Source organism: Sturnus vulgaris, chromosome 1, assembly GCF_052056855.1.
Source record: "Sturnus vulgaris isolate bStuVul1 chromosome 1, bStuVul1.hap1, whole genome shotgun sequence".
Lineage (NCBI taxonomy): Eukaryota > Metazoa > Chordata > Aves > Passeriformes > Sturnidae > Sturnus > Sturnus vulgaris.
In genome coordinates this window covers 147,543,487-147,992,843 of record NC_142243.1, presented here as the reverse complement: position 1 = coordinate 147,992,843, position 449,357 = coordinate 147,543,487, and the positions used below count along the sequence as shown (strand labels likewise).

The window sequence follows — 449,357 nt, the reverse complement described above, 5'->3', positions numbered from 1 at the left end:
TCTGAGACATGAGAAATTATAACTATACCTCAGAACAGCAAAATTTCATTTGTTTTTCTTACAAATCTAAGCACAGGAGGGTGATTATCAACAGGTTGATTCAAATTCAATGTTATTCCCTTCTGCTTGAAATAAATTACAATGTTATCAAACAAGACTTCGAGCTTCTCTAAACCCCCTTGCAACTGAGAGTGCTGTTAGTATGGCCCCAGCTGGCTTAAGCTCAGTTTTGTTTGATGATTGTCTTTGCATCTCAAAGCAGAGAAAGTAAAGCAAAGCCAAGGCAGAGTTGTTTAAAATCTGGGCTATACAGTATTGAGTACTGAGCTGCTCTCAGGTCTCGTGCTGCAGGATGCTGACTATTAGAACTGGTGAAAATTCACAGCAAGCCCATGGAAATCATTACAAATAGGTGCCCAGCATAACAGGAAGTGGAGCAGGTCCTGCTTGTTCTGTATCTGGCTCAGTTTTACAATACCAGAGAACATCTCTGCCATTTTCCATTTTAAAACCTTTTTTCCAAATGGATTAGGCCAAGGCAGATAGACATTACTTTAGAAAACACATTTCCTTAGTAATATTTCCCATTTCTTATAAGTAAAATAAATGAAAGTAGTTTTCCTTGAACTGTATTTCTGCTGTCAGGAACCAGCCATTTACCTTCCCTGACCACCTCCTTTTTACTGACTGCCATTCTATTTATACAGAGTCTGCTTCATAAACGAAAGATTTATTCATTTCTCAGGGAAGGGTCGACACTTCTTCTAGGCAAAAATTCCATCTGCTGTCAGATCCATTATATGAGCTACTAGTCAAAGACAGATGGGAGATGATTTTCTTCAGGAAACCAAATCTGCCTCAGTAGAGAAGAGAATGCTTTATTAATGTCCAGGAGAATTAGCAACTTGTTTCAGATCTCCTTTGAAGGATTCTAGATGGGCTTTGTTTTATAATAGTTTTAGCTTGGAGTGTATTTCAGGTTGTGACCCAAGTTCTGCAAGTCGTGACTCTTGGGAGCATGTACAGACAGAAATCCTTGTCCAGATTCATCAGGTTCTTAATGGAAGAGTACAGCAGCTCGGATTCCCTTACAAACTGAAAATACACCCAACAAGATGGGTAAATTCTGTAGCCCCTCACTGCCTGGGGCTCCACAGAGCCTGAAGTTCTCTGCTGTCAGCTCTGAAGCCTGAGGTTAGCTCACAAAGCTGTTGTTGTGCCACAGTCACATCTGGCACAGTACAGATGTGCTGGGGTGCTGCTGCCCAATTCCCCGAGCTGCTGCTGGGGAAATGGAGCTCAAGCCATCCTGGCTGACATATATACCACCATATATAGCACCACAAATACAGACAGATGCTGCTTTGATCCATTCATTGCACTGGCTGTAAATTTTAATGAGAGTTCCTGTTGTATCCTAATGTGAACAGCCTTGGTTGAGCTTGTTTACCTTGAGTGGAGTCATTATAGGCAATGTCTTCATGCAGAGGAAAATGATGTGGAGATGCCAGCAACACCTTCAGGCCAGGAAGCTGTAGAAACTAAGCAGCCTGTCTCTGTGTCTGAAATAATTTGTTCTGCTGAAGGACAAGACCTGCTGCTTTGTCTATTCTAACAAGCTGCCCTGATTTGCTCTCAGACCTGACCAAGTGTTTCCTGCACTGCTTTTATATGCCTTAGTCGTCTGGGATATCTTTTATTAGCAACCACCTTGATGACAATCCCAATACCTGCCTTTGTCTTGAGCTGTAACAAATTTCTGTCCAACTGCACCTGCATCTCTGCAGATGCAGTGATTTACAGCAAGGATTCACCTTGCACTGAGTCCTGAGGGACACTGGCTTCAGGCAGCCTCGAGTGAGGGGGCAGAGAATTTAGCATTTCATCAGGCACAACCCTGGTCAGAGTAACAAGTAATGTCAAGCTTCTCAGCATTTATAAATGCATTCTCTTTTATCTGCTTTAGTCCACTACATCATTGCTATTTATCTTCACATAACAATGTGTGACTTCCATTTAATTCTTTATACTGGTAGATCCAAGGTATATTTTTCCTTTGTGGTGATGACAGTTTAAAACATGTCACTTCATATTTAATTTGTTGTTTGTTGTTTCTACACATGATCATGAAGATGATTGGAGAAAATGCCTGATCTGTAATGCCAACCTGTGTTCTGGGGATGGCGTTTTGAGGGCAGAATTTTTCCCGGCTGATGGGTCCAAAAGAATTTGTGTTCTTATACAAGGTAGATTGTTTCTAAACCACAGCTGATCATTGGAATCAGATCCAGTGTGGCCTTGAAACTGAATTTCTAATCTTTATTATACATACAGATTAATTATTTCAATGAGACAGGTTGATGTTGCCAACGACAAGACTATATATTTTTCTTGTGCTGGGTACCTTAGAAATAGACACAAAAATTCGTAAACACAAGAACATAGAAAGGTTTTGGATGGAAGGGAGCTGAACAATCACCTTGCTCCAACCCCCTTGCCATGGGGAGGGATACCTTCCATGAGAGCAGGTTGCTCAAAGCTCCATCCAGCCTGACCCTGAACACTGCCAGGGATGGGGCATCCACAGCTCTTCTGGGCAACCTGGGCCAGTGTCTCACCACTCTCACAATAAATAGTTTTTTTTCCTAATAATGATCCTGTGCATTCATGACCTGTCCCTTGCACACACTTTGCTTTTTAAGTGCAACAGTACCTAACCCACAGAGCACAGATGAAGTTCTTGGTGATCTTTTTTGCCTTAGTCACTGGGTCAGGTATATATAATGCATATTTTCTAAAAACCATCAATATTCAATCTCTAATGCTCATAGCAGAGCATTTTTTTTTCCAGAGTAGATCTAGAATATTTCTTTGCTACAAGTCAGGACAATAGTGGAGGGCAATTGTGAGAATTATTACTAGACTCCAAACAGGACATAAAAAAGCTCAATGTGTTTAAAGCTTCAAGACTTACAGTTACCTCCTTGTTGACATAATATACAGAAATGTCATAAAACTTTCACTGACATTAATGATTTAACTTGTCTCATCTTCTTCAGCTAAATTCAAGAAGTTCTTAGTACTCCCTATAAACTGCAAAATGAAAAACTAAAACTGTTTTTCTGAAGTCTTACAGGCAGACTAATGCAGCTGGGAATACAGTGGTCTTCACTTGTTCCAACTGAATCATCTCATTGTAGGTGATCATAAGGACATTTATGAATTCCCTAAATGTGAGCTTCCTGTGTCCTTTGGGGTTCCGTGGGCTGTCCCAGCCCCAAGAAAGCATGAGTCACCAATAGGTCTTAGGGAAGAACTAATTCCCATGTGGATGTCTTGGTGACCTGGGAGTGGTTTTGATGTCACTCAGGGTTTATTGCTTGGAAAAAAAAAACAAACAAAAAACCAAAACAAACAAACAAACAAAAAAAACCCCAACAACAAAAAAACCCCAGTATGTGTCTGCCTATGGTCTTGAGTTCATGCTCCCGCGGAGATCCAAGATCCAGGACCTAAAGCTGGTGGAGCTCAGGAATCTCTTGAGGTCACCTCCAAGAGATTTTTGGTGCAGAGTGGTCAGAAATGGCTGCTGGCAGCTGGAATGCCTGAGATGGCATGGAGATGGCAGATCCATTAGTGAATCTATAGGAGATTTCCTCAGCCTGTGTTTGAGTCTTGGATGAGAATGCTCCATGGTGCTGTGTTTGGTTTGAGGTGTGGGCTTGTTGATAACATGGGTAATGGCTTGTTCTGAGGCACATCTACAGAGCCTGAGTCGTTTCCATCTTCTGTTTATATGAGCTAATACCTCTAGTTTAGTATTTGTGCACTGAATTATATGGCACAGATCCAAATCTCATTGCCTGCAGCAGAAAAACAACTCAATCGGAGATTTCACTTCAGTGCACTTTGTACTTTCTATTCTTGAACAGCTCTTGATGCATCAAGGAGTGTGTGTGTACTCTGTGACTACAATCTTATTAACAGAAGGGAGAATGTATAATTTAGATTTTTCCTTGCCTTTTTTTTCGTCCTAGGTGGACAATTTACTTTTCTTTTCCTACCTTTTTGTTCTCACTGGAAATGAAAACTGTTTTAAAAAACCCAGCCTGCTAAACCAGGCCAATTTTGTCCCCAGAAATGTTAATTAAATGGCACCACAATTTATTTTGGCCTATTGCATTGAGTTCTGACCAGAATTTCTGAGCAGCATTGTGGCAGTCCTTGTACTCAGCACATTGTTCAGAGATTGAAAGTTGGGATATTTGGTCCACACTCCATCTTCTCTCCTCAATGTCCCTCAGTCTGTGCAAGGAAGGTAACCCAGGTGCCTCTGGCTGAGGAAACAAGGCAGACACACATGATATGGGCAGATCAGAGCTCTATCTCCCTTCCCCAGTGCAGGGATCAGAATCCACATTGCTCACCAGGGACTTCACAAGTAACCAATACCTCATCACTTTCTCTCCTTTATATTCCACATTTCCCACCTTTTCCTCTCCCAGATGAATAGCTTATTGCTGTGTTCCTCTTTCCTATGGGGCCTGGCTTTCCTGATTTTACACTCCTATGACAATCTTGCCTTCACAAGTCACTGCTGGTAAGCCAGTATACTCATTTTAATAGTTTTTGGTATTTTTCACTCACTGAAGTTCCTAATACTTATTTAATACCTTTTACCTCGTAGGTTTTCCATTATTTCTTTATTGGCTTAACTCCACTTTGGATTAGGCCACCTGTTTTTCCTCTTCCATTACTTGCAACAATGAACCATTTATCACACTTTTACTTTGCAGGATTAACCTCAGGCCAGGTCTGGCTATCTGCATGCCTGCTCTAACTTCATTTTTATATGTGTTTCAGTTTCTCTCTTTAGAAATAATTAGGGAGAAAATAAGTAAAGGAGAGAGAAATGATGCTATGTTTAACAGAGAAATCTAGTGGTGTGTAAAAGTAATTGATAATAGCACAGATTCACAAATTCGACTTAATTGCCAGTATGAATCAGAAGTTTCTGCTTCTGGTTTCCTTGAAATTGTTTCTCTTGTGTGAAGCACTGCAATTTGTTGAACTTCACAGTCCCTGTGACAACATAGATATTTGCTTTTCCAGTTTTGTCATCAAATATTTACCTTACAGTGGCCAGTTGACATTGAGACCACTGACCATTGAGGCTTCTGGCTTTGGCTTTAGTTTGGTTTGCTGGCACTGAGACTTCACCCACCTTGATGTTCAGGTGCTGCCAGAGGAAGTTTTAAATCCAGCCCACCTTATTTATATGTGACATGTTGAATATCAATAGTTCAGCATGCTTACTGGTCCTGTTTGCATTGGTGTCAGTGACCAATCCTTTTGGGAGGATTTTCACAACTGTAAGGAGGCTTTCAAAGACTGATAGGGATCTTGGTATTGGGCAGGACATTTCCCAGTGAAGAGAGAAAGTCTGGCTCCTCTGAGCCCTGGGTGAAGTGGCCAATTTGAATGAGGCACAAATATCCAGAGCTGTACTCATGTCCTTTGTAGTTAATCTGTTGAGTGCTGAGGAGACCCGATGGCAATGTTTGCACTTAGAGATGAATGTGCCTAGGAATTTTCCTAGCCACTGAAGCCAACTTGTATGTTTTTAATAAACCCTCTCAGCCTCCAAAGCATAGTGGCTCCATGCACATAATTTCCTGGGAATGGCCCCCAGACTGCTTTAACGTGCAGGCAGTGCCCTGGAGCTTTTGGGAGGCTGTTAATAACAGGCTGAACAGCACCAGGGACTGTTCAAACAGTCTCACAGTACAATCTCTCACATTCCCATGACCAAGAACATTCCCCAGCTCTATCTCATTTACTGGTATAATCAGGGTGCCTATGCAGCCTGTGCAGCAAAGTTATCCTCCTGCAGCACAAAACACTCTTGAGTGGTTATATATCTGTATATATATATCTGAGTGCCAAGGCATGGTTGGAAATGGATCAGTGAAAGTCACAGCTTAAGAGGTGCAACCTGGCCATTGAACTCCCTTGGATTTTATGCTTGACAGGTAATGAAGGCATTGCTGACTGGCTGGAAACAGGGAGTGAAAACTATCCTCAGTACTAAGCAAAACAAACAGTCATTAGTCATAAATCTGGGACACATTCTCAGAATTATGTAGGAATTGGGAGATTTCTTTCAGTGCCATGGAACACTTAAAAGGCAGCAGGCTGTAAAAGTACTGCATATATTTTTAAAAACTCAGGTTCATACTAGCAAGGAGGACTCTATCAGGCTAGTTGTGAAGAAACAACCTTGCAGAGTAGCACATGCCATTAAATAAATTAAGTATCTGGGTATTATTTTGTCAGTGAATCTTAGTCTGTTCAAAATATTGTTACTTCTGTGATTTGTGAATCATAAGTGGCTCAATTCTGAGTTATAAAAATAATACATTAATCCAGGTCTGTGGGAGTTAAAATGACATCAAAAGCAGGAAAGACATTGAATTCAACTTTACTACTGTAAGGGGAAACATATTTGTAATTGAAAGAAGACCTTCTGCAGAAAGGAGCTGTTGGGCTCAGTGATCTGATAACAGCAGAATTTTAGCATGAAATTCTCTGTGACCAACAGAGAGCAGCCTGTGAAAATAGAGTTCATTCTTCAATTTACTGTGTTCAGCTTCTTTTTCTGTCAATACAGCCCCCAGGCTAAATCTCTGCTGACAACAATAAGTCCCCCAAAAAAACATCCCTGCAGACTCTCCTTGCCCTGCTGCCACCCACATAGCAACCTGCTGTGTTCTGGGGAAAACACTGAAGTTTTGATTACAGTCATTGCTCAGTTTACACTACAATGATATCAACACCAAGCAGGAGCTGAAAGCAGGTCTGCTACAGAGAGATCATCAGACAATTGGTTTCTCAAAAGTCTGAAAGGCATTAGAGAAATACTGGAATTTTGTGGTCAAGCAACAATATGGTTTTGCAGGAATATTTGACTTCACAGAAAGGACAATAGAGAATGAAATTTTATTAAATAGTCCACAGAAAGTTTGTTTGTCTCATTAAGAAAACACCAGGATATCAAAACACTTAACTGTCCTCCTTAAGGAGGAAGAATATTTATGACTAATAACTGCTACAACAAGGAAATAAATTGTTTTACCAGCACTGCCATAATGTCATTAATGGGAGCATGAATCCCTATCAAATATTAAGCACAGGGTTCAGAATGAAAGTAATAAAAAGAATTATAACAAATACCATGTTCCTACATTCATGTCTCTGTTTTGACATTGCCATGTGTTTGCTTTTGTCTCAGGTTTCATGACTGACTCTAGGCACCTAACTGTGCTAAATAGCAGCAGAAGAACTGGTAGCTCCCACCCAGGACCCACGAACCCCTCTCTCAACAGTTTAATCACCAGTGCATTCAAAAGTAACTGCATGCCTCCAAAAGTCTGCCAACAGCACAAAACAGGGCTGTTTCCTAGGACCCATGAGGGTACCTGGTCAATTCTGGGGACTACTGAGATGCAAAAATATTAATAATATTTATTTAAACTGGAAATAAAATATGGGCTTGTGAGTTTCAGGTCCAGGATGACTCCATTATTAGGGCATAGATCCACTGTTCTCTTATCTGTGCTTAGCAGTCATATAGTGGCATAGAAAGATCCAGCAAAGGACAATGACTGCAATTAGCAGGCTTAGAATTTTATATCCCTAGCTCATAGATCAGCTCCTGCATGGAAAATTAAAGTAGATCTCTCAAAGGATGACATTTTGACTGTTGCTATTACTGTTACCATCCAGCACTGACAGCCCCAGGAATCAGAAAAACAGATTATTCTGCCTCACTGGATTCAGCAGAGCAAAGAACACTTACACTGGGAGACACTGGAGCAGGATGGAGCAGTTCTAGATCCCATCTAGCTCTGCTCGAAACTTTTAATGTGAGCAACAGCAAATCAATTACCTCTGTGAGGTTTTAAGTACACACAATCTTCTCTTCATTTCCTTATGTTATGACTCTGCTGGTTCCCTGGGCTAGGAGTCCCACCAGTAGCTAGCAGCAGGCTCAGCTCAGTGGCTCTGCTGCAAACGTGATCACCATCAAACTCAGGGCACAGATGAAAAAATCCCAGCTGAGGAGCCCAAGGACCTGAAAGAGGATACCTGCATTTCTCCTCCTGCTTTTGGCTCAACAAGGGTCACACTTTAATACATGCACATTTTTCAGAGATATCAAGAAGCACCCAAACAGGGGTGATTAGCAAGTGACACTAAAATGTTTCGCCCAGGACAGAAAACTCCGTCTTCCAGCAGTCACTGACTATAAGGGACACAATTTTCAGGAGCTACTTGATCTCATTCTTCATGCCATGTTGGAAAGGCATGTGGAAGGAATCACTGATACCTATTCTCCCTTCCCAGAGAAGTCCTATTAAATGCTGAGAGAATTTGCTGGCTAATCAGAGCTCAAGCTACATTGGTCTTTCCTTCCAGCTGATCTTCCTCTCTCTGCAAACATCAGCCCTTCTCTATCTGCCAATTTTGGTGACAATTTGTAAAATCCTACCAGCAGCATGCACAGCTTTGTCTGAGTTGTGAAACAGCACCTCACAAGAGTTCACAACATGGTCAGTCAATCTTCACAAGGGTTGCCAGGCAGAGCAAGAGCTGGAAGGGATGCCTGTGATTTTATCCAAGCTGGGAGCAGAGCTCTTCTGCTGCTGCCTTTGTACTTAAGGAGCTGTGCTGGGTTATAACTGGAATTGTATGCAAAGGAATAGGGGTGACATAAAGGTGACACAAAGCTGATTAAACACAACCACGAACTGCACAGAATGGCCAGACAGGGCTTCCTCTTGGCTCTCATTTATAATAAGCAGAAAAGCAGTGACCTGAACAATTATCCATCTCTTTGACTGCACTGTGCTCTTTCTGCCACACTGGTGTTTTTGCTAGAAGACACATAGTTATTTTTACATTTTACTTTTTTTTATACAGGCAGTCTCACTATGATGGGTTAAGCAGACAGCTGTGCCTTCCAGTAAAGCTGGCAACTATGACTTGCAAATATTTCTATTTATGCAGTTAAGCTGCACATTTCAAGGCTGAGCAATGCAAATTTCTTGTGTTTCTTTATACGGTTCCTACTGAGATTTGAGGGAATTCAAGACATGAGAGATATCCAGGGCAGAACTGAGGAGGATTGTGAGGTTTTAAGATACTCCTAGATATTGTAGTATATTTGTAGAGAGGAGAGCTGCTTACTCTATCTGTAGTACAGAACTCCAAATAGACAAATATTCTTCCTGTCCTTCCAAAAATGTGAAAACAAATGAATAATAATAATAATAAAAAAATCAGTATCTGAGCTGGCTCCAATTTTAGTTGTGAATGGATAAGCATTTATTCTAGACACTGTAGGCACTAGACACAAATTGAAGGTTAATTCTTGATAGTATTCTAAGCACACTTGTGTGCCACTGAGCAGTGCTTGCATACATGGGAAATGCAAATCCCATCATCCAATTAAGTCATGCACTGTGTTAGGTCTCACCTCACTGATATCAACAGTAATTATACTCATTTATGCCCATGCTGAATTGGGTCTGTAAAATTATAAAGTAAAACCCAGATATCATTCATTACTCAAGCAAGATTCCCATGAACAACAGCATGGCATTTACTTTAAAAGATATCGGAGTTCAGCCTATAGAAAAAGAAAAGAACAAAGTGATCCTTCACTCTTATCATATGAGGTGTTTTTCCACAGTTTCATGGTTTCATTTATTCCTCTTTTCATCAGGTTTCGTGATGAAGCTTCCACTGTTTAAAGAATCCCTGCTGCTTATTCACAGCTCCCTATTCACCCTCATTGACAGGGAGAGTTCCCTGACAGTCAGTTTTGATTTTCTTCCACTTGGTTTCCTTAGGTCATTTCCACTCAGCTCTAACATGTTACCGAATGCATCTTTTTAAAAAATTTCCCCACCAGAGTAGACGCAGGAAGGGGGTTTAAAAGATGTTAGTATTAATATAGGATTTCAAATAAAAATGAGATCTGAAATTTTTTTATTTAAAAAAAATTGTATCAATAAACATCAATCAAAAAAATCTCAATTTCCAAAGATTTCAGACCTCATCAAGTAGAAATCATTGATTGACATAATCTGCAAATCTGTCTGACTATTAATGATCCTGGTCTTCTCAGGACCCCTCTGTGCCATTCTCCTTTGCAAGCAGCAAATGCAGAAATGTTCTTTCAGAAAGCTGATGTGGTGATGCAGATTAATACTTCAACTTTCAGTCTTTACCTAAAAGATGTTGAGAAAGAATTCAAGCTGCCCTAAAACCTGTGACTATCAATTAGGGACAGGTTTCACCTGAGGCACTTAAACTCACCTCAAGTGCTATGTGCAGTCTAAGGAGCCACAATAAAAAAATTAATGTAAGCTATTGGAGAGTACCCAAAGGGTGGCTATGAAGATGGTGAGGGGCCTGAGGGGGAAGCCAGAGCAGGAGCAGCAGAAGTCACTTGGTCTGTCCAGCCTAGAGAAGAGAAGACTGAGGGGAGACCTCATTGTAGTCTTCAACATCCTCATGGGGGGAAGCTGGAGGGGCAGGCACTGATTTCTTCTCTCTCCTGACCAGTAACAGGACCTAAGGGAATGGCCTAAAGCTGTATCAGGGGAGGTTCAAGTTGGATGTCAGGAACAGGTTCTTCACCCAGAGGGTGCCTGGGCACTGGACCTGGTTCCCCAGGGAAGTGGTCACAGCACCAAGCCTGACAGAGTTCAAGAAGCGTTTGGACAATGCCCACAGGCCCATCCTGAGATTCTTGGGGATGGTCCTATACAGGGCCAGGAGTTGGACTTGATGATCCTTGTGGGTTCCTTCCTACTCAGAATATTTTCTGATTCAAATTATAATTGCATTGCATATTTGTTGACATTTCCTCAGGAAGCTCTATAAGATCCTTTGTACTTGTTGAGCCTTAGAAGTATTTTTATCTCATTTAGAGAGCAGCAGTCTGAAGATTAAACTGACCTTTATGAAACTGATGTTCATTTCTTAACTGTATAAAAAGTGTGTGCAAAACAAAACATCTTTTCGGATGTTTGCATGGAGATACCATGCTACTAAGAACTTTCACTTCCTTTCAAAAATTTTTCTGATTTACAGAATCACAGAATCAAATAAGTTGGAAAACACCTCTAAGATCATCAAGTAATTCCCTTGACTGGACACTGTAGTAATTATGTCGAGACAGACACAACTGGCACCATAACCAGTCCTTTATTAAGAACTTTTCATGCCTTGTTTCCACAGACTTCTCTGAGGCAACTCTTAACTTCTTTGCTTATAGGCAGTTCCAGACAACTCTGACTCCTTCCCTCCTCAAGTTTCCTTCTGCATAACTGGCTAAACCCCAAGCTGTCCCTTACCAGCCACCTTACCCTGACTGTCCCTCACACAGCATCTTCTCACCTCTTCTGTCTCTTGCACGACCACATGTCCCTTATCTCCTCACAACCAGCAAACGCCATCCCAAACCACACAGAGTCTGAATCTCCAACTGTATCTGAAACTGTAATTTATAGCCAGCTAGCCCACTCTTTTATAACACCCATCCTTATTGGGCAGGCAAAGCTGTTTCTACTCCTTGGTAATCAGTACAGCTGTAATTCATTGGGAAAGATTGCCTCCTGCACTGTGCTTACAACATATCTCCCACAGGACACCACCTTGTCAGACAGACCATGACACAGTGCCATGTCCAGCTCTTTCTTGAACACCTCCAGGGATGGTGACTCCACCACTTTTCTCAATAGCCAGTTTCAGTGCTTGAGAACCCTTTCCATGAAGAAATTTTTCCTAGTATCCCATCTAAACCTTCCCTGGTGCAATGTGAAGCCGTTTCCTCTCATCCTGTCACTTGTTACCTGGAAGAAGAGACTGACCCCCACCTGGCTACAGCCTCCTGTCAGGAGTTGTACAGAGTGATAAGGTCTCCCCAGATTCTCCTTTTCTCCTGGCTGAACACCCCCAGCTCCCTCAGCTACTCCTCATCACATTTGTGCTCCAGACCCTTCCCCAGCTCCATTGCCTTGGGCACACTCCAGCCCCTCGATGTCTTTCTTGTCATGAGGAGCCCCAAAAGTGGGCAGAGGACTTGAGATGTCACCAGTGCCATCACAGGGGGACAATCCCTGCCCTGCTTCTGCTGGCCACACTGTTGCTGACACAGACCAGGTTCCATTGGCCTTCTTGGCCACCTGGGCACACTGTGGCTCATGTTCAGGTGCCTGTGGACCAGCACCCCAGGTCCTTTCCCTCTGGGCAGTTTTCCAGCCCTTCTGCCCCCAGCCTGGAGCACTGCCAGGGGTTGTTGTGACCCAGGGACAGGACCTGGCCCTTGGCCTTACTCAACCTCACCCCGTTAGTCTAGAGAAACAGATTTGCTTGGTGGGACTTGGTACAACACATCAACAGTTTTAAGAGGATCTTGATTTCTTTACTCTGTGTTCCTGCCTGACTCTTCTTCATGGTCAAAAAATCTTAAAGCAACTGCACGATGATGGCCAAAAAAAGTAGCTGTGCATAGTGTTTGGTTTGTTTTCCTCAGAAAAAAATACATCTATACAAAAAAAAAAGATAAAAGGAAAAAGTATCCACTTACATCATGTTAAGTAGATGGCACCACAAACCTGAAGTTAACAGAGATATAGGTAAAAGAAGTTTCCCTGATTTTAAGGGAAAGCATAAGCCAGTATGTACAAAACATGGAATATTAAAGGAAACCGTGAGCAACTTTGGTACAATTTTAAGGAAAATTTAGCTTTGCCTACATGAAATGGGATTGTTTTGCTAATACAAAGTGTTGATAGATGTTGAATGTCATTGTAGACATTTTGCTTTGATCATTAAAAAATACAAGCTCAATTTCATTTCTATACTGCAAAAATCTACCAGAGAATTAAAAAAATAAACAAAGTATTTTGCTGAAGAAGGAACTGAGAAGCCTGACAGTATATTTGTTACCTGTTCGTGTGGCTCTTATGACTATTGAAAAATCAGTCAGTATTTTTTTTTTCTTACATTTTTGGGCAAGAATGAACTAGTATTCTTATTAGTATCTTGGATAAATGAATTAATATTGCCTTACTGAAGACAATAGAGACAAAACCTGAAAACCACAAAAACAGGATCTCCCAGGATCACGAGGCCACTAAAGACTGATTCTAGAAGAGAAAAAACGAAATATACACAGCTCAGTATTCTTGTAATTACTTAGCAATTTCACAGATTTATTTGGGACTCTGATTATTGAAATATACGTAAAAATAAGGGAAGGTTTTTAATTCTATTTTCATGCAAGCCTGAAAATTAGATCTTAATGTAAGTAATTGCATAACGCCCAACTGCAAAAACCTAAATAGCTATTCCAGTGTTCTAAAAAACAAAATAAATTATTAAAAGCAATTTCTCTTCTGAACTATATCAAATATTCTATATTTGATACTATAATACTATTGATATTGATAATACTATACTATTGATAATACTATTCTCAAACACATCAAATGAAAAGTAGAGAATATTTTAATGTAGGCTTGAGATTTTATAAATGTATGCAATTTTGAGAAAAACATAAGATGTAGAATTATATTGATAAATATTGGGCTACAATGATAGTAACATAGTGTACCCAAACATACATTTATTTTTGTCTTTGGATTCCAGTAAGAATTACTGTTAAATTACTGTTGAGTTCAACCAATCTGAAGAGATGGAAAAATAAGTGGAAAATATTTTTGTATAATTGTTAGAAAATATGGAAAAATGTCAGATAATATTAAAATGTTCTATTTGAATTACCACCCTCTCTCTTCCTGAAATCAAATCTTTTCACTTAACACAATTTGGACTCACCTGGTGAGTAAAAACTCATTTACTTTAGGGCTGTGTCTGAGCTTCAGGCTTTGAGAATATTTCTGTCTAACATTGGCTTGGATGTCACTGCTGAGAAAAAGGAACTCTGGCAATAGAATTAATGTAAAGCATATTTGGCTCATTAGGGGAAGCATGAATAATAGATCTGTTATCAATTAGCTGGTTTAATGAACTACTCCATATGTCAAGGAACTGAAGAGTTTTCTATATTTGTACATCTCTACATCTACCTTCATGTTTGGGCCCAGGGTTGTAGTATTTTTAAGATGGCTTTTTCTCTTTCTTCCAGCCAATCTCTCAGAAATTCTACATTTTTAAAATTAGGGGTAAAGCTGTAGTCCTTTAGACTGCCAAAGCACATAGAGATTTTGTTTTACATGCTTCAAGAGGAATTAATTTTTAGCAGGAGCCCAAGGCCTTCAAAAATATCAATAATTCCTGAAGACATAAAAGTCATTGACAAAAATCTCAAATATTGTTTTAATTCTAGGGAATTTACATTTTGAAAATGAGAGAATGAAGCCTACAGAAATAAAATAATTTCTGTATAGGACTGACTGTCTGGGGGAGAAATAGTTTCACAGTGGGAAAACTGAATCTTTTAATCACAAAATTAAAATTGGGATAACTACATATAGTCTCAATTCATCATGGGAAGCCAACTATTTTAAGGAGGTATTGTCTGAAATATTTCCTTTAGGTGGCAGAATACTTTCACAAAATATATCTGAGCTGAATTAACACACTTCATGGGTCTGGGGCAGCAGGTACCAATATGCAGCAGGATTGACTTTGTTGGTACAGTGTGCACATCAGTGTCATGACTAAGGACATAATAAATGAGGAATACTGAACACCTCTTTAAACTTCATTTATAGATTTGATATCTCTTTGAAAAAATTTTATTTGCGTTTATTAATGAACTGAGACTGAAGGAAACATTTCTTAGAGCTGTCTGTTGGGTTGTTACACTGCAGGAGGAGCAGTATTGTTGCAGGTGCACAGTGATAACCACAGGACGCAAGGCAAAGAAATTGCATTTTTCATTGGGTATACAGGAAAAGGAATCTTCATAAAAGAAGGGTTCAGACATTGAAACACTGCTGATCAGAGAGGCTGAGGAACTTTCTTCTATGGATACTGTGGGCCCACATAGGTTGCCTAAAAATAGAGCTTTCTTTTCCATCTTCTGTGGACTTCTCAAAGGCGGTCAGTGGATTTCCAGGGAAATAAAGACTGCAGATTGAAAACAACTGGAATAGACTAAGAGAGATTGGTCTTTCAGTTCTGTACTTCTGTCTATATAACACAGCTATAAAAGGCTGATTGCTTCTGAAATAATATATTTATTTTTCTGTGAAGTATTTAGGAAACCAGCTTCTAAAGACAATGCAAAAAGTATCTTTTATACCATCAATAAGATATGAATTCTACAGAAGCACACTCAGAAGGAAGTTGTTTACAGGTTTATTTTCACTACTCCATAAAGAAACTGTTAAAGCATTTCTATCTTCAACAGCCTCCAGTGGTGGCACATGGCTTCATGGACGACTCAAAAATGCCTCCCTTGCTGTGCTCACACTGTGCTGCTGGTAGAGCTGTAGATATAGAAGGCTTCAGCCACTCTGACACTCCACAAGTTCTCCAGGTCTTGTTCAGATAAATCTCACAACCCCAGGTGGCTGCAAATTTGCTTGAAGTCAATGATGAATATTTTCAGAAGTAGGGAAAGGGCTTTCTAGCTGTGTGTGCCACAGGATCCTAAGAGCATTGGTGTGTTGGATGTTTAAAAATGCTCAGGGGAACTTGTTCATTTGAGCAGACCTCTGCAACTTAGGCAAAATATGACAGCATTTGAAAATGAATTCTGAACTGACAAATTTTGTCTCTTACTTTTCTCAAACAGGACTAAGATCTTACTGGTGGAAATCCCTACTCTTTGGTTGACCATCTGTATCAGTCTGACATCTCTCACTATTTTTAGAATGTTACTGCTCCTCCCTCCCTCCCTGTTCTTTTCTCCCATAATAAGAAGGGGAATAAAAAGGCCTGTATGGCCAAGAGCTGCATTACTTAAAGCAACTCTGGCAATCAGTGTGATCACTGTTACTGGAAGAGAAGCATAAAGCCTTTCTGGTATATGTTTGAAAGCTGGTACTAACAAAGAAATCACTGATTTTTTGAACATTTCCGATCATACATGAAGGTGAATTTGTTTTGATAGACAACCTTATTAAAAAGGAAGTGTCTTCTATTCTATTCTGAAGAAACCATTATTTTTTCACCTTTTTTTTTTTTTTGGTGGGGAGGAGTCATTAAGGTTCTTCATTAGTCAAGACAGATCCATCATATTAAAGATTAAGATGGATGATGGCACATCTTGATTAAAAAACTTACTATGCAACAGTAAAGTCTTCCCCTTGTGCTCAAGAGACTGAGAATGATGACCCAATCAGCTGCCAAGTGGAAGCATCATCAGCCTGTGGAGGTCAGACCCACCTCTGAATATATTTGAAATATACTGCAAAAACAACTTTGGGGAATTTTACTGGGAGCCATAAGCCTTTATGAAGCTCCAGCTAAAATATGTCCTTTCCTTGCCCTTTTTCTTGACTGATAGACCAAGCTCAGTGTGATCTGAATGTGTAGTACATCTGCTCTCTAACACTCTCCAACTAAAAAAGTTGCCGGGTTTCTTCATTTTGTGGTATTTTATGCTCCTAAATGTATGACATGCAATGAAACAGATATTTCAGATGAAAGTATTAGAAGAAATGTCAACCATTATCATGTTGAGTCTGCTGCTATAAAATACATATGATTTTTTTTCCTCCTTCATCATCAACCTTGTTTAGCTCACAGTTGGAGATTTAATAGTCCTCAATTAACACATCTTGCATTTACTATTGAACGTTTCCAATTTCTATTACACTATTACTTTAGAAATCTCATTTCTAAAATTCTTAACTTACTCTGTTGACAATGTCTCTCATTTTGACCTTCTCAGCATTACCTACTCTTTTCTATTTACTAAATTAGAAATGAAGATTTTGTTGAGGTGTTCAGTGGCATTGATTCTGTGCTCAGACTCCTTTTTATCCTGATGCTACAACATGACACTCTATAAACTTCCTTTAAGTTCTTAAGAGATGTAACATTTAGATCCTCATTTGGTTTAGATGCCTACTGTTAGAGATACAAATTTATGATTATTCTTATTGCATCTTCCCTAAGAATAAACCTTATTTATTTAGTATTTCATAATATAAAATTAATCTAGATTTAAATGTTATTGGCATTCATTGCCAAAAAAACCCCAGTCTACTTCCCACAACCTACGCATTGTACAGACTACTTATTAAACTGTTTTTTCCCTTGCTTGTTTGTTCAGACACTGGGGGTTTATAGTCTAGGAGCATAAGAATTCAGCAGTTTATTTTTGCACAGGGAATTAATTGAAAGAGCAGTGATCTGCTTGAATCAGTTAGCAGCATTTGGTATTAGGTATTTTGGATATCGAAGAGTTGCATAAAACAGAGTGGTGCCTCTTCAGGGGTATAAAAGAATTTATAATTATTTTTAAAAAGATCAACAGACAGTTGAAGTTCTGTCACCTTGACCATGACAAGGTACTTGGATCCTCATTCTCTGTCTTTGCTGTCCCTACTCTGTCTAGAATCAGAACAGTCCTAGAAGTGGCACTTGGACTTGAGGAGGATTTCCAGCAGAGGTAGCTCCTATTTTACACTTGTGCTCTTGGCCTTGGTGTAAACAGGACCCGTAAGAAACCAGACTGGAAGAGGCCAAGCACACCAGCTGGATCTGCTCCCTGAGAAAGTCACAGAAGCAGGAGGGCTACCATTTGTAGCTCTCCCATTGGGTATTTTCAAATTAAGTCTGCAGGTAAAGGAGAAACTGTCATTGCTTGAACAAGAGAAACAAGAGAAACAGTAGAAAAGTTGGGGGATGCAGCCTGAAAAAAAAGAAGTTATTTGCAGAGCACACATGCCTCAGTTGCATTCTGCTGTCTATGTTGAAACCTGGCAGCCAGAAGTTTTGATAAATCAAGGTTATGTGCTGGCTTTGCGCTGAAGTTCAGGACTAGCCTCTGTATTGTAACTGCCACGTCAAGAGGATTTTGTACCTGAATGTGGGCATTTCCAGACTTGGAGTCTTCAAATCCCCTATGACACAATTAATTAACTGCCATGTGATTAAGAATATCTTCATGGTAGGCAAAAGTCTCTTCTGAGCAAGTCTGAGTGTCTCAATTCTGACATATGACCACTTTGGAGGCTGAAAGTTATTTAATGTTAAGTCTTTATTAATAAAGCTGTTCTACCTGAATAATAAAGGCCTTCAATTTGCATCCTAAGCACATTAGCAAGCATCACTTGTTGCTCATAATTACATTGAATGATGTGATTACCATGTGAAGTGGTTTTACAATGCTGATTTGCAATAAATAATCTCCAAGTGCTTTCCAATCCTAAGATTAAAATATGATCTTTTGTAAGACATTAATTCCATCACACTTGTGCCATCTCTTTAAGGAACTATATACCAGCACAACAAATTAACACACAGACACTTGAACAGTTTCTATACAATGTTGGAGTTTTTCTTCTTTTTGAAATGCTGTCACTGATTTCAGTAAAAGTCTGGATTTCTGTTCTTTTGCTCTCACATATTTATTAAAATTCTTACATTACTTTTTTCTGCAATCTGCAACGTTTAAGAAAAATTGTTGGTTGTCTTTTGTTTCTGATATATGTAGTTGTAACTCTCTGTCCCAGTAGCACTATTTTTCCATGTTTAGGAACATGGCAGTCTGGATTAGGGAGGGACAGGGAAAGAATGTATAGGATGAGCAACTCAAAGCAGTTCTGCATCCTTTCCTGTTTGTTCAACATAATATTTGAAAATATTCGGAAGCCATTAACTTCAAATGGCACTTTTCCGTGGGATCTGAGTCAGTTACTAGTATCTCTGGTTTTATATCAAATGGCATCCTGAATTAGGATCCAAGTCCAAGATCATTATTAATATTTTTTCTACACAAACACATGTAAAATTGCAGTTGGGCTAGAAGCTTCCTAGGTATAAACGTAACTGTATCAATGAAATTACACAAGGGATGAATCAAACTTTAATGTAGTGATTATCTAACCAATGTAGTACTTGCACTTTACATTAAGTATTATGAAAACCTTTCATTTAGAATTATTTAGTAAGAACACAGAATAATTCATAGGTTACAAAAAATAGGCAGGTTACTCAAACCTAGAGATGATTGAAAGAAACAACAAAACTTTGGTTTTAGCAAAGAAAACATCCAGCAAGAAAATGCTGGATATAACCAACTGTTGCTAAATGTAAAGTGCATAATACAGTAATAAAATTAAGCTAGTTATTTACTAAATTGACACAAAAATTCAGTAGAGATCCTTGTTTTACTTTCAATTTCACATTCAGAAAAAAAAAAGATAAAATGAAAGATTCAAATGAAAGCAAAGAATGACAATATCATTACTTTGCTATGTAATAAATTAACTCATTTTGAATGAAGTATATTTCTCTTCATCTCGTCTTAAGGAGGATATTGTAGCACAGCAGAGATCTGTAGAGGATCTGAGAAGTGTTGACAAAAGTCCAGTAACCTGGAATAAATATCAAACTAAGGAAGAAGTGAAAATCACAGGGTTGTTTACTATGGAATGGAAACACGTAAATTAAGTCGTAAGATAAAATTATATATGTACACATATTGTATAAACTGGAAAAGGTCAGATAAGGAATTCTGTTCCCCTTTTTTCATAGCAAACATATGTGAGGGTGTTAAATGAAGTTGAAATGTGAAGAACTGAGAATTGCAAAAAGGAAATAAATTCCATTTCATACTGTAATTATCTGATAGAATCCTTTGCTGCAGGAGGCAGTTTTAGGCTGGAAGTAAAGAGGATATAGAAAAGGACTGGCAACAATTTTGTCTGTAAAAACCATCATTCATTACACTTACAGAACAGACTTACAGGGAAGTAAATCTCTTACTTTCAGCCTTGAGTTAATCTTTGAATGGTAATCTGATCATTGGGTTATTGTTCCATGCTATGCTGCTGCAAGTTTCTCATAAACGTCCCCAAACTTGTGCAGTTTGACACAAGATATCAGAGCAGTGCAATCCTACTACAGTTCAGTATGGCATTTCTCATGCTTTTAATACCAGTAATGTCTAGTGAATCTGAAAGCTGAATTTAGAAATAAATAGGTTTTTTCATTACAATTCTCAGCAAAGCCAATTTTTTGCACTGAGTTTATAAATGTTTAGATAGTAAAGTATCCCAGTGTCCCTATCTAGTTTTTGAAATATTCAGTATAGTGTTGTATTTTCATTTTAACTCTAGCCTACACCATCTACATCCAATCTGCAGCTGCTCAGCCATTCAAAACAAAAACTTTGCATTATGCTCAGGATATAATCTGTTGTATATATATATGTATATATATATATCCTTGAGCTGATTTAATTTTAACACAGCAAAAGCCAGTATGAGCATAATCACATATATAATGACAGAGTTTTTCTAGGTGGGCTTGATGGACTGTGCTGTTTGAACAAAGACAAGTTTGGTAAAGAATGTTTCAGTACTATGCCACCAATTGACAGACATGACATCAGAAGTTTTCTTACAGTATGAAACTAATTGGAACCTGTATCTTTGCCATCCTAATGTCTTGTCTCTCAGTCTGTTTCCTCAGGAGAAGTGCTCCATTCCTCTGATCATCTTTGTGACCCTCTGGAGACACTCCAACAGGCCCATGTTCTTTTTATGCTGTGAGCCCTAGAGTAGAATGCAGGACTGCAAGTGGGGTCCTCTAAGAGCAGAATAAAGGGGGAGAATATATATTATATATTCCTCAACCTGCTGTCCCTGGGGCTTTTGAAGCTGCCCAGGACACAGTTGGCTTCCTGGGCTGCAAAAACATGCTGCCAGATCATGTTGACCTATTATCTAACAGTTTTTCTTAATTATGCTTTCCATATCCTCAGAGTGGTTGAATTAAATAATAGTTCTTACTGGAGTTCAGTGATCACATAAGTGTATGTTTGGGTACACTATATTACTCTCACTACAGTGTAAAATCTATTGATATAATGCTAATTTCTTATATTTTTGTCTATTTTGCATTCATTTGCAAAATCTCAAGCCTATGTGATTAAAACACCTGGCTTGTCTAATGTTCTTTTGCAAGGCATTTTAGAGAGGACAGCTGATAGCAAAGACATTCCAGAGTCTCAAGAGTGTCTGAATTTGTCTTGCAGATCCAAGTTAGCAGAGGGATAGAAGTCCCTCCAAGTCTGTGTGCTACAAGGGCCTGGACTCTTCAGAGGACTCTTCATTTGCTTAGGAAATAATTAAAGAACAAAGTCTTTTTGTCATTCTGTTCAGTTACCAGCTTTTTGCTTTGTTTGTTTGTTTTATAAATAAACTAAAATTGTGTTTGTCTTATGTTTTGAAAAGTCCAATCCATTTTTACCCACCAGCACAGAGGATTAAGCAGCTGTATTGCTGGAGTAGAGCTGAATTAGATAATCATTGATCCACATGGTTGATTTACAAAAGAAATTAATAGGAACATTTCCCTGAATCAAATTATTTCTTGATAAGAGTGTTCAGTCAATAAGTGACTCTTGCAATATCACTCTGTAATGACAAACATAACATTCATTTCTCCTTAATCCTCTAAGTATCATCCCATAGCAGACACCCTTGAAATATCTTACATTGTGATAAGTGCAATTTGTTTCACTTAAGGATTTAAAATGCTGCTTCTTTGAAGTGGAGGTCTAGTCTGACTAGTCAACTTGCAAAAGTGACAACACAGGTTTTAATGAGATGACTCAGTGAGCTCCAGATTGTGTTCATTGCATCACTAAATAAATGTCCCTGTGCAAGTGGGATGTGTTACAACTCACACTTTGGTGCCTTGCAATATTGCTGCTGGAGAAGGACAACTAGTTGTGGGAATTTTCTTATACAGGAAGGTTTCTTTCTTTAGTTCAAGAATATAAATATGAACTTTGTTTCTTTGTCGATGGTAACCTGGGGTGCATCAGGAGGAGCACTGCCAGCAGGTCACAGAGGGGATCCTGCCCCTCTGCTCAGCCCTGGCAAAGCCTCACCTGCAGTGATCTGTGCAGTCCTGGGCTCCTCAGGACAAGAGAGACATGGAGCTCCTGGACTGAGTCCAGTGGAGGAAAGGAAGATGATTAAAGGATTGGAGAACTCTCTCATGAGGAAAGGCTGAAGGAGCTGGGCCTGGTCAACCTCGGAAAGATGACAGAGAAGGGACCTCATCCATGTCCATCAGTACCTAAGGGGAGGTGTCAGAGCATGGACCAGGCTCTGCTCAGTGGTGCCCAGCAAAAGGACAAGAGGCAACAGGGAGAAACTGATGCTCAGGAAGTTCCACTTGAAATTCTTATGAGGAAGAAGTTATGAACCTCTTATGAGGAAGAACTTCTTTTTTGTGTGGGTGACTGAGCACTGGCACAGATTGCCCAGAGAGGGTGTGGGGTCTCCCTCACTGGAGATACCCAAGAACTGTCTGAACCAATCCTGTGCTGTGTGCTCTGGGATGGCACGGCTTGAGCAGGGAGGTTGGACCAGGCAAGCCACTGTGTTCCCTTCCAACCTGACCCAGTCTGTGATTCTATGATTCTGGGACTCCTACAGAATGAAGATTACTCCTTCAAGACCTAGCTGTAAGTTTTCCCAGCTGTTGTTTCGTTTGTTTTTTGTTAGAAAATGTGACATGTCTTAACTGAATGCATCCATGAACTCTCCGGATGCAGGTCATCTCTGAAAATCATACTGTGCTAAGTTTAATAAAATGGGAATAACCTCACTGTTACATTAGGTCTTGCGATTAAGCAAAAGTAATAGTAAAGTTGATTCATGATAGCAGGATCTGCACCTGAAAAGAGATTCCAAAAGTAAAGAGCCAGTGAGATACTCATTTTTTCACTCTTGAGTTAAAGCCAAGGTACCCATCTGCTGGCCTGACAGGGAGTCATGTGGGTTATGTTCCATTCCAGGATCTAAGGTCTGCGATGTTGCCCAGACGGTGCCATAGATTGTCAAGAATGCAGACTTCTATCCACTGCTACTCTTTCAGGTGGGCATGAATGACATTACAAGCCAAAACCTAGGCAGAATCAATGAAGCCTATAAAGCCCTGCAGATGCAACTGAGAAATGGTTTTCTTCCATTTTACCAGTTAGAGGAAAAGATGCAGCCAGAAAGAGATGCATAATGGAAATCGACATCTGACTTCATGAATGCTGTCAAGAGTATTTTGACTGACAACAAGGAGAGGGTGGATGCTTTTTGATGTCTGTAGTCTTTTAGGGAGGAATGGGATCCACCTGCCTAGAAGAGACAAGGGAATCTTTGGCAGCAGGCAGACTAGTTTTGTGAGGAGAGCTTTAAAATGAAGGACTAGGGGGCCAGTGTCCAAAGTGACAATGTCCACACCGTTGTATCCAACTGGAAATGAGCCAGGCCAACCAGAGAAGCAACAAAATTCCTTGGCTGCCTTCTCAACATAAGAACCAGAATGCCAAGCTCCTCAAGTGTGTGCATAGCTGTGGTGGATCCTCTTGCCCCCCACCTGACAAACCTTTGTGCTTTATTACCTCTCTGAAATACTTTTATACCAACACACACAGCATGGGAGATGAACAGCAAAAATTGGAGATCTGTGTGCCATAGAACAACCATGATCTTACTGCAATTACAGAGACATGGTAAGATAGCTCACATGGAATGCTGGAATGCTGCCATGGATGGCAATGGAATAACAATAAGGTCATGGGTTTGTTCCCTGTATGAACCATTCACTTAAGAGCTGGACTCAATAATCCTTGTGGGTCTCTTGAAACTTCTGTGATTCTGTGAGGTGGTTGATTTGCTCTTTATGTGAGAGAGAAACTGGAATATATTGAAAGCTAGGGGAGGATGGACAATTAGTTGAGATTTTATGGCCAAGGATCAAGGGGCAGGCTAACATGGGCGAAACTGGGTGTTTATTACAGGGCACCTGATCAGGAAAAGGAAGTGGATGAGGCTTTCTATAAACAGCTGGGAATAGCCAAGATCCAGGCCCTGGACTCATGGGAGGTTTCAACCACATGATATCTGCAGGGCACACACAGTCCAGGAGGCTCCTACAGACCATTGCTAATAAATTTTTTGTCACAGGTGGTGGAGGACTCAGCGAGGAGAGGAAAAACTCTGTGACTTCAAGGGTGGCAGAGTGCTGAAATGGGCTGCCCAGAGAGGTTGTGGAGTCTCCTTCTCTGCAGACACTCAAAACCATCCATGATGTGATCCTGTGCAAGCTGCTTGATCAGGAGGGCTGGGCTAGATGATCTCTAGAGATCCCTTCTCACCCCAACTAGTCTATGGTGTTTAAGCACAATTGCCCCATTTATCCAAGTATAAAAAGATCTAGGGCAGTTGTCTTCCTTTAAAAAAAATAAAAAATTACCAAAATCACAGAACTTCAATCATTTTTTCAATTGACTTCAAGTCTGTAATGATAAAGATTATCCAGATGGAAGTAAGTAATTGTTTCTATGACAACTGAGCCAGACAAGTAGCTCATTCTCTTAGAGCTCTAGTAGTGCCAGATTCAAGACTATTGAAAACCACTTGTTTTAATAAAATAAGATTTTATGGCTTTAAGTATACAGGAAAACCAGAGTTGTGAATTGTGTTTCTGGCTTGCTTTGCTACTTTTTGCCATTTTTAGGATTTTTTTTCCTTAAATACTATGTAGCCACAGCATAGAGACTGTCTGCTCTCTTTTTGCCCTTCAGCAAATCCCTTTCATTGGTTTTATATTTTATGTTGCTTCATTTTGACATTTCCGTTCACATACTGGAAACTGTTCCTTACATTCAATTTTCCTTGCACATAGTTCAAACCCCTTGCTATGCATTTGTGGAGCTATTTTTTGCTTAGTAAAACGCTTGTCTTTTTTTTTTTTTTTTTTTTTTTCATTTCTCTCTAAAACATCACTGATTATTGATTCTCTATTTTGAAGTTCTCACAGTTTCGATTCTATGGCTAGTACTCATTGCAGGAGTGCTGCTTAAACCACAACACTTGAGCTTTTGTAATGCTGCTCAGCTGTCTATGTATCTTATATCAAAATTTAAATTATGGATACCTGAAGAGTACAGCCTTCCTGACACTCACATAACACGTTGACTTCTATAAAGTAACTTCTTCTGAGTAAGGAGAAGTGTCTTTTAACATTAGAAGAGTAAATTGGAGTGCTGAGAAGAGTCACTATTGATTGTAAAGAAATACAAGGAAAGGGCATATACAAGATATTGAAATGTACTTCACTTAAAAAGAATCTCAATTAAAATTAGGGAATCAAACAAACTCTTGTTCATAAAAACATATTTTAATTTATTCGTTCCAGAACTCTCTTGAGGGGAAATACAATGATCCTATTGCATTTCCAATATTTATTTTCTATGTAAGGGAATACTTAGTCCATGGAGGGTCGTATGCTTATGAATTTGTAGGACAAAAGAAAACAGATTTGTGTTATTTGGCTGTAAGATAAAACTCTACTTCTTTAAGTTTCTGTAAAGAAAAATTCTATTACCAAAATCCACGGAGAAATAATAAAATGCCTTTAAAAGAAATATTTTGTATTGTACACTCAGAAAAAGTCTGTATTATCTGAAATTTGCAATGCTGTGACCTGGAAAATGAAACCTCTTGCAAAACCAAGAGGATGACACAATTAAAATTCAGTAGATTGATCAATTGTTACAGTCAATTTTTAATAGGACTTGAGCATAAAAGCTTATATCTAGAAATATTTAGGCATCTTTAGCAAAGATTTTTTTTCAGTGAAATGAAAAGCCATTATTGTCTCCAAAATATGAAAAGGACTGCTATAATCAATTGGAAATAAATAGTTTCTTCATAAAGTTTCTGAAAAAAATTCTTCTTGTATCCAAACATGACTAACTTGCTTTTCAAACTCAGTTAATTTTATTCACAGCCCTTTTACAGGAAGATGCTAAAAACTGAATCACTGACAGAGAAGTTTTTACCTACTTGCTCTGCCTGTTGTTTTCTTCGTGACATCAGTGATAAATAATATTGTGCTGTGAAGTGGAAAAATTCTACCTGAATAGACTGCAGAAATAGCAGTGGTGAAAAGAGAAGTTTCATCCTCACCAACTTCAGCAAGCACGACTTAAGGAACCAACATGTTTCCCTAATTCTTGATTTATTGAATGTGTATAGGTTTCTCCTAAGGAGACAAAAACTTTTCTTTACTTGGTATGTTACTGTTACATTTTATGAGGGAAAAGAAGTTCTCTCTTATTCTTTGAAATTTCAATTTAACAGGAAAAATCCAAAAGAAAACATACTGCTTTTTGCAGTAAGCGTTTTTTTGTTTAGTCTACATTTTTTGGTTAGCTTTGAAGGTCAACACAAGAGAAAGCTGTTACCATTTTCCTAGACAGAGAAGGACACTTTTGAAACCCTAACGTTATGAAAAATTGCTTTAATGCAGAAATTTTGTTTCTGCAAAACATAGCTTGAAGAACTGAAAGCAGCATCAGTCTGTTGATGTACCATGTAGGAAGAGGAAACAACTTCCTGTGCCACAGTTGTTCAATGCTTGTCCAAAGGCATTGCAAAAGTTATGCTTCACACTCACAACCAAACAGGAAAAGATGTCATTTAATAGCTCAATACAAAAATATTTTTAAGCATTTCACTCCAAGCCCCTGTACATGTGCAATACAGAGAGCTTGTCAAATTAAATAAGGAAGATCAGAACACAATTTCCTTATCATAAAACATGTAATACTCACTGAAGTCCCATGTGATGCAACATGCCTGAAACAACATTAATTCCATTTATCCAGTCTGTGTCTACTAGAAGAGAAGCCTAAACAGCTATGATAAAGATATCAACACTAGAGATAAAATAAATAGAATAATATTAATCCCTTTTTTAATACGGTAAATAATTGCTGGGATTTGTTTCTAAACTGCAAATGGAATAATAATAATAGGGAAAAAAATCAATATAAATGATGAGTATTAGACAGGGTAAATAGCTATTGAATCATGTTATCCAATCATTTTGCTAGAACAGGAGAACTCTTTATAGCCTGCTTATTAGATGTTTGGGTTTTTTTAATTATACCAGTGGTGCTTTTGTATCATCACTTGAGATACTAGCTCAGGATTTAATAACCTCCTTGTTATGATTCCTGATGGATGTTAGGATGGGTGAAAATGACAGACTATAGCTCCAGTCTTAATAAACTGAATCTTATGCATATCCATGAATATCTACAGATTGATTTTCATCATCTGCATTTTAGCTCTTCCTTTATCTCCAAGTTTGCTGGGCTTGACGGGGTTGTTACAGATTGGGGTTTGTTTGCCTTTCTTTTTTGTTTGCTGTGCCCTTAAATAGTTACAGAAAAACAGATATTGAACAGATACTATTTAAACAAGAATCAGTTAATTGAAATTTTACCTCAGAGTGACTGATGATTTGGGGGGTTTTGTGCTGATTTTTTTGTTTTATTTTCTACAATGAAATGTATTAATTAATAACTTACTTCATATAAATGCATAAGCATACTTCCACTTCTTCAAGGAAATAAAATCAAGAACAGAATCTATAGGGAAATTGAATAATGAATGCAGGTTTGTTTTTGTTTTTTTTCCTTTCACTGTTATTTTGGCTCTATTTCTTCAGTCCTACAAAAATGTTACATCTCAACTAACATATTTGAGGTTTGTGAGTTATTACCAAAAAAAGGAAGAAGAGTGAGTGGTGACAGCATCCAAAATAATGAAATCACAGGTGTTTTACATGATTAGTGCAAATAACTATAACATTTGCAGGTTTAGCATATCCACCTATCTGAGACAGCTACTACATCTTCATGAACTGCTGTGGTGGGGTGACCTTGGCCAGCAGTCACACACCTACCTACCTATCCCCCACCCACTCCCCCTTCTCAGCATGACAGGGGACATGACAGGAGGGAAAAGCTTGTCGGGGTCCAGCCTGCCTCGACCCTGGGATGGTGTTGGTGAGATGGCTAAATAAATAATAAAGGGATGGGAATGACCAAAGGACTAGAAATTGAAAGCCTTAATACAAGGAGAAATAAAAGGGGGCGCACAAGGGCACAACATAAAACACAAAACGAAATACCTGCTCACAGCTACCTCTAAGAAATAAAGTCCTTGCTCCCTAGAAGTCCAATGTTTGCAGGTCTGTGTAGTTTCTTTAGAAGACCCCAAAATGGGGTTGAGCACACGCTTATATAGACCATGATAGAATGTTCTAGAGAGCTTTCAGCCAATCACAGACTGTTGTGTAGTCTCTATTTGCATGGTCACGCCCAGCCATTCCCATAATCCTTCTCTTCTCCTTCTTGCCATAGCTTGACTGGATGTTATCTGTCTTGGCTTCACTGTCCAGGGGCCAAAGCTCTTATTTGCTCTGTGGCTGGTTCACAGCCTGTGCTTTCCAGGAAGGACTGCTACAAAAACTCAGGAGTTAAGATACAGATAGGAATTTTGCTTATCATTTACCATCTCAGACAAAGTAGATTTGATTTGGGGAAGCTTGAGTGTGTGGTTTTGGGAGCCACGATACAAGACAGACATTAAGCTGATAGAGTGTGGGGAGCTGTGAAGATGGTGTAGGGGGCTGGAGGGGAAGCCACAGGAGAAGCAGCTGAGGTCACTTGGTCTGTTCAACCTCAAAGAGATTGACAGGAGACCTCATTGTGCTCTGTAACATCCTCATGGGGGGAAGCAGAGGGAAACTGATGTCCCTCATCACCAGTGACAGGACCCAAGGGAATGGCCTGAATCTGAGTCAGAGGAGGTTCAGGTTGGATATCAGGAAAAGGTTCTTCCCCCAGAGGGTGGTTGGAAAAGGCTCCCCAGGGAAGTGGTCACAGCACTGACTCTCTCTGACAGAGTTCAAACATTCGGACAATGCTCTCAAGCATGTGGTGGGATTTTTGGGGTGTCTTGTACAGGGCCAGAAGTAGGACTTTGAAGATTTTTGTGATTCACTTCCAGCTCAGGATATTCTATGATCCTATGAAAAGTAATTTAATTTATTGTCATTTAAAATAGAATCAAGTAGGGAGAAATAAAGCCAAAATTAAAATGTTTTTCCCACTTCTCCCTCATCTGCCTCCCACAGGTCAGGCTCTTCCCTGGCCTGTGGGTCTTCAGGGACAGCTGCTCCTGCTAGGGTCTCCATGTCCCCACATCCCTTTGTCCTGAGGACAATCAGCTCAAGTTGCTCATTTCCTACACAGTCATCATCTCCTCTGTGCCATTCCCAGGCTCTGTGCCCTGGCCGTACAGCTGTGCAAGGGCTCTAGGATATGGCAAACACCTGCAGGAGAGACAAAAGGTCTTAAAAAAAACCCCAAAACGCCCCAAATCTCTATTGATTGTCAACTGGGACACAGGAGGTGCTTGACCGTGAGGGAATAAGGGTGTCTGACTGAGGCTGCTTTCAAAGTAGATTTTCATGATGTATTCAATACCAGCTTAATAATTTCAGAGACTCAAATTAAAAAAAAAAAAAATAATTGCTTAATAAGAAGGGGATGAAGATAAAGAGAATCTGCTGGTTTGAGTGGGTTTGGGGGTGAGGTTGGTATGCTATTCTTTTGTATAAGAGAGGAGTTTCAAGCTTCCAGGAACATTTTGCACCTCCATCTTTAATCTTTATTCAGGATTTATGGAGGATTTTAAATCTCAAACTTGGATTAAATACTACCTTTCACATAAAATAAGTTCCTATCAGTTTAATGTGACTGCAAGCATAGGTTTAGGACAACATCTATTCCCGTGACTATGTAACATCAAATATTCTGTGAAGTTTAACTAGTCTTGTCCAGTTTGCTCTGGAAGCCATCTATGCCCATTTTTCTTCTCCAGCTGTATCTTTTCACGTGTCATTTCTGAAACCATTATGACTTTGATGGCCAGTACTACACTCCACAACAGGCTGGAATCAAACTGCAGCCTGGGGAGTGCTGCATAAAGAGAAAATATTTTGCATTTTTTATTTTCTGTGTAAATTTGAGCTGTTTGGGCAAAATAATCCCGAGACTTTGAGATACTGAGGTTTGTTCTAGGGCTGCCCTTGAATACCTGTCATCTGACCAGCAGTCTGGTCTCTGATCTCAAAAGGATCCAGAAAACCATCTTTTTTTAGCTTGAAAACCAGTCTGTCTAACTGCCACGGCCTATTACTGCATGTCACATTTCCTATAGTCCATTGCATTGAGATTTCTTGGCTGTAATTCCTTTCAAACAATCTCTTTCTTGCTTTGAGACTTTTGTCTTCACTGATTTCTGTTTCTTTCATTAATCTTTCAGGAATTTATTTTTGTCTTTTTTGTTTGTAGCATCTTCTAGTTTGGAAGTACCTTCAAAATGTAATTCAATAACTTTTTGCTTTTTATCAGATTAAATAAACTTAATTTTATCCAAAATAAACCAAATGTGACTAATAATATTGTCTGTGACACTCGGGAGATTTATATTAATTGCTAGTGCTCTCTGTAAGGTCACGTTCCAAACTCACTTGCTTTCAGTTTGTGAAGATATTCTTGATCCCCTTGAAATGTTCATCTTCTATTACACTGCATCAGATCACTTCAGATTATCTGTGGCAGTGATGAGATGTGCTATATTAGCAAAGAGGGAATAACTATTCTCAGTTAATATTAAGTTTTTAATCAGATAGCTTGGTCTGGAATAAGTTGGAATTCTTATTTTCCAGTAGCTTCCTGCGTACAGCTTGCAGTAGAACTGTTCAATTCAAACAAGATGCAATATAAAAATGAAATGTCATAAATAAAATATCAGCAGTGGGGAAAACCAGAAGAAAATTTCCACTCACTATCTACACATATGTCTTCTATTCAGAGAGAAAAGGGAGAAGAGGCAGAACATGAGAGCGCATTTTGAAATAAATATTTCTCTTCTATTTACTGCAAATACCATGAATATTAACTGAAAACTGCCATAGAATCTGTTTTATTTTATTTAATTTCATCCACCTGTGATTTTAAGAGAATGCTAAGCTAGTTAGTTGTTTCATTAAATCTCAACCTGACTTTATAAATGAAAATATTTTCAGTTTTTGCTTAAATATGTCAAATTTCAAGCAATAGATGCATTCAGGGTCACAATCTACTCAGAGTTATTCAGCAAACACAAAAGAAATTACATGTTTATCCTGAGACTGTTCTTTGTCACATTTTTTTTAATCTTTATTCAGAATGACAAACTATTCTTGCAGCCCTTTAAGAATGAGAACCCTTTAAGAGTTTAAGAAGCCTTCTTAGACCTCCTTGGTATGCACAAAGCCACCAGATGTGCTTGAAATGAGGTGTCACGGTGCTTTGGAGAGCCTCCACAATCATCAGAAGTCTTCATGCTTTATCACTCCTGTATTTTCCCCAAACAAACAAGATATGTAGCTACAGAGATTACCTGCTCAAGTGATCTTCCTGTCACAAGCTGTAACACCAATTTGAATCTTTCTCCAGCAGGTTCAACATCCTTGCTAAGGGATTAGAAGGTAAATGAATGCTCAGTGTGATACACATGTATATGAGTATTAACCCGTGTGTTCTTATTTGGAGCAAGCTTGCAAATTTAAATTTCCAAGATTTCTGCCATGCATGGTAAGTCTAGTAATTTCCAATATCTAAGTTTCTCTTGGTCATTTGCAGCTCTCTGCCGTGTAAGGAAGTCAGGATTATCTCATTTTGTCTTTTGATGTTGATATTCACCTTCTCAGAAATAAAGGCCATGGCATGCTTTCTTGTTTCTTGAAAAAACACCAAACAGACAAAAAACCCCCAACCTAGCAAACAAAACCTCCCTGAACAAACTAAAACCTGATGTGACAAAAACCACTTCGCTTACTATTCCAGTCTGTGTTAAAGCACCTTTTAACCAAAGGCTTCTTTATTACCCTCTCAGTACAATTCCACAAATCAAACCATTTTCCAGATGATGTGTCTGGAGAAAATGAGACAGGTGTCTGGAACCATTTCTCCCTAGCAAGCACAGAAAACAACATTAACATTCTATTTCATGCACACATTATTTCATAGAATCAACAAGATGATTTGTATTTTGGCTCCAAAAAGCAAACGGCTGGATAGAAAAATATATTTACATTCAAAAGCCAATGTTTTTACCATTATTTGTATGAAAAGACTTTAAAATACTTTGCAGCTCTTGGGAAAAAATACTGGATTTTTCTCATTCATTCTCCCAAAGTATCCTTAGATAAGTGGTCATATTTTATTTTCATGCATTTATAATCAATGCTTTTAGCATCATCTCTCTCTAGGAATTCTATTAAAAATCGCTTCCTAATGGTGGAATTCATTCTTGCAGAAGGACAACTTCAATCATCCCCTTTGAAACATTGCAGTAAAATAAGATTAATTCTGCTGAAATTGATGTTGATATTATATAACCAATTTATGTAAACAGAATATTGTTAAACATTAGTATACATCTGAAATCCATATATACCATGTTCCCATATACTTGTATTCCTATATTATACGAGGTTTTATATTTCTGCTTTAGAATGGAGAGAAAGGTAAAGTAGTAAAAAAATGCTAAGAACGAAAGGGCTAAAGATGTGAGTCAAGAAGGACCATGTTTCAGAGACAAATTTCACACCTTCAGTAGAGCTGGGAGAGCAGCCAGTGACTGAAAGCAGAACTCCTTTCCAGTGACCATAATTCAGCTCATGATAATTTCCATTACCCAAAAACCAAAGAGTTGTTAACAAAATTGCTTAATTTTGTAGACAAACAAATAAAACAAATATTGTTAAAGGTAACTAAAAAGAAAAAGGTTGAAAGCATAATTTTTATGGTTGCTACTCAAGTTTTATAATCAGGACTTGTGGTTATTAGTCTGAAAATCCATCTGATGGTGGAGATTGGCATCAAAGGGCTTGAGGAAAAATGATGAAAGAAAGCAGGCCTATTTTCAGTAAAAGTGAATCACTTGATGGAGTCCTACTTCTTTAGTGGATTGCTTTTTATTAGTCCAGAAGCTGGAAAAAACAAACAAACAAGCAAACAAACAAACAAACTGTTTTTTAGAATACATGTTGGCTTAGAAGCTTGTTCCAAATATTTCAGTGTCTCTATGGGTTTTAATACACAAAGGGTGAGGAAAAAATAGGAGATCATGCAACCTGAGTCTCATTTGCTAAACCTGCCACAAAACACTGATCTGTATTTGTTACCTGTACCAATAAGAAAGTACAGAAGTCTATCAAAATATATTTGTTTTCAGGTCTTAGAACTTATTTTCCCAATATCTTGAAACTGAAATTCCAAATCAGCCAAAAAAAATTGTTTTCTTCAACCGTTTTTCTTTAACCATAAACTTTGAGAGGTTTGGACATTATATTCAAGTACGATGCTGATCTTGCCTTCTAGAGTTATTTATAACAGCAGAATGCTCTTTTACTTGGCTTTTCTGTGTGCATTTCTGCCTTCTGCTGAAGGTATATACTTTTTATATAATGAGCTCAGACTCAATCAGTATCTTGTGAATAGTCTAAGGAGCATTTCATTTGGTGTGTTGACATTTCACATTTTCTTTATTGCCCTTTGTGAAATCTCTTTATCACAACAGTGAAATTTCATTTGAATGTTAAAGGGCTCTTTTTTCCTTCAATATTTTTTATGTTGAAGAGGCAATGCCTTCTGTTTTCTAGTCAGGCTGCTTATTTTGAGATTGCATGACATGAACCATTAATTATATCTATATTTACAGCACTCTGAAATGGTCTCCAAGACCTCTGCGTTCATATGTCACCACAATATTAATATTTCAAATAGATGACTGCCAACAGCCATTTATCTTACCCATTTCTAAAAACCTCTCATTGAGGCATATTCCACAAATTCCATCCCTATATTTCATCTATCTTAGAGTAAAAAAAATTCTAATAAGTATTGTGTCTCTTGCTAGAATAGTGATCCAAATAGGGAGCTGACAGGAAGGCTGGAAAGGGACTTTTCACAGGGACATGTAGTGATAAGACAAGTAGGAGTGGCTTTAAGATGAAGGTGAGGAGGTTTAGACTGGATATTGGGAAGAAATTCTTTACTATCAGTGTGGTGAGGCACTGGCACAGGTTACCCAAGAAGTTTTGGATGCCCCATCCCGGGAGGTGTTCAAGACAAGGTTGGAGCCACCAGGTCTAGTGGAAGGTATCCTTGCCCATGGCCAAAGGGTTGGAACAAGAAGATTTTTAAGGTCCCTTCCAACCATTCTATGATTCTATGAAATATTTGTTGTCATGCTCTCCTAAATCTGTAGAATAATTTATCCTCCTTATACTAGAAGTTGGCAGATATTTCTGGTTCTTCAAGCCCCAGATTTCCTGTAAACTTTTTAATTAAAGGGAAGTATGTCATGTGGATAAAAGGCAGAAAGAAAGGGAGGTCAGCTCTGGTTGCTAAAACTTGGAAAGGGTTTTGAAATAGAATGCTTTGATATGAAGTACTGTAGATATGTGCAGACATGAAAAATTCAAAGGTTAATAAGAGAAAGTCGTTCTTTGATTGACAGAGTAGAAACTAAGAAAAAAGTGGAGACATTCACTTTATCCGCAGTCACTCATCCAAGGTGAAACTGTCAAATTTCCAAATCTCTGCCCGTTTGAGGAGACACAGTTTTAATGTTCTGGTTATATTTTTGTATTTGTATTTTGTATTTGGAAGTATATAATAGAAATCTAGTGGGTTAGAACTGCTGCAAATGTCTGAGGGATTAAGAAACAAAGAGAATATTGTGGCTGTCATAGGGGAAATCTTGTACAGGTTATCAAAGTGAAATCTAAGTGGATCAAACTCTTTGAGAGAAACTGGTGAAGTTCTCCATAAAATAAGGCTTGAAATTATAAAAATCGTCAAAATGTCACTCACTCAGGGCTTTTGGAAAAAGAAGTTTGTCCATCAAATCCTTGGAATGCAGTGAGAAATTACTTATTTGGTGAGGGGTTTTTTTTATTTTGTTTTGTTTTGTTTTGTTTTGAGTAGGGAAATTTAAAATAGCAGATACCTAGAGGTTTTATGACATCTTTTTCTAATAAAGAAAGAATAATGACTGGAGAATGAAATATTTAGTACAGCCAATGAAATGGCAGGTTTTGCAACCCTGAGACCATAAAGAAAGAATAATAACAAGAGATAAACCAGTAGAGTTCAATACAATGCACTTCAGTCACAGAATTGACAAATTAGAGCTTATGGGAGGCCAATGCACACAGAAAGTGTTAAAGAGAACTGGCAATTCCTTAAAAGAGAATACCTTAAAGAGGACAAACAGGGTTGGGCAATGTGCTTAGGGAAGTTGCACAGAACTCAAAGAAGGAAAATCAAAGGAATTATCAGAGATTTCTAAAAAGCCTACAAGAGAGGAGAAAAAAGAGGGGTTTAACCTAAAAACAAAGGGCCTGAGGAAAAATGCAATATTAAAAAAAAATGGAGAGCTACAATAAACGTCTTGGGAAAACAGTGGTATCCTTATCAATTTAATGTTTAAGAAACAAAAGGATAGATACAGTCTGCCTTAGGCAAAGGAAGGTGGGTGGCTTCAGCTTTGCAGGTCTGCATCACTTCTCCTTTTTTCTGGAAAAACAGGCCCAGGTCTGTTAACCTTCCCTCAGAAAACATACCTCTCTTTCCTTTTCTCCATTGAAGCTTCCCAGTACTATAGTTGAGACCTCATAAACATTGAGTCACAGACAATATTTACCTCTTTCCTTTCTTCACATGCAGCACAGCTCTTAATGCCACACCAGCATGCACTCAGCCTTTCTGCACCAATGTGACTTCATTGGCTCACATCAAATTTGCAATGTGAGGGATTGTGCACAGTTTGACTTTATTCCACTGGGAGGCCATCCTGATATTTCATCACTACGTACTTGATTCCAGCATTAATTAAAATGCCACAAACAGAAACAACTGGACTGCAGTACCCCAGTAAAATACTCTACATGCCTTTTTCACCAATCACCTGTGCAAATACAATGATTTTATCCAGAATTTTTTTTCCTATACTGTTTTACAGGAATATAAAGGGAGACAGTATCAAACTCTTAAAAATTCAAATTTATAAGTTATACACAGTGCAAATTGAATAGACTATCTGCATCTCCTTTGTCTTCCTCCCACAACAATTAATTAGAATAATTTGATTTGACTTGTTTTGAAAATTCCATGCTGGCTGGTTTTTGCCACATTATTATTATAATAGTTTATGTGGTAATAATAGTGTGTTAAAGTCTTGTTCAAACAGTTCAGCTGAAGCTGATCCACCTGAATTTCTCTGTGAGATCCCTCTTTCTTTTTAGAGATAATCAGAAGTTTTTCTCTCCTCAGTTCTCACTACCACCCATCCCTTATGTGGAACCAAAGATAATAGCAAATTAGGAAGTGATTTAGCCAGCTACCCCTGTAAGCACCACAGAGTGAATTACAGGTGAACTGTTGAGCTGTTTATTCCTTAAATAATCCTTAATGCTTTTCCTTTGTTTCTTCACTCTCTCTTTATTGAACCTCAATCCAACTTTGTGTCATATGCCATTTCTGTAATAAAGCCTTTCAGAGAAGGCAAACTATACTGTAGCCTGTCACTAGGTTTTAGCCGGGATTTCTTTCCCATCGAGTAATTAAATTCTGTTTTCCTTGTTGGTTTTGGGTTTTTTTTGGTGGTGTTTGTTTGTTTGTTTGTTTGTTTGTTTGTTTGTTTGTTTTGTTTTTTGGTTTTTTGGGTTTTATTTATTTCCTCTTGCTTCAGAAGTATTTCTATGGATTTTTCTTTCCTTCACTAAGAATAACTTTGTATATTTTTCTATTTTTTTCCCCTCTGACAATATGTTATCTATTTAGTCACTTGTACAATTTTTTAATAATGTTATTTTCAAACCTTTTAAGGGCTCTTAATTCAACCACAACCATTATGCTTTGCTTCCTACCTGACTTTTTCACTTGGGGAGTTTATTTCTAGATATGTGATACAATCTCTATCCGATCATCTGCCTGCTTTGAACTGGACTGTGTTCCCTAGACAATCAATACTATTCTTCATTTTCTCAAAAATTACCACTTACCTTTGGGCCCTTTGTCAGTTCCTCTTAATTAGCTGGAAAGAAAGCTGAACAGTCATTCTTCTAGTTGATTTTCTAGGTCCCGAGGGGGGAGAAAAGAGGAAAAAACCCAACATCAAAACCAGTACATTTCAACACTTGTTGGATGATTATATTGCTGTAAAATTTTTCTTAAAAAAAAGCTGAAGTTCTCCATCACCATCCGAATGTTATTTTGGATACCTCTCTTTATTGTTCAAAAACCTCTTAATTAAGCAGACTAGAATGCAACATCTCACACATTATGTCAAAAGGCCTTTTATTCAAAAGGTCTTGCTTTTCATTCTTGCTGTACAGACCTGACTGTATATTGTTACTTGCATGAATACGTGATTTGCTTTCTCAGTGATATTCAGATTCATGGTGGTTTTTGCCCAACAATTCTTTTTGTAGCCTGAAAGAGGGGTGGCTGGCTCACAGTGTTTGGCAGAGGCTGAGATATTAGGGCTCTGTGTGATTTTGGGAGGAGTCAGTGGCTGGTACCTGGGAAAGAAGTGTAGGGTCTCACTTCTGTCAAGAAGTTGCGAACATTTTGGAGTAAAGAGTTGATGGAGATTAAAAAAAAAAAAACAAAAACAAAAAAAAACAAAACAACAACAACAAAAAAAAAACAGTGCTAATTATCTTCATAGCAATTTGAGAGCCCAGGATTTATCCTATGTGTTAACACCCCATGCCAGGGCATCTCAACAGTTCAGGTCTTGTTTTAACTACTCTCTTATTACCTACTGAGAAAATCTGAGTCACCCTGGAACTGCAAAGGGATCTAATATTCTCAGGTGATACTGAGAATCCCACCAGTTACCTTAGACCAAATTTGTAGCCTCTAACTCAAAGACACCTTCATTTTTCATTGGAGGTACTCCAGCATTCAAATTACATTCAATTTTGTCCAAGATCTTAGCCTGAGATATTGTTCAGAGCTTGTGTCAGTGCAGGTGAGAGAGAGAAAAGAGGGTGAAAATGAGATGTTTTCCTATTTGAGTGGTGTTGTTACTGATCTCTCAAGCTCTTCCACCTGCATTGAATATCACATGTTCATCTGGGATGAAACAGTTCTCTTAATTTCAAATTAAAAGAAAAAAAAACTGCTGTTCCTTGACTGAAGACCTGCTCAGTGACTAGAGAACAGTTCTGTTGCCTTGTGAGACTGAAGATGAAATAAGGCTGTCCTTTACTTACACTACAAGGAAGCTTGTTCACCCTGCTTCTTGCAACAATTATATTTGGGACAGATCAGATTCTTCTGTGTTAAAAAGCAAAACCTTTTCCTGTTCCAAGCCAAAGAGTACGGAAGTGACATTCATATTATTCACACGTTTTCAACAGTCTTATTATTCTAGATATTGTCTCAGATGATGTGCTGGATTCACCTGGGAAGAAGAAACTCAGAGAGAAGTTCTCTCTAAGGCGGCTTCCTCTGTGGATTGATGGGGACCATTGAGGGCTGGTTTAGTTATTGACATCCTCAACAGCCACTTGGAGAAAGTTAGTTCCCTCCATGAGCACACATTTTGAAGGAGGTAATCCTGAACTGAGGCTCTTTGTCTTTCCAGTGTCCGTGCAGATAACAGGGCCCGGCCTGGTCCCACTGCAGGCCTGCGGGCCTGGCAGGGGCAGGGCTGGGCCCCATGTCTGGGGAGCTGGCATGGCCCAGCAGGGAGGAGAGGTGGCCATGGACAGGGCTGGGCCCATGTCTGGGGAGCTGGCATGGCCCGGCAGGGAGGAGAGGTGGCCATGGGCAGGGCTGGGCCCATGTCTGGGGAGCTGGCATGGCCCGGCAGGGAGGAGAGGTGGCCATGGACAGGACTGGGCCCATGTCTGGGGAGCTGGCATGGCCCAGCAGGGAGGAGAGGTGGCCATGGGCAGGGCCAGGAAAACTCAGGCTCATTTAAGATCCCAGCCACTTTTCTCTCCCTGCTTTCCAGTGTGGCTGGCTTCGGAGATCCTGGCAAAGCTCCAGCATTGTAGCCTTGGTTTTTTTTTCTTTTCCCTGTTCAAAATCTTAACTCTTTCAATGCTCATATAAGACTTACAGGCTTTTCAATCCTCCCCAGAGTGAAAGGGAAAAAGGAGATATTCTGAAGTCAGTGAAGCAAGAGCTAAGTTTTTTAAATGGAAGGAGAATGAGGAGATGCTGTGAAGATGGCTGAAATCTCCTCTTGTAAGATTGTAGGGATGAACTGATGTACTGAATATTCCTATAAACCATGGAGAAACACATGAGGGGTTGGAGATGTTGCATTTGATAAATCATTTGACCAGAAAGCACCTGTGTTGAGAATCTTTCGTCCTGAGGAAAGAAGGGGATCTCAGTTTTCTGAGGATGAAGCATCAACAGAGAGAAAAGAGATGAAGAGAACCTTTGCTTTGGAACATTTCATTCTTAAAAGTAATACCCCATGAGACAGACATGGCCCACATGTGCAGCTCTGGGAAGGCTGTGGAGTTGGGAGGAGTGCCATGACTGCAGGTTCCCGGGCGGATGCAAATCGCGAAAATGAAACCACCAGAGGATTGTTTTCTTCCTTCTTGTGGAAAAATCCCTATGGCTTAACAAGAGGAAGCTTCTCTCTCCAAAGTGAACTGAAAAAAGTACTATTTAAGTTGGGAACTGACTGAAGTAGTTTTTTGTATGTTTGTTTTGTTATTATGAGGGTTGGCAGAGGGTAGGAAGGAGTGGTCTGAAAATCTTATTCTGAATTTGGTTTTTTTATCCGTTCTTTGTGTAGTTAATAAATTTCTTTTTATATCCTTTTAAATTTTAGGCCTGCCTTGCTTCTGCTCCTGGTTCTGTCTCACAACAGAAAATGAGTATATTTAAATTGGCAAATCAAAACCATGACAGAAGATTAAAAAAACTGAGACTGCTGATGTAAAGATTAAATCAGGAAGCAATTTTAGAGTCCCTCTAAGGGACTTTGAGTTTTAATTCCTACAAAAGGAAAATGAATCAGACTTGAAACTTTTTAGTCTTGTGACTGGAAGGGAACACATTTTAAAATAATGAAGATAAAGAATTTCTGAACAGCTATGATTCAGGCATGGTAAGGAAATGCCACTAATTTGATGGTATTTATGATGCTTCATATGACATTAGTAAATCTGGCTGAAAGTTTTTTATTTTTTTGGCAGAAACAGTAATGGTTGTAAGCAATTCAGGTTTATAGCAGCACAATGTGTTTTAGGGAAATAGAAAAAAGGCTGTAAATTGCTGTGTGTGAATGTTGGTGCACTTGGATTAGAAAGCATGAATCGGGCAGTTTGGACTTCACAGTGAGATGCTAAGCCATCCTTTAAAGCAATTGTTCCTCACCTTAGATGGCTGGCACAACATGAGAATGGCCTAGGAACTGTCCATTGTATAAAATTCTATTCATTCCCATCCTGGACTCCTGCACCCCCAAATTCAAATCTGGTCATGTGAACGAAGGAATTGAGGGATGAAAAATAAATAAGGTGGAGAGTTAATGGCAGAGACCATATTCATATTAGTGAGAATTGTTGTTTTGACATTGAAAAAAAATTAATAATTCATTTCAATGCAGAAGATGGTGAGAAGGGACTGAGTTACAGCCTTGATTACAACATTGGTACTGTGAAAGCAGGGAGGGGTCAGATGATTGTGAAGCAAATAGCAAGTTGTTCAAAGTCAAGTTACAGGTAATGGGAAAGAAAGGAATAACTGTGACCAGACCAGTTGACTCTTTTAAGACACTGTTGAGTGGAGCAGCAGTGGTGTTTGATCTGCTTTCCAGAGCAGGGCTCTTGTGGAATTCTGTTCCACTCTCCGCTGTTACCTCTGGTCAGATCAGGAAGCAGCTGTATTGGTGTTTGTAGGTAGGATGGTTTTGGGTTGAAAGGGACCTTAAAGATCATAGAGTTCCAACCCTCCTGCCATGGGGAAGGAAACATTCCATCAGACCAGGTTTCTCAGAGCCCCATCCAGCTTGGTCTTGAACAGGGATGGGGCATCAACAGCTTCTCTGGGCAACTTGTTTCAGTAAAGAAGTAGTTAAAAATATTAAAGAACTTCTCATAGTAAAGAATTTACTTCTAACATCTATTCTAAACCTACCTTCCTTCATGTTGAAGCCATTCTCCCTTGTCCTATCACTGCACGCCCTTGTGAAAAGCCCCACTTCATCATTCTTGTAGCTCTCTTTAGGCATTGGCCCTCTGCAATAAGGTCTCTCTGAAGTCTTCTCTAGGCTGAGCAGCTGGGCTGTGGTTTCTTGATGTGTGGATGGACAAACTGAGCCAGAAGGAGTGGAGTGTAACCTCCTTCAACCCCACAGGGAGCAGCCCAGCTCTGAGCTGACTCTCACTTTCAGTCCCTGCTGATGGCATTACCTGCAAGGCCAAACACTGGGGCTGCTTCTCCCTTTCTCCCTGCTGGCTCCCTGCCTCTTTGGGCACCAGGCCCTTGCAGTGCCCCACTGCTGGGCAGGCACACAGCAGCAGCTCACAGTGCTGGGTGATATCTGCCCTGTTGGATAACAGCCAGATGGGGATGCTCTCCATTTGACCCACCCCTATCCAAATCAAGCATTTCCAAAAGCATGGGGCTATTTTCAACACCTAACTGGAGTCCCAAAACTTGAAAACAGGACTCACTCTCAAGGGCCTAATTTTCTTGAGAAATGAAGGGCAACTTAACTTTTCCCTTAACTATTTTTCTTGAACACACACTCCTCAGTAAACAAGGCATCCAAAATAAATTACAATAATTGTTGGAAATATATACTGTGGGCTTGTGAATTCTTAAGCATATTTTACCTTCCCAGTGATGAAGTTGCTGTCTTTTACTTCTCTCTGTCACCATGTTAGTGTTGTTTAGCTGAATTATATTCAGTACAAACATGAATGACAGCCTTTAGCTACATGAAAACAGACTGTCATCCAGAAAGATGAAGTTGTCTTTACTCTGAGCCAGATTTTAAAACTACTTACAGAATGTATTTTCTGATTCATTTGAGTGGCTGCAGTTATACCCTTGGTGAGACTTAATTTTCACAAGCATCTCCAAGAATAGTAAATTATTCATTATCAAGACCTTTTCATTAGACAGCTGACATATTATCAGCTCTTCTCTCTGCTCTGATGAGAGATAAACAGAAGTTTATTACACCAGGAATGAGAAAAGAATAGTTGTTTGACACCTAAATTCCATTTAATTCTATAAATACTAAGTATCATTCAAAACCTATTATTAGAAAACTGAGTTCAAGATTCAGGGCTATACATTCAGCTCAAGTGATTTACAATTTCCTTCCCAGGTTTAGTCATGATAGTAACTGTCAATTTTACCTAAATGAACAGTGTTTAAACAAAGCAAAACATATTATATTAAAACAAAACATGACTGTTCTTCCTCCATGAACTATTATAAATCTGGAAAAATTTGCTAAAAGCACCAGAATTATCAGCATCTGAATGAGTCCACATGTATTCCAAATATTACCTTTCAGGAAATGGGTAATAAAGGTGCAACATTCAGCAGCACAGAACATGATATTAATTCGTAAGAGGTTGATTTGTATAGTGAACATAAAAAGTTGAGAGAAATAGAACAATCTACAAACAAAATTAATTCCTTAAAAATTAAATAATCTTGCTTTTCCTCTTTTAAACAAAAATAATCCCCAAGAAAGCAGGTTTGAACAAATTTAAAGATGTCTTAATTTTCAGCTTTTTAAAATATACTTCTAAAAATAAAACCAAGCTGCATTTTAAAAATACAGGCTATATCAAAATAAAAAGTCAAACTGTTTCCACCACGATATGGAGAAATAATTAAAAAACAAAAGAAATACATTTTTAGATTTAAAAATGATTTAAAAAATCTGGCTAATTTGAATAGAATTCATATTTATTCTCTGTTATTCTAAAACTGCCTTTTTCAGCAAATATGCTATTCTTGACAAAAAATTCCAACAACCTCTATTTCTGTTCCCCTGGTTCATATTTCTGTCAAAATTAATGATCATATCCTATATTTTGGTTCTCTCCCTGGATTATGGGCCTTCCCTAATGAGCTGATCTGATTTATACTGGGTTGATGATCAACAGCTCGGGGCAGAACATACCACAAATCCCTTGGGAGTTTGCAAATTGTCAAACAGATGAAGACGACTGCTTGCTTGCAGGTTGTGTTTATGACTCCTCTATTATTTTTAGGAACTGTTACTGACAAACCCTCAAAGTCATTATGTCTCTTCCTTGTTTATTTCCACACAGGAATGTAAGTAATTACTGATTTAAAAATGTGTATCTCCTATAGCATCTTGTATTAAAACATTGTTTGTGCGTTTTCAGTATTCATCTCTTTGTACCCTCGTTATTCTTTTTTTCAACAAGAGCTCGTTTCCCCTGAAGGAAATATCCTCTGTGTGGGGAAAAAAAAAAAAAACAAAAAACAAAAACCACAAAAACAAAACAACAAAAAAAAAAAAAACAAAAAAACAAACAAACAAACAAAAAAAAAACCACAAAAAAACCCCAAAAAACCCCAAAAAAACCCCACCCAACAACAACAACAACAACCAAAAAAAACCCAAGTAAACTATTTTCTGTAGATTATGAGCCCATTTCATTTTAAAAAAATAGTTGCATAAACCAGACAAATGTTCCAAAACACTGGAAAACTTTGGAGCCTCTAAGAAAGATTAACCATCCAAATGTTACTTTACTTATTATATTTCTTTAAATAACCTTTCTATATTATTATCAATTTAAAAAATACAAAACCAAAACCAATAAAAAATCCCAAATCCCCCAAATATCAAAGAAGGAATTTTAAATCCCAGTTAATCCAGAAGTTTTAGATTCATTAACTTCATTTGATGATTTCAATGTAAATGAGCCTCCTGAATAGCTTTGCTGCACAAGATTACCTCATGGAAGTTCCAAAGATTTTCAGCTTTTAAGGGACAGACATTCAAATACAGCAAAGGGTGGAGAATAGACATCCAACTCAATTTCCAGAAGTGGGAAGTGGTGAGATATTTCTGATCTCATAGGATGGATTGAGGTAAAGACCTCAGAGAATCTGATCCTCCCTGTAAACTTCTCTTTCAAGAGTCAGACCTATCTTCATGCCATACTTTCAACATTAAAAAATAATAAAAAAAATTAAATTATTCTCCTAAATGAAAGTCTTTAGAAAGTCATTTGACACATACAATTACACATACAATTTCCATTTTATGGTGATCAGAGCTGCTAACAGCAATTTCTGTGGATTCTGGAAAATACACAAAGAATATTTCAAAGCCTGAAGCCCAGTTAATACCCTCACTAGGCTATCCAAGCAAGAACATCTATCAATTGCATCTTGTCTTTGAATCAGATCTCAAATACCTGCTTATATCAGCCAAAAAAAGAAAATAATTTCAGACTAAGAAATGAAAGTATAATGTTCTCCTTTCAGTGATGAGAAAATACTACAGTAATCACACACAGTTGTTCTCCAGGTGCACAGAAAAAGAGAGGATTTGAAGCATCTAGTCTGTACTAAATAAGAAATGACATTCAGCTACTGATAAGTCTCAATATGTCATCCTGGTACCATTCAATAACTTGCCATTGAAAATATGCAGATGTAAGTCAGTGAATATGCACTGGGGATGGACATCACCGCGGCTGGATTTTGTCTAAACTCTATTGCTGACACTCTGGATTTTCCGAAGGGTTTTATGTGTGGGGGGGTGGTGGTGCATGTGTGTTTGTTTCTTTGTTTCATTTTGTGGTAGTTTCTGGTTTTGTTATGTTGTTGTCTTGGAGGGTCAGAGATGTTTTTTCTAGATCTTTATTATCAGTTAAATATAGCTCTTTATAAACAGTTGGCTACTGTAAGGACTGATATCCTCCTGGATGGTATATAATTTGAAGTGTTTGGCAATTCTCAAAATAGAGTGGAAGTAATTCAGTTCCAAAAGATTTATAAAACCTTGAAATTCAGTTTAGTCAAGGAGACTTCTAAACACATGTTCATTAGAACTGCAGCAAGAGTACAGCTTGCTAAATGAAGTAAACACAAGAGTTAATGAAGGATCTCGAATACTGGTAAAATGTCTAAGTCTTTATAGGAACATCAAATTTTGAATATTACTGGCAGACCAGATACATACTTCTGAAATTTAAACAATGACTACAATAAAATTTTCATTATTTTGTACACTGACAAAACTCTGCAAATAATTTCTGCTGATTAAGTCTATTTTCTCTGACACTTGTACCAGAAATCTTTTCTGTACTCAAGAGGCTCTCAAAATGTTATTTCTAGTTGGAAATTGAGATTAAAAATGTCACTCAAAGCAGCAACAACAGAAGCTATTGCATTGTCTGGATGGTACAGATTATTGCTAATGGAATATAGCAGGCAAATTTTCACAGTATGATCAGTGAATTTTATGTGGTGGAAATGAAAAACAACTCTGCTCTTATTCAATAGCTATTTTTTTGGAAATACTTGTCTGTTTATGTAACAGAAAATTGCAAAGTAGAAATACCAGTAACAGTGAGTAGATGACTTTTAAACTATTCCATACATTTTACAGACTCATCAGATGCAAAAGTATCCTTTTACACAGAAGAGAAACATAATTATCTTCACTGCTGAAATTACTCCTTGCTGAACAGCAAGGGAGCAGGTAGGGTCATGGGTCACTCAGCTGGCAACTTGATAACTGGACAACAAAAATGCCACTTCCTGTCACTTCCATAAAGAAGATCAAGATGATCCACGATTTTTTGCCTGCATATCTTTTTCCCAGTGACAGCAATGATTAGAGAGCATAGTTTCTAAGTTTGATTGAACTTGATTGTATTGCCACAACAATATAATAGACCCAACATATGTCCAGCAAGCCTGAAATTAATGCTGTGCAGCACTGTCTATTCTCACCAAACTCACTGTATAGAGAAAGGGGAGAAATAAATAACAATGATTAAAAATCACATTGCTCAAAAGATTGATTTCAATAATAACCCCAGAACTTCCTCAAAAAAATATTTCAAAGTCACTGTAAGACAGTGTCCTCTGACAGTGGCACAACAGGAGCAGAGGTTGCCAGGCAGAGGCCCTTTCCCACCACCAGGATATTCCCTGCTCCACACCCAGGGGTGTCACAAAGGCACAGCCACAAGGCCAGAGGTCAGTGCTGAGGGAGCCAATGCCATCCCAGGGCAGGCGATCTCAGCAAGCAAAACATGCAAGGGTCATGTCAGCCCATTTTACATTTGACAAGAGATCAAGGGGCTTCTGCTGCTATGTGGAGGGAGCTCGTTTATGCTTGGTGGGCTTGGACTGTACTGCTGTTGGGGCTTTGTCTGCCTCAGGCCACTCTGAGTAGCTGAGCCAGGGTGGGGATGAAGGGCAGGGCTGGCTGTGATCTGCTGTGGCACCTGCTGGGACATTGTGGGGGAAGTGTCACGACGGGGCAGCTATGGAAGGCCCCAGCAGGTAACGCTGCATTGCTTGGGCAAGCGCTGAAGGCACACATGGCAGGGAGGCTGGGCTGGGGACAAGGGCCAGAGCAGAAACGCTGCACTCAGGGCTGGGTTCTTCCCCTACATGTGGGGACACTGCCCTCATTGGAGAGCCTTGGGCAGGGCACGCTGCTGCTGCTGCTGGGGCAGCAGGACTGTCGTAGCGCTCCCCAGATCCCTGGGACTGGCATCCCTGCTGCCCCCACTGCCGGCTGCCTCCCTCGCAGCAACACTCAAGGCCTTCTCTCCATCCTCCTGCAGACCATGGATTCCTGGGTACTCTGGCTCTTGCAAAGCCTTGTCCAGTACCCGCAGCCTGCTGGTGATGGTTTGGATGAGGTGATGCACCTGCACATGCAAGGCTCCAGGAATGGGAGAGGATTCAGCTGGAGTGGCATATGGAGCAGCTCATGCTGAAACAGAGCAGCACATCCTCGGGAGACCTGCTCTGCTCTGTCTTGCAGCACTGGCAGGTCTGGGTATCTGCTGGGCTCCTGATCCTTCTTTTGGCACTGTGGCTTATGCTGAGGAAAAGAAGCCATCAGGCACAGAGCAGTGGCCAAGAAGAGAAGGAGGAAGAGGGCGAGACATGGGAATATGATCTGGGGTGGCTTCTAGAGAAGTGCATTCAGGGGCCGTACAGGACCTGCAGACAGGCGGTGAGAGGACAACAAGCCTGATGGACAACTTCACAACTGTCCTCAGGCGTGTCTTGAGAAGGACTTTCTTCCCGGTGCTGCAAGGAGCCATTGGTTACGGCAGTGCCTTCGAAGGTTGGACTGCCCATGAGGAGGAGGAAGTGCCATGTGCTCATACTCCTGACTCCTCCCTGAGGCCACACCTTCCACTTTGAGCGGGACACTGACAAGCAGAGGCCTGGCTGGAACTTCATATCTGCGTGGAGCTGGAGTGCAGCTGCCTGAGGGAGCAGCCGAGTGTGAACCTGCTGTGCCTCCTACACCACTGTCCACATGATTAGGAGAAGGACTTTGCAGCTCAACCTCCTAGACACCCTGTGCACCAGCTCCTACCTCGATGTGAGGAAAACTGCCTGCTCGTTCTGTGTGCTGGTGAGATCAACCTGGTAGCATTTGCCCCAGTCAAACAGTTGGCGTTTAGTGCTGCCACCCTCCAAACTTTCCTGCAAACCCAGGCTGACCAACGAGGAAGGAAGCTTCTGGGTTGAAGTGCTTTTTGGGGTGCAGCAAGGTGCCTCGGACATCTTTGTGAGCAGCTGTCCTCGAGAGGCTCACACCCCAAGCACAATGACATTTGAGACCTACGCCTGCCATGGCAGAGATCAAGTTCTTCAGGCACATGGCCGGGCAGGTCCCCAGGACAGCTCACACCTCAAATACCTGCAGCTCTTTGCCGGTGCTCCTGTGCACAAGGACTCTTCTGTCTATTACATCAAGACCATTGTCATGCGCCTGCTGAACACTGCCAGCATTGAGGTTGCACAGGAGATACTTCATGTATATAATTACAAAGATTTTTATTAACAAATGCATTTTGAATAGATCCATATGGTACTGATAGTTTATTAGTTATTATATTATTTTATAAAAAGATATAGCAGATCTCTAGTGTCACTATCTGTTGTGACACATTAATACTTCCTAGTGATGGTGTTTATGAGAGGCAAGATTTTTATTACATAGATATCTTTATAATATACACAAATTGTATTTCATTCAAAACAATTTAGGAAATCATATGGAAAAGAAATTTAAAAAATAGTTCTATATAATTCCTATGTAATTATACAGAAAAATATATTTATAACTAAAAGTATATTAACTCAGTAGTTACTGCATTTGTGACACCAAAGTTTTCTCTTACATAAATATATTTTTAAAATAGATATAATGCATATCACAGTTCTAATATTTTCATATGGAAATATAGCCATACACAGTGTCGCTCTCTGTTAGGACACATATTAATGCTCCATAGTTAAAGTTCATATGACTGCCAAGCGTGAAACTGCTTTGCAGTTGCTTCAATAAAATACAATATTGCAATCTGGCACACGCAAGACTTTATTGATCTCAGCCAGACCTATAGTATCGATAAATCTCACATGCTGGGAATCTGGGCTCGGGAATGGTCTCCTCGAACTCAACCTAAGTTACAGTGTTGAATTTCTAATCAGAAATTAGGTCCAGCTGCCCCCAGCCCCTGTGATCACAGAATCATGGCTTGGCCTGGGAGGGTGCTTACAAATCGTCTTGTTCCAGCCCTGCTGCCATGAGCAGATGTTGTGGTGCGTTTGTGTTTAATGGTTAGATCTGTAACCTCCCTGTGTTCATCTCTGGTTTGTATCCTCCTATTCTGTTGTCAATCTTACCTTGTTCTCACCCCTTGTTCTTGAATGTTCTCTGTCATTTCACCCAGTTGTCAATCCTCCCTTATGCCAGCCCCCTGCCTGGACTACCCCTTTGGAAATCCCCTAACCTTCGAGGCCCCATTGGCCCATGTGATCTAACTTCCTCCTCCTTCTCTCCCCGTTGGATTGTGAAATGTTAACCCCACCTGTCACTCCTCCCCTACCTTCTCCATCTACCAAAAGTTGGTACCCACCCCTTGGACTTCCCTAGCTTAAAAGCCCATGCACACCTCTGTTCTGAGTCTTCAGTTCCTGGACCCTTCAGCGAACAAACTTTTCTCTGGAACCTATACTGAAGATCTCTCTCTCTTCCTTCACCTCTACTGCACACCTAGTGCTGTAGAGCTTTAGCTCTAAGCTGCTCCTTGGGTCATCCTGCTCCCAAGGGGTGTCCCACTCCTGGAGTGGTGCCATGGAAGAGCTGCGGCACCATGTCATGCAGGGACACCTCCCACTATCCCAGGGTGCTCTAAGCCCCATCCAGCCTGGCCTGGAGCACTGCCAGGGATGGGGCAGACACAGCTACCGTGGGCAGCATGGGCCAAGGCCTCATCAGCCTCAGAGCCAAGAACTTCTTCCACATCTCCAGCCTAAGTCCTCCCTGTGGCAGTGGGAAGCCACTGGGCCTGGTGCAGTCTCCCTGCAGGCACTTGAACACAGCCTCTCTGCAGGCCTCTGGGAGCCTGTGCAGGGACTGCAAGGCTGCAGGAAGGTGTCCCTGGAGAAGCCCTTGGAGAGCACTGGTGGCCAGGGGTGCTACCACGAGGGCACCAAGCGGGGCCTGGCACGGCTGTCAGGGCAGCAGGGCACAGGGCGGGCACCGAGGCAAACAGATTTTTCTTTTCTTGTTCATAACAAATTTTCATGCCACTTATGGCCTGCAGTCTGGCAGTCACAGAGCCTGACCTTTGCAATGTGTTTACAACAGAAGTAATGTATATCAGCAAGGGAAAAAGCTCATAAAGGCAGCTACAGCATTTGGATGAGACACTGAAATGACTGAGGGTTTTTCCTGTCATTGTCAGGGAATATGAAAGTCAACCTCTCACAGAATAAATATTATAAAATAAAATAAAATGAAATTATCGGCAAAGCAGAAAACTTGGAAAACAAAATTTCAGGTTGCACTTTCAAGGAAGGCAGGATTTAATCCTTAGCGATATTTTTAATTTATGTATTTGCTTTAAAAAGCACATAGCCTGTAAGTGTGTTAACTCAATATAACACATTCTGTCTCATAAAATTCATTTAAGTGAAGATGTCATGCTGGTTACATTCAAAATAAGATTTAATTATAACTTCTATTTAAAAAAAAATTGTTTGATCACTTTGATGTTGTATCAACTACAGACCTTTGTAAAATATGTTGCTAAATTTCTGTATTTCTGATTGTTACACGCTATTAGGGCCTATATGCATGTGCAAACCTACCTCCTTATCACTGCACTGGGAAAGATGTGTGCAGTAAAGATAAAGAGAGAAACTGACCATGACCCAGAGAGGCTTTGAATTTCTAAATGGAGAGTATTTGTGCTGTGGCCCAAAAGGGAGGGCAATAATATGATCATGAAAAAAACCCCAAAAACTTGGAGTGTCTCCTTCTCATATCTGACCCACCAGAAACCCAAAAGAAATAATATTTTTTTCCTCTTGAATAATTTATACTATTTAGGTAGCAGAAGCAGGGGGCTGATGAAGGTTGCTCAGACTTAGCTCATACTTTGGGCTTTCAGTGAGATTATTCTCCATTTGGGTATAATTACCTTTCATTCCTCACACAATTAATTGAAAGGAGATGTCAATTCATCCATCATAAAATTTAAATCTGGGTGTGACTATTTTAAGCTGAAAAAACATCAAAAGTTTTTGTTACCATGCTGTGGCTGCCATGGACTGCAAAAAATCATAGGAGATAAAGGACTTTGCAAATTTGTCATGCATTCTGTTTTGCTTTAATTTTATATCATATAATTAGGATGTAAAATAAATTGGAAGTATTTTCTCCCTGTCATTGTCAGTGGAAAATAGAGATGAACCCAAATATTCTACTTGTACAAGTGACTTTATATTTGCTATTGCCAACCAACAGGAAAAGCAGAATGATATCCTCTTCCTTTAGTATTTGTCTGCTCTTATTAGATCCATCAAAGAGATAATAATGATTTCTTAACAAGGAGAGTAAGTTTTACTTGTGATTTCAGAAGGAAATATTGTGAAGGAGGAACGAAGAAAAAGTGTAATAACCCAAACACAAAAAGGCCCAAAACACCCACAAATCCGTCATCTTTCCTCATCAGGAGCTCCAGAAGTTCCTACCTTTTGTCCTGTATGTGTCTGATCAATGTCCCACTTCCCTGCAATGTAAGGTGCAGAGCAGGGTGGGTTTTTTCCTGTACAAAATGAACTAGAACAGGTGAATAACTGTAGTCCACAGGTCTGGATGAGACCATCAAGGACCTTGGGACCCATCTGCACAGCTACAGGTCAACTAAGGTCCTTGTGATTCTGGTTACAGGAAATTTTTTTCTAACCTCAACATAAGAACACTGTTTAACCAGGAACAGGTTAGTGAGACAGAACTAATATTGGAAAACTTCTGGCTGTCACTGGTGCACCAAACTATTCTGCCCAGGGGGCTTTTTCCACTGGCAGCTAATCGCTGACATTTCAAAAGAAAACCAATTTTCTCTGTCTCCCAGAAGCAAAGTTAGACAACAAGCAAGAAAATAATATTTCTTTCCACTGCCTACAGGCAACAGTAGAGCTGGGAAGTATTCAGTGAACTAATAAAATACTGCCATGAAAAGAGCATAACAAACTCACCATTTTTTGTCTCCTTTCATCCTCCTTTTCAGGAAGCCAAACAAATGATCTTATCCTGATAATGTATGGTTTAACTTCAAGCTCTTATCTCACCCTTTTCCTATCTTACAATCTCCCCTTGAAAAAATCACTCTCCAAGTTTCTGTGATTTAATCTCTTCTAGTGAAATAGTTCAGCTTCATAATCTCAATGACTATCTGGGACCTTCTTACAGAACTTCCCTTGCTGTTAGAGTCCTTCTAATTTTAATTTTAAAAAGTTTTATTCCTAAACATAGTTCTCTGAATTTACTGCTTCCTGCTATTAGCCCCCAGATTTAAGTATCTCCCTCTCAGTCATCATTTTTCCATGTTCCCCCAACTGTTCTCTTTTAATCCATTAAAAATAGATTCCTGATTTCCATAATTATTTGTCCTTGATAAATTTATTTTTCTCTTTTTTATTATAGGTGAGAAAACATGCTGGTTAAAAGTGGCAGATAAGCTTTAGTCAGCCCTACCTAATGGAATTAATTGAACCCTAGATAAGACACATCATGCCAGAATAAATGAAAAGGTTGGTGGGTGCACAGAGATTTAAACTTCGGGATATTATGGTCTGTGCTCTCTGTAAACCAGTACAAAAGAATTATTTCAGCCGGACTTTTCTGAAGATTTTCTGCTAGGAAACACATTCTAGACAGACAGAAATATTGATGGATTCTAACAGTAAATTCTAGTGACATCTCATAGGTCTATGTGGCTGTGCCAGGTGTCAGCCAGCCTTCAGACATCCTCTCACTTGGCCTCTGTGGATTACAAGGTAAGAGATGAAGCTGCTGACATTTATCACTTTTGGTTACTTTTGCCATTAAGCTGCTTCTTCTTCTGTTAGCCCCTTAAAAAAAAGAGTGTCCAGGTTTATTCCAGTACAGAGTAGGTGAAACCAAAATGCAATCAGTACAGGTTTTTTCCACTTCCTTGAACCCCACATTGGATGCCTAAAAGTATTTGTCCTAGTTTATGGCAAAGTTGGGAGGAAACTTCTGAAGCAATTCCTCTAGAAAGCAAATTCAAACGACCCCTCTTCCCACCGGTTCAGAAGACATAAATCTCCTTAGAGAAAAGTGAAAAAAACTGTTTATTTAACAAACAAGTTACCCAAAAATATTGAAAAATGAATAGTATTAAACAATAGAACCTCTCGCTATTCTGAAGAGATGGCAAATTCAGAGAGAGAATTCTTTCCATGGAGTGTAGCTCGGCTCCCTCAGTCCCTTATCAGTCCCTCTTGCTCTGGAAAATGCCGCATCCTCTACCCTGGTGTCCACAGGAGTGAGCTCCTTGAGTTCTTTGGAATTTTATTCCAGAGCAGGCCTGAACACCTCCAAGAGAAAGCCACAGTGTGGGGAACTCCTCTGCCTCAGCTAGCTAAAAACACCAACCAAAAGCAAAGGAGAGCTCTCTGGCTGTCTGTCTGTGCTGTAGAAAGCACAGTCCCGGAGCAGGAATTTGGAGGAGCAAGGGCAGTTTCTGCAAACAAACTGCACTGCTTCTCTCCCTTCACTCTCGGAACCGGTCTGAAAGGTGCAGAGCTTAATATCCAGCACAAACAGAACAGACGATGGGGGATACAAGCATCATAAGGGAGAAGAGAGAATTAGCTACAGCAGTTGCAGATGCCCTTGTGCATCTTTACATTTGAAGCTTTCGAGTATGTCCTACAATTTCCAGACCAAAAAGTTTGCTGTTTTGAGACAGCTTAGCTGAAAGGAATGTTAAGAGCTGCTGCTTTGACACCTTGTTGCAACAGATTGCAAAGACAGCTGCTGTCAGCTAAACAGGAAAATTATTACAATTTAATATATTTTAGATAAGAGAAAAATTTGGCATTGCAAATACAAATTATCCTTTTCAACAAGCACATATGGAGAGAGAGTGTCAGGTCTCTTACTAACTCCACACATAAAAACCACAGAAGTTTATTTGCCACAGAAATCCACCAATGATGTCCAAAATGCCACATGTTATAGTGCACCTATTCATTCTGTGCTGGCCGAGGTAATAGTCAAGAGCATGTTCCCAGTGTATATTCAGGCTTCAATAGAACAGAAGAGGAGCTTTCCACAAGCACTCTTTTGTTGTGTTTGGAAATTTTCTACTCCATTTTGTGTACCTTTGCAGTGTCCCCCCCAGAATTTAATAGATAGTTTCTAGTGACACTAAGCATTTATGTAAGGTTTGTCTAACATTTCTTTTTCATCAAAATAACTTTCTGCTCTCTATACCATTCATGGGCCAGTGGTGGCAAAAATACTTACAGAGAAGAGAGGTTAAAAGTGAACAGGTTTTCTATTTAGGTCAAAGCAACAAAAGAAATGTCTAAGACAGTGCTAGTACTTCTTACTTTCAGTATGTCATTCTTTGCTAATGGCCACATTTGACAAAGAGAATGGTGCCTGGCAATATGGAAGGCATTTTAAGGAAAAATATCTAATTCTCTATTTTTGCCCTTGAGTTGCTGAAGAAAGTGCAGCTAACTAAAATGCTTCTAACACTTTCCAATTCACACTCCAATTTCTCTGTCTTTGTAATGAAATTGGTGCATATGGCAGCAATATGGTGTACCTTTGCTGCTTGGGAAGATGGTTTGACCCATCTATGCTCAAGGAAGTTAAAGTTTATCCGAAAGAAACCTATTGTAATAGCAACAGCCTTGCACAGTTGTTTCACACAGTTTTTACCAAAGTGTTCCTTCTCCCACAGGTTATTTGGTTCAGCTGTGCAGAACAGAAAGTGCTGCTCTACCCATTAATGAAGAAAAGGCCATGGGGTGGATAACAACTCACCCTAGAAGTCTGAAGGCTGACAGAAAAGAAAGCCAGTTTCCTATTGTTTCCAGAAATGCCACAAATCCAGAGGGTTACCATTCACATTGGAAGAGCAAGCATGAATAACTGAAATAAAAGAAACAAGGGAGATTTCTTCAACAGAAATTGCGGGAAAATTCTGTGTTGAATAAGGGTGATTGTGCATTTGCAGTGTAGCACCCATAGTATGTAGCATTCCTGAAGCATCTTTCATTGCAAATTACTAAGCAGAACCATTATGCAAGCAAGAGTTAAATGCTGCAGAAATGTATATTTGTAATCTGCTGTATTTTCTATCTAGGGAAAGCTTTTTTTTTAATGAAAAAAGCCGAATGTTGCAGGTGGTAGTTAGGGGCTGCTTCCTGTAGTCAAGAAATTAATTTCTATTAAAAAGCTCCCAGTGATTTTTTTGTTGTTGTTTTTTTTATATTAAATCAGAGGAGGAGAGAAACATGGCATTTGGTGATGGGCTAAAAGCTGCTCCAAATAGCTCAATGGATTTGCCTGAATAAGAATAAAGTAAAAAAAAAAAATGCTCCATACTCAGCCCCATAGCTAAACCCTCACTTTATCATATGCTTTTTGTGTGGTTCATTGGAAAGGTGGTTTTGGTCTACTTAGTCATTGATCTGACTTTAACTGCTTCTTAGCATTATGGTGGATCTCTGCCCAGCAGCTACTCTAAAACACTACAAATCAAGCAGTAGTCTGTTATTTGTGTGCATTAAGACAGGTCATGCTCAATCTGGGATGCAATGGAGGAGTAACCAGTGATAAATGTGTAATGCAAAGCAGTCTAGCATCAATGGCAGGGGAGAGAAGGGGAGGAATAGAGAGCAGACTCATATCACAGTGGGCTAGAGCCATAATCCATGGTGCTAGATAATCTTTTGACTACTCCATCTCATCTGAATGTAGGTAATTTTCTTAGATGACAGGGACATGAAGTGTTTTATAATTAGCTAGGCGTCATTACTTAAATAGCTCCATTCCTCAGTCATATGACTAATGAAGGTAATTACTGCCCTTGCATTTGTACCCAGTTGAGGGTGGCAGCAATGATTTCAGCCCAAGATCTGGTGCTGAGACCCTCACACTGAGGTACCTGACTGATGTGGACTTCACAGGAATAACAAGTTTTGCAAATAACATGAAAGACGTTGTAGGTATCTGTCCTTTTCACAGTTTTTATCAATAATAAATGGTCAAACGTTATAGCTGTACCCTAATTCCTATGAATAGACTGTTGAATAAGTGTGTCTTCACAGGCCTAATGGAAAGAATACTGACAGGAAAAAGTGTTTTCCACTCAAACTGGTAGTTCTTTAGATCAACACTTTTGTTTTACACAGATCCTCAAAACTACCTTTGAAAAACCTAACAAAGCATGCAAACAAAAACACAAAAACACCCCCCCAAAGACCTTGAAAAATTTGAAGAATTTTTCTCATGGAGAAAAGTAATTTGAGAGATATGTCACTCTTAATCCATTTTTAAGCGAGCTCTGAGATTAATTTTGTATGGAGATTCAAGTGGAATTTAGATTATCATGTAAAATTTTACTTGTAATATCTGCAGTGGATGCAGCTTTGGATACTCACCTGTGCCTCCATATGCCTTTTTGTGAACCTTACATGGACACAGGTGGGAGATAAGCTCCAGGGGGCAAAGGGAAGCAGTAAAGTTGTGACCTTGATGTTTTTTTGGTGGCTAACACTTGCTGACCTTGGTGTTTTTTGGGGACTAACCCTTGGTGCCTCTGTGCATTGGAAGTATCAGGGGCAATCAGAGCCACAGTCAGTGAGATCCCTGTGCTTACCAGCAGGCAGTATGGGCAGCTGGCCCTGCTCTGCAGGGATGGACATGGATTCCAATCCTCAGGAGTGTAGGAGAAAGTAGCTTCATATTTTAAAAGAGAAACGTTATAGGAAAAAGATTCTGTGACATAATAACACTGCCTCCTAACATGTTTCTTTCTCATTCATCCTGGGAGGGAAACACCGAAGCCCTTCAGATATTTTCAGAGGAAAAACTGCTTTCTGAAGCCTGGAGAGAAAAATAAATTAGATGCAAGACATGTGGTGGCTGCCTAGGCCTGAAGAATATTTTTATTCTGTTTGTGTGACATTTTGTAGTGAATAGTGCCCTTGTCTCATACTCCTGTTCTCTACCAGTTTGTTGCTTTTGCCTGTATAACAGTTAGCAAATCCTTGTAGGAATGTTTCCCCCTCAGAGAAGATTGTAAGGTGATATTCCTTTATGTTTCTGAAGGGCTTTGAAATCCCCAAAATGGAAGTTCTAGTGAAGAACAACATTGCTTTCTACTTGGGTCAAGGTAAAAATTGAGGTAATCTGCAGCTGAGGAAGAATCCTACAGCTTTGAAATGGAGAGGAAATAACAGCACCAAGGAAAAGGTCTGTACTCAGGTCTGCAAAGTTGTCATTCAGCTGCTTTGGTTCCTGATTGTTATGAAGTGGAACAAGTCCACATGATGGAGTTCATTCAGGCCCAGCATCTTTGTGCATTCCCATTTATGTCCCAGATTTTATGTCTAGGTTTTGCATTTGGCGTTGCAATAGTTTCTTGTTGAAAAGGGAGAGCTGCTTGGAAATGCATTCCCTAAGCATTTCTCCTTGGAAAGGAGAGATGCTTAAAGCTTCTTGGAAACCAGTTGTGCAGCCTGCTTAAATGATGGCAGTGCAGTATAAATTGAGACTTTGGGCTCTTAGCTTTTTCAAGACATTCTCAGATTTCCTTCAAAGATGTGGCCTGCATCCTCTGCAGCTATTTCTCCTCATTCTTTAGCACTTTCACAGAGAAGTGGCCTAATGGAATGACACTAGAAGCACATTCCACTATATCTGTATATATTAAATATAACTTGGAAACCCTCACATGACATTAAGTGCTTCTGCAGCTTCTGGAAGTGTTCAGGCTCTGGTGGAAATAGGCTGATCTGTTTCTACTGGTTTTGTGTTAGGAGTATGAGTCCTGACATGAGTACAAAAGGGAGATCAGACCATCTAATTGCTATTGCTGGACCTGCCTGTTCTCCATCTCTGTGCTCTTGTCCTAACAGCACCAGTTAGTCACAAAGTTTTTTAATGGTCTCATATCCAGAAAAAAAAAAAAAAAAAAGTCTTGCTTATGGGAGTTCTTATGAGAGTAGTTCTGGAAAACATCAATTCAATTACATTTCTGTGGTTTAGATTCAAGTTCTCCTTGTTGTATAATTGATGTAATTTTGCTTTATGACTCTATTGTTAACTTTATGATTCACTTTTAGACTCTGGGCTGCAATAGAAAATGTAATGATATACACGTTAAAATGCTTTAAACAGTGAGAAAAAAAGAACACATTATCTTAAACCATCTCTTTTTAAACTACTAGATCCTTATTTCTCATTTACACTAAAGCCCTTTTATACTTCTCCAGCTGTGTCAACAAGACATGAATTGTGTATGAATTACATTTATATCATTTTTAGTACAAATAAATGCAAATAATCAAATTTTCCTCCTTCCCTGGGCGTTAGGTTAGAGACACTCAGACTGTGATTGGTCCAGTTTTCTGTTTATAGAGAGAAATAAAGATAGCCAGACCCCATAACTTATCTGCTTTTTAATTTAAAAAAGCTTGCCAGCACACAGTCATTAAAATACAGTACAGTGTGATATGCCCAGCACATTGGTAACTGATAAAATGTTAAAGATTTAATTTCCACAAGAGCAATGAGCACCATATGTTTTCATCATTAAATAACAATATTTCCCTTCTGTTTGCACATATAAACATGAAGTTATATTTTTCTAGCTTGAACTTCCATATCCAGTCCCATCCAGAAGTGAACAGATACATAAAAATGAATGGGCTCTGTTACAAATCTCAGGCAGTTCTTCCTTCTTAGAAAAGGCAGAGAAAGCAGATATATATTGATATAAATATTATTTCTCTGTTTCAGTAGTTTTCTAGATGCTGTGACTCCAGAAGTCCTTGCCATACTGCAGGGGTGGGTATATATGAAATAATGAACTGGACTATTTACCATGCATATTTCTAATTTTGATGAAGGAATATGGATGACTTAAAGAGAGGCTGCCTGTTCCCTTACAAAACCAACAAAATTGTGTAGACTCTGACAAGTCATTCCAGAGCTAAGAGGAAATGTCTGACCTGCTGGTGGGGGCTGTCACCATAAAGCCACTTCAGTGAACTCTAGATAGAAAATATTCTTTAATTCAGACTCACTAGTCAAGGTTTGTAACAGAAAGTTGATTTCCCCCAATAATAATCAGCTCATTTTCCAAGAAATTGACTATTTACACATGGTCCATTGACAGAGTACTGCACTGATACTTTTGGAGAAGTCCAAGACATGAAGGGAAAGATCTGTTAAAATTTTTTGTGCTATGTTTAGTGGAGGTGAGCAAAGAAGAGTAAAGCTGCAGGCAGCTGCAGTGTCCAAGACTACAAGAGAAAACTGAAACTAAAGACTCATTTGTTTGGATACTGACAAATCTAGGTGTTCCACTAAATGCGAAATTGGATATGAAGAGGGGATTTTTTAAAAGAAATAAGGGTATTTTAACATTTTCGTTATTAATGTTAATACTTTTAGGAACAGAGTGACTGCAGTTAGGAAATTTCCCAAGCATCTCTGCATGTCTTGTTCCTTCCCCACATTTTTCTGTAGGCAGCTCTACTGAAGACCTCACTGGCCCTTTGGAGAAGCACGTACAAGAGACCATAGAGAAGGGTAATGAGCTCAGGATGAGATAGGGTGACTCTGAAGGTTGATACTCCAGTGACAGTCAGAAAATTGATTTAAGCTTGCACACAAGTTCTAGTGTCTCTGGTATCAGAGGCAGCTTGGAAATATATGACACCCAGAGAACTGGCTCCATTCACAGTAATGCACTGGGCACAGAGTAGTTCTTGGCTGGACTGTGACACACACATTGAGACTTTTTTTGGGTCAGGATCAAGGACAATGGTAATTGAAAAAAATAATTGAAGCCTGTAGTCAGTTGATTAAATATTTAATAGAAGAATATTTAGTTGTTATGTGTGTTCTAATTCCAATGAACACATTTTAACAATTTTGGAATGAAGCACTGTTTTACTCATGGAGCACAATAATTCTGGAGTAAAGTAGCTGAATACACGCCTACCATTTTGGGTGACTGATGCTTGCTTTTGCTAGTCTTTTCCTACTCAGTAAATAGAATCACTCAGTAAGTAGTAAGTGTATAGAATCTCTATTCAGATGACTGGGAAAAAGGAAAACTATTGCATCTGTCTGTGTAAGCAGGTTAGAGTTTCAATTAAACTTTTGAAGTGAAAAAAGCGTTAAGCCTTTATCTATTGTTTCCATTCTGAAGCATTATTCATGTTGCTTATGTTCTTTAACTGTACTTTTCAGGAAAATCATGCTTACAGTCAAATAGAACTAAGAATTTTTGATAAGGAAGAATCCTTATTGATAATACAAAATGCAGTCATATAGTCCTGAATGCAAGTGCAGATTCCTAAAGAAATTTTTTCACAACCAAGTTTTATGTCTTGTTTGTGTAGTTGACATTTTAGAAGTGTTTCATAAAGCAAGATTTGCATGCAGTCAGTAATGGGCATATTGCCACAACTATTTTCTTGTGTGCTAATTTCTGCTTCGACATCTTTACAAAGTATGGTAAAATAAAAGACAAGTTATTTGGTGAGGAATATAATGCCTCCTGGCTGCTAGGTGGCATTATGAAATAATAGTGAATTGACTCTAGAAAACATGCTAAATCTTGAAATTACCTAAATAACAAAGCTTACCTATTTTTGCTTCCAATAAGTGCTTGACCTTTTAGCTATTTTCCTCAGTGTTATATTTACTGCCTTTCTATTCTTGGACCCATGGAAAGTTATTTGCATTGCTTTAATTTCAGAAAAGTGTTTATATATGCAAATTAAAAATAGAATTGTGTGAAAAGGAAGTTCACGTCTCTTTCATATTAAAACAATAACATCTGAACATTAATCATCTCTCTGTGCTTTTATTATCAAACCCAATTACATGATACTGAATTTCATAGGCCTGAAAAGAAGTTTAGATAGTGAACATACTCTGCAACATTAAGATGCTATTATTAGTATTTAAAATCATAGTATGGTAGATGTTGTTTTGCAGTTATGTCCAATTTACCAAAAGTTTCCCTGTTCATGCAATAGAAAAATTGTATGGGAGCAACACCATAAGGGCTGCAACATGGAATTGTCTTTTTTAAAAGCTGCTATTGAAAATACCTGGGCTTTAATAAGATATATTATTTTGGGGTTTTTTTATACTAACAAGTCAGGAAGTGAGTGGGCATCTCTGCTGTGACATTTCACATTAATTAAAAAAAATGTTAACATTTTATAATGACTGGTTATTTAGTTTGGGAGATGGCAAAAAGTGCATCTTGGCTACAATAAAAGGACAAAAACAGGAAAAAAATTCAGACTTACATTGTGTGCACCATCTTCTGAGGGCCTGATCCCAGGGCCAATGAAGATAATGGGAATATTTTTGATTTTGATTAAATTTCAGAGACAACACATTATCAGATCCACAGAATGTCTCAAATTACCAGGTCTTATTCTGCTTCCAAATACACTCTATTAATGTAAAACTAGTCTCCTCAGGGGGATTACTTTAATATTACCAAAAATGAAATTATATGATACTTCCTAAAACAGAATTAAGCAGAGTATGAACCTTTAATTAATAGTATGATGTAAGAAATAGATACAGTAAGGTAAGAAAAAAACATACATCAAACTTTTCACATCTGAGTTCTTACAATTTGCTTCTCTTCCCACATCTAGTAAGTCAGAGTTATTTAACAATGCCTTGGATAAAGAGATGCAGACTCTGTGTCCTCTGTGAGCAACCCAAAAAGATAAATATCACTGTATGTGCTGGAACTTATAAGTCCATGTGAAATATGTCTCATGGCTCCTTTCAGGGTCCATTTGAAGTTTTCTTGGCAGATGGAACATTTATAATATATTTTATTTCCCTCATGCAGAGTCTCTGGACCCTAATATTGTTGTAGGACCTTCAGTTAAATCACTTAGCAAGAGTCTGTGTTCAATCTGATGACCTATTTTCATAACAGTCTCAAGAATTTCTTTAAGTTTTCTATGTCTATATTAACATTATTGGAGCTGGCTAAGTAGTTCAAATGTTATTTGGGGATAACTGAGGGGCATTCACATATGCATAAACAGTCCTAGTTACTTTTTTAGAAAAAAAAAACCAAAAAACCAACAAACCAGAATAAAAGTGATCCTCCATAATATTTAATTAATAAGATAAATTTTATCATGAATAAAATCTTTCTTAATACTGAAGTTATGAAGTGGAGGGTTTTTTGGTTTTGGGGTTTGTTTTTTTTTTTTGGTTTTTGGGGTTTTTTTTCTGACTCTTCAATAACTCATCAACTCAATGATTTCACAGTTTCCACCAAATTTCAATAGGTGACAGGTATCTCAAGGGCAATACCCAATTTTGGTTCACATAACCCAGCTATGATCTGGACATCTCCATTCCAAAGTGTGGCATCAGCTTTAGAAGAGTAATTTTTTATTTTAGCTTTGTCAGTAATTTGTGCCTTTCGTAAGTGAGCTGAAATAGATCCCACTGGGGACAAATAATTTCCCCTATTTTTAGAACTTTTCTGAACTCTCACAGTAACCTGGTACTTCTGCTAGCCCAGCCTACCCACCATCCATAGGAAACCAGGCAGGCAGCAAAATATCCATCTCAGTGATTTTACTCTATTATATTTATCTACTTTGAAAACATGAGTTAGCAGAAGACATAAAAAAGAAGTAAAATACTGGAAGAACAACTGAAATAGAACATGTAGGTCAGTCTCTCCTTTCTTTGTTTCATATCTTTGAATGGTACCTTTTGATTTCTGAGCCCATGGTTTATTTCTCTTGTTCTCATCTCAATGCTATGTCCTACATCCCTGGCTCACTTGGGGTCTTCTAAACCTGACAAAATGCCAGATCATATCAGATTAAAGTCTTCATTGATTTCACACTCCAGCAAGAAAGCTTTTCGTATATTTGAACCCTGGATGAAATCCAGTTTTATTTATAGGATTTGTTAGTGTGTAGCCATTACAACTAGCCAGAGCAAAGGCACTTAGTAAAATGCCTTGCTCAGCTACGTATATTTTCTGTCTTATTTAGGTGGTAAGGAGTAAGAAAAATACCTACACAGACAAAATAAAGAACCAACTTCTGCTATTGCAAATAAGCTAAATTTAATGCCATGTTGAGTTCCTAACAAACAAAGACTCTTAAGTCCTACAGGCCAGATACAAAACTCATCTCTACAGCAAGATTTTTCATGATGTAAAACAGGTGTAGACCCTAAGACTATTTCAGGAGAAAATAGTGTGACACGTTACTGTGCTCACATAATTTTGACCAGCCTGTTTACTTCCAATGTTTGTGAAGACTACGATTTTATCTTCTACATGTCTATCTTGGGAAGTGACCTTGGCACCAAAGTCAGGCCAGAAATGGCCTTGATGGGTTCATCACCACACCTAGACATGGGTGGTAAGGAAGGCAGCAGCTGCTGTGACAACAGCAAATACTCACACAGGGCTGTGCTCATATTCTTAAAGAAATACCAGAAAAAGCTGTCCCAGTGTGACACATACCTGGAGCCCCCAGTCCAGAGAGCCAGCAAATACCCAGCATAATGTCTGTGTGACAAGGCACTGCAGAACGAGGTAACAATTCTCTTGAACTGTTTCTAGTTAACAAAACTGTTTCTAAGTTAATAAAAAGCTAAATGGCAACGTGAGGAACATAACACACCCACCTACTTGGCTGTTTCCAAGAATCAGTCACAGCATCTGACCACTGTCAGAAATCTAAAGTCAGTGAAGAGGTATCAGCACTTATCCTGCAGCCAACAGCTAAAATGGGCTAGATGTGCCCTAAGAATGCTAATTTCTTATATTCATTCTAAAATGGTCCCTGTGGGACAAGCTCAGATGGACCTGCATTGCAAACACTTGCAATCAGGTAAAATGAATCTGAATCAAACTTCCCACTGCAAGAATCTGTAATAATAACAGATGATACTTTAAGTAATTACAGGAAATCCTGGAGCTTTTTGGATAGTATCTTAGGTGCACATCAAAAGGAGGAACAAAGTCGCAGCAGGAGGGAGGTCTTGTACTAATAGCCCACATGAATACCCCATGATTGTCATTTTTCAAGATAATCAACTTTTCACTGAGGAAATCTATCAGCTGAGCTGCCACACTCTCATGTAGAACTTAGGACATAAAGTAAAGCAAGCATTGCTTATGTTAGGCTGAATTAGAGAATGAATATTTTCATGTCTGGAAGCAAAAAAAAAATACTCAGGGTATTTATGGTTTGTTTTCCAAAGAATCTTCCTTCTTTCCTTCTGGACAAGTTTATGATAAATAGAGATAGACTCCATATGGCAGATGTTTTTTCCTGTATCAATACAAAGAATTCCTTTCTGAATGGTCTGAAGGTCAAACATTGCCTCTGCTTTATGCAATGCTGTGGTTTCGTTTTCTTTCATTCTTCTATACCTTGTTCTACAGAAAATATTTTCTGACATGGGGGAGGTCTCTGGCACTTTATATTTGCAACAAATCAACTTCATGTGGTTGCTTGGCTGCCACCTCACATAAGGGGTTCTCTTCACATGCTGGCTGCCTGAGACACTGGGAGTGCAGACAACTGTGGAATTTGTGATCTTCTGCAAGTTTCCTGATTTATGAGAAATAAAGAAGGAATTATTTGTCATATAAATAGTGATGTTAAATAAAACAGATCTGGAATTTACTTTTTTTAGTGCTTTTAAAAGTACTTACACATTTCTCTTTTCTCTTGGCTCTTCCTAAAGACAAAGTCATTACCTAAGAGACAGAAATAATGCCTTTTGAAGTAATTAAAGCAGTTCAGTCCATAATGTACTCAAAGTGATAACTAAGAGGTGACCTGATCACTGTGCATAAGTATCTCAGAATGAAGAGATATCTGGTGCTGCAAAACTCTGGCATTCAAAAATGGCAAGAGGAAATCCCAAGGCTGAAAGAAAAAGTGGGACAAAATGAGGCAGGAAATTAGGCATACAGGGGCATTTTGTGTGTGTGTGCCTGTATTTAGTTGACTGGGTTTTGTAATTAAGCTTTGGAAATGTTTGTTCAGGAAAGAGATGATCTCTCTATCATTCTGCATTTCTTTAATCAGGATTGGAAATCTGCCTACAAGAAAGATCGAATAAGACAACTTGACAGACGTGTTATTTAAAGAACTTCTTGTGTCTATATTCTGTAGAAAGTTAGACTAAAATATATTAGTAAGAATGAGTCCAAAAAGTGCTCTGCAACACCAAAAAACTCTTATAGTATTTAACTTACTTGTGAGTGATATTATACAACTTGATTAACTGCAACATAGCATCCCACTCTGGATGGGCCTGGGAGGGATGGCTACTTGTGTTTGATAACGTTATTTCCAGTGTTGTGTTCTTATGAATATGTTATCTTTTCTGGTTTAAGAAGTAAAATATCCATGCACCTGGAAATGTTTTCTCTTGGATCATTCAAAGACTGTTGATAGCAAACACCCATGAACAAGTTAAGCAGGTATTGAAAAGCAAATGGGATTTTCCAGCCATTCTTATCCTTGATCATAACACGGTCCCCAAGGTCCAGTTAAATATTTCAAAACAGCTGATTTTACTCTCACTGGGAAACCCAAACCCTTTTCAGGCTTCCTGCAAGTGTTTTATAATGCTGGATGACTTTACTTTACTTATGTTTTGATGAAGGATTATAATTGCTCTATTAACGATTCTTGTTATTCCATTTCCCCATTCATTCTCCCACAGATATTTTGCAAGGAAGCAGTATACAGTAAAGGTGCAAGATAGCCACCTCCAGAATTATCACTTGAATGTGCTCACCCTATAACAGCAGCTTTAAGGATGTTTCCTACTGGTTTTGCAGCATAGAAAATGTGCACCTGCGTTCAGAGAGTCCATTTAAAGCCTCTTGTCATAACTGTTAACATGGTTACAAAATAAACTCGCTAAAAGACAAAAATATAAGAGCAAGAACTCCTTGTTAAGTTTTTTACTCATTGCAGGTAAATTGGCCAGACTTTGACCAGTGGTCAAGCTTAAGCTGGTTTTTTAATATGGGTCTGACCACAGGCTCTTTGAGAAGAGCCCTGGTGCAGCACTGGAGCAATCTGGACCCACTTTACAATTCCTGCTTTTGTCATGATCTTTGGAGGAACTGAAACATCTCATTATCCAGATCTCCCTCTCTGTTAGTGGGAAGACTATTCCTCCCTAAGAAGCATTACAAAATCAGATTATATGAGGTGTGTGGAGTTCTTTTATATCAATATGAACAGGGATTGTGTAGAAACTCTTAATGCAACAGCTCTGAATGAGTTCTTTAAATTCCTAAAGTAAAAAGTTTTCCTCTAGCTCACTGCTTTGGATACCATCACAGTACCTTCTGCTTTGTGACTATCAAGATTAAGATCAGAATAATATATAAACTAGATGAAACACTGAAGAGTGTTTTTTGGTAGCTCAGATGAATTCCATTCAGTTGGACCAGTATTAGCCAAAGATATTCAGGGAAACACTCCTAAGAAATTGCTTCCTGAGACAAACTGAACATTCAAAAACACTCAGTTCCAAAATCTGATTTGTTCTGACACAGTTTTATTTAGGCAACTCTGACAGTTATCATCACAGTATTAACCTGTTAAGCTTTTCTTGATTTGAACAATGAAGGTTAAACCAGACAGGATGGATATCATTGTACCACAGACCAGGCTGAGCCAAATGCACATTTTATACTGACATGTCCATGTGGTTTGCAGCAGACAGCAGGAAAAAGAACCTTGAAGGAAAGTAGGAAAATAGGCAAAAGAGAGAGGATCATCCACTTGCTGAAGGACAACTGGCATTAACCTCATTCATACTGATTTGTGTTTCTTGAACTTTTTCTGGACAGTTTGCTTGGTCTTGACCAGGAAGTCATTAATAAAAAACCAGAAAAAATGTTACATACTGGAAAATTCTTCTTTGAAATAGAAGAATTTTTTCCAGTGTTTTTCATTTTCAAACTTGGATTAAAAATTACTGTCTTAAAAATACCCTTAGACCTTTTCCCCTGCAAGGCTCCTCTCCCCAGTGTTTCATTGTGGTGTTAAATTCTTTCTGATGATCTGAGCACCTGACTCTACCTGGCATTTAAGTGAGATGCACACCCACGTCTGAAGGCAGGCTTTGGCTCTTTGAATCTGGATTTTTCTTTTTTTTTTTTTTTTTTTTTTTTTATTTACAGAGAAAGGAGTGTAATTATGATAAAATAATTCAAAGGGATGATTTATGGACTGCTCTCATCTATTTTCTGCTAACAAAACAAGCAAGTTTTTGTTCGACACAGGTAAAACATGCATAAAACAAAATTTACTTACATAAAATAGTGCACACATTCCTGCTTTAATGAGGATGGGGTTTTTTTGTTGTTTTTTTTCCTGTTTGTTTGTTTTGTTTTGGAAACCATCTTAATTTTGTTCTTTTAAACTGTTAACAGTTCCATTAAGTTTTGTTTTCAATGTGTTATGCTAAATTTCTTTAAAGGTATTAGCTTAAATTGAGATATTATTATGGGTTGTATGAAGATTATATTTTATCCAGTGTAAAACTACTCTTAAATGAACAAGTTATTTATAAGGTGCCTTACTGATAGATTCACAAAGGAACCTGAGAGACTACTCTTTGTATTTCTTTTTCATTTAAAACTCCTGTTTTGTTGTTGTAATCTAATTTTTGGACTTGCGTTCATATGACAATATACTAATCATTCTCATTGCAAGAGTGTCCCACTAAGCTCACTGGGAGTGATTTAATAATAGCATAGTTCAAACACTCACTTTCAGCATTTATTTTTGAAATATGTGGACCCATTCTGAACTATTTTGCTTGAACGAGTCCCAGTATTGCTTCTTAAGATATAAATATTTATAATAGGTGCACTGAAATAGTCTTCAGAAAATACAAAGCCAGATGTTAATAGAATTTTACACAGACGACAGAAAAGTTGGCTCTTTTATTCTGAGTAAATAAGAATAAATTATGTTTTATTCATAAATGGAATTTTTGAGAACTCCTTGTTTAACCCTGTTATCCTTTTCCCAGATAAACTGGGAGCCAATACCACAAACTGTTAAGCACAGCCTGCAGGAAGCTGAGAGCTCTGAACTCTGGTTGACTTGGTTTTAGGAGTGGAAGAAGTTCATTTTTGCCCTCAGATGGATACTCCAAGAGCCCTTTGAAATCACTGCAGTCAGGCAGACTCCAGACATTAGCACTGCATGAGCTCTCTTCCTTCAAAAGATATTTTGCATAACATGAAATGAATCAAGAGACCAAAGACTGATGTCTAAGCAAAATGTGTACTTTGATGAAAGGAGCACTTGAGGAAGACTGACTTCAGTTGCTAATTATATAATGTCTTTAATATTTTTGAACCTCAGTGCTGTGAAAGGGAAGGATAGAAAGAAGTACAGCAAAGTTAGGGGATCAGCCTGTGTTGTGAAAGGTCACAGCTCAGAAACCCTTCTCTTCACAAAGAAAAAGCTGCTCAAAACCATTGCATCCAATCTCTCTCAGCTCAGTCCGTGCCTCAGAGGCAAAGGACTTACAGGAATATACACTGCACTTTGTTGCTAAACTATAAAAAAGCAGGGAAAGTCTTGCTTCTCCCCTCACCTGCAGCCAGGGAGTAACAACTTCCCACATCTATTTCATCATTATAACCCAAGAACAGTGGTCCAGAGGCCATTTCCTGCAGTCTGACATTGAACAAAGCTATTACCAGTAGAAAAAGCATGGTGCAAGTTTCAGGGAAGTCACATTACTTTCTGGTAGCTGTGAAGGCAGCTGTGGGCATCCCTGTCACTATCTATTACTTTCTACTTGGCTTGCCCAGCAGTCACCTGTGTTTTCCTGTGATTCATTTGTAACTGTTCTATTCCCTTTCCTGTGACTGGTTGTGAAATGGTTGTGAGAGCATCCATGGCTGAGTGCCTTCGTCTCTGAAAATTGCAACCAGAAAAACTGCATGAATGAACACACACACATATATATTTTTTTTAATATCTGTTGATTTTTTTTCTATTTCTATTTCTAACTCTGCAAGAGCTAAACCTCCCAGTCACCACAAAATATCCATCCCCTGCTGCTGGTTTTCTCCCTTGTACATGTTGCTGCCACAGAGGTCTCCAGTCTGTTCCCTTTCTAGCAATGTTGCATTTGTACATTTTTAATGTGTGCTGCTTATTATGTTCATTTCAAGCTATGCTGGTAAAGGGATCAGGCAAACACATATCTGCCAAATGAAAACTAATTTTTGCTATGTTCCAAACATATAAAGGTACTTTAACATCTGACAGGTCTGTCATATGTAATCTTAGCCTTATTTAAGATATAAGTAAATATCAATAGGTAGATATGAATAAAGATTATATAAAAAATTTATATAACTGTATAACAAGTATATGTGGGTATATGTTTATAGATATACACACAAATTATCTGCATACTTATATATGGAACATTTGCTTCTCATGGTCTGGATAGGTTTCCCTTTTGTTTTAACAGCACTGAATTCACAAAGTCAGAACTTGTCCCTCTGAGAAGAAGAACAGCCAACACAACAAACCAGGAGCATTTTTGTATGAGGTGAAAAAAGCCATTGAACAATGTTCTGTAATTTCTGAGGAGGTCATTTCTACTAAGGAAATTGTATCCTAAAAAGGAAAGGCCAACTAAGGAGCCTGCAGAGAACAAAAGACAGTAAATTATGGAGCTCCAGACCCTACCTAAATGCTGTGTCTCCTTTTGGGTAGCCTGGCCCAGTCTCAGAATCCAAAGCAACAAAGCCAGAAGATTCCATTTTACCTTAGGAGCCAAATATCAGGGCAGATCACTTAACAACATATCACAGGTCTATAATCAAAACTATCTTTGCAAAAATGCTAAATATCTATGGCAACCTATCCATGTCGGCTTCAAAATATCCATTTCCCCTGATGACATTGTGTGTACGCTGGGCAAAAAAACCCCAGCAAAATAAAAACAGAAAACTATCCTCTGCCCTGAGGTTGGCTGCCTCTATGGCTTCCTCCTGGACATGCACCATCCTCCCTCCCTGTCCCAATGAATTCGAGCAGAATTCCTCGAGGGGGATAGGGGGTCTAACCTCTGCTGATACAGTGATTCAACAGAATGGGCTGATCACTTGTGCAGTGAAAATTTGGAAAAAAAGACCATCAGACCTCAGTAGGAGGGGCAACCTTTAAAAACTAGATGTTTTATCCTTGGCAATTCAGTAGTCTGCTGTGCTGGCACTTTGCATTGTCACTAGCTAGCAAACGTGAATCCTCATATTTATGAACTTTTCTACATGGAAAATCCCTTTTCCATCAGATCTGTCCCCAGCTCACATTACTGGGGGGAGGAGGTGCTGTCACTCTGTCTTGTCCCTGCTAATGCTCAATGGGCTTGCAGCTGCTTTTGAGGTTCAGTGAACAGATGCTTTTTTGGGAAGTTGTGACTGAATCACTGCCTTCATTTCAGTTGAGATGAGGGCTAAATGGAGGGAATCCAAATTGCTTGGAGAGTACTACATGGGAAAATAGCTGAACACAGAATGGTCATTTCTCCTGGTGTTCAGCAAAATTTGACAAGCATCACAAAAGTGGTGTTACTGAAAAGGGAAGCACTTGTATGTGGACTGCAGCTGTAGTACTTTAAAGGAGTAGAAAAAGTGCCTGCCTAACTAAGGCATGGAGAAAATTTACATTTAAAGATGATTATGATAAGCAGGGCTGAATGAAAAACAGCCTCTGCCATATTGTAAGGACCACTAACTGTTTCTGCTTCTTTACTTCTAATACATCAGGCTTTAGTTATCATCTGTGCTTTTAGAGGCACTTAAAGACACCCCTATCCCATTTCATACAAGCTTTTCTTGTAGTCTATGCAGAAAGAAATGAATACTAGACTCTGCTGTGAGTTTGGGGATTTGGCTATTAAAAAGCTAATTTGGGGATTTGGGATGATTTTGACATATAGAAGACAAATCCCTTCATTAAGGAACTCATAGTATAAGGCCAGCACAGACTTGGGATTGTTGGGATTGTTGTTGGGATGGGATGGAGCAGTCTTTTTACCCTAGATGAAAAATTATGAAAAATAGGAAATTCCAAATCTGCTTAAAAAATTACCATGTGTGCAGCTCAGCAGCAGATGGTGGTGAAGTAGGCTGGTTTCAGCCTGTTGACTATCTGGTCAGCTACCATGAAGTTCCTGATATTCAGTTAAAATTGCCCTCAATTAAAAAAAAAAAAATTATAGTCCCTTTTCATCACTCCTGGTTTTCTCTGTATACTCAAGAGAAAAATTTCTAAGATGTAGTCCTGAGCCTAGAAACTGAAATTGCAGTTTTCCCAATGGAACTTCTACAGTTTATTTCCACTGGACATGTGCCCATGCTATCCAAGCCAGCTACTCAGGTGCTAAATCACTGATGGCTCAGCTTTCACTGCAGCTCCTGAAGATGTCTTTTCATTTGTTAGCTTTTGGCTTTCAATACTGCTGCACTCAATTTCTTTTTTGTGCAAGCATCACTTATTCCCATCTGTTACCTACCTCCCCTCTCTTCACAGTACACTTAATCTGATAGACATTGTCCAAACATGGATGAATACCTCAATTTTGTCCTTTAGAGCTTCATCAAACAAAATGCCAAACAGCAATACAGTCAGATTTTGGAGGATAAGCAGTATTTTCACCCATTTTAAAGTTACTGCCTCCCACACTTAGAGGTTTGATACAGAGCACTTCAGCAGTGGGCAGAGATGAATAGCCTGACAAACATTCCTTTGTATGGAAACATCTTCTGTATGGAGGTGTCTTTCTTGAAGGACCCCAAAATTCCAAAACAATGCCAAAGGCAGAGTTTTTCTAATGCTGCAGCGTTGCCATCTTTGAAGTCAAATCAGCAGCCACATGAAGGAAAACCTTCTGTTCAAATGCCAAGCTCAGTAAGTTTAGAGAAAGACTAAATTCTTGTAGTTTCCAAGGTGGCCCTGAGTCAGGAGAATAAGGTTTAATCTCACATCTTAGGGAAAGTTAGATTCAGATTTGACATACAGAGAAGGAGAGGATCTGATCGTCTCTAGCACCAAGGCACACTCACATTTACCTTCATCCCTGGTGAACAGGGGACTTTACATCTGTTTACCTCTGGCAATGGACTTCTGGTTGCAGTATGGCAATTAGTTGACAATGGGTTTTTGCATCTGTGTGTTTAACCCTCTTACAACCCCAGTCTCCTTATCTCTCTCCCCCTCGGACAGGGACTTTGGGAAGGTTTCTGCATTCCCAACAAATTGGCAGCATGTCCCTGGCCTGTTCTGTGCCTTTGCAGGTCTCATTATCCTTTGGAGAGAGCTCACTCTCAATTTGCTCGTCTTCAGTGCATCAGTGCAGCCAGGTGGAAATGGCTTTGAAATTTACCTTTTCAAATCTCAGCTTTGTATATCTCCTTTGATGTTTCTTGTCAGGTTTTCCAGTTGTCCGTTCCTCTCTCTCCTCACCACAGCTTCCTCTCTCCAGGCAGTGTTTTCCCCAGGCTTGTGACTCCCTGAGCATTCTAACTTGCAAAGGCATTTTCAGTCACAGAGTGCCTGTCGCTGGAGCTCGAATTCACTCTGCTGCCAACAACGGTGTATGTCATCCTCAGTGGCTGTGACAGAGTTGGACAAACACTGGAAAAAAACCACAGAAATATTCTGACAAAGAAACTTTGGAAGCTGTACGAAGTTATAGTTGCTTGAATGCTCAAGCAAGGCTGAGGAATTTGTGATGAACTGTGTCCACAGAGAGAGAGCTGGGACAACTTGCACTTTAGATCTTCAGACTCCTGCAATGTTCAGGTAGATCTGAAAGTCTCATTGGGCCTCCAGGTGTGGCCACATTTGGCAACAGATCACAGTTCAAGCTCTTTGCTTCATCACTTTAGAATACACTGGTTAGAGGAATGGTCCTCAAAGGAGCAACTCTTTTTGTCACTTCTTTACTTAATTGGATTCACACTCAAGAGGATTCCACACAGATACTTGAAGGAAATCATTAATACAATGTTTGTAGCTCATCAGTTCAAGAAGAAAATGGATGGTTCTTCAACTTGTTTATAAGACATCAGTCAAGGGGCTCTGATAACCTCTTTCTTATTCACAGTTGCTGACTAGAGTGTTATATAATGTATATGTAAGACTGTTTCCTATATATATATACACATATTTATTAACTTATATATATATTTATTTATTTTTATATAGTATAGTATAGTATAGTATAGTATAGTATAGTATAATATAGTATAGTATAGTATAGTATAGTATAGTATAGTATAGTATAGTATAGTATAGTATAGTATAGTTTATTTATTATATGCTTGTTAAGGAATGGTTTTCTACAGCCTGGTATGTGATGTGATTCTTGCTTTATCCTCTCTTTTTCTGCACACTCAGCTGACACATTTCTTATTTAAAAGGAAGTTTTCCAAGACTCATGAAGGTAAGCAAGCCATCTCCAGAATATTATCTTAATCAAGCTCACAGAATGTTCTGGGACAACTAAATAAATTATTAACCTTGCTGTTACAAATCAGTTCATATATATTAAAAGCTGCTTCAGAATCAGTTACATAGTCTAACAAATATGTTAATATATGAGCAGTCCAAGTAAAACAAAGCAGATCCTTATAAAAACTAAAATATTTTGAATCTTAATGTGCAGAAATGGCTTAACTGGCTTCCACAACAAGGCAAAGTTGAAATCATCCAAAATTTCCTTATCTTTCACCTATACACAAATATTGTCACCAAGCAGAATCTGAGAACTTGCTGAAACATGCTCTTGTGATGCTGAACTCACTGTAGAAAAGTGCTGAAAGCACAAACATGAGAAAATTCCCATTTATCAGTCAGTTTCTTCTCTTACATGATCTTGGTGGCAGATTTTTCCCCCTCTCTTAGACATGTCATTTTGTGCTACAACCTCCACAGTAAAGGCTACATTTGGAACACAAATCTAGATTGTCTAAATGAAGGCAATGAAGAAGGGAATCTATTTTATCCTTGCCTCCCTGCTCAGATTTTCCTCCCTATGCTGAGTACAGTCTGTGGAATTTGAAACTGGGACTGGACATGTGGGCTGGGAATGGGAATATCCTGAATTGTTTTATGTTTCCAGTTCTTTATTATTGCTTAGATCCAACTGGTTTTCAACTGAAGAAGTAACAGGAGTTGTCTAATACTCCCAATCTCTTTTTTCTGTTTCTGTGCCTCCCTGTGAAGCCCCTGTTAACACAGGGTGTTATCAAAGTGTTCTATCATTTGATAAAGCAACTTTCTGGAAAACATAATGCTCTCCAGCGTGTTTGCTAGGGTTAGAGTGTGAATGGTATCACCATAGCTTGGCATATCTTGAAGAGACTCAGCTGAAGTATTTGAAACTCGGTAACATGAAGCACTGATTGATTTGCTTGCAAAATAGGACCAAATAGGCTTCTAATGCTTTTTTAAACTTCTTTACCAAGTGTTCCTTGATGGAAACCCTAGATTTGCTAAACATAACCTCCTTCTGGTGAAGATGACATAAATCTTTATGTTATCCAGGGATTCTTTTCTGTCAAAGAAAATATTTGAATTTCACATTTTTACCTAAGTAGCTTAATAAAAGGTAAAGGTTTTAGTCTTTCCAGGTTTCATCCACCTCCTCCTAACCTTAGTAGAAATCATATGAAACTGAAAAAAAACCCCCCAACAAATTAAAAAGTTGCTGTGAGAGAGGAAATGGTTCCTAAGCTTTAAAAAGAAGGGGATAGGAAGGACCAGAAGGAAAAACTGTGACTTTTCCTAGTTCTAATTTCTGTTACATATGTTAAATGTATTGAAAATTTAATGTGAAGCCCAGGGATCTGAAACAAACTGTGGCCCAAAGTGATGCACTTCATAGAGAAAGAAATATCTACCCTGTATAATCAAGTATCAGGTAATCAGTATGGGAGTATTTCATACTGCCACTCAGAGGACAGAAATTCTTGACTGTGTTAAAATAATTGCTGAGTTTGTTCCTGCTGGCTCCTTTCTGTTCCCCTACAGTAATCTCTGCTGGAACACACTTGAGACAGAGATTATACAGTAAGCTTTTGCCTTCTAAAGTCTAACACTGCAAATAACACAGTCCACTCTAATTAGCTTTTGTAAACATGCATCCAGCAGGCAACGAAGGAAGAGAAATAATCAGTGAGCAATGTAGGTATCCACTGCTCCAGGCACAACATTTGGAATTATTTGCCTAAATGCTGTCATTACAATAATGTTGCCCAGGATAAACTGGATTTGCCCCTTTCCCCAATACTGTAACTGAATGACAAATCCTGCAGGTGACTCACTGGCAGCAGGATGCACACTCATGCAGCAAGTCTGCTTTTTGGATAGAGACACTTAGTGTGGACTTTCCAGCATGACACATCAAGCTACAGAAATATTTCCAAGCAAATATTTGGATTTCTTGGTTGATGATCAGCTCAGTGTTTCTCAGGCATAAGCATGCTTTCCTCTGTCCATTTTCCCCCTTATGAATTTCAGTCCTACACGACTGGCCCAAAACTGCTTTTATATCAATTCTCTTAGTTTTAGGCTTCCCAGTGAGGTAGTTGGGCATCAAACGTGCTTTAAGCAGGGGCAATTCTCTTTCACAAGTTTTGAATATTAGGTCTTGAATGAAAAATACTGCAGATACGTCCTCTTTTAATAGCTCATAAACTCATTTCCACAATGCAAAATTTCTAGAATTATTTTAGTCATGATAAGCAATTAGAAATCAACTTTTCCAGTATCAAACTACCTCTAAGAAGAATACCCTCCTGTTTGGGGAGGAGGATTTGAAGATTGGATATAACATTTCTCCTCTTCTAAAGTTAACTCTGTTTTTATGAACCAATTTAACATAGCTCTCTTATAACTTCAAAGGTTTTAATGGTCTCCTGATTTCACAGTATTTAGTATTCTCCAAGGTGGAACTGCTGCTCAAAGCACCTTGTTGGAGGAGAACCATCCTGGCCAAAGGCCCAAAAGGACTTGCAATTTCTCCCTGGTTTGGTCACATTGGAAATTCTCCATATAGCCAAGATTTTTGGAATCCATCCCAAATAAACTGAACTGAGGGAAGAAGAATAGGGAGACAAAATCCATGAGGTCAGTAAAAGAGTAGATACATACAGAGTATATATGTAGGAAGGAAACACTTTAGTTTTGTTTGGATTTAAAGAAAAAAATAATGTAATTGCTGCTTGGGTCTTTCTTGGAGACCTTCCTTTTTTGTGGCAAAGTAAAAGGAAAAAAATTCAGCTGTCTGATTAATAAATCTGTCTTTGTTTCCAAAAGGAGATGCTTGAACCTAGTTTTCAAATAACTGGAAATACTGTTTTTTCTTAATTTTCAGATATGTTAATAATTCAGTAAGGTTCTCATTCCAGTTTCTAAGGTAACTGCACTTCCATTTCCATTATGATATCCCAGCTTGTCAGCTCTCTTGAGGCAGGATCCCATGGTGCTGCCTCTCTTAATTGGCCCTTAACTAAACCCCCTCCAACCCTTTGCCAGGCTCACTCTGAGTAGCTGCTCTGACATTTTTCTCCAGCCTCTTCAGCTCTCCCAAGGTTATGAACTATTTACCAAGAGCAAAATAATTCATTAGGAAATGTGCCTCAAAACAGCAGCCACCCAATGCACCTACTTGGTGGTCACCAGACTTCCAACACTTCTAGGGCTCTGAAGTATTTTTCCTTGTTAGTCATAGTGAGTTATTAGAAGACATTTCTGTCCCCAGTCAGTATTGTTATTTTTATAAATGGTTGAAGCTTCTTTTGGTTTGCCTTTGGGCCTTAGCAATTTGTGTGGTAGCCCCCTTGGAGAATGAGCTTTAAGTATTTTCCACTTGAAGCTATGCAAAGTTGAAAACAGTATTAATTAGCTCCCTACATTCTTTTCATCTTGAAGGAAACACCTCATGTATTATTTGTCTGGGAACACAGGTACTGACAAAAACTTGAGTTTCGTTAGGAAACATTTCTAACATTTATAAAGTTAATCCAATCTTCTTTAAATACTACATAGCTTGAAAGCATCTGTCACAAGTCTTTTTTGGCTTCCTTCATCTTTTTAGCATCAACAGAGTCTGCCACACCCCCAAAGCCATCTGTGTATCTCATGTAAAACTTCTGCAAGGGCTTTTGTTTCTCTTGACCACCTACATCCCACAAATGGAAAGCATCAGTTTTATTTTTCTCTCTTAAATCCCCACAGTATCACCCCCAGTGTGTGGGAAGAAAGTCAACAAGCCAATTTGGTCTCAGCCTGCAGAACAGGGGTGCCCCCAGAACCCCTGTGCTTGGAAATGGGGCAGGGTGTGCAGCTCAAAGGACTTGCATTAAAAGAAATGCAAGAACAGGCTGCTACAGCAGGCAGGAGAGGGGGACTCATGCCACTGTCCAGGACCAGAGCCATGAACAAATCCCTCACGATGCTATTCCATATTGCTCTTGTGGTATTTTAGCACTAAACTGAAGTAACTCTTCAAAAAGTAAGAGCTATCATCAAAAAGTAAACCTATCATCTTCTTCATGTGGTAGTTTACCTTCTCTCTGCTCGAGATACGAGCAAGAGTGATTAATTTGTTTTTGCTGAATCTCAGTTTTATCCTACTCCAATTTCTTTTTTATTCAGAAAATAATTCTGATATGCATTGTTGCTCAGAATTTGAACCAAATGTTTCTCTGGGGTTTTTAAAGGTTGAAAATCCAATTTCATTATAAACTTCTGTGGGCTATTTCTGTTTTCCAAGGACACACTCAGCAGCAAATCTATCATTCTAAAATTCATGAAAAACTCTGTTCCTGGGAAGACACTATAAAAATCTGCAAACTCCTGAAATTTAGTGACAGAGAGAACCAGAAGTATATTTGGCCCCATGGTTCAAACCCTACTGTAGTCAGTGGGCCTTTCCCACTAACCTCAATAGTTCTTTTCATTGTAATTTTTTATAAGATTGAGGCAAATAAGAAAATTGAATTTTTAGCCATGTTTTTTGTCAATTTCATCATTATTGACTCCAAATTTCAAATGGAGCGATTATAGCCAGGAAGAGTAGAGCTGAAATTATTTAAAAAATTCGTATGAATATCATCAAGACATTTGTTCTCTAGTTCTTTAAGGTGAGAGATTAAGACACGGTTTAGGATGGACTAGAATGAGGCCAAAATGACCCTCCAGATTTTCCTTTTGTGCTCAGGCTACGAAGCCTTGCAGCATCACTGCTGCTCCCGAGCAGGTCCTCCCTGGAGCATGGCAGCTGCTCAGCAGAGAAGCAGCCACTAGAGAGCATGACGAGACCAAATAACCTCCCGGGTGTGGTTTGGGTCCAGGCTGGAACCAGCTCTCCTGGGGTACAAAGCTGATGCTCTGAAACATCTTTATGACTGAGTGCTGTGAGCAAAGACAAAAAGTCAACAGAACTTCAAATCTTCAAAGGGAAAATAAAAGAGCACTGACCTCGACCTCAGTGTATTAAATGAAAGCAAGCATGAAACTGTCTCATCTGTTTCCTGCCTTTCATATGAAAATTATATATAAATGTCTCCATTAAAGATGTATTTTCACTCAATGGAAAGTCTTCAGATAAAGTACATATAAATATGTATGTGGTGCTGGTAAACCTCTGAATATCATTGCTTTATGGCTATTTCTCCTGTGTAAAGCAGCCTTCAAGGCTACGAAAAAAGAGATATAAATGGAAGAATTAAGTTTAGTTTATTCGGAGAACAAAAGCAAAGCTAAATAATGAGTAAATTATACAAAAAATATTTTAATCATTCTGCAGATGTTTATAATGGTAAAAGGAGAAAAGGGAGGTCTTTGGAATGGCATAAAGGGCTCTCAACTTTTTATCTTTAGCTCTGTGATCATCTATCAATAAATACTGGGAAACCATTTAAGTGAGTTGAGGTTTGCAATTTGCACCTGTTGGGGCAGTGATTTGTACTATGAAACAGGAAAAATTGCACATTTGGTACATTATTCAAGGATGGAACAGAGTAGGAAGAAGAGAAAGAAATTTCCTTCACACTGTAAGAAGAGCTGTCTTTCCCAGCAGTGAGGATACAGACTGTATGATGCCGATGTGCTGAGGTTTACCATGGGATTGAAACTTGGCAGCTTTTATTCAGGGAAAAAATAGCTTAAAGGATGGCTCTGTTCTGAGCTTGGCACCAGGGAACACCCACCCGTGGCAGCAGAATGGCCCCAAGTCTGTGTCTCATCAAAGCTGGTTACTCCACAGCATGTTGGTATTACATGGCACTGGTCCTACAGACAGCCTCAAGTAGAAAATGGAGTATGCAAAACACAGAAATACACAAAAAACTCAACCCAAAAACCCAACCCCTGACTTTCTCCCCACTGCCCCCCTAGAAATGGGCAAAACTGAACCCATGATAACATCCATAGTTCATTGTTGAGAAAAGGTAGGATTTGCAAAGGAGAGCAAACTGTTGGTCTGGCTAGTAGAAATCTTCTGCCTTCTTATAAAAAAAGTGGAGGATATTCAGTAATCTTGCCTAGCAACTAATTTTCTCTCTGAATTCTCATCTATTTCAAATACCCATGTATCCTTTCTGTAAGTTACTAATTTTAAAGCTTGTTTTCTCTTTTTCATAATGCCTCCTACTTCATTCCACAATCTGAGGACCAGGGCATAGGGGTATCCTTTGTAAACTTCTTTACTTCCTGACATGGCTCAGCTTCTCCATTGTAGGAGCTTTTAGGTTATTCCCTAAATCACCAAGGCTCTCCAGCATCCAGTGTAAAAAAAGAGAAATCATCTGGTTTGGGTGTATTTATATTGAATGAAAAAGGTTGGAATTTGATCTACTTAAAGAATATTGAGTCAAGAGACAAGATTCTTATTGACAGGTACAACTTTATTTCTGTTGACCACAATAAATTATAATCCAGTACAAAGCAGTTTTAACCTGCCAAGGGCAGGACCTTCACAGGCAATTAAACAAAAGATAAAACTTAAGTACTCCTATGATGCTCTAGAAAGCATGAAGTTTCTAAAAATTTCACAAGGGATTGAATTTATAAAATGATTTTTTTTTTAAATATGGTCTGTTATTTGCTGAGCCAGGCAAATACTGGCTGCCTGGAAGAAGAAGGGAGAGAGCACTGAAACGAATCACGGACAGACCTGTGGCTATCAGAAATAAATGTGCATCCCTGGGAAGAAAAAATGTACTGAATTGTTGGTGCCATCCCACTTGCACATATAATCATAGAATGGCTTGTATTGTGAGAGGCTTTGAAGGTCATCTAGTTCCAACCCCCCTGACATGGGCTGGGAAACTTCAACTAAATCAGGTTCTCAGAGCCCATCCGACCTGACCTCTAACACTGCCAGGGATGGAGCATCTACCACCTCCCTGGGTAACCTGTGCCAGTGTTTCTTCAGCCTCTTCATAACAAGATTTCTTCCTTATATATAATCTACATATACTCCCTTTTAATTTAAAACCATTACCCCTTGTCCTGTCACTACAGCCCTGCTAAAACTTTGTGTCCCGAAAGGATGCCACAAGGTGTCCCTTCTCCAGGCTGAACAAACCCAGCTGTCTCAGCCTGTCCTCATAGGAGAGGTGATCCAGCCCTCTGACCATCCTTGGGGCCCTCCTCTGGGCATGGTCCATGTCCTTCCAGTGCTGAGGCTCCAGAGCTGAAGGCAGCATGGCAGATGGGGTCTCACCAGAGCAAAGCAGAGGGGCAGAATCCCCTCCCTCCTCTGCTGCCCGTGGTGCTTTGGATGCAGCCCAGGACACGTTTGGCTTTCTGGGATGCAAGTGCACATTTCTGAGTCATGTCCAGCCTCTCATTCACCAGGACCCCAAAGTCCTTCTCCTCAGGGCTCCTCTCAACCCCTGCATCCTCTCCCTTTTTTGCCTAGAAATGTTTATTTTTCTTTGTATCCCTTGCCAAGTTCAGCTCTAGCTGCAGCTTGGCCTTCCTGACCCCAACCCTTCACAACCAGACCACATCCCCATACTCTTCCCAGGATACATATCCCTTCTTCCACTGCCTGTGCATTTCCTTCTTGCCCTTGAGTCTGACCAGCAGGTCTCAACTCAGCCATGATGTCTTGCCTTTCTTGCCCTATTTCTTACAACATGCACTTTTCTGACCAGAGTGCAGTTCTGGGGTTGGAGCCCACAGTGGGAGATGGCACGGTCCTGCAGAGCTGGATGCTGCAGCAGTGTCAGCAGATGTGAATGGCACAGGCTGTAGGTGTTGTGGGCTTGCTCATTACACCAGTCAGCATCTGCTGTCCATCCCCTGAGCAGTGCTGCCATAGTGAGAGTGCAGTGTGGTGCTTTGGGTGGTGGAGATGACAGTCATCCTGATAGCAGGCTGGCACTGCCATGGACAATGGATTAGAACCTCTCTGCCATGGACATCTAGGAGAGCCCAAACGTGTCATATGAAACAGCAATTTGAGCTTTTCTTGTTGAAGTAAGGTTTGCAAGACCAGGAGGGGGTGTGTCATTTCCTGCCACCCCATCAGTGAGAGCCTTGGTGGGCACATTGTGAACCAGGTATTCCTAAAATACCAACCAGTATGCCTGCAGGAGCATCCCAGGGACCAGACAGGGAGGATTTTTTGTTTGCTCTCTTGGAATTATAGATATAACAGAGTTTGGTTTTGAATGAATTGTTGTACCTCATGTTCAGTTGACAGTGACAAACAAAAACAAAGAAGGGGAAGAGACCTCAAAAATAAAAAAAAAAAAAAAAAGAAGAAAAAAGAAAAGAAAAGAAAAGAAAAGAAAAGAAAAGAAAAGAAAAGAAAAGAAAAGAAAAGAAAAGAAAAGAAAAGAAAAGAAAAGAAAAGAAAAGAAAAGAAAAGAAAAGAAAAGAAAAGAAAAAAAAGAAAAGAAAAGAAAAAAGAAAAATAAATACTGATATCCCAAGAAGTCTGTATGGGAGGCATGAAAAAAAGCACAAGAATGTTTTATAAGGCATCTCATTTGGATTGGATTCAACCTTGTGAAACCAAGGTTGAAGGAATAGAGCAAAGCAGTTACAGCTTTATAACTCCTTTATGCTTCCAATGGGAACAGCACAATTACCACAACACTAATCTTCTCCAGTAAAGAGTGAAGGAGGGATGTCAACTGCATGTTGTTCCCCACTTCAGTTGTTCCCAGAGAGACCATCTTTTACTTTACAGGATTTAGCTGTCATTAGAAGAAGAGATTAAAGAAAAGTAAAGAAGCTATACTCTGTAGAGGATTGTGTGAGTGAACTTGTTCTTGAAAGCGAGGGTGAGACTGGGGAGTGCACAGGAGGTTCTCTGACATGCAAAGGTGGGAGTATATGTGTATGTGAATGTGTGTGTCACTGAGAGACTGAGGAAGCTAGAAAAGCAGGAAAAGATCAGAAAAAATATATAAACATTCACAGATACAAATTTTAAAGCTGCTACCCTTGCAAGATTGATTGAAGGTTTGAAAGACTCACCAAGTCCAACTGGTTGCTGCTTTTTTCTGCCAGCTGTCCAGATACCATGGAACTGAAAGTCTAAAAAGTAACATTTGAGAAAGTGTATTTGTAAAAAGTGATTAATTTTGTGGCAATCATTTGGTTATTTTTTAAATGAAGATGTTGCCTACTCACTAATAATGTGAATTTTGGTATGTTTGTCCTGTCTTCATTTTGGGTTGTGTCAACCTGAATTGACAATTTGACTCATCACACTGAGCTGAAATACTCTGTGTTAATACTCAGTATTAACCTGCAGCCCCCTGGACATCCACCTTCATGCAAGTTGAAGGTCACTGCCTCTCATCCTGGATTTGTACTCTAGGTCAGAGTCTTGGCCTATATGAAATTGAGAATACACTGAAGTACACTGACCTGTTTTGTTTGAACCCTGGGGCAGTAAGATTACAACATATCCTGGAATAGTTGTCCATCTGGAAAATCAAATACACAGGAGAGATTAGGGGCCGGAAGCATCCAAACTAGAATTCCCGTGGGGCTCTCCAGCTGTCAAGAAAGCTGATCAATGTTGGACCATGTTGGAATAACATGTTTTGACATTTCTAAAGCATATTTTAATGGCATATTCTTTAATACACACACACACGAATCTATTAATTACTGCTGGCTCAATTAAGGCTGAAAACAAATGTGTAATAATTTAAATATACCTTTTAACCAGTTCTAATTGTGCTGGATGACATTAAATGTGTTGTAATTGTATCATTTACACTGCTTGTCTATATTCTGATAATTTCCAGACAGATTAGTTTAGCTGAAAGAGGGGCTTAACAGGAACATATGAAGCTCAACAAAGATAAATGCAAGGTCTTGCACCTGGGAAAACGTAATCCAGGATTGCAACACAGGCTGGAACCTACCTGGATGGAGCCCAGCTTTGTGGAAAATGCCCTAGACATCCTGGTGGACCAAAAGTTCAGAAAGAGTGACCAGTGTGCAGCTGGGGCAGAGAAAGCCAGCAGGAGGCTGGGCTGCATCCACCAGGACATCCCCAGCAGAGATTGGGAACTCATCATCCCACTCTGCTCAGCCAGCAGAATGGAATTCTAGCACCAGGAATGGTCTTAGTATGCAATACTATGAATGCCAGGCCTGGAATACTGCATTCAGGTTTGATCCCTGCTATACAAAAAGGATGTGGACTGGCTGGACAGAGCCCAGAGGGAGGCCACAAAGATGAGAAAAGGAGGGGAAAGCCTGGCATGTGGGAAAAGGCTGAGAGAACTGGGCTTATTCAGCCTTGAGAAAAGAAGCCCTGGGGGAGACAGCTTCACCATATTCCTGTACTTAAAGAATGGCAGCAAAGATCAGACTTCTCTTTTACAAGGAGTAACATGGAAAAGATGAGGGGTGATGGGTAACTCCTGGGGAGATTCCAATTGGACATAAGATGAAAAATTTATGAGAATAATCTCCCCAAGGAAGTGGTGGATTCCCTGACATTAGACACTTTTAGGATTCATCTGGACAGAGTGCTGGACCATCTTGTTTAGACTGTGTTTTTGCCAAGAAAGGCTGGACCAGATGGTCCTGGAGGTCCCTTGCAACCTGGTATTCTATGAGTCTGTGATTGTATGAACTGTGGCTATCAAAAATATCAAATGAGTGTGTGCAGGAGTTCTGATGACACTGGAGAGCAATATTTGTTAATCAGAGCAATTCAGGAGAAAATGCCTCTGCCTTCTGCTCACCCTCTGGGAAGGACTTTGCAAAAGAGTTGTACTTACAAAGAGGATGGAGAAGAAAATTACCTTAACTAGAAATTCAATAGAGCCCTTGAAACTAGGTTTTGTTTCACTACCAGTTTTTCTTGCTATGAACTTTTGCCAGACAGGCAAAATCAAAATAGAAGTCTATGATCTTCCATACATCTTTAACTGATTTTTAATTAATGCTGAGAAGGTAGGCTCAGATGCTTCTCAGCTGTTTCTAAGCAAACTAGAATATTAAAGTCTACTTTTTCAGAAGTCCCGTGATGATATATCATATTGATCTATTTAGATATTCAATAATTCAGCATTAATTCCTCCATCTTCCATCATTAGCCTTGCTTCACTTCTTAACCCTGTTGCATTGTGGCATTTTAAATCCAACAGTTTGATTAGGAAGCAGAAGTAAATACATATCGTAGCTGATATCTTCTTATATCCCCTCTGTATTTAGTCTCTGTCTTAATTAAATTGTAAACCTGATTCAAAAGTTTTCCAAATATATCTTCTACAGAGGAATGTGGGCTGTTTCTGTGTGATAGTTTTACTGCTCCTTTTATTCCAATTGTTCCAAGCAGAGATATCACCTGTGCAGATATTTTATCTGAGAGACATTGGTTCTGACTGTCCAATCAGCAAAAGTTCATGTGCAATGCAAGCCAAGGTCCAAAGAAAAGGTGATCATCAACTAGGTTTCATCTGCCTCATGCCATGGTATGAAATAACTTTGATGATAACTGACCTTGGCTTATGACACATGCTTGTTGCTGAGGATAAACAAGATAATGGAATGAAATCAAATTCTGGCTTGTCCTGGCCTGACCTCCATACATCTGTCACATTCCCTGTTTTCTCCTGGCAAACTGAGGCATCAGACTCCCTTTATCAGGCCTGGCTTTCTATATCAGAGCTTGCTGTTGGGGCTTCTGTTGGAGGTAATGAAGATGGAGACAACATTGTCAATAGAATTAAGGAATCAATTAATCTGATCCCGTGTTAACATCTACTTTAAAATTAGATTAATATATTTTTTAGACTTTTTTTTTAATTGAAAATGGGTTGCCCGTTGTAATAGGTAATTAGACTGAGGTTCTGCTCAGAGGTTAATATTGATATTTTCTGACAGATTTTATGAATGAATCCCACCCCAAATATAGGATCCTTCAAACTGTGTGGTATAGCTGGCAATGGAAGCCATTGAGTAATAGTCAATTCCCCATCACTCTCCTCCACATGTCCACTTTTATTAAACAGCCATCAAAGCACAATATTTCCTAACTGGCCAATTACTCAAACTTCAAAAATCTGTTGGCATAGTCCACTATTGGCCAATTTAACTCTCCACTCCAGGATTGCCTTCTGGAAACAAAAATGAGCTATCAAAGATGGAACAGGAATCAATAGCAAACAGCATGGTTGCACATAACCTTCTCTCTGAGCAATACACACAGACATCCACAAATAAATATTTCCTCTCTAATTCTCTTTGTAATGACAACAACAACAAATCTAACATAAAGCATACCTCCTGCCTTTTTCAATAACACATCAAATCATCCAGTTTTACTGATATTTCAGTGATGTCAAGACAAAATAAATGATTGATTGATAGCAAGAAAATTGAACAGCACATCAAACAGAATTATAATACTCTGATCCACACACTTTCATCACAGTCAATACAGCACACACTGTGAATGTATTAAGAAAGCCAGATGCATTGATTATTGTCAGGCTGACAATGAAACCTCTTACTGTTGACATTAAAGTAAATAAAAGATACTCTAAAATAGATTGCAATTATTAAGAAATTAATTTTGTACTTCCTGTACCAAATTATTGCTAACTACATCTTAATATGTGCTACTTTGCATTATTATTTAAACAGAAACCAGAGGTGAAATTTTAAGCTAAAGCACTTAGTGCAGTACACACATTTGCTTCCAAAGTTAAAATAGCAAACCTTCGACTTTAGTAAACAAGTGGTAAACAACCACTTTTTATTTGACCTTTTGAAGTCAATTAATGATGATAACAAAATGCAGTAACACCTGTTAGAAGCACACAGACATCACAGTTATGCAGTGATGGAAACCAAGATCTCTGAATCTTCCTAAGACTTTCTACATCTTTGTAGTGTTTTGATCAAGTTGTTTGGAATTCCCTGAGTGCCTCTTCAGTAAACATGTTGCCCATGCTGGCACAGGACAAAACAGAGTTAATACTCATTTGTTGAAGTGCACAGATACCTATTGGATAGTCCTAAGTAATCAGATTATGTGTGGTTGGTGGCTGATTAGGGATTACTAATCTGTTGTGATTTTCTCTCACTGCTGTTGGCCACAACAATTATATTATTTCAATTCTATTATGATAGAATAATTATGAACTCAGGCTGGAAGGGAACTTCAACAAGTGACAGGATAGGAGAAGATATCCCCAGCTTATCCCAGGGAAGGTTTAGATTGGATTATAAAATCAACTCCTTCACAGAAAAGGTTGTCAAACATTGGAACAGGTTGCCTAAAGAAGTGGTTGGGTCACCATTCCTGGAGGTGTTAAAAGATGTGTAGATGTGACACCTGAGGAAATGATTTAGTGGTGGAATGGCAGTGGGGGGTAATGGTTGAACTCAATGATTTTGCATGTCTTTCCCAATCTAAAAAATTCTGAAATTTAAAACAGACTGAAATTAAAAAACAAACAAAACAAAACAAACAAACAAACAAACAAACAATAACAACAACAACAAAACAACAAAGAAGATGTCTTATTGACACATTGGTTTCTTATAGTTCTCTCAGAACTGTGGATGTAAGTCCAGGAAAAATGTATATTACTTTATTTTCTAAATATTTCCCCACAGCCATTGCATCACCAATTCTAGGGGAAAGAAAATCAGAAAGGAAAAAGCAGACATGTCAACATATCTCAGAACCTACTAGAAAGATAGATAATACCATCTTTTTCAGAAAGACTTAGTGGATATGAAAATGGAGGATAGCATCTGGGAAAAAATTATTCTAATTTAACCTGAATTCCTTGTTCTCATCTCCAGCAATGCACATTACTGACCCTTGTGAAAAGAGTGGTTTCCTAACCCATAGCCAAGAAAAAAGTTTCTGCAATGTACTGTGCCACCCCACTCATGTCACAGATCTGCAGAATCACAGGAGATCTGGGGTTCAAAGAGACTTCCAGGTTCAAAGAGACCTCCAGAGGTCATCTGGTCCAAGAGCCCTGCTCAAGCATGGCCATCTCAGGCTGATTGTCCAAGCCCATGGCTTTGGAATATCTCCAAAGACTGACAGTCCACAATACCTCTGGACAGCCTGTGCCAGTGCCCAGTCAGCTTCAAAATAAAAAGGTGTGGTCAGATGGAACCTCCTGTATTTCATTTCTGTGCCCGTTTTGTGCCTCTGGTTCTGCCACTGGGCATCACTGAGAAGCGCCTGCCTCTCTCTTCTTTATATCCTCTCTTCAGATATTTATATAAATTTGTTACATTTACCTATATTTATATTAATATTATTTGCACCGTATTAAATACATTATATAGATTTATTGTGCATTTCTGTTCCTTTGAACCTTCTTCTCTCTGGGCTGAACCATCCAACTCTCCCAGGTTTTCCTCATAACCGAGATGCTCCAGCCCCTCCTCCATCAGTGTCTGGAGACTGGATGCCCTCCATTATGTTCATGTCCCTCCTGAGGCATGCACAGTCCTCCAGTGTCCTCTCACCAGGGCTGAGTGGAGAGAAGGATTATCCGCCCTGAGCTTCTGGCAATACTTTTCCTAAGGAGTCTGTCAGTGCTGCAAGGACACACTGCTGGCTCATGTTCCCCATGGTGTCCGCCAGGAACCCCAGGTATTTTTCTGCAAAGCTGCTTTATAGCTGGGCAATCCCCAGCATATATTGGTGCATGAGGTTCCTGACTAGATGCAGGATTTATGATTCCCCTTTGTTAAAGTTCGTGACATTCCTGTCTGTCCATTTCTCCAGCTTGTATATGTGTAAATCCATATATATATATATATATGAATCCTTATCTTTTCCAGACAACATCCTTAGGAATATGCTACAAAATGCCAGTTTTAGACACTCAGTTATTTCATAACATGAGAATGACTGGTCATATTTATAGATGAACTCTGAATGGCAACAGGCAAATTATGAACAGGCAAGTGCTCAAACAACATGACCACTGACATTCTTTTTATTATGGTGGTGGTGGTTCTCTTTTTCAAGCTCATGGAGGAAGATAGTATGAAAATCAAAGCCTGACAAGTTAAGGGTTTTGTAAACCAAGTTTTCTGGCAATTGGTTGTTGATTAAAAACTTGGTTTCATAGTGTATGGAATGGAAAAAGAACTATTTCTCTTAGGTCACTTTTCTGCAAATGCGATGAATGTTGGAAATGAAAATCCATACTGAAATTGGTTAATATCTACAAGGGTAACACTGTTTATGAGAAAAAAAATCTTTTGTTGATTTAACTGAGACCACAAATCACAAAATTTTTTAGTTTGCATGAGAAATCAAGAGGTCATTGAGGCTGTCCCTGCTTTCAGTGGGAGGTTGAACCAAAGTTAGCTTGGGCTGAGGTTTCATTAAACCTCAGAGCCTCAAAGGACAAGGCTCATGTTCTTGTCCAGCTGAGGTTTGAATATCTCCAAGGAGTTTCACAGCTTCTCTGGGTCCCTATCCCAGTGTTGAACATCATCATTGTGGGATTTTTTCCTTACAAAAGCAAATTTTCCCATACTGTACCTCATGCCCATAGCTTCTTTTCGTTTTTCAAATTCACAAAAATTAAAGCTATGTTACTTTATATTCATAAAGTAACCATCAGCCAACTTTCTTGGCTATTACCTATCTGAAGAAATCTGGTGAAAAATAGCACTTTTCACCACTCAAATATTAATCTTACATAAAAGTGGGATATAAATGCATATTCAGATGTTTTGCATTTTTCTTTTCTATATATATCCTATATGACCACTTTTTAGTAGAAGTTAAAGCAATTTCTACAGTAAAAATCAATGACTTGCCTTGAAGAATTCAACTTCCATAACTAAAAGCAATTGCTAATCTTAATGAATGTATCCAGCATGTCCAAAAAGTAGCAACTTATTGAATTTTTTCATGAGCCTGACCAATCCAATGACTCTGCACAGCAATTTCACTGAAATAAATTAAGCAAAATGGCAGATTATGATTTATTGCTCTGTCATTTATTTAGGTGTCTCAATTTTGTAGACATATTTTTTGGATCATAAAAATATAACTCTGTTCCAACACTTTAAAAACTCACTTGGCCTACAACTTTTTATATTTTGTTTACCAAATTTGATGCTTTTTCTTCTCTTCAGGTGATGTTTTGTATTCAAATGTCTACTTTTCCAGTTAAGGGGTTTAAATGAAGCAGGACCAACCGTGTTAGACAGATGGCCATTAAAAAGGCATTTTGAAAAATTTCTTTTGAAAAAATGTGCAATGGCCGATATAGGTACTTTTTCTCCCTGAAACATATTTAACATTAAAGAATAAATCTCAACTGTATTGAAGATCTCATTAAATGAGTGAATGAAATATTAGAAGCTATAGACTTAAAACATGAAGTAACAAGGAAATTAGATACAGTTTCTGAAAAGGAAAAGTAGAAGAGATCTGCTGTGGAGCAACACAGCCCAATGATCCCTAGGTAGCTGCTGGTAGCTGGAAAAATTTGGAAAATTATTCAACCTCTCTGTAAATTGTTTTTTTCCTTCATGTTTTCATCTTGCATTTTCCATAAACTGGTCACATACTTTTGCTGCTTTCAGCTGATGTGTTTATCTTTCTTCTTTTGTTCATTTGAAGATGCAACAACAAGTTCATAAGGAGCTGTTGATTGAAGGTCTGTGACAGGAATGCTCATGTCTGTGAACCAGGAAATAATCAAGTGGCTAACCAAGAAAATAAATTCCCCCACCAGCATTTTTGTGCAGCACAAGTTATTTGATGCATTTTTCTGATATATGCATTTTCTATTTGTTTATGGATACTCACATCCTTATCCTGCAGAAGCCAGCCATGTTTATACAATGAGAAGGAAAGACAGATCACCAACACCATCCTTTTTTATTTTTTTCCCCTTTTTTGGTCATTTACAGCCTTATTTTCATTTAACAAAGCTGTAAATTTTCACATGGAAAGCAATTCTCATAGTTCCATAATTCATCTGTCTATGGACTTTATAAAAGGTCCTCTTTTAGATCTCTTTTGTCTTAGGTAGGCTTTAAAAGAAGAAAGGAGAAGGTGAGCCTGGGAGAAGATCTCTGAAAGTAGGATTTTCATTGATCTAGAAAGCATTGAGTAACTATTTTTATGAACTTGAGATATTTGACACTTTTTTGTAGGGTGCCATTACCATCTCAAATGGATTCCTAATTTTTCTCATTAGGCATTCTTATTAGGCAAAAACTTCCACAAAGAAGAACTGCTGTGTTCTAACCTCTTTTGTCACACTTATTTCCAAGGACAAATGGGCACTTAGCCATCCACTGGCTGTGAAAAACACTTAATGGAAAGACACCAAACTAATTTTCTTTCACAGAGAGCACTTCCTGAACCAATTTATTTTATTTTGCTGCCCGTAATAATAATTACTCATTTCTTAAACAATCCATTCTAACAAGACCATTTGAGTAAGAAATGTTACACTGAATTTTTACATCACAGAAATAGACATCATGCCATAAAATAAAGATGGCAAACAGTAGATAATCCCAAAATACACACAACCATAATAAGACTACATACACACTATATAGCTGAGATAAGATAATTGAAATGAAACATCCATGGCTATTATTAATTGCCCAAAATAACTTTGAGTACTGACATCACTAAGCATATACACAGGATAACATTAGCTATGAACATAATACCTGCTGGTTCGAGGCTTTACCAGATATTTTATTTTCACCACTACTTACATAAAACTAACAATTCATTAATATTGCCCGTTCTTTCAGGTAAAATGTCTCTTCTTACATTAAAAGTCTTCCTCACTTAGACTGGAGTGTTAGGATCACCAGTTGGCAGGGCAGTGAAGCCAGGGGGGTATTGCAGTGTCACAGGATACTCTAAGGGACTCTTGATTCATATATATACATACATACATACATACATATATATATGTGTGTGTGTGTGTATGCATGTATGTACATGTATATATATATATGTAAATGCAGGCCAGCCCCCCTTCCCACAAACCTCAGTATGATGCAGACATCTTTTTGGCACCAATGGGAATTTATCTTTCAAGACTTCGAACCTGAGTCCAAAAGAGAAGAAAATCTCTTATCCTGCTCCTACAACTTCTACACAAAGGATGATTGAATCGAGACTTGGAGAACCACAATTAATCAACTATGATGAAATCCAGTGAGTAGATTTGGGTCCAAGGGCTACACAATTTGGAAACTGATTGCTGTAACGTGTTCAATTCCCATTTGCCATATCAGATTATTACTCAAATATTTATCTGTAATATAACAAGCATAAACCCTCTGCTTTTCTTCAGCACTTTGAATGCATACACTAGGTAATGAACACAGCAGCATCTGCTGCAGTAGGTGTTATTTTGTACATTTTATAGAGGGGAATCAAAATGTGTCATGGTCTTCATCCTGACTTTTGTGTTGCTCTGGCAACACAATGGGACTCCATTCGATTTAACCACCTGACTCAGTCAGGCTTGTCCCTCGTGGCTAGGATGCAAGACACAAGTGAAATTTGCTCACCAGAGTGCAGGGGCTGAATCAGTCTCAAAACTGGAAATTTGTCTTTACTCTTTTGGATTCAAGATTTCCCAATTAAGCCTCAAACCACATCCACTTCACTGTATTTACCTTCTGTGGATTTTAACCTGAGAGGGAAGTGGTAAGCTTTTGAAAAGTAGCACTAAGCACCATACAGGAAGATTGTTTCCAGCGTGGTCTCTTCCTTCCACAAAAGATTCATGAAAACCCTAACATGAATGTGTGATGCTGCAGCTGGCCACTGAGCAATGCTCAGAGCACAGGATGGACTGTCTGTCCTGAAAGAGCAAATTCTGGCAAATGAAACTTTCTGCAGTCTTCTGCCTGTTGAAACAAACAAACAAAAAAACCAAACTGCCAACAGATATCCCACAAACAAGTCTGAGTTTATTTGCTAAAGCTTAGTGTCATCTTCCAAGAAACATCTGTGTTAATGAATTTCTATGTGATCTTAAGGTTTTGTTTCTACACCATATTATTGTTACATGTATAGGCACACGTAAAGCCCTAATAACACTAGTCATATTTTAAAGCTTGAATGTAGTAAAAACCTCACAAAACAAGTAAATTCACTTGACTGGTTCAACAGGTAAACACTTTGCTGCTCACCATCTTTCTAATACCATGTATTCGAATTCAGAAGGGGTTGTCATATGACAGCAGTGCCTGCTAAGTCCCATATTCTCAAATGCATGACCAAGCTGCTACTCCACAGAATCAAAACCCATTAAAAATTTCTGTTCCAAGCCACTTGCAAATAGTAAAATACACCAACAAGAATTTGCTCACTTGTTCTCCCCATTGATCTAGGTCTGCTCATCCACACTTCTCCTTATGTTATGCATTCCTTAAGGATAACATCTTTGTGATTTGTCCCTGAGAAATGGGACTTAAGGGACTCCAGAGCAAAACAGCATCTCCTAGGCTTTTTGATAGTACAGTTAACATTATTAGAGACGAGAAGTATGTTTCCACTCCTTCAGAATCCTCTCAGATGAATATCACCTCTTGCACTTGTTTTGCCTCCCATGGGGCCCATTTGAGAATAGCCACTGTTCAAATTATGACTGGCATGGGACATTAAAAAAATTTGTATCCCTTCTTTGTGTGAACTATGGACATTACCAAAGGAACAGGGCTTTTACAATTTACTCCCTTTCTGAAATCACTGTGAACACCTTTGCATGTGCCATGGTTTAACCCCAACCAGCAGGCAAGCCCCAGGCAGCCATTCACTCCCCCACCAGTGAGATCAGGGAGAAAATCAGAAAGGAAAAAGCCAGAAAATTTGTGGGTTGAGATAAAAAAGTTTAGTAAGGAAAGAAAAAAAACGCCCACACAAGCAAATAAAAACAATGAATGAATTCCCTGCTTCCCAAGAGCAGGCAGATGTTGCCATCTCCAGGACAGCAGAGCTCCATCATGTGTGGCTTGGGAAGACAACGTCATGACTCCAAGTGTGCCCCCCACTTCTTAATTCTTTCCCTCGCTTTATATCCTGAGCATGATGTCATATGGCATTGGACATCCCTTTGATCATTTTAGGTCACCTGTCCTGGCTGTGTCTCCTTCCAGCATCCCAAGCATTTCCAGCCTCCTAACCAGCACGGCAGCATGAACAGCAGAAAAGGCCTTGGCTCTGTGTAAACCCTGTTCTAGTATTGTCACTGTGTTCAGCACAAATCTAAATCATAGTGCCACACCAGCCACTGTGTAGAAAATTGACTCTATACCTGCCCAAACCAATACAGCCTTCTATCACCACAGATAGTTCTTACCTTCTGAATGACTTGATTTCCCAAAATGCCCGTTCACCTTGCAATCTGAATGTAAAGCTTAACTTGTCACGAAAAGTAGTTTGACACAATATTTTCAGCTTTTGAACTCTTTCAAATAAGCTAGTATAAATTTGAGGCAAAGTGGAATAAGAAACTCCTTTCATGAAGATTGCCAAGGTTTGGTTTTCCTGCTCTCATTCTGTGTTAAAAAAAAAAACCAAAAAGATACAATTGAAGGTCTCTTTCTGAAGGGCATTTTGTTGTGGAAAAGAAACAGGTAAATTATTGCAATTAGTATTTCAAATCAGCATGCCAAAGTGAGTAGTCACAAATGAACATAGAGACATTTAGTCATGAACTCCTGTCAGTTTTACAAAAATTGTAGAGGAAATGGAGCTTCCTAATAAAATTGGGCTGAGTATTTATTATTATTAAAGAAAAAAAGAAATCCCACTGGATGGGAAATCATTTGCTGTAAGTGCTATTACTGTTAATGAGAGAAAGAAGACAGTTAATTTCATGCATATTTTATTTGAAATTCACTCCATCCATGAAATAATTTCACATAACAGTAGGTGGAACTCAAACAGGCTAAACTGACATTATATGCATGGTGAAGAAGACCAATAAACAAGAAGGTTTGTAAAAATAATACTTTGACAGTGTAATAGAAGTCTTCCTGTTCCAACTCAAGTGGAAACACATGCAATCTAAACTATTTTAGTGAATCCGAAGGCTTAGTCCTCATGATAAATATACACAGCAGGTTGGGCTCTGCAGTCCTATCTATTAATTTTACAATGACATTAAAAGCAAGGAAACAGCTCTGCCCTCAGTGTTTGTGTGCAGTAAACCCTGCCTACGTGTCAAGAAAGACATAACTGCAGCAGAACAAGGTTAATGCTTTCACATCAGACAGCTGTAGTGACCCAGCAGTCTATTTCAGGAGTACTTGACTCTTTTCTGAACTGTTGTAAGCCATCTGCCTATTTAAGGAGCACCTGACTCTGTAGTCTGTAATTAGCAGGTGCAGTAAGTAGAAAAGACCCACTTATTATCTGCGGCAGAAAGATGTTCTTGCAGATCCCATGTGAGCACAGTTCAGGCAATATCTGTGCAAAACCTGTAGCATGCAGTTTTGGGTTGTCAGCCATGAAAGTCATATTCTGAATTGATTGTGGAGATCAGCTGTGGAAGAAAAGCTCATCCAACCTTGAGAATTGCAGTTCTAAAGAGGGTAGTGAATTATAACTCTCAGTTCAGAAATCTTGAAAGCAGATGATAGTGTAGTTTATCACCTAGCTGTTTATCTCTTTCACCTTTTTCAGCTTGCCTCTGCAGATATGTACATGTAAAACATTTATAAATATTTTGAGATTCCTGATAACCCTGCTCTGACACTATCCTATTTTTTAATATAAATGTCCTTGCTTCTAAAAATTATTGCCTGAAGCTACGTGACTCAAAATGCTGCATACCGGTTCAAGCAAGCCTATATTGCAAACAATATATGTGTTCAGAGTTATTACCAAGCAGAGCCCTAATTTCTTCAGGATTTATCTTTTGCTCTGAAAGGGAGATCAGACAGACACAGCAGACATGTTCAAGGTGCCTTCTAAACCTTGTGTCATTGCTATGAACTCTCTATTCCATTATAGCCATTTCTTCAGATCAGTAACTTTGCCTTCTTTCCTCGAGGCCATGATGGATTGATTGCACTATAGTTCACATAAAGTGGAAATATAATCCATACCCAACACTTGGTATGTCTTATCCCCAGAAGGTGTTTGAGTACTTATTAATGAGCCTTTCTATGCACTTACTTCTGTGTCCAGCTAAAACACATCACTCTAATCAAAGAAGAGAGTTTAAAGGAAGGCTTTGAAGAGAGAAAACCAGCAGACTGCTGTACGAAGAGAAAAGGTTGATAGAGCAGCAGGCATGCTACACAACCATAGAGACTCAATTGGATAGGAAATTTGCTAAAATTATGCTTGTTTTAGCAAATGGGGGAAATGAGCAATAATATCTGGTGACAAGCTGAAAGAAAAGAGATATTAGAGTTGTTGGTGCAGTCAAAGATGGCAACCCTGAGTCATGGTGGAGAACTTCAGAGAAGTCACAAAAGGAGGAAAATGAGTACATGCAGGCTGATTTGTTTTTTATTCAGTGCTTAAGAGAGTTGTGCAGAGAGGAGAGTCAGGAAAGGGGTAGGCATGAGAACATGAGTGAGAGATGATTGACAAAAGTGTAAAGATTGTTCAAAAAATTCAAACAGACTAAAGTTGGTTTATATCAGAGTACCCAATAATGTGAGTTTAAGGATGGAACAATTATTACTTCTCTTGTCATCTTCACTAATATCCTGGAAATGCCACCTGAGTGACAGAGTCCATCTCTGCACAGAAAAAAGTCAAAAGAACAAGTACTGGAGAAAAAAGAGGCTGAGAACAGAAGTGATGATTGTCCCAAGATGTGGTTTAGTATGGAGCAGACACAGTAGTAATTTGAACAATGCCAAAGAATTAAAATAGGTAGACTCAGTTAAAAATAATATTCTATCCCTCATTAAATAGCTATTTCAGAAGTCTAGGAGTGAAAAGTGAGTAATATATCTCAATTCTGATCTTCTCTTTACATAGCTGAGCAATCACACAATACTGGTTCCGATTCAGGTGTCCTCTCCATTCACAAATAAAGACAGAACATATGGCAACCTGATTAATTTAGTTCTGTACAATTAGAATAAAGGCATTAAAGACAATCAGACTTGTACCATCTGACCAGATTGGCAAAGTAGTTTCAGGTACTTGGGAGTGTGGAATTTCTTTTTTGTTGTTGTTGTTGCTGTTTTGGGGGTTTTTTCTTGTTTGTTTGTCTGGTTGGTTTGTTAGTTTCTAATTTTTAACTACTACACTCTTAGATCTGGGAGCTTGTGTTAGGCTAGTTTCACTATGACTGTCCTAAAACAAATAATACAGGTTTTACATTTTCTACTAATACATAAAAACCTTAAAATCAGGTGTCAGCTGATGAAAAGTCCTTCTACTATCTCTAAGATGTGAATGAGTGTGAATTGTAAAATGCCACCTGGATTTATATCTGATCAAATTATTACTTCAGCATGTAAATCTCATATGGGATGGAAACAGATTATTTTGCCTACAGCTTTCCCAACCTTAATTATAATTGTGTGATTAGTAGAAAGGATAGAAGGAAACAGTAAATGATGGAAAGACAAAAGAAAATCAGAATAACATATATTTAATTGATGAGAAACTCTTAATTATTATTGCTATATCCAGAAACAGCTTAATTTAGAAAACAACTATTGCAGAATAGTCTTTTCTGCACAGCAGATTATGTTTTGTAGGATCTCAAAGGAATTATGGCATTATCTCAGTATTCTGCTGACAAGAAGTTTTTTGTCATAGAAATGATCAATGTATTGAAAAGAACAACAGAAGAACACCTGTCTACTTTCCAATTAGTTACTGCAGAAGCTTATTAAGAAAAGAAACCCTGAGGGCATAAATGAGTTGCTCATGTCTTTATGAACCTTTTGTGCTGACGGTGGAAAAAAAAAAAAAAAAGAGAAAATATCTTACAAAGTTGTGAAACACCAGAATCAATATTTCTGTACGACTTTAAGAAAAACAGTAATAATGACAACTGAGTTTATAACTTAGAGAATTTTATTATGAAATTGTTAAAGGGTATGGAACTCCATAGAATTTTTTCAATTTATTTTTTCAAAATATAATTGTATTTTTCAAACAAATGTGTGTGCTTCTGTTCAGACAAATGCAATTCAGAAGAGGGGAATTATCAATATTTACTCCAACTTTTCTTTTTCCAGTAGACAGAAAACAACAGGAATAGAAAAAACACCACTCATATCACATCCTAATTCAAAAAATGTTGTCAGAAACTTGATTTAATGCCTGCTTAAAAATCCCAGTAAGCTTTTGTTCAACTACAAATCTAGTAAACCAGAAAATGACATTTTAAGTGCTTTATCTCTAAGGACTCTGCTCATTCTCATACAGATCTATGGTTTTATCAGTTTTCCATTTTGCTGACCACACAGACTATAGTATTCTCACTGATCCTCCCCAGCCTTTACTCAAGCATTTCAGAGTCAAAATTTGTCTGTGTACCACCTTTCCAAGCTGCATAGCAGGTTTCCCTGTCAAAGCAAGGTGTGTGATGACCCATCTACCATCACATCAAGCCAAATTATAGAAGTCAAACTATATCTTAATTTTCACAGATGCATTTTTACAGATGCAAGATATTAAAGTTACATAAGTACCACAGAGTACCTATAAAGGAAGAAAGAAAGGGCCAGACTGGGAGGAGTCATCTTTGGCTTTTGTTATTTCTCCCACTAATGTTTCCTTATAAGTCTTTTTTGATATAATAGTTCTATTTGCTGCTACCAAGGTCTCTACACCACATTTTAAGATTAAGAGAACTTATTATGAGGACCTTAAAATTCTTCCTTTATCACTAAGGCCAACATTACCTCAGGAGCTATTGATAAATTCTGGCTCTACCTGGTTCTCCTCCATCAGACACTTCCTGATCTGCCTACTTGGCAATCCTTGGTACTCTAGTTCTTGAGGCAGATGAAATTTGATGACAATTTGGTGATTGGACTAAAACATATGTCTCTTTGTATATTTTTACAATGGACACTAATTCCATCACAAGAATATGAGATGTCTGTCCCAGGCAGAATGAGGCAAGAGTTTACCTTAAACTTCAACAAGTATGTCTGAAAAGTCTCCTGTTTCATAAAACTGAGGCCCAGTGAGACCGTTTAAACCTTTTCCAAAGATTAATTTCCAATCATAGGCTTTGCAAGAAATATTTTCCAGCCTTTTTCACATGTAGTTGTAAAATCAGGAACGACCTGTTTGACCTGAGTTTTTACCCCAAGCTGAAGGGTGGGTCAGAGTTCAGATGTATCTCTACCTCCCCACTGACCTTTTATCAAACCCAGCCATGCAGGTACCACACAGCAGCAAATTTCCTGGGCTCCCATGGTGGTTACTGACACGTAGTCAGGGGAGTCAATGAAGCTGACAAAGTGGATTATCTGATCAGCATAGATGTTTAATGATTAAACAAATCCATCCCTAATACCCACTGACATTCTTAACTATATCTTCATTAACTCAAACCAGAATTTTAAGTTGTCAATTGCTTAGATATGAAGGCCACTCTGAAAATCATGAACTTGCTTCCTGTTGAGCTGTCACCCAGTGTATCAAATATTCAAACACAAGAAGCAATTTCAGCGTATTGAGAGCAGTTGATCAAAGGAGGGGGTGAAATGTTGATTATTTAAGGGCAAAAGCTGACTCAAAGACACACTCCTAGTTGTGCTGGTTGCTCAGTTGTGGAGTCAGGGTTCTCAAGGACATCGTGTCCAGGCAGCTCCCCAGGGTGTGCAGCAGCACAGACCCTGAGCCTCCACTCCTGCAGTGTCTGGGCCACCAGGATGGTTCCTTCTGGAGGCTTCTGTCTCACCAGGCTCTTCTGGGGCATTCTTACCCTTCTGGGGAACAGCAAATCTCTCAGGGTCTGAGGATTCATCTCCTCGAAGAATTTTACACCCACTGGAGCACTTGAACATACCTTTGGAGGTATTTTATTGACAAAAGTCCATATTTTCACTTAATAATTATTTTCAACACTTTTGCAGTGAAATTTAAGGTTCTTACTCAACAAAAACCAAGATGAAAACATGATTTGGACACATTCCAGCTACCAATTTATGTTTTTTAAGAACATGGAAATACAGTAATTGTGGAAAGAGAAACATCAGAAAATAATGTATATTGTCTGTTGTTCAGTGAGGACCCTGTACTGACCAATGCAGAAGAAACCTTAATGCTGCAAGAAACAATTATATGCTGGCGAAAAGTCTTATTCTCCTTAAGATATGAATTTTGCTATGTATCTCTGCTTTATTTACAATCACAGAAAGCTTTTGGTTGGAAGGGATCTTTAATCCACTCCAACCTACCTGCTACGGACAAAATTTCTGTATAAATAAGTGTAAGCAACACAGATTTCAAAGTTAAATATTACCTTCAGTGTTAAGCATCACTCACCAGAGCTGCCAAAAAGAATCCTGTTTCTTTAAACATATTGCATATGCTTACTGCTTCCTGTGCTGTTTTTAATCAATTTGTTGCTTCTTAATACTGAGTAAACACTTGAATTATTCAAATATTTTTAGCACGAGTTTATTTTATATACCCCAAAGAATTTTTCCTCATCTATTTGGAACCTTGAGGATGTCAATAATTCCTTGCTGCCTTGCTTGTAACATCTGGGTTTGCAGAATGATTTTTTATCATTAATTATTTGATGGATATAACCTGTACTATTTATATATGACAAGATCAATCCAATTCAGACTTGTGTGTGTCCTAGATTTAGGGTATTTTGAGAATAATATTCCTTTGTGCTTTTCAAGTAACTTATTTATTCAAAACTTAGGTGAATAAAATTCTCCCAGGTAAATACACACATTATTTTAAAACAACATCCAAATAATAAAAGTTATGCTTAACTGACATTGTTCTATATTTCAGTGAAAATGTTCTCTTCGGTCTGTTCAAGTCTGTTCAATCACTTCACCTTCAATAAAATTTTACAGGTAAAAAAACCCTCACAATAAGTCTCTGTAGTTCAAAGTGGTTAAAAAGCAGTATGAGATTACAACTATAAAATGAAAGAAAAAGCATATATGAATGGCCATTTAAGTGTCTGAGAGTCTATCCATTGCTGGGTTTCTTTTGTCCTCCACCCAGCAAGCCCTAATGCATTAATACCGAATTTCATTGATGGATTCCCCTGACAGTTCTGGGTTTTGGTGCTGAAAACTTTTAACACAACACAGCTCTGCCTGTCTCTTCCTCTGGGGAGTCCTTTTTAGAGGATATGAAGTGAAAGATGTGTGTGTTATCTCCCCAAATATCTTGTATCATGTTTATTTTTTGTTTTATGGGAGAAATGAAGGGCTGAATTCTGAAGTCTAATCCTATGTCTTGCCCTGGGAAATGTAATATCAGACTGTAAACAAATAAGGAATGAATATTGCAGGTTTTGACACAGCTCTATTTATTATAGATTCTCTGTAGAAAAATAGAAGGGGGAAAAAAAAGGAAAAGAGAACGATTTTGCCAACTCTTGATATTTTATTTCTATAGTTACAACATGTGGTGTATTATTTTTGGTACTTTAATAGAAATATTAGCAGTCATCAAAAAAACCCAAAAAACTGTAGCCTTCCTGATTATGGGAAGATCTTGAAAATATGATCCAAATAATTATCTCAAGATTCAATATCTTGAAAAAATATAAAAATTTACAAATTTCTTGTACCTTTAAAAATTATTTTGATAATGAGTGCTTGGGTTTGCTCCAATAAAAGTGCAGAGGATCATGGCTTAAGGCTGTGGGAAAACCCTTTGCAGTAGGGGTGAGTAAAAAAAATCACCCCCAGAATCCTCCAGTTCCAGTATGTTAATCAGTCCCAGAAAGTTCTCAGCTTCCCTTGTTGTCATTGGTTACTTTTTGCTGCAATAATTTAAATATTCCTAATTGCCCTTCCCTATTGGATCCCCTCCCTAAACTCCGCCCTAATTCCCTTCCCTTCTCCAAGTTTATAAATACTCCTGCCACGCCCTCACACTTGCTTTTTGCCACTGCCCTCGTGCATGGAAGAAGCCTCCCTGCACCACCTTTCCTGGTTCATTCAGTACAAACTCTTTGCTTGCTGGTTGTTTTTTTCTATTATTAAAGCTTTTTAGTTCCCAAACAATCGGGTCAGATTTTCCTTCTGCATAAAATCGCCAAGTTCAGTGAAGCCTCCGACCCTAACAGCCAGGCTAGGACCAGCCAGAGGCTTCATAAGAGTCAGGGTTGAGAAATGCTTGGACTGGCAATGGTGCTGTTAATGGGATTCCTCAGCTACAAGTCAGAACCAGCTGAAGAAATCAAGTTTAAAGTGATTCCCATGAAGAAAATGGAAATTTGGCATATCTATTGTTTTTCCCAAGACAATGGCAGAATCGATCCCCTGTCCTTCCCTGTTAAACAACAGGAAATAAACCGATTTTCTATTGCAAAGTAAAGCATGTAACCACTAATTGTGGCAGACCAACTGCTAAAGTGACATCATGGTCATCTTTAAAAATAAACACATGACAAACTGAAGCGTATCCTTCACTTATTTATCCTGAGGTGTTACTGGAAAACCTTTCTACATTACTTTTGCTAGTGATTCCAAAATCATTTTCTCATTCTGAAATCAGTCTGTGGGGTGATTTGTACCTTCTTCATTGAGTATAAAAGGGAATCCATACTCAGAAACAAACCAAGGAGTGTTTCTGGGGAATCTTATTTTGAAAGTTATATAAAGCAATTAAGCCTAACTTTAATGTTATCCATGGAGCAGGTTCCTTGGAACATTTTACTCCACTAAGCTCCTGAAGTTTCACAAAACTAGAACCGAATCACAAGTGTTATACTGAGAATTACCCTGATGTAGAAAGTCTGCAGAGGATGCATGATTACATATCTGACACTACTTAAGGATATTGCCACATTTGGTTGTCAGCTCCACCTCCTTTTCCCCTCACCTGAATAGTACCATTTTAGAAAGCAACCTTCATGTATGAGGAGCTGGTCTGCATTCAGGATCACTCAATCTTCTTCCCTGCTTTCAAGGAACTGCATGGCCTGAGAGAAACTGGCAAAAGGAATACTCAGCACTTCTTGCTTCTTCCAGCCCAGTGATAAACTAGACTGGCAGCAAGAGGAGGAATCAGCTGAAATCATGATGGCTATTTGTAAATGTAAGGAAGTTGGAAGGATGAGATTACAGACAGGGATTCCCATTTTATCCTGCAATGTTGTGGATGACTCAACTATTTCCTTTAAAAAACCCCACCTGTCTGCCTCTCAGTAATTTTGTTATCAACTACCTTCCAGATTTAAGTGGAAAACCGAAGTCAAATTAAATTGATTTGAACTACATTTCCCTAATTCCTGATAGATCCAGTCAGTTGCATCTATGGGCACTTTATGGGGCTTGTGGATTAACTGTTCTGGGAGACCAGAGGCTTCAGGTGTGACCATGCAGAGGGTTCTCTGCTCCCCACATTTATCTACCTATTAGGGTTACCAAGTTGTCTGTTATCCAACATAATGCATTAATTTTCTTGCTTTCATGTCACCATTTTAACCATTCCTCAGCTGACCACTCCACTTATCTTACAGGGACAACTTTCCATCTCTGAGCTGAATTCACCAAAGAAATACTTATTTCAGTGGTCAGCCTTATTCTTCTCTTTTAAAGAGACTATACCTCTCTCTTTCTCTGACTACCCATATTATTAGATGGAGTTCAAATTATAATCTATCCCTTATTTTGTCTGCCTTCAAATTAGTCTCATCTAACAACCCCTCATGTGGCAGGTTAGCTGCAAAACCCACGTGCCCTGGTTGTGTAAAAGCTGTCTGTGAGGAGCAGAAGAATTGCAGCAACTCCACTGTTTCTGGTCTGCTAAACAAAGTTCGCTTATCCTAGGCCCCACGGGCTGCAGTCACCTATGTTACAGTGGCACACCTCCACAGTATGTAAAATTATTAACCATTTCCTAGGTTTAATTTTCCAGACACATGCAATTTTTGGTGATTAGGTTCTTTTTCACAACTTCTGTTTTGATTAATTACTATGAAAATGTATTTACTTGGCAGTATTTCTCAGACAATGAGTACTTTATTGGATATCTTTTCATTGATTTACTTGGAAGACTGATGTCTGCCCAACCAGATTCCTAGCTCACCTCCAGCACTGTCTGCACTAATGGTATATTTTAAAATGGGAACATTTCAAAACAAGATGGGGAACAAAGAAATGGCCAATCCCTCTGGTGATCAACACTGTTATTTCCTGTACACTGTGTGACTTCATTAATAGTCATCTGTGGATTCATGTGAAGGATGGGAGAGATTTGTGGAACCATTCTACTCCTTGTAGTTTATGATTTTGAGAAGGTTGACATTTGAATAACTGTTGGAGAGCAAAAGAGAAGGGAGTTTGGATCTTCACTGAGGCTACATGTTCTCATGGTGATTTAACACCAGCTGACCACTAAGCCCCAGGCAGCTGCTCATTCAACCATCCCGATTGAATGGCAAGGAGAATGGGAAGAGGAAAAGTGAGAAAACTCATGAGTTGATATAAAGGCAGTTTAATAGGAAAGCAAAAGCTGTGCACACAAGCAAAGCAAACCAAGGAATTAATTCATCACTCCCCATGGGCAGTCAGGTGTTCAGCCATCTCCAGGACAGCAGGGCCTCATCACGTGTAACTGTGACTTGGGAAGACAAATGGCATCACCCGGAATGTCCCTGTCTTCCTTCTTCCCCAGCTTTATATGCTGAACATGACACCACGTGGTGTGGGATGTCCCTTGGGTCAGTTAGGGTCAGCTGTCCTGGCTGTGTCCCCTCCCAGCTCCTTGTGCACCTCCAGCATCCTCAGTGCTGGGGTGAGGAGCAGGAAAGGCCTCGACTCTGTGTAAGCCCTGCTCAGCAGTAACAAAGGATCCTGTTTTATCAACCTGAGTCCAGCACAAATCCAAAGCAGAGCTTCATATTAGCAGCTAAGGAGAAAATTAAATATAAGCCAGCCAAAAAATAGACCAATGACTTACTGAAACTGTTTTCAGCTGTTGTACCAGAAACTTTTTTTTAGGGAAAAAAAACAAACACATCTTATATGCAAAGTTGAGAATTCATTGTTGACTTAATTAAAGTCTAAAAACATCTAATAAAAGTAGAGGAAACACTTGCTATTGTTGCAGTGATGCACAAAGTCACAGACCAAATTATGTATTTAATACAGGAAAATCTTAATAAATTAACATTAAGATTATAACATACATTTTTCTAATACTACTCCTGTCCTGTGAAGTTTTGCTGAACTTTTTTTGTTTTCCTGGGTTTCAAAGTCAATGGCAGCAGTTTTTATTGAGAAAAAGGGAAACAGGGTAGATTGCATCAAATCCTCAGCACCCAAAATTCAGACTGCAATGCAGAGGCTGAGCATTCCTTTATTCTCTTCCTTGGGTTCAATTCAGGTAATTTTTAGACTTCGAATATACTCTGCACACTATCTTTCTTTATTGGTCTACAGTTTTACATTTCATCTGACTTTCTATTGAATATTTAAATTTTATTGGATATTTGATCCTTTTTAATTTTATTATGCTTAAAGCTTTTCTTACCCAGCTCTTGAAGTCTCATTCTTTTAACAGTCTGGAACAGAACATTGCTGAGCTTTTTATAACTGTAGAGCCTCTGGTATAATCTATTCCTTATATTTTCAAAGCCTATGCTATCTCTTCACTCTGCACTCTGCACCACATCATTATTCTTGAGTCATAGATTGTTCATGCTAAAGAGATTAAGTATTTGTTAACACCAGCTGTCACTTAAAGATAATATATCCAAATTATTTTAGCAATAGGCTTTATACCACACACTTGTATAAAAGAAAAGGACTAGTTAGGTGGAGTGCTCCCCAGGCAGCTGCTGTAATCTAAACCAAAGCTCAAGGCACAGTCTAGACCCACCCAGACACAGCAAGCCTGACAAGTCCCAGTACAGAAGCCTTGCAGCACTAGTTTGAAGCCTGTCATCTTTTTATTAACAGTGACAGCCCTAGAGGTACTTGGTCACACACTTCTGTGAAGTTTCTCCATAAATTACTGGGGCTAGAGGTACCTCAAGAGAGCTCCCAAAGCTTTCAATGCGGAGGAGAGGAAGCCGACAGTGCTGCAGCTCCAACTTGCCAAAACCACACCTGCTACCTGGTCCAACTCTCTGAACATGAATTTCTATGTGCAGGAAAGCAGTGGCTTCAGGAATGCCTGTCTGCACTGTATAAGGTCTGTCACTCCTCTCAGCCTTTTAGAAAAGACCTTGTTGCATTTTTCTGTTCACTGCCAGGCACATAAAAGCAGCAGTGGTGGGTCTGGAGTGCTGGGTTCATGGTTGGGCTCAGTGATCTGGGACATCCTTTCCAACCGTAATGATTCTGTGATTTAATGATTCTATGAGAAATAGAATGTATTGGGAAGAGAAGGGAGAGATCTACATCTTCACACAGCTTGTATCCAACATAGGCTGATCTCTGTGTCCAGGGTATGTAAGGGCTGTACTTCAATGGGATCTAGGTTCCTGAATATGTTAGTGTCTCTAGCTGAGCTTGCATACTTCACCTGTGTGCTGTCTATACCGAGCAGGTGAGTCTGCAGGCACCTCCCAGGTAATCGTCCTGGGCATGGGTCCAGGCCATCCTCAGAGGGGTGGCATTTGAAGAAATATCCTCTTCCTGCATGTGCCTACAAGCTCCTGAGTGTACTCGCTGGATGAACAAAGACAACAGTTTAAAAGCTGTGATGAGCATGACCCTCAAGATAATGAAGACAATTTCTGGGCTGTGAAGTTCTGCAATGAGACAAGAACATAATATTTAGCAGCACTGTGATGCTGTGACAGCAACACGAACTAAATAAGCAGGCAACAAAACGTTCTTTTGCCAAACAGTATTGCTGCACATGACCTGGGTGGTTTATTGTGTTAAAAAATGTAGCCCTGAAAATGTTACAGAAAACTTTGCTGTTGACTAAATTCTTATAATGCTGAGCAGTGATATATCTGGCTGAAAATCAGTATTTAAGGTATTTAAGTATTTTAGGTCCAGGAGACAAATTTCTTTGTTGTTATTTAAAAAAAAGTAAAGCTACTCTATACAAGAAGAAAAGAGAGACTTCATGATCTCTTTTGCCTGCAGTTCCAACTGGTTACTATTGCAAGTTAAAATATCTTTTTGAATATAACACTTTTTTTTTTCCTAAATGACTACTCTTTTATTCACTGACTTATTTAAACGGTTCAAAAATTCTCTAAAAATGTGTAGGAGTTGAAGTATATTTTCTCATTAAAAATGTGTTCTGTATGAGCTCCAGTGTGCTTTGTTTATAACTCATGCTCCTGGGTTTCTGATTCTGAACGTGAAAGCCACAGAAAGCAATTTACCCCTTTCTTCCTTATGCCATTCATATTGTAAAACGGCAATTATATTTGTCATTATTACTTGGACAAAATATGTACTTGTACCTTGTAAATCTACTTTATATCTGAGGATTTTCCAATAAACTGTAATTGAATTCGCATCTCCCGGCATCTCTTAATAACCTTTCCTGTTCCTAGTATTACAATGAAGTAAAATGCTTGTAAGTGGATGCAGAATGCACCAAAGTGACAGTCTCTAATGCCTCCTGTGACACAGATATTTCAGGCAGTCTATGCAATTCAGAAGACATTCAGAGCTCAGTGGCTGTGGCTGCTGTAGCACATTCCAAGCACATCCAGTTTTTCCAAGACTTCTGCTGAGTTTCACTCTCCAGGACGTCACTGAGTTTCTGTGGGAGAATGCACCTGGTTGATGGATTTCAGGGTTTCCAGGGGGAACAAATTTAATATAGAAGGTAAGACAGGTTCTGTGATAGGTTGATTGACAAGGGCTCCCATTGTCAGCCTTGCCCAGAAGGCACCGGTGACTGTCAACCTAACACAAATGTCCATTCAAGTGACCAAAGACTCTCAGACAAAGGTAAAAGGCAATTGTCACAGCTTTTATACCACCATTCTCATGTAGAGGACAAAAACTGGTGTGTCTGAATTTACATTTCCCCAGCAAGGGTATCTACATCATTATACAAACCAGTGAAGTATCACAGTTCTTTTCAGAATAAGAAAAAAGTAACTGGGAGGGATTTCACTAATGAGTAGAAGGGATTAATAGGCTGTAACACAAGTAGTAGCAACTATAAACTCAGTTTTTACTGTTTCAATATAAGTTGTACGGTCAAATAAGTAAAAAATTCCAGTTTAAAAAATTTCACAGAAAATTTAAAAAATTAAGAGGAAGGAAAAGTGAAGGCCCTTGCAAGTTCTTAATACAGCATCCGTACTAAGCTCCTATATTTGTCCTTAATTCTTTTCCAATACCATGGTTTGTCTACTGTCATCTCTCATTTTATTTGAAAATTAAATCCATTGAAAAAACCACAGCACATTTTTGTCTTCATACACCACTGCCAGTTCATACATAAAACTTTTCCTCTTCTCAAAAGCTTTATAATTAAAAAGATGAAGCAGTAGCAGGTGATGAATATTCATGTAATTTCTCCTGGTTTGTTTTTAGTTTTTTTCAATGCACCCATTCAGAGTAATGGTAACAGTTTTAAATCCCTCATCTTTACCACTCCTGCACATATTTCTCCTATGAGCATCAAATTTCAATTCTTGTTAAGAACTCAGTGTTCGTATTTTCCTGTCAATTCTTCTTGCCACCACCACTGGAGACCAAGCTGTATTTAATGACTTAATTTCCCAACATTTTCAAGATCAAGGCTTTTATAGGCAAAAATAGATCAAAATTTACAAAAGGATACGAGGCTGTTTCATGCTGTTGTGTGGCTCAGGAAAAGAAAAAGCACACCCTAAAAACCTGTTAATTCCTTATTCCATAGCCTGTATGTCAGGCTAAAATAAATAGATTATGCATCTATGTCCCTCCACCTATATACTAATATCTCTTACTTCTCTACATTCTTTCTGGTGTAAATGCAGCATGCAGAGAAGTTGCGTCTATTTCCTACTTTTGCATGATTTATTTGATCAATAAATCTCTGAGTCTGTATTTATCTTCATCTGTATTAGTGCATGGCATTAAATAATCCTCTTGATCTCTGCATGTCTGTCTACAAGAGACGTGCATTCAACAATATTCTTGTTTGATTTGAGCTGCTTTATTCAAAACAGAAAAATTGAGCAGTATTAGAAGCCATGGTATTGCATGAATTTAGCAATCATCTCCTAGGTAGAACCAAAGCCTTCCAAGTCATCACCTCAATCAAGAAGGAGTCAGACTGGAAGGAGCTTTTGTTAGTAATGGCAATGGCTGTAAAATAGAGTTTAATCTCCTGCTCTGAGTCCTGGTAAAATCATATTTATTATACTGATCTACAAAGGTTACACACATTCCATTGGGCATCAGGACAAAATTAGATTTGATATTATGGCTAACAGTAACTCCCAGAAGGAAAATATTGTGACAATGAACTGTGAAAGGGCAAACTCTAAATGTTGACAGAAAAGGTTAACAGTATGCTGGAGAATATAATGCAAAAGGAACACCCTACACTCCACAGATTTGACGTAGAAAGTACGTCAGGAGCAATTCCAGAGACAATGAATGCCAAGAGGAAAAAGACAGCTGTTGGGGTTTAACCCCAGGCAGCAGCTAAGTACAACACAGGCACTCTTTCATTTCTCCACCACCTTCCATCAGCTGTGGGGTGGGGAGGAGAATCAGAAAAAAAAATATATAAGAATAGTTCAATAGTTGAAATAAAATAAAATAGAACTAAGACTAAGAAGTGGGGAGAGGAATAAAACCCAAGAAAGAGAATTGATGCACAATAGAATTTCTGACCAACCACTGACCAATGCCCAGCCCATCCCTAAGCAGTGATCAGCCCCTTCCAGCCAGCTCTCTCCAGTTTATACTCTGTCCATGACATCCTAGGATATGGAACATCCCTTTGGCCAGTTCAGTCACCTCTGCTGGCCATGTTTCCTCCTGGCTTGTGGTGCACCTGCTCACTGGCAGAGCCCAGGACACTGAGAAGTTCTTGGCTCAGGGTAAGCACTGCTCAGCACCAACCAAAACATCAGTGTGTTATCAAAGTTATTCTCGTACTGAATGCGAAACACAGCACTGCACCAGCTATCTGGAAAAAAATAAAGTCAGTCCCAGATGAATCCAGGATGCAAGATCACATCATTGGGCAGAAAAATGAGCATCTTTTCCAAGGCTAAAGAAGCCTTCTTAAAAAACATATGGGAATCTTGTGTAAATAACACAGTATAAGACAGATCTTGTCCAAATAAGACAGATGCCAGGTCTGGTGTAATTCCGAAATGAGGAAAGCCAAGGGAAGCTCAGAAAAGCGGCAAAGTAAATGACAAAAATAGCACTAAGATGTTATCCACAACAGGGATTAAAAAAAAAAAAAAAAAAAAAAAAAAAGAAGGAAGCACATACAGGAACACAGGATCCAAGAAACTAATGAAAAGAGAAGGGCCATAACTGAGTTTAGAGCAAAAGTAAAAGAATTTAATGTTCTTTTCAAGAAGTCTTTATAGCAGATAAAATATAGGGAAATCTTTACACCTATGTGCTATTTGTATCACTCTACCACTACTTTAAGGTCTCTGAACACTTAAAAGAACTTCAAGGTCTCAAGTGCAGCAGTAAATAAGTTATAGCTGCATTTTATCCAGGACCAGAATGAAATGTAGTGTGAAAAAGGTGACATACCCATGGACCTACTACTTTTATCCTCAAAAAATCCCTGCTTTCCAATGCAGAAGGACCAGGTTTTTATGGCCCTTGATCTACACCTATCCCTGGAGTTCCTTCTTTTATCCTAATGTTTTTTTTACCACATCTTTCTGGGGTTTTAACAATCCTCTCTGCTTCTAAAAGCCTATAGTGTAGTCATCATTCATCTTAATTTCCCATCTTTCTTATTCTTATCCACCTTGTCCATCTTGTCCATCCAATGTTTCCTGGAGGTTTCAAGTAATTCCTTTCTAAAAAGCCTCATTTGTAACTTCCCAACAGGAGACTTGTTGGTTTTTTCCTGTTCTTCTCTAGAAATCTGCATTAGATATTTAAGCTCTCAGTGATGGTGATGTCTCCTTACAGGAATGGTGCCTGGCAAAAGGAAGGATGGAGGGATAAGAAACATCATTAATATTAAAAATATTTATAGGTGCTGAGGATGTAGTTGCTTTCAAAATAAAGTTCCACATTTTAGAGGATAATTTTCCAGCTTTAGTCATACACACATTAAGCATCAAACTTCATTTTCTTCACTAGTCAAGCATGAGAGATTTCTGAGGACAGTTGACCAAATACCAAAGGAGGATGGCAAAGGTGTTTTATTGAGGAAAGTTTACTCTGCTGGTGTTGTGATGACAATGCATAATGGAGAGGCTCACAGGACTAAAACCTATAGTTCTTTGTGCTGATTTCCTATGAAGCTATTAAAGAGAAATGAACATAATTGGTTTGAGATTTCACTAAAGTTTGTGTGAAATCAAAGGGAAAACAAAGCTGTTTGGGTTTGGAGAAGATTTATTTTCCTCATTTGAACCATTTTGTTAACCCTAAATTAAAAGAAATGGGGAAGAAAAAGTGTATCCTGTTTTCATACATTTTCTTTCATTTCATAGATATCAGGGATCAAATTTGGAGCTGAGAAATACCCTTGCGGGAAACAAATGAAGTGACAAAAGAGTGGGAGGATAAGAGTTGTTATCCAAAATGTTCCTGACACCATCACACCCCTTCAAGTGTTTGTTAAATAATATATTATTAGTACATACAGCTTGGGAAAACGTCATTCTGAACAGATGCTACAGAGAAGGAAAATGTGATGGGGGTGATAAGGCAACAGGCTGGGCTCAAACCACCTTCCTGTAGCAAAACCTGTTCAGCCCCAGCTGCTCCTCGAAATAATTTAGTACTTTCCATCTACAGCCTCCGTATATTACAGTTCTAAGTGCAGCTTTACAAGGAGCACCAGTTCAGCAAAGACTTCTGATGCCCTCTGCAACAGTCATCAGTGCACTCTCTTGCCATCTTTCATTTGCTCTGGCAGGCTGTCATGTTATATTTCAAGATGGCCAAAACCTTAAACACCCAAAGTCCTTGATGACCTTAATATCTGGTCTGAGGCAAATACCAGTAATGATCTGCATCTAGCTTATGTGTCTGTCTTCATAAAATCCATTGGTGTAGATGCTGTATGTGAAATACTAAATCTGACTCTGAAAAAACATCAGTCTGAGGTGTGAAATTTGCCCACTCACTACAAAAGGGCACCATGCTTTACTGCATATTACAGACTTTTTAGAAGTTTAGACAAGAACAGGGGTTTTAACCTTCTACCAACACTGGTAAAACTGTGCCAGACACAGATAACAGCATCTTCAAGCAGGTTTGTAAGGAGAATGAGAAGTCCTCTTTCTGTTTGGATCCAATACCATAGAAACAGAGAGTAAAAATGATCTCAGTAGATGTATCCCAGCTATAAAACAGGTATGCCCTAAATATTTGGACTTTTGTGCAGGTGAACTTAGAGTTCAGTTGTTGGTGAGAGCTGAAATTTTCAGCAGCAAAGAGGAAGAGAGTCTCTCAGTGTATCAGCTGTGGTATATGTGGGGTGAGAGGAAGCGTTAGAGGTTGAATTTAGGCAGGTGGATGTATTTCTTCTTCTAACTTTTCTACAGCTTTGAAGATCTGCCTGGTTTGGTTTAGTAAATATATCCTATTCCATTTTCCTCTGGCTTGAATTAAGTATGATTTTTGGGGTGACTGTAATTGGCTAAAAGATGATACTTGATACCATCAGCTGTGGTGCTTAGGGTCTGGGAGTTATCCAGCTCCTGTGTCTGTCCAAAGAGTACACATTGAAACTGCCCAAGGATTTTGGAAAATGGAAATTTGGTGTCCTTGGAGAGTTTATTCCAGTGAGTATTGACAACCAGAAGAGTATTCTGATATGTTGCAAGGCACTGAGAAGAACATCTAAACCTGTGGTTTCAAGGTTTAGATTTCTGTGGTAAAGAGAAGCCAGGAAAACCTAGGGAGCAAATTAGGGACCTGTTTTTTACAATGATGTGGCCAATCTAAACAGAAGGTTTTCTGCATGAATTTGAATGTAGGATCTCATAGATTGCTTCAGGAAATCTTCATTAGAACTTTCTAGTCTGACTGCAGTGGGTCAGCCCTCAGTAGCTATGTCAGCTAAAGCAGAGATTTTGTTGTCAACATCAGCCTATTAGTAAAAACCCTATTATAGATTTTAAAGAATTAGTGGTTTAGTGTTTTTTGTTACTGTTACATATGGTTCGGTGGTTAGTGACAGCTCCTGACCAGAACATACTGAGGCAGATGTTCTTGCTGATGTTGAAAGGAAAACATTTGAATCACTCCACTGCTAATACCTCCCCACCTCAGATCTACCCCATCTTCCTGCCACTTCCTGCCTCTCCTCTGTCCAGCTAGCTCCCATCACGGTACCTCCTTTTGAACTGTTTCTACAACATTATCTCAGATTTTCAGCCTCATACTTAAAGTAGTAGCCAGACCTCTATTGCCCTTAGGTATGAATCTGTGAAACCCTATATTGGCTGGAAGTTTAACTAGTGCTCTGGATAATATACTAAAGAAAGTTCCTGGCACTTGCTTTTAGCTACATTTTTGTAAGAGATCAAACTCTTATGTCCATAAGAGCATCTTCATTTCTTCCACTTCCTTCTCTTGTGTAACAGTCAAACACCTTCAGGCAGAAAATGCTTTCAGATGCACTTGACAATAATAGAGGTTTTATCTCATTAGAAAGAATAAAATGTCAGTAGATACATTGGAGAGCAAAATATGATTTAATAGCCTAAATCAAAGTTCAGTGATGCCAGTGAAAACATCCCTGTGGAAAGACTGCAAGAGAAAAGGCAAGTAGATATGAAGGCCATCAAATCAAAGGTCCCAGATATCAAATTTACGTGATTTCTTTGAAAACAGCTTAGCATGAAGTTAAATACACCTCCACACATAAACAAACATGCCCACAGTCTTACATAAGCTTAAGTTTGGTCCAAAAACAGGGAAAAAGAAGAATCTTATAATGGTCCTTTGGCTTTTGTTAGAATTTTTACTTATCTTTCTTTACATCTGTGCTTCTTCCTGATAAGAGGAGTTTTCCTTTTTATTGCTTGTTGATGTTCATTTTTTCTGCCTGAGATCATTCACAGACAACATAAAAGAAGGATTTTTTTTTGATCCTGACTTCAGAGAAAAAGTCAGCAACGTATTGAGAAAGAGAATTAAGCATTACATGAACAGAAGGGAAAGAGCAGGCTGACCATTGCCTCTCAACTCTATTCTTTGGGCATGGAGCAATTCAGTCATGCATTGAAAAAATACTCCACTTTCTGCTAACCATTTTGACAATATAGCAATATACTGTGGAGAAGCATGTGCTGCTAATGGGTATTCAGAATTAACAGTAAGGTTTAGGTCATTTTCCCAGAGCAAGTATAAGGTTACTTGTTATTCCACAATCACTTGTCAGAGCTGTCACTTGCCCTGTCACTTGTGATTGCCTCTCTATCATTCCCAGAGTTGTTTGACATGGCCCCAGTCAAGGAAGCCTGATGACAAAAATTTCAGCGGCTTCACTAGGAACCTGGAATGCCAATCACTTTGTGGTACTTATTCTTCATAATCTCAGATTAAAAAACACAAATGTAGAAAAGAGCCTATGTACACAATCATTGTGAAAACATTGGTCGCTTCTTTCCCAACCATTTAGCAATTTTACTGGTAGCTGCCACCAATTGAAGTATTTTATATTCCATCTGCTTGGTGTTCGGCCTGACAGAGAGAGGAAACCACTGCCAAGAGAGTGCATCATTCAACCTTTGCTCTCAAAATGGTTGAAATACGCTGAATACTTCTCTACATCCTTCTCTACAAACACAATCTGTCTTCCATTGTATCCCATTACATTGCTCCTCATGTGTACTTCAGATAATAAAGGTTGTGGGGTTTGTGTACTTTACCAGCTATTAGTGCCACCTCTTATTTTTATTGTCTCATTTTTAACTTTCTTGGAAGCCAAGGATGTTACCATAAAGACTGTCTTTTCATATCTGAGCAGTGCCCAAAATCTTTCCTCTATAGTGGGGGCAGTTTGATCTGGTTGTCAAGGAGAGCCTTTCTGGTTCCGAGGAAACTTGCTTTTATCCTCTTGCAAATTTAACATTCTAAGTGTCTTCTCATATCTATCTTTAGCCCCTCATAGGCTTGCACGTCTTGTAACTGTATTTTGTTGAGATGTGTATTTGACCATTTCCACATCTGTCTTCCAGCAGTGTTTACAATAGTGAGGACTCAAATGAATTAAATGCCCATTCGTAGCCTTGTTGCAAAATTCTCTAGACCTACATTTTCTTCTGAGATAATAGTTCTTGAGATCCCCCACACTGTACACCTGAAGGTTCTTCGACTCCTCGCTGTGTATCATTTATTAGTCCTGCACTTCTTCCATTGTCATGTCTGCTATGCATGGAATTATGTGCAGCAAGATATGACAGCATTTTGACATCAAAAATTGCACAAAATTGTCCAATAATATCTTTTGTGATAGTTCTATAGACAGGAATAACCTGCCATGGATTTTCTCTGATACTTGCAGTTTTCTTTTGCAGAGTTTTATTTATTTCAACTGCTAATTCAATGTTGATATTTGTCTGGCTGCGAGAAGGTGTGATGTGCTGTTAGTGAATTCTCATTGCTGAGTAAATTGTACAGTCTGACTGCCAGTAAACTGTAGCTTACTCTCTGAAAAAGAAAGGGCTGGGAGAGCAGGCCTTGTGGGAAATCCCCACTGCTCTGCCTGTGATGGCTGTTCTGACACTGTCAGACAAATTCCTTACTTTTCAGAGACCAGAGTAAGAGTTTGCAACTCTGAAACAGTGAAAGAAGTAATTAGTCACAATATTTGCTTCTGCTTTGTTCTGTGATCTGTGGGTGCGCAGTGCCTGGCTTACTTCCCTTCTTTTTTATAGCTTTTATGAAACCAGGAGAAAATAATTCAAGCTGCTGGAGGAACTAGAGTTTGTATGGAAATAAAATCTGTCTTTGTCCTCCTCATGGCACTGAGGACAACCTCTGCATATCTCCAAGCCCCACTCAATCACCGTGCAGGGTGACTTGCCCCCGTACACAGAGCAGTTCAAGCTGGCATTGCTGCTTTCCAGGTCTGTGCTGCACATTAGATTGTGTGAAAATAACAATATCCACATTTCCTCCTTGCTCAGGCATCACCTAAATCACTCAGACTGTGTATGCCACCTAAAAGGAAAATAATGGGAAAGTGAATGTTTTTAATCCTTTCTTTTACCTGCTTCACTGCCTAGTGCAGGATTCAGCTCTTGGGTGGCAGTGAGGATTCCAAATATCATTCTACAGTAGCTGGCAAAACAATCTGGTCTGATGGAATTTTAGCTTTTCTACACTGCTAATTCTAGTGGAGTGGACAAGACAGTGGAGGTCATGTGCCACATGCTGACTCTACTGTTTCCAGTTCCAGGCACCAGCGTTGTCATCTTCAACTCTGTGCAGGAAACACAAGTACTTTTTACCAAAATCTGATTCCATATGATCTGCTCAGATGTATATATATATATATATATATATATATATATATATATATATATATATGTATATCAATTCTATCCAAGATATGGTGGGGTAATTCCTCTCCTTATGAAACAACTTCCAATGACCAGTTCTTGCCAGTGTCTGTCTCTGGTTCCAAACATCCCAGTTTTGCCTTGAGTGACACTTCAGTCTGAGACTTTGGCACTGGTCTCATTTAATTATGTCTAGACAAATATACAGCTTCCTTACCCTGAAGTAGATACACTTCTGTTTATTCAGCTTGTGAAATCATTAATAGTGTTAAAAGAGATTTTTTGCTTCCATTGATTTACATTGAACCATTATTGAAAACAGATATTGCATTAAGTGAAGAGCAGCATACAGGAACCCTGTAAGGCAGGTAAAACTTTTCTGTTAACCAATTAACAACTCTGCTGAAAAATTTTACAATGTAGTGTTTGAGCTCAGCATTTTTCCATTTTCTGTAATTTTCTATTTCTTCCTGAATAGCCTGTTTCAGATTTATGTAGCTGATAAGCTGATGCATTCATGAATTTTAGTTAACAGAATCAGCAGAAATTTTAGCCTTCATCTTTTCTTTACTATTCTGCTCTGATTTTGCATTACCAAAGTAATTTTATAATTGGTCATGCTATGTATTAACATAACTTTTCTTGATTGCCATATGGCTCCTCTCTGATCAGAGCTGAGGTATTTTTCGTACTGGATTTGTAACCGATGTCTCTAACACTGAGCTGTTTCTGATGCCTGGGTTTGCCTCTCCTCCTGGTGTCAGCTGTAAAAAGAGCTGACAAAAAGCTGTTTTTTAATTTTTATTTCCATAAATGTAATCAATATTAACATTAAATTATTTCCTTAAAAGGACTGTGTACTTTATTCTTATACTTTTTAGTTAGGCTTTAATAGTAAAAAAATAGTAAAATAATATTTGCAAGTGAAACATGCAGGGTATTTCCTGCACTATTTCCTAAATAATTTTTTGCATTCTGGTGCTCCTATGGGTTTCTGCTGCTTTCAGGTTTCTGTTTCATTTCAGGTTTCCCCTCTGAGGCCAGGTAAATGCCTGCCCATTTTCACTAGTCATTTGAAATATGAGCTCTGTTCCTACACTTGTGCACCCTTGTTGGCTTAGAAAAGATAGTTTTGGCTCCCCAAACATTTGTACTAAAACCTTTCCTTTGTTCTATTAAACACTCTGAAATCTGTTGAAATATTTATATCCTCTTCCATTCTCATAGATTCAATATTTTACATTGATGCAATGCCTTGTGGATTGGCAAATGCTTTTGAAAATTTGTTAATTACCTGAATTTAAGCCAGACTTATTCTATTACAATATTTCTGGTCATTACTATACTCCTGTGTAGCCTAGTAACATTCTTGTAATTTTATCATTACAATCAGAAGAAGATTTGACTTTTAAAGGATTGATTTCAATGTGGTTAAAGATAAATCTTTTATCGGCTGCCATCATTAATATTTTCATTGGAGGAAGTAGTCTTCATATTTGTTCTTTTTTGAGAAACCTTTATCATTTTTTAACTCCTGGATTCTGATTTTTGAGCATACTAGCATCATATTTTGAATTTAACATAGGTGGAAAGAAACCAGATCTGATAGTCTTTCCATTTCTTCTTCCTTATATGCTTTTGTGTCTCTTATATGGCACTTTTTTACGAGCTGTTCCCTAAGGATATAGTTGCAATGACTGTCCACAAACACTGTGGTTGATGTACATTAATCTTTGGAATTTGACTGAGGGCATCACTTCTCACATGTGTCGTGTAAGGTTGCATTGCAGATCCCAGCTGCCTCCTGAGGTCCTGAATGGACGCCAGAGACATCTCATCCCTTCCCTGGGATCTCATCCCTTTCCTGGGATCTCATCCCCTCCCTGGGATCTCATTCCCTCCCTGGGATGTGCAATAAGCTCTCAGCATGTGCCCTGCTCAGGGGGAAGAGAAGCTGTCTCACATGCCAGGGGAAGAATGGGCAGTCCTTGATTCGAGCAGTTTCAACATAAAGATTCTGGTGAAACAGAGCTGCCTGTGCCCACAGGTGAGGCTTGGTGTTTTCCTTCTGGAAAAGGTAAAGGAAGGGACACTAAACAGGGCAGATTGCTGGAAATCTCACTGCTCCTTGGCTTCCCCAGGGTTCCCATTCCAGTGGAGTAGTGCTTTGTCCCATCCCAAAGCACTCTTGTCTGAATGGTGGTGGTCTAAGTGACCATGGAAATGCCCCTGGGGCAAAGGTGCTTCTCGCTTTGCAGCTTTTTGTCCTGTCCTGGAGAAATGGACTCTAAAATTGAACAGACTTCACTGACTGGTTTACAATCAGTCCCTATTCTCAAGCTTTCCTCTAAAACAGAGAGGATGAGAACTTTCCTTTTCTTTTTCTTTCCTTTTAATGGGAGCTGTAAATATTATATTGTCGCAAGTCTAAGGTATTTATGCCTCAAGTTTATAGTTCTGGGCCAAAATCTATGCTTTAATCCAGCTCTACCTCATGAAAATGTTCCAGAGGAGAATTAAATTCCTTTGCTGCTTAACACCTCAATTTTTATTTATTTCCTAATTCTTTTAAATGAAGGATGATGAAACAGGACTATAACGACATCACAATTCTTTTTGGTTAGGGAATTAGTAATGCTATATTTTTTTACCTACATAAACACCCTTGAGACATTTTTTCATGTCCACCATCCATCAGAGAGCTTCCGGATAATGCAGCATCTTACCCAGTATTCTCTCAGGGTGGTTTTAAATATTGATAAGGCAGGGAAAATACATGCAATAGTTAGGCTATTTTCAGAAGCTTAAAAAGCCCAAGACTTGGAAGCAGGAAGCAATTTGGTCTCAGAGTTTAATGGCAGAACACAATAGAGACTCATGGATACAAATTCAGCTACAACAATCGACTTACATTTAAAAAAGCCCTTTGCAAATGTTGCCATGTTTTCCTAAAATCTTTATTCTAACTGACATGGCTTCTATGGGAATGGAGAACTTAAACTGCTCAAACACTCAACTAGTGACCTTCTCAGTGAAGGAAGAACAAAAATGGTAAAGGAGTGGGAATGGATAATGGGAAAAGTTTAAAAGTCTGTTATGCAAAAGGTTAGAATGGAAAATCTCAAGTTTTATTATGCTCAGATATCATGGTTTAACCCCAGCTGGCAACTAAGCACCACACAGTCTCTCACTCACTCCTCCCCTGCAGCAAGATGAGGGGAAGAGAAATGGAAGTTTAAAAGTGAGAAAACTTGAGGGGTTGAGAGAAGAGCAGTTTAATATTTGAAATATTTTTTCTTAATATCAATACAATGTTTTTAATAATAAATTGTAATGAAAAGGGTAGAGACAGAGACAAACAGATAAATCACATGTAAGACAAGTGATGCAATAAAAACAGTTGGTCATGACTGACCAACCAATGCCCAGGCAGTCCCTCTGCAGTGGCCCCTGGTACCAAACTTCCCCCATCTGTACTGCTGAGCATGATGCCATTATGGAGTACCCTTGGGTCAGTTGGGGTCAGCTGTCCTGGCTGTGTCCCCTCCCAAGTCTTTGTTCCCCTCCAGACTCCTCGCTGCTGGAGTGGGGTGAGGAGCAGAAGAGCTCTTGGATGCAAGCCCTGATCAGCAATAACTGAAGCATCTCTGTTTTATCAACACTCTTTCCAGCACAGCCCCATAATAACTACTATGAATAAGATTAATTTCACCCCAGCCAAAACCAGCAGATCAGAGACTCAAAAGATGTGTGATTCCAGAAATGTGCTTTCATTCTCAGATAATAGAAAAGTTTTTGATTGCAGCTGCTCAAATATTTGAACTCTTTTGAAAGATTTTATGTGTATAATCCCACCCATTATAATGAATAAAATACCTTTCTCTCCCTTTTTTTCTCATCTTTTTTCCCTCGAGGGATTTAAATTTGGCTTTTAATTTCCTTTTAACTTCAACTTGTTATATCTCATATAAGGACCTATATTTCTCTCAGGAGCTTCTTCCCCCTTTTCAAGAATTATGTCTGGACCTGGAAGAAACTTCTAGTCATAAAGATCTCTCTTTTTTTCTTTCCTTTTCATTCTTATGCATTTTTTATATCACTGTCTGTCTTTTTCATCTTTTTGAAGGCTTACTGCCTTCCTTTTGAAGCTGGTTTTGTTCTTTGAACAATACAAGAATTCACTGCTTCTGATACCTTTTTTCTTTTAAACTATTCTGTAATTTAGATTGCTTTCAGCACATATTTTATTTGAAATAGTAGTATGCAACTACACCAACAGATCAAGAAAACAGCTCTTACTCTGCATGTTATTTATCTGTTTTCTTTTGTCTTCTTTGCTCCTTATTCCAAGCATTCAATGATTGGCAACCTTGTTATTGGCAAATCTCTCTCTGCTTTGGCCTGATCCTTTGCTTTATCCATTTTTCATTTCAAATTCATTGTGCTTTTGACTACTGCCATGAGGTATTTGCTATTTGATGTAATCTGTCTACTTAGGTAGCTAAATTGAATGAGCAGTTTACTTGTTGCATTTGATACAATTCTGATGTTGCTGTCAAAATAATTTTGATTTTGCAATCAAAGTTCCTATTATTGACATATCTTTGCCTGCCAGTTCTGACGAGGGAGATTCACAATGAGGAAACACCTCCTCAAGCTCCTTCTTCACACCCTTTTTTTAAGGTTGTCTTTTCTTCTTGTCTCTGCCTTTGTGCTTGGGCTTCTGATGCTGCTCAGCTTCTCCAGGTCTGACAAAGGTCTGTTCTGAATCCATATCCTGTGTTCTTGTCCAGTGTTACTGGCACTTCAACACTAACAGATTTTCTTTTACTGACTGTGTGTTGTCATCTCTTTACCTGCCATTCCCCCTGCTCCCAGTGGAAGTCAATGGAACCAACATTTCAGAATTAATGCTTTCTGCTGGTTTTCCAAAGGCTCCAGGTCACAGTCAGCCTCCCATCTGGATTTCTTCAGTAAACTCTATGAAGATTTGGAGATTTCACTTAATTATCCAGTAACTCTCTAAAAGGCAAGTAAATAAGTTTCTCAAATATATTTGTCAGTTTGAAAGGGGGGGCTGACCAATGGGATTAAAATCTCTTTTACATTGTCAAATGTTAAAAACATGTGAAAACACGAGGAACTTGGGGCTGGGGGAATTGCTAGTAAAGTTGATTATTTTATCAGTCTGGGCTGCATATCCATGGCTATGGGTCTCTAAGAGAAATATAATATTGCTCTTTAACAGCCTCTCTTCACAGCCATGAGTAAGAACTCAACAGTTGTATGCACCTGCATCATTCATATATACTTCCCTGCTATATGGACAATCACATTATATGCCAAAGTTTGATTTGACACCTAACTTTAGATCCCATATGTTGTCTGTTACACTTTTTGTAAAAACTCTTTTGCCTACAGGAGGTAAGAGCAAACTGCATTGAACAATGGAGAATCCAAGAATGAATCTCACTTTCAATATTTATTTTCTTTTTTTTATTAGTTATGGAAATACTACAGGTTAATAAGAAATGTGGCTTTTCCTAGACTAGACCCCACCTTCACTAAATAACAGCCTTTTAAAAGAGAGAATTTTAAGACAGTTCTGGAAGTACTCTTCTGCTTTTCCACATACAGAGTACAAGGCATAGGAACAAATAGGAATAGAGATGGTTCATTGACATGAATTGCAGTTCATAAGCTCTCTGCAGGCAGATGGCCCATACCATAGCAGTGCCACAATGGAGACCTTGGTGTCTGTGCATGTCACAGACACCAGAGTAGCTGCCACCATCCTGGTAAGACAGATTGTCTTACAAATAAGTTCTTTCAGGGAAGATATGAATCTGATTCTGAGTGACTCAGAAACCCGTTTAAGCACCAAAAAATCTTTTTACTTGAGTGAGGGTGACAGACTCAATCTTGATGTCATGATTGCAGAGTTGCCAGTAGAAGCCAGTCACTTTCATGCAATTTGGTGAGAAAGAAGAATCCCTGGTCAGTGGACTTTTTCTCCCCATAAAAACATGGCTTCTCTAGATGGCAATAGAGAATATGGCTTTGTTTACATGCCCCAAATCAACCTGATGAGGTGCTTTCTTCTGTGTGGATGATATAGGCAGTCTTGTGCTTAGTCCTAACTTGGGCAGCCAATAAACATATACATTAAAACATACTCTCTGCAAATTTCACACAGGAGCATAGTCTCAGGTACTGGCAACTCTAACGAGCCACCCATAGTCACTGTCCAGTTCAGAGCTCTGAGAAGAACAGGACACCTGAGAAATCACTGAGTGCATGGTATTAGAACCTCAGTTCTCTCAAGCAGTGCCTACACCAGTGTATTAAGGAGTGCCAGGGCAGTGGCAGGCAGCCATCCACACTGATTAGTCACTGGGGGGTGCCTGGTGCAATTTTGATCATCACTAACCAGTTGCCTTTCAACAATTCCCTTGCATGAAGGAGTTATCACAGCCTTCAATCAGACTGCATGGAACCACTCATCTTGAAAGTAAACTACTCTGGAATTATGGACAAGGCATGTGTGCTGGGTTCACATGGGAAGAAGAAACTCAGACAGAAGTTCTCTCTATGGGGGGCTTCCTCTGTGGGTTGATTGGGACCAGTTGAGGGCTAGTTTAGATATTGACAGCATCAACAGCCAATTAGAGAAATTTAGTTCACTCTGTGAACACACGTTTTGAAGGAGGTTACCCAGGAGAAAAGTTCTCTTTGATTTTCAGTGACTGGTCAGGTAACACCGGCTCGGCCCAGGCTCCCTCCCATGTGGGGGTGCCAGGAGGCCGCTGGGCCCCGTTTGCAAACCAAGGGACCCGATGGCCGGGGGGAGGAAAGGCTCATTGATGAGACCTTAGCCCGGCTTCCTCCCCCTCGGGCCCGCGGCTCTGGGGGGTGCTCAGCTCCTGCTGCTGCCTCGGAGCAGTTTTGGAAGGGTCAGGCCGGGCCAGCCCCGCACGGCCTGGGGGAGGCAGCCGGGCCTGTCTGGGAGCAGGGGCGGCCATGGGCAGTGTGAGCTGCAGCCCAGCCCCAGAAAGGTGACTGAGATCTCAGCCACTCCTCACCCAGCACAGTCTGGGCCTGGCCCAACTCTTGTAGCTGTGTGAAACTTTAACTCTTTGTGCTCAGATAAGATTTGTAAAACCTCCGGCCTTCCTTTGAATATGAGAGGGGAAAAAGGAGATACCCTGAAGTCAGTGAAGCAAGAGCTAAGTTTTTTAGATGGAAGGAGAATGAGAAGATGCTGTGAAAGTTGGCTGAAAATCTTTTTGTGAAGTTGTAGGTGTGATAAATGTGATTCGTGCTAATTAAGTTGTAACTATATTAACAAAATTGTATTTAGATCAATAGAAGACAATTGTTACAGAGTGAGGGGGGAGATGGGTGAGACAGGGCAAAGGACATCTTCCAGATGTTGGGAGTCAAAGAAGAAGGTTGGAAGAAAGTCAAACAAGAATAGTAGAAGGACGTAGGTCTGACAAACAGCATCTAGAAATAGGAAGTTTTGACCTTGAAATGGGCCAAAATGGGATGATTCCAAGCATAGGACTCAATTAAAGTCTTGTTATGGAAAACATCTGCTCAGTCACACAGGGCGCCTGTGCTACCTGCGGGTCACACCTCGGTCACTGATGAAGATGATGAGCCTTCATCGGAAATAAGACCCTCAAAAGGATGAGAGACCCCGTAACACATTAGTAGAGCATGCGCCGTGCAATACAGTTACGTAGTTTTTAGGAATAGAAACTAGGAGGAGCTTTCTAGAAACTTCTGTAGCCTACAGTATATAAGTGGGATTGTTAGCCTGGATGCTTTGGTACGTGAGGAATGGGAGCCACTCCCCGTATCCCCGGTCGGAGGGGGGGCCCCTCCCCGGTCGGTTTTGCTTATGCTTTATACGAACCTCAATTATACTAAATTACTTACTGCCAAATTTTGTATATTCTTAAATATATGCACTTTGATTGTTTCATCTCCAATACTTTAATTGTCATCTCCAATACTTTGATTGTATTCATTTTGTTACTATTAAAAACTTACTATTAAATTTAATCTTGTTGCTTGATAAATTGGAAAAAATAGAACATCATTCATAACATAGGGATGGACTGAAAATTCCTATAAACTGTGGAGAAAAAGACATGGGAGGTTGGAGATGTTCCATTTGATAGATCATTTGACTAAAATACCTGTGTTGAGAATCTTTGTCCCGATGAAAGAAGGGGATCTGAATTTTCTGAGGATGAAGCATGAACAGAGAGAAAAAAGATGAAGAGAGCCTTTGCTTTGGAACATTTCATTCTTAAAAGTAATACCCCATGAGTCTGACATGGCCCACATGTGCAGCTCTGGGAAGGCTGTGGAGTTGGGAGGAGTGACACAACTGCAGGTTCCTGGGTGGATGCAAATTGTGAAAATGAAACCAGAGGACTGTTTTCTTCCTTCTTGAGGAAAAATCCCTATGGCTTGACAAGAGGAAGCTTCTCTCTTGGAAGTGAACTGAAAAAAGTACTATTTAAGTTGGGAACTGACTGAAGTAGTTTTTTGTATATTTGTTTTGTTGTTATGAAGGTTGGAAGAGGGAAGGAAGGAGTGGTCTGAAAATCTTATTCTGAATTTAGTTTTTTTTCCATTCTTTGTGTAGTTAATAAATTTCTTTTTACACCCTTTTAAGTTTTAGGCCTGACTTGCTTCTGGTCCTGGTTCTGTCTCACAACAGAAAATGAGTATATTTAAATTAGCAAATCAAAACTATGACATTGTTTGGTGCATTGGCAGGGAAATTCAAATTAAACGAAGACATTTTTTGGGGAAATTAAATTAAACCAAGACAGCATGACCACAGAAATATCTTTCTACTCTAGAGGTAATCCCAACATTCCTACGGCTGGTGCTGGAGTAGCCAAACAAAACTCCCTTGAGAAATACACAGTTTACACAGAAAATTCAAATTTTTGCAAGACAAACATTCACTCATAATGAAAAATTCATTTTATTTTGTGCAAATCTGTTCTTAATTTGGCTGAATATAGATAATTTTCAATATTTACTTATCTCCATGGTCAAATTAAAAAAAAATAATGTCTTCAAATCAGAGTATATACATGTGCATGAATTTATAAAAGCTGACCTAAAGTATTTTAGTAAATAACGGGCTCTCCACCTTCCCTAATAAACACAGATATAAACAAACCCTATACTACCCATCTGTCCCCAATTCTAAAGGCTCTCACCATGACACTTTGCAATGAATCAAGATACAAGAAACAAGATAGGAATATTTTCTGGGGGACATCAAGGAAACCTTAGAAGATTATCTGAAAATCTCTGGGAAACAGAAATTCAGAAGCAGAAGGAAATTCCAGTTCCTCATATATTCCTGATGTTCTTCAACACAACTCTGTTGTTCCTATTAGCAGAGGAAAACTTACAGCTTGAACTGAGGCTAAACCTGCTCCTTTTCCTGTTGCAGTGCCCCTGAAGGTCTTCTCATCTTTCAAACCTTCTACTCTATTTTCACCTTCCCACTTCTGGTCTATTGTCAAGAGACACAGCTTTTCCAGCTCCAGGCTGCACTAACTGACTTGATCAAGTGATTCTGCTTCAAAAGACTGTGAGAAAAGTTTGAAGACTTCACCTCCCAAAGTAACTATCAGGGCTTCATCAAACCTTTAGTCATACCTTAAACTTTCTGCTTAAGAGTTTGTTTTTTTAAAAAGACTTGACATGGCTAAGTGAAAGTTAATAGTTGTCTGTGTAATTGGTCCTGTGTATTAAAAGAGAAAAAAGTTTAATTAATGCTCATTTTGAAAATAACTGTGTGTAGTGTTGTGTTTAACTAAGAGTGATTCATTAAAAAACAAAATTATCTGGAAAGTTCTGTAGCAAGCAAGATTTCTCTTCAGATGAAGAATTTACTGTATTTTTTACAGGATTTGTTTCTTAATCTCAATCACATGGCTGCTCAAAGAATTGTAATAAAAACATTCAATTCCCTACAGAAAGATTCGGGGGTCTCTGTGCTCAGAGAACAGTCATGGGTATCTGAAAACTGTCATATTAAGCATAGTTTATGGCATTACAAAGTGCAAACACTTCATGAAGTAAGCATAATGTGGTGACGTCCAAGAGTCAAAAATATCATTGCTTCCAACTACTCGAACCTGAAAATGTTCAATTTACAAACAGAAATGTCAGCCTAGAAAAATTTCCAAAATTCATAAGCAGTTTCTCTGTAAGCACTCTCAGCACTTCACATTCCCCTTCTTCCCTTCATATTCCCCTTCTTCCCTTCATCCCACTGAACTACCACCTGGGTACCTCATGACATCCACCACCTTTCCTCTCTGACAGTTCCATGGGAGATTGACCAGACTAACACATTGCCTTTCTTCTGCTATTTCTTTCTCAGACATATCTGAAACACCCTTTGTTTCTAGAGTTAGTTCTTAATCATGGGCTTACAATCATAGAGATTGGTCCTTCCAGAGCCAAGTGGGCCAGTCTATTTTCTACAGACCTTTTTAAAATCTTAAGTAAACAAAATCTTAGTACAGGAAAATTCCTTTTCTCCACAGCAGAAAAATCAACTTGAGAAGCACAATGGGGAATAATTCATGTTTTTAAGTACCACTGTCAAAGGAAAATAGAGTAACAGATACATTTAGTAGAAACAAATCAAATTAAAGGAAAATTGGCTGTAAATAAATGTAAGATACAAATTAGAATGTTTGTCTTCATCATTTCTCACCTACATATTGAAGATACCAAGGCATTATTCTCAACTACTTGAATAATGCCTTACCTCCAATTTTATGTTTTCTATTATTCATAGTATATATGTAACACTTGGGAGTTGCTGATATTCCAGTATGATGTAGAAGTTTAGATTTTTACAACAGAAACGTCTATGCTGTCAAACCCAAGGAGACCCAAACCCACGGAATTCTGCAGATAATCTAACATGACATGAATCACTCCTAATCTGGCAAACAAATATAATGTAGAAAGTTATCTACCTGAACAAAGCTGGTATCAATAATTTAAAAGGTGGGATTCACATGATTTTTTTTTTCCTGCTACTCAAATTAATTTCCTAGGCTTCCCCTTTCATCACTGAAGTGAGACTTTTACTTCTGAAGGCTGACTACTGTTAGAGACAGAACTTAGCACAGGATGACTCCTCTAGAATGCTGATGATAGCTGAGCTGTACTTCACTGCATGGGTGTTTTTGTAGAATTCAAACTAAAACAAAATGAAATGGTCAGTAATGTTTGCTGAAATATACAGTGGGTCGTTAAGAAATATTTAACTTAATTTTATTCTAAGTAAAAACATTTTTTTATAAAAAGCTTACAGTAAAATGCTTTAAATGTCTTTTTTTAAAGGCTAGAGTATTTATTTAGGGTTTGTTTTTTTTAATGCAGTTGTATTTAACATATAACCCACGGATCATGCATAACCTTCAGCTCTCCTTTTAAAAGTTCTATGTTGTGAAACACTTGCCAATTAGTTTGTTTCCAGTTAATTAAAATTAAACATAACCAGACAAAAACATTTTCTAATTTGCAGTTCTCCTCCTTAAATCACTATTTTTGAACAATATGAAATATGTGGTTTAATTAACAGGGAATAAGGCTCTTCAGTTTGGTCCTGTATCACATCTTGTATAAAACAGTGTTTCTAATCCTGCATTAATTTACTTCCCACCATGACTAGCTCAGTTCAAAGACAAAAATTAATATTTTCAGGGCTTAGCTATGCAGAGTTATCTAAGCTCCTATCTTTTAATCTTGATTTCTGCCCACGCCACAGCTCCCCAAGCAAGAGGATTAAGAAAATAGGACAGTGAGTGCATTACTATCATTGTACTCTAATGCATATGGAAGTTATGGGAGGATAATACGGAACTTTATCTAACTCAGCCTGCTCCAAAGTACACTCACCAAGTCACATTTAAATGTCCCACTATGTATGCTATTATTTTGTCCTTGCACAGTCCTTGACAGCAAAGGGAAATGGTTTGTGAATTTTGATATCCAGCTGTTACAAAGAGAAGTGAGCTAAGACATAAGAACCAAGGATTTTTCCCATTCCTACCCACACAGCTCCTCCAGCACAGTCCTTAAATGAGTCATCTCAGTGGGGTTGGTATGAGAACAGGGTTAGAAAAAGTCACTTTTGCAGATACCAGTGCAAACACTGGTGCTATGTTCATGTTATTTCTCATTGGTATGATACTGATGCTGTGCAAAACTGGCAGCAAATGGCAGCAAAACTGGTGTGCCTTTTGGAGTGGCTAGGAGTCCTATTCCATGATCAGTCACAGTTTTTGGAAAAAGGAAGTGAATGTCCCCTGGATTGCTAGTGCAGTGATGACAGATTTTCATCCTATTGCCGCTGGAACAGTTAAAGCACACAGTGTATGTGAGGCAGTAGGGAAGGATACCCAGTAACTGTTTCCTCTCAAGATTTTCTTCTGGAACAGTTTTGACAAAGTTCATCCCTGTCCAGGAAAATGAGTAAACTCCATGACTGGGCATGTAATAGTTTAAAATTGTTATCATGTTAACATGCAACCCAACAGATGCCTTATTGTGGAAGCAGGCAAAAAAGACGGAGGAAAGGGGGGAACACAATAAAATTTGGTTCATGTCAGAAAAATAATGGCTATGTTCTATGTTTACACTTTCATTGTTGTCAGTGGCACATCTTGCTGCTGCAACCTGTGTGGAGTAGAGTTCAGATGCTCAATCTCATTAAATTTAACTATGACTCCATAAAATTCTTCTTCCTAGGACTTGATTCAATCAAATGCTTAATTAATGACAAGTTCTCATTAGTGTTTGATTCTTTGAAGTTGTTGTTCTACTGGAATATATCTCTACTAATAAATACAGAATTAAGTTTAATGCAAGTATGCTTCATTAAAAACACTGATACAGAACTGTAAACATTTTGCCCAGCAAATGAATTCTGCACATTCTATCGCATTGCAGAAAGATAAAAAAGATGATATTTAGAAAACGAAGAAAAAACAAATGACAAAGTTGGTTAGCAATGAACACTAAGCCAGAACTTTTTTGTTTTTGTATTTGGACATATGATCAATGCGGCATTCTAACAGAAATAGATATATTGGGCTAAGTCTCATCACGGGGATGATAGGTGCAAAAGAGACAGTTATGTTGCAGCTAATCATTGGCATCATTTGCTGTGCCACAGTCATTATCTTGTCTGATTTTAAGTTCTTGTTACAGACATATTTGGCTTAACCTTTGTGCTGTATCTGCCAGAACCTTGAGGATGTTTCAGACACCATGAGCCACTTTCAAGGAGTGCTGAGTTCTTAAACACAGTTGACTGAATTGAGTCCTTACCAACAGCTGCAAAAGCACAAGTGGCACATAGTGATTTAATGCACCAAACCTTACTAAATTTGCAGAAAATTAGAAAAACCTCTTTAATTTATATGAAAGTCCCATTATTTTCAGTACTTCTGCTTTGCTAAGCAACAGATTTTTTTTTCTGAACTAAAAGAAAATACTACAAAGAAAGTAAAATGATTTAGCACCCTCAAAAATACATACAGGTTGATAATTTCTGAAGCTTTTACAGAAGACTGGTCTTTTCAAGTATGCTCCTTGGATACTTCATCTATTTTTAAATCACTCTAATGCATTGACTCCAAAAGGAAAAACGACCTCTTTGTGTTCTACACTTAACCACAGTGTGCAGGAGGTCTGTCCTGATAATAATCATATAAAAATAGGCATATTGTGTCAGAACTGTGTTACAGTTATTCCACTATTTTATCTCTGACAGTGGCCACCAGTGATAATCTGGGAGGTGATATGCAGTAAATACTAATACTTCCCAAAAATACTCTCCTTGCCTCCAGCAGTTTATGGAATCATAGATCCATTTAGATGACTCAGTGACTTCCAGAAACAGACAGCTGTCCTTGTAAATAGCAGTCTGGGAAGTTTCTCCATCCTGTATCAAAGATGCTGTCTTCAATTTTTTTTCCATTTGCTACTTGCTAGTGTCCTTTAGGTTCATTTCTATTAGGCAGTTTGGTTTTGTACTGGAAAAGACAACAAAAAGTTGATCCCCATCCATCTTCTTTAGGACACCTATGATTTATAGGTGTCAGAAATACCCTTCTGAATTGTCTGTTTGCAGGTTGAAAAGGCCTGCCTTACATAGGATGCAGAACCTGTTCCAGACCTTTCATCACCATTTTTTCTGTTCTAAAACTGTTTCTCACTTTTTTGTTTTGATTTATTGTTGTGGGGTTTTTTTTGTTGTTGTTGTTTTGTTTTTGCTTTGTATTTTTTTTTTTGGGGGGGGGGAGTTTGGGGGTGTTTTTTGTTGTTTTTTTGGGGTTTTTTTTGTTTTTTTTTAAGGGGGATGGGAATGAGGATATCATATCCTACAGAAGATGTGGACATACTGTGGACCTGTGAAGTGGTATAGTTATGTTCTTTAACTTATTTTTTCCCTATAATCATGAATATTCTACTTGCTTTATTGACACTGCTTATCAGTAAGTTAATATTTTGACAGAATTATGTACTGTAACCCCAGGTGTTGTTCCTGAGTGATAACAGGCCAATCAAAACCAATTATTTTTTATGTAAAGTTTGGAATGTTACTGATTGAGCCTCACTTAAAATTTACCTGCATTGAATGTCATCTGTCTTTTTACTGCTTCATTATTCAGTGTTTTAATATCTTCCAGAAGCCATCAGCTTTCCTGTCTTCCTTACCATAAATTACTTAGTGTCATTAGCAAATTTTTGCCTCATTATTCACATCCCTTTCTCAGGATAGACACTGGGGAAATCTGCCACTACCTATGCTGTAAATCCGATTGCTTCCTGCTATCCCTGTTTTCCTAACAATTAACAAATAATTCAACCAGAAAAGGAATTCCCATTATATACTGCAGAAGCTTTATTTTGGGAAGATTATTTTATGCCTTTCTTTGTTTTTTTATTTAATATCTTTTGGAAGCTGAAACAAATATTAACAAGTCAAAATAAATATATTATTATTGAGTCAACATATTTTTTGGTTCTTCAAAGTAGCCCTGCAGGCATGTAAGGGTTGAATTCTTTTCCAAAGGATACCTTGGCACACACCCACTATTTATCCACGTGTCCATCAATTCTACTCTTCATTAAAGGTACTACTGGGTCTCATACCATTACTCTACAGTTCCTGGAGTCTCCCTTCAAAGACCCATTGGCTTCACATTAAGCAACTTCCAGTTCTCTGGAGACTTTGCACAAGTATATTGATCATATCTACCCTATTCAATTTGATTTATAATGATCACATCAGTCTTCTTATAGATAAAAATTCATGTAATATTTTTTATATAAAGGCTATTAAGTTATACAAGATAGGATCAGTCATTAGATTCTGTTTATTGCTTCACTTTTACAGTAATTACTTCAGTAGGAAAAATATAAAAATTCATCTTTTTAAAATGAAAATCTCCATTAACATAATCTCTGTGAGACTTCATTTTCAGTAGTTCTCAATTGTTTCTGTCTCATGGGCCGCTTTAGATATCCATTAGCATAAAACAGTCCTTTCTTTTGTCATTCACTGCTCAGTGTTTAGCATTTTCTCTTAATCAGAAAGAAAAAAATGAAAAAGGATTGTATGAATAGGATTTACCACATAAGTATAAAGACCTCATACAAAAAAAGACATTAAAATATGTTTTAACTTCACTCAGTGCACCAGCACATAGCCTGCTTAGCAAATAAATTATAATTTCACAGCTAGAGAAGACCTATTTAAAGCTATGGAATTAGGCCTTAATTGAATCTCACCTACTACTGTACTTGCATTGGGAGACAGTACCCAAAAATGTGACAACAATGACATTTTTTCAAATTAAGATAAATAACTTATTTTTTCCACAGGTGAAGTACATTTTGCTTTTGAAGATTGGTACTTTTCCAACATAATAGCTTTTTGTTCAATGACCTGATATTGACTTTTAATTCATTTTGGTGCTCTTTCAAACAGAGTTAATATCAAAAGCATGGCCTTTGATTACTATGGAAATTTGAGAAAACTCATGCCTCAAAAACACTAAATATTATTTTAGAAATCAAATCAGCTTCTGTCTTTGGCAACACTTGCTGAGGAGGCTGGTTTTCACATCACACTACCTCTCTCATCAGAGAAGTCAAAGAAATGATGTTCAAAAGATATGTGAAAAGCATGATATATAAGGGTCATTTTTCAGTTATTTTTTTGGCTGGAAAAACCACTGACATTTAATCGAAAGTATTGCTTTTGTTTCTCCCAATACATGTAGATCAACAGGCACACTGTAAAAAATGACTAAACTGGGTTTGAGAGAGAAGAGGTGAATTGTTATCTCCTGTTCCTCTCCTTCACAGATTCTAAAAATGGGCTGGACATTGAACTATTTGATAATAAAACTTGGGTACAAGGAGTCCTACCCAGAGAAGCAAAAAGGATTCACAGTCTTTAAAAGCTTTTCCTCACCCTCCAATTTCCAAAACCACTGGTTTTAATAATATGTAAAATCAGACTGATACCAAAAGTTCTTCCTGCAGTGATGTGCTGCTGCAAACAGGACAGCCCTACCCTGTGCTCTCTTCCAGACCAATAACTCTCATAATGGCCTCGTGTCTGCTCAGGGTCCACATCAGGTAAGGAAGAATCCCATGGGCCTGAGCTGTCAGAGTGGAAAAAAATGTAAAAAGCTGTAAATACCCACAGGAAGAGTGTTTTGATAAAACCATCTTCTTACATAAATGGTAATTTCGAGAATAATGCCCTCAATTTAACCTTATTCCTGAAACTAAATTTTCAGGGAAAGGGTTTGGTTTGGTTTTCTAGAAGTAAATTTTTTCTTTTATTTATTTTTTTTAAAGGCAACTGGTTTAATTTTAACACTGCAGATATCTTAAATCTTTGGATAATAGTTTAAATAATGTTTCAAAAATTACTTTGTGAATGAAACACAACCATTAATTAATTCAGAAGAACACAGTTATTGCACTTTTATTTCATTACAAAGATAGCTTTTCCCAGTCTTTAATTAAGACAGGAGATTCCTTGTGATGAGTGCAATACAGAAACATGATTTATGTCAGATGGAGACCCACTGAAGTAAGATTATCTGCACTGTGGTCTCCATTCATTTTTCTAACACTGTGTTAGGATATTCATGTTCCTGAGTCCCATCAGCTGAGCTCAGCCTCCATGCTGGGGTGATCTCTCATTTCTCATTTTGAACATGGCTGTCTCTGTGCTAGGCCTTGACAGACTTAGCCCCAAAATAGACATATCAAAGTAGACAGAGACAGAAAACATGACACAGGGGAAGCATCAGAGAAATAACAAGGCGCCTTAAGTGAATTTCACATAAAGTCGATTGCTAATTGTAAATTTGAACCATGAAATCTGGGCCATCAAATTTGCTGTCACACAAACTCTCATCACAATTACTGGTTCCATCCTCATTAGTCCTGCCTCCATTAATTCCCTCAATAACTACATCCATCACAGGAAGCTGCTGATAAATAAATGTCTTGGGGTGACTTTATGATCCTGTATCCCCTGTGTCTGCTTTATGCTCAGGGGAGACGCCCCTTTCAGGAACATTTCCTCCTAATCTGTCTCAATCTGAGACAATAGACTGTGGGGGAAAGGTGTTTGAAGAGACGAGGTATTTAAGAGAAAATCAAGACTGAACACATGGAACTAAGCTAATAAACTCTCCAGATAGCAAAAGAGATGTAAGAATCTAAACAGAATTTCGTCTCTTCCAAAGATGATTGCATTTTTCTGCAGTTTAGCATCCAGAATTGAAATGCCAAAGAAATATAGCATTAGAAGGAGAGGTGAAAAGGGCTTTCTGAAATGGTGCCAGAATTTTATACTGTAATGAAACAACCCCCGTATTTAAATATATTTTTTTAGAATGTCCCAAAGCAAGATGATGCTGGGTCCCAGTCTCAGAGTTGTCCAGGTGGAAAAGCAAATGGATTTACAGTGTCTGTGCCCTGTAAGGGAAGCTGCTATTGCAGAGCCTCAGAAGCAGAAGAAGGGTTTCACCTTTATAAGCTACACTGGAGGAGGTTCAGGTTGAACATCAGGAGGAATTTCTTCACAGAAAGGGATGTCAAACGTTGGAATGAGCTGCCCAGGAAAGTGTAGAGTCACCATCCCTGGCAGTGTTGAAGAATTGACTGGATGTGCCACTCAGTGCTGTGGTTTAGTTCAGGTGTTGGTGTTTGGTCAAAGTTTGGACTCAATGACCTTAGAGGGCTTTTCCAGTCTTAATGATCCTATGATTCTATTCATTCTTATGCAGATCCAAGCCAATTCCTAATGGCACATTGCTCCTATTTCATGCTGAACTCAACTGTTAAAACAATTTATGATTGTAAAATCCCACTTGATCCAGCACAGCAATATGTTGTCATGGAAACTTGAATCTATCCAGTCATTAATAACTTTATTCACACAGGAACTTAAGTGTCATATTTTTCCAGATTAAATCAAGCTACAAGTTTCCCATCTGACAGTAATATCAACAAAATTTATGGAGAACTGTTTCGTTAATGGTATGCCAATATTTAATCTGAGCACCATTTAATAAAAGTAACATTTGAAACTACTATAAAATTAATATCTAAACCATTAAATGTCATAAGAATTAAATCTTTTATATCTTTAATGGCATCTAAAAATTCATCATGAGATATATCTACATATTTGTTATAATATATAATTATATTTGCTTTTTGCATTTTATAACACTGTATAATTTTATAAAATAATACATTGACTTGAAAACTTTAAAAGTTTTATCACAGTGATACCTTCATCTGAAGTATGTCAGTCAATTCTCATAAAACAAGAAGTAACCTCCATTCTTTAAATTGTACTTATAATTTTAACAAAAGTTTCTTTTATTTACTTGTTTCTCTTCATCTTGATCGTGGCTATATAGTGACTAGTAAAAATAAGCAAGCAGATTGATAATAATGTTCAGAGATGAAAGAACGAGTTTTATGACACTCTGGGTATTAAAGATGTGTCAGATAAATATCTGGGCTTTTTGGATGATAAAACACTGAAATGACTGTTTTGTTTTGTTTTGTTTTGTTTTGTTTTGTTTTGTTTTTTTAGCAGTGACAGTCATTAGAGTAGGTGACTTTTTTTTTTTTTGAAACTAAAGAAAGGAAAATTTTTATTACATTCGTTCATCCTTTAAGTATGTACTTTGTGTGGAAAAGTTTGTGTTTTGCTTTGGATAAAGTTTTTTAATTAAAAAATGAACCTATTCAGATAAAGTCTGAATATTGGTGAGCGTAATACACGATTTTGATTAAAACCTTGCCAATCTGCTCCCTGGTGTCATAGTTTATTTGCTTCCCTTCCTTTATTCTCGTCCTATTTTCAGGCTCACTGACCTGTACCCATCTTTCATATGGTACCACTGACTGTGGGACTCTTCTGACATACTGAAGTAGCTCAATAAGAATAGGAGAAAAAAAGCACAGTATGTGTATCCTGATCGGGGAAAAAAAAATTAAAATTGCTGAGGGCACAGTGACTGCAAACTGCAAATCCTGTGATATCAGAACTTTTGAGTCTTAGCCAAAGATTCTGAAATAATCTTCAGTTGTTTGCTTGCTATTTCTAAAAAAATCAATAGTTTTAAAAAAAGAAAAACACTTTTCTGATAAGTCCTAGTTACTATAATAGTTTCTGTGGCCAAACAAATATAGAAATACACTGACAAACAGGAAGACTATCTTTTATTTTTTATTTTTCCCATCCACAATATGACCTAGGGCACGTAACCTCACCCTGCTCTCCATTTCCAGCTCCACATTTGTCCTATGTCTCTGTGCTCTTTTCCTTGGGGTCTATTCAAAGGACCCATGATTCATTTCACAAAGCTGTGAATTTAAGAACTGATCTGAACTGAGCTCCTGGCCAACACAAGGAATAGTTTTCATTGTGGAATTCCTTTATCTGGACCATTATTTTTCAAAGAATGAGTCTAGAGCCTCAACAAAATAAAAAGAGGTGTTTTTTTTTCATAATTTCCTAGTCAGTGCTAGCAGTTAAGGCTTATGTCTAAAATTGTATTGTCTGGTATTATTTTCTAAGTGCTGATTCTTATTAACTTCTCTCTCCTAGATTAAGGAGGATGGTGGCATCCGAAATATCCACCCCTACTGGTAATTCTGGGCTTTGATTAAATCTGCTACTTACTTCTTTAAACAGAATACATTCAGCTTTCTAAATCCTTCACTAAAAGGAAAAAGAAAAAATTCTCAGACGTCTAATCATCTTCACAAGCCTTTTTCTGAATTTTCCAATATAGCATCATTTTTATTGCAGGCTGGGATTTACTGCTGAACACTGTATCCAAAATCTCACTCTCAGGTAGCAGTTCCAGTCATGGTGAATCAAAAGGACTGGATGCCCATTTTTAGCAGGCAATTTTCACTTAAGAAATTCACAAGACACTGAAGTTAGTCAAATATGGGTATGGTTCAACAAGTTGTCTTGTAGAGAGCTCAAATCCTAGTTACTCAAATCCGATAAATATTACGGAAAGACAAAATTTTTGCCAGGACTGGGCATACTTGAAATCTAAGCAGGGCACTGAAGAGAAAAATGAAGCTGCAATATCAGTCCCTATCACTTTTCCACTTAAACATTCCCTAATAACAGGAAGGCTCATGGTGTACTGGTTAGAGGGAGAAACAATTTCGTGCTCTGTTGCAGAGAGATGCTTCTCTTATTTTACCTGTAAATTATATAGAGCCATTACAGAGTGGTCATTTAATTAACAGGCAAAATGTACTTCTACCTTATACAAAAATAACACATATAAATGCATCTAAAATGTGCAGAGTTGATTTTTTTCACCAGGCTGACAGCCCTTCTCTTAAATACTGATGTCAGAACTCTCAAGGATGACTTGTCCAAAGGAGTCCATAACAGCAAATCTGTAATCTCTTATGGCTGAGGCCATTAATTTCCATTACTCCTTGGAAAACAGGTTGCACCACTCAGGGACATAACTGCATTCCTAAAACTCATGAGAAATACCAAAATTCCAATGTCAGGAACATCCAATAGTAGCTAAACTACAAATGCAACCATGATCTCTGACTAAGGAAGTCTGCCTCTCTTGGAATTCCTTTCTATCTTTCTTGAGAACATTTTAGTTCATTGAATGTCATTAGGAAAATTTTTGTGTTATTCAATATCCTTCCCATTTTATTAAGACAATGACAAAGACGAGTTTCATTTTTAAAAAGCTAGTAATCCACAGGCATTAAACCTTCCTTGCTTCCATTCACCCTTATGCCAAAGTCTTGCTCAACAAAGTACTCTTTCCATGTGATTGGTTCACAGATTTCCCTGGTGTTATGGATCCCGTGGAAAACAGATTTTGCATCCTTCAGCATCTATCATTACTGCATTCTATCTATCTATCTATCTATCTTACACAAAGTGTATAATAATTATCTTGCTGTTTATCTTATCAGCTAGAAAGTTATTTTTGTATAAATCAATATCTCAACGTGTCAGCAAAAAGGTGTATTTGATTCTCGTTCAAGCACTTTCTTTGAAATTGCCAAATGCTCCAGGTGAGATCTGTGGTTTTGTTGATCTGGTTTTGGATTCAAGGTGCACAAGTGTGGCTGAGGAGTCTTGTACATGAGCTACAGTTCAATTACTGGCCAGAAAAAATTGCTGACCCTGAACTCAGGGACCATGAAGATCCCCAGCTCTCTAGGGACACCAACTCCCTTCAAAGGAAAGAGGAATCAGTAGGGACAGATCTCTGGGAAGTGCTTACTCAATTGATTTTTGTATTCCAATACTCTTAACTGCATCTGTTAGAGCAGCACCAACATTCTCCAAAGGACAGAGGTAGTTATCTGGGAAATCACAGTGTTTTCCTAAGCTTTAGTGAGGAAATAGAACTCTTTATTTGCATTTCCTCTGAGCTTTGTTGAAAAGGCATGTTCTTATCCTCCCCACTAAAGCAAATTTGAAAACAATGAAAGATTCTTCATCATTAATGCATTGCAACTTAATAACAGCTAGAATTCTCTGAATTGTAAGCGGTACCTCCACTCAGGTTCTCTCAGTTCTTGTAATCTTTGTTCAGTTAATGTGTGGAGGCCTTGGAAGGCACTCCCACCCTATTTCCCTGCTGGCCCCTATGCCCCAACCCCACCCTTGTGACACCTCCATGTCCCCTGGTAATTGGTCTCTGATACTTCTTTCCCCGCCCTGCTCATCCCATGCTCCTAGCCCAAAGCCCCAGACCAACGCCTTTGTCTTTGCCTCGGAGCTCTGGGACTGTGCCTACACGTGGCTGAAATAAACATCTCTGTAAAACCCCTGCAAAGCCTCTTTTTGCTTTTTTACCAGCTCCACCTCAACAACGACCCCAACTCCAACATAAATGTATGAGTTTGTTCAGTTCGAATTGTAGATCTCCTTCATGATTGCCAGAAAGGCTTTTTACGACTGGTGAAGAACTATGAAGTTGCTGGAAATTATCAAATCCTTTCACTGCAGCTGATGGAATATCTTCTGAGGCCCACTAAAACCCAACTTTGCAGTATCAGATTTTATCTCCTGTGTGACCTGCTCCTTTAAAAAAAGGCCTTGAAATTATGTAACCAAATGAAAAAAATTCTGTTTCTTCAAGCCACACAACATTAATGGTTACAATAATAATGAGTTTTGACCACACCACATTGTTATAAATTCAAACAAATGAAATACTTTGGTTTTTTGAAGTACAATAACAATAAAAACACATCCACAAACAGGAGAAAGAACCCATGCTTTTATATCAAGCTTCCAAGTGCTTCAGTGGCCCAAGCAGAACTGTATGTTAGAGCAGCAAATTTCTCCTGTTTTGCACAGAGCCCTGATAGCAATGCTGTGATTTGCCCAAGACCACAAACATTTCCATCAGCAAGGCAAGGAGTCCCAGGAACTTCCCTCTCTAGTGCAGGGGTGGCACACATTCCTAGCCCTGACTTTCACAGGTCTCAGGTGATGGACATTCCTAAGGTTGATGTAGACTTTGGTGGAAGAAATGCAATATCAAAACCATGACTTGCTCCAGTATTTACCTATTTAACTGTCTAAATTAGAATTGTCTATTTCTTGCCTTTTTCTCAGTCTGTCTATATCAACTGTCTTCAATTCAATCAGTTCAAGCAAACCCACCCTGTGATCAGCCATAGACAAGGATGGGTGGTCATGATCCCACAACACCTGCCATCTTACTGGAATCTCTGGCATTTTGTAACACTGATTTTTCACTTCATTTCTGAAACTCAGAACGAGTCATGTGTTAAATTTAGTAAATTTATGGAGTGCTTGATTTTTGCTAAGTCCTGGTTAGGCTAAGTGGGCTAAATTAGCCCTAAACAGGGTAAGTCAGAAGATTTTGAGACTCATCTGAAAAGTTTAGGCTGAAATAGATGTTCTGGTCTGGGTCTGAGCATGTGATTACTCACTGGAACAGCTGTGCCAATGGAAGCTCCTATGTGTATACATAATTTAATCCTAATTCTTCGTCTTAAATAATAATGTAGAAAATTGTATATCACAACCACTGCAGACAGTATGGGTAAAAGTATGAGATTAGCATACATGGAGTAACATTTAAAACAATACACAATAGCAATACAGCTAGTTAGATTAAGAAATTTCTAGGATCAGACAGTATCAGAAGCATGAGAAACAACAGAGCCAAGGCTTTAGATGAGTAAAAATTTAGAAGAAATCACCTAATTGCTAAGCAGACATAAACATAATCTTTGCCTGATTTAGATTGCAAGGAAGCAGTGTAATCATATCTTATTACACTTTTATAGATTAAAATGTTTCAGAATATTGATTGAAGTAAAAAAAAAACAACCAAAATTGTTCCTGGCACTCTGAAAACTTTCATTTGTCCTTGATGGGACTCTTTAACTTCCCTTCTGAGATATTATAATATTCTTGAAATTCAATTTCTTGAACTTAGATAATATAGGTAAGATTTCTGCACTAAAGTTAGTTTTTCTTTCTTAGGAAAGTTCTTTTCATTTTGTATTTGCATTCCTTTACACACAATTCTTACAAGTAATAGCAGCACATGCATTTGCGATGTCATATCTGCATGGCATTATTTATATTTACTGAAATTTCATTATTTTGCTAAGTAAAACTATTCTCATCTTGTTTTCACAGAAATCCAATTTCCATGTGTGGTTTTTTTCAAGCTATGTGTTTTCCCAAATAATATCAGGAGGTCAACTAATGTGAATAAAATAATACAGAAAGAAATAAAGCAAACAAACCCAACAGATTTGAGCCTTCCTTGTGGATTTTGTGGATTACTTTCCTTTACTGGTAACAAAGAGTACATTTACAGTACAGCTGCATCCATACCATGGATTTTTTGCCATTTTCTTACTAGTTAAAGTGCTTCTACTATCTGTATCTCCCTAGTGTGGAAAACATACACTTTACAGACCTGTTTTAATTCCGTATATACCCTGACTTTATTTAGGGGATAAAACAAACATATAAAAATAGAAAAGTCATTCTTTGCTTCTTGTTGAACAAAATACAGCTCAGCATATCCCCCTGAGAAAAAAAACCAAATAACTGAAAAATCCATATTAAGGAAAGAACAAGCAAGGGAACATTGCTGAGAAGGTATAAAGCACATCTTACACTGTTTCAGAAGTTAATAAAATTCAGCATAAAAATGTGGATAAAAAAAAATTAGAAGGAAACCAGAAACAAAAAAAGGCTGAAAGAAAAAGCCTGGCTTATTAACGTGTAGCACAGGACTAGCATAGTCCTGTGGTCTGAGAAGTAGTAATGAGCAGGGGCCTCCTATCATGTCATGCTGTCTCTAAGTGCATGATCCTTCACTCCTCTGTTTCCCAGCTGGAGATGATATCCAGGTACCCAGATGATGAACTCAGCAAGGATCTGGACACTCTAAGTGATGGGAAAACACCTGCAAGCTGGATGCAAGCAATGCCTTTGTAGAAATAGAGAAGATCTTTATCCAGACAATGCTTATGATAAAGTTCACAATTTCTTCTTCTCAAATTCTTATCTGGACTGTCAAGTGAGTAAAATATGTTCCAAAATTACAGAATGTTGACCCCACATTATTGGTTTCTAAATCATTGGAAGCCAAATCACGCAGTCTCAGGTGTTCACATGTGGACTCCATGTGATTCAGGAATGTGATCCCAATCTAACCACACTACAATTTAGTAGGTGTGAAAATGCCTCAGCAACCCTCTGGACTGACAGGTGACTTCAGGCTCTCCTAGGAATTCAGAGCTCTTTCACTGTGGACACACTTATGAATGTTTTGGGGAATAGGAATACACCTGTGCCAGAGATGTTGAGATAAAGTAAATCAGACTCAGTGCATGGAGGCAGATTTTCAGAATCATTAAACTATTTTTCTCAGCACTCTGATGGGACAGAATTCCTTCTGTCAGATCAATGCAAATATAAAATATAAATCCCCTTTATGAAGCCAAGGAAATGCAAAGGGGCTCTATTGTAAAAAGAATCAGGTTTGAGGACTACATGAAGGCAGGCAAATTAAATTGCATAAGACCAAATTACATAAGAAATTGGGGGGAGAGGAATTTCAGCAGATGAGGTACTTTGCCAGCAGAAAGGGACCTGCCAAACATCTCCAGATGTCTTTGTTGTTCCTGCTACAAATTAGAACAACTGAAAGTCATCCCAGAAAAGCAACTTTGCTGGTCCCTTGGGGTTTTTTCACAAAGTCCAATCTCCTCCTCTACTTCATGTCTCCTGTCTTCTATCACACTGAAATGTGCTACTATTCTGAAACAGTTGGTGTTTCTGTTTGCTCTTCTTGAGCAGGGGTGGATGAGACAGAAGTGAGGGCTGGAGTGAGAGCAGGGACTGGTGCCTATTTTGTGGATTACATTTTTGGTGCAGGAAAGTATGAACACCCACAAAGTTCTGTTCTGCTGTACGGGCTGGCCAAGTCTGATTTCTATGGCTTCCTCCCACTCATGTTTGCCTTTTTCAAAGGCTATTTTTTCTCTCTTATGTATAAGACACCAAGTCTATATCGCATAAGGTGGGAAAAGGCCTTTACCCCCCCAGGTTTTGAGTTTTTCTGTTGGATTTTGTTTTTCCTTTCAAAAATTCATGGTGTTTAATGGTCTCTAGCTCTTTCAAAAAAATAGAAGGCTTCTGTCATACTGAAACAGTAAAGAAGAAGAGTTTCTTATGGTAATAGAAAAATACACCAAACCTTGTACATAAAGGAGTACAAGATTTCTTTGTATCTGCCTAACTGAGAAAAAACTAAACTGAAGGCAGATTTATTTACTCGGTAACGAGCCTGCTCTGAATCTAATCCTTTCTCAGGATAAGTTCTTGGATTTACTCCTGTAAATCTAATAAACTCTGAAGAAGTGAATGGCATGTCTCTCGGGTTACATCAGCATCAATGAAACAAAGTGAAATAGGTATAAAGGTGAACAAAAATGGGTTTATTTTTATAGCCTGAAGTACATTTGGAAGGGGTGAATAGTGAAGGGATATCTTGCTAAATTATGCCCTGGAGAAGCAAAGGGTAGACATATGCATACAGTCAATCATGTACTACCATCTATAATGCTCTTTTTGGGCATGTTCTAGTAACATTTACAACACAGGAACTTCATGCCCATCATCCCCTAAACATTTATTGAGCTCTGCCAGACAGAACCATACTGTAACATCTGCTCATATCAATACAGAAATATGTACCAGCCATTCAAAAGCAATTAAAAAAAAAAAAAAAAGGTTTTCCATTTCTTTACGTTAAAAGCAAGTCCTATTTCAATGAATGTTTCAGCTCAGTAAAGATTCTGAGATGGGCTTTTCATGGTTACAGAAGTCTCCCTCTAGAAGATATTCTCAACTATGTTTCACAAGAAACAAAAGAAGATAAAGACCAGTTAAATTAAAATGTGAAAAAGTTAATAATTAAAAATGTGTTATTCATATTTATCTGATTCTCAATCAATCTCAATAATTTGATATCCTTCAAGATAAAGGGAGCGGTTTTACTCAGTGTGTTGGGATTTATTTCACTATTATGAGTTCAATAATTGTTATGCATCCCGTCAGAACAGAAGCATCTTTGGACTGTATTGCAGCATGAATTAAGATGTTAAAGCAAGCCATCACTACAAAGATCCCATGCTATAGGAAAAACTAAAAAATGGATTGATGGTATGAGCAGAGATGTGCTGTTTTCAGAGAGCAGCTCCAAATGAGATCTCCTCTGAGCCCATTTCAAATTTGAGAAACTGGGATCAGGATCTGAGTGTGCCCTTATGCCAATTTTTATGACACTTCAGTTGCCTACACTGGGAGCACTTAGAAAACTTTTGAAATCATAAATGATCATCATAGATGAATACAGAACAGCCAGAGCAGTCTGGCGCAGGAAAACCAAACTGAGCTTTGACTTCTGCTCACAAGCACATTTTCTATTACTTTTATAGTGTCCATCATTTTTTCCTCATTACTGTAAGAATGTTTAAAATAAATCTGCGTCACTTTTTGTCCTTTTAATTTGCTTTTAGCTGAGGTTGATGCCTTTCAATTCACGTTTGCAATTCATGCTTTGCATATAGCAAAACTCATTCATAGCTGGGCTTTTTGTTGGCTTTTCATTGGCCCTGACATTACAAGCAAACTGGAGAGAGAATTTTCTTGAAACAGATTTGTGCTTTTTGGCACAAGGAAGACAACAGCAACCTGATCAAAACCTTGAAAACCCCCCCTCCAGTTCATAGATTAATTCCAATCTATATTTGTAAATGTTGGTGTTCAAAAGATCCTTGAAGGAAATACGTTATCATCAGAGTTGGGAATTTATTGACATCTACTGCCCAATTTCATTAGTAAGACAAAGGTGCTAGAAATTCCAATATCCCATTGGTGGGATTAAAGTCTGTGTTGAGGAAAGGTTGTGAATAATTGCATATGAAGGTTCCAGATGTTGACAGCTCATGCGTTTTCTTCTCTTGTTTCCATCACAAAAAATAATAGATTCAAATCAAAATCAGGATGCAAATATTTGCTTATACCTCACACCTCTTCTCTTGCCTGATTGAGATTCATTATATTATTGCTTTTACATATTAATTTTCTCAGTCATGTGTAAGGCAGAAGAAGCAGCAGTTTTGCCCATAAGATGCCACAATCAAATCAGTTCAGCCATGTCTATATGCAAAGAAGAATATTGCAATGTCAAGCATAAACTGTGGTTAATTATTTAAGCTGTAAATAACAAAAAAGTTTATTAAGCACAGAGTGTATATCTACCACAAGATATTCTCTACCAGATTGAGTCAGCTTTAGAGCAGATTAAACTGTAGCCTCAAACTACTTGATAATTCCACAGTTTGTCAAATTTAATACTAAATGAGTGTGAAATTTTAGCCAGAGGTAAAGCAAAGTTTCAGGACTAGAAAGTTGCTGCTGGCTGAGGGGAAAAATGGTTCATGGAAACTAAAATAGGTTCTGATTTTAATGTATTTACTCTATTTTGAACATAAGAAGAAACTAACAGAAAATAAAATAACTAATGACAACCAAAGAATTAATAACTCATAATAGTTAAGTCATAAAATAGTAAGTCAGTTATTTTGCCCTGTTTCAGGTAAGGAGCAGAGAAATACACAACGGTCAATTGAGCATATGCTATACCCAAAATTTCTAACTTAAGAGTTCAGTGCTGTAGGATGATATTTTGGCTTCATTGAAGCCACAGTAAAACTCCCATCTACATTTTTTTTTTATCACACTGCAGTAATATCTCTCCTCCTCAGAGTAACTTATGACTTTGCCCTCCCACCAGTCCAGTGTGTTTTATAATAGGAATTTATTATCTGGACAGATAACTCTACATTTTTCCTGATCAAATTCTTGAAGATGTTCTTGTATGTCAGTATGTCCTGACCTTGTTCTGTTGTTGACCTATACAGGCTGTGCTCTGTGTCTTGGCATCAAGGAGTGGACTCTCACAGAGGTCTACCAGGATTTTATAGTGCTAGTGCTTCCCAAATATTAGCATTAAATACTTTCAGGTGTCTGCACCAGGAAGAGCAATGCCAGCAGGGAAACAGAGGTGATTCTGCCTCTGTACTCAGCCCCAGTGAGCGAGACAAGAGATCCTCAGAACAAGAGAGACAAGGAGCCACTGGAGAGGGTCCACAAAGGTGATTGAGAGATTGGAGCTTCTCTCCTACGAGGAGAGACTGCGGGATCTGGGCTTGTTTAGTCTGGAGGAGACTGAGAGGGGATCTCATCAATGCATGTAAATATCTCCAAGGCAAGTGCCAAGGGGACGGTGCCTGACTCTTTTCAGTGGTGCCCAGAGACAGGACAAGGATGAATGGTCTTAAACTAAAGCACAAATTTCACCTCAGCATGAGGAAAAAACTCCTTACATCGATTGAAGATGGCAGAGCACTGGACAAGTCATGGAGTCTCCCTCTCTGGAGGCATTCAAAACCCACCTGATGCATTCCTGTGCATCCTGCTCTAGGTGACCCTGCCTTGGCAGGGCTGTTCCAGCAGGTGATCTCTAAAATTCCGTTCCAGCCCTAACAATTCTGTGATTCAGTGTCTGTGACTCTACACCATCAGCACGTTATGGTAGTGGGTATTTACAGCATCTGTATTCCATGGGCCATTTAGAAATAGTGTAGTGTGACTAATCTGAGATAACAAATGGAATCTTTGCCCACTAAAGTATGAAATTCGTGATTTGTGAGTCCAAGAATTGAAACTTACAAGCTGCACAGTCCCTTCCTTCCTAATACTGAGAGACATTAAATCACTGAATAGAGCAATCTGCTTTGTTATATACCTTCTGGAGGTTTTGGTAGACCAGATCCTGATGTTTTCATATGGATATGAAAATCAAACTCTCACTGCCTACTTCATGCTCTCTACTTATGGATGGGAGTAAGATGGCCACCCTTATTTAACTTTATTATTATTAACCTTTGAAACTGTTGGTCACAAATACATGCTGAATGGCTTCAAAATATTTTGGGGTTGAACACTTTGAAGTTTTCAGGTAGGGCACAACACAAGAAAGCTGACTATAACAAAAGCCCTCTTGTCCATGAGTTTCCATCTTGCTTGGTACCTAGATGAAGTCATGGAGGAGAGCAAATTCCTGGTACTGCACTGCCCTCCACACACTGCAGGTAGATCTCACCAGGACACCCCAGGCCACATTCCTGTGCTTTATTCCTAGTGCCTGGCAGGCACTGGGCTGTGGATGGAAGTGAACACGGCATGAGTCATCTTGGAGGAGGGGGAAATGCTGTGCTGTGAGTGGGAGGAAGCATTTGGATGAGCTGGCAGAAGCTGTGCCTGCCACAGGACACAAAACTCTGTCACTACCCCTGAACTCCACTGCACCAGTGGCTGGAGAGAATTCCTGACTTCACTTACCTGGTGACTGTGTCACATCTCCTTGGTAAATGTGCCTTGGTGGTTTTCTCTGAGCTCCTGACTGTGACTTTGGTTTGTGAACAGTCAGGGGCACCTCTGATGTGGCAGGTGTTTGGGGATGCAGCTAAAGTCTTGTGACCAGGTAAGGACGCTTGGTTTAGGTTGGATGGGAGTTCAGAAATCATCTAATCCAACCTCGGTTCCACGTGCAGGGATGCCTTCCACTAGAAGGTGGAGGACAGGGAAAGGACAGACAGTCTCTGGAGATGTCTGTCAGAAGTGTTTTCTTTGCAGGTGCAGAAGCAGATCTGCAAAATGCAGTAATGAAATTTCCTGATATATTAGGAGAGAGCTTGCAACACAACACGATGGGGAAAAGAATCCCTTTAAATTATGCTTGCTGCAAAAAATATCCTAGCTGCAATTCTGTCCAGTGACAACATGCCCTTCACAGATCTCTTATGAGGAAGTGCATCTTCAACATTTACATGCCCCTTCTGATAATGAAGAAGGGAAAATGGAATTGCCAGTAAGGCATCTTGGCTCAGTGCCTGGGGCATAAGGTGAGGGCTCAGGCCTGCTTCCTGCAGTGTCACATGTTTTCTTCCTTTATCTGCATCTTCCCATCCTGGGGGGGTCTGCAGCTTCTCCCTCAGATGTGATGAAGCAGGAGCCATGGAAGCACCAAAAATAAGCATTTCCCTCAGCTCAGGCTCTTTACTTTAGAAAAGCTGCTTTCATCCCTTGTGGCAGTTTGTTAGAATTAGAATCAAGTGACCTTAAATGTGTTTATCTTTTTATTATGCAATTAGCCACATTGCAATGCTCTGTGATTTCTTTTTGTGACTTAATCCTCGTAACTGAATTGCAGAGCTATCCTAGAAATAGACACAATAGGAACTTGGGAATAGTAATAATTACAAACCTCCCGAGTTTTCCAGTCTCCCAAGCTAATGTTTTAATTAGCTATTGGTACTTAATTCACTCCTAGAGGCAGTTCATTTAAACCATTGCAAAATAATTTTTAAACTTAATTCAGTTTTTTAATCAGAATATGAAGTCAGTGCTTAAAATATCTAGAAAGTTCATGCTTTTCATTCACATTTACAGAATGAGTTTCAGAGTGTAAAAGAAGAGAAAGATGGTTTTCATTTTATCCACAGTTTTTCAGCGCATCATCAAATAAATCCAGTGCTTAACAGCCCCACCTCCTGGTGAAAAAGCAATGAGAAAACACATTTTACTGGCAACGTTTTCTGATCTAGCTTACATAATGGAAATGCTTTTGTTTTTTATTTTGCATGACAGCTCTGGAGCATGTTTAGAGCTTTTTTCTTTTTTTATATGCATTGCCTCTTTTTTTCTCTCACATCGCAGGGATATTATTCTCTAATTATTGCTTTTTCTCTTTAATGTCTCCTTTAAAATAGATGAAAAATTCACTCTCTGATTTTTATGCCTCCCCATAGATAAATCTAAAGTTATAACTCAGGAAAAATCCAATAGGATCTGGGAATATCTGAAGCTGTTTTTGGGTGCAGTGTCTTCAGGAGATAAATCATAAGACCACGAGGAATCCCAAGATGGTGTAAATTTTGGAGAATAAGTATGTATCAGGAAACCATTTATCCAGTCGCATGGATGAGCCTGTGCCCATCCTGAGGAAGGATATTTCCCATGTGATTCTTTACTGTGCCAAAATCTAGGTTCCCACTTAATTTTTCTTTTCACAGTAATCTCCTAATAGTATATTCGGATACCTTTTATCCTCTTTCACTGATTCCTTGCCTTCAGAAGCAGACTTATAAAATTTCTATGAACCCAAAATAGTTAATAACAAGAAGAGGACTGCCAGCATTTGGGAGATGAAAGTAGCCTACATTCAATACTTGGAAGCATCATGAGGACAATGAAAAGGTCAGTGACTTCATTGCTAAACAGAGCATGCAAGGAAGGAGTGCAGCACGCTCGTGGAGAGGGGCTGGATGTTTCACCACGGGAGAACTTCATTATAAATCATGAGCGAGTTCAATTAAGATCTGCCACTTTGACTTTTCTGATTCAGTCTCTGCTTCAGCCTCTGCACCTTCTTTAAGGCTTGCCAGCACCTCTCTCCTCCAGCTGCCTGTCAGGTCAGCTCCCCTCTTCCCCAGTGTCAGGATTCACAGCACTGTGGCTGGCCCTGCAGCACCTCACAGAGTGGAGACTGTGCTTTGCTGTGTGCTGCCTTTGGAGCAGGGCTTCTCAAGAGCAAGAACTATAGAAATGTGGAATACAGAAAATAGAATACTCCTGGTCCTGCACAGGACACCCCAACAGTCTCACCATGTGCCTGAGAGCATTGTCCAAGTGCTTCTTGAACTTTGTCAGACTTGGGGCTGTGACCACTTCCCTGGGGAGCTGTTCCTGTGCCCAAACACACTCTGGGTCAAGAACCTTTCCCTAATATGCAACCTAAACTTCCCCTGACTTAACTTCAGGCCAGTCCCTAGGGTCCTGTCACTTGTCATCAGAGAGAAGAGATCATTGCCTGCCCCATCTTTTCCCTCACAAGGAAGCTGTAACTGCAATGTGGTCTCCCCTCAGTCTCATCTTCTCCAGGCTGAACAGACCAAGTGACCTCAGCCACTCCTCATATGGCTTCTCCTCATGGCACTTTGTTGCCCTCCTTTGTATGTTCTATAATAGCTTTCTATCTTTTTTATATTGTGCTGCCTAAAACTGCCCCAGGATTCAAGGTGAAGGCTCCTCGTCGCAGCAGAGCAGGACAATCCCTCCCTTGCCTGGCTGGTGATGCTGTCCCTGATGTCCCCCAGGACAGGGCTGGCCCTCCTGGCTGCCAGGGCACTGCTGGCTCATGTTCAAATTGCCATCAACCAGGACCTTTCTGTGGCATTGCCCTCCAGTGACTCAGTCTACCCACACATTCAAGTGCAGAATCCAGCTGTTGCTTTTGTTCAATTTCATATGGGTGGTGGTAAAATCACTCTAATTTTTCCAAGTCTCTCTACAGGGTCTCCATATGCAGCCTCCTGGACAGTTGGTATCTGGTTGGGTGGGAAGTGGCAGCAATGTATTCCTTTTCTAGAATTAAATGCAAATTAGACTTATCAGGGAATGCATTGTAAAGAAACACAGAGACACAGAAGATTGTGCTCTTACAGATATCAGCTGGTACATTTATAGCGGAACCTCTCCAGCAACAACATGTTTAAATTTCCCCACCTGTCTGTAGGGTTGAAATGTCTCTGCTAATACTTTCCAGTAATATGCCTTTTAATACTAATCAAGATCAAGCCTGAAGTTGCAACACAACACATTAACATTTGAGGGAAACGCTCTCTACTCATATCTGAAAGGGGCAAACCAGCCCTGACCACAACATTTGGTTCCACATAACCACTATTCCATTTGCAAGGTTAACAAAATGCTGCATTAAATTTCAGGCACTGTTGATTGCTCTTGGGGTGGGGAAAATAAATCAGTTGTAGGGTTTTATTTTAGGGAAAGTGTAAGAGATGTAAAAGGAATACCTGCCATGATTTAAGAGGAAATGCAGCTGGTTGAGAGGCACAGGAATGTCATGGGGTGACAATTTCAGACCGAAGTCCCATCCAGCCATGTCCTTTATATTGTTCAGATCTCCCATCACAGGTTGCTTGAGGCTGCCTCGAGGAGTCTCCTCACTTTGTTCATTTCCTTTTCAAAGTATCAACAGCCCTCTTTGGTTTGCAGTTTGTTCTGGTTTAAAAAGCAAATTAAGTCACTGGGCAGGAAGGAGGAAGAGAAGAGAGGATATCTGTGCACATGCCCTGAGATTGAATTGAACCTTTTATCTTGTTTAAAAGATTGCCTACAGAAGGGAATAAATGAGAATGTTACTGGTATGTGGATCTCAGTTCTGCCAGCTTCTAAATACATAAGCATACAAAATATCCTGGTGCTTAAATAAATTGCCAAAATGGGCTAATTTGATTCACCTCTCACAGAAGCAAATCCTGAGAGTATCTCACCTTATCTACTTTACCTACAACATTTACCCTCAGTGCAAAACCAAAATTAGGTCCATTGATCCAATTCAGTCCATACTGAAGAATGAAAACCATTTAGGACTGAAATAACTGCTAAAGTTGACTCTCCTCTCAGTGGCCACAGCACAAACCACTTTCACATCAGATATTGGACTTGGGAAGTCTCATCAGAAATATTTAGGAAAAGGCACTGATAATGAAGGATTTATCCTCTCATCTCATGCTGGACTGTTCAGGAAGATTGTAGCCTTCCCTCCATGATGCACTTAGCCATATGAATAAAAGAGGAGTTTGTTTTTTCAGGCTGTCAGGGAAAAACCTCCCAGGGAACACTAAATTAACATTAAATCACTCTGTAGGTGCTTGGGGCTATTACAGGGGTAATAGTGGCAGGACTCAAGAATTTAAGGAATTAATCTGAAGGTTGTATATAACTGAACCAAAAAAGAAATTCTGAAAAAATATCTCATTGTAAGTATGCCTTGTGATGTAAAGTATCTGAAACACAAGTGGGAGTATAATGTATAACTAATAAAAAAAGAAACTTTTATTTTTCTCAATAGAGTGTATCTGATCTTGCAAAGTAAGTGATTAATAAATTGTTCATGAGCAGCTCACTGCTGTATTGGACCTTTGAGCTGTGTTAGATTACTTCATGAAAAGCATTGGGATTGCCACATGGACCCCACCTAAGTAAAAATTTAATCAAAGGAATTGATGTGAGTGAATTCTTTTGCAAATAAACAATTAATGCAGTTTATTATTAAACAGGAAATATCCTTTAATAGTTGCTTCCTAATATTAATTTCTTTGGGCTTACTATTCCATTCACAAATTTTTTTTGTCATGTGTTTAAGTTGGATGTCAATCTACTGCAATTTTTCACAGAGAAAACACAATTAATAAATTAGTTATTATCAATAATTAATTTATATATAAATAATAGATTAATGTTAATAAATTAATAATACAGCCAGTAGGCAAGAATTGAAAGCAAATACAAAGTTGATTCATTCAAAGTGCAGAAAGTATTAAGAAGGATTAGAAGACCAGTGCTGCCAGTAGTGGTTTCTATGACTTTGAGGAAGCCCTGTCACATGGGGATTTCTTTATTTCCACTTTTGCTTCTTCATTGACCTTAACTTATCTTAATGATCAATTTTTGCCAGGTGTCGTCCACTTCTAACCTTGAAATGTTAAAGGAATTTTTAGAAGATTATCAAAAATCAAACTTTCCCTTTAAATTTAATTAGAAAACAGTGATGTTGGTAGAAAAACTAGTCAGCTTTCATCATGGGAGCACACACGTTTTGCCATGAAGTCACAGGAATGCAAGAACAAGAGTTCTTGGAGGAGTTGTGTTCTGCTGACGTTCTTCTTAGCATGTTTTCATTTTTAAGAGTTTCACACTCTGAAAGATAGCAACAGGCTAAAACAAGCAATTCTTTGATGACTTTAAGGAATCTGGATATGCTAGGCAAAAATGTCACCTTCCTTTCCAACCCAGACCTTTTTTCTTGGATTTGAGGAACAAACAATTTAAATAAAACGTAGATAAAGCAATCTTCAAACAGCTGTGTATCAGATAAAGTTATCTTCTTCAAGCTGCTCTGTGTCAGAACAAATAACTATGGAGTTGTGAGCAATGGCTGTCCCATTCTACTGTTGGTTTTCTCACTGGCTGTGACAGAAAGAAGCTTTTAATTCTGAATTTCCATAAGCATTTTCCATCCAGTTACCCCACGATGGTGCAAACTATTAACTAAATGTTTTGCTTCTTTTTAAGTACCAAAAAGAAGAATGTTTCCAAATATGACCCTCCTCCAGAGCAAAATACATACAGAATCTGGCTTTAGCCTAAGCAGACAGATGACAAGAGCAGCATATTTAGAGAGAAAAGTAGCCTTGGGAAAGACTGTTTGCAGTCCCACTTCCAGTACACACGTAGGGAGCTGTGTTATTCAAGCAAAACAAGTTGTTTCAGGTTCTGAAGTCAAACAAAAACTTCTGAAAGTTTGTGTTAGAGAGAGAAGAAGTGTAGCAGAATGGAGAGTATCTCTTGAATGGCTCAACCAACAAAAAAAAAAATCCTTAAATCTTCTTTAATTTAATATCATACTAAATTAAAAGGGTTCAGGTAGAAAATAAACAAAGAGAATTTTCCAAATGCTGTTAGAGATGTATCTAAGGTATTCCTAACTGGAAAACCATGTCAGTCTCAGTAGATTCCCTCAGATGAAAATAGTTTCAGACTGAAAGATTCTTAACTAATAGTTCTGTTCTTATGGTTTTTATGGTCTGAAAGAGGAAGAAAACAGTAGGAGGCAAAAGCAATTAGATACTGATACAGAAAACTCTTTTAGCAAAATCACACCTGTGAATGTGCAGTCATGGCCTCTGACAGGTCTCTTTTTCACCCTGCTACATTTTGAAAGTTCTGGGACTGTTTTCTTTCCAGTCTTGTATTTGCTTTAAAGGGATGAGTAGTGTTGTGTGGCTTGTAGGCTGCATGAGTGAAGACATTAAGTCATTCAGGCTGTTCTGTGCAAAGCATCTGTTACCTATTTGCCTGTGACTGCTGTGGGTGGCAGTCACTGGTGTGGGTGTCCAGGGCTCCTGCACCAGCCCAGGCTGCAACTAGCAGTGAGGATCCATCCCATCAGTGCAGTTCCTGTCTGGGCGACAGTAGGAGAACTATTTCACTCCAGATAAAAGGATTGCCCAGATTATGTTTTTCTCTTGATACCTGTGCATTTTAAAGCTTGATTATCATCCAATTTTAAAGCTTGCTCCAGTTAATTTCAAAAATTTCTTCCTCTTTTGCTCAGCTCATAAGAAGCTTTCATTTCACAAACATAGTGCACCAGAGAAAGTTGTGCTCCCTGTCTTGGGTAGGGTGTTGTGAGCCAGCTGCTGCTGTTATCACTAAAGGACCTTGCCAGCTTTCCTACTTCGTTTTTTCCTTTTTGATTCATTATTCATATATAGAGAAAAGTATCTAATCTAATCAAAATATTAAGATTCTACCTGTGCTTTTTACTGTCTTTTTTTTTTCAACTTTTCAGCAAAGCTATTGCTGTTTTATAACAAATCTCTCACTATGACAGTTAAAAATTAGGGAAGGCAACGAGTGTTCCTGTTCTTGAGGGAATTATCTTCTATGCTTTTTCCTTTCCAGGAAATTCTTCTCAATTCTTTTCTAAAATAAGAAAACTAACCATGAAGGTAGGTGCTAAGCAAGAAATAATCAAGCACACAAGCATTTCAGATGAGAATGTTGGATGATTTCCACTGAAATTTTTCTCACCTGTTATTCTTTCTTTCAGACTCCCTGTGAATAAGTGCCTATTGCAGACATTCTTCTATTTGGAACAAACTCCACAAAGTTTATAAGGAAAAATGGACTATGAATGACTGCCCCAAAATAATTGCTTTCAAACATCATTAGAATTTTTGAATGGATGAATTAAACTTAAAGAGACTTTCTGTATGATGAAAAGGAAGGGCATGATATCTTTTTCTGTGCAGCAGAATGTATTCTCTCAGAAACAGAAAACAATTTCTTTTCGAAATGTCAGAGTCTATCCACAAGCCCTTACATTCTTTTAGACACAAGCACCTCTCTATAAAAGATATTATTATTTTTCTTGTACTTTGATACTGCCCAAAATCAACACATTTTGAATTTGAAGGATACTTATGTTGGTATGATGACTGTGGCTCAAGTAAAACATGAATGATTTGAATCAGCCCTCCAATCTTCTGCTGATATCATGCTCAAATATTATGATATAGTGCTTAGAAAAGGAGTAGATAGATGAGCAAACTGGAATCAGCAAGAGATTGTCTTAGCTACGTCTGATGATAAGAGCAGTGACCACCATGACAAGAACTCAATCTAGAAGTGGGAGTATTGGTATTGCCATCAGTAATTAGCCACTTCTGAGGCTTTTAAGTACCTTGCAGCACCTGAAAGCTGTAGCACAAATTTATCTGTGATATTTATTTTGCAGTTCTAGTTTTCCCCTGCTGGAAGGTGATATTATTTCTGGAAAACTTGTGTCTTGACTATGGTCTGATTGATTCAGTATCAAAAATCATCCTGTGTTTCACTCACAGAGCAGTATTTCCTGGCAGAGCTAAGCAGATAGTCCTAATTTACTTGTCCTGATCTGGGAAATGAACACTTTTCTTTAGGTACAGATTTTTTTATTTTTTTTTTACAGCTCCTTTGCAAGATCATGACTATTCACCCTCTAAGCTCTGCAAAGGTCAAGGACCTGGTGGCACACTCTCCACGAAGATGGAGGTCAGCCTCTCTGACATCAATACCAGTCAAGCCTGTCCTAACTCATTCACCTCCTGCACCCTGCAGCAGCTTTCCAGGGTCACACAGGAAGCGTGGAGTAAAACCCAGGGTTTAATGAAAAACTGATTTTTAACTCTGTTTCGAGCTCCAGAGCAGAAAACAAACATTTCTCTTCTTGACCTATTTTAAATGTGCAAGTCAACAGCTTGGGTTCTTTCACATATATAACAAATACAATAGGAAATGGGAATTGGAAATGAAGATTAGCATTCCTACTGCTTCCATTTTTTTCCTTTCTTTGTCTTCTAGATGAAAAAAAAACAACCACTGGTTTATAAAAACAACAAAACATTTGCTGTAAGTAGAAAACTTTGGAGGAAATGAAAAACAATCCTAACAAGCACCATTAAACATTACCAGACGTGCTTCCAAGGAGATTGTCAGCCAGCTTATGAAATTCTGGACAAGTTGTCCCATTCACTATTGTAAGCAATTTTTGAACTATTAATGCTCTCACCTTTAGTCAGTTAAACCTCATAAAAGCATCCTATAGCTTTTGAGAATGAGTGTAAGAAAGACAAGCTCTACAATATGAAACAAGGATAGAATTCTGCAGCAATAACAGATTTTCAAATAATGGAGCAAATTCACTGGAAAGAATTTCTTGATTGTGCCACTCTTTCATCTAGAGGAGCATATAAGTTAGACTAGGCTGGCAGAAAGATGTTATGCCTTTCATTATGTCAGCCACAACAGGTGGAAAAAAGGCTCAATTATTAATCTGCCAGTCCTTTTTTCATGTCAGCTCTCCATGCTATGTTTCTAACTTCCATATAAGCATGGCAGTGTTGTTATAACCCAACTTCCTAAGCACGTTACATAACCAAGGTTAATTATTGGGACCATATTGCCTACTTCAAACTTGTGGGGCTAGGAGAGATCTTACAGGCAGAATTATTCAGCTCTTGGTGTTCTCTGTCCAGCTGCAATTTATGTCAGCGACACAAGTTACTACTGTCATAAAGCAAACAAACAAAAGATTTGGAGCTGCACACTGAGAGGAAACAAGAGTGCTAAAGAGATTTTATTTCTCTATTTCCTCTCTCTTGAAATCAAAGAGCCTTAGAGAAACATTTAAGATTTATCATAAATCTATGGAAGCAAAGTCTGGTCAACATAGAAAATAATTTGTATTTTTGAATATACTTGTGTGAGCCTACCCTCTGCAAACCTTATTGAAAACTCATTTACATCTAAACTGATAACTATTCCATTATTCAATTGTACCATTTAAATATGTGGGTTGATCTGTGCTAGAAAATCTTTGAAATTTGTTTTCCTCAAAATGTGGGCACTGGAGCATTATACTCTCCAAGTGATATGAGAAAATTAGATTCAGTCTTGTGAGCCTGCTTGCTTTGAATGAAATCCTGCTGTAAATACAAGAGTCAAATGTGGTTGGGAGAGGGCTTTTATTGTGGGTCTGGCCTGTTTTGTATTTGTTGCTGAGCACACGTAGGCAGAAGAATTCATGCTGCACTGCAGCGAAACCCAAAATGTCATTAGAATATATGTGTGACAGCAGAAGAAAGCATCATACTCCAGGATTTTTCCATGAAAAAACAAAGGCATGAAAATTAAATAAATGACCTTTATATTTACTTATTTGATTATGAACTTTGCACAGAATCAAAGAAAACCGTAGTCTTAATTCACTTATTCTCATAGAGATGCATCCCTGTGGTGCCTTATAACCTTTCTAATGAACCCCTTCTTGTGTCACTACAAGACCTGAATCTGTCAAGTATTTTTGATTCCTATTCTATATTTAAAAAATCCTGGTTCCATGCACATCTTTTTTTCCTTTTCCTGTGAAACCTAGGGATTTATTGTCTATGACCTACACAGTGCCTGATTTCCTTGCTAATAATTGGATATTTGTAAGATATGGTGAAAGTTTGGAGAGGGGGAGAGAGGCAGAATATTCCTGAAGTGAGATGAGGACAACTATGAGATTTTCTGAGATTGACCATATTTCAGTCTTTCCTAGCTCTCAGTTATGCATAGATATTCACAGTCTAATGAAGCAGAAATAATGAAGCAGAAAGAGGGAAAGATGTTTCCTTACCCTTCCCACTCACTCCAGCATAATTCCACCTGCAATTAAGTGTTTCTTTAAAATGACAGTATAGTTTTCAGGTGCCCTAAAGCATGCCTGAATGATACAGAACTGTGAGGCTGAAGCTGTCACATGGAACAATTTATATCTCTGGCTTACCTACACCCATCCAAACAGACAAAGAGAAATTTCACTGCATCCAAATGCCAATCTAGGAAGAGGAATAAAAGCCAGAGCACAGGAAGGTAGAATTATATCCTGCAAAGTCACTGATTCTGACATTTTCATGCAGAACTCAGCCAGTGGAAATTTCAACTTGGATGCCATAGGTAATATACATTAGTAGGAATTTGTACTGCTAGTGATGGAAGAGGTGCAGAAAGATCTTTTTAAAATTTATTTACTAACCTGATTTATTTTTTACTTCTGTGCACATCACAGGAGACAGCAAGAGACGAGCACTGTATCCTGATGTGGTTGTTAGACTGGAGAAAACTGGAACAGATATAAAAAGTTGCTACAAGAATAATTAGAGGACTGAAGTATATGCTTTTCTGTGAGAGACCTGAAGAACTGAATCTGCTCTGCTTTTTTAAAATGACTGAGGGGTGAGCTGATTACAAAATATTTGCGTTAATGAGGAGAAAATAGAACTCTTTCATCTAGTGAACAAAAGCCTAACAAGAATTCATGACTACAAGCTTCGGCCGCACAAATTGAAATAGGAAATTTGGCACATAGTTTGAAAAATGAAGTTGATTAGCCAATAGTTCAAAACTCCTAAAGAAGAAGCTGCAGACTTCGGTTACTTTTGGATGATAAGTTAAAACTCTCTGTAGGGCTACAAGTTGCAGGTAATTGTATCTTAACTGAACCCTAGAATCAACACCTGTGTCACACCATGTGCACACCTCGAGCCAGGACACAATTCTGCTTTTTTCTGTCTATGGTAGTGCCCATCCACACCAGTGCTTTGTCCATCCACACCGCTGCTTTCTCAGTCTGGTCATTTCCCCCAAGAGTCCTTGGATGTCATTAAAACTGTTTAAAATACAGGTCTGGAAGTCCATATTTGAGATTCCTCTTCAAAAAGAAGAGGAGTCTAATTAACTAATCTTTAGTCAAGACTATTTGAACTTTGGTCCTTGTTCACTTGGCAGTTTATGTGGCATAAGACCATGTTTTATGGGATTTTCTGTTTGCATTAAACCTATGTTTCAAACTTTGGGCTTGATGTGACAACAAGGGCATGGCTTGGGATAATCATCCCTGTCAACCTGCAGGCCAGTGCCTTGCACACTTCCTTTGTTACCTCAATTCTTTTTATACCCACTGACATCCAAACAAGACGAGGAATGAAATACGTGGCCTCAGGCAACAAGGGAATTTTCTATGCAAGCTCTCCACTGGTGATGTGATCAGTGATGGGCTCTGCTATGCCAGGGATTTTGAATTTCACTGTCACATAACCAGTTTCAGTGCCAAGTCCTGTTTTCTTGAGCATCAACTGCTAGTAGGCTTGCCTTTAGAATGAACCAGCAAAATCCTTCTGAAACAAAACACACTTGTGTGGTCCAGATTTTTCCAAAGAAACCTCTCCTAAGGGTGAGACTGGGACTTGCACTACAGAACATATGGCCACATAACACTATCCCAGCAGATTTTCCATCCTCTGGCATCATTTGTTCTCATGTTACACTCCAGGACAAAAAGCTGAAAATAGTGTCTTAGAACTATGGGGGGGCTATGGGATTGTTGCAAGAATTATGGGATGAAGATAGAGAAAATTCACTGCAGACAGGCAGCCCCCAGCTGTGAGTTGTGACTGCTCTGCAGAACTTGATCTGGTAGTCAAGTGTTATTCCACAGAGTGGACACATTTAAACAGCAAATGCAAAACCATCTGTGATGCTGTGAACACCAAAAAACTAGAAAGAGATCATATGTACAACTGCTGCTGAAAAGAGAGTCTGCAAGAAAGGCAAGTTTGTTAATGATAGAGTTTGTGTTCTGCCTTCAGCTGGGATAGAGTTCATCTTCTTAAAGCTGGTGCAGTGCTGTATTTCAGATTGAAAAAGAGAAAAATGTTGACAAAATCACGATGTCTTGGATGGATGGTGCTGAGCAGTTCTTACCCTGAGTCAAGGACTTTCATTGTCTCATGTTCTCCCAGTGAGCAGGTGCACAGGAAGCCAGAAGGGAGGATGGCAAGGACAGGAGACCTGAAGTGGCCAAAGGGATATTCCACACCACAGAATGTCGTGGTCAGTGGCATTGGGGGAAGTTGGCCAGGAGCTGCTGATCACTGCTCAGGGATGGGCTGGGTGTTGGTCAGTGAGTAGTCAGCAGTTTTGTAGGACATTACTCGATTCTCTGAGCTTTTATTCCTCTCTGTCCTTTCCTTGTTAATAATAATAATAATAACAATAATAATAATAACCATATCAACAACAACAACAACAACAATAATAATAATAATAATAATAATAATAATAATAATAATAATAATAACAACTATTTTCATATTACTTTCTTTAAATTATTAAACTTACCAGGGCTTTTACCATTTTCTGAATTTTGTCCCCATCCTACCATCCCACCAGCAGCATGGGTGAGGAATGAGCAAGCAGCTTGAAGAACTTGTTTTCTGTCAGATGTTAAACCACAGCAGACTGTCACTATATCCCAAATGGAAAAAAAAGCATCTCAATACTTTTTCTGAGGTCATTTATTTTTTATAAGAAATTAATATCACCTAAATCTTCATGGAAAAGATGACTACCAAAAAATCACATGATTTATCACCAGTGACGACCAGAGTGTCATGATTAGGATGGATGATACCTGAGCTTTTTTCCATTTTGGTGGGGAGTTTTTTAAACTCTTTGATCTCTTACACATTTCTAGTAATTCAGACAGATCCTATGTGCTTTGTCATCCTTGACTGTTATAGCAGGGGTAATAAAATTGAATAAGGTATCAGATAGGGATGCTACATTGCCAGTCAGGTCCCAGAACAGATTGCTCAGAAAGGCTGTGATGTGTCCCTTTCTGGAGATATTCAAGAACCATCTGCATACAATCCTGTGCCATGTGCTCTGGGATGATCCTGCCTGAGCATGGAGTTTGGATGAGATGACCCACTGAGGTCCCTTCCCACCTGAATTATTCTGTAATTCTGTGAAAATGCTAAGATTTTATGTTGATTATCCTTCAGATGTTTTATATCCAAGAATTCAGCATTTCTTATAAATGCATGGATTTCCTGTAACTATGACAGTGCATATTTGCTAAGTTTCTCTTGATAAAACAAAATCCAGGATAGAAAATGGTTGACAGTATTGTGAAGTCACGAACAAGTAGACTCACCTGTGATATGATAAAGGTGTCACCAGAAGTGTCATGATTTCTTCAGATGGAATTTCAAAGAGCTGAAATGCCAGGACCTGCAGGTTCAGGCCAGAGGAAAACACTGAATCCTGCACATGTACCATTTCAAGTTAGAGACCAGAGCTCTGAAGATTTCCCAGAAAAAAAATAATATCCAGGGATTATTTCACTAATATTCACACAGTTCCTGTGGGTAAGTTAATGAACTGCAGCTGGTGAAAAGGTGCAGGCATTTCCTGGAGATTTTCCTGGTGCCATCCTGTTGTCATCTGCTCCCCTTTAATTTTGCACTTATTGTGCAAACAGCAGCATACAAATGTGAGTGAGTAAAGCTGGGGTCAGATTTGGCTCTGGCAGTAATCACTCTATCCCTACCTCCAGGCCACACCTGCTGAGTCAAGATCTTAAGAGGGTCTAATGAGGCATGAGGTGGCCTCTGAACAAGCCACAGCAGTGTGAGCCAAGACAGCAGGTTGTGGCAGGAGGAACTGCCAGGTACCCAGGGTGGCTCTGCAGCTCTGCTGGTCACCAAGTGTCAGGCACATCCATTCAGCCCCCTTGGCACCGTGTGAGCTGAGAAGCAGCTGTGGAAGGCACTACTCCACGAACTTGGCCAGCCCAGCTGGTGTCAGCTGTGCTAGACCACTCTCCAGTGTCCTCTGATCCTTGCAGTGCAATGGAGTGAAGCCTTCCAGTTGAGAAGGAGCTCAGCTTGGAAGGATGGGCAGAGAATTCTGCCAACTCCATGGTGGGGAGCCACGTGCAACAAAGCCTGTTTTGACCTTCTGTGTGTTTGCCATCCAGAGAAAGTCTAGGCTGAGGCTAGAATCTGTGAAATTCTGCAGTTATCCTCTCAGAGCCCCTAACTGGCACAGGAGAGAGACTTAAAGATTTCCATATACCAGCTAATAAAAGCAATCTTTTTTCTCTTCTCAGCTGTACTTTCGTGTTGGTCGTAAAAATGTATTGCATAACAGGGAAGCCAGAACAGATGTCCATGAATGTTGCTTTTATCTTTCTTCACCATCAGACTTTTTTCATTTGTAGTACAGACCCAGCAATGAAATCATGTTTTGGTATCTTCAAATCAAGTTTGAATGACTTTTTGAAAGAAACATTGTTTTGCCAGACGTACCAGATTCAGTGCAGAGATGGCTAAATGAAACATTATGATTGAAGAAAAACTGATTATCCTGCTCATGCCTTTTAACCTAATACTAAGTGCACCTTTGGTTTTCATTGTAAACACTATAATATTTGATGTGTGCCTCTAAAATTGCAAAGAAAAAAGAAATAAAACCATGATTTGACTACACAGAAAAACGCAAACACCTCAGTGTTCTTGTGTATCCCAAATATGAAAATTTTTAAGACAAACTTGTATTCAGCTTGTGTTTTGGATTGTTTGTTGTGGGTTATTTTAATGAATGGCCTGGCAAAACAGGAGTACATCATGACAGAGCTGAAAAGTGAGAAGATAATGATGCAGAGAAAAGAGAATTTGTGTTTGGTGAAAACAAACCCAATGAAATATTTTTAACAATCCACCTTATTACATTTGTCAACTAGAAAACTGAACAAAGGAGGCCAAGCAATCAGTAATAAGAAGTTTTATTGGAAATACAAAATTATGGTGCAACATTACATATACTTAAATTGCTCCTATTGGCACCTCACCTTTTGACCAATACTACCAAACAGACACTTTCCTGTGAGAGGTGCCTCTCCCCTCCTCTATACAGTAAACCTCATCTCAGGGCAGATAATGAGCTCTGGAATTATCTGTAAGACTCATCCAAGCAGATTATCCACTTGCTTCAATATGTGCACTGGCTGCCTGTGGCTGCAGCCTGTAATGTCCATCCTTCTTTGAAATCTTTCCATGGTTTCAGAGCCAGAGGCACGACCTTGCAGAACTTATACTATTAATGAAATCATTAGTCTTTTCATAGCAGCTGATCCTTAACTTACAGATATTTCGGTTTCCTAGGTTCAGAGTCATTCATGCAAATGACAGCATGACACAGAAACGCAGTGGCTGTTCATTCAAAGAATTAAAAAAACACAATTTCAATGAGAAGAATAAAGTTCTTGTTTTGACACTACTCTAAATATAAAGCCTTTTCAGTTCTTCCTTTCTTTATTAAAGCACTAGATCATGACATTTAGATGACTGATGAAAGAATATATTTTACTTTTATTTTTCTATTATTGAGGATTAATATGAGTAATGATCCTAGAGATACACTTATTAAAGTCTCCTATTCCTGTGAATAGCAGTGGTAGTCTCTGTGTGAGTAGGGAAGGCTTCCTGCATATTGCCTGAAGATTTCATTTTATTATTTTGGTATATTAGCATGATTTGTAGAAAGTTTTCTTTGCTGTTAAACATTTTTAGATTTTTCTCATCACTGCAGAGTCCTGTGCTAGTTGCTGATTCTCTAGTAGAAAAGACATTTGAGGATTCTTCTTTTCTTTTCAACACTTCATAGAAAAGCCAAAAAGCACAGGGACTGATCAGGAAGAAAGGTCAGTTGCTAATAGGAAAGGTTGCATCACAAATACTCTTATTCTCCACAGCGCCGCACCAATCGCGGCAAAGGACACGCCAGCCTGTCAGCTCTGCTGCTCTTCTGAAGAATGTTCCCTCCTGCTATCAAATCTCCCTATGCAAATAAGACTTTTTGGATGGTAAAAAATAATTTCAAACAGACACAGAGGCTAATAAACATTTTGAAAGACATAAGAAAGAAAAAAAGCGTTGGGGAAATAGTTGGAGGAGACTCCGTCTGGAGTAGTGCATCCAGCTCTGGTGTCACCAGCAGAAAAAGGACAGGACCTGCCAGAGTGGGTCCAGAGGAAGCCCATGAAGATGAACAGAGGGCTGCAGCACCTCTCCTGTGAAGGCAGGCTGAGGGAATTGGGGCTGTTCAACATGAAGAAGAGAAGGCTTGGAGAAAGGAGCACTCACAGCAGCTCTCCAGCTCTTGGACAGGGTGTATGAGAATGATGGGCACAAGCTTTTCTGCAGGGCCTATTGCAATAGGACAGGGGATAGTGACTTTAAAGAGAAGGAGGGTCAATTTGGATTAGTTAGAAGGAATAAACTTTTTTACAAGAAAAGCCCTGACACAGGTTGCCCAGAGAGGTGGTAGGTGCTCCATCCCTGGAAATATTCAAGGTCAGGTTGGATGGAACTTTGAGCAACTTGATTAAGTTGAAGATGTCACTGTTCATTACAGGAGGGTTGGAGTTCATGACCTTTATTTTCCTTCAAACCCAAATCTCTATCCTATGATTCTACCAGAATTAAAGTTTAGTTTGGTCTAGAGTGCAGACACCCAAGAGAATATTTAAGGTCTGGTATCATTTCTGGTAGCTACAGCAGGAGATGTGGAGATAAAATCTGCACTGTTTTTTCATTTGATTGCTTTACTTATTTCTTCACCAAGTCTCATGTGGTCGGATTACCTGCTGTGCTTTGGATTCTCCTTCCTAATTGCTGTTTTCTAATAAACTGCACAGACCCGTGACATTTCCAAAGCAAAATGAAAGGACAGGAAAGTGCACTTAAAATTCAGTATGTGTTCTTAAAGCTCTATTAGTTACTCCTAGCACACACTTTCTGTTCAGGGTTGGAAGGGCTTCAGAACAATTAAAACAAAACTCTCTTGAATTTAAATATTATTCTCCAGACATCCAATCAAAACAGCATGCATGTTTAATCCATGTTCAGGTCAGCTGAATTTTCATCACAGAAAGATTTCTTTTCATCTGGAAATCTCTGCATTGAACACAGAAAATGTTAGTGTTTACAATATTCCCAGGAGTGAGAATGAGAGGGGACAAGTTAGAGTGGTTGTAGTCCCAATTCACCTTCAATTCCTATGGTATAATGTGCTTGGAAACATGATTTACAAGCAGCTGAGTTTCTCTGCAGCCCTGTTACAATTTCATCTTCAAAGTTATCTCTGTTTTATTTTTCGACTACAAGATGTTCTCATTATTGATATATCAGCAACCTCCACATAAATTTTGTGGTACTGAGTGTTCTTTAAGAATACACAGTGATGGATAGATTCTGGGTGGAAAGAAGAAAGAGAGGGAGAAAGTGAGGAAGGGACAGGGAAAGGAAGAAAGAAATAAAGGAGGAAAGAAAGAAGGAAGCAGGTATGCAGGTGGAAAGGTAGTTAACTAAAAAGTATTGGCAGTAAGAAACAGCTTCTCGTGCTTAATTCTGCAAAACTCCTGAAGTTTATATGTAAATTTTCTTTCATTCCAGCAGCACTAGGTACAGGCTCAGGTGCCTTATGTGTCTGGCTGTTTGCAGGATAGCAGAGTAAGGGGATAACTGCTGTGTTATCCAGGAGTTGTCCTCTCTGTTTTGCAGCCCTTCTGACACATTACATCAAAGCACAGCTGTGAGTTCCAGTGTCTGAAATTACATGACAGTAGTGATCACTTCCACATCTGGAGCATTTCTGGGGTTCCACAGGTGCTTGCACTTAAATTTGAGCACACACAGACTAGATCTGATGTTTACAAGAGGGTATGGATGACTGCTCATGTGAGGGGCATGTGGAGAGAAGGTGCTGCTTTGGCTGGGTGAACAGTTGGCTGATTCATATTTACTACATTCGCCTTGAGATCCCTCTCCTCCATTTCTTTGTTTAAATGTTGGAAATTTTCTATGGAAAAGACATTCTGTGGAGGCATTTGCAGTTATAGGAAAACACTGGGAAGAGCAAATATCTTTCATATAATTGATACAGTGGGAAGGGACTTTAAATACCATCTAATTCCATCCCACCTAACATGGGATGGGAGACTTTCCACTACATGTGTTTGCTCAGATTCCCATCCAACCTGGCTTAGAGCACATCCAGGGATGGATCATCCACAACTTCTCTAGGCAAGTGTGCCTATGCCTAACCACTTTAACAGTAAAGAATTTCTTCCTCATGTTTAACTTAAAACTGTCCTTTCAGTTTAAAGTCATTTCCCCTTGTCCTATCACAGGATAACAGAACCATACACTATCCTGAGTTGGAAGAGGGTCATCGAGTCCAACTCCTGGTCCTGCCTAGGACACTCCAGCAACCACTGCATGTGCCTGAGAGCATTGTCCAAGTGCTTCTTGAACTCTGTAAGGCTTGGGGCTGTGACCATTTCCCTGGGGAGACTTTTCCAGTGCTCAACAAACCTCTGGGTGAAGAACCTTTTCCTAATATCCACCCTAGACTTCCTCGGTCACAACTTCAGGCCACTCCCTTTGGTCTTGTCACTGTTCACCACAGAGAAGATATCAGGGTCTGCCCCTCATCTTTGTCTCACCAGAAGCTGTAACTTCACTGAGGTCTCTGCTCAGTCTCCTTTTCTCCAGACCCAACAGACCAAGTGGTCTCAGCTGCTCCTTATAGGACTCCTCTAGACCCCTCACCACCTTCACAGCCCCCCTTTGGACACTCCCTATCAGCTTTATGTCTTTCTTATATTGTCACTTCCAAAACTGCACACAGGACTCAAGGTAAAGTGCCTTGAGGAGAGCATATAGAGATCACTCATTACACGTCCTTGTGAAAAATCCTTTTTGTTGGGCAGTGTTAAATGAAATGAAGGAAGAGCAAGTGATGTCATCGAGGTAAATGACATCATTTGTTCTCCACTCATTCACCAATGCTGTAAATTCATTGTGGACGGTCACCAAGCCTGTCAGACATGATTTGCCCTTAGTGAAGGGCAAATTTGCTATTTTTTTTATTATATTAAAACAATCATATCAAATAGTAAGTGAAATATTATCTTTATGGAAATTAGACATTGTTATTGAGCTTGTTATTGAAGGGTTGGAAAGGAAAACTGGAATGAACTTGGATTTTTTAGATGTATAGGGGTTAAATATTCTGTTATTTTCTTTTTTATTTATATTGGATAATATCAGCATTCAAAAATGAAATTTAAAACAAGAAAGATAATTTCTCAAAGTTTAAACAAGTAGACAAGAAAAAAAACATCTATTTGTGATCGCAAGATTTTTTTTTTGTTATTTCTTTGCGGGATTTTTTTTGTTTGTTTGTTTTGATTTGCAATTTTTTAACTTTGAAATAAAAATTTTCCCTACAATCTATAGAACTGATTCCATAATTTATCAAAAATTCTGACAAAAGTGGATTACTAGGAAAAACAGAATATCTTTTCCTGTGTAACAATTTCGTTTTTTTCAATTCAATCTAGATTATAAAGATTTTCTTAATGTACTTTTTAAAAATCCCATGAAAATTAAACTTAGTGAAAATAAAACGTGGGAAAGACCAACACACTTTTAAAATATTTTTTAAGGTTTTTCACCAGTAGCATTAGTATTTTCTTAGCACTTATCCAAGTCTCCAGGCAAAAAAAAAGGAAGGTCTTGACCCCCTCTAAAAGCAGCCCTGGGAGAGACATTGGTCTCTTTGTGACAGATCCTGATTTTAATTCCTTTATAGACATAAAAGGGTACTGCAACTCTCTTTTAAAGATGCAGCAAATTTCCCTTTTGAGTCTGGATGGCTGTGGAAAGGCACACCTTCCTGACATCATCTGTCCTTTACATGATCCTGCTCAGCACACCACAGTGCACCTGCTTGTGGTGGTGTCCTGCTGCAACCTGCAGTGATTTCTATTCCTAATTATTGGTACTGGAGACCAGGATTCCTCACTGCAGCAGGTAAAAAGGGTATTTCTTTTGGGGTCAGACACATAGGAAGCTCTGTCTCATTTCCATTTCTGTTTCCATTTCCATTTCCTATCTGCTCCTCTATGTATGTTAAGAATAATTTTTGATATAGAGAACAGCATTTCACAAGGTATGGGAGTAATAAATTCTTAAAGGAAGGACATATTTCTTGCTTATATGTACAAATGTACAAGAAGAGCTGGAGGCCACGGTACAACAGCAGAGCTATGATGTAGTGGCCATCACAGGAACGTGGTGGGATGACTCACATAACTGGAGTGCTGCACTGGATGGATACAAGACTTTCAGAAGAGAAAGGGAGAAGAGGTGGAAGGGTGGCCCTTTATATTAGGGAGGCTTTTGATGCCATGGGTATTGAAACTAATGATGATGAATTTGAATACCTAAGGGTAAGAATTAAGGGGAAGGCCAACAAGGTTGACATCCTACTGGGAGTCTGTTATCCTCCACCCAGGAAGAAGAGGGGAACAACTTATTCTGTAAGCAGCTGGAGAATGTTTCAGGATCAGTAGCCCTTGTTCTTGTAGGTGACAACCTGCCAGACATCTGCTGGGAACTTAATAAAGCAGAAAAAAGAAAGTCTGGAAGTTCTTAGAGTGTATGAAGGATAACTCTTTGTCACAGCTGGTGGGTGAGCTCACCAGGGGAGGGACTGTGTTAGACATGTTGTTTGCAAATAGAGATGGGCTGGTGGGAGATGTGGTGGTTGGAGGCTGCTTGGGGCCCAATGATCATGAAATTGTAGAGTTCTTGATATTGGTGAAATCAGGAGGAACATCAATAAGACTTTTACATTGGTCTTCCAGAGGGCAGACTTTGGCCTATTTAGGAGATTTATTCGGAGAGTTCCTTGGGAAGCAGCCCTTAATAACAAAGGAGTTCAGGAAAGGTGAGCATGCTTCAAAACAGAGATTTTGAGAGCACAGGAACAGACTGTCCCTGTGTGCCAAAAGATGAGTTGATGAGGCAAATGTCCAGCCAGGACGGGCAACAAGGTTTTGGAGGAACTTAGGAAGAAAAAGAGGATGTATCATCTTTGGAAGGAGGGTCAGATCTCTCAGGATCTATTTAAGGGGGTTGCTGGGGTATGTAGGAAAAAAAAAATAGAGGCCAAAGTTCAGTTTGAACTTAATTTTGCAACTTTCATAAAGGATAATAAAAAATGTTTTTACAAATATATTAATGGTAAAAGGAAGAGTAAGACCAAACTTTGTTCTCTGTTGGATGTGGGAGGGAACTTAGTAATTGCAGATAAGGAGAGGGTGGAAGTGCTCAACACCTTCTTTGCCTCAGTCTTCAGTGGAAAGGTAACTTGTCCTCAGGACAAGTGTCCTCCTGGGCTGGTAGATGGTGTCAGAGAGCAGAATGGTTCTCCTGGTATCCAGGAGGAGGCAGTCACAGAACTGCTGAGCCACTTGGATGTTCATAAATCTATGGGCGCAGGTGGGATCCACCCCAGGGTGATGAGAGAGCTGGCAGATGAGCTTGTGAAGCCACTCTCCATCATTTACCAGCAGTCCTGGCTCACTGGGGAGGTTCCAGATGACTGGAAGGTGGTCAATGTGACTCCCATTCACTAAAAGGATGGGAAGGAGGATCCTGGTAATTATAGACCAGTCAGCCTGACCTCAGTACCAGGTAAGGTTATGGAACAGTTTATATTGAGTGCCATCACACAGCACTTACAGGATGGCCAGGGTATCAGACCCAGCCAGCAGGGGTTTAGGAGGGGTAGGTCATGTTTGACCAACCTGATCTCCTTTTATGACAAAGTGACCTGCCTGGTGGATGCAGAAAAGGCTATGGATGTTGTCTATTTGGACTTCAGCAAGGCCTTTGACACTGTCTGCCACAGCATTCCCTGGAAAAGCTGGCAGCCTGTGGCTTGGACAGGAGCTCTCTGTACTGGGTTAAGAACTGGCTGGATGGCCAGGCCCAGAGAGGGGTGAATGGTGCTGCATCCAGCTGGGGTAAGTCACCAATGGTGTCCCTCAGGGGTCTGTGCTGGGGCCAGTTCTGTTCAATATTTTTATTGATGACATGGATGAGGGTATTGAGCTTTTCATTACTAAATTTGCAGACACACTAAGCTGGGAGCGTGTGTTGATCTACTGGAAGGTAGGAGGGCTCTGCAGAGAGACCTGGAATATTTGGATGGATGGGCAGAGTCCAGTAAGATGAAGTTTAATAATTCCAAGTACTGAGTCCTGGATTTTGGCCACAATAACCCCCTGCAGTGTTATAGGCTGGAGATGGTGTGGCTGGACAGTGCCCAGGCAGAAAGGGACCTGGGGGTAGATGGACAGCCAGCTGAACAGGAGCCAGCAGTGTGCCCTGGTGGCCAAAAAGGCCGATGGCCCCTGGCCTGTATCAGGAATAGTGTGGCCAGCAGGAGCAGGGAGGTCATTCTGCCCCTGTACTGGGCACTGGTGAAGTCACACCTTGAGTGCTGTGTCCAGTTCTGGCCCCTCAATTTGGGAAGGACCTTGAGACACTTCAGCACATCCAGCGGAGGCAACGAGGCTGGTGAGGGGAACACCAACCCTGTGAGGAATGGCTGAGGGAGCTGGGGTTGTTTAGCCTGGAGAAAAGGAGACTCAAGAGTGACCTTATCACTCTCTACAACTCCCTGAAAGGTGGCTTTGGTCAGCTGGGGTTGGTCTCTTCTCCAGGCAGCAACAGACAGAATGAGAGGACACAGCCTTAAGCTGCATCAAGGGAAGTATAGGTTGGATATTAGGAAAAAGTTTTTTATGGAAAGAGTGATAAAGTATTGGAATGGTCTGCCCAGGGAGGTGGTGGAGTCACCATCCCCAGATGGGCTTAAAAAAGGATTGGATGTGGCACTTGGTGCCATGGTTTAATTGAGGTGTTAGGGCATGGGCTGAACTCGATGATCTTCACGGTCCCTTCCCACCTAGTGATTCTGTGATTCTGTGAAATACTTTTATCTTTCTATGTATAGGAATAGAAATGTTGCTGGTCTCTCTGCTTAATTAAAAGACCATTCAATGAGCTACACTGAGCATCTGCATAGTACAGGCCATGGTGTTTCACCCAGAGGTTCCTGCATGGAGCCTTGTGCTTCTGTATGAGCAAAGCAGGGGGAATCAAACATATCCACATTTCCTCACCACTTCAGAATACTCACTGGCTTTTGTGGGCCACAAGAGGAGCCCACTGTGCTGTGCTCACACCTCCATGGATGGAAACTCCACATCCTTGTGGCCTGGGCATCCCTGTTAAGTGAGCTATCACTTAACTTTCAAGGCATGCTATCTTTGCTACCTTATTTAAAAACACAAAGCAAAACAAGATATCCTTATTTTAGCTATCTACTCACCAAGGCCAAATCACCCATGGTATTTGATTAAGAGTCTTGAGGATGGAGGCAGTGCTCAATGGCTGCTGAGATCCAAGTAAAGTCCAAGTATACCAATAACCTGTTGTGTGTGGAGATATGAAATCACATAGGAACGGCAGAAAATGTGAGGAGAGACATGAGTCTGAAACTAATAACTAGCCTTTGAGTAATGTTTAATTATATTTATACTATGCATAATTTATAATAGCTTTTCTAATATACTGAAGATATTCAGTCAGAACTATTGTTACTCCCTCATGGAAAGCATAAAATTATAATCATGCTCATATTTCATTAATAGAAATAGCATGCAACAAAATTCTTTCTGAGTTGGGGTTTTTTGACATTCAGGGAGATTGTCATTCAATACTAAAAAGCTAATAATATACAACATAAAATTATTGTGCACATATCACTGAAAATACGTAAAATTTACAGATTCCAAAGCTTCTTCATTTCATTATTCCTTCTCAGACAAAAAAGTGATTTTAAAGTGTATTAAGAAATAACTAATTTCATAATGCATTAGCTATATGTATATAAAAGTGTATAAAATAGAACCAATGTTTTTCTAAAAACTATTTGCATTACTTGGCAAATTACATTAACCAACTGCATTTGGAAATGCTCTACATATTCTCAGCAAAAATAATAAATCTAGAACTGAAAATGAACAACTTTCCAGACACGTGGTGGGTTTGTAATAATAAGATTTCATGCACGACTAGCTTTTGTCTTCTGTTTTACATATGACATAATCAACTAATATTTTCCAGTTATGATAATGAAGCACACCTTTGGAGATAAATTATATGAGACTGAAAAATAAAATTAAACTGAAAGGGAAGAGCGGATGAGTCAGGAAATTTGTAATGGTGATATGAACCAATGTCCTGCATAAACCAGGCAAAATTACTACATAAAGCAAATACACAGTGGTGGAGGTGAGCCTAGGCAAGTGCTCCCTCTCTGCCTGAGTGGAAGAGGATGCTCCAGTGCCCTACACTCAGTCTTCTCTGCAGTGATTCACGCCAGCTTTCTACGGGCACCAGCAGATACACAGCACTCCAAAGCCTTCATTCACCTTGTGTGACACTGGTTCACAGCTGATTGACTACCTGCAAGTAATAACAGATAAGTTTGCAGGCAGCCTGCAGCATGGTTCCAAGAAATGTGAGCTGTCCATTTATTTCAGCAGTCTGGGAACATGTGTCAACACCGGGAATGATTTCATTTCCGGAGGAGAAAAGTGGATTTCCAATTTGCACAAATTACTGTAAGCAAACATGTCATTCTGAATGACCATTAGGAGACTCTATCACCACATATTTTCCCATTTCAAAACAGAAGGGAAAAAGACCATTAACTTTTTTCAAGCACAAGAAAGGAGAAATGCAGTTTTAAGAATTCACTGGATGGAAACAGCAACATTGTCATATTTATACTGTGTGAGCAGTAAGCAGTGTAGTATTGCCTTAGTGACCCATGAGTTCAGAACTTATTTTTTTAATTTGTCACTTGAAATAACACCTTCTAGTTTCCACCAAACCTGACTGTGGCCAGAAAGGGAGAGACAGACTTGCTCAGTGAAATGCACAGAGTGTGTATCATGTCCACATCACAAACTGTTGAGGCAGCAGGTAGATAGTCTCTTTAAAATGTGGATTACAGAAGGGGATGTGGAATATGCAGGCCTGCTAGTGTCATCCTCGTTCTTCTATATTTTTGTCTTTTTTGCCTTTGAGCATACGGAAAATAATTAAATGCCAGTATGAAAAGACTTTGAGAGGTGACCTCCAGTAATTTATTTTCTATTCTCAGCTTTATAGAAGGCTAATATTTGCTAAATCATTTCAGTTAATAGTCCAGTAGTCAAAAGATGCAGCTTAAAACACCAAAGAAGGTAAATTTTTACTGAGGCCTCAGAGAGTGGCTGGAACTCAGGCATTCCTTCAACTGCTCCGATTTTGGAGCTGAATGGTTTCCTTCCTCAGCAGGGCAGGCTCTGGGACTCGGGGGACTTCCTTATGGAGACCCCCTTCTTAGACAGCACAAGTCAGAGTCCTGAGCCTCTAAAATAAATGCTAACACATACTAGTTCCTTTCCACTCAAGGGCATGGGAGGACTCACAAAAGGAGACACATGGACCCAAAACTTTATAAGGAAGATTAAGAAAAACCTGTTAAATGAGTCAAATTATTCCATAGTTAAAAATAAAGCAACTGGCAAAGTCAATTATGAAAAAAAAACCATTCTACAAATCAAGTTTGGAGTGGAATTAGGAGGCACAAACAAAAGGGGAAAGGAGGAACAGAAGGGAGGCCAGAAATTATCTGATATGATTAAATGATAGCTTCCAAATAGCAAAAAGAGACAAACAAAAATCCTTTATTATATGACCCTAATGAAGCCAATAAACAGAAAGATAAGTAAACAGCTGTTAAGTAACAAGAAAATTAGGAAGACCAAGATGGATTTCAAAGAATAAATAGCTAATAGTGTGAAAACAAGCGAAAATCAGAGTGTCTGAAAGAGATCAATAATTGCACTGAATCATCAGGGGCTGAAGAGCTCTTTGAAGGAATATAAGCATATGGAAGAGGCATTGCAGATTTTTTGTAGACGTTTCATGAGGGAGACTTCTGGGTGAATATTTACCTTGAACTTGATTTTTCCTGGCATGCAGAAGGAAACATTTTTAGATATTGAAATGTCAGGAAAAGAAATAATAACTTACAGAGTGATAAAATTCATCAGAACTAAATCAGATACACCTGAAAATTCTAAGGGAGAGTGAGGAGAAAAACAATCTTAAAAAAAAAAAAAAAAGCATTTGTCTTTAAAATACCCATTCTTCCAAAACAGAAGGTAGTAAATGTCATATGTAAACAACTGCAGCCAGAATAACAAATGTCTGGAGGGTATCTCAAGAGAGGGACCATCCAGCCTGATCCTTGCAGAAGAAAGTTACATCACCCTACCCCTCTGGAGCTTTTTTGTATGTCCCTAGTGTAATGGATAAAGAAAATACCATTAACAACATATATACTAAGAATCTTCACTTAGATGATTTTGCAAGGTCTTTGATAAATATTTTGAGAGCAGGAGCAAGCACAACCTATAGGGGAAGAACAGGGCTGAGTGCTACTCAGTGCCATGGCTTTGATTGAGTAATCTCAGGGTGAGCCTTGGGGCTCCCTCTTTCCTGTTGGTGAAATCTGCTGCAGTTTGTGACTACTGGACCTGCACATGCTTTGTACACATAAATGTCACACCTGCAGCAGGGACATTGTCAGCTGTGTCCAGAACACATTGCACTCTCTGGGCTTATTCAGCATTTTCCTCCAAGAATCCAAATGTCCTGGGAACTTGCAAAGTCACCGTTCTGACTGAGACATTGAGACCTGTGGGGTCTGGGTACCCTGCGTGGTGGGAGATAACACAGCTGAATGAAATATTCCTGGTGCCAAAGTGCAGCACATTGTTGTACCTGCAGCCCCTCTAACAAACTTGAGTTGATCTCACTTGCCTGCAGTGAGATCTGTTTGTTCATTCTCTGGCCTCTTTATGCATAATTGCAATCCCACAGAGACTGGATGTTTTACTAAAGACATTAAATGTGACCAGCAATCTCCATTAGTGTAAGAGACCATACAGAGTTCCAAAGTGCCTCACATTAAGGCATTACTCCATTAAGGGCATTACTCCAATAGCTGAGGTTAAACTTCTCTGCTTTGTTTGCTTACAGAATGGCATCAACAGAGAGGGACACAATTTCCAGGTGTTAGCAGAAAACTCTCCTCTGATCTGTGTTGCCTCTACAGAGCAGGGTCACTTCCCCAGCCTGGGACAATGGTGTTTGATTCCCAGTGTCCAGCTGGGACAGCAGGGCTCCTCATAAACCTGGCATAGGAGTCAGGGTCACTCTGAGACCTTGAGAGAATGTCTCAAATAGAAGTGTCCCTGTGTTTAGGCAGATGGATCATATTTAATAAACCGAATTTGTCAAGTACATCAATGAATCATTTAGTTATCAGAATGTGGATGCTAGACCTCCCTTTAGGTATCCAAATTTATAAATTTTAAATTAACAGACTATGTGGATTATATCAATCATTATTCAGTTTCTGTTTAGGGAGATCAAAAGAGTTCTCACAGAGTTATTTTCAAAATCAGCCTGGAATATTTTTCGATCTTATATATAGTTATTTTAAAAAAGGCTAATATTTATTGTTCAAAATCCTAACAGACTTGCAGTTTCCAAGTCTTTTTCTCACAATGGAAGTAGAAATGGTTTACTCATGTTGTTTAGTAGAGATTTCGTTCAACACTGAAAAGATCACAGTTAATAAATAACACTTTATAAAATTATGTTTCTGATAACATTGGAATCTGCATGAAAAACAGCTAATAAAAGTTTGATAAGATTAGGTGGACAGTTTAATTCTGGATATGTAGGATGGACTTCAGCTGTGTACATCACTTAACTTTAGCTTACGCTAAACTTATGCAGACCATAATATATATATATGATTTAAAAATAATTAAAGTTCCTGTTTCAATCAGTGGAGAGACATAGTATTTTTGAAGCAAAATTTCTGTGTTCACTTCAGACTCCTTCTTTTTGTGTGAGGTGTGTGGTACTGTGTTTCTCTCACGGCCTGTGCAAGCATTAGATATAACCAGGTCATGTGCAAAAGTTCACAGTAGGTCAGCTGAGCCTCATTCATAAAAATAAGTGTATTCACACCTCCTCACATTGGGCATCAAACTCAGTGGTCCACTCTAGGAAGTCCTCCTGCCTTCAGGCTCTAGACACAAAGTGAGAAGAATCATCTATTTCCACAGGTAATGTAGAGCTATAGCCCAACATGTATGTATTGTCCAGTACCAAGAGTCCAACCATCTTTGCAGACCTTTTCATCCCCAGGGAAAGATGTTCTACCTTAGGCACCCAGTTACAGGTGCAGTCAGATGGTGGGACTTCCTCCAGAGGTGGAAATTTAAAAACAAGGAGCATTTATTCCTTATTTTTGCCCCCATAATTGTCACCTCTTTTTTTTTTTTTTTTTTTTTTTTTTTTTAATTACTAGCTGAAGTTTTCCTGGGATATTTGTTCCAGATATTTTATAAGTATTTCAACCTAATTGAGTTTAGGTATTATGAAATAGTAATGCCATAGAATTTACAATAATATATGAAAGGAATTTTATTTAAGTGGTGTTATGTCTGTGGTTGCACTATTTTTTAAAACTTTCTTTTTCTCTCTCTTTTCTAATGTGTAATTCGAAGGTCCATGAAACTAGCACTGGAAACAGAACAGGACTTTGGTAAGAAATCTGCAGTACATGTGCTTTGCACTGATAGTTTCTTGCCTGCAGCAGCAATTGTTTTTCAAAGCACATCTCCTGTCTTACAATTTTCTTACCTGCAGTAGCAAAATAGTAATTTAGGAAAAATAAAAAACCAAACAAAGCACCACAAATCTCATTTATTTTGTTCTGACAATCTCATCTGCTGAGGTCGCACACCGCCACTGGCCATTGCTCACATCCTTGTTAAATCACTGGAACACAAATTTGAATGTTATGTGATATTGCCTGTGATGGAAAAATTCATTTAAAACATTGAAGTGGAGAGTTCCTCTCTGCAGTAAAGGTGTAAGCAGCAGGTATATATGTGAGAAGGTTCTGGGAAAGAATGAGTATGGCTTAAGCCGTAGATCACATTTGATATCAAATAACAAGTTTTGAATAAAGAAAAATAAATAATCTCTAGACAGTTTTATTTTATAAAGGCTCTGACATAGGTCAGTGGTCTACTGAATACATTTTTTCTCTCCAAAAAGAGAGTTTATGTTTGCAATAAGTCACTATATACATTGATTTACAATTTTTTTTATTGCTGTGTTTGTCATTACTTAAATTCTTACCCTACAAGTAGCATTGTAGTAGAAATAAATAACAGATGCCCTTTGGCCAAACTGTTTGCAAAGTACACTGCCAAGCTAGCGTGCCCTTCATTGGAGAAGTACAACAAAAAGTAGTTGAAAATATACGGATTCTAAATATATTGGGTACGTATAATCACATTTTCTTAGTTCTTCTTTCTTTTGCATTTAATTCCAATTTTAATGTTTGCTGCCAGGATTAAAATGAGGCTGCTTTCTCCCAAATTGGAAATTTCATCATTTTTGTACACTGCTATTAGATTTCATGGATTTTATTAAAGTTTTCATTAAGGAATATGCAGTAATGAAAACGTGAAGGATTCAGATGATCAGCTCACTGGAGTGGGCTGTGACTCACTCCAGGGGGTGATTGTGACTTTGGAAATTTCACTTTTGGAGGTGTAATTTGTTTTCCTGAAAAGGGAATTTGGATGATCAGTGGTGCCAGATAGGGCATCAGCACTGGGGCTCACTGGGGGATGATCAGCTCAGTAAAAAGGCTGAGGTTTATGCAAACCTCTGGTCACAAAGAGCATTTCCAGGGTGTGATGCTGAGGCTGATGTGGTTTTGCCTCTTCTAAAAGAGCCCAGCTGTATTCACTGCAAGCTGGTAGATGACACTAAATGGAACAGCCCTGTTTGGGCTCCCCAGACTCTGACAAAGAGCAGCAAGTTGAGCAGAAGGCCATCAAGATGGTCAGGAGGCTGGAGACATGGGGATGGGATATAGCCCTTATGTAACCTGCAAATGGAATTTCTCTTTTCTGTTGCTGTAAATAACTTCCTGAGAAAGCTTTACTTTCATCGTTTATCTTTAAAAAAAATTTAAAAGAATGAAAGAAAGAAAAAGGAAAAAAAAGGCAAGTGGAAAAGAATGAAGATCATGTGAGAAGAAGAAACTCTAATGCTCTGTAAGGAGGTCATTCTCACAAAGGAGGTATACAGTTCAGCATGGTAAATATACCTGCCATGGCCTGTTAATTTGTCATTCATATTGCTGGCCATGAATACAGAAGAGCTGTGAGTTCCACCTCTCCCTCTTTCAGGATATTCAGAAACTTGAGTAGGGGCATTCAGCTTATGATGACCTGAGGATCTGCAATGTGCTTTTGCACTGAGAGGTTGCGCCTGAGACAGCCTGACCAAAAGTACTGACAGATGGCATTTTGCTGGCTCTAGAAGCTGTTAAATGTCTTCTTTGGCATCACACACACGAGATCAGGATACATCACTTAATTGTGTCTATCTTCAAGCCAGGATGACGGGTTGCTTTCACAGAACTGTTGCAGTATTTGTTGGCATTTTCTATAGAAAGTAGTGCAGCTAAATCATCTCTTAGACATCTGAAATTTAGCCTCACGGAAGGGTGAAAGTGTGCTATCTTTACTCTTTTCTATATTGAGTAGCATCTCTCTGTACATTTTTATAGATCTATTTTTATACAGTAGAATCCTCTCAAAAGTACATAATATTGTGTATTAACAGAAACTCGTGGTGGGACAAGAAGACAGAAAAAGTAAAACTGGAAACCAGACCCAAAGGCCCTTAGCAATTTATGTTTCTAAATTAGAATGAAAACATAATTTCTCATATATCATATCAATATATTTTTCTGCACAGCAGATGTTTGTTTTGCTTGAGCATTAATGTCTATACATGATGTAGAGCATTGGAGTAGTAAACCCAAGGTCTATGCCCTGAAGTATCTATAGACTTCTGGTAGACACAAATTTTTCCTTGGTATGGTTTATACCTATCAGTCCTTATGGTGGAAGCAATTAAACTAGAATAACTTTCTCTCTTCTTTGTCTGTACAGAAATAACTTTAATGCAGACTGATGAATGCTTGAGGGTACAAAGAAAAGCACTTATAAATAAGGAAACATCACAGTCAATATGGCCCTGGGAATGATGATTTGTGTATAAGCATTACAACATCATATTTAAATATCTAATAATGAATTATTTGGCTTCTGTGTCCTTGAATTGAGCTAAACTCATACAGGAAAATAATTTGTTGGGCTTACTGCAAGAGCCTCCTTTGCTTCCTGCAACAGAAAGGCAGTTTCAGTAGGATGCCATGTAGAACTGAAGAACTGAATTTTCCACTTCCCTGTGCTATAGATTTCATGTGATCCTGGACAAAACCCCTTCAGAAGGCATTGCTCTCCGAGCTCCTCTTTTTACTGGGAAGAAGTCAAAAAGCCTACCCCAGGGTCTAATTTACTCAAATTCTGAGTGGTCCCAGCTGCTACTAAAATCAATTTAACAGAGAAACGAATAAAGTAATCTAAAAATCTCAGATGAGGAAGGCATTAAATGTCTGCCTTGGACTGATAGTCCGAAGAGAGATGAGTCAAGAGCATCTGCAACACCAACACTGGGGCTGGGTGCTTGCTATGCCAGTTCCTTTGACCTGTAAACACCTGACCACAGCACAGCACAGGTGTCTGGGCTACAGGCATCTGAACCTCTGATCTGCCGAAGAGCCTCAACAAAGCAGCAAGATTTCTTGCCTGGGTCCCTCCTCTTTCCACAACAATTATTCTGTATTATAACAATGGAGTTCTAGCCTTTGCCTCTGCCCATATGAACGACTTGATAGCAGAGAGGGCCAAGCTGGTCTTTAGATGTGCAGACTGATACTCCTGCATCAGAACTAGGAAATAAATCTTCATGAGGGTTTCCACACTGCTCTGGGATCATCTGAGCTCCTGCTGTGGTGTAGTCTCCAGAAAGAAGAATTTAAAGCTGCAGAGGTAGTTGAACTCCAGAGCTGAGCACCACTCTACTGCACTGGTCTCTACTGTGGGTAGATTTAAAACAGTGTGAGAGAGAGAGAGTACTCAGGGTTAGAATAAATGCCTGGAAGCAATAAAATTGTATCTTTCTGCTGAAAAATTATCTCTCTGGTAGGATTCTGTTTAAAACCTTGTTGGCATAAAAATAAAGAGTAAATGCTATATTTTATCTCTTTTTTTTTTAATCCACTTTCTGCTTTTCATAATAATGCATGTTCAGTTTGTAATTTAACTGTCTCAGCTGGCTGGCTAATTATAAAATAACCATTAAAACCTTAGCAAGCACTTGTGCATTTTTGTCCTCTCTGACTCTATGGGGGTTGTCAGACAATAAACTTACAGACTCTTGCTCTTTAGCTTTATCTTTGCTGTTTTATACTTACTTTTTCCTGGATATTATTCACTTTTCTCCTTCAAATGTAAAAATCAAGTTGATCTCTCCAGAAATGAGTGAGGCCATACTGCTTTTACCTTGCTAATAGTGAAAAGTATGCCCTCTCCTAAGAATTCTGTGATATCACTCCAACAGCTACTGTGAAAGAAGCCTCATGAGAAAGTTCTGCAGTTTCTAAAATCCCTTAGTGTATATCCCTGAATTGCTAATGTACCAACATGTGTTGTTTCTCACATGGGACATATGATTTCATTCCACTATCTTCTCTTCCTCCCCACAGACCAGAGCTTAAGGGTAGCAATTTCTGCAAAAGAGTTTGACAAAAGATGCAGCTCACCATAGTTCCTGAAAAAACATTCAAATGTTGAGATTCATACAATTAACTCATTTTCTGGGCTATGAGCTACAAATGAAGGAGACTCCTGAATCTGCGAATAGAAAGAATCCCTGTAGGACAGAATAGGTTTTTAGTAGCAGGAAATTGAAGCTGGTACTCCAAAACCAAGGATTAATAAAGGGCAGGCAGGGAACCTCCTGTAGCTCTGTGGGGAGATCTGAATCTGCTGCCACACGTGAGTTAAAGAGTGCAGGTGTACACATGTGTGTGTGTGGATCCATCTGTGCAGGCTCCTCCTGTGTCATGGCCAGGAGAGACCCTCTCTTGTGCATGGCCTCACTGACCACCCCATCCCTTCCTGCCAGGATGCAAGGAGAGGAGCAGCTGAATCCTCCCTGGCACTTATCTTAGCACATTGCTAAGCTCCAACATGAATAACCTGTCTTGCTTACAGCTGAGGAGGATTTTGTCCACCCTTTTCTTCATATTTACATTCCCAGGATCTTAAACACAATAGAGTTTCCTTTGATTACTCACAGCTGCCTAATCAGCCTTGACATTCCAAGTCCAACTTTCCTTTTCTACCAAAGGAAAATGAACAACCAGCCTCTCCCTGCATCATTGGTCAAACATCAGAGACTGCAGCTTTACCTGATTTTTAGATAATATTTCTCCCCTTATGTGGCTCCCCACTTTTCCAGATTGTAGCAGAGCTCTGTAGTCCTGAGGATGCAAGTACTTAAAGCCAGCCACAGTATCTGTTTCTGACTAGTTCTCAATTAATTCCAAATTCAGGTCAGGGAGAAGCCCAGATAAAATGCAAATAAAGTGGTTCTGAAAAACACTGTGATGGTTAATAGCTTAACCTCTCCCTTCATCTCCACTGCTTCAGAAAAGTTTGGCTGCTTTAATAAAAAAACTGAAGTAGAAATTTGGCTATGAGACAAAAGAACATTTTCCAGTAAGAACTCAGTGAGGTTTACCCAGCTTGGTCCTCAGCTGTTATTTTATCAATTAACTGAGTTGATTTCAGCTGCACTCAACTGTCTTCTGCCAGCTGGAGGTAGGACATGGTCCTCATCTGCTCTTCTTTGATTCATAAGTAAATGAATATCTGTGCAACTAATTAAACCCATACCTCTGGATCTGAGAGAATGCACACAGGACCAGTACCCAGACACTAGGAAGATACAACCTGAGAATGAGGAGTGAATTCAGAGGAGGTCACCAAATGATTAGAGATGGAGCACTCCTACTGAGGAAAGGCTGAGGGAATTTGGGTTGTTCAGCCTGGGGAAGAGAAGGCTTCAGGGTGATCTAATTGCAACCTTTCAGTATCTGCAGGGATCCTACAAGAAAGATAGAGACTATTTACAAGAAGCTGTGGTGACAGGATGAGGGGGAATGGGCTCAAACTGAAAAAAAGTAAGTTTAGATTGGACATTGGGAACAAATTCTTCCCTGTGAGGGTGGTGAGGCACTGGAATAGGTTGCCCAGAGAAGCTGTGGATGTGCCATCCCTGGCAATGTTCAAAGTCAGGTTGCAAGGAGCTCTGAGCAGTCAGGTCTGGTGAAAGATGTCCCTGCCCACAGCAGAGGTGGCTGGAACTAAACGATCTTCAAGGTCCCTTCCAACCCAAGCCATTCTATGATTTAAAAATTAGTTAGTATTGGTATTGAATGACGTTTTTTTAAGAAAAAAAAATGTGGGTGAATTTCATGAAACAATGGTCAGAAAGATTCATGTGTGAGCAAAGCCCAACCTTCAGGTCCCACTTTCCTACTGTAATTGACCATGGTGACACAAACAAAAGCTATAAACTCAGTGCTGGCACACAGAAGGGAAAGACCAAAGGGAAAAATATCAAATCCAAGGTATTTAAACTGAGGAGAAACAAGGAATAAAAAAAATTTCTGTTAAAAAAAGATGCACAGGCAGTGTCACTGAGAACTTACTTTTTAAAAGAAACTGCAGGTATCATAATGCATATGACAGGCAGATCTTGATAATCGTTTACTATCCTTTAGCTCAGTGCTGGGTTAAAGGTGCAATGGAGCTGGAAGGGGAACAGCTGGAACACATGGCCAAAAATAGAAAATGTCTATAAGCTGTCAAGGGTGAGATTGCAGCACACACAGTCACACGCCTTCAGCCAGGGCAGATGGGATGTGCTTTTGGCAGCGTGGGCAGAGGACAGGCTCCTCTCAGGGATCCTTTGTGCTGCCCTGACCTGCATCCCACAGCACAGCACTATTGCCATGGAACAGGAGCCTACAGGAAAATTCAAATCTCTCTAGAAAAGGGAAGAAGTGCCGGTTTCAGTTTCTCTCACAGAACCTTGAACAACCTTGCCCAGATGGAAAGGTCATTCTCCCCACTCCCAAGATTCAGAAACAGAGACCAAGTTAAATTGGTCACTGCTAGGATGTGTGTCTTCCTCCTGTGCCTCCCATGGTGGCTGTATGGACTGCATGTGCTCATCCTGGAGGTGACTGTGTCTTTCCTCATGCTCTCACACCAGATCTCTACTTCTGCCTCTGAAAAAGGAACTGCTGTTTATCTTGATGGATTATCACGAGGCTATATTCATTATTCCACCAAAATACCTCCTGATTCTGAGCAGTCAGGTGTTAAAAAAAAACCAAAAAACCAACCAACCAACCAAACAAAAAACCTTAAAAGACGCGATGCTGCATTGTCGGGAATCAAGTGCTCTCTGAACCAGGAGCTTTTGCTTAAGCCATTCCTGCTGAGACCTTCTGTCTCAGGAATCTTGAGTTTTGCACAGCACAGCCTTTACCTTTGGTGAGAAATAAACAGGTTTCAGGGAGTGGAGGATGCCTCAGCATCTGCTGTCTGTGTCTGTGATTTAACTTCTCAATGGTGTTGTTGATAGGCTTGGCACACTCACAGGCTGGGAACAAAGCAATGGCTATTGGCCACAGCATATGTGCTCATTTATCCTGAGTTTTCTCATCTGTAAATGGGCATCTGCTCATTCAGCCTGGGAGACTGATATCACTGTTCTCTCCTCCATGCAGGAAATGGACACACTTTCAGTCTGCTTGGACTCCCTGGCCACCAGCTCCCAGGCTGCCATTTGCTGTGGACGTATCAACTTTTAGCACTGCTAAACCTGTGCAAGGACAAGGCAAATGGCAGTTTTCTCTTCAAATTCAAATGGATAGAAAAACAACAATTCAGAGATGGCTGAGAAAACAAAGATTCACTCTAATTTTAGCTGCTGATGAAGCACAATCACACCTAATTCCCTGTGTGGCTGTAAGCCTATCAGACAAGATTTACAGTGGTATCTAGACCTCTAAAGATAAGAGGTGTCAGGAGAGAGCAAATAAAGCATCCAAATGAGTTTCCCCTTTATCTTCTGTAAGATCGATTGTTTTACCTGAATAGATAATTTTTGCAACTCTTCCAAACAACTTTAAGACTCCAGAGTGCAGGAAGGTTTATTTTAAAACCAGCTGCAGTGTCCAGGCCTATGCACTTTCAGAAGTGCTGACACCCATGGGCATATTTCTGTGGATCCCTGTATGCAGCTGGCAGGTAACTTGGGGCTTTCAAAGTGCTTCTTGTAGGTACCAGTGGTACATGCAGCATCTCATACTGCATCTAAAAATAACCAGATGGTGTGAGTATTGCCTTCTATCCCAGCCAAAATATCTACCTTGTTATCCTTCTTGGTTAGGGTAGAAGGTAAGGGTATGATACATCACACCTAACTTCAGCATACTTAAAGCTAAATAACCTTTTAAAGTTTGTCTAACTTTCCTCTGAAGTGATAAAAAAAAATATAATTCAGAAAAGCAATTTATCCCTGATATAATACTTCACTCTTTAAGTGGCCTGGGTCACCCACTAGAGATAGTTACTTGTCTCCAATGAGGAAGGGGGGACACAAGATAATGATCTCAGACAGTGAGTCAGGCTTTTTAGATTTTGATTGTCTTTATTCAGTCATTAGATTCTTCTACAAAAAGAGACCAAGCTTATCGACACAGAGACACTCTAGCTGAAGAAAGGCCACACACTTGTCAAGGTTCTTTTTTTGGTTTGTTTTTCCCATTTTAGCAGTTATTTTAATGAAATAATTATTTATCTCATGGTTATGTTTATGTACCATACCACCTGGACTATGCATTTATAATAGCTGGCTAAGAGCTAAACAAGGGCTCATATAGAACAGGTCTCTTGTGTCAAATTACAGCGAGCTTCAGGTTGCAAGATGGGCTGTTGCAAGATTCATTTGCCAATTACCACCATGGGTAGAACAGACTTGACTTGGAGAAAATTAATTTAATTTATTGTCACTTTCAGTAGATTCAACTAGTGAGGAAAAAAGCAAAATAAAACACTTCCCCCAGCCCTTGTTCCCAGGCCTACCTTCCCCCTTCCAGCCCTGATTTTTCTCCCCCAGAGGGTGCAGGGACTGGGGACATTGACAGTTGTGTGGAGACAGGACCCAGCTTCTGCTACCCAGGACATTTCCCTGCTGCCCCCAGCCCATCCATGGAGATTCAGCAGGAAAGGTGAACAGCTCACCAGAGCAGAGTTCCCTTTGACCATCCATGCCTGCCATATCCACATGGCCCTTCACTCCTGCCTAGAGCTCCTCTGTCTGCAGAGGACAAACAGTTTGAGCTTTCTCAGTGCCTGAAATGACATCTCTGCCTGTCCTGGTGTCAGCAGCAGTTTTCTGCCCCTCTTGGCTTGGTAACAACACAGAATTCCATGAGAACAAGATATATTCCTTTGCTTTTGTGCCTTGAACAAGGGCCACAAGCAAATGTAGCCAGTGGTATAGATGGTGCTAAAAAAACAAAAAAAAACTGTTAGAAAGAGAGGTTGAAAGCAGTTGTCCACAAAGAGAGATGTCACTGAGGGTCCAGTTGCTCCTGGAGCTGTCATTCAGCTCACATGGCCAAATGAAGAGTGAAAGGTCCTTCACCACAGCACACCTTCCCCAGGCTGGCCCCGACCCAACTCCTGTTTATTAAAGGAGTGATACACATGAATGCCTGATATTACTCCTGCTTCCCAGTGTACATCCCACCTCAAGTCATTATCCTCTGCCTGAGCCTTCCTAATCACTATTCCACAGCAATCAATTAGGAGGTGACTAACAAGCAATTAGGCCTTCAGGAGAGTGGACAAACACTCCAAACACTGAGATCTGGCCTCGTGTAGGTTTTGCAATCAGGAATGAAATCAAACAACAAAATGTTCTGAAACCAAAATTTGTCCTCGGGTAGAACAGTGCAAGACAGATGAAGGTGGCCTTTGCTGGCACATAGAAAGGTGTTATCTCTGCCCAGAGGCTCTTTCCAGGAATGTCAGTAATTTATTGAAAAAGTAAAGTTGCTCGAGGAGCAGACAAGGTTTTAAAAAACAGAAGATTCTCAGCCCCTTAGCAACAGCAAGAGGGGAACCAGCTTGACCTGGGTCCAGCACAGCTGAAAAGCTGAGTTAAAACTGTGGTGGCTGTCCAGCCTCCACTTCTGCTTCAAAAGTGACCTGATGCCTCTATCTAAATAAGTTTCATTTGGCATATTTGTAAAGATATGAAGTCTAAGTTTTCAGTTTTCCTTGGCTGTGTCAGATCAACCCATTCATCAACAGCTTGGGTGTGTGATGGAAGTGAAAATCGTATTCCTACTTCTCAGAGACAGGCAAAACGGCTTAGATGGATATCTTATTTGAAAAGAAGAAAAAAAAAAAGATAAAAAAATCTAAAAAAACACAAAAAATACAAAAAAAAGCTCAAAAAGAAACAAAACAAACAAAAAAAAACCCAAAACCAACCAACCAATCAACCAAAAAAAAAAAAAAAAACCAACAAAACACAAAAAAAAAAAGACAAACAGCACGCCTGAGTGTAAATTATTTAATTATGTGTAAATTTAACCTGAATTTTGCCAACTAACAGTAACTGGGAAAATCAATAAAAATAAAAATTAAACTGCTGTTCTTTCCGGGTCTGGGTAGTTTTCATAGTATTTGATATTTTGCAGTTGACAGTAGCATTTCAACACAGAAAAGACCTACCTTTATCTGGGGGGAAAAAAACCCAAAACCCACGCAGGCAAGTATTTAAATTATTATTATGTTGACTTGATAAGTGAATCAAGGATGGAATCTCTTGCAGATTGTTATAGTTTTCATTCTTTCCCTCTCTAGTGCTTTTTTGGTTGGTTGGTTGGTCTGCTTTTATCATAATGTGCCACTCCAGGGCAGGAAACACTCACACTTAGTCTAAAACTCAGCCTCAGCTGTGTGCTTTGAGTGAGGCAAATTGTCATCAGGGTAGGTGCCACAGAACCTGACCCTTATTTCACTGCAGTCAGCAGTAAAGGATCAGGCCCAGGAGGAGTGAGGACCCTGGAAATGAGATGCCTCATCAGTTCTGTGCAATAGACACTTCATATTTTGGGATATGTCCTTTAGTGACCTCCTGAGGTTGTCAGGCTGTGGAAGCAGCTGTCCCTACAGGGTTCTTTGTTGTCTCAGAGGTCTCTCCTTTTAAATTAACAGATGGGGACACAGAATGAAACCGGAAAGAAAGTTCAGCTATTTGTAAATTGTGAGTTTGTTTTTGCTTTGTTTTCTTCTGTATTGTTTTCTTATTCTACTGGATGGCTGAGAGCTCTGATCCTTCTGGCAGCAAATCATGTACTGAAAGCAAATAGCATAAAAAACCAAGAAGCAAAGCAACTGTCAGGGAGGTTTAGGCAATTGTCAGCCAGAGAAATGAAGAATTTTTTCAAGCATAAGAAAAGTTCTTGCACAAAGAAGATCCCAAGTGGAAGAGAGAGAAAGGAAGGCTTTGAGACTAAGAAATTTTTTTTTTTCTGAACCCTCTAAAGAGATAAAACAAGGACAATTCTGGATTTGTTATTGATATGAAATGGAAATGATCTCTACTCACAATGTGTTTGGAAAGTACAGGTAGTGCTGGATTCCTTCTAGCAGCAATTTTTATTGTAGCCACTGGTATAAGAATAAAAACTTGTCTTTGTACCAATAATTTCACAATAACCAGAGTCTCTGCTTGGGGTTTTCATCTCATCTTATTATTAGAGGATGAGATTTGCCAAAAGCCTTACAGAAAATTGCAAAAGGATACTGTAAGTGGAGAATCTCAGCTTGGAGAGTTCAAAAGATCCAGAGCCATGTCATCAGGGCTTTACAGAGGGATATCCTGTTTGATTGCTCACTGCAGAAAACTGAGGCCTGAAATCCAGGATGACTTTAAATTCAATAGTAAGATTAATGGATACAGAGACTCCATCCCCAGATTTCACTGCAGAAGCATCAGGGTCTTAACCTCCACAAATCAGAGAGATATACAAATGCATAGACTTTGTCTTTCTCCTCCTACAGGGTAGGTAACACATCTGCAATGTGGGTGCAAGATTAGCAGCTGCAGTCTTTGACTCCAAGTCTCAAAATATCTTGTATTTCCTGAAGCCCTAATACTCAGGATTCTGTTTTTCTTTTCTTTTTGTAATAAAAGGGAATTTCTGAACATAGAAGAATGTTGTATATTTCTAAGATCAGAAGAAGAATTAAAATTTCAATGCTATTATTTTTCCTACAGTTTTAAAATACCTTGCTACTTAAATTAGTCTTGTATTTTCCCACTCTTAGTCTCCTGACTCCTGAAGACCAGGCAGAAGGATAGGAAGAGTAGGATCCATCATGCAAGGAAGTTATAGAGCACTAAAACTGGAGTAGGTTAGTCCAGTGCTTGCCCCACTCCTACTCTCTGTTTCTTTCCTCCCAGGCAAAATGTCACTTATTTCTGCTCCCACAAAGCCTCTTCTCTAAACCAAAGGCACTCTCACTGTAGAGGGTTGAAGAGATTTAATCTTCTCCCTCCCTGCAGCTAACTGAGCTCTGACAGTCCAGACAGTTTCCTCATTGGAAAAGGCACTTAGCCTTGCACTGTGACTCTTTACCCATCTAGAAGATAAATCAGTGGACTCCAGTGTGAGTCGTGATTGTATTGGTATTGCTATTAATAGTATTTTACTGTCAGACTATCAGGCAGATGTCTCTTCTCCCATTATTTTTGGTCCTGAAATGCACAGTCCACTAAAATTAGAAGAACCAAAATGATTGTTAAAACAAGGGAAAGTAAAAAAAAAAATCAAGGAGTTCTTGCTGGCTTTGTGATATTACAGTTCTGCTCCTTTTTGTTCATTAGAAATACAGGAGAAAACTTAATTTCCCAAATGTGTCCTGTGGCATTAAGATATTCCTGAAATTTATGGGAATGTATTCATTCACTTGTCTGCTGCTGATGGCACACAGAGAAATAGCTAAGCATTTCTATTTTCATTAAACCACTGCATTATCCACCCTAAAGTGGGGGATCTAAATACATATCTAAAGACTTGCTAGAAAATGTGTGTCATACATAGTCATGTAAATGTAAATCTTCTTGTCTTTCTTTTTATATATTTCATGCAATGTTGATGGTAAACACCAGTTATTAATCATCAATTTTTATGAACACTCAATTTTATTAGTCTGTATGAGAACACATTGATCTTACCTCCAGCCTGGATGATTTCAGAGTTTGTGTCTTATTAGATTAGAAATGTATAGCTTAAAATTGAGTCTGATAGAAGAACTCAAACTATTTTTGAACACTTAAAATATACTAGACCACAATTTCCTGAGTTTCAAACTTAGCACTAAGTTCGTACATTTCCCAACTCCCTTGAGGAAGAATGGAAACAAAAAGCCCCAGATTCATCCTGGCTTTCTGCAGGCCTAGGCAAGAGGTGCCCAATTCAGGGAGCTGTCAGTCTAAATCTCTCATGTATTCTGGAAACAGACAGTTATCTCCATGAAAGCACTGCTGTCTATCCACCTTATACACGATGGATTCCACCTGAGTCCTTGAGGGAAAATGGAGTCCTCTCAGCTCCTGCCTTACATTAAATCACTCAGCTAAGTTCCCACTGGATGCAATGAACCTGGGCCAAGGAAAAGGGAGTTTGTTGGCACAGCAAGAAACATCCATGGGCTATAGCTGCTTCCCTAATAAAGATGAGGGAACACCAATGGCCACCAGACCCAGACTGTATGTGCTGCTGTATTCTTCAGACCAGCATAATTTTGGTGTGGGACATCTAGAACTTCCCTAGGACCTAGCAGAGGGCAGAAATTCTCAGTAATAGTCTGCTTCCCTTTAGAGAGCAAGCGAAGTAAACAGTATGGACATGGGTTCTTCTGTGCCAGTCAGAATACTAAAGGACAACTTTAGACACAGGTATTTTGCTAGAACTGATTTAACTGGGGTTTGGATTAGCCCCAGCTGCCTCCAGACATCCCCTAACCAATGCCAGATGCAGATATTTTCAAGCTTCTCTTTTGTTAAAGTCTGCCTGTGGATAAATCAGCGAAATAACAGCATCTCATTTTAAAAATGTGGGCAGCACTTTGAGAGATTTTCATTGGCATGTCACCGGGTTATGATCTGCTTGTGATTTAAATGTTCTGATTGTTTTTATTTAAACCAAACAGTTTACATTTCTTTGTGACCTTGCCAAAGTAAACATGCCAGGGAAGAGGAAGGGTCACAGTTTGACAGACTGGCTTGCATGGCCATAGGAAATAGCTCTCAAACAGACAAACCTGACTTAGAAAATTGTTTGATTTTAATCAAATGGAAGTCTGCACTAGAAAACAGATCTTGATGCTTAATATAATGTCTAAATTAGAAAGGAAAATAATAAAGAATGCCCAGACTATTCTTCAGGGAATAGGATTAACAATCCATCACCACTGAATATAATTAGAGAAAGAAATCTTTTCTGAATGACTATAAAAATACCAATGAAATTCTACCACACCTCCATGCCATATGAAAGTCAATCAATGAATGTAAGTCAAAATGCCTACTGCTAATGAGCTCAGTGGAAATACAGCTATGAACATTCAGGATGTTTAAGAACTACAGGAAAGATTATGGGTCAAGCATTAAGCTGTTGGGTTTTTAAAAATTATATCTGATGCCACAATGTGGGTGGTCTACAGTTTAGAAATGGAAAATCGAATTTCAAGACCACTCAAACCCTCACATCATGTAGATCTTTATCTCTGAAAATTGTATCCTAATTAAGAATAACTTGAAACATATGCATCCAAAATTACAGTGTTTTTGAAAATAATGGCTTTACGTTGCCCAATTATCCATGTAAAATGTTCTAGTTCATGCTCAGATTGTTGGGTTTTTTGTGCTTTCTCTCAAGATTATTCAGTAACATTCACTAGCATCATCACTTAAACACATACACAGTCTCCTCTAATTTCTGAAACAACACAAGTTTCTCTGACATTTAAAAAAAATATAATTGAAATTCCTTTTTTGATATTGACAAATGCAGCCAGTTTTGTAGTTCTTTCATTTATTTTTCCCCAAAATTATCAGTTGACCTTTCCAGGCAATTACAATTAAAACTTCATTATTATTGTTTTATTTTGAATAATGTTATTGTAACCATAACTGTTTATAGTTCTGCAGAAGGCTTTGTTTTCTTAAGAACTTGTTTATTTTTTTCAAGAGTATCAGTTTAAATAATAAAAAGAAACTACGGTTTTTATTCTGTAAATCTTTCTTTTTTGTTGGTTTTGTAAAGAGCTATCTCAGCAGCAGCTCAAATATCAGAGCATTCCAAGCAGACCTCATTTCATATGTAAATTAATTTGTCCGATCTTCATTTATTTCAAGTCATTTTTTAAAAAGATCTGGAGAAGAACTGAAACAGAATTGTAATGTCTCATCCCTAGGCTTCACGTAGCTTTTAATTTATGTCTTTCAAGCAGGCTATGAACCAAGCAAAATATAATCACATGTTTGATTTGCATTCTGAATTACATAGCATTCTTACTACTGTAGTAAGATTTTCCTGTATTTTGCCTAACTATTGCTACAACAGAAAAGTTATACAACATAGAAGTAGTTTCAAGAATTAAGAGCAGAACAAAGTTTTTTCCCCACCCCAGTTCTATGCTGTAACCACAACACCACAATTATGTCTTCTCCTTTTTGTTTTTTCTGGGACCAGAGGTCCCTCTTCGGAAGGATGAAGAGAATGCAAGGCTGACTGGCAAATAACTTCAAAACCTTTAGGGTGGGGGAGAAAATGCAATCTCAACCTCCGTGGTTCTGTGCCAAACTCTCCACTCATTCAACTGGTACATAAAGGGAGACAAAGAGGACTGTGATGGGCACCACAGTTCACTAGGAAACAGAACTGAAGAAACCTCCTCTTCTGAGAGTCCCAGCTGGGTTGAGGTTTTACTGCTTGGAAAAGTGTCTATAGAGTTCAGGAACCTGCAGGATTTGTTCCATGGGTTTAGGGACTTCATAACCTTAAATTTCATCACTATTTTACTTTCTTGTAAAACACACTTAAGCATTTCCAAAGGTCCTGGGAAATATAACAGCTTCTATGTCTGGTACCATGCACTTTTAGACAGATGCATCCTTTTATTTATCTGTCAGTTTTGTCTGATTCAACTGAGTGCCTCACTGTTGCTGCAAAGGCATGTGTGCAAAACCTCACACAGCACTGGCCTTTGGCATCTGAGGAAAGGAAAATTCTTTCCCTCTCCCAGGACATTCAAAGTTTTGTTGTGCTGGGGCAGCACCCACTCAGTCCATGCTCAGGAGCTGCCTACTCTTCTAATATGGGTTTAAGAAGTGTTCCCACCTGGTTTGGCACTTGCTTTAAAAAAAATATTTGTGTCTATGTACAGGGATGTAGGTTTCAAAAGACAGCATCTAAATGTACACAGAGCTGTTTGAGGCCTGAATTTCCTCTTGAACTCAGTTCAGGACTTCCTAGCTTCCATAGCCAAAACTCTACATGGGTTCAGATTAAATGATTGAGTGACCCTTTCTGTATTTCAGTACTAAATGAGAAAAGTACTCTGGGATAAGAATACAATCATAGAAAACTTTAGGTCAGAAAGGACTTCTGGAAATATTGAGTGCCAGTTCTCTGCTCAAGTCAAAGCTAGCTTCCAATCTGAGTGAGGCAGCTCAGAGCCTGATTTAGGATTCAGTCAAGGTCTGAACATGCCAAGGCTGGAGCTTCCACCATCTCTGTGAACCTTTCTTCCAGTGTTTAACTACATTTATAGTGATTTTTGTTTTTTTATGTTCGTGTCTTCCTTATATGCTAGCTGAAGAACAAGGAGTTTCCAATGATCAGGAAGACAAGTGATATTCATGGGAAGGGGCTGATGAGAGGAATTAGATAAATGGAGTGCAGAGAAAAGATTTGAAGCACTGCTTGATAATGAAAACAGCCAGTTGTATCAGCACTCTGGGATCCTAAGAGAAATGTCAAAACAAGAATGAAAGCAGTGGAGGATTCAGGAAATAATCCTGCCTCTCAGTAGCCTCTGAGCCAATTTTTTCACATGAAAAAATTGATCACAAGGTGAGCTTTGCAAAGCTTTCATGCTTCTCAGTCTCACAATAATGCTCCAATTATCAGAATCTTAATTAGCAAAACAAACTACAGGGGAAAAAAAATTTCAGCATTCCATTTTTAGCAGCAGGCAGCTGCAGCTGGGCATGATTATAATAGCAGTGATTAGTTGCCCATGGAAATTGCAACGATGTTTGTGAATAAACTTCCCCAAGTTTACATTTGAAGATTATTGAAAACAATATGGTCAGTTGCTTAATGAGGTCAAGCAGTTAGAGGTTCCCTACAGGTGTCTTCCCAGAATCTCATCATCCAAGTTTTTAAAAAACAATCATTTCATTGTTTCTCATCATCTGTCTAATGCTGTGGGCTCACATGAGCTCTTCAAACACAGTCAAATGATCTTCCCTTTTCTATGCAATCTCTTTATGGCACATGGATTCCATTTGGTATTTCTGGGAGCGCATTTCCAACAGGCATCCAAACATAGCTGAAATGTTATTGAAATTTTTTCCCCCCTGAAATACAGAGAATAACTATCAACACAATGCATCAGTGTCATTTAGATTACTGGTGAGACCCTTCAAACTGCTAGGTCTGTGGATAAGCTCACATTAATCTGTAATACAGAGAACTTTAGGGAGATTATTTTAATGTGGCACGACCAATTAATTAACAACAGAATGACCTTAGCAATTTACATCACACCAGGATAATTGATTCCATGAGTTCATGCCTCTGAAGGGGTATTAAAGCATAGCTCAGCTGTACTGAGTGACAGCAGAAATGCAGACATCACCACAAACTGATCTACAGGTGAAAGTTGCATCAGTACAGCTAATGTGGAGTCACACCTGGATAATTAAAGTAGTCCCAAAGGCTGTATGAGTATTCATTTCAGCAGCAGAATTGCTTACTTTAGACTGTCTTATGACTGGCTCTGAAAGGAGTGTTTTTGGAATAGCTCTTATGCCAAAGCTATACCAAAATAAAATTCTCCATAGTGAAGAAAACCATACTCTGTATGACACCCCTTAAGTCCCTTTTAAACACCTCTGGCAGGCAATCAGCACTCCTTTTCGTATTTCTGTCAAGGTCCAGCTGTTTTGTAGCTTGGTCTCATTCTCTCACCCACATTTCCACCGCCAGGAGACTCCTCTGGGAAGGTTTTGACCAGCTGCTGAGGAAAAAGGAGCTTTGTCAAAATGAAGGATTGCTTATTTACTCAAACAGCTGCCAGTGGGGAGAGCTAGCCCAAGAGTGAAGCATCATCAAGTCTAACTAAAGTTCACAATCTCCTCACGAGTTTTAGATGCTCCTTGTTGGCTCAAAGAGCCAGGTTCATTGCCTGAAGCTTCTTCATCCTCCTTTGCTTCTCTTGGGTTCACTCCTGAAATATCTCCTTAAATAGTTCTTTTCCTGCCTCACTTACTCCCCTATGCCAGCTCTGGCTTTCCCCAGAACTGTCCATAGAAATGGTTTGTAAAGTGTTCGTTTAGTTTTTGATGTTAGACCCGTGAATTGTAGAAAAACCCAACATGTCTGTGTACTTGGCTGCAGACAGATAAATAGGCACTTCCCCTAAGCCTTCTTTGTTCTTTCAAGGTCTTCTGATATTTTCTTTGAAGATATATTTTATCTGCCCTCGTTTCACTTCTGACTGCTTTTACCAACAACCCTTTGTCTTTGCTCTTTGCAGCTATATAAACAATACCAAGTAGGTAAATTGAAGGATATAGACAATAGTTAAAAATTAACCAGACAGCTCCATCATCTGTGAACTCTTTCAAAACACTATTTCAAAAGCTGGCTCGGGGCTGAAATAATTATGGTACTTTGAAAACAAAGTAATTATTTCCAATTAAATCACTTTTATTGTACAATTAGAGTGCCATATGGAAGAGTTTTTGTCTTCAAAACAGCTAGAAGACATCTGAAGGATTGCAAAGACACAGGTTCATTCCCCCTATGGAGGAAAGAGGAAATTTTTCTCTGGGACAAGCTTAACCCACAGTATAAGGAAGACATAAAGCTATTAGAGAGCATTCAAAGAAGGGCTGCAAAGATAGTGAAGGGTCTGGAGGAGAAGTCACAAGAGTTGCAGCTGAGGTCACTTAGATTGCTTAGCCTGAAGAAGAGACTGAGAGGAGACCCCATTGCAGCTACAACTTCCTCGTGAGGGGAAGAGGAGGGGTAGACACTGATGTCATCTCATCTCTGTGGTGACAGGGACAGGACCTGAAGGAATGGCCTGAAGCTGTGCCAGGGGAGGTTTAGGTTAGACACGAGAAAAAGGTTTTTCATCCAGAGGGTGTTTGGGGACTGCAACAGGTTCTCCAAGGAAGTGGCCACAGCACCAAGCCTGGCAGAGTTCAAGCATTTGGGCAATGTTGTCAGGAGCACACATGGTGTGGTACTTGGGATGATTCTGTGCAGGGTCAGGAGCTGAACTCAATGAACTCTGTGGGTCCTTCCAGCTCAGGATAGTGTATGTTTCTGTGATTCGTCTGTTGAGTGGCTTTTACAGCCTCAGGTAGCAGTGCAACTTGGAGGAATTAAATCTGTTTCAAATACATTAGCACTCCCTTTATGCTTCTCTGAGAGAAAAGTCACAACTTCTATTTCAATGTTCCCAACTTCCAGACTGCTTTAAGACACTAATGATACAAAACAACCTGACATATGCTTCTGACTGGTAAAAGGTGAGTAGGAGCCTGACAATTTTGTCATTCTACAATTGGAGAGGCTAAGAATAGAAATCCTGAAAAAAAGAGAAACTGACATATACAAACCTAATAAGTTTCACTGTCCTTTTCTAAGAAGAATGGGAGGAAAAATCCACCAATTCTGCCACAAATAGGTAAGAGTGAAAGAAGGAGAAATAATGAAAAAGCACTAACTCCCCACACCCAAATTAGCTCATTTCCATGCTAATAGTTCCCAGGTTTCATGCTTTGCTTCAGATGTTGGCTGTGCAGAAGAATCCGAGCAACCAGGTCTGGTGCAAGGGGTTTGGAGGGGCAGCTGTGAATGGAGATGTCCATGATGGGAAGGGGTTGTCTCCCATCAAAGCAGCTCTGTCCTGCCATGCACCTGTTTCAGTCCAATCAGTCTGCTGTGCCTTGCATTTCCTAGGTAAGTATCTGAGGTTCTTCTAGACTTATTTTTATCTTTCCGGATCTGAACTGAACAGACCATTAAAAATAATGATCTCAAATACAGACTACAGCTGCTCCTATGTCTTATTAGATGTTCAATGAGGAAGTTACAAAGGGTTTTCCCTGCCCTTTTGGGTGAAACCTTGTTGGCTGTGCCAGTGTACATCTTACAGCTGTATGGGGTTTGCATGGCCAAGCTTTGGTAGTGGGGGATCACTGGGGTGGCTTCTGTGAGAAGCTGCCAGGAGCTTCCTTCATGTCCAGCAGAGCCAGTTTCTGGTGGTCCAAAGATGGATGTGTTGTTGGTCAAGGCTAGGACAATTAGAAAGGGTGTTAAGGCCTTCGTGATGCCATATTGAAGAAGAAAGATAAAGCTATTGCACAGTTGTAATTGTGGCCAGAGAAGAGAGGGATAAGAACAAGTGAGAGGAACAACTCTGCAGGCACTGAGGTCAGTGAGGAAGGAGGGGGTGAAGGTGCTCCAGGGGCCAGAGCCAGGATTCCTCTGTAGCCCCTGTGCAGCTCATGGTGAGGCACCTGTGCCCCTGCAGCTCACGGAGATCCATGGGCATGCAGAGATCCACAGGGATGCAGAGATCCACCTACTGCCCATGGAGGAGACCCACAGCAGAGCAGGGGGATGCCTGAGAGGAAGCTGTAACCTGTGGGAGGCTGGTGGAGAGAGAAGCCCGGGCTGGAGCAGCCTGTCCTTGAAGGACTGCACCCCACGCAAGAGTGACCCATGCTCCAGGAGTCTGAGGGGGGCTCTTTCCTGTGGGATGGACTCGTGTTGCAGCAGCTCAGGGAGACGCTGCTTGTGAGATGGAGTCACGTTGGAGAAGTTCATGGAGAGCTGGAGAGGGACCCCACAGTGCAGCAGGGGAACAGCCCCTCTCCCTGAGCAGCAGGATAAACAGCTTGTGATGAACTGACCATAGCCCCCATTCCCTTCTTGCACTGCTGGGAAGGAGGTAGAGCTGGGAAGGAGGGAGGGGTGAGGGAAAGGTGTTTTGAAGATTTTGTTTCACTTCTCATTATCCTGCTCTGATTTTCTTAGTAATAAGCTCAATTAATATCTCTAATTTTGAGCCTGTTTTGCCAATGACAGTATTTGGTGAGTGATCCCTCCTAGTCCTTATCTGAATTAATGAACCTTTTGTGTTATTTTCTCTCCCCTGTGAGAGGGGAGTGAGGAAGAGGTTTTGGTGGGTGCCTGGCATTCCACTACAATTGTCCAGTGCAAATTTATTTTACTTATATGCACATATGTGCATTGAGCATGTGGCATCAGACATGATGAGCTGGGGGAAGAAATTCATCAAAAGCAAGTCCCACAGTGTGTGATCAATTTTTAACCCCTGCTCCAGTGTGCTAAACTGTTAAAAACTGCTTTTAGACATTTTCCAGTCTTGCTCCACCTACATTATACACTTTCAAATTATTATTGCAGACAACCTTTTTCTTTTTTATTCATGGTCACCTTTCAAGGTTTATCTTGAAGAGATTTTAAAATTACAGGCTACATTAATACAGTTGTCTCCTCAATAGAACATCTTGCAGCATACTTTATAGTTCTTAGCAAGACTGTTCTTTTCCTCTGTCTCAAATGAGCTTTAACAAAGAGAACCCAAAACTAGTCATGGTCTACAAAATCTTTTATCAAGGGAAGACCAATTGAGAGCTTTGCAATTTTTTTTGAGACGTTTAACTTTGGCATAATTGTGCTACTATGGATTTAGACTGGATTATTAATTCAATTTTACCTCTCCTGATGTTAAGATTTTCAAAGAATCATATCTTAAACAAGATCATTCCAGGTGCTAGATGAGAAACTTACATCAAAATAACTTAGTAGAAGCAAATTTGGGCTACTGATGTAATTATTTTTTTATATTGTCTAATTTCTGGAGAACATTCGGGCTTTTTATGGAAAATGGAGGACAAGTCAAAACACTTCCCTTGGTTCTAAAGAGCTGCTGCAGTGACTCATGATGATTATAGTTTAAGTGCACTGCTCTACTTTCTGGACAGGTTTATCTGTCAGCATCCTGGTTTTCATAGATAAGACGGTATTGCCAATGTAACATAGCTGTTTCTGAAATGAGGATTAGGACTATAGGACCCAAACAAGCATGAGGCTGAAACACATAACTGAAAAGGAATTAAGGATGCTGGATCAAAGTTTTTTCAATATAAACATTGTATTTTTTCCCATCTGCTGTCCGTGTTCCTATAAAATTATGTCCTTCCCTAAGTTCAGGGGTTGATTATTCCATACAGTGAAGGAAGAGATAAAAGAAAGAACATTAATTATATGAAAAAATCATTATGAGATAAAGTCTTCCAGAGCTGAGCATGAAAAACAACAAAAACAGGAAAAAATATTCATATCATCCTGGAAAGTTCTCATCTCCAAATTGAGTTTTTAAGACAGATTCTCCATGATATCTAAAAATGAACCTAGAGAGTGACAATATGCCCCTGAGCTGGATGCTATGACCTGTCCATCTCTCTACATCTGCAACAGCCATTGACAAAAACTGTCTGACAGGGATGCCTGGGGCCAGCTCAGTGGTCCTAGGGACTCTCACCTGGCCCCCAGTACTTCAGGGATATTCACATGGTCTCCAGCCAGCTTCAGCTGGATGTCTCAGATAGGTCTGTGTGTGGCAAATAACCCATGGCCTGCATTCAGGAAGACTTTTTTAAGCTTTTGGTCCTTAACAGCTTTAATGGAGCTCAACTATCACATGTGAACATGGATAAGAAGGTTTAGGTGCTGTAACCTTCCATCAGTTTTCACTCTGAGTGGCTGAGTGCAAGTGCCCTGGGAGCACTATTAGGTATAAATGTCACTGACCAGAATCTGTTGGGAACTCCACCTGTGTTCTCTGCCCATGGGCTCAGGTTTGCAGCTCAGTCCTGGAGCTCCAGTCCCTGCTTGTGCTCTGTCATAGGAACACCAGTCCCCTGGATGGACCTTTAACCTACACTGTAGGTAACTTCTATCCTGGATGGATCCAACTCCTCAGATATATTCTGAACTTGTCCCTATCCCTGGCTTTAAGGCTCTCTATTGGATGAATTTAGGGGCCCAATCTTGTTTTGTCCAAATATTTTTGTACCCCAATCTCCAGTCCCTATTCCTTTCTCCATCATCTTCTGCCCACAGCTAAAACCCCTCCAGGGACTTGGGCCCTTGTTCATCATTTGCCATGTCCTGTACTGCAAGCAGATCCTGTTACCAGTGCCCAAATCTGTCTATCTTGTCAAGATCCTGTGGGGTTCTGCCTTGTTAGAGGTGGCACCGTCTGCATAAGGATGACACCCAAGTCCTTCAACAGAAAATACTCAATCTGTCTGAGACCACAGAAACCCAGGAACAACTGAAGGAAAAAAATGATTTAACACCTGTGAGCCAGCATATCTTTGCAACTACTCAGTGCTGACGTCCTGTTCTGCTGTTCGCATGACATGAGAAGAGAAAAAAATTTCCAATAACACAGCAGCATGTCAAGATTAACTTAAATATTCCAATATGGGAAAAAAGGAAAGGCTTTAGAAGACTACCTGGAAGGAAGGCAAATGGAAAGTTAACAGTTATTGACATACACATATTGGAATATGTGTTATTTTGTTCTGGAGATAGAATAAGAGTTATTTTATCTGGGGAAAGAGAAACAGAAGGTATAGACTGTCAGAGATCAAAAATACCTGTAGATTGGCCTCTAAGAAATAGACTCATGGTAATGTCTGTCACCTAGAGAAACATGCCCATGTAGGTAGTGCTTCATTTTAGTCATTAAAAACAGGGCAAAATGGAACAAGAAGTCAATTATATATAGACAGAGAGGAGAGGAGGTTACTCAATAACAGAACTTTCCCTTCAGTCTTATCTCTGACATGAAAATCTGACATGTAGAACAATATCTGCTAAGTTTCATTGTCTTCAGGAGGATGCATGTGGGATTAGGTTTGTATTTGGTAACTGGAAACAGAAGCTCTTTCTTTCAAAGAGAGGAAATAAACAGCATGGATGATTTTTTGATTGCAGCTGAGTCAGAAAAGTTTCTAGATTTCTGTCAAAACAGACCTCTTAAAGGCACTGCAACAGCTGATGCCAAAGTGGTATAAGCTTGGAGACATATTCATCCCATCTCTGCAAATCTGAGGTTCAGCCTTAGATGTTCTTGTAGGACTGTGTTTCCTAGTTTGGGCAAGGAAACTGATAGCAGGGCTTATCCCTGTGAGCTCAGGCTGCACATCATTAAGGAATAAAGAGAAAAAAACTTTCAGTTCTCAGCTGCAGAGGAATATTTGGATAGTTTGGGCTAAGCTGGAGTTTCTGCCATTTAAAATTCATGGTATGCTTAATCATGGTATCCTTATTCCTATGCAGTAGTGAACTTTGTGGTAGCTAAACTGGTCCTTGTTTCATCTGGGTTCCTCTGCCCACTAGACAGCCTGATTGGAGTGGATGGCAGAGATCAGAGAATCACAGAATATCTTGATTTGTAAGGAACCTACAAGCATCATAGAATCTAATTCCTTTGTTTGCTCCAATCCTGCAGAGCAAGTTGGAAGCTGTGCATAAGGAGTCCCTGATGATGTTTCTGTCACCACACATAAGCTGCCATCAGCAAGACACCTGGAAAGAGCCAGAGTCAAGTCAAGGATGTTTCTGACCAAATAGCCCATTCTCCAACACAGCTCCAAGGAGATCTGACAGTACTCAGGAGGGAGAAAAGCAAGAAATAATTGCTAAGAACAAATTGATCCTAGCTTTATGTCATGAAGCACTCAAACAAGAGCATCCTTTGTGAAGCCCTTCTTCACCCAAAACCTTCCTCCTTTCTTCTGTGCTCCCAGGCCTTTATGAGAGCCAGCAACCTTCCTTCTGCAATTGCTCCTCTTAATGCAAAGGGGTCTGTTTCCCTGTTGGCAGTCTCATTTCTCTGAATAGAGAAACATCACCCTTTTCTCCTTTAAAGGTATAAGGCAGAAATGCAAGAAATTTACTCCATTCTCCCTAGACACTCAGTTAATCTTCACAGCCCACTTCCCAGCCCTTAAGTGTAGCTTTTACCTGCAACCCATCAAGCTAGGGAGGAAATATGTAGGTTCAGGTCTCATTTAGCCAAAGAGTCTCTTGAGTGTTGCCTCTGCCTTGGCAGTTCAGATTCTAAGAACCAGCCCTCCTCAAATAAATGCGAGAATATAACTGTGACATAGATAACGATATTTTCACTTTTCCAATCTGCTGGCTTGAAAATCTGCTTCTGGTGTTTTATGATTCCACAGCTCTGATGAATCCACCTACTAGATTATTCTACACATTTGCTGATCATACAACTAAAGTTATTATTACTCTGCATTAGAATTATTCATTTACATGTCACCCTTGTCATTGCAGTGAAATCAAAGGCTTAATACAATACAGCTCCAGCCTTTCCAATTGTTGTGGGGACAGCAACACCTCTGATGTCAAAGCTATATACACTGCAGGCATATATAATCCCTGTTGTTTTTACCAAGCTTAATGGCATGAACCTTATAAATTCTTCTATCTCCATCCAGCATTCTTCTGGCTGCACTGTACTTTTAGGGGGAAAAAAACATAAAGGTCATTCTGTTTTTCTGAGGCAGCTTCTCTAATATAAATGGAAAATTTGTGAGGGTGCACAGCAGGTTTTCCTACATCCAAAGGACTCAGAGAGAGAAGTGGTTTCCAATAAGACATTATCAAAATCATCTTGGTAGTCCTCACTCTCTGTATGACGTGGATCAAGAGCATGGGTGAATGAAGCCTGCATTCTAAGGGCCAGAATGAATGACACTGAGGTATTCACCTGCAGCTCCTGGTACTCACTACTTCAGTGTGACACAGTCACCAGTAGCTGGGAAAGAGTGGCTGGGTTTGTTTCCTGCTCTTGTTACAGCAGATATTTGTATAAATGGTTTGTGCATGCGGTTCCACACTTAGTGGCTCAGACAAAGATTTTTCCAGCACCTGTGTGATGAGGGGCCCACAGCACTTCTGAAGACGTAGCTTCAAATCCCACTGTGCATCACAAAGAATACAGACTAGGAGATTAATTTCCCTTATTCCAGAGGAGTAGCTGAACCATTAGATCCCTGATAGCAATATCTTTGAAACGATTTCTCATTTTGACAAGAAATGTCAATAAACCTTTCCTTGGTAGAGTTTTATGGGAAAATAATCTTTCGTCAAATGTGACTGGCACTGTTCCTTTGTGCTATCTCCAGTTCCTTTCTTGGGCAATACTTGTCATATTTTTCTGATACTTCCTTACTTATGTTCTACGTCTTTCAGTGGTTTGAACTACACCTTCCTCAAATTCCTCTCCTAGAAAAAGGACAGGTGAGTCAGGAGTTTTTCTTTTCGACTTTTTACTTCATGTCTTGTAGTGTGAAGTACACTACAAGAACATATGACTGGCTTCTGGCTTCTCCCAAGAGACAAAGATGTTCCCAATCTGACAGTGCCTCCATCTTCCTAGGTGCTATCACTGCTATTCTCTTCCTCTCCTTTTCTGGACTCAAATAAGAATCAATACATGACTCAGGATCTCCTTGCAGTGGGAATTTCCCTGTGTCCTTGGTCCCACCACATCATCAGGTGCTGAAAAAGACGTCAAAATAAGGTAACACCTACTACACGATCCTGGGGTGAAATAGAATTTAGTACACTTCTGTGGGAAATGCCATTCCAAATTATAAGCAGGGGGCAAAATAGAAGTTCTCTCCTAGATTAAGATTTACACCAATGGGTCATTCCCTGGGTGTTCTCAGCCACTGAACAGCAAGGAGCCAGGCTAGAAACACAGATGTAAAAGTCACAGGCATTCTATGATGTCAGACTTTAGAATATGAGGGAAAATTGACTTTGCTTCTTACTTTGCAGAGGCAGTAAAACTCTTCTATCTTTGAAGGACCCTTTTCATTGGTTATGGGCACTGCCTGCATGGGATACCTATTTCACAGTGTCCAAGCAAATGAGTTTCAGAGCACAGAGTGACAGTAATAGTGTTACTCATTCAAGGATATCAATGTCAGGACTTTATAATTTCAGGCACCTGGAGTTCAGCATATCAATGATACCTCATGGCTATATAAAAATAAATTGGGAGACAAGCTGATAAGGTGAATTATATATTGACTCATTGGATGGAAGTAGTGCTTCCCAGGAAAATAAGCAAAGTAAGATTATTGCAAGCTTTTCTTTACTGAGGAAACCAGAACAGGTGTCAGTGGAACTCACTTGGCAACAAGTGAGTTCACAAGAGCAAAACCTTTCAACACTGCCATTCATCAGCCTTTGTTCTGCCATTCCTGAGAAGCCACTGCAGCAAATGAGAGACAATGAAAAGAGATCCAGCTCAATGGTCATTCTTCTGCCCTAAGATACAGCAAGAAAATGCATTGAGACTCACACTGCACTCTGAAGGCTGAATTCTGCCTGCTGGGTATTAAATTCCTTCCAGGCAGGGATGGGTGACTATGTTGGGTCTGGCCTTATGCCAAGCAGAACTGGAGAGAAGTGGTTGAACTTCTGCCAACTTCTCTCTGCTGAGTCAATGAGATGAGAACATGGCCTTGTATGTTTGTATGTTCACTTCATACAAAATACTGAGATCTGCAAAAATACAAAGCATTATGATAGCAAACGTATACCACCTATGACTCTGAGCTATTGAAATGCAGAAAGGTGAATAGCTACATTTCAACTGTTGAGAGGCTGTCAATGAGGAAAGATAATTCCTTCCTGTTTTGCAGAAATAGTTGAAATTGAGCTGCTAGAAGCTGATGTTTCTTTAAAAGGAAATTAACTTGTCCCCACCCCACGCACTATATGTACAATTTAAATTAACACAGAATACAAGAAGTTTTGAAATGCAAATGTGAAAATGAGTCAAGAATACATTATAAATAAAGTTTACATATGGTGATGACAAGTGTCATCACATCTAAGTAACATCCACCACACTCTTCAGAAAATCACTAATGCAGTTTGAATGCCTTCTTTCTTTACTGAAATATGCAGCAGTTAGATAGAAATACCTAAATAGCAATATCCTCTACAGTTTGAAAATATTAATACTTGCTTTGTGTTGCTTTGCTTCTTTACTATTCTTGTAATACTGTTCTTTACTAATTTTTAGCAGGTGACATTTGAAGGCGGCACCTTAAAACAGCCAAGCAAGTGTTTCAAACTTTCTTGTTGGTTGCATTCCTTGCATCTCAGATCAATGTCTCTCATAACCGTTTCTGGAAGATGCAGTATTTCTTGATTGGAATATCCCAAAACTCCTGCCCATCCACCAAAGCCATCATCAGCTCTTTATTGGCTTTGATGCACTTCTCCCAGGGCTTCTCTAACCTCTGTCCATGACTCAGGATTCTATCCCAGCCTGTCTCAGGGCCATTAGTTCCTTCTCCAAAAAGGTCATGAGATGTCTGTCCTCAGGTCCACAGACTGGTGTCCCAGCCTCGGAGCATCTCTGTCCCCACAGAAGTGCCTGATGAGCTGGCTTGGAGCTGCACAGCCCAACCAGGGGAATGTCCCCTGTACCCATCCCCCAGAGAGTCTCTGACCCTCACAGTACTCAGCTATGACCTTACCAGTATTGAACAGAGTGGAAAAGATTATTCTGCAAGAATACCTTCCTGCTTATGCACTGCAATGTTTGTTTTCCCTGCAACAACATGACATTGTTGGCTCAATTTCAGTAGCCCCCAGATAATTTCTTGCAGAACTGCTACTTAAGCAGCTGTTCCCCATCATGTGCCAGTGTAACCAATTATTTCTGCTTATATGCAGTGCCTTCCACTTGCCCCTAGTGAATTGCATCTTCTGTTCTTTTCCTTGTTTTTCTTGCCCATATCTTGAATTAGCCAATATGATTTTTAAATCTGGTTATGCCCTTCAACTATAGGTGCTATTGTTTGTCCTGGTACTTAGTAAGTACAGCATGTATTCCATCACACAGGCTTTTAACTCTGGCAGACATTTTAAAGCGTAAATAATGCAGTGCCACTGAAGTTAAAAAGAGTTGACAATCTATAAACACAGACAAAATGCTCCACCAGGATGTTTGTTAAGAGTTTCTGAATATAGATGGCTAAAATATGGAAGCTGAATGACCAGGAGTACATTTGCTGTTGGAGTGGTATTGGATAACTCTCAGTTCAAATCTGGAAAAAGGCCTCTGTTTTCTGTATTGAATCTGTGGCACTAAAGCTTCACTACTTTGACAATCTCCTGGTTCTGTAAAAAATTATGAAAGATACTGTCTTTCCCCCTAAATATTTAAATGTTTCCTTACCATAATTCCTGAAGAGATCTCAGAAGTGGTCAAGATATTTGGATGTTTTGTAGGTCCCTGTATTACCTGGCAATGAGACTGTGTTCTTCTTGGCTCTAAGTAACCTCACAATGTTGAAAGCACAGCAGATGCAGGCTTTAAGATTGCCATTGCCTTTTCTTGTCATGTAAGAGAAGATGAAATTAATCTCACGTGGAGGATAGACCACCTACAGACCATTCTTAAATCTTTGTCTTCACCAAAACCTGCCATTGCTATCAAAAAGAAATCAGATTTCATCTTCTTCAGCAAATCCTGCAACACTAGAAAATGACAGGTTTTGGTGATTTAGAGAAATTCAATATCAAATAGATAGCTCAATCATGAATCTATTATCCTCCCCCTACGCCAAGGAAGATGTTAGTGAATGCAAAAACAAGATAATGGAATGGAGAAACAAGTACTCTGCTGAGCCCATACACATTAATTGTATCATTTCAGAGAATGACTAAAGATTGCCATGAGTCAACGATTCCTCCTAAACATTTTGTCTAAGCACACCTACCATCCCAGCTTGACTGGCAACGAGCAGATTAACATGCTTCAGATGGCAGCTCAGTTTGAAATAAATCACTAATAACAGCAGCACACCAGGCATCAGTGCTCTCTCTGCCATACAACAAGTCACTTAAAGTGTTATTTTGCATACTCTGCATTTCCTAATGCAAGAAACCTTCATAAAGAAGATAAGAGAGTGAGGGGAAAGAGTTGTGTAGTGAAAAGAACTGCCTAGGAATCCAGTTGAATTAAACCCTGTGTTTATCTACAGGCTAGCAGACTGGAGTCCTACACATTCACGTATGCAAAGTATCTGATGAAGCAATGTTTCAAAAATATTGTCTTTCAAAAACCTGCCTGGCACCCTGTCAACTCATTAAAGAGCTGCTTGAGAACTCAGCTCAGGGGTCGAAGAAGACATGGTGAAAGTCTTTTTTGGCCCAGGCTCCCAGCATTTTTATAGTTTTACCATTCTTGAACCTCAGTACGCCTGGAAACTCAAGTGACAGTCCCAGGGCTTCCAGCTTCCCTGGTTCATGAAACAGGGATGCAAAGAAAGGAGTTCTCAAGAGCCTAATAATTGGATTCATAATTTAAAAACTGAAGAGAATTCCTTTGCCCTAGACAGAAGAAGGAGGAGAAAAAACAAAAGGAATTTCCTTTCCCTTGGAAATATGCAGGTTTCTAGGTTTTGTTCCTGTTCCAAGGTTCAATACATGCACAGCAGCACACACATACACAACCTTGACAGACTTTCCCCTCTTTGAAGTGGTTGACGGGGGGATTTCCTCTTAGGATATGTCTTGTACTGCAGTAACTGCAGGATACTGATCAGGATGGATTTAAAATCTCATACAATGTAACATTTCCCTATTTGAAGCCTAATTAGATTTATTGTATACATCCACAGGAAACATCCCCATCCTGTAACAAGAAAAACACTTTGAGATCTAAATGTTAAACCCTCTAAAACAAGCTAAGAATTAATTTTTTGATTGAAAAAGTTATATAGAATAGCCTTATGTGTGTTTTTTTATGGTTTTAGGTTCTTTCATATGTCTCAAATTCAAGTCTCCTTTCTAGTATTAATTTCAGTTGTAGTTTCACCAATCAGGCTATACCTCCTACCACTCGCTGCTTCAAGAAAATAAAGAATAGAATGATTGTAAATGGATTGTCTTCTGTTTATTGTAAATTTTTTACTTTAGGGGTGAATTTAATATTCATTTCCTTATAACTTCTGTTGCAATTAACATGTAAGTGAAAGGTCTTTTGTATTAAAAGGAAAAAAAATCCCTCCTTCAAAGGAAGCCCATAAAGTATCAAGAGCCATCTACTGCATTCAGCAGTGCAGGTGCTTCAGGGATTTAACAGTATTACAGGAGAGTGATGGTGTGCACAAGAGAGAGAGATGAGCCAAGAAACAGCTGTTCTCTAAAACTTGGTTGGGAAAGGGTGAAAGAACTAAAGGAAATTTCTGGGTGTTCCAGATGGCAATGTGAAGGACAGCAGCTCTATTTTGGGGAGGTTTTGGGTTGGCTTTTTTTTTCAAATTCTTGAAACTGCACTTGATTCTGACTTAGGATAAAGACCCTCCTTTCCTAACAAGGAAGAACTACTTTCTTTTTCTAGTAATTTTTTTTCCCTTTGCTCCATCATGTTTCTTCTCTGGTTCTGAAAGAAAAACCAAACCTGAACTCAATCAACCAAAAAACAGAAACACTTAACAATACCATCATCCACAGCAAAAAATTGAAAGAATCATTTGATAATAAAAAACTTAAATTCACTCTCTTAAAAATGTGTGTTCCTTCTAAAACCTAAACATTTCCATTGCTTTTACAATTGTCTGTATATACAGACATCTTTTTTTTTTAGTACAAAACTGCTATTTCTGGTCAGCAGCAGTGCCCAAAATGTCTTGAGTAAAACATTTGTAGTGGACAGAGCTGCTAATCCATTTTCAAAACCAGAGCAATAGCTAGATGGGTGAGGAAGGAGTAGACCTGGAAGAGAGAGGAGGAACACACAGCTCCAACCATTGGTTAAAAGGTGTATTATTCATCTCAAATCCCCTATTTCTCTTCATAAAATCCCCATGCTTAGACCATCTTCTGACCTTTTTATATGGATATATGTATCTGTGAATGAAGGGGGAGATAAGAAATTTATTTGCCTGTGAGGGAACTGCTGCTTCGCAGCATGGAGAAGCAAAAAATTGACATATCTTGCTGCCTCTTTATATTCTGATATAATTTTTTTTTCTTCTTTTTTTTGTTCCTTTTATTTATTTCCCCCTGCTTTTTGGCATCACTGGGGCAGGCAATAATTTAGCTTCATTGCTAACAAACTTTAAAATATTTCATTGATATTTTCACCATACTGAAAAAAAATTGTCTGCAAAGCACAGCAAATGCTGATTGTTTCCATCATCTGCTAAGCTATGTGTCCTCGTCCTCTTTCTCTCTGATGTTTTAGTCCATGAAGCCTTGTACTTTCTTTACCATGGCTTTCATTAATTAGTCTGAATGCTTTTACTAACCAGTACTACAATTTTCAATCCATTCTCTTATGTCCTGTGCTTGCTTTTGTTCAGACATCATATTGGGATATGCATTCATCTGAGGAAAGTGATAGACAGGGTTTTTAAAAGACTCAGTCAGTGCCAGAAGTTACTTTTTTTCTTTTTTTTCCTTTCTTTTTTTTTTTTTGCTAGTATTAGAACATCTAAATTGTTGAATTGTTGCCAAGGAATAGAGGAAAAAAAAAAAGAAGAATTAGGGAGCTATAGGAACAAAACCCCAACCCACCAAACAGGTAAGGAAACAATTCCAAACTAATTTATTCTGTCATTTCTATCATTGCTTAAATTTCACATTTCAGATACAATGGCTTTCTGTCAATTGTTTGCTTTTCCTTTCTTTAATTGTTTTTTTCAAATATTTATTTAAATAAAAATATGCGTAATAACTCAAATGTTCCTTCATAATGTGTTGGATATGAAGCAATCTTTATTGGAGAACCCTAGAGAGCTTTGCAGAGCATGGTGCCAGGTTTGCAATCCTGAGGACATAAATAATCCCACTAAAGTGAATGAGATCATTATTTGCATGATTAAATATCATAGCATTAAACTGTACATAAATGCTACTGCTGTGGGTAGAGAGGGGGAAGGAGGAGAGGAGTGTGACATAAACTTTCAGGTGACAGAAGAGGAATGAATTCTGTCTGATTTTTCATCCTTCAAAAGCCTTCTAGTGACAGTATTATTTTTAAATGGCTTTTAGTGATTTTGTGACACTGCCAAGTCATTTAGCTCTATTAAAATAAAAAAGAAAAAGAAAAATAAGAGATCCAATAGCAGCAAAACCTGAGTAATGCACAGTATTAATCTAGTGCTAACTGAGTTTGGGACTTACAGGACTTTGTGTGTGAAATTACCTTGTTGGAACCCCAGCTCATCCAGCCTTCATTTGCAACCAAGGCTTTGGTAGGATCACCCCTCTCCTGCTCCCCAGGGTGGTCAGGCTTCCTCCTTGCTCTGCAGAGCCCAGAGCATTGCTGCAGTGGGTGACAATGCTCAGATCTTGTCCCCTTCTTGATAACACAGGTTATCCACTCCACAGAGGTGCCCAGTAATTCTGTGTCTGACTCAGAAATACCTGCCAGAAATGAGCACACCGTTACCTAAACACTCTGCACTGCTTTGCCATCACCACTGAACAGAGAGTAGGCTCACCAAACACACAGATGGCACAGAGCTGGGGAGGGCTGCTGGCATGGAGGAGGACAGGTTTAGTTTTCAACATGTTCTATTTCAAATTTGGCATGCAGGGTGGAAAAAACAATGCATTCCAGTGAGGGCAAATGCAAGATACTTCATGTAGGCTGTTATGCACATATGGAGCAAGTGACACCTGCCCAGGCCTTGAGGACAGCAAAGTTTCGGTAGGTCATCAGTTCTGGATAAGCCTGTGAAAGGAGGACGACAGATATGTCCCAGGATGTATAAATAGGAGTGCAGATCATAAAATGTAATCCTAGATAAAAGACAACTTTCCACTGTAGGACCAAGTTGAGCTGTATGAATTTCGTGGAGTGGAAAGAAAGAAAGAAAGAAAGAAAGAAAGAAAGAAAGAAAGAAAGAAAGAAAGAAAGAAAGAAAGAAAGAAAGAAAGAAAGAAAGAAAGAAAGAAAGAAAGAAAGAAAGAAAGAAAGAAAGAAAGAAAGAAAGAAAGAAAGAAAGAAAGAAAGAAAGAAAGAAAGAAAGAAAGAAAGAAAGAAAGAAAGAAAGAAAGAAAGAAAGAAAGAAAGAAAGAAAGAAAGAAAGAAAGAAAGAAAGAAAGAAAGAAAGAAAGAAAGAAAGAAAAGTATATAATCCAGAACAAACAAAAAATATCAGAGATCTAGAAAATGTGACTCACAGGGGAAAAAAACCCCAGAAATTATGTTATTTAGCCTAAGCAACGAGAAGGGGAAGAGGGAGTGGATAGAAGAGACATTCATTAAATATGTATAGACTACTGCCAGGATAATCTGTTCTTCCTGTTCATGGTGGACAGGACAAGAAGTGATGTGCTTGGTGAATGCTGCAAGGAATGTTCAGGTTAGATATGAAAATGATAAGGATAGAGAAGCATAAAAATAGCCTGCCTGGGGAGGTACAGAGCCTCTATCACAGGAAAAATGATGAGAGTTCCCTCTGCCATGAGGCAAAGGAAACTGCTAGCACTGTGATTCAGTGCATATAGTAACATTAGAGAACTGGGATGTCCCTATCTTGGTTTCATCTTATCTCTTTTGAATGGGTGTCTCCTTAAACTACATTATATATTTGTTTCCTTTTCCTTTTATTTATCATGATTTGTGCTGAATGAGAAAGATACCTTAATTCTATGCTCTGGGGTAATAGCACTAACAATTATAATTTCTTTCATTAAAGAAATATATAAGTTCTTGTATAAGATTTCTCCTTTTGTAGTATCATTTTCATCTTAAAGTAATGCTACAATTTCCATGGGCTTTATCTAGGAGCAAGGATATGTGTCTCTATTACTACTGTAAAACCAATCCAGGTTAGCAGGGTCATGCTGAACCACAGGAAAGACCCATCTCTGTTCACAAAAATGCCACTCTTTCCTTATCTGGGCTCAAAAACCAAGAATTTCCTCTGCTTATATCTGTACAAAACCTGCCTCACACATGGGACACAGACTTGCCTGGAGTTCCCAAATCTATTGTAATGTAAATACAGAAACAATCAGTGAAATCCTTCCTAAATCTCCATGTTTTAATAATAATAATAATAATAATAATAGTACTAGGCGAATTAAGCAATGAAAACTGGAGAGGGGTTCACAGAGGTTCAGACCCACTGGAAGTCAAGCATCACATGCCATTTTTAAGCACCCCAACTCTCAACAAGCCAAAGCTCCTAGTGGGGTAGCACAGCTTCCTTCCAAGCAGGGCCTCTGTCCACACTGCTGCTGTTAGAAAGCATCTGCATATTTATCTCAAAGAGTTCAGCAGGCATCACTCTTGTCTTTTGAAACACAAAGAAAACACCTCTCCCTTACTTTGCCATAGTCTAATGTGTAGACTGTATCTCCTTCAGCTGCTTCCAGCAGCACGGCTTCAGCTCCAAATCTGAAAGGTTTCAACCTTTCCCCCATTAAATGGTTCAGTCACTTTAACAAGGTTTACTTTGGGCAGAGGAGGAATGGGAGAGATAGAGACCAATACCTCTTCCTCGCCAGGCTGTGCTTCCATGCACAGCACATCCAGGTTTGCTGGCATAGAGTGACTCCACAAGCAGAGGAGCAGGAACAATTTCATCTGCCAGCACGGGGAGTGAGAATTGGCTTTATATCCAAGCTCTGTGCATGGGACAGTTTCTGTTATTTCTCCAGCATCTTTAATGTAAATGCTGTCAGGATAGCATCGTCAAACATTCAATTAACACAGGGTGGTTATAGCCACAGTCCTGGCAGTGACATCACCTTTCTGAGAGGGTCTGAACTTGCCCAGGCAGAGGTGAAGGGGTTCTCCACCACCCTGGGCAAGTGTGCTCTCTCCAAGCAAGGCCTGAGGATCATCCGTGTGGCGAGGCAGAGGGATTCCCGGCTGCAGCATCAGCTCTCACTGAGCGCTGTGGAGGGATGCACCTGTCAGGAAAGGCGGGACACTCCGGGGCACCGGAGAAGAGCAGCTCAGAGAAACCGAAGTGACGCTTGGAGGAGCCTCCTAGGACCAGGTGACCTGCTCTGCGGCAACCCCCGCCCGCTGTCCCCCTCCCAGAGCCGCGGCTGCGGCTGCTTTAACCGGGCCGGGGGGGTGCTGGCAGCCCCGCCGACGTGGCGGGCATCAGCTGACCGTGCTGGGCTCTGCCTCCTCCCGGTCCGCCCGCCCGCAGCTCCGCTCCGGCGGCGGCGGCTCCGCCGTGCTCGTCCCGCGGCTCTCGGGACAGCATCCGCCGCCAGCTCCCCGCAGCCCCGCAAAGCACTCCCTGCGCTTTGCCCTCGCCCCTTCCTCCTGCTCCTCCTCCTCCTCTTCCTCCTTCTCCTCCTCTTCGCCGCCAGGGAAGCCCCTGAGCCGGAGCACTCCCTGCCCTGGCCCGCGGAGAAGTTGGGATACTCCCATCTGGCTTCCCAGAGCTCTGAGTTTAGGGCGGGATTTTCATTTTCCGGTCTTGCGATTTTTTTAGATCTGGATTTTGATGTGATTAATTTTCTGCTCATTTCTTTCTTTTTTTCCCTCCTTTTTTTTTCCCGTTGCCAAGCAAGCCGAGTGTCTGCGATGGATGGGAGCCCCGAGTCCCCTCCGGGCAGAGGCGCCCCGTGAGCCAGGGGCATGCCCCGCCGCCGGGGGAAAGCGGGCGGGCAGCCCCCGGCCGGCGGCTCTGGCGCCGTGACCGAGGATGCCCGAGACCTGGCCGCCTTTTCCCTCCTGCCCGAGCTCGCAGCGCTGCCGCTGACCGCAGCCGCGGGAATTACAGCAACTCCCGGGCACCAGACCTCGGAGCGGAGCCCCGGGATCCCCGGAGAGAGGAGCTGCCCGCTGTGACCGGCTCTGCAAGGCGGCTGCCCCCACCCCTCCGTGCCTCCGGCCTCCGGATGGGGCCGAGGATCGCCCACAGGGCAGCGGGGCTGCGCCCGTAGATGCTCCGCTCCTCCCTGCTCCACCTCCTCTCCGGACCCGCGGCTCGGTTTCACCCCCGCGCACCGCCCCGAGGAGGGCGCGCACCGAGCCCGCCGGGGCGCCGGAGCTGCGCCGCAGCCGGGCTCCGCGGGATGCGGCTCCGCGGGGAGCCCCGGGAGCGGGCACGGGGCTCGGGCCGCCTGCGCTGAGCCGGCGCAGCCGCCCCCTGGACCCCGGCGGCCAACCAGCCCCGCCGCCAGCCGCACCGCCAGACCCAGGGACCTGCCTATAAATGTGATCCCCGCACCACCACCCCGCCGCCGCCACCCGCCCTTCGACATCCCTCCCCTCCTCTCCCGCGGTTCCATCCCTCCCCCTGCTCCCCTCCCCAAAGACGGTGTGTGCCCCCCCCGCCCTTGTCTCCCCCCCCCCCCCCCGCCCGCCGGTGCTCTGCCCCCCGTCAGTCACCGCCATGGAGCTCTCGGAGGTGCGGTGCCTGAGCGACAGCGATGAACTTTACACCATCAACAGGACTCCCCCCGGCAGCGGCAGACCCCAGCGCCTGCTGTGGCAGACGGCCGTGCGCCACATCACCGAGCAGCGCTTCATCCAGGAGCACAGCAGCAGCAGCGGCGGCAGCAGCAGCGGCGGGGGCAAGGGCTTCAGCTCGGACGAGACCTGCTGCCCCAACCACCACCCGCACCCGCCGCACCACCACCACCTCCGGCGGCAGTCGGCCGGACGGAGTTTGGGCAGCGAGCGCCACAACAACGGAGGCACCAAAGTCTTCCCGGAGGGCACGAGCAGCAGCGGAGACTTGGGCTTTCTGCCCCTGGACTGTGCCCCCAGTAACTCCGACTTCTTCCTCAACTGGGGCTATACATATCGCGGGGTCATCTTCCCCACTCTCCGCAACTCCTTTAAGTCTCGGGACTTAGAGCGCCTTTACCAGCGCTACTTCTTGGGTCAACGGCGCAAGTCCGAGGTAGTCATGAACATCCTGGACGTGCTGACCAAGCTGACCCTACTGTTTCTCCACTTGACCCTGGCCTCTGCTCCCATGGACCCCATTAAGGGCATCCTCTTGGGCTTCTTCACTGGCATTGAGGTGGTGATCTGTGCCTTAGTGGTGGTCAGGAAGGACACGACCTCATACACCTACCTGCAGTACAGCGGTGTTGTCACTTGGGTGGCCATGGCCACGCAAATTCTGGCGGCAGGACTGGGCTGTGGCCTCCTTGGGGACGGCATTGGCTATGTGCTTTTCACGCTTTTTGCGACCTACAGCATGCTCCCGCTGCCGCTCACCTGGGCCATCCTGGCTGGACTGGTCACCTCTGTCCTGCAGCTCGTCATGCAGCTGGTTATCCCCAGGTTTGCCGTGACTTCCCTCAACCAGGTACCGTGGTGAGGAGAGGGTGGGAACCGTCCCCTTACTCCATCACCCTGAAGGAGAGGAGGTGTGGGGGGATGTCCCAAAAGATCCCTTCCCTTTTAATCAGGTGCTCAGAAATTAATTACCTGGAGGGGAGATCATAGGCAAAAATTAACCCTCTTGTGGCCTCTTTTTCAGTCTCCCATTGCCTATTGCCGTGTTTCACCTCAAGCTGGGCGTTAGGACACTTTCTAACCACCCTGTCCCCTCTGCTTGTATATTCACTACATTGCTGTCCCTTGAAATAGAATTGGGGAGAGAAGCTCCTGGGGCAAGTGGGGAGGGTGGGTCATTTATTATTCCCCTCCCTGACTTCCAGCAGTGGTTTGTGGCTTGAGATGACTTTGTTTTGGCCAAACTCTCCCAGTGCTCCCATTTTACTGCTCATGCATTTTAACTCTGAGTCTGCTGGGGCAACTGGTACTTTTATGTGTGAAGGGCAACTTGATCTGAGCTATGGGAAAACAGGAGTGAAACATGCTTGTTTTGCAAGGAGAAATCATTGAAACCTCAGTGAAGCCAGAACAAAGTTCCCCTGGGAGATTTGGTGTGAGATCCTAGGCTGTCTTAAAGGACACTAGGAAGACTTTTCTGCTGGTGGTCAAACATTGCTGTTCTGAATCCTTACAAGTGATGTCTAGGACAGAATGCTGGTTACATAGTGGATTGTTGTGTGGTGCAGACTGCTGAGAGACGCTGGTCAGCAGGAGTCTGAGGGGTTAAAACCAGTCTCACCTGACTTCACACTCAGAAGAGTTCTTCCACAGAAAAGTGAGAATGCACCAAACTCCCCATATCTGCAAAGCAAGAAAACAGTGGGTACTAGGACAACTTAATCCCGGAGATTCTTGCTGCTTCCATTTCCCTCCCTTTCCAGACTGTCACAGCTCAGTGCTATCAGTATTTCATAGCAGATTACCATCTCCATTTGGCTTGCTCCACGGAATCAGGGAGAAATGGGTTGAGATACTGTCAGATAATCCCAAGTGGTGGCATGTTATTTACATGAGTGTTGGGATGTGCACCTGGGAAGTGACTGGTCTTGCACCTGAAAGTTTGATATCCATGATTCACGTCTGCCTTTCTTATATCCTGGTCCTCCTGAAATCCCTGTCCACACCTGTCCATCCCCTTTCTACATGCACTTGTTAGCTATGGGCTGCCTGACCTCACGTCCCAGTGATTTGGCTCACCCTGTTTTGGGAAAAGCTGCCACGGGGTGTTGTGCGCGGCTGAGCCCTGTGGATGTGAGACAATTAGGCCGTGGCAGAGTTGTTGCCCAGCCCTTGGTGATGTGCTGATGAATGAACCGCAGCCGCGTGCCACGTCCTACTCCCGTGCACTGCTGGTGCTGTTAGTGACGGGTAAAAAGCTGTGTGAGTTATGCTGATTTCTTAATGTATTTCCATGTCCTCTCCTGGAGCTATGAGTAATGCACTGCTATCTCATTACGCACCAGTATCACAACTGTTTCGCTGTTACACACACGCAACACACACATTTCCCACAGACATTTCCCAGGAGAGATACTAATATCTTCGTTTCGCAGCCAGTTGTGTGAAAGAAGTGCCTTGGAGCGGTGTACAATGAGAGATTACCAGCCAGATGATTGCCTTCATGAACTACAAATATAAATCTCCTTAACAGGATCCGCGCATCTTGTCACACGTCGGTGCTGATTTACAACGGTTCCCGCCTGCCTAGGGACCACTTAACATAGCTCGGTCCGGCCCTTTACTCCAACCCCTGCGGGAGAGGCCGGGCCCTTCCCCGCCCCGGGGGTGGCTCCCAGGCGGATGCCGGGGGGCTCGGAGGGGTCGGGAGCCGCTGGCTGGGGCTGGGGGGGCGGCGCGGGGGGCGCGGAGCGGAGCGCGGCCCGGGGCGCTGTCCGCCCGCGCGGTGCTGAAGGCGGCGCGGCGCGGCCCGGGGGCTCCCTCCAGCGGCCCCGCCAGGACCGAGCCCGCAGGGACCCAGCACGGACCGAGCCCGCAAGGACCCGCAGGGACCGAGCCCGTTCGCGTCCCCGCAGATCGAGCCCGCAGGGACCCCACAGGGACCGAGCCCGCAGGTACCCTGCACGGACCGAGCCCACCCGCAGGGACCCCGCAGGGACGGAGATCGCAGAGATCCCGCAGGGACCGAGCTCTCAGGGACCCTGCAAGGACCCAGTTTGCTCATGACCCCGCAGGGACCGAGCCCGCCCGCAGGGACCCCGCAGGGACCGAGCCCTCAGGGACCCTGCAAGGACCCAGTTTGCTCATGACCCCGCAGGGAGCGAGCCCGCAAGGACCCCGCGCCCTGCCATGGCCCCGCCGTCCCGGGCCACCCCTCGCAGGATGGGCCATGGCTCGGCCCCGGGGCCCTGGTGCACGGTGAGGGACAGTTCTACTTTGGCGCTTTCTAGTGTTGCACCATTTTCTTACCTTTGGCAGGGGATTGTTGAGCCCTCTCGGGTGTTATTGGATTGGGGCTTTTGCAGCTGATGAAGGATATAGAAGTATTGCTTCACAGGTGAAGGCAAAGAATTTAAATGACTGGGTCATCAAGGTTATGTAGGAAATCTCTGGGCCAACAAATATTTCTTTCTCCTGCAGGCAAAACATTCTCTTTTATCACAAGGCTTATTTTCCAGGTAAAATACAACCAAAGCAGCCATACTAGACTAAATGAACTATTTGATTATGTAGCAATATCTGTGAGCATCTTGCTCTGTCTCAGGATGCAGACAGATGCTTACACCGGACAGAACCCATGAATTAAAGTACTCAATTAAAGAGAAAGCAGATGGTAAAACTCTGGTACAAATAATGAATTTTCTACTGATTTTTTAAAATCAAGATTTCATACAGGGAAAATACTGAATTCAGCTCTGAACAGAAAAAAGTCTGGAGTCAATTTAGGACTGTACCCAGTTCTATGGGCAAAATGATTGTGATCCTCTTCTCAGTCACACAGGTATAACTCAGCCATACATCTATCTAAACTCATAAAGTTGCAATAGTTTACACAAAAGGAAAATCAAGTACTTCTATGTGTTTTCCCCTAACCTCTTAATTAAATTTAGTTTTCACTGATAAGTTTGTTGACAAGCAGGTCAAACCATTAGTAATGCTGCATACAAGCATGCAGTACTGCTGCCTGGTTCATTGTTTGTTGTAGTTTTCATGCATTATCATGCATACAAATAATTCTCTCTGTTTAGCTCTTTTTCTTGCAGTAACACTTAAGATATCACCTGATTTTTCTTCCCTAGCATCCTAGAAAAAGGTGAAGGAGAAAGGCTTGAACCTAGATTTTCTTAAAGCAACAAGAACAAAAACCCAAACATAGACTCACCAATTTAAATCCTGCTAAGTCCTGAGTGTTTCTGGGGGGATATGATCACTCTTAAACCCAGCTGACTCCAGCCTGCAATGCTGAGGAATGTGCTGCTGCTCAGTTTGAGAGGAACTATGAAAAAGGGACTGATACCACGACTTAGGTAAAGACTGCACTAAAACTGATAAAAGATTGGGTCAGGAAGCAAATGAGAAATGAAAAATCTTACTGGCAAACAAGTGCAGTGCATAAATTTGTCTGCCTGGCCAGATACCATGATGGGATATCAGTGCTTGCCTCTGACATTCCCCAAAATGAAAGTTTTATTTGTATTGAACTCACTTTTACTTTTTCCTGGGTAACAAAGTATGCAGTCCAAAATTTCGAAGATCACGTATGTATTTCAGGCATACGGGGAAGAACAAACAACTCAGAGCTCCTTCATGTTATGTAACATAGGCAGATGATAATATAGACATGAATTTTGACAGGCTTGAAATTATGTAAGGTACACACATACTCTGGATTTTAATCCTCTGCCTTTGCACTCTTCATTCACATGAGCAAATTCCACCAGAGTCAGTAAGAATACTCTCATTACTAAATCACATACGTAAGGGATACCTTAAAGAACTAAGTCCTAAATTATGCATATTAAATAAAACTTTAAAAATACATTTAGAAATAACCTTGAAGTGGTAATATTAAGACTGGGCAAGCTCATTCTTTTCCCTCTATCTTTCCAAGCCTGGGCAGTTCTGTGAATTTTTTCCCAGCTTATTTTTTTCCCCAGATCCTCTCTCAGGGTTATTAATAGAGGGAAAGAGAGACTCTATGAAGTCACAAGGCGCCCTACAGAGATAAATCTGTGTAACTGTACAATGGAAACTGACAGCTTTTGCATACGTATTTCAGCTACATGTTTTCCAAAATCTGATCATAGATATCAGTGTATAAGTATATGCAAAACACACTCATTTCTTCAAAATTTCTGCTAAATGCTTGTGGAAAATCTATTCAATCTGTAAAATATAAGGACACTTCAAAGTTAGCTACCATTTGAGAAGCAGAATCAAACACTCAACCTTTCTCCTCATGTTTGCTTTTGTAGCAGTATTTGCTATGCATTTTTCTGCCATAGTCTTTTGTGGGCTACTTATAAACTGAGTGTGTGATTTTAGACTGGATTATGAACTGCTTTCCTTTTATATCCTTTAATATCACCTGACCAGTATCAGTGGGTCACAGCTTAATTAGATTAACATTGGATACACTTATCTCTGAAGCAGCTGCATCATTGTTGTGCTAAGTAGGGCAAATGCACTAAGCATATTTACAATTTGATGATTAATTGCCTACAATATGAAGGAACTCAGACAAAAACATGAATGAAACCTGCTTTCATCAGTGAATTTCAGTTTACAATTGTCAGTGTACTTGTTCTCACTAAAACTTACCTTGCTAGATTTGATGTGACTTTTTTCTCTTTTTTTCTGCTGTCAAAACTTCTGTGCTGCTTTCAAAGGTTTGTTTATTGCTTGTTTATTGTTTTTCATGGCCTAGAAAGAGGCATGTGCTCCAAAACAGCAACATCTAATGCAAAATAATCACATACCAGAGCACTGCACTTACAGCTCACAGTTAACAGCAGATCATGTTTGAATGATCCTTATTAGCCTGTACAGAGGTCTGAAGGGGATAAACATCTTCAGTTCAGCTTCTTACTGCACTTCTCAGCACTTCAATGATGTCATGAGAACAAATAAGAGAAGAAGGCAAAACTAGAACAGTTCAAGGGATTTGTCTTTTTCTAGAAGGCAGGAAAGGTGCAGAAGGAGGATAGAACAACTTCTTCTTACCTTTTCCTTATTTCCAGAATATCTGGCTATGCATGAGAAAACAAAATAGAAAATAAATAAATAAAATAGGAAATAAATTATACTTTTAAATTAATGCTTGAATTGATGGAAACTCCAGACCTGAAAATTCATATTCAGCTCCTGCCTGGTGCTCCATTCCTGTAGTCACTTTGTCAACATCGTGTTAACACAATGTATAATGGTCTGGGCAAGTGGTCAGTGCCATGAGTGGGGAATGGGCTGAAATGCAGCACCCACTGGGTGGTGGCAAATGGCTCCTTTTCAAAGTGGCAACCTGTCACAAGTAAGGTCCCCAAGGGATAAATATTGGGCTCAACACCGCTTACTGCTTATTTTTATATGTGATCTGGAAGATGGGATCAAGTGTACCCTTACAAAGTTTGTCCATGGTCCCAAAATGAGTAAGGAAAGGAGAAGCCACCCTGCAGGAAGATCTGGATTGTCTGGAAGAGTGGGCTAGAAAACCCTTCAAAGAGGGAGTTCTGTGAATTCCATAGAACCCTATGAAGTTCAACAAGGACAAATGTAAGGTGTTGCATCTGAAAAAAACATAATCCAGGACTGCAGCACAGGCTGAAATCTGCCTGGCTGGGAAGCAGCTTTATGGAAAACGATCTGGGGGTCCTGGTGGACAAGAAATTCAGAATGAATGACCACCGTGCAGCTGGAGAAGAGAAAGCCAGCAGGAGGCTGGGCTGCATTTACCAGGACATCCCCAGCAGAGGTCAAGAGTCATTATTTCACTTTATTCAGCACCTGCCTGGCGTTCAGGTTTGGTCCCAGCTATACAAGAAAGATGTAGATTGGCAGGACAGAGTCAAAAGAGAGGCCAAAAAGATAAGCAAAGAAGGGGGAAGCTTGACATATGGGGAAAGGCTGAGAGAACTAGGCTTGTTCAGCTTTGATAAAAGGAGGCTTTGGGGGTGACATTTTTACTTTCTAGTATTTAAAAGACAACAACAAAAATTAGACTCATTTTTTTACAAAAAGTCATATGAAAAAAATGAGGAGTAATGTGTAAAAGTAACTCCTGGGGAGATTATGATTGGACACAAGAGAAAAAAATATTTGCAATGAGAATAACCTCTCCAGGGAAGTGGTGAGTTGACTGATACTGGACACTTTCAGGATTTGTTTAGACAGAATGCTGGGCCATCTTGTTTAGACTGTGCTTTTGCCAGGAAAGGCTGGACCAGATGATCCTGGAAATCCCTTCCAACCTGATATTCTATGAATCTGTGATTATATGATCACATTTCTCTAAGTGTAGCCTTCTTGCCCTTAACTCTTCTTCTGTTTCCATGCATCCCATGAAGTGCCTCAATAACTCTAGGCAGCCTACCCTACCCAGCATCCAAACATTGTTCTACTTGGAACATATTTTGCAGTTGTACTACACACACAACACCTGTCCAAAGTCAGTAGAGAAGGTTATTGTGCTCTTCCTCTGTGTAACAAATGTGGTAATGAAAATATTCCTGGGGTGTGGTAGACCAAGTCTTTTTCTCTAGAGGGGATTGAAGTCTCTCTCACCCCACCAGAGAGTTTCCAAAGCAAACCTTCCCTCATTCCTGGCACAACTGTTCTTCTGTGATAAAAGTTTAAGATTCAATGTGAAAAAAGAAAAATTTGAAGAATAATAGTTCTGACTCTGTAACCAACTGCTTATGAAATTCATCACTGGAGGTGTCCTTGCTCAACATTTCAGTGTTTTATATAATGGTAAATCATTCCCTCAAGCACAGGTACCAACAAGCAGACTGTACAGTCTGATCTCCACTCTGACATAATGAATCTTGAACTTCTTTTTCAGAGTGTTAAAATGCCCAAATATATAGGGGAAAACATCACAGTGATTCTCTAAATCCCAGGAAAAAACAAGGTTTTAGACAAACTCCCTGCTTTTCATCGTTCCAGAGTCTTTTTGTGTATTGTGTAAGGATCTGTAAGGGTATGGTGGCATTCGACATAGGCTTCTGAATTAAACTGTAGTAGCTGTGTGTCTGTAAATGAGTTGTTCAAGGACTTTGATTTGTGGCTTATAAGCCATTTTTTCTTCATCTTGCCTTTCCTACAAAAACAAGTTCTGTCACTTGCTCTGTTCTTGGTGCAGTGCAGCTTGTACCTATCATGAGTGCAGAAAGGACTGTAGAGTTTCAGTCTGACCAAGGAGGGAGATGAATGCAAATCACTGGGTTAGTGCTGCAGTGAATCTTGAGCATTTTGCTAGCAGCCTCAGTCGTTGAAACCAGGGATGGAGGAGAACTGGCTTATCAAAAGTGATCAAGCACAAAAAATCCTGAGGATCTGGCATTTCTTGAAACCAAAGATTTTTTTTTAAGGGATATTATTAAGACCTAATCTACTCACAGGCTTCCAACAGCTTCATTTCGATCCTTGATTTGAAGCCTAGAGAATGTAGTATAAAGAATCCCATAAATATTAGATTTTTAGGTGAATCATGATGATGACTTCTCAGGACTCTTTTTAGGGAAAGTTTTGCCCTGAATTCACAGTTCTTCTGAAAGAGAACACAAATGTAGACATCCAGTTCCTCCAGGAATCTCTCTGAATGAGCTCTGTCATGCTTATCTCTCCCAACAGACAGGTCTGCTGACAGAAATTCCAGTGTGGTGCTGCTTAATCTAGAACAGAAACATCAGGAGCTGTGCATAGGATGAAGTGTAAAGCCAGGCAGCCATTGGCTGACAGAGGAAAGTTTCATCACACGAGTTGTATTTATTAGCAACTATTTTAAAAAGTGCTGCTATTTCTTTTGCCAGCTTCTTCTGCTGCAAGGTTTCATCCAGTTAGCCCTAGAGGAGAGGAGAAGGCTGCAGAGTTCATTAATTAACCATTGCTGCAGTCTGAGAAGCAGCTGAAGTATATCAGTGTCAAAAAAAAAAAAAAAATCAAAACTAACATAAGCCAATTTTTTTCCACAATCACAACAAATAATTTTACTTCTTCCAAATAGTCAGATGTTGATGTCACAATTTAATATGATGCGTTTATATGCTGCTAGTTTTAATCTAGATAACAGGAGCCCCCAGTATAAATGAAGTAATATCTGAGTTCAAAAATATAATTTTTTACGTCAATTTTATTTTTTTAATTTTGATTTAATCATCACTTTGCAGTTTTGCATTTTCCTCTATCTTTCCTTTCCCTTAAAAATAAAATGCAGAAATCTTTCTTTAATGGAATTAATGGAAGCCTTCAATAGTGTCAGAATCTTAATTTTGAAAATCAGCTTATGTCTTTGGGTGGATCTAATCTTCAGACACTTTATTACTGCTCCTTTGTTCAAACTCTCTTGCTTCATTTACCTTAGAACTACTAAGGGATGGAGCTATCTATTCTGTGTTCCTTGCATTAGGTTTACCTCAGTAGAAAGCTGGTTCATAAACCCATAACTATCACCACAGTGCAAAGAAGAAACAATAAAAAAACAGGAAAATTAATCAGCACACAAAAACTAAATGATATTTCTTGGTGTAGCAGAGGTTATATAATTCTGGAGATAGGATAATAGGTAAAGAAATTATTTAGATCTCAAGGAAGTTACTCATATAATGGCATGAGATCTAGATATACACATTATTTTATCCTGTGATCCTCTTGTCATATGGGAAAATACCTCCAATGCTTATTAATATTAATCAGCTTCATAAACATACTAGACAGGATTATAATTGGCATAGAAATCATCCCATATAATTTAATGAATGCTGATGTGCATGTTCTTTTAGAGGAAGAAGTAATATTCGCCACAGATTTCAGCTAGGGATTGGGAATGAGGATTATACCCATTCCATCACTAAATTAATCATTGGTCTGTGGTGACCTACACCCACACATCTTTATGCATTTCAGAGCTTAATTTGATTTGAAAATTTGCCTTCCTCAGCTGCTGTAATAAGTGACTAATATGTTTAATTGATTTGAGATTTTTGTGTAAAAACATCCCAACACTTTCTAAGATGCGTTAAAAGAGGGATACTGCATTGGCTTCTTTCAGCCATGCACATTTTTGTTGAAATATGAATCCACTGAATATAGTGGGAATGCATACATTTAACTTTATTCTTTGTTTTAAAGACCTGGTTCCATGTAATTCTCTTCAGAGTTGGAAGGTATGTCCTATAAAGAAAAATTAAGAACTCTGTTTTTGTCTAGTTTGGAGAAGAAAAGAATGAGGTGTGACCTTGGTGCTCTCTAACAGCTTCCTGAGGAAGGGAAGGGGAGAGAGAGGTGCTGAGTTCTCCTCCCTGGGATCCATTGACAGGACATGTGGGAATGGTTCAAAGCTGGACCAGAGAATCATAGAATGGACATTAGATGCATTTCTCTAGCCAGAAGGTGTTCAAACATTGTAATAGGCTTCCTAGGGAGGTGATCAAAGCCCCAAGTTTGTCAGTATCTAAGAGGCATTTGGACAATCTTAATTATTATTTTTGCTTTATGCTTTTTATGATATATATTATGCTTTAACTTTTTAACCATTCTGAAGTGGTCAAGCAGTTGGACTAGAAGGCTGTTGAAATATTCTATTCTATTCTATTCTATTCTATTCTAGTCTAGTCTAGTCTAGTCTAGTCTAGTCTAGTCTAGTCTAGTCTAGTCTATTCTATTCTAGCCTGATCATTGGTGACTCTAACATACACCTGTAGAAGACGTAAAAGTAGGTGTCATCTAGGTGGAAAAGAACGTGGGGGTGCTGGGTGCTGGTCAACAGCTGCCTGAATATGAGCCAGGGTGTGCCCAGGTGTTCAAGGAGGTCAATAGCACCTGGCCTGGATCAGCAATAGTGTGGCCAGCAGGGCGAGGGCAGTGATTGTCCCCCTGTGCTGGACACTGGGGAGGCCACATCTCAAATCCTGTGCCCAGTTTTAAGCCCCTCACTGCAAGAAAGGCATTGAGGGGCTGGAGAGTGTCCAGAGAAGGGCAATGGAGCTGGGGAAGGGTCTGGAGCACAAATCTGGTGAGGAGCAGCTGAGGGAGCTGGAGGTGTTAAACCTGGAGCAGAGGATCCGGGGGAACTTTATCACTCTGTACAACTGCCTGAACGAGACTGCTGAGGGTAGATCTCTTCTCCCAGGTAATAAAAGACAGGGTGAGAGGATGTGGCCTCAAACTTCGCCAAGAGAGGTTTAGATTAGATAATGGGAAAAATTTCTTCATCAAAAGGATTGTCAAGCACTGGAACAGGCTGTGCACAGGAGTGGTGGTGTCACCATCCCTGGAGGGATTTAAAAGTCGTGCAGATGAGACACTTAAGGACATGGTTTAGTGATGGGCTTAGCAGTGCTGGGTTAACAGTTGGACTTGATGGTCTTAGAGGTATTTTCCAACCTAACAGATTCTATGATTCTTTATAGTAACTTATTATTGAAACATTAAGGGTATAGTATATGTCAAAATGGTCTGAGACATTTACAGTAGATTCCTCCAGGATCTGAAGGTCCTTGAGAGAAGCCAGTGAAAATTCTTTTTTGAAACTTGCCTAAGGGCTGTACAAGTTTTACAAGTTGCTGTAAAACTTTTTGACATTCCAAAATGTAGCCAAATGCCACTCTTAGTGATGCTATGACAATTTATATGTTCTCTGCAACCCTGAGAGTAATAGCAGTTTGCTGACAACAACAATAAGAACAGAAGGATTTATTACATTTTTTTTTAATTTGTGCTAATGGAATTGCTTTTGTCTGCTGTGTTCCATTAGTCACCTGAGAGGCTGTAAGAAATGCCACAAGTACACATGAAGTGTTTCTATTTTCTATGTGATGGTACAGGATGGTAGGCCTCCATTAATCTTCTTATAGTCTCAATAGCTCTTCATGCTTAGAAATTATTTTTCAATGACTTATTACTTTCTTCCTTGTAAAAATGTACTTGTGTCTGGTTATTCTTAAGGTGCATTTTCTGACAGCCACTCTTCTTTGCTAACACTGTGTGATAGATTATCTAACACAAGAATTCAGTAACTTCAAATCTCATCTACAATCAAAACAATAAAATCTAAAAGCTTTAAGTACAGAACTTTCCAAGGCAATGGACTTTGGAGAACAAGTGTAAAAGGAATGCACCTTAACATGTCAATTATTTTAAACTCAAGAAAAACTCATATACATAAAGATTGATATAAGTTTAAGTTGTTCAATGTCCCTTAGACTTTGACAAAAGATTGTTAAGGTAGTAGCTCCTTTCCTCTTTAAGCAGTTAAGAGAACTTTGCTGGCCAGATTGCTTTCCATGACACCAGAGCATGCGAACTTCCACAATGAGTTTACAAATGGTCTATCCAAGTGAATTTATTAAAGAACACTTATGATGGTGTACAAGAAGGAAGATGATTTAAGATCACCTCTAGTTTTCTTCTGCTATGCAAAGCTTCTGCAATTTGGCAGAGCAGATTTTTTTTTCTTGACAGAGTAGAATTTTTTTTTTAACAAGGAAATGTATATATTTAGTAAGATTTCATATTTAAATTTCTAAAAGTTCAGGCCACTTCATGGATTTACATATATTTTTATTATATGATGAAAATACTCAGCAAAAACAGTGCTGTGAAATTTCGTGCTTTATTCCTTTTTTTGTAACTTGCTTTCAGGCTCAGTAATTACATTTGCAAGTCAAAATAATATTTACTATGTCCCTAAAGTTTGTGTATATCTGAAGATGGTTTATAGGTGCAATTTAAAAATGGAAAATATGCACACCATTAATTAAGAAATGTTTTTTCTAATTACTATAATTAAACTATAATCTGGAAATCAAACTGTCATATTCTGGCTAAGAGCAACAGGGATTCAGCAGCTGCAGATTTTAATAGAACTTGAAAGGTGTTTAGTCAAAGCTTAGTGCCCTTTACTACAGAATGACAATTCAAGAAATCTCAGACAAGGAAAAAAGAAAATTCTAGAGCATCCTACAAATAAGGAAATAATTTAAAAAATCCAAATCATAAACACATACATACACAGAAAAAACAGATTTTCTTACAGATTTTGTATAAAACCTTGTGGTCTTCAAAACATGGAAGGATAGGTGGTCACAGAAATTATTCCCAGGATAATCATCTGGCCTAAAGCCCATTTTTCAAAGTGATCTAGGAACTAAAAGGTAGTTAGGGAGAATTTCAACACTCCACAAGCTCTTTAAATCACCTAAGTAGTTTCAAGAATGTCTTGTGAGACTCACTAACTGCCACCAAACTCAACACAAAAATGGGAGGAGTGACTGATACACCAAAGAACTGTGCTGCTCCTCAGAGGGACCTCAGTGGGGAGAAATGGGCTGACAGGACCATCATGCAGTCACAGAATCACAGCACCCTTAGGGTTGGAGAAGACCTCTACGATCATTGAGTCCATCTCTTAATCCAGCACCACTGTTCTCATCACTAAACCCTGAGCCCAAGTGCCACATAACAGTCCCAGTGGTTACTCCACCACTTCCCTGTGTGATCTGTTCCAATGCCTGGTCACCTTTTCAGTAACAAAAATTTTACTAATTTCCAGTCTAAATCTCTCTGGAAGAACTTGAGGCTATTTCTTTTTCTCCTGCCACTTACTACCCAGAGAAGAGACTGACTGACCCACACCTGTCTACACACCCCTATCAGGAAGTTGTAAGGAGTGATAAGGTGCCCCAGGAGCTTTCTTTCCTCCAGACTGGGCCCTCTCAGCTCCCTCAGCTGCTCCTCATCAGACTTGTGCTCCAGCCCCTTCCCCAGCTCCATTCAGCAGAAGGGAAATGCAGCTTTCTGCACCTAGGAAGGAATAGCCCCGTGCACCCAGCAGGCTGGGAGCTGACCAGCTGGAAAGCAGCTCTTGCAGAGAAGGCCCTGGACAACCTGGTGGACACCAAACTGAACATGAACCAGCAGGCTGAAGACCAATGGCATCCTTAGGCAGAACATTCTCCTGGGGTTGAGGAAGGCAATTCCCATCTATTCAGTCCTCCTGAAACACCTGTGGAGTGCCAGGCCCCGTGCAGGACTGCCCAGCACAGGAGACACATGGACATTCTGGAGTTAGTCCAGAAAAGGGCTGTGAAGAACCAAACAAGGAAAGGCTGAGAGAGCTGGGACTGCTCAGGCTGGAGCAGAGAAGAAACAAGAGTATGTGGGGCATGGTAATCTGATAATTATGTATAAAGAGATTACTCTAAAGTAAGGAGAAAAAATTTTCTTAGCAGTGCCAAGAGACAGGATGATAGTCAATGTGCATGAACTGAAATGCAGTGAATTCCACTTAAACATAAAAAATACCTTCTTTTAACTTTAAATGTAAACAAGTACTATGACAGATTGCCTATGGATGTTGTGAAGTCTTCATTCTTGGAGATATTCAAAATCTGACTGGACAAGACCCTAACAAACTTGCAGATGATCCTGGTTAGAGGAAGATCTGACAATATGATCTCCAGAAGTCCTTTCCAAACTCATTGATTCTGTGATGGCAGTACAGGTATTGTTTCAAGAATGCAGATACAAAGATCTACTGAGGATCTGGAGAGCAGAACTACACGGGAATCCAGACTGAACATGATTACATGGTCATGTGTGAGGCACATTTCCTGTGATCACAGGGTGAGACCTGGTTCACATGCCATGCCTTTTGCACACATTTCAGTCCATTCTATCCTCAAGTTATGGGAGGGACTTGCCTGCAGGCCTGTGTCATAGAACTATGCAATCATTTAGGCTGACAAAGACACTTTGGATCATCAAGTTTAACCATAAACCTAAAATTACAGAGTCCACCACTTGTCATCAGATCTCATTTCTTCATGAGAGTTGTTCTATGGGCTTATCACCATCATATGGTTCAAAGTTCAAAGCAGCAACGTTGCTTTCCCCATCTAGGGACATCAAGCCCTGCCAGAGCACAAGCTTACAGCAAACATCAGATACATGCTCACTCCATGCTTCTTTTGGGGAACAATTCTGTCTCCACTCCCTGAATCTCTGTGGTCTGTGCAATATTACAGGTGGAAGAGTTTGAACAATATTAGTAATCTTTCTACCAGCCTACATGTCCTTCTACGAGCAAAAAAAATTCTCCCCAGGGCTTTCTCAGCAGTCTTAAGAAGCTGGAGGCAGGTTTACCCTCAGGCAGTCGGTCTATCAAAGTTGGAACAATGTTTTGAGAACAGATACTATCCTTGAAAAATAATAAAAGTAGAAACTAACCTTCTCCCAAGAAAACACTGATGATCTTTAAACATACTGTTTTCAGTCACAGTGGATCCTGCTTGTTTTCACTACTTCTGCAGGATAGATTACTTAAGAGTAAAGGAGAGGCAGCTGTGACAACCTTCAAATATGGAAGGGGTTGCTACAAAGAGGAATTAATCAATTGTTCTTTGTTTCATCTATGAGTGATCATGAGATGATGGGTTAAGTTACTCTAAGGAATAGTTACATTAGATAGTAGGAGAAACCTTGAAAAAACAACCTAATAACAATATCTTAAATAACCTAATTTTGCTTGGAAGGCTTTATCCTGAGGTATAATTAAACAGTTTAGAGAAGCAATTTTTAGGAGTGATTTAGGTAATATCCAGGATCCCGGAGCATGGGTTAAGTGACTTATCAAGGTCCTCTCATGCCCTACTTTCTATAATTAAATGACACTTGCTCCTAATTTTGACTATGATGCAAAGTGTTCTCACCCCCAGTTTCAAAAGAAGTAAACTATTTCATATATATAATGACTGATGCCCTGAAGCTGATGGACTAGTCTGATTTTTCATTATTAGCCTGAAATGCCACAGCTTCAGGTATTTATATTTGTGGTTTGCTACAGACTTGTTGGATTAAATATTAGCCAATAATTTTGTTGGTGGTGCAAGAAAATGACAGAATCTGATTGTCTCTTCCAAGAGAGTAACAACTGGTGGAGAGACTGTGCTGCCAATAAAGTCATGTTGAAGACAAAAATCCAAAGAAGAGTGAATCTGTTGATTGAATAGGAGCTATTTTTGCCCAGTGAAAAATATTTTTTAGATCATCATCATCTCATTTTACTTCATTTTTAATCTTCCTCATCTTATGTAATTAATCTGCTCTGATTTATTTATTTTCATGTATTTATATACATATTCAGAGGAGCAGTGTTATTTTAGATTCTGTCAAATGTATAAAAGTGCACATACCACTTAATTACAAAGAATAAGAATTTTCCTGCTTGTTCCTGCTCTAAGCAAATATTTCAGTAATTGTGTATATTAAAAGATATGTCTCAGAAATCTTGGGAACTATTTAGGACTATTCCTAGATATGTGGTGCACATGAAAATAATGGAAATAATACAGGAATACATAAGTAAATACAGAGATTAATTAGTGCTTACTGAGTAGCTGGAACATCATTAAGAGATGGAAGAGTCCTGTCTCTAACTTTGCAGCTACATCCATCCTAAACTCTGGGCATGCTCATGGAGCATCTTGTCTCTTGCCAAGTTTCTCCATGTGTGACACCCACACCAGGATCATTAGAGCTGAGGGTGTTTTCTGTCACTGCAGGAACAGAGCTCCTTCCCTAGGGCTGAGTATCCTGCTCTGACACAATCAGGGAATTGGGTTTTTACTTCAGAACAGAAACAAAATATTCCCTTCCTTCTCCAATAACCAGAAAGGCCTTAGTAGCAGACAATTTTAACTCATGGAACATGGTGGCTAATGTTCTCTTCAAGGGCAATAAACTCTGACCTTGGCAGGATATTTCAAGCAAGTTTTTCGTGTTGTGAAGGGCGATTCAGTCTTTCAGCAAAATGCTTTCATTTACAGACTACAAAATCAGTAGCAGCCATTCAGGGTAATTATACAGACAACTTTAATGAAATATTTTCAGACAACCATTTCTACACCTGCCAGACACAGGAATCTCTTTGAAAAATGAATACTTTGCAAATTACGCTGGATTTTTTGTTCAAGGGAGAGGATGGTATTAAACGCACGGGCAAAATACAGTTACTCTTGTTCTTCTCAGTGGAAGTCAGGTGGTAGGTAAAGGTAGGACATCCTAGGGATTTTTATCATAATAATAATTTTGAAGATGTGCAAATTGACAGTGTATGGATTAGGATGCATTTTTCCAGAAATGTCTGGATCATCCCATCCAAATGCAGTGGTATTGCTGTGTTCCTGACTGGACTGGCTCCTGAGCTACCACCTCACAATTTCAAATCCTACAGATGAGCAATGCCTTGTTATTCAGGAAAGAGTTTTTATTGAGTACTGAGGTCAGCAGGAGCTGACACCTCCCAGAGGAGGGAATTTGCAGCTCTGAGTGGCAATGGCTCTTCTACTTCAGTTTTCCAGTTGAATTTGAAGCTGAGGGCTGCCACATGCTTCCCACATGCTGCAGGTGCGTTCTGAATCTTAAATATCTCTGCGTAGCCACATTTTCCCTTCTGGGGGCCACCAGACATGTATCAACCTAAGAAAGGCATTTCCACACCTAAAAATCTCAGTTTTTCAAAAATGCAGCAGTTGCACTGCTTTACTACTTGCTAGGGAAATATAAAATGTATGAGGGTGGAGTTTGAGGTTTTTTCAGATTCTGCCAAGAACTGAAAATTCTGACATAGAAACACACATAGTTTTTTTAAAAATTAGCACGTCATAAAACTGTTCTGGTTCTCCATATTTGTGTTGCTTTTCTCCAGATATTGTTCCCCAATGTTTCTATTTTTAATATAATTCTGTGAGGTATTTAGTCACAGTGTTCTACTTTTATAATTAATATTTGTATTTTTAATATCATCTTGTGAAGTATTTAGTCACAGTGTTCTACTTTTATAATTAATATTTTTCTCCTTAAAATAATAACTGGTCTTTTTCTTTTTTGTTAACTCATTGTGTAAAATACTATATAGAAACATGTCAGAAGGTAAGAAAGACCAAAATGGTTGGAAAAGATAATTTATGATACTACTAGACAATGGTAAAATTGCTTATGATACTACTACACTGTGGTAAAAATGTGGTTTACACATGGGAAAAATATGTTAGGCTTGTACTCATATAATAATTAATCATGCTGACTTTAACAAATGGATGTGAATATTCATGAGGATGACAACATGGAGAAATCATTTGAACTTGTTCTTTGTTTTACCTAGAATTAATATAGGTTACACAGTTACTGTACAGTGTCAGCAGTGAGATGTCAGCTTTATATCAAGAGCTAGTGAGTTCATAATGCTCTCTACAGACATGGCTTTAATTGCTTTCAGCACCATACTATCTAAAAAAGAAGAAAGTAACTTGAACAATGGAGCTTGGCTTAGGCCTTACTTTACTTTAAGAACAGAAAATGTCTTTTTTTTTTTTTTTTTTTTTTTTAGTTTGAAACAATCTAATCAATGCTAACTGGCTGAGCGGCCGAACTTGTGCAGTAAAAGCTGATTTCATCCTTGTAGGGAAATCAGTATTCAAACTGTTATCAAGGAGCCCCAAGCAATTCCTTAGGATATCTGAAATGCTTTGTTTCACTCATGTTCTGATATCTAAGAGGTCAAGATTGTTGGAAGAGACTGCTTAAAAAACCATCAGGGCCAGGATGAATATCTCTACCAAACAGATGGAGATCTGGATCAAGTGTTAAACTCAATGAAGTGTCTCACCCTGTCATTACCTGTGACCTTTCTTCTTCTACCCTTTCATAATTTAACTACTAGAACTGTCTGCCTTTCAAAAAATATTAACCAGTAGGAAGATCAAACTGATTGTCTTTGGTTTTCTTTTTTAAAACCCAGAAGTAATGTTCTCTCCCCTGCCTCAAATTCCAGTAAGAAATCAACTTTATCAGCTAATTCTTGTCTGAAATTATGGGATGGTTTTTATGCCAAAACCACAGCGCCATCAGCCTTGGTATTCATATGCCAGCATGTCCAAAACCACACCCAATTTCTTTTCAAGCACTGGTCTGCTGAGTGCTCCTAAGAGCACAATATTTATGTATCCTGACTGCAGTGATATTGACTTAAATATTAAATATGTGAGCTAAATACTCATTAAGACCAAACACTGCTTTGCCCAAGAAAATTTCCTTTTGAAGACAATCAGCTTCTATGTGAGCAGGTAAAGACTGACCTTGCTCCTGAGTGGGTGCTTTTACACAACCCAAACTGCAAAAATGTCCACACCATTCATGGCTGTGCATTGTATCAAACCCTGTACACATCAAACCCTGTCCTGATGTAAATCATCTGAGGGACTTCTCTTGTTATTTTATGTCCATCAAGTTTTAACAGTCTCCAGCAGCACTCTTTGTATCAGCAGGATTCATTATTCAACATCAGAGACAAAGGTTGTTTTGCTTTGCGTCATTTATTTAATATTCCATGAACAGTCTAGTTTCTGTTTCTTGTGCTTATACAAGCAGGGAAAACAAAGGCATGGCTTGTATTGTCAGGCAAGGAGAACTTGGCTCATGGTAAATATCAGGGTTTGATGTTAATCCCATCCTTGTTTTAAACCAGAATAAGCCACTGCCTTCAAAGGAATTAGCCCTAAATCACACCACTTTTTGCATCAGTGCAAAACGAATCCTGCACTATATGTCTTCTCTGCTAGCAAACTGTCAGGAGAAGCCTAATCCTTCATTATTTGTCCCTGGTATATTCTGACAGCCAAGAACTGAATCAACTCTTTCCCACAGCACTCTCTGTACTTTTGATGTCAGTTTGACTTCTTCTAGCTCACCACACTGAAGCGTTCACCATGACTAATAGCAGAACAACACCCACAGGTTTCACAAAGGAAAATGTTTGTCCTTGCCTAAATCTCTGAGATAAAGCTTTAATCCAGCTGGTCTGGAATGTTGTAACTTCTCATGGCTTTTGTCTGGTACATTTCCATTTGCTCCCATGTACTTTCCCTATTTTCTGTCCAGGATATCTCCTAAATGATAATTTAAAACACCTGAGATAAAGCAGACTTTAAAGAAAATATCAAACAATATTAGATATCAATAAAATTCCTGTTTAACCTTGAGTGATTCTACTCAAGGATGTCTTCTACTGTGCCTAAGATGTGTTCAGTTCAGCCCTGCAAACTCTCCTGGGCCCTATTACAAATCCCCAATCATTCTAAAGTTTTTCTTGCAAGTTCATCCATATCTTCGTGAGCTCTACAATTCCTGAAGTCCCCCAAGGTCTTAGCACTGGTTCTCAGTGTGGTTAAGGATGCCTGAAATTCTGTGTACACTGAATTCAGACTACAACTACTTCTTCTATTATCCCCAAGATTTCTCTGAAGTATAGGCCTCACATTTACAGCTCAACAGGGAGAGCTAAGAAAATAGGCCTATGGGGGTTTTTTTTATTGTTTTGGGGGTTTTCAAGGTTTTACTAGGAAAGGACTCTAAAAATGGAATTGTTGAGTTCTGTCTTTTCCTGGTTTTAATATCATCACAAGTGGCAATAAAGGAGATCCCGAGGGAAAAAAAAATTAAGACAGGAATATCAATTGCTTTTATTGGAGCTTTCTGGTCACTTTTCAAAAAATATTTCAGGCAAAATGGCAGCCACTTACTGGTGAAACTGTGGGGAAATGGTAGCCTGGAGTCTGGCCTGCTGAAAATAATATTAATAACAAACTGTAAAGAACATTTGTTTCCATCACTGTATTGGGTTGTTTTGGTTTGGTTTGGTTTTTTGTTGTTTTCTTGGTTTTGGTTTGTTTTTGGTTTTTTGTGAGTAGTTTTAAAAAAGAACAGCTGTAAAGCATAGCTTGTTTACCAGCAGGTATCACTGATTAACATACACAGGTAATTAGTAGAGCTTCCCATCAGAATACAAGCACGTTTTGAAGGGCAAGGCTTGTTTGGAAAAGGACACTCAACATTGTGATCTCCCTCATGTATTTTTCATTACCAGTATTCTCAGTACTATTTCAGTTAAACCAATTCACTTTTTAATAGGTATTGGTCTCACTCTAGATACAGACTAGAGTGGATTTCATAAGGTTGTCTATTTCTTGATAAAGAGTTCAAGAGTAATTTAAGATCATTACATTTTGCTGTTATTTTATTTTTTCCGTTGTAATACCAAAAGGGAAAAATGGTTTGCAGAATCTTGCTGCTTCCTTTGTCCTATGGCCATAGCTTGGTAATTCAGAGGAAAATACATGTAACCTGGCCTAACATAGCTAGGAAGAATAATGAAAAGCTTATCTTGTTGTTAGAGCTCTGTAGAATGCATCAAGGCAGGGTCACCTGCACACAAATTATGACAATTGCCAGTTCCAGTGGGAAGAGACATGGAGTATGTCCTGCAGGTAATTTCTGGGACACAAATAAAATTCATCAGATGAAAAGAGTAATGAGGTATGCCAGAAAAGATGAACAGCTGTCACCCCTACAAACATAATTATTTGTCACCCTGTTTTGACATCTTACTTTGGATAAGAGCCATTATCCAGAGGAATAAAAACAGCTGTGCAGAGCAACACCCCAAGAACACTTAACAGAAATGCACACTACATAATTCTCTTCTCCTTAAAATTTAGTGAAACTCTTTCTAATGCTGTAAAACAGCTATGATGTCAGTTTTTAAAATTTTTCTTCCATTCCTCCTGATTGGTTGCATAATCTAATAAGGGATCTACTAGGATTTCTTCTGCCTTGGCTATCTGGCATCTGGCACATAGGTAAAACTATTGTAATAATTTGAGGAAAATTTCCAGAAGTGACTTTCACTTTAGGCATCCTAGTTTCAGGTTTTCCAGGCTCATCCTAAACTCAGTGATGCTCTCAGACTTTTTCAGACGAGGTAACAGCTAGAATTTTTGTCAGTGAGATGATGTTTAATGCTTGGTCCTCAAACTGGTACATTTCTGCTGGGAGATAATTATTTACAACTCAGATATCCATGTATGTAATGCAAGGGAAAAAAATTAATATTTTGTAAGGGTTGCTTCAAAAAACCCACAGGCATTATTTTTAATTCTCAGTATCCAGGAAGTCATGAGTGTACTTCTCCATTTCAGATTAATTTCCTGTAAATCTTTGTTTAGATGTTGTAACTTTCAGTTAAAGCAATTTATTTCTCAAGCAGCATTAAGTGGAATGTGGCTCCTTTTGAACATAATTACTTTGATATTTGTTTTGAACAGTAAATATGCAGCTTGTATGGGAGGACAACTTCTGCATAGAATCACAGAATTTCCTGAGTTGGAAGGGACCCTCAAGGACCACTGAAGTGTAGTTACTTGCCCTGCAAAAGACAACTCCAGCAATCACCCCATGTGCCTGAGAACATTGTCCAAATGCTCACTGACCTCTTTCAGGCTGGTGCTGTGACCACTTCTCTGGAGTTCCAGGACCCAAACACCCTGTGGGTAAAGAACCTTTTCCTAATATCCAATCTGAACCTCCCCTGACACAGTTTCAGGTCATTCCCTCGGGTCCTCTCCCTGGGCAGGAGAGTGATGAGATCAGTGCCTGCCCCTCTGCTTCCCCTCATGAGGAAACTGCAGACTGTGATGACATCTCCCCTCAGTCTCCTCAAGTAACTTCAGCTGCTCCTCATATGTCTTCCTCTCTAGGTCCTTCACCATATTCATAGCCTCCCTTTGAACATTTTCTAATAGCTTCATATCTTGTTAATATCTCTGGTGCCAAAACAGCACACAGGGCTTGTGGTGAGGCTGCCCCAGAGCAGAGCAGAGCAGAGCAGAGCAGAGCAGGACAATCCCCTCCCTTGCCCAGCTGGCCATGCTGTGCTTGATGTCCCCCTTGGCCCTCCTGGCTGCCAGGGCACCTCTGACTCGTGTTCAACTTGCCATCAACTTGCCAATAACCAGGACTCCCTCGTCCCTTTCCCAGATGCAGAATCAAGTACTTGTTTTTGTTAAACTTCATACAGTTGATGATTGCCCATCTCTTTAATATGTCCGGGTCGCTCTGCAGGGTCTCTCTGCCTTCAAGGGATCAACAGCTCCTCCCAATTTATTGTCACTGGCAATAGAAAAGTATAGGGAAAATTTCAGTCAGACAAAGCTTTGTGAGTCTGAAATACAGAACAGAAACAGCTGCTTTGCACTCCCTTCTGAGCAATGAAATGCTATCTCTTTGTTTCCCTAATTTTCCCTGACTGCCACAGGCTGCTTCCAGTGCTCTCTATTACACGGGATGTTGTGCTGTGCCTCACTTTTTTGCTGGGGTTTTTGTGTGTTGTTGCAGGAGCTATTCCTGAGTAGACAGCACAGGTAATTTAAAGGATTTCTGTAGTACATGTGCTGTGGTTTCAAGGTCACGTATATTTGGAGAAGTGATTCTTGTCTGAGCCTTTTATGTTGACTTATAAACACACCCAACGAGGTAATGATTTTGGCAATGAAATAATTATGTCTGGAAGATTTGGCTTTAGATTTCTCCTTGTAATTGCCCTGCAATACAGCTGTTTCAAAGCAGAGGGAAAATGTACCTAACTAACACACAGAAAACACTGAATAGAGAAAGTTATTCCGGTCAAAAAGATAAGATTTGTTTTTTTCTAAATGGGAACATTTCAGATATCTGCAGGTGACAGCATCTTGTATACAAAATGATGACAAAAGGGCACTGTGCTGCTCAGTGAACTGAAGATGTGATCACCAGAATTCATTACATAGCTCAGGATCAGTTCCTAGGTAAGGGTCAGAGAGTTCAGCTAAATACCTTATAGCCATGGAAAACAGTTTCTAAAACTTGAAAGTCATTTTCCCATCCCTGTTCATTCCCCTGTATGCATGGGCTATGACCCTGCCACTGACATTGTCCCAGGCACATCTAGTCACTTTAACAACTATAAAAAGAAAAGCACCAAAAAAAGTTTATCCAAAGTCCCAGAATAGATTTTTTTTTATTATTATTAAAATCATTCCCGAACACTAAATTTTAAACAAACTCAAGGGGAGTCGGAGGAGATGTGTTGAAACTTTGGAGCTGCTCAAAGGCATGAGCAGGGTTATGTATCTGCTTGACTGCCTCTGTTCATCCTTCAGTTATGTCAGTCCTTATGTGTGGGATATGATATATGGTATGATTATGATACTATATGATTGATATTATTTTCTTGGAATATCTCTTGTACCACTCCATGTTGCAAAAGTTTTGCCATAGTTGGTAATTGACTTACCAAATTTGTGTGGCTTTAGCTATTTATAAGCAACTTAATCAGACAATCAATTTTCTACATTTCTAATGGACTCAATGGAAGGAAGAACAAAAAGGGATACAGCTATTTTTTCTAAGATCAAATTGCAGTGCTGTTCTGAATATTAAAGATACATATTTTCAAATACTATCTTGAACTGGAACAATTGATTTTATGCAAACTTGTCATTGTTCAGAGGGAAAACAGTTTTTGCTTTCTAAATTACTAATGCGACAAAAATTCATGTTAGGATATTCTGCAGCAGGATGGAGAAAACTCTGTCTGAAACCAGTTGTTTTCATTGAAGGCAATCTAATAATTTTTTGTGACACACCCTATGTTTGGATAGGGCCAACCTGCTTTCAGGCTGCACATTTCATGCATCTTAAAGGCCAGACTGCTCCTAAGTACACAGTGAAGTCCTCTGATGATGGCTCTGGAAGTAGCAAGATCAGGCTTCTTAAAAGGTCTCAGCACTCCTAAAGGCATAAATAAGATCAGAGTTTTTGAAGAATCAGCCAATGTTCCCAAGGGACCCATGCACAGCTGAACCACGAAATTCAGTTCTAAACATGAAATCAGATGGTGAGACTGGTACAAATGGCTTCTTTCTCATGTAGCAAACCAAGGGTGGGTGGGGTAAAGCTCTTCTTAGCCATCATATTCTGTGCTTGTCTAACTTAACCATAAATAAATATTATGCTATTCTCCATCCCTGTCTTCCCAGGGCTATGGTATATTTCTGTCTTTCTGTGAAGTACAGGTATGTAGATCAGATAAAAGAGTAGCACTCACTCCAGCTGTGAGTAGGAGTTAAACATCTGTTGCACACATGCATTGAAAAATAGGATCAGGGACAGGTGAGTTTTCTGGAAAGTGGTGGCAGCAGTTTAGGCACCTTTGTGGGCCAGATTGGTATCCAATAAAAGTTAGTGAAGAAGCACCCACAAATTAAACAAACAAAACTCCCTCTTATCACAGCCAGGGGAATTTAGCAGTTGGACCCAGGAGAAGTCAGAATGAGTGAACCTCGGGAATAAGAACACTCTTTACAAGGTGATTTAGCAGTAAGGCTGCAATGATTTCCATTTAATGAGTTGGCAGCAGTGCCAGCTATGAATGTTCACATGCTTCCTCTTCCTGTGGAGGCTGTGCTGTGAACTTAATCAGACGATTGCTCTAGATATGAAAATCATTGCCAACACCAAATGTTTGTTTTTTAAGTTGGCTAAGTTCCCTGATATAGTTCACAGTATGGTCCCACAAATAATTGATCTGGCACGACAAAGGGGAAGCTGTACTGAGGGATCAAGGTGGGCATGAGGCAGTACAGAGAAACTTACTAGGTTTGATTCAAAAAATCATAATCTCAGTGGGAGATAGAGGCTTTGTGCAGCCCAGCAGTGAGAGAGCAGTAGAGTCTGTGCTGCCAGATGTTCCTATTTTAGAGAAAGTAGAGCATTTTGGTCTTCTTGTGCAACTCTCAGTCCATTCCTGGTGATAAGCTCCTATGCAAGCATCATATTTTCCCTCAAATAACCCAATCAAGATAGTGATTGAGAAGGGAGAGAGCATTTTCTGAGGCATTTTAATTACAAAATACAACCTTGTGGTGAACTCTATTTTTAGTTAAATAACTAATGAAGAATCAAAATGCTTCTCCAAACTTAATTATCCAATAATAATTACCATAGCAACCAGTTCTTTATGTAGCACATGCTGAAAACACTCTTTAAGAAGCACAAGTTTACTTTCCCAGTTTTTTCCAAAACAGACAAGAAATGCTCTAATCTGTTGCTAAAGCCCCGAGCATGTCCAGCTGAAGATTACATTGAAAATAATTTCTTTACTTCTTGATGTCACTTGGGTGACATCAATCTCGACACTATTCTGTTTCTATGTGGCAGAAAAAAATTGCCTGCTGAAGGGGTTAATTCCTGCTAAACATTCTAGAGTCTTCCTGCACTTGAGGTAGCAACACACAAGTTCACTTGTAGGGACACATATTGAGAAAGTAAGAAAATTACAGCCTGAAAAATATTCCAGGCTGGAGCTTTTCAGCTCTGTTCCCAGCCGATAAGCTGGTCCAGCTCAGGGCTAGGGAGAATTTCTCCCAGGGTGATTATTTGGTCAAAATAAAAAGGAATTAATAACGAGATAAAACACCTGTTGTGGTGTGTGCCCAGGCTCTGGGAATGGGGTGTCTTCTCTCTGAATCAATCACCTTTTCTCTACTCTTGGAATTGGGAGTCATGCTATAAAACCAAGTGTGCTTCTGAATAAACTTGTCTCTTTCTTTCTATCATGAAAAACGACCATGTAGTTGTGCATCTTATTTCCACCACACTTAAAGGGTTAAAAGCCCTTTCCACAGCTACATTCACGATCCTTCTGGATTTCAGAATAATTTCTAAACTTAGTCAACTTTCTCTCCTCTGCCTCCACTGTGCTTTCCATGTGGATATATGTTGATTTTTCAACTTCATGATGAAGATTGCCTGCATCAATTGCAATCTTTTAAGGCCATCTGTTAATCACCATATTTCCAATCCATTTGGTTTGTTGAATGTATATAAATATTCGCATTTCCTCAGGTTATCTGCTCTTTGAAAATGCTAAACTCAGTCAATCACTATATGCTGCATAAATGCCTGTTAATGGCTGGCCTTATGGCTCTAAATTCCCTGATGGATAACTGTGTGTTTCAAAAAGTAAAATCATGGTAAAACTAAAACACAGTTCAGTTATGATTTTTGAAGTCCTGAAACTTCTGACATTTGCTAAACTTCCTTTAACTTGTTTCCAGTCATTCAAGCTCACAGGATTCCGTGTAAACTCCTAAGAAAGGCCAACTCAATTAGATGCTCTTACTAGCAGAAATGCCAAAAAATTGTTGTTATGCTTAGCCCACTATCTCACCTGTATCCTTCTGAAATTCCTGCTTCCTGAACTAGATTCAACTCTGCTTTGAAAGCTGTCTATAGCTGATTACCTACCACTTCACAACAGACTTGGGTGTTACTTTACCATCTTTTCAATGAATTTTCCTTTTCCTGTTCTCTTGCATTACTATACTGTACCTGCCTTGATTATCACTTCTTCTCTGATGAACCATGTCTGGTGCCTTTTAATTGTTTCTTTGAAACCTGGTGGTTCCCAAATCAACTCAAAATGTTTTCTTGGTTTCAGCTATCTTGGCTAAGCCTTTTTTTTATATGAGTGGAAGATAAAAATGATGTTATTTCAATCAATGTGTTCTATCAAATTTAAACGAAGGTCACTTGTCTGACTTGCATCCTCTCTTTTAATATCCTTTGTTTTTTGCTGGTTTTCATAATGATATTACAAAGGGTTCTGAGGTGCCTGTATGGAGGACACTTTATAAATGACAATTTATTTGACAAGTGATGTCTATGTGAACTAAATTCGTAATTACCTCCCACGAGAAATGAAGAGCAGAGTTTCGGAGTAAGAATTTTAATGGCTGCTGCTTCTTGGGCTCCTCACTCCCAAAAGGACATTGAGGTGCTGGAGCATGTCCAAAGGAGGGCAATGAAACTGGTGAAGGGTCTGGAAAACATCCTATGAGGAGTGGCTGAGAGAACAGGGGTTGTTTCATCTGGAGAAGAGGACACTCAGGGGCACCTCATTGATTTCAATAACTACATGAGAGGAGATTTTAGTGAGATGAGTGTCAGTCCCTTCTGATACCTTTTAAGTGAGAGGACAAAAGGAAATGGCCGTAAATTGTGCCAGGATTAGATATTAGAAACAAAATTCTCTCTGAAAGAGTAGTCAGGCTTTGGAATAAGTTGACCAGGGAGGGGGTGCAGTCTGGAATCACTCAAGAGGCATCTAGATGTGGAACCCGGGGATTTCATCTAAGGGTGATTATGGTGCTGCTGGGTTGATGCTTGGAATGGATTACCTTGAACATCTCTTCCAACCTTGATGACTCTGTGATTCTGTGATTCTACTGCCTCAGTGATCTTGTCAAGTAACTTCCTTTAGCTCTGTTCATCCTATTATGTGATTATGTGCATCTGCAGGTTCAGCAGGGACAATGATGATCCTGTTACAGAGATATTCCCAAGCAGTGTGGTGAATGGTACCTTCTTTGCATTTTTTAAATATTCAAGAAGACAACCTCCTCAGAGCCCTATTTAAAATCAAAATATATCACTCATGGCTTTTTAAGATCACTTGCTGTGCTACTACTGTTCATTATTTAAGTGCTGTGCAAGGTACAAATAGACTTATAAATGTTGTGAAACTATTTTATTTTTTCACATTATGCCTCAGCTTCCCTACTGTGTGAACATTGATTATTTTCACGTCAGTCAAAAATATATCAAAGTGTACATCTTCGAAAACAGAGTCTACCCTGGCTTGTAGCCTTGGCAGGTTGTAGAAAATCCTCTGGGACTTCTGGAATTGGCCCCAGTAAGCTCCAGAAAAAAAGGAACAGCAATGAGAGACTCAAGTCTTATACATCTTTTCTATTCTTTTACAAACAAGAACCCCAGATCAGTATCCCTTGCAAGTCATAGCGCTTTACTCTTTAGAATGGTTTCAATCAGACTGCCATGTGCCAGAAATGCCAATTCTGCCCCCTCGTAGCTGTTATTTTACCTGTAACATATTTTTCATTATTCCCTTTGTCCAAATCAAATTATGTACTCATGAAATCTAATTGAAAGGCAAATTCTAGTACATTTTTTCTAAAGAGATCTGCTGAAGTGAGTGGAAATTAGCAGAGACGGGCGACTGAACGAGGCTCATGAGGAAATTGAAAATTAATTTGCAAGCAAAAGAGACCACCTTGTCACTGCTTTCACTGTTGAAATGCACTTTTCAAATGTTCTGGAGGGATTTTCTTTTTTTTCTCCCTCTCTAACTTTCCTAGTACGTGTGAAATTACAGTCCGGGTCAAAGTTAAAAGTCAGTCAAAAAGGTTTGAAAAGTTGACTCCTCCAACCTCCCATAGCTGATTTCAGTTGTCTTGCTGAACAATCCAGTTCTGAACTAGTCTCAATCTCATGTCAGCTCATCATAACCTCTTAGTAGCTTGCACCAGAAAGGAGTTTTCTCACAGATAAATTACTTCCCTCTCTGATTTATCTTGGAGCCAAGGCAGAGAGTGTCTGGGGAAAGCTGGCTGGTCCGGGGCAACATGTCTCCAGTGAAACAGGGGATGGTAGATAACAGGAAAAACGTAGTAAGGGCAAAGGGAAAATAGTGACACATGCAGAGCAACTAAGAAGTCTCAAATTCCTCCCTTTTAAAAAGTAAAGTAATGGATTATGTTTTAAGTCAGTAAAATCAGGAATGGTGACAAGCAAATTAATTGCAAATGGTTACTCACTGTTTATAAACATGATGCAGCACTCAAATGAATAATAAAACTGTGAATTAAAGGAAACAAAAAGAAACATTTTTATCACAAAGGACTTAAGCAAATTGTAAAAAATCTTTATTATTGAGTGACAAAGGAGCCAAATGTACTATTAACTTGAGAAAGGCATCAGAAAAAGTTGTGCACTGGGTATATTACCTCCAGCTTAGAGGTTCCTGGAAGACAGGGAGATGCAAGGATCATGCTAATCATGCCCTACTTCTCACAAGCCTTGTCTAGACATCTGCTTCTGGAAAAGGTTAAACAAAACTTCATCTGGAGCCAGGATATGCATTATTATTTAATCATGGCACGTAAATTGCAAATTAATTCCCTGTGCTATAGTAGAACAACGCTCCAGATTCAGAAATACGGGAATATATAAAGCTGAAGTTTGTGCCAGATGCTTTTGGTCTGATATCAGATCTCACTTTCAAACCCACGTGACTCTGGGGAGCAAGACCTGCAGATCTGAGTCAAAGCATCACAATGAGATCAGGGAGTCTTTTATTAGGACAAACAACACTTGGATTTTAAGAAAACTGATTATCATGACAGTAAGAAAATACAATGTCTATCCCAAAATTTTCTGCAATCACAGACTGCTGGAGTGTTCAAGACTGTTTTGACAAAACATCACTGAATGCTTTCTGTACTTTTGTACACATTATCTACTGTTTTATCCTTCTACTCCTGCCTAAGCTCTCTGTTTTCCACTACCAGAGAGAGTATCCTGAATGATGAACACTTGATCTGCCTTGTTGTGATTGTTCTGGTGTGGTTATGATCCTGTAGGTATCGCCCATAACTATCAGATCCTTTAAAATCTCAGCTAATAACAAGGATGAGATATTGGATAAAGGTACTGAGGCTGCAGAACTTTGTTCTGTCTCTAGTGCAGTCCAATATTGCCACTTTCTTACTCACTTTCCCAACCAGTCCTCACTTCAATGGTGTTGGTGTGCCCTGCAGAGCACAGGTAGAGCAGAGAGAAGTTGATGACAGATAAATAATCCACTGAAATTTACGCTATCCAAGGATCCACCCCCATTTGGCTCTCTTGAGTTCATATGGAAAAGGAAGAAGCTGTGACACAGCTTTTACAAGGAAAACAAGTCCAGCTCTTATGTAACTTCAGCAAATAAAAAGTCTGTGTAAACAGGCACTGGCTGTGCAGGAATTTGGTTATCCTTTCAGCTTCCCCTGTTGAATGGTTCAGAATTCAGATTGTGCAAATTTGTGCTTTGGCATCAGCTGAAAATTAATGTATTTTATTTGGTTGATAATAATACAATAACTATTATGACTGATATTAATAATACAATAACTATTAAGGCTGGTATTAATTCTTAGTTAACTGACAATCTTTGTTTTCCTTAATATGGCTTGCTTCCCAAACTAAAGCCATGGAACAAATCACAAAGTTGCTCTTGTAGAAGAGGCAGTGCAAAAACAAATTGTTAATTACATTTATAATCATTCCTGGCTAGAGCTCTGTGAGTCAATTTTTGGAAATATAATTTGTGGTTCAACCAGAGTTTAATGCCCCCAAACACTGCATAGCTCATCCTCAAGGCAGAGACAATTTACAAAGTTGATGTCGTTACTTAAGATCCAAGACATTCTTTTATGCAAACTTTCCTAACTGCTATTTTTGCAGCCTACAAAGCTGTCTTCGTCTCTTTCATTTTTTTAAGCAGATATTTTTGCTTCTCCTGTCTAATCAAATCCTGTTTGTTGTTCATTGCAGATTGCTGCTCAGGCAGTGTTATTTATGTGTATGAACACTGCAGGAATCTTCATTAGCTACCTATCAGACAGAGCACAGCGTCAAGCCTTCCTGGAGACCAGAAGATGTGTGGAAGCCAGACTGAGACTAGAGACAGAAAACCAGCGACAGGTATGGTCACCTGGGAAAACCTTCCTATGATTGTATTGACTGCTATTGATAATTAGACAAGACCAGGTTTTTGTAGCCTTGTTGGCCCCAGTGTGGTACCACCTGATTTGTGCAGGTTAAGCAAGTTTTATGCTGTTACTGTGCTGGTGTGTACTGAGTATAGCAACTAAAAGATTTCCCCCAGGAAACAGGATGAATAGAGTGGCTGCTCATCATCCTTCCCCACAGAGGAGGCCATCAAATGAAACAGCAACTGGCAGGTGTTTCAAAATGCTTCTTTACACAAGAGGGGTTGAGCTGGGGAACTTCATGTTTCAGAGTGTTGTAGATATTAAAACTTGCATTAGTCAAGTGAAAGATATTCCAGAACCATCTGGATGCAATCCTGTGCCATGTGCTCTGGGATGGCTTTTCTTGAGCAGGGAGGCTGGACCAGGTGACCCACTGTGGTCCCTACCAATCTGACTGCTTCTGTGAGTCTTTCAAAGCTAAGCAAATTCATGAAAGTAAACTCTATCTAGGCAGAGAAAATACTAAACCATCCCTTCAGGCTCACAGATCGATTTTTGCAGCTGGGAGACCACTGCAGCAAAGTACTATTCTGTTTCTCTGTTTTTAAACTCTTCTTGAAAAATTAACTTTTGGCCACTGTGTGCAATAGCATACTGGATTAGATGTACTTTTGATCTGAATAGGTATGGTTGATCTTAGGTAATCCTCTTTTATGATCCAAAACAAGTATGGAATAAAAAGAAGTTTGCTGCTTATTATTTTGCACCAAGGGAGCAGCATCCGTATCATTTATGGTACATTGCTGTATCATTTTAAGATGAATTTAGCTTTTAATTTTTCCCAGTTGTATAAATATGTATATGAATTCTCAAATTTATTTCATTTGCCCCCCGAAACTCATGCTCTTATACAGAGTTCTAGGAAGATGTCCTGTTCTGGACTTCACTGATTAATGACTCAGTACACGACTGTGTTGAGTAATGCCAAGGATCTCTGCCAGAACATCTCTGCAGCCACTGCTGACTGAAAAGACTTTGAGGGATATTATCTAGGATGCTTTGTTCTCTTTTTAACTGCAGGATTATATTTTCATGTCTTTTGGGGATTTTGGGGTGTTTAGGTTTTTTCCTTTCTCCTCTTGCCCAATTTTTCATAAATCATGATTTTGTAAGCTTTACTTTGATTATAGTTTTCTTGAGTTCATTGTAAAAAGCTTTATAATACTAACAAAAGAATCCCTTGTTCCCTTGTTCCATTTTATTTTGAGGTTTTCCCATTAGAAATATTTTATCCTCTCATGTAAAATGAAGTTAGTGCAAAGACAAATATTTTGAGAAATCCAATTTTGCTGAATTTGTATTATCTACCAGAAAAATGAAAACAGATATTTTTCCATTTGGGTGGGCAGATTTTTTTTTTTTTTTTTTGGGGGGGTGGTGCGGGGGAGGAGTGGGAATGTAGTGGTTGGATCTGAAATACTTGTTTTTATTAAATCAGGTCGAACTGTGAATTTTGTCTTGGCCCCATGCTTTGTAAGGTTTCAGGGCTTTGTTGCTCCCTGAGGGCAGAACTTCCTGGAGTATTACCTCAGTGCAGCTGAGATTCCCCTGTAACCAAACAAAGTAGTGTGTCACAGGCATCATATGACTGGAAATGCATAAGGGGAAATGTCCTTGGGCCAAGGAAAATGCCCACAGGAGAAAAAGGCAGACAACAGGACTTCTGAAACTTAATTTAATAATAAACTAACTCAAAATTTTGAAGCAAAAAGTTTTGAAATATTTCCGATTAACTTTCTTGGAACTTTGCAATTTTGTTATTATGCGCATTGCTATATGTAAAAATGTTTAATAAACTTTTCAGCTTTTCATTTGTATTTGGAACAGCAACATTAAAAAAAATATTCCAACACTGGAACATCTTGAGGAATGGAGAGCCTGTTTCCCTCATCATTCTATTTTTTTCCATTTACTTCTGAGGTAGCATCTCATTTAAGCAATTTTTAAACCTATCTGCTTTTAGAAGACTGGCAAGGTCACAATTGAGGTGACCACTTTTTATAGCAGCTTGTTCACGCTCACTTAACGAGTGCAGAGGCAGTAATTCAGTGACTGCTAGCATTTTTCTGTCTTGAGGACAAATATTGCATGATACATGCAATCTAGTTCAGATGAATGTAAAAAAAACTTAATACATATTAATGCATAGTACATTTTAAAAGGTAAGAGTTAAAGTTTACTAAATTAATTAAATTACTTTAATTTCCTATGAAGGGGGAAAAAGACTTGGGAAAAGAATGTACAGGATGATAGTTGTTGCTTCTGAAAATTTATAGAAATATTGTTGAGGAACAAAAGTTTGCAGGGAAAATAGAGGAATAATTATTTGAGTAATTCTTCCAGACAATCCAGGAAATCAAGATTTATTCCACTTCAATTATTTCCCTTTCATTTCCCATAAACTGTTTAAACTAAAGGGTACTTACAGCAAGGACAAGTTTTTTGTTGCTTTCACTGATGGTACTGCTACATTCCATAGCAGTGGATGACAATTTAAATCTCTTGAGTCTTCTTTCATCCCCACACATCTTCTGCTTCTTAAAGTGAAAGTAATAAAAAAATAAACTGTATTGAGGTGTCATATGTATGGCATGTCATATGAAATGTAATAGCTTGTCAGAAAGAACCTGTAAGGTTTGTTTTTTTCTTTACTTTGTTTAAATCTGAAGACCAGTAAAATAAAAGTAAGAACAAAACAATATGAGTTTTAAACTACAAGGAGTGTATGCTTGTCCATAAACAATTACAGAACGAGGCTCCAATTTTATATAATCATGGAAGTTATATAAATGCTTCAGATATACTTCTATTCATTACTGGGTATTGTTAAAACCAAGAAATTAAGTTTCTGCTCTCCCTTCCAATTTCTCAGTATCCCTCAGATTCATAACCTCTACTCTTCTGTCATTCTAATAATGATAAATTCTACTGCTCTCATTATGCAGTGTTGTACAATGCCTAAGAGAGCCAGTCATGGAAAGTCACCCAGTTGTGAGCCAAAAGAAAAGAAAAAAGCAAGAGATAACACTAGAAATGTGGATCCATACAGGGAAATAAAAATACTGACAAGGAAGGATCTCTCATTGTCAGAGGTTATTAAGGACCCTCTAATAAGTATTTGTGAATTTTCTGGAATACAAATTCTGTATTTACAGATACATTTCATACATATGAACTGATTTTTTTTTTCCAGTGAAAGCAGTTTCATTCATTCACTTGCGACTATTACATAAGGAGCAATGAAAAGAGGAGGTGAAATCACAAAAATCTGACTAGGGATGAAAAAACTTCTTTGTTGTTTTTCATGTTACTCTGACCTGAAACTTGGATATCATGCATTTTCCAGATGTCATTGTTTTCCAACACTGTCTCTTTTTTTGGATTTCCATCGTTCAAGAATTCCTTGCACTATTTTGTTTTTGCTGTGAAATTTGCCAGTTTGACAGTCAAGGCCATTTTGTTGTTCAGAAATGTCTGGGCCTCTGGTGTCTGTAAATCTGAATTAGCTCAATATATTCATTTTCCACTGAAAATATCTTCAGATGCAAGTTCAGCTTTTACACCAATTGCAATTCATTCAGCAACTGTACAGGAAGGAAGAGAATAGAGTGCAGACCTGGATGATGCAAAAGACTTTATGGAGCTTGGCTGATCCAGGGCAACCTGACTCCAGTTTTGAAGTGCTCAGTTTCCAGTGTCTGTTTCCAAAAGTCTGTATACAATCTATGTACAAAGCACTTGCATCTTTTTCATTCTGCCTTCCGCATCCCCATTTACTGTCAACAAGACTTGTTGATAAAATTTTTGTGCTTCAGAAAGTCAAGAATTTTGGTTTCATTTTCAGATCATCAAGAATCTGATTTTCTATCATTATCCTTTTGTGTTTAAGCATCTGGGATAGTTAAAAGCATATATTAGCATTTTCAATTACAATTAATTTCCTAATTCTAATTACTCTATTATGAAAATGAACAGCAGTGTGGCTACAAAGGAGAATTACTCCAGCAGTCATTGCTAATGATGTTTATGTACTTACCTGTATGACATTAACTGTGTGAGACTATTTGGAAATCCCAGCACCCTGTGAAATGAAGGGAACATCTGTGTCTACTTCTTTCCTAATTTTCGTTTAAAAATTAGAATTTTTGTGAAAATCTAGAACATTTCAGAGCTTGACATAGTTAAAGGCGTTGATGAGTACCAGAAAGACTTTATCATTAAAAGATGAAAATATCAGAGAAGCAAGTTGCAGGAGGCCACACAGACGAAATGTCATAGAAACAGCCTCTGTTTAGCAGTTATTGATAAAATAATGAATTTAAATATTTTCTAATGACTTTTAGTTAGCAGCCTGCTATTAAGAGATGTGTTTATATCAAGCAACCAAATATGGCTGCGAAAAGATGTCCTCCAATTTTGTTTTCAAGACATTTTAATTATGAATAAAAACAAAGGTGAGGCTCTCAGTTTTCATAAATCCATTTTGTTCCAACAATATCATAACTTTCTACTACCTGTTTGAAATTTTGGTTTAATATTCTCGTTTGATATCTACGTGTTTCAAAAATGTTGACAACCAGTGCTATAGTTTGTTAATGAACACTTCAAAGACACTGCCTTTGTTTTTAGCTTGATTTTGTTGTAAGGACACAGCAGGTAATTCTGCTTTCGTCATATCTGGGCAATGAAAATAGATAGTCTAACTCTCTTTCTTAATTAGCTACTGAAAACCCTTCAAACCCAATGAGTATGTAATTTCCTTCCTTGTGAAAATGCAGTGAAATTTCCTTAATGAAGAGCAGAAACCTGCATTAGATTTCTTTTTCATTTCTTTTTCTCAGGATACAAAATCCCTAAATTTTAAATGAATGACATATTAAATCCAGACACATATTGAAATGATGGCTTTATGAAGAATTGCATTCAATATATCTCAGGTGTCCTAACCTGCTCTTTCTCCATTCTTTACTTGAAATTTGTTTAACATTTTAAATCCTGAAATTCTGCAATTTAATTATAAAGAGTCTCTCTCAGATAACTTTGTCATGCTTTGTCTTTTCTTGCACCACACATACATATGTCACGTTATACATATCTGAAAACAATTATTGTGTAGTGAAGTCAGGAATATTGTTGTGCAATAAAAATTGTGTAGGAATATTTGACTAACTGAAGCAACAAATAAAGCCTTAAAAGGACTAGACAGGGAAAATCACAAAAGTTAAATAGCTAAAGTTATAGTTAGAAGACAAAAATCAGTCCAGCTCCTACCCCTTCTCTTGTAATAAGACCACATTACAGGACAGCTCTTCATAGAAAAGGCATTAAGTCATAATTAGAAACGTCTCTGGTATCATGGCCACACTTCGACTCTCTATCCAAGACTGCTCTAGATCAATGAGACCAATGAAGCCTGGAGAAAGCAACAGGAAAATATGGATGGGATGCTGCTTTCAAGCAAAGCAAAATTGTTATTTTACTAACATGAACAACCTGGAGTCTTTACTAAAGTTTAGAAATCCCAACATATAACCTCTCTGAAATATTTTGTTTACATTACTTCTAGTAGATTTAGAGCACCTAATAACATTTTATAAAGAAGTTGTTTGAGATCAGAGGAGAAAACAGTCCATATTTGTTTGACTTTTACATTCATCCTCTGGAGAGGCATTCATTCTTGTTCTCAGTGCAGCAGGTTATGCATCATTCATGGAGAGAAAACTCTTTCCCTCTTGTGCACAGCTCACCAGCAAGGCTGCTCTGCCCCTGCTGTGATAAACTATTGGGAAGGAGTGAACTCAAATCAGAAACAAATCTTCCAGGTTTTAAGACTTGACAAGCCAAATGATGAAAATTATTCAAATTTTAACACTACTTTTGTCCAGTTTCAGAGCAGATACCTAGTTCTAGAAGTTACTAAAACCACAACACATTAGTCTTTTTAGTGCATTGTTTAAATACCTCTCCAAGATAGTCCTCAGCAAGCAGGACCCTTTCACTGCAGAAATAGTCTCAAATTCCACAGAGAAGATCCTCTTATGTGGAAATAAAGGCCTTTCTTAAAGTCTTCCTTAATCCTTATGAAAATGTTCTTGAGCATCTTCCTCACGGGCAGAGGAAATGGAGCTGAAGGCTGGAGGCAGCAGAGCAGCTGGGGAGCAAGCACTGCCTGCTTCAGTCTTGCAAGGAGTGCTCAGGCCAGAAGGTGCAGGCTGGTATCAAACCTGATCCACTGGGCTTCTAGGGATGCTTCCCATCAGGGTGGGGCAAAGATAGCCAACTGCAAGCTTTAATTATGGGTTGAGTCAAATCAGTGGGGAGAAAGAAGAAAAGCTTTTCTACATTAAATGGTGTAATGAGAAGAGTCCCCTGAGAGAATACCCTACAGACAATTCCTCCCTGCAAGTCCTGCCACTGATTCACTGAGCACCTGCATTCCACGGAATCTCTTTCTCATAGAGGATGCCACAAATCCAATTAAAACTCATTTTGAAAGTCAAAGCAGTTTGGATATTGTTTCATTTGATTTGCATAAAGGATTAGAGCTCACCACCTGAAAAGACCATTTGTCCAGGTGAGAAGAGGATAGTTTTGTTTTCTAGGTATGATCACAGATTCTGTCTTTCTAGTATGGGTATATCAGGGTTATAAAATGAGAAGACAGCCCTTAGTCTTAAGAACAATCTGCTGTTGGCATATTTTGTCTCTTTTGTCTGTTATCTTTGGAAAAACCGTAATCCTGCCTTAATCTCTTTTTCCATTAAGAAACCTGTTCTGCTTGGATGTTTGTTTCCTTCTACCACTACTTCCAGAGGATTTTTTTTCACACTTTCCCTTGCAACAATCTGTTTCCCATGGCTTTAAGAAGGTTTCTGCAGATTTTTGAACTCTGGTTTGTTTTTTTGTTTAGTTTTGTTTGTTTTTTTTAATTTTTTAAAGCAGCTTATATATTATGTAGGTTTTATCAAGCTCTTACAAATCTAGAATTTAATCAACTGTCAGTATTTTGAAACTTCTAAAATAAGAGCAGATTGGACTGGGATTGGAAAAGACATTTAAGAGGGTTAAGCACCATAAAATCTTGTGTGTTTATATATACGTATATATGTACATATATGTATATATATATATACACACTGATGGTAAGAATATTAAAATCCCTCTAATTTTGTATGAGGATAAAGTTCAGATTTAGTTTAAAAAAATAAAAGAATAATCTTAATTTTAGAGAGCATATGGCCTTTACAAAAATATTTTAATGTGCTTCATATTTAAAAATTATGGTCACAATAACTGAGGCTTTATTTTTAAAGGAAAAACAATAAAATCCTAAGTTTTAAAAAATCCTATGTTAACCTTTGGTTAGATATTACATTTTAGCCTTTTTTTCCCTCTCAATAAAGACCAATTTGTTGACTGTGAGATTCTAAATAAAGCTTTGCATTTATCCAGACTTTATTTCATCTTAGTACTTTTCTCTAAAGAACCATGGCCCCCACAGAATTTTTTTCTTCATGTTGTTCCATCAGTCCTTAGACGAACAAACTCTAAGAAGTATAACATACTGGTCAATCCAAGAAATAAAGGAAAAGTATATATTATTCTTCATAATCCATTTCCATATTCTGATTTAGTAGGTGACCTGTTTTCTAAATCCAATAACTGACTTGCTTAGTGTTGAGGGGAAGAAATATTTACATGCACTTATGATTTTGTAGCTACCAGGATGTATATTTACTACACCTTCTCTCAAAACACCCCATTACTTAACCCATTTGTGGTAGAGATCCAAACATTATTAAGTCAGATTTTAGATGTACCTTCACATTCACTGATGATGTTTGTTTCTTATCTTTGAGGCATAACCTGCACATTTTTCTTTCAAGTAGAAATCTAAAATAAAATCAAGACAAAAATTATCTGCTGCCTCTTCATTCCTTGCAAATCCAGAGTGGTCACATGGATTCAAACAGAATAAATGAGATTTATAGTCAATGACAGAGAGATGGGAGTCAGACCCTGAAGCACAATTCATATAGGGGAAAAATCCCAGTGTCAGAACTTCAGGAATGGGAGCTTTCATCGGAAGAGATTAGTGAGGAGGAAATCTCTTTCCTAGTAGATGGATTTTGGAGTCACTAAGGATAAAACTCCTGTGTGGTCCTTTGATCTCTAAACCAGGTTGTTCAAATGTTGTGCTGGTCAGTAGTGAATGAGACTGACAGGATTTTGGTGGCCTCTGTCTCCTGTGTTCTCAGCTCTTTGCTAAAGAGACAGGTGTCAAAAAAAAAAAAAAAAGCCTTTTTCAGAGCTGCCACTAACTAGTGACCCTTGCTGATGTGTCAGGGAAGTGGACAGAGATAGAATGAGTTAGGGGAATGAAATGGTTTCAGTTCCTGCAGTGATGGGACTTCTACCAGCTGGGCTGTCGTACATTCCTTTCAGCTTATAAAGAACTCTAAGCTCCAAATTCATCAAATTAGTGCCTCTGCTCTGAATTTCTCTTTCAAGATCAGATCTGTTAGTGTACTAAGAAACTTTCTTTAGGGTCCTAAAAGGACTGTAGGAAGACTTTAAAATTAATGTCTTTACAAGATGCTTAATTAATAGAGAGACTCTGTAGTCCAGGTAATCGTTTTAAATCATATAAACATAAGCAGTACCAATTCCAAGATAGACAGAGTGAAGTTACTAATGCCATTACTGGGATAATTTCAGGTAAGATAGAATATTTAGATTAACATTTATAAATAGGCTAATGGTCTTTCATATTGATGCTGTTTGAGTTTTGCCTTTTTTCTTTTATATGTTCTCTGTGTTCTTCACACATATATTTGTAACTCTGTCATCTATTGTATTAGTAGCTAGTTTTCCCAGTACTTTTCCATAGCCTTTCCCTAGGCAGAAAGACAAAAATTCCAGAGCTCCAAGCCACAGGAGGTACAAGGCTCCAATGCTATCTTGGTTCTTCCTGGGAACCACAGTTGAGAACAACTCTTGGAGAAACATTCCCATGGACAGCCAGTGCTGAAGGGAGGCTCTAGAGAAGGGGCTTGACCTGGGGGGGAATTGCACCATCACTTGTCCTCCTGATTGGTGCTTTTTATCAATTATGTTAATTTCCTAAAACCTATAAATGTGTACTCATCCCTGTAGGAGTGGGCTTCTGTGGACATCTTTCCATAACTGCCTCTGAAGGCCTCCATTAAAGATCCCCTATATATTACCTCCATACTAAAATTATCTGGAGTTTCATTTCCAGGTTAGGAAAAAGGCAACAATATCACCAGTATTCAACTGCCCACCTACAAGCCTATTTAAAGGGGTTTGATTTTCGGGAGGTGACTATTGCTCCCACCTACTGAAAAGAAGTTTTATGCTGCTTGTGCTGTTTAGTACTGGAGTTTTGTAATCCTCTGACAAGGTGTATCCCTTGTTTTGACCAGAAAATATGACCCTGTAGCTCTTATTCCTCTTGATGTTCTGCAGTGATTTAGTAATGGAAAGCTGAACAATAAAAAGCATAAAAGCCTTCTTTCTAATATTTTCCGTGTCATTAGCTGCCATGAGAAATGTGTATTTTACTGAAGTTGTCAAGAAATTTTCAAAACAGCCCAAAAAACTGGACAGAGAGACACAGTTGAAAAAGAGACATCTAAATCAATAGAAAATAGAACCAGTGCAGAGAATTAAATGAAGATTTAACAGCAGATAAGTCAAATCTGTTCCAGAGAAACATAGCACAATAAGTATTAAAGTCAGATGGTGCCAATCTGATATTTTAGAACAAATTTGAATTGTAAGAGCTGTTTTGTCCTCATTTTCTATTCCAGTAAAACAAGGAAAAGCTTAAGATTATGCTATTATGAAATCAGTGTTGTGTCTATCTTTCTCCTGTTCTTTAGCTTTGACTCCAGCCTTTCTTGCAAACTAACTGAAATTTATGGAAACCAACACACCAGAAGACAGTACAAAGCTTTTTGTCATAATGTGGGTCTTATTTCCATATAAATATTTTTCATGCGAATATTTGTCTTCTCCACTATTGTTTAATAAAGAATAAATAATAAAAAAATTTTCACAGTATTTGGAAGAAACAAAATAACAGAACTATAAAATATGCCTTCCCATTATTAGATTAGTCTAAGGGGTTACTCTGTGGCATGAGATTATCACTTCCTCAGGTCAGGGATCCCCAGAATAAGTAGAACATTGACCTGTTGGAGAAAGTCTAGAGGAGAGTCAAGAAGATGATCAGAGAGCTGGGGCACGTCTCCTATGAAATTGAGAAATTTTAAATTGTTCAGTCTAGGGAAGAGAAGTCCACGGGAAACCTTATAGAACCTCCCAGTACCTAAAAGGGCTACAAGAGAGATGGAGAAGGACTTTTGACAAGGGCATGTAGTGGTAGGACAAGGGGCAGTGGCTTCAAACTGAAAGAGAGTAGGTTGAGATTACATATTAGGAAGAAATTCTTGACTGTGAGGGTGGTGAGGCACAGGAACAGGTTGCCCAGAGAAGTTGTGGCTGCCCTTTGGCTTGAAGTTGGATGGGACTTTGAACAATCTGGTCTCGTGTAAGGTTTTCCCTCCCATGGCTAGGAGGTAGAAACTGAGAAAACTCTCACTGATCTTGAACATCCTTTCCAACTTAAACCATTGCATGATTCTAGGATAAATGTTCATGTCTACAAGGCAGGGTGGTAATACAAATTGTTCTGTAACTCCTGCTTTTCACCACTCATCTTTCTAACACAGTCAGGTTTCACAATGAAATGTAAATCTGACATGCTCTTCATTCAGGATATAAAAAGTCACATGTAAGGATTCAGAGGATCTGGAATTATTAACAATTGTGTGTATTCAATACAGACACTTAATTTGAGAGCACTTAACCTGAGACCTGTAACTCCTACTGCCTAAACTAAAAGACAACTCAAACAAACAAAGCACTGTCAGGAGATTGTTTCATGATGTGCTCCCACCCACTCCTGTGCAAGTTAGTAGTGTTCATGTGACCTTATGACAAGATGATTCATTGTGCCTGTGCCATAGTGTAATCACTGCCTGCAGTTAGCTTCATGATTAACTCTGTTACTTCTAAAATTAATGTTGTGAATATTTTTGTAAATATTTTGAAGAGGAATATTTTTTATTGTTATTATTAAATATACATGCATCAGAAATAACAAGTATCATGCCAAAAAAAAAAAAGACAAGAAGTGTTGTTCTACCAATTCACGTAATCCTACAGGATAAGATAAATATTTATTAAGCCAAAATTTTACTGGGAAGGCATAGAAGCCCAAACTGGCAGCCCTGGAATCATCCTTCTACATCTCAGAAAGACTGTGATCTCCTTACACAGCCAACTGGACAATAAAAAAGACACCTCCTTTTACACCTGGCAGTAGACTGTTGGTCATCAAGCCCTGCCAAAATTTTATAATGTGGCTTCAGGTATTGAATCATCAAACCATTCACTATCCAGCCAAAACAAAGGACCAGCAGTAGCTTGCAGTTCCTCCCTTCAGCACATGCTACGTATATTGTTTAATGCTGGTTTGGACAACAATATAGAGGAAACAATTGGGCAACATGTCCTTCCTACAATAATTGTGTGGAAAAAGCTTTTTCCTTCTTTCATTGCCACAAACTTTGCAACATATCTCAGTTAATTGAGATGAGGCACTTTTATAAAGGGTCATGATTCTCATAAATACTGGGTTATCAGTTTTGTTGAGATTCTAGCTATGTTTCATAGACTAAAGCTAAACAAAAGGAGACTTCAAGACCTCCTGTGTGATCTGGCCTTGTTTCTCTTTGAAAACAGAAGATGTCTAAATGGACCATGCAACCAAGAATGGGATAATTTGGGATAGTAATTGCCAGAATTAAAATAAACGAAGTTGATGCAGCTCATATCACGCATTGCAGCATTCAGTAGTAAAAGCTAAAAGGCAGCCTCATAACCCAACAAGTCTGAATGAATTAGGTACTGCACTTCCTTCAGTGTTTTTTAATTAACTCCCATTTTCTTGATGACACACAAGAAAGAATAGCTGCAAACAGACTGTCCATTGTACTCTAAGTAAGCACGAAGGAATTTCTCTTCAGAGCAGTTCATCATAATGAGAGGTGCTAATTTCCATTTGCTAGAGTGGCATCTACAATAATTACATCTATTCTGAACATTGTCAGGTTTTCAGTAGAAAACAATACCATTTTTATCAACTTCCCTTAAATGTAATAAAAGCTCATGTGCTGCAGAACGACTAAAACTGCTCCTGATCTGAATGGCCCTTTTCACATTTATTAACTTCAGTGTTTAATACAATAAAATGTCTCTGATATTAACTGTTAATGTTGTTAAAGACAAGCTTGATGATTCTAGACAAATTATTCTTGAAAATCAAGATGAAAAGTGTAAAACATTTTCTCTAGAGCATCTATCATTGAGCACTTCTGGGGTACGCCCACTCCAGCTTTACACAAGTGTCTTGGGAACAGCCGTAAGCAGCACAATTCCAAACCCAGACTTACTCCCACCACATCTCCCTAGGTTCCCCCTTTTGATGGTACATGTAGAGGAGGAAGAGCAAAACCTGAACTGACCTGTCAGTCAAGAGGGGCTTTTTGAGTCTTGGCAAATCCAACCCCAATAAAAATCGTGAGAAACAAAGAAAAATCTATACCCTCTAAGTGGAGCTGATGCATGGAGCTCATGCAGACAGCAGAACCTGCAGGGGTGATGCCCTCACATGACCTGCAGAGAAACCTTGTGGAGTTTGACCTTCCTCTTAGCAACTTCCTCCAGATCCCAAATTGCTTGTCGATGTTTTGTGCTTGTTGGTGTTTTGGTATCTTTGATCAGCCTGAGTGGAAAGGTCTCCGGTTTTTATTCACAAGACTGAGGCCTTGTGCACTGGTTAATTGACTCTTCTCAAAAACTGCTCCAAAGGGCATTATTTATTCATCAGGGATGTGTCCTACTTCTGCATGAATGTACCTACCTACATTTGTGCAGTTGTAAGCACTGGTACCCCCTGATTTTAGTACAAGTGACCCAAGGGATCAGTGCATGCAGACCACAGCACAGCTGTCCAACAAAGAATGACTATTGCAGATGCCTAAAACAGTAAATGGGCCTTAGAGGCAATATCAGTGTTAGATTACAGCCTTGGGACTTTAAGTAGATATGGTAGACTCATGAAGTTAATTTACTTATCATCACATGATTTGTTTCAATGTTGCTAACATTTCCTGAAGGAGTAGACTGGGTAGGAGTCAGCTCCATATTTGACACCTCCTAAACTAAGTGACTACACACACTTTACATCTATGAGCTCCTACTACCATGGACTGAGATTTAATCAAAACAGGCAACAGAACTCAAAGAGACCCATAGTGACAGTGAAGGAGTAATTTAGTTGATTATCTCTCCAGATTCATTGGATGAAATGAAAGTTTGGGCATAACTATCTTGGAGTCACAAAGCTCAGGTGTCTGAATGCAGACCTGAATTCTACCATCAATTTGTTACATTTAGTGATTTCTACTGGTCTTTTTCCCTTACCATGGTTATTCTTTAGGTTAAAGATACTTTTTAAAAATTTATTTACTCTAAACTGTGACTGTTCCATCTTAAAGACTAGGGTTGATTCATGTCATGAATGGTTATTAGAAGAATATTTCACCAGCTCTTTTCTAGCATTCCTTTGTTGCTATTTTCTTTCTTCTATGTCTTTTCTCTTGAACAAATATATGTCTGTTCCTTTTCAAACCACTACTACTGCTGCTTTGAATTGTCTCCACTTAGCCCACTGCTCAACTAGTAAGCTTTCAAAAGAGCTGGGTAAAGGAGTTTCCTTCACCCTAGAGTTCATAACACTTCTTTATTAGGCCTTTCTCTGTAAGAGAAGGATTTTTTTTTCTCATGTTTCTCTCCAGCTCTGAAAATGCCTTCATAGAGAGTCTGACTAGAAATGTGAGGGCTCTTTGATCATGTAAAGAGTATGGTAGAGAGGACCAAAAAAAAAAGCCTTTTTTTTTTTTTCCCTGGGATTAGCTACTGCTTTTTTGAACATAACCTCCACACATTTATGCTATTCTGTGCCACAGTATCTAAATCTGTGAAATAGAAACGATAGTATTTAAGTAGCTTGAAGGGGAATTATATGGCAATGATCTTTATATCAAGGGAAGAGTGACTTGACATTCATTCCTGAATAACTCAAAATCCTTCTTAACTGTTGGATTGAAGAAAAGTGATATGAAAGACCTGTGAAAAAGGACATATCTTGGTCCAGAGAACACTAGAATCAGTTCTAGGAAAAGAAACAATGGAAATGATCCACACTAGAGCTCACCTCAGTTCCCAGTTTGGAGAAGAAGCCTGGTTCAGCATCCCCACCATCTTGTCAGTGTGATGTAAGAGCAGCTTGGCATGGCAAGGGACATCTGACACCCCTAAAGGGAAAACTTTTCTGCCATTTGCATGTTTCAGTAACAGAGAATTGATGGTAACTGAAATGCCTCAAAAAAAAAATATATAGATACACACATACACACCTAAATGCTGTTTTTCTTGCAGTGCTCCTCCTTAGCACAATATACATCATGCAGAGTAGTGACACGAGCTGTATATGAACCTTCAGTTGTGATTCCAACAAAGGCTCATCACACACTTCAGTATTAATGGAGGAGGGCTGCTGCAGAGGCAAACTAATTAACCTCAGTTTTATGGGTCATTGCCAGATCTTATGTGCAGACAAGAATATTTAACTTATCTTAATGAGTAGCATGAAGGTTAAGATATCAAATGTACTAGGCACATTTTTCTTGGCTTAGTGAACATGTGCCAAGCCAACTATGTTTTATTTTAAATAAACTTTCTAGAGGCACTGATCAATACCCCCTTAGGTGAATACAAAAAAGGAATGTAAGATTTTCCTTTGTGAAAGAAAAAGAACATTCTCTATTTAAGCCCTATATGTATGAAGAAACTGTCTTTTTTTAATGTTTTCCTGTCAGAGATTTCATAAACAGTTCAATAACAACCAGGATTTCTGTTTGTTTTATTTTTTTAAATCTCTTTTTTTTTTTAATTTGTATTCAAATTTGTGTTCTTATATGGGTAAGGGTTACAGTGAAAAAAATAGTGTTATTCTGAATATTTCTTCACAAGAAGTCATTGGAAACTTTATTCATAAAAGTCCCTGAAATGCTGATCTGATTTGTTCAGAAGGTGGATTTATTTTTTTGTCATCTTAATTGTGAAGGAATAAGAAAATCTAAGTGCCTTCTATCGTAGGAGGCTTAAGGACACAAAATATTAAAAATAGTTCTAGACTATCAATCTAGACTATCAATCAGCAGCTCTTTGCAAGCATGCCATCTTAAGAAACCTTGGGACATTTGCTTGTGAGTGAAGCTACCTGAGGACGAGGTGTTTCTGTGAGCAGGAATATGAAGGACATCCTGAGGGACTGGTTTGCTTCCTGCTATCACTGGCATCACATCCAGTGTTTACACATCAGAAGAATGAAGGATAGCAGAATTCCCAGGTGGAAAAGGTGGAAGAAAGCCAAGACAAAGCAGATGTGCTAAAATAGAACCACCCTGTATGGGGAAATAGAAAGTCTGAGCTTGGCTATTTCCCAGAATAAAAGATGATCTCACTGCATTATAGTTCACAGCCTGCTCTAGATCAGCCATCACTTGCATAATTTTTTATCTTCCTCACAAAGGCAGGTCTTGATTTAGCAAAGGTTTGTGGAATAGGTAGATTAAATATTAGGAGATTCTCAGTTCTCTCATATTCTGTCAGCAGTTATGCAGGAAGGAGTGCCTTCTTAGAGGAGGGTGTAACGTGCTGCAGTGGTGTAACACACCTGTGCTGCAGTGTGAAACACTGCTGTGCTCCAGTGCAGCTTTTGGCAGCTGTGTTCTCCCCTCTTAAACAAACACAGAGTTCACCTCAGCTGGGGCTGCCATCTAGACAAATGGAGGTGTTTATCCACAACGTGTTTCCATCAGAGCTGAGGATTTTTTTACTAACTGCTGACTAAGACTGCTCAGAGTAAGAATTTTTCATGATCTACACTATGAAAGTTGCAAGTTAGTAATGCTATCACCTTCTATGAAAGCTAGGGAGGGATTCCTTCATTTATTCATATGTTTCATCTTTGGCAACATTTCATCCATGACATTGAATTCTGCTGGCATAAAAATAATTATTTTCATTATTGGTTTGCTTGTCTCTCTCATTCCACCCATCATTCCTCTTTGTTTTTTCTTGCTCTCTCTGAACAAATTTTTGCTCTTGAGAAGGGACGTAACTCATAGCCTGTATACTATGAGTTTATTTGATGTCCTCCTAATGTCAAGTTGCTTAAAAAAAAAATTCAGCATCAATTTCTTTGACAGAAAAGACTGAGGAGAGGAGAGGAGAGGAGAGGAGAGGAGAGGAGAGGAGAGGAGAGGAGAGGAGAGGAGAGGAGAGGAGAGGAGAGGAGAGGAGAGGAGGAGAGAGGATTTTATTCATCTGTCTGTTCTGTAGTCTACGTATGTGCCTAATTTGGAAGTTTGGATATGGTTTCCTCTAGATATATCCTATTCCCCAAAATTTTGTCTGAAATTTGGTGATAAGTATCTTACATAATTAACATTCTCTTCTTTAGTTCAATAAGATTTCAGTATTTGGAATCCTGTAAAGCAAAAGAAAATTAAAAAATTGTAGCTTTGCTTCAGAGTGATTGAGAGTAATATATATACAAAGCTTTCTAATCTGAAAAAAAAAAGGGAGACTGCGGGCAAGAGGACACAATAACGCTATTTTAGTACAGTAGGATTATTACAGAGAAAGCAGCAATCAATAATTATCCATGCCCAATTTGAAAGGATAAAAAAGTAGGTTTAATTTGCAGAGAAACAGATTTGGGTTGGATACTTGCAAAATCTGTGAAAGCCTTTAAACTGATGAGCCACTGAAGCCAGTCTAAATTCTCTTAGGGGATGATCTGGGGCTTTCATGAAAGAATTTGATTAATTTTTGAGGGCTTTCCTGGCTGCACTAAGATATAGTTAGTTAGAGCAAGGTGCTAATAACCATGAATGAAGGTTCAATCCCCATATTGGCCACTTAAGATCCCTGTGGGTCCCTTCCAACTCAGAATATTTGGTGAAATTCTGTGAAAATTCTGGAGTTAATTATATTATGACAGGGTTGGAAACAGCACTTGTCTGTATATATATATATCTCCTTATACACTAACACTAGAATTATATGTACACTAATATATACTGATACACTGTGTTTGCACACTAATAATAAACTAATATGCATGGATACTCTACTAATATACATTAAGGATATATATTATAAATAAGCATGTGTATGTATATAAACATATGTCTCAAATGTTTACTCTTCCAGAGTGTTCTTGAAATACAGACAAAACTAATGAAAAATGTTGAATATTTTCTTCAGTCTTCCTAGTCGAGAGGACCAGTTTGAATGGCTGCATGTGAGCTCATTTTATTCTTCCTTACCTAAACCAGAGGTGTCCTGGACTCAAGCTGATAAAGTAAATTACCACAAATGGCCTGAGCTAGAATTTTAAGAGAGGAGGGTCACATTTTAAATAACCAGTTATCCAGCTCTTTAAACAGAGAATTGTGAAATACCAGTTCAGACTGATACTGACACTTTGCTTTCCTCTTCATGTTAGGAACGGCTGGTGCTCTCTGTGCTACCACGGTTTGTAGTCCTGGAAATGATAAATGATATGACCAACGTAGAAGATGAACATCTGCAGCACCAGTTCCATAAGATCTACATTCATCGCTATGAGAATGTCAGGTGGGTGGAGTAGCCTTTCTGTAATGTCTAAGGTCTCAGATGTTGCTAAATTACTTTTGTCTGATGGTTTCTCTTCTGTTGCCTTATTCATTCAGAAATTAGAAAATTAGTGTACTCTTTTTAATTGAGCAGAGAAGGATTTTGATGCCTTCTTTTACTCATCAGGATGGCTGGATGCCATGGCAATGGAAAGACCCATTTGAACTAAACACTCAGTCTGGACCTTTTGTGCCTTTTTCTCACTTTTTTTTTCACTTTTTCATGCTCAGTTCACTCAAGTGGTTAGGATTGCACAGAAAGGGGACCCCTGCTTACATGGGGATACATATTTTGCCATAACCTGATGGTTCACTCCACACACTGAAGAATGAGATGGAGACTTGTAAGATTTTCTCAAAGATGGTGACCTGTTATATAGTTTCTCTGCTTTATAGCTATTTTCATTTAATCAGTTTTATTATTATTTTCTTAATCCTATATCCTTTCTTTATTCCTTTAATTTTTTTCTTTCCTGAAGTTAATTATCAAAGGGTGATAATTATGGTATGAGCTGCTACTCAAGATAATTACACCATCAATTAATGCACACTGATTGTACACCAGAATGACCAACTTCAACTCCATGACATTCCATAATTTTGACTTTATTGCATTTCCCGAAAATCAGAATATTTTGTTAAGCCAATAACATTTTCCATAAGCCTTTCCCAAAACACAAGGGTAAATTATTGAGTGACCATCTTAAAAATCATCATTGAAGGAAGTGAAAAATAAGCATGGATATGATGGTAGATAGATTGTGTGGGAAGAATGTACTTTGCCTTTCAATGAAACCAAAATATAACTTTGTCTGGACAAGTTCAATAAAAATAATTTACACTTCTGCAGAAGAATAAATTGATTATCTGCTGCTTCTGTGGCTTTCTGATTGAAAGTATCAAGGACCCCCATAAAGGTTTGAGTTGCATTAAATTAAAATGTCTTCCATTAACCTTTTTTATAGTCAGAGTAAGTGTACCTGTAGAAGAATCAAATATGGAGAAGATGGCCCTTTTGTTTAAATCGAAAAGGGTTGTAGACAGGGTGAGAAGTCAAAACATATTTTATACTTGAAAGAGATTTGAAATTAAGATTGTGCATGCTTTAAAATGCAGATACTGGTTGGCTTCTATGCATGCTGCCTGAAACTAGATCTTTTCAAAACTAGGTTTCATTCACCTTATTTTGTTTCCTAAATGTTCAATACTGAACACTACCTAAACCAGTGCTGCATTAATCCTTAAAAGTAGTATCCAGTTAGAAATTTTTATTGGTTTGAAAATTAAAAGTGTAGAAACTACTAGTTTGAAAATCTTGTTTTTATAAACTTAGTCTATTATTACTATTCATTCCTCTCCTGTATCTTGGTACTTTTCCTTTATTACTTCTCACTGGTAAAAATCTTACCAAGTTTGTGAGCATCTTGTTTAAACCTCACCCAAACCTTTACCAGTCCATAGATTTGAAGATGTGTTATCAGTAATCAACCTGATCATTACTGTATTTCTTATCAGTTACATTAGTAATTCTGAGATGCTGTCAAATTGTGATCTTGTGCACCACAAGTTGTCAGCTAAAGTGAAACAAAATCTTCTGGTACTGCAGATCCTAACACCAGTTATTAGTTGACTTTTAAATGTTAACAAGGTATGTCCCAGAATGATACATCATTACTTTATAAGGGAGCCAATATTTTCATTGTCTAATAATTACTGAGCTATTATATGCTTTGTTTTGTGTAGTATCTTGCACACTACAGAGTTTGTATGTGTTAATATTTATCTAAATTCACATGTGATCATTCTAGGCACTGTGAGCAGCCAAAAGGCAAGAAAAATACAGGTTAGAAGTCTGTTTGCAAGTAGTTTGTTAATGGAGATCCTACCACAACTTCATGCACACAAGTTGATACACCTAAATTCAAAGTATGGACACACTGGGCTCCCTGAAAAGTCAATAGAATGAAAAAGGAATTATCCAATTAAAGAGTCATACCTTATAAAGAGAGCACTATAGTTCTAACTCAGGTACTTCTGTCAAATGCCTAAAATTAGATGAAATAAAACTGGCCTTAGCCTGGTATACATCACAACTGTCACAAATTTGTCTGTACTCTTCAGGTATGATTTGTATGATTTGAAAAATTAGAATTGCATGACTCCAGTTTTTGGCCAGACATTTTCTCACTCTTAGTAGTATTTTTTAGTTCCTTCAATATTTATATTCAGTACTCTGGCATGCACAGGAGTCTAGAACAAAGATAGTGTGAATTCAAAGTAATAAAATGACCCTTCCACTAGTAAAATGCTAGAAGGTAACTTAAAAGATTCAGTAATTAAAGGAAATAGACTGAAATATTATTATGTTTTCTTTTTCAGCATTCTTTTTGCAGATGTTAAAGGATTCACCAACCTTTCCACAACTCTGTCAGCCCAGGAGCTGGTCCGAATGCTGAACGAACTCTTTGCCAGATTTGATCGACTAGCACATGTGAGTTAAACACAATTTATTTCCACAAAAACAAAATTAATTCCATGTTTGGGAGGTTTGGGAAATACCCTCTGATCACTTTGAACAATATATATCCAGATTCTCCTCACAGGGGTTTTATATAGCAATTGATACTGGAAGACGCTGACAAAGTTACATGAAAGATGATGAGGTCTGATAAAAAGTGGAAGCTGAGGTTGTCATCAGAATTTTGGGCTTTTCTAGTGCTGGACAGAGGATGCTTTGAAAGCAGATCACCTACCAGAGTTTCTAAGGAAGCTTCATATTTTGGATCTTTGCTGGATTTTTTTTATTATTTTTTTTAAGACCATAGGTATATTTTGTCTTTTCTTCTGCTAAGTGAGGAAGGTTAAAAGACTGATTCATTTAAGATCATCTAGTCAGTTCCCACAGTCATGGCAGTGGTTAGTTACAAGAAGGGTTTACAGTCTTTAGGCTGGATTCTATCTAACTGAACAATGAAATCAATTAAACACAGCAGAGGAAATTATTACATCAGGAAAATTAGTTGCTACTTAATTGGCACTGATCAGAAAAAAAGTGAAGCAGAATATGCTCAATTTTGCTAGGCTTATATTTTTTTTCATGTTTCTTTGGTCAAAATTTAATTTAATATGGCTGTCTTTAGGTGTCAATATCTGAGCTGACTAATAAGGTTTCTAAGAGGAGGCAATGAGGTAAATTTCATGGAGTTTATATTATCATTTATCCAGCCAAATGTAGGTACATAGTGTGGGAAAATGTTAATTGCACTGAATATCATAGACCATGTTACCTATTTACTATAAAGGGAACCTAAAGTGGCTTGGTCTGATGTACAGATTTGCACCCTTCACTGGCTTTTATACATTTCTGAATCGGGGTTATGGGGTATTTGTACACGTATTGCATGGTATCAGTAAGATCCTTGTGATTTTCTTTCAGCTTGTACATTAAAGTAAAGAAGGGCAAGACTTCCATAATTATTGAAATTTCTTTTGATTCAGCTATTTTTACCTCAAATTGCAATCTGTTTTCTCCTGTACATAGTGATGCCATAACTCATTGCCTTGGCAGGGGAAATTAGTAAATGCAAACTACCATATTTGCTTTGCAAACAAAAAAGCCCCCATTAGGTCTGATCTACATTGTAAACCAAGCCAGGTGAAAGAATTACCTCAGTCCTGTCTTTTAGAAAGCCTATAGGAGTAATGTCTGCTTTTGTATGGCTTGACAAAAATAGGTACTTGAACTGAAGAAACATATTTTACAGCAAATAAAATATATGTATGTTGCAGAAATATTTTAGGAAGACTATGTATATAAAATGCTTTTATTGCCTTGCTTTACACGTCAATTTTGGCTAGCATTCATGATCATTAACCATATTTTGTAATCACTCCATAAGCTATATTTAACTAATAGTGGTTTTGTATAGAATGACTATATTCAGTAAAGGGGTTAGGAACAAAGAAGTCATTTACATTTAAAAGTCTAATCCAGTGGATCCTCCTTCACTGGCCACTTAACCATGAAGTCAACTTCCTGCTTGTTTTTTTGTTTTTTATTTTTTTTAATTCATGAGAACTGAAAATGTTGCTTCTTCAAATGCCTTGACATTTTTCCCTTCTCTGTGGCTTTTCATGCATCTCTTACTTAAACCTTCTAGAAATCTTTCTCTTGCAGTTCTAAATTCATAAATCTTCATGGAGAACATTGAATATGCTACACAGTAGTAGGTCTCCCAAAAATATAGGTGAGTTTATTTGAAAGAAACAGTAATAAATATCTCATTCTGTCTTACATAGCCAAGAATTTCTTATCCAGAAATCTGTAATTTGGGATGAAAGAACATGTGTGTCTGCAAAACGTCATTTTCAGGACAATCACCTCTCAAGTGAATGTCCCAGCCACTAAATTCCAGACCTAGGCTCCTTCATGCACTTCCTTTCCTAGTCTGGGAATTTACTTCTCTTTCTAACACATCATTGATTAGACTAATCCACTGGTCTAGAACAATCCTCAGAAAGGTGGAAGACACAGGAAGAACCACTGAAGAAATTAAACAGATTTTGACTAAAAAGATGAGAGTGATATGATCAAGAATAATTAAAATTTAGTAAAAAGAAAGCTATTTTGATTGTGTTCCTTCTTTGTGGGTGCTGTGACCTGGATCTCATGATATCTGTGTGATGCCCTGACAATAGAGATGCCTAACAGAGGGGAACCTCTCTTGCTTCCATAGAAAAGGTTTGGTGTTTCTGTTCAACTCAAGGAGACAAATTCTCCCTCTGCACTTGACAGAAAACCAAGACTCCACACTGGACTCTTATAGAGGGCACCAGCTGCATGAAATAAAAGGGTCTAAATCTTATATTGAAATTTTGGAAATGGACACTGAGTGGTTCTGAATTTTAAGGACTTATTAATTACGTGGATCAATCAACCTACCCATCTGATACTGCATAAACCTTTCACACCCAGTAAAGGTGTGTCTTTTGGGAAATTCCTGGTCTTCATCTGAATGCAACAAGAGATGGTCCTGTCTTAATACTTGTCCATCTTGGTAGTATATTCCAAGGCCTTAACACTTGCACTGTTTATTCAGTATGGGTTTTTTCTCATTTGGTTTTCCTTAATTCAAATTACATCCATTGGTTTTTGCTATGGCCTATCATTCCCAGACAAAAGAACTATCTTGTAGCCACTGACTTCCTCTGGGAATGCATCTGGATGCTTTGATCAAGAGGCTTCTCAGTTTTCCTATTGATAAAAAACCCAGACCAAACTCATGGCAAGGTTTTTACTCTGTAAGATTTATTCTTTTAAATAATTGTGGGGACTACTTTTCTGGAGCACCTCCTCTTTTTGAGTATCCCTTTTATCCAGTGTTCCTGGACTAACCTCCATGACTGCAGTGGAGGCAGATCATCACCATTCCTCCTATTCTCTCTTTCCTCCATCACTGTCCAAATGCCATATACATTCTGAATATAGAGTAGTGATAACACTATTGTAGTAAAAAATATTATTTGGGGGATTTCTGGTCTTGCTGTCACATTGTGGCTACCATGTCTGCATGGTAATTACATATTTTACTGGTCTTATTCCTTTTGTAAATATTATTAGCAATAGTTTCCTACTTGCCTGTAAATCCTCTACAGGACTTTTGGAAAGTGGTCCTTTCAAGGCCTCCCTAGAAGGATCTTCCACTAAGGAGCATTATACAATCACATCTACATTTCAGATCTATCATTTTACTGGTTCTTAATCAGCTCAACAAGAGTTATCATAACTCTCTAAAATATCACTCTTACTCAGACTCTTGGAGTTTGCTAAGAATTGCCATCAAAGCAAAGAGGTCAATTGCAGAAAGCCTGAGGCAGTTTCTTCAGATTTTAAGGAAAAAAAATGTAAATCCTTATTTGCTTCTAAATAAAAATATTAAATTATAATCTCATATAAAGGTTTGTTAGATCTGCTTGAGCATCTTATACTAATCATATAATATTAAAGAAGACATTTTCACATCATACTGAAAAATGTAATTTGGTGAAGTTTCTTTTTTCTCTTATTAAGTTTTATTGAGCAGTACAGAAGTAATGAGAACTCTCTGCTTTTTTCTTTAATCTTCCCTAAGTTATATCAAGTTTTGTGGCATACATCCATGTATATAATTAATAACAAAAAAAATGCATTATATCTTGTCATTACCACAGAATACTCTGGACAAAAGTTAGAACTCAGTTCAATATATCTTCCAAGAAAAAAATGTAATAATATGCTACATACAGCTACTTCCCATTTCTAATCACTCTGTAATATTTGTAAAAGATTTATAGTTATTAAAGAGAAAAGTGACATTTACAAAAGAAGAAAAATAAGTTGGCATAAAACAGAACTGAAGAAAACATTTCCTTATATTTACTTCATCTAATGAAAGGCCTAATAGAAACTTAATTAATATTAATACTTTCCTTGGCAGAAATGTTAAGAAGAGAAGGGAAATAACATGACATTAATGACCTAAAAAGAGTTCTGCCTTGGTGAAATAATAGTTATTTTTGATGTTTGTTTTTCCTCTGCCTTCTCTGCAGTACTAGATGTCAGCCAATACCATGATTTAAATTATCACATTTCAAAATTCATCTACACTCTTTGTAGATTCAGTTTCAGATATGACAAAGAGGAAAGAGTAAAACCCTAAATAAAGGAGCTTATTAAAAGACTGAATGGGCTTTGTTTATTTTTTTCTAAGGAGGTAATCTTCTGTAACCTTGGTTAAATTGTCTCCTGTGATGCTGTAGGCAAGCTGTTAAAAATTCCTTCAATCTTGTGACTGCTGTTTCCAGGGGTGGAAACCAGCCTGGCTTCCAGGCTCCACAAGAACACATCACCCCAGGAAAATACCTGCACTTTCTGGTATCAGGAAGGGAAGACTGGAGGGTTTTGGGGGCTTTTCTGTTTCCTATAAAGACACTCCCATTGCAGAGCTTCAGTGTCCCAGGCCATATTTCAGCTCTGAGCTGGCAGTGCTTTGTTCCGTGGTGAAATTATCTTCAAGCATGTATTCCACAGGATTCCAGAGACTTCCTAAAAAACCCTGTTTAAACATATATACCAGATGTGAATTTTCTTCATGTGTATATATTTGGGGTGCTGTAGCAAGAGGCAGAGTTTCTGGATTATGAGTATGCATGTATAATGTTTAGCTCATTATAAAGACATTGTATGAGTTTATAGTAAAGGGATAGAGACAATGTTCTTTTTGCAGTGCTTAATTCTGAGGTGTTTTTCCTCCCAACCAGTGTCAATAATTAATTGTCTAATACTAATGAATAAACAACCTTTTTCACAATGTTCTCCCTAGATTTACAGTTTTTCAGAGGGTAAAGAGCCAATCAAAAGACCGAAAGAGTCAAATAGACCCTAGCCCAGAAAATACTTTTAGAAATCATAGTGTACAGGCTTTTTATGGGGAAAAAAAAAAAAAGTTAGATGAAAATGACAGATTAAACATATTATTTCTTAAATTTTCCCAGTGATTTATAAACTAAGAATTATTCAAATTCAACCTCCCCCAAAGAGAAGGCCCACTCTGTGACTAAATTGGGATTTGAATTAAATTCGGCTTCACAACTATATTCTTGGGAATTCTCCAACTCATCCTTAATAGACTCACAGAATAATTAAAGTTGGAAAAGACCTCTAAGATTAGCCATTTACCTAACACTTCCAGGCCCACTTCTAAACCATGTCCCTAAGCAGCACATCCATGTGTCTTTTAAAATAGCTTCAGGATTGACAGTTCAACCACTCTCCCAAGCAGCCTGTTCCAATGCTTGGCAACCCTTTAGATGAAGAAATTTTACCTTATATCCAATCTAAATCTCTGCTGGTGCAACCTGAGGCCATTTCCTCTTGTCCTGTCTTCTGCTGGGAGAAGACACTGACCCTCACTTGGCTGCCACCTCTTTCTTGGCCACTTGGGCACAGCCTGGCTCATGTTCTAATGCTGTTGACCAATGTCCCCTGTACCTGAAGCAATTAAGTTCTAGAAACTCCTAAGGGGCAGATTTTCCATGGGGAATTGTTCTTGCCTTGGCTAGAAAGAAACACCTTGAATCTTTCACATGGGGATTTCTGTCCCTGAAATCACTTAAAGCATAGTCTTCTAATTAACATGAGCTGGCAAGGCAAATTACTCACCAGACACAACAATCAAAGCAGTTTTCTTCTACAGCTTGTCAAGGAACAAAGCTGTTGATATAATATATTATAAAATTCATTCACCAACATGCCTCAATTCCTTCTGCAGCATGAGAGACTCAAACCTTTTTTCTGGTAGCAAAGAGAAATTCTAACCACGCCATTATAGGTTATTCTAAAGGAAAAAAAAAAAACACTCCTTACATGGTAAATTAACACACGTAGAAAGTGTTTAATATAGGGCCATACTTATGTATCCCCTAGTTCAGGCAAATGAAAGACTGTCATATTTTTCTCTTTATATGTATAAAAATTAGAAGCAATCTTTGTAACTGTGTACCATATCTGATCCTTTTTGCCTACATGACCAGGCTTGAGAACCCCCCTCCATCTGACTCTTTCAAGGTCCCAGTTCTGTTTTCCAAAGTGCCAGAGCTGCAGTAGAAGGAATTTGGATGGACCTCTCTCACCAAGCCCCCCTAAAGCAGACTGCTGATTAAGAGCTCTGGCCTAGCCCCCATTCATGCTGAGAAATGAGGTTTATCCAGGTTTCCTCTGCCTTTGGCACAGGTTTCAGGAACTGAGCTATTGCACACAAAGGCCAAGTCCTTTCCCCCTCCCACTCTGGCTCCCTTTTAAAAGACGACTTATGTGTATGACTTCTCTTTGTTCTGTATTCAGTTGCAGTAAATTTTCATCCCAATGTTTCAAACTTTTAGCTTGAAATTATAAGAATTGCAAAAAAATTTTGACTTTTCTGTAGTCTGTTCGCTATCCTATGGGGTTCCCTTCAAAACTAGGTGAAATGATTAATTCAGCACCGTCAGAATTGAAAAAGTGGCATAGCTTATAAAACAAAATCACTTTTTTTCCCTTGTCAGAAATCTAGCCCAAGGAAACAAGAAATATTAATGAAGTCTTTGACTGTGTCTTTCAGTAACTTGGTATTTGAGCAACTCATTTCTGCAGCTCCACTTTATGCCAATTTGCTTTGCTTCCTTTCCAGTCACTTGGGGTTTATTTAATAAGCTCAAACATAAATCATTCACCACATACGAGGTAATTATTTATGAAAAATCTGCATATTTTCTTTTTCTCTGGATTTAGGTGAATTGGAAAAAGGTTTCCTATCAAATGTCACTGAATTAATCTAGAATTATTATTAAAAATATTTGTGTGTTTGAGTCTGTTCAATATCTGCAGGCAAAAATTCTGATTTAAATTGATCTTGGCAGAATCGGGCCCCTTAATCTTCCACTTGCAGCAAATGAAAAGCTGCAAATAAGGGGAGAAAAGAGCTCCTATTTGTGACATGCTGAGATTTTAATAGATCCCTTCAATAAATGCTATTAATGAATGAGTATTGGAAGGGGTGTGAGGCTGATGGATGCTGATGTGAATATCTGTATAATATCAGCTGTCATTCACATGCCCAAGGACAACTTCTAGAATTGCATATGAAAAAGGGAAGAGGAATAGAATAAATTAAAGAGGAGAGGATAATAGCCTCACAAATGTAAGGATTTAACACTGTTGTGAAAAATATTTCCTGTATCAAAGTTCCTGTATGACAATTTTCTCTTATTTAAATAATTTACTAATTTTACGGTTTCTTCATACATATTTAGATTTTTTCATTCATTTTCATGTAATATCAATTTGCCACTCTTAGATACCAGTGCAGTGAGATGATTTTAGGAAGTGGACTTGAGCTCTACAGTGAGAGGAAAATCTTGATTGCTACTAATATCATTTTATACCACTGAAAAGTGACAAAACTCAGTCTCTGGTTTAAAACTAGAGCATGGCTGCCCACACTGTCCATGTATCTAACCTTAATGCCCTCATACAACCAGACTTACAAAGCCTTGACTCTAAACTGTAGATGTGATTAAGCTGGTGAGTTATCTGAGGGAATCTCAGGAGACCAGGCAGTTCTGCTCTGCCAAAGGCAGACACCATTAGCCCCCTGTCCTTCTTGAGAGTCATTGAATTACCTTCCTCTAGATGAAATATTTCCAGTGATAAAAAGCCCGTAGTTTACTTTGGAAATGAGTATGATGGGAATAATTAGAAAAGAATAAAATATGCAAAAGCAATGTAGTAAGGCTGTAACACAGATCACATTTAGCAGTCATAATTTGATTAACAGGGAAAAAATATAGGAAGACAAGGAGTTATTTAAAAGCTCCCCGTGGTTTCTTATGCCAGTAGAAACACCTTGCCTGACCCTGCAATGTTCCACAGGACATAAATCTTATGTCATATTTGTTAGTCCTGTGTGGGTGTTTCACATACCCAGGGTCTTACAGATACATGGTGAGTTTAGATACAGAGAGCTGAACTGAAGCCTGGCCAACTGCTTTAGCTGAGAGCTGAATTTGTCCCCAGGCTTCCCTGGCTGCCTTGCCTGGCTCTCCTTGGGCTGCAATGGCAAGCTGCACTGCTGGCTGGCACAGGGACCCCGACACAGTCACCTCCGTGCGGATATTGCACTCCCGAGATGACTTCCTGAGCTCTGGCAAACCAGCCAGGTGACATCACATGACAAGGAAAAGAAAACATTCATAGTATTTGAATGGATTTCCTGTGTCACACACATGCACTGATATTTGCATATATCAGACCCTCATTAGCAGATCTGGCCGTGCATTAGGATTCTTATTCTTACAAAAAGCACATCCCTCTGAAGTTTTCTGCTTTATTCTGAATTTCAGGAAGGTGATGTAAGTCTCATCTGAATTTGCTGGAATCAGCACTTTAGCCAGTTTATGTGAGGCATTGAGAATGAAACAACAGTCATCCTATTGCAGACGACGGTCTTTAACTGTGCTGAAATAAATTCTCACTTAATAGGGGTTTCCCATATAATCAGATTGGTATAATAAATATTGAAGTTTAAAACGTAATTGAAAAATTAAAATATAATAATAGTTGAGATATATATTTCTTCTTTCTTTTCTTCTAGTCTTTCTTTTCTAAACATTTACTGTTTTTCCCTTTTTTCACTCTATTCTAGTATGAGGTTATTATTTGTAAAGTATTTTTAGTGACTGAATAGAGTTAAAGGTCTACCTTTCGATTTATTCCACCTCAGTCAAACCAGTGTGATATTAAACACGATCTTTTTACTTTGTAGATGTAAAAACAAACATCACTTATAGTAAGAATCAGTTGAATGGGACCTTTAGAAAAGCCAGGGATCTCTAGAATCTGTGGTTTATATCTTCATCTCTTTGCCTTTTGTCTAAATGAGGAGCAGAGAGAAGCTTAAGGAAGCCCACTTACTGTTTGACATGCACTTATTTATGCCATTGAGTCCTACCTACTTGTCAGTTAACTGTTATGTTTCGTAGTTTCACTCTCTAGCTAAAAAAAATTAGTGGAAAATGTAGTAAAATCGGATTTCTAATAATTTCCATTGAGGGGAAAGTATTAAAAAAAAAGTTGTTTTGTTGGGACTTAGGATATACAATTTCATTTGAAACCATATGAAAAATTCTCAGTGTTCTTGTGTAGGTCTGCAGACCGGCTGAAAAGAAGATATTGAGAAAAAAGGAGAGTTACATATTAATTTTGACATTTTAGAAGCCTGAGTTCAGTCTGGAATTTTGTGTGAAACTTGGATAGCAAGGCATTGTACTCTGAAAGGCAGAACTGGTTTTAGCTGGAGACTCAACCAAAGGTTCAAACACAGTCAGTTCCTACCGATTGTTTAAGGAGATTTTGGGGTAAATCAGCTTTCTTTGGCCACGTGCCCAGAGCAGATTTTTCCCTTGCTGGCATGCTCGAGGCTTCAGCTGACTTCAAAAAAAGCTTTGGGTGTGTAGGTTCTGTGTGCCACTCCAGGATTGTGCAAGGCTTGTCTGAGGTTGACTGAAAAACTTCATTCTTCCTAAGCAAAACTTTGAATGGAACCCATACTTGATTCCTGGGAGAACCAGTACTCACAATTGCTCCTAGACCCGAATTAAATTTTTCTTTTTAAAGGTCTGCCACTGCAGCCTTTACTGATTGATTATTAATATTAAGCTCAATGTAGTATTTCATATTTCAATGACTCTCCATCATAAAAATACTTCTTTGACACAACTTGTAATGTTCTCTACTCCTGTGCATTGATTGCCTCCCGTGAGCTTCCAACCAGCAGAATACATTGGGCAAATTTACAGGTAATCTTGGTCTCACCTGGTGGTCTGGGAACTGCAAAATTTCAGCAACTCAGGTATTTCTGATCACTAGAAAAAGATCTTCTAAAATAATGATCAAATCACACAATAATATTCTGTTTCAGTATGTAACTATACTGTATTTGTATGTAATTTCAGTATGTAATGATAAAGTATTTTAGAAATTAAATTTACTATTTGGTCATAGGGTAAAGGATGTCTATAGCTGGATGCCAAAGGAACATCATTTATCCCAGCCTGAGCTTCTTTGAGACCCCTTGCCATGCAGATACTTGATCAGTTCCTATGGCTGTTGGGAATACTTGACTGTGACTGTGGAAACTTTAGGTGGGAAGGGATTTCAGTGGGAGGAAAGAGGTTTTTCATTTATTTCCAATGTAAAAAGTGGGCAGGAAAACATACCCTGGAGGAACATAGCCTAAATTGGATTATTCATTATCTCAGCTGGCATTTCTGAATCCTTGGCCTATGTTCCACGTAGCTCTGAGAAAACCTTTCTCTTCATAAGCAAGGACATCTCTAATTAGCATAAAAGAAAAATCACTATATCTTTTTTTTGCTGCAAATGTAAAGGTACTTTATTTTAAAAATTATATAAATCACAATTATACTAATGTCAAGCAGGAAACATCCAGAAACAAGATGGGGGGTTGGTTAGTTTTTTAACAGTAATTTTTCAACCACTTTTACTTTCACCTTAAAATTATGAAAAAATATGCAAACATTTTCTTTCTCTTTGATACATTTGTGCATAGGAACATCATTGTCTCAGAATAAAGATCCTGGGGGATTGTTACTACTGTGTGTCGGGGCTCCCAGAACCTCGCCAGGACCATGCACACTGCTGTGTTGAAATGGGGCTCAGCATGATCAAAACTATCAGGTAATGCCTTTTTCTCCTCCTGGTTCATTGTATCTGGCAGTGCTCTGAACTTCTTACCCGAGAATGCTGTCACTGGACAAGTAATTATTCTGTTGGTTCAAAAACCTCAACGTTATCACTGTGAAAAGGACAGGACTTTTTTGATCCACGTAATGATGGGAACAGCTACTAAAATGATTTTATTAACCTTTTTTAACCTGTGCTACTTCAGAGAAGTAGCACAATAGCTGTGTGTGCAACTGAGAGGTTGCACAGCCCTTGGCAGTTCTCACTTTGTATTGTCAATTTCAAAAGGAGACTGAAGAGGAGGAGTCTGAATTGCCTCCTATAATAAAATTAAACGACAATATAAACACAAAATAGACAGCTTTGGCTAGCCTTTAGCTTGGAAACTAACTCATAGACAAACTCATAAGTACTGATATTTTCCAGATGAACAAATTTTACCTGCTAAATTAGGTTCTTGCTTAAATTCACATGCGCTGGAAGTGTTTTAATGAAGGAATGTGTTCCCATCATGTAAATATAATTATGTTGCTGTTAGATTATTGTATTTTGATGCAATTACAATTAATAACAATCGTGTTTCAGCAGCCTGTGCGTAGAGCTTGTCCAATGAGTTACCATGATATTGGCTGATATCTAATACTCTAAGAGAAGTTTTGTGCATCCTTTTGAGAATTATGAGTTTTTACCAATATAACGCATCAATAAACAAATTACTGAGTTTCTCATATGCAAATACTTTTTCTGTTGTTGTCTTCCCTAAAACAGTGTTGCCTAACACAAACACTCCTCCCTTTCCCTGGATATTTTGCTGTCCAATCTCTGTCTGCTTCTTGTCCAGACCTCTTTGTCCCTTTTATCTGGGTCTGTCTCATAACATACATCAGACAGTTAATACACATTGCAGCTGCATTACTGAGCTCTTAATAGAGAAAGAATTTTACTAAAATTAATTAATGGAAAATGTAACTGAATAATGATTATGCAACAGTGATATCTAAGAAGGCTGGATTCAATTATCGCAGACTAAATGTTGAACAAAGTAATCAATACTTTGCTTCTGGAATCCCCACAATGAAAGTGAAACATTACTTAGAGAACAGAGATGAAAAAAATCTACCTGTATTGTTAAAACTTTATGGATAAACACATCAGATCTTTTTCATTTCCTTGGTAAACACCACCTGCAGATAACCCATTGCAAGCCCTTTTTCTTCTAAGATAGTAAATTTCTCTCCATCTCCTTACACATGTGGAAGCCTATAACACCCCATGCCCTTCAGTCAACAGGGTCTTGAGGGCAGTAATCCAGTAGAAATGGTGCTCTATTTTTAGTATCTTAAATGGCAGCTACAGTCAGTTGGAGCTGTGACACCAAAGTCCATCTGGACTTGGGTCATCCATCTCAGACTAATTCAGTTCAGATTACCTCCAATTTATTTGATAGTCCCAGTATCTGATTTTCTGACTATGCAATGAGGATGGTTCTTCCCCCAGGCTTTTCTGGTCAGAGGATAGGAGCCTGATGTTGCTTTGCTTAATATGTGTTTATACAGTTCACAGGGAAGACCAATCCTGCCAGGGAATATTAGAAATATTTCTGTCCACATTTCTGAGAGAACATGGAGTTATCTACAGTCTATTGATTAGAATTAAAGAAATAGATATCTCTCACAGATAAGATGAAAAAAACCACCCACTTTATAAAAGTGAGTTTTTCATCATATTGGTCCCCACAGAATTTTACCATATTTAAAACGTGATGAAAATTACATTTTGATGATTAGAAAATTTTTATCTTCCTCAGAAGATTTCAGAAAGTAAATATTTTTTAAGTCTAAAATTTTAAGGTGATGATCCAAGATATGAGAAACCATCGTTCAGATTTGAGAGCTGCATTGAAGTTATACAAACATTTTTCTCCATTGACAACAGGAGGTTTGGAATGTTAGACTGATCAGTACAACCCTTCTGGTGAGGCAGGGTCCAGAAAAACCCTGTGATCTCAGGACACCATTGCTGAATACTCATTATATTGTCCTTGATGACTCCATGGTCAAAGGGAATAGAACAAGAATGACAGATCCATTCATTACACAACATGTAAAATAAATCTACATGGACAGATTGTCTCACAAGGGACTTCTGAGTGTCTTCATATAGCTCATATCCATACAGCTAAATTGTTAATTTATTGTTAATTGTGACTCTACAACTTTAAACTTGAGTCTTGCAGCTCCACTATTATTTTTGCAGATGAAAGGAACTTTTCAGAACTCAACAAAATAATTCAAGATCATTATTTCTCTGTAATGTTTTCTTGCATCACCATGCTTTGTTAATAATCTCATAAAAGAAGCACTATTGTTGGTATTCCAATCTGTCTTCTTGTTATTTTCTCCCTTAACTGTTGAGAACAATTAATGGGCACCTTTTAACCACGGGAAGATTCCATGGAATCTGATATTTACTCCAAAATTAAGGCAGTTTTGCTCCACTATATTTGGCATAAGAAAAAATCCTCAGTCCATCTGCACTGCAAAATCCAAGGACCTGTAAATTCTGTTTAGTTGCTGGAAATGTGAATTTAAGTAAAAAGCACAATTTCTTCAATTGTATTCAGCTGGTTTTCTCATGCAGCAATAACTCTCATTGTGTTTAATTTTATTGTATCAATGCCTGTTTGTACTGACTATTGATGGAAATGGAATTCCAGTGGAATATTTAGTCACCAGATGATAATGTTTCATTTCAACAATTATCACTCAAGCTAAGTGCTTGTCAGGGAAAACACCACCTTCTCAAATGTCCTTATTCCTAAAATCTCTGTGACTGGGAGTAGAGGGGAGGGGAGATTGTATGAGACTGAACTCCTCAAGGACTCACTTTCATAGTGTAATGATGGAAATGGCACAACATATAACAGTGGAAATTCAAACAAACCTTTGTGCTGGTATATTTGTTTGATAAATCTAGGAGTCCTGAGTTGTTTCATTTGTTGGATCATTTCCCACTAAGAACCATCTGAAAGAGTAACTATTATGACAGAATAAATGGTCCCAGCATGCAATATAGGCTAAACTCCAGAAATTAAATAACAGCTTGTCTTCATTAAAAGTCTGTAATTAAGTACAAATATTAAGGCAAATTCATGAGAGAGGGAAAAAAAAGAAAACCAAAAAAACTCAAACAAGACCCACAACTAAAAGTACATCAATTATTTCAGATGACTGACTGCCCTGGCAGGTTTCCTGCTTTTAGCATGAAAAAGCTGCTTTTAAAATAATCTGTTGAGTATTAGCAAAAATCATGAAGTGATCAATTCTTATTAAAGTTACTCAGGCAGTAAAAGAGACAGGAATTGTTTTCATATTCTATTATTAATAAATTATTTCATTATATAATTACATAGTAATATCATTCATCTAGTTCTGGATTCCCTCCACAGATTATTTCTCCTATAATCGACAAAGCTTTGCCTATTGCAATGAACTACGATTCACAGAAGAGATGATGTATTCACAAACCCAAAAACTAAGATTTAACTTCATTTCTGTGTGGTAGAGATGAATGGGTTCATGTACGTCTGCAATCTCTTTCTTATGAATGCATCAAGAAACACAGTCAAGGTCATATTGTAAAAATGGCATAGGAGTATATATATATATATACACACACATAAATATGTATATATATATGTATAAGTATATGATTTTATAGATTTTTCAAATGAAAAAAGCAAACTTCTAATAATATTGTGTGTGGTGCCTTGCACTGTATTATTTTCCTACCCCTCATTGCAGAGTGACATAACAAAGAAGAATGCAGCAGTATTAGCTCTGCCCATGTAGTTACAGTTTCTGCCTGAACTCAGAGCAAGTCAATTATATCACTGATAGGTTTGACAACATGAAACGTCTCCAGGTAATAGTTTCTGCTTACATTAGATTCCATTTCTAAATCCATGGTAAACTCATCCTGGTTCTATTTTAAACTGGCTCCTTGGGAAAATATCTATATAAATTGTAAATTCAACTTGTGTAAAGTTTATCTATGATGTGTTACACCCCATAAGTCACATTGCCTGCACTGTACCATTCAAAGTGTTCAGTAGAGTATCCTGTTACCTAGCTTTTTTAATTAATGGATATCACCTTCACAGGTATAACACAGTTCCCACAGTCACACTGAAAAGACCACTTACCTCACTTCATCTACTGTCTTGTCATATCTGTTCCAAAAAGCATTTGCATTCTTTTAGGAAAATTGGATAATTCTGTTAAGTTCAACCAAAATGTTCCCTTACAAAACTGAACCTTATGGTCAAAGGACAGTTCAGTTAGCAGGAGACACAGGAGATCACTTGTTCATCTTTGTGCTCACAGCAGAGTCAGCTGAGACCCTAACTTGCTTCAACCAGAGCACATAGACTTTCATATTCCACCTGCATGAGGAAGATAATGACCATGTCTTGATGGGTAAATTGAACAACCCCAGAGAATTTTAGCCATCACTAAGAAAAAGTGGAACAGACTGGCCAAATGCACTCTTCGTTTTTTTTCGTTTTGCTTCCAAAAAACAGGCAATTGCAGTCAAATTACCTACTAGAAATGGTCTTCATCACATACAAACTATTGAACCTGGGAACAGGTTGTGAAAGGGCTTGTTGAGAATGAAAAAGCATTCTGGGATTGTTTTAAGTATCTCAAAGCATAGACATAACCTTGCACAGTTGAACTGGTCAGCACAGAGGCAGCCAGTGTGTCACTCTCAATCTGCAGGGCTTGAATTCCAGAGCATTCAGATTTTTAATAGCTACAGAAAGGGCTGAAAAGCAAATTTCTGACTTTTGGCTCACCTTCTTCATGCAAATAAGAAAAGTATCAATTAACACCACAAAAATCAAATATCCAGCAAGGAATGCTGACCAGAAGGAAATTACAAGATCCAATTAAAATCATTGAATTTTATCTCTGGCTAGACTGAAATGAGATGAATGGCAAGAATAACACCAGTCACAGTCACCTCATCCTGGATAAGATATCAAAGCACTTCTGAGGCACAGAGGGCTGCTTTATAGATCATCAATAATGCATTAGTCCATGCACTTTGTCAACGTTATCTGCAGAAAGCCTATAAAGTAGTTGAAGAAAATACTTTTTTTTTTTTTTTTAATTAGAAACTTCATTGACAGTTGGATAAATTTAGGAGAGAGAACTAGATGTGAAATACCGGAGCTTTTGCAAAATGATCTCTCTTAATTTTTTATCTCTACATTTCTTATCTAGTACATGATATTATTTATGAGAATTTTTTCTGAATAAGTTAGAACCACCACTATTGATGAAGGTGATCCAGGCTTTGCTATTTCAGGCTTTATTTTACCTGTATGTAAACAAGACCTCCTAAAGTATGTGGTAGTCTGGCTGCTAGGGAGTTGGATTTGACCATAATTAGGTCTCTTTCTTTACATAATTCAGAAATGTTTTTCAACCCACATCACTCCCAATTTTAAATAAAAAGAATAATTATAATTCCATGGTTTTTTACATTCTAACAAATCACCTCACCTTTAAACTTTTTAGACTTTGCAGAGAAATTTTTAAATAAAGTAAACCATTTATTCCTTGTTCAGTTTAATATCTTAAAACAACACTTTCATGAAGACTATTGTTTCCACAACAGGTTCTCAACAGTTCTGCTTTCAGTCTTGTGTTACAAATAATAAAGTAATTTTAGTGAGACTAGATCACTCTTGTGCTTTGATTCATGTCCTGGACAGGGCTGTATAAATATATTTCAACTGCCTGTGACTTCATGCAATCAAGTCCCCTTCTGCATTTTCCCACCTATCAGCACAGGAGCACGTTGCTGTGCATGACAAGAGGAGGATGCAAAGACAGAGCCCTGCATGTGCACCAGCACTGCAGCAGAGAAACAGAATGTTCCTCAGCCAAAGAGTGCAGGCAGGAAGCCAAATCCACTCTGTGTGCTGAGGAAGAGCTGAGATCAAATAACCTGAGTGGCACATAAAGAGCTGCAGGGAGACTGTGAAAGATAGATAAGGCAAGGGGGAGGGAACCTTGGTTAGTGTCTGCAGTGCACTACAGGAGGTGGTGTGGACAGCACAGCTCTGTGAGGTTTTGGACAAATGCAGAAATCTTGTCTGGCTAATGGAGGATGCCAAAGCCTTCTCAAGCCATCACCACATTTTTATGACAAAAGAAAAGTTAAATCCAGCAATCCTTCATGAACTCTCTGGAAACAGAGGGACACATTGCTCAGTTGCATCACCACTGTTCTCTCCAGCAATACCTGCATGTTAGTTCTCACATAAGATACAAATACAAGACCACAATTTACAGGAATAGAATAGAATAGAATAGAATAGAATAGAATAGAATAGAATAGAATAGAATAGAATAGAATAGGTCTACAGTGACTATCTAGTCCAACTGCCTGCCAATTCAAGGGTCACTAAAGTTAAAGCATGTTAAAGACATTGTCCAAATGCCTCTTGATCATGGGCTTGGAGCATCAACCACGTCAGTAGAGAGCCTGATTCACTGTTTGGCCACAGCTGTGGTAAATAAATGTTCCCTAATGTCCAAGCTGAACCTTTACTGATGTAGCTTTGAGTTATTCCCATGCACCCAGTCACTGGATCCCAGGGAGGAGTGCTCAGCATCTCCTTCTCTCCTTCCCCTCCCCCGGAAGGTGTTAGAGAACAATGAGGTCACACCTCAGTCTCCTCTTCTCTAAACTAGACAAACCTGGAGCCTTCAGCTGCTGTCACAGGACATAACAGCTGGTAAAATAAAAATGAAATTGGTAAAATAGCATGTGTGTCTATATATGTATAGAGGAAGATTACATAAATATAGGCTATTAAAACATTTTATTAAACTTAAGCCCTTCTTATTGACTGCATTTTCAAATGAAAAGCTTTTTGCTCAATTATTCCTCTAGATACATTTATCTTTTATTTCAAAAGAAAAAAATCAGATGTAAAATGAGAAATAATTGTCTTAGTCTGAACAAAAGGAAAAGGCAGACTGGAGAGACGTGAGGAGTTGTGTGATAATTCCTCTGACAGTTATGAGTGTTAGTTTAGATATTTTTGTAGCATATAAAAATTCTTCAAAATAGATTAAAATCTCAGTGATCTCACTTCTATTAGCTGTTCTCACAACATTTAAAGTGCTTTAGTGTGGAAGAGTTGTTGTAAATCCCATCTTCCAGGGACAGGTAATTGTTTCATTTTGATATTTCAAGCCCTCTTGCTTGCATGCAATGAAGAAATTTGTAAATGAAAACGATAAGCTCTAAGTATAAGAACACAGATAAATTCCCTCTCAAAGCTTCTCTTTTATTATTTTATGATCAACGATTTAAAACATTTTTCTCTTAGATATCTGAAATATGTTGGATTCCTGATGTGATAAATAGGGAAACTACTATAGTGAGACTTATCATGTCTGCCTTTCTCCAAGTTTTCATAATATGGAGGGAAGGGAAATAAAGATGAATTTCTTATTTTAAATTTTTCACATTTTTGTGCAACCAATTTCTCTCCATTTTAGAACTCCTTGTATTATTTTTTCCCTTACAAACTGAGCTGATGCTCTGTTGCAACAATGAGAGCTCCAGTATTGAATGCAGTAAGCAATTTACCCTTTTCTCCTCTACAGAGGGTCTGTCAAGGTCATTTCTGAGGCATCTGAGGGAACTGTAGTTAACTTCAGAGCAGGGAAATAGAGCTGTTTATTCTTGGTCTGCTCTGTGGTGTGATCTTGCTGTGCTTTATTGACTTCAGTGACTGTAGAGATGAGCCTTTTACAGAGTCACAGCAGGTTTGTAGACCACCAGCAGCAATATGCTTTCCCTATCCTGAGCACACAGTTTAAAGATTAATGAACACAAGCTCTAATACTATTTCTCCTGCAAACAGTTATTGTCAAACAAACCGAACTGGAAAAGCAATCTCTTAACAAATATGTTCATATCTGTTTATTTTTGAGAGGTGAAATGGTCTTCACCACCTCACAGAATGGACAAAACTGATTTTAAACTCATATGGTTATCATGACAGAGCAAATGGTGCTCTGGCCAAATCTAATGAAAATAAGTAACTCTGGAAAATCCCAATCAATAAAATAACATCTTTTAAAATTGAATATGAGTAAAAAATATACAAGAATATTAAAGAATAGACAGGTTTGATGAAAATAGTTCTTGTTCCTGATTGTTTCATACTGTTCCTGAACCTTTTATAATTCCAAGCTAAAGCGCTCAATAAGTCCAACAGAACACTGCCATTCAGACATCTTTTTCTTTTTCTCTCTTTCCCGTTCTATCTAATTGGAATAATAAGTCTGCCACTGAGCCATGCATGCAATTAAGTGCTTAATGATAACCTGGCTTTTAGAATAATTTTATCACTACTTTTACCTTTGCTATTTAGAAAGTTCTCTCTGCATTAAACAGACTAGACTGCACTTTACAGCTAATTGACATAATATTTTGCAGCATACTCTTTTCATATGGAAAATTGTGGCATATATTTTCATAAGTCTGGTCTTTTTCTTTGTGTGTTTTGTTTAACAGATATGTCAGATCAAGAACAAAACATGACATTGACATGAGAATAGGGATTCATTCTGGATCAGTTCTGTGTGGAGTGCTGGGCCTGAGAAAGTGGCAGTTTGATGTCTGGTCATGGGACGTGGATATTGCAAACAAACTCGAGTCGGGTGGAATTCCTGGGTAAGGCAAAGTGTATTTCCCACAGTCAGAAAACATTGCCAGCACATTACACTGTTAACCTTGCCAAGAGATTAACTGTCTTACGTCGTTGCATCAACTATGACCTTTTTTTTTTTTTTGCTATATTGCAGTTGGCAAGGATTAGTGAAGCTATAACCAAAAAAGGTAGAAATGGACAGCTTGTAGAGCCATTAGAACAGACAAGACAAAAATCTTTATCTTTCTTTTTCATCCTTGATTTTCTGGAAAAGATCAGTTTTTGTTTTCAGCCTGCATAGTCCTCAGAAGCAACCCAAATTTCCCAGTTAGATGCTGACTATGCATGAGATTTTCCAGGCTTCATTCTCTCACCTTTTTCATTCAAATGTTACTATGAGGGACAAAGCTATAATTTGTTTTATTTCATAGTGCACAAAATGTGAGAGGAATTATGTGTTCATACGTCAATATGCTAATAACAAGTTGTTATGAACAGTAGGCTCTCTAGGAAATCTTTTAAATAATTTGATGCTTTAGTAGATGTTTTGAGATATTTATCTTCACCTGTCTATATGTGAAAATGTATGGTTTTCCACTAAAAAAAAGCCTGGCTTTTTTCTGTGTCTGAGTGTCTGATGTGGCTGATTCACCTGAAAGTTGCATATTATTTCTGCCTGATATGGCACATATATCCTGCTAGTTTGGAAGATACAAATCCTAAACTTGAATTAACAGTAGTGATTGCAGGAATCTTCTGTTCACTTTCAGTTCCACCTGCCATTGATGAAAGATGTAGAAAGGATAACCTAGACAACTCCAATTTTAGCCATAGAATTTAGAAGCAATAGCAGCAGACATCTTTATGTGGAAAAAAGTCTAAGTGGTGCTGTCATCTTGAATGACAGAGATTTTAAGTCATCAAAACTGAGTCATGTGCTGTCCTCCTTACACACACATCAGGATCTGTCAGAGCTGTCATGTTCCCAGGAAACTGGAAGGAAATTTGCTTCATATGTTGCAAATGCAGGCCCCTTCCACAGTTCTACATAATAAACCTTTATTCTAATGTATTTTCTTGGAATCAGCAGAAAACGAAATTCTGCATGCTCTGAGAACAATTTCTGTACTCTGAATATGTCACTCGTATAAAATTTCAGAAAAAATTTTCGTTGCCTGCTGCTTACCCCACGCAATAGCCCCAGGTGACTGTGAGGATGCTTTGTTCACATGAGCAAATTGATCATCTAAGTTTCACCATCCACACCTGCAAAAAGTGGAGTCTATTGCTGCTAATGTGTGCAAGTCGTATGGCTGTTAATGAATAAGCCAGAAAATGCACAGCCTTGCTGTGGATAAAAAGCCTGGCAGGTTTTCAGTCTGTCAGAGCAGAGTGATTTCCTGGATATCAGTGTGCCAGCAGAACAAAGCCTGTATGTGACAGCAATGAACCAAGTCCCTCAGAATAGTGATTTACATCAGTTTCCTAGTGTGCAGAGCAGATTTAATAGAGCAGTTAAGCTCATTTCAGCCTCTCCTTACTTCTCCCTGCCACCAGCATTCAATCCCCTACTTGTTGCAATACCGAGGTCATTCCCATTCCTAGTGCAGCTCCACAGGAAAGCTGCCCTGGGGTCATGAGCAGTCCTGCTCTCACGGTGTAAAACAAGAGCAAAGATGAACTGCAGCATTTTCCTGAGGGCATAGTGGAGAGGCAGCTGAGGATGGGAAACATCCTTTCACCCAGTCTGAGAGCAGGAAAGAAGGACTCAGCTCTTCCCCTCAATGCCTGCATGTCCTCCTGAGTGCCCAGGAGCATGGGTGAGGCAGGGAGAGATTGCACCTGGCAGAAGGAGCACCAGCCAGCAGCCCAACTGCTGTGGGAGAAGGTGGTTAGGAGCACTGAGAAAAAATGGCAATTTCTGGTTTCCTGAGTAAAAAATGTGTCCACAACACCTGCAAAGGAGACCTTGTAAGATTGTTATTTCAGTGACCATCTTCTGCCAGGATCCCATTTTCTAATAGTCTTTAGTTAGTGTATGTAGGTATTAATCTCCAGTACTGACTTGCATAAATCCTAGGTAATAATTAATTTTCAATGATGTCTCAATGACAGGTATCATTTAACACTGTAGGCCTGATATGCTTTCAAGAGTAGGTCAGGCAATACTTTTTGACTTCATTACTCAGGTTCCCAATGTACTGTATTCGTGTAAAATTAAAAGATATTGCTCCACATTTTAAGTTTTTTTAAAGCAAGCAGTACAAAAGGCGAAGCCAGAAAATACTTATAATCTGCCAACTATTTATAAATATTTGGCCCATTTAAGGACATTACATCAATAGCTTTCTCCATACTAAGCTTAAAGCCGTTCATATCCTCATAATATCCATATTTCATGGCTTTATTACTCAACCTTTCTAAATATTAGTTGACTCTAAGGAGAGAGGTAGTCATCTCGGAAACTAGTGTCTCACTTTCTCTTTGTTTATTTTGGTTTTTTTTTTCTTTCGTTTTAGGTTAGTACTTAAATAAATTTAGCATGTTTGGATTTCTTAGAGCTAGGAAACGCATCTCTTTCTGAGAGGCACATGCTTTGCTGTTTAAGTCCAGGCCAAAAGTTGATTATATTTGATAAACATTTTTACTGGGTTTTATCCTGAGTTTTACTATTTTTCACTACAAAATACTACCAATCTCTGCAATCATTATAACAGCATGAGTTTGGAAAGAGAAAGTTGTACAAAACTTGGGAAGAGGCAGGGAAGTTGAGACAGCTTAAAAAATGGCTAGGATACAAATTTTTGATCTTTTAATTAGATATTGATATTTAATGTTCCACATGGACAGTTTGTGCCAAGTTCTGATGCTCCTGGGCACTTCACACTCCTTAAATACAACCAGCATTTTATTTTCTAGCAATGCATATACATCATATATGCCCTTATAGTCTTTTATTCCATCAAAATATTATGATTCAATTCTGCATTGTCATCCTTTGAGTTGCAGAAGGAGGTTCCCAAGGGGCATGCTAAGACCATTTCCTTCACAGGAGGAATCTGAATTGTGGCTTAGCAACTTAGCAAGTATCACCAAGAAAGGATCAAGAATTTTAGCTCACTCTGAATATTAGGAATCTGTAAGCAAGTCTGTCTTTCAGAAAGTGACATGCACCCAAAGTTTAAAAAATTAACTGGTCGAAACAGTCACTACAACTATTGTCTTGGTTTAGATAAATGCCTAATGAACAACTCTTACTGCATTCATGATGCTGCATTGCACAGTATAGCATAGCTGACCATGTTGATATATTCTAGAGGTATCTGCAATTTTCCTACATTCAGGAACTTGAAGATTCCTTAAAAATAGTTTAGTTGGAAGACATCCAAATTCCTATCATACTCTTGCAAAATTTGAGCTCTTTTGCATGTAATATCTTAAATTCAACTTTACTTTTGCCAAACTTATTGAACTCACTGCTTAGTCTTAATAGAAATCATTACATAGCTTGCCTTTGCATAGTTCCCCTATTACCTTAATTCACTTCAGGTGCAATCAGACCATTAATTTCAAATGTTTAAGCTACTTCATGAAGGTGAAGGAAATTAAAGACCTTCATGTAAACTGCTCTAATGCCTACCATTTATTTTTCCCACATACTCCCCTGAAGTACAGTTTTCTTTCACTCAGAATAGCATTTTACCCAGGAAGGTCTCCTATTAAACTGTTAACTATGAGCAAACGTATCAGATGTGAACGTCAAAGCTTTTTTCCTGTGTCAGGACCTTGTGCATTAATGCCATCTTATTGATGTGCACATGTCTTGAGATTACTTGACCACAAATAAAGCTCATATTTTTAAATGCACTATTTTATTTTATTTTCATTGTTTGCCATAGAAAACTTTGTATTATCCATGGTGTTAAACAATACACAGAGTTCAAAACCTCCTTCTAACCTATGTACAATAGAGTACAGTTAGTATTTGCTACTACTTATTTCACTTATGCAGGAGGATTCACATCTCCAAAGCCACTCTGGACTGCCTGAACGGGGATTATAAAGTTGAAGAAGGGCATGGCAAAGAGCGCAATGAATTCCTGAGGAAACATAACATTGAGACTTATTTAATTAAACAACCTGAGGAGAGTCTGTTGACTTTACCTGAAGATATTGTGAAAGAGGCTGTCAGCTCCTCTGACAGGAGAAACAGTGGAGCTACGTTTACTGAAGGATCCTGGAGCCCTGAACTTCCATTTGATAACATAGTGGGAAAACAAAATGTAAGTCAAACTTCCTTTAATGTCATTGAGATGAATGCATGATTGAGTGCACTTCAATAATGAAGGCCTCAGAGGAGACAAATTCATCTTTAACCTTTATTCTAACATGTACTGTAACAGCAGAGGATTGAACAAATTGTTTCAAGGCAGAAAAAAATCACGTATCTAAACTGGGAAAATGCCAGTGAAACAGAGATTTTTAGTTCATTGTTTTTTTCTTTTTTCAAACTGAAATCAAATACTGTATGGCTTAGTTTTAATTTAACCACTCCATGAAGAAGTAATCAAAAATGAACCTAATGTTACTAAACTAGCTGGAACATTCTAGTCAGAGTATATATCTCATTGCATAGCTTCACTGTAGAGCCATCAAATTAAAGGGATGAGGGAAAGGACATTTTACCAGAGGAAAAAGCCTAAAGTAATTTATTGATATCTGAGGAAAGAGGAAAAAAAAATAAAGCATCTTGTGAAATCAGGTTCTTAATTTCTCACTTTTTAAACAAAAAATATTAAAAACTCATACTCTAAGATATAATTAAGGTTGACTAGAAGATGAGTTAGAGTCTAAAGACATCTACAGCTCAATAGAAATACGAGATAATAGCAACTTCTCCTGATCAGATGTTTTTCCAAGAGCACTGCATGGCAGATTGCCAGCAACCTGGGAACCAACAATTCTTGTACGGTAAAAAAAGCATTTTGTAAAGTCTGCTTGTTTAGAGGAATTAAAGATAGAAAGGTTAAAATGCCCTCAGACTCCACTCTTCTCACTGCACTTGAAAGATGGATGAGTTTTTATGAAGCAAGGTCAGCTGAAGTTTTCTTTCATTTTCTTTGGGGGATCTGTAATGACATGATATCCTTTCTTCTGCTGCACATCCTTATTCCTACTTGTCTGAACTGTCTGTTGAACCTTAAGCATTGTTGTGTGGAGGTCTTGCTTTTGTCAACCGTCTTCTGCTTCTTACAAATGTGCTCAGAAGTGATAAAATTTCACAATCAATCAGCCCACAGCAGTGTCTTCATCTCTTCAAACTGAATTTGAGCATGGCACAGTTTGCTGTTATATAAAACACCTGCTTTATATATGCTCTGTACATCTCTGTATCTGCATGTTCACTGCCTTACAGTATTCTCTGTATTTTGTTGACCTGTTTCTATATTGTCATTTCATTAGGAATAGAGATATGGGTGCATGCTGCTGTGAATATCTTCTGATCTCTCTCTATTTCTTTCCCTTTAAGATATTCCAATTTCTGTAGTCCAAAAAAATGTATGTAACATAGCTCTCATTTTGTTGGTCGTTTTCTCAGCTAAATATGACCTTGATGCTAGCAAAGACAAAGAACAAACTAAAGGATTAGTGAGTTTATTCAATTATTGATCAATTCCTGCCCAGTCCTAGTAAAAAGGCCTTGAAACTAATTGAAATAGGCATAGCTTAACAGTTTCTTTGAAACTTTTTTTTTTCTTATGGCAATAAACAATCTACTTTTAGAACAGTTTCTCATGTTTTTTAAAGAATTTGAAGTGGTGCTGGGAAAAGCTGTAATTTTATATTACACATTTTTACAATAAGCCTTTCAGTGGAGACAAGATTTTAAAAATCTGCTGTTCCATGTATGATTCAATTATTATATAATTTTTTAATTTACAGTTGAGACAATAGGCAGTATTGCTCATAAATAATGCATTTTAGCTAAAAAATTCAGATGATAGATTTAAATTATACTAGGATGTAGTAGCTTTTTCCAGAGGTGTGTCAGTCTTGGACAGAATAAGCATTTAATAACACTAATTAAGCAGCTTAAAGGTCACTGCCAGCAGCAGGCTTTGAGAATTGTAGTAGCAGCAACCCAGAAATGAATCACTCTGTATGTTTGAATATTTGCCAATAGAATTTAAATTATTTCTTTACCCAATATAAATTACAACAAAATTTGAGCAACTGATCACATGTATCTTACTTTTAATTCTAGTTATGTTAGGAAGCATGTGAAAAGAAATCTCTGGGGTGTTCTTAAGCCAAACTCAAATTTATCCCAATCCATACCCATTACCTCAAACTTGTATTTTATGAGCACCTTGAATCAGTGAATTGTAGATGTGTTTATGTGAGCAAGAAACAAATAACCACTTTTTATGTAGGCAGTCACAGATATCAGCAAAAACTATACCTGTCTACAGCCCAATTATCACAATGTGCCCTTGCTCTGATTGTAAGGTAAGCCAAGGGTGGAAGTTTTTGTCAGAAATTCAGACATGCCCAATATAAATGGAGGTCTCTGGGCTTCTTTCTTAAAGCAGAGAAAATTGGACAGAAGTTATTTTACTTCAAGAGAGTAAACTCCTCCTCCTCCTCTAGAATAAATTAATGGCTGTTTAAGTTGGATTTCTTCCATGTACATTGCAAAAGGAGCAGCTGAAAACATGGTCACTGTATGTGCTGGTGGAGGCACCTGATGGGCCTGTCAGGATGTGAATTAGGAAAAACAGCATATTAAAATGTCATGTCTTCTATAGGAGTATCTTAGTGATTGCAGTGAAGCTTAACAGTGAGCACAGAAATTACTTTCAATTACACTGCCCAGATGACAGACAAGTCTAAAAGGGTAGAATTCAGTTCAAAACCAAGGTACCTGCATGTTTCAGCTACCCCATTGTTATTGCTGTTATTTCTATGCTGAGACACCCCAGCTGCTCCTCACCACTGACCAGTGGCACGCGGGGTCCCTGTCCCTTGTGCCACCTCTCCTGGCTCCTGACTGTTGTCCAGTTCCCTAAGGCATCTCTGCTGACCACTGCTACAGAGGATTGGGCAACTGAAAGTGTCTGGAGTGTGTGTTGGAAGAAATAGAAGTTTAGACACTGAGCGAGTAGGCACCAAGCTTGTAGATACCTTCATTTCGGTGTCTTCCTCTTGAACTGAATTCTACCTTCAACCTGTCTTTTTAAGCATATGACCTTTTATTTTCCTATTTCCTTCCAAAATCTGACACTCACAGTATGAAAAAAAGAATATGAAACCTTCTAAAGATTTTCTAAATGGCACAGATTAAAAATTTCCCTTCTTGTTGGGAGCAGGATGCTTTGACTTTCTACAGGAAAACTTCCCAGGAAGGAAGTAAAATCTAATCTATGCTAGCTTTTAAAGTCTCTATAAAATATGTCGAAAGTTGGAGCTTTATTATTTGTTTGCTTTAATTCATCTTCTTTCAGTTTCAGATGCAAATTTGTCTAGGCTTTTTTTTTCTTTTTTACTTTTATTCTTTTTTTTTACAGAACTTTGTTCCTGTATGATGAATGGTTATTGTCAGCATCAGAAAACTTCAAAAGCTCATTGTAGAATTCACAACTGTGTCTTCCATAGAGCTGCTCACAAAGTGTAGGAGAGATAATAGGAAGAATCAATATTTCTTTGTGTTTTCATAAAGAAGTCTTAAAAAATGCAGAGCAAAGAGGAGGATAAGAGATAAAATGTGGTTAGAACTTATTCTTGAGACAATAATTTGCATGATGTTTTTTCATGTTTTTTATTCCTAAATCCAAGGAAGCAGTTTTCTTAAGTATGTGCATGTATGCGAGGGAGAGAAAATGATGAAACACAAATATGATTTTCCTTGTTATACTGTGAATATAAATGTAAATTCAGACTCTATTTTTGCAAAATACTGCAGGCACCATGGCCATAGTGGTGATATTATGTCATGTTCATCTACCATGACTTGTAAAACACTTCATACATTCAGCAAGGAGGCAAGCCTTCGTATCAATCACAGCTTAAAATAGAATTTTAACCAAAATATAGTTCTTACTAGGATGAGCTGAGATTATTTTCTTCATATAAATAAAACAAAATGCTCATCAAAAACATTAGGGACATTCTCCACCCTCGTTTCCAGTGCAGAAGCAGAAACACAAGGTAATTCTGAGGAATCAATTTACACACCACCATCTGATGTGATCCTATCCTTTAACAGGCACTTCAGACACCCTCATGCCCTTTCAGCCACCAAAAATTGATAAAAGCTTTTCTTTCTAGCTCAGCTTAAAAGAGATAGGAGTACTTAAACTAAAATAGTGTCACAGTGTGTAATGTTATAGCATTTGTCCACTTGACTTGATTGTTTTCTCCAAGGCGATTATATGAATTCAGACATATCTGAAACCCGAGCATGAGAAAAGTTTCTTTGATACTGTTTTTTCTCCTAATGTTGATGATACTGATTTTACTAGACAGAAGGATTCAAGTAGAGTGTCTTCCCAAACCTACTCTACTGAAGTCCTTTTTCTGCTAAACAAACAGGAAACTGCTCTTCACTTAAACAGAGAGATTTCAATCCTGACAAAATTTTCTGCCTGTATTTTGGGATCTTAAATTACTGATAATAAGGTGGAAAATGAAATGCTATCTGTGACTGCAGAATCCATGGACTTCCTTTTAGGACTGTAAGGAAAGTTGTCCCCTGGGCGTTGGCAGTGGGTACCTGAGACCCTTCCTGTCCCTTCCTCTGTTCTATTGTGCTGTCCAAGATTCATGAGAATATGTTTGTTGACTCTAGTTTGAATATCAACAAGGGAAACCTCCCTATAGAATTAGCCCAATGTAATCCTGTGATAAAAAAGAATTGGCTTTCCAGGGGAATCTGGTGACAAAACATCCTAAGCTCCTGTTTCAATAATGCCCAATAGGAGATTGAGCTGAAGGTCTTTTCAGGAAGGACCTATGGAATAACTTTCTCAGGCAGAATTTTATTTCCCACCCATAATAATGCTGAAATGGCTTATGCTATGATGTATGAAGTTTCACATCCTTTCCATTCATTAACATTTCTTAACCCTTGGGAATATTACAGTAGCAGAGTTTATTTTCCCATTCAAGTGGGAAAGAGCTGCTTCACTGTGGTTTGTGTCATGAAATGAGAATGAGTTATTCTCTTTATGAAAGCTAACTAACTCTTTGCTGAAGATGAAACACTCCTCATACTATATCTGCTAGATTTCCTTTGTGAAGCAAAAGTATTTTTATTTTTCCTTTGATTAGTCATTGAAATACCAAAGGAATGAAGCATTTGAGATGGTATTTTAAATAATAATATGAATTACAGTTAAATTAAATCACATAGCCTAACTGTAATCTAGATTGGCTGAAATATACCAGTAGTGAAGAAGAATATATTAGCTGAAAACCCATGCTGAAGTAATCAGAAATGTCACCTTCTTCACTCCTGACTAAGTGATCTGTTCCTTAACTACACACATCCAGTAACTTTGAGATAAGAAAACTTCATTACTCCTTTTTTATGGGTTTCGTTTTATATGGCTTCCATTCTTATTTATTAAAACACACCATTGAGTCAGATATCCTGCTGTGATTTTGGCGTGTGTACTCCCCTCATGCATGCTTTAATAACTAAATATCATATTTGGAAAGGGGAATACAGTCCTAACGCTCAGTGCAGCAAAAAACCTTCTAGCCTGTAAAAAAGAAGGCATTGAAACACTCCCCTTAATGTACTGTATGTGTTTAGAGGAACAGACTTATTATTTTACACTTCTATAGATTTCATTGAATGAATTGCATGGAATGCTGTAATGGTTTGCAATGCAACATGAACTAAAACATTGCATTTTTAACCCAAGGGGACCAGCAGGTTTATTCTGTTTGCATGTGCTTTCCCCTAGACTCTGGCTGCCCTAACAAGAAATTCAATAAATCTGCTTCCAAACCATCTTGCACAAGCTTTGCATGTCCAGTCTGGGCCTGAGGAAATTAACAAGCGAATAGAGCACACCATCGACTTACGGAGTGGCGATAAATTGAGAAGAGAGCATATCAAGCCTTTTTCACTGATGTTTAAAGACTCCAGCCTGGAGCATAAGGTAGCTGGGGCTTGGTAGCTGCATTATTCACAATTCAATTTGTAATAAATGTTCACTGAAGTAGAGAAGCTATAGGTTCTGGCTTGTGTTGGTTTTTTCTTACTTTGTTTTTGTTTTTCTTTTTCATTTGGTTTCAGTTTTCAGAAAGTGGGGCTGAGCTAGAGTTCATAATACACAGTGACACCATGCAGGTGTTATAATGCTGAAAAGATTGCATTTCGTTGTTGGAAAATATGTACAGTGAACAAACTCAGATTCTGAAAACAACAACCACTGGCTGGGTTGAACTTGGTATCGAGTACAAGCAGCTTTTTGTCGTGACAGGTTACTTTGGCACTAACGATGATTGAGCATATAAATACATTGACATTTCTATTCAAGAAATATATATCTATATTTATATAGATATGTTCCTTCCATTTAGTCATAGAATACCTCTGATGTCCTCTATGCAGCTGCAATATTTATTTCAAGTCAACAGTAATTTTTCAACTCTCTGTTTTAAGCATCCTTCTTAAAAAACCTGTTTCTAAGAGCTAAATATGGTTCATGTCTTTGTTGCTTCTCAACAGCAATATGATCTCATTAATTTCTCTTTCAGTCTATATCCAGATGTAAGTTATAAGTTTTAAAAGATAAGGTAATCAGAGAAAACTACTTGAAAGCTGATGGCATGGAGTGAGGTTGCCCAGATCTCAAATAATTTCATTGACTTTCATTGATAATTTCATGTGCTATGACAGTGCAGCAACAGCAGGTCTGAAATACTATGTGCACTTGACTGAAAGGAAATAAAAATAGTGGGGAATTGGAAGCATGGAGGTTCACTTCTCCATCATCACTCTAACTCCCACTGTAAAACAGATATTTTTACTTGATTTATGACAGACTAGTCCTCAGGAAGGCTGAGAGTTTTATCAAGAAAACTGGAAAAGAAAAATTCTTCTTGAAGTATATCTAAGCCCTTATTGCATTGGTAATCTTGTAGAATAAATTAAATGTTTGTTAAAACAAAAACAGAAGATTGCATTTCACCATGAGAATATTTACACAAGGTAGAACCCCCAAAACCAAATTATCCACAAATAATTATCTGCTGAAAAGGAAGATATGAAGATATTTCTTTCAGTGCAAAGCTAACAGGGACCCTGAAGGAGCGAAATTCAAGATCTCCGATATCACATAAATTAGTAAATAAAGTCTCAAAAGTCATGAATAATTTTTAATCTTTTCAAGATACAAGATAAACAATTATGGTGAAAGAATCTGAATTTTTTTGTTTAAAGGAGGAAACAGCCTGGTCACAAACAGCTTGATGAATGAGCAAACCTGCCTTACTCTGCTATTTAATCACACAAGGCCTGAACATGGGCTGATGTAAAGGAGCCCTGCCCAGAATCAGATCCTATATCCAGAATATAAATTTTCTTACTCTATTTTCATGATTGTCAGCCACAAAGAAACAACTATAAGGGAAGTGTCGAATTCAATTTAAATGCAATTTAAAGAACTAAAAGAAGATCCATGCCCTAATCCATCACATTACATAGGTCAGATTTAAAATATATTAATAAAGTTTTTAATTGCATCTGAATGCAAAAAGTCTATTTAAAAGTTAACATTTTAGCAGATTTGATACAGTCTCTTCCCAGTAGGATGTTTTCGATATAAATTTGGGCTGTAATGTTTGGAGAATTATGCTTTTATTCAATATTTCCTTAGGTGTTAGTCCCAACCAGTAGGCACAGGCAACAGAAACATAAAATCTGTTCAGCAAAGTTGACTGAGTCTATTTCTGTTCCAGAAATTAATCTGGTTTCTCATATTAGGAAGGAGTAAAGTTTAAAAAAATATCACCCCTGCTTTATTTGTTCTGGCACATCCACCTCCAACAGCTGGACAGCCTCTGGTCAGCAACCTCCTTCTGTTCAGGGCACTGGGACACCACGAGTGTGCTCAGACAGTGATGGGGAATGTACCAGGACACAAAGGAATGATGTGGATTAAGGGAAGATAAATCATAGTGTCCTCTTTGTTGTAGACAGGAGCAATTGTCTTGTGGGACAGCATGGGAAATGTCCCTTCCCTCCTGCATGCCTGTACAGTAATTACAGGTCTGTCCTTGTAACCTTAGTGTTCAACCATAGGTTACAGGAAGTCATGGAAAAAGTAATATTTGAATAATTTTCCTGCAGAAAGCAGCTATTTCCTCCATCCTATCTTGTTACTACCACTTTCTCCCTTCTTCCAGTCCATTTGGGAAACTCACCAAACTCAGGTTTAGAATATCACAAAGCTCTTTCAGCAGCCTTTTCCCTCTGCTCCCCCCACCCCTAATTTTTCAGTCAGGAATTAAGAGATTTTTTTCTAGCCATTAACATTTTGGTACTGCTTACATGACCTTCTACACCAACACCTTGACTGCTCCCCGTGGTGTCTGTGGGCATCCCCTCTCCCACTGCTGCACCCCTTGGCTGACATTCACCTTCTGCTCAGCACAGTGGCAGCTTCAAGCCAGAGGGAGCTCTGAAGCAAAGTAACCTCCCCCCTGTAAAATCCTGTGCCCTCTTATTTAGCCATCACACTTTCAGGTAGCACTGGCATCTGCTAAATTCTCATTTCTATAAACTGTTAGTGCCTCTCACCCCAGACTTTGCACTTTAGAGGAGACAGAAAAACCAGCAACCAAAGCTGAGATCCTGGCAAAGAAGTGTTACCTTTACCTTGTTCAGTTGGAATTGTGTTAATGTTCTGCACTTCAATTGACAGAAAAGTCAGTACCCACATGAAAAATAAACTATATTTCTTCCTCCTGCATTAGTAACAGGACTACCATGATGCAGGTGATATGAAAGGATCTGAAATGTTATACTGGACTTCAGTTTGAACTGTCTGGGTTGGTTTGAATTTTTTCACTATAAAACAATTCCAGATATTGGCTTTACTCTAGCTATGAAATTTCTGGTTTTCTTCCTGTAAGACTTCAAAAAGTTAAAAAAAAAAAGCCTTAAACCATTCTCGAATCAACAGGCACAAAACTGCCATGGAGCTAGAACAGATCCTGGTTTACACTGGTTTAGAAAAGTGTTATGTCTCTGCAGTTTAAGCCACTGGAACATCTTGCCACTCCTCTCTTATCTCATTGCTCTTTGTCCTTCTGTGGTGATAAGTGTGTATTCCACAGCAAGCAGTAGCAGTTACATTAGAAAATGGGCTATCTCTCTGAGGCATTATGTATATTCCATATGAATTCTGCAATACTTAATTTTTCAGAGGATTTGTGCAGGACCCCACCTGGTATATTTTATAGATTCTTTACCAAAATGGACTAGTCATTACTAACCTGTGTTTCATTCATTAACACTCAATATGTCATTTAGAAACCCTCAATTTTGCTGGAGATTTTTTTCACAAATAGCATGTAGGCAGGTAGAACTCATCACAGGAAAGTAATTCCAATGGTAGCATGAAAAGATACTAACATTTCCAAATATATAATAGCTCATAGGAAAATCTGATACTACTTCCGATTATTCCAATAATTGAAATATATCAGCATGATGATCTCCCTAAATATCAGTAATTTGAAAATATCCATGCCATTTACTTTCATACAAGGTAAAGCACAGGCACGGACAGGGAATTTGACATGCTGGTAGAGATTTATTAAAGGAAGTTTCCAATGTAAAGATTTAGATAAAGATATTCAAAGTCTTCCTGCATATTTGTACTTGGATTAGAAAACAGTCTGAGCTTAGACATGAAACATTTACGTATTTTCTGCGAGGTGAGCACACTGGAAATATCAAAAGAGCTTTGAATTTCAAAGTACACATTTTCTTAGTTCAAATATTAGGCCAAAATATCTGAGTTTCTCTCTTTCAAAATTTCTGACTGGTAAGATAAATAGAAATTACATGAGTAGGAAAACAATTTTGCTCTTCCTGCTTGCTGTATCTCAGCAGACACAGGCATCATCTCCTTCCTTCAACTCAGAAACTTCCATTTGCAAGGAGGTTTGTAAGAGACGCTGGGCAAACTCTGTGCCAGTTCAGAATCTTTTCTGTCATTGGTCAGCAACTGGATCTCTGTCTACTCTTTGGTCTTCTCAGGAGTTCATTTCCTCTCCTGTCTTAGACTTCTTGAAACTTCTTCTTCCATCCCTCTCCTGCATCACAGAAACTTTTCCAACATTACTCTGATGAAGAAAAAACCTTGTCTCCCTTTTCATCTATAAGGTCCTGTCTGAGTCACAGACCAGCAGTGAGGATAAGACCAACAACCTTCCTCCCTAGTCCATAAACATTTTCTTTAGGGGAACATGTGAAGCCTGCTATATTACTGGTGCTCCCCTTTCAAAGAGGCTTTGGAAGAGAGAGGTGAGGAGTAAGCAGCATTACTCAACAGAAGAAACCAGAAAAAACCTTTCTCAGCTTCAGCCAGCAGGCTGGGCAAGCACATGGATAAACTGTTCCTCCCAACAGTGCAGGCAAATGGCCCAAGCCCCATGGGAGCCTTCACTGTGCCCTGAGCAAGTCGAGGTGGCTCTGTGGGATGCTGCAGTGAAGGTTTGCACTGCAGACAAGGTCACATCACAATTCTTCCTAGCACTCTACACAGCTCTCGTTGGGTAAAAGCCTCCCCATGCTTTTTGAAGGGCCTTGAGGCTTAGTCAGTCCTTCAATTATTTCTCCAAGTCATTAAGGGGTAGACTGCTACAGAAGTGCTACATTTATCATTTATGTCAGTGCTGCCAAGGGATGTCAACAATTCCTCATCACAATGTTGTTACTGATTAGAACACAGCATCCATCCTTTTGACATAATGCTCAACACAGCAGGCCATTCTATGTTTGTGTTTCATTCATCTAGTTTGCCTTAATTTCCCTATGGAACAGTTGGGATTTCATGTTATATTTTAAGGAACATACTTTTTCTTTTTCCTTATTTGAAAAAAGCCCTATATTTATGCAGCCTGATGCAGTTCTGTTTTCTTGCATATGAAATCAGGGTCAGTGCCCCTGGGGTTCCAGCAGCAAAATGAAGTGGAATTGCCTGTGAGCACTATCAAAAATAATGCCAAAATGATACTGCCAACAGCAGACACAAGGAGGGGGAGAGTCAAAATGAGGGACACCAACAAATGAACCCCCTCTCTTACTCATGACAAATAGGAGCAGGGAAGTGAGAAACCTTTTTTCTGTCTGAGAGCTTGAGACTGTTTTGACCAGATATTTATAGCTGAGATGATGTTCTCAACCAAAGGTCCATGTAGGGAAAATACTCCATTTCTAGCTAGGATCTCCCTTCAAGAGCAAGTCAGCTATGAAATCTAGTTTATAGCTGGACTCTCTCAGTATATGTTCTTGACACATTTCTTTAAATTTTTTTAATGTTATAATGTTTTCTAGCAATTTATAACAGCAGGTTTTCCTATTTCCAAATTTCTGGAGCGGGATTCTGGTATGTGATATTGCTTTGAGTCTTATAACCTTTTTTCTATACCTTTAGAACTGCAAAGGTTTAAACAAAATGAAGTTATTGTTCAGAGGAAGAAAAATGTCTGGGGCAAGCCTTTGCAGGATTTCTTATAAGACAAATAAACTTTGGTGGCATCCATAAAGGATATAGAGAATTAAAAAAAAAAAAATTCCTATGGACTAATCCTCATCTGCTGTAAACAGCTGCAGTTTAATTGAATTAGCAATGATAAAGAACAGCTGAGGACTTGGTTAATATTTCCACTTTAACTGATCCACTACAGTCTATTGATGTGTCTGTTACTCCTTTTCTTGGTAATTCCCATATAAAAGGGACCTGATAGTGTTCTCAGTTGTTTGATATGCTGGAGAAAGATATTTTTTCAATAAATCTTTATAACAATGCACCTCAAATAGTCTTTTACATTTGGAGAATGCCCATACCACCAAGTTTCCATACAGCCTCTGAAAAAATTAGGATACAGAGTTCCAGCATTCCAGCATTCCAAATAGGCACAGAATTTTCTAATTATGTAATTTTCTTTAAAAAGAAAATTAGAAAAAATAGCAGAGCAGCCTCAATTTGGCCATCACGGAGACACCTCTGTGCCATCATGCATGCAGATTCACAGATGATTCCAGTTCTTGTCTTCATATGAGGAATTTCGTGGTTTCTTTTGTTATTAAGTATTTTTATTAAGCAATTAAATGTTTAGTATTCTACTCAGCAACACAAGCTCCTGGTATCTACCTTAGGATTTTTAAAGCAAATAACTTTGAATTAAGTGGAAAGATTTTGTATTGCAAATTAGAGAGTTTTGCTCTCTTGGTTAAAGTATTTTACCAGATTAGTAGCAATTTATTTGATGGGTTTGATTTTAAAACAAAAATTAAGGTTATTGATTAGTTGGTGCATTGTGCTAATTTTTCCCATGTCTCCTATGTACATCAGCCATAATGAAACTACTGCATGTGTTAACAGCTAATTGACTTTTCTGTGTGTGTATGTGTTTGTTTTTTTTCTAGTATTCTCAAATGCGGGATGAAGTATTCAAATCAAACTTGGTGTGTGCATTTATTGTTCTTGTATTTATCACCGCTATCCAAAGCTTGCTCCCTTCTTCCAGGTAAATACAGAAATCTCTCTCTAGATATTTGAAGGCACTCTTAGGGTCACAGTGGAATAACATTTTTAGGATTGATGCACAATGAACCAATAAAATGTGCTTATTCCCCAGAAGTGTTTGGAAATATTTGTTCACTTTTTTGCAATACTAACTACATTTTTACCACATTATCTGCAGTTACATGTTTTCAAGTGAGACAGCAGCATGTACTGATGTTATGTTGTTACGTTTTCAAGTAGAACTACCATCAAGTAAAGTGGAAATTTTGGCTTACAAAAATTTGCCACAGTGTGTCCTGGTGAAACATGATCCAGAACCATAGCTGAGCCTCTTTGCTAAGTGATTGATAATTACCTTGGGTATCAGTGACTCTCCCAGTTTTGTTTCATAAATGCTTTGTAAAGAGAATTGAACTGCTTGCTCTGCTGCTGACAATGTGATTTGCCCAGCTGGGAAAAGCAGTCTCAGGCCATCAATAAGCACAGTGATCTGGTAGATCTGTTTTCATTTCTGCTCTTCTTTGGAGATGACAAAGCAATATATTCCTATCAAGGTGATGAAAATGTGACATAGATGAGACCTCGATGTCCACATTTCACAGGCTCAAGCCCATCATTTGGCATTTTTGTCTAGAATTTAATAATGAGATCATAAGAGTATGTGCAAGGACTGAGTTTTCTAGAACAGCACTGCCACTGTAACAACCCTCTGGCACCATTTGGTCTTTGACAGAGCAAGTGTTAGAAGAGAAATTCCCAGATTAACAAATTTCTGAGGTAGTTTCTAGCACTCACATGAACTTAAACTTATGGCTTGCAGTAACTTTGAAAATACATTATTTGTACGAGAAAAAAAACATGTTTTGTGTTACAGTAGTGCAGCAAGATTTCTGAGATCATGTCTGGAAGGCGTGAGTTCCCAGGTTGATGTCTGAGAGCACCGAAGTGATGGTCAGGTGCAGGCAGGCATTCTGCAGCAGTGCTGTCTCGTGTTTTGTAATTCTCAGTTGAGAAAGTACAAGAGTAGTACATGACCTTCTGTTGTTCCTTAGGTGCTATATTGCCCCTAGTAAGTTTACTTCCTTATTAACAGCTCTTCTCCCAATACACATTTAAAGTTCCTCACTTCTGGTAGATATTTTTGTTCGTTTGGATGTTTGTGTGTTTGTTTATTTTTTTCCTCAGTACGTACAAGAAGATTTATGGATCTTATTAACAGAACCTGTTTTCCAAAAAAAAGATTTCTGCTGCTATATCAATCACTGCCATACCAGTGTTAAAAAAAAAAAAAAAAAAAAAAAAAAAAAAAAGACTTTTTTTCTATCTGCACAGTTTCATCTCTGTTAATTTTTGTGAGGGTGTTTAGTGCCATTGGAATGAGGGAGAAGGAGTCACACAAACACATTGCCTGCAGCTGTCTCACCTCCTAGTTTCTCATCTTGCCAGTAGTCTTGTGTTTTTCCCTGAGGACCTTTTTGTCACTGAATGTTAGAGAAGCTGTAAATACAAATAGGTCAAAATGAAGATTAGATAAATTCTTACAAGAAAAGATCTGCAGAGGTTTTTTTAAAAATATGACCTTGTCTTCAAGAATACCCTGAAAGCTTGATTGCTGGAACCTGGGAAGATATTTAGGGAAAGGGTATTTACCACTACCCCTTTGGTGAGAGAAGTTGTGAAGATATTTGGGTGTTTCATGGTGTTTCCTATGTTCTGTCAGGAGCTGAAGATCACTGTCAAGGCTTAAGGAGACAAATTTTGGTCTTTTTTTTTTTTTTTTAAAGTTCTGATACTCTGGTTCAAAAAGAGTGTTTTGGTTTTTCAAAAAGCATGCCTGTCAACAGATGAGCAACCCTAAAATAACAGGATAGACGTTTTGAGTGAGAAGGTTTCAATATGCTTAAACATATTGAATGAGAAAATAATCTGGCAGTTCAAATTTCCTAAGATCTAGTTCTAAAAGGAGTTCAAGATGTGAGCAATTGTACAAACTATCACAAAATTTGACAGGATTTGGATTCAGAGAATCCTTCAAATAGCTGCATATTCATTTGTTACACCTCTGGTAAATATCAGAGCAGTAAATTACTAGGGTGGAAAACCATGGAAATAATTTCCATGAAACCACTAACAAACTATAATTCAGTCCTCATGGTAACTTGCTGAAGTAGATGCATGAATATTTTTTGAGCTGAGTCATTCGGTTTCTGAAAATTTGGTGAAAAATGCTATTTAAATTTTCATATAACATATATTACTAAGGCTCTTTGGGAGTTTCCCAGAGAGTTTACCTTAGTCTGTGTGTTAAAGAAGGAAATCATAACTCAAATCTAATGTGTATGGAAGTTTCAGAATTTTATCTCAGTTTATATCTATCTCCCTAAGGATAAATATTTGATCCATTCATACATTTTTCCCTGACAGGGCAGATGCCCTGAATTTAAAAATATTTGCAATAGTTTTTATTCTTTGAAATATGGAGTTGGGGAAATTACTGTAAGTCAGATAAATTAATGCCATATTTTTTACCATAATTGTCCTCTATGAAACCATTACATTACATTGCCAACCTTGCAGTGATTCATCTTCTCCATCTGAGAGGCCTGGGAGTTTCATTAATTTCCTGCAATGAACTCTTTATATGCTCACATGGACAGTAGGTCTTACTAGAGTAGACTGCTGAAATACTCATATTTCTGCTCATTTTTCACTGGGCTATTCTTATGAAGGAGAAAAGCAGATTTCAAATTGTTATTAATTTAAACACTTGCATCTTCTGCTTTACATAAGTTTTCCTTTTGGCTTAAATCAGTTGATTTAGGACTGTACATGAAGAAGAGGGAAGACAAGCTCTTTTTAAACTTCACTTGATATTGGAAGTAAGAGAATCCCTAAAAAGAAAATAAATTGGTCTTGACCTCTTCTTGACTGAAGGGGTGATATAAGCCAGGTGTCCTAGATCTGTGAGAAATTCACAGATAGAAAATTATTACAGTTTTTTGTTCAGATTCCTCCAACCTTTTCTATGCATTTTATTTATTTGATCCTATCAGCATGCTCCCATCAAAATCTTAGCACAGATACTGGATTTTTCATCTGAGAGGTCATATTATGCCACCTTCAGTTCTGTTTTTTAAATCATGCAGGCTTAGCCAAGAGACAAGCACATCAATCGTCCATTGAACAGCTATAATGGAAAAAAAATTGTTGTCTATAAATTTATTGTGAACAAATACAAGGTCTCGGTTTCTCAGGCACATAAGCAGGTTATTCTTCAGATTATTCAGGTTATTTGGGTTTACATGCCAGAGTTAAGTGTGTAGATGCTCCCTTTATAGTACCTTAATTCAATAACATGAGTCTTACATGCAGAGTTTGGCAGTCCAAAATAAGAACTAATTTTTAGTGTCCTCAGGCTGGACCTCTTGAGGCTTGATCCTAATCTTTCTGAAGGCCTGAATTTGGTTTTGTTCAGAGCTGGATCAGGCTAGGTCAGCAGAACTCGTAGGCTACATCAGCATATATAGACTGTCTATATATATCTGAGATATAGTTAGAAACTCTCAGTTCCAAATTGGATTGCAGGCACTTGGCTTTGCAAAGCAAGAAGGCTGCTGCAGAATACTGCTGTACTGTGGGAAACTGAAGGAATTAATCTTGCATGACCCTCTGTGTCCATAACCCAGGATCAAAGTACAGCCACTGGAGAATGAGTCAGTCTGAATCTCAAGGTCTGCACAAATCTAAGAGACTACTGTGCAGTGAGGTGAATTGTATCCAAAACTACACAGGTGATGAGCCCTCCTGACTGCCTTGACTAGTTCTACATGGACATGTTGTCCAGCTTTTCCCTTGATTTATTGACTGATTGTGTTGAGGTTTAATGCTGGATTCTCTTCTTTATTTTTCCTCAGAGTGATACCAATGGTCATTCAGTTTTCCATCCTGATTATGCTGCACTCCGCTCTTGTGCTGATAACTACGGCAGAGGATTACAAATGTTTACCCTTAATGCTCCGGAAAACTTGCTGCTGGATTAATGAGACCTACTTGGCAAGGAATGTCATTATATTTGCATCCATTCTGATTAATTTTCTTGGAGCCATCATCAATATTGTAAGCTTATAGGGAACCAAGGAATATTATACAGGAAAAGATGATTTATGAATTATTAAGCTTGCTACAGGACTTGCTAACTATGTCTATAAGCCAGCTGTGATTTAGATAACATAAAAAAGCAATGCTTCAGCTTCAGGAAATTCAATCCATCGCATAATCTATGTATTTCTGAAATATCTAGTTTTTCCTCCCTCATGAGTATCATCTATTTTTAAAACCTTTTGTCGACTTTCTGTTCAACATATCCACCCTTTGAGGACCATTCGTAATTTTCTGACATGCTGAAATACTTTCTTAGAGACGGTCAATCCAAAAAATGCTTATGGATATTAAATTCCTCCTCTCACAAGCTCATCTTACATTTCTACTATTATTTAGATTACTAAGAAAAATAGAACAATTGCTAAAATAATAATTTTAAAAATTCCAATACAGCCCTGATCAACCTGATGTATTCAGCAACATGAGAGAGCTTTGCATAAATTAGGCAGATTATAATGTCAGAGAACCTGACAGGTGCTGAAGTCTGAGCCAAGAATGGAATAAATATCTCACTGATAGATTAGCAGTATCACTGATAGGAGAGTTAGTCAGAGAAGGAAAAATGCAGCCACTCATTTCTATCATTACAGGAAAAATATAAATACAGTAAATGTCAGGAAGTTCAACTGGGCTGAAAACTTCCTGAAGAAAAAGACAGTGGTGCATTACAATATAAATCACTAAGCAGTGTCTTAGAATTTAGAGGTTTTAAAATCATGTCTAATGAATAGCTTTCAGGAAAGATTTCATAGAATTAGTCTTGATCTTAAAATAAGATCACTAACACACTATCCATGCCCAATTTGTTACTTCCCCTGACTTCTTGTGCATTTTTTTAAGATTGTGTCCTCTGCAATTTTTTTTTGGGTTGATTAATCCAAAGACAGTAAAAATAAAATTATTTTTCTGTCTCACCAGTGGTTTTCTATAAAACATGAAATATTCACATGTATTGTCATATATTTAGCTGGACAACGACTTGAATCACTGAGACCTGACCTCTATAGGAAATGACAACACTAATATAATCTCATTATTTTATATGTGAAAGTTCTTCCACAATAATAATAATTTGTTCAGGAGGGAGCTGCATGCATTTAAGAACAGACAATGCATCTCAGCCTTGCAGCTTTGTGTGCTCACTGAGTTCAAATGCAGCCAACTGGAGAGGTCAAAGACTCAGACCTTTCTAAGAAGATCCATAAAGCTTTGGTTTCACCAGGAGGGCAAATGAGTCTTATGAGACTTAGCTGCATTGTTATTGTTATAAAATTAAGTTTCTGATCCTGAAAGTCTTTTTAAAAAACACCTGTACTTGTCCTTGTGACATTCTGCCCTGCAGAGAGGTGCTCTATACCTCATAAATTTTCAGAAGGTGCCATTAATTGCCTGGTGCCATGGAAGAGTGCACAGCCAGACAGGTAATACTCCTGCACTGCACTGCAGAGATGGCTGAGTGGCTAAAAGAACAAACAAGAGAGTCCCAAGTTCAAAATTAATTTGAATTTAATTATAAGAAATTGGGCCTCATTAAATGAATTCTCTAACTATTGGGAAAAAAGACTTCTAAATAGCTTGTAGACACCAGGTTGATTGCATGACCTATTAAAATCATCCAGAATAAATAAATATATATGATAGGAGACTCCATCTGCCTTAAGTGTCAAAACATGAAACAATTAATGATTTTTTTTCCTTAATTCTAAGACCGTAATGCATTCCAACTCAACGCTGCTATTTTCTTTGTATCTAATGCTCTTGTTTGGAAATACCATTGAAATGAATGCAGGTCATAACAGCAAAAAAAAAAAATTACATTATTAGAACCATTGTTTCATGAGTTAATTCTTATTCCCCTCTATTCTAAGCATCACAGTTGCTATTCTGGGACTACATCACGTTTTGGTAAAACCAAGTCTGTGTGATATCATGAAAATGAAGGATGGATCTCCCATATCCAAAAGGATAACTATCCACAGCAGATGAAAACAGCTTGCAGAAAGGACACACATTTAATCTGATTTTATGCTCCCAATTAAATAATTTTCTCTATAGTTTATAGCAAATTCTAAGCTCTTTGAGAGGTACTTCTTAAGAGTCCAACATCAGTCCTCTGGAAATCCCAGAGGAGCTCATCTTTCCGCTCTGGAAAGAGAGCATAGGGAGGCTATTCAGATGCTAAATATCTGCAGCACAAATACCTCCTCCTTTTCCATTTCACCTCCACAGTACATCTGCTTACTGTCCATTTATTCTGTCCTTGGTACCAGCTGAGGAGCTGGCATGGAGAGCAGCAGATCAGCCAGTCCCACCCCTGAACCCAGCCAGACAAGCAACTAGTCACCAGTGCACAACATAGCCCTGATTGTGTTTTATTTCTTCACAGCTATGGTGTGATTTTGACAAACCAATAGCCCTGAAGAACCAGACCTTCAATTCCTCTGCTTCATTTACAGACATCTGTTCCTGTCCTGAGGTATTTCTGAGGGTACTTTTGAATCTGAGATGTGGATCCACTAAGGTTATATGGCAACCACTACCTTGTGGTGGAGTCATGGGCTCAACACTGTGAAGAAGGAAATATTTTCATCTCACCATGTGTTGATAGAAAAAACAGAGGCTAGTTACAGAAGGAAATAACCTTATGATCTAATGGGGCATTATAAATAAGATTGATCTTTATAGAGAACCTTTATGCTGGGAACACACCCAGCAATGGTTCAATGAACCTGGTGCAATATACCACACTACCTAATTTGCATTAATGTAATGGAGAGCAAAACTTACATGACAAAAACAGTAGTTAGACTCCTGTGGTTATTTTAAGATTGGTTTTGAAGGAAAAAGAAAAGAAATCTTCTCTAAGATGAGCAAGCAAGCAACAAAATCCATGTGTTGGTCATGTGTAGTAAGAGAAGTATGTTGCTTATAAAGTCATATGGCAGTGTCATGATACTGCCAGCAGTGTGCTCTAAACAGCAGGGGTGCAGACTTTCCTACAGAGAAACTGTACTAAAGAGAAACTGAACCCAGAAAAAAATGAATACTCTCCCTCCTAAAGATGTGATTGGAGTTAATTTAAATTACATTTGGACTGAGGGTGTTGATGTTGCTATTTTAAGTCTGAACAGCTCATGACCATGATTGTCTCTCTCTATCCAGTATCAGCTGCAAGGATTGCATTTGGCAGATGACTAATCATTGATAAAAATGAGACAATGAAAATATTAGAAAATAAGATATGAATAAAACTTCCAGGCATCACATTTTAAGAGAGTAATGTAACCAAGCTAGATCATAAATATTAAAAAAAATAAAAAATAAAAATAAAAAAGGGAAAAAAGTCCAAACCTGTGGCTTTATCTTCTCTCTTTAGTAGCATGGGAAGAATTAAAGTAGAAATATGATTTTCCCATTCTGAGTATTTTGTGTGTCTTGTGGAGATTTTGACTCCAAAGGAATATAAATTGTTTTCTCCCAGTAGACTTTTAGTAGCAAACTACTGCATGCAGCATCTCTCCATTTCTTCTTTTAACTATAGAGGATGCCATTTCCCTTATAATGCAATGAAAATGCCATAAAGGCACAGAAAATTACCTCTGTTGACATGGAGGTACCATGAAAAAGAGAATTTGTAATTTCATATTTTATATTAGCAAAACACTTATTTTCAAAGTGCCCTGGGCCCGAAGAGAACTTAGGACTTAGCTGAGCACTGAAATCCAAAATAATCCTTTCATACTTCTGGTTACTTGATTATTTACATAGATGCTTACCTCTGATCACCAAAATTAACCAGTGCTGTTTTCTGTTCAGTATTTTGTCTTCACTGGTGTGCTGGCAATGGTGACTTGTGCAGTCTTTCTTCGCCTCAACTCTGTCCTGAAGCTGGCAGTGCTCCTCATCATGATTGCCATCTACTCTCTGCTGACTGAGACCATCTATGCTTCCCTTTTTCTGCAATATGACAACTTTAACCACAATGGAGAGTAAGTGTTCACAGCCCCCTTTCAGGAACTGCTTTTTCTTAAGGTGATGGTTCAAGTCTTGCCAGAGTATGAGTGTATTGGATAGCAGCACAGTTAAATATGGAGTGATCATTGTAACACGCAATGACTAATTCAAAATGATTTATAATCTGTTTCTTTCTCAAGCCTTTTTATTAAAATGTTCATTTCATGAGGGAATTTAAATATTGACCATGATTTGTCTTTTATGTCTCCTGTAGTCTATCAATGTTAACTAAAAATAGACATTGTAATGCACATACCTTGGTCATTTCTATTCTTGAAAGCTCCAGAGATACCAATTGAAAAATTCCCCTCAGTTTAAAAAAGCAGGAGTGAACAATTGGTTTTTTAGAATAAAATCCAAACAAATAATGTGCAGTTGTGAAAGTTATAAGGAACACAGGGGTGATCCTGTTTCGTAGGAGAGTGCTTGGAGGACACACTCCTCCTCCTCTCAGGTTTCTTTCCCAGCAAGAGGAACTAAAGAGAAGAACAGAAGAACCACAGTGATTTGCAGAGTCAGACGTGTAATTAGTGCTGCAATAACTGAATCTAGAGCAGCAGTAAATTAAATCATTCAGGAAAACACTTCTTCAGTCTTTAATACTTGACCAGTGTAGTATTGCAGTTGCTCGTGCTTGTAAGTGAAGATGTTCAGAGTGAGAGAAAAGCATGGATTTGCAGCACAATTAATTCTCACAACAGCCACATCCTTACACATAGCGAGGCTCTGCATGCATATCTTTCCTTACTTGCTTCCTACAGAGAGGTACCAGAGATTTGGGGTGCAATTCCTTTTTCTAATGCTAGTTATAATTGTACAGACATATCATATATCCAGAGCAGACCCCAAATCTGAAAAACGGCAGTAAGCTATACTTTAGCTACTAGAAGTAGAAATCATGACAATTGTCACTAACCAGGCATGGCAAAGAATCTCTTTTGTGTGAAAATCTTGAAGAACTCTAAGTAGACTCTATTCCCTGTGTCAATGAAACTCTCTAGTGACTGCTATGACAGAAGAGTGAAAAAGAGGCAGAAATATTCCCTGGAGTAGCTCAAGACATAGGGAAATCAGTTGAGCTGCTCCACTCTCACAATAAGGGTATGAACTTAAGCTCTGATATTAGGGAGAATGAAGTTCAAGATTGTGTGCCCTGAAAATTATTTGGGTTTTTTTAGCTATATAAATTATTTGAATGAAAGGGTTTGCAACTCCTTACAAAACTCATCCAGCTGTGGTGGGTATAGCTACAACACCACAATATGCAATTGTGGTGCAAGGCTTATTATAAGTGAGTTTATAACTAAGACCTTTAAAGCTCCTGTCTTTAGCCAGTGTACAAGGAATTATTTGGGAATGTGTTCATTTGGAGGTTGTATTTTGGGCAACTTCAAAATAGGAAACATTTGAATTCCAGCATATTTGCAGATGACAAGGATACTTCCTGCTTGCTCTTGCTCTCTACTGATGACTCATCCCATAGCAGCACATTTCCAGCACAGTAAATTCATTAGGACCACAAAGTCAGTTCGGTTATCTCTCTCACTAGAAAGTTTCCTTTTGATTTAGTCTCAAGTTCTGCTCTTTCTTTCTCTAATTTCTCTGTCATAGGAGTCCTTCTCTGACAAATATCATCCAATACTTCTTTAAACATTACTATGGAAAACGGATCCAGTATCTGGACTTTGCTTTGTTCTTAGATCTCAAGGCAGACTAAAGACTGTCCCAAAACCTTTTCCAATTTCTGGTCCTCATTTATTATTTTTTTTCAAATTTCAATGTTTTATCACCATATAACAACTTCCTTTCTCATCCCCCTTCAACAAAATAATTGACAAGTATCCCTGTTCAATTTACCTCCAATTTTTTTTATCTCATTTGCTTTACTCTAAGTTTGGCTCTACCAGTTCCCCAACCTCTTTTGTCTGTTCCCTGGGAAACATGCTTTTTTTAAAAAAACCCCTGACAAACAGAGATACTTTCTTCAGGTTTTATTAATCTTTCCACATAACTGTAATTTCTCTCAATATTTGAAACCCCCATTACTGCTTTTAACCCATTTAATTTTATTTTAAACTTTCTTTGTGCTGCATACACAGCATCTCAGTGATTTCATACAGCAGATTTCATTCAGCCAGTACCTGCCTGGCTCATCTTCTCTGCTTCCTTGTGGTCTGCAAGGGTTTCCTTTACCTCCCTTGTCACAGGCTTTTCTGGTCTCCTGTTTGTAGCTCAGTAAAACCAGTCCAGGCTCTTGTTTGCCATTTCTTTGGTCCTCTTTTAATCCACGCTATATTCCTGTCATCTCCAAACTCTTCTCACAATATGGGGATATTTAATCACCCTTTATCTCTAGCCTTATTCACAAGGCTTTTACTTTCACAGCCTGAAAGTTTCCCTTTGTCAGCTCCACCTCAACCTTTCCCCCCAGGTTGCCTCCTGCACTCCACAGGGGCTGTTACCAAGCTCCCAGGAAGAGACTGACAGGCACACAGCTTGCATATCACATTTGAAAGTGAAAGATCATCACCTCCTGTGTACCTCCTGTAGGCTACAATTTAGTTACTTAAGATGTGTTTCCAAATAGGGAGCTCTGCAATTACACTCCAGTTCTCTTGAACTAATTACTGAAAAATTAAATTTTCAAATACAGTGGATTTTTTAAAGAACAACAAAAATTACGAAATGAAACTTCTGAACAATTACAACACTGACAAATCAATAACTGTATTTTACTTTGTTGTGTGTTTGGTTTCTTTTTCCAGCACAGACTTCCTGGGTACAAAGGAGGCATCTTTACTACTGATGGCAATGTTCCTTTTAGCTGTGTTTTATCATGGTCAACAGGTAATGCAAACATTTTCTTCAACCTTTCTCTTTGTCCCTTGCAATTACAAGATGTGACAACAATTATTTTTGAAATACCATCTGCCTTTTTACCCTCTTGAGCACATGACCTTTCACAATTTAATAAAACCATATGCAGAATCTGATTAAAGAAAGCCCACAACTGACACTGCCTAGCATTCTCAAAGAACATGTGCAATATTCTATTCAGCAATACTCAAATTATATTTCATTCTCTATTTGAAGGAACAAACAGGACACCATTATTTTAGACACATGTGCAGTTCTAGAGGCACCTTACAGCTTCAGTGCACTTGAGTAGGCATAAACCCAAAATACAGACAGGGAATAAAAACCAGTTAATAATGAAATGACGGTGAAATAGCTTATTATGTTTATAAAGAAAAAACAACAGACTCGAGGAAATGAGGAAAATTTGGGTTAAGCACCAGTACATACTCATCTGTGTCATGGACCACTTATAAGAATCCTGTCACATGGACCTAGATCTTAAACAGGATTTAGGAGTCTCAGAGCTTTAGGACTGATATCTTCGAGATGGAATTGAGAAACTGAATATTTTTAGGAATACATACACAATGCACAGGGAGAGAGAACTGTGGCAAATTTAGATTTAAAATAATAAATGTGTTGAATAACAACCAGCTGAAGCAGGGTGTTTTCTCCACAGTGTTTCTGGCTCTCGAGCTCTGGTATCAAACATGCTGAGTTGAGGCACACTGTATTAAAGAAAGTACCAACCACAGTTGCCTTTAGACATTGTTGACTTGCCTAAGATTTTCCCCTCAAGAACATTAGGCTGAAAAACTCCAGCATTTCTCAGTCCCCCTGGAAGGAGGCAGTAAGAGAGGAATGATGCTGTGATAAATAAGACAATATTATACGCTTTATTACAATAACTTTCTAAGCTGTGTTGGAAGTTAGAGCCTCCATTCCTTCCACAGGAGTGTAAAAAGAAGCCAACACCTAAATATTGTATTAATTTTTCTACTGTTTATCTTGTTTTCGAGGTAATGAGGAATGAGTGAGAAGGGGAAGCAATGGATGAAATGAGTTTTGCACAATGTGCAGATTTAAATTTGACGGAAAATAATGAACTGTGACATATCTTTATCAAGACAAAGTCCACTTAGGAGAAACATGGAACAAATAAGAAATGAACAACTGAAATTTGTGATAAGCTTTCTAGTATTCCCAGTGATTATTAACATATGTCATGATAAAAATCTCAGGCTTGGGAATCAGCCAAGGTACTAAGAAAAACAACACTAAAGGAGTTTAGGTGGAGTAAGAATTAGGCAGAATCCAGGCAATGCTCTTCAGGATCCCAATCCTGACTGTAAATATCTGTCTTCTACAAAAGTCTGATATGGTTTAAGAGTGTTTTCCAGCCCAGAGGCCTGTAAGAAAAGCACAAGTTATTTTCCATTTTATTAAGCTTTCTTGGTTCATAAAACAGGATGGTTGCATTAAAACTGCCCTTGGAAATGGTCCCTGAGATGTGCTAAGTCCTGCATGTTCTCCCAAATGATTCATAAGGCCAGTCTATCAATTTAACAGCATCCAGTGACAGAGTCCAGGAACATTTAATTGAATTGTTTAACTTCTTATTATAGAGTTAACCTAAAGATCTCTGTATAGTTGCCAACTATATTATATATATATATATATATATATATATATATATATATGTTCCATTCAAACCACATTAAAAAAAAATAAACTCTTCAAAAGTGTGAATTGAAGAGTGCATTAAGTCCAATTAAGCTATCCTCCAGCACATCTTCCCATCTCACAAGCTGCAAAAGTATTCTGAAGTAGAATAGCTTAAAATTTGTCTTATTCTAGGTGGATTTACTGAAAAGGATTATTTTTGTAAGATAATATTTATGGACGTTCAGTTTTTGATTAATTGACTATTGTTTTTTTATCCATTGTGATTTAAAATTAATGCTATATTTAGCACCAAAAATTTAAAATTAAATTTGAGAAAAAGGTGTGTGGTACTATCTTATTAGATTTAATATAATTGCATGTGGCAATTGTCTGCAGAGAGATTGGGTTGTGCAACATGTAGAGGACATAATGTTAGGCTTTCTGTGTAATACATCTCTCTTTTCTTCACTAACTCTTGTAATTAGAAGTGTTTCTTAAAGCTACATATCAGGGCAGGGAAACATGGATGCATTGGCATTTAAATTCAGAAATATTTATTTAGACAATCAAACAAACTAACCTTAAACTCAACCCTACAATTCTTTTCGTTTTAGCAAATATAAGAACTTAGCAAAGCATCTTCTTAATATTTTTTATTTTCAAATCTCATTTATATCACTCCTTTCTTTCTGAGATGACAGTGTTATCTTGGTAGTCCACTGATGATGAAAGTATTTAATGTTAAAATGTGAACATAAATAACCAGAATGATGTTATCTAAAATGTAAAGATTAGCTGCTGCTATTCTAAGCTAGGCTTAAAAATGTGACATTTCCCTGTAGAGCAGCATAAAAAATCAGCTCTGGAAACTACCACAGTTTTTTTCCCAAGCTCTTATTGTAATAGCATTAAATACCTTGGAGCATCAAAGAACTCAAAATCCAGCAGCAGCTCCTATTTGAAGTCAATCTTTGAAATACCTTTAGAACTCATAGCAAATTTATAGTTAATTTTTTCTTATCAGTTAGTTGGTAGAGATAAAAGTCAGTTATCTGGTATGGCTCTGTCTTCTAGCATAAAATAAAGGCAAAGGAAAGTGAGAAATGTTGAAAAAATTGTTTAAAATACTCTTTCATGATAGGATCTTTTGTTGCCATTAATTTAGGGAATTAATCATCACAAGATAGAAGACCAACATATCAGTAGAAAAAAAGTTTGTTTATAAAGCTGGCTACAGCACCCAGAGGGCAAGTAAATCACTGCCCAGTTGCATACAGGCTTTGGAAGTTTATATCAAGCCACAGGCACTTTTAGGAAGGAAAGCTCCCTAGAGTACAGCCAACATATAAGGTCCCTTGCAAAGTGCTTTGCTTTTTTTCTCCTGAAGAGTTTGCCATTCATGACTGCTGCTGTCTAAAACTGTGACCAAGATGAGTCACTAAACAATGCCTGAACCTCCTCTTAGTCATTCCCACCCACTGCAGGCTGCTCCTTTATTTTAGTTTGGTACATGAATTATAGTACAAAAAATTCCTCTATCCCAGCACCTTTTGATATCTCTCAGAATTATAATATTTATCTATTTGATGGCATAATACAATTCTTTGCTGGGTGTTATTATATGGAGTAGGAGCACCTCAAACCTCCAAACATATTTTCTCTTCCAGTTTACAAATATATATATATATATATATATATATATATATTTCCATCATTTTCAGTAATGTTGTAGCTTCATAAGTCACCCCTTGTGCAAGCTACAGCATCAGCTGCCTTGAAATCTGCTTAAAACTCTGCTTCAGTGTAATGCACACAAAATCTCTGGCAGTATTGGGCTTGTCCATGTGCTGACACACATGTGCCTCTCAGGCAAGTGACACGATGCTTCAACATGTTCCCTGCTTCAGCTAGCAGACAGCTGCCATTCATACTTAAATGAATATGAATTTATATATATATATCAACAATGCATATATATGTATGCATGTATAAGCTCTGCTGTGCGCAGCTTTTGTTCTGGACACACTAGACTGGAAATCATTTCACTTCAGTTTTTACCTGTGGGTATCAGGCAGTGAGACTTTGCATTTATAAACTGTGATTGTAGATTCTGATCCCAAAACACAGGCACAGAGCATTTGAGGGGATGACAAATAGCATGTTTGACTTTTTTTTAATAATATTAAAGTTGCAAATAACTGCATGTCCCAATAGTAGAACTATGTAATTTTTTGCCACAGATTTGGACACTCTCTTTGGGAGTACTTTGGGCTGTTATACAGAATTTTGCTGAAAGATGTTCGTTCTTGAGAAGGACATTCTTGCCAAGAGTTTAGAGTTAACCTTGTGCTAATTTTCTCATTTAATTTGAAAACACTTATGAAAAGGGGAATGTATTTATTTTGTATCAATACCTGCCAATACCTTATCTCCTGTCTGACTCCATTATCTAAATAATAAAGATATGCCTAAAAAGAAAATAATTTGGTGACAGTTTATATCCACTGACCATAGCAGTAATATGACAAATATTATTTTGCTCAAGATTATTCTGAGATTCTCACTGTACATAAGGCAAAGAAATAATCTCTTTTTCTGGCAAGAAAATCAAATTGTTTCAAAGATCTTCAGCAGGACTGAAGGTGGTTACATGGCAGGAGCAGCCTGCCAGGTTGGCAATACAATCTCTACTGTTATCTTGTCAGGTTTTATTTTTGCCTCATTTTTCTTTCTGAAACTATAGCTTGAATACACAGCAAGGCTGGATTTTCTGTGGCGCGTTCAAGCAAAAGAAGAAATCAATGAAATGAAGGAGCTTAGGGAGCACAATGAAAACATGCTACGGAATATTTTACCCAGTCATGTCGCTCGTCACTTCCTGGAGAAGGACCGGGATAATGAAGTATGTGTCACTTTTCTGATAATTTTGTCTAATTGGTCAAAGAAAAATAGATCTAGTAGGAAATTGCTGAAACTTATTTCTTGGTAGGATTCATTGCACAAACATTGATAATTTTTGGTATATGATCAATATTTAAAAATATTCATGTTTTGAAGTAAAGGTTCTAGGTCTACATCTGGAGTGATGTTTCTGTGTTCAGACTCCCCAGAAGGAAACATATGGGGTCACACACAGAAATATTCTAGCAATAAATCACCAGGATGGCTATGGGACTGGGGTACCTAAAGCGTGAGGAGAGGCTGAGATCATACAACTCTAGGAAGAAAAGACTGAAAGAGCATCTCATTGTTGTCTTCAAGCACCTAATGAGTGTTTATAAAGACATTATTAGGGGCTTGGAACATCTCTCTTATGAGGAGAGACTTGGGAAGACTGGGAAGGGATCTCATTAATGAATTTAAATATCTCCAAGGCAGGTAGCAAGAGGATGGTGCCAGGCTCTTTTCAGTGGTGGCCAAGGACAGGACAAGGACCAATGTCCATAAATTAAAACACAAAATGTTCCACCTCAACATGAGGAAGAACTGCTTTACACAGAGAGAGTGGCAGAACCCTGGAACTGGCTGATCACAGAGCTCATGGAATATCCCTCTCTGGAGACATTCCAAACCCATCTGGATGCACTCCTGTGTATCCTGCTCTTGCTGACCCTGCCTGGGCAGGGGGGTTGGCCCAGACCTCCAGAGATCCCTTCCAACCCCAGTAATTTTGTGATTCTGTGTTTTTGTGATTCTGTGAAGGCAGAGGACTGTGAAAGACTTGATCTAATTGGTCCTCCTTTGAAAGCAAACTGTACTAAATGAGATTCAGAATCTATTCCAGTTTATGAGTCTGTGAAAATCTAGTATTCGAGATTATGAAAATCTACTATTCATAAAAAAGATACGTGAATTTAACAGAATGTCTGTGCAAGTTTGAGATAGTCCAGTGTTGTAGGAGTAATATTAGAGACCTGACAGTGACTATGGAAGGAGCAAGCTGCAACAGACCTGAGGTTCTCATATCTTCAGACACAAGAGAACATTTTTGCCATTTCATTTTGCCCCTGAATTGCCTGTTTGTGGCAGATAACAAAACACTCATTTCAGAGACATACTTTGTGGCTATGTTCCTAAAAAGTGTTTGCAGTACACAAAGAAAAGCACGATAATGAAATCTCTGAATATTCCTAAAATGAAGTTTGAAGATGGATAAAGGAAAGTCCAGAATTTGTTTTTGAAAGCAGCAGTAAGTCCCTTACTCCTTATTTGAAATAAAGTAAATGTATATTATAATATTATATATTTATATTAAGGTACTGTATGATGAAATTGGATTTTTTTCCATGTAATGTTGGAATTATCTTTTATAATGGGAAGGAATGAAACAAGATTCACCTTGCCAGCACTGACATATCTACTGATCATGCAGCAAAAAGGAATTAAGGCTACAATTTTCTACTGTGCATTTTGGAAGTGGATGTAGCCAGACAAATTAAACTGCACAATGAGGAATCATTGTGTTCTGATTTCAAGTATCACCTAAGGAAGGATGACACAGTGAGAAGCTACAAGAAAAGGCACTTTAGAAATCACTCTTGAGAAATTTTACACTCTGCAGGTATGAAAGTGCCATAGAAACCCTCCTATGTACATAAGAAAATGGGAGTGTGAAAGCAACCAGGTTAAAATGTTTCATTCAAATGGAGCAGATCTCAACACCAGCCAGGAGTGTGTTCTGGCATATCTGCAGTATGGATTTTCAGGGATTAAGTTTCCCATCTTACACTTTCATTCACGTATGGTCATCTACATAATAATCTTCAGCAGCAAGCAGATGCCCCATGGATCACTGCGGACGCTTCAATAATTTGTCACTGAATTAAATTCCACCACCCCTGCTTTTTGTAAGGCAATTTCCAGAGTAACTATACTTGGGGATGATTTATGCATGAGCTGGCAGACAGTAAGATCTACCAGATTTCTGTGCAATCAATCCTGCAGTTCATGTCTGGCCATTAAGTTAATTTCTCTGCTCTCAAAAAAAAATGAATTCCCAAATGTGTACTGTAGCATTTTCTTATGGATGTATTATTTCTGTCCTTATGCTTCTTACCAAAAATAGAAAAATGGAGTAACTGAAGGCTCTGGCAGTTGTCTTCTATCTTCATGATCCAAGACAAGAGTATGGCTGAGTGTATTCACACTTCTCCTAGCACACACTGTCAATTCTTTCATAAGCATCCAACAATTAATGTGTGTATTACCTTTTTCTATATCCACAAAAAGGAATAAGAATGTTCTTAAAGTATGGCTTCCACAACCCTGAAGATGCTCTTCAGTGAAAGAAAGGGTGAGGCAGTAAGGGAATCAATCATGTTTCCTCAATTAAAGCTTTGTGGTGGCTTTGGAAACTAGAAGAATTTTCCCACTTTTACTCTAAGACACATTGTAAAAGAGCCTGGTTAAGTAGAACCATTAGCAGCAAATCAAAGAGCAGAGCAGAGGTTCAGGATGCTTTTCTAAGGAGAAGCAGGATGAAGAAAGAAGAGCCTGAATTGTTCATGTCAAGTGTATGGCAACCAGCAGTAAATCTTTTTATCATGAAACCAAAGCATTAGAATTTCTTAAAGCCACTAACAAGAACTTTGAGAAAAAAATACTTGAAGTCATAGCGACATAAGAAAGGTTCATAAACAGAAATGGAGGTGTCCACCATTAAGTAAAACTACAGAAGTTAAAGCCAAGAAAAAAATCAAGGAAGAATACATATGATGGGTAATATATATTAATATATATTAAAGGTAATATACATTAGACAAAAGAAAAGCTTACCAGGAGTTGTGGTAGCACTCCTTGGAATCTTTAAAGTTGAAATTAGTTTTTTATCTAAAACTTAGCTTTAGTTCAAGCAGGAACTGTCCACATTTTACATAAGCAATGGCACAAGCCCCTCAATAAATAAATGTGTCGTTCAGTACCAGAGTGAATTATATAAATATAAGTGGGAGCTTATTCCAGGGCATACTTTATCCCAATAACCTTCTGTGACTGATCCCTTATAAGCTGCTTTCTGATCTCCCCAGTAACTCCATTATCACTCTCACTTCTGTTTCTCCCTCCTTTCAAACCCTAAGAGCAGGAACATCTCCCAGACCCAAGCCATCAAAGAGCTCCACAGCCACCTTAGGAGAACCAGAGTTTACCAGACAGTAAGGGTGTTCTGAAAACTTGGGAATAAGCAAACTTGTAAGGAGCTGCAGTAGTGTGAAGTACAAATTATCCACCAGAAAATGTGATAACTGGTAGTTGTATTTGGCAATGCATACTTCATATCTTCAAGTCATTCCCCATATAAATCAAAAGCAAAATTTCTATTTCACTTTTGCTGATGTAGCTCCTTGACTTGAGAAGGAGAAAGAGTAGTCATTCAAAGAAAGGGAAAACCCTGCCTATAATCTGCAATAAAAACATTAAGAGCTGTCAACCTCCTCCTGTTGGACTTGGCTAACCCTTAATATACTAATACCAACATTAGATGTTAAGGTATTATGCATGGCAAAATTAAGAAACCTATTTTAATTGCTGCCAATTACATTTTCTCCCTTAAGTTATCACTTTGTTTTTCCTCATTGTTTTTTTAGGAATTATACTCTCAGTCCTATGATGCTGTTGGTGTGATGTTTGCTTCTATTCCTGGATTTGCTGACTTTTATTCTCAGACTGAGATGAACAACCAAGGAGTAGAATGTCTGCGCTTACTGAATGAAATCATTGCAGACTTTGATGAGGTAATACCAGCTGCTGATAGTGTTTAAACTATCAGTTTCCAAATGGCAAATATGTCATCCTAAATTATAAAATTTGGTAATTACTTTGCTTCCAATAGTTCTCTGATTTTTTTTATTTTTTTTTTTTTGCTCATATCACAATTGTCTGGCTTCCTTTTTTTTCCCCTCATCCTGCCAAGCATTGGTTTGAATGATCTAATGAGATAGAGACTGAAAGCAATATTCAAGTATAAACAGCCATAAAAGCACAAATCCTCACCAGAGTATCTGAAAGTAGAAAATACTTAGTTCTGTAGAAGAAAGAAGTATGAACAAATCTGCAACTGTTCTGGAAAATAGTGGTCTAAATACAAACAGGTAAAGGTGTTGCTTTAAAGGTGTTGGTTGAATGGACTCAATGAATATTAAAGGGTAAAACAGTGTCCAGTTAAATGTGAAGCACACAGCTCAGAAGAAAATGTTAGGTAGAGAATGAAAGGTGGTGGTGCCATGAACCGAGGACACTTGTCTGCTTAGTAATTTTATAGAAAGATAAATTAAGTTCAGGTTCTCGTTTCATAGAAGAATTTAGAGGTGAAGGGATTTTTTATTTAATGGAAATGACACAGAAAGGGAAAAGAATTTATTTAGGTATTCTGTCCAGTTAATTTCAGGAAAGTAACTGAGAAAGTGACAAGACAAAAAGGAGAAGTCAGATCCCCAGTGTAGCTATTGCTAGGTGGAAGCAAAGAAAACCTGGTAAGTGAAGAGGAAGTCAGGAGAAATTTACATGCTCTGCAAAGTAGTTTGTAAGGAACCTTAGACAGGTGGTATCATGTCCTGCAATGAGACCAACAGGAATTAAGAAAGGAGACAAAGCATAGGCCAAAGAAGAGCTCTAAAAAATATCTCAAAACTAGGAAGGATGAAAAAGTACTGCTAAAATTACCTAGCAGAGAGAATTTTAACCTCCATACTGCAGGCATTTTTCAGGAGTGTGTTGCTCTCCTGAGCTCCCTGAGTGGTAAAAGTAGAACTGGAAACACCTCTACTTATCAATGAGATTGGACCTATGCACCAGACTGCAATGGTCCAGATAGAAAAGGGAAGGAGAAAATATGGTATCATTGATCTGTGACTTCCATCCTGGGCACCTGTGTGGGGAATGAGTGATTGCTCATAAAGAATATGCCAAGGCTAGGATCACTGACCCTGAAATTGAGATTTTATCCATATAATTGGTGAGATACTAAAACTACGAGTGGGAAATAGAAGAATTCACAGGGAACATTTTCCTGTGCATTTTAACAGAGAACAAAATTTCCCCCTCATGAGAAGAACTCTGTCACCTGCTAAGCTCCTGCAATGCATTCCCCATGGGTATAAATGCCTGCTTCTTACCTCCAGGATCTAGCACAGCTGTCAGCATGCTTCTTGATTAATAGTTTTGTTTTTATTTCCAGATCTGATTAAAATGATTACCACTCGAACTTAAATTAATTCATAGCTATAGTCTTTGCATTAAGATATTTTGTCATGCACATTCATGTAATCTTCACAACAAAATTCCTTTGCTGCTGTGGCAATTACTGAAGACAAAGTTTTAATCAAAACCCTAATACAATATTACTTTCAGGCTCCTAACACCTACTCTGTAATTAATAAAGGACCTAATTGGAGACTGTATTATGTCCCAGACATGTTTAGTTGAAGAATAGATATGTTCTTGGTACAGGTAGCAAATGAAATTATGGGATCCCCTGCTGACTGCTAACCTGCTTGCAGCATGGTCATGTCATTAGTTTACTCTGTCTAAGCAATCTGAAAAGTGATATGCCAGACAGAGCAACTGAAAGGAGTAACCTTATCCATGGAAAAGGAACCAGAAATCATTCCAGGCGCAATGTTTCAGGGCTAGCAATGTTTCCATGTAACTATTGACTGACACTATATGATGTCAGTATTCCTTCTTTTTTTCCCTATGTTCCTTGCCAAGATTGCCTGCTGTTCCAATACAGTCCCAGGAGCAAAATGTGCAGATGTGCAGCTCAGGAGCAGAATAGCTCTGTTATCCATGGGGAAACTTTGCTTCTCAGCATCAAGTGAACACCTCTGGAGAGATAACTTAATGTAGAAATCTTAGCACAGGAGTGTAGGACATATGCACCTGATGCCATTTGTACATCCCAGGTGATTTGGGACACCCAAAGCACAAGGTTGACAGCTCCCATACTGCATTGTCAGAAAATTCACATTCTGGAGCAAGCCACTGGAGGTTTTCAAGGCAAGAGTTCTCTAGATCACACTGCACATATATGTTTAGAAAACTAATTGAGTTCCTAAGCTCAGATCAGATTCTAGGCTGTGAATTGCCTCTTTTCCTTACAGAAATAATAATAATAGATCTGTCTACAGGGCCAAAATGATGCTTCTGAATAGAAGCCGTGGTAAAAATACAAATTGACCTGGTTGGAAAATGTGATAGGGACACGAGAAGGAAATCTGGGTTATTTCTTCTTTTTAGAGGGTTTTCCTTGTTAATGCAACACATCAAGGTTACAGTCTGGACCTGTTACTTTGCTTTCCACTTAATAGATTTATGTTAGAGAGACAAAGATAGTTACAAAAAAAATAGTAAATAAATAGTGAATGTTGGAACAGAAACTATCACTGACAACTGCATGGGGTAGCTGCCCACAGAGGAGTCAGATTGTGACTGGGTCTATCTTAGGGAGTGGGAGAATGTGGTCAGAAAGTCAGTTTTGCAGAAAAGGTGGTCGACTATTGTCAAAATACAGCCTTCAGTCAGTTGTTCTTTTCCCGTCATGGTTCACTAGTTTTTTGACTTCCAAATTATCCAGTCTTCCTGCCGGCTGAGGCAGAATATGAGGTGGTACTTTCTGGACTGGCAAAAAGAAACAAATTTGAACATTGAACTTTTATATTTCTTTGTTATTTAGAAGACTATAATTCTTAGACACATTCAGAGATAAATTCCCTTTCTTAGAGATGTTAGACCAAAAATTAACAATATAACATTTCTGCAGGTATTATGAGTCTTGAAGGAATTTTTTTAAATGTAATATTCTTTCTAGGCTTTATAATCTGTCACTTATGTATATTAATGTTACAGCTGGGATTTTTGCTTTCAGAAGAGCTTTCTTGTTCATAGATTTTTTTTTATTATTTCTTGCATTTTATTTATCACTGCAGTGATTTACATAGTGTATATCACAACAGATAGTAATATGTTGCCACCAGCAGAGTTTTCAACTGAACACTGGATCTTGCTTTCAGATTCTGTGATTACTTTGCAGTTGAGTGCCATATCCTGCAATATTCTTTTTTGTACAATTTTGTACATGTGATCCCAGGGTCTGACCTCCATAGAGCCTTGGCTGTACATGAATTGCAGCATCAAGCCATTAGTTTCTTTTTAGATACAAACCACATTCTAGTGTTTGAAAATGTGTCCCTGGACTATCATGTTAAATTAGCAGCCTATTTAAATTGTTTTAACAAATGGCAGCTGATTTAGGACTGAGTTGGAATATCTTTCCCCAAAATCAAAATCCATCATCTTGTCATACCATGAAGAAAGTAATTAGTAAATAGACCATTATTTGAAGAAGGAAAGAAGCTATTGAACAGGCCATATAAGGCAGGGGACAAAAAGAAGCAAACAGGAGATTTGGAAACAATAACGAGTGAGAAAAAAAACATAACATGGGATCATTTTTTCTATATTGCATCACAGCCAATACTCTTTCCTAAAAAGAGTAATTTTAGATATGTATTATAAATTTTAAATTAGTGTGCTGTTTGCTGTTGCTTCCAGCAACCATCTGGAATTTAAAATATGGACTGTTTTCAAGCAAGACCATTTCCTTCCCCTTGCCCACACACGTGGTGCTCTCAGACTGCTCACAGAGGCAGAGCTACAGGAAATTATCTTTTTCTTTAAGAGAGCAGTTGGAAGAACTGCCCTTGTGAGAGGGAAGGGTACACAATGGGCTGTTCTGGCAGTTTGAAGAAAAATGAGAAGCAGGTTAAATCTTTGGACTTTGCTGGCTTGGAAAGGAGCCATTAAGCATATGGCTTTGTGTTCCCTCCGTGCAGCCTCCCATTAGAGACAGATGGTGCCATATCTGCACACCCACAGCAAAGCTCCCAAGGCCTGTGCTGGGGTCACTCCAGTGCCAGGGGATATTTCATGTTATGCCTTTGGTGTGTTTCTCCCTTTGAATGAAAGAATCCCTTTAGTGGGCAGGAAATTCCAACTCATATGATGGAAAAAAGAATGTACAACAGTGTAGAAAGAGAAGGGGGAAAATATTTTGTTACATTTTTGCCTGACCACAGAAAGACTTTTTTCCTTTTAAACCCCAACTAAATCGAGCCTTTAGAATTGAAAGTTTGAAATTATTTTTTTTTATGAAGTGCCTTTTTTTCTCACATGACTTTGTAACCACGTTGATCCCTAAATTTATTAGATACCGTGCAGCTTATTACAAAGTTTCACAGGGTGCTTGGCATTAACACTAGCAACAAACATTTTCCTGTGATGAGGTGATTAATACGTGTATCCCACACTCTGTTATCACTTATAGAATCCACATCCTGAACTCTGCTAAGGTCTTTCAAGGAATGTAAGGCTCTGGTTTCTATTTCATGGAAAGTCTTAAGTTAAACCATAAACATGGACTTGGAATAGGGACTAAACTTTCACTCCCACTTCATTCAGTGCTTTAGTCACTCAACTAAATTTATTCTTCCTCTTCCAGACTCTCAATCTGACAAGTTCTTTATACCTACTTAACAGCCATAGCAAATCCGAAATAAATAGAGGCATTTACCATTTCCTGTTTAGTTCTTGGAATTTTTATTAGAAGGGGAAAATACATAACAAATGTATAGACTGAATGATCCAATGGACATGCTGGTGTCCAGTCTCACACTTAGAGGGAAGCAGGAGATATAAGAGGACTTGGTCTCTTACAGGATTTCTTTGGAGGCATCTACCTCCATCCATTGACTGTGTAAGATCATAGAATTATAGAATGGTTTGGGTTGGAAGATCATCTTGTTCCAGCCTCCCTGTCATGGTCAGGGACACCTTCCACTGGACCAGGTTGCTCAGAGCCCCAGCCAGCCTGTTCTTGAATACTGATCTCACCACCTTAGTTGTTGCTGTAGCAGCCCTTAATTTGCAAACTGAGTTCCTCCAGTCGACTTTTAGGAACACTGTTAAGTGATCAAGTCTTCTATTCACACAAATATACACACAGAGCTTGTCTTCACTGATATTCAGTGATCATACCTCAGGAAATGCAGGACTTGGATGCATTTCTCTTAGGCTGGAATGTGCATGTCTTTTATTATCCATTGTGGAATTTACCAAACAGCACAACTTAGCTTGCATGCACTCAGTGAGTAGATGATGTTCCAGAGTTCCAGATCAGTGTTCCCCAGAACCCAGAATAAATTGTGTGCCACTGGAAGATACCACAACTGTAAAGATACATTCTCACATCTTTAGAAGCATTTTGAGCTCGGAATTACAGAAGTAACAGTATTTTTCTTTTTACATATGTATTAGTTACTAGGTGAAGAGAGATTTCAAGATATTGAAAAAATTAAAACAATTGGCAGCACATACATGGCCGTGTCAGGATTATCACCGGAAAAACAGGTAAGAGGATAATTTTCTTTAAGAAGCAAAAGTTGTGATTATTCTGACCATTCGTATTCAAAAATATGTTATCTCTATGTTGTTCATAAAACTTGTTTTGCTAAAATAAAATAGACATTCGGGGCTCCTGGCAGACAGCAGTTGCACTTCTTGACGAATTGAAATGCCATCTTGTGCTTGGAACAAGAACCATATGGATTCTTTCCTCAAATTTAGGTTTATAGGAAAAAAAATTCCTTTCAGTCACACCAATGTGAATCTAGATCAGGTCTATCCATATCTTCAGACATACTCTAAAGCCACCTCAGTAACTCGGACAGGAACATGACTGACAACCTCCAATAATCAATGAAGAGAGGATCTATTAACTGATAGCATACTGATGCAAGTATAATGCTGCATTTATACTCTTTTTTGATACAGACGGTCTACAGACGGTATGATAACTACACATCAAAAAGAAAGCAGATCATCAGTTCAACTGAAGAACAAGCAAACCAAGCTGAGGGGATAAATAGTCACAGAGGACACACACACACACACACAGAGTCACAGCCATAAGCCTCACATAAGACAGATGAGAGAAATCCATTCATAATTCCACCCAAGAATTTGCCTGGAAACAAATTAGATGAGGCTCTAAAATACATCCAATGAGGAGTCATCTGTTCCTGAAATCTGTTTCTTTGGCAGCTGGTTCCTGTCCCCAGGAAGAGCAGCACAAAAAGGGTGTGCTGCCCCTGATCGGTCACAGGCTGATTGATCACAACTTCTGAAAAGCAGAAGCCAGATTATCATGAGCTTTATAAACCAGAAAATTTCCATTGTTTGTTAAGAATACATTATAAAACACATGGAGTGTAACTAGCTGAGCATCTCCCGCCTACAGAGTAACAAGTGATGCTGACAGCTAGAAATCCATAAAACTAGATATGCATGGGAATTTTGATTGTCAAAATGCTTCTGTGTAGACATGAGCAAAGAAGGATAGAACTCCAGGGAGATAGTTGGTTATAGCTCCTAATACTTGGTATACAGCTCCTAATCACTTCCTTTGTCTCTTGATGGGGGTAAAAATTCAAAGGGAGAAAAGCTTCACTGCCTTTCCAGGACTGATTAATTCTTCTCTTTTCTTGAACTGTAATATTTTAATGGAATTTTAATGCATGTTTTAAATATACTTGTCATACGTACATGTCTGTCACCTTGTCAGCACCTAAGAGGTGCAGGCTGCTGAGGGAGGTTGGCATGCTGTGAACAGAGCAAGTTAAGGATAAGGACCAAGCATGGTGTGAACAGAACAGGGTGATGCCAAGGAGATGTTCATGTTCAGTATTAAACACAGAGGATGGTGAAAACTGCAAAGGGATGGACTACATGACCCAGGGAGAGATTATGAACTAGAAATTTGAAGAAAGAATTACCTTGTTTCAGAACAGATGAGAAGATGTCACACAATCATTGGGCCAAGCCCACAGCTGTTCCTCACTCTGCTGCCTCCCTTGAGAGTCCCTGCCCCATCATCTGTTCTGTTGGTGGTCTAGGAAGGCTAAAACCTACTGCTGGTCCCCATCTATATATCAACTGCTTTGTAGGAATGAAAATGGAAGGGAAGGAGCAGGGAGTGCTCCTGTTGCCCAGTCCTGCTCCTCGCCTGCCCTAAGCAATGGAAATTAATGAACTACAGAAGAACTTTTCCTCTTTCCCTTAACCAACCCCAGCTTGCCTGGCTTGCCCTGTTGTTCCTGCCATTATTACATCTCTGAGAGCATTTGAATTGATGCTTTTCCTAGGTGACAGTTTCAGCAAAGGAGAATTACACACCTTTCACTTCTTTCACTCTACTTCTTGCTTATATGGGTCATGTGCACATGTTCTCACTTGATTTTGACCCTTGAGTCTGAGCAACCTCAATGCTCTCTATATTTCCTTTCTCAGGCTTAGACATGTTTCACATGCCTTGTTAATTCTCATGATTGCCTGTCAGATTGTTGACAGAAAGTTACTTTCTCCTGCCCTTTAAGCTGCTCTCTATCCAGCTATACAAGTATAATATAATGGGAACAATTACCATTAATAGCAGTGTACCTCTCTTCCATCTAGAACGCTGAGCCCAGATTCCAAATGCAAACACTTGGTACTTGTAGGGATGGGTGGCAGCTGGGCAAATGCAAAACTTTATTAACATGTTGGTGTATAACTTTTTCCTCAGCAATGTGAAGATAAATGGGGACATTTATGTGCCCTGGCTGACTTCTCTATAGCTCTGAATGAAAGCATACAGGAGATCAACAAGCACTCGTTCAACAACTTTGAACTCCGTATTGGTAAGCGTGGTTCAAACAGGAGAGCTAAAACGGGGTTTTGTCTGCAAGAACGTGACTCCATTGAGTGCACTCCAGGAACATTGCAAGGACATGCACAATTTAGGAGAGCCCAAGTACTGTATCCTCTGTTTTCAAACTGAGTTTATCCCAGGCAAAGTCAAAAATATGAAATACTCCATTTGCAGAATAGAGACCTTGATTTGGGGATTGGAGGAGTTCAAAGTTTCAGTGAATTGTGAATGGGGAACATAATTAATTTACTGTCTTTAGTTAGTCTGGTACTAAGAACCCAGAGATATAACACAGAAAGTGAACAGGACAACCTAAATCCAACCCCGAGACTGATACTCACACAGTCTCTAATTAGTCTCCCTGTATAATATTCTTCTTCAGCAAAGGGACAAAAGTAGTTTCTCCTAAACCCTGGGATCAGTACTTCTGTTTTGCACAAATATTTAATTCCATCTCTGACCTGACCAGAGGCAGCATCTCTTAATTCTCTCTGTGATGGATAAGCTATTGTTATGGATGGAACATGGCTAGTGGAATGGAGCATTAAAAAATGGCCTGAATATATGGCACATAGCAGGAGTAAATTTGATGACTTCTCATGCTGAATGGACCACTGACCAAAACAAAAAAACCCACATACCTGGAAGGGACATGTCTTTTATAGATAATCCTGCCATAGAAAAACTGAAATATATTCATCAGTCACAGCATCACTATCTGATCTTCCAAACAGTTTTGAACACAAGGCTCATAGTTCCCAAGATTTCTCAAGGAACAGGCATCCACATTTAGTAAGTGTGGACCACATGCGAAGATTTCATAGAGCATGAATGCAAGACTATTTGATAATATTTCTATCACCAAAAAAAACTAAAAAGATTAAAAATTTAAAATTTAAAAATTAAAAATTTAAAAATAAAAAAATTAGAAGATTAAAAAAACTAAAAAACATATTTATTTTTCTGAAAGATATTTTACACTCTACTAAAATTATTCTTAAATCATTGTTATAGAAAAAAAATTTCTTGTCTTTTTATACATCTTACAAAATGCAGTCTTTCAATAATTTCACCAAATGCTTTAATATTTTCACTTCATGGAACATAAGAATGCAATTTCTTGACTGTATAGCACTAACAAAGTTGCCCTCAACAAGAAACCTTTCCTACTATCTGAGAATAAATTTTCAGGAGCTTTGGCAATAATGTGCAGAATACAGATGACATATAAGTATCGTGATTCCACTGATATGGGTGTCCCATAAAATATACCTGTTTATATTACTTTTCAGATTTTCTAGCTTTTGCAGATTTTTTTTTGTTTAATTTCCCTAGATATGCAGCTCTTTCTTAAGCCTGGAGATAAATGTATATGAACAAGGCTTCATCTGATTCTTAAGTGCAAATATGGGTTTTAGTCATTACAGTACACCGTTTATCTTCTCTTTTTTTCTTTTTTTTTCTTCTTTTTTTTTTTTTTTTTTAATTAGGGATTAGCCACGGCTCTGTCGTAGCAGGAGTTATCGGTGCTAAGAAACCCCAGTACGATATCTGGGGCAAAACAGTGAATTTAGCAAGTCGAATGGACAGCACAGGTGTTAGTGACAGAATACAAGTGCCTGAAGAAACGTATCTGATCCTGAAGGACCGGGGATTTGCCTTCGACTACCGGGGAGAAATTTATGTCAAAGGTATCAGTGAACAGGAAGGAAAAATCAAAACATATTTTCTTCTAGGAAGAGTTCAACCAAATCCTCTAATCCTACAACCAAGAAAACTGACTGGACAGTATTCATTAGCAGCTGTTGTATTAGGACTTGTACAGTCCCTTAACAGGCAAAAACAGAAGCAAATTCTTAATGAGAACAATAACTCTGGAATCATAAAAGGACATTACAACCGGAGGACTTTGCTCACTCCCGGTGGATCTGAGGCAGCAGCCCAGGCAGAGGGGGCTGACAAAACTGAATTGCCATAATCAGCATTGTTTGTGGGGTTGTTTTTTGTATTTCTTTTCTATATAAAAATAAATATACAAATAAAAAGGGTTTAATTTTTTTTAGAAGGTGTGTGCTTTTTTTTCTGGTGTGATATTTTGATGAGATTCAAATTCCTATATTTTAACAAATGGTGCCAGCAACTCTCCCCAGCCAGCTGTGGTTAACATCTGAATGTCCAGACACAGCAAGTGTAGGCCATCACTCTGCTGTGTCATCTCCCTGCAGAAAGTTGAAAGAACAAACCCCTGACTGGAGGAATTTAGAACATGAATTGTGTAGAGAGTTAATGATGGCGAAAGGAGAAAATACTGTCCACATTTTTCAGACGAAAGCAAAACAAAAGGAGATTGAGTAGGTTCTTCTCACCTTTAATTGCCTTCAAGATTTATATAATCTAGGTAGTTGCCTCATCCCATAACTACAGGAAAAATATTGACAATACAACCAAAGGGTTTTAAGGTGTGTCATCCACCCAGGTATGAGGATCTGGAAGACAGAAGAGATGAATCTTGTCCTAAACTCAGAGATTCCATTAGGTTCACTCTTAAAATAGACTAAGGCATCCTCCTCACATCTGGGTGACTGCACTGTAGTTAAATTGTATGTTGGTGTCCAGCTGACCTCTTGCACCCATGTCAGGAGGTCAAGGCTCTCCTGGGGGCCTTATGGCACATCCATCAGTCGTGTTTGGAGGGCTCAAATACACCGTGGTGTCCTGACTGACACAGACAAATAGACAACAGAGTTACATCTTGAATGACATGACTGGAGCCTACAGCTGAATCAATTGTACAGTCAAGAAACTACTCAGATTCCCTGGGGTTGTTTTCCAGAGCTTAGCTCTTAACCCTGTCACTAGTCTGAGTTGTCACCAAAGCAAGGGTTTTCTGAGGCTGTAAAATGAGTGTGTGTTGAAGTACAGCAGGAGACAAAACTCCTTGCTAAGCTCCCACTCAGTTGCCCCAAGATGAGGGGAAGCCAAGACTGAGAATACCCTAAATTATTTGTTTGCCAGTCCTAGTGAGATGCTACAAGGCCACACCTCAGTGCTACAAGCCCTGCATCAAAATTAGGTTAACTTTTTGGGGACTGGCTATTCAACTTCAGCTTGGAAAGAGTAAATATATAGGTTTGTATATGCTCTCATGACATGATTCACACTGGGCAGTAAAGTGCACGAATGAACCTCTCATCAAGTCTGTTCTCAAAGGAGCTGGGCTTGTTTCAGTAAATACTGTCTTTAAAGTAAATCAGGCAGAAGAACAGAACCTGTAATCACACAGCAATCCCCAGATGAACCATGACCAAACAGTACATTGCAACATACAGATTCTTTGTAAATACAGACTTGCTTTTTGCAGGCTGCTCTTACCTGGCCCTTAATAAAAATTCGGGATTCTTAGGAGCACTGCTGGTGGATTAGCCTCATTTTTAGAAGATGGCCAATATAGAAGATGGCTAGAACATCCTGACTAATATATTTTACAAAACACCACTGTTTACTAACAAAAGAGGTAACAAAACATGAAAGTTTTTAATTGTAATGAGATTTTAAAAAATGCATTTCAATGTAAAGTGACCAATGAATGGGTTTATAGGGCAATGTTTTATCAGTAAAGGGCCATATTCTGAAATAGAAAATAAGAAAGATAGGTAAATTCAACAGAAAGCTGTATCACTGAATAGTGGGTCTGAAAAGAGAAAGCAATGAGCCGTCTGAAATGTTGTATGTAGTGATGTTCCAACCAGTAACTGAGCTCTCATTCCAAATGTATTACTCCTTTCAGTCCCCACGAATATCACTTTTATGCCATGAGTGGAAAGTCAAACCCTTGAGCTCACCTAGGCAAGTGCTGATACTGTAGGAGATGAAGACATGGAAGTGATGATTATCTGAAGCATTTAAATTAATTTCACATTTACAGTGGTATTTCAAGCACTAAATAAGGAAGCTTTGGCTGGTTTAAACAGTACATTAACAGCTGTCCTCTCCTTAACAGCTTTTTTTTTTTTTTTTTTTTTTTGTGCTGGATGGGTTCACTTCTCCTAGTCCTCTAAACCTCTAAATACTTAATTCTTGCTAATAGCCCAGCTTTTCTAATTCCGATTTTCTAATTCTCACTGCCTCTGCAATGACAATTCACAGTGAGTGGAAGGTGTTAACTGGATAACAGGATTGGACACTGGAGTTAGGAAGGCAACTGCACTGCTCTTCAGCACAGGCCCAAATTTCCTGCTTCTTATCAGACACAGATGTCTTTCTCTGGTATTCCTCTCAAAATCCCCATTAGCATAACTGTGTTACCAAGAAAAATCAATGGCTAGTGAAGCCTGAGACTGTGTTGACCAGATAAAGAGTTTGCAAAAGCAGCTCATTACTGCTAAACCAGCTCATTGTCGTGAACAATTCTTTAATGAGGAATTTCACTTTTTACTGTAGAAGGTAAATCCCTGCATGAGACTATTTTTCTACACTTGCTGTCTATTTGTCACCCCAGCAATTGCACTGTTTGTTCCTTTCGTATGTGGTGACCTTATAGGTTCAGCAATGTTATTTCTCATTGTAGCACCTGTTTTCTGTGGAGCACAGATATTATTTATGGTCTCAGTCTGCTGGTTGTACTCCCTGACTTTATGGTACTATTAGTGTATTCAGCTTTCCTTCACAACCATCTTCAGGGTTTCTTGCTCACAAAGGATAGGATCACAAAGGATCTTGCTCACACAAGAATGACCTATAAAGATAAACACCTAGTAATTATCCCATGAAACATGGATGCCTGGGTTAATGAAAGCAAATTGCCTTGATATAACACTTCAGCCAAGGTAGCTGGCAAATATTGAGAACGTTCATAGATTTTCCCTATTAGGAGAAGAAAGCCTTGGCAAAATTTGACTATACTCTTTGATGTCACCTTATTTCTTTCTACAAATGTACTCTACACAGACACAAAAAGTAGCAGGCGGCTTCCTCAGAAATTTGTACCTCAGTTCCTCAGCAAAGCTCCATGTCAGGAGCTCTTAAATGATTTCTAAATAAACAGGCTGAAACCCACAGCTTTCTTCTCTGAAAAGCAACATACAATCAACTGCATCAAGGGCATCTTATGCTTTGAAGTACTCAATCATTAAAGCAGATGGAATATTGACAGTCTGGATAACATTTCTGTACCAAAATCGTTACTTTGTAGTGCTCAAGTGCATTTTTGCAACCATCTCGCCTATATTTTAGCAAAAAGCTATACCTGTAGCAAGTGCTGGTTTGAAGGGCAGTGAAGGAGTTTTTGTGTTAAATAATTTATGCCATTGACCAATTTTTATAATGTATATTTAGAAATTCACAGTTAGGTACCGATAGCAGTCAAGGTATCTGCTCTTGGCTCACATTCAGAGTCAAACCACTGAGTTTAACTGTACTGAGAACAGAGTGATAGGTGTGATATCGTTTAGAACTATGTGCTAACGAAAAAAGAGATTCAAAAAATAGCTTTTAAACACAGGGGGAAAATATCACTCCCTGTCCTCAGCTTTAATCCATTCCTGACTATTTCACAGTTGTTTTCACATTTGGAAAAGCACGGCAATAAAAAAAAAATCCCATCTAATCCTTTTCTCATTAGCAGAACTTCAGTTGCCTTTCATAAGTGCACTGGGAGTCAAGGAGTTTATACAAACACCCAGCACAGAAAAGTGCCTGATAGCCAAGTTTCCTGGGGCTGCCCACTGTGGAGCAGCAAGGCAGGGAGCAGAGCCTGGCTCCACAGCTGACCAGACAAACAGGCAGAAAAATAATCAGAGGAGCAGGAAATAACCACATTAACTATCGTCAGTGGTACATGGTGAGCGTTATAATTGCACAGTCAACTTATTAACCTCCCCATCAATCTTCTTCTGTGCAGTGACACAATTCAGGGGTTGTGGTTTCCCCATCTCTGTGTTTTGCTGGAGGAGGTAAAAAAAGTATGACGGTAGAGCAGCTGGCAGATGGGAGGGAAGGGATAAAAATTCAATATGCATATCTCCAGGCACTTGAGGCTTACAGCAGTTTTTAAGGAATGCTCTCATTAGCTCTTCCAGAAGAACAAAAAAATTCCATTGTTTACATAACTTTAGCAGATAAGGCCCAATTTTTTCTAAAAATGTTCTTCTTTTCTGTCTATTTAGCCCTAAGGTGTTCTATATGTGGCAGCTGTCAGTTACAGAGCCACTCACTGATTCATTCAGTTCTTTCATGTGAAAACAACAGCTATATGCAGGGCTGGTTAATCTCCTGTAAAATGCCATCTCATGCTACGTCTCCTGACCCAGATCTCCCTCACCTTAAGGTGTTTTGTTTTTCTGGTTGTGAAATATTTCCAGATCACAGAATCATATGATATTATGTTAATATTGATATACTGAACATCTCTCTGTTTCACAGTCCATGTATCTTTTGACTGTCCTGAAATCAGTGCCTCCTTCAGCTTTGCAATATTAATTTAAAACAAAGAAGCACCACTGTTGCCACATGGAGACAAAGAAGCCATCTCAGCTGGTTTGCTGAAAATCAAAGGTTCTAAAACAAATTATGTGTGTGAAATGACTTTTGATTGCAAAACCTACTCCCAGCAGTATTGACATGGGGTACTCTAAGGGATATTATTATAGCCACAGGATATTAAATATAATTTCAATTAACTCATCACTTACTTAAAATAATAAAAATTACAACAGCCTCTTCCTATTCATCATTCCACACAGAAACTATTTTGACAGGTTCTCAGTTTTGTAAGTTTCTCTAAATCATCAAGTAATTTTGCTTCAGATGAGTGATTGCTTCTTTTGGATGTGTCCAGAACAATGCTCTGAAGATCTATCCAGGAATCAGGAGTCACATATTCTGTCTCGGAGTCTGCATATTCTGTATGGATAGGACCAAGCTTTGCAGAAGCACCAATTCGTTCCCTCTGTCCCTGTTCCCAAGAAAGGCAAGACCAGAGGCTTGAACAAGCTGGGAGCTGTTCTTTAGCACTTTTTCCCATCTGAATGATGCCGGGAAGAAGATCCTAGCAGGATCTGTACCACAAGGTGAATCAACACTCTGCCATTACAGCTCATTCTTCATCAACAGCCTAATAATCTGCAAGTTGCTACACTTGGCAGCTTGGCAGTCCCAGACCTGTTCACAGGATAATGAGGGCACAGAGAATACATCCCACATGCCACAGCTGACACTGCAGTGTGCAATCACCTGCTGCCCTGTGGGGCTCCTCTTTTCCTGGCAATTAACTTGGCAGGACCCATTATCTCTCAGAAATCACCATAAGGATGTTAGCAGGCAAGTTTTCATGGAACCATCTCCAACAACATCCTTTTCTATTGCTGGTTTTGTTTGGTTTGCGGGTTTTTTTATTGCTTCCTACAGAACAAACAGAAATCCAAATACTCATAATTTCCATTTTATTTATCGACTCTGAATTTATTCAGAAACAAAAAACTCACCAATACTTAAAACTTAATTTAAGCAACAACATTTCCTCCTCTTACTCTCTCAGACAAGGTAGGTGATGTGCCCATTGTAGCTTATGGATCTCCACTATATTTCCCTCCCAGAGCTATGCTGTCGTCACCTCTATGAACTGAAAGGTTCCTATACAGAATGTTTGCAAGGTGGTCTCAGGCACCAATCCACCCCATCTTTCTGCTCACATCAATTTCAGCGCTAGAGGACTAGAGCAGAAGGGCCTCTATGTGCCTGAGAATTATATTTTTAAGAAAAGGAAAAAGAAACTCCATCAAAAAAGTTCCAAGCTATTTTGAGCTTTATGGATAAAAGTCAATATTTTATTTTCAGCTCTAAGGTCACAGTGAGCGCAGAGAACATCAGTATCACCCATTTCCCTTAGAACACAGTTCCACAGGTTTTATTTCCACATTTGATGCTGCCTTCACGTCTACTCTGTATTCCCATGCAGAGCATACTGACATTGGCCAGTCTTGGCTAGGCACAGCAACCTATGCCTTTAGATTCTCTCTTTGGAGCATGTCCTGTCAAAAATCCAAAAGAGAAAATTTGATAGTTACCACTGCAAAGGGGACTTCTGCTTTCAGACACTTAGCCATACTTTACCAGGATTCTTTGATTAAGAGTCCAAAAAACTTCCGTATAGCTCCAAATTATTATCTATCTCTTCTTTTAAACCCATATTGGAACATACCTTGTGGATATCAGAAAGTATTGAATCTTAGCATCAATACATTAGGAAGAACTTGTTTTTGCTCCATGTTCCAAAGGTTAAGAAATTACCAGGAAAACAATTAAAAAACCCTTCCTTAATGTGTCTTTGAAGTAGGGACTGGTATCCAACCAGAGTTCTTCCTTTAAAGTAGAAGCCACTACACCTAAATAACAGCCATCATCACCTTTGCTCAAGGCCTTAGCTTAAAGTTTGAGCACCTGTCTTCTGCCTAAGTCCATTTAGGATGTCAGACTCTTTCAGCCCTGGCTCACAGTTTTTGCCACTCCAACAGGCCAACAGGAGCAAGGCAGTGACCATTCCCCTGTACACAGCACAGGTGAGCCTGCACTTCAAACCCTGTGTCCAGCCCTGGGTTCCTCATAAAAACAAAGACTTTGAGGCCTTGGAGAGTGCCCAGAGAAGGACAATGGAGCTGGTGACAAGTCTGGAGCACAAGTCTGATGAGGAGCAGCTGAGGGAGCTGGGGGTGCTCAGTCTGGAGAAAAGGAGGCTCAGACCTTGTCACTCTCTACAACTGCCTGACAGGAGGCTGTAGCCAGGTAAAGATCAGCCTCTTCTCCCAGGTAACAAGAGACAGGACAAAAGGAAATGGCCTCAACTTGCTCCAGGAGAGGTTAAATTTGGGAAAAACATTACTTCTCCTAAAGCATAGTCAGGTATTGGAACAAGCTGTCCAGGAAGTCGCCATTCCTGGGGGTATTTAATAGAGGTGTAGGCATGGAACTCAGGGTGTTGTTTAATGGTGGAGGTGGCAGTGGTGGGTTAATGGTTGGACTTGTTGATCTTAGAGGTCTTTTCCAACCTAAATGATTCTATGATTCTATGATTTTGTGATCCCTAAGACTTTCAAAAATGTGTTCATAAAATTCTGTTATAGGTCATTGCCAGAACTAAGTCAAGCTCAGTAGTTTATGGAAATCAAGGCTTCAGTGGAGTTAATTGATTTAATTCCAATATATGAATGCTTTCATGGGCCAAAAATAGTAGTTTCTTGAGACCTCTTCAATCTAGTGAAGAAAAGCAGAGCAAAAATTATCATGGGAAGCTACACAATATCAAATTGGAGATAAAGCACGTACATCTAACAACAAGTATGCCTAAACACTGGAACAGGACACAATGAAAAACAATTAATCTGTTATCTCCTGAAGAGTTCAAAATGAAATTATGGAGACCCTTGTGGAAATGATGCTTTATTCAAATACAAGTGCCTAAATCCACTGATGGACAACAATGTGTTTTCTACAATCTGTGAAATTCCAACAGACAGGCTGGATATTTCAAGCTTTCTGTTTTCTATATCCATGCATTTGGCATTATCTCTTCACCACTGAGATAAAGAGAAAAAGGCAAAATCTTCAGTCCTGAGAATGCTTCATAGCTCTTGCTTGTACTGAAGATGAAGTACTGACTGAAGATGAGGAAGGAAAGCCCTTTCAATTTCATGCATTGATTCAGAGCCTGGAAAAAACATAATTTGTTATATGTTTCCCTTTGTGAATGCACTGGAGGCGTTGCAAACCAGTGGCTCAGCTCGCTGGCAGACATTCTGCCAAGCTATTTAGCTTCCCAATCACTTATATAACTGCTTCATTGATTTTACCAAAAAAACTCTGTAGTCAAACATCAAGAAAGAAACTGAATTACTCCCACAATTGCATTCCACCATTCCCACTCCCTTACTGCTCACTCTGCCATTTTTCTTCCTTCCCCCAGTGCTCAGAGCAATCACTCCCCATTCCAGTTGTTCTAAGTAAGGCTCTAAGACCCACTGGGGAAGAATATTTGTTTCTTAAAAAGAGTTTCTTCACACAGGGTTCAGTGAGATGTCAGGAAGTGTTTATGGTGTTGTATGGCCTTGTCCAACTGAGGGTGTTTGTACTTTCCCTTAAAATGAGAAATGTGGCCTTGACTTAAATAAATGAAGGGTTTTCTACAAGAGTAGTTTATTATAATGAAGTGTCCCTGTCATTTTTGTATAAACATGTGATATTACATACATAAGATGCCCAGCCTTACAAGGTTCTGTATGCTTTCATTCCACATGCAGAAAAGCCTCTTGGGAACAGAAAACACAGGATGCAGGAAAAGAATGAAAGGAAAAGCTATCTCTGAACTTGACTGCAAGGAAGAAAAAGAGGGACATTAAATGCTCATAAAATACTTTCCAAATAACCCAATTACCTACTTACAACCTGCAATTCATGATGCATTTCTCAAACTTCTCACAAAGGTAGACAAGAAGACTTTTTTTTCCCTTTCCCTACCCAAAATGCAGTTACCTGATTCTGACACCAAGATGAAAATAACTCCTAATATTTCACTTGGATTAGCAGTTCCCACCAAGTGACAGAGGTGAGAGATTTGTACTGGAAGGTCACAATGACAAGGCAGAATGAGTCTCTGCCTGCTGCTCTGAATTATTAATAGTGCCTCACCTCAGAGCACAGCCCAGTCACTGTTCTCTCGTCAGGGCCCTCAGGAGAAGGGAGCACAGCTTCCAGTGCACTTCGAGCCTTTTAACAGTGCTTTGAGCCCACACAGCTATTTCACACCAGGGGTACTGTCAGGGCAGGGCAGACTTCTTAAAGACATAACATCCTGCTCAGGGGCATGAAATGAGAATTTCACAAGGGTTATTTTTGGGAAGACATTTGCAATTGCATCTAAGTGCAGGGAGAACAGTTTAGTGCCATCAAGCCCCTTAGATGCTGTTAAAAAATAGTACTTCTAAAAATTATGTGGGCAAACAATTGCATCTGAAATGTCATGAACCATGATTCCTTTCTATTGATTGTCTTTATGCAATTTTCCCACATGTTCTGATGTTCAGTCTTTCCCTAATATATCTTACACCATCTTAAATGGTATTTTTGAGGCAGAGAAGCAACTTCTTCAAGACAACAGGAAAGCACTTTGCTGAATGCCTGTCATAGGTGTCCTGAAATCATTATGACTCATGGGAAATGCCAGCAAGCAAAACTCAGGGGTTTGTCAGTCATGTTTTTGTTCACATAAATGTTCTGAAATATAATGACCGTACTTTCTAAAAAGCTTGACATTTAAGCTGCAACATGCTGGGGTAAGCTGTGTCCATTGTGCCCTTCTATGGTTGCTCTTGAAATATGCAAAAAGTTCTTTCTTCAGAAATATCTTTACAAATTTTCCTACCTCCTCTGTCTTGGATAAGTGAAAAAATTCAAGGTGTGATGGCTTGCAGATGAACCATGAATGTCCTCTTTTTTAGAGTATTTTACCTAGAAGCATAAGATTGTATTTCTGCTGCAGAAACTAACTTTTTATTCCTTTGCAGAAACATGAAACAAGTATGAATGACACAGCAATTCCTTTTTGCACCTGCAGCCAGGATGAAATTATTGGCCAGAAAGATGGAAAGGTGAAGCAGACACAGCTGACCAGGTTACTGATTTTGATTCCCATAGCAGCAAATAACCAGGCTCCAGATAAATCCAGCTGTTGTACATTCCCTTTTCACAATGCTACCACAAGGAAAGGCAGGGATCATGTATTCAGAGCTATGGGCATTGCCTATGGGCACAGTCCTTCTGCACGTTATGCCCTTGTTTTTATTTTTCAGTGTCTTACACTGAAAACATCTAGGGCTGGATAATCTAAATAAGTTTTATGACCCAACCGAAAATTAACATTAATTTCTGACCTCACTTGATTTTAATCTATGACCTGGACCCTGTCAGTCTCCAAAGTCCTGAAATTTCTCTCCCAACCTGGGGACAGCTAGTCCTTTCCTCAGGAGTACATATATTGCATTTCTTCAAGCATTCATGAAAATTTGCCTCCTTCCAGCTGTGTCTGAAGACTCCTTAATCACTTCATGTCTCTACTTTCTTGACACAAATCTCAGCCACAGACATGTGAATTGGGGGAATGAATGGGCCCAAAGTTCTACTGGAACACCAACCAGCTCAACTAAGACCTTTCTTTCAAAGACAAACAGCATAAAGTGGGTGCTGGTGCCTCAGACACCCCTGTGAATTCTCCTCCTAATCTGATCTTTGCTGTTGACTTCCCTCATGATCATCATGCTGCCAGTATTGACAGGCCACTCCAGGGACTAATCTTGGCATTCTTCATGTTGAATCTTGTACTCTTGCTGGACTGCAGCCCCCAAGCGTGATGTTCATTACTGTGGTTGCCAAAGCACATTAGGGACTGTGAGCTCTATTTCCAGAGCAGTCAGATCAGAACAGAAACCTCTCCCGAGTTATGCTACAGCACTTGGCTGCATGATATCAAGTTTTGTGCTGAAACACTCCTAGGCACACTTGGAAGAAATTATTTTAGCACATGAATCTTCCCACACTTGGCATTACCTAAACCCTTGTTAGAGTTAGGTGCAAAATTTTTTTTTTTTTTTTTTTTTTTTTTTTTTTTTGTAAGACAGCTGATACCATGAGGAGCAGCTGAGGTCACTTGGATTGTTCAGCCTGGAGGAGAGGAGACTGAGGGAGACCCCAGTGCAGTTTCCTCATGAGGGGAAAGGAGGAGCAGACACTGATCTCCTCTCTCTAGTGACCAGTGACAGGACCCGGGAATGCAACAAGCTGTGTCAGGGGAGGTTTAGGATAGATTTTAGGAAAAGGTTCTTCACCCAGAGGGTGGTTGGGCACTGGAACAAGCTTCCCATGGAAGTGATAACAGCACCAAGTCTGACAGAGCTCGAAAAGTGTTTGGACAATGCTCTCAGGCACATGGGTTGACACTTGGGGCGTCCTGTGCAGGGCCAGGAGTTGATGATCCTGATGGGTCCCTTCTAACTCAGCATATTCTATAATTCTATTATGAAAATGATGGAAGTTATAAAAACTCACAAGTACAGAAACAGACAGGATGCAGACTGCATGCAGAACATGCCCGTGGGCAAACACAGGCTCAGTCCTGCTTCTCTGAAACAAGCTGTCATGAAACCAACATGCTCTTATGTCTCACTTCATTTTATAAGTTAATAAACACCAAAATCTGTAATATGTTGTGGGTGGTGCAGAAAAAAAAGAAAAAATATAAGCTCCTTTTGGAGGTAGGGTGCTTGAAAAATCAGAGGAATTTAGTGGGGTTTTCTTTAAAAATGGTTCTGGAAAACAATCACATCTGCTGACTGTTGCAGACTAATTCATCTGCAAATCTGTCCTGCTGCACACAGAGGAAAACCACAAGCATTAGAAATAATTCCAGTATTTTCTGAGGGATCTATTTACTGTGTAATCATTGTTTAGGTAGCTATGAACAACTTTCTCTCTTTCTTTCTTTCCTGTGACACCCTTAAATAGTACTCAGTCTTTTACCAGCACAGAATGCTAATGTGCAGAAAGATCTGCTGTTTTCATTCCTCTACAGTGCATCATTTTTAAAAGGAGCTCTCAATTCATGTGGGCCTCTAATAAACAACTATCAGATGCTCTGCTCATGCACAATACCCTCTGCCTTTAACAAAGAATGCAAATATGTCCAAAAATATAATGCTATTGTATTTATAGCAGAGCCAAAAATTTAGAATGCAAATTAAAGTGCATGGAAATAATCTGACTTTACTAAAAGATCACATCAGTTTCCCAGAAGGATACATAACATTTGAAGTTTTCAGGTCAGCTATAAGATCCAAACTAACCTTGAGGTCTGGTAGTGAGGCTGGACAAGGTGATCTTTAAGAGTCCCTTCCAACCCAAACCAATCTGTGACTCAATGCAGGGAATGAGATAGCAATTGAAATGAGAAGCAGGGTGGCAGAAAACAGATTAAATTTTCTAACCTGATTTCTTCTGGTAACCCCCATTATTTCCTGTGTTTCCCTTCAACTCAAATCAAAGGTATTTTTTTTAGTATCTTTGTCCTGTACAGAAGCCAGATGTGCTAGGAATACCTAAATGGAAGTAATACTGAGAATAACACCCAGGACATGTTTCTGATGGATGTCCATAAACTCTGGGCTTTATAGCATTACAGATATCCAGTGTGCATATCCCTGTCAAAGTCACACAGGATGCTGCAGTTGTTAACACCACTGTGTTCCACCTGCACAAACAAATCATTACTCCCCACAATACTGGAAACAACCTTAATAATATACTTCAACCCACAAAGTTATGGGACTTTTGTTGTCTCTGATCAGGAGAACATAGCCTGAGACCCAGCCCAGAATGTCCTGAAAATGCTATCCTGTGCCTTATATTCCCCAAAACATTATCTCACCTGAGCAAAATACAAGGAAATGGCTCATTCATGCTACACTTAGTTTTATATTACACCAGATGCTCCTTGATTTGTAATACTCTCTAGCCAAAATTAGAATCCCATTCCACACTGTGTAAAAGGAATTAGTTATCTCTTCAGTGCTCCTGGAATTGTTATCAGATGCAGTTCCAGGTGCAATTATGCAATGGATGAGGGGAAGAATTCAGCAGTGCTTCTGCACTAATACAGACTCATGTGGGGTGCTGACACCTCAGAAGGGATGCAAGGGAATCTGCCTTGGTTCTCCTCAACTCCATCACTGCACACAGATCTAGCACAGTGGGACTACACAAGGCTCCCTGAGTGGTCTCAGGTTGCATTAATCACTTATTCGCTGCTTCTGTAAGTGTGTCTATAATGCCAGCCTTGAGGAGTTTGCTACCAAAGAAACAAATGGGCTGAATACCAAAGGAAGTGAAGAGCTCTAAGCACCAAAGGGATTTTTCTGATGCTTCTTGGCTTGCTTGTATCAGAGTAAAAATTGCATTTCGGGCTGTTGACCCTAACACTGATCTAAAGAATGTGGTTGTTTCACTTCAGATAACATAAAAGGTTTTTAAGACTGCTGTTTTGAACTAATCATACATATCTATCAAACTTTTTTCTTACCATAAACAAACCCGTATAGAAGAGTTCCTGCCTGAGGAGTTTCATCCTCTTAGAGCCTCAAAGGGACTCATGGATTTCTGTCTGTTTTCTGTCAGTGTTGGTGGATTTGATTGATTCTCTCATTATTCTTCCAACTCAAAATAATGGAGAGTGGCATTTTACTTGGAGAGATGTGCATTGGCTTAAAAAAACACTCCTAGTTCATCCATCTGCTAGTGCTCTGGAGAGCTGAATGGTACTTACTATTTTAGATGTTCAGTCTAACACAAAAAAGATTTCATTTTCCCTTGCTTTAAAGTGTTACACTGTGTTCATAGTTGTATTCCACGTGGGTTTCATTTTTAGTCTTAACCAGGACTGGGCCAGAGCCTTTCCTGCCCTGGAACAGATCAAGGATTGATTCTTGCAGCCCTGAAGGGATGGTACCATGCCCCTCACCATAAAAAGCCATAGCAGAAGCATGACCCAAAGGCCACAGAGAGACACGGTGCCCTGGTGTCAGGCAGATGTGCTGGGGAAGCTTGCACAGCTGCAGGCAGGTCCCAGACAAGACCCAGCCTGCTGCTCCACAGTGAAGCACAAAGTGGGATGCTCTGCTCAAAGTGGGATGCACTGCAGTGAGAGCTGGACTGTCTGGGTCTGTGAGCAGCAGCAGACAAGGTACAATGTTCAATTTTCACTTTTCGTTTGAGTGCTTAGTTCTCACTTTTAGTTTGAATCTGAAGATGACCTCTCCACTAGGAAAAAATAAATAGGCCAGTGTGCAGTAAAAAATAAAAGGTGGGGACAGAGGCACACAGAGGTAACAACCTTTTTTAGAGCAACATTCCAGGCAGCCAAGTTTGTCTCAGTTGACAGCAGCTCTGTATGGCCACATCCACCTCAGACGGCAGTGGGGATGGCATCCTTCTTCATCTGCGCAGCAGGTTGGAGCATTTTGGTGCTTCCCTTGGGGCAGATGCTCAGGGTTTGTTTTCAGGCAGTCAGGCACTTGGTGGAGGGATGACCAGGTCTTGCACCTAGACCTAGTAGCCCTGGGACATCATTTTAAAAGGGGCAGATTATCTGCATCCTCAGCCTCAGCCAAGCTGTAATGGTTTTGGCTGCCCTTGGGGCTTGCTGCAATTCACTTCTCATCCTACTGCATTCACTGGAAGACACCAGCATGGAGGGAGAGCCTGCTTGGAATGAACAAACCTGCTCCTGTGTCCCTCTCTTGTGTCCCTGTCCCTCTCCCTTGTGTTCTGGTGTCACCCAGACTACATGTTCTTTTAGGGACAATATGGCAGCAGTGGTAGCAGAAAATGCCACAATCCTGAGGTTACAAAACGACTGAGATTTGGCTCCAAATCCAAGCTCTAATACAGCCCTTGGAAAGATACCTTCACTTCCCTATGCTAATTTTGCTTTGCTTTGTTTTTTTTTCCTCTACTTTCTGTTTGTCACTTATTTAGAAGCTGAAACATTTAAAACGGGGAAAATTCTCCTGTATATTTTATAGGTAATTAACATGCTGGGGCCCTGCTAGCCTGCAAGGACTGCAGAACACATGAATGAAAATACAGCTTGCTGCACAGAACCACTTTGATTAAATCTCTATTTGCATTCAGCACAGCCACTGGGGCTCACAGACACTCCCCCAGCAACTCGAACCAGCTATAACACCCTGACCCCTGCTTGAATTGCTCTGGGTAAAGCTGCCAAACAACTCCCCCCAAACCTCCACTCCCCCCACCCACACCCAGTCAGAATTCCTTCATTTCTTAGGTTGGATTTTGGGATAAAATACCCCAGAGTGAGATAGTTCTGTTGCCACCAGGTCATTCTTCAAGTGTAGCCCTTTCCACTTGTGTCAGCGCTTCCGCAGGCAGAGTGTTTAGAAAGGGAAGGAGGGATTTGAGATAAAGCACTTAAATTCTGAGATAATAGAGCAATTAGCACTAGAGATGAGGAGGCTGCAGCCCAGGAGACCTTGCTCAGCTGCTGTGCTCTTATCACATGATCGCAGAGCATATTTGAAGGTAATAGCAAATAACTTCATTAAGCTATCAATAGATTGAGAAGTTTGGAGAGGTTTTGAAAAAAAAAAATGAAAATCTTTCTCTCACTAGGTGGCTTCTACAAGCTCTCCTAGTTCCCACACAATGATATTTTCAGAATCTTATTAAACACAGTGGGAAACTTAAATGCTTAAACGTCCTTGAATGTTTTTGTCTTGGGTTTTAGCAAACCATTTTCCTTTGCTGCCCTCTTGTGAGAGAACAGCAAAAACACGCCCATTCAGAACAAAAATAAAAGCCTTCATTCACCAAAATACATCCTGACCTAAATTCACCTAGACTGGAGACAGATCTCTGTGAAAGGAGCCTGTTTTATTTCATGCAGTTTCTTCACAGGAGGAGGTTTTCTGTTGGTGCTAGTTGCTGTATGGTAAAATAGCCCAAAGTCAAATATCATCCAGGACAGGTAAAACCAGCATGAAACAGTTTTTCCCTTGATGAACTGGGGCAAAATAGACATATATACATACATACCATATATATCTATATGTACTGTATACACAGGTACTATGTAAATATACATTTAAACACAAGTGCAGGCTGGATGGGCCAAGATTTGCGCAGGAGAGAAATTCACTTTGTGGACAAAAAGCTTATTGTGATTCAGCAACATGCACCTGCAGTCCAGAAAGCCAAATGCGTCCTGGATTGCATCAAAATAAACATGGGCAGCAGGTTGTGTGAAGCAATTCTGCCCCTCCACCCAGCTCTCGTGAGACCTCACCTGCAGTGCTGCATCCAGCTCTGGGGTCCCCAGCACAGGGAGGACACGGACCTGTGGGAGAAAGTCCAGAGGACACCCATGAAGCTGATCACAGCCTGCAGCACCTCTCCTATGAGAAGCGCTGCTCAGCCTGGAGAAGAGAAGGCTCCAGGAAAAAATCTCATGGCTTCTTCCAGTACCTAAAAGGGTCTATAAGAGAGCTGGAATTTTGACCTCAGTTCTGAGGTTCTCAGTGTCACCTTCACTCTGCATTCATCTCACATTACAGATGAATTTCTCTTTTGCAAGTACATTGTTATCCAAGATTTTCTAAGAAGAGATCTATTCTTCAGGGCAATACAGATTCACCTCTAAAATGAAGCTGAAGAACGGTCATTTTGAGCTTCTTATCTTTGTGGAACTGCCTGAGATGATGAACGATGAAGATTATGGAAGCCCTTCTTTATTATCAGGTAAATTTTTTATTTATGACAATAAAAAGTACACATCTCCACGCAGACAGTCTTTTTATACAAAATAGATTAGAGCAGAAAAAACTCAAAAAAAAACTGGAATAATCATATGTTAGTGTGAGGATTACTCAAGTCCATAGGAATGACAAAACTCACAGCAATTTAAGGATGTCCTGTGGCATCATGTACATAGAGTGTAACTTTATGGTGGTAAATCAGAACAATTGACCTGAGTATTTTATAGCTGTGGTAGGTTCCTTTTCACAGAACCAGTTCATTAACATCTTTAATTTCTGACTAATGGTTCCATGTGATGTTTATTTATATGAGTAGCCAAATGTTATTATCCAATACAGGGTGGCCCAGAGCAGATAATGTAATCATCTCTAGATGAGCTGCAGCCAAGGCTGCCTCCAGCTTGCTCCACTGTCAAAGAAAATATCCACAGAATGTGTGACATAAACCTGAGAGCCCTGCAGGTCTTTCTGCCAGCCCAGTGAAACAGTGCTGTAAAAGCCTGGGGGACTGCAGGGCTCTGTAGGTGCTGCATTGCAACTAAACATGATCTCTCACTAAGGCACTGAAAACAGCATCAGCTCAGACACTTTAAATATGTTACCTGGAGATTATTTCTGCCTCTTTTTTCCTCTCCAGTTAAAAGTTCCCTCTTTTGGATGGCAAATGCTGAATTATAATCAGTAGGCAGATATTCACAGCTTCAAGAAGTGGCTGACATTTCCAAACTCTGGCAGTTTGTACCACCATAAACTCTTCCTATGAGTTTTCAAGAAGATGCCTCTCTTTCCTTGGGCATGCAGAAGCCTTTGGAGTCACCATTAACTGAAGGAGCACACCCCCACAAATCCACCACAAACCCCCTTCAGATGTCACTTTGGCTGATGCTGGCATGTACAAGTCAGCCAAGTTAGTTGTTTGGTGGTGCTTAGGGAACCAAATGTCAGCTCTAAAATAAATGAATTTGGGAGATTATGCCACTTTCTCCTCCCCCGAAAGGATTAATTGATGAAACCAGTGCATTGTTTGTAGTACTTCACAGCTACCTCTAAAGTAAGACCAAAGATTAGATTCTATGTAGCATCCTGCTCTTCTGAAACATAATGAGTTCACCTGAGGGGATGTTTTCAAAGATTCCCCTCCTATAGCACCTTCCTATTTTCAGTGAAGAGTATCACTGCAGACTTTCCTGTTGGACTGTATTGTATCTCAGTTTTTTGGTTCATGTGACTTCCCAAATCCAGAACAACTACAAATGTTCTGTGTTAATGGTTCTATGATCATTTGGCGAATTACTTTAAAAGTGTTTAAAGAGGGAGACCACAAATCCTAGAAGAGGACATCTGGTAGTTGGAGTGGGAAAGTTCATCAGCAAGCAATGAATTCATGATGGTGGAACAATGCAGAACAGCTACAGTCCCATTAATTTTTCAGGAAGCAATAGAAAATATCTTGTCAAAAGTGGCAAGCGTTGTGAGCCAGAACCTCAGTTCAAGAGGGTGAATCACTGTAATGGAAGAGATTCATCTAGTATGAGCTTGGCACTAAAATTTAAAGTGCTCTCACTGGGCTCTGCTAGAGATAATGAAGTAGGCATCACTGGGATTTTTTCTAGCAAATTATTCCAAAATATTTTTCAGTGGAGATCAATAACACAGCCACAATTCTGCAGATGAGATCACTAAAAAACTAAGCGGCAAATCAATTTATTCAAGATCACATCACACAGCAAGCAAGCATATTCCATTCTTTGAATTGGACACCCATACTCTGCCCACTTGACCAAACTGCATAATGTTCGCATTCTCTCAGGCCAAAAAGGCTCTATTTGTTCATGTAATGCCTGACATAACTAACTATGAGTGCCTTTCTAAAGCTGATGAATACCATCCAGTGTGCAAAATAGCCTGGCAATTCACTAATGCTCTTCACCCATGTGAACCCTAAGCTCTTTTTTATCTCCTCTGACCACATAGCGACACACAGCTGGAGACAGTACTACCTTATGATGGAACCAGCCAAGTGTTATCATCAGTAATTTGCCACAGGAACTACTGTTTTGTTTGAATCCCTGACACTTGTAAACTCATGCGCTGTCTGTCATGTAGCTCATTAACAAACAGTCCAAAGAGCATGAAGAGCAATAATAGACATTGCTTTGACATGTGGGAAGGTGTGCAAAGGAAATCGGTACATTGTTCCAAGCCAATGCAAATTTCTGTAAATCATTGATTGCAGCAAATGGGTTGCATTGACTGATGCTACATTAATTACCACCTGCAGGAATTCTAGCCCATAAGGTATCATTTTCCTTGTGCTCAGTTTAAGGAACATCTTAACCAAATCTTGTGGTCAGAGCATTAAAAACAAACCAACACCTTCAGGTCCTAATTTTCTGCAATTATTTCTCTTATGTCCTCATATAGAATGTGGCAAAATGAGAAAACAAAATGTCAAATCACAGTTTTACCACTCACTGGACCCACAATATTTAACATCCAGAAAACACAACAAATTGTGAGAGAAGGAAGTGATGCCAATTAGTATGTATTGATTTTCAGTAATGAGCAAACACATTCACTTCAGCACCAACTTCTGATTCCCATACTGTAGTGGCAACACTGTTTATTCACACTTTTTGAATTTAGCACATTATTTTGTCTGAGAGACCAACTCCCACCTGTCTACAACCTCCTTTCAGAGAGTTGTAGAGAGTGATAACATCTCCCCTGAGCTCCTTTTTCTCCAGGCTGAACACCCCCAGCTGCTTCTCAGACTTGTGTTCCAGACCCTTTCCCCAGCTCCATTGCCCTTCTCTGGACATGCTCCAGAACCTCAATGTCTTTTTTCCATTATGGCCCCAAAACTGGACAGAATTCAAGATGTGGCCTCACCAGTGTCAAGTACAGTCCTGCTGGTCACTCTTTACTGATAACAGTCAGGATGGTGTTGGCCTTCTTGGCACCAGCTGCTGCTCAGGAAAGGTGCAGGGCCCCCTCCCACCATCTCTGCTGCTCATCCTATTTGGGAGACTTGCACAACAGTGAACTGTCACATCAGAAATGCCACAGCTGAACCTCTTTGCTTCTGCTCTGGAAGTCTGCCCAGCTCTGCTTACAACATCTTCTTTAGCTTTATCAATTTGGCATTTAATATCTTCTTCATATCTATCTATAGCTATCTACATCTAACATATATAATTTCTCAATTTTCCTAAAGATCTTAATTTTCTTTCTTTGAATTTTCATTGTGTTGCCTGCATTGTCCTGTGTACAGTGAGGCTCAGAATACAGTGCTGAGCTAAATTACTTTGCTTTGCCCAGTTTGTTTATTCTGACCAAAGGTTACAGTAGTAGCTCGCTGAAAAGTTGCAGAGTGCTACAAAGCAGGATAGAAAGGAAAAAGCATCTGGGCCATCCTCCTGATCCAAATCCTGTCACCTCTACATTGCCACAGATATACTTCTGTTTTTAGATTTTAGCCAGCACCATTAATTTCTAATATTCCTCTACCTACTGCCTAAAAAAAAAAATATATATATATATTTTCCCTAGATGACTTTTTCTCTAAATAAAACCAGATTTTTATTTGCCAGCAACTTTTGTGCTTTTATAGTTGCTACTGGTATTCACATTTCCCTTTAATTCAAAGGTCTAAGGACCTCATTAACAACCAGCGTACTCAGCCTTCTTAGACCACTCGGGTGTTAAAAAAGATTGATTCTAACTGTAACCATTAGCTATTCCTTTCAAAATGGTGCAATTTCAGTGTTTTTTAGCCCACTTGCCTGCAAAGACACCTTGAATTCATGTTTTGGGCAGGAATCCAGTCACGCACCACTCTCAATATGTCCTTTAAGTTGAAAGCTGTTTTGGCTTTAAGGAGAGCTGTAAAGGATGCACCTTTCCAGTGTAATTCTGCCAAAAAATCAAGTTCTCAAAACATGTCCCATGCTTTTCTGCACACAATAGCTTCAAGAACACCCCATCACTTTATTTGCAGTTTAAGGGACAACAATTGCCAGGGGGTCCTTTGTCTTTCTTCTTCTGAACACCATTCTTTGGTTTTTCACAGCTATCAGTTGTCTGATGGTTTCTAAGCTGTGGAGGCACAGGGCCCAGTGGAGGCCATGGCCCTTCAGACAAAAAAGCACAGAACTCTCCCCTGAAGAGGTAACCCTTAGGGGGGCTCCTCTTCTGGTTATGGCAAGAGAAAATCTCTCCCACAATTCTGTTCAGTTATATGCAGATATTTTGTACCCCATTGGCTCTCTCCCTTTGTTCCACCCCTGAACCCTCAGATCATGAGCCCTGTTGCTCAACCCCACCCTCTGCTTTCCCCATATAAATCCTGCCAGACATCTTTGGAGAGTCTTCTTCCCTGGATCCCTTTATGGAAGAAGGGTAAAGATCTCCATAGGAAGGCTCCCATCCCTGTCTTCATCCTCAGACCCCTTCATGGAAGAAGAATAAAGATCTCTGTGGAACTCCAAAGGAAGACTCCCATGTCTTTCTTCAGCATTGCCTGCAGCAGCAGCTCACAACTAAGCTGGAATCACTCAGGGGCAGCAGATGTGCCTGTGCCATCAGGGTTTCCTTTCAAGGATGCTTCTCTGGGAAGGTCATGGCACTCTGACCAGCACTGCCCGCTGCAACACCAAGTTACAGTGTTATTCACCTAAATGAATGTATTTCTTTGTCATTTAGACATGTCTCAGGTCAAGTGAAGTGAGGAAAAAAAATAGCCATTTTTATAACACCTGATGAGGCAGCTAGACCCTGCACCTGCACATTTGAGCACAAAGGAATTGAAAGCAGTCATGGCTCAGAGACAGCATTCAGCAAAATAGCACAATGGCTCCTTTCCTGAAGCTGAGGAGCTCTAGAAGACTCCTTAACCTTTTGGTAGCTGACAGGTGATCTGTAGCTCTCAGGAGTGTGCACACTTTAATTATGTCGAGATGGACACGACTGGCATCACCACCAGTCCTTTATTAGAAAATTTTTCGTGCCTTCTTTCAATGAACTCCTCTCAACTCTTGACTCCTTCCTTCATAGGCAGCTTCACACAGTACTGACTCCTACTCTTTGCCCTCTGCAAGTTCCTCTCTTCCTCCTGCATAACTGGCTAAATTCAAGCTGTCCCTCACACAGCATCTTCTTACCTTATCTGTTCCTTGCACGACCACATGGCCTTATCTTCTCACAGCACAGCCAGCAGACTCCATCCCAAGCTGCAGCAGACTCTCAGTCTTAAGCTCTAACTTGAACAGTAATTAGCAGCCAGCTGACCCACTCCTTTATAACCCAAACTCATTGGGCAGGCACAGATGTTTCCACTCTCAGTAGCCAGTACAGCTGTAATTCATCAGGAGAGATTGACTTCTCTACTATCCTTTCATCCTATCTTCCCACACACTCCTGAGGACCTGAGCATCTCAGCAGTCACTCAGGGTGCTGGCTGGCCTCGGGTGCCTCTGGTTACAGTTCTCCAGAGAGTTTCCCTCACTGTTGCATCCTGCTGGGACACCTCAGTGTCAGCCCATTATGAAAAAGTGAGTATAGATTCCAGGCAATTGCTCTATAGCTATGTCTGTATCGCCTGGGCCACGAGGCTGCACATTAACAACTGCACAGACCTGGTAGATGCCTCTGCCTCAAGATCTGCTCCAGCCTGCAGGGTTTAAAAGCTCTGCTAAGAAAGCCTAATTAGTTTTGGGAGATATTCTTCTATGCTTCTAATTGGCTTTATGTGTAAAGAAATTTAGGCTGCGAGAGATTTAGATATGACTGTGAGAGATTTAGGTTTTTCACATAGCAGAGAAACTCTTTATTCACTCGAAATAGGAGGCTTCACAAATCTTTGCCCCATTTCATGAGGGGAAAAAATATCCCAAACCTGTGGTTAGATGCTTGAAGAACAGCAGCACAATTAGACATATACCACTCTTAGAACAGGAAATGATCTGTGCTATAGACCTGTAATTCAGCCACCTGTTTTAATTAGGAAGAATGCAATTAACATTGAAATCACTGCCTTGAGACATAAGTTTACTGGAACAATGAACCACTGGTCAAATTAAAAAGATAAGGATATCTAAATGTCCATTTTACATCCAGGAGGTGCTTCCTAACTGCTAAACAGTAACTCCTCACACTTTGACTAGTTACATTTTTTTTCTTACATTGTTGCATAGGAAACATAACCAGAAATAATTCTTCCTAGAAGTGTATCAGACAGTGCGATCTGCTTAGGACCAGCCCTCAGCAGACATTCAGAGGGAGCTCATCCAGCCCTGCATGCAGGTCTCCTCTTTATAGTGAGAGGGGTTTCTGCATAAATTGGCATATACTTCTTTGGACATCTTAAGAACACACAAATTCCCATTTGTGCACCTCAGGTTTAAGAATACTTTCTAATGAGATCTGAACTAGCCCACCATGGATGTGTGTTTCACAAGACTGATACAACAGACATTTTCTGGAGAGATACATCTGTAATTGACTGTCCCTGAAGAGGACCCAATTTTATTTCAACAGAAGGCTTCCCATGGCAGACATATAAACCATGATTCTCCCATCAGAACATAGCAAAGAATCCCACATTTAATGCCTATCTTAGGCTTCTCCCCTATCTCATTAAAACCAGATGGAGCCTTTCTGTCTCTTGAATAGGCCCCAACAAGATACAAAGCAATTGTGATTAATGTTTAACATTGGTAAATTCAATAAAAATGGCAGCATTGGTAGTAATTGACTCTGAGAGTTTTTAATCCCATAAGTAACCAGTTGAAATTAATTCTACTTCAGGACCTCTGGATTTTATATCAGCCCTTGCGTGTCATGATGCAGGTCTGCTCTGCCAAAACACCAAACCCCCAGAATCATACAGTAAGTGGGCACAAAAAGCTAAGGGAGGGGAGAGCACAGGCAACTATTGTCTCCACCAGGTTAAGTGCTCTTGTAGCCAGTGGTGAGGCAGTGGAGTCTGGGTTGTGGCCCAGCTGGTCAAATGTGGGCACTTGCCTTGCAGTAAGACAATCACATCCACGCTCCTTTAACTCTACCAAACGGGTCTCTGCTGATGGCAAAGGGATCCCATGGTCCCATATAGGAGTCTGTACTACAAACACCTAGATCTAAGTGAGATAAATTCCCCCCCAGATACTATCTTGGATTTTGGGGACAGTAGGTGCTGTACGGAGTTGTTGGAAATGTAAATGCAAATCAGAACTAGAATCCTGGGTGAGAGATCAGCTCTTCTGTGCAAGGACATCTGCAAGGTGGAAGGTCTGGCTCCATCCTTTGCACACAGCTGGGCATTAATGTTCATACAAAAGATCTTCCAAATTCATTCTAGCTTCTCTTATTCTTTAATGGCCTCCATAAAAGGTATTAATAAAATTCTAGTATGTTTTTATTTTTCAAGGCTTAGCCATTCATTATCTTCCTGCTTTGCTTTTCACTGACTACATTTTTTGTTTAATCCTCTGGCTAATATTGATGCTGATATTAATGTACTTCTCTTCAGAAAATCTTTTTTTATAATTGTTATTAATATTATGTCTGCCATTCAAGCAAAATGCAAAATTTCTACAAGAAATTTTTACAGAAAATTAAAGATCATGTCTCACAGCTGATGGAAAAGAGTTCCTCTCTATTAACCTTCATTATCATAATGAATTGTCACTGACAAGAAGTGGTATAAAATGAGGTTTTAAAATAACCTCAGACTAAAGTTAATCAGGTCATGCCCAGGGATGGGAGGATTTTTAGCTTGTGACATCTGTCAAGCCTTCAACAAAGGAAAATAATATGTACAGTTATGTTAAAGGGAGACTTGAGTTTTCAACCTGCAAAACCAAGGAGGGCAGCTCTTCATTAGCAGGATATGAACCCCCAAATGAAGCTTAATCACCTTTAACTTTTGTCCTTCTAAGGCCATGCATCAGTTTTACTGAAAACAGAAGACTACTAGTACAGCTGTATTACTTTAGGAGTGCTAAAGTATGAAAAGCCTCATTTGAGAAAGATCACAGAGGATTTGTTGAAAGTCATAAGAGACCTGAGGTGTTTGTTGCCTTACTCACAGGACCAGCCTCTAATATGCATTCCACAACTCTGTCCCTTGGACAGATCCCTCTGACCTTTCACAGTGCCAGTTTTGACCCAGGCAGAGAAGAAAGATCCAAGGTCCATTCCTTACAAATCAATGAGTGTATGTTGCTTCATCAGCCTGCGCAGGGTGAGATTTACAAACCTGTCTTTAATAATGCTTGGGTTACCTTGTATAAGGTGCTAGAAGTGCACCATGACAACTGAATAACTTGCTTCAATACTGGTGTTTACCAATCACATCCAGATACTTTCTTTAAAATCCCGGAAAAGCTGCAGAGAGTTAATGCCCATGCTGCCAGGGTGTTTCACCAACTCCTCACATTTACATAGTCAGCAATCAGTGGAGGTGTTACACTCGAACAGCAATTATACTTCTTGCCATCTAATCAAGATAACTCTGATTGACATTGCTACATCTTCAGAAAAAAAAAAATAAAGTCAGTTTCCCCTTCATTATTTTATGAAGGCAATGCCTTATGCAACATCACAGAAGCTCTCCTCAAACACCACACACAGGTAGTATACTCGTGTATTTTCTTATGAAGGAATGGTAGTTTTATCCAGAAGATGCACACCTTGAAAACTCAATGTACATTCATCTTTTATGCAAAGTGAAATTCAAGATATTAAATTTTAGTAACAAGCACTTTATTTCACTACCTCAACTTGTCTAATGATGCCTCATATGCAATAAAAACTGATGCAAATATAACTACTGAGCTAAATCATCTTATACAAGCTGAGAAACAATGAGGAATAAAGCATTTCAAGAAAACATTTAGCATTTTCATTGGAAATGAATCTGCCAGATGTTCATTGCAATCGACTTGAGAGGGATAAGTGCTGGAGTTAACAAAGAACTTATTCTTTTGCCAGCTATATAGAGATAAAAACGTGTTTCACATGAGGTGGTCAAAGTTTAACCCCTCATCAGAGCAACATCTTATCTTCTGTCATTACATCCATCGCAACTTTGATCACATTCTGTGTTTGCCCCTAGTGCTTGCCAGCCACAGTCTGTGTTCACTTGCTTCTATTCTACTATTGAGACCTTTCCAGCTAAATACTTCAGTGATTTTTCTCTGGTGACATAGAGGCAGACAACTACCCTAAAGTATTTACACTTGGTGGCAATAACAAGCTGTTGCAGTCAATGTAAACACCTTTAACAAAATAAGAAATTAAAATTGGATGGCAATTCTAGCAGGTGATTGCAGGAGTACAACTTTTATTGTTTTAGAGGAAAGTTATGAGGACTTATTGTTAAAAACTCATGTAAAACAAATAACAAATTATTTTGGTTTAAAAGGGACATTAAATTTTATTAGGTAGTACAGACCCCAAGGAAAAAGATTTCACTAGAGCTTTGACCAAATTAGCTTTCAAAACTGTAGTTTCTTTATTCCCTTTAGGGCTGAATTTTTCATTGCTTCCTAACGTAATTTTCCACATCTCCAACCAGCAACCCTAAGAGAAGATATTGCAACTAGAAGTTTTCCTAATTTTTGCTGCCAGCTCTAACTGATGTTCTACTTTTGGTCAACAGGCCTCCATCACATGCCAGCACTGCTTCCTCCCTTGTGCTTGTGGCCTGCCTGTCTGACACAACATCTCCTCTGCAGAGAACACCGCCTTACAAATTAAAATATGGCTTGACAGTAACCATCTGTCTAAATTTCTGCTGGGCTTTGTTTCTAGTGATTTTCTTTCAGAGAACTTCCTCAGATAACTCACAACTTTTCAACTTGTAGTGGAAATGACAATATTATTCTCAATAGATGGATTATGTGGTTGATTTTAGCCGAAAGTAACCAATGCTAATTAATAGTAAAAAATAGGGTTTTAGTTACATACCACTATAGAAGATCTTTTTAAATTACTTTTAATTCTAACTTCATGAGACCAAAAGGAACCTCGTTTTGTAAGGTGATTTTTACAACATCTGTGGTCAAAAAGAACAGTTTTCCACTTCAGAGTTATTTTCTACCAACCCTGTGAAATGCCACATGCCCGAAAGAATGCAGCAGCTTCTTTCCTGTGCAGAACAAGACAGGAGAGACAGGAGCAAAGGAGGATTTGTAATGTATCATGACCACTTCTTCAGAGCATTTTTGAGGGCATTCAGCAAACAACTTTCAGTGCATATGACTAAGCCAAAAGACTCCATCCAACCACAACAATTAAAATTCAGATAAATAATTCAGTAGTGAACTGACTGGGGGATTTTGCTCTCCAGTTTCACACATGCTTTTTTTTTTTTTTTTTCAGAGGCAGCATTTGCTTTGTTTGTTTTTTTCTTTCACTCCATTATTATTCCTCAGCCTTTAGTCATTGCAGGGAGGTGACTGTAGAACAATGAAAGTTTGGCAATGTCCTCCACAAAAGTATTCCAGGTTCAGCCAGCCCACCCTCCACAGCAGCCTACACTTTGCTGCCTTCATGCAGGTTCCTGTAGAGTTTTGCAGGGCTCCTGTTCATTGTGTTGCCCCAAAGCAAAGTGGTGCTCTCACAAATCACAAATGTACCTACAAATGCTCAGTAAAGCTCTAACACAGTAGGATATAAAGGACCATATCCTATTCCTATTGCCATTTGCTAAGGGGAGCATATAAGGAGCACCATATGCAAAATGAAATAGAGCGTGTTACACAGTTACGAGCTGTGATTAAAAAATTGCATCTGCAGAGGTTAAATCTGATTCCCACTGCTTTTTATTCATTATTTGACAGATCCCATACCAAGTCTCTACCACAGCAGCAGACTACAGCTCGTATTCCTTTTGATTCATTGCTGCAAGCATTGCCGCTGATGATAATATTACTTTATTGGATTTTTATCAGATACATAATAGAGTCAGACTGAAAGATTAGTGGTATGTCTTAGAAGTCTCTTAGCTCCACCTCAAGATGAAGAGGCTGACCTGGCTTGCAGGCATAGCCAACCTGTGGAGATAAATCAGGAGGAAAGAAGGAAAAAAGTCTTCAGGAAACTCCATGAGGGATCAGCCCTCCCCACCTTATCTCATGTACCCACCCTGCACTGAGGAACAAGCCCAACAGGCTCCCTTGCATGGGAAAATCACCCAGCATCTGACACTACAACTGTACTACTTTCCTGGAATTTTGGATTGGACACCTCCACATGACAACTAACTTGTTCATTTATTCATTAAAAGATTTAAAAATTGCTCATTTTTAGGGTCACATCGGAATCCTATATTCATTATGTCATATGTCTTAAAATATTACGAGTATAATGATGAGTCTTAAAATATTACGAGTATCCATACCCTGAAATATTCTGGTTAGATACTCTGTGGTAAGTAGATCCACTAAATGCCCTCTCCCACTTTGTCACACTTTAATATTTTTATACTGAAAATTCACCATAATTATGAAGTCTATCTCAGAGTTTCCATTATTGTCACTTAACAATCCACAGATAATCAGATTATGGAAATTTTAAATTCCTGAATCTCTTATCGGATAAATCACTAGCTCAGCTATTTACTAGACAATAGTCCATATACTGTTAATTATTCTATCTCATTAATCAGCTGCAGCCCTGTAAGGTTTTCTTCACAAGTCTACAAGTGTTATCTGATTCCTTCTGAGTCTAGGCTCAAAAGCACAGGCCAATAATTGTTTGAAACAAGAGTCCTTCCAAGGAGAGAAAAGCTGGGCAAAACTTCCCATGGGACCTTTCACAATATGAGGCAGTGGGCTGTGCCTGCTCTGCTGAACACAGCTTTCAGACCAGACTTGTAAATAGTCCACACTGTGAGCTTACACCTGAGCTGTGCCAGGGAAGCGTCCCATGACCATGAAGGTTATTCACTCAGCAGTTTGGGGAGGAAAAGCACAGGATGGGAAATAAGTGGTACAAACACTTCTCGCATCATGTGTCTGTAGGACAAAGGAACAAGTGGGAGAACCCACAGGTGCACACTGGGACACACTGGGACACACTGGAACACACTGGGACAACAGCAAAGCGCCCCATCTGACCTGGCACTGAGCCCCAGTGTCCCTGGGGCAATCCTGCTCCTTGCCCTGGGCACTCCTGCATCCTCAGCCCACTGCTCCATTCCAAACATTGCACCACAGGGTGAAGAGCCATCATGAAGGGCACCAGCCTCCTTTTTCTCCACCCCAGCAGTCTGGGGGACAGCAGAGGGTGTAGGTTTTCCTGCCCCAAGAGAATTGCACTGTTCAGAAAGTGCAGAGGGGAAAGTACATCATGTGGAATACAAAATAGGCACAGCTTTCCCCAAATAAGAGGGGGAATCGGGGACCTTTCTGCAACTGACTCAAACATTCTAGCATGGAACAAGTGTGTGCCATTGCCTCTTCAGAGACTGATGAAAACCTGAGAACAGAGGTTGCATAGACACAAAGAGGAGCTTAAATTAAAGATAGCATAAATAGAAATAGGTTTTGTGGCCAAGATCTAAAAATACGGGATGGTAAATAAATGGGCTCTGTTAGTTCGTTTATCTTTTATCTAGCCCTGTCAGATTAATATATTAAATTATTTAGGATGGATTGATTAACTCTGGTTTTCTTTTAAATCCTACAAACATCTTTTGTTGCCTGCAGCCTGGCACAACTATTTTGTTTCCCCCTCCCCTCCATATGCACTGCAAGGCATAAAGTTAATATGCTCTTTGCAAACTGTATATAATCAGCTAGGTGATATTGAAATGCCTCCAGAAGCCTGAGCAAGTGCAATGTGCTCAAATCTCTTCAGCAGCAGAAGGACCCTTTAGGGGAAAATATTAAATGTGGTGTGGTAGGATTTAGCTCCATGCTTCTTATTACTTTTCCCAGGAGGCACACAGCTGAAGATTTCTCCACCATGTTAAAAATTTAGTCCTTGATGTTTAAATATTGAACAAAATATTTAATGTGAGAACATCAGTTGCGCTTTCTTTTTTGTTCAGCCACTACCAAAAAGGGATGGAAACATTTTATGAGCTTTCATATTGCTTCCTGTCACTGATGCTGCTAAAAATGAGGGCACCAATCAGAAAATCTGTGAGCCTCAGCCAATGGCACAGAAGTGACAATTTTTATTTATTTCATTGTTCATAAATACGTATAGGCAGAAGGTTAAAATTCCCACCCTGGCTGTCAACATCACAAGCACTACAGGAGCATGGATTGAAGGGGAAGGAAAAAGTACCAAATTATCATCCCAGGAGGGAAATTTTTACCTCCCACCATGTTTTGGAAGTCCTGGTTGGAGGCAGCATGGGCCATCCTGGGGAAAATGTAGCTGCCGTATAAACAGGAGTGAGGATCACCCCTGCACATGGACCCCTCACCACTTGCTGTGTCCCTTTATCTGTAATATTATTGATATAATAATGTCTTCCCCTGTGCTGCTATGTCACTGTGTATTTGTCATGCTGTGGAAAGAGCAGACACAGAATTTTGTCTTTTTGTTTCACTGCAGGAGTTTATTTAGGCAATCAGGAGGATGGCACACACATTATTTGAGTTAGTTTTTATGTGACAAGTATTTAGTACCTGAAAGCTAATCGTGGTCTTCCAGGGTTTGTAGATTTATGAAGATCTGAGGAGCTCCCAAAAGTTACTAAGAGGATGAGAAAATATAACTTCACAGAAAGAACATAAGCTCATCAGACTCAGTAAAAAGTGGAAAGACAGAAATGGGCAGAGGGTTATAATAGTTCTCTTGCTAGCTTGTAATGCTGTGGTGTGTTTCACTGGTGATTTTCTTCTTCTGGGGCCCAGTGGAGAGAGGAGCCCACGCTAGAGCAGGTTTAGTGGCAAGACTTGTGACCCTGTGGTGGACCCTCGCTGGAGCAGCCTGTTCCTGAAGGGAAGGGATCCACATTGGAGCACTTTGTGAAGAACTACAGGAGTGTCCCTTGGGAGGGACCCCACACTGGAGCAGAGAAGGAGTGTGAGGAGTCCTCCAGAGAAGGAAGGAGAGGCAGAGAGGCAGAAACAATATGTGTGTGATGAACTGACCTCAATCCCCACTCCTGTGCCCAGGTGCTCTGGCAGGGAGAGGGTAAAGCAGTAGTGAAATTGAGCCCAAGGAAGAAGGAAGGGCTGGGGAGAAAGTGTTTTAAGATTTGGTTCTATTTCTGATTATCCTGCTTTGGTTGGTAATAAATTAGACTTATTATCCCAAGTCAGGTCTGTTTTGCCCATTCAAGTAATGGTCAGTTGTGTCTTCCTGCCCTTATCTGCACCCACGAGCCTTTTGCCTTGCTCTTCTCTACCTTGTCCATCTGAGGAGGGGGGTGACTGAGCTGCTTTGGTGGGCACCTGGTGTCCAGCCAGGAATAATCTATCACATAAAAAATCTCCAAAGCAGAAGGAAGAAAGTTCGGAATAGTTCTAGGGCTTCTGGAGGCACAAAAAAACCCCAAAAGTGAGAAGATCAGACAAAAGCAAGGGTATGCAATTGGTAGGCTTCAAATATTGCTTAATGCTGCTCGTCCCTTTTATACCAACTGCATTCCAAGGAGAATCCAGGTTGACACATGATCTATATTAGCTTAGGGTAATCCACCAACACTTTGTAGCCAGAGATCCTGGAAATTTGTCAGCATGGTCTTCTTTCCTGATAAGTGGTATAAGAACCTCACAGTCAGGCAGCAGGAAACAAGAAAGCAAGTAGAAAATAAATGACAGCCAAGCCTTTAGTGGCAAGAAATCAGGAAAATATGTTGGAAACCTGTTGCTACTATGATATCATCATACATGTGAGTAAACATTGTCCCATGAGCTCTTGTCTACAGATTAATTTTATCATTTATGTGGCTACAAATAGGAGATAAAAAAATAATTTGCTGGTGACAGCAACTCTGTGTTATAAATGAAGGAATAAATATAAATGAAGGAATAAATGGAGGAATTATCTATTAAGGAGTGCAGAGAAATGAAAGTCAGACACCTGAGGGTCTTTTCACAACTCATGCTTAATGATGATTGTGTGACACCCCCAAGTCAGCTTATCTCTGTGCCTTTTGGATCCCAGCCTGCAGAAAGGAGACAGCAACATTTTATTCTCAGAGGCCTCAGGATCTCTGAAGGCAGCTTAACAGCTATTAATGCAATTGAAAATGGAGATAAAAACCTTCTTTTGCTTTTTCTTTACTTAATATTATCCTGAACTACAGAAATGCTCCAAGATGGTTTTGCCTGTTCATTTTTTCCCTATTTAATAAGAAACAACTCTATTAGTACCAGTTACCCTTCACCACATGGACTTCTGTGGGAAACACTGAGATCAATTTCAGTTGCATGGCCTAAGGCTGCAATGTCCCTACACAACTCTCTGCTGTGGTATCAACACAATCCTCCACTTTTTAACTACCTCCTCTCATGGAATGCTTTGTCTGCTTGGGCTGCTGGTTTCTGAGATACAGGAGCTGTATCTTGAGGGAGCTGCTTCTGTCTGTCTTAAATTCTGTCATCCATTCCAACAGAGTCCCAGGGGACAATTGTGCTGCTTTTAGGTCACCAAAGCTTCAAAAGCACGAGCTGAGACCTGGCTGGAGACAGGCACTGAAGCCACCTCCAAATGTAAGCAACTACCTGATAACCTGTGCCAAGAATTCAAGATGGACAGATGGAAGTGCTGGTCATACCTTCCCCTGCCTTGTGTGCAGCTAAGTGTGAAGCAGGGTGAAGACCCTTCACTCTGTGAAGCTGGAGAAGAGAGTGATGTCCCACAGCTCCTGTACCCTGATAAAGGATGCAGAGGATGTAGAAAATGCAAACTGAAGCCACTGCCCTGACTGATTCAAACCATCAGCTTGAGCTTTGATGGTCCACATTTTCCTGATGTGTCCACTATCCCACGGTCCTTCCCCTTTGGTCAAGAGAGTGTTTCTTTTGAAGGTCATCTAGTGCCCTACTGGGTTTTCTTGACCATTGTTTTGCTTTTTTCTCTATACAGAAATCCATCAGTTCTAATAGCAGGTCACTCAACTGGCAGATCCCAGAGAGATGATGTTGGAGAGCTGAATAATAACACTTTCAATGCATAATAGGTGCAATAGGTGTAGGGCTCTGATTTGCTCTATAGATACTGTAGAGTGTTTATGGACATCATCAGAACAAATGGAAATGCACGTGCAGGCTGCTGCTTTCTGACTTTTGAAATTTGGCATGGTGTGCTGATCATTGAGATACTTATAACTCTAAAGAAACTAAAATATACCTCTCCAGTTTATGTTTTCTCCAGTTTATGTTTTTAGTCAGAAGACAGAACAGCCACTGAACCTCACTTGCTTGGGGCTTTTCTTAATAATTGCCTGTGTTCAGCAGGATAGTTTAGATGATGTGCTGAAGTCCATTCTATATTTATAGCCCATAATCATTAGTTATTAGCCAGGAGAACTGATAAAATAGTAACGAGTGAAGTTGTAGAATGACCCAAAACCTGATAAGTTTCTCAAAGCAACCATTAGTCATATAGTAGGATCTAGAACACATGCAAGCTGAACTCATGCAAGATGTTATTTAGTACAGGCACAATAAAGTTCATCACAGTTACGGAGTTGCATTTTCATAATAAAGAACTGTGTTTTTAAAAAAGGCAGCTCAGAGTTCCATGAGGGCAACCAGATGAGCACTGACTCTTTTTATAATAAATCACTGAGGAGACCAAGCCCCATTCCCAACTGTGGAAAGGAAATGCTAACCAGGAAAAGGTCTAAAGTATTTACCTCTGCCCGAGGAACTCAGTGCTAGGATACTGAGCTCAGTGCTGAGGTTTGCATTTGAAGAACAATGGCTTCCACCCCCTGCAAAGATTGGGGGATTTTTCTTGTTCCTTTTCGTTAGTTTCCAAGAAACAAAGGTTCCAGAACAGTATAGGGAGAGGCTGGAGACAGCACTAGGAGGAAAGACTAAAGTCTTTAATAGAGAAAAAAAGATAAAGAAATAAAGTCTTGATAGAGAAAATAAAAATCACAGTGAAAAGATAAATTGATTACAGGATATAAATGCTTCCATAAGGAAAATATGACCTCTATAAGGATTGTTTAATGTAACAGAAAAGGACAGAATTCAGTCTTTTTTAAAGTTAGGCAAAGAGACTGGAAATAAAACATGTTTTAATGGATAATTAAGCACTGAAAAACTTTCTTTACAACCTGATTAAATAGCCATATCCCTTTAAATGAATCATCTGTGACAGTCTGCCCCTCTGAAAAGATATTTTTTAACTCAGTCATGGACATTAAAGAATTGCTGAGTGATCCAGGAAGTCAAATCACAAGGCAATAATGATGGGTGAAGACAGTGGAACCTAACTCTTCCAAGTACTTGTCCAAGCTCCGTGTGTGCTATTATACCCTCTAAAATTCTTGCACAGACCTAATCTTTCAGTGTTCTCTACATAACCTTTGCAGTGGGCAAAGTGTCACTGACCTCTGTGCACAAAATATTTGATTAAATCACAACATCAGAAGGATATTACTACTGATATTACACTAAGCCAAAGTTCTGTCTCCAGTAAATCCACCTCCATGTGTCTTGGGACTATTTTTGACTTAAAAAGTATTAAAATACATCTCTTCCTGGAGATATCTTCCAGATCCTTAGACTCCAGTATAAATTCACTATGACTAGCAACTTTTTCTGCATCTTCTACTTGCTGAAACAAGGCAAACAAAACAAACAAACAAAACTAACAAACAAAAAAACAAAAGAAAAGGATGTATTTTCCTCAGAAATGTAATTATGTATTCTGTGTTTTGACCTCCTTGACAAGAGAATATTTAGAATTTCACTGATAATCCTCTTGGTTGCTAAGTGACAGTAGAACAGAGGATGAGAAAAATTCAGTTTGCAGGAGAGCACCCACAGAACACTGGAACACTGTTCTCAAGATAACACTTGTATTATTACAGTACAACACATGCCTTGGAAAATGATAAGATAAAGAACATACAGGAAAGGGACTCCTCCAGGAAGGCTGATGATTTGCAAATTTGAACTGAAGCAGTCATTGCTCAAAAAAATAATTGGGTTTCAGAGTGAAATCCATGCTGTCTTAGACAATTCTAGATCATACAGCAGCCACTTGCAGGGCTCTGGTTCAGTGTTTCCTTGAGCTTGCTGCCATAACCCAGCCCTGTAAGGAAATGAGGGGTATCAGTGACTAAGTTTATTCCCCAGAAGATTTGATCCCGGTGAAGATGCAATCAAGGTATTTTATAAGTGGCAGGCTGACATTTCATGATCTCTGGTCCCTGTTCCTTTGGGAAACTTTAGCTTGTCAGATGTCTGCTGGAAACCCAGCACAGCAGAGAGAAGGCAGTCTAGGAGGTTCCTGGAGTGTGTGGAAGAGATCTTATGAGAGTTTATGACCTTCAGAAGAAGAAGCTTGCAAGTCAGAAAGAATTCAAAGATGCTAGGTCATGCAGAGAGAAAATCAGAAAGGTGAAAGCTCAGCTAGAACTCAGTCTAAGCACTGCTGTGAAAGATAAAGTGTTTTATAAATACATCATCAACAAAAGGAAAGCTAAGGAATATCTCCATACTTTATTGTCACTGAGGAGGAGGAAAAGGCTGAAAGCATTTAATGCCTTCTTTGCCTCAGTCTTCAAGAGTAAGACTGATATCCTCAGAACAAGCAGCCCCCTGAGCTGGTAACAGAGATGGGGAGAAGGCTAGACCCCCTGTAATCCAGGGGGAAGTAGTTAGTGACCTGCTGAGCCATTTAGACACTCACAAGTCTATGGGGCTGGCTGGGATCACCCAAGGATGCTGAGGGAGCTGGTGGAAGAGCTGACCAAGCCACTCTCCATCATATACCAGCAGTCCTGGCTCACTGGGGAAGTTCCAATTGTCTGGAGGTCAGCAAATGTGCCACTCATCTGTAAGAATGGCTGGAAGGAGGATCTGGGGAGCTGCAGTCCTGTCAGCAGGGCTCGGTGTCCAGGAGGCTTACGAAGCAGATCACCTGGAGTGCTGTCATACAGGATAACCAGGAAATCAGGCCCAAAATACATCAGTTTAAAAAAAAGCAAGTCCTTCTTGATGTCCTTCTATGATCAGGTGACCCATCATGTTGATCATGAGGGAAAAGCTGTGGATCTAATCTACCTGGGCTCCAGTAAATCCTTTTATACTGTGTCCCATGGCATTGTCCTGGAGAACCTGGCAGCCCATGGCTTCAACTGCTACACTCTTGGCTTAAAAATTGGCTGGATGGCCAGGCCCAGAGAAGGATGGTGAATGGAGTTACATCCAGCTGGCAAACAGCAACCAGTGGTGCTCCCCAGGGCTCAGTAGTGGAGTAAGTTCTGTTTAATATCTTGTCTGATGATCTGGATCAAGGGTACCCTCAGTCAGCTGGCAGATGACACCAAGTTGGGTGGAGGGTAGGAAGGCTCTGCAGTGGGATCTTGATGGGCTGGATCAATGATTTGAGGTCACTTGTATGATATTCAAGAAGGTTAAGTGCCCTTGGGTCACAACAAGCCCTGCAGTGCTCCAGGCTGGGGATAGAGTGGAAGGAAAACTGCCCAGCAGAAAAGGAGCTGGATGTGCAGGCAGCAGCTGAACACAAGCCAGCGTGTGCCCATGTCAATGGCAGGTCAGTGGCACCCCGGTCTGTGTATCAAGGATAATGTGCCCAGCAGGATTAGGGAAGGGATTGTTCCTTTGTCCCTTTGATTTGGTGTGGCACATGGGCCATGGTCTAGTTGGTATGGTGGTGTTTGGTCAAATGTCAGACTTGACCATCTTAAAGGTCTTTTCCAACCTTAATGACCCTAAGATCAGAGTTTTTATAGCTCTAAGGAGAGCTCTGTTTCCATGTGGCTGCCTCAGAAAGGGGTAAGGACTTCCTCCTACACTCATCCTTTGGGAATGACTGGAGACTTTCTGCATGCACTGTTGAGGATATATCTATATCTTTTTTTGCTGGCCCCTGGTATCCCAAGAATACCTAAACTTCTCTGGGGCTTGTACAGCCCTGCATTCAATCAGCAGCCTTGTTGTGGATTTGAATCATATGAAATGCAATGACACAGCAGAGCAATATCTTACCACACAATCTATTTTTTCAGAGCAGGAAAGAGGTGTGCATGTATCTCTGAAAAATAACAGGAAACCCATGCCAAAATTTCATGTGGTGAGTCATCTCTATAAATATATGTGAGGGGAAGATGTTTTGAAATTTGGTTTCATTTCTCATTATCCTGGTCTGATTTGATTGATAATAAATTAAACTAATTCCCCCAAATCAAGTCTGTTTGTCCATGATGGAACGGGTGAGCCTTCTGTTCTCTTTTCTCTCCCCTGACCAGTTTAAGGAGGGGAGTAACAAAGCAACTTTGGTGGGCACCTGGTGTCCACCCACCACAATCACAAATATTAATTGAACTTTATTTTTCCTTTTAAATATTCTAAAAGAATATTTGGAATGTTAAACTAAAAAGATGGGGGATTATATAAACAAATTACATATCCATTAACCTTAACCATGCAGATTAAGATTACCAGTTCTTGAAAGTATATTATAGGGGTATGGTCTTTATGTTCAACAATCTGGCAGAATAAGAATAATTTGGTACTCCAAAGAGCAATTTTGTTTAGTTTATTGCTTTTGTTTTGGTTTTTTTGTTTGTTTGTTTGGTTTCTTTTCTTGAATCTTCCAGTGAGGTGGAATGACTGTATCCCATCTGTTTCATTTTACATTTTTATCCTTGTAGCACTTTAGTATTTTCTGTGTTACTTTACCCACTTATAGGACTGACCAGCTGGCCACAGATCCAATTTAGGCAGCTGCTAGATGCTCTACTGAGGCATTACCTGTGCCAGAGAGGGTTATTAAACTGACTTGCAACCTTCACATGAAGTTGTGAATATCTAGTTGTACAATAAACATTCTCTTGCTGTTTCAGTCAGTGGATTAACACAATACTTCTCACATGTCAAACTGGTTCACAGCATGTTATTTCTGATTAATTTACATATACGGCTTCAGAGGACTAACTTGGTTCAATGCATTTATTGAGTGAAACTGTAAAAGACCATACCTTATGAACAAGATAAAGATTTTAAAACATGTGTTATGAAGTCCTGTGCTCTTGTTCCAGCTATAAACAGCAAGTTGAAATGAAAACAATTTTTAAAATTGCAGGGTTATATTTTCAGTCACTGTTTATTAGTTAATTGTATGTTTTCTGTATCCTGACATAATCTCTATTTGACCATCTAATAAGCAGCTGTACCATTTTACTAAAATATTAGTCATAAAAACCACCTAAAGGCCTCCCTGTTTTTTAGCAGCCATCTGGTTGTTAGAGAACACCTGGCTCAGAGAGAAAGTAGAAAATATGCAAAACTTCAGAATAGCTCACATTTGAGGAAGGAAAAAAAAAGAGTTCTAGGTTAGCAATTTAACAACCCACCCAAAACTGCTGGGTGAAATATGAAAAAGTGAAAAATTTATCCAGGCCTAATGCTGCAGAAGATCTTGGAAATTCGTGAAACAGCTTATTATGAACACATAAAACCTTTTGCCAATGAATAACCAAAATAATGGATGATAACAGCAGTAGTTGAGACAAGTTTTCATATTTTGAAAGAAACTCTGGAATTTTTACAATAAACTGTGATTTAACATATCAAACTGCTCATGACAAATTTAGTAGAAGATAAATCCCAGCAGAGGAACAGAGCCAACAATTATTTTAAAACCATAGGCTGGTTTTATAAGCAGACCTTCAATGCTACCTGCTAATATCCATTTTGTTGCTATTTTTCAGCAGTTTCTAGGTTTGGTTTGCAGCAAGGAATAAAGAACAACCTTAAATAAATAAAGGTGTACCTTTCTCACCTTCAAATCAGCCACCACGCAGGAGGCACTGCCCTGCACATCTCTGTAGGACATTTATAAACTGGTGAATGTCTTTGTGTTCTTCCTCTCTCTTCTCTATAGATATGAAGTGAACATTTGTGTTTGTATATACAGGCTTTTTATTTATGGTATAACTGCATATTTTGCTATGACACCTCAAGTATTCAATATTCTCCAGAAAAATCTAAAAGTCACTTTATATCCTTAAACAGAGCTTTTTAACACATATAATTCACAAGTTTTCTCATCTCTAAAACACTATTTTGGCAGTTATGAGGATTATTGAGTTGATGTCATGAAAGTATCTGGAATGCAAAAATGCCTCATTTGATCTTAAGTATTGTTTGTATTATTATTTATGTGTTAAAGGTTTTGGTTGACCTTAAATAGCACTGGCTGTTGGGCATTTTCAGTCATGTTAGGTATCATTTCATGGAAACATTTTACCCAGACAAAGATAAAATTTTTGGTGAGAGGGGGGGAATTTTTAATTTTATTTCTTTTTCTTATGTTAAAATAAACCTGCAGCTGGTTCTCCAGGGGCTGACAGTGTCCTGACTCAGCCCCCCCAGGCAGGGTCTGTTATCCCTGTGGGACCAGGCAGGACAAAGGGGTTCCTCACCCAAAATCTCCTGGACTGTTCAACTTGCCCTTCAATTTCTGATGATAGGAGATAGGATTGAGAACCTGAGGAGATGTTTAGCTGGATACTGCAGGCTGAACAAAATTCACATGAGCTGAAGGACAGTGTCCCCCTATAAGGAGAAGGGTGATGATCTGGAAAGCACATCTGGGATCCAAGACCAAATGTTCCCTCCATGGATTTGAGGGATGAGAAGGCAAACACCTCTGAGAACTTAGCATTTCTCTGCCCTCATTTTCTCTATCTGTCATTTTATGCTCTCCACATACAGGTTTGGAGAGATAAAATGAATGTCTATAAATTATTTTGAGCATCTCAGACGAGTGATTTGAAGCATTGTGACTGGGTAAGCCACAGTATGGTCATGGCAACAAAAAGGATCATCTTGACAGATGGTGAAGTTGATATTTTTGTCTCTTTGGTTCTCTTTTCACATTCATTTTAGAGTAAACTGAGTGATTTTTCCTGGAATGATGAGCTGTCTGCCTGGACACTTGTGTGTAAGCCTAGATGAAACATATGCAGAGCTTTATATAGATCCAGCTTTCCTTCTTTTCAAGTAAGTGGGAACCTCTTGCTGCCTGTATTAAAAGAAGAAATGAGGCCTTTGTTCAACTGTTTTGTCTCCAAACTACTTAGATTTCACTCCTGAAGATAAATCCAGTACCCTTGCCAGACAGCTCTTTAGAAGACTGTGGTAATTAGAAATCCAGGAAAAACAGATTTGTTGCTCTATTTCTACAGCTAGGCCAGACACTGGCAATGAAAAAAGAAGCTGGCTCAGAACAAGGTGGAAATTCTAAACTTTCAGACTTATCAGTTCTGAAAGTTCCTCATGAAAATCTGCCTTTTCAGACCTAGTAACAGCCAGATGGAAAATTTCTATATGTTTAAGGACTTAGAGGTTTGCTTTATCATACGCAGAGTAATTTCTTTTTTTTTTTTTTTTTCAAATGTTTGAGGGGTTTTGTCTTACTGTGATAATAGCTAACTGAAGCTTCTCTGTGACCCTCCAAGTAGATGAGGGAAAGGCTGTGAATGTTGTCTACCTATGACTTAGTAAGGCCTTTGACACTGTTTTCCACAGTATCCCCCTGGAGAAACTGGCTTCCCATGACTTGGACAGGTTCACTGTTCACTGTGGTCAGCCTCAGAGCGTGATGGTGAGTGGGGTTAAATCCAACTGATGGTCAGTCACAGTGGTGTCCTCCAGGGCTCAGTACTGCAGATAATTCTATTTCATATCTTTATTAATGATCTGGATGAGAGGATCAAGGGCACTCTTAGACAGTTTGCAGATCACACCAAGCTGAGTGGGAGTGCTGATCTGCTGGAGGGATCTGGACAGGCTGGATCAATGGGCTGGATCAATTTTATGAGGGTCAACAAGACCAAGTCCCAGGTCCTGCCCTTGGGTTGCAGCAACCCTGTGGAGTGCTCCAGGTTGGGGGCAGGAGGCTGGAAAGCTGCCCAGAAGAAAATGACCCGGAGGTGCTGGTCGAAAGCAGCTGAACATGAGTCAGTGTGTGCCCAGGTGGCCAAAAAGGCCAAGGGCACCTGGCCTGGATCAGCAATAGTGTGGCCAGCGGGGCCAGGGCAGTGATTGTGTCTCTGTACTCAGCACTGGGGAGGTCACACCTCAAATCCTGTGCCCAGTTTTGGGGCCCTCACAGCAGGAAAGGCATTGAGGGGCTGGAGAGTGTCCAGAGAAGGGCAACGGAGCTGGGGAAGGGTCTGGAGCACAAATCTGGTGAGGAGCAGCTGAGGGAGCTGGGGGTGTTCAGCCTGGAGGAAAGGAGAATCCGGGGAGACCTTATCCCTCTGTACAACTCCTGACAGGAGGCTGTAGCCAGGTGGGGGTCAGTCTCTTCTTCCAGGTAACAAGTGACAGGAAAAGAGGAAATGGCCTCAGTTTGCACCAGGGAAGGTTCAGGTTGGATATTAGGACAAATTTCTTCTCCTAAGGATTGTCAAGCACTGGAGCAGGCTGCCCAGGGAAGTGGTTCACTCACCATCCATGGAGATATTTAAAAGATTTCTAGGTGTGGTGCTTAAGGACATGGTTTAGAGGCAGACTTAGCAGTGCTTGGTTAACAGTTGGATTTGATGGTCTTGGAGGTCTTTGCCAATTTATTCCATGATCCTATGATAATCACAAAAATAAAATCAATACTACACAAGACCAGAACTCACACCATCAAGTGCAAATTTTGTTTCTAAATGTACCCATTTCATATCAAGTAAAACGAGGAAGATTTAAAATAACTCCAATAGATTAATATAAAAATTAGCAGGATATGTTTGTATGTACAGACATATGTTTTCAGAACTCTGTCTGATTCTGGTTTCTGTTCCTCATCTGTCATACTCATTCTAGTTTCCTCAGACGGGAGAGAAAAAGTCTGAATTAAATGTCAGTTGTTCAGAAAGTCCAGAAACAATATCCTGACAGCTCTCAGCATTTCACTTAATGAGAGACAGCTGTTGGATTTGAAGAGCTAAACAAACTCTTTTGATTTGAACTGTTTAAGACAGAGGCACCTTCACTAGGAGCATGAATCAGACAGATGTACTCCTTAACAATGTCTGCCAGTCACTTACTACAGATCTCAGATCAAACAGTAAGTCTGCTCTAATCCAGAGACAGTACATCAGATATCTGCTGAATTAAGAAATACATCACATGTTCTGTTTTCCCTCTCACCACTGACCTGCAGATATGAACTTGGATATGAACCACAAGTTGTTTGTTTTTATCCATTAAACCTGACTTTTCTGTAAAGCAAAATTGCACTTATAAAAATATTACTTGAGAAAAAAGTCACCTGGGCTACTTAGGCGTGCGTATCAACATTCAGCATCCCAATTGTTAAGGGCTAAACTGAACATGTGATTAAAAGCAGGAAAAAACTGTATATAGGACAAACCAACCTCGTAACAGTGTCACATTGTTTCCACTCTGTGGTCTAGTAGAAAATCAGGTTTCCAGCTGAGAACTGCAGACCATTCCAGACAGCAGCTGGGAGCCTGTCCTTGCTCCACAAAACCATTCACCATGGGATGAAAGCAAGAGCTGCACTGCCTGGTGGAAGGAGGACTAAATGGCTCTGCTGCAAGGTCCACAACTCCAGAGTTCCAGTGTCTTGGGATTTTGGATGCCAGAGGAAGACTTATTCATTCTTATTTCAACTAGCACTTCCTTCCCTTTTTATTTCTGTCTTGGCCCCCTTCATATCTTTTAGGGACAAATGCAACACAAGTCTCTCCACTCTGCAAACCACTGTGGAGGATGGTGAAGTTCTCTGGTGTTTCAGTGTCTTCTCGGGGAAGAGCAGGATGGAAAGAGAATCCTGGTTAGCATAGGAATGAAACATTTTCCTGTTTTTCCTAGCCAGGGCTGCCTGTGAGAGCAGGGCTGTGTTTCCAGAGCCGTCTGTCTGCAGGCAGGTCCTGCCATCACTAGGGCTCGCAAGAGAGCTGCAGGAGCCAGCCCTGCCGCGCTGCAGGAGCTGCTGCTGCTCTGCTGAGCCCGGGCTGCAAGGGCTGCAAGGCTGCTGCCTGTGCCTGCCTGCTGCCAGGAACCGACCGAGATCTTGGGAGGGCAATCTGCACAGCAGGAAGACTTACAGCCCCTGCCACCCAGAAGAGCCAGGCTCTGCAGGTGCTGCCAGATGTGTCTCTGGAAGTGGATCCTTCAGACCCTGCTCTGGTCTCTGCTGCTTGCTGCCCTCCATCTGGTTGTGCTGCCCCTGTTCCTGGGCTGTTTACGAGCTCTCAGCAGGCAAACACTGCTGTGACATCTTTTTCCTAAGCCTCATTCCCATGCAAGCCCTCACAGAGTGAGAAAAGCCGGGGTTTTTTTAAAACCACCATGCTGTTACACCCAAACAAACACCTCTGAACAGTGAAATGCCCTGTCATTATTTCATAATTAATCATATGGCTTCTGGCACGGTGGATGACACCACCTCTGGCATCAACTCAGTGTGGGCTGTGCCTTGACACCAGCACCAGCATTTTCCTGTCATCTCCCTCCCTTTCCAGCACCCTTGGAAAGCACTGCTGGGAAGGGGAACATGACCAGCTGCATTTCTGAAGCACATTCAAAGCCATTTCTGTATGCTGTGTCTCCACAGAGCTGGGACAACTTGACATAATTACTGTGCCACATAAACCCTTTCCTAAACAACACAGCTGCTGTCAGAAAGTTCCTTGATAGGCACTCTCTGACAGATTTTAAAAATAATTGGTTCATATTTTCACAGGTGCTGAGCTTGTAATCCTAGTCATTTCATTACAGGGCAGGGTACAATGAATTAAGAAAGTGCCAAGGCATCACTGAGGTAAAGCAGATCCCCTGCTTCTGAACTTGAAGAAAAAAAACAGACAAGTTCTCCTATTCCTGCTTAATTAACATCTTATTTGCATTTGGTTATGCTGCTGCTCAGCTGCATTCAAAAAATGTGCAGCTCTGAGATATGGGAGACCCTGAAAACAGCATTTGGACAAAGATTCCACCTTGCTCATTGTGTGCCCCCAGGCTATGCTAAGCCAAATAACTGATCAGACTGAGACCCATGTGCTGGGAAGATTTGTGGTTTAATGACCATAGTAGTAGCTTCATAAGGGAAAATACATTATTTAATACATGATTTATCCCTCTGTACTGAATCCTAAAGTGCCTTCCCTTGTGCAAGGTGTCTGAGCAATGTTTGATGAAAGAGTAACCTAACAGAGTCTTATCCCTGTTTTGAGACTTGGTCCCCTTGTGACTGTCATTCAGATAAGAACATTGTCCCTAGGAAACACAGATTTTTGTCATTCCTAAAAACTGTTCATCACATCTGATTTAGTTGAAATTGCCCTTTGGGGGCACACAGATGATTCACCAGTGCAAAATCAGCTGGACTTCAGCACTGCTTTAAAGAAAGGAGCAAAGCAACATCCCTTCAGGCCTGTAGGAAGCAAATCTCTTGCTGATGTCAAAGCCTTTACTCCAAGGTTTTGCTGCACCAGGATCTTCTTGGGCTCCATTTTAGTTGTCTTATACTGGTCCTCTCAGTGATTACAGGAATTTGTTAAGAGCACTTTGGGGTTTCTGAACCTGTTGGTGATGTTTAAAATGCCTCTTGACCTCATTTTCTAGAGGAGGCAAAGAGCACAGGAAGAGGCTAGGAAAGGTGTATCTGACAGCTTCTAAAAAAAAAAACCAAAAAAAGGAGTGGTCTGAAATTGATGTGGAGAGGAAGAAATCCTCCAGCAGTATCTAGGGATCCCTGCAGCTGTGTGCTGAAATGTGAAGAACAGGAGAACAGGAAGATGGATTGATGGGGAATAAGGGTCTTCCAAGGACTGACATCTTGATTTCTGACGTACCTGTCCAAGCCACTCAAAACCCAAGAAATTTCCAGGTAATTTGTGCATTTAGTAAACCAACTGACCCAGATAAGAAATTTAGGGACTTCATTAGCTTTCCATTTGTAGGCTACTGGTAGGAACAGCTAAGTTCCTTATAGAAATAAGAATATAAAACTGTAAGAGTTCCACCCTAAATATATCATTTTATGAAACAGAAGAAAGGTACATGAAATGGTTTTGAAGTGACTCTCATCACAGGCTGTTCATACCAGTGAGTCTAAAGGAGGGCCACAAAGACTATCAGAGGGCTGGGGCACCTTTCCTGTGAGGACAGGCTGATAAAGTTGGGGCTCTGCAGTTTGAAGAAGAGAAATCCCTGCGAAGCTCTTATTGTGTCCTTTCAGCATCAAGAGCAGCCTACAGGAAAGCTGGGGAGAAATTTTTTTTATAAGGGTGTGTCATGCTATGATAAGGGGGGATTGTTTTAAACTGAAGGAGGGTAGGTTTAGGTTTGGATATCAAGAAGAAGTTTTTTACAAGAGGGTGGTGAAAAATTAGGGTTTTCTGTCAGGTTGCCAGAGAGGTGTTGGGTGCCCATCCCTGGAAACATTCAATATCAGGCTGGACAAGGCTCTGAGCAATTTGACTAATTTGAAAATGTCCCTGCTCATGGGAGAGGATTGCACCAGATGACCTTTAAAAGTCCCTTCCAACCCAAACCATTCTACAATTCTATGATACTATGACTGTTCCAGTAAGAGGCAGAGTAAAGCAAGGGGTCAAGGGAAAAAATCTGGGAACATAAAAAATTGAAGGATCATGATGATGAGTCCAAGAGTTCATCCTGGAGGCAAAATCAGGGACTTTCATGTTAAGAACTGGGGTGAATCTTGGACAGAAATTAAGGATTTTTTTTCTCATTTCATTTCTCCTGCTTTCAGGAAAATGGGATTTTCTATATTCAGAGAATCATAGACTTATTTGGGTTGGAAGGAACTTAAAAGTCTTCTAGTTCAAACACCCCTTCCATGAGCAGGGACATCTCCAACTGTTCAGAGTCCCATCCAAATTGGTCTTGAACACTTCCTGGAATGGGGCATGTACAATTTCTTTAAAAAAGAAAAGTCAAAAATCTACGTCTATTATCTCTCTCTCCTCTTTACAGAGACAAAAAGCAGTTTGAATTCTTCAGTCCATATGGACTATGGAAGGCTGCTGTTACTTTTCTGGCTTGCAACAATTCTTTGAGCTATTAATTAAAATGATATCAAGCACTTGGAACCTCATATTAATGACACAATATCTGTGCATTTTATCACTTTATTTATTGCAATCCTGGACACTAGACGGTAATGTTTCTCTGCACATTTTTTTCTTCTACATTTCTGAAGCACTGCTCAGTTTTCTCTCCCAGTTTTAAACCATGATGAAGTTTAACTTACCATCTTTTTATGTTTACATCCCTGTCCATCACCATCCTCATTCATTCGCTGTCAACACCAGGTTCCAGCAGAGTTTCAGAAACCACTGATGCCAATGTCTCACAGTCCTCTCTCAGAAGCAATTAGTCACTTTGGTGAAATTTATCAGTGTCCTCCTTCTAAATATATATGCACTGTTATTCCCTTCAACAAACTTCCTGTGGGGCAGCTGGTGCTCAGTCTGTAAAAGAGACAGCTCCAGGGAGACCTTACTGTGCCCTTGCAGTATCTGAAGATTCTACAAGAAAGCTGGGGTTGTACAGTGACAAGATAGCCATGACAAAGTAACCCCCATAAAGCAAAGCAGGCCTGAATCCATATTGCAGAATGTGGTGCTTTTTTTGAGTAATGTACGATCGCTGGAGTTTGCTTATGCAAACAGTTGAGGGCAGGTGCAGCTACTCGTGGGGACAGGCAAGGTTCAGCACATTGATTAAGGATCTGTCAACCCTAGAGAACTGGGGACTTGCCCTCCCAAGCACAAGCTGGGTCAGAGCATGAAGACAAAGATTCTTGCAATCTAAATAAAAAAAAGTGAGAGTCAGCTCCCATGTCTTCATCCATTATGTTCCCTGCAATTTTCAGGAAAGGGGGATCATGCATCACATTGAAAACTTCCTTCCGTGATTCCTGCCCAGACATGCTCTTCTCCACTGACTCCAGACAGAGCCTCAGTTTTCAAACTCTCCAAAGGCCATCAACAGAATCCTACAGTTTCCATCTTCCCAGCCTGGTTAGCAAATGCAAATGTCTCACCATGCAGAACTCCAAAGGAATTCCTTTAACAGGGTTGAAAGTCTCAAACATAAACCTTGCTGCCCACCAATGCAGTAAAAGAGTACATGAGGACCACCAGGAAACCACATGGGATTGCACCATCTTCCTCCTGATTCTGCTGAGGCACTTTGTTCATGTTGGACACACTCAGAAAAACATTTCCCCTTAACACATTGGTCAGGCTGCCCATGACTTGACACATCATTCAAAATGATTAAATGGGGATCCTCCCCATCGCTCACTGCACACAAAACAAAACAAAAACCAAAGCATTTTCTGGGCAAATACAGAAACCAAAACCTTCCTGTCTTCTTCATCTCTCCCTTCATATGTTTTATGATAATTTTCAAGTGTTTTTTCTGCATACATAAATCTATCTTTGTTAGAAAGTAGAACTGGCAATATGGAAAGCAACTCTTCTCCCAGCAGATATAATAATACATGAAAATGTCATTACAAACCAGTTTCATATATAGCATCTAGATCTAGGAATTATAAAAGTATCTCAATTTACCAGCTGCTATGAATCAATGCAAAGATGTAGTTGACAAGAATTACAGTTACAAGCTGGCATTGGAGTTGGTTTGAGGACAAACCTGCTTTCCCAATTTATGCAAGGAAAAGAATGACAAGGGCAGAGAAAGGGGGGCAAAGCACAGCACAAAGCCATAATGACCAAAAGTCACTGTTCTTTTCAAGTGATCTTTTTGGAAGATAAACGCAACATCAAATATTTCCTAAACTGCAACATCCTGGGTAATTTTTCTCTCCTTATATCTCCTCCCGTGTAGTTGAAGGACAAGTTACCATCCCAAAGTTTGGATTAGCACCTGTAAATTGTGAGCATTCTGCAAGCAATGAGAGAGGCAATTCTTGGCAGCCCTGACCCTGGATCTGCTGTGATCTGAGCCTGGTTTGTCATCTCCTGCAGCGACCTTACTGCCTCCCTGGAGCAGTCCAGTGATCTGCCTGGATATTATTAGAACATCTATGGTGACAGTCATTCTGTTTTCCTAAGGACTGGGGAAAAAAAGCAAAGCAAAGAAAAGACAGACTTCATAGTCAGAACAGGCTGAGGCCAGCTGAGGGTCCTCAGAAAGAAATGCTTTTTTCCTCGCCCTGTGATGAAAAGCAACCATGAATTTTCTTATTTCTTCCTCTTGTTGTTAGCAAGGATCATTTCAACCCTCAGCTGCAGTCTCTGCTTTTGTCAAAACTTAATCTGAAGAGATGCTAAGGAATCAGGGGCTGATAACCTGAAGGGACCTGGGATAAGTGGGATAGAATCTGTACGGCCACATTAAGACTCATACCAGCAGCCTCTGGCCACAGTGCAGCTGCCCCTCCCAAAAAGGAGCAGGATGCCCTTCAACATCCCTCTGTCCTCAGTAAGTAAAGTCATCCCTAGCAAGAAGCAGAAATAATGCACCAGCCAAAGAAGTTCGTACGTGCTTGTTCTTCCAGTTCCCATTCTAGAAAAAGGAGGCATTTATCAAAATTGGAAACTGAAAGTTCAAACAGTGAGGTTTTCATAGACCACATGCAATTAAGCTGTTTTCCCTGCACTGCAGCAAGTTCTTAAGGTAAAGTGCACAAACAATTGCTGGCCAAAGTCTTGATGCCCCAGTTGCCCTGAACTGACTAAAGAAATTGGAAGAGCCAATTCTGTTAAAGTACTTTAAAATATTTGTCTATCAGAGACCAGGGTGACAGCTGATGGAGGACAGGGATTATCAGGTGACTGCTTGGAACCTAAACACTCCTCTGAAATATCCAAAATGGCCCTTTTAAGATATAGCTAGGATTTTATGTAGTCTGTTTATGAAAGACTGACTAAAAGGACTGAACCACATTTGCCAGCTTCTCATACCATTTGTCAGACTATTGTGGCAGCCTCATGGGATGTAACACGAACTGACAAAGTGGCTGGATGACATAGCTTCAGCCTTGAATATTGTGCAGGCCTGTGGCTTGCTGCAGAACCACTTTCCTTATGGGATATATGTCAGATAACATAGCAGTGGCAGGGTTTAAACAAAAATTGGTGGGGCTTGGTCCCTGCACTCTGTTGACAGGAGTTATCCCTTTGCTTTACCAGGACACACATTCAGAAATAAGAGTTCCTTTTCATCTCCAAGTGCCATCAAGACATTGTACCCTATATTCTTGCCACACCACTGAAAAGAATGGGAAAAATTAAGTGGAAAAGGGTGTACCAAGGCAGGCTCCTGGAAGACTTTTTCCCTGGCAGTCAGTCCCCGTCACAGAGTCAGGCTTCCTCTGATTCAGTCCTATCTGCTCCAGGCATTTACATCCACTGTTGCTCCCTTCAGCAAATGCTTGTTTAGCCTGGAGCCCAAAACTTGCTGGCTTTGCACGAGGACAACACAACCTTGTCCTTTTCACACTCCATCCCTGTGCCATGGGCTCACAGGGAGTAGCCTTAAGCCAGTCATTCAGTATTTCCCCCAATTTCTTCGCTAGAGGTGTGGGTGCCAGAAGGGTGTTATCAATCGATTGCCAATTAATGGTAGCTTTAAACAGTCAGGGTCATAATGCTTTCCATTTCAGACACTTCAGCAAGAAAGAACAAGCTATTTCCAGAGCTGAAGGCTCTCGTACTAGCTCCTTGTCTAGAAAGTGCTTTTACATTTACACCAAAAGTTCTCATTTCTCTGTAGTCTACACTGCCCACTTGCTGATCTCATTAAAAAAGCCCACTACCTCAGTTTTTCCAAGTGAAATCTTCAGTCCTTTTCCACCAGTGCAGTATGAACACGTGCATTTGGGGTGCAATTGCATGACACCCACACATATCCAGAAGACTCTCTTGGACAGGGGTTGCTATTCTAACAGCATTGCCTTCACAAATAAACCACACACAGAACATCTTGTGTGCTGTTTCTCGCAGCAGCCAAGAGCTTTATGACTGTCTGTTCTGCCTGAGGGCAGCCCATGGCTATCACATCTTGGCCAAGCTACTCCAGAATATCTCTTAATTAGTTTGCTGAGATTCAGGGACAGGTGAGCTTTAACAAGTCTGCTATGACTCAACACACATGAGCACCAAAAATCTCATTTAACCAGCTGTTCCCAAGTGCAAAGGTGATGCTTCTGCAGAAGTTCCACACTCTTCAGCTACTGTAAATATCTCTATTGAAATTAAATTTCAATAACCCTTTCAGAAGACTTATGGTCTAATGTTGTCTAAGAATCATTACATTATAATGCTAAGAAATTTTACTCCTGACTCTGTCACTGACTTGTTTATCAAAAAAAACTACTTCACCTTTTCTTCGTTGTCCCCATCTGAAAACATGTTAAGCAATTTTAACAATCTTTATTTTTCAAAGTGCTTTCAATCTTGGAGACAATTCACCATACAATATTTAAACTTTGCTATGACCTTGGCCTACCTTGAAGGATTGTATTAAGCCTCTTTTGAAGACAATATTGTTGCTGAGATGGGTTAAAATAGCCACGTTTTTTCAAGAAGGCTACCAGGTAACCTCTCATCTCATAATTTCTGCCTCGTGCAACTAAAGGGAAGTTAAATAAACACACGAGAGAGTGCATACAGTGAAACACGGAGTATTTTTGACTGGGTCTGATCACATTTATTCTTTTTGAACTCAGTAGTGCTGCATGCCAGAAAACTTCCATTCATCATTGCCAAATCAGAGGTTCTCTGGCATTTGAAGTAAAGAGCAAAGCAAATGTAAGACAATGTTTAATAAATGGCACAATGACAAGCTTGAGTCCATTTTTCTTTGTATAAAGCAATACTGAGTTATTCTGTTATTTTTCCTAATGTTTTCCTTCCTTTCTGACCCTTGTTTCCCATTACTGGTTTACAGCAAGATAATAATTGCTGGGCCAGTTTAAAACTGATCTTTTAAAGCCTTCTTAAAGTCTATATCTTGATGATAAATAGTAATAGAAATATGATCTTTCTTTGTGTTCCATATTGCACATGAAAGAGCTCCCTGGAGGCACTACATGAGGGAGACCACATTACATCCAAGGAAAATATAAACCAGGATTGTCTGTGAGGCTCTTTAGCAGTGCAGCACTTAGGTTTACAAATAGGAGAGTAGTTGTTTATATAAGTATATAAGGGGAAGCAAAGTTTGGGGAAGAGGGTATATCTTCTCTCAGAGCAGCTGATAAGGTCAGAGAAGGGCTGAGCTTCATCAGCTTGCTTAGACCAGGTGGCAAATATTGTTTGCTACTATCAAGGCACAGACATTTAAAACAGACCTGCAGAACTTCACATGCTGAACACAAGGCTCACAGCTGGCTCCTGGCTCACATTACCCCACAGGTAGGACACAGGTAGCACCACAGCCAGGGGGTCCCTGCACTCTCTTCATCAGACATCCATCTCTCCCAGTGGATGGGACCATGCAGAGTGCAGGGCTTCACCAGTGTGGGACAGGGGCACAAGCCTGTGTCACAGCTGCTGGTGTGCCATGAAAATGGAAAGCTGTGTTTAGAGAAGTCCTGGCTGTGAAAACCTGGCAATGAGCATGAGTCCTGGCAATGAGCAAACATTCATCAGGGGAACTCCTGAATAGGGGCGTGGCTTACACAGATCTTGTGTGTAATGCTAAACTTTGAGATGTCCAGCATGGACAGGACTAAAATCACAATTTAGGGCCTAACAGAAACAGAATACCTGTAATTTAACTCTATTTTCAATGTGCTTTTGAAACAACAATAAGGACCCTTGTATGTGTGGACATATACCACAAGTGTTACTTGAATGGTTAATTATAAGAACAACCTATAACAACAATTAGTTAATTGGCAGCACAACACATTGAAATGGTCAATGAGTAAGAGAAGTCAGAGCTGATAGCCTTTGTGCTTTGTCATCTTGTCTTATGCCTGTTTCATGGGTGATTTCTGACAAGCTGTATGCTTGTCAGATGGAATAAATAAAGCTGAGACATCATAACAGCACAGATAATCTCAGTGAGAAGGGTCAAAGCCTCTGGTCAAAGAACACCATGGAGGCTGGCAGAACACAGAAGAAGGCCCAGGCCAAGCACCACATAACCCAGCATATTTCCCAATTCCCATGGTACAGTGCATAACATCTGGTGCACTTTGAGATAAGATTTGGATAATTGTGAGGTCTGATAATGAGTTATGTCTGTGTATAAAGCATCTATGGTTTTCCTCAGCTCTGTTGCACATTGATGCTTTTGGGGGTTTATTTTTCTCAAAGCTTCTAGAATCAGAGCTGCATTACTGAGAGGCCAAGGAGATCTGTTTTCCACCACTGGATAGAAAACAGTTTTCTCATTAGGTGGTCTTTGGAGCTCACCACTGCTGGAAAATACAGCTCTAAGTAGACTTAGACTGTATTACCCATTGAAATTATCTATGGCTTAGAGAAAGATACAGAGATCTCCTAAACTAGAGAGGCATTAGGAACAAGTCATCTGCTCAATCATTCTCTCCCACCTAAGGAAGGCATCATGTTGGGACATCCTTTCTTCTTTGATCCATAATTCACCTGAATTCCCATCTTCTGGGACTAATGGAAACATCACCTGACCCTTTGCACTGTGTTTGCTGATAGAAAAAGATGATTATGGTAAGGAAACTGTGAATGACTCCACCACACCTCAAAATAGTAGGTGAAGATGAACAGCTCTACCCCAAACACTCCCTGTGTGAGACACTGGCCTACAAAGGCCACCTAAATGTGCCACTCCCTCTCAGATCTTTTTTATGGCTGCCAGCCAGGTATCTGCTATGACAAAAGAATGAAAGTGTTCAGCAAAACTTCATCTAACTTTCTGTCCTCTCCAGTAATAATCATCTATCTCAGAATACCAGCAAGTTAGCCACTAATATCACTGGATTTCCTTTCTGACACTGTTGTCTATTGAAACAAGCTAGGAGGAAAATTCTTTACAATATTAAGAGCACTTATGCGCCACTAGCCAAAATTTTCATAGTGCTTTGTGAACATGAATTAATTAATCTGCATAATGGAAACAAAAGTGATGTGACTTTGACTCCTGTCTCCTTAGGTGTAAAGCAGGAGTGCAACTTAGTTTTGCATAATTTTTTTTTCTGGAGCAAGCCTTGCATACTTTTCCAGCATTAGCAATAGTTAGAGAAAGGGAAAAATATGCAAGAATGGGAGAGAGTGGATTAAAAATTGCTTTCAAAAATTTCCTTGAAATAGAAGCCTTACAAGGGTGTCTTCAAAGTTCATTAAATAGAAATAGCATTTTAACAAATTTAGATCAATAGTGCCCAGTCATGAAGGATTTTCATTGATGCTGTGCCAGAATGGAAAGTCATTATAAAAATCTAGATGTGTTCAATTTCACAACAGATGAAAATTGAAACCCAGAGCTAGACCTCAGAGTCAGAATATCCAAATTCTTATCTAGACTATGATATGGCAAATTGCTTAAAACCTTCATATCTCTATATAACTTATTATGACCCTTCACCTCAAGACCTCAGATGATATCAGTGAGGGTGAATGATGTTTAAATGGGTTCTTGTCTCTCAGAAGAGTGTGACAACTGAAGCTGTTTTGCCTGTATTACTGAACTCAAGAAATGACTGCCAAATTTTGGGGGTTTTTTCAGCACAGACACATATTTGATTTTTTTTTTTCTCTAATGTTACTTTGGACTTTCTCTAAAATGAGCTCCAGATAGTCAAGATGTGGAGAGGATCAAGAACTCAAAGGTCAGGTGTGGGGAGCACACTGCATCTCTGAGGAAAGAGTGGGTGCACTTTATATCATTAGATAAAGATTATTAACTTCTGAATGACTATCACGGAGAAATACTGACATCACACATGGCTCCTTTGGATCCTTCCTAATTGCCAGCTCATGGTCACAAGCCCACTGTTTTAACCCTCTCTTCTGTACTACATTATCCCATTCCTTTCATTCTATCAAGGTTTATGCAGATTATTGCTTGGATTTGTAAGTTTTTGCTGTTCTCTTAAACTTTCAATTTAACTTCTTCCAGAACCACTTTTTTTTTAGTCACAACCCAATAGCTTCACTAAGGCTTTTACAGAGACAGAAGAAGTTGCATTATGCGAACCATATCTAAAAAGTCTCAAGAAATGGGGCTCTGTCGTTTTTATCCCTACAGATCAGAGTCAGTTCTTTCCTTGGTGTGGCACCACGGTCATTCCATCCCTTTTCAGGGAACATCAGCACATCCTGACAAGGTTTTACATGCATGCAGCCAGCACGGATGGGTAAATTAATTTCATCACTTTATCAAGCGTCCATGGAAGTAGAAGACCAGAAGGACCTTTTTACCCTAAGGAAAAGTGTTTATACTTACATCATCTGTGAAAAATATGTGTCCTAATACTCTTAAAAATTGTCAATGAAGAAGATCCCACAAAATCTGTATACTCTTTGTGCTATGCATCTTTCATATTTTTAAATATTTTCTTAATGCGTAATTTCCATGTTCCTTGATTATTAAATTGATTAATGTGAACTGATTTTTCCTATCTTACAACAACTACAAATGATGACATTGTCATTGGCCTACATTTTGCAGACAAAATAGGATTTAATCTGCACTTCTCTAGATTAACACTCTTTTGACAGCCTTTTCAAATTTTTTTTCTATTTCATTTGGATTATTTTCTTTTTGCCTATATATTTATTTTTTAATTATTATGGTTATTTTTAAAGTTACACTTCTCTAGTCTTTTACATCCAAAACCTTGCACAATACCTCCCAGAAGAAAATGTTTGCAACAATGTCCCTTTATAAAATAACTTCAGTTTGTGATCCCAAATATTCACCATTCTCTTTTTGGCAGTTGTACCAAAGCAAACATTAACCATCCTGTGTTTGTCCATCTTTCCAAATTATAGCACTTGGCTCCTGTCTTTCATGGCATTTCGTCTGACCACTTTCAGACATTGTTTTGTGAGTGATTTTGATAATTAAGATGCAACATGCTTAGGACAGCTGAAGAGACTCCTGGATAGAACTGGGTTGTGAAGTCTTGGTAGGAAATCAGCTTTGAAACTAGATTTGAATTGGAGGCAATGTCCAGCTCAGCAGACCCTGGCCCCTCTGAACCCCCCTCTTTCACTGTAAAAATCTCCTCTTTCTCTGTGGATCCTCAAAACATATTTACATCCACTGCCTTCATTTGGACCCCATTCTCTAACTTAGGATCCTCCTAACAGAGGTGGAAATGAGGGAGAAATGCATGACATGAGCCATCATTTGTCTTGCTGAACTCCTGTGTCAGTGAACTTGGGTTCTCAGACATGTAAACTCTATTCTCCTAGTGCACATGCTAGAGTCACCTGGAGATCATCAATAGCATCAATAATCTGTTATTTACGAACGAGACCTCAGCTTCTGTGTCCACGTAATTTTCCAATTCTCTTTTAAAAAAGAAAATTAAATCAGTTTGGCCAGATTTGCTACTGACATAGTTGCACTTGCTGCTTTTCATGATTCAGCCCTAAGTGGAAGGAAGGACCTTTAAGAATATTTTGTTATTCTACAAACTTGAAGAAACCTATTATTTAGTAATCTTTTCTCGTGTCTACCTAGGTAACAAAATTAAAGTAGCTGATCTTGAAATCCCTGATTCAATGTACACTTTCTTTCAGTCCTCTGGGATCACAGTGCCCTTGCTGAGTTCTCAAAGCTAATAATGGATAACTCAGAACTGTCTTGGATATTCCTTAAATCCGCTCAATTTTATCAGGTCCTGCTGAGCTGACAGCATCTATTTTATATAAATAATCACTGACTTTTGGTTCCCACCCTGATCTCATTTACATTTCAATCTCTTTGTTAAAATTAATTTTGTCTTGTATCTAGGTATAAGTAATATTTTGGGGGGAAAAGAGTGAAGCAAAGATGACAATTATTTTCAGTCTTCTATTCAGTCATCTCCCCTTTTTTTTGTTCTTCCCATTAATAGTGGGGTGCTATGCACTCTCTTTTCTTTCTTTATATTTCTAATGTATTCACAGAACATTTTCTTGGCAGCTTGGTGATTTTAAGAGCAGGATTAGAACTTGGACCTTTTGTGTTCAATCTTTACTTTGGGAAAGATTTAAAGAGGAACAGAGAAAGAGTCAAAGGAGAAGTCCTTTGAGAAACTAAAGTAAAAAAAGAGCAGGGCAGGAAAGGAACAAAATTGGAACATAATATTAAATAAAATAACATCTCTGTAAATGCAGTCATATTTTATCACACTCAGTTTAAAGATTTATTCTCTATGTGAAGATAAAAATATTAATCTAGGAAGACTTTAAAATTACTTGAATTATTTTTTTAAATTATTTGAATTTCTGGGGACACACGAAGGATGAAAGAATCTGTGAATCTAAGTCACTCTGTCATCTTAAAAATTAGTTGTTGTGCTTTCCCAAGGCACTACCACATGAGTCACCCAGGCCATTTCCAGCTCCCTCACTCTGTGCAGCAGTAAAGGTCACTTTCCAAACAGACTTGGTGCTGGCAGTGGCTCTCTGATGCCCAGCACACCTGTCTAAGCCAGTCTCTTTCAGAAGATCACCTGCAAAGACACAGCTGATAGAACTGGGTCATTGTTTCACCCGGTCCTGAAGCCTTGGAGGGTATCCTGGCAACATCCCCACCGACTTCACAGGTGCCAGGCTGTCACCACGTCCTCTTCCAAAGGGAAAAGGAGCCCGTTCTCTGCAGCTGCCTGCAAGGAAGGAACAGGAGCAGGTCCATGTAGCACACACAGTGTAGGACAGCCAGCTCACACAAGGGCTCTGTTATGTCCCCTGTGTGGAATGGGTTGTTTTTCACCCTGCTGGTACTGCCAGGTGCCAGGTGTCACCTTAAAGATGCTGGACTACAGTGACATGCTGGGTTTTGACCACTATCAATAGCTTGACACTGGACACTGAAAAAGAGACCTGATCTGCTGAGCCTACCAGCAAGTTTGTTACCCCTGCAGAATGAATGAATGAATGAATAAACTGGTAGAGAATTATCCCTCCACCTGATCCCTTAAGGGCTCCCTGTCTTTTACCTGTGTGCACAGGTAAAAATGTCTGGCTGCCAGGCTGTGAAAATGTGAGGACACATAAGCATGCACATTGTAGCACTCCTTGAATGGCTTTAGATCTTTGAACTGAGTTGACTTTTCAAAGTTGTACTGCAATTTTGAATTTTAGGTACCTGGGAGAAGCCTGGCAAGCCATTCTTTCCACACAGCAGACAAGTCCAATGCAGATCATATTTGGAGTAAAATTGTCAAATGTTTGGTAGCAGTAAGTGGGAGCTCAGCCTATTCCATTAATTAATTCCTTTGATATAATTTTTCCCCTAGGGTGCTTTTCCAATTTAAAGCTATGGCTCTGAGCCTTGCACTTTGATATCAACTATGACTACTATAATGGCCTGAGCAAATTGGTTGATTTAGATCCAAGGCAAACGGGACAGATCTAGGTTTAAGGAGTTCATGGTTTTAAAAGGTGTGACCAGAGAGGAAGTGGGAGGGGGGGAAGGAAGGAAAGGTAAGTTAATGGGCTCTCTTCTAGCAACTCCTCTTAACCTACATTTTTGTCCCTAGAATGCATTGGGGTTTTGCAATAGTTTCTTTTTTTAATGATCAGAGTGATGAACAACTGATGAAATTAGGTGCTTTTTAGTGCTCTGACAGCGTTAATCACTGCCATAACTAACTCAAGGCCAGAGTGCTGTCACAGCAGATCTACAAATCAAGAAGAAAATTGTGTTCCAGGTCTCCCAAAAATATATATGAAATGCCGGATCCATTTGATGACCTCTTATGGAATCTGGTAGAGAGAAGATTGGATTATTTTATCTCAGTGTTGTTTTTCAGTCTTAATATTTTCTTTTTCTAATTTCAATCATGTTCCAGGAAAACATCTCTATTTCAGAGAGCACTTAGCCATATGCTTACTCAGCAAAATGACTTGCTTAAATCCTGTGAACTTCTCAGTGACACAAGTACATGCAAAACAGTTCATCTGAATTTGATTTACCATAAAGTTGGAATTCACCATGCCAGTAAAAGTGCTCCTAATTTATTTATTTTTCCTGCATCATCATTAAACATGATGTGATCATTAAGAGCAGCCTAAGTCTGCACTTGTAACTTTGGCTCAGGTCTGCCCAGTCCAGATCCTGTGAGCTCTGGAAAGACAATGTTTGGATGCTTACATAACTCTTCAGCTTTGATGTGGTTCAGTTTATTTATAACAGCAAGATCTTGTGAATAATAATTCCTGCTTCAAAGACTTCATAGTCGGCCTCAAGTTCTTGTCCCCACAGTGCTGTCCCTGCAGAAGAGCAGTCTGGTTATCAGTGCACTTCCCTACCACCCGTGAGGGAGCCTGCTCAGGGACAATTCCTCCAGTTTGATTCCGGCTGGGCAAAGATCAGGACAATGCCATCAATCAGTAAAGTAATTCACTGGATTGTCAACATTTTCAGACACAATTCTGATGTTCAGTTTGAGTCTTTTGTCCTCTACTGTGTATTTTTAGAGACTCTTGCCACTGGCATTGGTGAAATATTTACAGATGAATTCTTTGACTTTCGATGTCATCCAAATGCTCTAGGTGGCAATTAAAACTCAAAATAGAGCAGTGACAAATTCAGAGTTGTGAAAAAAAAAATTCTTTGCTCAGGACAATATTTTCACTTCAATCTATTCACTGAATTTCTATTGACACGTACAGGGAGTTTGCCCAAAGGCCCTTGAAGAAAGATGAAACATTTTGCCAGTATTGCATAAGGATTCTAAAAGCATTGTGTTTCACCAACATGACTTTCTGTCCTGAGAGAAAGGCACCAAGTACTCAGAAAAGAAATTTCTGAAGGAAAAAATTCAAAGGGATTTTACAGCCTTTTGGTTTGTGGTTATAAAAACAACATTTTGTGGTCTGAAGATTCAGCAAGGAATATACCTTGCGTCTCTGGATTAAATTGGACTCTTACATTGCTCACTAATATATCAGAATTGGTGTTCACCTACACTGTGGCCCTTTGAAGCCGTGTGTGGTGTGGAAAATCACATGTGGAACCTTTTGTGGAGCAATTAGCTCATTATTTCATCTTTCCAGGGGTGTGCTGTAACGTACCTCATCTTTTCTTCCTAGGCCAGTAATTTCAGGCCCCTAATCATTTTTATTGCTCTCCTGAATGCATTCTAATTTCTAGTAGTTAGAACTTAATGCAATATGCCCAGTGCAGTTACAGAAAAGCCTCTAAGAGCTAAAAAGGACTTCAGTTATCTCTTTGGTCTTTAACCGCAATTATGTTTTGCTTTATTTGCTGATAATATCAAAATGACAAATTACATATCTCCCATCATGGTAATTAAAACGCTCAGGCTATTTTCCACACACTATATCGAGCAACTGGCATATTTCTGACATGCATTGTGTTGCTTTTTGTTCTGTACTTCTAGCCTGTTTCTCAGTGTCTTATTTCTCTGATTTCATTAGCATGCACAGAAGCTGCAGCCCATTTAGGAGCTGTATTCATCTGCTCACAATGGATGATCACCTTGTAACAAAAATCTGTCAGTTATAAGGAATTAGGGCAAAGTGTGTCTGCCATCAAGGAACAAACTGAATCTGAATAAAACACTGAGGCAGCACACAGTTCACCTGGAGAAAAGGACACCACCACTCTTGTGGTTTAACCCCAGAATATTTTTGATGGGCACTACAGAAACTCTACCCTCTTCTACAGAATATAAAAGTTTTAATTGGGCAGGGACAGCCTGATTGGCAGATCCTCTAGTGTTGGTCATCCAGGAGGCTTTTGCTAAATGTGTATCTCTGATGTTGGAAGGTCCCACCACCCACTGTTCTCAGTGTAGTCTTTAACAATCCTTTGCACCTTTCAATCTTCCCAGAGGTTGGGGCATGACGTGGGAAGTGATACAGCCCCTCAGTGCCAATGTCTATCAGATTGTTTCAGAAATGGGCACCATTGTCTGAGTCAATAGTTTCTGGGATGCCATATCTCCCTAAAACTTTCTTTTCAAGGCCCAGTGTAGAGTTCCAAGTGGTGGCATAGGGCACAGGTTATGTTTCCAGCCATCCAGTGGTTGTTTTCACCACTGTAAGAACAGTTATTGCCTTGGCAAGTTTTGGGGACTGTTTATATGTTGAGTAAGATGTTTTATGGTGTGTAAGATCCCTTTGGCCTGTTCAGGTCATTTGTCCTGCCCATGTTCCCACATGACTCCTATGCACCTGCTCAGAGCAGAGCACAGGACTGGAAAGTCCTTGACTCAGAGTAAGCCCTGCTCAGCCCCAACTGGTGTTAGCAGTTATTATTGTACTAAATTAAAAATAAAGCACTGTACCAGCTACTAAGAAGAAAATTAACTCTATCCCAGCCAAAACCAAGGTGTTGACTGGACATTCCTAGGGGGAATAGAGAGAAATAGGCACTTTCAGAGAGAGTTTTGTCTGGTCTTCTTTAGGCATCTACCTTGCCAGGACACACTGTAAAGATGCTCTGTCTCTTTACTGAGTAAGTGGGGCAGGACTCTACTCTGTAGGTGTCTAATGCAGGATGAGATGAATCCAGTTTTATTTCTCTCCAATTACAGCCCCATTCAGAGTCATGTACAGCTGCAGTAGATGCCTGATTTCAGCTATAGCAGCTAGTTTGGCATCGGAAAATGAGGGGGGTGATAAGTGAGTTGGATCAGGATCATTTCCTAGGATCTGCACAGACAGTAGGGAATTTCTGCAACACCTAAGCACAGCTCTCAAAATAAGCTAATTACCAGCCTCTCTGCCCCACTTTCACAATCTTATAGCTTTGATCATGGGAGCGTTTGAGCCAGACTCCTGACTCCCACATTACATATGTACAGACTCCTGCACAACAAGCTCATTTTGCCTAAGGACCCCCTGGGTGTGACTTGAGAAATAATACCAGACTAAAATAGGATTTTCATTTTCTCTAAATATAGTTCAAGTGGCCAGGCACATTTCTGCTAGTGGATACTTGTGTCATATGATCAACCATGAACACCTTCTGTAAATATCTTTCCTGCGATAAATACCACATAATTCAGTTTGCTGTTATTTCTAAAAGCAATTTCAGCTTCTGGAAACTGAACAGCCTGAGCTGCTTCTTAGGATGAGAACAACGACTGAAAGGAGTAAGTACGTGTGTTCAACAAAGCAAGCAGCACAATACCTTCATAGAGGTGCTTTATTTTTAATTAAAATAGGCTCTTGTAAGCTGACACTGTGCCTCAGTCTCCCTCTCTCCAACTAAGAGATCATGGCAGAGCAGTGCTCTGCAAGGTGAAAGATGTTCAAATTGAAAATGTTGTTCATTCAGTGCTGCTGCAGTATTGTCCATCTCCCAAGGTCATTAGCAAACCTGCCTAAAGCCTCATTTGACAGGCACTGAAGTTTCTCAGCTCTGAGCACTGTAAGGCTCAGTGGGAATGATGAGATTTCACGAGCTATATTCAGCTTGCTAAGATATAAGCAGACACCCTCTGGGCACACTAAGGTTTCTCAAGCTGAGCAAGCTAGCCCAGGAGCCAGGGTCGACTTGGCCACTCTGACATGTTCTCAGAATGACAGAACAAAAGCCAGCAGGTCAGAATGATGGCCATTAGACTGTTTCGAGTCACCAAAAAAAGGTTTATTTCACCTTGGGCTCCAGATTTAGTATTTTTTATTTCAGGAGAAAGTAGTAATAAATAATGAGAGAAAATACCAGGTATTCACAAGATAAATAGTCCCAAGGGCACATGCAGGACAGAGCTCTTTTTTTTCCCATCTCTTGCAAAAGAACTGGCTTCATACTAGTTCTTTGTTCTTTTGTCCTAGTTCTTGCCACAGAATCTTTGTTGAAACTTTAAAAAATGGCACGGACCATTATTTACACTCTTCAGTTTTTCTCAATCATCCTCAGGAATGGCTCTTTACCCTAGAAAAATGGGAGAGCTCCCTGGACTGCCCACACTGGAGACAGTGTCAGCTTTGTTGTGACCCAGGCATTTCTTGTCACATTCAAAATGCTGACAAGAATTAGACTCCACTGGAAACCCCTGCCTGAATGAGACAGAGGACAATCCTGTGTTTAAGCATTCTTTAACCACCCTTAGGAATAGGATACTGGAAGGATCTCCTGGGACAAGTGTCATCCCCAGCTGTCACATATCATCAAATTCAATCTATAAGCTGATCATGTTTCAAATTAAAAAAAAAAAAAGAAACCAAACAAAACAAAACAAAACAAAAAAAAAAAAAAAAGAAAATTAAAAAAACATAAAAATCCAAACATAAAAAACGTTTTTGAAACATTTTTGTCCCTATTACCACTACTGGAGGTTCTTCCAGAATCTCAACAATTCTTGCAACAATTATGAGCACTTTTCTAACTTTCAAACATTTATCCATAAGCAGTTAGGACCTAATTTTTCTTATAGCTGTATTCCTCAAATTAACTCATTCTGATCTTTCCCTGGTGTTCAGGCTCTGCTGTGTCTATAGCAGACAGCCACACCTCTCCTCACTCCCAGGTTGGTCAGACTCCTTCCAAGTGGTGAACTCTTCCAACTCACACCATGACCACTCTCTGTGACTGCTGCAGTATAAATTCATCTTTATTTTCAGAAAGATGAGGACAATGCTGCAGTATCACAGCACAACTTAACACTTTCCTGCTGGGGATACTTCCCTTGAGACACTCCAGGAGTGCCTTTGCCTTCTTCACACCTGCACCATTTCTATGGCTCGTGTTCAGCTTTTATCTGACTATTACGTGTCTTTCTTCTCCTTAGTTACTCCCTGCTGATGAGCTCCCAGCTTATTACAGAAATCCATCTTATTACTCCCTAAATCCCTGCTACAACAAAGTATTTAGGTTTCTAATTCCTATTTAGTCATCTCCTAACATCCCACTGAAATCAGTAGGAATCAACTGATGCTACCCTGCTCCCACTGAAATCAGTGGGAATTCGGTTTTGTAGGACAGAGCTATCAGCTATCAGCTTTCTCTAAGATGCTCATAATAGAAACATTATCAGCAGGAGACAAGACACCATGAACCTTAATATTTCTAATAATTATTTCAGGAGTAGTAAATCAGAAGGTGCTTTTAAAGACCTAGTAATGAATTCAGAAAACAAAATAAGTGTGCACACTCATTTGATAGCACCCATTCTTAAAAACAACAAAAAAAACCCCAAACAAACACACACACAAACCCCCCCCAAAAAAAAAAACAAATAAAAAACAAACAAGTAAACAAAAAAAACTATATTAACTGTGAAGCCCTATTTGATGAGGGAATAAAATGTTAATACTAAGTGAAAAAAGGTGAAGTACTACTAATAATGATAATAATATAACTGTCCTAGCTTTTTTCCCTGAGTCAGACGGGCCAAGTGGAGCATCATAGAAAAGAAAATTGTCCCTCCTCACCTTCTGGTCCCCTAAACACTGTTGGTACCCCCAGGAATTTTCAATTTCAGGAGCTCCTGTGAGTGAATCTTGAAAGACAGTGAGTTCAGACAGAGTGACCTTTGATTATTGTATTCTCCACACCATTGTTTCTGACATTTTCCAAAACTTCCATGTGTTTTTCATAGTGCTACAGTCTAGCCTTGCCATATTGTTAAATTATTACAGGGTGATACTGCTTGGGATATCACTTGAAAAAATAAGGCACAAGAAGACAAAAGTCTTTGATGGAAAAATCACAATAATTTAAGAATATATTTCTTCCAAACAAGCCAAAACCAGACAATTATTTGTTGGAAAACCTAAACTGTAAGAATATTGCTAATCATTGGGTTCTGCAAAGTAATAAAAGTGTGTGCTTTACTTCCAACCTTCTTTATAAACATGAAATAATGTAGTAAAATATGAGAAAAGATGGAATTATAATAATTACATGACAGCTCAGAAGCAAAGGCATGTCAGTTTTCTTCTAAGATAATTTGTTTCTTGGAAATTTACCCAGGATGACTGGCATTTCTTCATGCATCAGAGACAAGCCATTGTTGCAGAAATGGGTGCAAGAAAAGGGGTAGCCAGGACCCCTGGGTGCTTCCCTGCAGCTCATGCAGAGGCAGGGGCTGTGCAGAGCACTGAGCCCTGGGTCTGCACCCAACACCCATCTATTCACCTCTCAGTTATGAGGAGATTCCATTCCAACATCATTTCTCTTAGGAAAGGTCGGAAATGCTCCATATCACCTAGCTGTGGTGAGGTATCCCTGACACAAGTTTTTTGGAAGAAAGCTGAAACACTTCCCTATGACAAGATCCAAGCCAGGCACAAAGGGTGATAAAGTAGTCAAGATGTGTCCCAGGAGACTTCAGGAGACTTACAGAGCTGCCTGAAGATACAGCTGAAAGCTTTCTCCCACCCCTCAGGCTTTTAAAAATAACTCCACCCGCAGAAAAGCCCAGATTTTATCGTTTCAGAGGTAACTTTGTGAAGTGAGTGCTGTATATTAAAGGAGCACCATGAAGAAATTTAACCCCAGGGGCATCATTCTATATATGTGTATGTGCACATATATTTGTATATATATTTATACACACACACAAATAATAATATAAGACAGTGAGATGCTCAGGTACTGCTTAAAGAATCAAAGAAGTTGTATGGAGATGCAAGTAGCAAAGACGTGTTGACAGAAATACTTCCATTCTGTGGATTAACAGATGGATCCTGCAAAGTGGCACAGGCCACTGCAATCTTCCCCCAAATCTGGACTAAGCTTGTGTTTAATAAGGATAACTAAATCTCCTTGTAAGGACTTCAAGTGAGGGAGAATTCAGCACCTTCACTGGTAGCTGCTCAAATAATTTATCTCAAAACTAAGATACTGCCATTTTTTTTCTAAACACATAATGTCACAATATAAGAGAATACAAGGCTGGGAGAGATCCTGAGAGGCCTCCTGATTTATCTTTTTCAGGTAGGAATCAGTTTTACTGAATGTGTTGTTGTATGTGATGTTGGTTCTCAGCAATCCGTAGGGCCACAGAGAGGACTAAATCCCTCATTCCCACTTTCTCATAAATAGCCTGAATAGATTGTGTTCTTTAAATCTTTGAAAGAGAGGTTTATTTCATAGTTCTCAATTAGTGTTTGGGCCTGGGCCTCTTCTGGACTTCCTTTATTTCCATATCTGTTTGGAAGGATGTCAGCTCAGTTGGATGAAATATTTAGTTCATGAACCATCCAGTGTTGTGTCCAAAGGAAGGATGACTCTCCTATGAATATATCTTATATATATATCTATATATGTCTATATATAAATCTATATATATATCTTGCAGAGACGTTTGTTTTATTTCTTCCTGTCCTTGCACCTTGTTTAGGCATTATAAGCCTTAATTTTCTGGATGAAAACTAAAAAGCCACACCTTTCTAATCACTCGTCCCATAACATGTGTCAAAAAGCAAATATATATCGCCTGCTATATCAGAGGGGAAAGCATCATATGTTATCTGACCAAGAGCTGGTGACCAGACAAGTCCTCTACTAATGGCCTCATCCAGCACCAGCTTTGTTAATAACTCCATTTCCAATTGTGCCAGTGAGACAGTTTTTCATCCATATATTTCTTGCCCCGTTGATTCCCTTTAATGCACGATTTTAATCAGTGTGTCAGGCAGTATTAAGTGAAGCGCCTTGGAGAAATCCAAAGGTACCTCCTCAGCACAGCTGTCTTAATCATCCAAACCTATAATCTTATCAAAAAGGGATAACAGACTTCTTTAACAAGATGTACATTCCATTAAAAACCATTTTGCCTGGCATCAATTACCTTCTTAAGGCCTAACTCTTCATTGACAGAGCCCTGAACTTCTGCCCCACTCTCTGGCCCGTAAGAAACGTCAGACTGACTGATGGTCCCTGGTTTCTCCCTTCTTTTACACAGGAAAAAAAAAAATGTCTAAAGATACAGCACTGCCTTATTTACCAAGATGAATTACCAACAAACCACAGCAGATCTGGGTAATTGTGGCCCCAGCCCTTCTTGATGCCTAATGTAAATTATTTTATTTATTTATTTATTTGATGAAATCTGGTATCAAATTCTGTTTCATACCTTCTTTTGATATGGATATTAATTTTTTTTAATCCCCAACGTTGCTTGGGCTTAGACTTTTTTGTTTTGTATCTTTCAAATATAGAACAAAATTATCTGCAGGTAATTTTTTCCTCACAATTTTTGATTCTATATATACTTACTACATGATTTTACATCTGAATCCTGTAGATAACTTATACTTGACCTTAGCTCTTCTTTTCTCCCCTAAAATATTTGTTCTTATTGCTTGTAGTGCTGCAATTGTTGCTATTCTATTGACTCTTTAGCTTTTCCTATCAATCATATTTTAAAACTTGTAACTTTCATTTATAGTTTCTAACTCCCACTTCTTTCCTCTTCTTTACATTAGAGAAATGCTTCTTTCATAGGTGCTTTTTCCTACAGGATGCCTTTAAAAAACCAATCAACCAACCAACCTAAACAACTCAGTTTTCTTGTCTTGGGTTTGGAAGATCATGATCTTATGGACCTTCAGGAGTATTCAGATAACGGATTTACAGAGTTCATTAAGCTTTGCCACTTGTATTCCCACATTGCAAACAGAGGTTTAAGGAGAAAACATTTGTGTTGTCCAACAAAAGACAGGCAGAAGTTGTAGCAGCTAAACATCTTACACATTAATATTTCAAAGGTTTATTCCAGCAGTCTTTCTGACCTTGAATCATACATGAACATATAATGGTTATATGAGCAGAGATTAAGAGGGACTCCTCTTTTTCCTTTCCCTTCCAAATTTATGGAGCCAAAAGGGTCCCCCTCTCTCCCCAGAACTTCTCCTATTTACTACCAAGAGGGATGTCTGTCCCATTTGCAATGTCTCCCAGTGTAATGAAGCTTCTTACGATGTCACCAATTACAGTGCAGGTCACTGCCAGGGGACCAGGGGACTGTCCCTCCATAGCTCAGGATCACATCTGCACTTAAAAGCTTCCTCACCTTCTCCTGGAAAGTTGCTGCACTCTTCTACTCTTCTTTTTGCAGGAGACCTGTCTAATTTTTCTAAGACTGTTCACCTCTTTTGGCCAATCCTAGATACTTTCTGAATCCCCCATTTTGACTTGCACAGAGCTTCTTTTCTTTCCCATTTTTTGAACTGATAGTTCTTACATACTGTTATCCTCTACCTAATGACATGGAGAGATCATTTCCTTTTCTCTCCTTTTCCAAGCTGTTTCTTATTCCATGCCTCTGTGATACAACCTCCATTTCTGAGACAGAATGTGCTGGGCTGTTCTGTGTATGTGGGTGTCAAGGAAGTCATGTCTGCTCCTTACATATATGAAGATGATCAGCTATTCCTCAAGAACATAATTTTTCTATACTTTATAGGCAAAGAGTCTCTCTTCAGACAGGATTTTTTAAGGTATGTCATGACCATTGGTTTCTCTATAATGCTTGATAGTGAATTAAACTTGTCCCTAGAAAGTAAGATCACCACCCTTTATCCCATTAATTCTCATGTAAAATCTATTAACTAAAGAGATCTTACATCCTTCAGCTGAAAGAGACTAGAAAAATACATTTAATAGTCAGTTTCTCACAAAGAAAATTGAAACAAACTACTGATATTTCAGACCTGAAGCAAAATGTAGCTTTTTGGTAAGGTTATCTGAGTTTTTTTTCACTATAAAATTCTTTATTTTCAGAAATCTAGACAGGCAAATTGCCCACTTTTCCTCAATTGAGCTGAGATGTTTTTTGTAAGTGTTAACAAGTAGAAGGCTCTATTTGAGTACACCATGACATCTCCATAAACAAAGAATGCTGGGGGAGGAGAGATGGAAATGCACTCTGATTTCCATTTAAGGCTCAATCTTACCGCCCTTGAATACATTGAACTTCATGCATTTTCAGCACATGGATCCAGGATGAAAAGAGGGATTGCACAGTAAAACTTCCTACCAAAAACGCAATGTTGAAATCTGTCCTTTGAGTGTCCCATTTGCAAAAATTGAAAATCATTAAAGTGGCACAGAGATCTGATTCTTAAATCTGGACTTCTGAAATGAGCAAAAGGAGATGCAGAATCTAGGTCATGTGATTTCAGGGTCCAGAAATGTCAACAAAACTTCATAATCTGGGGTGATGAACATTCAACTGCAGGAACTGCTACAAGTAAAATCTTTTTCTTTTGTTGTTCCAAAGTGTTGAAGGTGTAACCATAAAACTGTCTGTTCATCAATTGTTGATGCTGGATTGGGTTTCTCCTGATTGGAGGGTCTGGACACAATTTTCAAAATTCCTACATTGATTTTGCAGTACTCAGTTTATAAAACATTGGAGGAGGATGAAATGAGGAATAATAAGCCTATTTGTGTGCATTGTTGAATCTGAGGGTGAGCACCTCAGGATACTGAATTCTTAGGTCTTTTAAAGTAGCTGCACCACCAGCTTTTTGTGCTATTTGTTCTCAGGGTGAGGGCACACAGGAGGGCAGATTGAGTTTTACTTTACTTCAAAACCTTTATTCCTTCCTTGAATTACCCTCCACTGTATGAGGGGGAAAAAGAGATTAAATCTCCTCCTGCCTGGATTAGCTATGGAGGGCAGGCTGCTGCAGTTTTCCAAATACTATTTTCTGTCATAGGGTGTCAGATCCACAGCCATGGGACACTAAATAAGTTAGGTGGCACTGTGATTGTTTTAGTGTAGATATGGAAGAAGAGATGGATCCAAAACTCCTCCAAGGGCACCTTGTGTCTCAATGCCTTCCACCAGCCAGGGTGCACCACATTTTTCACTGATAGATCAATGTACCACGCTGGAAAAGCACCAGTGTGGGTGTCTTAGGTTGCAATACAGGATATAACCAAAAGTATGTATTCTATCATCATCTGTTGAAATCAAGTGGGGCAGTGTTCTTTATCTTTTCCACAACCCATCTTTCCTCCAGGAAGATATCTTCTGTTAATGGGCCATTGAGTCCCATTGCATGACTGATAAAATTACATCATCCCTTGGGAGATGCTCCACCCAGGGGGAGGAGCCAAGCCTTTCCTACCTAGATAAAATCTGAGATTTGGAACACAAAGGCAGCCTTTTCCCACTGCATTCCAGAGGGAAAAAAACAGATCTTTCCACACCATCACTGGACCTTCAGAGGAAAACTGCACCCTTCTACAGGAATACTGCTTCAACAGAACCACATCTGTCATCCAGGAGGATGCAGCCACCATTAATGGGACTGCTACCAACACCCTGACTGACGGGGTTTATATTCTGACTCTGTCAGTGTTTTGGGTTTGTTTTTTTCTGTAATACTGTATTTCTATTTTAATTTTCCCTAGTAAAGAACTGTTATTCCTATTCCTATATCTTTGCCTGAGAGCCCCTTAATTTCAAGATTATAATAATTTGGAGGGAGGGGGTTTACAATCTGCATTTCAAAAAAAGAGGCTTCTGCCTTTCTCAGCAGACACCTATCTTTGAAATCAAGACAGTGGGAAAGGGGCTGCAGTGCAAGAACAGATCTGGCCCTGTTTGTTCAATTGTCTGTGGGTGTTTTGAGCATGGAGTTTATCCAAGAATGGACCCTAAAATCAACAGGTTATTGCTTGGCAGGCTCTGCCATGTGCAAGTCACTCTTTGCTGGAATTCCTCTGTGTCTTTCTTGCCCTGCCTTGAAGTATATACAGTTAATTTATTACCACACCTGCTGTCTCCAAGGTGTGTTTCAGAATGACCTTTCTTTGACTCAGCATTATTACCATTCAATCCCATCACCATTTAAGTTATATCCCCTCCCTGCATTTTTCCCATCTGAATTTAAAGGGGTTGAGGAAGCAGAGTTTAATCACTGAGCTTCACTGGCTTTATTATGTTATGGCAATGAACCTCAAAGCTTGGCAGTAAGGCAACTTCATAATAAGTTACATTGATCCATCTTTTCTTCTGTACAGTGAATTTTAAGCCCCCTTCACTGATAATTTATTATTTCTACTTGGTATATGAATTATTTTATTCTTCCAAGCTCTAACATTTAGGAAAAAATGAGGCAATGGGGCAATATAGATCTAGACATAATTCCACCAAAGACAAAAACCCAGCCCCTGGCAATTTCATTGGAAGCTCACAAACTTATAGGATTGTTTAAATGGAAATTGCTTCATTACCAAAGTGATTTACAGTATTATCTACAGAGATGGCTTTCAAGACTCATGTAGACACGAAGATAACATCCAGTTTCAACTCCTAAAATAAATTCCTGAAACTACTAGATCTTACAGAATTGCTGGAACCTCACCTTCTTTGGGCCTGTCTGGTTTGGTCTCCCAAACTCTGTCTTGGCAATGGTCTGGGGTCTGAGAGAGGGCACTGGTATGGTATTTACTGTCTGAGTAGAGAAACAACATGCAGTGAAGGTCTATTTTGGCTTCAAGCCTGGATTAGGTATGGAAGATCATTCCTCAGGACTGGCATAGACAGTACTCTTCTGGGAAGCAGCTGCTGTTTGTGAAGGGTCCAGGCTCTGCCAAAGGCAAAAAGTGGGTGCCAGAAGGGACATTTATGCATCTCTTGGAAGGCATCTGTAGCTAAGGGAACAGATTCCAAACTTCTAGGCAAAGGATCCCAAAAAAACCCTCTGCAAAGTTCATCCCAGACACTCACTTCTCTTCATTAGCCATGGTCTTTGAGGGTGATGGAGACACTGCCCATGCCATGCTCCTGGCTCTTGTTGCTATGGTAATCCAGAAGTTTTTTTTCAGGACAGAGCTTCACAAGTTCATTATTTACATTGTGTTGCTGTCTTCATTTCCTTCTACTCATCTTTCTTATTTCCCACTCTCGTCATTCCCATGGACTGCCTGTCCACATCATTAAATAATTAACACCCCTTTGTATTACACACCAGGGATAGCATTGCAAACATCTGCTGTGAGATGAAATTTAAAAGTAGAGAAATTCCTCTCTGATTTAAAATTAAGCAGGGGAAATGTTCAACCCTGAGATCATATTCTTCAGTGCATTTGCATTTCTGTATCGCTCACAGCAAGTAATTTTAAAAACTTAATTTGCATTTCAATTTTTGTCATTCCATACTTACTGTATTTCACTCCACATAAAGAATGAAAATAGACTGTGAAACGTCCTAGAAGCTAAAAAATCTGGCTCTTCTTTTCTAGCTAAATGATGCAGTATTTGGCTTATAAACCCAGCAAGGGAATAACTCCAATTAAAATTGTTTTCATTGGAATGCTTAAATATGGAAATATTTCTATTGGTTTGAATCTTCATTTCACAGAACTTAAATTCAGCTCTAACCTGATGTGTTGGTTCAATTTCTGAAAAATCTATGTATTTTCTTCCCAGCCTGCAGACCCTGAAGTTGACTAACATTTAAAGAGAAGTTTTAAATAAAATTGCTGAGGTTTATCGGATGAGAGCAGGGCCCCATGCTATTTCTGAGCTTAGTGATAGGCTTTATAACTTCTATAAAGAAAAAAATTGAAGCAAGAAAAAATCTCAAAATATATGAGCAAACAAGAATTTGGGAAATGTATTGGGACCAAACATGAAACAAGGCAGCCCTCTTTTCTGCTAGTTAGTTGGAAGTGGAATAAGAATTGTTCAGATTTTTTGTCTCCTCTGGGCTGGAATTAACCTACCTTTCAAAGTTCTTTAAATCAAAAAAAAAAAAAAAAAGTAGGACAAAATCCAAAATTAGCTCTGTGGACTGATTTCCATCCATTAAACTTTATTTTTTTTGCAAAACAGAAATCTCAACTTCATTATTTTCATGTCCAAAACCAACAGACAATGGTTCCAAATGCAGACATACGGATTTAGTGTACTTCCACTGAAAACGTGTAAATCTCCAGCTACCTTTCTTTGCCTGGAGGAAAATTCCTTACTCTTCTTAGTCCTTGAAATCAATTGCAACAACAAAAAGGATGATTTCTGACAATTAGGAATTGCTTGTGATGGAAGAAGGTAACCAGGAGGTCACCTTAACAGAATATCTTTAATTATGTTGGAGATGTTCTTTCAGCCTCAGAAGGACTCTCTGACCCACTCAGAAATAATGCTTCTCCCTTATGACATGCAACATATCTCTGCAACATGTTGCTTTGAAGGCTTGGGTTGGCTGGAGCTTTTTAAATTCTCCAAGGAGAAATTCCACTGGCAGTCTTTATGCTGGAGAAATGAGTCAGGGATAAGCGCTGAATCTGTGGAACACACTCTTGCTACTAATTAATGCATATCCTGTGAGGATTTGAAACAATAACACCAATTCTGCTACCAGCATGAAAACAGAATGTACCTGTTGTTCAGCAGAGAAGAAATCTCTTTACCTGACCTGTCAGTAATTAATTAGAGGAAGAAAAGGTGGCAAATAAAACCGTTTCTTCATCAACCTGTTTTGAATGAGAAGGGAATCCTGATTCAAGAGTTTTTTCATGTCTTCTATCATAGATCAAGCCAAAGTCCAAGAATTTTATCTCAAAAACTCCGTGCCCCATAGTAATCCTTATTATGCATGTGATATGGTACAGCAGCTCATCAATCGGACCTCAGTCCAGGGAGCTCTGAAGGAATGCATAAGGGAATGGGGTCTCCCATGACACATGATTGAGGTAATTTCCATATTGCTGGCCAGTTGAAGGCAAGGCAGGAAGGACTAATCCCCTGTCCCTGCTCCCAAAGCACAGGAAGATGATGCCATGTGGCTGGGGTTGGTTGTGATCCACCACACTGCTGAGGCTTTGGCACTCCTTGGCAGTTCTCTCCCTGACCCAGTGCCAGTCCAGAGCTCTCTACTACAGCCCAGAGCAAGGCTCTGAGCCTGAGCTTTGCTGTGCAAGTACTGATTGAGAAACAAGCAAAAGATGAGGTCCCAGAAGGCTGGAAGGAGATAGTTTTAAATATAAAGAGGTCATCCAGCAGTGAGACCACTTGCTTCCAAGGGGGTAATTTGAGCCAAGCTCTTGACCTCCCACATTTAAAACTTCCAGCATGCAATCAAATACGAATTATAGGCTCTGCTTATGTTCCAGGTCCCCCTGTACAGTGTGGGTGAGATTGTATTTTCACTTCTTCATGAAAATGTGTGGAGGATTAAGTGGAGAACTGCTGCCATAGTGCAGCCATGAAGCCTATAGGATCTGAATGGGACACAAGTGTGGATCTTCTGTGAAACTGGAGGGAACTGGAATGTCACTCTAGAGTGAGACTGGTCTGCCAGGCCAGGACTTACCATGGAAGAGAAATTGGGATGCAAAATAATGGCTTTTTGCATTCCCAGGGCAATTTCAGAAAATGACAATAGTACCAATAAAAACCATTCATGTCTCTGTTACACCCAAATAACCAATGCAAAGCTCAGCTAAATGTCAGATCTCCTTCACTGTCATAAAAGAGTTTGTGCAATGCTGACAGTCAGAAACAATCCATTTAGGGGAATGAAAAAGGTTGTAATGAGAAATGTCAGGGAGACAGAAATATCTGTCCCACTCAGTTTCATCCTGAAGAAACACTTTCCTACAGCGTGAGACTGAGGATGAAAGGGGGTGAAGGAAGGTTATGAATTGTGCCGTAGAAAGTCCTTGCTAGAGAGAACTCAATGTAACTATAAATCTTATAAGCAGATTTCCTTGCTCAGAATCAGCAAAAAGACAGAGAAGGTGTCATAACTGAGAAGAAATTCAAAATTTGTTTGTTTATTTGAGCCAGAATGAGCAGCACTCACATTTTCCATTGTGCTCACGCTTGTATCTGAGACCTTGCTCAGTGTTAGTGTGTTTAACCTCACTAAATCCTTCACAGGATAGGTACAGCGGGAGGACACAGTTTCTAGGACAGCCAGCTGCCCACCACCACCAGAGAAAAGGCAGCCATGGCCTGGCTGCCTTCTGTGCTGGTGTCAAGGTGCAGCACAGCCAGCCAAGGGTGGCAGAGATGGAGGGGACACGTGGTGGCTGCAAGGAGCCACGGTCCACACTTGCCCTGCTTATGACATCAGCCTGAAAGCAGAGGGAGGAGCAGAAGAGAGGGATGGTTCTTGTTCTTCAACCATACCAGGGGGTCCCTCGTCCAACCCAGTGTAAATCTTAGATGGACACACTCATCTTAAACCTGAATTTCCTCACCACATATATTCACATTGTTCATCTTACCCAAGGCTGCTAGGCAGCTTAGAGCAACCTCCACTGTGGCAGCTTAGACCCCAAACCCATTAATAAAATGAGCTTGAGCAGTCACAGATGGTCAGCCTTCAACCTTCCAGCTTCATTATAGCCCCATTCAGTGAGAGTTTAAGGGACATTGTTAAAATCTCTGAGTGTAGGGGGATGAAAGAAGCCACCACAGAGAATGCCATGAGTTATATTTGCCCTGCAGCTGCCTTTCATCAGCTGTTCTGCAGGAATGTGCACTAGCTCAAGAGGGAGCAGTGAGGGTGGTCACACCAAGGGTGTAAAAGGACATTGTTGAGGCATGCTTGAGCAGACAGGGCCCCTGTCCTTGTCCTGTCCTCCAGGGCCTTCCTGGAACTGCATCCAACACTAGCGAGGGTTTCTCTAGGGATTAGCAGCTTTCCTATTTTTAAATAATTTACACAAAAGCATCTTCCTTCCTTAAGTCTGGTTATTTTTAGACAGAGAAAAATACACACTTTTATCTTTATAAATAATCAGAACCATATGGCCTAAGCATTCTAAAGAGATCAGTTAAACCAGCTTTCCAAGGGAGGGACTTTGTGCATGTGTGTCTGTGTGTGTGCTTAGCAGAGCTGAGCTGTGTCAGCCTGGCAGCCTCAGAGACTGAGTGCAGGATTTACAGCTGGCTCCACAGCCCAAGATGTCCTTACACCACTGCTGCAAAGCTACCTTGGGCTATATAAAGCAGGAGACAGGTCATTTTTTACATGGTTGTGTTTTGTGCCTGACTCAACATGATCAGTAAGTGCCAAGATCAGACCTGGAGCTGCTAAAAAATCTGCATGACAAGAAGGTTGGAGAACTTGATATGAACAAAGGCTGAAAGAACTGGGTTTGTTCAGCCTTGAGAAGAGCAGGTTAGTGGGAATCTAAAAATTATCTTCCAATACTTAATAGTAGTTATAAAGAAGAAGGTACTTTCTTTACTAGGATGAACAATGAGAATATAGAAGGCAATGGGCACAACTGGATTTAGGAGAAATTCAATCTGGATATAAACTATATGCTTCACTCTGAAAACAATTAAACATTGATACCAATGCCAATAAAAGAAGAGTCTTCCTTGATGGATATATTCACGACTTGACTTGGCAAGGCCCTGATAAACCAATCTAAAGTCTGCTTTCAACAAAAGGTTGGACTAGGTGATCTCTAGAGGTCTCTTCCAGCCTAGACTTTTTTGTCATTCTGTAATTCAGAGTTTGTCATGGAAGAAAAATCTCCAAGTGGAATAATTGAAAAATAAAATCCCCTAAGTCCATCAAATGGACTCAAATAGTGAAGTAGAGCTCACAGCCTGTGTCCTAAAGATCAAATTCTTCAGGCACAAAGGTTTTGACTCTGAGGGACCTGAAGGTGCCTGCAAAAAGAAATTATTTTCCATATTCGAGATAGGTATGCACAAAGTAATTCAGATTAATTTATAGTTCATCATATTTTACAGCAGGGCTGGTATGGAGATGCCTGCCCAATAGGGGAATCCCATTGTAGAAGGTCTTGTAGCCCACAGTGATGATTTCAGTATCAAATGCAAAAGGATAAGCAAGATCCACCCCCATATTTCTATGGAAATCAGTGTTCCTTTTGCTGCAAACACCCAGAAACTTCTATAATTCATTTGTTGGCTTCCACTCCCATCCTGCCACTTGGCAGGTCTGTGCAGAGCTCTGGAATATAAATCTCCAAACAGCCAGCAGGAATCATGCTGCAACCTGCACATGGGGGTTGAGGAGACAAACATATTCCCCAGGAGAGCTTGTTTATTTTTAGTTCTAGAGAACCCACTAAAAATCTGTTGAAGAAAATAAAGACAGAGTCTCATGGTGACAGCTAATGCTGTAAGTAAGAAGACAGATGTGTGTATGTGCAGAGTAGATTAGATGAATGATCACTGCCAAAATCAGTCAGCATATCCTTTTCAGGTCATAAAACTGTTTTTAATAGTAGGGCAGAAACATGCTAACATTGCTTCTCTGTTTACTTGTTTGTTTTAATTCCTTATCCCAGGAAGTAGTCACTTTGAGCATTTCACACTGTATACAAGCAGTTAGCAAGCCTAAAAATTAAGAGCCTCTGCTGGAGAGTGAATGAAGGTCTTTGTGCTGCCCAACCTCCAGCTCTCCTTGGCCAGCTGAGATTTGCCCTCATGTGGGGAGTCTTTGATGGATGGTATAATGAGGCTCAGAGGGGTACTAATCCCCCAGGGTTTAGGAGGGTCGAACAGAGGGTATGAAAGGCCACGCTGAAGCAGATTTCAGCAAGTCTCAGCCAACAGCCACTTTGGCACCATTCCCAGCCAGCGTAGGTTAGTGCAGTCTCTGGGGTATTTCTGGCTGCTGAGTGTAGGAGTCCAAGAGGAGAAGAGAGAGTGAGTAGGCTGCAGCATCTGTACCTCCTTCAGTAAAAAGTGCAGTGCTAATCTTCCCTTTATAGAGACACATCTACATGCACACACAATCTCATCCTTGGCCTCACATGGCCAGGAGAAAATGAAGCCTGTTGAGTTTGATGAGGGGGATGGCCAGCAAGCATAGACAGGACAAGCTGAAAAAGCAGATTCCCAAAGGCTCAACAGAACCAGTCCCCAAACTCACTAGAAAATTATTGATTTGTGCTCATAGTGGGGGTCATAAAGCCAGTCAAAGTGATCAGCAGAGGTGGGATGTGGCCAGAGTCGTCTTAGAGATTACAAGAATTTCAGATACTTGATCATTGCTGCCAGCAAGGGGCAATTGTACATTTATAGACACCAAAAGTTAATGGATGACAGACATAGTATTGCCACTGCAGCTGTGCAGAGCAGCAAAACAGTGAAAGATGACTGTGTGGCTCATCACTATGTGTTCCCTCATCTCACGGTAAATTAGACACAGAACAATTCTTCTTTTCCCTAGCTCTCCTCTTTTCATTTCCACCAACATGATTGCAAACTCCAGTCCTTTTGACCTGTACTGAAGGAGAAAGAAAATCAAAGACACACATCCTTTCAATTCATGACTTTTAAGTTATTTACCTCTGTTATCTCTATTCAACCAGAGTACTGTAGGGGCTTTCTGTCACAGCAATATTTGTCACTGCTCTGACTTCAACCTTTCTTTCGGTTGGTACTTTAAAATGATTGGGTTTCTTTCTAAACAGGTGCTTAGTTTTAATCAGTGTTTTGCCCCATTACTCATCTAAGTATTCATTATTTCTCAGTTCACTGATGTTTAATCATCCCCATTTGATCAAACTGAGTTCTTCGTCTGCTCTTCACAGCTTCCACGCTTTGACTCTGGTCCCTGGTGTACCCAGCTGCTTTTCTGCCTGTAAAATTTCTCTATAGACATTTTATTTTTTACTTCATGCACAGTTAGGATCAGGAGATGAATCCTTCCTCTGAGTGATTGCTTTAATATTCATCCCTTTTTTTGCCTTTTCTTGTGCATCACTTGCTTTGTGTTCGTGTGGGATTTGTGCCAAGAGGTGCTAATTTCTTATGACGTGGGTGTTGTAAGCGACAGGCGTTAATAAGGTTTGATCTGTGATTTTACTTTACTCAACTTCAGGATTCTTCTCACTTTAGCTGTCTCCTAAACACCTTTGATAGGTCTGTACAACTGTATATCAAGGCATATTAGAAAGGTCTCATTGTTATTTATATGTTTGGGATGTACCCCTCTCAGTCTCTCTTTGAACTAATACTTTGATTGAAGAGCTTTTCATTTATGCTCATACTTTCATATTTCTGCCTTTACTTCCAAGGAAAAGGCATCCAGCCATTCCCAAGGGAGCCTTGGGAGGGCAGAAAAAACTAGAGCCCCAGAGAAAGCAGTCTGGCAAAGGAATATCCACAGTGGCCACACATGTGTTTAACCCTTACTTTCCCCACAGAAATTAGAATTAATTTTTTATGAGACAAGTTTTCCAGTAGTTAAAAGGATTTTCTTCCCAAAAATACTTTCTCAGGTTGAGACTTAGCCCTAGCAGCAATGACTCAAGAGCTACAAATTCCTAACTGGAAACAGGCCAATAATAAACCTAGTTTGGAGTCTTTGAAGAAAATTATTAACAGAAAGCAACTCTGCACTTGACTCTGGTACTCTGACAGACTCCAGCCTTTCCTATATCTGGGTATTGATCCAGACATCATTGCAGGGAGTTCCTGTGTGATTTCAGCAGAAAGAGTGCTGCATTTTTCTGCATCAAGTCCTTGCAGTGAAAAATTATGTGGCATCACAGTTTTGTCAAGGGGTTGGGGTTCACGTTGTTAATTTAGATCCTGTTCTGATCTTCATAAGCTGCTGCTTCTGCTGGTTCACTTGGTGCAATAAATGTTGCCTTGGCTACTGTCAGGGTTTCTGTGTAGATGTCTGCAGCTGAACTGTTTAGATTCTCTCTCTAGTCAGTGGAGAGAAAAAAGAATTTCCACAGGGCAGTTCATTCCATCTGGGAATAGGTGTCAAATATGAAAAACAAATCTGTCCAGACACAAGGACTAACCCAGATGTTGACCTCTGTGTGGTGTAAAGTAAGTGCTATATTCATACTCAGATAACATGAATCCCAACCTTGCCTTCTCTTCAATGACCTTTTGCAATGCTTTTTACCTTCTCATGATGTTTCCTTGGAACAGAAGAGCACAGGGTTCTTCTCAGCCTCACAGCTCTCCACAGACACACTGCTCTGGACTCACTTTATTGGCCCAAATTTAAACAGAGTGACAAAGTGTTGGAAAAAATCTTTTAAAGTCTCCATCCTACCAACATCCCCAAAATCTATTGGTTTCTGTGGTAACATTCCAAAATAGGAGCTGACTTATTCAGTATCCATCCTATTTGAGCAGAAAAAGCCTACAAAACTTGCAATTCTCCACAAGTGCTGAAGTTCTGCATTTTGGGATGGTCCTGAAAACTGAGAATGGGAAACTCACTCACCATTAAGTCCACCAGTATGATGACTTTTGACAAGGCCAGACCAAGTCTCTGCAGCCTCCAGCATCTGAGCTGGACCAGACAATTGCTGTTTGCCAGGACCAGGAAAAATCTCACAGTATTCTCCTCAAGGAGCAACAGGTCATTAAGTTAATAACAGTAATTGAAAACTATCATTATCCCACCAACAGGGAAGCCAAAAAAAAATTATGGAAGAGCCCCTCATTTATCTCCTGCCTCCTGGGATGTCCTAACACTGCAGACTATGCCACCCTGAAAAGAAGGGTCCAAGAGCTCATGGCACAAGGAGTCATATCCATGGCCATAGCAGAGAGATCAATGAATTTACATTGCTGATTACCAGCTGGAAATAGCAGGGTTTCTTTCCACAGTACCACATCCTGCTGTGCTGTCACTTATCTTCCATATGCTGTGGGAATAAATAAAAAAATTAGCCTCCAACAGCATTTAAAGCCACTAAATGCCACACAGATTTTTTTTTCTAATAACCATTTACATTTAATTGTATCTAATGAAATTGGAGAGAAGAAGAAGGAAATGCACCTGTATTTATTTATTTCATGATTTCCTGATGATTTTGTCAGACCTGCTGTCAATTAGTCACCAGTTTTGCTGTCAAAGAGAATGTTTTTCTCCTCAGTTTCACTGGGTTAAGTGCATGTTTTGATTGTCTGTTGGAAACTCCTTGCTTAAACCGTGCAGTGAGGGGATAAAAAATCTGCAGTCAGAGAATGAAACTCCTAAGGACTCAGTTCTCTGCCATCCTGTACTAAATTTGTCCATTCACAGCTGTGCTAAGCAGATGTAAAGCTCACAACAGGAGTGAGCATCCACTTTGCAGTCACATAAGTGACCCCACAGGGTGCCAGGCTTAAGGAGTGGAATCTTTGTAGTGGAGAATCTACCAATTATGGAAGAAAATGGGCTTTCAGCATTTATGTATTTTAAGTAGCTCTGTGTGTGTATGTGTGCATAAACAGAGAGAAAATAAGAATCTCAGGCTAGCTGTGCATCACCCCTTTGAAGCTATGCAATCTGAGTCATCAAGAAACTTGGTACAAACACCATGACACAAATGTTAACGTTTCATCTCTGAGGAGATGTTGTTTTCTATTTCCAGCGATTGGAAGAGGATTCATCTGTAATGGTCAGCTGGGAGGTAATCAAGAGAATCAGTGTTGCCTGGGGTGCATTTATCCCATCCCAAAGTAGACATCTCAGGTACGTAGGATGAATCATGCCTGATCATTAGTTATGTAAAGACATTTGATGCATAAAATTAGGATGAATTTTACCATTGAGGTTTCCATCTGAGTAAGAAAGCTTCATCATCTCAGAAGAAAAGAAAATATCCTCAGGGATTTACTATTTCTGTCCTACCAAAAGCAAACATTATTTTGTTTGGCTCTTACACATAAATTAGAACAGAGAATAACTTCAGAGACCAGAACTCCTGAAGTCAATAAAAGTGATTTCTGTGAGGTTTGGTAAGTTTTGAATCAAGCCTGAAAGAATCAGATCTTTACACCAAATACCTGCTTAAGGTAGGAACAATGTCACACTTTTTAGCTTTGGTCTTCTGCCCCCTAGACTGGCTGTTTGCCACCAGCAACAAAATCCCCACAAGTCTGCTTTCCCCCTTTGCCCAGCTGCATTTGATCTTTAGTTGTTACTGGACTTTCTCAGCTGTGAAGCCGTGGTGGATGGTGGATCAAGACCACATTCTCAGAAACACATTGGATTGTTTTTCTAAAATCATTTTAAGTTCCCTAAACCTGTGTGTGCAGAAACATGTGAGGGGAATGTGGGAGGGAGAGCAGAAAGGGACAGATACACCTCAGGGAGCCACTGTTGCCAGTGCTTTATCTTGGAAAAGCAGGAAGGTTTTGATCATGCATGGGAGCCTCACATGGCCTGATCACCCCTGAGCTCTCACCCTGCCCCAAGTGCTTTTTGGTACTGTAGAAGAGAGTCTTTGTTCAAAGTATCATATAATGAAAAAAATTATGGTACTCCACAGTAATGTGAATCACTTGATCCAATATTTAGCAACTTAAACAGGTGCCAAGCACTAGAGTTATTTAGACATTTTCCAGAAACATATTCTATCATTGGGAAATGCCACTTTGCTGAAATGGAGATTTCTCTTGGGAATATGCCAGTTTTCATGACATTTTCTTAAGAAAAGTTTCCATGGTAGGATAGGATTTCTGGTCAAAATGCCAAAGAGAGAGAGAGAGATGTTTCTGCTCCTCTAGGAAAGCCGATAGGTTATTAGGTCATGATATCCAGATCCAAATCCATACCCAGAGCACATTTTTGAACTTGGCTGCCCAGTTATCTGGTTGAGTACCTGAGCAGTCCATTTGCTGTTCTCAGCTGACTTCAGCATCCTCTGTAAGAGCTATTCTGCATTCCCTGAATAACTGTTGGTGTAGGAATATGAGTCCTAGTCCAAACAAGGCTTGAGACTCAGCCAAGCTCCTTCTCCTTTCCTGGCCAAATATTATTTATTCATTAGGAATGTAGTCATTGGAATGAGTAGCTATTCCTCACTTAGCTTCAGTGTGTGCACCCAGGTCTCAATAGCTGTGGCTATACAACACTAAAACTTGTACATGTGTCCATGTTTACAGCCATGTCCAGTTTGCCTTCCCCCCACACAGCAGCCTGGTGGATACCCTGAAGCTTGAATGCTGATTTAAAAGTGCTAAGCAGCAACATGGGAGCCAAAAAGTTTCCACATGTTCTGGAGGGCACATCCCAGCTCCACCTAAATCCAGTAGAGGACCCTGGTGAAGGTCCAGTGGTGGGTCTGGTCTGAGATGCAGGCTAAGGGCCATTTCAGTAAAGACAGAAGATGCAGACACTGAGCTCAATAGGAGTTAAAGACATGGATCACAGTGGACAACTTTGGCTAGGGTTGTGTGGATCCACTTACTTAAATGAATTAGTTAAAATTAGGAATATTCTTATTTCTTTCAATTCAGTGAGGGGTGCTAGATATCAGTTTTTGAGTTTGGCATGTCTCTAATATCTCCAGCTGAGTGAACGTCTGACTTTTTTGCTGGTAAATTTCCATAGTTTTACATTCTTAATGTCATCTGAGCAGACAAAGACTACAGATTTTTTTTTAAACTAAGAGCCATTTCATTATACCCAGAACTCCTGAAAGAACCACATTATGGGCAGTAATTGGTGAGAATTTTTTAAAGTTTTCTCCGTGAGGTAAACATTATTTGCAAGTACATCATCCATCAGGACTCTCTGAGGTATCGTGGTGATCAGCAGCATAAACAGAATGTTTTTTACTGTGATCCCAGCAGGCGTTTTTCTTATCTACAGACTCGGTGCTTTGGATTATGTAGGAAAGGGTACATAGGAAGCTTACTGCATCTGAAACTTTTTCATTTTATTTCTCACTGCCTCATTATATATTTATATAATCAGTTATGAGGATGGTTCTGACTGCTGCTGAGTCAGAAGGAATAGGTTTAGCAGGCCAGGAAGGGGAAGTGCAAATACTGGACAGCTGTTTATGCAGTCTGATTTCCAGTTACACCACTTGACATGCCCCAGTGACAAGGTGACAGTGAGACAGAAGCTGAACAGTGGCTGCCCCTGCCTCACTGCAGCCTTGGGGTTTGCTGGACAGAGTGGATGTTGTGGGAACAAAGGGTGCTGGTAAAATGCAGTAAGAGATAGAAAACAACCAAAGGAAAAGTCTTTGCTTGCCAGACACTCCCACTGTGGCCCTGCAGGAAAAGACAAACCAAGTGGTTCTTGCCACTGTCATCTCTCTTTCACAGTGCCACTGATATTTTGGTCTTTACTTAAAGGGTGAATTCCAGGTTCCACACATGGCACAAGCTGCAGTAGGCTGGCACTTGGCAGTTTTGAAATCTCAAGTTCACACTCCCCTCACCTTTTACATACCCAGGCAAATATGCTTTTCCTTCTAATGCAACAACAGGGTCTTCAGGGGAGTAATAGTTTATTGACTTTTTTTTCCCCACTGATAAATGTAATAGAAGACAGAGAGATGGAGCATTGAAGTAACATTGTCAAAACAGATGATAAAGAAGATTTATCTAGAAAACAGCTCACTTTAAGGCATTTGTTTGGGGCAGTCTATGGAATGTAAGGTGAACATCTATCCTCAATATGCCATCAGTTTCTAGTCAGCCTGTACTGAAACAAAATTTGACTGCAGTTTCACCACCATGAGGATTGTCATCTACAGTATGAGCAGCCTAAATATTTATATTGGATCATTATTTTACAGTCCCATGCTTTAATACATTTATATACACTAGCAAATAGTTAATAAAATATATACACAAAGTTTAAAATAATCAAAATCCCATTTCTAGAGAAGTCTGGACATTTATTGCTTCCTGTAGTCATTTTGAAGGGAATATGACAAGAGTTTCAAAGGATCAGACCTCTGTTGCATCGTTTACAGGCAATGTCTTAACAACAATCAAAAGTTTTAAGACAACAGGTTAACAAAACATGTGATGAAATCCAATCTTGATTAACAAAACACCTAAGGACAAGCCTTAACTTCATTTGTGACAGCAAAAAGTTAAATATGTCCTCGAGTCCCTCACTGGCCCGGCAGATGAGCCAGGTTAAGGGGCTGCAAGGCACCACATCAAGCCTGACCCACGTGTCACTCTGCCATCTAGCTGGGTCTCAAAATGCAAGCAAAAGCATTTTCATCTCTTCCCAGCAGACTGCAGCCACACCTGGAGTCCCAGGATCCCACCTGGGAATATGACAGCTCCGTGGAAGGGCAGCAGCCCAGACTGTGGTCACAATGAGGTACCAAACATCCACACACTGCTTTTCTTCAGAAAACTCAGGCTTTCTCCTTCTCTGAGAAGCTGTAACAAAAAGAGAAAAGTGTGTGTTTAGATGAGTTTGCTGACATGTAGCTAAGTGCCTGGAATTAAGGCAATATAGAATTTAAATTGTGGCTATTCACTTTACACATTGGAGTAGAACTCGAGGTTGATTGCTTGAATTGCAAGGAATATATTCTTATTTCAGATATGGTCAAAACACAGATTCTAACTTAGATCTAAATCAACTCTTTCTTCAAATCATAAAAGGGTCTAAAATAAATATATAGAGGTCAGTAGCAAATTTTTATTTATTCATGAGCCTCTGTCTCTGCCAATGAGTTTGCAAGAGAATAACAGAAATGAAACATGGTCCTTTTTTTCTCTGATTACCTACCTGATTATAGCAAGATCTGATGAAATAATTATTGTTGCAAAGATTGAACAACTAAATTCCTGGCTATTGTTTCACAAGTATGAAAATAAATCAGGATTAATTCCATTGGTTGAAAACATGGCTATAAAATTTGCATGGGTGGCATCAGCACCAGACTTTATATATAGTACATTCAATTTCTACATAAGTTGAAGCCTTGAGGAACTTCGATCTTCAGAGCAGCTTCTCTGCCTGAACATAAAATTTCCTCCAGAGATCCCAGCAGAATTGCAAACTCCAAAAGCACTGAGCTATGAAAAATTTGGAAATACCACTAAATTTTTAAGAAGTTCTCAGAGGTTCAGGTATTTGGTGCAAATTGCATCAAAACGAACCAATCAGCCTTCTGGGTAAATAGGCAATGTTTTTAGGCAGGAATAAAGTAAATATTATATATATGCGTGTGTGTGTATGTATATATGCGTGTATATATATACATATAATTTTTGTTCGTTTGTGCTAGTCCTGAGGTCCAGATTTTTTTTTATTTTTTCTCTCCTGCCACCAAAATCAAAAAGACAATTAAACCCTCTAATTTTCCAGTCCTGCCTCACAAAATGCTTACTCTGATTTAGCTAAAACTTCCTGAAGTTTTAGAGAGAACAAACATGTTTATCCCAAGAGTCCATGCACCACAGAGCAGAGCAGGAATGGAGGAGTTCAAGGAAATATTTCTAAGTCAAGCTTATAGTGCAGAGTGAACTTCAGCCAGATGTGAGGAGGAGTTCTGCTGCTTTTTGTTTTTTTCATTGTTGAAAAAAATTGTCATTTCATCAAAATGTGAACTTAGCAAGGAAGCCTGCTGATTTATATTTTTCTGGACAGACTTTGGAACATTTATGTGGGCAAAAATGGAACAAAAGCAGTTACTGTCTTTCTCTGAAGCCTTATATCTGGGGTAATGGTTTGGAATAAATGTGATAACCAGTAGGTTCTGTCCTTCTTAACTTATGGGATAAAACCAAACCTTTTTTCCCCAGCATTTGTCTGCCTTATTTATTTCATTATTGAACTTTATAAAATAAAAACCTTCTCTATCCTTGCATATCGGGCAAAATAAGAGCCAGGTTTGAATGGGGGGCTTCTGACCTGTGCTATTTTATAAACAATCACTTCTTTGTTTATTTCTGGCTGCTGCCAGTGACTCTCTTGCTGTGGGAGCCACGCTGGTGACTGATGGAGCAGAGACTGCAAACATCCCCCAACCAGAGAAAGCTGCAGGTGCCACAAGGACTCACTGCAAGGAAAGACTTTAGAAAGAATAGACCATTTCTATTGAGTGTGACTTCTCTCTCTCAAGTACAGAGATGAAGACTGGAGTTGACCCTAAGGAATTTGCTCTTCCTAACACTCTGAGCCTATAATATTAAGGTGGGTGTTGGCTATGCTAGAATTACTGTGGTAGTCTCTAGGTATTTAAATGCCTAAGCCCCAGCCTGTTCCTGATTTTCTCTGTCTAGACATGGACTCTAGGATCTTTTATTGCAGAAAAATCTTATGCAGTGTTTTCTATCAATCTCCAAGGAGTCCATGCCAGGCTGAAAATCTTTCATTGAGAATACTTTGGCAGATGACTGACTTTGGCCTTGCATGCAGTGGGGCAAACATTGATGGAGGGGATCTGGGGACAGGTGCTGTTATCCTTGGATTCACAGCTCACATCTGCTGCAGCTTTTAAAGCTTGCCTTGCTTCCACTCCCCAGTCTTCAGCCACTTTAGTGACTTCAGCTCCCAGCTCCAAATTTAACAAGTTTGTATAATCTGTCTACAGCAAACCTGGGGGTTTTTACTCAACACGAACTTGCAGAATGTGACACAGACAGTTAAACCCAGCCAAGGAGGATTTGGGTTTGTTTTCTCTCCTAAAAAGAAGCTGTAATCCATTCAAAGTATTACTAAGGTATTTTGGAATCAAGCTAACTCCTTTCTAAAGTTCACATTGAGGTAATGTGTTATTAACCTCAATTGTTCTGTTTTAATCTTCTCTGTCCATGGGAACAAAGTTGAGTTTTGGCTTTGACTTAAAAAAATAATCATCTACCATCCTGACAAAACTCAGAGGTGAATGGAGCTGTGTGAAGGAGAGGACACAAAGGGCATAGGATACTGTATTCTGCTGAGGCAAAAAAGAGAACGACGATCACTATTTTTCCAGACCATTTAATGCCACGGGCTCATGTATCATGGGTTTACTTGAGTGAGTGGAGGTTGCACCTCTTACCAAGAGTGTCTGATCACTTCTACCCTTGGTGCTGAGTGGTTAACCCACCCTGGGGTGCTCCCAGTTTGGAAAGCAGAGGCAGCCCAGAGGGAGAGGAGGCTGCTCAGCTCCACACTTTCAGGGATTAATGTAACTGGGTGCCTCCAGCTCTTCACAGATGCCATCCTCTAATCCTCTGCTTTATTCAAAGGACCAGGGACCATGACAAACTGATAGTGACTGTAGCTAAAGAAGTTCTCCAGAAGCCACCAGCTGGCACTTTTCAGCAGCAGCTATAATCCAGGTTTACTGGCCAATTCCTTCTGAGCTGATTTTTCATCATGTAAAATGATTCTGCCTGCTCTGCTGCACTGATAGGGAGCAGCAAATGGGAGATAGAAAACAAGAGGGAAATGCCAGTTGGCACTGAGAGAAATTAAGTGCTTAGTGTGGAAATGCTGGTGTTTCATGGTATTTAGCAGGCCCCAGGTCAGGCTAGAGGAGCTTAAAGACCTTCCCATGTAGGAAATATGGATTACTAATTTACAATTTCTTAACAAACAAACAACAACGACAAAAATAATTGTTTACTTGTGAAAAAGATATCAGAGCAAGTGTCACAATCTGAAAATACTTTCACCAGTTCACCATCCCTCCCTACAGCAGGAAGGAAAGGGTGGGCAGGGCAGATGTCAACAGGAAAACATCTGTCTCAACACCCAGCAGAGCTACAAGGTAAGGATGTGGGTGGCAGCATCTTCCTGAAGGGAGCCTCAGGTCTCAAAAGCCTGGAAAACAACTCTCACGACCGTGCAATAATTTGAAAATAAAAATGGAATATATTCTGTGTAAAGTCTCCATATAGTTGCTTGTATCTCTTCTCTCTGTCCTCTTGGCAAGGAGACCCAGATGTTGATTTTGCTGAAGTCAGCAGATTTCACAGTCATTTTTCTGTTTCTTGTGAAGTGGTTTCTGCCTTTGTCTTTCTCTCTCCTTAATTAATTCTGCATCATCCAACTACCCCTTTTGGCATTCCTGATTTTTAATGTTCTTAGATTTATATGGTTTTCAACTATAATCCTTAAAAGTAAAGTGTATAGCTATCTGTTTAATCCAGTTTTCTGCCTTCCTTCCTTTTCATCTGTGTAATATGATTCTCTCCCATCTTTTTTTCTGCAGGCTGCCAATGCCAAAACAAAGCTAGTCCTATTACTCCGGTCATACATTTTTAATGAATTTTTGTTTCATGTTCGCTATTCCATTCTTTTTAATAGATTTCTATCTTTCTTTCATGTATCATTTTTTATAGAGCTTTCTCACAGGTCTCCCTGCTGAGACCCTTTAACAGTAAGTCTCAGAGAAATAGAAAGACTCACATCAGCCAGCCAGAGACAAGCTGGATCCAGTGCACAGGCCAGCTGGCTCCACTGGGGCTGTTGGGAGCCCAAGTGCTCAGTGCTGCATTTTCACCCAGGTCCAGCACAGCCTGAAACAGAGCTCCACAGCTTCTTGCTGCACCAAGCTCAGGTACAGCTGGCTCAGAAGAGCCAGAGTGAGCTTGTCTGTGCCATCACAAACTACACCCCATGGCATTCCTCCCCAAGACAGCTTCCTCTAGGGAATGGCTGTCCAGACACCTCCTGCAGATTTTTTTCAAGCAGAATTGCGTAGACTATGACCTTGTCTGCTTTTCTGCCTCTGTCAGGTGTGGTTAAAAGAACATGTTGTGCATGCTGACCTTATACCTTCCATTCAGGCCTAGTCTATGTTCATTTAGTGTTTGGTATTTGAACCTCTGTCTCCTTGGTTTATACTCTCCCAAAAAGCCTGCAAATGCATTTGTTTTCAAAGTCCTTGCGAGGAGTCATTTCTCCATGATGATTCTGTGACCTTCAATTCCTTACTTGACTGCAATCAAGAAGGTGCAAAGTTCTTGGATTCTGGATATTTCTGCATTTTAGACAAAATAAGTATCAGTTGTTTTGGATGAAAGGAAAACCACTTTTCTCTGCCAGAGAAGAACCTGACAAAAAAAGCCTTTTCTTTTCCTTCTTGTCTTGCCACTTTTGAACTGAAATATTCCATTGCAAAGAGCTGAAATAAATTGGTCCGAAAACTTCAAATATATCACCTTCATCCGGACCTTTCTTTAGCAGCTAAGCCCAAAACCACTGGTATGTCACTCCATTTCATTACTCCAGCACAGTACTATCAAATCTAATTTTGGGGGCCATCCATGGACCATGATTAGCTTATATCACATATCATATCCTTGTCTCCAAAGCCATTCTGTCTTTAGAGCCTATTAAGACAGAAGGACTTATCCAAGAATCCATATAGAATGGGCTGGGATAACAATCCATGGCTTCATGTTTCATTTCTATTGGATATGATTTTCAAAGTATAGTTCATAGTGCGTTACTGTTCTGCCTCAGAAGATGTTTGAAATGACTGGATGCTATCTATCAAGACAAAAGAAAAGAAAAGAAAAGAAAAGAAAAGAAAAGAAAAGAAAAGAAAAGAAAAGAAAAGAAAAGAAAAGAAAAGAAAAGAAAAGAAAAGAAAAGAAAAGAAAAGAAAAGAAAAGAAAAGAAAAGAAAAGAAAAGAAAAGAAAAGAAAAGAAAAGAAAAGAAAAGAAAAGAAAAAAGAAAAGGTCTAGGCATGTTTTGGAGTGGTATACAAGAAAAGCAAGATTCTTCGAATATACAAATATGGATTTTTCTATGTACATTATTTCACACAAGTATTTAACTTACAATTTCTTATCTTCAAGGTTAAGCTATCAAGGCTGTATTCTTGAAGTACAATTATACAAAATCAAATGTCAGTAAATACATTTTATGTGCACAACCTGTTTCCTGGAATTCAGGCAAAAATATTAGAAGAAAATAACATCCTCACAGCGGTTTTAATTTTTTTTTTTATAAAGAAAACTAAACCTTCTGGAAAATTCTGCAAGTACATTGTAAATCTGGCTATTCTGCTGGCTTCCTCTTAAAAATTCCACAGTGATAGGCAGGACTTTGTACACAATAGCAGCTGATATTTGAATAGCTTGCAAGAGGTTTTGCTGTTAGCATCTCAGCCTCAAACACCCGGCAGTATTTTCATTCCCCCCCCCCCCCAAAAAAAAAAAAAAATACTTAGAAGGAAAATAATTCGAAATTGAGTTGTCTGGAATTATTTTTGGCCTGAACTTGAATCACCTTTGGCATTAAATATGCCTTTCATTTTGGCACTTGAACTTTGCTCAAGGAGATGGGGAAGAGCACAGGCACATTGCCATGTTTCAGAACAAAATACCCATTTTACATTACATTCCCACTGCCTGTATCTAATTGCATGTGAATATCTGACAGGAAATGGTACAGGATACTCAGCATTCAATGCTTTTAGGAAACAGATAATTGGTAAATTGGTCTTTGCTATAGTTAAAGGAACAATTGTTTTACTGGACAGACCAAACCAAATTACACCAAGAATGTCAAAGCATACTGACAATCTGTACTCCACTGGGAAAAAATGGGTTAATTCTTTTTCTCTTTTTTTTCCTTTTCAGTTTTTATTACATTTCTTTCTCTGCTCTGATGCTCTCTCCTTGTAGGTGCATGACTGGTAAGAAAAAATTATTTAACTTTAAATTGTGTTGAGATAATTAGCGTCACATACAGGTTTTGTTTATTTCCCAGCCAGGATAATGTCATTTTTAACAAATTTTCATGGCTGACCCTACATTGCAGAAAGGAGCTGTGTTCCTAATAATCATTTTCCGGCCTTTGAGACAGAAAATGGCTTTGCACATTTTGAGTGTTTTGAGACAGTGATCTATTTATATGCCAGTAATCAAGGGGTTCAAAGACGTGGGAAACCTTTTCCTTTTTTTTTCTTTTTTCCCCATACTTCCCTGCTAAAGCAATGAGGAGAAAGAATGCTTTTGAAAGAGAAGATTTCCAAGCAGGCACTCGTACCCTCCACCTAATGGTAACAGTAAATGATTTTCCTATTAAACTCTCCCTTAAGCAACTTTCTTCTAGATCATTCCAGGGTGATTGGTGACCTCACATTTGAGAAAAAGTGTCCTTTTCATATGGGCACTTCCAATCATGGCTCAGCCTGATGGAACCTAAAAGGTTGTGGTTTGTGGTTGGATCTTCTTAGGTCCATGACTGACCTACTTCATCTTTCCTTTCTCCTTTTTCCTAGAAATCTTATCCCCACCTGGTTCAATTAATTACATAAATAAATTACTGAAGCATTTTGGGTTTTTTTTCCCTTGTCTTTGCAGAGGGATCAGGAAAAAGAAGCACCTAGGCTGGGTGGTAACTGTTCTTGTCTTTATTACACAACATGATCTGCAAGAGGTGCAGATACCATTGGAGTGGATATGGTTTATGTACCCACCACGGACCCAGCCCAGGAAATGTAGTGCTGTTTTCTCAGAGTCATCATAACTTGTCATCTTGCCCAGTGTGGTTTTGTTAGTGTTCATGACATTAAAATATAAAACACTTTTTAAGGAGCAAAACTGTAACTGAATGATACAACTCGGTAGGTAAAATCAGAAGAGCCCAGGGGACAACTGGAGTAACTTCTGCAGTTCTAAACCATTTCCCTTAAAATAAGAAAAGGAAACAGTGAGGAAAAGAGTACAAGCATCTAACAAAAATGTATGACTTTAAATAAGGCTTATGGGCAGCAAGATTATATTTTACTTTGTACATTCCTGCATGAGAGAAATAAAATATATAAGAAAGTAGAGGTGCAATTTAGATTAAACCATTTGAAGACTGATATGCCAGATGACAATGAATTTAATAACACTGTATATTTTTCAGCATCTGTAACAGTAGGATAGTGAAGGAATTCATTAAAATTTACAATGTCCCTGCCAGATATTGGTATTACAGATCACCAAAAGGAAGGTGACTTGCCCAAGGTAGTACTACATTGAATTCATAACTCATAAAGCTCAGAAGTCTGAGTTTTATTCCCTGGTCTAACTATAAACCCTGAATTCTGTTAGCCTGGTCCCTCACCCGGGGGTCTGGCAGTGCTGGCAGGGCAACACATCCTGGTGTCTATGGGGACAATCACACCTCGTTGCTGTTTCTGTCTTCAGACAGTTTGGTGTGTCTCTTTGCTTCTTAAACACCATCTCAGATGGAGATGAGCTAATTTTGTGGATTTTGCATGGACAACAGCAAGTTCAACAATCCCTGTCTGATGGATGACTGTGGCAGCAAAGACACAGTGCTGCTGCACAGAGTGAGAACATTGGCTTTTTCTGGTAGGAGCAGCAACCACGAGCAGCTCTGAAAAATGACACAGATGTCCATTTGTTTTTTAGAGATACATTAATCTTTCAGCAAAGTGTTTCTGAAGTTGTATTTGGACTTGGCTTTCGTTAATGTCCCACATTGCTAATTGATTTTTCTGACCTTCCCAGCCCATATGCAAACAGGGAGGCTGGGGCTGAGGGAAAGCACTGTTTGCTACCACCAGAGCCACATGGCTGGCAGCCAGCAGCACAATGACACCACGTGCCTGGAATGACAATTGAGCTATTGCTCCCCTCTCTACTTTTAACCTTGTTATTAGCATTGAGGCAGCCTTGGCGTGACAGATTGACAGACAAGATGGGCCACAAAGACTTATTATGGTGGCACTGCATAGAAGGTCCTCTGAAGGCACCACAGTGGGAATTCCCTTGGGTGCACCCAAGGAGGAAATAAGACAAATAGTTTTTATTAATAATTTCTGTTGTTGCTACTTCTGCTGTTACTGCAGCTAACTGCTGCCACTGTTGTTACTTGCTGCATTCAAGAAGGATCTGGGAGGTGCTAGAGATGATAGTTTCTATTAAGCTGAGAGCAGGATGGACAAGAATATCATGTCCCAGGAGGAAGATCTACCATTTTTCATTCCTTCCATCCCCTTTGTACAGCTTTTACAGCCTCTCTCATGGCTCTGTTCCAGTTTTTTGCCTTCTCTCAACCCCATTTTTCTGTAGCCTGACCTCTACTCGTCATCACAGACACTTGCAAAACTCCCAGAGAGCCTGAGGATAGTTCCAGAAGTTGGGTGTGCCACAAGGAATGAAGTTCTAAGCTGAAAATTTTAATCAAAAGTGGGCCACCAGTAAAGAATTTGGCAGGAACTTTCCCTCAGGATTAGGCTCTTTGGAGATCTATGTTGTTCAAGTCTGTAGAGCACATAGTGAGTGACAATCCCTTTCCTCAAAAAAATTTACAGGCAAAGTTCCAGAGAGGAGACCAAAGAATGGGAGGTACATGCTGGGAGATAATAAAGAAGGACACAAAATTAGTTTCTTTGATGGAGAGAAAACTTTGCTTTAAGATTAGAAATGAGGCAGACAGGGTAAACAGTGGTAAGAGAGCAGAGCATTTAGTATAGATCCAGACTGATTTAGGACTTCATATTTCAGTATTCCTAATTTTCACAGCACATTTTTTCTTGGAGTTTTTTGGGTTTGATTTGGTTTGCTGCTCTGTTTTGGGGGTGTTTTCAGGGGGAATGTTTTTTGTTGGAGTAAGGATTTTTTTTTTGTCTATGTATTTTTTGGGGTTTGAGTTTGTTCTCTTTTTTGTATAGAAACTGAAAATCTGTTCCTTTTTAAATGTGGCTTCTCTTTAGGCAGGATATTTTGCCTTTTAGATAATAAGATTTTTTTTCCCATTAAATTCCCAAGATTATCTCTACACTTAACAGGTCTGCTACTTCAACATTACTTTAACATTTCTAGTCTCATTGCTGGATCTTTTCATCAATATTTCTCGTGTTTTACACACATCTCATGGGTACCAGGATGGCAATTTTTAGGCCCAAATTTAACATAAGAATTCAGTCCAAATTTAATAATAAAATAACTTAATAACAATACACACAGCACCAGCTGAAAACAAAACCTCTGAGGCAACAATATAACAATCCATTACTTGCTGTCCTTTGCTTTTTTCCTCTTCTGCCTTCCACAATTATATACTAATGGTCATGAAGAGATTCTCTGGGGCTTTCTCACAATGTAATTTTTCTCAAAAGCATTTACAGTTGCTTGTGCACTATTGTCCAAAACATACAAATAAGCTGCACCATCCAACGTTTCAAAAGTAGAATTTTACTGCCAGTTGGAGCATGTTTAAAGTGCTCTTTACCAATTACAGCTTGAGAGAAGCCAGGAAAGAGATGTTTATAGATATGCTCTGCACTGTAGGGATGGATTCAGACACAAACTTCATGGGGGCTGTGCAGCATCAGTGCCTCTCCTGTCTGACTGAGCACTGCACTTATCACTGCTGATGGAAAGATTAAATCCCATTAAACTACCACATTTTCTCATTATTATTCCCCCTTCACCAGGAATTTATCCAGCACCTGGCTGGGACCAAAACATGGCACACAGTTCATATGTGGGGCAGCTCTGGGTTTGTACTGAGACTCAGAGCAGTTCTTACAAGGACGTGATCTCCCAGTGACATCCTGACTCCTTCTCTCTTTCTTTCAGCTCTGCTCAGCTTCAGAAGACATAAATTTCCTCCCACAAGTGAGACTGGAGCTGAGTAAGGGTAGCTGATTTGGCCACTCCTATAGGAAAAAAGAAAGAAAAACAATATTGAAGCCATATACAATAAATAAAATGCCAGTGCCAGTTAACAAGGGAGAATTAATAGTTTTCAGTTGTCCACATAGGGAAGTACTGGTTTAGTAATAATTTTTTCTTTCTTAAAATAATCAAAATCAATGTTGATATTTCTGGATGGGGTGTGAAGGAAAATTAATGGCTTTAAATACAGAGAAAAAGAGGAAATTCAACATTGTTATGGACCCAGTCTGGCATAACACACACAGCTGAGTATAAGCACAAGAGTTCAAGTTCAGACCAACACTCTGTGCTTTGTTCATCATTGCTGCTCTCTCAGAGCCATAGCCTGACATGTCTCCTCTGCCAACCTCAATGTTTTATTATATCTCACATTCTTGCTTTTTTTTTCTTAAAGACCATGCCCCTGAAAACATGCATTATACAAAAATCTCAGCTTTCTCTTGAAGAAAATAAAGTTTCCAGACCTCACTGCTGCAGGACAAGGTTTGGAAAACGTGAATCTGAAGTCAAACATAAAAGCCTCAGAAACCAGATGGAAACTCAGAAGCATACAACCATCTCTCTGTCTTTTTTGTTTTTTCTTTTTTTTTTTTTTTTAACATCTCCTTGCTTTTGAAGCTGTCATACAATTATTCTAATACCTGACTCATGATTTCTGAGTGCCCAAGGTTGGCAGCTCAGCTTCCTGAGGTAGGAAGGTTTGCCAGTGAGAAGCCCGACAGTTCTGAGCAAGAGGCAGAATGAACAAAGCATCACCCCTGAGTCGTGCAGAGCATCAGTCCACAGGGATGACTCCCTCCAGCCTTTGGAGCCAATTGTCAGCCTGTGTCTGCTCATGGCTCCAGGCTGCCTTCCCCTTAATTGTCCAATTGCACGAGCTGGGCAGGAAGGCTGTAAATATTTAACAAATGTGCCTAAGTCAGGAGCTGAGCTTGACTCATTAGAGTCTAGGCACAGTTCTCTTTAGGATGTCAGTCCAAGGACTGTCTGAAGATATTTCCATTGCCTGCAGAGGAAACCTTCTGATGACACTAATCTAGGCATAATAATTAAGTGCCTAAACTCAAGTTGGATGAAACCAGGCTGAATCCTCGTGTTTTCAACAGCTGCCTCTTCCAAAAGAGATTTTTACTGCAATCATGAAGTGATTCTGCAACTAAGAGAAAGCTCTAAATGACCACCTGAGCCAACTCACAGGAGAGTGTAGATAATCCACTACCACTCATATGTATCTCATTTTTCAAAGTATGTCATATGGATTAAAATTCAGGCTTTGCACCTGCAGGACATTTTGGTGTTATGCAAAAAAAAAAAAAAAAAAAGTCAATAGATTCCTCCAAGTGTGCATTAACACCTGCATGAGGAAATTTATATACAGGGGTTACAGAGGTGCTTTTAAAAAACAGTTCTTTTTATTTGGGTATTTCACACCACAAACCATGGTGGTGGTTTGAGGGGTAGGAAACACCCCTTGTAGTGAGAAGCAGAGTCTTTGACTCAGAGTGCACTAAGGTAGCAGGAATATATTTTCTGCTACTCTCCATGACAATCTCTAAGAGATCTCCTTTTGCACACACTCCTCTCAGAGCTGCTGAGTCAGCTGGATTCAGCAGTGAGTCTTTCCACAAAGGCCAAGCCCTGGGCAGCACATGCAGGGGTTGACCAAACATAATCTCCAGTTTCACTCCAGATATTTATGGTTCCAAAGACTGGAAAGAAGAACCACACATCTCTCCATGCCCAAGTGTCAGGGAGGGGAAGGTGTGGGAGTTGAGAGGAAAAGAGGTTTTGGAAGCCATGGTTATGATTAGGAAGAGGAGGGTGGTGTGATCACAGGCAGAGGGAAATACATAGATGTAAACAAACACAACCCAAAATGCTGAACAGAAGCAAAAGGCTCCCCAAAGCCTGAAGTTTGGAAATACCAGAGCTAAAGTTGCTAGGGCAACCATAATTGGCCCCACTGTGTATAAGCTTTAATTAGGTAACCACAAACTATTTTTTCCACAGGGCCTAAAGATCATTTCCAGTGATGGGACTGGGTGTGGTGCTGGGCACAAAGGGTGATGGCCCTGCAGTCCCACCCACAGTCAGGGGACAGCTGCAGGAACAACAGAACCAAGCTAGGCAAGCAGCAACAAAGATGCTTTCACAGTAGTAGAAAGCACAACCACAGATCCAGCAAATCAAGGCTTGTCCCTTTGCTGTCTGATATCATGTAGGAAATCACTGATTTCTGTATTTTCACAGCCAGTCATTAGCTGGGGATTTCTTTGGGTATGTGGCTTAATGAAATTGTTCAAGGCCAGGTTGGTTGGGGCCCTGAGCAGCCTGATCTGTTGGGTGGCATCCCTGCCCATGGCAGGAGGGTTTGATGGATGATCTTTAAGGTTTCTTCCAACCCAAACTATTCTATGATCCCATGACTGACACTCACAGGTCTAGAGAAGAACACTCAAACTTGAAGCTGGAAGGTGCTTCAACATGGAGCAACCTGACACAGGAGGCTGATCCTCCTCAAGCACCCTTCTCTGTGTCACAGCAGGCTTTGGACAATTTTGTCCTGCTAGTAAACCCTCATAGGAGCTCTAGAGGAAAGTAGTATCTCGAAGTGACATGAAAACTGGATGTGCATGGTTTAGTAGTGAGGTCAGACACTGCTCAGAGCAGACAAAAAGGCTGCTGGGGCTCAGCACAGAATCAGCACACACAGGTGTTTGAGAAGAGGCTGCACTGCTGCCTTCAACATCAACATCTCCTTTCCTTGTGTGAGCACCCCAGCCATGGCCACATTCCTGTAATACTGCAGTTACGAATATAACATTAGCACCAAATTCATGGCAGGCCTATTACAGAGCTCCCCATGCTGCTGCTGCTGCTGCACCCAAAGAGCCAAGAGCCACTGGGTGACCTTACAGAGGTCATTATCCTCAGCCCCTGCACCTCCTCTCCTCATATTTTGTCTCTCTTCCTTTTAGACTGGTGGCTTTTAATTCAGAACTTATCCTCACTGCCCTTTCACACAATAAAACATGATTTTAGTCTGGTTTTTCAAGCACTCTCATAATCTAAAGAAAACCATCTAAAGTACTCCTGAGTCTTTACTGTGTCACTGCTGTTCCAACGGTATCAGTATCACTCTTTCAATATTTCTGCCCAGCTCCAGCTCTAAAGGAGAATTCTGGATGCATACACAAGTATTTGTGAAGCTGTTTTTGCTGACCCAGAGAGAAGTGTGTTATTTTGGACCTCCCTTTTGAACGTTAACACAAACTAAAATGAAGGAGAACCAGAAAGAAAGTAAGTGGCTCACACAGTAAAATTGCTTTTGAGAAGAAATGACTCAGCCTTTTTCTGCTTAAATGCAAACACATACACAAAAATATCCCTGCCACATTATGCAGAAATCACCCTTGTTTCAGCTGGAAAAATAAAGAGCCACTGAAGCATGATGAAAGCAGCCGGAGCCAGCCAGCTCCTGTGCCGAATGCCCCACGCTGCCCTCCCCCTCTGCTCTGCTCTTCTGCTCCTCAAATCTGACCCAAAGAAAAGGGTTTTGAAAACCAGAAGGGGAGGGGGATCATTCCTGGCCTGAAATCAGACTTTTGCTGCCAAGTTTCAGCCCAGAAGCAATTTCTTACAGCTGAGTTATAAAACTCTAGGCAGAAAGAGGCTGGGAAACAGAGAAGGGAAGAAGACAGAGGGATTTTTGATGGAAAGGCAGGCATGACCTTCACTTCAGCAATGCAAGTGGGTGATGTTGGAGTCTTCTAGGGGCAGAGAAATCTTGCTTTAAGGCAAAAAGAGGAAATACCATCCAAAAACAATTAAAAAATTGAGATAGTTTCTTTTTTCCTTCCTTTTATTATTATTTATTTAATTTCAGGCCATTCTTGCTCATTTATCTGAGTTGCTTTAAAGTACCTGTCAGTTGAACCACTGAGTCATATAATCAGATATTGTCATATAATCAGATATTGTCATTTTAATGGTGACAGTGTTTCTTGAGCTGTGTTTTTTGTGTTTTACCTTTGGCAATTATTGAAGACACTCCCAGAAGTTCAACAAGCCCAAGGCCTGTAGGCATCAATTGTAGTTCAACTGCATAAAATCTGCTTCTTAAAAATAATTTTCTGGGTTTGCAAATGTTATCAAATGCTAACAATCTGGACCTGTCTGACTTTAGACCAGTGGGTCAAATACCAGGAATTAATTATTTTCTGACTATTTAAACATGAGACTGTACTTTTAATTCATTCATTCTGATGCAAGTATATGTAAGAATAGTGAAGAAGAAAAATGGCCATAGATACAAGGGAGTTGCAAAGTGACTTGTCAAGCATCACACATAGGATTCTGGCAAATGGAGGAGGACCTGTGTCTCATCACAGAACACAGAGCTCTGCACTTTTTATCACTGCTATGACCTCAGAAGAGTGTTTCCCACCCTTGTTAATTAATGGGTGTACTGTTCATTTTGAAACAAAATGAAAAACATACAAAGAAAAATATTGACATAAAGTTTATTGCAGTGTTGTCATAATATTTTTTTATTTCCAAAAGAATAAAAAATAGATGAAATGTTAATCATTCATTTGTTACTTTTATTTTGCCCCTGTTTTGCTTGCTTGCATTTTGAGAGTGTCTGTGTAGGAGTATTTTGGATGGGTGGGAAAAAGGTTTTCAACACTTTTTGGAAACGCCTCCAGATAGTCTGCACCAGTCAACCTTGTAAATGGGTTTTGCTCCAGCATAAACTGCCTCATTGTGAGCTTGAGGTTGATCCATGGTGTCCATATTGACATGCCCTCACCCTGACCTTCAGAAAACACCACAGTACAGAAAAATAGGAGTTCTGTCTTCTGGCCATTTACATCTTTGGGCTTGTGGCTTACACCACTGAGCATAAGAGCATCTATGGTTTAGGGAGAGGTTTACCAGAAATCAGCCACCAGAAGTCACTGGACAGTCAGTGATAATAACAGCTGTGAGGCAGATCTGATTTAGTTGAGAATGGAGATTTCTAGTTACCAATGATCTTGAAATGTTGATAAGTTGCATTGTGTGAACATAAGACAGGTCCTTGTACTTTGCATCTTAGACACAGCTGCACTGGGGCTCGAGGCACCAGGAGCACCAAGAGTAAAGATAAACAGTGTCTTGGATGGTTGAACAGTTAATTTCTATTCTGTTTTGACAATATTGTGAAAGGCTTTTAGTGTCTCTGAATCAGTTTGGGGAACTTCTTGCAGAAAGGAACTACTCATTCTTGGACTTTGAGGAAGCAGTGACTGTACCACAGCCAATGGAAAAATCAGTTCAGCTGATGCTCAGGAACCATCCTGCTCGTCTGATGGTAGTTGCTCATATCCACAGTCATGTGAGAGCCTGAGTAAGAAATGTAAAGGAAGTGCTCAACTTGCAGTAGCTAGGATTATAAGTCATGAAAATATGGGTCCCTCATCCAGACTTGACATATTTTTGTAAAAGACTCTTCAGTGCACTCTGCTGCACAGCAGACACTGGTATAGCTGATTTCTTTTATACTCTCTAAAAATAGTTCACAGATTTGTCTCTTCTAGTCTGTGTCAGAATTAGGAATGGGGCCAAACCATATCCAATTACCAAGTTACCACTAATGCTGGAAAATATGAAAAAAATAAAATCAAAATTTATCCGTGGATTTCGTTTTATTACACAGTTTTGCCAAACCACATTTACATGGCTCACAACTTGAAAAAGAAATAGGTCTAAGAAATTTGAAGAATTTTCAGAACTGAAGTCCCAGTTTTGTACATCACTTCAGCCAGATCTTCATATGCAGGGAAATATGCAACTCCCACTGAAGTCATTTGAAGGCAGTTGGGTTCTGAATGTCTAAGCTATTTAAAAACTCTGAACTTCAAAGATACTAGATCTTACATCTTATGAAAAGTCAAAAGTTGGGCTTGTATGTAACTTGTCCTGTCTGAAATAATTTAACTGGCATCATCCTGCTGTGAACAAGACTGGATATTTGATATAAAATTATGTGTTTCGTATTTTTTTCCATTGGAAGACTGAAAATAAAGCCCCTCTGACTATTTTATTTACAGTGAAGATGCTTAGACTACCTTCTATGCAGTTTCATGTTCATATCTCAGCTGGTGTCAGCTGGTCTCAGTCCTGGACAGAGGTTCCAGACTGGACACCTCAGTGAGTTCTAGAGACTTGTATTGTCACTGCTTGCAACTCAGATTCTCCATGTTTGCTTTTTTGGGGATTTTTTGTTGAGGTTTGGTGCTAGTTTCACATGCAAAATATCCAATCCAGGGTGCTGGTTTGCCTTTGCAGCTCTGTCAGCTCTACAGAAAGTCAGCAGTTGCATCTTAAACCAAACCCAAAATGTAGTTAAAAGTGAAATGCTGTGCAGAAGGCTAAAGGAAATGCTTCTGTCTGCTCCTAGATTATTCAGTCAAAAACCATTTTTAGGTTATCTGGCCACTTCCCAGCCTTTCCTAAATGGAAAACTCAGTCAGCCCTAACTGCACTCCTTTTAGATGTTTGTCGCTGAGTTGAAATCGCCTGGAAAGATGCAGGACCTGGGACTGTCTGCCAGGAGGCAGGGTTTTTATCCCACTCCTACGCATAAAGCCATAAATCACATTCTGCCATCAGATCATTATTTTTCTTCTGTTTCTTATAAACACAGCAGCAGCATCAAATGAAATATGAACCTTCCAAGGCTGTTGGATTTCCTTGTATGTACTGTGGAAGGCAACATTTGCAGACATATGGCATGCAGGCTACTCTTAGAGAAGCATTTTGAAAACTGAACTTGTACATTTTTGAGTCCAATAATTGTAGGTGGTCTGGGTTACTAACCCTAAATCACTTCAGTGGTAACTATTTCTCCTACTCCTGCACTTCAGTCTGCATGACATTATGTTTGACAGGGTTTTATTAAATAGATATCTCAAATATAATCTCCTGAAATGAACTGCAAAATATTATCTTCTGGATGCATAGCTCTTTCTCTTCTTCTTCTTCTTTTTTTTTTTTTTTTAAAGAATTACTTATTTGGTTACTACACCCAGGAGTATGGTTGGTCAAGCATACACCAGTTGCAGTGCTCTGGTGAACAATCTGGATCTACTCTCATTCTTTCAACAATTTGTATTTCTTCCTCATTTTTGCTTCTTCCTTTGCCACAGAAGCATTGTTAGGACAATGACAAAAAATTTCTCAGGACTTCAGTTGTTACAAGAGAGGAAGATCATGGAAGTATCTCAAATATTTTGTTTGTTTTGCTTTTTTTGATTTACATTTTTCCCCTATATACAGAGAGAGAGAGAGAAGTGGAGGTCCATATATATATATATTCATACCTATAGATAAATGTACATACCATATATTTTATAATTAATTATTTTTATGTGGTGGACTATTGAGTTACCCTATTCTGTGTAGGAACTGTGGTGCATAAGGCTTTTTGGAAACTGCACATTTCAGGCATGGCCATGGAAAAGGGCAAAGGAAAAACAGCTTTAATTTCCCTTGGTACAGGGATCTATATGGGTACAAGACCAGAGACTCAAAAGGGTGATGAGGATTGTTGTGGCAGGCAAGTGAGTGTGAAAAGCTTTGTGAAAAGACAAAGAGGCAGGATCTGGCCACGTGGGACCTTGTGTGTGAGGGTGGCAACATCATCCTGACAGCAAGCACATCCAAAAATCCTCCCATGAACTCTCGAAAGCTTTGCTGCTCGCACGCTCTGCTCCTGGATGCTCCAAGCTCTGCTCCTGGAGGCTCCAAGCTCTGCTCCTGGATGCTCCAAGCTCTGCTCCTGGATGCCCCAAGCTCTGCTCCTGGATGCCCCAAGCCTGCTGTAAGCAACACAAGGGCTGGACCCAATCCCAGAGATCCCCACTTACAGCTTTGGAGGCAGGGCACCCTAAACCATTCCTGTAACTGCTCACCACATGCACTCAGAGTAATTTCTCAGCTTTTGGAGAATAACCGGGGTCTGCTCTGCAAAGCAGGGTAGCCACATTCAAATCACCTGTGAGGAAGGACCCTTGTCCCCTACTCTTCCCTAGATCATGTTCAGGGAAGGTTTAAAAGACTGTTCAAGCCAAGCCAAAACAGTGACAGGGTCTGGCATTTTCACAGCACCAGTGATCAGGTTCCAGTTCCTAGAACTGTTTCCTGACACCATTTAAGCTACTGGTATGAATACAGCCCTTCACCTTGCCCCAGCCACAGTGAGGCTCGTGGTCAGGAGCACCCTAGCCAGAATCCCTCCCTGTGTGTCCCTGCCACAACCTATGGCAGCTGTGACCCATCTACAGCAACTCTGATTTGAGGACATCCTTTGTGCTGAGCATGCAGCAGGTTTAATCACACTGTGCAACCTTTACCATGATTGCATTCATATTTATTGCTGCACTGACACAGACGGTTCAGCTACTCTGCTGATGGATACTCTCATACATTAGCTCAGTTAGAAACCTGATTTCCTGCCTCTAAGTGAACTGAGAGATGCTCTAGACGCTGATACAAATGTCTTATAATCCAGCTATAGCATACCATTAGGATAATTGTCTTGAGACCAGGTAGTGCCAGATTGATAGTGCCTGTTCCATTTGCCAGCAGCGCAGGTGCAGATGCTATTAACAAATGCATCCACGCCTTTTTAAAGCACTGCTGAGCACTTTGCTCCAAGGCTAACCTTCAGCAAGGAGTTCCTGGAGTTAATTATTCACTGTGTCAGTACAGATAAAATGCCCAAATTAGAATTAATAAAATGCTGGAAAGTTAACCCTGAAGGGAATATCTCACAGAAGGATGCTACACTGACAAGGAGATTGAATAGATGACCTAATAAGAAAAAATTTAATCCCTTTTCTAATTTCTGTTTTAAGACTTTACCAGATACACTCAAATCTCAAGCACATTACCTGCTTTGAAGTATTCATCCAGCCCTGGGTGCCTCTCAAACTAATTTTTCTCTGGGTATAGTATTCCTCGCTGTTGTCTCTTTGGCCTTGTTGCTGCTGACAAGACTGATGTGTGCATTCACACCCAATTCCACTCAATTAACACTCACTGTTTGTGCTCCAGTGTTCATAGTGAAACAGCTTCACGGAACACTTTGGATAAAGCACAAAATCTTACTGTTTACATGTCTTTGTCCTCAGCACACCTCTGCTTTTAGTTATGTCTGCAAAATTATAAGTACTGAAAACTAATGAAGTAAAGACCATAAACAGAAGTGAATGATTGAACAGGCCTTCTTCACACTGAACTCTGAGATTTCAAGTGGTGTTTAAAATTCAGTCAGATCTGCGACTGCATTATCTTCTGCTCACTCAATCCTTGATCATGAATTGGATGCATTCATTATTTATCCACATCTGTCATTCATAAATCTGTTTATTATGAAAGGGATTAGACATTTCCTCCATACAAATCCCATTATTCCATTGGATTTGTAGTCATACCATCCTTCTCCTTTGAAAATGCTGCTCTCTGTTCCTTTAGTAACATTGAGCAGTTGCTGCCATTTAGATAGACACAGGATAAATTCCACATTTCAATGGCCCTTCATGAAATAGCTGCACTCAGTCACAGTGTCGTTCATCTCCCCATCCAATTGCACCAAGTAAAGCAGTGGTAAAACCATACAGAGTGCAATGAAACACCTGAGGATCCTTCCTTCCTGCCCAACATGTGGTGAGGAAATCAGACCTTCAGACCAGGAGGGAGTTACCCTGGACAACAGAAATACCACTTCTGGTGTCCCCTGACACACACTGGGGGCAAGACATGGTCCACAGACTGCAGGGGAATTAAATATTGGTAGGACAGTGATGTTTGTAGCAAGAGTGAACAGGGGATGAATAAGCAGCCCTGGTGATCAAAACCATGGCAGTCTAGAAAGTTGTCCTTAGAAAATGAGCTAACAGTTCTTTCAGGCAGCAAAAACAGGCCAAAAACTATGCCAGACTTTTTCATCTGGTAGGAGTTTTGTGGTGTGCACCTTTCCAAAAGCAGATATTTGGAAAGTAAGTATTAGAGCAAGTATCCTTTTGAAATGCAAATTTTCCGTGCAAATGTCCTCAGAGACCACAGACCTGAGCTATTATTTATTATTATTATTTATTATTGTTGTTGATATTTGTATTTTTATTATTGTTGTCATGTTACTCCTAGACTGAATGGGATGGCAACCCGTTGAATAACAGGGAAAGATCTCTAAGTAGAAGTGCAAGGAAATAAGGCCATTCTAGCAACAGTCTTGTTTTCCTTTGTTCCATTGTTCCAGGATACTGCAGAAAACTACTAACATATAGCCTGGGTTCAACTGCTTCTAAGCACTACTGCAGGCACTCGAAAGCAGACCTGGTGATGCTGCTCCCTGCATTTCCAAGCACACGTTTGGCTATAAGTCTGAGCTGGGCTCTGCTGCTCTGATCAGCCAGCTCTGTGCAGTCACCACAGCTTTCCTAAGCAAGGCAGCAGATGTCTCCTGGGACCAGAGCCATCTCTGCCATAAGTCATTCGGTTTCACTGAGGTAGGACTGCAGCTACACTCATCCCAGGGGTCTGGACCTTGACTGCTCCTCTGCATTGCCATATGCTCCACTATAATTGTAAGCTGCAAAGTAAAATACAAATATGCAGCTTAAACATGCCTGCTCTGTGTGGTGTTATTTCACTTAAGGATTAGGTGAATCAGCTTCACTGGAGAAGGCAAACTCTCACCATATGTCCATCCAGACCCCCGGGGGGCTGCTGCAGGGCAGGAGGGAGGTGTGTGCTCTAAGGTGTGTGACAGCTCCGTGTGTCCCTATTGTTAATGCCTGGCTATAACAAATGGCACTTGGAGAAAAAGATCTAAATTTGAACAAGGCCTCTTTGGGTAAATACCTGAAATGCAGCAAAGACTACCCTGAACTCTCAGAGAAGGAGTCTTGAACACCCATGTCAAAATTCCCACTGTCATCAGTGAGCCCAGAGCATCATCTTCAGACTCCTCCATTTCAATGCACAAATTCAGAGCAATGAAATCTTTAAAATCAAATTACTTCAGCTCCTGATGTTTGCATCTCTGAGGCAGCACTTATTTACCTAAAGCTCTCCTTTCAGTCAGAGGAGAAGCAATTAGCACAAGGAGTATCATCTACAGTCAGGCATATATATATATATATATATATATATATATATATACACATCACTGAGCATCAAGCTGTGACAACCAAAGTACTGGGGCACCAGAAGACAAACAGGCAAACATTGCATTTGCTTTTGAGACAGGAACATAGCAAAAAACTCCAGCCAGCCTCAAACTAATGAACCCCAAACCTTGCAACCAATAATGAACAGCAGAAAATACCAATAAAAAATTATCAGTATGTCAGAGGGTCTAATTGAACATGTGAGGAAGAAAAGGTTAAACTGTGTATCTACCACAAAGACAAGTGACTCTGAGACTTTCATAGGCAGAAACTGTGCTCTTTATGAAACCAATCAGAATAATGGGTGAAAAGAAGGCAGACAGCCTCATGGGCACACAGCCTTATTTCAATGAACTTGTGCAGTTGCTTTTCATGGGCACTACAAGCAGACCTCAGATGTGTGCCAGATCTTACTCATCTCCATTCAAGCTGACAGAGGGTATGGCCTGACTTGGAGCTGTGCAAAGCTTTAAAGTATTATCTGAGATACAACTGTGATTCCACCACTTTTATAGCTATGCAGAGTGAAGTCTTGGTGGGAAACTAGTCAGATGTTCCCTCTATGAGGCAAAAGGAAGGGCAGAATCTTGATTCTCTCTCCCTAAAGTGCTGTTCTGCACAGTCTGCAGAAACAAAACATTATTTATGTCACTAGCAATGCTATATTTTATTCTGAATTCTTGAAGGAAACAGACTCTAGAGTAATGAAGGGAAAATAAAAATAATAATTTCTTTGGAGGAGAGAGATGCCTCAAAATTGAAAAAAAAAGTATTGGACATATTGCTCTTATAGGAACCATTTATCTTGCATCTGCTCCCTTAACTTTCTCTTGAGCTTCAATTATGTATGAACACAAAATGTACATGAAGGGTAAATATCCACATGAGTCCAATAGTCCAAGAGTCATATTTTACTTCTCTTTAATTTCATTTTTCATCTCATCATGCAGTTCTACTTACCTTATGGGCCTGACATCAAAAACTGATCTGGTGAAGGGACAGGTCTTTCTGCAACTAGCACAATAATTCTTATTGTCTCAAAACATATCCTAAATAGATCCAAAAGATTTCAGACATAGAAGAGTGGTCTTAGTATTAAAAGAATTTGGTTCATTACAGCTAGAAAATATTTTTTCCCCATCAGATTCTACTTAGTTGGCTGTAAGATACTCATTGAATTATTTCACATAACAGTATCACAAAAACACGGTAGGTATGAAAACAGTAAACAAATGGCACTGATTTTTGTCTCATTTACTTTAGTTTCATACCATTTCGGTTTTACTTTACCAGTTTTTTTATCTAATAAAAATCTATAGGTTTCTACTACAACCAATAGCTCCAGAGTGATTTCATCAATAGAGTCTTAGGTCTATTGGTTTAGTGAAATTACTGCTATTTGTGCCATAGTGAATAGGCAAACAATCAGGTTCCATATTTTATATTCTATTATATTTATCCTTATAAAAAAATATTACTAAGTAGATATATTAAAAATGTTTCAGAGAAATAGGAATGAACAAGTGCAGAACATTCAAGGATTTCCTAAGCAGAAAGATAAATATATTTTATTATGTACAATAATTAGCACTAAAAACATTCTCAGCACTTCCAGGGTACTGCTCACACAGCAGCTTGGTAATAGCTATTTTTTTCCAATTTTTTTCCAATGCCCCAGACAGTTTGGGTCATATTTTGTTGCATAAAGATGAAAAAATTAATTTAGATTAAATGTGTCAACAGAGGGTAGTTCCATCAGCGAAGTGCAGTTGTCTCATCCAAGCCTCTACAAGATTTCCAGCAGAGAAATGCCCATTTGCTCATTTCCCTACTCCACTCTATGGAGCTCTGTAGGGTAGAGATAATTTTCTCGTGCCTCGGTATTGCTTTGATTCTGAAAGGCACAGGCATGGATTAAGGAAACACCCCAGCTGAGCAGCTGTTATTTGTGAATCTATCCTCAGGCTAATCATATAGCTAAAGCTCTAATAAAGCAGTGAAACTGGAGCCTCAGTGCTGGCAGGGCATTTTTTGGCATGAATTGCAACTCGTCTTAACCAGAAAGGTAAAACGGTAAAAAAACTGAGAGGGTATTTATTTTAAAGCTGTAAGACATTGTTGTTAACGAACCAGATAGTGAACCTCTTACTCACACTTTGATCAAAAAAGAAAAGGCAGAGCAACTCCTAAAAATTTCAGGTACTTTGGTGAGCATCCAGGAGAGATATTTTTCTGCTAAGGTTTGAAGTAAATACAGCAAGTCATTTCTGAAACAGCAGCTATAGTCTGAAAAGCATGTGTTCAGAAATAGTCTTTATTTGAAAGGTCTGCTCCCCATGTTCATGGACCAAACAACTTTAATGTGGAATTTCTGAACCTACCAGTTAAGGGGAAATAGCCAAAATAAACCTTCAAAGAAACAACCCCTATTAATTTTTAAAGTGACTATATTTGATCTTATATCATCAGGAGTTCAAAATTCCCAACATCACCTTTCCAAGCTTTTTGATCTTCACATTAAAAAGCTGAAAATTTATCTTGCCTTCCCCCAGTACCTTTCTACCAATTATAACTCAGGAGGCAGTAACAAATATTTGAATTTGTGGACAAAACCTGACAAGCCCCAATGAGCCAATATGAAGCATTTACAAGTGTTCATGATAAAAAAAAAAAAAAAAAAAAAAAAAAAAAAAAAAAAAAAAAAAAAACCACAAACAAAGCCATAGATTTCTACTTTGATCTCTTTCCTAGGTGAAAAAAAAACCAAAAACAAACAAAACAAACAAACAAAAAAACCTTATATATTTTAGAAATTACCTAAACAGGCACTGCCATAACCTGTTTATTCAGTGGCTGCAGAGTTCTGCCAGCAGGTAGAAGGCTGGGGCTCAGTTCCCACTATCCTCCCAGAGATCAGAACTTAAAGGTAGTTACTTACTCTATTGCACAGGGGAATAGTCTGCTGGGAAATACTTTGTGTCTTGCTTTTTTTTTTTTTCCCTGTAGATCTTGTTCTACTCTATATAGAATATTGAAATATTCATTAGGCCAGAGAGAACAACTCTATATCATGATGTTTAGGCCCTGCAGTGGAGAGACAGGACATCACTCTCATGAATATTTCAATATTATAAACAAAGTAGAACATACACTATCAGAGGTATTGAAAAAGCATTTCCTCTGTCTCCATCCTGCACTGGGGGATACCAAACAGTCTGGTACTTGGGGGCTGTTCCTGAGAAGCCAAGGTGGGCTCAGATCTCATCTGGCAGATGAGGAAACTAAAGCCTTCTTTTTAGCATTTTGAATGAGTCCCTGCCAGATGAACTATTGAAAGACAGGAGACAGGTGGCTTTTTAATCAACTAATCCATCTTCATGTATCTCTTTTTCTTTTCTGCCTCTCACCTTCAACAAAGACAAGCTCATCCTTACTTTTGGAGCAGCTCTAAGCCCACTGAAATGCCACTTTTGGGAAAAACACTTAACAAATAAAGCTTACTCAAATGTGAGCATATTTGATTATATTTCTGTTTTTCACAGTTTTAGGTTCATCTCTAGGATTATACAAACCATATCTAGGCTTCTTTCTACATCTCCTCATACTTAGACAATTCTGATTTGTCTCTGATTTGGTGGAAAAGTAGATGGATCAGTTGGGGGGGGAAAGGGTGCATAGGAATCTAAATACATCTCACTGTAATTAAAAAAAGATCTATTAGAATTGACACTTGTGAAAAATATTGATCTGATTTCTATGTTACAGATTTACAGCTGAAAATTGAAAGTTACTAGAAGCTGTGCTAGACTGGAATTTGTCCATGATTATTAAAGTCATAGGATTGGTAGCTGAAATTAAATTCAAGTGAAGTTCATAAAAAAGCCCTAACCACAACTAAATTTCTGTCTAAGAAAAAAAACAACAAAAACCAAAACATGGGGAAAAAAAGACAGCATGCTCCATTGAGCAATGCCTCCTGATTTATGTGTCAGTCCACTCTGGAGGCACAGTATGGTATTTCTTCACACACTATATGGAATGCAGTTCTCCTTTCCTACTGAAAAGCTGGGCTGAGGGAGAAGAATTTAGGCCAACCATTTAATTTTATTGTGAATTTTGCTCTTATGACTATACATTATAACATGGGGGCATGGATAAAGTCAGGGAAGAACTGGAACAGATGAGCCTTTGGAGGTTCAAAGCTTTAACTTCTCAGGCTCTGAATGATAGGCATGCTTAGATCAGAACAAAATTTCTTTTGTCATCTCCTGAGCTGGGAATATCCCTTTAGTTGCCTGAGAAGAATAATGTTTGGAAAATCTCTGTGTGATATTACATTGCTTATATTATTTATTTTGCCTGAATTTATTCTGTAGCAAGCACTCTGGAAGTAATGCAAGTAAAATAACTCAGCAAGGAATGACATAAATGCAGTGAACTGTCATTGCATATAGCTTCAAGAAACACTTTCCACATACATCCACCTAGTTTTCTTTAGTGCAATTGTCACAGGAGAGATTGCTAAGGATCCTACATGATGGAAATTTCAAACACATCTTCCTACTGCAGTTTATTCACCAAAAAAAAAAATCCCTAGGCTCCTGAATTCCCAGGGAATCACTGATGTTCTGGGAGACAGGCTGTCACATAGAGGCAATGAACTTGTGTGTGTGTTTTTGCTCCTCACAGACACACACAGTGATTCAGGCTACACCTGCTACAAGTGATGTGGTGCAACAGGAGCACCAGATTATCCTGCTGTAAATTGCAGCCATCACAAAGCCATTTGTGCTAAGGACAGCAGCTATACCACGAGACTCATGGGGTTTTACTTCAGGACAGCTCTAATCTTATGTCAGGACAGAACTCTTTTCGACTGCTGGAGCACATTGGTGCTCAGTTGCCTGAGGCACATTTGGCTGGATCTGGCTCATGCATTCAGAGACAAACAGTGCAAACCAAAACTGGAGAGCGGGACAATCAGGAGAATAAAAAGCACAGAGCTTGAAGCTAAAATCATGCCTGTTCCTAACTTCAAACCCATCATTTCTACACTGCAGTCTCAGAAAAACACATGCTCCATAGAAACCTTCAAGCCTCTTTCTCACAAGAGCAGATAAAAACAAAGACTTTTCCAAACCACCCAAGCCAGGACCACAAAGGGCATTAGAGCCTGGGTGCAGCTCCCATGGCAGCTACAAGCCAGCCTGGACGCCTCTGTGATGGCAGTGGTACAGGCTCTACCAAAACAGATCCCACTCTGGAGTCACTGCATCACTTTGAAGAAGCAATTCAGATAATCTGCTAAGACTACACAGGTACATGGAACTGGTGGCTCAACCATCCCAACTGGCCAGAGATGTCAAGATGAACCTCAAATCAAACTTATGTGTATTGAAGGAGAAGATATTAATATTTAAGCATGTTACAATGACCTGAGAGATGTCCAATGGCAGACAGGTGGTGAGAGTAGACGTAAAATTGTGATGATCTTTACTTATTTGGTGATTGTCCTGAAGGACTCAGTTCATTTACTGGCAAACATCTCATTCCTTTCAATGCCTAAATTGAGGGATATGAAACATTCACAGGGTTAGGACAATACCCAGAAAATCTCATTTTATGTGGCTAGCAAAACCTTAGGAAAATTCAAATGGCTTTGGTAAACCAAAATATCTCACCAGCTTCACTAGAGGTGTTAACACATCTGTTTTTATACCCATACACAAAGATAAAACTCCACAATGCTCAAATTTTCCATGTCAGGACAAAAATACATCCACTTTTCTCTCTGCAGTTGTACCTCAGCATGGGAAATGCACTCTTCCACTACTCAGGTGTTATCAGAGCCAGATCTCATAATTGTTTGATTCAACATTTAAACTCAGTTTTTAATGATATGTCCAAAGGCTACAAAGGAAGAACTTTATTTGAAACTCACAGTTATAAAAGCAAATTGTCCTAAAAATGCACCTAAGCCTTTTGGAGATGGGGCCTACATCTTGGCAGGCTCCACAGGATTGCAGCACATTACAATAGTTCCTCAACATAAATAAAAATAATCTAGATGATTTTTTGGTGTCTGCACGTCTCACACAGCATGGATCAGACCCAACTGGCCTCCTGATGACAGTGTCATGTAAATATTAAATATTAATAGTACTGTTACTGTTAATTTGGCAAAATGTGATACTGTGTAAAGCAAACTTTGTCTCTTTTGGCTGTGCTGCAACAAGGAAAACACATGTTCTCAACATTTCTAGCTGGACAGCTTTCTTTTACAAATGTTTGCTTTTCTTAAATTAACATACATGAGTGGGTTGGGGAAGGGGGGGATGGTGGTGGGGGGGTTGTTTTTACCTGAAGTCTTTCAACCCCCTTTTTGTGAGTCACATTTACACCTACTGGAAATCTGGGCTTAGGTGACACTTGTCTCTAATTCAGAAACAGTCTCTTATTCATCAGATAAAAACCAGGAAAAGCTGTCTAAAGCCATTCCTGTCTTTGACTTTTGCAGGTTTTTGTGCAGTTCCTGTCATAAATGTAGGTCAGAGACTGAAGGTAGTGGCTGGAGCAATTAAGTGCTCTATTTGACACAATTGAGGATCAAATAAAATACTTGAGAGTTTAACCATTATATACACACATTTATTCTTATGCTTTCTATGTTCTGTCAATATGAAATATTTACTTTCCTGCAATCTGGAGACACAATATCATCAGTGATAAATAATCCTCATGAATATGGCTATCAGAATATTTGCCAGCATCCTCTCTTCTTTAGCATTAAAAAATATTTCTACCTTACCCCTTCATCAATGTACTTGAATCTTGAAAGGTGAAGTAAAGATCTGAAGAAGTCTAAAGGAGGTATCCATAGCACTCTCTAAGGACATGTGGTAGAGTATGAATTGCACTCAGATAGTTCTGCTACTAAGAGCTTGCAAACAGCTCTAAGTAGCAGAGCTATGGAAGCCTAAATGTTATTAGTTCAACATAGCACAGAAACATGAGGTTTTATTGGCCATTTCATTTTGAGTGGGGAGAAAAATAGAAATAAACAGGAAAATGCAGGGAGAACTGAGACCTCTAGAGAGAAAATACGATGGCACTATGAGGAAGCACAAGCATGAAGAGAGCAAAAGCTGGTAATGAGTCTGTTCAGAGCTGGCTGTCGAGTACTGGCAAGAAGATTGTGGAAAAGTCCTTCACTGTCTCACTGGGGGAAAGGGAAGAAGCAACCGTGTTTGTGGAGATAGGTGGGGGATTTATCAGCTGAGACAATGCTCTGGCACTTTGTAAACGTGATGAGACAGATGCAACTGCCCAAACTGGGTGCCCCATGAGACATCCAGGAAGAGCAACTGGAGGGCAAGCAGTCATCCAAGGGCAACTTAAGTAGCCCCAGACACTTTCCTGACAGTGGGATAGCCAGTCTTATGTGCCTGCATGTGAGGTAGATGGAAAAAGAGATGGTTGTAGAGGCTGATGTGTCCAGTGTTATTTTAGGTTCTGTGAAGTATCTGCCTTTTAGTACCCTAGAGGTTTTTCCAACCTAAATTGTTATGATTTTATGACTGTCTGGTCTCTGTTTGATGCTCTCAGTGATACTGTGATATGATATGCTTTAGTGGGCATGGTGGTATTCAACCAAAGGTTGGACTTGATGATCTTGGAGGTCTTTTCCAGTCTTAGTGATTCCACGATTCCATACTGGCCAAACCACAGCAGATGTGCCAGGTATCAAAGGGGGTCTCAAACAGCCCTGAACTTGTTTTAAACAGCAGGGTTCCCCTTCTTTTTCTCTACAGGCAATCTGAATTGCAAAGGGAGCTTCTCAGCCATTCTGTTTCAAAGTGGGGACTGAAAATTGGCCAGTTAAGTTCTTCTTTCAGGTCTCTCACTGCACCTTCATTGACTACAATGTTATCTTAGACATCTCACGCATATGTAGATTCCTCCAGGTAATGTACCTTTAAGTCTTCAACTCCGGAGATTAAGTCATCCTAAGGAAACAGAAGTTTGGAGAAATTAATCTAAATCGGGGGCAGTTCTTGGAATATTTGAGTGCTGCTGATGTGCAGAAGGGAGAGGGCCAGACAGCAGCGGTCACGACGTCAGCAATGATAGGTTACAGCTAAAGCCATTTGAGAAACACAGCACAGCCTGGGTCAATTGGATTGCCTGGTGCGGGCTCACGCTCCTGGAAAAGCAGGCTGCCAGCCATGCTCCCAGCCCGCCCACCAGGGCTGCAGGATCAACAACTGATTCATTTCCATGCAAACAGCACAGTCAGCTGCAGAGCTCATCCCACCAACAATAAACATCAGCACAAGGCTCTGAAAATGGAACTATGTGTCTTTGAGACACAAAAAGCCATGCAACTGTGCTAAAACCATCAGATGAATGCAAAGCCTCGGTAAGAAATTCATACAAAAAGCATTGCCAGGGGTTTATAGGACGCAGCACGAGGCAGGACAATGCAGACCCTGATCTGGTAAAGCAGAGACAGTGAATGTCCTCAGGCTGAGACTGCAGCCACAGCAGGTCAGCTCTCTAATGGACAGGGGCACAAGACAAGGAACTGAGGCTATAAATAAGCTTCTCTTCAGCCAATGAGCCATGAGAAATGCACCGTGTAGTCACTGAGGAAGGAAGTTACAAGGCTGCAAAAAAAATGGATTGTTACATCTCTGGAAACTAGTACAGACTGCCTCTAACAGCAGTGAAAGCCTGGCAGATGCTTGGGTATCTGCACTGACCCAAAACCACAGAACAGAATCACAACAAAAAAAAAGTGTCACTACTGATTACCAGTGAGTGAAGCCAGAGCACTTGGGCTGTTCAAGGCAAAACTGTCTGCTGATGATTGCATCAAGACGAGTCTTAGGGGAAGTGCTGTAGATAATGAATTTCTCTGGGCTGGTGTTTTAGTCTCAGCGAGCCACAGGAAAGGTCTGGTGAATGTTGAATCACTAATGGAAGCCCTACCAGCAGCATTTACACATGTTTTTCAGAGTGCAGTCAAGAGTTTGCTGGATTAGAGGAAAGTCTCTGAGCAGGCTTTAACGTAGCTATAATCTAATGGGAAAAAATGTACAAAGAGTTGGCATTTGGGATTTACATGGCTGGACAAATCACAGGGAGTAAATCCTCCTGAATGCCCAGCAATACATAGAAAGAGCAAAACATGCAAAAAAATATCCCATCTTTCAGATTCCAACCAGGTTCTTGGAAAAGATCAAAACAAATTTAAGAGGGGAATTGCATCATGAGAGAGAACTTTTCCAGCTTCTAGTAGGTGGATAATTTGGAAGCCATTCAGGCAAAACTCCAGTGGGGAAACAGAAAACACATTTTGCAAGATATGACATAACCAGGTCCCGCACTCAGACAATCGAGCACATGACACAGTAGCAGAGTTTAAGTGACTCAGCACTCCAGGAGAATTTTAATACAAAACCTCTTCCCCTGGGTACACACAAAGCAATAGAAAAACCAGATCAGCACTAAATAGCGTGAGCTAAACATTTATCTGGACAAAAGAACAATCTGCAGGCAAATCTGGCAGGCTTATATGAAATAGCAACTGGCTTGGGACAGCAGATGAAATGAAACCAGTAGCAATGGAAGAGTAATGGCAGGGAGCTGGAGCTGTTGTAGAACTGAGGTGAAGGCCAGGAAAGCACTGCAAGGCACCCAGAAATCAGCTGAGTCAGAGGAGATGGGAGGCATGAGAGGAGAAGGCCCAAAAAGGGGATGAACGAAACTGCCTGGTACAGCACAGACACAAATCCTGCACGGGCTGGAGGCACATGCTGCTAGTGGCAGCCTTCTTCTTCAGAGACCTGTACATGAGAAGGGCTACATGACTTAGAAGGTCACTGCAAATTGGCTACAAAAGGAATAACCATATATTTCAAATTTCAAGTTAGAAAATGCTTTAAAAATTAAAAAAAAAAAAAATGGAGTAGATAGTGCAATATCTGTCATAAAGCCAAAAGGAGAAGCACAGGTCACAAGAGCATGTGTTTTGAAAGGGTCACTAAAGGAGGCAGGCTGGGTGCATGTGACTGGGGAGCTGAGCCAGAGACAGGAAGACAAAACCCTTTTTGGACATCTGAGAAGGTCAAACAGAAACATAAACCTGAAGCTCAGATCTCTTTTTCCTTTTTTTCCTTCCCATACTCCATCCTAGGTCTTGCATATTGTGCTGCCGCTCTGAGTGCACCCAGAAATTCTGTGGGTCAGGACACCAGGGAGACATCACATATTGTGCTGGGAATGCTGCAGTCTCTCTTCTGCTACTAAAAGCCTCAGCAATACATTCCTTTTTGCATTTCTTCTGCTTCACACTGTGCAGGGACACATCAGCACAGTTCTTCTTAATCTCCTTTTGCTCAAATATTCCCCCCTTGCTCAGGCACATTTAACTGCTTATTAGGCCACCACTACCTTAAGGTCAATCATGATTATGTCGTTCAAAATTTCCGAGTGCTTCTTTCCTATTCACTACTCACATCATACAACAGACTAATTAACCCACCAGGTTCTCATTAAGTGGTATTCCTTTACTCTCCTCCAGGACCACCAGCTGTGCTGTAGATTTCCTCTGAGTTTAGGAAAATAACAAGATTCATTATTAGAAATGGATTTTTTTTTTTCCTTCAGTGTGTCAAGGCCCATGGTCAGGTTTAAAATAGCAGCCCCCAGACTCTGGGGCTCTGGTCAGGATTTAGATAGACTCCTGCAGGGGATGGGGTTGATGTTTCAGCAATTCTTTGGAGAGTGAAGGAAGGATCCCATCATGAGGAGACCTGGATTTCTACCCATATGCCCAGGCTGGAGAAAAAAAGCAATTTATTCTTTCACAGACCATGATACATTAGATACTGCTGCTTAGGGTCACAGCAGGTCTGCAGCTGATGTGCTCTCCAGCTCTTGGGCAACTCTTCTGCCACTTCAGAGCTCATGTTCACCAACTCACTTGTTTTCCAGAGGAAAAACTAGAATACTGACACCAAAACAGAGAAGGCTGTTGAGCCCAAACCAGCCCCAATTTACCCATCCTTTAGGTGATTAACAGCTTCAGACACTACCCAGTGTAGAGTCTGAATTCCTACATCTGGTTTGGGCACCCATTCCTCACACACCAGCTGCCTGGTGAAGGAGCATCTCTCACCTCTGTCAGAATCCTGCCCAGACTGTGAACTCACACCCAAACTTCAGGCCTGGCAGCACAAAACACAAGGACACCAAAGTCCTCTGGTCTGGCAGACCAAAATTTTTGATCCTCATACTTATTTTGGTGATGGAACAAATTAGACACCAGTGTGTGGGCAGATGCCTCAAGTCTGAACAGGCTTTAAAAAGAGGAAAAAACCCACCCCTAAAATCCTTAAAAATACCTTACTCAAAGAATAATGGCCCATTTTATTGTCTCTCAGTAACTTCCAAGTCAGTGTGGACAGGGTCTCTGATATTGTTTGCAACCAGCTGGAGAGAGGTTTCCTAATTTTTCCATCAATGCCTGTAATCTGAGGGATGTTAAGATTGTAAAGGAATGCTTATTCATCATTTAAAATACCATTGATGGGCATGTGTAAAATTGAAAGTTTATTTTGAATCATTTATAAAAATTAAAATTTATGTTAATTTGTATTAAGTGTAATAAAATTTCTATCATTAATAAAAATTTCTATTTGCCTGTTGTAAGTAAAAGAAAGATTTTTTTTAACTAAATTGGGCATAGAAATAGATATCCCATTTCATGAGACTCATTAACAAGTTCTTATTTTGAAATTAAAGAAAAAAGCAAGACTTTTTCATTAAATTTTTCATTTTCATTAAAACACAGGTAAAAATATTTTTTATGTCTTCCCTAATCTCAGCTACTTTGAAGTATTTATTTAAAATGTAATATTAATCATCTGTTTATGAAAATATATTACTTTAAAAATAAGTTGTTTTGACTAAAATAATTCTCAGCATATTTTAATTCAGGCTGTATTTAGTCTGATTTTTTTTAAATGTTACATGTGTAAATTAGCTATTACCTTTTTTTATTAGAAGAGGAGGGGGGTGTTTTTGCAGTTAGGCCATAGAAAATAAAGGCATACTGGAAGATCACAAGGCCACTTTTATCTCAAATAAAAGGTTTTCCTTCCATAGCAAATTTTAATTTTTAAAATTTCTAATTTCTTAATTAAACTGTGCAAAAGGGAAATACAAGGGATAAAATATTCATAAGAAAGAAAATCAATATATAGCTAAAAGGCTCTATATTGCATGAAGTACATTAGAGTATATTGATTCTATGAAGTTGTCTTTCAACTGCTAATTACACATTCATTACAGGATTATAAATCTTAATAAAGTGATTGAGTACTAGAAGGAAGAAGCCTTTTCAAGCCCATGATTTGCAAGACCAGACTGTGGTTTCCAGTCTCACATCTGGACAGGTCTGCTGTGAGAACAGGACTTCAGGCTGTGGAAGATCTTCCTGTGAAGTCAGGAGCAGCCTGGTGGGACTTCGCCCTGCCTGGGATTTTCCCCCTGGAGATGCAGAGATGGAGCTGGGGCTGTTTGGAGCAGGGCCAAGGTGCAGAGTGAGACAGCTCGACAGGAACCCACGGACCTGACGCAGTATGTGCAAGAGGAAGCAGCTTCCTGAATACTCAACATATGACTAAAAAAGCTTTTTTAACAGGCACTTCAGGTTGCTTGGGAATATTTCCTGTTGTTCCAAAATGCCTAGACAATCAGAACTCAGTTGTCTGGAAACCATATTGTGTCATGTAAACTGTCAATTTTCAGAGGTACAAATGCACAAATCCTAAGTGTACCTCCACAGTCAAATTCTGTTTTTAATCTAGACTTCCCAAAAATCACAGCA

The 449,357-nt window shown here is 39.3% G+C and overlaps 1 protein-coding gene and 2 long non-coding RNA genes across 6 annotated transcripts; 1 reads left to right on the top strand and 2 right to left on the bottom strand.

Annotated features, from left to right (window-relative positions):
- Positions 1 to 82,978: 82,978 nt before the first annotated feature.
- On the bottom strand, positions 82,979 to 158,112 carry LOC148225585 (uncharacterized). 3 transcript variants are annotated; one of them, XR_015808555.1, is made up of 4 exons: positions 157,830 to 158,112; positions 150,496 to 150,703; positions 149,886 to 150,046; positions 82,979 to 83,037 (listed from the first exon to the last, which is right to left on the bottom strand). It is a non-coding gene; the product is annotated as an uncharacterized LOC148225585 (long non-coding RNA). The 3 variants fall into 3 exon arrangements; XR_015808554.1 differs by lacking the exon at positions 82,979 to 83,037 and adding an exon at positions 142,994 to 146,780; XR_015808553.1 differs by lacking the exon at positions 82,979 to 83,037 and having other exon boundaries at positions 142,994 to 150,046.
- A 26,230-nt stretch (positions 158,113 to 184,342) lies between these two features.
- Positions 184,343 to 212,176, bottom strand: LOC148225584 (uncharacterized). Its single transcript, XR_015808546.1, has 3 exons — positions 211,484 to 212,176; positions 209,349 to 209,569; positions 184,343 to 185,223 (listed from the first exon to the last, which is right to left on the bottom strand). It is a non-coding gene; the product is annotated as an uncharacterized LOC148225584 (long non-coding RNA).
- Positions 212,177 to 213,516: 1,340 nt separating this feature from the next.
- On the top strand, positions 213,517 to 331,398 carry ADCY8 (adenylate cyclase 8). 2 transcript variants are annotated; one of them, XM_014882146.2, is made up of 18 exons: positions 213,517 to 214,443; positions 244,977 to 245,126; positions 262,929 to 263,059; positions 265,477 to 265,588; positions 276,243 to 276,370; positions 284,984 to 285,142; positions 289,132 to 289,402; positions 295,091 to 295,288; positions 301,795 to 301,895; positions 305,809 to 306,010; positions 308,442 to 308,531; positions 309,872 to 310,044; positions 312,835 to 312,916; positions 317,337 to 317,495; positions 321,178 to 321,324; positions 326,903 to 326,995; positions 329,208 to 329,322; positions 330,824 to 331,398. In XM_014882146.2, the coding sequence occupies exons 1-18, from the start codon at positions 213,517 to 213,519 to the stop codon at positions 331,309 to 331,311; spliced, it is 3,726 nt and encodes a 1,241-aa protein (XP_014737632.1). In that variant the 3' UTR covers positions 331,312 to 331,398. The 2 variants fall into 2 exon arrangements, with proteins under 2 accessions (XP_014737632.1, XP_088035503.1); XM_088179377.1 differs by lacking the exon at positions 295,091 to 295,288 and having other exon boundaries at positions 213,889 to 214,443.
- Positions 331,399 to 449,357: the final 117,959 nt, after the last annotated feature.

Excerpts from the sequence above, each read along its gene's own strand:
- ADCY8 (XM_014882146.2), top strand. The coding sequence starts at position 213,517 with ATGGAGCTCTCGGAGGTGCGGTGCCTGAGCGACAGCGATGAACTTTAC. Across the intron at positions 310,045-312,834 it reads AACTTTAACCACAATGGAGA|CACAGACTTCCTGGGTACAA; the intron begins GTAAGTGTTCAC and ends TTCTTTTTCCAG. Across the intron at positions 312,917-317,336 it reads TGTTTTATCATGGTCAACAG|CTTGAATACACAGCAAGGCT; the intron begins GTAATGCAAACA and ends CTGAAACTATAG.